The sequence below is a fragment of the Lynx canadensis genome, chromosome A2 (genome assembly GCF_007474595.2).
Source record: "Lynx canadensis isolate LIC74 chromosome A2, mLynCan4.pri.v2, whole genome shotgun sequence".
In the NCBI taxonomy this organism is placed as follows: Eukaryota; Metazoa; Chordata; class Mammalia; order Carnivora; family Felidae; genus Lynx; species Lynx canadensis.
Genome location: NC_044304.2, coordinates 95249419 through 95826134, shown reverse-complemented (window position 1 = coordinate 95826134; position 576716 = coordinate 95249419). Strand labels below are relative to the sequence as shown.

At 39.2% G+C, this 576716-nt stretch overlaps 7 protein-coding genes, 1 long non-coding RNA gene, 2 other non-coding genes and 1 pseudogene across 14 annotated transcripts; 7 read left to right on the top strand and 4 right to left on the bottom strand.

The window, feature by feature from the left end:
- Positions 1-6896: 6896 nt before the first annotated feature.
- LOC115501574 lies at positions 6897-14710 on the bottom strand (annotated as a pseudogene).
- An 84877-nt stretch (positions 14711-99587) lies between these two features.
- Positions 99588-99696, top strand: LOC115509449. The gene has a single exon (XR_003967353.1). It is a non-coding gene; the product is annotated as a U6 spliceosomal RNA (small nuclear RNA).
- Positions 99697-115747: 16051 nt separating this feature from the next.
- CDK6 (cyclin dependent kinase 6) lies at positions 115748-368802 on the top strand. Of its 2 annotated transcripts, none has more exons than XM_030307954.2 (8): positions 115748-115856; positions 118709-119314; positions 185944-186079; positions 236277-236444; positions 298747-298856; positions 354305-354355; positions 359812-359947; positions 365256-368802. In XM_030307954.2, the coding sequence occupies exons 2-8, from the start codon at positions 119082-119084 to the stop codon at positions 365400-365402; spliced, it is 981 nt and encodes a 326-aa protein (XP_030163814.1). In that variant the 5' UTR covers positions 115748-115856; positions 118709-119081; the 3' UTR covers positions 365403-368802. The 2 variants fall into 2 exon arrangements, with proteins under 2 accessions (XP_030163814.1, XP_030163815.1); XM_030307955.1 differs by lacking the exon at positions 115748-115856 and adding an exon at positions 118461-118596.
- LOC115509491 lies at positions 159313-159417 on the top strand. Its single transcript, XR_003967387.1, has one exon. It is a non-coding gene; the product is annotated as a U6 spliceosomal RNA (small nuclear RNA).
- Positions 368803-395614: 26812 nt separating the features above from the next.
- Positions 395615-397190, bottom strand: LOC115508904. The gene is made up of 2 exons (XR_003967161.1): positions 396818-397190; positions 395615-395838 (listed from the first exon to the last, which is right to left on the bottom strand). It is a non-coding gene; the product is annotated as an uncharacterized LOC115508904 (long non-coding RNA).
- A 128-nt stretch (positions 397191-397318) lies between these two features.
- FAM133B (family with sequence similarity 133 member B) lies at positions 397319-427122 on the top strand. Of its 2 annotated transcripts, none has more exons than XM_032592400.1 (11): positions 397319-397443; positions 407718-407815; positions 409635-409713; positions 410617-410691; positions 410800-410832; positions 411294-411356; positions 411923-412015; positions 413317-413367; positions 420730-420822; positions 422387-422428; positions 425532-427122. In XM_032592400.1, the coding sequence occupies exons 1-11, from the start codon at positions 397420-397422 to the stop codon at positions 425616-425618; spliced, it is 738 nt and encodes a 245-aa protein (XP_032448291.1). In that variant the 5' UTR covers positions 397319-397419; the 3' UTR covers positions 425619-427122. The 2 variants fall into 2 exon arrangements, with proteins under 2 accessions (XP_032448291.1, XP_030163816.1); XM_030307956.1 differs by having other exon boundaries at positions 422387-422434.
- Positions 427123-428505: 1383 nt separating this feature from the next.
- Positions 428506-452496, top strand: LOC115508901 (EF-hand calcium-binding domain-containing protein 1-like). The gene is given in 6 exon segments (XM_030307953.1): positions 428506-429325; positions 438893-439048; positions 439305-439409; positions 446184-446335; positions 450056-450160; positions 452325-452496. Coding segments are annotated over 6 exon segments (723 nt in total). The 5' UTR covers positions 428506-429177; the 3' UTR covers positions 452382-452496.
- A 239-nt stretch (positions 452497-452735) lies between these two features.
- On the bottom strand, positions 452736-460035 carry RBM48 (RNA binding motif protein 48). Its single transcript, XM_030307952.1, has 5 exons — positions 459908-460035; positions 459066-459256; positions 457218-457363; positions 454933-455498; positions 452736-453069 (listed from the first exon to the last, which is right to left on the bottom strand). The coding sequence occupies exons 1-5, from the start codon at positions 460016-460018 to the stop codon at positions 452983-452985; spliced, it is 1101 nt and encodes a 366-aa protein (XP_030163812.1). The 5' UTR covers positions 460019-460035; the 3' UTR covers positions 452736-452982.
- A 250-nt stretch (positions 460036-460285) lies between these two features.
- Positions 460286-507540, top strand: PEX1 (peroxisomal biogenesis factor 1). 3 transcript variants are annotated; one of them, XM_030307949.2, is made up of 24 exons: positions 460286-460506; positions 465565-465708; positions 468790-468873; positions 469288-469402; positions 469494-470179; positions 472053-472172; positions 475232-475355; positions 475603-475703; positions 476594-476676; positions 477793-477925; positions 483796-483892; positions 485579-485749; positions 487169-487323; positions 492200-492389; positions 492593-492759; positions 494195-494329; positions 497358-497422; positions 500580-500722; positions 500802-500905; positions 501700-501876; positions 503267-503497; positions 504669-504866; positions 505151-505281; positions 507003-507540. In XM_030307949.2, the coding sequence occupies exons 1-24, from the start codon at positions 460378-460380 to the stop codon at positions 507085-507087; spliced, it is 3768 nt and encodes a 1255-aa protein (XP_030163809.1). In that variant the 5' UTR covers positions 460286-460377; the 3' UTR covers positions 507088-507540. The 3 variants fall into 3 exon arrangements, with proteins under 3 accessions (XP_030163809.1, XP_030163810.1, XP_030163811.1); XM_030307950.1 differs by lacking the exon at positions 507003-507540 and having other exon boundaries at positions 460294-460506; positions 504669-504861; positions 505151-505241; XM_030307951.1 differs by lacking the exons at positions 504669-504866; positions 505151-505281; positions 507003-507540 and having other exon boundaries at positions 460294-460506; positions 503329-503437.
- Positions 507541-519555: 12015 nt separating this feature from the next.
- Positions 519556-529968, bottom strand: GATAD1 (GATA zinc finger domain containing 1). The gene is made up of 5 exons (XM_030307947.2): positions 529613-529968; positions 528703-528828; positions 526996-527055; positions 523299-523482; positions 519556-520972 (listed from the first exon to the last, which is right to left on the bottom strand). Exons 1-5 carry the CDS (start codon positions 529862-529864, stop codon positions 520782-520784), a joined length of 813 nt encoding a protein of 270 aa, XP_030163807.1. The 5' UTR covers positions 529865-529968; the 3' UTR covers positions 519556-520781.
- A 14086-nt stretch (positions 529969-544054) lies between these two features.
- Positions 544055-571623, top strand: LOC115508897 (protein lifeguard 1-like). The gene is made up of 9 exons (XM_030307946.1): positions 544055-544319; positions 555283-555361; positions 556072-556125; positions 556801-556891; positions 562371-562408; positions 562492-562579; positions 564311-564400; positions 566971-567018; positions 571070-571623. Exons 1-9 carry the CDS (start codon positions 544055-544057, stop codon positions 571220-571222), a joined length of 906 nt encoding a protein of 301 aa, XP_030163806.1. The 3' UTR covers positions 571223-571623.
- Positions 571624-576716: the final 5093 nt, after the last annotated feature.

Genomic DNA, 576716 nt, shown 5'->3' with positions numbered 1-576716 from the left:
CAAGATAGAGCCCTGAATTGCTCATACCTATAGCATTGAGACAGAGAAGACAGAGCTCAGAAAGGAGACTAAGGAAAGCAGCCAGTGAGATAGAGGAAAACCAGGAGACTATGTTGTCATGGACTCCAAGAAAAATAACTGTCTCAAGAACGAAGATGAATAATTTCTAGGGATCTGCTGTACAACATTGTGTCTATATGTAGGCACAATACCCTATAAATAACAATATTTATATAATATAAATAACAATACCCTATCATATACTTTCAAAATCAGTTAAGAGAGTAGATCTAGTGTTAAGTGTTCTTACACAGTAAATTTTCTTAACAAATAAATCTTTTTTAGAAAATAAGAAAGAAGTAGTGATCAACTTTGTTGAATACTGCTGAAGGGGCAAGCAAAAAAGGAATGATAGAATGGCCATTAATGTTTGAAATACAGTGATTATTAATAATCTTGACAATCATGAAGTCAATGAAGTTATAGGGACAGATGTCCTATTGAGGTTGGTTAAGAGAGAATGTGAGCTGAAAAAGTAAGGGCAGCAATTATAGATAAATCTGAGGAATATTTTAATGAAGAGGCATAGAGAAATGGAACACAAATTCAAAGGATAGGATCTGAGAGCAAATAATTACAGAAACTAAGTCACTGGCAAGGATCTGGAACACCATGAAAGTCTTTACCAGGTTGTCTTTTGACCTGGGCCAAGCCACATCATCCACAGTACAGAGAAGGAGTTGAAGAGTTGAAGAGGAGTCATGAGGCAAGTTTTCATGGGAGAAAATGAAGAATTTCCTGTCTAAATGTTTCTGCTTTCCTGGTAAATATAAGCTTATAGTGAGCTGTAAAGGTAGTGGAGAGACCAAGTAATATAAGAGTGTCAAAGAGAAGGAGTGAAATTATCACTTGGGAATTACAACAGACTGAATTGTGTCTCCCCCATTTTTTTTTATATTAGAGAGAGGGAGAGACAGACAGCATGAGCAGGGAGAGGGGCAGAAGAGGAGAGAGAGAGAATTTTAAGCAGGTTCCACACTCAGCACAGGGCCCAACACAGAGCTTGATCCCACAACCCTGGGATCATGACCTGAGCAGAAATCAAGAGTCAGATCCTCAACCAACTGAGCCACCCAGGCACCCCACCACCGCCCTCCAAATTTTTATGATGCAGCCCTAACCATCAATGTGATTGCATTTGGAGATAGTACCTTTAGGAGCTAATTAAGGTTAAATGAGGCCATAAAGGTGAGGCCCTGACGTGATCAGACTATGGTTTTGTAAGAAGAGGGGGAAGGAGAGAGAGTGAGAAAGAGGGAGAAAATCTCTGCCATGTGAGGACATAGCAAGAAAATGGCCATCTGCAATCCAGGAAGAATGCCCTCACCAGAAACTGGAATAAGCCAGCACTGATCTTAGACTTCCTGCCTCCAAAACTGTGAGAAATAAATTTCTGTTGTTTAAGCCACCCAGTCTATGTTATTTTTTTATGGCAGCCTGAGCCAGAATGTAAGATGGTGAAAATATTATTAAAGTTGAGTTAAGATTCTGGACATGATGAGTGCCCAGCTGAGATTTGTGGCTATGGAACTTAAAGAGAGACCAGACACACAGTTGTGGGTTTTTTTGTTTTTTGTTTTTTGTTTTTTGTTTTTTTTCCCCAAGACTTTTCAGCTGCTCAGATGCCGGCACAGTGTCAGTAGACAGATGGGTTTAACCCAGGTCATGACTTTGGAGGCAAGTCCTGCCAAGAGAATACAGAAAATTAAGGGTATTCATAAGACAATGTTTAGGTGAGATGAGACAAATAATATTGATGATGACAACTTTAGAAATAAAGTCCTTCTGCCTCCTCTCTGATATGAAGATGAGCTTCCTTAAGAAAGATTAGGCTAGATATTCTTTACCCATGTTTGCAGTGCAGTATATAAAATTTCGAACCCTTTTCATTCATATGTGGATCCTGAGAAACCCAACAGAAGACCAGTGGGGAGGAGAAGGGGGAAAAAAAAGTTACAGAGAAGGAAGGAGGCAAACCATAAGAGACTCTTAAATACTGAGAATAAACTGAGGGTTGATAAGGGTCGGGGGAGGGGAAAGTGGGTGATGGGCATTGAGGAGGGCACCTGTTGGGATGAGCACTGCGTGTTGTGTGGAAACCAATTTGACAATAAATTTCATATTAAAAAATTAAAAATAAAAAATAAAATAAAATTTTGAACCCACTGCTATATCAGTATCAAATAATGACACTACAACTGGTAGTGCATTGCTTTTAAATAATCATTGATGCAATTCATGTGTATTTTGTACCATAAACTTCCTAATAAACTGGAGATCCATATAGACAAGAGTCAAGTGAGTACATGTTTGTTTAAGACAGTCTTTCAGAATAGAACTTAGGGTAATTCTATCTCTCCTAACCCATTAGATTTTTCATTTCTAACACTATTTTTTCCCTCAGAGGTTAATATGTTTGATCTCAGACTGATATTGGTATGCATAAGAGGAAGTGAAATTTTACAGATGAAATTTTGCTTTGGAAATTAAACTATGTTCCAGTCTTCCTTCCTGTCCAATTTTGAGCTAAAATCCTGCAAACAAAAACCATTTCTAGACTCCATGAATGCCCTAATCCTAAATTCTTCCTGAATTGTGAAGTGGAAAATTAAATCATTTTTGTTGGAATACTCCCTGTTCAATGGGTCCAGATCAGCACTCAGATGATGTCAGCAAATGTTACATTTTTTTCCAATTATGAAATGAATTATGGGGCGCTAGCTAACCACAGTCAGTCATTAAATAAAGCTATTTTTGCTGATACATTGTTGTCCTGCCAGAAAACACAGGTGTTTTGTTTTTAAAGAAGTTTTTAAAAATTGCTGTAAGAAAAGATTGCATTAACAATCCTTCAGCACAAGCAATATAGGAGCATAAATAAGAAGGTGCTATTTGTAGAGAGTTTGTGTGGCAAGGGTAGAGATTGTGTTTTCACATACGAAATAAAGAGTTGCTTTATGTCCAAGGAATTGAAACATTTGGGCTATGATGTATGAAGACAGTGATATATGACCATGCATATTTAAACACATCTATACACAGAGTCTTAAGAGTTGAATGAAAGGCACCTTATAAACATGAATTATTATTGTGAACAAACTTTTTTGCCCTGGTATTTTTAAAGAATGTTAGTTCATTCATTCTTTGACGATTCCCAAAGGTTTTAAACTCATAGTCTCAAAAATGACGGCATGTACATCTGTCAATATCAAACATGTACTTGTTAATAGAAGACCTAGAGCTGTGCTTTCACTTGGAGGCAGTTCCTTGAAAAACAAATGAGCATAAAATATTTTAATTGGTCCAGTAGTCATAATGATGGTTTTTAATCATTTTGCATTTTCAGTAATAGCCTTACACTTACTCATTTTCTTCCTCTCTTTCAATCAACTGTCTTCAATTTACATATCTTCAAATCATTCCTAAACTAAGCAGCTGCTTTCAGTTGATTCATGTAGGAATTTGATTATCTCATCCAAACAATGACATCTTGGATCATGCATTAATGGCATGCTTATGGAATGAAGCAGTTTTCTGTTTCAAAATGACTTTTTTTTTCTCTGTGTGTGGAAAAGAGTATAAATGGTACCTGTCTATAATCCTCAGAACTCAAAAACTAATGCAACAATCAACTTCTCATCTGGGTTAAAACTATGTTTAAAAAGAACAATGATTGGGGTGCCTGGGTGGCTTAGTCAGTTGAGTGTCCAACTCTTGATTTTGGTTCACGTCATGATTCCAGGGTCATGGGATTGAGCCCCATGTTGGGCTTCATGCTGGGTGTGGAGTCTGCTTGAGATTCTCTCTCTCTCTCTTCCCCCCTCCCTGTCCCTCTCCCCCACTTGTGCACACACTCTCTCTAAAATAAATTTTACAGAAAGAACAATGATCTATTGACAAACATACCTTAATAAACTGTTGTTGGAAATAAATCATAGTGTTTAAGTGTTGAAAATGGCATTTTAAATATATTCTAAAATTCATTTCCAAGAACTAAATTGCCCAGGTTTTATTTCAAAGTTCCTAAATTCTTTTATTTCAGACTTTAGAAAAATCTCCTCAAAATAATTATGGACATCTCACCTTTGAATACTGATATAAATCAAGATTCTTAAAATTTTCAAGAATGTCTGAAAAACATATTTTAATCAACAGTCCATTTAGAATTTCACTAATTATTCACAAATATGTGGAATTCCCTTGGGGTACAAAAAACAGTTTTTAAAACTACTGAAAGACTTAAATTATTTATGAAGCCACTTTTGCCCACACAAAATCGAATGATTCAGTAACTATGAGTTATTGTTCAACTAAATGTTAAGGACAATTTATAAAATGAAAGAATTCAGACCAATGATCACATTTTATACTCTTAGAGACATGATTTTTAAAAACATTGTATCTATGAACATATAACTCCTACATCACTTCATTCATTCAATTTTAAATGTGGCAAATCCTGTTATCCAGGGTAATTGGCAATACATTGTTCTTAATCAAATGTTCAGGTTAAATGGTTGGTTCAACAAAAATTTTATACAAAAATATAGCATATAACTAGATACATAATACATATATAACATATATATGCACATGTATATAACAACTTTCAAAGTTCAGTGCCCAGGTGAGCCACTAAAACTCACTTAACCACAAACAGTGGTTAAACATCATCACCATAGCATTCTAGAACTTAATTACATGTATGACGTTTCCAAGGAAAAAAGCATATATAAGTTTTGTCTGCAATGACTAAAACTTTGTTCATAGATAGAAGACCTTCCTTATTCCCTGTTACACTTGCTACCCCTGACCCAAAGCAGGCAATAAGGACTGCATTCCCATAGTTTTACCCAATGATGGTAGCCTCTGTGATCTGATGGTCCAGTTGAGGAGATATAGAGGCTAAGGGTAAACTCCTGGAGGCTGAAGAGCTATGATGGAGTGACCAGAAGTCTTCCTAAAAATTCTAGGGAGGTTTGGGTGGGGGACACACACAGAACACTTAACTACCTAAAGATAAATTTGCAAGCTGATAAATTAAAGGGTGAAATTATTCACATAGCAAAAGAATTACAGTGGGTCCCAGGAACATTTGAAGAAATACATTTTCAAGTGTTTGGTTATAACTCTTTAATTAACAAAGGAAGACATTAAAAGCAAAAATTTTATAACATACTGCTGATTTTCAGATGTAGAAGTTCAAATATTTTTTTTTAAGATGGTGAAAGTTATTCTTTATTTTTTCAAAATTTGTAAGAGAATATGTTTCAGGTGTTATTTTTCAGCTTTCTTTTCGTTTTAATTTTTTTCTTCCAAGATTTTATTTAAATTCAAGTTAGTTAACATATATTGTAACATATAGTGTTGGCTTCAGGATTAAAATTCAGTGATTCATCACTTACATTTAACACCCAGTGCTCCTCCCTAAGGTCCATCACTCATCTAGCCCGTCTCCCATCCACCTCCCCGTCAGCAACCCACATATTCATTTTTTAAAATATAAAATTATTAACCACTGTTCACCACTATTTACAATAAACAATATATAGTTGGATAGCATTTTAGTCACGACAAAGTTATGTTTTTCCAGGCTTCCTTTGAACCAGTCACCCAAACACTGAAAAGATTGAGCCTTACATGTAAAGAATGAGTTGTGTGTAAAGAAAAACATGCAAATTGATAGTTTAGATTACCAAAGTCTGTTTACCCATTTACTCCAGCAGGTCCTAAATTGCCAACATCTCTAACCATCTGATTAGGTTTCCATGAACAAAGTCTTACACATTAACCTTTTAGTCAATAGAGTACAGATTTTTCCAACTGCCTGTAAAGGAAAGCTTTGCTAGAGGAAACCTTTAGATGTCCATTTAACTAAGTCCTGCTTGGCTAATGAATACACACCAGAATTTGTCTAGTTTTCTCATCTAGGTGGGGAGATGGTTGATACTGATAAAAATTTTCCTGTTAGGAGTTTTGCAAATGGCATTAAATGACAATAGATATACATACGGATTCTGATATGGCTGTTTTGAAATTGTCCAATTGGAATTGTCTAAGTTGTTTACAATACATTTAAATTGTTCAATTAATGACAGAATCATCTATTTAATTTAAAATGTTAAATTAAAATATTAATTTAAATTAATTCTAATTTAATTTAAATAATTTAATATAATGTAAATTTTAAATAATTTAATATTAAAATATTAATCTAAACTATTAAAATATAGTTTAAAATATTAAAATATTATTTTAATTAAATTAAAATATTTAATTTAAAATATTAAGTGGTTTATTTCATGGGTTGCTGAGAATGATGGCCTTCCAGAAACACAGGTTTATCCATGGTTGTGAAATGGTGTTTTTGTTTTTCTTTTGGTGAAAGTTAAAAAAAGAAAACCATTTATGTAGGTATTTTATGTGTATGCACACAAGAAAACAAACAAAAAAATCTCAGACTGGTCATTAGACATTTATGAGTTAACCAGAAATTCTGATTGAGTAATGACTATGGAGATCTTCCCCCAACTTTTAGAAAAGCTGTTCTCTAATGCAAAGGAAATAGTATACCATGATATCAAATGTTCTTTCCTGATAAAGGAAGCAACTAAGAAAGCCTTATTTATTTGTTCAAAGCTACCAGTGCTGTAGATAAAACCCCAACTTCCTCAATACTACTTCAAAACAAACATATCAAATTTGATTCTCATTAGAATGTGGTTATTTCTTCACACTAATAAATCAAAAACCAAGACACAGATTTTATATATATGTGTGCATATATATGTATATATATAATTCTATAATATAATTGCATATATAGTTGCAAACAATTATTGAGCTTCATTTTCTGTACAAGAATGCCAAATTAGTCTCCTTTCATAAAAAGGGATTGCAATCTGACAACACTTCATATTTTTGCCTCTTTTGCCAGTACCAAGTCTGCCCCATCTGAATCTTTCCATTTCTTGAGAAGTATTAATTCTCCACTACTGTCTGCAGCACCGATTATTCATGTGAGATCTAGACCTCTGGCAAAACCTCTTGGTTTGCCAGCAGTAGCTCTTTCCTTTGATTTGCTATCAGATTCACTGACAGATAAAGATTTCCTTTTTGTACCATCATTTTCTTTTTTAAAAAAATTTTTTTCAACGTTTTTTTATTTATTTTTGGGACAGAGAGAGACAGAGCATGAACGGGGGAGGGGCAGAGAGAGAGGGAGACACAGAATCGGAAACAGGCTCCAAGCCATCAGCCCAGAGCCTGATGCAGGGCTCGAACTCACGGACCACGAGATCGTGACCTGGCTGAAGTCGGACGCTTAACCGACTGCGCCACCCAGGCGCCCCTGTACCATCTTTTTCTTTACCAGCTCTTTGAGAATTAAGAAATATTTCTGTTAACTCCAGACAACATAATTTTTCTTCAGGTTGCCAATATTGTCAGCATGTGTATTACCTTCCACTTCAGGAAGTACTCCTCTGCTTTCCCAGTCACTATGCATCAGTCATGTGCTCTTTCCACCACAAATTCTTTAGGCTCTGCCTCTGACTTTTTTACCCTTTCCATTCAGGTTCTTTCCTTTGCAATGTAGTTTTGTCAGAGGCCTTTTTTTTTTTTTTTTAATGTTTATTTATTTTTGAGCGAGAGAGACAGAGTGCAAGTGGGGGGAGGGGGCAGAGAGAGAGGAAGACACAGAATCCGAAGCAGGCTCCTGGCTCTGAGCTGTCAGCACAGAGCCTGACGCAGGGCTCGAACCCACAAACAGTGAGATCATGACCTGATCCAAAGACGGATGCTCAACCGACTGAGCCACCCAGGCGCTCCTCTCAGAGAGCGTTTTTTATTACAAACCTGGAAAGCTATTATCCACCTTCTCCAAGATGTCCCCAGATGTTTCACTTCTCCAACCCATTGAAGCTCAAGTTCCATTTTTTATTTTTAATTTTCATGTTACTGGACACTTTATTTTTTTAATGTTTACTTATTTATCTTGAGAGGGAGAGTGCACAAGCAGGGGAGGGGCAGAAAGAAAGAGGGAGAGAGAGAATTTCAAGTAGGCTCAATGCTGCCAAGGCAGAGCCCATCATGGGGCCTGAACTCATGAACTGGGAGATCATGACCTGAGCTGAAACCAAGAGTCTGACACTTAACTGATTGAGCTACCCAGGCACCCGTGGACATTTTATTTTTAATTTTCATGTTTTAGGCTGTAAGATGCAATCCTAATGTCCTAGCAAAGTGAGCTATGAGGGCTACCTTGGGTCTCCCCATGTCTCCTCTGGCCTCGGCCCTACTCCTCCTGCCACATCACACATCACTGCACACAACATCCAGTCACTGCCTTTCTCCACAAAGGCAGAAAAGCAGAATGGAGGGCTCTCAGGACAAATGCCCCTCATATTTTGGGGACAGTAATAAAGTCACATCTTTGTCCAGAGAGCTCTCCCAATTCTTCAGACACCTTTGACCCTCATTTTCACAGGCCTTCCTTTCTCTGCCCTCACTCTGAAGGCCCACCTCTACCTGGGTTTTCTTTCTGATTCAAGGAGGAAAGAAGTCAAATGTATTTAAGGCTCACCAGTGACTGAGGAATTACCTACATTTGACAAGAACACTCATATATGACTGCTTTCCTTTTCTCATCAGGGCATCTTTGGTGATCATTTCCTGACAGAGCAGTGCTGGGAGCTGCCTGGGGAATTTATCTTTCTTGTCTTTGACCTTGTTTTATCACGAGACTGCTAGTAGTCAAATGATAAAGGTAAGCAAACTCCTGAAGCTTCATAAAACGTATTTATAAGGAAGTTCTTTCCTGCTTTATTGAAGATTAATTGACCATAAAGTTGTGGATTCATTTCTGGGTTTTCTATTCCGTTCCATAGATCTATGTGTCTATTTTTGTGCCAGTACCATACTGTCTTGATCATTACAGCTTTATAATGTAACTTGAAGTCATATAACTTGTAATATAACTTGAACTGTGATGCCTCAGCTTTGCTTTGCTTTTTCAAAGTTGCTTTGGCTATTCAGGGTCTTTTGTGATTCCATACAAATTTGTACTAACTCTGTGAAAAATGCTGTTGGTATTTTGATAGGGATTGCATTAAATGTGTAGATTGCTTTAGGTAGTATAGACATTTTAACAATGTCCTTTCAATCCATGAACATGGAATGTCTTTCCATTTCTTTGTGTCATCTTCAATTTCTTTGAATGATATTTTAGTTTTCAGAGTACAGATCTTTCACCTCCTTGGTTGGGTTTATTCCTAGGTATCTTATGGTTTTTGGTGCAGTTGTAAATGGGATTGATTCCTTAATTTCCCCTTCTGCTGCTTCATTATAAGGAGGCATTTCTAGGCTGTGTATCATAGGCTGGCTGCTGGCTGAAGCTGCTATAACCATCTTTCTTTCCAGCACATCCACCATCCCAACTAAAACCCTTCAGCATTTAGCATCATGTTTCTCTGCCAGAAGTGCAAGAGAAGATGCTATATGCCTCAGAGTGATATTTTCTAAAAATGTTTGTACCAATGAGTTCCCTGTGTGGAAAAGAATCCTTTAAAAGAGGATTTATTAGGTTTTAGTCTGCTTGCGAAAGTAATGGAAGCTCAACTTTAGAAAAGCCCCAGAAGCATAAGGAAAATAAAAATCATATGCTATTCCACCTCCCAGAGACAACTAATGTTAACATTTTAAGGTATTTCCTTTCAGCTTGAGAGACGAGAAAGAGAGTTACCACAACTGGGATCATGTTAAATTATATATGCATTTTTTTGTATCTTGCTTTTTTTATTTAGCACTACAGAATTCATTTAATATTCAACAAATAGGAAATTGCTAAAATTGCTGAAGGGGTTTCTGTTATCTGCACCTGAACTCTGAATGATCCAGCCTCCTTCTATACTTTATCCTCCAAGAGGACTAAACAAACTCTTTGCACTGCCTCACACACCATACTGTCTCATACTTTTCAAGCTCTGTTCACGGTGTTACTTCCACCTGGGAGGCATTTCCCTCCCTATTTGCCCAGGTTACTTTAGTGAGATGGGAAACTGCACACAATTAAGGAACTGTCAAAGTCCTGTCAAAGAACTAAGGCATGTAAATGTGTCCTTGGGTTTGTAAAGCCAAAAGTTCCTCTGCAACATTTCTCCTAAATCTTTCTCCTATGCCTGATTTACAAAATGTATCACCTCAATCATCAATTCATTACACATCCACAAAATTCTGGCTGATTTCTAGCTAAGTACCATTCATTACTATCTCTTCTTTTTAAAAATTGTTTTTAAATTCCATTTCTATTTGTCCATCTCAAATTCCTACCAGCAAACCAAAAATAAAAGTCTGATAAATACCCACTCCCCCCTACCCCAGGAATCCATTTGCTATGGTATTCATGGAAAGCTTCTATAGCACAAGAGAAATAGAAGTGATTAGAGGCTTTTCGGAAAATACAAAATAAATTCTTTCATTCAATTCCCTGTGACCATGAGCCTGAAGATTTTATTCCTGTGAGGAGCTAGATGTCTCAAGATCATGACATGGTCTCTGTTGTATGTGGAATTAAAATTGATTTTTCACTAAGTAGTAGAACATTAGTGCTACAAGGAATTTTAGCAACCATCTCCCTCCCTCTATGGATGAAGAGACAGAGACTGAGAAGAGAGAAATAGCATACCTATAAAGGTCTGACATATTTATGGCAGAGTTGTGTCCCATAATGAGAATTAAAATATCATTTTCACTATTTTTCAATGCCTTTCTTTTCCAACATTTCCAATACTGATTAATGGTCTGCAAGAGTCAGTTGTTAAATTGTTCATTTTGGAGCAACTGAGAAATGGAGAATTTTACACAATGCAAGTGAAAGTAAAGAACAGAATATTCAAAACAGGAAACCAGATTAATCTTTTCAAATAATCACTCATTCTATACCAATCTGGGAGGGAGCAGAACCTTGGAGAATTAGTACATGATACAAGACAATTTAATTCAATTGTTTCTTATATTTCTGCTGAGCCCAAATAGTCAGACTTTGTGGTGACTGCTTAGATTCAAAGCTATCCTTCGTATGCACTAAAACATGAGTCTATGACTTCTCTCATTTCAAGTGTATTTTGGGCTTTCCACAAGGGTTTCCAAATATGTATTATTTCTCAACTGAGTTAACATAGCCATCAGTATGTGAGGCCTCTTGCTTAACCAAGTATAAAGTAAATCTCATTCAAGCAGACCTGTTTTATCACTATTCCCATTGCCTTATTTTGGATCTCTCTAACTACCTAGATATCACGACAAGGTCTATAATAATTTGTGAACCTCCACAAATTAAGAAACTGGAAAATAACTAGGGAAAATATTGGCACTGTCCCAGATGCTCACGTGCAATCTCATACATATTGGTCCCTTAGAGGGTCAAGCCTGAATTGCCATCCCAGTGCTGTTGGGTAGGTCACCATCAGACTCCAATTCAGATAGCAGTTTTTACAGATCTAACTACTGTTGCTCAACTGGGTGTCCATGGAAACTAAAAAATTGGTTTGTTGCCTAGAGAAGTGGAAAGAAAACCAAGTCATTTGGTTTCTATGTGGTTTCTATGAAGCTAAGGAAATTTTTTGGCAAATGATAAAAATAAGGATGGCTAAAGCTACATGATTCCCTTGGTCAATTCTTGATCTTATCAATAAATATTCCCTATGTTTATTACTCAAAAATATGAAAATATTCTAAATGAAGGCGTACCAGATTCTCAGGTTATTTCATTCTTGGCTGGATTAGAAACAATTCCTTAAAAGAGTGACCAATATATGCAACGAAATCTAATAGGTTAAAAAGTCCTTGGATTCATTACATATGGAAAATGTTTCTCATCCACAAATTCAACATAGTTCCAAGTATGAAAGAAAAAGCTAGTATTTAATAAGGGCGGAGGAGGCTGAAACACCTATTCATTAATCCTATGGAAATATTTGTCACTCATATGTGGTTTAGGGAATTGGGTAAAAATAGCAACTTCTTAAGAATTTTTTCATCTGGGCATAGGCTTTTATCTGAGCAAGAAAATATGACATAATAGTAGACAGGGGACTTGTACAATGAAATCCCTGATAAACAGGGATGCAGAGGTGACAACTTGGCACATGTTGGCATGATTTGGCATCATCTGTTGGCTTGCCATCAGATCGAAAACAACTCCTGGCAGATACCCTGTCTCAATGAATACACAAAATCAGCCAGGCCAAGAAAGGTGGTATACATGTGTTATAACCAAAAGTTGGCCTGACCTTAGGTTTTCAGAACTTAGGATAAGTAATGCTGCTTTTTAGCTTGTCTTCGAATACTTAGAAGAAATACCTATAAAAATTCAAATTCAGATAGGAAAAATAGAAATTGGTTTTATCCATGAGTCATAAGCTAAAATGTCTACAGGGCCAAGTAAGGAATGAAAATCAATATATGGAACTGACTAGAAGCAAAACAATAGCGCTAGTGTGATAATAAACATCATTGACACACAGGCTCAGGGTCAGAGAATAGCAAGAAGTAATGATGACAACTGTAGCCAAGTATGGAACACATTTATTCTCAAAAGGGAGCAGTCACTGTTCCAGTGTAGATATTTGATGCCATGTCTTCACCTATTGCAAAAGAGGCTAAGTTTTGCTTGTCTGCATCTTGCTGGAGTCCCTACAATGATCTATTAATTTAAGAAAAGAATAGTAAAAGCATGGGGATACAACCAACTATAACAAATTCATAAATCATTAGAATTGCTGTGTAATTTTGTACAAATCACAAATTTATATAAAAAAATGTATTTTTGTATAAACTTAACACACTGCTAAAAGTACATATGTACATGTGTGTGTGTGTGTCACACACACACACACACACACACACACACACACACAGGTACATGGCCTAGAGATAAAGGAAAGCTGACTTGCTTAAAATAACAAAAACTGAAACATGGGCTCTGAGTCCAATGTGGAGAAGGAAGATGTTCTCTGGCTCACTTTCTTCCTTTGGGCTCCTGGGCAATCTCCTATGTGTGTTTTGAGTATAAGTCATCAAGAGGTTACAGTAAAGGAGCACCTGGGGTGATTGCTTACTTCTCCTCTGCCTATAGAAGAGTTATTCATTATAAGTCATCCCATGTCACTAATGTTAATTTCCAATCCAAGATCTGCTCAGTACCTTTGAAACAAAGTCCGATTTTTTTTTTTTTTTTGGTTCAGGTGTCAGTGAGCTTCCCGTATGTAGTCCACTGCACACACACCCTCAGTTTTCACCTTACCCTCCTCTTTACAATTCCCATAGCCTACTGCCACATTGCTCTCTTCTACCTTAGTATAATACTTTTACTCTGTTCTCCATCAAACACCTAAGATCCACTTAAAATCTTACCGTATGTAAGACCAATGCAAGGTGATGTCTCTCTCCTCTAAGTTTTACATAGAATCTCAGGCGCCTGGGTGGCTCAGTCAGTTAAGTGTCTGACTTCGGCTCAGGTCATGATCTTGCGGTTTGTGGGTTTGGGTCCCGCATTGGGCTCTGTGCTGACAGCTCGGAGCCTGGAACCTGCTTCAAATTCTATGTCTCCCTCGCTCTGCCTTCCCATGCTCATGCTCTGTCTGTCTCTCAATATAAATAAACATTAAAATAAATACATAAATAAATACATTTTACATGGAATCATAATAACAATGATGATGGTCCCAGCTGGAATCTGTGCTAAATGCTCTACCTGCCTTATCTTATTTACTCTTAGCTCCTGATTCTCTATGAAACAAATACTATTATTCATCTTCATTTTACAGGTGAATCATAAGTGAGGATTCTGGGACCCAGAGATATATAAACCAGAGATCTTTTTACTGATAGAAAAATAACAGGGAGGGATCTCATTGGACAACTTGGATTATTTGCTCATCCCTGAACCAATTATTGTGGCCAGGCCTTGAGACACATATTGATGCTATAGGAGTAGGATGAACCAAACTCCAAATCATACTGACTGACGTCAGAGGGGAGAGAAGGTTCCCAAAGGAAATCTGGGGTCACCTAATGTGAGAAAGAATGCTGGGAAGGCAAAAACAAAATATCCACTGTCCTTACTTACCTGGAGAACTGTTAGCTCTCTCTAGCTTCTGCTGCAAGATTACCCCACCCCCCAGCTTTCCTTCCTTAAGTAAAATAGAGACTTCTTGTCAAGATGATGCAGGGAGTCCATTCTTTCACACAGCCCCTCTGCTCCAACAACTTAAAAAAAGAAAGATAAAATCGAAAAGGATTTAAAACACAAAGCTCTGAGCAGTGCTAGAGTTAATGGACATATGACAGTTTTAGTATGTAAAGTTAAAGAGCAAGTTGGGCCCTCTCCCCACTTCCATTCTCAATCCTCTATATTATCAGTCCCTCTGACCATATGATCTGTGACCTGTGACAGAAAACTGGGAAAAACTATTAGTGACCAATGACTAGGACTATGCTCTTAACAAGGTGAAAGTCTACAGACCATATACAGCTTCTTGATGAAGTCTCCTGCTGGCTCACTAACTGGATCTGTCGTATCTCCAGCATCATCTTTTAGGGCAAGTCCTCCAAATGCCATTATAAATTCTGGTTCTTGATAGAGGTACATGGTGAACAAAATGAAGCCACCACCAAATGTTGAACAGGGAGTTGTGAGCACAGTATAGGAAAGGTCTTAATCACATACCTCCAACTGAAAATAAGCCTACACACAAATTACAAAATATCTGAGGAAATATAATATTAAGAAACACAAAATAATTAGAACATTAATTTACCCCATTAATTTAACATTAATTTATGAAATAGTCTGATGCAGACTTTAAATAAATTTATACTGTTCAGCTAAAAGAAAGGGGGAATTATTTTCACTTTAAAAAGAGCAAGAAATGGTGAAACAAAAATAGACAAACAAAATTAGTACTGAACACAGTTTAAGAACTTCAGTGAGATCCCTCTTTATCCCAACTAGAATGACAAAAATTTTAAGAGTCAGATAATAACAAGTATTGCCAATGACATGGAGAAAGTGGAGCCCTCATATACTGCTGGTGGTAATATAAAGTGGTGCAACTCTTCAGAAAATAGTATGCACTTCCTCAAACAATAGAACATAGAGTTATCATTTGACCCAGTAATTGTACTCCTAGGTATATACCCAAGAGAAGTGAAAACATATGTCCACACAGAAATTGTACATGAATGTTTATAGCAACATTATTCATAGTAGCTACAAAGTGGAAACACTCCAAATGTTCAAGAGTTGATGCATGGATAATTAAAATGTGGAACATACATCCATACAATGGAATATTATTTGACCATAAAAGGGAATGAAGTATTCATGCATGCCACAACATGGGTACATTTGAAAACATTATACTACATGAAAAAACCTAGTCACAAAAGACCACATATTATATGATTCTGTTCTATGAAAGTCTAGAATAGAGAAGAGAGACAGAAAGTAAATTAGTGTTTGCTCAGGGTAAGTGGAGGAGGGAAGGAGAAGATAAAGGAATAGAGAGATAATAACTAAGGAGTACAAGGTTCCTTTTTGAGGTGATAAGCATGTTCTAAAATTGACTGTGGTGATGGTTGCATACGTCTGTGAATATATTATACCATTGAATTTTACATTTTAAATTCATAACTTTTATGATATATGAATTATATCCTAATAAAGCTGTTTAAAAATGTTTCTAAAAGGTCAACCCCTCTAAAGTGTCTTAGAAATTTTTAATTTGGAATTTCCACTTCATTGAAAAAAATGCTTAAGTGTAATATAAACATTTGTTGGGATTATCTGGATGACCAGCCTATCGCCACCACCAAGTAACATTAGTGCCCATACTCTAGTTTACAATCTCATTCTCACCACATGAAAAGCCAAAAGGCCTCAAGGCAGATAGCACAAATTAGAGGTTCAGAGTCATTTAAGTACAGAAAAGTGGTGGGAAAACCCAGCCATCACACAATGTATGGTAATAAAGGGAAACCAGACTCTAAGAACCCACCCACAGCAGCCAGGACCACATTTACCGTCTTGTATGGTATTAGCAGTGGAAGTAATAGCAAACCTACTGCGAAGGATTTGTTATAAAACAACTCTAGTAGAGTTTTCAATATTGTTTGGGGGTGCATTCAAATGATTGGGTCAATCTTAAAAACAAGATCATTAAGAGGAAAATTAATGATACCGGTAATGATAATGATTCAAACTTTGGTCACAGTGCTCAAAATCAAAAGAATCAAGTTAGGGGTGCCTGGGTGGCTCAGTCACTTAAGCATCTGACTCTTAGTTTCAGCTTAGGTCATGATCTCATGGTTCATGAATTCGAATGCTGAGTCAGGCTCTGCGCTGACAGCACAGAGCCTGCTTGGGATTCTCTGTCTCCCTCTCTCTTAGCCTCTCCCCTCTTCAAAAATAAAGAAATAAACACTTTTTTAAATTAAAAAAAAAATAATAGTTGACCTCAGCATTAGAAGTCCCTGTAAATTATTTTCCTCTAAAAAAGTTCTGTGCATTTCAGAGTGCACTTGTTGTAAGGATTTGATGAGGCAGTTTATAAAGTGCTCAGGCAAGAAATGCAGATTTTAGACTCAGGCCAATAACTCATGACCAAAATGCTCATAGTCTGAAACCATGACAAAGCTATAGACTTCAGAGAAAGCAGAATATAGTCTCAATTAACTAGACTGTTGGAGGCTGATGTTTTGAATAACCAGACATTTATTTTTCAGTTTCAAGCCTCCTTGAAAATATCTGTTAAGGTGTTATTGGGATAGTTTTCTCATTATAGAAGATAATTTCACCTTTATTTTTTGACCTAGAAACTGCCAGTGCCTCAGTTTTATCTTTCAATAATAAATTCATACTTATAGATCCATAATTAAAAAAAACAAGAAAGAAATTCGTCTTTGAAAAAATACAGGGTATAAGGGATTTTTTTATGCAACTTCCTTTTTTTTTTTTTAACCAGTGGAGTGTATAACATGAGATTTCTCACGTTGGAGTCCAGTTAATTTCAGTTTTATTGTGCATATATGGCCACTTTGATGTAGGATTGATAGGCCTAACTGCGGTGGAGGGGAGGGAGGGAAAGGAGGTGAGTCATTTGTCCCTATGTGCAAAGCAGTGGGGAAAGTTTATATTCCATTTTATACCCTTAAAATTGAATGACTGCTATGGAGGAACCTGGGGGAGGGATAAAGAGAGACATAAAGAAATGAGTGAGATACTATCACCAACTTCTTAGAAGTTTATGGCCAAAAGAGAAATCGAAACTTTGTAATCCTGTTGCTTCAGTGGACCTGAACATACAGTCACAGTGATTAACCCTGAGGCTGAGAGATTCCAGATTCCAACATCATCCACAGTGGTGGTGACAGCTCTGTCTACTAGAAAGTAACCCTGTCAACCCATCTAATTAATGGACTGATGTCAAGACAGGGCCAGTTCCTGAGGGAGTGCCACAGGCTCTGCGCAGAGCCCTGTCCTGCTACCACTTTTTTGAAAACTGAAAATAAAAAGATATTTTGCAAATTTATCAGATTTGCAGTTAAAACAAAACAGAAAGGACAGCAAACACAGGATGAGACTCAGGAGCCAAACAGCTGAAACATTTGGCTGAATTTAACAAGATGATTACAAAGGGGAAAATCTAAGTTCCTGCACTCTGACCCATTAAAAAAAAACAAAAAACAAAAACCACTGTGCACAAATACAGGATGGGAGAGGCATGGAACAGTGGGGTGTGTGTGTGTGTGTGTGCGTGTTAAAGAGTCAGACAAACTGGCTTGAACTGACCACCATACAAAGAAGACGTACAAATGATTAATAAATAAACAAAAATGTTTATCCTCATTATTAATCAAAGAAATTAAAATTAAAACAGTAATCCCTCAATGTACCAAATGAGTAAAGACGACAAAGAAAGAATGATAGTCCTCACTGCTGAAAAAGATTTGAAAAAGTAGACATTCTCATATACTTCATGTCAGAGTATGACCTGATAAGTCCTTCTGCAACAATTTGGCAATATATATCTAAAATCATAATACTGTGCAAACCTTTTATCCTAATAATTACAGTTCCAGGAATTTTCTTAAATAATTAAGGATACACTGGTGATTAGCTACTAGAATATTAATCACAGTATTTTTTTTAATGTTTATTTTTGAAGGAGAGACAGAGAGTGAGTGGGGAGAGGTACAGAGAGAGAGGGAGACAGAATCTGAAGTAGGCTGCAGGCTCCAGGCTCTGAGCTGGGCCCGAACCCATGAGCCATGAGATCATGACCTGAGCCAAAGTCAGACATTTAACTGACTGAGCCACCAGGAGCTCCTAATCATAGTATTTATTTTTTCCAGCTTTATTGACATATTATTGACATATAACATGTAAGCTTAATATATGCAACACACACACATATATAGATACACATATGTGTTATATACATTGTGAAATGATTACCTCAATAAGATTAGTTAACACATCCTCACCTCATATAATTGCCTTTATTTTTTTAGTGATAACATTTAAGATTTACTCTCTTAACAACTTTCAAGTATATAATAGAGTATCATTAACTACAGTCACCATGATGTACATAAGATCCCCAGAACATATTCATCTTAAAACCGGAAGTTGGGGAGTTCCTGGGTGGCTCAGTCAGCTAAGTGCCTGACTCTTGATTAAGGCTCAGGTCATGATCTCACGTGTTGAGATCAAGCACCACCTCTGGCTCCATACTGGGTGTAAAACCTGCTTAAGATTCTCTCTCTCTCCCTCTCTCTCTCTCTCTCTGCCCCTTCCCCACTCATGCTCATTCTCTCTCTCTCTCTCTCTCTCTCTCTCTCTCAAATAAATAAATAAATAAATAAATAAATAAATAGATGCAATTAAAAATAAATTAAAAACTGGAAGTTTGTATCCCTTGACCAACATTTCCCCATTTCTCCCAACCCCTAGCCCTTGGCAACCACCATTCTACTCTATATTTCTATAAGTTTGGCCTTTTTAGATTCCACATAATCTAAATACATACATACTGTATGTAAACATACAGTATTTGTCTTTCTCTGACTTATTTTTAGCATAATGTCTTCAACATCTATCCATGTTGTCACAAAAGGCAGGATTTCTTTCTTTTTATGGCTGAATAATATTCCTATGTATATGTATATGTATATGTATATGTATATGTATATGTATATGTATGTGTATATGTATATGTATATATACCACATTTTCTTTATCCATTCACTTATTGGTGGTCACAGGTTGTTTCCATATCTTTGCTATTGTGAATAACGCTGCAGTGAACATGAGTGTACATATTCCTCTTCAAGATCCTGTTTTCATGTCCTTGTATATATACCCAGAAGGGAGACTGTATATACACTGGATCATATGGTATATGTATTTTTAATTTTTGAGGCATCTCCATACTGTTTTCCATAGTAGCTGCACCAATTTACATTCCACCAGCAGTGCACAAGTGTTTCATTTTCTCCACATCCTCACCAACACTTAGCTCATCTTTTTAATAATATATATCCTAACAGATATGAGGTGATATTTCATTGTGGTATTGATTTGCATCTCTCTGATGGTTAGTGATGTTGAGCCTGTACCTGTTGGCCATTGGATATCTTCTTTGGAAAATATCTATTCATATCCTCTGCCCATCTTTAATAGGATTATTTGAGTTCTTCTGTTATTGAATTGCCTGAGTTCCTTACGTATTTTAGATGTTAATTATCAGATAGATGGCTTGCAAATATCTTCTCTCATTCCATAGGTTGCCTTGTCATTTTATTGATTATTTCTTTTGCTGTGCAGAAGCTTTTTAGTTTGATATAGTACCACTTTTTTTTTAAAATTTTTGCTTTTGTTGCTTTAACATTTGGTGTCATTTTCAAAAATTTATAGCAAAGATCAATGTCAAGGAGGTTTTCCCCTATGTTTTCCTCTAGGAATTTTATAGTTTCAGGTCTTATATTTAAGTCTTTAATCCATGTCCAGTTAATTTTTGTAAGTATGTAATATAGAGGTCCAATTCCATTCTTTTGCTTGGGAATATCCAGCTTCCTAGCATCATTTATTGAAGAGACTATCACAACATTGTTAATAGTGGCAACACATAGCAGACACATATACACTTGTACACACATAAATGTCCCAAGTTAGGGATGAATATACACATTGTGGTTTTTTACATATGCAGCAATTTCAAACGGATTTGTAGAAATAAGTATATTGAAATTGGTGAAATGCAAATAAGATCTATAATCTAGTTAGTGGTATACTAATATCGATTTTCTGATTTGAATAATGTATTATTGTTAGGTAAGATGTTACCACTGGGAGAAGTAAACTAAAGGGTATACAGGACCTCTCTATAATATTTTTACAACTTCTTGTGAGTCTATAATAATTCCAAAATAAAAAATAGAAAAAAAAACTTTTTAAAAAAGAAAGCTGGGGCACCTGGGTGACACAGTCAGTTGAGCATCCGACTCTTGGTTTCGGCTTAGGTCATGATCTTACAGTTCATGAGTTCGAACCCCACATTGAGCTCTGGGCTGCTGGCATGGAGACTGCTTGGGATTCTGTCTCTCCTTTTCTCTGTCCCTCCCCTGCTTGTGCTGTCTCTCTGTCTCTCTCTCTCTCAAAAATAATAAATAAACTTAAAAAATTTTTAAAAATAATAAAAAAATAAAAAAGAAAGCTGTTCATAATGTATCTTTGAAAGAAAGCAATAAATCAGAAGGTTTAATTCTTTTTTTGTAAAATATACATGAAATTCATATAATTATGATGATGATAATAGAGTACCATTTTCTGAAGTCATGTTTTGTGGTTTACAAACAGTATCTCATTTAAATCTCACAACTAATAAGGTAAATGTTATTATTTCACTTTCCCAGTGAGGAATGCTGTTAGGAGAGATTACACAATTTTTCAAATGTTAAACAGCTAGCCAGTATTGCAGAATCCAGTGACTATCTTCCAAAAAACTTACTACATGATTTTTTTTTTTTTTACAGTCTAGAAAGGTACATACCAAAATTTTTACCATAGTTGTCTCTACAGTGACTATTGGAAGCATTATTTTTCTTTTTTCTTATCAGATGTGTGTCATTTGTGTAACTAAAAATAATATTTATTTTAAGAGACTTTAGTATTTTCGTTGAAAGCAAGGTCAGTATGAGTCCATAGGCTGAAACAAGTGTCAAAAAACCTAAGTTTGGCTACGTTAACAGAAAAATAGTATGTAAAATAAGGAGGCCATTGTAGTATTTAACAATGCAGAGATAAGATGTGATCTGGCATGTACAATCTCATTTTGATAAGGACATTGACATAGAGACTGAAAGTTATTTACAGAAAAGCAATCAGAATGGTGAAAGAATCCAAAATCACATCATAATACAGATGGTGGTGAGAATTGAGGACATCTAGTTTAGAAAGAAACAGACTCAGAGACAACATTATAGCTGTCTTAAAATTTTGAAAGGGTCCACACTTATAATAATAATTGTAAACAGCTACCATTTATTGAGTGTTCACCATATACTGAGAACATACAATCCTCACCATAAACCTATGGGATATCTAGGAAGGTATATTAATATTATCCTCTTTTTACAGATGAGGAAACTGAAGCTCAGAGAGTTTGGATAATCTGCCCAAAGTCACACATGCATCAGTGATAAAGCCAACATTCAAGCCTGGAACCTTTCTGAGCTGTTAACCATCTCATAGGGCTATCTCACATCCCAACAAAGGAAAAGGGACTGGGTTTGTTGTGTGACTTCTCATGAGTATAATTAGGAACACAGAAGAGAGATTCAGGGACACAATATCAGCTCAACACTGGAAAGATTCATCTCAGAAAAATCAAAGCTGTCCAACTGTGGGATGGATTGCCTTGGAAGATAATGAATGCCCCTCTATACATTTAATGTAGGTTCAGTGACATTCAACAGTGATGTCAGAAGGATCTCAAACTTCAGTGTGTATCAGAATCACCTGGGAGAGCTTTATCAAACACAGATTGCCATGCTCCACCTCCAGATATACTGATTTAGGTGTCCTGAGATGGTTAGATTCGTGAATTTACAGTTCTATCAGGCTCCCAGTCAATGCCAGTGCTGTTTGTCCATGATCACATACTGAGATCCCTTCAAACCCTAAATGTCTATTACTTTTTAAAAATCATACTCCATAGACTGGACAAATTTTGTGTCCTTCACAACCTTTCTCACAGAATGGCAGCCATAATGCCCCTAAACCATACAACAAAGTTTGTTTCTTTGTTTTTTCCTATTCAAGTTACCAGTCAGTAGAATGTCCTACATCTTTTAAAATAGACTTTTATAGCTATTGTTTTTTATTAATTCCCAGAGTTTGCTAATATACTAGAGACAGGTCTTTTGGGGTGTTGTTGTTGTTGTTGTTGTTGTTTAGAAACTCACCTATATTTCTGATGGAGAGAGGATGAATACAAGCAAACTTCATTAAATTGTGAGACAAGAGTCTGATAAATCTTAGCATGTTCAGACTATCCAAGAGGAAATGTACTTTTCTAATATGATTCACTCTTCAGCTGTCTAGCTCAATTTGGAATGGGAAGTGGAAATGCTATTGCTTGCCAAGAAATAAGGACGATGGCCATATGTTATAAACTATGCTTTGTTATTTTCAATATTGGCAGACTTAGCATTAAGTAGTGTTAATTTTTCAGAACTTCTGAACTCTGTTCATGTTTACCTTAAGGGCAGCTTTTTTCCCCCCACTTTCTGATGAAGTTAAAATCGCCAAGTGTTTTTAAAGTAGGCCAAAACACTCCAAAATCAAATATTAAGAAAAAAGAATAGCTTTCTGTGGACTGCCCCACTGGCCCTCTGCTTTCTGGAAGGCAGCTGATACAAGGCCCACAGCTGCTTGACACCTAGCATTGTCCCCAGCCAACCTGAACAGCCAGCATCTCCATATAAGAAGCACAAGTGGCTTTGAAGGTGATAAGATAGAGTTTCACTGCTGTATTTTATGACATAATTCAGTCGGTGTTTCTTTACAGAGTGCCACTGGCTGCCTAACTTTAAACAGTCATAAACATTTGATTGTAGAGTAATTTAATTTAATGATTTATTTGATCTTCAAATCACAAGAGGCTGTTCTCAAAACACTTTGTTGCCATGCTGATCCTCTCTTAACCTACAGGATTAATAATTGATGTTGAAATACAGTTGGAAAAAAAATTGACAATGAACTTCTTTCTAAAGGAAACAACACCTGGATGAAATAGAAGATTTATACAATGACTCCCCTAGATAACAAATACCTCTATGTGAACAAACTTAAAATCACAGGCATTCTGGATTGAAATCTTTCTACAGTGTCTCACCTGCTTTCTTACCATCTTAAACAAAGTAATAGAACATACTTAAACATCCTCTGGTAAATCAACATAATCCTTATAAACAAGTATAATTCTGTAGTATAACCAAATAGTATTCTCAGAGGGCACGGTCAAGATTTGATCAACATTTTGCCTCTAAAATGCCTTCAGAAACGTATACCATGTTAGTCTTTCATTGAATTTTTATAGTATTACACTTTGCTTTTCACTTAAATGTACTGACCACAATTAGTTTTTCCTTGCCTTTAAATTTGCTGTTAAATTTGCTGTGCACTAGAAATCGAGCTTACTAAATTTACTGGAAGTGTGTACAATGGGTAAGGGGAGTCTTTGTGAGAATTGTCTGTGGCAGCTACTGTGTATAGAACTTGTGCCATAAATTTTCGCTTCTTAAGGAGTTTATTTTTAATTATTCCTGCTTCTTTTCTATTATCCTATAAATCAGGTTGCCAGATATGTGACCCCCCTAGTTAAGAAAAGTCTAACTGTGGTCAAGTGATGATAATGGCTGATATTTGTTCTCTCACCATGCTACTCCAGTGAGGCCAACTCTTTGTATTCAAATCCACATCTTAGAATGCAGTACCCACAATGGCAAGTGGAATTGAAATTACTTTTCTTTGTAAAACCTCCCATTCCCCTGTCCCTTTATCCTTTAGACCTCAGAAATGAAACCAAAGTAAGAGAAAAAGACATGACTTCAAGCAGGCATTTTACAACTCAGCCCTTAATTCCTCCCGAACCGAAGAAAGTCCCTGAATTGTAGTTTTTCATCTTTCCTAATCTCATAGATTAAGGAAGGAATGGGAATAGGAAAACAAGGAAAAGCATACCATTTTATTTTACCTCCTAAAATCATGATTCTTTGAGATTCTTTTCAAGTACATATTCTGAGTGCTACTGTGAGAAATGGCTTTCATCAAGTTAGAAAAAAAAAAGTTCTAAATCTGGCCTTCAAAGGCCTTTACGATATGTCTCAACCTACCTTTCTAAGCCCATCTTCCACTGCTCTACTTCCGCTAGACCAAATCCTCCATAGATCCCACATATCTTTTGCTTCTCTGCTTTTGGAGCACTTGTCAGGTGCTAATATGTGCTCCTCAAAGGGGCAAAAAACAGGGTGGGTGTTACATGGTCAAATAAATTTGGGAAATGTTGGATTAACCACTATAAAGACAGGTTTCTTTACTAGAGTACTTCTCAGAATCTTTTAAAATCCTAATGTTCATTTAAATCTCCAAAAAGGCATTATGGTATAGAAAAAGAGTAACTACTCATCTCAGTTTGCCTGGGACAGTCTCAGTGGACACCTGTTGTTCTGGCGTAATTAACAGTATCTCTTCAGCTTTTAAAGTGCTTTATGTTGTACAACATGGTTTTCCTACATATAGTGCTTGCTAAATTAATCTGACCACCATACCCATTTCTCATAGAATATCTAAGTATCCTGTATAACAGTTTGGAAAATACAACTTTTGCTAGCCATCAACATCAACCTAAATCTCAAATCCTATCCCAAATAATTGACTCTGTGGTGAAGTTTCTCCTATTATTGGTCCTCCACAACTGGAATCACTTTCTCCCTCTGCTGAAGGTCATAATACCTCCTCTGTATCTTTCTCTTGTGACATTTAGCATGTTCTGCCCTATTTTATTTTGGGGGTTCAAGCCTTCCCTCCTCTACTGTACCATTCACAGTAAAATCCAGGTAGTGTTTCACTTAGTATTCCCCTACAATGCCAAACTCAAAAAATATCTTTGAATGATTAAACTTAGTTGTACCTGCACAACTCTTTTTCTCGTTACACAGAAGTAGACCTTCAACGCAGGCCAGGTGACCCCACCACTGCCCCCTCCTGCTTTCTTGGAGACCTCTGCTGATTATCACTACATCCATTTCTGTCTCCCACAATCTCTTAAACATACTCCAGATTCTCCCATCTTAAAAAAAAGCCTGGTCTCAGGGTGCCTGGGTGGCTCAGTTGGTTAAGCATCCGACTCTTAATTTTGGTTCAATTCATGATCTCATGGTTCGTGAGTTCGAGCTCCATGTTAGGCTCTACAATGGCAGAATGGAGCCTGCCTGGGATTCTCGCTCTCTCTCTCTCTCTGCCCCCCATCCCCCCATAAATAAATACGCTAAAAAAAAAGAAAGCCTTTTCTCAACTTTTCTCAACTTTCTTTCTCCCATCTTTCAGAGTCCACATTCTCAAAAGACTTGAGCAAATGTCTGTCTCTACCTGTTCACTTCCATTCACTGGCCAGCCCACTGTCATCTAGCCCGCATGTCCACCCCTTCACCCAAACTGCTCACATCAGAGTCACCAATCACTTTTTTCTTTTTTTCCTGAATCCAATTGGTACTTCTCATTTAGGTTTGAAAAGCTCAGTATTCTAAAACAAGTTGGCCTCTGTGATTTATACTCTTTAAAAGTTTCCAAAGTTTCTCAAAAAGTTAAACATAGAATTATCATATGATCCAGCAAGTCCACTTCTAAGTATACGCCCAAAGGAATTGAAAACAAGGGCTCAAACAGATACAGTCATGGTAGCAGTCACAATAGCCAAAAGGTAGAAACAACACAAATAGGGGTACCTGGGTGGCTCAGTTGGTTAAGTGTCCGACTTTGGCTCAGGTCATGATCTCGTGGTTCCTGAGTTTGAGCCCCATATCGGGCTTTGTGCTGACAGCTCAGAGCCTAGAGCTATTTTGGATTCTGTGTCCCCCTCTCTCTCTGTATCCCCCCTGCTCATACTGTCTCTCTCTCTGTCTCTCTCAAATGAAAGTCTAATGCATGCAACAACATGGGGTGAACCTTGAGGACATTATGCAGAGCATAAGCCAAACGCAAGAGGAAAAATATTGTATGATTCCATTTATATGATGTACCTAGAAACAGAAAAGTCATAGAGACAGAAAATAGAATAGAGGTTACCAGGGGCCAGGAGAAGGAGTTATTGTTAAATGGATATAGAGTTTCTCTTTGGGATAATGACAAAGTTCTGGGAATGAATAGTGGTTAATGGTTGCACAACATTGTGAAGTATTTAATGCCTTTGAATTGGACACTTTAAGACACTGGTTAGAATGATAAATTTTATATTGTGTATATTTCATCACAGTATGGGGGAAAAAAGAAAGAAAAGAAAGTGCCCAAAGTATTGAAGTCCCTGAAATTAAAAACTTTTGCAGTACATAGAACTGCAAAATCAGTTTCATAGCACCCTTCTGTTCAACTCTAATGTCATTCTGGGGGAAAACCTGCTGTGGGGAATTCCCAACCCGGGTAGGCGTCCTGAGTAGGTATTTTGGAGAGAGCTTTCCACTTAACCTTATCTCTGGCCTTTCTGGTTACACAGCCACACCTTATTTTACCAAGACCGATGTTTCTATAAAGTAAGAAGCTGAAGCCTATTTTCCCAATAACTTAGGTTATATAGTTAAGGAGGTTTTATGTCACTTAAAATTGCTCTTCAGGTGGCGTTGCTTGAAAAGTTTTCCCTTCAGGTTTCCTCCTGTCCCCTCCTACTCTTCTGCAACGTCTCCTTCTCTTAGAGGCTGTGATTGTAACAAATAGATGGATAGGCAAGGAGAGAACCAGACACTTGTAAAATCAAGTAAAAGAAGTGCATGCGATGTGAATGGTCGTGGGTGGTTGGGAAAGGGCATAAGAGTCCACTCCTGCATGCACAAATTAAATCTCATTGAGCATTAAGTTATCAATGCTCAGGTTTCCTGCTCATGGTATATTCTGTATTTGTGCGGTATTTTCTGTCAATAATGAATGGCCTGCTCCATATGCCCAGATTTGTAACAACAGAAGACCAAATACATGAAGGTGATTTCTCTGGCTTTTCACAGGTAACACATTACTTGTTAGTCTTTGTTGAGGATGTACCCATTGCCTGATATGAAAGTCCTTATTCCTAAACCTTATAATTCTCAACCCACAAGTAAAGCATCTTGGTCCCTCACAAAGTTCGCTGTAAGTCTGTCACTGGAAAAAGCCCCTAGTGTTTCAAAGTGTGAGCTTTTATTTGGTTTGGTAGCACTTGGGAGCTCCTTATAAAATTCTCACTTAAAGGGTAAGTGGGATGTCCAAATTCCCGCCTGGGGTGATTTTTACTGTTGTGAATTCGGTAGATTTGAGGGAGGACAGATAAAAGCACTGAGGCTTTTCAGTATGCCGAGTTGCTAAGGCCTGACTGTGGGCTGTGGTAGTGGAAAAGGAATGATTCCAAAAATATTAAAAACATGAGAAAGGAGGGTACTTGGTATCTCAAACATTCGTTTCTCTGAGTGTCTTATCCTTAGATTTTCTGAGCTACCTGATAACGTGGGAGAGAGTTCCCCCTTAGAATAAAGTTACAGGAGGCCTTTTCTCACTTTTTTCTGCTTAAAAAAAAAATTGCCACAAAGGTTCTTTACTCCCATGGAATTTCGAGGAGATCCCATGAAACTGTGCGTGAATTGTACCTCCTCCAAGGACACTCCCTCATGCACACGACGCTGGCCGGATTTTGTAACTGCATTTATGACTGATTTACGGAACTTTTACTTGGCAGGCCCTGCTGTTACTGTTAGCTGGTTACTATGGATCTTTCAACATGCCACTCTGGCATGTTGCATTAAAAATAACCTCCCAAGACTGTACAGAATGCATAGAACAACGGGAGTACAGTCATAGCCGCGGACTCCAGGCTCCACTTTGGTGCCTATGTATTCACATGTGCTCCTCTATAAAGCAACTGCAGGGGAACAATTCAAACACCTTCTAAAATGTCTGGTTGCATTGTAATTTTCCGCAGCTTCCCCAGAGCAGAAGTTCTCAGAGACCAGAAACATCCCAGAAAACTGTAGGCCAAAAGAACAACAAAACACAAATTATAAGTATCTGTTAAGGGCACAGATCCAAACACAGACTGTCTGGGTTTGAATTCTGACTCCAGGACTAACTAGCTCTGGGATCTTAGCAAGTTCTACCACAACCACAGCTCTCTCATCTGCAAAACAGTGACAACATCATCAATCCCCAATGGGTCCTTCTGAGGGTTAAGGGAGATACTCAGGTAAAAGTTCTTCATTCAGTACCAGCACACGGAAGGTGATCAATAAATAGATTATTATCCTTTGAATGCCATCCTTTTAGTACAGTCTTTACGGCAGTTAACAACATGCAACTTCAGTTACAGTGCCTGGCAATGAGTAGGTGCTTAACAAATATCTGTTGACCGACCGAGTGATGCCCGGTTACTTATGCACACATTTGATACTCTTTTCTAGATTATATACTTCTTAAGATAAGAGCTCTATTTGATTCATCTTTGTATTCTCCACAGCTCCACGGTGTGTGCTGAATAAACATTTGTTGAAATAAATGGAAAGAGAAAAGCTGTCACAATGTAAGAGGCAATAGTTAGTATGTAAACTGGTAGTAAAAAAAAATTTTTTTTAAATCACAGGCTTCAAGTGCAGATAGAATCTAATGCCAAGAAAACACTGACATTCCCTGAAACTAAATGAATATATCAAGCTACATATGAATACAATATTTGTAATGCTGGGTCTGGTTCTAGCTGGGTACTGCAGAGGGGAGGAAAGCTTTTAACTCTATCCCACCACTGGCCTCAGCCCATGACTCAAGAGAAGACTTGCTTTCCCAGAACCAGACACCACGGTCCCCACAAGCAAAGTAGTTTCCTTATGCCACTTCAAGCATCACTGGATTCAGTGGCAGCAGAATAAGCAGAGGGCTTGTGAGAGGCCAAAAGAATATAGACTCTGCCCCAGATTCCACCACTAGTGCTTGAACAAGTGTGAACACAGCTGTGTCCACAGAGTGGTGAGAGAGGGATATCTCCTCCTGATCAGAAAGCCAGCAGGCCACTGTGGATCCTTAGCAGAGAAAATAGTAACAGGGTTCTGTGACTATAGGCTCATGTCTGATCCCCAAAACAAAAGTAAAAATAGTAAATCTTTGTGTGTGTGTACGTGTATACACACACAAAGGTATGAAGAACACCATTTCCTTCATTCTGACAGTATGTCAGCACTCTCCAACCAAAAGCTAATAGGAACATACCTGTAGTCGACCTAGCTGGGTTTATTACTTGGTACAGGAAGGGATTGCATTCACTATGGGGAAACCATGGGGCATCTTAGTAAGAGGATGTTCTAAAGAACCTATTATAGAATTGGGGCTTTGGATGAGTGATTTGGTGAAGGCTCGATTTATTCTAGATTGGATACTATCAGAGAGCAGGGATAGTTCTATGATTAGGTATCTGTAGATAATAAATCTTATCTACAGAAAGGACAGGCTAGAGCGAGGATAAAGCTATAATTGCCAAAGCAGCAGCAGTTACTTAAATTTGCTGGGAGAAGGGAATGATTGGTAATTTGGGGATTGGACAATATTCATGTTTTCTCTGTGTTCAGACATGTATTTCAGTAGTATTTCAATAAAGTCTCTTGGAGTTTGGTACAACCATATAGCATTTTAATTGATTGATGATGATAGTGAGAATTGATTATCAGGTTGAGATCAACCTGTGTTATTTACTGGTTTGCCACAGGCACCACCCTTGGTTATATCTTATCAATTTGTTTATCACTGAAGGCATGTGATCAAAATCTAAACATATAGTAAATATATTAGGGTAGCAGATTTTGAATGAAAAAAAAAAAAAACCTCCACAGGCCTTGATGATGGCCTGAGTCAAATAAGATGAAGTTTAATAACAATTAATGAAAAGCAGTTAATTTGGGTTCCAAAAAATCAGTACCAAAGACAGGATGGGAAAGACCTGACTAAGAAGCAAAAGAAGGGGGGGCGGAGACTAATGTTTGGCTGACTGTAAGTTTTATTATGGTCAACAGTTAAATAAACAAGCAATAACGTAATTTTAAACTACATTAATGGAAGTATGGAATCATTAATGAGGGAATTGACAATCCGATCTATTCTGTACTGATCTGACAATATCTAAAATACTGTGTTCAGGTCTGGGCATCACAATTTTGAAGAATATAATTCCTCAGTCAGAGAATGTTACTGACTGCCCCACTTCACTTAGAAACTAAAGATGGGTCATGTCAAACAAAACAAAAACACAGAATCAGAAGGAGTGACTGATGAAGTAGTAGACATTCAACCTGGAGCCCAGGAGATCCAGGGGAAACATGAAAACTATCTTCAAGTATTTTAAGGTCTGTCATGTGGAAGAGGAATTAGACCATTTGTGTCTGGTTTAGGGACTTAGGATCAGTTAAAGTTAAAAGCAGGCAGATTTTGCTTTTAAGATACGCATACATGCATTCACACACATGACATCAGAAATCATCTTTCTCTTGAGAAAGCAAATTCCCCATCATTAGAATTTTGCAAACAGAGGCTGAAGGACCACTGGTAAGGATATTATAGGAGGGTATCAAGTGGAGAAGATTGAATTTTTAACTCCTTGATGAGAGCTTTTATATAATAAATACCTGTAATATGATATTCTCTTGTATCTTTCCAGATTCTGAATCTACTTGACATCTCTAGAAGTTATTTTTTTTTTAGGCACAGATCCCATTCAGAACCTTGTAGAACAGCCTGCATGCTTATCAAATTTATATATAACTCAGCAAGAATCCTAACAGGAGCTTAAGTTCTCAAACAATCCAGTGATTTTGGACTTGGTTAACTCATTTGGCTCTATTCCACCTGACTACTTCTACCAATTTATATCTTAAATTATTTGCTTTGTATCTGAATATTAAATATTCTGAGTTACAAATTCTACTTATTGTTTTCATAGCTACACTGATCTGTGCTACCTCATACTCTTGTGTAATGACTAGATTTACCTTCAAAATATAGTTCTAGTTCTGTAGAACTTGAGAGTTATAAACTTTTATAGGATTTGAAGGTCCCTGAAACTCTGTATCCTTCCCAACTTGATAGTGAAACATTGCCAAATACAAGCAGGAATCCTTTCTGAATATGCACAATTATCTCTTAATTTATAAGCAACTAAACTGATATTCTTTAAGTTTTCTTAATGTAAATCTTGCATACAACTAGTATTTTTAAACCTTAAATAAGCTTGTATTATACAAGCTTGTATATATATATACACAATATATATACACAATATATATATACACAATATATATATACACATATATAATATATATACAAGCTTGTATATATATATATATATATGTGTGTGTGTGTGTGTGTGTGTGTGTATAAAGCAAGCACCACACCCAATGCCTGGGTGGCTTCAGTTCAGCTCAGGTCATGATCTCACAGTCATGATTTCAAGGTCATGAGATCGAGTCCCCATCGGGTTCTGTGCTGGGCATGGAGCCTGCTTAAGATTCACTCTTCCTCCCTCTCTGCCCTTTCCCCCTACTCTCTCTCTTAAAAAAATAAAAAAGTAAAAAAAATAAATAAATAAAAAGTATTGCATGTTCTACTGACTGAGCAAGCCAGGCACCTAAGCTTGTATAATATTAATTCATCTTGTGGGCCACCTGGGTGGTTCAGTCAGTTAAGCATCCGACTTTGACTCAGGTCATTATCTCGAGGTTCATGAGTTCAAGCCCCACATTGGGCTCTGTGCTGACACCTGGGAGCCTGGAGCCTGCTTCAGATTCTGTGTTTCCCTCTCTGTCTGCCCCTCCCCTGCTCATGTTTTCTCTCTCTCTCTCTCTCTCTCTCTCTCTCTCTCTCTCTCTCTGTCAAAAATGAATAAGCATTAAAAGAAAATTAAATCATTTTGCATGAAGGCTTCTTTTAGTCTGGGATCTCTAGAAAACACAGCCTAATCTCTGATATGTTGATATCTGTGATATTGTGATATAATAAGAAATACTTATTTGAGGTTTTATCCCTGGCTCCTGGCCAGAGCTCCTAAAACCTTCCCTAAGCAATAGGGGTGCTAGGGGCATCTTTTGTTCTAACATTTGGTCTCTGACCCTGGTTCCTGATACAAAGCTCTTAAACCCCTTGAAATGTCCTGGGTGATAGGAGAATCTTTTGTTTTAATGAGGTAACTCTTGATAGGCTCCTGGATAGCTTCAGAATGGGTGTTGATCACCAGAAAGACTAAGCCATGATTAGAAATTTGGAATTTTCAGCCCAATCCCCTATCCTCCAAGGAGGGGAGAGGGACTAGAGATTGAGTGACTAATTAATCATACCTATGTGAGGAAGCCTCCATAAAAATCCCTGATCTGTGGGGTTCAGAAAGTTTCTGGCTTGGTGAACACATCCATGTGCCAGAAGGGTGACACATGCCAACTCTATAGGGACAGATGCCCCGGTTCTCAGGACCCTTATGAACCTTGAAATACGTATCTCTTCACCTGGCTGTTCCATATCCTTTATCACAGCCTTCATTATATGATAAACTAGTAAATAAAAGTGAGCATTTTCCTGAGTTCTGTGAGCTATTCCAGCAAATTACTGAACTTGAAAAGAGGGTCATGGGAACCCAGAATTACAGCCAGTGTGTCAGAAGTACAGGCGAAAACCTGGGACTTTCACTTGGCCTCTAAAGTGGGGGCTGTCTTGTGGGACCGAGCCCGTACTCATGGGATCTGACAATAATTCAAGGTAGATAGTGTCAGACAGAACTGAACTTAACTGCAGGACATTCAGTAGGTATCCACCAAGAATTGGAGAAGTGCCTAATGTGTCGGGAGAAACCCCATATGTTTGGTGGTCAGAAGTGTGAGTATGGTAGTACTAGAAAGTAAAGTACTAGAGGAGGAAACTTAGGTTTTTCTTGCAATGTTTTTTTGGGAATATAATCCCAAGCCATCAAGAGTAGGGGAAAAAGAATATGAATCAGGAAAAGATGGGGAGCCATAGAAGGTGAAAGATTTCCATGCTGACCACTGCTTTACAATGGGCCAGATGCAGCAGGTCTCCTGACTGACCTTCTGGAAAAACTATGCCTCAAGGAAAGGAGGAATAAGAGGGAATGTATCTGCCTATTTCACTCCTGACTCCTGTTTTCCATTAGTCAAAGTTTGACCCACGGACAGTTAGCTTCCCAGTCCTTCCAGGTTGCCACACTCAGCCCCTTTGGCATCCTCTTGGAAAGTCATATTGCACACCCTGCTGTGCACATTTCATCCAAGTTCAGAATACACCAGAGAAGCTCCACAGTCCAGCACTCCCAGTGACTTGTCAGCCCCAGGTGCTAGAACTACTTAGACTCTAACCAAGACCAAGGCAGAGCAAGTGGCTAGGAGACCAAGAGACACTGGTACAGAGTAACTCTGAGGAAGCACTAGCCATTTCTGATACACTTTCTCTGCCTCTCTAAGCCTTTGTCACTTTCTACCTTTAGTGAGCTTTTAGCACTTAATCGTTACTCTTCATGCACAGATGTCTAGTGTCTCCCACATGCAAATGTCCTCTCCCTCCTAGACACACAGGAAGATTACACTTCCTGCCTCCTTACTGTCAGGTGGAGCCATGTGACAGGTTCTGACTAATGGTCATGAGAGGAAGTGCTGTGTGTGCTCCTGGGCCAAAGCATGTTAAGAGACAGCTTAAGTTCCCACATTCTTTTATTGCTGCAGCAACCTTGGAAGTCAGGCTCAAATAGTGGAGCCCAAGATGGAGAGAGACTGAAACCCTGAGACAGCATGTGTGGAAAAAAGCTATATTTGGACTTCATTAATTAGACTTAGCTGATAAGCAACAGAAATCTTGCTCTAAGTAACTCAGGCAAAATACAAAGGGAGGCTGGAGAAGCAGAGCCAGAGAGCAGGCAGGAACCAGAGATGCAACAATAAGAATGACAGTCAAGTTCAGGCCATGGGAACTTTCTGGCTAATATACTGCTGCTGACCACACCATCCCTACCCTAACAGATACCACTACTACTGGACTCTCTACCCTGCCATAAATAATTTCTAAACAATCCTATGTCTTTATATTACAGCTTTCAGGATAAAAGTACCAAGGGGAGAAAAGATCTCAGCCTACATCATCATGTCTACACCCTAGATACAAGAAAGATTCTTGTTCCATCCTACCAATACCACATTCCATTCTTCTTCCATCCTACCAATGCCACACACTAGGGAATAATGAATGAAATATTTGTGATTGATGAAGAGCTGAGTAGTTTAAATTTAACTGTATAGGAAATAAATGGGAAGCTGCAGAATTCAGCACCTAAATCCTGTTTATTTCTGATGAGCACAAATCAGGATTTAAAAAGAGAATGAAAGTTAGGAACAGAAGTTGCTAAGTCAATGTAACTATTGAGATACGTCTATAGTTGCCTTCCTCACAGGTAGAGCTTTATCAATTCTATGTGGGCCTAGATATCTCCTTGTTTTTCCTTCTGAAGTCCTATTTTCTGGGAGAAGCAGAAATCACCCGATCAGCGTTTTTCTCCCCACTTCTTTGTTGAAATGAACACATGATCTCAATTATCACCCAGCTCAAGCACCTCTAACTTCCATGCCTTAGGTGACAGTCTCCTCTTCTCTGGAAACCTTGAGATTAACTAAAAAAAGATCCATATCCTTTCTCCTTTGAGACTCTCTCTACCGTAAAATATGTGACTATCTGTATCAAGAAACCAATGTGAGGAAACAGAAATTCTAGATATGTAAGCAATAGGTTATTAGAAGTTGTTGAAGATAACTAAGATATTTTCATAATGTTTTGAGACTCCCCATATAATTTTCCTTGATGTAGAAACAAAATATTTATATGGATAGACCCATAATCTGACAGGTTAGCACATCTTATCTCTTCAATTCTTTTTTAAAAACTTGTTTTTTAAATGTTTATTTATTTTTGAGAGAGAGGGAGCGGGGGAGGGGCAAAGAGAGAGGGAGACAGAGGGTCCGAAGCAGGCTCTGTGCTGACAGCAGAGAGCCCAATGTGGGTCTCAAACTCATGAACCGTGAGATCATGACCTGAGCCAAAGTTGGATGCTTGACCAACTGAGCCACCCAGGCTCCCCTATCTCTTAAATTCTTGAAAGAAGTAATTAAATACTGAACTCACTATTTGAGGAAGATTTTCCTGGTTATTTGTATGGAAAGAACTGGAACAAGGTCAGCAAATGTAGGTAATAAAAACCTAGATGTGGGCTGTGGAGATTTAAAAAGGACAGCATAAATCTAAGAAAATTCTGGTGTCTTGTCCAGCGTAATTTGTATGATAAATACCAGGAGAAAGTAATACCACTAGAAGCAAGATGGCTTCAGATAGACAAAAGTTGTGGCTCCCTGGTGCAACACATGGTGACATCCCCAGAGTGAGAGCTAAGACAGTGATTGTTTTGGCAATAATCAGCAGGGCAACAGTTGAAAGCAACATGCCCCAAGGAAACAACCTGAAATGTGCTCGCTGCTTACTTATTGCCTTAAAAATATATGGAATGGTCTGAAGTGTCCTAATTCAGGACAACCAGAGACAATTGGAGTTTTTCCCTTAATAATAACCATCATTGAGTAGCCACCGTACAAAGTCTACTATATTAGATACTTGACATATACTACCTCCCATACTGTTTCTGTCATTCTTACAGATGAGGGACTGAGGCTCAGAGAGGTTCTAGAATTTTTCTAGAATCACATAGAAAAAGTGGCAAAACTAGGAACTGAAGCTAAGAATGCCTGATTTCAAGTGCATCCTCACTGAACTATGGTGTCTCAAAACAAATATGCTAGAAGAGAGGGCATTTGACTTATGGTTTAAAAAAATGCCGTTGTGGATTACATTGATGGGTGATTAAAATATTTCCTTCGGTGGCATAGTAACTCACCAATGATAAAGCAAAAAACAGTTTCATGGTAATATTGTCATAATTTTTAAAATAAATGTAGGGACTGTTTGTCAATGGTACTGGGAATTTCCGGATATAACTCTTTGACAAGGTGATCACTGTTTTATAGATATGTATCCTTTATTTAACATGAAACTTCTGCTTGGAAAAATCAGTTTATAGCCTACGACTTAAATGTCTCCAAATAAGGTTAATTAGGCACAATTAGATCTAAACACTGCTACTTCCCTAAGAATGTGTTTGCCTTTTCCTTATGGTAATGATAATGTGATTTTTTGTGTTTCTGTTTTTTTCCTAGCTTCCAGAACCAAAACTGATGGCTGATGCCTCAAAACAAAAATTTATATATATATATATGTACATATATACATATATATATATATATATATATATAACTTGCTTTCTCTTATTTTCTTTGATTTGATTCTTGCTATAACATATATATACATATATATATATCATATATATACGTATATATATATAACTTGCTTTCTCTTATTTTCTTTGATTCTGATTTTTAATAATTTACTTATTCAGTAACTATTTGAGTACCTAATATGTGTCAGACACTTTGCAAAGTACAATGCATATAGAGATGAACACAGCTTGATTCCTACCTTCAAGGACCTCATAGTCTAATAAGAAAACTTACATGAAACAGCTAACTGTGAGGCCATATGATAAATGCCATAATAAAATTATATGCATGGAACAGCAGTAGGACAAGATAGAAGGGTCAGATTGATGAGGAGTTTTGAGTTGGATCTTTAAGTATGTATGAGTTGAGTTTAATGGGTGGTTGACTGGGGGCAAGAGGTTAGGAAAGAGCATTGTAGGTAAATTTGTAATTATTTCACTTTTATTAACCTTTTTGGGTAGATATATTTTGTTTAAGATTGCTGAAATCCTTTTGGAAAAGAAATAGGAGGTGATAAGCAAATTTCTATGCCAAAGGAATTCTATCCAATTGGGGCAAAAAAAAAAAAAAAAGAGGCAGGCAGCCAATAAATCCTGATCGTAGACTCAAGAATGAAAGGTCCATCCATGTGTCACAATTGGCAATATCTCATTCATTTTTATGGCAGAGTAATGTTCCATTGTATGTATATACCACAACTTCTTTATCCATTCACCTATGATGGACACTTAGGTTACTTCCATATCATGGCTATTGTAAATAATGCTGCAGTGAATATAGGGGTGCATATATCTTTTCATATTAGCATTTCCATTTTCTTTGGGTAAATACCCAGTAGTGGAATTACTGGATTGTATGGTATTTCCATTTTTAATTTTTTGAGGAATCTCCATACTGCTTTCCAACAGTGGTTGTATGAATTTATATTTCCACCAACAGTGTATGAGGATTCCTTTCTCCACATCCTCGTCCACTTGTCTTTCAGATACTAGTCTTTCTGACAGGTGTACAGTGGTATCTCATTGTGATTTTTTTTAATGTTTATTTAAGAGAGAGCACGCATGTGCCCCTGTACACACAAGTCGGGGAGGAGCAGAGAGACAGGGAGAGAGAGAATCCCAAGCAGGCTCCAGGCTGTCAGTACAGAGCCCAACATGGGGCTTGATCCCATAAACTATGAGATCATGACTTGAGCTGAAATCAAGAGTCAGACACTTACCTGACTGAACTACCCAGACACCCCTCATTGTGATTTTGATTTGCATTTCCCTGATGATGAGTGATGCTGAGCAGTTTTTATGTATCTGTTGGCCATCTATAATAGCATTATATGGTGACAAATGGTAGCTACACTTGTGTTGGGCATAGCATAATGTATAGAGTTGTCAAATCACTATGTTGTATAGTGAAACTGTATAACTGAAACTAATGTAACAGTGTGTGTCTACTATCCTTCAATAATTTAAAAATGGAATGAAAGGTACATTTATCTGCAAATCCAGAGCTCTTAATTATCCACTTCTTGAGGAAGGTTGAAGCTTTTCCTGTTCATCTTTCCTCATTGCTCTTTTTCTCCATGGTCACACCATATATATCTTCTGTCTGGTTGCTCTGCCTGTACATTAGCATAAATCTCAACTGACTTTTCTTTCTTTATATACCAGTGGTAAATGCAATTCACTTCAATCATTTAACTTACCAGCAGTGACTCCACTTTTTCTCACGTAAGGTAATTTACTCCCTTAAATGCTGAAGTCTTTGCATTGGATTGTTGCTGAGGGTGTACAATTAGCCTATGTTTTAATTCTCCTGTTTCTCATTTCTTCATGTTCTCTTTGCTTTGTAGGGAGTGCAGAGTAAAAAGTATAAACTTTGGAGTCAGATCTGACTTTGAATTCATGCTCATCCACTTACTAGCTGCAAGGTACCTAACCTGTCTGAGCTTCCACATATGTAAAATGATGACACTAAAATTGGCTTTTTGGAATTGGTGAAATAACATATGCAAGGAGCTAGTACATTGCATGTGGTAGCTTCAACACGTTGTGGCTGCTACTGAAGTACTAACACTTCTTCACTATTCATCTTATCATTGTCACAATCCGATTCATTTTTCTTAACCTTTTCCCTTGCTCTCACAAAGTTTTTTCAAGGGCATTACACTGACTAAACATCATGCTTACTTTTAAAGGATTTCTTTAAAAGTCCTCTATTCCCTCCATATTCCCATCCCCACTTTTCCAGAGACTTCAACTTCCCTTCTCTCCTACCTAGGCAGCCTCTCCCTATCTGCCAAGTCTTCCCCAAGCCAAGATCCTACCCCTTCTGTTCTGTTTGTCTGAATTGGAATATAAACTCCCCAGGGCAGGAAACTTGTCTTTCTGCATATTTGTCAAGTATCGTGTGCATGTAGAGAGCTAAGTAAATAACAACTATTACACAGTCAGAATGAATGTGTTTGATAAATTCCTTAGGTATAATCTCTAAGCTCTAATTACATGAAATCTATGGACATGAGATGGATAAATATAGGGCTGGATACAGAGTAATAAAGTTACATTTTTGGCGGCTTTTTGTTGGTAACAGCCTGTCAATGTGGATGGGTAGCCAAGGCGTTTCCTATCCTTACTCCTAAAGAACAGAGCCTTAGCTAGCGCTCACACCAGGCATCATACTCAAAGGGCTAGCCGTTGCTCAAAGGCTAACCCAGGACAATTTCCTTCCCCTGTGACATCGCCCACAGCCAAGCTGCTGAAACCACTCAGGTCAGATTCCTCCAGCAGGAGCAGACTGTGCTTCACAATTCCTTGCCTGCATCTATGTTACTTCCTAATTGTTGTATAGGTCTGGCTCTGTCTCCTTACTAATTGCGAGGCTCCTAGAAAGTACCTTTCCTTCCCTTTATTCTCTCACAATATTGAGCACTTAATCTGTGTTAGAGAAGTACTTTGTTTTCATTTGCAAAGCCACAAAAATGATGGTCCCTCTGTGTAAAGTTTTGGCTAATTTCTCATTTGTTTTGAATGTTTTCAAGTTGTGTATATAAAATATTTCTAACATATAGATAAGAATGAAAACATAATATGATATATATGTACCCAGTACCTGCATTAAACAAACATTCATATTTTGCCATATTTTTATCCACCCTCTCCTTTGTGTTTAATGGTACAAACACAGACAAAATCACCCTCATTCCTTCTCTCTCCCTCCATCCCTCAAGATATCTTTCAGTCAATCTAGTTCATTCACATCTAAAATTTTTAACTACTATATGTATAACTATCTGTAAACTACGTATTATTGTTTCGTGTGTCTTAAAATTTTACATCCTTGGTGTTATTGTGCATATCTTGCTGTACCTTGCTTTTTTTCATACAGGAATCTATTCTTGAGATTCATCCATCTTGATATTTGTGAGTGCAGTTCATTCCTTTTAGCTCCTGAATATTAGTCCATGGGTAGATTCAGCCATTCGGCTTTGGAGAGGCAGTGAAGCCATTCACACCTTTTGGTTTTCTAAACATTGCCGTAGTGAACATTTATAAACATTGCTTCTGGGGTGTGAACTTCAGAAAGTTTGGCGGATAACAGCTGAGGCTTTGACGCCCAATTGCCCACTCTAGATCCAAGCTTCATCTTAAAATCCCAACAGTGTGATCTTGGGGATGTTTCTTAATTTCTCTGTGCCTCCTTCAGGAAAATTAGGATAATGACAGCACTTTCTTCAAGAGAATACAGCAGTGAAAACAGAGTCTTACACAAACCAAGCACTCAATATATGACAATTATTATTAGGGCAACCACCTAGGTAGGAGGCGGGTCTGAGCATCTTTGCTTTACTGAATTTACCAAATTGATTTCCAATTGGTTGTGCCAATTTACATTCCTACCAGCACTATATGACTTTCTGTTCCCCACATCCTCACCAGGACTTGGCATTAACAGTGTGGCTTCCTAATCCTTTCAAATATAAGAAGATCCATGAATGAGATGAAAGAATAGGAGGACTCAGAGGTGTGTTGGTAATGAGTAATCACAGAGATCAGGTGACCAGCAGGAAGGAAAGGAATCAGTGGGGAGGTTTGCAAAAGTGGAGGAAAGTGAATTCTTTTAGGTAAGAAATTTAAAAATCATTTAGAGTCAGACTCAGTGGAAATTGGAGATTTACAGAAAACAAGGAGGCATGGTACTAAGGAAAAATGGCCACATACGGAGTATGTAATGTGAATAAAGGAGAAGCTCAGTGGACAACAAGCCTTTTGGGAACCTGTTGGTAACTTCTCAGAGAGGGTCTATTAGGTGGTATAGGTAGTGACAGGATAACTTTTTCTGAAAAGGGACAAGGCAAGAGAGAGAGAAAGAGAGAAAATGTCAGGGTTTGTAGAGTAGCCAAGGTGAGGAGATGGAGTTTCAAGGAAAGAATTCAGTTGGAAGCACTATTTTTTTCTGGAGGCCAGAGGACCAGAGTCACCTGGATGATGCAGTGTCAGCCTCTGCAGGGCCTTTCTGATTTCTTTCTTCCACTCAGTTTCTGCATCCACTGCTGCACTCCAGATGCTGATTTCATCACACCCGTGTGACTACAGTGGCCATCAGTGGTGTGCTGAGCCATTCCTATTTACGAATGCAAGAACTAAGGCTCAGACAATGCACTGACTTGCTCAAGATCACATGTCTTAAAAATGGTGAAACCAAGACCAGAGCCTAGGTGTTCTGATTCCAAGTCTAGGGCTCTTTGTCTCAAAAAGAATTCATGGTCATCTTAAATCTTTCATTCTCAACTCTAAGGAGGGCTCCATTTTTCTCCCTAGAAAATCGCAAGTTCTCTGTTTGGCTTGCAAGAAATTCCACTAGTTGGCACTTGTCTCTCAGTCCTATTTCCCAATATACTCTGGACCATACTCTCACGTCCCCACCCAAAGCATGTCTTGGCTGATTTGTGAGGTCACCAAGTGCATTCTCACCTCTGTGCCTTTGCCCATCCCATTCCCCTTTCATAGAGACACATCCCTCTTTTCTCCATCATTCCTCTAGGCCCTGTTCAAGTCTTACACATTCTGCTATGGCTTCAAACCACACTCTTTGGACTGCCATACTGGTTGTTTCATCATGAAATATCATTCCATTGTTCATTCTCCTGAACTGTCCTCAAATTGTTACCCTGTGCAACAAAATACAAAGCAAGTCACTGCAAGCAATTGTTTTCTTGCTTTGTATTTTCTTACCAGTTATTTCTTGTTCTATAGGAATTGTTCAGTTGCCCTTAGCCTAATGCTGAACATATATCAGGCCCTCCATAAATACTTGATGACTGATGAAGTATGGAAGAATCAGAATTAATAGGAAATATGAAGTATGAAGACTTTGGAAGTTATGACAAAATTGGTAATCAAGAAAAAAGTCTATTGGGCATGATAGAAAATTTAAATGACAAAGTTATAAGGCAACCTGGTTAAAAAGATGCAGAGACAGAGATCATCGCCAGACCAAACCATAGCGTTTTCTGTTCCTTCTGACTCTGGTTTTCTGGCACTCTGCAAGGGAAGTGACTTCTAATCACTACTTAACAAACAGGCTCACTCATGTTCAGAAATAATCAGTATTATCTGCAAATGATGATCACATTGTACGTCTGGGCAGCCAAAGGTGTATTTAACATTTTATGATGTGATGCAAAAGATTGTGTGTATTCAACTTTTCTAATTTAATGAGCATCTTGTTGGTGAAGAGATATCAAGAAGATCATGACCCCAAGCCCTTCAGGAGCTGAAAACGTGTATAATTAGGGTAAAGTGCTCCTATCTATGCACAAGTAAATGGATCCTCTGCAGAGCAACATGTAAACAAATCCAAGTTAACACAATGCTGTATGTATTTCCATGTTGAGGTGATACTGATAAAAAGGAATAAAAGGAATTATGTAGAAGATTTCCAAAATAAAGTCTGTAAAAAAGATGAACTTAATTTCATGGAGAGGAAAAGGGAAACATTCTAGTGTGTGCAAGGTCATAGAAGTGGAAGCAAATACTTTATCACAGTGTAGCTGGTATAATATGGTAGTAGTAGTAGTCGTAGCAGTAATATTCCCATTGAATAGTAGGAGATGGCTGGACACTTACATAAACTTTCCCTAAATCAGATAGCAAGTTACTGGCACAGCTAAAACAAGTGGAAATTTGGGAACAATTTGCATCATGAAACACTAAGGCTATATGTTTTTTCAATACATGCTAGTACTCCCATGTACTTCTTGGACAACAATGAGTAGAAATTAAAATGTATGCTTAAAATGCCTACTTCATAAATATTGCAAATTACAGGACAAGGAGCCTTCTTATTCTACTACTTCAGGAAATCAGAGTATTAAAAACAAAAAAAAAGAATCATTAACAATATTTCCTGAGGGAGAATATGGACTTCCAGCCTATGCCAGAATTCCACGTTATTACCTGAATTCAAAGATTATGGGTGTGTTTTGCCCACACCCTACATTTTTGGGAACACAGGCCCTGCCATTATGTAAGGTCTACTGAGAAGGATAACATGACTCGTCTATTCATGACAGAGCCCTTATTCTAATCCATATTATATATTTTTTAAATGTGCTCCATTAGCCAAGCTGACAGATTATCACCCAGACTGACACACATCTATTCATCTCTATGGCTGCCCACTCGTATAAATGGTAGCACTTACACAAGACAGAAAAATCTCTGGGAATGACCGGTATATTTGTTTTAATTCTACAGAACCATAAAATGGGGAGGACTCAGAGTAGAGGAATGGCTGGTTTTAAATACAATATAATTTTCCTCCCAGACCACTGCTGAGAGCCCAGCACACTACTATATAGTATGAGCCTTTGTTGAGACTTATATTTCCCACCTGTATTTCTTTTTCTTTTTCCAGCAACAGTCTGTCTTTGTGCCAGCTCCTAAATAACCATAAATTTTGTTCTTATAAACCTTAATGAATGCCTGGCCAAGATGCTGTAACTATTGGCTTCTACACTGGAGCATAAGTGGAAAGGAAAAAAAAAAAGTGTGCACAGTGAAAAACTGGATAAAATGGAAAAAAGATCACAGCAAACCCAAAGTCGCAATTTGCCTTTAATGTGAAGGAGGCCTTGTTTTCACGGTGTGGCAGCTTTCAGGGGTTTTAATCTCAAAGTGGCTGATCAATTTAAGGTAAGTGGCAGGCATTTGGCCTGGTTCCCAGGCTTGGCTTTGCTACTCTGAGAAAAGAAAGGATTCAGTCAGACACACAGACAACAGGCATCCTCGGCGGCTCCCACATTCCAAGCATTTTAACACAGATTAGGTTGGCATGATTCTACTGTTTACTGAAATCTCCTAGGTGTTGCATTTTTCCCTCTCCTCGCGTGGTTATCCAAGATGGTTTTCTCAGGTCAGGACCTTCATATGCCAAATAGCTTGTAGGGCTGTGAAGGGAAAAAGAAGAGCATGGGTCAAGACTTCTGATTTAAATTCTATTTTACTTGCTCATTGCAAAATATGAGACTTCAGAGAGCAGGTAATTGAGCACTGAACTTTTTGCCTTAGGCATACATCGAGACAGGAACTGTTTTACATGCATTCCTGAGGGGGGAAAAACGAAGATAATTTCTTTAACAAGGACAAACTTAATTCAGCTAGAAATGCCCAATGGATTAACAGGGTGATTTGTAGTTATTTTCTCTCCAGATTTTATAGGCATGAGCCTTTCACATATGTTGAGCAGTATTGCAACCGAGACAGTCCATTTTTTAAATTAACATTTTCACGTTAACTATTCTTTATTTTTTCAAAGCCATTAATGTTAAATGAGGCTCGACAGATCCCTTACCACTATCTCATTTTTTTTATTTTAGCAAAAGAAGATTTTCTTAATTCATTTGACCTAAGTTAAATAAAATATGCATTCGATTGATCAAACTCCCCAAAAAACTGTTAGTTGTCTCCGCATGTGCTTTTGGCTATATTATGCTTTATGGAAATTTTATATTTTTTAAATACATTGTCACAGTTTTAAAAATACTTTATTTTACTTTAATATAGTCAAGAACCCATTTCCTTTAGTCATCCTCATGGCAGATTTCCTCATTTTTTTTCCTAAGAATTTTATTAAAATAAATAATTAATATAGAGTTAAAATTTTTTTCCAGCTATCAAACTTTTCAAAAGCAATGTCCAAATTATTATACTTAACTACACCCAGAAATACCTTAACATTTCATAAATTTACATTAATAAAATTCTTCCAAAATTAACATTGTTGCAATTGAGTAATTATATTAAGACTGTTTTCTTGTCTGTAAGGGTTATCTTAGAAACTAATGCAATTATATATACAATTATATGCATTTATAATCCAATTATATGCATGTATATAATATATAATATATATATAATCCAATTATATGAATTTATTTTAATTTCTATTGTTATATATGCAAGTGTGGTTTTGTAAAAAAACAATAGGTGATTCTACATTGATTAGAGAAAGAAAAAGAGATAAATGAGAAACAGCAACCATCCTTCTGCAGCAGCCAATGTGTCTTGTCGACATGGGATGCCTGGAACTGCAATAGCCGTCTTGCAACCATGAAGAAAGCTACCCCAACAGACCAAGCTGGCATTCTAGAGAAGGCAGACAGGGAAGATGAAGAGAACCTGGTCTCAATTATGTCTTTGAGCCATAGAACCAACAATCCTGCAAACACCCAACTCAGGACTTCATCTTATATGAAATAATAAATTCCGTTTCCTTCACTCAGCAATATTTGTTGAGCACCTACCAAGTGGGATGCTCTAGTGTCCTGTTCTAGGTGCTTGGGATATCTCAGTGAACAAAGTACATAAGAGCCTTGCCCTTTTAGAACTCACATTCTAGCCAAGAGAGATAATAAACCAAAACCATAAATAAGAAAATTCTATAGTATGTTAAGAAGTAGTAAGTGGATAAAATGTAAAAGTAGAGCATGGTAAAAAAGGATCTGGAGACAGGTGTTGGTGTTGAATAAAGTGAAGGTTGGCCAGTCTCACTGAGGAAGTGAGATTTGAACAAACACTTGAAGGAAATGAAGAAATTGTTCTTTAGCCAGTAGGAAGTAGGTTTTTTGGTTTTTAATTTTTCTTATTATTGAAAATCCTCTAAATGAGAAGGTAGGCAGAGATAGATGGATATTTGGAATATATATGATGCCAGTTCCACTCATTTCTTCCTAGTTCCCATAAGCCAAAACATTTCTTCCTTAGTTTAAGTTTGAGTTGGGTTTCTGTCACTTGCCACTGAAAGAGACAGACTAATAAATTTGAAGTTGGTCACAAATAAAGTAGCTATGGTTCTACAAACAATGAGTCCAAATAGATACTGGATTGTAATTCCATCCTCTATGTAATGAGTTTGACTTTCCACACTGGGGATGTCTAGGCATCCAAAAAAACATGACTTAGTAATCTGGACAGAGTGGTATTGATGAAAAAAGAAATGTCAGTGGAATAGAATAGAGAGCCCAGAAAAAAACCCCATAAATGTAGTTAACTGATCTTTGACAAAGGAGCAAAGGCAATACAATAGAGAAAAGACAGTCTCTTCAACAAATGGTGTTGGAACAACTGGACATCCATATGTAAAAAAAGCAAATCTTGACACAGACCTTATATCCTTCACAAAAATCAACTGAAAATGAATCAGACAGCTAAATATAAAACAAAAATTATAAAATTCCTAGAAGATGACATAGGAGAAAACCTAGATGACCTTGGGTATGTCAGTGGCTTTCTAGAGTCATTATCCATGAAAGAAATAATGGATAATGTGGACTTCATTAAAATTTAAAACTTCTGCTCTATGAGAGACAATGTCAAGAGAATGAGAAGACTAGCCATGTGCTGAGAGAAAATATTTGCAAAGGACATGTCTGATAAAGAACTATTGGGGCACCTGGGTGGCTCAGTTGTTTAAAGGTCTGACTCTTGACTTCAGCTCAGGTCATGATCTCACAGTTCATGGGTTTGAGCCCTGCATCGGGCTATGCACTGACAGCGTGGAGCCTACTTGGGATTCTCTCTCTCCCTCTCTCCCTGCCACTCCCCCACTTGCACTCGTTCGCTGTCTCTCTCTCTCTCAAAATAAACAAACTTAAAATTTTTTTGAAGAACTGTTATCCAAAATATACCAAAAAAAAAAAAAAACCCTAAAAGTCAACAATAAGAAAACAAACAACCTAGCTTAAAAATGGGCCAAGAACTCTAACAGACACTCTACCAAAGAATATAGACAGCTGAAAAATGAATATATGAAAAGATTCTCCACAACACATGTCATCAGGAAAATGCAAATTAAAATAGCAATGAGCTACCACCACAGAACAATTAAAATAGTAAAAATCCAGAATATGAATAATACCAACTGTTGGCAAAGATATGGAGCAACAGGAGGTTTCATTCATTGCTGGTGGGAATGCAAAATAGAACAGCCACTTTGGCAAACAATCTGGTGGTTTCATACAAGACTAAGCATATTCTTATCATATGATCCAGCAATATACTCCTTGGGGTTTTTTAATGTTTATTTATTTTTGAGAGAGAGAGAGAGAGTAAATGGGGCAGGGGCAGAGAGAGGGGAACAGAGGATCCAAAGCTGGCTCTATGCTGACAGCAGCAAGCCCAATGCGGGGCTCAAACTCATGAACTGTGAGATCATGACCAAGTGAGCCACACAGGTGCCCCTTCTTGGTTTTCACCCAAAAGAACAGAAAACTTATGCCTACACAAAAACCTGTCCACAGATGTTCATACCAACTTTGTTCATAATTGCCAAATCTTGGAAGCCACCAAGGTGTCTTTCAGTAGGATGAATGGTTAGATAAACCATGGTACACCCAGTCAATGAAATGTTATTGAGTGCTAAAAAGAAATGAACTATCAAGCCATTAAAAGACTTGGAAGAACCTTAAACTCATATTACTGAGTGAAAGAAATAAGTCTGAAAAGGCTATACACCATATGATTCCACCTATATGACATTCTCGAAAAGGTACAACTATGGAGACAGTAAAAAGATTAGCAGTTTCCAGGAGATGGAGAGAGATGAAGAAGTGGAGCACAGGAAAATATAAGGGAAGTAAAACTATTCTAAAGGATACTGTAATGATGGATAAATAACATTATGCATTTGTCAAAATGAAAAAAATAGTGTCCAACACTTCACAAAGTGTTCACACTTTTTCACAAAGATGAACCTTTATGTAAACTAGGACTTTAGTTAGTAGTAATGTATTAATATTGGTTCGTCAGTTTTAACAAATGTACCACACCAATGCAGGATGTTAATAATAGGGGAAACTGGGGAGGGGGATGAAATATATGGGAATCTCTGTTCTTTCTACTGATTTTTCTGTAAACCTAAAACAGCTTTTTAGAAAATAAAGCCTAATAAAGAAGTTGTGGTGTGTGTGTGTGTGTGTGTGTGTGTGTGTGTGTGTGTGTGTGTGTGTGGAGTACTGCTTGGCAATGAAAAAGAATGAAATCTTGCCATTTGCAACACATGGGTGGAACTGGAGGCTATTATGCCAAGTGAAATAAGTCAGTCAGAGAAAGACAGATATCATATGTTTTCACTCATATGTGGAATTTGAGAAACTTAACAGAAGACCATAGGGGAAGGAAAGGAAAATAAAAGTTACAAACACAGAGGAAGGCAAACCATAAGAGACTCTTAAATACAAAGAACAAACTGAGGGTTGATGGGAGTGAGGGGGCAGGGGGAGCAGGGAAAACGGGTGATGGGCATTAAGAAGGGCACTTGTTGGGATGAGCACTGGGTGTTGTATGTAAGTAATGAATCATGGGAATCTACTCCCGAAGCCAAGAGTACACTGTTTACACTGTATGTTCGCTAACTTGACAATAAATTATATTTAAAAAATAATAAAATTTTAAAAAGTTTTAAATAAAAAGTGAAGTCTATTTGGGCTCCTTGCTGGCTCAGTCAGTAGAGTATGCAATCTGATCTTGGGGTTGTAAATTTAAGCCCCACATTGGGTATAGGGATTACTTAAAAAATAAAATAAAATAATAAAAATAAAGTATGTTTTTTAAAAAGCACTAAACATAGGGGCATCTGGGTGGCTCAGTTGGTTAAGCATCCAACTTTAGCTCAGATCATGATCTCATGGCTTGTGGGTTTGAGCCCTGCATTGGACTCTGTGCTGACAGCTCAGAGCCTGGAGCCTGCTTTGGATTCTGTGTCTCCCTCTCTCTCTGCCCCTCCCCCACTCACACTCTATCTCTCTCTCTCTTCCCAAAATAAATAAACATTAAAAAATGTTTTTAATTTAAAAAAGCACTAAACATAATAGGAAAGATTGATCATTTAGACTTACTACAATTTAAAACCCCTATTAATCAAAAGACATCATTAAGAGAATGAAAAGGCAAGATGCATTGTGGGAAAAGATACTTTACATATATAAATTACACAAAGAAATATGTCTAGACCATGTAAATATCTCTTATAAATCAATAGGAAAAACATAGACTCAATTACTTTTAAGAAAGGGTAAAAGACATGAATAAGTTTTTTACAAAAGAGAATATCCAAATGGCCAATGAACATGAAAAGATGCCCAACATCATTAGTTATCAGGAAAATGCAAGTTGGAAACAAAACAAGATATCTCTACACACACCCCAGAATGGCTAACATTTAAAAGGTTGACAATACCAAGTGCTAGGATATAGACTGTAAGAAACTCATACAATGCTGTAGGAGTGCAAATTGGCAAAACTACTTTAGGAATTGCGTTGCCAGTAACGTTAAGCATACACCCACCCTATAATTCAGCAATTCAACACCTAGGTGTAAATCCAAAAGAAATGCATACATATGTGCAGAAAAAGGTAATTACAAGAATATCCTTAGTACATCATTCTTAATAGAATCAAACTAGAAGCTACCCAAATGTCCATTAGCAATAGAATGGATAAATAAAGTATACACATTAATATATGCACAATGTAATAATACTATACAGCAGCAAAGAAAACCATTCCTATGTGTAACAACATGGTTGCATCTCAAAGATACAACATTCAGCAACTAAAGGGTACATACTATATAATCTGGTTTATTTAAAGTTCAAAAGGCAGGCAAAACTAATTCTCCTCAAGAGATATCTGTGTAGTGATTACCTTTGGAGAATGGGAGCAACAAAGTAGGCCTTTGTAGTGTTAGTACAGTATCTTGCTTTCTGTGATAATCAAGCTATAAACTTAAGATTTGTGCCCCTTTCAATCCATATGTTAAACTGAAATAAGTAACACTAAAGACACGGTTGGCTAAATCAACCAACCATAAATTAAAGCCATGAGCCATAAAAATTCCTAGGTTATTGGGGCGCCTGGGTGGCTCAGTCAGTTAAATGTCTGGCTCTTGATTTCTGCTCAGGTCATGATCTTGAGGTTCGTGGGTTTGAGCTCTGCCTCAGGCTTTATGGTGACATCACAGAGCTTGCTTGGGATTCTCTTTCTCTCTCTGCCTTTCCCCTACTTGTGCATGTGCTCGCTCTCGCACTCTCTCAGAATAAATGGATAAGCATTTAAAAAAAATAAAATAAATTTTAAAATTAAAAAAAAAAAGATCATTGTATAACTTATAGAATCGCCAGCATGGTGGAATGGTGGATTGAGGACTCTGCGGTCATAAGCAATGCCCCAAATCAAGTCATGGATAGTTAATGACCAGCACTGAGAAGTGCCACCTAGTCTGCCAGCCAGGAACCCAGATGCTGCCATCAGCAGAACCACTGCTGCTATGCTGGAGCTTGCTGTAACCTCTGCCACTGTTGCACCGAGGATGCAACAATCACAGTAAGAACACACAATTCATGTCCTAGGGCAACAAAGAATGATATGTGCACACTTCTAAAATCAGAAGTCCAGGGATGGCAAGTAGGGATTTGAACCCAGTCAGCTTGGCTCCAGCACCCAGGGTCTCAACTACTATGCTAGGCTGCCTCCAGATGGGTGATATTACTGGACCATTTTAAGAACCAGATGAAGCAAAACACCCAACAACACTTCATGCCACCATATCATGTAGGTCAGAAAGTTTCAACATTTGTTGCTTGACTAATTTGGAAAGACAGAATAAAACTACTCATATGTAAATTGGGCTTCTAAAATCACCAGCTGCTTTAATAAAGGCAAGAAGAGTGCGCCTGATATGACAGCTCATCGAGAGCCATCATGCACCATGTGGGGCCATGTGGCTGCATGCTGACTCAGATTGGTGGTGGAGAAGGGGGGCCACTTCTGAATCACCAACACCACATCCTGCCCCTCCCTCATTTTTTCCCCTGGAAGCTGCCCATCAGTCTTCTTGCTGAGATCTCCACCCAGCACATGGGGCTCAGGTATTTGTAGCAAATGTCTATGAAGCTAAGAAGTCCCATTTTCCAGGAACATTTGGCTCTGGTTCTTTCAGTGTTGTCTGCGTGTGAAGTTGACTGTGACTAAGTGTGAAACTGATAGTCTGTGCATGAAGACTCTGGGCTCAATTCCTGTCATTTCTTATGTTTCACTGTGTTGTGGTGGGCACAACATAACATCTAACATCACATATACTTGCCTTTGACACATCTTTTAACATATTTAAACTAAAAGAAAATTCATAATCTAAACACATAATGCTAACTAGATAATGACTTGGGAGAAATGTGTTCTTCCTGAAAATTGTGTCATAGACACATATTCATTATAGCCAAAGTCTAAGCAGACATTTCATTCTGCTCTGATTCATCTTAGAAGAACGTGTGGTAAGCAATTCAAAATTCTCCCCCATTTGCTCTCAAATAAAGAACAAGAGGAAAGGTCTTTTTTTTTCTTTTTTGGTAAAGGCAGTTTAGTAAAATTAGTATCTGTTGGGGCTTTTGTTTTGTTTTGTTTTGTTTGGGATTTTTTTGGCTTCCACTGAAGGCAGTAGTAGGTGTCAGATGACAAAGGCTGAGAGGTCTAGGTATAGGGAGGAATTTGAATATGGAGGAGTCTGACCTTTATCCTGTAGGCAGGAAGTAATTCAAATAGATTTTTAAAATATAATTTACTTTCAACAATTTTTAAGTCAAATACAACGAACAGAAAAGTAAATTTAATTTACAAAATTATCAATCAGAATCTGTTCAACCACCACATGTAACGAGATGTAGGTGGTAGCTAATACAGTTGACCCTCAAGCAATGCAGGAGTTATGGGTGCTGACCACCTTCCTACAAACCCCAATTGCCCACACAGTCAAAAATCCAAGTATAACTTTTGATTCCCTCAAACTTTAACTGCTAACAGCCTACTGTTGACCAGAAACCTTACCGATAACAGTCAATTAACACGTTTTTTATGTTATATGTATTATTTACTGTATGCTTACAATAAAGGAAGGTAGAGAAAATAAAATTAAGAAAATCATGAGGAAAAGAAAATACATTTATGGGAATATATGTGTTGAAAAATATCCACATAGAAGAGGACCCAGGCAGTTCATACCTGTGCTGTTCAGGGTCAACAGTACTAGGGTGATGATCATTTTGCAATTTATAAGTGCATTGAATCAACACAATGTACACGTTAAACTTACACAATGTTACACATTAATTATATCTCAATAAAGCTGGAGAAAAAAGGGAAATAGGAGACTGCCAACACCGCAGAAAGTTCCCTAGTGGCATTTTTTTAAGTTGCAATAATAGAGACAAAGCATAAATCATCTGTGTTAAGTTTAACATGTTGTCTCCATCAAAGTCAAAAAGTCTAAGATCAACAGCATCCTAGAGTTCTCTTGAATTCACCTCCTCAATCACAACTCCCTTCTTCCCCCAGCTAGGGTAATCACTACCCTAACATCTGGAATAATCATTTACCTCCTTGTTTTTCTTTATGGTTTTACTACCTAGCTATGCATCTCTAAATAACGTAGTTTAATTTTGCTTTGCTTTGAACTTTGTTTAAATGGAATCATACTTTGTTTTCTTTGGTTTTTGCTTCTTTTGTACAAGAATATTTTTGAGAGTCATCCATGTTAATGTTTGTAATCTACAGTCCTTTCATTTTCTTTATTGTAAATATTCCATTACATGAATGTATCATAAGTTATTTATCCATGCTATATTATTAGACATTTGGGGTGTTTCTAGCTTGAGGCTGTTACAAACAGTGCTGTGGTATGTGGTATGTGTGTGAATGAGTGTGTATGTATGTGTTAGAGAAAAAAAGACAATTAAGAAGATCTATCTAGCACTAGTGTGCAAGTTGAACTCAGAGAGTAAGAAATGGATCAGGGAATTCAGTTGTTTGCCTCAGTCACACAAGACTGATTCAATATTAAGAGTAAGAGACAATAGATTCATAGCAGTAGTTCACCAAGTAAAAGTTACGCTCATTTAAAATGTTCATATACTGCTAAGTATCTATTTTAAAAGGCTTTATCAATATACACTCTCAGCCAAAAAGTTGTGTGTATGAATGAGAATGCCTATTCTTCTGTATTTTTGTCAACTTGAGATATTATCCATCTTTTCAAATGTTGACCAAAATTATCAGGAAATTTTTCAACTTTTTAACTTTAAAATTTTAAATCATTTAAAATTTTATTTTCTTACTTCTTGATGAGTTTGAGCATTTTGTTACATTTTTCACCAGACTTATATTTTGCATATGACTTTCCTTTTTTTAAAATTTTTATTTATTTATTTTGAGAGAAAGAGCACAAATGGGGGAGGGGCAGAGAGAGAGGTGGGGAGAGAGAGAGAGAGAGAGAGAGAGAAAATCCCAAGCAGGCCCTGAGCCATCAGCATGGAGCCCAAAACAGGGCTCAATCCCACGAACCATGAGATCATGATCTGAATCAAAATCAAGAGTTGGACATTTAACCAACTGAGCCACCCAGGCAACCCTGTGTATGAGTTTCCTATTCATATTTGCCCATTTTTCTATCAGCTGTTTATTGACTTTTTCATTGATTTCAGGGAACTCAGTAATTTTGAATATTAATCATTTTATTATCTATGCTGTAAGTACATTTTACCTCTCTGTTGTCTTTCTTTCTTCACAGTATCTTTTGCTGTACATAAATTTTTAATTTTTGATGTGTCAGCTTGGCTAGGCTATAGTATCCACTTATTCAATCAAATGCCTTGGTTTTGCTGTAAAAGTATTTTGCATATGAAATTAAAGCCCATAATCAATTGACTTTACTAAGGGAGATTATCCTTAATAATCTGGGGGAGCCTAATTCAATCAGTTGAAAAGACTTGAAAATAGAACTTAGACCTCTCCTAAAAGAAGATACAGTTCCAACCTACCTGTGATATTTCCTTCCTGAAGACCTGCCTTGCTCATTTCAAACGTGCTTACCTAGCTTGTCTATCTATCTATCTATCCATCTATCTATCTATCTATCCATCTATCTACCTAATATTTTTATTTATTTATTTTCCCCATTGGTTCTGCTTCTCAGGTTGAATCCTGACTGATATTCAGTATAATATTTTTACATAGCCAGTCTACCATTCTTCTCATTTATAGCATCCAAGTTTCATGTCTTGCTAACGTAGGCTTTCTTTCTATAAAGATGTATGTAAATCATGCTTATGCAGCATTGGCAGTAATGACTAAAAATTTAAAACTTCTCCTTCACTCTCCTTTACCATCCCTTCCCTATCTAGAGGCACTTATTGTCAATAGGTTGACAATTTGTCTAACCTACTTCTTATGTAAAAAACTGGGAGCCCATATGTGTGTGTGCTTTTGTGTAAAAGTCTACAAAGTGGGCCAGAAGAATACACCCCACTTTAATGACGATAATTATCTGTGGATGAGGAAGGGTTGGTGGGGAGAAGTAAAAGAGGACTTTTAGGGCTTCTGTACTTTAGGGATTTTGTGATTGTCTAAATCTTATACAATGGGAATATATTCATATTTAATTTGGGAGGTTTTTTTTTTATCCTCTTAACTATTTTTAAGCCCAGTTCAGTGTGGTTAAATAGAATGATGTTTTTAAAGGCAAAAAAAAATTTTACAAAAGTTATCAACAGTGACTCCAAGATTTTAAAGTTGGGTGACCAGGAAATGATTCCATTGAGATAAATAAATATGCCAAAAGCAAGATGGTTTATTACAAGCATCACAGACTTCAAAGCTTTTAAGGGCCTGGCTTAAATGCAGAATAGAAGATAACAGAAATGTTGAGTGTGGTGTCTGCCTACAGAGAACACTCTTGGCCTAAATTTCAAAAGCCTATAGACCAAATAAAATATACTTACAAGCCAAATTTGCCTCATAAACCATAAGTATATCACCCTTGCAACTATTCAGGAAAAAGTGAGGTTGCTTTTAAACCAAGAATGATAAAATTTGAGACTTAGAGAAATATTAAAAATGACAAAACTATGACTCTAGAAAAAACAATTGTCAAGTGTTTTTAAGTCTGAGTTGAGCAGGTACGAGAATGGACAATAGCCCACAAATGCAAGATTGACTCAACAGCCAACAATCAATTAATGTAGGTTGGAAGATGGTGGTGGGGTAGGAGGACCCTAGGCTCACCTCATCCCATGAATGTGACCAGATAATCATCAAGTCATCTTAAATATCCCAGAAATTGGCCTGAAAACTGGCAGAACAAACTACACAACTACAGGTAGAGAAGAGGCCACATCCAAGGTAGGAAGTATGGAGACAGAGTTTGGGAGAGAAACAGATCATGACTGCTGCAGAAGGGAGAGAGATGCAGTCATGGAGAAGGGTAAGAGACAGACTAGCATGTAGGTCATGGCTCATGGGGAAAATGAATCACTATAGCAATTGGCGAGGAAAGCAAGAGGGGCTGAATTTTGTGAGTTCTTACAACCAGCAAGCCTGGAGTTTTAAAGGTCAGCAGGCATGGCTGGGATACAACCCAGAGGTCATTGCACTGCTCTTGAAGAGAAAGCAGGCAAACAACCCACAGATGTACAGCATGGAAACAGTGATCTGAAGAGCACCTGGGCACATATTGGGGAGATTATTTGTTCATCTTAGAGTACCTCCCAGAGAAACAGCATTCACAGAGAGAACCCTCCAGAAACAAAGGAACTGACCAATGCCATTTCCCTCCTCTGCCCCTCAGCATAAGCATGGGGCCACCTGTGGGAACCAATGCAGTATTAGATATTTACTACCTAACTGTTTACACTAAGCCCTGCCCCACATTCTGCAGTGGGACCACCCCTCCCTGTCATGCTTGTCTCAATGCCAGCACAGCAGGCCCCCTCCCCCAGAAGACTGACCCAAACCTCTGCTCACACCATGCCTCCTGACCCATGAGTTATGCAAGGCCTTTGTTCCAGCAGCAATGGTGACAGGTCTCATTTCACAAGCAGACCAGGGCATACATAGTTACAATGTGCCACATTCAGACCAAGGACTAAACACTGCCTACAACAGGTGAAAAGAGCTTATGAAGATGAACTGCCTGAAGGATAAAGCAGCCAGGACAAAATAGCAGAGTATATACAGCGCACATTGAAGATACTCCTGGAAGCACTAGGCTCTTGAAAACAGAGGACATCAAATGGCAGCACACTACAGGACTTCTTCATAAAGCCATTACCCTCAAGAACAGAAGTAGCTGAAATCCTAAAACTGAGAAATAGGCACAGAGACTTAGACAAAATGAGAAGACAGAGAAATTTATCCCAAATGAAAGAATAGGACAAAGCCATGGCCAGAGATATAAGCAAAACAGATATAAGTAACATGTCTGATAGTAGAAATTTTAAAATAATGATCATAAGGATACTCACTGGACTTAAGAAAAGAATGGAATACATGAGTGAGACCCTTAACACAGAGATAAGGAATAACATAGCAGAGATAAAGTGTTCAATAAACAAAATGAAAAAAAAATGCTTGATAGAATGAATAGCAAGATAGAAGAAGCAGAGAAACAAACTATGGACTAGAAGACAGAGTAAAGGAGAGTAATCAAGTTGAACAAAAGAGAGAAAAAGGAATTATGCAAAACAAGAATAGATTTAGAGAATCTAAATCTCAGTGACTCCATCAAACCTAATAACATTTGTATTATAGAAAACCAGAAGAAGAAGAAGAGAGAAAATGGGGCAGGAAATTTATTTGAAGAATAATAGCTGAAAACTTCCCTAATCTAGGAAAGGAAGCATATATCCAGATCCTGGAGGCACAAAGAACTCTGATCAAAATCAGCAAATGTAGAACCACACCAAGGCATATTGCAATTAAATTGGCAAAATATAGTGATAAAGAAAAAAAAAATTTAAAGCAGCAAGACAAAAGCTAATAACTTACAAGGGAAAACCAATAAGGCTAGCAGGATATTTCTCAGCAGAAACTTTCCAACCCAGAAGGGAGTGGCATGATTATTCAAAGTGCTTAAATGAGAAGAATCTGCAACCAAGAATACTCTGTCCAGTAAGGCTATCATTCAGAATAGAAGGAGAGATAATTTCCCAGAAAACAACAACAAAAAGAAAACTAAAGGAATTCATGACCACTAAACAGCCCTGTAAGAAATATTAAAGGGGACTCTTTGAGTTGAAAGGAGAGACCACAAGTGATGGAATAAAGGTAGGAAACACAAAAACAGTAAAAATGAATATTTCTGTAAAAAATAAGTCAAGGAACTCACAAAATAAAAAGATGTAAAATATAAAAACATATACCTAAATTGTGGGGAGTAGGAAAGTAAAAAATGGCTTCAAACCTAAATGATCATCAACTTAATATAGACTGCTGTATGTTGAAGAGGTTATATACAAACCTAATGGCAACCATATATGTGAAGAATGAGAAAGAAATCCAAATATATCACTAAACAAAAGCAGCAAACCATGAAGGAGAGAAAGACAATAAAGGACTAGAGGAAATCTTCAGAAATAACCAGAGAACAAATAATACAATGACAGCAAATACATATCTATCCATTAATTACTTTGAATGTGAATGCACTAAATGCTCCAATCAAAGACACAGAATGACAGAATGGATTAAAAGAACAAGGCCCATCTATATGCTGCCTACAGGAGACTCTTAGACCTAAAGACACGTGCAGATTAAAAGTGAGGGGATGGATGGGGTGCCTGGGTGGCTCAGTCGGTTAAGTGTCTGACATCAGTTCAGGTCATGATCTCACAGCTCATGGGTTCAAGTCCAGCATCAGGCTCTGTGCTGACGGCTCAGAGCCTGGAGCCTGCTTCGGATTCTGTGTCTCCCTCTCTCTGTCCCTCCCCTGCTTGCTCTCTCTCTCCCTCTCTCTCTCTCAAAAATAAACATTAATTTTTTTTTCAAAAAGTGAGGGGATGGAGAAATATCTGTCATGCAAATGGCACAAGAAAGCCAGAGTAGCAATACTTACATTGGACAAAAGAGACTTTAAAACAAAAACTGTAACAAAAGACAAAGACACAATATAATCATAACAGGGGCAATCCAACAAGATTTAACAATTGTAAATATTTATACACCCAACATAGAGGCACCCACATACATAAAGTAGTAAGCAACAAACATAAAGGAACTAACTGATAATAATACAATAATAATAGGAAACTTTGACACCCCACTTACTTCAACAGAGAGATTACCTAAACAAAAAATAAATCAGCAAGGAAACAATGGCTTTGAATTATACACCGGAACAGATGAATTCAACATATATTTAAAACATTCCATCCTAAAGCAGCAGAATACACATTCTTTTGAAGAATACATAGAACATTCTCCAGAATAGATCACATATTAGCCCACAAAATAAGCCTTAACAAATTCAAGATAATCAGTCATACCATGCATCTTTTCTAATCACAACCCTTTGAAATTCAAATACAACCATAAGAAAAACTTTAGAAAGACCACAAATACATGAAGGTTAAATAACATGCTACTAAACAATGAATGGACCAACCAGAAAATTAAAAAAGAAATAAAAAATGTGCATAGAAACAAATGAAAACTTGAAATCCAAAACTTTTGTGCTTGATTCAGCAGCACATATACTAAAATCCAAAATCTATGCAATGCAGCAAAAGTGGTTCTAAAAGGAAAGTTTATACCAATAAAAGCCTACCTCAAGAAGCAATAAAAATCTCAAATAAACAACCTAATCTTACACCTAAAGGAAGGAGAACAAACAAAACCTAAAACCAGCAAAAGGAAGGACATAAATATTAGAACAGAAATAAATGATATAGAAACCAAAAAAAGTATAGAACAGATCAATGAAACCAGGAGCTGATTCTTTGAAACAAAATCAATAAAATTGATATATCTCTAGCCAGACTTATCAAGAAAAAAAGAGAAACAACTCAGGGCGCCTGGGTGGCTCAGTCAGTTAAGCATCTGACTCTTGATTTTGGCTCAGGCCATGATCCCAAGGTTATGAGACCATGCCCCTCATCAGCCTCTATGCTGGGCATGGAACCTGCATAATATTCTCTCTCTCTATCTCCCTCTGCTCCTCACCCACTCTCTCTCTCTCCAAAAGTCTCTTTTGGAGAGAGAGAGAGGACTCAAATAAATAAAATAAAAAGAAAGTGAAAAAATAACAACCAACACCACAGAAATACAATTGTAAGAGAATATTATGAAACACTATATGCCAACAAATTGGACAACCCTAGAAGAAATGAATAAATTCCTAGAAACATATAAACTACCTAAACTGAAATAGGAAGAAATAGAAAATTTGAACAGACTGATAATCAGCAAAGAAATTAAAACAGTAATCAAAAAACTCCCCAAAAACAAAAGTCCAGGACCAGATGGTTTCACAGGTGAATTCTGCCAAATATTTTTTTTGTTTAAATGTTTATTTATTTTTGAGAGAGAGAAAGGAAGGGGCAGAGAGAGAGGGAGACAGAGAATCCTAAGCAGGCTCTGCACTGTCAGCACAGAGACCAACATGGGGCTAGAACTCACAAACTGTGAGATCATGACCTGAGCCAAAATCAAGAGTCAGACACTTAACCAACTGAACCACCCAGGTGCCTGAAAATTCCACCAAACATGTAAAGAAGAGTTAATACCTATTGTTCTCAAACTATTCCAAAAAATAGAAGGGGAAAAAAAACTTCCAAATTTATTCTATGATGCCAGCATTACCCTGATACCCCAAACCAGATAAAGACGTCACTAAAAAAGAGAACTGCAGACCAATAGCCCTGATGAACATAGATACAGAAATCTTCAACAAAATACTAGCGAAACAAATTCAATAATACATTGAAAAAATCATTCACCATGATCAAGAAGGATTTATTCCTGGATTGCAAGGATGGTTCAGTATTTGCATATCAATCAAGACACCACACATCAATAAGAACAAGGATAAGAACCATATGATCATCTCAATAGATGCAGAAAAAAGCATTTCACAAAGTACAACATCCATTCATGATTACAAAAAAAAAAAAAAAACCTTCAACAAAGTAGGTTTAGAAGGAACATACCTTAACATAATAAAGGCTGTATATGAAAAACCGCAGCTAATATCATCCTTAAAGGGGAAAAACAGAGTTCTTCCCTCTAAGGTCAGGAACAAGACAAGGATGTCCACTCTTACCACTTTTATTCACCATAGTACTGGAAGTCCTAGATGCAGCAATCAAACAACAGAAAGAAATAAAAGGCATCCAAATTGGTAAGGAAGTAAAACTTTCACTATTTGCAGATGACATGATACTATATAGAGAGAACCCTAAAGACTCCACCAAGAAAACTGCTAGAACTGATAAATGAATTCAGTAAAGCCACACAATTCAAAATCAATGTACAGAAATCTGTTGCACTTCTACACAGCAATAATGAAGCAGCAGAAAGAGAAATTAAGAAAACAATCCCGTTTACAATTGCACCCAAAGTAATAAGATACCTCGGAATAAACTTAACCAAAGAGGTGAGGGTCCTGTACTCTGATAACTATAAAACACTGATGAAAGAAATTGAAGATGATACAAAGAAATGGAAAGACATTCTATGCTCACAGATTGGAAGAACAAGTATTGTTAAAATGTCTATGCTACCCAAGCAATCTACACATTTAATGCAATCCTTATCAAAATACCAGCAGCATTTTTCACAGAACTAGAACAAACAATTCTAAAATTGTATGGAACCACAAAAGGCTCCAAATAGCCAAAGAAACCTTGAAAAAGGAAAGCAAAGCTGGAGGCAACACAAATCCAAGCTTCAAGTTATATTACAAAACTGTAGTGATTAAAACAGTAAGATACTAGTACAAAAATACATAGATCAATAGAAAAGAATAGAAAATTCAGAAATAAACTCACAAATGTATGGCCAATTAATCTTCAACAAACCAGGAAAGAATATCCAATGGGAAAAGGACAGTCTCTTCAACAAATCTTGTTGGGAAAACTGGACAGCAGCATGTAAAAGAATGAAACTGGACCACTTTCTTATACTATACACAAAAATAAAATAAAAATGGATAAAAGATTTAAATGTGAGACAGGAAACAGTAAAAATCCTAGAATAGAACACACAGGCCATAACCTCTTTGACATCAGCCATAACAACTTTTTCTAGCTATATCTCCTGAAGCAAGGGAAACAAAAGCAAAAATAAACTATTGGGACTATGTCAAAATAAAAAGTTTCTGCACAGCAAAAGAAACCATCAACAAAACTAAAAGGCAACCTATGGAATGGGAGAAGATATTCGCAAATGACATATCTGATAAAGGGTTAGTATCCAAACTATAAAAAACTGAGCTTGGGTGGCTCAGTAGGTTGAGCGTTTGGCTTTAGCTCAGGTCATGATCTTGCAGGTCTTGAGTTTGATCCCCACATCCGTCTCTCTGCTATTAGTCAGCACAGAGCCTGCCTCAAATCCTCTGTCCCCTTCTCTCTCTGCCCCTCCTCTGCTTAATATCTCTCCCTCTCTCCCCAAAATAAATAAACATGAAAAAATAAATAAACATTAAATAAATAAATAAATAAATAAATAAATAAATAAATAAATAAATAAAATCAACGACACAAGAAACAAGAGGTGTTGGCAAGGATGTGGAGAAAAGGGAACCCTTGTGCACTATTGGTAGGAATGCAAACTGGTACAGCCACTGTGGAAAACAGCATGGAGGTTCCTCACAAAGTTAAAAATAGATCTACTCTATGCTCTAGCAATTGCACTACTAGGTATTTACTGAAAGAATACAAAAACACTAATTCAAAGGGATACATGCACCCCCGTGTTTATTGCAGCATTATTTACAATAGCCAAGATATTAAAGCAGCCCAATTATCCATTGATTGATGAATGTATAAAGAAGATGTGGCATGTATATATGCCAAAATATATATAATGGAATAGTATTAAGTCATAAAAAAAGAATGAAATTTTGCCCTTTGCAATGACATGGATGGAGCTAAAGAGCATAATCCTAAGTGAAAGAAGTCAATCAGAGAAAAGACAAACTATGTGATTCACTCATATGTGGAATTTAAGAAATAGAATAAATGACCAAAGGGGAGAAAAGAGAGAAATTAAGGAACAGACTCTTAATTACAGAGAACAAACTGGCAATTTCTGGGGCGGGGGGATGGGCTAAATATGTGATGGGGATTAAGGGGTGCACTGGGTGTTGTATGGAAGTGTTGAATCACTATATTGTACACCTGAAACTAATATTGTACTGTATGCTGAGTGGAATTAAAGTAAAATAAAGAAATAAAATTCTACATTTAAAATGTTTTTAAAAATCAATTAATGTAATATATCAAATAGAATAAAAGACAAAAGTCACATGCATCTCAATAGATGCACAAAAAGCATGTCACAAAATCCAATACCCTTTCACAATTAAAAACACACACATACAACTAAAAAACTAATAGAAGGGAAGTTCCTCAACCTGATAAAAGTGTATCTGTGAAGAAACCCAGTTAATATTATCGTACTTAATGGTGAAAAACTGAATGTTTTCCCTAAGATCAAGAACAAAATGAAGATGTCCACTCTGAAAACTTCTATATAACATTGTACTACAGGTTCTAGGTGAACTATTTTATGGTGAGGTGGGGGAGTGCTTGAAAGAAAAGAAATAAAAGGCATATAGATTTGAAAGTAAGAGGTAAAACTATATTTACAGATGACATGATTTTGTATACAGAAAATTTTAAGGAATTCACTGAAAAACTATTAAAACTAATGAATAAATTCAGCAAAGCTATAGGATACAAAATCAACATACAAAAATGAATTGTTTCTATACACTTGTAATGAACAATCTGAAATGAAATTAAAACAGTTCCATCTACTATAGCATCAAAAGAAAAAAAAGACTTAGAAATAAATTCCACAAAATGCAAAATGTGTATTGTGGTATGAAACATTGTGAAATAAAGAAAAGACAATGTAAATAGGTGAAAAGATATGTAATTTTCATGAATTAGATATGATGGATACACCCATGTTCATTGGCAATACTCCCCCCAAATTGATTTAGAAATTCACTTCAGTCTTTATCAAAATCCCAAGTGGCTTCTTTACAGATATTACAAAACTGATCCTAAAATTCATATAGAAATACTAGGGACCCAGAAAAGGCAAAAAAAAAAAAAAAATCTTGAAACGGAAGGACAGGGGCACATGGGTGGCTCAGTCGGTTAAGCTTTGGACTTACGCTTAGGAGCAACTGACTTTGCATTAATAAAGCTGAAAAACCTTCCTGTGAAGGTGACCTTCCAGCTGGGTCTCAGAGAATGAACAAAAAAATACTTGCAATGCATCTAGGCATTTTTTCTATGCATATAAGATTCTTGTTATGCTATTAAGCCAGTGTTTATATATATATATACATATACATATACATATATATATACACATATATGTATACACACACATACATATATATATGTAATTATATATATATTTATTTATATATGTTATATATAAATATACCCTTATCTAAAAATGAAGAATTAAATATCCAAAAAGCTATTCAGAGAATAAGACATGAGTATGTGATTTGAGACATTTACAGGCATTCTTTATCCTGCATTTTATAAGAACACAGATAATTAAGAAAATAATCTATTGTAGACTATAATTTATCTGCTAATATTTAAGATTTTTCTGTTCTATTTTGCTCTATCAAACAATAGACTCATTTCTGAATGAAAGACTAGGCTAAACCACAAAATCATTTAATTATAGGGATATGCACTATGTAGCCTGTGCACCTTGACTTTAGGCCCGGCTGGGTTTAATTACTCCTGGCTTAAAATATTTCTTTTCTTAAAATAGTTTGGAAGGACTTTCCATAACTTCCCCTGATAATCTGTCTTTTGTCACCTGCAGTCTCAGATGTCATCTGTTAAGTGAAACAAAGTGGAGTTTTAATGTGCAATTACGAGTAAAAACAAACTGGCAACCCAAAAGAATACTAGCATGGGACTTCTCAAAAGCTTGAATTCCTCTGACATAGAAACTTATCAGCAAATAGTCTGTCAACCAGTTTTGGCCCCCAAATATTTTGCTGGGTCTCTGAATGAGCAAAGTGCTTTTATCTCAATATGATTTTGTCAAGCAATTTCAAAGACACCCTACCATTTGATTTCCAGGATGACCATCTCCTGCTGTGATAAAATAGAAATTTCTTCTTTTGAAAGGGGCAAAAATATGATAACAGGAAGTAAAGTTTTATTTTAGGAAACAGTAAGAAACTACCCACTGGGGGTCCTGGGTGGCTCAGTCAGTTAAGCGTCCAACTTTGGCTCAGGTCATGACCTTAAAGTTTGTGAGTTTGAGCCCCGCCTTGGGCTCTGCGCCGCGTGCACTCTCGGAACCTGGAGCCTGCTTCAGATTCTCTGTCTCCCTCTTTCTTTCTGCCCCTCCCTCATCTGTGCTTTCTCTCAAAGTAAATAAACATACATTAAAAAAAAATACCCCTTCATAGAATAGAGTTTTCTTCCTTTCCAACCTTGGATACTGCTAATGTCCCAGGAACAGACAAATACCTTCTCTTGCCTCCTATGCCTGTTTACACTCCAAATTAGCCAAATAAATTTACTACTTATATTTGTGGGTTCCCCATGATTTTGTGTAACTGACAGTGTTATATGGTTTTGTTAAAACTATGTTTGCTGTTTAGAGGTAGGACTCTAATTTCAACTCCTCTCTACTTATTTTCTTTAGATTTAGTTCTTGCTTTAATTTATTTAAATTCAATGTTTCAATCTCCCCTTCCCACCCCCAGGAGGATTGGCTTTGATATGTTTTTAAAAAAAACAAACCCTACATGTGATTGAAACTCAGGATGAACTTTGAAAGTAGCCAGAGGTACTTGGAAGTCTTTTTCCAATATAATTTGGCCACAAAGCACAAGAGCAGAACAATCAGGGACTTAAATTAGTACTGAAGGTTTACAGACCTTCTACTAGTGGCAAATAATAGTTTCACTAGAAGCCATTTGAGTCACTGGTTTTATGTGAGCAATTTCCTAACAAGCACAAAAGCAGAATGTTATTTCTTCTCAAATGAAAGGTTAATTGTATATGACAGTGTAAGAATTGAACAGAGAATTAGGGAGGAGGCCCAATTAGGAATCAACAGTCCTCTGCCCCCAATTCCACAAGCTCTGTCCCTCACCCCAGCCTCAGACACTAGCCATCACTAATCTAACCACTTCCTAGAAGCCCTTGTGACAAGAGCCTTGAAACCAGAGCCTCTCCTAGAGTAAATCCAGACCAAGAAGTTAGTGCATCCTGGCCAACTCCTTCCAGAGGAGACCAGAGGTAGACTCTTCCTCTGAGTCCATGGTTTCTTAGATGTGTGGTCAATCCACTCTTTTCAACAAGGATTCACCCTGGGCTGTTACTATTTCCAAAGTCTGTGGAAAGTTCACGATGTCTTATGGTGGCACTAAGCCTGAGAAACAGTCAATCCTGGTCAGATGAATCCTTGCTGAATAGTTTCAGAGCACCTCAACCCATCATTCGTTCTTTAGGCAAGTTTATAGGTGGCCAATCCAACCATGCAGCAGTAAATTGAGCTTTGGCAGACCATGCCAGCTATAAGGAGCCCATCAGAAAGCAGCACAGCAGAGTGATCAAAGGTTTGAGCTCTGAACCCAACTGTATGATCTTGGACAAGTCACATAATCCCTCGGTGGCTCAGTACTTTCATCCATAAAATGGGGATAGTAATAGTATTATCTTATAGGAAATTTTGAAGAATGAATGAGTTAACACATCTAAAAGTGCTTAGAATAGTGCCTGGAACATGGTAAATGCCACATAAATATTTGTTATTATTATTTTTGAGCATGGCCAACACAGAGGTATTTAAAAATCAGTATGATATAATTAAAAACAAATGAAATTGCACTTCAATATTGAATATCATAAACATACATTAAACATACATTTAAAAAATCCCTTAAATATTCAGTGCAAATTCAAAAATTGCACTTCAGCTTTGATTGAATTTCCTGTATGTAGCATGGAGACACATATTTGATTATTATTCAAGAGCAACTATTCAAACACTTCTTAAATTGGTTCTTAACAGGAGATTATTCCAGGAGATGTTAATTAGGTGTGTCAGAAAAAAATTTTCCTGCGGCAAACAAATTTGTTTGTTCATCTAATAAACAAAATTTAACTGATTTCTTGACTTCTTAGTCTTTCGTGTGATATGTACATTATGAAACACGCGAGAGAGATTTGGTATGCAAAGCTTACCAAGTATAATCGAATACAGAAATCTTCATTCTTAGAGTTCTCACACATCCACTAGCTTCCCCAAAGGGAATGCTAATAGGTGTTACTTGGCAACTGACAAAAAAACTATTACATCAAATAAATTTAAGTCCTGCCTTCTTAATTCCTAATTGGTATGAACAAATTATGTCAGACTGAAAAAAATATTCACAAGTGTGGAAACCAATGAGCAGTTTCCAGATTTGAAGTTTTCAAATACCAGCAAAATCAATATGTTGCCACACTTTTATCTTAGCAAAAATGATCACTAAGATAAATTGTCATTTATTATTACCATTGTTTCATAAAAGAACCAATCTCAATAACCGAAAAAGTGAAGGAATAATATAACTTAACAGTAAAGGACAATTATTAAATTTGAATAAATTCAGCTATATGAGAAAACTCACTACATTATTTGCATTTTTGTCATTTTGCCTCAAATCAGGGAAAGTTTCTTCTTGATCCATCATCTGGGAATCACTGATGTACACAGCAGCATATGGAGCTTGTCAAATTAATACTATGTATGTCAGATTTATTTTATTTTGCACAAGATTTCTTCTTATTTATTGGCCCATTGGTCACTGTCATGGAGTCCTGCATGTGCAGATGACTACCATACATATGTCTGGATAATATTATTATGCAGAGAGATGGTGCTTGTAACTTGCTGGTATGTTTGGAACACTGTCGTGGTAATAGGAGGAATGGACAAGACCGCTCCAGGCATACCACTACCCTAGGAACACATCTCCACACTTCTCTGGGCATTTTGTCCAGACTTAAACTATATCCTCTGGAAATCCCTTCTGTAAAAAAGGAAAACCCTCTCTTTTCTCAGGACATATAACACCTTGCCTTAATTAAGACACAGGTCTCCCTTAAGGAGACTACAACTTCTACAGTCTTTCAAGTAGAAGTTACACATTTCCTCCACTCCATCTGGGTAAAAAAGAGGGGCTGATGTCTTCTTCATTCCCTACTACAATTTCCAAAACCATCTTGCTCCACTTTTAAATGAAAACGACTTGAAACACTCTCTTCTCAGATTTTAGGAGTACTCCCCTTCTCATGGATTTTTCTCTCTCTCCTGCTTCTCAGACTCCTTCATAGGATCCTTTCTTCACCATCCCTCCAAATATGGCATTCCTTGCTTTGGTCTGAGACCCTACTCTTTCTCACTTTATATTCTTTCCCTAAATTTCTCAATTAGTCCATTGGTATCAATTATCACTGATTTGCTAATGAATCTCCAATTTTTACTTCTTGTCCAAAACTCTCTTCTGGGCTTCAGACGTGTATATCCTGTTACTCATTCTCCTTGTACATACCTAACAGGTTCCTTGAATTCAGCATGTTTATAACTAACCTCATTTTCTTCACCCAAAACCTGTTTCCTGTCTCAGACACTGCACCATCAGTCATCCAGACAATGCTGAAAACTAAGAGGTACTTTCACTCTTCTTTTTCCTTCACCTTCCCAATCCCCCAGAGCACAAATCCTGTTTCTCCTGGAAATCAGTCGTTTACTTTCCAAGCATCTCTAGAAATCTACCATTTTCTCTTTTTCTGGACCATCTCCTGCCATTATGCAAGGCATATCATCTCTTGCCTGCATCACTAGGACCCCAGCCTCACTCCTTCAGTATTGTCTTCACTCTGCAGAGTGATCTTTCTACAACTCAACTGTGATCACAGCATCTCCAGGTCTGAAACCCTTCAATGGCTTCCCTACCCAACTCTTTAACATGACAGCAAGGTCCTTCATGGTCTGGCTTCTGCTTGCTTCTGCAACTTGTGCTATCTCCCCTCTGTGCCCAGTGGCCCTCAGCCCCCCCATACACATACACCATTTACCCCACACCTCTCTTTGCCTGGCTCATTTTTTTTCCTCTGACTTCAGGCCTCATCTTAGGATCTATGAAACTCTGCAGAATGAATGTTGTTTTTATTAATCATCACATTTCTTTTTCTTTAAATTTCTTTTTTAATGTTTATTTATTTTTGAGAGAGAGAGACAGAAAACAAGCAGGGGAGGGGCAGAGAGAGAGGGAGACACAGAATCCGAAGCAGGCTCCAGGCTCTGAGCTGTCTGCACAGAGCCAGACCCGGGGCTTGAACTCACAAACCGTGAGATCATGACCTGAGCCGAAGTCAGATGCTTAACCGACTGAGCTACACAGGTGCCGCTAATCATCACATTTCTTGAGCTTCACACTTGTCTAGCTCATAATAGGCACTCAATAATAATTCAAAAAAATGAATTAGTACATTTGATGGTCGTTTTCTTTTTTTTTTCCATAGAATCTTAAGAGATCTTTTTTTAGTTTCATTTTTAAAAATATTTTTTAAATATGAAATTTATTGTCAAATTGGTTTCCGTACAACACCCAGTGCTCATCCCAACAGGTGCCCTCCTCAATGCCCATCACCCACTTTCCCCTCCCTCCCCCCACCCCCTAAACCCTCAGTTTGTTCTCAGTTTTTAAGAGTCTCTTATGGTTTGGTTCTCTCCCTCTCTAACTTTTTTTTCCTTCCCCTCCCCCATGGTCTTCTGTTAAGTTTCTCAGGATCCACATAAGAATGAAAACATATGGTATCTGTCTTTCCATCCACATTGCTACAAAAGGCCATATTTCATTCTTTCTCATTGCCAAGTAGTATTCCATTGTGTATATAAACCACAATTTCTTTATCCATTCATCAGTTGATGGACATTTAGGCTCTTTCCATAATTTGGCTATTGTTGAAAGTGCTGCTATAAACATTGGGTTACAAGTGCCCCTATGCATCAGTACTCCTGTATTCCTTGGGTAAATTCCTAGCAGTGCTATTGCTGGGTCATAGGGTAGATCTATTTTTAATTTTTTGAGGAACCTCCACACTGTTTTCCAGAGTGGCTGCACCAGTTTGCATTTCTCCACATCCTCGCCAGCATCTATAATCTCCTGATTTGTTCATTTTAGCCACTCTGGTGTGAGGTGGTATCTCAGTGTGGTTTTGATTTGTATTTCCCTGATGAGGAGTGAGATTGAGCATCTTTTCATGTGCCTGTTGGCCATCTGGATGTCTTCTTTAGAGAAGTGTCTATTCATGTCTTCTGCCCATTTCTTCACTGGATTATTTGTTTTTCGGGTGTGGAGTTTGGTGAGTTCTTTATCGATTTTGTATACTAGCCCTTTGATACAAAATTAATGTACAGAAATCAGTTGCGTTCTTATACACTAATAATGAAGCAAAGAAAGACAAATAAAAATACTGATCCCATTCACAATTGCACCAAGAATCATAAATACCTAAGAATAAGCCTAACCAAAGATGTAGAAGATCTGTATGCTGAAAACTATAGAAAGCTTATGAAGGAAATTGAAGAAGATACAAAGAAGTGGAAAAACATTCTGTGCTCATGGATTGGAAGAATAAATATTGTTAAAATGTCAATACTACCCAAAGCTATTTACATATTCAATGCAATACCAATCAAAATTGCACCAGCATTCTTCTCAAAGCTAGAACAAACAATCCTAAAATTTGTATGGAATCACAAAAGACCCCGAATAGCCAAAGTAATATTGAAGAAGACCAAATGGGAGGCATCACAATCCCAGACTTTAGCTTCTACTACAAAGCTGTAATCATCAAAACAACATGGTATTGGCACAAAAACAGACACATAGACCAATGGAATCGAATAGAGACTCTAGAATTGGACCCACAAAAGTATGGCCAACTAATCTTTGACAAAGCAGGAAAGAACATCCAATGGAAAAAAGACAGTCTCTTTAACAAATGGTGCTGGGAGAACTGGGCAGCAACATGCAGAAGAATGAGACTAGACCACTTTCTTACACCATTCACAAAAATAAACTCAAAATGGATAAAGGACCTGAATGTGAGACAGGAACCATCAAAATCCTAGAGGAGAAAGGAGGAAAAAACCTCTCTGACCTCAGCCGTAGCAATTTCTTACTTGACACATCTCCAAAGGCAAGGGAATTAATAGCAAAAATGAACTATTGGAACCTCATGAAGATAAAAAGCTTCTGCACTGCAAAGGAAACAATCAACAAAAGTAAAAGGCAACCAACAGAATGGGAAAAGATATTTGCAAATGACGTATCAGACAAAGTGATGATTCTTTTCTAAGTATTCTTATTAGTGGATGTATCACTTAGGTTTCAGGAGGAAACAGCACACTCAAAATAGGTTAATTTGGGGACAGGTGACTTACAAAGGGATTATATACAAGTATGGGGTATACATACTTGTAGTAATTATTCAATAACTTAGGCTGTTACCACCCTTTGGCCAGAAGCAGTTGCAATACAGAAAGGAAAGAAAGTCATATAGAGTCAGTCACTTGACAGGAGCCTTGGCCTTTGGTTAAGAGACATAAGCCAGCTCAAGGCTACTATATCAGTCAGGATTCAACCAGAGAAACAGAACTAGTAGGAGATAAACATTAAGACATTAAGTGTAAGGAATTGGCTTATGTAATTGTAGAGACTAGCAAGGCAAGGCCAAAATGCGTGTAATAGGCTGGAACTCTTAGGCACAGGATGAAGCTCCTGTCCACAGGCAGAATTTGGTCTTCTTAGAAGACTCAGTTATGCTCTTAAGTGCTTTCAACTGACCGAATCAGGCCTGTCCAGATTACCTAGGATAATCTTCCTTACATAGAGCCAATTATAGACTTTAATCATATCTAAAGATTACTTTCACAGCAACATCTAGATTAGTGTTTGATTAAATAACTGGAAAATAAAGCTAAATTGACACATAAAACTGACCATGTCAGCTAACTTGAAGGAACGGAGTGAAGGAATGCACATCCTGTCCTTACTGCCCACTCTCCATTGGCTGAGCCCTAGTGGTTGTCAGTCAGAAGACAGAATCTATTGATGGAATTGTACAGGTTGCTGGATTCCACACATTGCCTGGAGTGTGAAGCAAGGAGATAGAGCCAAGCTCCACACCACACTCTGTGGGTTGGAAGTGAGATTTCACCAAAAAAAAAAAAAAAAAAAAGAAAGAAAAAAGTGAATGAGGATTCAGACTGAGCAGTTTTGAAGAAAGAAGCTCCTTGAAGAGGAGAGGAGTCTCAGAATTACAGAGTTAGGTGAAAAACAAAGGTGTTTCTAATCATGGGCTCCCATGTAAAAGGTTTGTCTTTTTTTAATGCTTTTTCTTGGGGCTATAGGGATAGACCTATGTAGTATACAGTTCCACATATTGCCCTGTTAAGGCAGAAATCCCATTACTCACACCAAGACTTTCTGACAATTTGAATGCACCTCTACAAGTTCTTGTGGCATGTTGTGAGGAATGGAGCCAGCACAGTACAAAGGGATGTGGCCTGACCCTCATCCTTTTTCCTATGCTATCTACATAGGGAAACTGCAGCCTGGTGAACTAGGGCTAACCAGTCCTGAAGTGGGTGTAAAGCAGCCAGTTGGGCGATACAAAACTGTGAGGTAAGCTCAACTGCCAGTCTTTACCCAGTGCAAAATAATAAGGTGACACTGGAAAAGAGTGAACTGTCTCCCGGCTAATATTTACTTTTCAGAGTTAAAAGTTCAGACTCTGAAATTAAACTTACAGGTGCAAATCCCTGCTTCACCACCTGCTGAGTATGAGATCTTAAAGAGGTTAGTTAACGCATGGAAAGAAAATTGGTATGGAGATTAGATGAATTAGTGAACATTTCAGAACAGTACTTGGCACATAGTGTCTAATGAGTGCTAGCTATTACTATTGTTATCAAAGGCAAATTGATGTTTTTGATTTCCTAAATGCAATAACCTTCAAGAACTCTAATGAATTTAGAGTAGAGATCAGCAAACAAAGCCAAATCCAGTCTGTCACCTGTTTTTGTAAATAAAGTTTTATTGGAAAATAGCCACGCCCAGTCACTTACATATTGTCTGTGGCTACATTCACTCTGCAGAGTTACATAGTTGTCACAGAGATGGTATGACCCACAAAAACTAAAATATTTATTCTGTGACCCTTCATAGAACCCCAGATTTAGAAAATGTGTCAACTTGAAAGAGATTAAGTGGAACTGCTTTATACCCACAAGAATAGATACCCTCTTATAATACATAAAACTCAATTTTCCCCCCAAAGATATGTTATCATTCATTACACAATATTCAGGCACAAGTCTAAAGGATGTTCCCTCCACCCTCCTCTTTTTTTTTTTTTTTTGCCTTGACTAAAGAGAGAAACCTGAGATAAGATTTCAAAATTGAATTTTAAAATGAAGACCCAGAAAATTCCCTTTCCCTTGGTTCTGTATGTACAACCTTGATCACAATCTGTCTATGACAAGTCAGTTCAATAGATTAGAGAAGGGTGTTACTGGAACCAAAGTCAAGATTTTCTGAGGCACCTGGGTGGCTCAGTTGGTAGAGCTTCCGACTCTTGATTTTGGCTCAGGTCATGATCCCAGATCGAGCCCCAAGTTGAGCTACATGCTGAGCATAGAGCCTACTTTAGATTCTCTCTCTCTCTTTCTCTCCACCCCGCCCCCCACCCCCATCTCCAATGCTCTCTCTCTCTTTCAAATAAAATAAAATAAAATTTTTTTTAAAAGACTTTGACCTATAACTGGTCAAAGCTGATGTTTTATTCTGTACAATGACCTTGAATTCAGACCAATAGCTAATTCTGGTCAACTCTTTTACCAAGCCATGTACCAGATGCTCACAATGCTATCTCAAGTGACACTTTATCCCTCCAAAATGTATCATCACTACTGATACAGTCAGTCAAGAAATATACCTTCATATGATGGTTCAGAAACATTGTTTATTTGCAACAGGTGATTGGTTTTCATGAACCATACTATTATGGGTCTTCAGCGAAACACATGGATTGACTATATAGGGTCTTATCTGATAGGTGAGGTCAGTGGGGAGATACAAGAATTATTAAACTCCATAAAACCCTCTGTTCCAGCAATCTGCCTATCCTTTGTTGCAATATTTCCTTTAACTTTTCCTACTTTACTGATCACTACATGCTCCTGACCTTGTCTTGGCAACTCTTGTTTTGTTTTCTAAGTCCTGATTTAAACATAGCAACTGCTTCTGCTATCCATCTTTCCTAGATTCTCCCCTCCATGATTTTATTCAAACCTAGTGATTTGACCCTTAATTTGTGTTATTTTCTGTTATTTGATTTAAGAGAGAGGGATAAGCCCCTCCACAAACATAGTCTCCCATTGAAAAGAACCTATCAGTGCAAAACAACATCAAATGTGGAGAAGGTCAAATACTGAGTATTGTGTTTCTTCACTTCATATTGTACTTGGTATCACATCCATGATCAATCTGCAATAAAATCTACACATGGATTACATGTATGAACAGTAGACATTTGGGAAACGGCTTTATTTTTAAAACACAATGTTCTGTCTCTCAGCCAAGAATACTTATTTTAAAGAGTTGGAATGCAATTAATGTATTTGGAACACATGACTGATTAAAAATAGCAGCACTGTTAAGTTCTAACTTTGTTCTTTTGCCAGTTTTGAAGTTCCATGAGAGCAAAGGATTTAACGATCATAGTAACTAGATAAAACTGATGCTTATGTATGTTTGCCTGCTTTGTCTCCTTGAACATGTCCAAAACTGCATATGTAATCCAAATCAGGTACTGCTACAGGCATACATTTTCAGTTCAGTAGATCATTTACAAACCTGATATCACTTAAAGCTTTCTAAAGTATTTTACATATCAGCTTACTTTATTAGACACACTTACTTTCAGTGGAACTAGATATTTTTATTATTGAAGTATAATTAACATAGAGCATTATGTTAGTTTCAGGTGTACAACATACTGATTCTACAATTCTATACATTACTAATGCTCACTGCAATAAGGGTAATCATCATTTGTCACCATACAGCATTATTACAATTATTATTGACTATATTTCCTATGTTGCCCTTTTCATCTTCGTGACTTACATATTTTTTTATTATAAATTTTTTTTTCAACGTTTTTATTTATTTTTGGGACAGAGAGAGACAGAGCATGAATGGGGGAGGGGCAGAGAGAGAGGGAGACACAGAATCGGAAACAGGCTCCAGGCTCTGAGCCATCAGCCCAGAGCCTGACGCGGGGCTCGAACTCCCGGACCGCGAGATCGTGACCTGGCTGAAGTCGGACGCTTAACCGACTGCGCCACCCAGGCGCCCCAGTGACTTATATATTTTATAACTAGAAGTTTGTACTTCTCAATCCCCTTTATCTATTTCACCCTTTCCCCCACCCATCTGTTTTATTGTTTGTTCATTTGTTTTGTTTCTTAGATTCCACATATAAGTGAAATCACATGGTATGTGTCATCTTTCTCTGTCTTATTTCACTAGGTTCAGCCATATTGCTGCAAATGACAAGATTGCATTCTTTTCTATGGCTCCGTAATATTATCTATGGCTCCATCTATCAATGGACATTTTAGGTTACTTCCATATCTTAGTAACAATAATGTTGCAATAAATATAAAGGTGCATATATCTTTTCAAATTAGTGTTTCCGTTTTCTTGGGTAAATACCCAGTAGTGGAATTACTAGATCATATGGTAGTTCTATTTTTAGTTTTTTGAGGAAACTCTACACTGTTTTACACAGTGGCTGCACTGATTTCCATTCCCACCAAAAGTGTATGAGGGTTCCCTTTTCTCCATATCCACACCAGCACTTGTTATTTCTTGTCTCTCTGATACTAGCCATTCTGACGGGTGTAAGATAATATCTCATTGTGGTTTTGATCTGCATTTCCCTGGTCATTAGTGATACTGAACACCTTTTCATGTGTCCATTGGCCATCTGTATGTCCTCTTTGAAAAAAATGTCTACTCAGGGGGCGCCTGGGTGGCGCAGTCGGTTAAGCGTCCGACTTCAGCCAGGTCACGATCTCGCGGTCCGTGAGTTTGAGCCCCGCGTCGGGCTCTGGGCTGATGATGGCCCAGAGCCTGGAGCCTGCTTCCGATTCTGTGTCTCCCTCTCTCTTTGCCCCTCCCCCGTTCATGCTCTGTCTCTCTCTGTCCCAAAAATAAATAAACGTTGGAAAAAAAAAATTAAAAAAAAAAAAAAAAAGAAAAAAATGTCTACTCAGCTTCTCTGCCCATTTAAAAAAAATTTTTTTTAATGTTTATTCATTCTTGAGGGAGAGAGCATGAGTAGGAAAGGGGGAGAAAGAGAGGGAGAGAGAGAGAATCCCAAGCGGGTTTCACACTGTCAGCATAGATTCCGATGTATAGGGCTTGAACTCACAAACTGCAAGATCATGACATGAGCCGAAGTCAGATCCTCAACTGACTGAGCAACCCAGGCACTCCTCTGCCCATTTTTTAATTGGATTTGTTGGGGGTTTTTGTGTGTTGAGTTATGTAAATTTTTTTAATGTATTTTGGATATTAACCCCTTATTACATAAGGGGTTTGAAAATATCTTCTCCCATTCACTAAGGTTGCCTTTTAGTTTTGTTGATGGTTTCCTTTCCTGTGCAAAAGTTTTTATTTTTGTGTAGTCTTAATAGTTTATTTTTACTTCTGTTTCTTTTGCCTGAGGAGACACATCCATAAAAATGTTGCTAAGGGCAATGTCCATTGCCTATGTTTTCTTTTAGGAGTTTTATATTAGGTCTCACATTTAGGCATTTATTCCATTTTGGGTTTATATTGTGTATGGTGTAAAAAAGTGACCCAGTTTCATTCTTTTGGATGTAGCTGTCCAGTTTTCCCAACACCATTTATTGAAAATATTGTCTTTTCCCCATTGTATATTCTTGCCTCTTTTGTCATAGATTAATTGGCCAGATAGGCATGGAGTTTATTCTGGGCAACAGGGTAGAGATATTCTGTTCCACTGATCCATGTTTCTATTTTTGTACCAGTACCGTACTGTTTTGATTACTGTAGCTTTGCAGTATATCTTGAAATCTGCAATTGTGATGCCTCCAGTTTTGTCTTTCCAAGATTGATTTGGCTATTGAGGTCTTCATGGCTCCATGTAAATTTTAGGATTATTAGTTCTAGTTCTGTGAAAAGTGTTATAGAGCTTGCATTTGAATCTGTAGATTGCTTTGGGTAGTATGAACATTTTAAATATATTAATTCCTCCAATCCATGAGCATGGTGTATCTTTCCATTTCTTTGTGCTGTCTTCAATTTATTTCATCAGTGTATTATAGTTTTCAGACTATAGGTCTTTCACTTGCTTGGTTACATTTATTGGTAGATAATTTATTTCTTTTGGTGCAATTGTAAATGGGATCGTTTTCTTAATTTCTCTACTACTTTGTTACTAGTGTATAGAAGCACAACAGATTTCTGAATAATGGTTTTGTATCCTGCAACTTAACTGTATTCATTTGTTAATTCTAATAGTTTTTTGTGGCATGTTTAGGGTTTTCTATATATAGTATCATGTCATCTGCAAATAGCGACAGTTTTATTTCCTCCTTATCAATTTGATGCCTGTTTTTTTTTTTTCTAATCTGATTATTTCAGCTAGAACTTGCAGTACTATGTTGAATAAAAGTGGTGAGAGTGGACATCCTTCTCTTGTTCTAATCTTACAGGAAAATTTTTTCACCACTGAGTACAATGTTAGCTTTGAGTTTTTCATAAATGGTCTTAATTATATTGAGGTATGTTCCCTCTAAACCCACTATGTTGACAGTTTTTATCATGAACAGATTTCAAATTTTGTCAAATGCATTTCTGCATCTATTGAGATTATTATATGGTTTTTATCCTTCCTCTTGTTAATATGATGTATCACATGGATTGATTTGCAAATATTGAACCACACTTGTATCCCTGGAATGGAATAAATCCCACATGATTGTGGTGAATCATCCTTTTAATGTATTGTTGAATTTGATTTGCTTATATTTGTTGAGGACTTCTGTATCTATGTTCATTAGAGATATTGGGTTGCACTTTTTAAATTTTTTAATGCTTATTAAACATTTATTTCTCTTAATGTTTTTTAATTCATTTTTTAGACAGAGAGAGACAGAGTGCAAGCAGAGGAGGGAAAAAGAGAAAGGGAGACACAGAATCTGAATCAGGCTCCGGGCTCCAAGCTGTCAGCACAGAGCCTGACGTGGGGCTCTAACTCATGAACCTCAAGAACATGACCTGAGTTGAAGTTGGACACTCAACTGGCTGAGCCACCCAGGCATCTGCACTTTTCTTTTTTTATCATGTTTTTGTCTGGTTTTGGTATCAGAGCAATACTGGTCTCATAGGGTAAATTTGGAGGTTTTCCTTCCTCTTCTATTTTTAAGAATAGTTTGAGAAGAATAAACATTAGCTCTTCTTTAAATGTTTGGTAGAATTCACCTGTGAAGCCGTCTGGTTTTGGACTTTTGTTTGTTGGGAGTTTTTAAATTACCAGTTTAGGGGCACCTGGGTGGTTCATTTGGTTAAGCATCTAACTCTTGGTTTCGGCTCAGGTCATGACTTCATGGTTTCATGAGTTCGAGTCCCACATCAGGCTCCGTGCTGACAGTGTGGAGCCTGCTCTGCCTCTACCCCACTCACGCTGTCTCTGTCTCTCTCAAAAATGAATTAAAAAAATTTTTTTAATAATATAAATAAATTACCAGTTCAATTTCATTACTAGTAGTAAGTCTGTTCAAATTTTCAATAATCATTTTCAATAATTTTCAATAAGCAGCCGACTTTGGCTCGGTTCATGATCTCACTGTTCCTGAGTTCAGGCCCTGCATCAGGCTCTGTGCTGACAGCTCAGAGCCTGGAGCCTGCCTTAGATTCTGTGTCTCCCTCTCTCCCTCTGCCCCTTCCCCACTCATGCATGCACACTCTCTCTCAAAAATAAACAAACATTAAAAAATATTTTTTTAGGGGCACCTGGGTGGCTCAGTCAGTTGAGGGTCCAACTTCAGCTCAGGTCATTATCTCATGGTCCGTTAGTCTGTGAGTTCGAGCCCTGCGTTGGGCTCTGTGCTTACAGCTCAGAGTCGGGAGCCTGCCTCGGATTCTGTGTCTCCCTCTCTCTCTGCCCCTCCCTCACTCACACTCTGTCTCTCTCTGTCTCTCTCTCTCTCTCAAAAATAAATAAACATTAAAAAAAATTCAGACTTTCTATTTCTTCCTGATTCAGTTTTGGAAGATTGTATTCTTCTAGGAAATATATCCATTTCTTCTAGGTTGTTGAATCTGTTGGCACATAATTTTTCATAATATTCTCTAATAATCCTTTGTATTTCTGTAATATGGATTGTTATTTCTTCGCCTTCATTTCTTATTTTATTTATTTGAGTCCTGTCTCTTTCTTCTTTTTTTTTTTTTCTTTTTTTTTTGAGAGAGAGAGAGAGCATCAAAATCAAGAATCAGACACCTAGCCGCCTCAGCCACCCAGGTGCACCATCTCTCTCTTTTTTCTTATTAAGTGTGGCTAAAGGTTTATCAATTTTGTTTATCTTTTCAAATAATCAGTTCTTGGTTTCATGATATTGATTGTTTGCTTGTTTTTTAGTCTCTATTTCATGTATATTCATTCTAATCTTTATTATTTCCTTTCTTCCACTAGCTTTGAGCTTTGTTTGTTCTTCATTTTCTAGTTCCTTTAGGTGTAAACTTCGGTTGTTTAGTTGAGATTTTTCTTGTTTCTTGAGATAGAACTGTATCACTATAAACTTCCTTCTTAGAACTGCTTTTGCTGCATCCCAAATATTTTGGAGCATTGTGTTTTCATTTTCATTTGTCTTCGTGTATTTTTGGATTTCTTCCTTGATTTCTTTCTTGACACACTGGTTGTTTAGTAGCATGTTGTTTAGCTTCCATGTGTTTGCGAATTTTTTAGTTTTTTCCTTGTAATTAATTTCCAGTCTCATACCATTATGGTCAAAAAATATGTTTGATATGATTTCAGTTTTCTTAAATGTATTGAGACTTGTTTCATGGCCTGCCATGTGATCTATCTTGGGAGAATGTGGATCTAGACTTGGGTAATAACAATCAGGCATAATTTAGAGGTTTCTCAACACAATAAACTTTGAACCTTTGCCCAAACTATGAACCTTATGCTTCCCCAAATTCTTTCTGAATTATATCCTCTAGAACAGGCTCTTTACAGAAAAAATCTTTTTCTGTTAAATTTATTTATTTTGTTTGTGGGTTTTTGCCCACACCTTAAAAAACCATTTCTGCCTTGCCAGTTCATGAGACCAAATGTATCAAAATATTTCTTTCCTCTGCTTCTGTGCTCCTAGAAAAATTAAATTAAATAACTGTTAATTGGTTCAATTAAAATTTTGATGGGGCCTTACACTTAACCAAATACACTTCTATTCTCTTTACGTAGCTCCCAGTAATTCTCCATGGCTTCTCTCTTAGACTGAAGTAATGATGGAACCTCTTGCTTCAGAAAAAATACAATCCACATTGCCTCCAATCAACTCCAGACTTCTGTACTATTAGTTACTCTCTCTTCCCTCTTGAAATTCTCACTTTGTTCTCTTCCTTCAGCCTATAAACAGACTTAAGTTTCTCCGAATCTAAAACTTTTTAGATGACTACATAGATATAACATAAGAAGAGGAGTGCGTGGGTGGCTCAGTTGGTCAAGCAGCTGACTCTTGATGTCAGCTCAGGTCTTGATCTCAAGGTCGTGAGTTCAGTCCCACATGAGACTCCTTGCTGGACAGAAAGCCTACTTAAAAAAAGAGAGACAGAGAAAGAGAGAGGGGGAAATAAAACAAGAAGTAAGTCTTGTTTCTTCTGTGCATTCTCTGTCAACCAACAACCCTTTCTCTTATTTTTTAACTGGCTTATTAAAAGGGTAATCTATACAGACCATTTAATGTCCAATGAATTCTTAAAATCTGATTTCTTCCTTATAATTCTACACAAATAATCTTGTCCCTCTTTCTCACTAATCTTTCTATTGAATTTGACCTGGTTGAACGCTCCCCAGTGTTGGGAGGGTGCCTTGATTTCTTTCCGGCTTTATGTTTTCATGTGAAGCAAAGACCACTGGGGTAGTACTTTCTTTGCTCTCCTAGGGAAGGAGTGAATTTTTTGATTGATGAGTTTGGGAGAAGGAGCAGAGTTTGCTTTCTCCATAACAGGGAATGACTTCAATAAATTATAATAAATCCATATGATGCTTCCTCAGCATCTACTTGCATGAGAGCACCACACATTCTTTCTTGCCTTCTCCTTGCTGTAAGTGGAGGTTGTCACTTACTGACATTGGAAAACTAGACAGTTCTGTTAGCTAAGCAGGCTTGCTAACAGCAATATCTGGTTCTGATTTCTATTTGCCTTTCTCCATTAGTGCCAAAGTCATAGGGTAGATAGGTGTTTTTTTATTGGCCCTTCTCCCTCAACTTCAAAACTACCCTCTTTAGCCTCCTCTTATGACTTTCATGTCTTCTCCCTTTGCACATATCTATAGGTGCTATTTTGCAGGACAAATTATGTTGCATCCTTAATATTTTTCTAATTATTAAAGTATTTCTTGTTATAGAAAATGTTTTAAATAAAAAATTATGAAAATAAATGTAAAAGTTTATAAACTTAGAACCCAGAGATGTCCACCTTTAACATTTTGGAAGCTTTCCATCTAGTCTTCTTTTTCTAAGTGTATAATAAAAAATTATATATATATTTTCAATGTTAGGATCAAACTTTATATACTTTTGTATTCTGGTTATTTTTTAAGTTTACAGTGAATATTTTTCTATGTCATTAAATATTCTTGTAAAATATGATTTTTAGTGCCTGCATAATATTCCATCATGATTCATTTAAACCATTTTCTATTATTGAACAATGTTCCCTTTTTTTTTCTGTTAAATACAGTAGCTATTATCTGTTCATGTTTATTACATGCCAAGAATTATCTTATGTCTTTTTACAAAGGTTGCCTCATTATTTATTCAAACAATCCAATGAGGAGGTGATGTTATCACTGTTTTACAGAAGAGGAAATTGAGGTTCAAACACTTGATCAACACAAACAGCTGACTGTCACAAAGGCAGAGTATAATCCCTGTTTCTTCTGACACCAGTACCTATGCTTGGAATCACCTCTCTATACACCATCTCTAAACAGTGATGTGATGAACATCCTAGCACATCAATGATTATAATCTTAATCTTTTCGAACACTTTTCAGTCACACAAGTCCATCCTTTTCATTGTAAACAATCAGAATATCAGATAAGCACATACTTTTCAAAAGATTCACCCCTACATCACACAATCCTCAAAAACAAAGTCAAAAGGAATTAAGAAGTAAATATTTTTAAATTTTTTAAATGTTTATTTATTTTTGAGAGAGAGAGACAGAGCATGAATGGGGGAGGGGCAGAGAGAGAGGGAGACAGAATCTGAAGCAGGCTCCAGGCTCCAAGCTGTCAGCACAGAGCCTGACACGGGGCTCAAACTCACAAACCGTGAGATCATGATGAGTTGACGTCGCACACTTAACCCACTGAGCCACCCAGGCACCCAAGAAGTAAATATTTTAAATATAAAGAAAATGTGGAAGATAATATGGGAAAATATATTTGTAAATTTAACATTAAATGAGATATAATCTCTAGATGCAATAAAGGAAAGGACTAACAGAACTATAGAAAAATTTAATTCTATTAAAAAGTATATAGCAATCAGTGGACACAGCTTGGATTAGGCTGCCCAGTGCTTAATTACCCCCATTTAAGCAACAGCTGATTCCTATTTGGCCACCTACCCTTACCCTACTCTTACCTATTATTTTTCCAATGCAGTTGATTCCACCCCTGGTTCCAGTGTGGTCAGGTGATCTGTTCCTAATAATAAAAGCAACACAGCTACCTAGCAGTGATTAAGAAATGGACAGAAAATCCAAGTCAGAAATATCAAAGCCAAATTCAGTTGCTGGCTCTGGGAGAAGTAGATCTTCCCTCTTCCACTGGACTTGGTGTTGGGATGATGTGAGCTGGGAAATGCAAAGTCAAACTGAGAGCAAAGCTATCACAATTTAAGGCAGAACGCAAACTCCATAGAGACAGGGATTTTTGTCTGTTTGGTTCACTCAGTGATGAAATTTTAGTTCCTAGAATATTGGTTGTACAAATTAGGCACTTAAATATCAGTCAAATGAATGAATAAACTGAGAGAGAAAGAAGTTAAGTCTTGATGACATGATTGAAATGCTGATTCCAGTTGTAACTGGCACCAGTCCATCCCTGAGTTTTTAGATATATTAACAATATATTTCCATTTTTACTTAAACCAGTTTCAGTTGACTTTTCTGTCATTTGCAACTTGCTGTGGTCTGAATATTTGTGTGCCTGCTAAAATGCATATGTTGAATTCCTAACCCCCAAAGGTGATAGTAGTAGTTAAATATGATCTTTGAGAGGTGATTGGGTCAGAAGGGTGGAGCCAGTGTGGATGGGAATAGTACTTCTATAAAAGAGATGCCATTTATCATTGCTGTTTTATACAGTCAATATTAATTTACATTTGCCCATTTATTTACTCTCCCATTTCTCTTACTGTCACTTCTACATCTCTGCTTCCATCTGTTATTATCTTGGCTTTTTTTTTTCTCTCTCTCTCTTAGTGTAAGGCAGCTGGTGGCACATTCTCTCAATTTTTGCCTGAAAATTAATTTACTTCATTTTTATTTTTAAAAGATATTTTCAGGGGCACCTGCATGGCTCAGTCGGTTGAGTGTCCCACTCTTGACTTCGGCTCGGGTCATGATCTCACAGTTCCTGAGATTGAGCCCCAAAGTCAGGTTCTGTGCCAGAGATTGCATGCAGCCTGCTTGGAATTCTCTCTCTCCCTCTCTCTGCCCCTCCCTGCTTGCACACTCCCTATCTCAAAGAAGGAATGAATGAATGAACGAGTAAATAAATAAATAAATAAATAAACTTTAAAGGATATTTTCACTGGGCATAGAATTCTAGACTGGCATTTTCTCCCCAACACTTTGAAGACATCATTCCATATATTTTCTGTAGTTCAATGTTTCTGTTGAGAATTCAACTATCATAATTTTTGTTCCTTTAAGTAAGTACTTTCTGCCACCTCTGACTGCTAAGATTCTTTTTCTTGAGAGAGAGAGGGAGACAGGGAGCGTGCCTGTGCAAGCAATGGGGAGGAAAGGGTAGAGAGAGAGGGAAAGAAAATCCCAAGTAGGTGCTGATGTGGAGCTTGATCCCACGAACCATGAGATCATGACCTGAGCCAAAATCAAGAGTTGGATGCTCAAACTGACTGAGCCACCCAGGCACCCCTGACTGCTAAGATATTTTAAATTGCCTTTTATTTTCAAAGTTTTACTAAGATGGACCTAGGTATTGTTTTCTAAGGATTTATCCTGCTGTCATTCTGATACCTTCTTGAATAATGTTCATTGGTTTTGAACATTTTCAGACATTATTTCTTCCTGGTTGCTTCTGCCCCATTCTCTTGCTAGTCTCCTTTTGGAAGTTAGATATTTTCACTCTATCTCCTGTATTTCTTATTCCGATATTTTTTATATTCCATTCTTTTTTACTCCATGCTCTGTTTTGGATTTTTTCACCTATCTACCTTCTAGTTCTTTATTATTTACTTCAACTGTGTGCAATCTAAGGTTATTAATAAAAATAAATAAAGGGAACAATAGAGATCCCACAGAGCAAGAAAAATATCCAATGGGAAAAGGACCTTCTCTTCAATTAATGGTGTTGGAAAAACTGGACAGCAACATGCAAAAGAATGAAACTGGACCACTTTCTTACACCACACACACAAATAAATTCAAAATGGATGAAAGACCTCCATGTGAGATAGGAAACTATCAAAATCCTAGAGAAGGACACAAGCAGTAACCTCTTTGACATCGATTGTAGCAACTTCTTACTAGGCATGTCTCCTGAGGCAAGGGAAACAAAAGCAAAAATAAACTATTGGGACTTCATCAAAATAAAATCTTCTGCACGGTGAAGGAAACAATCAATAAAACTAAAAGGCAACCTTAGGAATGGGAGAAGGTATTTGCAAATGACATATTTGATAAAAGGGTTAGTATCCAAAATAAATAAAGAACTTATAAAAACTCAACACCCAAAAACCAAATGATCCAGCTTTAAAAAGGGCAGAAGACATGAGAAGACATTTTTCTCAAAGAAAACATCCAGATGGCTAACAGACACATGAAAAGATGCTCAACATCACTCATCATCAGGGAAATACGAATCCAAACTACAATGAGATATCACCTCACACCTGTCAGAATGGCTAAAATTAACAATACAGGAAACAACAGGTATTGGCTGATGGGGATGCAGAGAAAGGAGAACCCTCTTGCACTATTGGTGGGAACGCAAACTGGTGCAGCCACTCTGGAAAACAGTGTGGAGGTTCCTCAAAAAGTAAAAAATAGAGGGGTACCTGGGTGGCTCAGTCTGTTGAGCATCCAGCTTCAGCTCAGGACATGATCTCACAGTTCCTGATTTTGAGTCCTGCATCCTTGCTGCAGTCAGTTCAGAGCCTGCCTCAGATCTGTCCCCCTCTCTCTGCCCCTTCTGTACTTGCGCTCTCTGTCTCAAAAATAAATAAATCTTTTAAAAAAAAGTTAAAAATAGAGCTACCTTGAAGCACCTGGGTGGCTCAGTCGGTGGTGTCCGAATCTTGATTTCAGCCCAGGTCATGATCTCACAGTTTGCAGGATCAAGTCCCACATTAGACTCTGCCATGATAGTGCAGAGCCTGCTTGGGATTCTCTGTCTCCCTCTCTCTCTGCCCCTCCCCTGCTCGCTCTCTCCCTCTCTCTCTCTCTCTCTCTCTCTCTCTCTCTGTCTCTCTCAAAAATTAATAAATAAGCATTAGAAAAAAAAGAGCTACCTTATGATCCAGCAATTGCACTATGAGGTATTTACACCAAAGATACAAAAATACGGATCCAAAGGGATACATGCACCCCAATGTTTATAGCAGCATTATCAATAATAGCCGAACTATGAAAAGAGCCCAAATGTCTACCAACTGATGAATGGATAAAAAATATGTGGTATATATATACAATGGAATATTACTCAGCCATCAGAAAGAATGAAATCTTACCATTTGCAACAACGTGGATAGAACTAGGATGTATTATGCTAAACAAAATAAGTCAGAAAAAGACAAATACCATATGATTTCACTTATATGTGGAATTTAAGAAACAAAACAAATACACATAGGGGAATAAAAGAGAAGCAAACCAAGAAACAGACTCTTAAATATAGAGAACAAACTGATGGTTGCTGAAGGGGAAGTGGGGGTGGGGGGATGAGCTAAATGGATGATGGGGATTAAGAAGGGGTTTTGTTATGATGAGCACTGGGTGTTAAAAGTAAGTGATGAATCACTATTCTACACCTGACACTAATATTACCCTGCATGTTAACCAACTGGAATTGAAATAAAAATTTGAAGAAAGAGGGGCGCCTGGGTGGCTCAGTTGTTAAGCATCTGACTCTTGATTTCGGCTCGGGTCATGATCTCACAGTTCATGAGTTCGAGTCCCACGTTGGGTTCTGTGCTGACAGTGCAGAGCCTCCTTGAGATTTTGTCTCTCTCTGCACCTCCCCCCTTGCACACACTGTCTCTCTCTCAAAAATATATAAATGTTAAAAAAAATTGGAGAAAAAAAAAAGCATGGAAAGTTCTAAAAAAAAAAAAAATAGGAGAGAGAGATCTCACTTCCAGCCCCTTCTGCTCTATGAAGATACAAGGAGAAGTTTGTGACCCAGAAGAGAGCCCTCACCTGACCATGCTGGTACCCGATCTCAGACTTTCAGCCTCCAGAACTGTCAGCAATAGATTTGTTTTTTATAAGCTACTCAGTCTATGGGTTTTTTAATAGCAGCCCAAACAGACTAAAAAAGAAAATTAGTCCAAAGATGGGAGTTGCTGCTTTAACGAATACCTAAAAATGTGCAAGCAGCTTTAGAACTGGATAATGGGCAGAGGCTGAAAGAGTTTTGAGGTGCATGCCAGAGAAAGCCTACACTGCTATGAATGGACTGTAAAGAGCAAGTTTGGCAAGAGCTCAGATGAGGAAAGCTGTAGAGAAAGCCTCCATCTTCTTAGAGAATACCTAAGTGGTTGTTAGCAGCATGTTGGTAGAAACACGGATAATAGAGGTCATCCTGTTGAGGTCTCAGACAGAAATGAGGAACATGTTGTGTTAACTTGAGGAAAGGCCATCCTTGTTATACAGTGGATAAGAGCTTAACTCATTGTGTTCTTGTCCTCATGTTTTGTGGAAGGTAGAATTTGTAAGCAATGAAAAGTAGATATTTGAAAGAAAGAAATTTGTAAGCAAAGTTTCGAAGGAGCAACCTGGTTTCTTTTGAATGTATATAGTAAAATTCGAAAAGAGAGAAACAATTTAAAGGTGGAATTATTAATCAAAAAGAACGCAAAAATTAAATTGGAGAATTCTCAGCCTATCTATGTATAAAGAAATAAGAAAGCTTGTTTGGGAGAGAACACAAGGAGTGGGGCCAAATTTGATAAGGAAATTAGTCTGGATTGACCAACTCAACAGAAAATAAGAGTTATTCATCAAGACAATGGGTAGATTGGTGGGCCTTCCAAAGAGAAGCCAGGACCTATTGTTCAAGACAATGGAAGAATCACCCAAAGGCAGTTCCAGACTGGCCCTACCTCCACAGGTCCAGAGTTCAAGGGCCCCAGGGCAGATCTATTTCAAAGCCTCACAGTGCAGGCTGTGCTCCCCCAAAAGCACGAGCCACACCCCTTAGCCTCCAGGTGCTGTGCAAGGAGGCCAAGGCAATTGTCACAATGGAGGGGAGAGGCAGTAAACCTTGGCAGAGCCCCTCCGGAGATCAGAGTACATTAGCCTGAGCAGGGTGAAAGGCAAGGCCAAGTAAGAATCACAGGATTGAGACCTGTTTCAAATAGCTGCATAGCACCAACATTAAATTCATGAATCATTCAGTTTATTGCACAATTGTATCACACAAGTTACTCAACACAATAAAGTTAGAAGGGAATTAATGAACCACTCCAAAGAGGATACAAGAAGGAGGCATCACAGTGCGAGCAGAGAGGCACCGGTCCCATTGTTGTTCCTATAACAAGTGTTGGCCTGGACTGCAGTTAGGTGGCCTTCTGCGCCTGCCAGAGTCTCTGCAGCTCCTGTGTGGAAAGCCTGTGAACATAACACAGCACAGAAGGTCAGTCAGCCCTCTGGCCACTGCTAGACAGCTCCTTCTTTTAAGGGTCCACTGAGCTGGGTGTAACGGTTCTGCCCGATGGTCTTTGCCATATCAGCTCAGTCCACTAGGTCTCACCCAAGTCTCTCTGTGGACCTTTCTTAATAAGTTTTACTTATCTATCAGTCACAGAGCTTATCTACAGAGGCACACTCGAAGTCCTACATCTCACGTTGACAACTGTTATGGGAGTTCACATTGGCCACTGTGACTCCATCTTGTCTTACTCTGACTTAGCTTATTCTCTATCTTCTATGACTAGGAATCACATATAAAGTATTTCACGCCATGACACAGCCACTAGCCATTAGCCAGTGGGAACATGGATATCTCCACCTAGATTTGGAAGGATGGGGTCTCCCAGAGCAGTGGGCTCAGGAGGGGGAGGGGCCACTTCAGAGAGATCTGACTAGGGCAATGACCATCTGAGTCCTAGGGCAATGACCCCTGCCCCCGAGAGAGGCATGGGACCCCAATCCATGAGAGCTGCTGTATGGGCTGCACCCAGCAAAGCTGTGGGAGCAAAACCACCTGGAGCCTCAGGGGCCCCAACTTTCACCCCAGTTTGTCGAGAAGGTGGGACCTCTGCCCCATTGGGGTTTAAGATTTTGGACTTGCTAAGAAACTATTACCCTGGGGCGCCTGGGTGGCGCAGTCGGTTAAGCGTCCGACTTCAGCCAGGTCACGATCTCGCGGTCCGTGAGTTCGAGCCCCGCGTCAGGCTCTGGGCTGATGGCTCAGAGCCTGGAGCCTGTTTCCCATTCTGTGTCTCCCTCTCTCTCTGCCCCTCCCCCGTTCATGCTCTGTCTCTCTCTGTCCCAAAAATAAATAAACGTTGGAAAAAAAAATTTAAAAAAAAAAAAAAAAAAACTATTACCCATATCTTCTTTCCTATTTCTCCCTTTTGGAATGGAAATGTCTGTCCCATGCCTGTCCCTCCTTCGAAGCACATAATTTATTTGATTTCACAAGTTCATAGCTGGAGAGCAATTTGCCAAAACATGAGTGTCTCACCCATATCTAATTCAGATGATATTTAGATGAGACTTTGGACTTAGGCTTTGAGTTGATGCTGGAACAAGACTTCTGGGGCTATTGGGGTGCAATGAATGTATTCTGCATATGAGGACATAAATTTGGGGGACCTAGGGGTGAAATGCTGTGGTCTGAATGTTTGGGTCCCCTCCAAACTCAAATGTGGAAATCCTAATCTCCAAAGATAAAAGTATTAAGAGACTGGGCCTTTGGGAAGTGATTAATTCATGAAGGTAAAGCCCTCATGAATGCATTTCACATCCTTACAAAAGAGGCTCCAGAGAGATCGTTTGCCCCTTCCTGCAAGGGAGGACACACTGAAAGGTGCCACCTATGAACCAGGAACCCTCACCTGGCCATGCTGGAACTTTGATCTTGGACTTTCCAGCTTCCAGAACTGTGAGAAATAAACTTTTGTTGTTTAGAAGCCACCCAGTCTGTGGTATTTTGTTACAGCAGCTGAACAGACTAAGATACAACTAATAGAGTCTTATAAACAGATATAGCCAAGTTCAAAGTTAAATGATAAAGAGCAGATGCAAACACTTGCTACAAACATAACAGACATAACAGCACATAAAGTATTTCTTCAAATCAATTAAGACAACTATCTAATAGAAAAAATATGCAAAGGCCCCCGTTCATGCTCTGTCTCTCTCTGTCCCAAAAATAAATAAACGTTAAAAAAAAAAAAAAAAAAAGGGGCGCCTGGGTGGCGCAGTCGGTTGAGTGTCCGGCTTCAGCCAGGTCACGATCTCGAGGTCCGTGAGTTCGAGCCCCGCGTCAGGCTCTGGGCTGATGGCTCAGAGCCTGGAGCCTGTTTCCGATTCTGTGTCTCCCTCTCTCTCTGCCCCTCCCCCGTTCATGCTCTGTCTCTCTCTGTCCCAAAAATAAATAAACGTTAAAAAAAAAAAAATTTAAAAAAAAAAGAAAAAATATGCAAAGGAAATAAGCAAGCAATTTATAGAAGTAATACAAATGAAGCATGTGAAAAAAAGTTCAACATCACTACTAACCTAGTAAATATAAGCTAAAACAACAGTGTGGTGTAATTTTGCAAATATAACTGGCAAACTTTTAAAAGATTGACAAGGTCTAATATTAAGATTGTGAGCAAATTGTCTCTTCTGTGCTGTTGGCACAAGAGTAAACTAGTGAAGCCTTTTTTAGAAAACAACATGGCAATATCTATCACAATTCTAGACGTGCATACCCTTCAATCCAGGATTTCTATGTCTAAGTATCAGAGTCCTTCAGAAGCATCTGCATCCAGTATATGACCAGAGACAAGTACAAAGGCATTTACTACAGCATTGTTTGTAATAGCCAAAAATCAAGAATGGTCAAATAAATGACAGTAGACTTCTATGCATCATTTAAAAAGGTTGAGGGGCACATGGGTGGCTCAGTTGATTAAGTTTCTGACTCTTGATTTCCACTCAAGTCACACTCTCATGGTTTATGAGTTCAAGCCCTGTACAAACAGCACAGAGCCTGCTTGGGATTCTCTCCCTCTCCCTTCTCTCTCTGCTCCTCCCCTGTACTTGCTTGTGCACTCTCTCTCTTTCTCAAAATAAATAAACTAAAATTAAATTAAATTAAATTAAATTAAATTAAATTAAATTAAAAAGTTGAAGTAGAGCTTTATATACTGCTTGGAAAGATCTCTAAAATATGTATATAAAATAAAAACATAACTACAAAATAATATGTATAAGCAGAAATATCCTATTTATATAATAAAAATTATTTATGTGGGTAAATATACATACCTATATTGAGAAAAATCAGGAATGATGCACATCAATTCTCAACAGAGTTGATTAACATCTATGAGCATCGAGATATGGACAAAGTGAGATGTTAACTTCTTACCCTATACTCCTAGAGGAAACCTCTGTTAATATCACTTTATTCTTCAAGACCCTTTCTAAGCACTTATTACCCAAATATCACCAGGCTTCAAAGTACTAGGGTTTTTTGTTGGCTTGTTACTACCATGTGAAAAAATGTAAGAACATGGGAAGGAGTTGCCCTTGTGCAGTTGCCCTTGCCCCAGGGCCACGTGTGCTGCTGGAGTCGCTCACCCTCACACAGTTCTGTTCAAGTTTCAGCAGCGCACAGTACAATCCTGGCTCCCCATTTGAACTACATTCAAATGTAGTGCTTCACTGTGCTTCACTCAGGCCGGTATCTCCACTCCAGTGTCACTTCCTCAGCAACTTTTAGGACCTATGCTCATCCTTCCCCTGAAAGTGGACAGGCATATGGCTATTCTTCCTGGGTTAGGCTCTCTTGGGGGGTTTCCATAACAGGGTGCCTTGGGCCCTAAAGTGTTACAGCTCTTTTTAGCTTCACACATAACACATCCTTTCTCCCACCAGGGTGCATCTCAGAGAGAATAGCTAGGTGGTCACTTTGAAATTAACTAAAGCACTAAAGACTCAGAATTACTTTTGGAGGAATTTATCATGCAGATACTCATGCATAGGTAAGAAATGACTTTTGTGCAAAGTTATTCTCTGTAGCATTGTTTGTAATAGCCAAAGATTAGAAACAACCCAAATGTTGATCAAAAGTAACTGGTTAAATAAATGATAATATGTCTATATCATAGAACATTAAACAACTGTAAAAAAGAATGAAGAAGCTTTCATTATACCAATAGGAAAAGAAGCCCAAGATAAACATACAAACAAAAAACAAGGTGCAGAATGGTATGTAAAATATGCTGCCTTTGGAAGCAAATGAAGAAAAATAAGAATCTATTTGATTTTGCTTGTATATGCTTGAACAAACTGTGGAAATTTATGTAGGAAATTAAGGACAGTGCTTACCAATGGTAGAGACTGGGTAAGAATTGGTTAGATAAATGACAAGAATGGTGGGGAGACATTTTACTGTATATCATTGATATTCTTTGGTTTTTAAACCATATTTATGTTTATTCAGCCTTCAGATTTTCTTTTCTTTTTTTTATTAAAATTTTTTTTTTTCAACGTTTATTTATTTTTGGGACAGAGAGAGACAGAGCATGAACGGGGGAGGGGCAGAGAGAGAGGGAGACACAGAATCGGAAACAGGCTCCAGGCTCTGAGCCATCAGCCCGACACGGGGCTCGAACTCACAGACTGCGAGATCGTGACCTGGCTGAAGTCGGACGCTTAACCGACTGCGCCACCCAGGCTCCCCAGATTTTCTTTTCTTAAAGTCAAGTCCTTGCCACGGACCTACGTAAGAAAAATCCTTGCAAGTTGGCTTTCTGGCCCCAATCCTTGTTATATTTTCATTTTGTTTTTCTTTTCCCCAGAGGTTCCTCTAGGAATTTTATTATTTAATCAATGTAAATGGTTATGGGACAGATAGAGCACAGGCCTTTTCAATCTGATCTCCCCTTGCTCAGGATAAACTCTGTTTTACACACTGAATAGAATAAATAGAGTGTAAATAGAGTATATAATGACATATGCGTACATGATAACATGTATCATGTTTGCATAAATGAATACTCTTTGGGTTACAAATACCAGAAATTCAACTCAAACTCTTATAATAATCCTGAGATCCCCCATGCACACTAAGGGCATGAAAGCACTTAATAAAATTCCTAACTTCCAGGGTTGATGGAAATATGAAATAAATTAATGCAGAGATAAAGAGCTTGGTCATGCAGCTACTTCATAGTAAATAGAAAATAAATGTTAGTTATTGTTATCATTTGTGGTCATTTTAAAGCATAATATTCATTCTTTTGTGCCACATGTCTGAGTATTGTTTATAAATGTGCAGGATCTATTATACAAGTTACAAAATAAGTCGTAGGTTTTAGGGTTAGTCTTTTACTTGCACACACAAATTTTTATATGGAAAGACAAAAAAAAAGTCCACGGTAAATTTTGAAAAATTTTAAATGGTTAAACAAATTTAATTCAGACTTCCAAGTGTAATTGAGACCTAGAGTATAGGAAAACGCCAAGCAGGAGAAAATAGGGGATTCCGAATGGTGCCTGATAAACACTCATTCAAGATCTCAAATACTCACACAGGGGGAAAGATGAATGATTTGATTGGGCAGCAGTTATTGTTAAAGGAAAATAAAGTGGAAGAAACTGAAATATTTAGGTACCTATCAAGAAGTGATGAAAGCCAGCTGTGGAAAAAGATTCTGTAAGGGAGTTTCTGTATTGCAAAGGAAATAGCTGCACAATGTCAAGAAGGGAATCAGTGAGATACAAAGCAAGGAAACCCACTGCAATAAGATGCCATATTCACAAAAGTATTATTCACACATAATCTCAACATTTTCTCCCTACTGTGCTGTGGTTTGAAAATTTTGCTTCATTACTCATGAATTTACCTCCAAACATTTGTGGCTCTATCTCATTAATTTTAATATTTGTCTTCTAAAATATTTTTATATTTGTCTCTTGGGATCCCAGGAATGTACTGTGGTATGTCTCTTGTTCCACAGGTTGTATTTATTAGTTGAGATGGGAATGGAAAGTGGAATGTCTGTGGTAATTTTCAGAAGATAATATGTCAGTGCTAAAATCTGAATGTCTAGAATGTCTAGATTCCTACACATTTGTGACAACAATAAATCAATAATTTTGAATTATTCTTAATGTATATTTAAATATCGAATAGCTTTTATATACTGGAAGATAGGCCTGTTGGCATCACCTTTCTTGTAATAAACATGATCATGGTGATGGTGTTGATGATAGCAAACTAAAATTTTCTGTTTTTAAAAAATATTTTGAGGTTTAGCTATAAGAAGTCCACTGAAACGTTTTGCTGTTAAGATATGTAACAACTAGAATATGAAACTAACTGTACATGTAGCCACAGTTGATGTTTGTGCTCCTTGAAACTTCAAGTGTTTTGAAGCAGTATTGTGGACTGGAAAACCATAATAACTGCCCTGAAACTAGCTCATTTTAGACATTCATCAACAACATTTTGATGGTTAATTTTATGTGTCAACTTGAATGGGCCACAGGGTGCCCAGATATTTAGTTAAAAATTATTTCTGGGGTGCCTGGGTGGCTCAGTTGGTTAAGCGTCTGACTTTGGTTCAGGTCATGATCTCACCATTCGTGAGTTCAAGCCCTGCATCAGGCTCTGTGGTGACAGCTTGGAGCCTGGAGCCTGCTTCGGATTCTGTGTCTCCCTCTCTCTCTGACCCTCCCCCACTTGCACTCTGTCTCTGTCTCTCTCTGTCAAAAATAAATAAACATTAAAAAGTTTGAAAAAAACCATTTTTTTCTGGGTGCATCTGTGAGGGTATCTCTGGATAAGACTCACATTTGAATTGGTAGACTGAATAAAGCTGATGGCCTTCCCCATTGTGGGTGGGCCTCGTCCAATCTGTTGAAGACATAAATAGAATAAAAAGTTAGGAAAGGATTATTTCTCTCTTCCTGTCTTTGAGCTAAAACATTTGTTTTCCCCTGCCTTTGGATTCAGACTTGGGATGGAACTTATACCATTGGCTCTGCTGGTTCTTGGACTCAGACCAGAACTATATGCCATAGTTACAATAACTTAAAACTCATAATAACTCTCTTTTGCATGTGTGTGTGTTTGTAATTTGTATAATTTTTTTTTCTCCAGTTGGTTCTGTTTTGTTTCTCTGGATAACCTTGACAAATACAAACATAAAATGCTCTATTAGGTCTTAAAATCAGGCTAGACAACATGAAGGAACAGACGGTCTTGCAAGATTTCCAGGACTTCCTGTGTTCAGTTAAGGCAGCAATGCCACGAGATGAGCCTTTCTTGTTTATTTTTGTACTTCCACTTCCTGTCAAGTGCTCTTAACCAGTGAATTCAGAGGTGCATGAACATTTAAATAAACTCAAAGAGTGCCTAATTATGTGTTTAGTATTTCTCCCCCGCCCCCACCAATAATTTCAATTTCTTTAGAAATTTCTGTAATCGATTGACTGGCAGAATTTTTATTTTAATTCAAAGATGAACACCATTACCTCTCTCACTTCTCTAAGGGCACATGTAAAGGTAGTGTTCTTTCTTGGGTAATAACTATAGTGACAAAAATTGTAACACCACCTATCAGTTTGTTATGGCTTATACCAGTGTTTCTCAAAATTCTGGTCCCAGACCAGCAGTGTCAGCATTACATGAGAATTTATCAGAAATGTAAATTCTTAAGGTCTATCTACTCCAGACCTTCTGAATCAGAAACTGTTTAAAGTTTGAGAACCACTGGTTTATAGAATCACTTCATAGGCATTATCTCATTAAATTTGAAACATGAGTTTGGTACTATTATCTGTATTTTACAGAAGAAAATAAGGCTTGGAGAAACTAAAAGGTCTTCCAACGACCACACCAATAAAATGCAGAGCTAAGGCTTGAACCAAGTTCTTGTGACCCAAACCAATGCTCTTTGCACAACATCGTTGTTCTCTCCTGATATAACTCGCGTATGTTCCTAACATGTACCCCCACTGCCATAAAAGACTTGGGGTACTTTACATAATAACTCCACACAGTGGAAACATGCCTAACCTAATAGGAAAACAACAGTAAGTGGCCTTTTCATAGAGCTCCTGTGTGTTTCCTCCTATTTATGCATGGCAATGAGGCACACAGAGAAGCAGGACCTAAAAACATTTGGTTCATGTGAAAACAGTTCATTCTGTCCTACCTTGCCTCCGATGCTCCCATCAAGAGGTTTTCATGTTCTTTCTGCTCAACTCTGATGCAGTATAGTTTTGTAACAGCAGAAGAATGTAAACAACCTCAATGTCCATCAGAATGGAATGGTTAATTAAATTTTGCAGTGGTTGTAAAGCATAAGGAACTCTATATGGACTCATAAGGAAAAGATCTCTAAGACACCTCAACAAGAGGAAAAAGTAAGGTGCAGACAGTGCATATAGTATGCTATCATTCATGCGGTGAAATGAAGAATAACTAACACACATATATGTTTGTAAATGCAAAGAATTTCTCCAGAAGGATAAATAACTCAATAATGGTGGTTTTGTCCAGCCAAGAGAACTACAGGGAAAGGAGAGGGGAAGGGAGACGGTGATTAAGAAAGGAAAGAGGGGGAATTACTTTTCATTGTTTTGTATTGTTTGAATTCTTTTAAAGCCACAATTAAAATGGCCTATTAAATTGTATCTTTATTATACATATATATTTATTTATATTTTTTATAGATTGGAAAGGACAGCATTCCATCTGCCCTTCATAATCAATTATGTTTTCATTCCCAAGAAGCTTCTTATAATTTTAGTCTAAACTACCTCTTTATGTAAATTCCCAAATTTCATCTCATTGGGTGAAGTGGAATTAATTCTTCTTAATTAATAGGAATTAATTCCTATTTCTAGCATACTAGGAATGCTTTCTTCATCTTTCAAAAGCTGCTAAAAACTCCCCAATCTAAAATCCTCTTGCAAACCTGGGACATCTCTGAGCCTAGGGTTCTCCATCTTGATTTTTTTCTAACACAAATTGCTTTCCACCCTGGTTCCTCCAATCTCAAATCCCAACCTGCCTCATACTTTTTAAATGAGCCAATGCCCAATAGATAATTAATGATCTGTGAAGTGCCCTCCGGCCAGGTGCCTTCTTCCTTCGAGAGAACTAACTCCCCCCAACTCCTCACCCTCTACAAAAAGCAAAATGGATGAGGAAGGGAAAAAGAAAGAATTAAAGAGTTTTGATAATTACATATAAGAGCCAGCTATAATTATGCAAACCAGGATGAGCAATGGTGATTTCATTTAGAATGGATGTTAAAAATATTGCAAATAAAGGAGGAAGAATGGCTGTTATATACTAACAAGTAAATGTGTAATTTCTGGAATGAGTAAAATTTTGAGTGATTCATAAATAAAACTTAAAAGAGTGTAGGAAGCAGGATATGGGCTAAGTAAAAAATGTTTGTATAGGGGTTGGTAATTTCTTGGGAAATACCTATAACATATCACAACCTGATTCAAGCGGGGAGGAATGGGGAAAGGAAAGGGAAAAAATATATTGGGTTGGCTGAAACAGCCCTATTTTGCTAAAAGAAAATGTGGAGTTATCTTATTAACATAACTACCAATTTATATTACTAATGATTTAAATCACCTAACTAGGTACTAGAGTGTTCACAAAATAACTCAGTTTGTTAGGGCATAGAAAGTGAGAGCTCTGAAGCCAGACTCACCTCAGATTTCTGTTCCAATTTACAGCCCAGGAGCTTAACCATGTTGACTGATTGTTAAACAATGAATAGACATTATCTGTGCAAATCCACAAGGGTAGGCAATGTAGGGGAAGAGAGAAGAGCTGGTTTTCCTTGATCCTTGCCTCCCCCATGTTTCTCCAGTTCACCCTCACACCAACCTCAGCTGATTAAAAATAAGATGCTTTCTTTTGTCCTATAACTTGACAATTATGGGGAAACTCTAATAGGAAGACACTCTACAGAAACACTATGGTTCTGGGGACTAAGGGAATTTTTAGTGTAGCTTTTAAGTTGGTTTTTAGCATAAATTTGTTAAGTGACTTCAGTTACCTTCTATTTGACTTTCTCTTTTCTAATTGATGAGGCTAATAAATTATTATAAAAATAATAACTCCAGGCTGAGGGATGTTACATATTTATTGGCATGCCAATGCCATGAGTAAGCATTGTTATTGGCATGCCAATGCCATTGGCATGACATGGCTCACTCTTTCCCTTTTAATTCAGCACTCTCTGAGGCTCAGCTTCCCACAAATCAAGATTGTTTTCTTTTTTTTTTTTTTATTTTTTTTTTTTTTAATTTTTTTTTCAACGTTTATTTATTTTTGGGACAGAGAGAGACAGAGCATGAACGGGGGAGGGGCAGAGAGAGAGGGAGACAGAATCAGAAACAGGCTCCAGGCTCTGAGCCATCAGCCCAGAGCCCGACGCGGGGCTCGAACTCACGGACCGCGAGATCATGACCTGGCTGAAGTCGGACGCTTAACCGACTGCGCCACCCAGGCGCCCCATCAAGATTGTTTTCTACTAACTTAGTGTGATCTGTCTCTATGACTGAGATTTTTCAATGATCTATGCAGGCGGTAGTCATTATAGGTGAATATTCATAGTATATTAATAGGCATTTAAAAATGTATCTTATATAGCTATTCAAAACAAAAGACTAATAAAGACTTAGGGGCATGACAGATGATTTAACAAACATTTATTTGGTACCTATTGTGTTCTGGGCACTGTGCTAACCATTTGGATGGCAATGATGAACAAGATGAGGTCCCTGCTTTGACATACTCTCAGTCTAATGGAAGAAATGGAAAGTACACATACAATTTCAATATAATAGTGCTGTAATAGAGTACATGAATAGAAAATCGTGGCAGGACAGAGGACCACTAATGCTGCCTGAGGCACTCAGCTAAGGCTTTCTGTTTCATCTTGAGGACAAGGTGAGCATCTTTGGCATAGCAGGAAAGGTGAACATGGCTTTAGAAGAGCTAGTAGCCCAGTAGGGGAGAGAGAGTAACAGAAAAATAGCTATAAGACAATGAGGGAAGGACTTTAGTGGAAGCAGACATAAAATGCTATGGAACCCCAACATAAGAATTAGTTTTGTGATAGCAGTGGGAATGGGGTGGAGGCTGCGGTCAGCAAAGATGAGTGTAATAGAAAGGAGGTGACACTGCAACTCCACATGAAAGTAGAATCGAGATTTGCCAGACAGAAGAGGAGAGAAGAAACATGAGCATTCCAGGGAAAAGGAGCACCTTGATCTTAACTCTGAAGGCACAAATGAGGAACATTCTGGAGTGTGTAAAGGCATACACTGGGAGCGGTGGGAGACCAGAGAGTAATTAGAAAATCAGACTTGGCTATATTCTGAAGGGAATCTTATGCTGCACAAAGGAGGCTGGGCTAAAGTATATTATCCTGTAGGCAGATGGAAATTGAAGAAAGTTTTTGATCCTGGTAGTGACGTGATCAGATCTAGTTGTATAAATATGACTAAGGAAAAGCTGTATAAATATGACTAAGGTCACCTGGATGTGACCTTCCAGGTGTGAGGTGATGAGCTCTGATCTAGACTGAAGCAGCGGAATGAAAAATGAAGGGGCAGGAGAAGGTTTCTCAAGAGGTAGAACTGAAAGGAAGTAAGGAATTTAGAGGAAGGTCACAGTTCACTCTGGGAGAATGACAGGGTTTTTTTTTTGGCTGAGCTAGGGAGAAAGGGAGAAGACATTTCTGTGAACAAATTGTAGGCAGTGTCATTTCAATTCTTCACCAGATGTTGAATTTTTAGGTGCTTCAAAGGGAATTCCTTTGAGTAGTTGGAGATACAGATCTACTGATGGAGGAGAAATCAAGCCAAAGCATGAGATTGCCCAAGGGTGAGGGGGACTAGCGGAAGGAGAAGAAACAAGTGAGAAAGAAACCCTAGGGAACCCCAACTTCTAAGGGCTGGACCGAGGGGCAAAAAAATAAGGGAAGAGGCAAAACACTTAGAGGGATACATGAGGATGACCAGGAGAGGAAGTGAGGCAGAACTCGGAAGAGAAGAAGACTTTCCGTCTGGAGATAGTAACAGTTAGTGGCAAATGGAGAAGAGAGGCTAGTAGGATAGTGTCCATGGAGTGGTAACTCAATGTTCTTACCCACCTTGGTGACAGCAGTAGGATGGGGGCAGAAATCCGATGGCAGTGAATTAAAAAGAGAATAGGACCATGCTCCCTTTGGCAGCACCTATACTAAAATTGGAATGATTAACAGAGAAGATTAGCATGGCCCCAGCGCAAGGATGACCCACAAATTCATGAAGCATTCCATACTTTTGTCTTCCAGAGGAGCAGTTCCAGGAGGCCAAGCTTCTTGCGTGCATCACTTCAAGCCCAGGCCGGTGTGGCTGAGTAGATGGCTAAGTGCCCAAGGAGCTAGAGTTTTATCTGAGGAAAACCAAAGCCTGAAAAGGCAAATAAATCTTCCTCCCTCCTGTCTTCGGTCATGTAAAAGAGGTGTTTATTATTCAAAAAAAAGAAAAAAGAAAAGAAAAAGAAAAAAAAAAAGAGAATAGGACCTAATGAATAGAAGAAGTCATGTAGCCTTCTTTCTTGAGAATTTTATGATGAAAAGGTGAAACATAAGGCATTAGCCCAGAAAAAAAGGAAGTTGAGCTAAAGAAAGAGTAGTTGTTTTTGTCACTGTTTTTTATTTCTTTAACGTCTGGTGGAGTCTCGAGCACATGTGTGTACCCAGAAGAGAAAGGGTACATGAGAGGAGGGGAGATAACTGAGGAAGCCAGATTCTGGGGGCTCAGGGTGAAAGCCAAGGCTTGGAAAGTGGCGGAAGATTTTCTTCTGGGATAATAAGGAAGAAGGAAGCATATGTTGAAGCCGAGAGAAGTCTGAAGATGGTGAGGAAGGCCACATCAGTGAGTTTATCCCTGACGATCTTTTTTTTTTTTTTTTTGACAAGGCAGCTGGCGAGGAAATCTCTGAAGGTGAAAAGAGCGTGAATACACTGAGAGAGGATGTTGTTAATAAACACCAGTGTCTTGTTGTTAATAAACACCATTGTCTTAATAAACACGTTTAAACACATTGCTTCAGTTTCTCCGGTGAGTTCATTGAAGTCTTATCTCAAGAAAGGTAGTCAAAAATGACTATGGGAAATTCAGACCACAAACTTCTAGATACAGAAGAATCTACATAGAGCAGGACTAATACTGGGCTTACATAGCTTTGCTTGGGGTTCCACAAATGCTTTTGATAATGCTTCCTTTAAGCAACTTCAAGGCAAATTTTGGGTGTAAGATTTACATTTTATTTGGAGTAAAATATTCTAGTACTTGGTATCCTACCAAAAATAAAAAATATAAAAAGGCACAACAACCAAACCTGGACTTTGCCTTAGTATGGGAAACATCATAAGCCTGGGAGAGAATTGATGTGTCTCTCCAGCCATTTTAGAAACTCAAACTACTGATTATCAGGTCTGGTGTGTGCTGCATGGTTGCCCTGAACAAATGAGCTTCAGACACGACCATAAAAGAGAGACATCAGACTAGACAAACTATCATTTAGAAAGAATTAAGACAGCCATATTGTATGCTAACCATCCGCTCATCTATGGCTGTTCTGGTGTCACTACTCTCCAGAGGCTACTTAATCTCATTGAGACAAGACAGCCAGCCTAATTGATACAGAAAATGAAAGCCCTTTGATCTCATATCAAACAGAGTCAGACTAAGAGAAGGATCCATCAGGCAAGATGACTGTCTTCCAAAGGAGAATTAACACTGCAGGCAGGAAAGTGGGAAAGTGGTAATATCTTACTTTGGAATTTCATGGACTTGGTTTACTTAAATAATGACTGAAAAGTAATAAATTCATCTCAATGAATGAATGGGGTGTGTGTGCTCTTACTGATAAAGCGCTAAGAAATCTTTCAAATTATCAACATTTTCAGTTAAGTGTTATAGTACTGATGAAAAGCACAATAGAAGCATAATAAATGTAAGAACACCTGCCTCTGGGCACTTAACTCTACAGGACAGGTGTTTGCCAATGTCAACCTTTACTGATAGGATCTGCTGCCCCTACTAAATAACTTCCTTGGAAGAGGTTTATTATATTATGATTTAAATAGCATTCACTAAACTTTGTGAACAAATTAGGTAGCTACCCATGCAAAGTACCTGGCTTTGCAATAATCAGAATATCTATGAATATACTAATATGTCTGTAAAGTTATCAGAACACTTATTTGTGTGTCAGGAAACTCATAAAAATTGGTGTTCTCTATTCTAATGCAAAAAGTACACATTTCAACAATCATATCAGTTGTATTTTACATACTTAATATAATGGTGGTTTTGAAAACCAGCCCAAGACTATGCTTATATAAGTAGGATTAACTAAATTATGGTATTTAGAAAGAAAAAAAGGATTACTACAGTGTTTTCCTTTCAGATACAGGGGATTACTCTGAAAAATAACATACTCTCTAGTTTAGTTGGTTCTGCCAACTGGTCTTATTCTTGATATATGTAAAAAGCCTCAAGTATCTGATATTTGGGAAAGTGTATCCTCCCAGTATTTGACATTTTTAAAGCTGAGAAACCATGAAAAAATACTATAAAAGAAGTGTTAGAAAGGAATCAAGACAGAATATAAAATAACATCTTTTTCTTACCCAAGACAGTATCCGTAATGATGAATAATCAAATCAACAACAACAAAATAACATGTATTTGAATGAACCTAGGAAAAAATGTGGCTGATTGCATATAATATATGGATGTCTCCAAAATAAATTCTGGCCCTCTTGGGATTTTTCTTCCAGTAATTTACAGGGCCAGACTTTAAATTTTTGGGCTGCTCAACTGTCCACTTCTTTTTTCTCATTTAAAATTGACACCACTTCTTTGTTCCACCATCTTAAAGGCACGACAGCTGTTGTTTACTGAACTCACATGAGACCCATTTCCATCTTTCTAAATGAATATAGCACCTGGTTTATGATCTTCCTCCACATCCTCATTCCTCATCACCACTTTCTGACAACTTCAAAATTCATGCTGGGGACCCATCAGTTACCTCAGCTGTAGAGGCTCATGATCTTGTTCCCTGCAATCCTCCAACTCCACCCTACTTCAGCCATGCATCAGCAAGATCATCCCTGAATTTAACCATTATAGGCACTATTTGTTTTTGATGCACAACCCCCATATGTGCTACTGCACTCCTCCCCTTCCCAACCTTCTCCCTGCTTTCTGCTCACTGAGTTTAATAAACACTCAATCCTTCATAGTTTAATCCATCCATAAACACTCTTCCCAGCCTATTATTGCCCTCCCCACTGAGGTCCCTGTCATATTCTTGTGACCCACCATGTCAGTGGGCAAACCTATGTCACACATGCGGTCCAGTGTTCTGTGCGTGCCCAAGAGCATTGCTGGAGAAAAGCTGGGATGACTCTGACTCACTGTAACACACTCATGCTCCCTACCACTGTGCCACAATGCCAACAACAATCCCTGATTCAGTGCCAAGAACATTCTCCTCCACGGCTCTGCACACATAATTCTCTCCCATGTACCTCAAAATCTCATATAACCTTCCTGTGTCATTCATAGCAGAGACTTTCTGAAGCAATTGAATGTAACAGGTCTCATATCCCCTCCACATCTCAAAATACACCTGTCTCTTCATTTAACTTCCTTCAATTTACATCTGCTTCAAAGGCACTTTTAACACCATTTATCTGACTTCCAATTCTCACCTCAAGGTCTCTCCAGAAGCCCAACATCATATTACAACTTTTTACCTGAGGGGTTCCTGGGTGGCGCAGTCACTAACTGTCCAACTCTTCATCTCGGCTCAGGTGGTGATCTCATGGTTCATGGGTTTGAGCCCCACATCGGGCTCTGTGCTGATGCTGCAGAGATTGCTTGGGATTCTGTCTTTGCTCCTCTGTGCCCCTCTGCTGCTTGTGCTTTCTCTCTCTCAAAATAAGTAAACTTAAAAAAAATAAAAGACAAAAAAACGTTTTACTTGAAATCATTATTACAATATATGTTAACTAACTTGAATTTAAATAAAATTTAAAAATAAAAAAATAAATAAAATTTTTTATAACATGTCCCCATGCTGAGTACTAAGCTGGCACGTGGTAGGCACTCAATAGATATTTATTGAATGAATGGATAAATAGATAAATCTATACCTGGATGTTTTACTTCCAGTTTGACTCTAGGTAAATGGCATTAACTGGAGAAGAAAAGGATTGTCAAAGAGGAAAACTGCTTACTGCCTCTTCCATTCCAGCTGTTGCTATTACCTTTGACTCTAGTCTTCGGTGCTGTATTGATTTTTCAACAACAGAGCTTTTTTTTTTTCTTTTTTTGAAAGTAATTGTAAGCTGGAACCAGGCCCACATATGATTACTCTAAGTGAAATGAAAATAACTTGATTGCACACATGGTGTTTTAAAGGGCAACAATTAAATGTATATTACTTAAGTACACAGCATGCATAAAGTAACCTATTTATAAAATCAAAGGGGCATAACATCACCCCAAAACCATCCTGATCACTATCATACTTCTGCTACATTCAAATTCTTATAGCCTGATGACTACTGTTTTTGTGTTCTTCAAATGTATAGGATCCTTATGATGGTATAAAAAATAGTCACCCACCACATCGTTCTATATATTTTCCTACATGCTGTTTCTATTATGTAAGCTATTTTAAATTTCTTATGATCTTGTTAAAAATATGTGTTTATAAATTGTAAATTCTGTTTTTCTGGTTTCTACAGCTATGATATTTTTCCCCTCTAAATATGGATGGATTCCAGAAAACCCAGAGACAATATCTAACAAGATCAGAGCAGAGGAAGGAGAGGAATGGCAAATAAACATTTTCCAGTGTCGAGTTAGGAAGATATTCGATCTTTCAATGTGCTCAACAAATGGGTTTAATAATGCACATTTTGGTATAAAACAGTTCACAACAGAAATATTTGCTACTCAGCCCATTTATCCTGGGAATTACACAACATGGACCATTTTCAATAACTCTTTTCATTGTAATGATTTCCTCCTGCTCAAGTAACAGAGATGTACAAACCATTTTGGTCTAGAAATGTAATATGTCGAGATACAAATGTATTAAAAAAATTAAAATACAATCATTTTCATCACTTTGGTTCAATGTTATATTGTCTTTCTCAAGGTACTTTAGCCTTCTAAACTCTTTCCAATGAGAATATAAAACTTCTTTTTATTCAGAATCCATACAACTTGACAAAACAGATTTATTTAAAAGTCATAGTAAACTATTGATAGACCAAAACAAGAGATGAATATACTTTTTTTAGGAGACCAGTTGGCTTCTCTTAATCTTGAAAGTTAAAGATCTTGAAGTGCCTTTTGAATCATAAGAAATAACATTATGTTTGGTATAATTTTGACTCATGCAAATATATGTATGTATGTGTGTATTTATTTCTTTTGAGAGAGAGAGAGAGAGCAAGCAGAGGAGGGGCAGAGAGAGGGGGAGAGAGAGAATCCCAAGCAGGCTCCACACTGTCAACACAGAGCCCAACATGGGGCTCCATCTCACAACTGTGAGATCATGACCTGAGCTGACATCAAGAGTCAGACACTTAACCAACTGAGCCACCCAGGTGCTCCTGTAATTTTATATTTTAATGTCAATCCATACATATCATATAGATAGTAACTTTTTTACTTAATTGAATTACGGAAAACCTCTTTGAATATTCTGAATGAGTGGAAGTCTAACATCATCCATTTAATCATTCATTAATTTATTCAGCAAACAGGTATTGAAAGCATATGATGTGTATAGCACAACAGTAGAAACTAGTTCACCGAGGAGTTAACAATTAAGAGAGAGAATTAAGATATATCTCTATATCACTATAATTTACAGTATAGTAGTCTTCTCCTGCCCCAACTTACCCACCAGGGATATGTTCCAAGACACCCAGTGGATGTCTGAAACTGCAGATATAACCAAGCCCCATTATACTGGTTTTTCTTATGCATGCATACCAATGATAAAGTTTAATTTATAAAGTAGGCACAGTAAGAGACTAACAATAATAACTTACCAAAATAGAACAATAATAACAAAGCTATGTGAATGTGATCTCTCTCGCTTTCTCTCTCTCTCAAAATATCTTATTGTATTGTACTCACCTTTCTTTTTGTAATGATGTGCGATGATAAAATGCCTGCGTGAGGAGGCGAAGTGAGGTGAATGACATATGCATTGTGACATAGCGTTAGGCTACTACTGGCCTTCTGACGATAGGTCAGAGGGGGATTATCTACTTTCTGACAAAGCTTGACCACAGGTAACTGAAACTGTGGAACGTGAAACCACGAAAGGGGGGGGTCTACTGTAATTATTGCCACAGAAGATATGTTGTAAAAGTTTACAGGATCGTTGAGATTTGAGATAATTTTTTTTTTTACTGGCCTGACAATTTAGTCTTACAATTTTATGTTTCACAAAGCTACATGAATGACAACAACATAAAGCACTGCACTCACTCATGGGTTTATTCTTTCAGCCTTTGTGTACTCAGAATTTTTTACCACGTTTGTCTAGTACTTGAAAAGCAAACGTTTCATTATTGAGCATGTATTGTGAGGAAGGCACTAAGCTGAGCACTCATCCCAAACATTAAAAATGAAGGTAGCGGACATGGTCCCTTTGCTCAAGGAGTTCCTAATCTAATAGGACAAAGAGGAAAAAATACACATTTGCACTGAACATGTCTTTCATTCCTTCCTACATTCTCACCATCACTGGAATTGAATTTTATTAGGCATCAAAGTAACCACATTATTTCATCCATGCCCCCTAGGAGCAGCAAGCAATACAATTGGTTATGGTCGATTTTATGGTTAGCCCATGATTGTTGATAAGACAAGTCAGTGTTTTCAAAAGCACTGGATGCTGCTGGTATAACCCACACATAGGTTAAAAGTGCTGAGATGGCATTTCTGATCAACTTGAGCAGCAAACAGTCTTTGATAAAGGGCCTCAGATGTCTAAAGCAGAAGCTGCTTGAAAGAACAAAATTCTACCCAGGAAGTGAGAGCCTGAAAGATTTGCTTCTGGGGATTCTTCCTGGTGACATGACAGGTCTTTTCCCTCCTGTGAATGAGAGCAGAAACAACAGAAGAATCGAGGAGAGGACTGACAGCTAATGCAGAACAGACTGCAATGTATGAGAGAGGAAGTGTAGGAGAAAGTAAGAAAAGGCAAGATTTATGAGAAGAAAGGGAGGGAAGAGGAGGAGGGAAGGAAGGAAGGAAGAAAGGAAGGAAGGAAAGAAGGAAGGAGGGAGGGAAGGAAGGAAGGAGAGAGGGAGGGAGGGAAGGGGAAAGGAGGAAGAAAGGAGAGAAGAAAGGAAAGAAGGAGGGAGCAAGGGAGGGGAAAAGTAAGAAGGGAGAAGACTGCATATATCACTAGTAGCAAGGGATCCAAGGGTGTGGTGGCTGTACCGATTGAACACAGAGTACTGTGCAGTAAATCCTGGGCCAGGTGCCCAGGAAAAAGGACAGTAAAACTCTTAAGAAGTGACAGCTGTTTTATCAGGAGGAATATTAGTAATAATCATAACTAACTATGTACTTTCTATGTGCCAATCCTGTTAAGTGCTTTACGTGGATTAACTCATTAAATCCTCAGGACAACCATAAAGGCAGGGAGTCTTAACCTAGATAAAGAAACCAAGTTTCAGAGAAGTTAAGTAACTTACCAGGGGACACAAACAGCTCAGTGGCAGGACCTGGGTTTGAATCACCAAAGCCTCGCTCCTGTGATGCGATTCTTAAGCACGGAGCTACACCTCACTGGCTCTTACCGGGCTTGCAAGACTCTAGATTTGTAATATGGTAGGAAAAAATCATGATGGATTGAGACCTGAATCTGCTCACCTCTGGCTTCCAAACTTCTTCCTACTCTTTATATGAGGAGAGACAAGTATTTCAAACAAAACTCACTTTTGTTATATACACATTCCAGTGTAAGACACACATTCCAGTATAATTTCAATTAACTGAATATACTGACTTTATAGTGGCAATAATTTTAGATAACAATCTGTGGTGTGTTGAATCAAATTATCCTTAAGTAACATTTTTGTGAACAATTTCAGCTGAAGCCCCTAGCAGAATATTGGTTGCATGTAAAATACATAAATTCAGAAGGATTGCCCTAAAGTTATGTATTATAGAGAGTTATTTTCATTAATAAGCTGTCGGCTAGCCAACAATGGGCTAGTTGTGAGCTTGGGTAAGAGGAGAGATCATTTATTCATTCATTTGACAAATATTTATTGCCCACTATGTGCCAAGGAATTATTTTAGTGATACAAGAGAACATAAAACAAATTTTGAGCTCTTCTGTAGATTATATGCTGGGGGTGGGGGGAGACTAACACTAAACAAATAAACAAATAAGCCTATAATGTGTTAGAGGATGATAAGTGCTAAGGAAGAGAAACAAAGTGAAATAAGATAGATGGGAGTAGATGCAGTTCATGTAGGGTGGTCAGAGAACATCCCTCTGATGACTTCTGAGTGAGAACTGAAGGAAGTAAGGAAGACAGCCATGCTTATGTGTGGGTGAAGAGCATTTCAGCAAAAAACAACAACAACAACCAAAACTACAGCAAGTGCAAACCTCAGAGGCATGAATGTGCTTGGTAGGTCTGAGAAACACTAAAGAAGCCAGTATGGCTGCCGCAGAGGAAGCAAGGGGCAGAGTGATGAGAAGAATCAGAGCAGAAGTGGTGCAGGGCAAGACTGCGATTTTATTCTGAGAGAAATGGGATAACAATGGAGTGTCTGACACTAGTGAGCAGTGATTTGAACTGTGGACATAGACCTGGGAAGTTGAAAAAAAGAAAAAGAAAAAAAGAGGGTAGGATAGGGGAAGTGAGGTATCTCCCCTTGCATGCTTCTAGGGAGAGAGTATGGGATAGGAAATACAAGGTTGTCTAAGGACAAATAAACTTCTGCTAAGCTCAGAAGGCAAGGTTGACAGAGAAGAGATTGAGAGGATGACAAACAGCTCTTAAAGGGAAAAAAGTGGGAGCCAGGGACTGTGGAAGAGTGATCAGTGGAGGAACTCTTGCAGGGAAGCAACAGAATGCATGGCTTTTAAGACAAATGTCAGCAAGTATGGGTCACACCAGAGCAGTGGGAATGAAGAACAGAGAGCCACATGGAAGGAAAAGGGTGAGGAAGACGGGGGGCGGGGGGGGGGGGGCTGGGAATAGATGAAGAAGGTTGAGCAGTACTGGGGTAACGTCTCAGGTGAGACAACCCACTCTCTCCTCCATCTGTCACATACCCAGAGACCGTTGTAGTTTTGTCAAAGCCTAAGATGTTTGGTGTGTACTATTTCTGGGGTTGTTCCTCCTGCAATGGGTAGATGTTTCAAACCAGTTTAAAAAAGAAAATCTTGTTGGTCAAAGGGTTAGCTGTCTTTAAAAAGAGATAGAATAGGAAGTGTGATTTCATGAAAGGGATATTGGTTGCATACTAATATTTATTAAAGGTCTGTTAAATGCAAAATGCACAAAGTAGAAAATTAATTCTCACCCCGGTTTATTATAGCAGATAATTGTATCCCTACTTTATGGGTGAGGGAAACTGGGGTTCTGAAAGTTTAGTAACCTACTCCAAGGTCACATTGTGGCCAGGCTTCTGGTTCCAACAGCATAAATGTCCCTGCACATCTAGGGAAGACCTTCAAGCCAACTGTGCGCGTGAGCCAACGTAGTAGAAAACAACACAGGGACAACAGCCTGTTCTCTGCACACGTTTTGGATCGGCAGTTCTCAGGATTTCTGATATTTCTGGAACTCCTCAGATTCACAGCATACTGCCTTTTACTCTCCCGACCCCCCCACCCCCACCCACCACCACTTCCCACTGCCTCACAGGACACTGGCTGCCACTCACATTTTCAATGGTTTACAGATATGTCACATCTCCCAAAGTTATGCTTCATGGTATCTTTAAAGAATTGCTGTGATTAGCCAAGACTTCTAATCTTTAGTATCCCAGCTCTGTGAGTACTACTGTAATTTACTTATCACATTTTATTAATGAGGGTTGATTGACTTAATCCATCACATTTAGTTTTAGTCCAGTAATTAAAAACCTGGCTCCTCTCGCCCCATCTAGTGAATTTTTCTAATGTTTTTTTCCCCGAGGTATTCATGTCTATTGTCTTGAAAATCCAGAGACTTATGTTAGAGAGCCCCAATATATTTCACATTTGAAGTCCAAACCCCTCTTTGGGTTGCTAACATCAGAGTCCCATCCACCGGCACTGTTCTTGTTTAGGGCATTTATAAGAACAGATGTAGAATGATGGTGCCAGATGATAGCATTTTCAAGCTGCAGCAGCACCTATACGAATCGTTGAGTCTTATCATCTTTTTTATTGACAAAGACCTTAAGGTCTCGGGGCTTAAGTGTGTTGCCCAAGGTCACACAGGTAGTTCATGGCCAACTCAGGTTAAATTTCAGGTTTTCTGACCCACAGACCAGCAACCTCAATTACTCTTCCAGATCTTCTCTTGCAAAGGTAAAACTCTCTGTTGCCTCTCTCCAAACTGTTTTCATACCATCTTCCTAAATGATTAGCAAACCCACTTAATAGGCATAGACACTGAAGGTCAGAAAGGTTACATGACTATAACTGGGGGTACAGTGAGCATTGCTGTGAGGAAGAACTAGGAATAAAACACAGGCTCTTGACTTAGAAATCAAGGATTCTTTCCTTTCACATACACTCACATAGATATTAAAGACATTGTTCAATAAAATTAGCAATCTTTCTCAGTTCTGGGCTACGTAGTTTCTAATTGATCTCATAATTTAGTACTTGCTCTTTTTAAAGAAAAATTGTTTAACTGGAATTTGCAGGGGGAGGAAATGCAGAAAATTACGTCGGTATTTTTTGCAGGTAAGATTTTAGAACTTGTCTTTCAGTCAAATTTAGAAATTTATCTGAACACATTTTCTTTCAGACAAATATGTTTTCAGTGACTAATATCTTCAACGCAAGAGAAAACATAACAAATCCACAGAAAGTAACAGGACAACCTGGTTCTTTCGTATTTAAGCAAAGTGGAACACTGTCCTCAACTTTTCAGATGTTATTCTATTTATGCCACACTGTTCTGGTCTGTCTGTGCCTGCTTGATTCCATAACACTCATAGAGAGAGACAAGAACAATTGCTGCATTTCATTGATCACCTACTATGGTCAAATGGCACAACCAGGTGCTGGATCGTTGCCAAGAGGAACAAGGATAGTAAACTCGCTTGGAGAGCTCAGGGTGGTAGAAAGCAGAGCATCAAGCTTGTAAGGAGGTAGAAAGCAGATGGCCTCAAGGAGTCAGAGCTGAGAGGGATGTCGTTCAGCTGAGGGGATCTCCCAAGTTTTGAGAGCTGGGCCCTAAAATGATCATAGGATTTAGAGAAGAGGAATAAAAGGAAGGGAACTGCAGGTAGAAGAGACTGATTCTGAAATCCTGACATCCCTATCCTTAAACTTTGCTGAGATTATATAAAAAATTATTATGCTATATCTCCCAGAAGGGAGTAGGAAGAAGTAGTCCCAGAAAAGAGGGATGAAGGATATAAAGCCAACTTTCTCATTGACCAGTACTTACTAGACATAAAATACTTGCCAGTTACTGTGCTAGGCATTGAGGACACTATGATGTGAATGACAACAAATTTATAACAGAGTTTAAAAATAGGACTCTCCAATTTATGGTAAAATGTTTGATCCACAGAGCTATGCTATTATATACTTTCTTACAGAAATTCAAAGACCCCTGCAAAGAATGCTGTTGTATATTATTTTGGGGAAAAACCCATAATGAGACAATGTAGAAGAGTTACATGAATATGGGCACATACATTACACAATCTCATTTAATAAGATGGATTTCAGTGCATAACAGGACAGACACAGAATGCCATTCATCCTAAAAGAATTAGATTGCGAGGACACTCTATACTCAGAGCCCTGAGGCTACATCTCTTGGCCCCAGGACCTCAGCTTGTACTTCCTTCACTTGCCCCTATGGTCAGGCCATTCACAGAAGTTTCTCTCAGGTGCCCAAAAAGAAGCTTCTCCCTTTGCCCTTCCTTCTACCTCCCAGATCCCACTTTATCATGATTTACCCCCACTGTGTTGTACCCTCACTGCCTCATCTGAATGGTCTATGTAAAGCATGTACACACCTTTCAGCTCAACCAAAGGCAGTTATGCCAACACAATTGTTAGGCCATGTGTGCAGCGGAGATTCAAGTATTACCTTAGAAAAGAGATGTTAGAAGTCAGTGAAAACTGTAGGACACTATAAATCAAAAGGAAATGTAAATATTTCAATGTGATTATCACCATCTTTTATAAGTGTATTTTTACAGTTATTTTACTGATTATTCAGGATACTAATATAGATGATGAAAGGATCTTAACACGTTTCGAACATGTCACGACAATACGCCAAGAACACACAGGTATTCACACACACATACATAAACACACACACACACACACACACACACACACACACACACTAAGCAAAGAGAAGATATGAGTGCCTATCAGAAGGGAAAAAAAGAAAATATGACAATTATACAAACATGAACATAGTACTGACATGTTGCACAGGAATAATTATAGAGCAGTAGAACCCACAAAAATGGAAAGTTCCAAAAAATAATAATGTCTGGGTTTTTTCTTAAATTTATAAGCTACTACCTGATACATTTTTTCCCTCACGACAAATATCAAAATTTGCAAGTTTCACTGCTTAAATCCAATATATTAGATCACATCACATGCAACAACAAAAAGAGAAAAAAAAAAAAAACAGGTGTTTTCCAAATCAACTAGAAGTAATTTATTTGGAAGACTGAATTAAAAAATCCTTTAAAATGCAGAATTTTACAATTGAAGAAAGTTGGTAGTACAATTGAGTTTTCCTAGAATATTTAGTAAATTTTCAGTATTTTAAGGGAAAACCTAAGAAAACTTCTTGAAAATGCCTGGGGAAGAAAGAATGCATTAAAATGCATTGCATTATATTATACTATTTCTGTTAACATTATAATTTTTCACAGTAATTACTCAACAAAGATAACATTTACATACACATATAAATCAAGTTAAAGATGAGGGCAACTGATCTTAAGGTTATTAAACCAAAATAAATTTTTTATCAAAACAATAAATAGATCTTTATAGACAAAAAGTATACATTTGCATGAACCTCCAATTAAAATTATTGTATAGTGGATTATAGCAAAACATTATTTCTGAGTTTCTAGAAAATATATTTTATAAATTCAAATAGCCAATATAAATCAGAGATGATTTAAAATTAGATGTACATTATAAAGTTACTAATTTTAAATAAATTACTCATTCCTTAAACAAGACTACAAATTATAGAACAGAATTTTAAATTTCATTTTTGTTTTAGGGAAAACAAAAATTTACAGATATCTGATATAAAATGTTCACAAAGAATGCATCTCTTGTGTGACACTAAGAAAACTTTCAGCATAAGCTACAACATCATATTTGAACATAAATACATTACTTCTAATTTTTAAAAGCCTGTAAGATGATTTACAACTTTCAGATACCAGATACATGGCATGCAAATCATAATTCTTGAATGCTCCGCATTCATTCATAAAAGACTCCTAAACAAAGGGGTAAGAATTTGGTTCACAGTGTAAAAACTTTGCACAAATTTTGTTATGATAACCTATTACCCACAGAGGAAGTTATCCATAAACAAAAACAATCTGGTATTTACTAATTTTACACAATCCATTTTAACTTCCTGGTCTGAGGCTTGAACCAACTGGATTTTATGTGAACCATAACCAGAGAGAGTGAACAATGATAAATTAATAATATCAGAGAAAGCAGATGACATAAAGAGAGCTAACACTCAGGAATTATAATTAAATAAAGTTTCTTTCTCTCCTTCTTTCCTTCTTTCTTTCTTTCCTTCCTTCCTTCTTTATTTCTTCCTTTTTCCTTCTTTCTCTTTCTTTTCTTTCTCTTCCTTCCTTCCTTCCTTCCTTCCTTTTCTTTCTTTCTCTTTCTTTCTTTCTTTCTTCCTTTCTTCCTTTCTTCCTTTCTTCCTTTCTTCCTTTCTTTCTTTCTTTCTTTACCTCGTACAAGTGATATATTAATCTAAATGATGGAATTTCAAATCTATCTATGGTTGTTGTCAAATTCAGTAATTAAAAATGCAACCCAGTGTAGAAAAGACATTTTTCTGTTAATTTAAAAAATATTTATGGCTTACTATCTTTCAAACAAATTATTTACCCAAATAAATTCTTGCAATCATTTGCTGGTTTCTATGACTATTTATCAACAATTATTTCTAAATTACATAAATGTGTTAATTACCAACAAGTAAATTTTGTTTTAAAATCATTGATAAGTGTAACACTTATAAAAATGGAAGATTCTCATTTGTATCTCTGTTTTAAAGTCTAATCATTTGTAGTGATCTAATATTTCATATAAATACAAAATCTAACAATTGGTTTCTTAAGTCTATAAGGTATATGAGGTTATAGATATCTTTACAAATTTTGTTCAGAAATTGAATTTTATTTTAGAAGATATACTCCTAAGCACAAAATGTATTTTATGAATTATCTTAAGTATAAAGAAACACAAATATCCACTTTATCATTCAAGAATAAATTATTATAAGGGATTGCAAAATATTTGCTAATGGAAATGCAACAATTTTTATTTACCTAACCTGTTACTTCACACTGTAGTATAGAATGAATTTTATAAAGGCAAAATTGATTTACTCTGAAATTAGCAACATGGTTTAATTAAAAAAGTCACAAGATTTATAGAGGTAATATTTCCAATTCAAATAGTGTTTTGCTGGGCTTCAATTTTTCCAGAGAGCACTGAAATAAATAAATATTCTTTTGGCTTTACTTTAAGATATTTAAAAGGGTTTTAAGTATTCTACAGATACAGACTGTAAAGAACCCTGAATTCTTTAAAAAAAACAAACAAACAGTTATTTCTTTCTTCTTCTTTTTTTTTTTTTTTTGGTTTTGCTCCATTGTAGGAAGTCTTGAAGACTTTGTCTTTTTTTTTTTTTTTGTCCAAAATCTCATTTTCACCTGAAATAATTGTATTCAGGTTTTCTTAGAAGGTAAAGTATACATTCTTACAAGGTTTCAAATTTCAGAATTCCAATAATGCATTTAAACTGAGCACCCACTGAATCACGTTCTCTACTCTTTGTGTGTGTGTTCTGTGTGTGTAAATGTGTGTCTGTTATCTTGCAGTTCTGTTATTTGTATTAAATTTTAGTCTTTTTAGCTCCCTAGAAATGCCTTAGTAAACCCTCAGCAATTGCTAACCACTTAATAATTGTGAACCCGCCGGCCCCTTCAAGTAGATTGTTAACCACAGAGTGCCTGACAATTTCCAAATCATATCCTCTGTCCAAAAGGAATAGATAGGGCTTTGTGAGGCCGAAAGGAAGCGAAGGAAAACAAAACAAATGTAGCTCATGCTGAAAGTGAAAAGTGCTTGGACAGATTAGTATTTTCTTTTCTGCAAGGCGCCCTGCCAGATTTTTTTTTTTTTAATAGAGAAGAGTTATTTTTTGGTTTGATTTTTCAATTTCTTGGAAAGTGTTGGTATTTACCATCCCCACCGGCCCCTCATAATTATGGGTGGTTGTTTTGTGTTTTTTCCATCCGTCCACATCACAGACTACTGATCCCCCCTCTTCACTCTGTCAAAACCCCAACTCTGGGCGACCGTGGGTTTGGAAACTCCGCAGACTCCCGACGACACATCCCACCCTCCTTCTCACGCCTCTCATTTTAGTAGCAAGATCCCCCACTCCAGTTGCAGCGAAAGCCGGAAATTTTCATTTAACTCCCCCCCCCACACCCCCCACTCGGAGCCGAGAGCTGGGGAGCTGAGAGGCTCAGAGCACAGCCGGGTCTCAGCCGCCTCCCCTCTCTCCGGAAGGCTTTAATTTGCACACTTGCTTGCCGCTGCGCAGCGAGCCCCTAACCCCGCCGCCGGGTGGGTCTCCAGCAGAGACAGCCTCCGGGGGCCCCGCCCCGCCCCCGCTCCCCTTGCGCTCTTTCCCCGGCTCCGGCCCCGAGCCCCGGCCGGAGCCCCGCGGCCCCGGTTCGCCCCCAGCGAGCCGCGCGGGCGGCGCCCTCAGCTGTCCCTCCGCCCTCCGCCGCTGTGCCCACCCTACGCAGTAAAGAGTGCTGGTGACTCCTTCCTCCTGACGGGTTACCTGCTTGGCGCCGCTGTGGACACGTGCGGAGGTCGGACAGACACTCGCAGCCCCCTCCGGAGGCCTGACGCGGCAGGGCCCCGCAGGTGAGGAGCTGTGCGTTGGTGTGGGTGGGCTGCTGGGTGGGGGGTCCCCGGGGGAGATTTGGGAGCTTGGCCAGGGTCGGAAGCCAGGGTGTGGGTGGGGGTGACTGTGATGGTGGTGGTGGTGGTGGGGGGGGTGTATTCGAAATCGGCTTTAGTTAACCCCTTACGAACCGAGGCAGGCTAATTACGGAGAGCAATTTTGGGGAGCTAGAGGAGTCCCTCCTAATCTGGCGAGAGGAGGACAGCCTACCCTAGGGACACCCCGAACACTAAAATCCTGTGCCTACTCCCACATAGCCTTATGCACAAACACCCACACACTCATCCAGCTTCTTAAAGCGGAATATCAACTCCACTCAGACATTCACAGAATAATCCACACTTCAGAGTTTAAAATGCACTGCCTCTGGGGACTCCATGCGGGACAATGTGTTTCCGTGCCCCATATTCATTTCCCCACGAAAGCTCTCTCCCCAGCTCGCGGAGGTGTGGGTGTGGCCTCCACCTTCCTCACCACGAGATAAAATGTTAACGCAGGCTTCTTGCTGGCAGCCCCTGCGGGGGTGTTATCCACACTTGCTGGAGTGCACGCAGGCGGCCAGTGCACAGGCTTGGAGCCCCACAAAGACGCACGTTTGCTTTAGTTTATAAAGTATAATTTACTTTTATAATTTAAAATATCCGAGTTAAAACGCACACCCTGCGGTAAGCAGCTCCGGGCCCTGCATTGCGCCCGACAGTGTGCACGTGGGGCGCATCTGCGTGTGCGCACACGCGGGAGTCGTGGTCCCAGTGCGGCCTCTTGTCGCTGCGCTGGTGGCGACCCTTGCGGTGCTTGGCAGGCTTCGGGAGAGGCACATGAAGGATTTCATTGAGTGTGAAGACAGAGAGCAGAGACAGAAAGCAGAGGGAGGCGGCTGCAGCCTTTGTAGTCGCGGAGGAATGCGGAAATGTTGAAGCACTATGTCAAACTTTTTTGAAATGGGGTCAAGTCACATTCAGCCAGCGTGGGAAAGCAACAACAACAACAAAAAAAAGTGGAGGAGAGGGGGGGAAAAGGCACTGTTGCTCCCGTTTCTCTCCGCCGGAGCCGACCGTCCGGGGAGCTAGGGGGGAGAGGTTGGGCGGGCGGTGCGGGGCCAGGCCCGGGCAGCGGGCGCAGCTCCCTGCGGGGGTGGGACGTCCGCGACGCTGCCTTCGCAGCTGAGCCTCCCGCTGGACTAGGGCAGGGAGGGGGGTGCGGGAGGGGCGGGCTGCGCTGCCGGCGGCTGCTCCTCGGCTACCTGTGTGGCCCTTTGCCTGGCTCAGACCCCTGTGCAGGCCCTGGGGGGGTGGGGTCTCGTTCCTTGGCTCCTCCAGGATTCGCCTTCACTTTCTAAGGAGAGTTTCGAATGGAGTGAGTGTGAGGGGCTCTGCCCCCGCTGAGGTCCCTTCTGCCCGCACACCGTGGGGATCGCGCCATTTGTTTCTTCAATTCCTGGCAGAAGGCGAGCGGGCCAGAAGTTGCGGGGCAGGTAATTCCGAGGCGTCCCGGGAATTCCGGACACGCGGCCGGCGTGGTGAATGCCCCGCCGAGGCCGCGGCGGCCGTGGGTTGGAGGCTCCCTAGGTCCTGGATTGCAACTCAATGGGGAAGGAAAGTGTGCCCCTCCCCTAGCCCCCTCCCCGCACTTTGTTGTGCGGAGGGCTGGGGGAGGTGGTGCGTTTGGCCCCTGATAAGACCAGGCCTTAAGCCGAAAGAGGAATGGAGCAGCCTCCTCTGCTACTTACTTCAGAGACGATCCAGGGAGTGGGAAAAGGTTCTGGAGTCCTGGCCCCGAGGACGCAGCCCCTTCTCTCTCACCCCCAAGGCTTGGCATTTACACCCCCCCTACTTCCAGCCTTTTTAAGACGAGGTTAAGTTTTGTTGAGGTTGAAATTAGTTGAAAATTTCAGGGCGAGTCACGGTTATGCTACCTTCTTCCCGAAGTTATTCTTTAAGGAGATGACAAGCTAAAGAGCAGCGAATACCCTTTTCTCCCACCCTTATGGTCCCGTGGGCGACTCCCCCTCCAGGGCCCCAGCGTTCCTCCACTCTCGAGTAGCGGGAGCCTCAGCCCTCCCCGACCCCCATGGGTTTCCACCAGGGAGGTCCTCCGAGTCGGAGAAAGAATTCCGTTTCCAATCCAGACTCCTTTACCCCAAAAAGACCATTTGTGTGTGCAAGTCGTTTTTAAATGTCTCCTCGTAGAAAAACTGAAAGTAGAAAGAAAGGAAGCAATTTCCGAGCAGATGTCTGACCACCCCTTCTCGCACACTCCCAGCATCGGGTTACAGGGTCCTGGGAGCCCCCACCCACATTCTGCAGCCCCACACCGATGGACCCACAGTCTCTCCACAGCAGCCTGGGTACGACCCCTGAAAGGCCCACGGCACCCTGGGAGCCCCACTCCCTGCACGTCCAGGCCCGGGGAGGTGGGGTGGGTAGCAGTACAACACAATGATGTAGGGATAAATATTAAGCCGTGACATTGACGTGCCCGGCACCTCCCCTCCCCCGCGCTCCCGGCACACTCTGGGCTGATCGGCACGCCCCCTCCCGTCCACTGCGTCCCGCGCCGCTCGCTCATCCCCGAGGGGCCCCTGCAACCTCTCCGCGCGAAGACGGCTCCAGCTCTGCAGGGAAAGAAAAGTAACTTCGCTTTTCTCGGAGGAACCAGGAAGGATTAAGCAGCCTGGGAGAGGGCAGGAGCGCACAGAGGGTAGCGACGGGGGCTTTTATGAAGGAGGAGGAGGGGAGTCTGCGGGGACCCGGAGGAAGGCGCTTGGGATGTCTGATTGCACTTTTTCTTGTCCTCCCGTCTCTTCTTTTAGGTGGAATGATTGTGGACTGAGACGCGCTGGGGCATAGGCTATGTAATCGCCTCGGTGTCTGTGCAGAGGACTGCGCTTCGGGGAGGGAAGAGGAGGGATCGGCTCGCTCCTTGGCGACTCGGCAGGCGGAGTTTCGCGGCGGCACCGGGGTTGCGCCCGCCCGCGGGGAGGTCGCTCCATCCAGCCCCAGCAGCCGCGAGAGCCGGAGCGCGGGAGAGCGGTAGTCGGCGGGGGCGAGGGAGAGCGAGACCGAGCTCCGGGGCGTGAGGGAGCGGGCCGGGAAGTCCGGGAGGAGGCGAGCGGCGGCCGAGAGCGAGCCGAGCGCGCCCCCCGCCCGTCCCAGCGGCGCCGCGCCGGGCGGCGTCCAGACGGCATGGAGAAGGACGGCCTGAGCCGCGCGGACCAGCAGTACGAGTGCGTGGCGGAGATCGGGGAGGGCGCCTATGGAAAGGTGTTCAAGGCCCGGGACCTGAAGAACGGAGGCCGGTTCGTGGCGCTGAAGCGCGTGCGGGTGCAGACAGGCGAGGAGGGCATGCCGCTCTCCACCATCCGCGAGGTGGCGGTGCTGAGGCACCTGGAGACCTTCGAGCACCCCAACGTGGTCAGGTGAGCGGGGGAGCGGCGCCCTCGCCGTCGGAGGCCGCGCGCGCCGGGGGAGGGCCAGGGATCCTAGGGGCCGGGACGCTGCCAGGCCGGAGGGCGGCAAGGGAGGCATGGCGCGACCCGTTGCCCTTACAGAGCGAGAGTAAGTTATGTGGACAGAGCCGCAAGCCAGAGAGGGTGACCTTGCCAGACAGCGAGCAGAAAGACAAGTCAGGAAATGTGACCTGCGCAGGCTTCCCTGCCGCTGTGCAAGTTCTGCGTATTCTCCCTGCTGGCCCTGAAAGAGGGTCCAGGAAGTTGGGTGCCTTTTAGGGACAGAACGAGCCAAGCTGAGACGTGCCCTGCCAGCCCCCGCATAGTTTCCCTAGCCATTGGGGAATTTTTGAGAGGCTGAGAATAAGAGAAGTAGCAGGATGCGGTGAAAATTGGGATGAGAATTTTCTTGGTGGAGCTTCGTTTAAATAAGGTTTAAAAATATAGAAGCATAAAAATATTTTTGCCAATCACATCCAGTTTTTCTTTAAAGTTATATAATGAAAAATAAGCATCAAACAGGGTGGCCTAAGAAACTTCTTCCAAAAATGTTGCCTATTAGTGTGTATTACTTTATGTCTCTGGGTCAGCATAGTCTTTAGACTACTTCTCAAAAGTAGTGATGTTGAGTCCAAGATGTGGAATCTTTAGATTCCAAGTGTTCTGCTTTTGCTTTTTCTGGAGGGGTTGTGGCAAGTGGATGGAGAGACAGCATTTCTTAAAGCCTCTCCTGTGTGGTAACCAGTAATTAAAGTGTGTGTGACTACGATAATGGTGTTTTCTTAGTGATCCTGGAATTTTCCCATTGTGTGGTTGACATTGTGTGGTGTGTCATCCTTTTCTTTTCTAAGCAGATATGTGTAGTTTTAAGTAAAAAAGGAATGCACAGAAACTTGTACAAATTCGGGTGTGATTTTACCTGTCAACTCTCAACCATAGTGTGTTGGAAAAAGGAGGTCTTGGGTATTCTTCCTGTCTTCTCATCTATGTGGGGATTCTGTTCAACAAATACATGCCTACTGTGTGCGCTGTGGATGAAATTATGTAAACAAACACAGCTAAATATTTTTGTAAAAAGTCCAGCAATTTAACATTAGTCATCAAAGTCAAGAGACCCAAGACTGACCTTTGAAATACCAAACCCTCTAGAGACTCAGGGAGCCCAAGTGTCTACAAAATCTTCCTGGGAGATTTTAACTTGTGTCCCCTTATCCTAGGCTGTTTGATTTGTGTGGTGCTTTGTTCCCAACACAGACTAAGCCTAGAAGGCTGCAAAGAATCATAAATACGTAAAAAAGGTAATAAATGGCTATGAAAATAGGACCCCCATTGTACCTCTGCTTTAGCCAGTTGAGGAGAGGGGCAAAGGAAAATGAGACCAGGAGAATGAGTGTTTTAGGAAATTGGGATTATACATAACAGCAACAAGTGACCTTTTGTGCGTGTTTTCTTTGTTGCAAACGGACAAAAACTCTTCTGGTGAATCTTTGTGATGTTGGAGGGGAAAGGGGTGAGTACATTTTGTCCCCTGTAACTTAGGTATCTTCCTGGAAGAATCACTTAGGTTCTTCCCAGAATTTTAGGATCAAAGTTCTTGTTTTATTTTGTCTGTTGCCTATGGGGAGTGTCCAGTTTTTTACATGTAGATAAATAAAATACTGTCCTTCCAGCATAGAGAGGCATTATAGAGGCACTCCTGTGTAACACTATTTTTTACAAAGCACTATCCCTTTAACAGCAGGATGGTTGTTTTTGACATAGTGTTGGTAGATTTTGGCTAATCTATCTTATTCTCTTGATTTATACTCTTGAAATTGGTATGTCTTTAGAGATTTCTAACTGACCCGTGACTTGAATTCTGTACTGAGAAATTTCAGGAGGCTATACTCAAATTGAAGGTGAAGATATCTAAAGGTTTTCTAAAATTATTTTTACAGGTTAAGTGGTGATGATGATACCTACCTCTTAAGAGTTGTGAGTAGGAGCTGAGATGGTGTATATGAGAGCAGTTTAAATTTAAAAATGCTTCAGGTGTCCAAGTGTTATTTGTTTTCATGCTGATTAGTGGGGCTGTTGCCTCCAAACAGGTTCCCAGTAAAATATCAGTTCACCTGACCTTTTCTATAAAGCAAATCATACTCAAACCCAGACATTAGAGGCTCTGGAACCAAGAAACTACTTGGATAGAACAAGCCTGTGGTTTGTCAGAAAAGACCCATCAGTCCTATGCCATGAAATTCAGTGGCACTTGAAAAAAAATTATTGATGATGTCATCTTCATGAGCTACATATCTCCATTCCATTTTGTTTCCTTCCTGTTTCTTCTCTTTGCCTCTGCCTTGGGGCAATCTTTGGTCCCCATGACTTCCTTAAGTAGACTAGGAATTCCAGATTTTGAAGGTTGCTAATATTTGTTCAGGCAGGGTTGGGAAACCAAGGACAGGTAACAACAATTCTTTTCCTTCCAAGGGAGAGTTGTCAAAGTTGGACCCCCAAACCTGTGACTTATTGGTGCCCCACAGTGTCAGCTTTACAATGCTAGGGCTGGTTCTTAAAAGGTTTCTTAAAAGGACAGATATCTCTGTAGGCGCCTTCAAGTCATAAGTAATTGATCAGAATTATAGGCCCTTCCCACAGGTAGTTAAGCCTCAAGCTTGAAGGGGCATCATAAACATATTAGTTTTTTCAAACATTTAAGAATTAATTTTGATGGATTTGCCAGAAAGGCTGACTTGTTATTGCTGGCACTGATACTGCCTGTATGCACAGGGATAATGACTTGAAATTCTTGTTTACCTGTGCTGGATGTATCCCAGGCCCAGGCTTGATCAGCCAATCACTGTCTAGCCTGTAAATTTACTCTTATTTTACAGTTGGTAATCCTAAATCCTAGAGCATTTGCCAAAATCAGACTTCTGTGTGAACCTATGTTGGAGCTTCTATACTCCACAAAGGAATCGTTTTACCTTCTGACCTAAATATATATAGGTTAAAATATATATATATGTTTAAGCAGCAGTCTGTTGATGCACCAAATATTTATTGATGGCCTATCATGTACCAGACACTGCTAGTTGTTCTTTTTTCTCTTCAAAAATTCACTTCTCTTTATTTCCGTTGGCTTGTTGTGCTATGTTTAGACTAACTAGTTTTATGAAACAACTAATATTTGTAATGGTTTAGTTATCAAGAATTTGCTGATTGAATAAGACAGCCAAAACACGAATCAGAATCAAATGCTTTTTATAAATTTTTTTAATGTTTCTTTATTTCTGAGAGAGAGACAGACAGAGTGTGAGCAGGGGAGGGGCAGAGGGAAAGAGGGAGACACAGAATCTGAAGCAGGCTCCAGGCTCTGAGCTGTCAGCACAGAGCCTGACATGGGGCTCGAACTCATGAACCATGAGATCATGACCTGAGCTGAAGTCAGACGCTTAACCAACTGTGTCACCCAGGCGCTCCTGAATCAAATGCTTTTCAAAGATTAACTTTCACCTTAGGGACAGATGTACAAATAGATTGCTGCAAGAAGATATTGACGTGTAACTAACAGATAGGAACATTTGGGCTCCATGTATTTAACAAGGATTAGGAAGAAGGACCTACTATTTAAAAACCATGGGGGTTAGGTGCTGGGAAAGATGCTTGGGTAAATCACTTCTCTCAAGTAATTCCCGGCCTGGTGTTTGAAGGAATAAGATGATCATCAAACCCTGATACTTGATGGTAGTGTGTCATTACAAAGATATTGGTAAGCGCTACCAGCCTTGTCCCCAGGTATTAAATTTGTTAGTGTAAGTGTAATTCAAATTCAAGTACTGGTTCAGAAACTCAGGGTGAATTTTCCAATTTTCTTTTTATTTTAAAAAATTTATTTAGGGGCACCTGGGTGGCTCAGTCGGTTGAGCATCTGACTTCAGCTCAGATCATGGTCTTGCAGTTCGTGAGTTCGAGCCCCTTGTCGGGCTTTGTGCTAACAAACAGCTCAGAGCCTGGAGCCTGCTTCAGATTCTGCCTCTCTCTCTCTCTGTCTCTCTCTCTGTCTCTCTCTCTCTCTCTCTTTCTCTCTCTCTCTCTCTCTCTCTCTCTTTCTCTCTCTCTCTCTCTCTCCCGCTCCTCTGCTCGTGCTCTGCCTCTGTCTCTCAAAAATAAATAAATGTTAAGAAATTTTTTTAATTTATTTATTTTTAATATTTCTTTATTTTAAGCTTATTTATTTACTTTGAGAGAGAGCATGCGAGCAGGGAGAGGGTCAGAGAGAAAGGAGAGAGAGAATCCCAAGCAGGCTCTGCACTATCAGCATGCAGCCCGATGCAAGGCTCGATCTCCCAAACCATGAGATCATGACCTGAGCTGAAATCAAGAGTTGGACACTTAACTGACTGAGCCACCCAGGTGCACCTAATTTTCTCTTTTTAAAGATCTTAGTAATGTATAACATAAAAAGAAAATAAAAACATTATTTTCTCTAGGAAAACCTAATCATTAATGGGGTAGAAGAAACCTGGCATGTTGATGCAGCAAAAAGCTGACCCTTCAGGTGGATTAGTTCATGGGAATCCTTCTGAATAGAAGTGTTATCTTGCAGATAAAGAATATGTTTCTTCGGGCTTGTTTTAGTGAAAGCAGGAAACACAGGAGTTTACTTTTCTTTTTAAGTTTCAGTATGTTAGAAGTAAGTTTGGTCCTTCCTTCTCTAAGAATTCCTTGAAAAGTTTCCAATTTATCAAGGTTATTTAATAAATAAGCATTTTCACAGTTATGTTCTGCCCATGCCTTGTTGCTGCAGAAGAATTTGGTAATGTTGAATTGTTGGCCTTGTGCTTATATTCTTTTTTACACAACTGTTACCACCCTGGAATTATTAGAATTTCCCTATTAAGGAGGAAATGGATTACAGGAGGGAAACTTGTATAAACTTGAATATCTCTTGGTGTATTTCCCTATGTTTAAGACATGGACAAGTGAATATCTATGAAAACAGGTTCCTTGTTAAAAGTAAATTATCCTTTTTTTTTTTTAATGCCTCACTATAAATGATTCCTTAAGAATGTTTTTTCATATTGAAACATCTAATTCTTATGCTATGTCATTGCAAACTCATGGGTATTAGAGTTGGAAAGACTTTGGAAGTCTTTCAGCCCTTTTATGGTATAGATCAAGAAACTAAGGCTCAGAGGTTAAGCAATTTGTCTATTGTGCCATTTTTAAGTGGTTGACTTGTTCTAAAATCTGAGTAGCAATTTTTAAAAAATTCTTTTTGTTTGTTTGATGGAAGAAGTTAAGCAAGTGAGTACATTTCTAGTTTGGAAAAAAAGAACTATATGTAGACAAAGGTAATGATTTGCCAGGAATAAATGACATATCAATTCAGGAAACTCCTGAATTCTGTGGTGTGCCCTACTGAAGTTTGTCTGTAAAAAGTGATTATCTATTAAATTCTGCCATTAAGGAATTTGGGTAATAACTATGATCATATAAACAGCTATAGTTAAACAATAATGTAGGTTAATAATGTACTTAAATAAGTAATAATAGTGAATTCACTTTAAGGAAAACGATGGAAAAAATCTAAATGCTTGTCTGATGAATGAACTATCACATAATGTGGCTCCGGCATCTACTACCCATTTAATGAAATAAACACCATAATACTTGAAAATTAGGCAGCATAACAACCTGGAGACCTATGAGCAAATATGGTACTAATGCTTCTTGAAGAACTGATCGTACTATTGCTTTGTCATGAGGTTCAGTGAGCTTGTCTTCCTAGGAAGGAAATGTGTGAGTTTCTTGGCGTAATAGAACATGACAGAAATGAAATCTGGGTGCAGGAGGTTTGGTAATAGGACAAGGTAGTGTGCATGGTGTTGGGCTTTGTCCAGTGGCCAAGAAGCAGCATTGAAAATGGGCACTGGTGGTTGGTAGCAAGCGTGCCTACATAAAGGTCATCACCATCTGTGATGATCTATAGATGCTAAGTCTGCAGGTAGGTCAGCAGTCAGAGGGAGGAGTTTTATAAGAGACACTGGCCAGTTGATTTAAATATCGCCAGTTTGCTGCCATACTTGCTTTTATTTTACTATCTGCACACGTAGCTCTCTGTGGAGAAATGAAGTAAAAGTACCTTAAGACATGTGGCAAGGGGGTACCTGGGTGGCTCAGTCGGTTAGGCTGCTGACTTTGGCTCAGGTCATGATCTCATGGTTCATGAGTTCGAGCCCCGCATTGGGCTCTGTGCTGACAGTTCGGAGCCTGGAGCCTGCTTCAGAATCTATGACACCCCCCCCCCACTTTGTCCCCTCTGCAGCTCATGCTCTGTCTCTGAAATATAATAAAATAAAAATAAATAAACATTAAAAAAAATTAAAAAGAAAAAGACATGGGGGCAAGAATCTGTGTGAGTACCTAGTAGTAGCCTGGAGGTCCATTTGGGATAGGATAATTATTAAACATTTAGTAATTTACCTAAATTTGGGCTACTGTTGTTGGCTTTGTCATTTAGGCAATGATTTTAATTTTTAATTCTTATTATCTGGCTTTCCTAAAGGATTTTAATGCAGTAGAATTAGAATTACAGTATATGGATTTTTGAATTGGAAGGAGTCTTAGATATAACCTAGTCCAAACCCCTTTGGTCTGTGTAGGAATTGTTTTGTAGATATGTAAAACAATTGTCTTATTTTTAGTCAACTGTTTTATTCCACAGTTATATGCATTTTAGATCCAAATTGAGGATGTCCAAGGTTCAGACGCAGGTTTATATCCAGTGTTTGCAGGACTCATGGTCATTGCATGTCAGAAAACTCCCATTGGGGGTGCCAGGCTTAGTCAGTTGAGCATCCTACTCCTGATTTCAGCTCAGGTCATGATCCCATGCCTCTGCCCCTCTCCCCACACTCGTGGCTCTCCTTCTCTCTTTCTACAAACAATAAAAATTTTAAAAAGAAAACACTTCCTTGGGTTGTAAAAAGTGTTTTCAGTTTAATGATTTTGCGTTTTTTCTGACTTGAGTACAGGATTATGTCTTTTATATCTATAAATAACAATGTCTGCAACCATGAGTTGCCTGGTATGTATTTCCTGAATGAATGAAGTAGAATAAATTAAATTATAAACCCCCAGATGAGAATTTCTCATCCTTTAGAGCTGGATACAGCATTAGCAAGTATTTCCGGCTAAACACTGGGAGATGATTGGGTATTAACTGCGATGCATCTGCACACCAAGACTGTTTAGTAAGAACCTTCAAATACTTCTTTCTATTTTTAAATTATACGAAACCCATGTTTTGTCTTCAGTACTAGCTTGGTCTTTGGTAGGATTTTCTTGTGTTCTTCCTGTGCATTTGCTACATGTATCCTCCAGGCAGACTGACTACTCTGTATATGCCCCTTGCCATCCACCTCTGCAGCTTTAATTAGGGTTGATTTCGGAATGTGCACTCAGTGCTCTTCCCTGTACTACTGTTTCCACCTGTTGAAATGCTACCCATCCTTCAGAGCCAAGTTCTGATGCCACCCTTTTTTTGTGTGGTGTACTCCTTAATACCTACATTTGGATAAAATTTGTTTCCTTTGAACCTCGACATCTTTGAACTTCCTTTATGACATTTAGTATATGTCTGCCCTTTTAAATTATTACATCTGTTATATAAGATATAATCTTAATTTTCTGCTCCACTCACCCTCTTATGGTCCTCTAAGACCCAGAAAGTGTCTCGTGGTCATGTTCACTTACATTCTACGTCCAGTAGAAATAAAGTGAATAAATGAACACATGCATGAAATAATAGAAAAGAGGTTCAATTATTAAGGAGGGAACCATTTGGATTATTTCCATCAAATGAATATTAATACTAAGGAGTGTCAAATAAAGAGGGAGAAGGGATCTGTATATAGAATTATACTTAACTTGGTTTCCTGGTAATAATAAAAAATACTGAAAAGAGAACATTTCATTTTTGTTTTCTCCAATCTATATAGTTTATATTGAAGTGAGTTTCTTTTTTTTTTAATATGAAATTTATTGTCAAATTGGTTTCCATACAACACTCAGTGCTCATCCCAACAGGTGCCCTCCTCGATGCCCATCACCCACTTTCCCCTCCCTTCCACCCCTCATCAACCCTCAGTTTATTCTCAGTTTTAAGAGTCTCTTAAGGTTTGCCTCCTTCCCTCTCTGTAACATTTTTCCCCCTTCCCCTCCCCCATGGTCTTCTGTTAAGTTTCTCAAGATCCACGTAAGAGTGAAAATATATAGTATCTTTTTCTGTATGACTTATTTCACTTAGCATAACACTCTCCAGTTCCATCCAGGTTGCTACAAAAGGCATTTCATTCTTTCTCATTGCCAAGTAGTATTCCATTGTATATATAAACCACAGGGGCGCCTGGGTGGCGCAGTCGGTTAAGCATCCGACTTCAGCCAGGTCACGATCTCGCGGTCCGTGAGTTCGAGCCCCGCGTCGGGCTCTGGGCTGATGGCTCGGAGCCTGGAGCCTGTTTCCGATTCTGCGTCTCCCTCTCTCTCTGCCCCTCCCCCGTTCATGCTCTGTCTCTCTCTGTCCCAAAAATAAATAAAAACGTTGAAAAAAAAATTTATATAAACCACAACTTCTTTATCCATTCATTAGTTGATGGACATTTAGGCTCTTTCCATAATTTGGCTATTGTTGAAAGTTCTGCTATAAACATTGGGGTACAAGTGCCCCTATGCATCAGCACTCCTGTATCCCTTGGGTAAATTCCTAGCAGCGCTATTGCTGGGTCATAGGGTAGTTCTATTTTTAATTTTTTGAGGAACCTCCACACTGTTTTCCATAGCGGCTGCACCAGTTTGCATTCCCACCAACAGTGCAAGAGGGTTCCCATTTCTCCACTATTGAAGTGAGTTTCAAAATTTAAGTAATTTCCATAGTTAACTGTATAGTCGTGGACTTATAGATTGTACAGAAGACATCAACATTAGGAAGTGTGCATACATTCAGTAAAAGTTGAAAATGATTTGAACATTTTTGAATATAACAATGGAAGGTATTCTGAATCCATTCAGTTGCTTGAATTATTTTGTTTTTCCCCCCACTAAATTTTAATATTGTTGGCTTTCTTTACTGGAAAAACTCTTAGGAGGAGGAAAATTAAGGAAAACTTTCCTAATATTTTCTAGAAGAATATCAGGATTCTGAGTTCATGAAAACTTTGTCTTCCACTCCATTTCATAATTTGTGTATAGAGAATTTGGATTCCACCTTGACAAACTGGTCGGTTTAGTTAAGTACTCTTCCAGCCAAACTAATTCCAGTTCCTCAAGACCTACATGGTTGGGGTGTGTGTGTGTGTCTGTGTGTGTGCACGTGTGCGTGCACACATGTACACACACGCATGTGTGCATGAGTATGTATCCAGAATAGTTGAATGCAAGATCATGGAAAGAAGGGACTGTGTTTGCTTGTTCCTTTTGCTGTATACTAAGCACTTAGCATGGCAGCTGGCATCTTGTAGCTCAGAATAAATATTTGTGAATGAATAAGTGTGTACAGTATGTACTACCTAGGAATTCAGAATTGATTTTTTTTTTTAGTGAGAATTGGATAATAATGTCTGAAAGCATATGTAAGATCTATAGAATTGAACCAGGTATTTGTTGGTTATCTGTTGTATTCAACATTTTATTAAATATGATTGACTTACATCTTGAAATATTTATCAAAAAAGTGGTATTAGATCTGGAATTTATTTCAAAATGGGGTGCAGGTAAAGATAAAATAACTTTATCCTTGTTAAAACTGTGGTAGTTCATTGTTCTCTTCTCTCTTCATTTGTATATGTTTGAAATTTTCCATCATAATCTTTAAAATGTTCCTAGTCAGTGGAATAGTAGTCTGAGTACTTTCCTTTTGACTTCTTCCACCTGTTGCTGAGTGACCTAGAGTGAATTCCTTAATGTCTCTTCACTGTGGTTTCCCCACCATAAAATAGGAATTATTACTACTCTTTTGACTTTAGAGAGTTTCTATGATCAAATGAAGTTGTGTGTACGAAGATCAAAGTTACACGAATATCAGGTGTTTTTAACAAAACGAATTCTTGCCCTCAAGTTTGTGATTTTGTGGAGGACGTGGACATGTACACAGATTTCTATATTGCAGATTGGTAGTATGTACTTTTATTTTTTTCACCTCACAGTGTGAAAGTATGAATGGAGCTAGGTATTTCTGAAAGGACATGTATTGGATTTGCAGTAATTATAGTAAAATACTGTCTTTAATCTGGGTATTGGTAATTGGTGTCAAGTTTACCCAGTGCTGTATCCTTTTCATTAATGGATTACTGCAGGAGGGTCCGTGGACAGAATGCTCCTAGGAACACATTGTCAAAACTGAAGGGAGCTTGATGATTTCTTTTGTATTTCACTATTCAGATTAAGGAGAGGTTGAATTCTTTGTTTGTTGTCTCTCTCTCTTTTAAAGATTTTGTTTTATTTTTTTTTAAATGTTTATTTTTGAGAGAGAGCAGGGGAGAGAGAGGGGAGACAGAGGATCTGAAGTGAGCTCTGTGCTGACAGCAGAAAGACCAATGCAGGCTCGAATTCGAGATCATGACCAGAGCTCAGACTCTTAACCTACTGATCCACCCAGGTGCCCCTAAAGATTTTATATTTACATAATCTCTTCACCCAACATGGAACTTGAATTCATGACCTGGAGATCAAGACTCTCACACTCTTCTGACTGAGCTTGCCAGGCACCCTCTCTCTCTCTTTCTGTTTTTAAATTTCAAATCTGAAGTGGAATTATTCCTTTTTATGTCACACATTGGCATTTAAAAAAATGTTTATTTATTTTTGAGAGAGAGAGAGCATGAGCAGGGGAGGGACAAAAAGAGAGGGAGGCACAGAATCCGAAGCAGGTTCCAAGCTCCCAGCTGTCAGCACGGAACCTGATGTGGGGCCTGAACTCAAAAACCGCAAGATCATGACCTGAGCCGAAGTTGGACACCTAACTGACTGTGCCACTCAGGCGCCTCACACAATTGGCACTTTTGCTTGTTCACTTTCTGAGGCTCTTCTTGGCATGCCTGGCTTATGACATTTGAAATTCTGTTCCGTGTATGCTGCATTTATGTCATTAAGAACTTACATCCACAGAAAAGAAGCAGTTCTCTTTTCAGCAGCACTAATCTCTAGTGATTTTTTTTTGCTTCCTTTTATTTCTGAGTAATTTCATAATTTCTGTTAGGTATTTCTAACAATATAAAACATTTATTTTTTTCTAAAATGCTTTATTTGTATAAAGTTGGGAACATTAACAGCAACAGAACGAGAGAAACAAAAGATATCTTTGCATTTCAAGGGTACGACTTTTAAATTTTAGGTATTTGGCTCTTATCAATACATTTTTTAAACTTTTTAGTGGAAACCAAGAGGCTATCTGAATAGTTTCAAGTTGGCAGTTTTAGATGATATCATCTACATTTCAACCAGTAGAATCACTTGAAGAAGTTATTAAGTAGTCTTGGGTAAAAACGGGTTGTTTTCTTGTTGAGCCAGGAGAAAACAGGAGAGATTGAGAGGTTGGGCTAGAATGTACTCCCAGTGCTAATCATGAATGCAGTGTATTTAAGTGATGGAAGTCCCCCTTAAAGAACCAGAAAAGCATCCTTTCTTTGAAATAACACACCTTCACACATTAAGACACAAATAAAAAGTTGTGACATCCTGATAGTCATTACAGATTATTTTAAACCCATGGGATTTAATCAGTGGTAATTTAGCTAATTACTAGTTCATTAGACTAGAACTTGGGGTTGTTGATGGCAGTTGGGTTCTCAACTAATAAACCAGTTAGTAAGGCAAAGAGAAAAAAAGTCTGTTTCAGAGGCATTATTCTCTATCCCTTAAATGTTGGCTGACTCAGAATGATGGGATTGATCTCAAGGAGAACCAGATAAGAGCATGGTTGACTCAGTGGTACCAATTCTAAATCCTAGAAAAACAGGACCTTTGCGATGAGTAAAGAGTAGTATTATTGTTTATGAAAGATGGTAGTTTTTTCCCCATCTTACTTGATAAATTAAAAGGTGGATTTATCATTAGGCAAATAGAGAATGGTCTAGAGATGTACCTTGTGATCTGAAAGGACCATATGCTTTCAAGGTGGGGCAGAAGATGAGCTAAGTTAAGGTAGAGATGAGAGATACAGTGAGGTAAAGCTACAATATGGTGATAGAACCTGGGATAGTTTATGTAAATCTGAAGTTTCTTCAACTTCGAAATCTGAAACCCAGTGATCTGAAAGTAGATGAAAACTGGTATGTTTAGAAAGGCCTCAACCAGTACTTGCTGAAAAAGTAAACTCAGAGTATCATTCTTTAATTACATAAAAAGGAAATGGAACTTTATTTTCTGATTGCTTTTTCTTGGAGACCTTATTTTAACATTCTTCATATTGTCCTTTGTGCCTAGCACTCAGATTGATGCATGACTTAATGTACAATGTATGCTTCCCATTAGAACATAAACTTCATATGGGCAGGAACTTTGTTTTGTTTACTGTTTTATTCCTAATACCTAGAACAGTGCCTGGCACATAACTCAGTTAATATCTGTTGAGGGACTGACTGAGGGGATAGTTAAACTGTGACTAGAGATTACTATTTTTACAGTAATTTTATTGACAGTAAAAATGTAAATTAACACCAAAATTTAGCAGTTATTTTTCTATTCACTTATTAGTAATGCACTTAATAGTCTTTAATAATTATAGTAGTAAATTGGATTCTGACTTAGGAAATCCTTGAATAATTTAATGACTAGCAAGTAGATTGGATGCTCAGATATATCCCTTCTAAGCTAGTTCTTCCACTAATATTTTCATTTAAAGTTATAAATATAACTTTAAATGAAAATATGAAGTGGTATCTTAAGTGGTTATGTCATTTATAGCAGAATTGATTTAGATGTTTTGATAGAAATTTTAAGATATGGTTTTAGATTCTCTGAGTTACGAGATTTTTATAAAAAGGATTCACATACATTCTCCTAAAGAGTTTGACATAAGCTCTCAAGCCATTGTATAAATGACTATAGCTGCCCTTAGAAGTAATAAAGCCCAAGTGGCCAGTCCCATTGTGAACCTTGCCCCAGTACTCCTATTTGATGCTATAAGACCTTCATTTTCAGCTTAAATCAGTTGATTGTGATCATATAAGAAATCTGGCATTATTTAGTTATAACTGGCTATAAAGAAAAAACAATAATGATAAGAACAAGAGGGAGGAGGAGATGGGAGAGGAGGGAGGGAGTCAAGGAAGGAAGGGGAGAAGAAAAGGAAGGAAGGAAAAGGAGGAATAGAATAAGAATAGACTAGACTAGACTAGACTAGACTATCAGGTATGTTGCTAGGAGTTGTTACTAAAGTAGAATACCATAGGGCACCTGCGTGGCTCAGTCAGTTAAATGTCTGAGTCTTGGTTTTGGCTCAGGTCATGATCTCGTGGTTTCGTGAATTCAAGCTCCGTGTCAGGCTCTGTGCTGGCAGGGTGAAGCCTGCTTAGGATTCTCTCTCTCCCTCTCTCTCTGCCCCTCCCCCACTCATGCTGTCTCTGTCTCTCTCAAAATGAATAAACTTAAAAAAAATTTAAAGTGGAATACCGGGAGAAATGTTTGCAGTTTTTTAGTTAAAGCAATTACAGTTTTCTGTTAATTGTTTTGGTTATTATTGCCATGTAGTAAATTGCCCCCAAATTTAGGAGCTTAAAGCAACCATTTTCTTATGCTCAAAGATTCAGCGGGTGGGGAATTCTGACAGAACACAGTGAGAATGGTTATATCTCTGCTTCATGATGTCTGAAGCTTCAACTGGAGATAAAGTAGCAGCTAGAGGTTTGATTCACCTGGAGATGTCTTCACTCTCAAGTTTGTTGTTTCCTGTGGGCTGACTGACATAGGAGAGGACCTGAACTGGGACTGTGGTCCCACCTGTGTTTCCTGTGGTCTGGGGTTCCTCTAGCATCAAGGATTCAGAGTAGTTGGGCTTAAATGGTGGCTCATGGCTCCAAAAGCCAGTCATTGTCCTTAGGAACAGGCAGTGTCATTTCTCCCACATTCTGTTGGTTACAGGTGAGTTGAAAGAGTTATATATTCCAGGGGAGGGGATGTGTATTATCTCTTATTGGAAAGAATGTTAAAGAATTTGTGCACCTCTCTGTTTTTTTGGTTTTTGTTTTTTTTTTTTTTTTTGTAATTATGACATTAATTCTTGACGATTAGTACAAAAGATTTATGATAAAAAAGCAAGGCTCCTGCCCCATTTATCCCTACTCCCAGTACACAGGTACAGCTTCTTCTAACTCTGTTTTTGGTGCGTCTAGTAGTTCCATCTGTTAATCTAGATAATATGCTGTGCTCTGTTTCTTGATATTTAAACTTAGGATACCTATTGATTTCCTGCTCTGAAAGATGAGGATTTAGCTCATTGAATGCAACTATTTATCTTCTTTACCTTTTGTTATATAGGGCTATTTTATTTCATATAATTAAGATAATATCGTTAAACATCAATTTTTTGTTCTTTCATTTTTGGCAGTATCTCTTGATTCTCCATTTAGTAATACCCATTTAGAAGGGTATTTTATCCCCCTAACCTTTGTATTCCTTTTAACATTACAACTTTTGTCATTTACTTTGTTAAAGCTGTTAAAACATTTGAATTCTTTTCTGCAACCACAACTTTAGGTTCAGTGTTACAACTCTATGAAGTCAAAGGAATCTTTCTTTCTTAAATACAGACATCTGGATTCTCTTTTCTTACTCTACATCACTTTTTAAAAATTGTACTCTATTTTAGTGTATAGTATTTTTTATTTAGACCATGACATTTTTATACTGTTTGCGTTTTTCCTGGAGTTTACAATTGCCTTTCTATTTTTTCTTGCACTGTTGGCCTTTATCACAGCCTAAACTTTCTTTTCAAACACTTTATCATACCACTCATTTCTATTGAATTGCCTCATTTCCTGAAGTTTTCTCTGAAGTTTTGGTTTACTCTGGGCTAGTTATTTACTATGTCTGATGAACAGTTGTCTTTCTGAGACTTTTTCACTGCCTCTCTAGGTTAGAGCTATTCATTCCTGCATCTTGGCCTTTCCTCTCTAGTGGTTCACACCCTCGTTTTGCTAGTGTATGTTTGCAAGTAACTTCCTAAGAAATTGTGTGTGGGAGATAAACTTGCTGACCAATTTGGAAACATTTTTATTGTCCTGCACATTTGATTATAGTTTGACTGTTTTTAGAAGTCTAGCATGAAAAATTTTACCACTGAACTTGAAAGCCATTGTTCTTCTGTGTTTAGTGTTGCCAATGAGAGACCATCTGCCAGTGTGATTTTTCTAATTAGTTTTCAGTAATTTTTTTGTCTTGGAACTGCTAGGATGTGTTCTTCAGAACTAAGTATCTATATGTGGTGCTTTTAAAAATTGAATTTGCAGGGCATTCTGTGAGATCTTTCTGTGTGCAGATTAGTTTCATTTTACTTTTAAAAATTTCTTCTTTATTCTATTCTTTCTTTCTGAGGTTCTCGTGTTAATCAGATATTTGATCTTTCAGTTGGGACCTTGAAATCTATTAAAGTTTAGTTTTACACATTGGATCTCTGTATGTGTCTTGCCTTCTTGTCCTCTGTTTTCTAACTATTCTTATTTGCTTTGGTTTTGCTTTTTGTTTTGCTCTATATTCTAAAGAAATCTTCTCTATTATTTTCCAAACTGTCCATTGAGTCTACTCTTGGCAATTATATTTTAACCTCAAAGCATCTTTTTTGTTATTGTTCTGTGCTTGCTTTTTTTTTTTTTTGCGTTATTTTCTGTTTTATGGGTATAATATGTCCTTGAATTGCTCTAAATGTTTAAAAACTTCTCCATATTATCTTTGTTTTAGTAAATCTTTAGTTTTTAACTTTTTTTGTTTTCCTGTTGCTAGATGTTTTAAATGCCTGGTGATGTTTGCATGTCCTTTGCTTTTACTAAGAAAATTAGGTTTATTCATATATACTTTATATGTGGTCAAAGATATCCATTTTTAGCTCTCAGACCAAGGAGCCCAGGGGCAGTCCAGGGCCAGCCCGGCTACGTCAGGGGCCAGAGATAATATGACCAGGACTACTTGGGCACCTAGGTGCCCAAGAGAACCCCAGAACAAAGCAATAGTCTAGGCCTAAGACATGAGGGATCCGGCAGTTCAAACAACAGCCAACCTTTCCTAGAGATCAGGGCAAAATGTGGATCAGGAGGTCAGAGAGAGGAGCGGTCAGGCCCCCTGAGTCATTTAGTGGTATTGCCAACAGCTCCTGGCCCATGTGGAATCTTCCACGTGGTTCCTATCAGAGAACTGGTTCAAACAACCCATCAGCGTCAACATGTACCTGCCAAGTGCAAGGCACGGGTTCAGAGTCTGGGTGGCAAACAGAAGAATGAAATTGGACCCCGCTTGCCAAACACATGGTGACCCCAGGTCCTCAGCAGGCCACAGCATGGAGCAGGCCCTCTGAGAATGGTTCCTGAGGTGGCAATCGGCACCATCAACATGAGGCTGGCTTTCTTTTGCCAGGACACAGCCTCTACCTACCCTCCTATTCCTTCCAATGAGGGTGTCTTCTTCAACCCATCTAGATGCTTGGAAAACTCACATGCATCCTTCATGAGTTAATCCCTTCTGGGACACTACTGCCCGCTCCTCGTCATTTTGCATTTGTTCCAACCATTGCTCTGGTTGCCTTGTGTTGTGAGGTGGCTTATTTTTTATCTCTCCTATCAGATGATGGGATCCTCAAGATCTCTGATTTCCCCACAGACTGACTTTTATTAAGTGCCTCTATGGACCAGATGCAGAGATAGGTGCTTCATGTATACTGTTGTTTCACAGTTTCCTGCAATATCATTTACATGACCGAAATATATTTCTCGTATATGTTTGGCTTTGGTCATGGTTCCTGGCTCATTAGCTCCCAAGCCCTTGGAGTTCCCTGAGTAATAAGAGCAATGGGAACATGCTTTTGTTACAATATTTGCTCTCTAGTCCTCAGTTCTCAAAATCACTTCAGAGAGTAAAGGTGGAATGGGTGTCTTATTATTCACAACAAGCTCCTTTCTACTACAATTGGGTTTCTCTTAATGAGGTGACTCTCAGAAAGCACCTAAGGATGGGGCCTGGTTACCAGGGGAACCAACTAGGATTAGAGGGGTGGAACTTTCCATCTCAAGCCCTGATTTCCAGGGAGGGGAGAGGTACTAGAGGTGAGTCCATCACCAATGGCCAATGATTTCGTCAATCATGCCTCTGTAATGAAGCCTCTATAAAAACCCCAAAGGAGGGAGTTTGGAGAGTTTCCGGTCTGGGAAACCAGAACGCACTCATGTGCTACCATGTTGGGCCCCAAACTGCATGAGGACAGAAGCTCCTTTGTTTGAGACTTCTAACTATATATCTCTTTATTTGTCTGTTGATACATACCCTTTAATTTTTTTAATTAAAGTTTTTAATTGTAATTGAAAAAAATCCATAAAAGTTTTTTTTCGTGTTTATTTATTTTTGAGAGAAAGAAAGAGTGTGAGTGGGAAAGGGGCAGAAAGAAGGGGAGACACAGAATCTGAAGCAGACTCCAGGCTCTGAGCTGTCAGCACAGAGCTCGACACAGGGCTGAAACCCATGAACCAAACCCATGAACCATAAGATCGTGACCTGAGAGGAAGCTAGATGCTTAACTGACTGAGCCACCTAGGTGCCCCAAAGACATCCATTTTTTTTTTAATTTTTTTTAACGTTTATTTATTTTTGAGACAGAGAGAGACAGAGCATGAACGGGGGAGGGTCAGAGAGAGAGGGAGACACAGAATCTGAAACAGGCTCCAGGCTCTGAGCCATCAGCACAGAGCCTGACGTGGGGCTTGAACTCACGAACCGCAAGATCATGACCTGAGCCAAAGTCGGACGCTTAACCGACTGAGCCACCCAGGCACCCCGAAAGACATCCATTTTTAATAGTGTGTTTTTTTGTGAGTTCTGACAAATTTATACACCTACATAACCACCATCACAATCAAGATCTTAAATACTTCATCACCCCCAAAACTTCCCTCAGACTCCTTTATAGTCCATCTCCTCCCCTACCTGGACCCTTGGGAACCACTAATTTTTGTGTCATTATAGATTATATTTGTCCTTTTCTAGAGTTCTGTATACATGGTATCAGACAGGATTGGGTTCTTTTGTATCTGGCTTTCATCGCTAATTTTGAAATTCTTTCATGTTGACTGTATCCGTAGTTCATTCTTTTCCAGCATATGGGTTTGCCACAATTTGTATATCCATTTGCATGTTGACAGTTATTTGTGTTTCTTCTAGTTTGGGGCTGTTATGAATAGTGCTGGTATAAACATTTATATACAGGTCTTTGTGTTGGTAGGACATATGCATTCATTTCATTTGCATAAATACCTAAATGTGGTTTGCTGGATGTATGGCAAATGTGTGTTTAATTTTTAAGCTTATTTATTTATTTTGAGAGAGAGAGAGGGAGCGAGAGTGCAGGAGTAGGGGAGGGGCAGAGAGAGAGGGAGAGAGAATCCCAAGCAGGCTCCAGGCTGTCAGCACAGAGCTCAATGTGGGGCTCGATCCCACAAACCATGAGATCACGATCTGAGCTGAAATTAAGAGTTGGATGCTCAACCGACTGAGCCACCCACATGTGCCTTGTGTGTTTAATTTTTAAAGAAATTGCCGAACTTTTCCAAACTGGTTGTGCCAGTTTACATTTCCATCAGCAATGTGTGAAGGTTTCATTTGATTTGCATTCTATTCAACTCTTGGTGTTGTCAGTGTTTTTAATTTTAACCGTTCTATATTAGGTGTGAACTGATATTATATTGTGGTTTTAATTTGCATTTACCTCATGACTAATGTTGTTGAACATCTTTTCATTTGCTTATTGGCAATTCTCTTAATTTCCTTTGGGAAGTATCTATTCAAATATTTGACCATTATTTAAAGCTGGGTGTATTTAAAGCTTGTTGTATTATGAAAGTTATTTATATTTTCTGGAATAGTCTTTCACCCGATACATGTACTGCAGATATTTTCTCCAGGTATATGGCTTGCCTTTTTCTTTTCCCTTTGTTTTTTCTTTTTAATGATCTCTCTCAAACAGAAGATTTTAATTTTTCCGAAGTCTGATTTATCATTTTTTTTCTCTTAAGGTTTGTGCTTTTTTTATATCTCATCTAAGAAATCTTTGCTTACCCTAGAGGCACATAGATTTTTTTCTTTTATTTTCTTCTAGAATTTTATAGTTTTTGCTTTTATGTTAAGTCCATAATACATTCAAGTTAAACCTTTGTGTGTGGCTTGAGGTAAAAGAAGTTCATTTTTTTCTTTATATAGATATCCAGCTGTCCCAGCACCATTTGTTCAAAAGTCAATGCTTTCTTTATTCTGAATACATTGGCAACTTTGCAAAAAAATCATTTGCCCATGTATATACATTTGGGTCTATTTTTGGACTCTATTCTGTTCTGCTTTATATATCTGTCTTTTTGCCACTGCCATGGTGTTTTATTTACTGTAGTTTTACAGTAAGTCTTAAAGTTAGGTAGTGTAAGTTTTTCAGCTTTGTTCTTTTTGAAAATTATTTTTTGCAATTTTACCTTTGGAGATTTTGCTAAGTATTTTTACGTCTATATTTATGAAGGATATTGTTCTGTAATTTCCTTTTTTAATAGTGTCTCAGATTTTGGTTTTGAGGTAATGCTGGCTTTAAAAAATGAGTTGATAAGTGTTTACAGCACCACAAAGATTTTCTGAAATATTTCCTGTAGCATTACCATCAATTCTTTCTTATACATTTAATAGAATTTACCAATGAAGTTATCTGGCCTAACATTTTCTTTATGGTCAGGTTTAAACTACAAATTCTATTTCCTTAACAAACATGGGGGGCCCTATAGGTAGAATCACTTCTTGTAGTTTATTTTTCAAGGAATGTGTGTTTCATGTAGGTTTTGAGTTTATTAGTATACATTCTTGATCTTTATTCTCTTATATTTTTGTCTGCAGAATCTGTAGTGATGCCCTCTTTTTCATTCTTGATACTAGAAATCTGTATGTCCCCCCACCCCCATTTTTGTTCTTAATCATACAGGTAGAGTTTTGGCAGCTTTATTGATGAAAAATCAGTTATTGGTTTCATTAACTTCCTTTATCCATTGTCTAGTCTATATTTACTTTTATTTAATTGCCTTTCCTACTTAGGGTTTCATTTGCTCTTTTAGCTTCTTAAAATAGAAACTTAGCTCATAGATTTTAGAATTTTCTTCTTTTCTAATGTAAGCATTTATGTTGTTTTATTCGCTTCCCACACATTTTAGTATATTGTGGTTCTGTTTTCATTCATTTCAAAATATTTTAACCTTTTGGTGATTCTTCTTTGAGCCATGGGTTACTTAGATTTGTGTCCTTTAATTTTCAAACATTCCAAAATGTATAGGATTTTTCAGATACCTTTCTGTCTAATTAAATTCTGTTGTGATCAGAAAACAACTCTATATGCTTTTAATCCTTTTTAAATTTATTAAGACTTCTTTTGCTCCAGGTAGTTTATCTTGGTACATTTACATTTGATTCTTTTTAAAATAATTTTCCATTTCCTCCCTCATTATGTTCATGTTTTCCTTTAGGTCTTTGAGCATATTTATTATATTTATTATAATAGTTGCTTAATGTCTTTACTATTATATAATCTTTGTCTTTTCTGGGTCTGTTTATATTGGCTGAATTTTCTCCTGGTAATCTGCTACATTTTCCTTTATGTCTGCATGTTTAATGCTTTTTCACTGGATGCCAGACATTATGAATGTTACATTGTTGACCGCTGGATTTTGTTCTATTCTTTTAAAGAGTGTTGGACTTTGTTTTGAGGGGCTTGTGGTTCAATTTGATCCTTCCAAGGTTTAATTTTACTTTATTTTGGTTTGTTTGTTTTTAAAGTTTATTTATTTTTGAGAGGGAAAGAGAGAGAGAAAGAGCATACATACCTACATACACACATGAGTGTAGGAGGGGCCGAGGGGGGGAGAGAGAATCCCAAACACTGATAGTGCAGAGTCTCACATGGGGCTCGATCCCCCAAACCACGAGAGCATGACCTGAGCCAAAATCAAGAGTTGGAAGTTTAATCAACTGAGCCACCCAGGCACCCCCGTTTTTTTTCTTTTAATGGGGAGGGCATCTAGTATAGGCTTTACTTTAGGTCTAATGTAGGACCATTCATTCCTCTCTGGCTGGTGGGAACTAAAAAGTTGTCTTCCCTTTGTGAACTCTAGGAATCATTCAGTTTACAATTTTCTGGTAGTTGTTCTTTCCTCAGAAGCAGTTTTTGCCTGGTCTTCTGCAGTTCCACATGTGTAGGATTCAATAGATTGTAGATTTCTGAAGATTTCTGTAGATTTCTGAAGCTTTTTTTTTTGGATGGCTTTTTGTTTTGCTTTGTCTTACGAATTTTAGTCACCTCACTCTCCTTGTCTTCTTAGCTCTGATCTCTTCCTGCTCAACTAAGTGATATAGTCCTCACATTGAGTTCCTCCTCCCTGTGCCTGTCTGGAGGTCTGGAAACTGGCTCCACACAGAAAGCCAGCAGGACAGCTTGGGGCTCCCCTCATTACTTCTCTTCTCAGGGATCACAGTTCTGTACTACCTGTAGTCCGGTATCTGAGAACAGTTATTTCATATATTTGGCCAGTTCCTAGCTGTTTGTGACAGGTAAGTCTGAACCCTCTTGCTCTCTTACTGCCTTGTATATCCATTAGTTTTTTTTGTTTTTTTCTTTTTTTTTTTTTTTTTTGGGACAGAGAGAGACAGAGCATGAACGGGGGAGGGGCAGAGAGAGAGGGAGACACAGAATCGGAAACAGGCTCCAGGCTCCGAGCCATCAGCCCAGAGCCTGACGCGGGGCTCGAACTCACGGACCGCGAGATCGTGACCTGGCTGAAGTCGGACGCTTAACCGACTGCGCCACCCAGGCGCCCCTATATCCATTAGTTTTTATAAAAACTGGGTATCTGGTATGGTTGTTAAATAAGACTTTTTTCTCCTTTCTTGATCTCATTTCTGAGTAGAATTTCTGGGAGGCTCATTTGGAGTAGGGACTCTTGGGGGGAGAGTATCTTTTATCAGGCTTTACTTTTGAGTGAATGGGAAAACTGGCTGTCAGGATTAGATCCCCCAAATGCCATAATAAGAAAGGTTTTATCCCAATATCTGTGTTCTGGGGATGCTGACCACCGCAGTTACCTGGTACAGACCTTCAGTTGACTCCCCTGCTTGGGCTGCGTTTCTTTCTCCCTTTCTCCACCACACCTGCTGGCTCAGTCCAGCTCCTGCTTCCTCCACAGCGCCCTCATAGCTTATTCCAAGGCAGTGGCCTTCCCTTCAGTAAAAATATTTGAGCATGCCACTGATACTCACTGACTTAGAGAAATTATATCCATATACATTTACATATGTTAAAAAATAACGGTTCTTATAATTAGAAGATATTTTCTTAATATGGTTCCTGAATTACACGTTTGCCACTTTGGAGACCACTGTCTTTTTGGTGACTTTCTCTGTCAATTTCCTCCGTTAACTTGCTTCTATTTATTTTTGGTTATCCAGAAAATCTACTCAACTCTCAATTTTTTGATGATAGCTTTCTTATGGGTTTTCTTTCTTTTACTTCAGTAGTATCTTAAAGACTAGAGGCAGATGTTTGTGATGGGTCTGCCATTTTGAACGGGAAGTCCATCTGATATGTTTCTGAAAATAAATTTTTAAATAATTAAAATGTCATTATTTCTTACAGTTTAGTTTGCTTTCCTGAGTGGGAGCAGAAAGATGGAGCTAAACGTAGTGGCCTGAGAATTGCTTATAACCTTCAAGAAGTTTTATTAATGTAGCAGTCTTTACATTTGGATATGTTGAAAGTAGTGTGACTCAAGGAAGTAGCCCGCAGATTTCACCAGGAGCAAACAAAGTTGAAGAACGTGCTCTGGAGACATATGGAGTTCATGTGAGATAGACTTCTCCTCTATTTTTGTGACATTCCTTAATTTTAGCAACAGTCTAATCACCTGGAAAAGAGCCATGAATGTAGAGGAAACATTTTCACAGTCTCCTAATGGCACCTGGTTATCAACCATCATTGTTATTTCTAGGTTTTCATATAGCATCCCAATAGCTAGTGTAAACCCATAACAAGCAATAACTAATTTGACATCATTATTGGGAATGTTAGTCAATTGATTTTTCTTAAGAGAAACAAACTGAAAAGATAAGCCCACTATGAATTAATTCTTTGTAGGAATTTCCCATGTCTGATGATTTAAAAGAATAAATTCTGCATGTAAATGAATCATTACAAGCTTAATTGAAGCTTGTTGGATATTCAAGATTACTCACTGTGGTGTGTTTCTGATGGAGACAGGAAGTGAAAAAGCAAAGTATGAGATTTTTTTTTTGTGCATGAAGTCTCAGCCAGTCTTTTAATGTTTCTCATTGAGGCTTTGGTCTCTAGGGTAAATGACTCAAGGTATCTATTGCTGCTTAGCTGTTTTTAAGGGGGAATTTCCCCCCACAGTCCTCCCCTCCCCAAAATAGCTAATTATATACTGGAAGTTTCAGTACATTGTTCACAGTTTGTGAAGTCAGCATATTTCTGGAAGCTCACTGTGAATGTAATTCTTAGCTGTACTGATGCTTTTGTTTCTCCATCTCTGCAGCCAGCACTGTACTGTAAGGACACAATTCTATCGCTATTTTTTCCTTCACATTTGATGTGGTAGTTTGCATACAGCTGCAGAGTAGACAGTTACCTTTGAAAGGAACATTTGGCTGCTCTAATTTGATTAAAGAAAACCACCTCAATCATTTCTAGACTGAGAACGTTTTCATTTTAACTTGGCAGTAGGAGTTGGGAATGTACTCACTGCACTTAGATATGTGGGGGAGCAGTCAGGGAACAAAACCAACTGCTCGAATGGAGAAAGCTTTGGTGCAACTTTTTTTTTTTTTTTTTTGAGGCAAGCGGTGTTTTATAGGATTGATTTTCTTTCTCTTTCTCTCCCAAATATTCTACAGCCTTGATTTTCACTTCTGTCCCCCTTTCATGTTTGTTTTTTTTTTTAAATCAGCAATTGCAGTAAACTGATTGTGGCAGGGGTAGGATATTACCCTAATGTGATTTGAAGGACTTTGAGGTCCTCAAAAAATTATTCCATTTTTATATAAAGAGAAAACCCCAAATCATAAATGACTATGAATTGCACATGCTTTCCTGGCCGCTATTGAATGGCTAAAAAAGTTTTTAGAGCATGTGTATACTGACGACAGTTGGGAGTTTAGTGGGAACTTGCATGGAAGAAAATTGCTTATTGTTGGAAGCCTGCAGCCCTAGCTCTAGACAATTACCAATTATGTCACATGTGTCTACTTTGCTTCTGAGATACCAGGTCTAATCACACAGCTAGTATGACAGTTGAAAATATATTCTGCTGATTGTGGGTTGACATCAACTTTATACATATGTTACTGTGAATGATTGAGCAGGGGCTTTGTTTGTAGGGTAATCCATGGATGCATTCAGCATGAACCACAGTTCAGCAATGTGGTATATGGTGTTCTTGGGCAAGGTGCTATGTTGGCATCCTAAAAAGTTTGAACACAGGGGCGCCTGGGTGGCGCAGTCGGTTAAGCGTCCGACTTCAGCCAGGTCACGATCTCGCGGTCCGTGAGTTCGAGCCCCGCGTCAGGCTCTGGGCTGATGGCTCGGAGCCTGGAGCCTGTTTCCGATTCTGTGTCTCCCTCTCTCTCTGCCCCTCCCCCGTTCATGCTCTGTCTCTCTCTGTCCCAAAAATAAATAAACGTTGAAAAAAAAAATTTAAAAAAAAAAGTTTGAACACAAAGTTTTAAATAAAAAGTATGAGGGTACACATGCAGTCTTGGAAATACAACTATGTTATTTGTTTTTAGTTTTTTATATTTATTTTGAGAGCGAGAACATGCGCAGGGGAAGGGCCCAGAGAGAGGGAGAGAGAGAATCCCAAGCAGGCTCTGTGATGTGGGGCTCGAAACCACGAAACTGCGAGATTATGACCTGAGTGGAAATCACGACTTCATCGCTCAACCAACTGAGCCACCCAAGTGCACCCAACCATGTTATTATTAATTGACCCTTGGATGTTATTGATAACCTTAGAGTTGAGGTCAAATGTGGGCTCACATTCTCATTCTACCGTGTGACAGTATGACTTGACCACATTATACTTCTCACCTCTAAGCTTCAGCTTTTTCATTTGTAAAATTAGCACACATATTAAATGATGTTTCTAAATTTAGGTTCCTGTTATGTTTTTGACACTTGGCAAATATTTAGATACCTCACTGCCTCTTCCTCTCCTCCTTGGTATCACTACTCAACTACTTGTAATGTTTTGAGGGAGGGTTTTGTTCATGGAATGTGTGGCTGAACTCAACAAAATCCCCTTGAAATTCTAATATTATGTGCAGCTCTTATTCTCTTGGACAAAATGATTAAGTCCAGCAGGACTGTATCCAGTCTGCCTAGTTTTCCTATGGGTAATAAGCCCTAGGCAGACATTATATCAGGTACTAGTTAGGATATAAGCACAGAGGACATGAGAATTGTTCAGCAAATGTTAGCTGTTTGGTAGAGTTATGTTGTCATCTTGAGTTCTTTTCCATCTTATGTCATCTTTGGGTGCTAAAATCATTTCCACATTTAATCTCAAGATTTAATGAAGTCACCTTGGTCTGTTCTTCCTTTTGGGAATTAAGGAATTAAGGGCCAAGAGGCAGTCTTCCTGTTTTGTTTTCACACACAGTCAAAAGAATATAAATCTCTTCAGTCACATCTGCATTATCTAAGCATACAAGGATGGCAAAGGGACTGAAAAGATGATTGTCCAGAGGCCGCTACTACATCTGGATTTGGCACCCCAAGATTTCTAGTAGGTACAACTTGGTAAATGTACTTGAATCCCTGGCTAGCTCACAATGCTTATTTGTTCCATAACATAACTGAATAATTTATTACAATGAAATAAAATATTACAAACAGTAATGCTTGCTGTTTTTGTTTTTTTCAGTTACCAAAATTTTAATATTAGATGATTTTAAAAATTAATTGCCAGTGATTGAGGAAAAGTTGATTTAAAAAAATTTTTTTTACATTTATTTAGTTTTGAGAGACAGAGAGAGACAGAGCACAAGTTGGGGGAGGGGCAGAGAGAGAAGGAGACAGAATCCGAAGCAGGCTCCAGGCTCTGAGCCGTCGGCACAGAGCTTGATGCGGGGCTTGAACTCACAAACCGTGAGATCAGGACCTGAGCCGAAGTCGGATGCTTAACCAACTGAGCCACCCAGGCACCCCGTGGAAAAGTTTATTTAATCTGAATAGGTTTTTAGAGACCTGTAGGGATTCTGCAGAGAAATGCTGAGTACTAATTATTGATGTCACTTCAGACTTTCTCTTTCTTCAATAAAGTATTGTGATGTTTCTCATATGTAATTGCCTTTTTAAAAATACACTTTTACATAGCCCAATACTGTTGAACTGTCCGTGTACTACTATTAGTGTTCTGAGATTTTCTTCTTGTGTGGACTCTAATCTGGTGACAACATAAACATTAAAATCCAGTGAAATTATTGAAAGTGTCCAATGAAGTGCATTAGAGCCTGAGACCAGAGTTTGGTTTTGTGTTGTTTTTAAATAATGAATGTGTCATTCCTTTTTGCATGGCAGTTATCTACTTAGGTGCTATTAATGTAATTATTCTCACAGCTGGGAGGACTTGTTATTCCTATATTATAGGTAATGAAACAGACACAGAAAATGTAAATGACCAGTTCAAGGTCACCTTGACTCCAGGTGTTATTTCCCCCATCATAGGGTTTTCTATCTAGTACTGTAAGTATTTTAGTCATGCAAAGATAATTTGGATAGGACTATTTTGATAATGCCTGTTTAGGAATTAAATGCACATAAACTGCATGCTGGCAAAGGCATACTGATTATTTGAGGTGGAAACTGTCTTCTATTACCAGAAACTAGTGGTATAATCACTTCATTTGGCAGATATTAAGTGTCATATATTTTTTAATTTAATTAAAAAGTTTTAACAATTTGTTTTAATAGTCATATGTAGAGACTGTGCTCATGGAATTGGGACTGAAATAGAGTTATTTGTTAGGGTTCATGCTTGTCCTCAGCTTGGTAGCAGTCCGTTCTCCATTGCCTACGCTGGACCAGTGAGGAAAGGAAGAGTGGCAGGTCAAAGGAAGTACACTCACCTCTGAACCTGGCACCAGAAGTGCTGACGAGGACGTCACTTATGCTCTTGATGACTCAGCACTTCCTGGTTTCTCTTTGTAGCCCTGCTAGGGCTAATAATATCCAACGACCTTAGTCCAAACTGAGGGTTTCAAGGAACCTTTGGTTTCCTCATCATCAAAAATTTGAGGTCAGGAATCATTCTTTTCCTTTCTGTTGTGAATTAATTAATGGTACTAGGTCTCAGCCATTATGTTCTGTGTTGGACCACATGCGTTTTGTTCTTAAGATTAGAAGATCCAAAGCTACTCTGGAGTATAAATAAATATATCCTTACCTTTCAACTCAATGGCAGTCCTATTATATAATGCATTTGGTCTTTGTGTTGTTTCTGTGCAGTCTAATGGCTGGGGAAGGAGTGGAAGGAAATGAAGTTCAAACTACACTTGCAGTGTATTTGCTTCTTTGATTTTAGGAAAGGCTTAAGGGCGACCTAAGAGGCCTAGTGAGGGTGGGCAGGAGGGAAATCGTGGATCTGTTCATGGGGACCCTCATCACCTAACAAATAGTCCAGGACAGGCGGCCTGGCCTGTTCTGTGTGAATGAAACCAAATTGTATTTATTAATTAGTTTTATATTTAGAACTAGCCAAAATTGTTAGACTCAAAACTTGTAAGTATTGAGACATCTGGAGATGAAACATTTCAGAAAGCCTAGAAAAATTTAGAAAACCTTGGAATTTTTTTACCTGTTTTCCTGGGCTGTTATAACATTAATTACAGGACATGGTTGAGAGTTCATCCATGTCAACAGCCGATTTATTTAAAAATTTATGAAACAGTTTTAATTTTTTTTTTCAACGTTTATTTATTTTTGGGACAGAGAGAGACAGAGCATGAACGGGGGAGGGGCAGAGAGAGAGGGAGACACAGAATCGGAAACAGGCTCCAGGCTCTGAGCCATCAGCCCAGAGCCTGACGTGGGGCTCGAACTCACGGACCGCGAGACCGTGACCTGGCTGAAGTCAGACGCTTAACCGACTGTGCCACCCAGGCGCCCCAAAACAGTTTTAAAGTTATTGTATAGATTATCCAAACATCAAGTTTCTGTTGAAATATATTTTTATTAAAGACAGTCTTAAAGGTGTAGTTTACAGTGAAGAGATACTTAGAGTAAAAATAATGCTGTGTTTAAAACACAGATATTTATTATTAAATGTTTCTTTATGTGTTTTTATCTTTACAGAGGCCCCTAAATAGCAAGAACTTCACTGCTTCCAAGTAAGCAAAAGTAAAAATTCCTACAGAAAACATAGCCCTGACCTTTTTGCACATGTAATCCAAACGAAAAGTTAGCTTTGAAGTGGCGTTTTGTTACATAATCATACTGAAAATATGCAGTAATATGTATTCCTTTGAATGTCTTTCATTCAGAAACATATTTTTGTTTATTTGACTATCCTACCAGCTGAAAATGGATTATGTTCTGGTTGTTCATCTAACCACCCAACCTCAAAATACTTGAGAAATTACATGAAGAGCTTCATTCCAAAGCATAACATTTTCAGAGAGATTCAGACCATTTGGAAAGTTGAACATGGAATTTCACTCCATAGATGATTAAAATAAAAAGCAAATAATAGGAGAAAATAAACAGAATTTACAAACCCAGTGTTTGCCAGACAGAACACCTGTCCAATCAGTAGTAAATTATTTTAAAGAGCATTTACTTTCTGGAAGGTACTTAATGTGGATCATTTGTTTCAGACATGTCTGTATACATTTCTACCAGACTATTTGGTCAGCTCAACATTAGGGAACAGAGCATTCAAAAGCATCACAAATCATTACAAAGAGTATGAAAATTATGACCAGTACAGGCAAAAACAAATGAAAGCCCTTCTTTTCTTGGGTGTTCTCTGAGATGCTGCTATAGAAATCTGAGAATTGATAGCATATGCTTAAGACTCCCAAGTTTCTGGTGCTGCCCAACAATACAAAAACTGACATTTTGATTCCTTCTGCATTTCTCCTCATTTGATTTAGTGAGCACTCTGTATATTGAGGTATGGCAAGAAATTCTACTTATCACGGAAAAAGAAAAATACCATATGAGATTTCTATTTTTTGTAATTGTTTGACATTTGTAGGGAAGTCTTTTTGTTAACTTGCATAATTGAGGAATCAAGCACTCCAGTTAATAAGGAAACCTAGTTAATAGAAAGTTGTCATCTCTTCTGACCATTAAGACCCATTTTCAAAGAATTCGGATATGACAGATACACTTAACACTAAAACTCATAACATAAAAACTCATAATTTAATACTTTAGTGATTATTGAGAAAATATTTCAAGATTTATACTTTATTGTAATCCTTCTGAACTACAGTTATGATGAACACTGACTATTCCTGCTATTTAGAGAATTATAGTTGACAAAATGTTAGCTTGGTTATATGATTTGGCTATCCATGCTAGAGGAGAGAAGGCCTTCAGTCATGTCTTTTAAAGAAATAAAATCTATTGTATTATGTTTTGGTTAGGTATAAAATTTCGCTCTTTAAATTTAGAGATTATGGAGGGAAAGGTTGAGAGGTTGAGATGCTAGTAGTGAAGGGCAGGCAGGGAGTTTAGATCGAGAATAAAGTAATGAAAACTGAGAAGACCAATGTATAAGAAGAAGAAAGTTCTGAATGTATAGATGTAAATAAAGTAGAGAATGACCAAAAAAAATCAGAAGAGACCAAATTAAAGAAATTATTTCTTAAAGTTTTAAAATATCATGAGGTCAAAATTAGTATGGCAAAGAACTCCTGGTTCTGAGAGAGTAACCCTAGAAAAGACAGAAAGAAAAAAATGAAGTTAAAGGAGAAAATAGAAGAAGAAAAAAAACCCACCTAAAACTGCAAGAGAGTAAGAAAGAATTAAAATGAGTTTGGATCCAAAATTGGTAAAAACTATAACCTCAGTATGGTTTATCTTAAATTGTTGACCTGTTACCCCAAACCTCAACAAACATAGATTTGTTTGTTATTTTCATGTGGGAAAAACGTAAGGTAAATTCATCTTGTACTCATCAGGTTTTGGTCTTATTGTAGAAAAATGGAGATAAAAAAGTTGTTATACTTGACATGCAAATAAGAGTTTTTGGTCTGTTCCACATTTTTTTTTTAATTTATTTATTTTTGAGACACAGAGCATGAGCAGGGTAGGGACAGAGAGAGAGGGAGACACAATCTGGAAACAAGCTTCCGGCTCCAAGCTGTCAGCACTGAGCCTGACGTGGGGCCCGAACTCATGAATCGCGAGATCATGACCTGAGCTGAAGTCGGATGCTTAACCGACCAAGCCACCCAGCGCCCCAAGTTCCACATGTTTTAAAGTTACTGTTGGTTTTCATTAATAGCATTACTTTTTTTACATAATTAAAAAAAATGTTTATTTATTTTTGAGAGAGAGTGTGCATGCCTGTGCATGCAGGGGAAGGGCGGAGAGAGGGAGACAGAGGATCCAAAGCAGACTTCATGATGAAAAGAAAAGAAAGGTGATTAGCGGAGAGCTAGGTGCAGGACTCCAACTCATGAACCTTGAAGTCATGACCTGAGCAGAGTCGGACACTTAACTGTTGGAGCCATCCAGGCATGCCATACAATTGTTTACTTTTTTAAAGGAACATTTTATTGCATTTTATTTTGTTTTATTTTATTTTTGTAAAGATTTTATTTTTAAGTAATCTACACCCAATGTGGGGTTCAAACCCACAACCTCGAGATTAAGAATCATGTGTTCCACTGACTGAGCCAGCTAGGTGCCTCAAAGGGGCATTTTAAACACCCTAGATACATTCTCAAAATACATTGCTAACTTAGGGGGAGTTTGAAAGATGTTTTATATATATTTTGTAAGGAGAAAATCTCCAACTCTCTGGTTTTACTTAATGTTGAGCATTAGAAGTTTCTATAGATAGGAAATTGTAATCATACCTTTCTCAAGAAGATAGTGTTTTTTTAACCTTTTTTTTTTTTAGTAAAATATATATAACATAAAAGTTACCATTGTAACCATTTTCAAGTGCATAATTCAGTGGTATTAAATACAGCCACACTGTTGGAGAGCCATCACCACTATCCAACCCCAGAATTTTATTCCTCTCCTCCTTACAAGAAGATAGATTTTTAAATGACATTTTACCACCAGGAGATGAGAACCAGGCAGTAGTTCATGATACGGCCAGCAGGCTTAGTGTTAGGAATGGAAATAATAGAAGCCCACCAAAGCTAGCTCCAGAAAGAGATTTTATTGTAAATGAACAGGGCCCTCATGAGATTCTTTACACATTTGGCTTCTTGGGACAGGGGTTCTGGACTCTGGGAGCCTATAAGGAGTGCCTGTGGTCTGTCTTGCACCAGGGAATTGCCTCTGAGTGTTTGTCCTCACTACTTCCTGTGTGTCTTCACCCAGGGCTTCCTCATAACCTCCATTTCCAAGGGCCCATGGTGGTCATCACAGCATTGGTTCTGTGTGAGGTTTTTGGTGTGGTGCCCCACACCAGCATGCAAACACTAGTTCTTAGTTCATATTTCAGAGAATCTGAGGCATGGTGTGGGGGAAGAAAGTCCCAGTCTAGGAAAGACTGGATTTTTGCCCTGGTTTCAGATGGTGAAGAAAATTAATTGACATTTGATTCTTTGTTGTTCTAGCTAAGGTCTGAGTCTTGAAGAAGCAAAAACCGTGTTTGTCCTGAAAACGCAGCTTTAGGATAATTCTTAAATCATTTTGAAGTTTAAGTGTTTCAAAGCCATATATATATGTGTTACCCGAACAGGTTTAAAATTGTATGCCAACACTTAACAGTAGTTTTTAGTCATAGAAAGTTGGAGGAGTTTCAACTTGAGAGCACTGAAGATGTTCATGAAGAGTAAGTAGCATGGATGAGCATAATCAGTTCCTAGCCACAGTGATGTCTGGAGCTTACTCGTTTTGGTGGAAAAGTCATGCTCTTCAGATTGAAAAGTTGGAACATCATTACAGAAAACGAATTTTTATTTTAAACCAATTGAGCAGAAATGCTGCTTGGCTTCATGATGGCTAGAAGACACCTTAAGTATAATTAACTCACGAGCTAATGCCTAGAAGTGGCAACATGGTATTATGCCAGTGGGGCAGGCAGCTTCACGAATCCGCTTCCAACACAGGTCTGGCCATGCCACTCTGTGTGTGCCTACTTTGGGGGCACTGGTTATTTGACCAGTTTTCTTCCACTGGGGCTCCAAGAACCCTTGAGTCAAGAGAAAGGGCCATATGTTTTTTCAAGTTAAAGAAATCATAGACTTTCAGTTATTCCTACTCATTTGTTTTGTCTTTGAACAGGAGTTATTTATACGAGCACTGCGTGACCAGTATTTGTCTTCCAAGATCACATTATAGCAGTGGTCGTCAACTGGTAGCGGTTTTACCTCTCAGGGGATATTTGGCAATCTCTTTGTCATAGCTGGGGAAGGATGTTGCTACTGGCATCCAATAAGTGAATGTCATGGATGAATATCCTACAGGGCACAGGACAGCTCCCTACTGCAAAGAAAATGCAAAATGTTGATAGTGCTGAGGTTCAGAAGGCCTGTGTTACAGAAAGGCACCGTTAACATCAATTCGTAAGAAGCAAAAAACGGTAAAAGTCTGTGTTATAAATTGATCCATAGATAGGTCCAAAACTATCTAGCATTAATAGGTTTAACATTTAGGGCACCTGGGTGGCTCAATCAATTGAGTGTCCAACTCTTTTTTTTTTTTTAATGTTTATTTATTTGAGGGGGGTGGGGTGCACAGAATCCAAAACAGGCTTTAGGCTCTGAACTGTTAGCACAGAACCCGACACGGGGCTCAAACTCCCAAACCATGAGATCATGACCTGAGCCAAATTTGGACGTCCAACCAGCTGGGCCACCCAGGGGCCCCTGAGTGTCCACCTCTTGATTTTGGCTCAGGTCATGATTCCAGGGTTGTGAGATTGAGCCCTGAGCTCCACACTGAGCATGGAGCCTCCTTAAGATTCTCTCTCTCAGAGAAGGAGAGACAAACCAAGAAAGAGAATCTTAATTATAGAGGGGTGAGGTATGTGGGGGGCTCTTAAACAAGTGACGGGAGTTAAGGAGTACAGTTGGGATGAGCACTGAGTGATGTTGGAGTTGTTGTATCACTGTATTGTATACTTGAAACCAATGTAACACTGTATGTTAACTAACTGGAATTAAAATAAAAACTTAAAAAAAAAAAAAGGTTCTCTCTGTCTCTTCACCCCCCTCTAAAATAAAAAAAAATAATAATAATTAAAAATAAAAATACATTTAACATTCATATCATCAGCTCTCTGATGTTCGTATTTCCCTTACCATCAATGGATGAGAAGAGGAAAACCCAGAGGAGGGATAAGTTTTTTCCTTAATTGTTTAATTGGGAGCAAGATGAGATGGCTGAGGTAGATGGAGCTAAAGTCAACTGGAAAATTTAATATTTCCTTAAGAGTGTGGCTTAGGACTGCAACCCATGATGAAGGTCAAGAGGTAAAAGGTTGTTACATTTTTTTCTAATTGAATTTTCATTAGTTTTATTTTATCCTTACCGGGAAATCAAGGGTTTTAAAAAAAGGACCAAGGAAGCAGGATGGCTCAGTGACCCCTTCTTCCAAGAGTATATATTTATCCTCAAGTGAAGAAAGCCCAAGGGAGTTCAGACAACTGACACCTTCAATTAGAGCCCTTTCCAGATTATGGATGCGTTGCCTCATGTCTATTCTTTATTGTCTTAACATATATCACAGTGGCTGGTATATCAGGTTTTACAGTTTTCCTTCTAATGCCTCCGTTTATAAACTGTCCTTAATCCATATGAGGGGATTAAATAAAATAACCAGTGGAGACGAACTCTTTTTTTGTTTTTAATGTTTATTTTTGAGAGAGAGAGAGCAAAAGAGAAACAGAGCACAAGTGGAGGAGAGGCAGAGAGGAGGAAGACGCAGAATTGGAAGCAGCCTCCAGGCTCTGAGCTATTAGCACAGAGCCCAGTGCGGGGCACGAACCCACCAACTGTGAGCTCATGAGCTGAGCTGAAGTCAGACGTTTTACCGACTGAGCCACCCAGGTGCCCCAAGACAAACTCTTAAGATTCATTAAAGTGGGTGATTCTGAAGTCTATGGTAGATGGCATAGGCAGAGGCTTCATTTGTTTTTCTAGTCCTCTAGACTTGACCCTCAAAGGTTAATTTCCCTTCTACTTGAGGTGGTCTGATATTAACCAAGTCCAACAGGCTTTTCCTTCAAAATGTCCTTGGTGCCCATTTTTTTCTCTTCTTTGTCATTGTTATTATGCTAGGGTTCTGTCAACATAGAGCTATATGGTTTAACTTTTTTCTCTCTTGTGTTAACCATCTTCCAGTTTATATCCTGCCCTCTTCCCATATCACTCTGTACTCAAAATGCCCTTTAATTTCTACCAACCACATCAAATCTGGATTTTTCTGCCTGTCTTTCAGAGCCCTGCATAATGTGGATCTGTTCTACGTGTTCATGCTCCACCATCTTGTGAGTGAACTCTGCCTTGCTTGGCCCTCAGACAGAGCCTTATTGCTATCCCCAGCAAGCCTTGCCCATGTGGCTCCCTGTATGGCCTGCCTTCTCCTCTCTTTACCTATTTGATATGCACCCATCTTCAAAGGTTAGGCTCTGATCTCATCAGCTCCATAAGAGTATTTCTGGAAACGTGAGTGCTTCCATTGATCATTTCTCCTCTGAGAAGTTTGTTTCCTGTGGTTTAACTCTGTGTTCTATCTTGTCCTGCAGTATGGTGGTTATTTTACATGGTCATGTCTTCTTTCCTCAGCTGTAATAAAAGATCTTTGTGAATAGAGTTCATGACTTTTTAATTTTTTTTTTAACGTTTATTTATTTTTGAGACAGAGAGAGACAGCATGAACGGGGGAGGGGCAGAGAGAGAGGGAGACACAGAATTGGAAGCAGGCTCCAGGCTCTGAGCCATCAGCCCAGAGCCCGACGCGGGGCTCGAACTCACAGACCTCGAGATCGTGACCTGAGCTGAAGTCGGACGCCCCACCGACTGAGCCACCCAGGCGCCCCTAGAGCTCACGACTTTTATTTGTCTTCAGTGGCTAGCATACTGCTGACCATACTGCAAGTGCTTAGTAAATGCTCTTGTTTGGTGGATTGTGTGAGATACTCTGTTTCTTTAAATATTATATCGAAATAATATGCACAGAGGCAGTAATAACAATTATGGGGTATGAGAAAGCCTGAAAAGATTAATTACTACCCATCATCCTAGCATGGGGTTACATGGGAAAGGTATGTCTTAAAAATAGTATCAGAACATATATGGAGTGAACACCCCTCTCTCAATAACAGTTTTTCAACTGAGGGAGATTTTGTCTTCGGAACATTTGGCAATGTCTGCAGATCTTTTTTGGTTGACAGTTGGAGGGATGCTGCTGGTATTTAGTGGGCAGAGGCCAAAAATGCAGCTAAACACCCTAAATGCACAGGGCAGCCTCCTACAACAAAGAGTTGTTTGGCCTCAAGGGTGAATATTCCCCTGGTTGAAACACCCCCACTCATAACGCTGTGTGGACACCACCATCAACATCCTTCACCACCTAAAGGGATGAGAGCAAGCAAAAAGCAGTGCATATTTTTATATGGAGGAAATGATTATATATTATAAGCTCCTAAACAGTGGGAACTGCAGCCTTGTACATAAACTAGAACGGTAGGACAGTTTTAAAAAACGTGTGATAGCTGCTTAGGTAATAAACGGGCACTTCATGTCTTTGGCCTTGCCTTTGGGAGGACAGGACAGTAAACAGAATTCTCTTAAGGCTAACCACATCTATCCCACAATTTCAGAAAATGAGAGGCATCTGCTAACCCGAAAGATATATTCGAATATTAAGTCACGTTTTTAATAAGCTGGGATTCCTCCAAAAGGTTTGATAGTATATTAGAACATGAAAGCATACATTCTTCTGTTTTTTCAAAAATTTTAAAAGCTTCCCTGAAGAATACTTGATAATTTTTAAGGTATAGGAGTAATATGCTTTTCCTCCTGAAATTAATTGTGGGAGGTACTTTTGCTGCATCAGTGGTAGAATGGTACAGTGGGAAGGACAGTTCACAGAAAGATCCTAAGCAGGTCACCTTAACCGTTACCTACCTCATTTTCTTCATTGTCAAAAAGGAGATTAAGGCTTGATGACTTTTGGTTTTAAAATTCTACGTTTTGGTTTATTTTCAAATAGTAAAAAAAGAGATTATTTAGTTATTTATGAGAGAAAATTTGAAGGCATAAATTATACCAGTTTGTTTCTTAGAAACTTCAGAAATATCCTTTCCTACAAAGGCTTACTTCCAGTGTTTAAAGAAAGCAAGGAATTCCTGTTATAAGTAAAAGTTGTCCCCACCTCCAAACAAAATAAAGAGTCAAATAAAATTTACAGCTGAAATTAAAATGTCATTGTTAGCCAATTTTGAAAATTCTGCCCATTTTCTTTTCTATGTTTATACTTAAGTATAAAGAAAATATTTTAATAGTACGAATAACGCTGAGTTTTTCACATAATTCATGTTAAGCTAGATGCTTCCAGAAATTTGCTGTTTTTAAAGGTGTAAAACACATTTGAAAGCTTTATTAAGGTTTTTAGTCTACCATTTAGTAAGCTCTTGGGCTCTGAATGAAAGGATGAAGCTTTCCTATCTGCTGGATGGAAAATTAAGGGGGTTTTGAAATTTCCTCCTTTTTCCTAACACGGCAATTCATATATTCACAAGATTGGGGATATTATAATATCACAAGTAATGAAGCTTGCTTTTGTGGTGTCTCTATTCTGATGAGACTGGGAGGCTGACTTTGGCATATCCCAGTTCATCCAGGGACCTGTTCTAGAACTTAGAGATTAGTTATTAGGGTTGCCTGATTTGAAGATGCTTTTTGGATACACTCGAAGATGCTAAGGGCATCCAGGATCTCATTCCGAGAGTTGATGTTGCCTGCAGGGAATAGCACTATGTGACATGGGATACATTCATAAAATGGTGCCTTAGATGACTTTTCATTTAGTAGACGCTACCTGAACACCTCCTGAATGCAAGGCACTTACTATAAACAGTATGTACAGTGGGGAATCAAAATGTGTATAAATAGTCCCTGTTTTCAGTGAGCTTAGGATATAGTGGGAGGAAAGAGAGAAAGGGCCTATGCAAAATACTATAATTCGAAGAATAAACTAAGGACTATTCAGAGGCACAGATACAATTCTAAGCTACTTCAGAAGAAATGGTTTAACTTGTGGGAGTAGGAAAGTTAGACACCACAGAAGAGGTGAACCATGAGCAGAATCACACAAGTGGAGATGAAGGAAATACGATGCATGGCAGACGAGTCTGAGGTGTTAAGTTGACCACAGTAAGAGAAGAAAGGAAGTAGTAGAGATATGCACAAGTGGTGGGGTCAGAATAATAGAATAAACCAGGTTGAAATAGAATCTAGAGACAAGCAAACCAGGGAAAGGACCATTTTTGGCAGGGGAGAGAAAAGAATGGTGACCCAAATTGGCATAGTTTCCTTGTAATAAGAGGAGAGGTTAAGTAGGAGAGAACTGAGTGCGAGAATTGGCAGTCTGGGTAGCTGGTTGGTTGTGCAGGCGAACAGGGACATAGAGTCAGCAAGGTGAACTGGGGTTGTAAGCCTGCGAGAGAAGATGGTGGTGCTACTGTTGGAAATAGAACTTCAGGAGAAGGGGTGGGTTTGATGGGACACTGGTGAGTTCTGTTTTGAACATGTTGAGTTATATGTACTCTCAGGCAATAGCCAAGGCAGGGTTATAATTGAAGTACAGGAAATTGCGAGCTCCAGAGAGGAGTCCAGAAAACCTGTGATGGTCTTGAAGGAGACATAGATCTTTTTGAGTCCCACTTTGGAGTACCATATTGCACATAATATGTGTCCCACCTCAGGGAGCGACTCACAAATGCCCCGTGTGGAAACTGAGCACACAACTGGGCTTGTGTCATCAGCCAAATGACTTGTTAACACACACACCGGTTTTCAGAAGCACAGGTGGTTCAAATCATGCCTCAGAAACAGTTGCTGTCTGTAGTAGATCCTTACGGTCACTGTCAAATCAGATGCCACATGTTCAGTCAGTGACTGAGCAAGAGCAACCAGATGTTGAAGGAAAAAGTAAGACTGTGAATGGAACCTTGAGATTACCTGCATTTAGAATTGATGGGGGAAAATGGGTTGGAGAAGAATGCAGAGACCAGAGAAGTAGAGGTATTCGGGAGAACTCAGGGAAGCCATGGGAGGGGAGAGTTTCCAGGAGAAGGAGGCATTTCATTCAGGTATCCCAGGTGCTGTCAAGAGGTTGAAGAGACTGCATTTAGTAGTGGGAAATTCTCAGTATCCATTTGAGAGACAGATTTGCTGGAAGAGAGAGAGGGGAAGCCAGGTAACATAACAAAGGAATGGGAAAGTGTAGCACAGAGAGTAGACTATCATTAAAAAAATTGAGGGGATGGAATGTTGTTGGTAGAATGACAACCAGATTGAAGTAAGAGTGGTTTACCATTTTTGTTGTCATTATACAAAGGAACTATGAGTGTGCTCGTAGATGCAAAGGAGAGATTGAAGAATGATAGGGGGTAATAATTGATGATGTGAGGACTTAACAGAGTGTGGAGGGCACATTTGTTGGGGGACATCTCTCCTTGGATAGAAGTATACTTTCCTGTGAAACACGAGGGATGTAAGACCCATGGATGAGGCAAATGGCTTTGATTTTCTTCTGTCACAAGAAAAGACCATATGCAGATAGCAGGGAGAAATTGGGAGTCCTAGGTGAAAGCTGAAGGAAGTATCTAGAATTAGATAGAGAGGGTGGAGGAAGAAGAGCCACGTGTCGAAGACCAGGAAGTGGAGCAATTGTCTGTCCTAAGAGAGACCTGAACAAGTAGAAGAATCTTTTTTTTTTTTAAGTTTATTTATTTTGAAAGGGAGAGAGAGCACTAGCAGGGGAAGGGTAGAGAGAGAGCGAGAGGGAAAGAACGATCCCAAGCAGGCTCCACACTGACAGTGCAAAGCCCTACATGGGGCTTGAACTTACCGTGAGATCATGACCTGAGCCAAAATCAAGAGTTGGACACTTAATTGAGCCACCCAGATGCCCTCCCCACCTCTTTTTTTTTTTAAAGTTTATGAACAAGTAGAAGAATCTAAAGTGATCAATACCCTTAGAGTCCCTTAGCCACAGAGAGAGTGTCCCTCATTCATCAATAAATTAAGGCTTTGTAATGTGCTAAAGGCATGCATAAGAAGCCTTATGCTTTAAAAAAATTGTTCTTGGGGCGCCATATATATATATGTATATACACACAGATAATTTTTTGGCATGTACTTAGAGTAGATTATTTAACTTATGTGTAGACACTTAAAACTTGTTAGGGTGATATATTTTTTAAAAAGTATACATAAAAAATATTTTAAAAACCTCTTTATAAAAGAGCTCTTCCATAGCCAATCCGTCCAAATTTATGCTCACTTGAGTAACGCATACACTAAAATTGGAATGATACAAAGAAGATGGACATGACCACCATACAAGGATGACACATGAATTCGTGAAGTGTTCCGTATTAAAAAATAATTAATATGCTTAACTGGGCTTAGTAAAAGGTGGGTGAGCCTTCCATAAAACAGTTACTATTTGTTGAATTCCTTTTCCATCAAAATGTTAACTTAGAGTTGAAATGCAAAAGGAGATTTGATACAGCATTTTGGCATTTGACATTTTAAAGTAATTTCATTAGATCATCAAGCTGTGAATTATTGAAGACTGTTCTTCTGTAAACAGTTTTTTCCATTATCTTTCTTTGAGTTAGAAACAAGTTGCATGCCATTTGCCTGGCAGAAGATAAATGTATTAAGTGCTAAAATATACAAAAATTTTGGCATTATGTCTTCTCTGCTTTTTATTAATGAATGCTTTTGTTTAGTCTTACATCAGATGACTAGAACATATTTGTGTTTTGAATAGTTAAAGCCAGGAACAAAATTCTCTGTAATCTTGTTGACAAAATTCACTTGAAAAGTCGAATCTCACTTGGGATGAGTCATTTTCAATCTTCTTCCTACCCTAGCATGCCCAAGCAAGGAAGTAGACTCATCAGTTACAGTGGTTCCTCAAGACAGTGATTCCAGTCATGTGGGGACAATTTTGCTAACTGCCATATCTCCAGTGTTAGTGCATCAGAAGTGTCCAAGAACCTACTGTTGATTAATTGGCTGATTGTCAGTGGAGGGTAAGGAAGAGGTGTTTGACAAGGTCTGCAGGGGATTCTATATTATTTGGTCCTCATCCTCCAGCATTTCCCATCACATGAGGCAATTCATAACTGAAACAATTCAATCTAAACTAAGGCTAAGAATTAGCCTTCTCAAAAGTACTTTATGTGCTGCCCAAAGAGATGGTTGCTTTAGAGGTTCTAGCAAACCTGTAAATATGTCCTGAGGTATTGTTTTTATTCTAACAGTTTATAAGTTGCATGCATTAGAAGTCAGAATGCAGAAACATTTCTGTTACAGTGTGAAGAAAAAGTATGTCTCAAGGTCAAGGTAACCACTGTTGTCTTTTCAGGAGTCTGTCAGAATAATGGCTGGCTGCCCATAGACAGGGAGCCAATTCTGTGGTGTGGTTGCCATGTTCCAAGATCTGCCTGGCATTAAAGGCTGGAAGCCCAATTTTATTAGTATACCTAGAGGGATTGAGAATCCAGGGATGACAGACTCATGCCAACCTCATAAGAAACCGAAGTTTGAACCAAAATGTTAATTTACTCTTTTCCAGTAAAAGCTGTACTTCTCGAGCGTATTCAGATCTGCCAACCAAGGCATTGCCTTCCCTGCATGCTTATCTGTGAGAAAGCCAGATTATAGTGGGACAGTTTGCACTGTGAGTGTGGAGCCCGTGAAGGGCGTGGGCTGATGATCTTAATGTCTGATGGCCTCAAACCCTGTGCTCAGTGCATCCATTTTGACTGTAGGGAAGAAATCTGTTTGTCATACAAACTCCCTCCTCACCTGTGACAGGGTCTGAGCCACACTGCCAAATGGGGTCTTTCCAGAGTTCGCTTCTGTAAAGATAAAATCTAGGCTTTTTAAAAAGTACATTCAGTTGTTTCCTCTATGCTCTGTTAGTTGCCACCACAGCCCTGTCCCTTAGATTTGAGGTGGTCATAGTCTCTTGGGCCTTTTCTGTTGGCAGTTCACCCTCATCCCTTATGTTTTCATTTTATCCACTTCAGTCTTAGACTTTTTCCTTCATTTTGGTTCAGGGGCTAAAATGGTTTCTGTCCCATGTCCTACTTACCCATCCTTTGTGTCTGTTCATTGAACTAACCTCCCTGACTGAAAACTAACCTCCTACAGATAACTTTTTGGCACATCCTTTAATAGTGGCATTTAAAAAAAGTTTAGTATATAAGTGGAGTATCTTAGAGTTCCCTAGTATTTTATTTACCTCCGTGTTTAACAAATACTAAACTATAAACTGTATGCTTGGATGTTTTAGAATTTTCGCGGATGGTTTTCTTGTGAATATCTAAAGAATAATGTATCTACTTGAGGGGAAAATGTTCTACTCTTACCAACTCAGTTTTTCTTTAAGAAACTGATATTCTAATTCTGAAAGGGAAATACACTGTATATCTGAAAAACAAAGAAAAGAGAAGTGAAATATCAAAGAAGGAGGTCGGAAACAATAGAAATACAATAAACACAAAAATAAATAAAAAAAAAAACGTTGAAAAAAAATTTTTGTCTCTCTCTGTCCCAAAAATAAATAAAAAAAAAAAACGTTGAAAAAAAAAAAGAAATACAATAAACAAACCGTATTTACACATTTAGCCACTTGTCAAGTATAATTATCTCTCAAGTTACTCTGTGAGGGTGATTAGAAAGACTAACCAGAGACAGCATAAACTATCGGGTTTATTGTCGTTTAGCCTGTCAGACCAAGTCAGTAAAAACTGTGCCCTCCTAGAACAACTTGTTAGCTACTCATTTCTCTGTTAGTTAAAGGGGGATATGTAGCCACTTTTACTTCTTGGTTTTACTTTGAACAAAGAAGTATAAGCCAAGAGGGCAGTGATTAAATATCTACATGTCTATAACTTTTTGGAGGTTGTAAGAGGATGTTCGTTCCTGAGGTTCTATTTTTCAAAACTATTGTTCATTACCCAACAAGATGGGAATATTCGAAGTGATATTCTGTTAACAGCCAGGAAGCAACTAGTCAGTGACATTAGCAGAAATGTGCTTATCAGGCTAATACCGCGATGTAACCTTAGTATCTGCTCCTTGCATACACATAATGTAAAAATGTATAAAATTCTGACATTAAGAAAAACTAGTTACGTTAACGTACCACGGGTAGTTGTGCTTAGAGAATTGGGCGCCATCACAGACGGGCTTATTGGTGTGTCAAGATTGAGGGTTGGAAGAAACAGAGAAATCAACTGTCTGCTGGAGCACAACTTAATTATCTTCTGTTGCTTTGTTGGGGCTCTGAATCCAGATTGGGGTAGGGCTTATATAGGATGTGATTGAAGATGTAAAGTTGTTTCAGGAAGCTCTCTTTTTGTAGTTCCTTGGAAATTTCTCAAAATGTTGGAAGAGTGAAACATGTTGCCATGTTAAAACATTTTGTGACTAGTTTTGGCCTAAGTGTACTTTTGTACTGGCAAGATACATGGGGGATTTAGGCTTTACTCTGATAGCTAAATGAACTCAAATATATGCTGAATGTAAATTGCTTTGATGGCGATTGGATCACACATTCGTAGATTCTGTACTTTGTTTTTCCTTTCATGAGCAAGACCTTCCTTGGAGTTAAGGGTAGAGTTAAGTTAAAGAGTAGCAAATTATTTCCCTCTTTGGAAATAAGCAAAATCACCCTCTGATAATAAAATATTTCTTTAACATGTCAAAATAGTTACCGAGGAAAGAAAGCATGAGTGGGGAAATGGGGATAACTCATTTAGCGGCTTGCTGTTTAGGAAATGAAATATGTTTAATAAAAGTGCAATTGCCTTATACTGTGTGACTTGAAAATAATGAGACAAAGAAAAAAATGAAAAGCACCATACTAGAACTTATATGACCAAATAAATCTTATCCCACGGGATGCAGTCCGGTTTTCTAGCTCTCCTCTAATTGAGCAAAACATTTTCAGACTCTTTCGGAATTGTCTTGAGAACCGTTTCATGAGCCAAACCCTAAAATCAACATCTTTACTTTATTATCACACCTCTTTTTGGACCCAAAAGAATATTACTCAGCCTGATCCCCCACTTAATTTATCAGAATTGGCTCAGGCTATTTCCAAAAATACAGTGTGCTCTTTTATAGGACAATTGAATATTTGTATTCATTTATTTCTTCATTCGGTGATGGAGGCCTAGTGCCTCCAGTGCATCAAGTATGTTGTGGTAAGATATAGGGGTCTAGCTCTGGGGGCAGCAGGGAGACCAGTGAGGATCACAGAAGATGCGCACCCCTGAGCAGTCTTTGCAGATGAGCAGGAGGTCACCAGATGGAAAGAGAAGAGAAGAGCTTTCTAGACAGAGGTATCCGCATGTGTTGAGGCATGGAGCAAACGCCACGCGCATTTCAGGAACTGCACGTGTTTCAGGATGGATAGAATCTACTTAAAAGATGAGAACAGATTGGTAATAAGGGCGAGATTGTGAGGATCCTCGTAAGCCATGGAAAGGAGGATACAGTGGTTAAGAGTGAAGGTTCTCTCTCTTTTTTTTTTAATGTTTATTTATTTTTGAGAGAGACAGAGAGAGTGTGTGTGTGTATGAATGGGGAAGGGGCAGAGAGAGAGGGGGACAGAGAATCCAAAGCGGGCTCTGTGCTGACATCAGACAGTGCGATGCCAGGCTCGAACTCATGAACTGCAAGATCATGACCTGAGCTGAAGTCGGGCGCTTAACCAGCTGAGCCACCCAGGCGCCCCAAGAGTGAGGGTTCTCTTGCCTGACTATCTGAGTTCAAATTCTGGCTCCTTCATTTATAAGTGTTGTGACACTGGGTGATCTCCGAATCTTCCAGCCTTAGTTCTTTTCATCTGTAAAAGAGATGATGATGCCTACATTATAAGGTTAAGAGGTTTAAATACATAGATGCAGATAAAGTTCTCAGTACCATGCCTGGCACAGGGTAAGCGCTCAATAAACGTTAGGTGTTTGTACTGCTACTTTGTCCTGTTGGCAAGAAACAATAATGGAAGTATTTTAAAAAACAAAATAGGGGCGCCTGGGTGGTGCAGTCGGTTAAGCGTCCGACTTCAGCCAGGTCACGATCTCGCGGTCCGTGAGTTCGAGCCCCGCGTCGGGCTCTGGGCTGATGGCTCAGAGCCTGGAGCCTGTTTCCGATTCTGTGTCTCCCTCTCTCTCTGCCCCTCCCCCGTTCGTGCTCTGTCTCTCTCTGTCCCAAAAATAAATAAACGTTGAAAAAAAACATTTTTAAAAAACAAAATATATGTATACTTTATTGCCTTGTGTAGCATTGACCACTCCTCTCTTCTTGAAACAGTCTCTTTCCTTGTTTTTTCTTTTCTTTTTTTAAAATTTTTTATTTTTTTATTTTACAGAGAGAGAGAGAGAGAAAGAGCGAGGGGCAGAGCAATAAAGACAATCCCAAGTATGCTCCAAGTTCAGTATGGAACCCGATGTGGGGCTCGATCCCATGACCCTGAGATCGTGACCTGAGTCTGACATTCAGCTGACTGAGCCACTCAGGCACCCCTGCTTTTTCTTTTTCAAATAGCTTTTTGACACATAATTGACATGTCGTAAAGTTTACCCATTTGAAGTGGGTGATTAAAAGATTTTAGTGTATTCGCAGGGTTGTGTAACCATCACCATAATCTAATTTTAGAATGTTTTCGTTCCCCCTTATAGAAACTCCACCCCCGTTAGCAGTCAGTCCCCATTTTCCTCCACCCCCTGCTACTTAACTGCTCACCCTAAGCAACCTCCAGTCTACTTTCTGTTTTTATCGATTTGCCGATTCTAGCCATTTCATATGAATGGAATCTATTCAATATGTAGTCTTTTATGACTGGCTTCTTTCACTTAGTGTAATGTTTTCAAGAGTCATCCACATTGTAGCGTGTATCAGTCCTTCATTCTTTTTTTGTGGCTGAATGATATGCTACTGTATCTACGTGACATTTTATTTATTCGTTCATCAGCTGGTGGACATTAGGTTGTTTCCACTTGTTGGCTATTATGAATAATGGAGCTGTGAACATTCCTGGTCAAGTTTATGTGTGGACATATGTTTTCGTTTCTCTTAGGTGTATATCAAGAAGTAGAATTGCTGGATCGTACAGTAACTCTATACCTAACAGTTGGAGGAACTACCCAACTGTTTTCCAGAGTGGCCACACCTAATTACATCCCTACCATAACAATATATGAAGGTTCCACTTTTTCTGCATTTTTACAAATATTTGTTATTTATTACCTTTTTAATTTTAGCGGTCTTGGTGTATATGAAGTGGTATCTCATGGTTTTGCTTTACATTTCTCTAGTGACTAATGATGTGAACATCTCCTGTGTTTATTGGCCCTTATTATATCTTTAGAGAAATGTCTATTCAAATCCTTTGCCTGTTTTTATTTTACTTTATTTACTTTATTTTATTTTCAGCTTTATTGAGGTGTATTTGACAACCTCTGCCCATTTTTAAATTAGGTTGTCTTTTTATTATTGATTATTTTATTGTTGATTACTGATTAGTATAATAATATTATTATATATATTTATATATTCTGGCTGCAAGTCTCTTATCAGATATATGATTTAAAGATAGTTTGTCCCATTCTTTGGGTTGTCTTTTCATTTTATTTTTATAAAATTTATTTTACTTATTTTGAGAGAGAGAGAGCACACAAAAGCAGGGGTGTGAGAGAAAGGGAGAGAGGGAGAGAGAATCCCAACCAGGCCCCGCACCGCCCACACACAGCTCAGTGTGGGGCTCAGACTCACGAACCTCGAGACCATGACCTGAGCTGAAATCAAGAGCTGGAGGCCCAACCGAGGGAGCCAGTCAGGTGCCCCTGTCTTTTCATTTTCTTGATTAAGTCCTTCATAGCACAAATGGCTTTAATTTTGATGAATCCAATTTACCTATTTTTTCTTCTATTGTTTGTGCTTTTGGTGTCCTATCTAAGGTATCATTGCTGAACCCAAAGTCCTGAAGATATTCTCTTATGTTGTTTTTCTAAAGAGTTTTAGCCCTGCAGTTTGATTTGTGACCCATTTTGAGTTAATTTTTATTTATGTTATGAGGTAAGGGTCCAACTTTAGTGTTTTGCGTGTCAGTATCCAGATATTCTGGCATCATTCATTGAAAAGTCTGTCCTTTCCCCATTGAATGGTCTTGTCAAACTTGTTGACAATCAGTTGAGCATAAATATGAGAGTTAATTTCTGGACCGTCAAGTCTATTCTGTTGATCTGTTTATTTATCTTTATGCCAGTACCACACTGTCTCGAGTATTATAGCGTATAGTAAGTTTTAAAATCAAGAAGTCCCCCATCTTTTTCTTTTTCACGATTATTTTGGCTGTTTGGGCCGCTTGCATTTCTGTGTGGATTTCGGGATGATTTTGTCAATTTCTGCTAAAAGCCTGGGGTTTTGCTATGGATTGCATTGAAGCTATCGATCAGTTTTGGGAGTACTGCTTCTTAACAGTTTCAAGGCCCTCTCATCTATGAATACGGATGTCTTTCCATTTTTGTAGATCTTCTTTAATATCTTTTAACATTGTTTTGTAGTTTTTAGCGTACAATGAACTTTTTTTCTTAAGTTTGTTCCTAAGTATTTTGTTGTTTTTGATGCTACTGTAAGTGGAACTATTTCCTTAATTCCCTTGTTTTTTGTGATGTAATTTTGTCAGCTGTTTTCTTGCCCATCTGATTCATTCAGGGATGCTGTTCTTGTTGCATGTTATAGCCCCTAAGATTCTGTCTCCTCTTTATGCTGATAATTTTTCAAAATATTACTTGACCTGTGTCCAGAACTCCAACTATGTGTTTACAGTTGTTCACTGGACATTACCACCTGAGTGTCACAAACATCCAGTTCATCTCTTCTGGAATGAACTCATTAATTACTCCTCATATCTTCTGTTTTTTTCTTCTACTGTTTGGAAATAATACCACTATCTACCATGTTGCCTAAACCAGCACTCTGAAAATCATTCTAATCTTCTTCCCTTCTTTCAACTTGAACATCCTGGTTGATCAACAAATCCTTTGGATTCTACTCCTAGATATTACTATGGGAGTATAAATTGATGCAGTCTTCTGTAAAACCATTTGAATCCAGAGCTTTTTAAAAATATATATTTTTTGATTCAGGAAAATATTTAACTTTTGATTTTTTGCAATGTCACTTACAGGATCTTATCATAGGGTAATGAGCCAACATTATAAGAATAGGGTAATGGTTTAATAAATTATGTAAATTTAGTGCATCTTAAAAATGGTTTTATCATATGTACACATATGTAGAGACTTGTGAAAGCGTTTGATACATTGTCAAATTTTTAAATTGCAAAATATTTATGTAAATTATGATCCTCTTTTTGGTTTTTTTTTTGTTTTTTTTTTCTTAAAGAAAGGGAATTTTTATTTTTAAATTTTTAAGAGTGAGAGAGCACGAGCAGAGGAGGGGCAGAGGGAGAGGAAGAGAGAGAATCGTAAGCAGGCTCCATGCCAAGCGCAGAGCCCAACACGGGACTCGATCTAACGACCATAAACTCATGACCTGAGCTGAAATCAAGAGTCGGACGCTTAACTGACTGAGCCACCCGGGCACCCCTATGATTCTCTTTTGGTTCAACAAAACAGAAGATAAGTTCCAAGAGAGCAGGGATCTTGTCTGATTGACATTGATCCCCCCCGAAGAGTGTAGGAGCTCAGTAAATATCTGTTGGTTGTACTGGTCTCTCTCTTTACTGTTCCACTTGCTTTAATATATCTGTATTTCTTACCTAGGCTCTTGCAGACACTTTGAACTTGGTTTCCTGACCTCCAGTTTTATTCCCCTACAGTCCAACCTCTCTTCTGCAGTCAGAATGGTATTTCCAGGTGGTAAATCTGGCCATAGCCTCGCCTACTGGGTCATCATTTGATTCTTCCCAGTGCTCATCAGATAATTTACAGACTTCTTAGCCTGGATTACCAACCCCTCTGTAATTTCACTTCTGTGTACTTTTCCAGCTCTTCTCTTGCCATTTTCCAAGATAATCATCAAGTCATGCCAAACTATCCACAGTTCCCCAAATATGAATTTTCCTGCATACCTACATACCTTTGGACATGCTGTTCCTTCTGCCCGGACCATGCCAAACTTCCTTGGTTTATCTGGCAAATTCCAGATCATCCTTAGAGATTCTGCTCCCCAGCCATTTACCCTCTAGGCACATTTGAGTGCCTCCTCTACAGGGTTTCCATAATTCTGGAACTCTTTTTTTTTTTTTAATTTTATTTTATTAGTTTTCTTTATTTTTGACAGGCAGAGAGAGACAGAGTGCATGTGGGGGAGGGGCAGAGAGAGAGGAGACACAGAATCGGAAGCAGGCTCCAGTCTCTGAGCTGTCAGCACAGAGCCCGATGTGGGGCCCGAACTCACAAACCATGGGATCATGACCTGAGCCAAAGTCGGACGCTCAACCAACTGAACCACCCAGGCGCCCCCATAATTCTGGAACTCTTTTATAACCCTTAATATATATGAGATAGACATCTCTTTAGGGCTAGAGAGTTAGTGAGGGCAGGGACTATATTCTCCTCTGCCTTCAACTCATCATCTTACTGCTGAACGGACTTCTGCTATATCTCCATTTCAGGGCTTCCCAGCTTTGGTCTGAGGCCTGGTACTAATTTTCTATCATCTGTGATAAAATTAGAAAAATAAGGGCCCTGTGGTAAATTTTTCAGAAAGCAAAATCTGTTTACATTTTGGGTGTTAAAATGTGCTTTTTCTAATGAAATGATGTTGATAGTGGATGGTAGGGTATATTTAGGTCTTTAGTTGACAACATTCTGTCAGAGCCCAAAATTTGTTGGAAATTTTACAGTTCCCTGAAAACCAAAGGTCTGGGAACACTGCTGTATCTCATGGGGTGGCACCAAGTCCCCAAAGTCAAAAGCCTATGAGTCATCCTTGGCTTCTCCTCCTTCCTCATCCTTCCACCCCCGCCACATTCAGACACTTAGCAAGTCCTGCCAATTCAACCTCCTAAATATTTCTGGAATCTGTACTCTCCTCTCCGTCCTTGCTGCCAATTCCTTAGGACAGGCCCTCTTTATTTTCCCTGTACAACTGCAGCAGTCTCCTGACTAGTGTTCTTGCCACTGTTCCCCTCTTCTCCATGCTCATCAGAATGAGCTACTTAAAAATCAAAAGTAGATATCCATTTACTATGGGATTAGATTTCCTTATGGCATACAAGATTTTCCGCCAGTGGGATTTCTTGCTGTCCTTTGTTCACACTTTCTCCTGGTTTTGAATGCCCTTTCTTTACCACATTCTTGGGTAACTCCTGTCTAAGTTGAATTGTCACTTCCTCCACAAACACTTTCCTACAAGTCTGAGTTAGGTGCCCCTCTTTATTGCTCTTAAAGTCCCTTTTATGTATCTCTACCTCAGCATTTCCAGATTAGTCGATAATTCATCATTTTATATCTGCATTCCCGCTAGACTCTGAACAGCTTTAAAAAATGTATTTTATCCCTAGATCTTTCTATACCTAGCACCCAGTACAAAGCTAGAAAATAACAAATATTGAATAAATGTTTGTTGGCTGCATGCGTTTGTTTGGTATTATGATCATATGTACACTGTGAAAGGTTTATTGGCCAGAGTGAGGGCTGAGTACAAGAAATCTCTATGAGGCAGAGAACAGGATCCCTCCATAGACATTTAGGCAAGAGTGATAAGTACTTGAACTCAGGAAGTAGCAGTGGATAGAGAAGTATTTAGGTGGTGCAGTTGCTGGTTGATTAAATGTAGAGGGTCAGGAAAGAACCTAAAATTACTTGAAGGTTTCTGGGATTAGGAAATTGGTTGGATGGTGGTGTGATTCACCAAGGGGGGTGAGCCCTGTTCTAGACACTTTGAAATTGAGATGTTCAGAATATTGGTTGAAGTTGTCCAAAAGGTGACTGGGTATGGGGTTTGGGGAGAGAACTGTTTTGGAGAGATAGATTGTAGATTCTGCAGCCTTTCTTTAGAGTTATATGAAGTCTTTTTAAAAATTTTTTTTAAAATGTTTATTTATTTTTGAGAGAGACAGAGCATGAGCGGGGGAGGGGCAGAGAGAGAGGGAGACACAGAATCCAAAGCAGCTCCAGGCTCTGAGCTGTCAGCACAGAGCCTGACGCGGGGCTCGAACTCACAGACCGTGAGATCATGACCTGAGCCGAAGTCGGACGCTCAACCGACTGAGCCACCCAGGCGCCCCAAGAGTTCTATGAAGTCTTGACCATGAAGGAGATAATTATCATTTGTTGTTGCACAGGTGGTTGGTGGTACATTGGGTAGGAAGAGACAAGATCATGAGATTCTAGATACTGAAGGTACAGATCAAAGAGGAGAAAAAAAGCGTATGAAGGTTCTAATTGAAATCCTGGTTGTTTCTTACAGTGCTATCACTCTGGACAAAATTACTGTTTATCTCAGCTTCTTCGTCTGTAAAATGAGAATAATAGTACCCACTTAATAGAGATATTGAAATAATTCAGTGAGTTTGCATGTGTAAAGTCCCACGCTTTACTCTAGGGGCTCATAAATGATAGGTCAGAGAGGGGATTCAAGAAAATATTTCTCAGATCATGAAGATAGTTTGAAAACAAAGCATTTCTTAGTGGTGACATTGGGAATTACAATTAACATCTTAAACTTGAAACAGTCTAGTTTGAAATAATACTAACTTAGCTTTTATAGTATTGAAAGCTTTTTTCCTGTACAGCTCTATCCCCTTTCATGCTATGATTGTTATGCACTTCATCTTTATATATTGTATGGCCATTATCATAGATTTATAATTGTCGCCATATGCATTTGTCTTTTCAATCATATTAGGGAAAAAAAAAGTTCCAAACCAAACTACAACATTACTGGTTTTCTTTATGTTTATGTGTGTAGTTAATTACCCTTGCCAGTGTTCTTATTTGATTCATGTGGCTTTGAGTTACTCTCTTGTGCCCTTTCATTTTAACCTGATGGACTCCCTGTAGCATTTCTTCTAGGGCAGGTCTCCTGGCCACATACTCCTGCAGCTTTTGTTTAGCTGAGCATGCCTGGAGTTTACCTTCATCTTTGAAGCATAGTTTCTCTGGATATAGAATTCTCGTTTAACAGTTTTTTCCTTCAGCACTTTACATTTGGCATCCACTGCCTTCTGCCCTCCAGTGTTTGGATGAGACATGGGCTATTAATCCTACTGAGTTTCCTTTGTAGGTGGTGAGTAGCTTATCTCTTGCTGCTTTCCAGACTCCTTTTTTGCTTTTTGAAAGTTCGATTTGTACTGTCTCAGTATGGATTGCCTTGCCTCATGTTTATGTACCTAGAAAGCACTCAAATAAAGGATCATAATAATAATGCTGAATTAAATTATTGTCATTTCATAATAACAATAATGATCATGAATTATCCATCAGTAGAACACAATCAGTATAGTGTGCTTAAAAAGTAGGGGCGCCTGGGTGGCTTGGTCGGTTAAGCGTCTGACTTCAGCTTAGGTCATGATCTCATGGTCCGTGAGTTCGAGCCCCGCGTTGGGCTCTGTGCTGACAGCTCAGAGCCTGGAGCCTGTTTCAGATTCTGTGTCTCCCTCTCTCTCTGCCCCTCCCCTGCTCATGCTCTGTCTCTCTCTGTCTCAAAAATAAATAAACGTTAAAAAAAAATTAAAAAGTCAAGAAAATATTCAGTGCATGCTGTAGAGAATTCCATTAAAAACTTTAATTAAAAAAAATTTTTTTAAGTTTATTTATTTATTTTGAGAGATAGTAAGTATGTGCACAAGCGGGAGAGGGGCAGAGCAGAGAGACAGAATCCCAAGCAGTCTCCATGCTATCAGCACAGAGCCTGATGCGGGGCTTGAACTCAAGAACTGTGAGATCATGACCTGAGCCTAGACCAAGAGTTGGACACTGAACCACTTAACCGACTGTGCCACCCAGGTGCCGCAAAACTTTAGTTTTTAAAAGTAGTGTGAGGGCTTGAGATGGGTAGGAATCAGGTATCGAAAATATTCACTTATGTGGAACACCCAGTCACCTGATAGAATCCCAATATGAGTTGTTCTTACGGTTCTTTGCAAAAGAAAAATTCTTCTTTGGGGGACATGTAGTTGCAGCTACACTTCCACATTCTTATCTCCTTTAGTTGTTTTTTTTTTAATTTTTTTGAACATTTATTTATTTTTTGAGAGACAGAGACAGAGCATGAGCAGGGGAGGGGCAGAGAGAGAGGGAGACACAGAATCTGAAAAAGGTTCCAGGCTCTGAGCTGTCCGCACAGAGCCCGACGTAGGGCTGGAACCCACAAACCATGAGATCATGACCTGAGCCCAAGTCTGACGCTCAACTGACAGAGCCACCCAGGCGCCCGTATTTTTTTTTTTAAGCTTTTTTTGTTAAGTTTATTTGTTTTGAGAGAGACAAAGAGAGTGAAAGTGGGGAGGGGAGAAAGAGAGAGAGAGAGCGAGCGAGAATCCCAAGCAGGCTGCATGCAGTCAGTGCATATACTCTTGAAACCTGCATTTTCTTTCATTAATATATTATGAATGTCTTGCTTTCAGTGCCATGAAATATTCACCTTATTATGTGAAATATTCCTAGAACAAAGATCAAACTCTAAAATAAAACTATGTAGGCATACTACATCATAACTTAGTATTCTACATTTTTACATGTGAACAAAGCAGCCTAATTTCAGATGCCTGAGTTTGGCAGTTGATAGAGATAACAGTTCTTTCAACTTTTCCAACTATGTTCTGTTTTTCTTATCTTTTAATATAGTTTCCTGATGGTGTTCTTAAAATATATTTATAGAACCTTTCTGAATTCTTAACACAGTAGTTCTTGGAAATTTTGCTTGAATAGATCTAATTTTAAAAGGTAAGATGTTAGATGTTAATTTTTATAATGACTTTTAAAAAACATGTGTTCGTTATTGTGGTTGCTTATACTTTATTATATTAGAAAGGGCACAGGATTCTTACTCATGAGACCCAGGTATCTTATTTCTTTAGTTAGTTTTGCCATTCTGCATTCTGTTGACCTGTGTCTCCTTATCTATAAGATAAAAGTACAAAGCCAGATAATCTCTAAAGCTCCCCATACTTTCAAAATTCCATAATTCTACCTTGTCTTGTATGGCAAACATTAAAGTAACTTGAAGAATTCGTGAGCTGTCATTGTTTCTCTTATATTTCATGGTAATTCTGTTATTTTTGACCTGACAATTAGCCAGGCATCAGAAAGGTAATTTTATTTTTCCCACATTCTTTACAGAGTTACTCCATATTGGAGAAAGATTAAAATCACATACCTTCAGTGAAGCAGTAATGCATACACATTTTTTTTCCTAGAACAAATTTAAGACCGTAAGTTGTTAACATACTTAATTTTTAAAACTGCGGTTTCAGGATTGAGGATTGGGATTTTCTCAGTAACTCAGGAGCAGATTGAAGAAAAGTATATGAGTGATGGAAGGAAGAAAACTTAAATGAGAAAAGAAGCTTTTATAATTCTTGTTTTTGAAATGGGGATTTTTTTTTTCTTATTAAAAACTGTTTAAGTTCTCATTATAGAAAGTCTAGGTAGGCAAATAACAGAAAAAGCAATTCTGTAATCTTATCACCAAGAGATAACACTGTTAGCATCTTGATTCATCTTTTTTATTTTATTTTATTTTATTTTATTTTATTTTATTTTGAGAGATTGAGAGAGAGGGAATCGCAAGCAGGCTCCGCACTGTCATTACGGAGCCGGATGTGAGGCTTAAACTCATGAACCAGGAGATCGTGACCTGAGCCAAAATCAAGAGTTAGACGCTTAACCGACTGAGCCTCCCAGGTGCCATTCTTGGTTTATCTTTATACCATTTTGTTTATATATATGGAATCACGCTGTACATACTCTTTTGAAACCTGCATTTTCTTTTAATAATATATTGTGAATGCCTTTCCATGTTCAATAAATATGAATTTGAATCCTCTATCAATTTGTGTATCTGTCTCTCCAGAAAGGTTTTTTTTTTTATTTGTTTGTTTGTTTTACCAATTTGTACTCCCACAGTGATGTGGGTCCATTTCACAAACACTCACAGATGCTATGCCAGTGTATCTTATAAAAATTTGTTACCCAATTTGAGGGGCTTAAACAGTATATCGCTAATGTTTTCATTTATGTTTCTTTAAGTTATTACCATAGTTTAACATTTTCTCATATGTTTACAGTCATTTATGTTTCCTTAAAAGGAACTAACTTCAGTAGTTGTTTTATTAGATAAGAACCTAATCCTAAGTACCTGAATTAGTGCTGGGATAAATTTACTCACCTCATAAGGATGTGATTATGAAAGATTTTTGGCTTACGGTGTAGGTAAAGTTTGGTTAGTTTTCTTCTAAGACCCAGCAGACAGTCTTCAGCACAGACAGCTGCCTAGTTTTGGCTGATTCGTCGTTTTTCCTCAAGAGAGGCCCAAAGCTGGAGAACAGGGCTTTTACAGGTCAGAAATGGAGACAGAACTGAATGTTGAAAGTTTTCCAGAATCCAGCACTCTTTCTGACTCAAGCCAGAGCTGTTGACTTTGCTTTCAAAAATATCATTTAACTCTTATATTTTTGAGATCAGAATATCTTTTTCAAGCCCTGTGGGGTGAACTGAAGTGTGTCATTTTTCTAACTAGTTAAGGGGAAGACGTAAGGGGGCCTAGGGAGGATCAGTAGTCTTCAGCTTTATTTTTTCTGTGAATTTTCTGAGCATTTTTTTTTCAGCCCAGCATGTAAAGCATATACTGCTATATCCAAGTTTACCAAAGACATTTGTGGATTGGCATTACCACAGCTCCTGCCAGCCAGTGTGTCTCCTTTGCCGTGGAGAGGTCTCTGACCCAAATGCTGCCCTACATACAGAGGCAGGATTGGTTAGGAAATCAGACTCTGGAGGCAGATAGCCTGACTTCAGATCCTGTCTCCACCACTTACTGTAGTGTGCTTTAGGCAAAGTACTAAACCTCTCTCTGGCTATTTCTTTTCTCCTTTTGTTTTTAAGCAATTTTATTGAGATATACTTTACATACCATCAAATTTATCTGTATAAACAATTCGGTGGTTTTTAGTGTATTTACTGAGTTGTGCAACCATCACCATGATCTAATTTTAGAACATTTTATCACCTTGAAAAGAAACCCAGTACCCATTAGTGGTCATTTTCTATTCCTTTCCACCTCTCCCTGCCCTACCAACTTCCAGCCCCAGGCAGCCACTAATCTACTTGCTGTCCCTATGGATCTGCCTACTCAAGATTTATCCATATCACACCATGTATCTCTACTTCATTCCTTTTTATTATCAAATAATATTCCATTACATGGATATACCACATTCTGTTTATCCATTCATTAGTTGATGGACACTTCCGTTGTTTCTACTTTAGCTATTATGAATGATGCTGCCGTGAACATTTGTTTATATACATCTGTTTCTTTATTCATAAAATGAGCACCATTTCATAGTGTTGTTGTGAAGACTAAAGAATTCTAAATACGTAGAATTACACAGTAGATAGGGAGCAAACTAACAGTGTTAAGGAATAAATGCAACTTATTAGTGTGTGTCCTCATTTACCACCAGTTACAAGATGTGGCTTACTCAGAGTGCCATGCTTTATTTCCTAGTGATGTCTCTGAGGATCCCCTCTTTTCTTTTACTGCTGACTTTTCCCTGAGTTACAATTCTGAAAACTTTAGTTCATTCAGTAAACATTATTAAACACCTGCTGTGTGTTAGATGCGGTACTGGGTACCATTCTGGGTGTCATGGAGAATTAAAAGAACAGGATGAACACAAGTGTGGAGAGGCACACAGTTTAAGCCTGTTTTTAGTTTGTAGTCTGCAACCTCTGACCTCCCAGTAGGGTTTAAGACTTGGGGGCCCCTGAACCCCACCTTCACACCAAATTTTTTTGAGGTCTCTTAATTTTTGAGGCCACAGTTTTTGAGGTCTCTTAATCCATTCTCTCTTGTCAGGCCCTTATTTTGACCAGCATATCTATCTATGTATGTCAGGTGGCTGATTGAAGCCAGGTGGTACGTAAGAAAAAGGCTAAAAGTGAGGTAATTGAGTCTTGGGGGAGACCTCAACAGGTAAAAGTGTAGGATCTCATTCCTGCGCTATAGCTGGGGTTGCTGAATGGGGTTTATTCTAATCAATATGTAGTAGTCCCTGATTTTCTTAATTTGCAGGTTTCTTCTTTCTATGGAGTTGACTTTATGGTTTTTTGAACCTACAGAACAACTATTTTGTATTGGAACTGGACTCAGCAGAAGTATCAGCTCAGTATTGTCTAGCTACCCCTGTTTTCTCTCTCTTGATTCTGGGTAGATTGACTCGCATGGTGACTTAAAATACACTTATCGAATATTTGCCTCTGCTACCATTCTCTGCCCTCTAAGAGAACAGATATGTTTTTATGATTTCCTCATTTGTTTTAGCGCTAAAGTAGCGTTTCCTTTTTCCCATAATAGCATATAGTTGGCATAACAGAGTGATGCTGCTACCTCATTCTCTCTGCCTTTCATTGAGACAAAATGCATTAACAGTTTAAAGAACGGTTGGGTAAGAAGTGCTTGCTGCAGGACTGACTGTGAAAGAAGTTTAAATTCTATTGTTTAATGTCCATTTCAGGAATTCATCTTGAATATGAACACAGTAGTATACAGGCACCCCATATTCCCATTAGGACATCCAGAAAGCTTATTTGGGGCCTAGCTAATAGTATACCAATTTTGTGTTGTTATGTGCTCTCATATGGTAGTAGTGTGTTTCCATATATACAGGTTTTACTGTTTGCTCTGTTTTAAATATTTACTGTAGTGCAAGTCATATCTTGTAAACTTGCCCAATTTGGGGGATTCCCATTTAGCTTGTAAAACATTTTCTGATTAATGCATGCAAAGATATTAACTCATAGATCCGGATGGCCACACATATATAGATAGACGCTGAAACCAGATTAGTAGAAACTCTGAGGATGAACAGGAAGATGATGAACCACAAAACTTTCTTATGAACACACTTTATGCTGTAAAGAATCAAGTGATTTCATAAATAAAAGAGGTTGACTTTGCATTCACTTGTCAGGTTATGGTAGCTTTAAACTTAACAACATGAACACAAAGAGATTTCCCTGCTTTAGAATTACAATTTGACATTTCAGTTGACCCTTGAATAACACGGGTTTGAATGCGCACACCCACTTGTATGCAGATTTTTTTTTCTGATATAGTACTGTAAATGTATCTTCTCTTTCTTATGATTTTTTAAATTACATTTTCTTTAGCTTACTTTATTTTAAAAATACAGTATGTAATACATATAACATAGAAAATATGTGTTAATCAGCTGTTTGTGTTCTCAGTGAGGCCTCCGGTGAACAGTAGACTATTGGAAGTTAAGTTTTGGGGGAATCAAAAGTTACACATGGATTTTTGACTGCAGGGAGGTCAGCACCCCTAAAAACTCTGCATTGTGCAAGGGTCCACTTTACTGTGCATGTCCCCTTTTCAGCAATAGGTGGTGGGGTTGCTTAATTGAGGGTTCCAGGAGAACATATCTCTGAGCATTGGATTCAGCCTTTAAATTAAACTTTATGTTATTTTTAAATACTTCTCCTTGCCTCCTCATTTCCTCTTACCCCACTGAGTCCTTTCCTGTTCTAGGTTACATATTCCTGTTTGCGATGAACTTATCCCTGTGTCTTCTGCCTTTCTCTGCTTTTTCTCCACAAAATGTTTCTGTAGTCAGACCAGGAGCCTCAAATGGGAATCCTGAAAGGAAGTCGCATGGTTCCTTGGGAGAGATGAACTAGTCTGTTCTGGGGCTGCCCAGTGCAGCCCAGTGGACATGCTCATGGAGGGACCATTTAAGGTAAATTTTCCCCCAGCAAGTCAGGACTGGTGCAGTCACCTAGAGGAAACTACTATTGTTTATATGCTTGACCTTAATTCATTTTGTCTAATATATAAGACATATTTGAGGTCAGATGTTGATGTTTCAGAATCATTTAACCCTTCTAAGATATGTATAAATGTCTTAAGGCTGTTTTTGTTTTCTGTTGTTGTTGTGTTTTTTTGTTTGTTTTTGCTAGTAATAAAAGCCCAACCCAATGTTACTAACATAACTAATAAATCCAAGGGTATATCAGGCACAGGTAGGGCCAGTACTTAACCAAAGTCTCTTGCCTGTCATTTCTCTGCTCTGGCTCTTTTCCCTGCTGGCTGCATCCTATGGTATGCTCACTAAAGTGGTGGCAATGACAGCCATCGGCAGCTGCGGGCTTATATGTTGCCGGTTTGGTAATGTCAGATAAAGAGAGTTCTACCCTCCCAGAAGTTACAGTTAAAGTCCTGGGACTGATTCACACGGTCCTGTCCATCCCTGAATCAATCATTATCACTCTCTTTGTCCAGGGTAGGTTTACATGCCATGCTGCGCTCATGCCCCCAAAACCATATTGCCTGAGTAGGAGTGGTTCCTCAAAAAAATGAGGATATGGTTTATAGAAGAGGTAATAGGTGTTGGAAAGGCAGACATCACAGATGTCTACTGTAATAGCACGTAGAAAGAATTTGCTTTGATGTGATATATAAAGTTTCATGTTATATTTATAGAATTTATTTGGAATTAATACACAGCCATACGTCATTACTTATGATTTTATATGTCAGTCTTCTCTCCCCTGGCTAGATAGTAAGGCTCTTACAGACAGTACCCATCTTAGATGTTTTGTAGTCTCTAAAACTTAGTACCGCACCTGCATGTGGTAGGTACTCATAAATGTTTATGGATGCTGCTGAAATGGCAAGCTCCTTCTGGAAGCATGCTGATTATTGTTGGTGGCAAATACCTCTGGAGTTACACCATTCAGTGTTGGTTTAGAACAAGTGCACACACAGTCCATATTTAATGAGCAAAAGGAGAACACCCTGGCAAGGATCCAGTAGTGTAGGGCAAGTGGGATGCATGAACATAAATTGGGTCCATGCAAGAAGCTATAGGCACAGAGTGTGCTTCATGGACAATAGAGAAAAGGAGATAAAAAAGAATACTTCTCAATTCCAAAGACTGGCTGTAGTTCAAAAAAATTTTGTTTAGGGCCCTTAGGCAGCTGTGCCAGACATCTCTCAGCTCTTGAACTATTTGATGTCCAAACATTCAAGAGTATGAAAAAAAAAGTGACAGGAAAAAAAAATCCTCCTAGAACTTCCTGTGACAGGTCAAAGTTTAATCACAGCAAATAATGCAGATTTCCCTTTTATTATAACCACAACAGAAAGGCAGGGCTTGTGTTTACAAAGCATGTTGTTTGGGAGACCTTTGTAAATTGTAATCTTTGGAAATCCCAAACCTATTGGATGTAATCCCATCCATTAGATGAAGGCAACTTGCCTATGCAGTAGATCCAGAATAGCAAGTTAAATGGAAAACATGAACAGGAAGCAGTCATTAAGAATTACAATGGGTAGGATGCAGAGTTAATTCACGGAGATATTTTGTTATGAGATAATTACATCACTAGGACAGCTGGAAGGCTGAGAGCTGTGCTGGGACCGCAGTGCTTGCTCTCTGCCCTGCAGCTGAGGGGTCAGGACAATAGAGACTGGGAGAGAACTTACTTTATGGGATAGTTAGGGGCTTTGGCTGACTTAATTGTGAAATGGTAATGACCTATCTGCCTTTTTTGGATTGCCTTTTGCATAGCTAAACTGGATTCAAAAATTTAGTAAATGCCGAGAACCACTTTTCACTTCTACTTTTTGAATATTCGCTTGGATCACATTAAGCACAGCTCTAATGGATACATATTGAATGGTAGTTTTCATTTCCTCTAAAAGTCATCTGAGATATTTTGCTCATATTCAGCACAGTGTGAATATATTTCTCTTATGGAACTACAGCATGTAATAGTTGAAGTGGTATTTTTGTCAGTTTACTGAATAGCAAAAAAAAAAAAAAAGTTCTAGAAAGTCTTAAGATGTTGGTCAACACAAGAAATCATACAGTTGAAGTTATTTTCCAGTGTTTATGTTCAAATGTTCAGACCTGTCTGGCTCTTTTGTTTTGCAAGTGTAGGGGTTATAGGCAGCCCGGCCACATTCCTCATTGATTTATATAAATATATTACAGATTGTTAACCTCCTGCCAAATACCAGGGATTTCAGTTCTTGTTTAGCTCAGTTGCTTTATGTGAGACTTATTTGTTATATTAAAACATCTATGTTCTCTTTATTGCCCACCACAGTGACTATTATTTATTTGATTTGGGGTAATTCCAGAGGGAGTCATTGTAGACAAAAAAGCATCATAAATATTATGTTCTAAAATTCCTAAGATGAATACAGGCTTTTCCTGCTATTTGGAAGTAGACTGTTCCTATGAAACCTTCTGTAGGCTGAAGTGGTGTAAAGTGAAGAAGCAATTACCATTAATTTATATGGAAAATTTTTTGAGTGTTCCCAGACCCAAAAAATAACCTCTCCTCGGCTTTTCTGATACTATGGGACACATCTTGCTCATGGGTGCACAGAATAAATCGAGAAAAAGCACAGATGCTCTCAGAAACAATTCAAAGCTATGGTGGCTTGATGCCTAGAGGCTGAGTATAGTTGTGAGGACAGAGGTTGGGGGTGCCACCTCTCACTGTTTGGGGTGCATGCTGTCTCTGTAAAGGCTCACTACAAAACAAATATTGAATGCTATTTTCACTTTTCTCCTTTGTTCCTAAAAGTGAAAATCCTCGGGGCGCCTGGGTGGCTCAGTCGGTTAAGCATCCGACTTTGGCTCAGGTCATGATCTCACGGTTTGTGAGCTCAAGCCCCACTTCAGGTGAGCTGGAGCCCCAATCCAGGCTCTGCACTCTCCCTCCCTCCCTCTCTCTCTCTCTGCACCTGGTGGGATTCTTTCTCTCCCACTCTCTCTCTCTCTGCCCCTTGCCCACTCATGCTCTCTCTGTCTCTCTCATAAATACATACATACATACATACATACATACATACATACATACATAAAATACATTTTAAAAGTATTTTTAAAAAAGAAGAAATTGCTGAAAGCAGCAGGAGGATAAAAGAAAAGGGTAGCAGCACTGCCCAAACAGGAGGTTGTTCAAGAAGAGGAAGAGACAATACATGAAGACAGTGAGTGAGGTATTGAGTTGGTATCTGAGGTTTCAGAAGAGGAAATTCTTCAGGTCCAGTTCCTGACTTACCTGAAGGAATTACAGTGGTATATACAATTCCCGAAAAGTAAGGAGATTCTGTACCTGAGGTGACTGTGGGAGATTCTGGTGAAAGCTCGGAAGACCTCTTGGCCAAGATGAAGAATTTGTAGATAATGGACTGACCTGTGTTTTTCCTGAGTTTAAGCCTATGCAACATTAATACATACTCTTTACAAAATTGTTATACTTTTTGAAGATACTATGTTACTTGTTGCTTTCTCCTTTCAACTAAATCAGTAACGTTTGTCACTTTCTCCCTTCGACTAAGTTAGTTACTCTCCTAAAACCCATGTTTCATTCTAGTTAAGAAAAACGTGAAAACTTAGCCACTGAAATGTTTTGGCCTCTTGGGAGGGGTGGAAAGTAAGGACCAATTTGATGCTATATTTCTTTTCTTTCCAGTAATTCTGTGTGGTCTGTTTCCTGAGGCCATAGACAGTAAGTAGTATGTGGTTCTCAAATATAGGGGAAAAGGACAGGAGGTACAACCTGTTGATTAGAGCTAGCAGGCGTCTACTCATTGTATTTAGAATCATGCTCTATAAGAAAACTATCCACTACCATTGACTTGGCCAACAGTGAAAATTTATAGTACTAACCTGCAAAATAAAAATATCCTCTCAAATGTTACCTGATGAAATATAAGCTGAAATGTAGCCATTAGAAAATTTTGTAAACTGTGAACTATATATTCAAAACAAGACAAAGGCAAATAAAAGGAAGCTTTCTTCATGGGTAAACAGATAAAGGTACTTTCCGAAGTACAAATTACTCTATTTCTGCACTGACCAAGGAAAAGAAATAATTGCATCTGTGGAAAAATGTATCTGGAGTCACTGTACTTTATTGAAGCACAAAGAATAAATTTAGGCTAAGATCATCTAGATTATACCCATTATATGGGCTACCTTCTGAATACTGCATTTTAATTTGATTCTCTAGATAATTAGATAGTTGTATTTGGGGCATAAAAGAGACCTAAATTTCCCCAGCAATGACTGGCATATATTTATTCACTGGAAGGGTATCATTTACCCTGATCATGACCATTACATTATAAATTGATAAACTGGTTGTCTCTGAAGTTGCATACAAATAATAAAAGCTTGGAGAGCCTTGGTTACATAAATTCCCCGTGGTTTGGAAACCAATAAAAAATATGCATATGTAACCTACATGCATATGTAGGATGTTAACATGCTATGCTAATCTTGTATTTTGATGATTTTTTGCTTTGAAGATACGAATGTCTGAATTGTATCTCTAGGGAAGGGGTGCCTAGGTGGCTCAGTTGGTTGAATGCTTCTCTTTTCTTTTTTTATTTTAAATGTATTTATTTTGAGAGAGAGGTGCAGAGAGAGGAGAGAGAAAATCCCAAGCAGGTTCCACACTATAAGCACAGAGCCTGATCCTGTGCTCAAACTCACAAACCGTAAGGTCATGACCTGAGCCGAAGTCAAGAGTGGGATACAACAGACTGAGCCACCCGGGCACCCCTGAGTGTTCTGCTCAGGTCACGATCCCAGGGTTGTGGCATCAAGCTCCACATTGGGCTCTGTGCTGATCCTGGAGCCTACTTGGAATTCTCTCTCTCCCTCTGCCCCTCTACCTTGCCCTCTAAAGAAAGAAAGAGAGAGAGGGAGAGAGAGAGAAAAAGAAAGAAAGGAGGAAGGAAGGAAGGAAGGAAGGAAGGAAGGAAGGAAGGAAGGAAGGAAGGAAGGAAAAAGAACAGAAAAGGAAAGAGAAAAAGAAGAAGAAAGAAAGAAAGAAAGAAAGAAAGAAAGAAAGAAAGAAAGAAAAAAAAGAGAAAGAAAGAAACTCTAGGGAAGAAATGTTAGTACAAAATGAAAAATGCGATCTCCACTTATAAAATAAGGTTCTAAAAGTTGATTTCAGAAAGTGCCCCCACCCAAAAAATAATAGCACCTTAAGAAATAAAAAGAATTATCTCCTTGAACCAGCATGAGCCTTCTTACCTAACACCATTCTTTACCTAGTCGAGAATACATTAAGAAGATACATTAAAATTTATACAAGAATGGTAAACACTATGCAGTATCACATGTGTCTCTTTAACATTCCACATTTTACCAATTGCCAATTAAAATTAGTGCCTTTTCTCCATGGCTTATGATTTACAGCAGTTGGCAGTGGCTTCCATGATTTCACCTTTGCCTAGCTCTCACATGTGGAGTCCCAATCACTGCAGGTGCCATCAGTGAGTCTTTATATCTTGAAGAGAGTGACACAACATTGAGGAAAATAAGTTGGGTGGGTTAGATGTTATTCTTGAATTGTGTCATACGAAGAGTGTTTGAAAACATGGTTTCAGTAAAATGAAGCAACATAACATACTGCCGCGGCTGTTAGGTAACTAACAACGGTTTGGAAGCGGGTGATCTTTGGTTCAGCAGTGTTTTATGATCGTTTTATTCTCCAGTTATGTCCCTGTCAATTACAGATTATAAGCACAGTAAGAACTGGACTTACTAAGATCAGTGTTGACCTGAGGCAGTGATAAACAATGTATTTTTTTTCATGAAGGAAATGCATTCATTATAGTGGAAAGCATTTTTAAAGTGATGTTTAAGGAGCACAGCTATAGTGGTGCAGTTCCCTTGTTTGTGTTTGAGTTTAGTACATCACTGTGGTTTTATTGTATTACAAAAATAGAAGCAGGGGTGCCTGGGTGGCTCAGTCAGTTGAGCGTCCGACTCTTGATCTTAGCTCAAGTCATGATCTACAGTTCATGAGATTGAGCCCCAAATTGGGCTCTGCACTGACAGGGCTGAGCCTGCTTGGGACTCTCTTTGCGCCACCCACTCCCTCCCCTCCCCCCGGTCAGGAGCTCGTTCTCTCTCTCTCTCTCTCTCTCTCAAAATAAATAGTAAGCATTTTTTTAAAAAGAAAAAAAAAGTAGAAAACATATAGAAAGAAGCTTCTTTTTCTTCTTCAAAAGGAAGGAAAAAGTAAAGCTGGAAAAGTATGTGGGATTAATGGAGAGAAGATGTTCAAAGGAACCTATGAATAAATGGTAGTTGCCTCACATTACCAAACGGAAAGGGTTGTTTTGATAAACTTCCCAGGTGTCGGATTCATGCATGATAGCAAGTATATTGGTCATAGTATGACACTCATATGATTAATGGCCTTATCTTTAATAAATTTATTAGGAGTTTTTACTTAATCAGAATAATTTTTTTAGAATAAGTCACATCAGTGACTTTAAGAAGACTTTAGAATTTCAAGAAAACAGGGGCGCCTGGGTGGCGCAGTCGGTTAAGCGTCCGACTTCAGCCAGGTCACGATCTCGCGGTCCGGGAGTTCGAGCCCCGCGTCGGGCTCTGGGCTGATGGCTCAGAGCCTGGAGCCTGTTTCCGATTCTGTGTCTCCCTCTCTCTGCCCCTCCCCCGTTCATGCTCTGTCTCTCTCTGTCCCAAAAATAAATAAACGTTGAAAAAAAAAATTAAAAAAAATTCAAGAGGTAGGATGCAAAGTAGATAATTGAGAGTCAACCCGGCATTTTAGTAATGGGTTATATGCACATTTATAGTTAGTTTCTTTGAAGGGCATGTTTATTCCGTCTTTAAAAGTGAGAAGACTATGTATAGCATTTTGTTAGCCTTTTCTTAGTATTTATATTACATTCTTGTCAAATTTACAGCTTGTTTACAGGTGGTTTGTTTAATTATTCAAGCATGTGGTGAGCATCTCATGTGTCGGATAGTGTGTTATGTGTGGTTGAAAGTAAAGAAAATTTGTCCCTGGGCTTAAAAATGCTTTTGACTACCAAAGGCTTTGCTTTTAAAACTTAAATTTCAAATTAGTTGTAGAATTTTATGGAAGATACCGGATTTGCCCATCCAGACTTAATTATAATGTTTGTTCATCTGTATCATTTAATGATGATGTAGTTTACTAATGCTGTTTAAAATACCTCCTCTCTCCAAAAAAAAAAAAAAAAAAAGTTAAAATTTCAGTTTTGATTAGTGTGATATTTGAAATTTTTAAACCAAGGATTTATGCCCTTTCCAGGGAAATGATTTGATTCCCCAGGATGAGAAGGCTCTCTTAGAAATAAACCATATTTCATCATCCTTATTTTCACAGGCATGATTGTAACACCTTAAATTCCAGGAAAATCTTCATCGCAGAGTGCAACATCTCCAAAGAATACTTAATCTGTCTCTTTAATAATTCTTGAACTGTGAGCTAAGAAGAACCATATTTTCCTAGGCTGCAGTTTTTTAAACTATCTCTATTGGCAAGTACTACATAAGGTCTTAACTAAGGAAACTCTCCAGGCAGACATTCCTATGCTCTAGTCATGTTGTTTTCTCTTTGCCGCTGTGGATTTTGTCATCACTTAATGAAGTGTTTCTCTCCTAAATTTCATATTGCAATTAAAGTATCAGATCCCATTAGGCATCCTTACATATTATTTGAAGGAATGATAAACGCTGCCCCCCGCCCCCCCCCCACCTTTTTTTTAAACCTGTTGTGCGATTGAGTTGCAGAATATGTTACTTCTTTGCTTATTGCTACCTACTTAATATCTTTCTTTTTTCTTTTAGGTTGTTTGATGTATGCACAGTGTCACGAACAGACAGAGAAACCAAACTAACATTAGTGTTTGAACATGTTGATCAAGACCTTACCACTTATTTGGATAAAGTCCCGGAGCCTGGAGTGCCCACTGAAACCATAAAGGTACCAAGAATCATCTGTCTGTTTGATTAAATAGTCACACTATTATAGCCTATTAAGCAGTCATATTCCTTCCATATGAAAATTGCCAGGAGGGCACCCAACTGGCTCAGTCAGTCGAGAATATGACTCTTGATCTTGGAGTAGTGAGTTCAAAGCCCACATTGAGCGTTAAGCTTACTTTAAAAAAATGCCAGGGGCGCCTGGGTGGCTTGGTCGGTTAAGCGTCCGACTTCTGCTCAGGTCATGATCTCACGGTCTGTGAGTTCGAGCCCCATGTCGGGGCTCTGTGCTGACAGCTCAGAGCCTGGAGCCTGTTTCAGATTCTATGTCTCCCTCTCTCTCTGCCCCTCCTCTGTTCATGCTCTGTCTCTCTCTGTCTCAAAAATAAATAAACGTTAAAAAAAAAATTGCCAGAATTAGAGCTTTTGGAACTCAGTATATAGTTAAATATATCAACCAAGATGTTCATATAATGAGATATATTCTAATTCATTATTTTTAGGGTTCTGTGAAAAAACTGTTTTAGTTTTCATACATATTAAAATTATTGAAAAATATTTAAATATACATTATCTGGCCATAACCTTAGAAGGTATAGTGTTGTAAATGTAGCTCAGTCTTTTTCTGATGATTCACATACTCTGAGGAATGTAATTTGAAACTTCACACATAAGCACATTGCATATTATAATTGTATACTGACTCCAGGATGTAACTTATACTATGTAAATCTGAAATACTGGCTTTTAGGCCCTCCTTTCTCCATTTTTCTTTCTCATTTATAAAACGTTTATACTGGGGCGCCTGGGTGGCACAGTCGGTTAAGCGTCCGACTTCAGCCAGGTCACGATCTCGCGGTCCGTGAGTTCGAGCCCCGCGTCAGGCTCTGGGCTGATGGCTCAGAGCCTGGAGCCTGTTTCCGATTCTGTGTCTCCCTCTCTCTCTGCCCCTCCCCCGTTCGTGCTCTGTCTCTCTCTGTCCCAAAAATAAATAAACGTTGAAAAAAAAAATTAAAAAAAAACAAAAACAAAAACAAAAAAACGTTTATAGGAAGCCTAAGTGCCAAGTACTGTCCTAAACCCTTGGGATTTAGGAATGATTTAAGACTCCTTACAGGTCAGCAGGCTACATGTGCTGTATTGACCAGACGTCCTTTCTTCCTTTAAGTCTAATGGAAAAACCCACTTAGAAAGTTTTGTTGGTCATACTTCTGTTCTGCCTAATGGAACTTTCCAGTAGATCTTTTAGATCTATGCACGTCGTGTGCAGGTCTTCATGAAAGACCCTTCTGTTTATGTGAGTTAGGTGACTTCACTAAACAGACTCTTTACCTAATCATTCATTGTTGAGAAATGAATTCTGGAATTCAGCATTGTTTTAGATAGTAGGGAATAGCTGGAAATAGTTTCTCTTGTGTTTCAGTAATAGCCAGTTCGTGTTGTCAGATACTGACACATTTAGAACTTTGACATATTGAATGATTTATTTCTTTGGTTTTAGATTGATAAAGAGTTTATGTTCCCATCTGCCTTTCATAAAAGAATATAATGCTCAGTAGTGCTCTCATTTCTTCCTGAGCAGTTTCAAGGACTTAAAGGCCCTTTAAATGCAGGTGTCCCTACTTATCTGTTCTTGGTCCTCTTCTCCTCCATACATGCACCCCTCTTTCCTCTGGACTTCTATTCCAGTTTTGTGGCTTCAGTTCTCTCCTTTGTAAGTTTGTCTAAAACCCCATGTTTAGCATGCAGGGCGTAGCCCCTTTTCATGGACGATATGTTCTGCCAAAATAGACTCTTAGTGTGGTTCATCATTTCCTACCTGTGTGGTCCTCCTGCTCAGTGCCATTTCTTTACTCCCCATCAATAACCATCTGCTTAAGTATCTGGCTCACCCCAGATAGCGTTTGACCAACTTTCACAGGTGGATATAACCTTATTTGTCAAACAGCACTAGTTCTACACATCTCCTCTTCTTTGTTATATTTTCTACCTTTAATTGTATTTGTATCCATATTTTAACTATTCATTCATCTTTGTATCCTGACAGTCCCTACACAATGATTTATACACATAGGTACTCAATAAATAAGACACATTGACAACCTTTCTTTAGATGTGATTATTTCAAAATTATTTTTAAGTGACTTCCAACAGCTTAAACTTATACTGTCAAAATAACCATCAGCTTCTTCTGATGCAGTTAGTTCTAAGTTCAAAATTAGTTTGAAGGGGGAGTCAATTTTTTTAAGCAGCAAAACAAGATAACCATATATGTATATATTATATCATACATTACCACCTGCATAGGTGATTTGAGCTTCACATTAAATCCTCCTGGCATTAGAGGGTACTAAGTGGAACTGTTTGCTACAGTATCATGTAGTTAAAGTGGTTGATAAACCAGACTGACGCGCTAAACTATGGTTTGATCAGGTAGGAGTAGAAACAAAGTGGGTTAGGGGGAATTATTATTATTTTTTTAATGTTTATTTATTTTTGAGAGAGAGCAGGTGGGGGAGGGGCAGAGAGAGAGGAGGACAGAGAATCTGAAGTGGGCTCTGTGCTGACAGCAGCGAGTGCTGGGGCTCGAACTCATGAACTGTGAGATCATGACCTGAGCTGCAGTCAGATGCTTAACCCACTGACCTGGAGGGCGCCCCTGAGGGAATTCTTAAGGGTGGGGTGCAGGGGCAGGTAGGATAAGATGAGGAACAGGTAGAAAGGTGGCCACCAAAGTGAGGAGAGGAGAGGAAAGGAGTTTGGGGAGTATTTGAGCCAAGGTTGATGGGGGAAGATGGGAGGCAGGAAGGGGAGAGGGAAATAATGCTTGTTACCAGAAGGTTTTGACAAATTGAACTGTTTTGTGGTTAATGATCTATCCCTGCTTTCATAGTAAATTATGAAATATTTCAGTCAGTTAATGTGTATGTCAATGGTTAATTGAACATTTTTGCTAACTTAAAGGCTAGTCAAAAGACTTTTTGTCTTCATCTTTAGCTTTTGAAAATTTTCTGAACTATGCTATGCTAATCTGCTTTTCTTCCTTATCAATTATTAGAATGTTTTTTTTAAATAATTTGAGTGTGAGTGATCTTTTAAAAAAGGCCATTATTTAAAACACAAGTAATCACTTAGAAGCATTATAAAACTATCAATTGTATAATTTTAGGCCAAATATACAAATGATATAAAATTATTTTTAGTAAAGATGTGTACTTTTGTTTTTGTGATCGACTTCTTTTTAAGAGTTGGTGTGCAGGGTAAACGTCTGCTGAGTAAGAGGTTCTGAGTTGGGGTTCTGGTTAAATGAATTTTGGAAGGGCACAGCCAGAGAATAGAAATATTTCATTATTGTCTAGGCTTATTTATAGGAAGTCTCAATAACTAGATAACTAGATCAAGAGAATATTATTGTTCTGAAAAATCTATTGGGAACACAGTTGGATTCTTATGTGGAATGTTTGTTGTAATAAGAGTTTTTCTGAATATGCTGCTACAAATATTTATTGAATATTTATGGACAGTTTTGTGCTAGCGTTTGGGGAACACAAAAGTGAATTAGGCATGAAGCTACTCTCAAGGACCTTATACTATAAAAGAAGAGATAAAGTGCACCCAGAAGCATGTGATACCCATTTTCTGTGGTTATTTCAATAGTTTAGGGAATGTTTTCAAGTACACACACACACACACACACACACACACACACTTGTGAATGAACACAATATATAGCTGATTCTGTGTATTACGAAACCAAAATATTTTCTAGAATCTTCTTCAAAATCATAGATATCAGTATTGACATTGGCTTGCAAGTGTCAGAACATGCCAGATTGTAAACTATAAATATGCATAAAATCTTAACATGAAATAGATATAAAACAGAAAATCAAGAAAAGACCTCACATAAGATCGTTTAGGCTAAGGGAACTTTCCTCAACTACCCCACTGTGTTTTCTGTGGCACTGTTTACCTGTTATTCACAAGTTCAGGATATTCTATTGCCTGCTAAGGACATAAATTGCAGTAGGTAAACAGTACTTGGTTAAAACTGGAATGCTCCATGGTCTTTGACTAGATATTATAGAGGTAAAATCTTTTTGTTCAGTACTATTTTTATCAACATGTTTGTTAGAAAAGAACCCATGTGGGGCGCCTGGGTGGCGCAGTCGGTTAAGCGTCCGACTTCAGCCAGGTCACGATCTCGCGGTCCGTGAGTTCGAGCCCCGCGTCGGGCTCTGGGCTGATGGCTCGGAGCCTGGAGCCTGTTTCCGATTCTGTGTCTCCCTCTCTCTCTGCCCCTCCCCCGTTCATGCTCTGTCTCTCTCTGTCCCAAAAAATAAATAAACGTTGAAAAAAAAAAAATTAAAAAAAAAAAAAAAAAAAAAAAAAAGAACCCATGATGGGCTTATTTGACCTGCTTTAATTAGATCACCTAGTTTTTCTTTTTTATGTTTTATTATTTATTTCGAGAGAGAGAGAGCCCACAAGGTGGGGGAGGAGCAGAGAAGAGAGAAGGAGACAGAATCCCAAGCAGGCTCTGTGTGCTGTCAGCACAGAGCCCAACATGGGGTTCAAACTCACAAACTGTGAGATCATGACCTGAGCCGAAATCAGGAGTCAGATGCTTAACCGATGGAGCCACCCAGGCATCCCGATAATTTTTCAAGTGCATTTAAATACCATTTGTTATTAAAAAATATAAAAGCCAGAAAAGCATCCCTGAAGTCCTAAGTATTTGTGAAGGTTGGTGGTTGGGTGAACTCACTGGGATAAGCCTGAAATTATTGTGTGGTGGTCATGTGAGACTTTGGCAAAGTAGGTGAAGGGTACAGGCCTGAACTGAAAATTGCCATTGAGAGGCTCATGGGAATAAAATAAAATCATTAGTGGTTCTTTCCAACATTTTAAAGTGTATCTTATTCTAAAAAAAATAAATAAATGCATACATACATCCTATGCATACTTCATCTTGACGTCTTTATCATCTCTTCTTGATTTTCTAAGGTACATCCATTCATGTTGATAATGACATTTTGTATAGAGGAGCCTGCTGACTGCTGCGCCCAGAAATCAACAAATAATCACATTTTGCTTCATAGACTTAACCATTGCCGTATTTTGTTTTCCTATTTCTACTTGAGAATGTTACCTTTTGATTTACTTTATTATGGAGGAATTTAGTGCCATCTTTATTTTTATATGAGATTTGGTATTGTCTTCTTGGGCTTGCTGCTTAAATTTACCAGTCAATAATTGATACCTTATTGATTGTCCTTTTTTTTTTTAGGGTTCATGATACATTTAGAGTTTCTGTGCTTATATAGCACTTTTCATTTGTGAGGGCTTTATGAGAAAAAAGGGCTTCCAGATTTTTTTTTCCCCCTCTTTTCATGCCTTTATCTGCCACTCTGAGAGGGGATCAGAAAGAAGCTGTAAATAAAATCCCTCTCTTGTTCCAGATAAAATCTGCTTTATGAAGCCTTTAAAATGGAATGCCCTTAGGGCACCTGGGTGGCTCAGTAAGTTGAGTACCCAACTCTTGGTTTCAGCACAGGTCATGATCCTAGGGTCTTGGGACTGGGCTCCACATTGGGCTCTGTGCTGAACATGGAGCCTCCTTAAGATTCTCTTTCTCTTTCCCTTTGTCTCTCTCCCCAGCTCATGAGCACTCTCTCTCTCTCTCAAAAAACAAAACAAAAACCACACACACACACACACACACACACACACACACACATAAAATGGAATGCCCTCTTTTACTGAACTTGGTACATAGGCTTAACTATAATAGTACAATATATTTCCTAGTGTATGACCTGGCTTCTCAACATCTTATAAACTCTTTAAGAACTTAGTATCATTGTTTGGACATTCTGTGCATGTAACATATCTGATGAAATTGGCAATATAATTTCACAAGTATAAATTCGAGGCACTGAAAGATTAGTCAGAAAAGATCAGTTGCCTCTCCAAAATAAAATGGGGTTCTTTTAGCTGAAGACCATATGGCCCCTTTGTGTGACTCAATCTTGGAGTAAAAAATTACATTTTATTTATGTATTTCTATGATAAATGAATTCTATAGGGCTTGAGAAGGCCAAAAAGCTCAAGGTTTATGTGTCTGTGTGGGTCATTTTCTCTTTGAATTAGATTTCATTTTATCTTCAATTGAATGTTTCTTACAGATTTCTGTTGGTTGTAATCTTTTCACTAGGAGATAAAATATACTATTAGGTTTATTTTACAAAACCCAGACTTCAGAGACTGACACGCACTCTTAATAGCACCTGTTTTGTGCCTCTGGGAAATCTCTGTTTTCATGAATAATATCTGCTTGCAGTAAACAGTGGCTCTGGTGTCAGTACGGGATGCCCAGGGCCAATTCATCTTTCTCCATCTGACATAATGCAAAGTGACTGATGGGTCCCCCTCCAACTGCAGATGAGGAAAGTCTCCCAGACCCTTCTCTCCTCTCACCCCTAAAGGAATCAAGCCATCACCCCTCTCAGCTCCTGGTGGTCTCCACTTTGCCTGAATTATGAGCAGGTGATTTGTCTCATCTTTGCAGGACACAGAGCAAATTAACATGAAAATATCGCTTCTCAGAAAACAAGGCAGGCTTGAATGCCCTGTCGCTGCTGGTCATTAGCCATCTGCCACCGACACTCATACTCTGTTTATCACATTTGAAATTCAGAGCAGATGTTGCATAATAAGGTGATCCCAAAAACAAGGCAAGAAATTCAAAGAACACATACTCCACAATAACGATAAGGATCCTGGAAGGACATTTTTTTTCCCATCTAATATCATGGCTGGACTAATTGAATAGACCATGTTTTTTAAAACACACATGCACACACACACATCTGTCCTAGTGTTTAATGCTGCTTTTTGTACTAACATGAAATAATTTTAAAAGAAAATGCATATGTGAAAGATGCCTGAGAGGACTGTTTAATAAAATTAATTTTAATAAGCAAAGCAGAATGTCATTGTAAGACTAGTTCTTCTGCAAAGGACCTCAAAGGCCGGTCATGCTGGTGTTGATTTTTACTCTAGGATGGGCCTCAACTTACAGCAATTTAACTTTAAATAGTTCACTCCTGTAGTACGGTTGGATTGCTCAGGGCTCATGGCTCTCCAGTGCTGTTTCCCAGACAATTAATTTTCTTCTTAGTACTCAATATCTTATGTTCCCTATACTCTTTCCCTCTGCCCCTATCCCCCCACCACCCACTGTCCCCACCACTCCCACTGTCACCCACACCCTGACTCCCCACACACTTCACTTTCCTGCGTTCTGCATAGCTCTGCCCCCACCCCCTCTTCTGTCCCTGGCTTTGGGCTCTTTCCAGTCTGAGCCCTAGGAGTCTTTCATTTTAGTTCCACTATCCTTCCACACTGATGTAGTATTTTACAGGACTGGCTATTACCATGTTTCATCTAATCAATGTAAGCACATTCTAGACCCTTATTATGCCTTATAAAAAGTACATCATTCATAATATATTAACCATGGTACATGGAGGCATTCTTTTGTTTTTTTTTTTAAACAACAGGCATCTGGACTTTCATCAGAAATATAACCTAGATTATAGTTTTGGGGGTTTTTTCCTGTAGAAAGTCAGCTTTGAGTATAGTCTTTTGACTCAAAAGAAATGTTTTCTCCACACAAACCACACCCTTACATATGTATGTGCCCCCCCTACACACCCACACACACACACACACACACACACACACACACACAGAATTTGGGATATTCTTAAGAGGAACAGCAGCACTATTGCTCTCAGAAAGAGTTAAGCAGCCAGTCCAAGTGGAGTAGCAGAGTGGCACCACAGTCGGCCATTGACTCCAGTATGAGAGATCATCAGAAGGAAGTGAGTCAACACTGAGTTTTGCCCAAATTTAGGGGGAAATGTGGAGTGTAAGAGCTGTAAGTGTGTGGTAACTTTCAATACTTCTTCAGAGAGAACATACTTAGATAATCTAGCTTTTGAGGACTCTTCCAGGACCAAATGCTTAGGCAATTTCCCAAGCCCTGTAGTAGCTGAAAATATCAGAAGAAAAAGGACAGAATTATGCAAATACATGATTATCTAAAACTATGTAATAACAGACTATAACAGAATTATTTAGTGGTTTGGATTTTTTTTTTTTTTTTTTTTTTTTTTTTTTCCTAACAGGAAATAGGGGTTAAAAAAAAAAGCTAGTGTCTTTATAAAGGTACTGTAAGACTGACTCAGTAAAATAAATAATACTGACTCACTAAAGTAAGCATGTGACACTTTGATCAAACTAATAACAGGTAAGTTGGAATGTCTTTAGAAAATGCTTCTTCACCTTAGGCATTGAATCTGTTTATAGAGCCCATTAAAAAGTTGCAGGCAGTGTATACCCAGTCTGTATCACCATAGCGACACATAGCAAAGTGATGCTGTGCATAGAAGAGGGATATTCCTCATCTAAATTTAGTATGTGCCTAAGCTCCCTGGTTATAGTCTTTTTTCTGGCTCTCTTCCTCTAAATGTTGGAACATTCAAGGCTTCTCCCTCAGCCCTCTTTTCTTCACTGTCTATACTTTCTGGTTAGGTGATGTCACTCAGCCCAGACTTCAGATATCATATATCCTGTAGCCTGACCTCTCCCTCGAGCCCTAAATACATTATAGTCAGTCAGCCATTTGATATCTCATCACCAAAAGATTGCCCAAGAATTCTCTTCCCAATTGAAGCCTTCCCCATCTGCCTCATTATTTGAACCCCAAACCTAGGCATTATTCTTAACTTCTTGCTTTCCTTCACAATCTTCATTTAATCCAATCTAATCTTCATCCACGTACTTTTGGCTTTATCCCCAAAAGATATCCCTGGTCCAACTAGTTTTCAGTATCTTTATTGCTAAAGCTCTAGTCAAACCCATCAAACCAGCTTCCTAACTCAACACGCTGTCTTCTAATCCTGCCTACTATATAGACCATCTTCTGTATAAGAACCAGAGGGACTTTACTAGAACATGAATCAAAGTGTTACTCCCCTACTGAAAACTTTTGTCCAGTGGTTTCCTATGACCTGTAGAATAAAAGTCCTACATAATCTAGGGCTCTTTCTTCTTACACCTGCCAAATTCCAATCTGCCTCCACCCTACTCCTGGTTCACTGTTCTTTAGCCACACCTGCTTTCTTTCTGTTCTTCCCCCATCCTTCCAGCTCAGTGTATGTACTGACTGTTCATGCTGTTTGGAATGTTCCACGCCTCTCCCTCCCACATTGTCCTGTTTTATCTTCTTCATAACACTTAACTGAAATTATGCCATTCATTTTTTTATGGGTGTTTATCTTTCTCAACTAGAAGGTAAAAGCTTTGAAGTCAGGACTCTGGTTTATTGTACTTATCCCCAGTACCAGCCAGTACTAGTACAGTATTCTACTGTCTAGAATATAAGGGATACCCAGTAAACACAAGTTGGTAACTATACTCCGGTGTTTACCTTATCAACCCTCTAATTCTGAAATGTAGGAATCAGTATTCCTGCTGTATAAGTGCGTAAATTGTACTTCCTCAAGGATAGATTTTACAAGTAAACATGCATACACACATGTATAGAAAAGTAAGCTGATGTGATATGTCCTATCTCCACACATCCACTTTTGCTTTCACATTCAGCTATTTATGGTGGGGAGCAACATTGGGATTATCCATATTGTAACTAAGGATTTGCTTTATCGGCTTGGTTTACACATAGTCTAAAACCAATATCTCCACTAGAACTATAAAGCATTTTCTCTGTTCATATAGTACTGACTTAACAAAATTCCAGATATTATCCTCTTTCAATGTTAGATTCTGTTAAATATGTTTTATGTGAAAGCTGGGAAACGAAGTCAAATGAAGACAATGATTGATGCTATGAATCCTCGACCCTATTCTCGTCTCCCAGGGATATATATCTAAAAGATAATTCAATAGTTATGCATTTTTTTTAATTTGAAGATAAGCTTTCCATAAAGATATCCTCAGCACTGTGTGCAAAAGTTCTTCCCCATCCCCACTGGAAAAAGTAGCAACTTTGAAGAGTTAAGTTACTTTTAAAAATCTAATTAAAAATACTCTCCTATTCTTATTCACTTGGATTTGTATCATTCTTACCCAGAAATCTCAGATACTCATATGCATTATGGAGTTTGGAAGTTAAGAAAGTACCATAATTTGGGGCGCCCGGGTGACCCAGTCAGTTAAGCGTCTGACTTCAACTCAGGTCATGATCTCGCAGTTCATGAGTTTGAGCCCCATGTCATGCTCTGTGCTGATAGCTCAGAGCCTGGAGACTGCTTCGGATTCTGAGTCTCCCTGTCTCTCTTGTCTTTCCCCCGCTCGCACTGTGTATCTTTCTGTCTCTCAAAAAATGAATAAATGTTCAAAAAAATTTTTTTAATTAAAAAAAGAAAGTACCATTCTTCTAGAGCATTTGCTAACAATTTACAATTGCTTTATTTTAAATTAGTGAAAGGCCTGTATAAAAGGAATCCATGAGTTATCTAAGGTGGTATTTTATTTCTCATTCCTAAGCAAGGTGGAAAGGACTAATCAGTCCTCTCACTGCACTTAAAAAACTCATTTTGGCTCTAGTAAATATTTGTTGAATGAATAAGTGCTTTCACAAACACTTCTGTCATGAAAACTTGAAAGCCCCATATAGAGGGGCAGTCATAAGAATCAAATATCTCCAGTGTATGAAATATTGTTATGATTCTGTCATTCTGCTCTTTCTCTTCCTCACCATCATTCTGAAAGAATAAAATTCTCCAAAAAGATTTACTTCAATGGAATATCAAATAAGGAGGGTTTGACCTGAATTTGGACTTATCTATCTAAATCAGGGCCTAATGCCAAGCATCTGGATCCTGTGACACTTGAAATCTTAGGAAGTGAAAGATAATTCCTTGAATATTAGAAATAATCAAGTATAAATCTACTATCTAAAAACTCTGGCTAGTACCATACAATGGTAAACCTAATTTAGATGCCTGAAAAATACACTAAACCCAAAAAATTTTGAAAAATATAAGTTCCATCTAATAAAGGGTTAATGGCATTAGGTAAGCATGATGCTCCATGTCTCCAAGTGTGGTCATGAATCACCTAAGAACCACTGTCCCAGGGTGCTCATTTAAAACAATAGTCCTGGGGTGCCTGGGTGGCTCAGTTGGTTAAGTGGCCGACTTTGGCTCAGGTCATGATCTCACGGTCCGTGGGTTGAGCCCCGCATCAGGCTCTGTGCTGACAGCTCAGAGCCTGGAGCCTATTTCAGATTCTGTGCCTCCCTCTCTCTGACCCTCCCCTGTTCATGCTCTGTTTCTCCCTGTCTCAAAAATACATAAAACGTTAAAAATAAATAAATAAAACAATAGTCCTGCCCTAACCAATTCCCCAACCTAATCTCGGGAGAGAGTTTCTAACAAGTACCCTCTGGTGATGCTTAGGGACAACTATACAGTTTAAAAAATACACTCCTACAGTGTGACATAGGTCAGTACTGGAATGGGGAATGGAGGACATTCTGAGATGACTCAAACCTCTGGAGTATTTGCTTGATGTGCAAGGGTAACCCCACCCACCAGAAGGTTCAGATCTAAGTCCAGGTGAAGTCAGGTGTGGCATTTTAACTAAAGTCGCCCATACACACAACACTAGTTTTATTTTTTTTTAAGTTTATTTATTTATTTTGAGAGAGAGAACAAGTAGGGGAGGGGCAGAGAGAGAGAGAGAGAGAGAGGGAATCCCAAGCAGGCTCCATGTTGTCAGTGCAGAGCCCGACGCAGGGCTCAAACTCACAAACCATGAGATCATGACCTGAGCCGAAGTTGGACTCTTAACCACCTGAGCCACCCAAACACCCCCACAACACCTGTTTCAAAACCGAGGTTTTATTCCTTAAGATGTCCTATTGGCAAATGCTAACTCACTAATATACATTAAAGAGAAGACAATTAGGAATATATGAGAATTCTAACTAGAAGCTCTTAAGCCAGCCTGAAGTCTTAACTCTTTAAAAAAAAATGTTAATGACACATCATGATTTGACCTTGAAAGATGCTTTTTGTTTCATTTCACTTATGTTTTCACAGTTCTCTGTGGTCTTAAATTAGTGAACAATTACTGGACTTGCAAGTGTCCCTGGTACAGAATTCCAAACTCTGTTTTATAGACAAGGAACCAAAGCCATGTGAAAGTTCGGTGGATGATAACTTTTTAACACTGACACCAGTGCCAGAAGCACAGTGTTCACGTGCTATCTTGGAAGCCCATGTATTAGAAGCAATGAGCGCTCAGAATTTCTCCCAACTGTCACTCTAAGCTTTTAACAAATATAAGCTACTAGCTTTGTTTTTTATATTTACAACTGCTCTCTGCTGTCCCTAACCATACTTGTTCATTTTTCCTTTCTTGGACAAAACCAAAGAAATATTTATCATTCTATTCTAGTATAGTCATACCACTTTTAGATTGGAAAGCTAAAACAACAAAGCAGGAAATTGGGGACCACAGGGCATAGGAAATTGCATTATGATTTAAGTTTGGGAACTGCGACATTAAAGGTTAATTAAGTCTTCATTGAGCAATCAGATATTGATTGATCTGGAAATAGTTATCCCCAGTTTAAGATATTCTTTGGATACGGTTTGTATGAAACGAACACTTGAAGTGCTCCTTGTTGCCATTTTAATTTCACTTATATGTCACTTTTTAATGTTCAAATCTGGAACTGAGGAATTCACATCACCCATAGCTGAAGACCTGAAATGTTTGTGGAGACTGATTTGGTGTAAAGGCTGTAGGCAAGGGCCTTGCCTCCCTCTGCCCTCTCCTATGAAAATATATTCCTGTCAGCAAGATGGGGAACAAGAAGAGGAAGAAATAAGTTGGTGGTAACAAGAGAAAAATTAATTGAATAGGTCCCCAGGAAAAAGGAGAAATTTATAACCCTCAATAAACCCCCAATGGTAGCTCTTTAAAAAGCATGTGATTATGTTGAATATAAATATCTGAAATGCTCTTATTCCCCCATTATGAGTATTACCCCAATCATGGCAGTTTATCTTGTAAACCTAAGTTCTTTAACACTTCATCCAGATATTAAAGATTGGTTGATTCATGTCTTCAGGAAAAACTATATGAATGCCAATAAATGACATAGAAGGGCAAAAATACTGGTTAAGTTTTATCTTTAATATCATCTGTTCTAAATGTGGCTACTGTACTAATGGCCCTTGATATGCATCTCATCATTGCTGTAAGGCCTTGGTTGAAAACACTTAAGAACTGGGAAGAAAGTGAAATATAAATTACATTAGAGTGAATTAAGAAAAGAGTTGCATTTTGGTATCGTCCCAAGCAGAGAGATTTATGAAAGCATCACACACCGAGAGAAAGGACTTCTTTCCTTTTCTGTTTCAATTCTACCGTCACTTTCACCACCACGGTTTCTCAGGACCTTCTTACTTTATTTATCACTAAGTTCCATAATTAACATATGGTTCATGTTATTGATTTCTCAGGTTTCAAAGTAAAATAAATTGAGCTTTCTTCCACATTTAGAATATACAGTTTTTTTAAGGAACTCTAAACAAAGACACGCATTATTTGTAAGTCAGAGAGCAGCTGCCAGAAAACAGAAAATTAGGAATGGAGTCATGGGTGAAATAATGGAGATACTGTTCAGAGGTAACCCTTTGTACAGCAGGAAATTTTCCTTAGAAAAGAGACAGCTGAGTTTGCTTGTAAATTTTGCTAGAAACAGGCCTGATTTAGTAACATTTAGTGCTGGTTAGGAGGCTGAAGACAGCACTTTCAGCTTCAGATACCAAGCAAGTGCCCTCTTTTATGGTTTTGTATAAAGTCTAAACACTTTATAGTTTCAAAAGGCATGTGTGTATAGGGAGTCGCTATTAATTTTTTAATGAATAGAATAATACATAAGCAAATACCAGATCCAGGAGTAGAGTTTTCTAAGCAAAACACTGTGGACATTATCACAAAGGAAACAATTCATAGATTAGACTATAAAAGTTTTAAATTTAAATAAATACATTAAATTAAAAGGCAAATTAAGTATTTACAAAAATATGACATAGGTTTGGTGTCCTTAACATATAAAAAGCTTTTATAATCCAATAAGAAAATTACCCAATTTAGATATGGGTAAGATATGAACAGAAGTCACAAAGAAATACACACACACACACATACACACACACACACAAATACATATACACAGGATGGCTGAACGATAGGTAGGGGAAATATTCAGCCTTACAGATAATCAGAGAAATACACAGTAAAATCAGAATGTACTATGATTAAATAAATTATGAACATCTATCTAACAGAATTATTTATGTAAAAAAATCATATTTTTAAGAATAATTGCCTAAAACGAGACAAGCTCCAAACTGTTTATATGATATGATCTTAATTTTGAAATCCATGTCAAGTACACGTATAGACAACTAGAAGGAAATCTACTAAAATACTAATAGTGTGTATCTCTGTTGAGATATTACGGGTTGTTTACATTTATGGTCTGAAGTGAGCAGTCGACTGCTTTTGCCCTACAGAAATAGAAATTTCATATGATTTAACCTCTAATATTCTTATAATCTGACAAAAGCATGTTTTAACATTCATTTTTATGGGGAATACACTCTATGACAGAGATGTTGAAAGTTCTTACATCTGAATCTTTTCTTTATATCCCAACATGAGTATTAACAACATAGTATCGTTTCCTTTGCTGTTAAGCAACACAGTAAGACAGATTTCATAAAATAATCAGTGTATACATAAAAAAAATTTAGTACATGCTTATTGATGCTGATACTGATAAAATGGTAAATGTAAGACTTACTGACACCATTGTTATTATCTCCTTTAATCTTATTGTCATTTTACCATTAAATAGTGTAATTGGGCTATGGAGGAATTTCACTTGATTATAAATGGAAGTAATTACTGGTGAGTAGTAAACCCTATAGAATAAACTTACAGGCCATATTTGCTACAGTGGAAGCCATAGGTGTGTGTTTCTTTAATGCACATTAAATGTTTTCACTATTTTTTACTTAAAATCAACTGTTAGTCTTGTTAAAATGAGCTCATAACAATTACATTATATAGTGAAGCAAAGGTTTTTTCAGACTTTGTGTTATTGTCTACCTGCTAAAAAAAAGAAAAAAAAAAAAAGAACACTTCTTTCAAACTCTGGATTGCCTATACAGGGAGATTACCACAAACAGGTAAGATATTAACCTATTTGCAAAATTAGTTTAATGTAGGGCTATCTGATGTCTTTGCAGTTTTTCCTGAAGTAAGATACTGAATATGGGACTCAGTGCTAACAGTTGTCTTTGCAACATGTAATTGCCCTTAAAATAACAAATAACTCCTCTATCTACTCAAGACAGCCTATATTTCTTCAAAGTTAAAGGAGGGGGAAAAGGGAGAAAGGTGACACCAGATGGAATTTGGATGTCTCTTTAGTATTTTCTAAACTTTTTTGGGGGGGTGGGCTTTCCTTAAAAGTCTGTCCTCCCTTCCTACTGTGCTCCTTTTGAACATAGGAAGATGAAAATAGACCACACTGGGAGATAGTAAATGAAAAATCATTAAGGATATATCGTTTACAGAAAGATAATACCTGCAGCTTTGGTAGTCCCCTTGTTGGATTTAGAAAACTGGCATTACCAAACAAGCTCTTCAGAATAGCTTTTGTTCCAGACCGAATCATTTGTACAATAGGTGACATTTGCTGTGTTCCAACTTAGCGCTGTGAGCCCTAGGCCATTAAACCAAATACTCTTAAGATGGGAGGCAACACACCCTAGATAATAACGTAAAGCATCACATAGGAGAGAGTCTCATTTCATCCGGACAGAAACCACTGAGCTTTCTTTCCTGCAGCCAAAATAACAAAGTCCTAGCCTCTGGTGATTGATGAGCATGTTGCCAGGGGAAATGGACTGGAAAATCATTGCCTTGTCTTTTACTTGCCACAGGAAAGCCATAACAGAGATCTCTATTCTTCTTGTTCTGATAAGAGGCCTAACGAAGCATCCAGAAGGACTGGGAAGCCTGGAAATGTTATATCCAGCTGCTTGCTGGATTGCCTTTTAAGTACGATTCGTAGCTCCCTAACTCACAAATCAAACCTGTGTGCAGTCAGACAGCCTTTAATAAGTTGTGCAGCTTTGTGACTGCTACGGTGTGGCAATTGAGCTGAGAAAGGCTATTTTAATAAGTACAGGTATCTCCTATTTAACTGAAAAATATGCATTTCTAAAATGTATCTCTGTGGTGAAATTACACATGTAGAATTCTTTTACTCCTTCTGGCATTGTTGAGTTAGATATTTATATCTGGAAAAACTTGGGAGCTCAGAAATGTAAGTTGGAGCTAAATTCATAAATGCAAATAATATTTTAGTTAATGAGAAACGAGGTAAAAAGCACCCCCATAGCACCCCTCTTGGCAGAGCCTTTGGTGGGAGGTTGCACAGCCGCTGAGAAACCTGTGGGCATCATACTTTAGGCTCAGGATTTCGCCTGCTTGGGTCTTCAGAAATATTTGCAGAATAAATTCTGAGAGATTCCAATTCGCACCACCCAGTTGTCCCATAACAGGGAATGTCTGAAGTTGAATGGGATTCCTGTCTATTGATGTTTCCACATTGGTCTTGGCCATACAGACCTATTATTTAGACAGTTTGTTCTCAGCATCCTTTGGATTTTGAATGTTTGAACTGTCATGAAAATATTACTTTGTGATCAGAAAGCAGGGATCCTTAAAGACTATGCTGAAAGTGACAATTTTATTTTAATTTTTTTATTTACTTTTATTATTTTTTATTTTTTAACATTTATTTTTTATTTTTGAGAGACAAAACATGAGCAGGGGAGGGACACAGAGAGGGAGACACAGAATCTGAAGCAGGCTTCAGGCTCTGAGCTGTCAGTACAGAGGCCGACGCGGGGCTCAAACCCACGAACTGTGAGATCATGACCAGAGCCGAAGTCAGATGCTTAACCAACTGAGCCACCCAGATGCCCCATTTTTTAAATTTTAATTAAAAAAAAAATTTTTTAGAGACCACGCCTATGTGCACGAGCAAGGGGGAGGGGCAAAGGGAGAGGGAGCAAGTGACTCTTAAGTAGGCTCAGCACGGAATTCAACATGGGGCTTGATCCCACGACCTGGAATCATGACCTGAGCCAAAATCAAGAGTCAAGACGCTCAATCAACTGAGCCACCCAGGTTTCCCTTGGCAGTGACTATTTTAAAAAGACTCAGTGTAGTGTTAATATAATATATTGTATAACATATTTCAGGAATGTGTTTAAGAAATTAGCATTTCTATTTCCATAATTTCTTTCTTTGTGTTTTTTCCAGGCCTATAGTCCAATTGAGAGTTAGAAACATGTTAAGCCTTTCCTAATAAATTCAGTAGATCTCTCACAGATTATATTTGCAGAAATAACCACCCATCTGTTATTTGGTGGAGGGAGGGCATGCATACTGTTTCATTCTCTCTCTGGTCTTGTGCTTCTTTTCAGGGTGAGTTGGAGAATTTTGTTGTTTCCATTTGTTGGTGGAAAGATAGAATGCCTGTCCCCATACCTAACTAACTCTTTGTGGCCAAAGAGTGACCATCCTGAGGCCATCGCTCTAATGTTGGCTTTGAGAAGTCCTCTCGGAAGTGGAAACACATGTCCACTTTATTCCACAGGGTCAACCTGGTAACACTGTGCAATTACATTCTCCCCCTTCCCCGGCCCCCCGCAAAAACCAAGAGGCCTAACTTAGACCAAAACTTGCACATTGTTCATTTGCTGAATTGCCTGGTTGCTGTGAGTGTTCCTTATTTTCTCAAACTATATCTTTTTTTAAAAATTTATTTATTTAAATTCAAGTTAGTTAACATAAAGTGTAGTATTGGTTTTGGGAGTAGAACCCAGTGATTAAAACTAGCTACATCTTTACATCATCTAGTACACTTTAAATTTTTACATAGGAGAAAAAGTGAGTTGAATATATTCTTGTTTTTATGACAGTATCCACTACTTCAGAGCACCAAAATTTCACTCTATGCCTTGTCCAGACACAAAATTGAGGAGCCTCTTTGTTGTGCCTTTTTGAAATGCCCTTAGGGCTTCCCAAGTTTGTTATAAACACGTACCGGTGTAATTTTCCTATTACAACTTTCTGTCTTTCTTCCTAAACTCGACTTTTGAGTTATACACAAGATCACGGTTAGGTGACTTTTCTACTATGCCTTTTTTTGGTTTTGGTTTTGGTTTTTAATTTATGAGCCTTTATTTGTTTGTCTGAGCCAAAATCAGCAGGGCCTAATCTATAACAGCGCCACCGTTTTAAGTGACCACCGGCAGTTTGATTTCTGATTATAGTGAGAGGAGAAAGTGGATCTTGCCAAGGTTGGGGCGGATTCCCCAACCTTGTAAAACGTTGCAAATAATGGGCTTGAACTCGAGATTCTTTTGTGTGTGTGCTTGTATGTGTGAGAAAGAGATGCATGTGAAAGAGATACCCATGCACAGAATTTTTAAAACGGACAGCACCATGGTAGTTAGCTAGAGGCAAGAGATACCCTGTTGGCTCCTAGGCCTTCCTGGAAGCTGCCTGCTGGAAAAGCCTCCTTGGAGATGAATCTCATGTGGCTTCTTTTTGCACGAATGATGTTCCTACCCTAAACCTGAGAAAGCCTTGGGCGAGGAATACTTCTTATATCTAAAGTACTTTGCACGTTAGAGTCTTGTACTTTGTCACTCAGGAAAATAAACCAGCATATGAACTCCCAGCAAATGCTACCTCCTTGGTTTGAAGCCGTTTGTAAAGCATTTTCTTCCTGGTTTATGCGCCCTACATTGTTTCGGCTCCTCTCATCACTGACCAGCTGGCTTGTTGGTGAATAGAGCTGTGGGCCCCTCGCCATGTTTCATGTGAGGTCTTGGCTGGGTGGCAAACAGGCAGCCTGTAGCCAGTGTCAGCAATTCAGGAGGAATTGGCACAGCAGTGTCCCCATTAATTTCTGCTTGTCACATACTGTCATGCAAGTTACACCAGAGAGGAAATGACCGTTAAAAAAAAAAAGGTACCCTTGTGGCACTGGGTCCCCTCCAGACGTTCCCCGAGGTTAAACAAGTGGATACAATTAGCTGTACACAGACAGCTGCAGGGAAGGGAAAGCCTAGAAGTGGGCCCCACAGCAATGTGTCTTTCCTGTTAGCAAGGAGTGTCAGCTATCAACATCTGCCATATTTTAACCCTTCAAAGGGACCGGTAAATTAAGGGGAGCTATTATCCCACGCTCTGCTGATCATTATCAATCATAATGCCTTGGGAAATTACCACAGCACTGCTGCCTTGGTGGCAGGTTTTGTCCTTTGGGGAGCGTTTTTTATGCTTCTGCTGGGAGCAGAGAAGAGTGGTGGAGGCAAGGAGGGTGAGGGGAAACTGGCCCTTTAATCGTTGGTAATTTACTGCCACAGGGAAGGGGGCTAGAGGGCAATAAACTCCTCTTCATTTCAAACTGAAGTCGTTAAAATTGGTGGGCTCCAGACAGCTTCCATTTCCAAGGAGATCGATCTTGCTGACTGACTTTTGTCAAGCCGTCTTCATCAAGAGCTATGGCGGCTTTCACAACACAGACCAGAACTTTGGGAAATGAGAACCGGTTTTAGAGGAGGGCCATCCAAGATGAGAAAAGAAAGTCTAAGAGAAATTAGAGGCTTCTGGGAACTGTTACTTTATTTTTGAAAGATTGAAATGGTTGATCTGCTGTTTTCCAGATAGAGCCCTGACTAACCTTTGTAAGCACATACTTTGTGTTGGGGTAAATTTGTCTAGTGCAAATCTGATTCCAATATGAAAGGATAGATGAATGAGATGGTCATCCCATATAAAATTATGTTTGTTGAAACTTGTTTGTCTGAACTCCTCTTTAAAAGTGGTTGAGAAAAACAGAGAACCCATAACTCCCAACTATGTTGAGTTCGTATTTGTGTACTTGGAACATTTCTCTTTTGAAAAGGTACCATTTTGCTTGGGGGCATGGTGTTCAGATGGGTGTTCTGAAAATGATCAGCAGTGATGGCTGTAGGAGACACAGATTAATGGTTGTCTATATGATTTGCACCAAGGACAGAATATTGGAGGGAATACTCATACTTTGAATTTCACTGAGTTCTTAACATTACTGAGTAAAATTCTGGCACCATTTAACATAATCTTAAGTGAGGGCTGGAAGCAACCAGTAGGATAATTGAGTAGAAGTAACACTGCATCATATTATCTGGACTTCATCACTTCTTATATGGAATAAGAGATGGCATGATCACCAAGGACAGCTTGGGAATAGGGTCAATGATGAATGTTAGAGCTGTTGTAATTCTATTGCATCATCTAGTCTGAAACCCTCATTTTATAGATTAAAAAACAGAGGCCCAGAGAGGTGAGGGACTTGTATAAATCTCCAGTGAAGCCAAGGCAGAGTTCCAGTCTCTCCTTCCCAGGTGAACTGTTCCTATCATTCCATAGGCTGACTCAGTACAGCAGGAGTCCTAGCCAATCTCAGCAGTAACAAAGGGGCCCCTGCCCTGTTGACAGCAGGGAGTAGGAAGGAACCAGAAATCTGGGGTAGAGGTGACTTTATTCAGAAAGAGTCACAGTCAACCTCTGCCATGATGTCAGGCTATAAATTTGATGTACCCATTTTAAGTTGGCCCTATTGGAGCAATAGATACCAATTTTAAAAGATGGTCTCCCTGTCCAGTTTTAAGTATATCTAGTAATACTTAAGAGTATTTTTTAATGTTAATGTCAAAATAATACATAGATTTAGGGAAATTGGCCTCTTTAGGTATTCATAATCTTTTACATATTAGATTGCAAAAGAGAATAAGGAAAGTATATGTAAATGTGAGTCCACATGAATATATGTTCAGCCCCTAACTATGGGATCTCTTCTTGTCTTGTATGGGTAGAGTATATGTGTTTTTCTATTATTCATGTTGATCTCTGATTTTAGGGGATAATCAGTAATTGACTACTGTTTGAGCTTAGGTGAATATGGAAGCATATAATTTAATACTCTAAGAAATATCACATTTTTGTGTTCAGAAGTGTATTTATTCACTATAAAGTAGATTTTTATTTCAGTTAAAAGGGAAAACATGCAGAAACTAAATTATATTCATTTATGTTTAAATAGCATTGTTTTCTCAAAGGTGTTTCTTTGGCCTGATTTGAGGATCTGTCATACAATGTCAGGCTTTAATTAAAGCCCATACCTGAAGATTGTGCAGACTCTAGAGGAATACCAGATTATTGCAAACAAGATAGCAGAGAAAATGCCAATTTAGTGGACAATGACGAGCCAATTTGACAAAAAAAAAAAAAAAAACTGGATTGAATTTCATGGGAAGTCACTGAATGATTACTAACTCCCATGGTATTCAGAATCATAACATCAATCATGATGAACCATTTGGTAGTCATGTGTCCATAATATGTAATTCCATAAAAATTCTCTGGGTTTTGGAATTAATAGTGCTATATTTTATAAAATGGCCAACTTCATTGAAGACACTTACACTTACATGTCAGCCAAGAACTTGAAAATCTTTCCTAGCATTCATTAAGATTATAATTACTGAGTTCTCATGGGAAAAAGTAGTTTCTCATTTTAAGTCCTAAAGTTTTGACAGGATTTGGTATAGCATTTCATTTCACTTCAGTCCTAATGACTCATTACATTCTTTTCCCCAGAACTTATCCCCTGTTTACCCTCAGCCTTCTCTCTCATGTAGACACAAGCCTGGTGAATCAGTAAGCATGACTGTTTTCACAAACAGTTGAATAGTTCATCTTCAATAATGCCACTGGAAGACATTATCTAGCCCTCAAATTTAAGGAGAATTAATATTTCCTGTACATTTATATCTTAATTGGATTTGGCTTTTTAAAAAGGTTAAATTCTGGGGGAAACTTCTCAAAGCTGAGCCGGTGACATTCTCATATAGTTGAGAAGTAGCACTGTCCTCATTTTACAGATGGAGGTAGCTGGCATAACCAGCTAATTAATGACTTGCCCAAGTTCACACAAGTAAAAAGCCAGGAGCTACTTTTGTGACTCTTGCACAATCCATTAGACTGTTTTCATCTAAGTCACCATAGTAGAATTAAATATAATTTATATATCTTTGTGAGTGCTATTTAATGAGTAAGTCCTATTTACATAAATGTTGTAGTATTTCTATGCCCTCCAGGTCATTAAGGCAATTTATTTTCATAATTTAATTATTATAAGCCTCTAAGTGTATAAAGTAAATTCAGAAACAAAATGAAGACAGATACATTTAATTTTATTAATATTATTATTATTAAACCCCATGGTGTCAGTGATAGGATTCCAAAATAAAAGCTTTTTAGTAGATACTGGCTGTTCATTTCATGTATCGTGTTTTAACACCTCTAAAAGTAGATTCAGAGTTAAGGAGAATATGCTTTTATTTCTACAGATTTACTTTTAAACCATTAAGGAATACATAGCATGTTTTCAGAGATACAGCTTGCTTCTTTAACGTTAAGAATCTTGTAAAAAGTTAGCAGAACTACCTATGTGATCACTACTTTTATGATGTTTCCTCACAAATCTAAACTGTCACTTGTTGGTAGTTGTTTTTTCCATATTTTTTGTCACAGAGAAAAGAATCCACACTAGGATAATCTTTAAGTTCTCTTCTCTCCAATGAGAGGATTCTGCCCCTTCCTTTTTAATTATTTATTTATTTATTTATTTTTAATTCTGGGAGAACAACACGCGAACTTTAACACAATTGTGAATTAGAGCCCAGTTTAGTTCAAGGCAAAAATTTATCCCGAACATCCCTTTTCTCCTTAAAATATCAGTAATAATCTGGCATCTGAAATGCAAGATCTGTGACCACCTGAAGACTTAACAGTTTTCCTTGTGTGACTTAGTATTTTATGCCTTTATTTGAGAACAAATAAAGACTGTGAGAGACCACTGAAAATAGAATTTTTGTATTTAAAAGGAATTAATTGTATTATTACCTTGTTCTTCCAACCACTCCTGGGGGCACCTAGGTGGCCACTTAACTGACTGACTCTTGATTTCAGCTCAGGTCATGATATCACGGTTCATGGGATCGAGCCCCACATTGAGCTCTCCACTGGCAGTGTGGAGCCTGTTGGGGATTCTCTCTCTCTCTCTCTCTCTCTCTCTCTGCTCCTGCCCCGTGTGCTCGCTCTCTCTCTCTCTCTCTCTCTCTCTCTCTCTCTCTCTCAAAATAAATAAATAAACTTAAAAAAAAAAACCAAAAAACAAAGAAGAAACCACTCCTGGGATTTCTTTATTTAGTGCCTTATAGATATTACAATCTGTGTCTACTTCCTTTGTTAAAAATAGGAAGGCCTCCCAGGCTATAATTTTTACTAGCAACTTTTATAAGGATAAAATATAGTGCCCCTATAGAAAATGTGCCTTATAGTTGTTTTACTGATAATCTAAAACTTAGGAATGATTTTAATAAACCATTAAAAAATCTGTCATTAAATATCATTAAGTCCTTTTTTGAAAAACTTAATTTATGCCACGTTAATTTTTATATGGTGATACCTGCACTGAACCAAAGCAGACCTTGTGAAAACCTGTTACAGTACACTTGAAATTCACATTGCAAATATAACAGGACAGATTTTCAAAGTCAGCATTCTAGTTGTTTCATCAGGTCCTCTTAAGATGACTAGAATGTTGAAAAAGGCTCACCTACAATGTGACATAAGTCCACTTCTTTGTTTTACTTTTCTTCAGAAATGGCTTGTTGCAATACAGTTTTGTCATTGTGACTCTGTGTTACTCTTTACAAATGGTGTACCTCCAGCCCATTCCCATCTTAAACTTTCTTGTAATTTTCTTTTTTTTTTTAAATGTTTTTATTTATTTTGGGTGCACGAGAGAGAGACAGAGTACGAGTGGGGGAGGGGCAGAGAACGAGGGAGACACAAAATCTTGGGCTCCAGGCTCTGAGCTGTCAGCACAGAGCCCAATGGGGGCTCAAACTCATGAGCTATGAGATCATGACCTGAGCCGAACTCGGATGCTTAACCAACTGAGCTACTCAGGTGCCCCTAATTTTCTAAATATTATATAGTACCAACTCAACTTGAAATCTTGAGAAGATGACAAGGTTTATCTAGTAGGATCTAGAAATTAAAAGTGTCCACAAAACTGGGTGAATCATTTTAAACCTACTCAGGACAGCATTTTTAGAGGCTTGAAGACATCACTTATACACAAATTAATGAAATACAAAATTTTCAAAATTGGAAAATGCCTTTGAATGTATGTAGTCCAGTTTCCACATAGTACATTTAAGGAAATGAGTCCCAAAGAAGTAGGGTGAGCTGCCTAAAGTATGTAGTTAGGACCAGTGCTAGAACGATAATCCAGGTCCTATTATTGTAGTCCAGTGGACTTTCTAAAGGCTGTATAAGTGTGGTTTTGTTCTCATTTATATAGAATTATTTGCTATAATAAAGACCTAAACCTGAAACATCTTGTTATTGGTTTGAATGAGTTACCATACTAACTTGCACATTCTTCTAAAAACAATGTTAGTTTGAACTTTGCCCTTGTTTTTACTGACCTAACCTCAGAATCTGTAATGTTTCCTTTGCTAGAACTTTCATTCTTAACATTCTCTTCTCTTCAAGTAAAGCCTCATTCCAAATGTGCTTCTTTCTGTCCATGAAGAGTTGTAATGATTTCTGTATACTTATTTCATTTTAGTAATGCTCATGCAAAAGTTATTTCTTTCTCTTTCCCTGGTAGTTTCTAAGGACAGCTGTTTGTGTATTTGTCAAATAAGGATATCTGTCAGATAAACACGTGTCTTTTCAGTTCAATACATTGAATTGTGCATCTTCTGGATGTGAAGCACTGTGCCATCAAAGGGCTAGAGATGCCTAAAATAAGTAAAGCAGAATGCCTTCGAAAACTCACAGGGCAAGCGCTGCCAAGTATCAGATGTTCCCTGTGGGTCCGTAAAGGGGGAAAAGGGAGTGCAGTAGAAGCTTAAAGGTTCAAAAATGCACACGTGGTTAAAGGAATAAAAATTTAGCATGCCTACCCCAAAGAATTTCTGGTTTGGTGTTTGGACACTGGCATATATTTTACTTCTCAGCTGACTTTTTTTTTTAACCTTTGTTAAAAACATGTTTATTACAAATCTTTCTTACTGCTTCACTACATATATTATGGAATTTGTATCACTTCCATTCACTGAAAAACACTGCTGTGTGCAGCTGCAAGTAGCTTGCTAGAATCAGTTGACTTTAAGTTGCAAAAATCACCTTGCAAACTTTGCATTAACATTCATTAATTCTACAGGTGTGGATGGGGAAGTAGGGGAGGGGAGTATAAGTAGTAATATATTTTTGCCTTGTATGGAGTCTCAGGAAGCAACGTCTCAACTAGATTTGGGGAAGTACTACAATACTTGAAGGTCTTAAGGCCCAGGAGACACTGTTTATTTCATTTTATTTATTTGATATGGAGAAAGAGTCCATGGCAACAAGAGGCCTGGTTACTAGCCATGTGACCTGAGCAAGTCACTGAAATTTTCTGAACCTTAGGTTTTGTATCTGTAAACGAGGATTAAAATGTACAAATCCAATTAGTTAAAAATGTATACAGTATTTTTAAAGAGTCCAGCATCTTACTCATACAAAGGATGGTGATTGTTCGCTTATGTACTTTCTAGTTACCTGCATGTACTTTTCAAATGTAGAGATCCCAGATGATCACAGCACTACCCAAGGTCTGACCAGTGATGGCAGTGGCTTACCAAAAGTGTCTAAAATGGTGCATGGAGGCGTTAATGACCCACAAAGATCACTTCATCTATTTCGTGTCCCTAATGGTCTTTCTTCCTTCTGGTTTGGGCCCTCAGTGATTACAAAATGCCTTTTTGTTTTTCCTTCCACTTATTTCTTGCTGTTGATATGACAGTTACCTCCTGAATTACTATAAAAAAGGTCTTCAGATTCTCTGGAAAGTTAAATCCTACAAACTTTTATCTCTGAAATTTCTAAGTATAGAGCACACAATGTGCCATCATGATTTCAGAGAGTTGATTTTAAGAGTTTTCCATTGTGTGGGGCAGCCTGGATGGCTCAGGCAGTTAAGCATCTGACTTCAGCTCAGGCCATGATCTCATAGCCTGAGTTCCAGTCCTGCATCAGGCTCTGTGCTGACAGCTGCGGAGCCTGGAGCCTGCTTAGGATTTTGTATCTCCCTGTCTCTCTGCCCCTCTCCCTACTCTCTCTCTCTCTCACTCTCTCTCTCTCTCTCTCAAAAATAAAATAAACATTAAAAAAAGTTTTCCATTATGAAAGGTGGAAGGCCTGAGAATAGTATATTTAACATTTGTGTATTTTCCCTCAATTTTTAGTTGTTTTCCTGATGGCAGCTGACCAAATTAAAATGCTAAGTTTTAGGGTTACCTGGGTGGCTCAGTTGGTCAAGCATCTGCCTTTGTTTCAGGGCATGATTTCACGGTTCATGAGTTCAAGCCCCACATTGGGCTTGCTCCTCTTGGCACAGAGCCTACTTTGGATTCTCTATCTTACTCTCTCTGTGCCCTTTCCCCATCCATGTCCTCTCTCTCTCTGTCTCTGTGTCTGTCTCTGTCTCTGTCTGTCTCTCTCTCTCTCTCTCTCACACACACACACACACACACACACACACACACACAAATAAAACATTTTAAAAAATAAAATGCTAAATTTTAAAATAATCTTTGATGTACCTCAAATGCACCTTTTATTGGATGGTTTAAATGAGAATAGGAAAGCCTGTCTACCAAGGAGATACATTTCAGTTTTGCATCTAATTTATTCTGTGAGCCATGGTACAGCAGAATGTCAAGCAATGGTGCTAAATAATGTGAATATATCATATAAACACAATTTATACAAGGTTTAAAATCTAGAAAGGGAAAATAAAATATGGAGAGAAAGACATAAAGCACAGTATACCACATAAAGCATCAGTATATGGCAGATGCCATGTGCGTGTTACAAATGATGAGTGCTACAGGAACTAAGAGGAGGGAAAAATAAAGACTGGCTTCACGAAGAAACAGGCACTTGGGTAGGACCTTGGTGATGTCACTCTAAGGCATGAATGACACAAACCAGAAAAGGCAAGGACTTGGAAGTCTTAACTCAAGAGTGACACATTGCCACTTGAGGAAAGAGAACAGTAGGCTGGGCACATCCAAGAGATAAGGACAAGAGGCCAGTTAAACAAGAGAGAAACAGACTTGATCGTGTGGGCACAGAGAAATAACGGCAGGCTTTTGGGTGGGTGGCTGACTTTGTCATTGTAGGGTTTTTAATTGATTGATTTGGTGGTGATGTGCTCATTTAGGAGCATTTACGGCCAGAGTTCAATCAGAGAAGTTGCTCCAATGGTTTGAGAGGGAGATAATCAGGGTCTCTACTAGAAAGGTAGCAGTGGTGTACTGCTGGTGAGAATATAAACTATACAGGTTTTTTTTTTTAATGTTTACTTATTTTTGAGAGAGAGAGGAGGTGCAGAGAGAGTGGGAGACAGAGAATCCCAAGCAGGCTTCATGCTGTCAGCGCAGAGCACGATGGAGGACCCGAACTCACAAACTGTGACCTGAGCCGAAATCCAGAGTCAGACACTTAACCGGCTTAGCTACCCAGGCGCCCCTAAACTGATACAGGATTTTGGAAGCAATCTGATAGTATCTGTTAAAACTAAAAATGAATATTTTCAGTGACCAAGCATTTTCACCTTTCAGAGATATCCTGACACTAGTGCAAAAGGAGCTTTGAATCAGGAAGTTTGCTAGAACATTAATCATATTGGAAAAAATGGAAATAACCTAAGGGCTCATCAGTAAGGGAAGGGCCAAATTGACTGTAATACCGTATGGAATTCTATGTGACAATTAAAAAGAATGTTGTAAATCTGTAAGGAATTACGTTTAAATCATAGTGTTGAGTGAAGTAAAGGGAAAAAAAGATGGTTTTAGAACTGTGAAGACAACTTGGTTCCATTTTTTTGAAACACATATGTATCTCATATAATTACAGAACCAAGTCTGGAAGAGTATACAGCAAACTGATAATAGTGGCTACCTCTTTGGAAGACACTAAGGTTAGAATAGGTGGTAAGTGTTTCAGATTTATATCTGACAATCCTAATAGGTAGTCCAGTAGAACTTCTACTCTTGAAGTTTTGCATCTTTTATAACACAAATATATTCACACGGTTTTGTGTGATAAAATAAGGCTTAAATGTATATAAAGAAAAATATGATAATCACTAGGAGTTAGCTTAGTTTCCATAAGAAATTGTCCTCAGGGGTGCCTAGGTGGCTCAGTTGGTTAAGCGTCCGACTTTGGCTCAGATCGTGATCTCGCGGTTTGTGAGTTCAAGCCCCACATCGGGCTCTATGCTGACAGCTTAGAGCCTGGAGCCTGCGTCGGATTCTGTGTCTCCTCCTCCCTCTACCTGTCCCCCACTTTCTCTCTCTCTCTCTTTCTCTCTCTCAAAAATAAACATTAAAAAAATTTTTAAAAAAAGAATGATACATCATAAAAACCCAAACCTGAAGAAGTCGAAGGAGCCCTTTTCCTAAGTATAACTAAACCCTCTATATGATAAGAAAGAGTAGTGTCATAGTTTCATTGGCAGTTATCTTCCTTCTTTAGTGATACATTAAAATAATAGTAAGTCTTAAAATAGATGGTGTTTTAGATTCGATGAAATACACAGACATGCCCAATGTCTAGCAGGAAAGGTACAGTCAGAACCTCATAAGCCCGTCCCCTGAGGCACTGCAGTGAACTGTAGGCTGAAAGGAATAGGTTTGGACACTTTGTAATCTTACTCATAATTAACCTCTGATGTTTTGTATCTCAAGAAATTGAGAGTTGTCAGGGAAATGGCAGTGATAAAAAATATTATATCTTAAAAAAAAATAGTGTCTTTAACATTATTTGGAGAAACCTTCAATCTTCCAAATGCCATATAAATAACAGTAATATGTACATCCATATAACCCATAGTGCTTTTCATAGCACTTACATACGCACGTTACCTGATTATTGTAACAGGATGTGTCATCCTGTGTCATCCTCCCACCTACCAGTGAAGAAAACGGATACAGGTGGAAATTAGGCAAAGTGATTATACTGCTGAGAAGTAAGAATGAACAGATCCCAAAGGAAAACTGAGAGCCTCGTCCATGAAGCCTCTAACACTGTGCCTGCCAGACAGGTCCTGAATAGTATGACTGACCTGGATAACTTCCCAGATTTGGATGGATATTAGAAAGACAGGGAGTTTTTTTTCTAATTGAGGTATTAGAAACATATAATAAAGAAGTGCACTCATCTCAAGCATGCCTTCCACTTGATGGCTTTTTACTGTTGTAACCACAGCCCAGATCCAGAAAGAGAACATTTCTGAAGACTTCTTCGAGAGCCCTCCCAGTCTGTAACCTCTCCCTAGAGGTAATTACTACACTGGCTGTTTCCTAGAAACGCATGTACTTTTTTGTGTAAAGCTTTTATCATTCAGCATCATATCTGTGAGAGAAGTTTTTGTTCTTCTGTGTACAATAGTTTTGCCAAACAGTTTCCCACGTGGTTTAAACTATTCTGTATTTCTCCATCAGTACTATGAGAGGCTCAGTTGCTCCATGTCTTTGTCAACACTTGTTGTTGTCAACTTAAGCCATTGTAATGGTGTCTATTTATGCTTTTCAATTCCATGATGACTAATAAGGGTAATGAGCACCTTTTCATAAGCTCCTGAACATTTGGATTTCCTATTTGGTGAAGTTCCTGTTCACATCTTTGCTATTTTTAAAGATTGTGTTATATGTCTTTTTCTGATTGAATTGTAGGAGTTCTTTACATACTGAGCGTGTAAGTCCTCTGTCAGATATGTGCAGGGCTAAAATCTTCTCCCAGTGTGTTGGAATTTGAATGGGATCCTTCTCTTTCCACTCAGAGCATCAGATGTGATTTTATCATCACTTGTGTCTCTCCTAGCCAAGCACTTCAAAATACATGGAGGCAGGACATTTCCCTACTGCCTTTTTAGCCTATTTTGACATTTTAAGTATCTAGTAAGATATTTTTAGCTACAAACTAAGTATATGTGACAGATGGTAAAATCTCATATCTGGGCTTTTAAATGTTAGAAACTTTCTGTTTCCAGTGTGTAATGTCACTGCCCAAAAAATGACAAAAATACAATGCCAGAAGAGAAGAGTTTTATGAACTTTAAGTATGAAAACCATTCTTTTGGCTTACCCACTGTGCTGCTTTATAAATACATTGTGTTTGTTTGAGTGTGTGTGTGTTGGGGGGTATAAATATCATATTCCTTTTAGGTGTATGGTAGTATATAATAAAAGTAAATCACATTGAAATATAAGCTATTAAGGAAACACCAATAAGCACTGGCAGACCTGGTACCTCTTGGCAAGCCAACAAGTGTCATATTGACAGAGCTTGAAATGACCTTAAAATCTATGCTGACAGTTGCCTGCTTTCAGCCAGGAGGTCAGATACAACATTTCAGAAACCATTTTGAAAGGGTATGTATGGTGATTCCAACAAACAGGAGGGAAGAAGCAGGGATTGGAAATAAGGCAAGGTCACATCTTTTTTTTTTTTTTTTAAAGTTTATTTATTTATTTAGAGAGGACGCGAAAGGGGCAGAGAGAGAATCCTAAGCAGGCTCTTCTCTGTGCAGAGCCTGTTGTGGGGCTCGAACTCACAAACCATGAATCATGACCTGAGCTGAAACCAGGAATCTGATGCCTAACCAACTGAGCCACCCAGGCTCCCCAAAGCAAGGTCAAGTCTTATTGCGATGGGTGCTTCTTCAAGGTTTCTACATTATTTTGCCTGCAAACTTTTCAGCTTTGGACTCTCAGCCTAAAGAAAGTTGGGGGTTGTTCTAGGAAGGCGTTATTGATTTAGCTTTCATTCTAAAGTATTTCAGCAGTTAACTGAGTTAACAGTCTAAAAACAACCCAATAATTACTTGTATCATGTAAAATGGATCATTTTATTGTCTTTTTAGAACCACTTGTAGCTTTTACTTTAAATATTGAAAGTATAAAATTTATTGAGTACCTATTTTTCTGTAGGATCTGTGTCAGGAAGTGGAGGTTAAAATGTGAGTTGCACTTAGAACTTTTAGGCAGCAGTAGGATTTTTCTTGGTTCACAAATTTTATCAGAGACTTACTAATTTTTAGATTTTCAAAAGACTGCTGCCTACTGGTTTTAAAATGTGGTTGGCAAAAGGGACATTTATATATATAATTATGTTAAATTATATTAAGTATTAAATTGTATGTCATATTATATAAGATTATATTAAAATATATTTTAATAAATATATATGTAATTTTAACTGGCAACCTCAGAAAAACATCAGAAAGTAAAAATCATCCACAATCTTACCAATTTAAAACTTGACATAAAAAAGCAGAAATCTCTTCCTTTTGTTTCTCCTTCCTACCCCCACCTCCAGTGGTAACAACCTTTAATTGTAGCTATACTTCCTTCCAAACATTTTTATATGTGTTCAGAGAGGGTTGCCAGATTCAGCAGATAAAATAAAGTCACTCAAATTTGAATTTCAGATAAACAACAACTACTTTTTTAGTTTAAATATGTCCTATGCAATATGTAAGATATTTATATGGAGAAGTATTTGTTGTTTATCTGAAATTCAAATTTAACAGAGTATTCTGTTTTTTTATCCAGCCACCTTGATACAGACATAGCCACACATGCATTAATGAACATGTACACATTTCTTTTACCAAACCAGAATCAAGCTCTGTGTATTTACTCTAAGGCTTACTTATGCCTTTTGCTGTTGATTTATCTAGTTTACAGAATTACCCAGGTTCTCCCTAATTACCCAGGTTCTCCCTTACATTGTAGACTCATAATTTACTGAACTTTTCTCCTATCGGTAGACATTTTAGGTATTTTCATTTTTTTACTATTTCAAACAACATATCATCGATCCTCTTTGTACTGACTTATTGTAAACTAATGCTGTTGCTTCTGTAGGATGAATTCCTAAAAGTGGAATTGCTAGGTCATAGCATATTTTAAAAGCGTCGTTTGTTCAGTTCCTTCATACTTACTTACTGAGACCCCGGGCATGAGCAGCTGAGCACCAAGTGAGTTGGCCCCTCCTCCTCCACTGTCAACTCCATGAGACCAGGCACTGTTGTTCTCTAGTATAGCACAGTACCTGTGACACAACTTTAGAATGAATGACTGTGCATTTACTCAAGGGGTTGCTGGGAGAATTAAATGAAATAATGTCTGCAAAGTGCCTGGGATGCTTCTTTATTTTCTCATCTACTCCCATTTGCAGTTCCTTCCTTAGCATTAAGGATCTCTAAATTAGTGAGGGAGATACCATGATTCCACTAAATTAGGATAAATTCTGTAATAGAACTATACTCAGAGTGCTATGGGATTACAGAAGGGGGCGCCTAGCTTAGCCTGGGTGTGTGAAGAGAGTTACCCAGGTCTTGGCCAAGATCTATTTAAAGTAAGTCTTGAAAGATAAATTGGAAAGAGCCAGGCAGATAAGCTGTGTGCGTTGGGCAGTAAGGCAATGGAGGGAACATCCCAGGCAGAGGGAACAGCATTACAAAGGGGCAAGATATAATAGAGTTCATCACCTTCAGACCATGGAAAAAGCCAGAAATAAAACCAGAGGTGGTTAGGGATCAGACATAAAATGCTTCAGGTAGCAAACTAAGTTCTACCTTTGTCTTATAGTGAACAGTAGAGAACTTCTGTATGATTCGAGTTTATATTTTAGAAATGTCATTGAGTCAACACTGGGGAAAAAAAGATTAAAAGATGCTTAAATCTAAAAAAAGATAGCTTATCTGTGTTGAAACACTATTACAGTCATCCAGGCAAGAGATACTGGCAACTTGACAAGGACCATGGAGATGGGAAAGAAGGGCTGATTTAAAATGTAATTTAGGAACTGTAGTTACCAGGATTTGGTGACTGATTAGCTATTTGGTCAGGAGAAGAGGAGGAATCTAAAATGTCTGTAATATTTTGGCTTGATCATTTGGGTGAATAGTGGTACCATTTACAAGGTAAAAAATATAACAGGCTGAAGAACAGATTTTGATGGGGCTGAAAAAACTGTACTGTTGTTTTGGGGTCATATTGAGATTGCAGTTGCTGTGGAATATTCTAGAAAACATGAACAGGAAACTTTGAAGTTTGCATGTCTGAAACTCAAGAGAACAGTCCCACCTGCCATTATGACTTGGGATACCTCAGAATATGACCAAATGTTGGAGCCATAAACGAATAAGGTGAGGTAGTTAAAGCAGAATTTAGAATTTAAGATACTTTCAAAGCACGTACTTGGGAACACAGATAGTGTAACCATTGTGGACAACAGAAAAGGGAGCTTACCGGAGAGCCAGAAAAGGTAATACTGAAAGCCCAGATGAAAGTGGAGACCATGATGTGGTGGTGATTTTCTCTCAGCAGCTTTAGTTGTAAGAGTAGGGATAGGCAGATAGGTACTAGGGTAAGGCATTGGAGGATCAGCGTAAAGAGAAATGCAAAGATGATTTTGTGGCGCCTCGAAAGAGAATGATCAGAAATGCTGACTGGGAGTTTCAGATGGGCCAGGAAAAGATTTGAAGGCAGGAAGGGCAGGTTTGAGACCACAATCGGTCCAAGAAGTTTTGGGGAGGGACAGCCTTAAATCAGAGCAGCACTCAGTGTTTATATGTACCTATACTTGGATACCCTTCATAACAAGTTCTCTAGCCATAGTGCTGCCCATCTTTTCCTGGACAAATCCTATTGTATTGCCTATTTTAATGTTAACTTGCTGAATTCTTTGTAAGATACACATTAGGTTCTTAATGTCATTTTCATTTTTGTGTTGGTGACAGTTCCATTTAGCTTAAAGATCCCCTTTTCTCTTGGCCTCCATCCTCTTCCTAACTAGATATGAACACCTAGAGCCTCTCTTCTTCCCATAGATTGAAAGAGTTATTAGTAAGGAGCATATGGTTCTCCTCCCCCTGGAGATGCATTTGCTCTCCTAACAGGATCAGCTTAAAAATTCAGTCCTTGCAACAACACAGAATAAAAAATTTTGAGCCCCCATAAACAGCTGTGCATGCAGCTTTCCCCAAAATAGATAATATGCACAGATGTGTTTATGGGAAGGAAGCATGAATACTCAGTGAGTTGTTTTCGGCTTCTCGCCACTGTAGGGATTTATTTTCTTTTTCAAGGAAAGGTACATTGTGGTAAGCAGTGTTTTATGACCTATAATAAAAACCTTTGTAAAGACCATTTTTTGACCAAATGAAGCTAAGTGTTCTTTTCACAGTCCTCGTTTGCTCCTCTCTCCCCCTCTCTGTATTGGAATGCACACAGCTCAGCATTAATGGATAACATAAGGAAATAATATCACAAATTCTAGTTCTTATTTGTTAAGCTCAGAAAGCAACCAAAGTTGATTATGTAATAAAGTTCATTAGTAATGTTTTTCCCTCCTCCGTATTAGTTTCTGAATATATATGTTGATTAAGTAAAAAGTTATATTGCATTCTTTGAGTAAACGGTTATTATCCGTGAAAGCACCTATGAGACAGTTTGAGGGAACCTTACCAGTTGGACGCCTCATAGAAAAATCAGTTTAGATACAAGGTAAAAAGCAACTTAAAGCCACTTTAGAAAGTTAGGTTATTTGCAAAAAGAGACATATTATGCATTCAGTAAATAACATAGTTTCTAAGGATGCATCTAGATCTAAAATGCTAGCCATCTTTAGACTTGCAAAATAAAGAACAGGCAACATAACACTTGATTTAATTAAAATAATAAATATTTTAAAGATTGTACCTTCTAATAGGCACACAGTAGTGTTTGTTGATCTTAATAATCACTGTTTGGGAAGATGGGAGGCTGTCCACGTCCTAACAAGAGAAAACTAGATGGATCTGAACTCTGCCAGATGCCATGGCTAATGGTGGGTCCTCTTCTTGATTTAGTGGCACCAGTTCCAAACCTGTTCCCAAGTTACCCAAGCTGGGGGGTTCACACACTGGTTTTAGTCTCCACAAGCATCCTAGAGGAAAGTATTATCCCCGTTTTACAGATGAGGAAACTAAGGCTTGATGCGAGGGGAGGGGAGCTTAAATAACAGGCCCAAGGCCACCCAGTGTGAAACCTGGAGACGTGGCAGAGCCCTCAAAAGATGGTCTGTTAAAGTTGACCTGTGAAAACAGACATTTACATATTGCATTTCTTTTGTGAATTGACTTTCCTCTTGCTTTCCCTTTCTAGTTCAGACCCTCCTGTCTTATGTCCAGAGTAGGGGAATAGGCTCCTCACGGCACCTCCCGTCCATTCTGTATGCAAAAGCATCAATAATAACATACCATTCTTTTACACATTTTCACTAGTTTCCTGACTACAAGACTCTATCCACTCCCTACACAGGCCCAGCAGTAAAACCCTTTGCAGTGTGGTCCCCTTTCGCAATGCGCCCTCTGCAGGGGTGGTTGCTGGTCCTGAGCGCTTGTTCTCTAAAGCCTCTGCTAGTGTGGCCTTCCAGGCAGATGATTCCCCAACCTCCAAGGTCAGTGTGGATGCTAGCTTCCTCCGCAGTGCTCACTCGATGCCAGTAGCACCCATGCCATCTGTAGCCCTTGCCATATACCGACCTGAGATGTGTAGGGTAGATTTCTGTTTTCTCTCCCCAGTAAAACAAGAGCACCCCGAGTCTCTGTCTTAGGTGTTTCTGTGTAACATCACCTACATGATGCCTGACACATAGTAGGGGCTTCATATTTCTTTTGTATAAATGGTAGCATTACGATGCATGTACTTTATACCATTTAAGTACTTCAGTATTTCATGTTCTACTTATTACATGTAATTATATATTATTACAATATATGTAATTATATATAAATATATAATATCTTATTAAGTGTCTTCAAGGTTATTTCCATTTTTATAGCTGTGAAGACCAAGGCCCACAACGGTTGCAAATGACCTGCCTTAGATTATATGACTAGTAAGCTATATGACTAGTAAGACTAGAAATTCAGATATAATGCTTTTTGCTCTAAATTTAGTGCTTTTTCTTTTAAATCATTAAATGGAAATTTGGAATCTCACATGCAGGTGGCTTGCTTAGGTTATATACATTTCCAAGAGAGATTTCTTTTGTGTTTCCACGTGGCAAACACTTAAATTCTTAGTGAATAACTGATAAACCACAATGGAGGATTGTAGCCTTTTCTCTAACGACTCAGGAATCAGCTTAATCAGTGAGGATGTTTTATATAACTGCTGTGCACAAAGCCAAGAGCAAAAGTCATTATACTTCATCTTCATGCCTATCTATATACACTGTTAATTCATCAAATTCATCATATACATTTTCATCAAATTCATCATATACATTTGTTAATTCATCAAATCAAGTAAAATCAACAGATTTCTCTGTGTGAGGTGCTTTGTTGGATTCCATGGAGAGTATAAACATGCCCCACATTCCTGTTTCTCTGGGAATTTATTGTCTAGCTCAATAGCACTTGACAGTTTAAAAAGCAAATCAAATATATAATGTAAAATGATAATAATATCTCTTTGCAGTTCTGTGATGGAGGAAGGGAAGAATTTATCCTGATTTTTATAAATGAAAAACTGAGGTTCAGAAAAATTGGGCCTTGGTGAGTCAATCAGCCAGTGGCCAAGATGAAATGGAGTTTAGTAGCACTGGATTAAGAGACCACACTTTGAGAAACATTGATGTGGTGGCATGAAATTAAAGTGCTGGGAGATTTAGCCAGTGGTCCAATTCTGTACCTAAGTGATGTATTAAGGAAAATGATTTGATCTATAGAATGCTTTTCTTAGGGATGAGAGAGGGTAAGAGACTTACTTATAGCCATACTTCTAGCTGTGGAACAGTGTGCTAAGGTCCATGTCTCTTGATGGTCAGCTGCTAAAAGAATTTTGGATAGAGGTGGTAAGATAGAAAACATCTTTAACTGTTTTTATTCTATTCTTCAGAGAAGTTCATTATAGACATAAGGGTATTATATTTATGAAATAATGAACCAAAAGTCTTAACACACATATGAAGATGCTGTATTGGCTAATAGGTAGGGATACTGATTTATATGTGATTCCTCTTGGATCCCTGTCCCATGATCCAAACCTACTTTTTCTGATTTCCCTAGAGTTTTATCACTGCTAAAGTATTTCTTCCTGGGAAGAATCAGTGAGTCGTTTTTAAGCTAATGGCTTTTATAGATTGCATAGTCATTTCCAGTTTAGTTTGGGTCTCACTTCTTAGTGAAAAGTCATTGAACATTTACAGACACCTGTTAATACAGTGTCCTAGGAGCCTCATATATATGAAGGAAGAGTGACTAAAGCAGGCCCCTCTTTCAGAAGACGGGGCCATAGGGTAGCGAGTGGGTAAAGATGGAGAAAGTCTTCAGGAGTTCCAAGAGACAAGGCCAGAGAGCCAGGTGGGCTTTGTCTGAGGGCATTCTAGCATAAGACTAATCTGATGGGATCAGGTCTGCATGTTAAAAAGATCAAGCTAGCCAGAGAGTAAAGGGTAGATTTGAGGAATGAGATCAGTGGGGAAACAGTACAGTACATGTAAGCAAGGATGAACACCAGCCTACTATAGTAGGGGTCTCACAGATGTAGGAATTATGTGAAAAAAAGTGACAAAACTTTACTGAGGGAGTCAGAAGAAGACTTGAATAAAAAGAGAGTCACAATATGTTGCGAAAAGGAAAGATTCAAAATTATAAAAGACTCCCCAAATTATCATTTCTTAAAAATTAGTGAAAGGTGTTTGTGGAAGGATATGAGAACTTAACAAAATGATCTTAAAATCGTTTGAGAACAATAACATGTAAGAATATCCAGGAATATTTTATAAAGAATGGAAAGAGGACACTTGCCCTACCAGATATGAACACAAATTCTAAATACTTATTAAAGGAGAGAGATACCCTGTACCCTAAACAGAGCCAAACAAATCAAAGTCCAGAAACAAGTTCAAATAATTTAGAACGTGATAAAAGTAGAATTTAAAAAGTGGGTAATTTGGGGCGCCTGGGTGGCTCAGTCGGTTAAGCGGCCGACTTCGGCTCGGGTCATGATCTCGCGGTCTGTGAGTTCGAGCCCCGCGTCGGGCTCTGTGCTGACAGCTCGGAGCCTGGAGCCTGTTTCGAATTCTGTGTCTCCCTCTCTCTGACCCTCCCCTGTTCACGCTCTGTCTCTTCTCTGTCTCAAAAATAAATAAACGTTAAAAAAAAAATTTTTTTTAAAAAAGTGGGTAATTTGATAAATTAAAACTTCTGGCCAAAGATAGTATGTAAATAAAAGAATACCACATGGCCATTAAAAATTGAGCAGTAGACAAATGGATACAGAAGTTGTGGTTTATATACACAATGGAATACTACATGGCAATGAGAAAGAATGAAATCTGGCCTTTTGTAGCAACGTGGATGGAACTGGGGAGTGTTATGCTAAGTGAAATAAGTCATACAGAGAAAGACAGATACCATATGTTTTCACTCTTATGTGGATCCTGAGAAACTTAACAGAAGACCATGGGGGAGGGGAAGGGGGGAAAAGCTAGAGAGGGAAGGAGGCAAACCATAAGAAACTCTTAAAAACTGAGAATAAACTGAGGGTTGATGGGGGCGGAGTGGGAGAGGAAAGTGGATGATGGGCATTGAGGAGGGCACCTGTTGGGTTGAGCACTGGGTGTTGTATGGAAACCAATTTGACAATAAATTTCATATTAAAAAAAACAAAAACAAATATAAAAAAAATTGAGCGGTAGACCTGTATTCATTGATGTGCAAATGAGGGTCCAGTATACATTATGTGAAAAAGGCAATTACAAAATCATGTACACTAGTATTCCATTTATAAAAGGAAAATAACTTTTTATATGAGAATACATGTACAGAAAAATTACGGAAGGAACCATCAATGTGTTAATTGATTATGATTGTCTTTGGATGGGAGAATTGTGGGTGGTATTTTTTTTCCTTGTGTTTTGGCTTTTTTAACAGAACAAATATGTTTATTATGTTAATTATGCATTACATTTCTAATGTGAAACATAGAAGGTCTTTTTATTTTGGAGAACAGTGAATAGGAGGGCGAGACCCAGTGTGAAATGCCATGGCAAGGTTAAGTGAGGAGTGGAATGTCCCATTGGTTGTGGCAAACAAGTGGTTATTGGTGATCTTGGAAGAGCTGCTGCATCTGCATTCATTGTAGTGATGTGATGTGGATGAGAATTAGGAAAATGTGCATTGCTGTGTAAAGATCCTTGTCTAAGAAAAGAAGAGGAGGGGCTCCTGGCTGGTTCAATCCATGGAACATGTGACTCTCGATCTCAGGGTTGTGAGTTCAATCTCCTCGTTGGGTGTAGAGATCTTAAAAATAAAATCTTAAAAGAAAAAGGGGGCACCTGGGTAGCTCAGTCTGACTCTTGATTTCGGCTCAGGTCATGATCTCATGGTTCACAGGATCGAGCCCCTGTGTCAAGATTCTCTCTCTGCCTCTCCTGGGATTCTCTCCCCCCACCCTCCACCCCCCACCCCCGCCCTTCCCTCACTCATTCGTAAATAAATAAATAAATAAACAAACTTAAAAAAAAAAGAAGGGGGTCGCTTGGGTTGTTTATTGGTCAAGGGACAATAGAAAGGGAAGAAGTCCCAGGTGTAGTAGGGGAATGGCTAGTAGAGCAAGGGGAGGTACTTGAATAAGCTACATTGAATGAGATCCAGAGCATAAGGAGGGAGATGAATACTGTGTAGAAGGAAGGAAACCTTTCCTACCAGAAGATAAAGAAGAAGGGTAGATGCCAGTGCTTTTAAATTTGTAGGTGGACACAGGGAGGTAATAGCATCCCCTTGATGGAATGAGTTTCTCTCTGTAGTGGAGTATAGGCTAGTGTGCTAAGAGAAGAAAGGGAGATGGTAAGTTAGGGAGACAGCAGTAAACATTCGGACTGGCCTATAAGGACAGCAAGAGAGCTTATTGGGGACCACGGGGGACTACCTGGTGGCACTATGGTAATCAGGATTTAAGACTGACTTCATATCCATAAGGGACACATACGTGATCATGCTCTACCCCTACCCCATAACAGCTGTCTGAATCACTGGTATAACAGCCAAGAAAGAGAGAGTGGTTGGGCTAACTGAGGATTAAGCTTTGTAAAGAAGATAAGATAAAATGACCAACAAGAGAGATGAGGGAATTGGCAGACCTAACACATGGTGTGTGAAGAAGTTGCTCTCCAAATTTAATTAGTTATGCTGTCTGATAAGCTTATGTAAATTTAAGTGTCATTTTGATATCCAAGTAAATGTGATTAAAGTAACTTAAACTTTTTTTATTAAAAATATTTTATGTCAGACTTGAGTAATAACACATTCCTAGTTTTAGCCATGGAAATAAATGGTAAATAATGGAATGGGGTTAATGATGTCAAAGGTCTCTGAAGTTAAGGTACTAGCTAGGGCATCCTAGCTGCATAATGTTGAAGTCATGCAGGAAAATGGTGAGTGTAGGGTAGAGAGGATGAGCCATAGTCCCTGAGGAATATGGAGGATTGATAGCAAATGATAGCGATGAAGAAGAAAATGTTGTGACAACAAATGGAAGGAGGAATAAGTCTCAGAGAGAAAAAGATAACCCCCTGGAAATGATAATTGGCAACAGGAAAAGAATGTTGATACAGGCCCCATGGTGGGGCAGGGGCAGGGTGTGGGGAGAGAGGCAGCGCACACTGGCAAAGAGGGCTCTGAATGAAAGATAGTGACCTTAACAGGTTTCAGTTGATACAATTTTAGTTAAGTTTGGTTTGTTAGAATAATTATCAACTGCAAATTACGGAAGACTCCATAGGAAAAAAAAAAAAAAAAGCTTTAAATAAGGGCATTACTGTTAAAACTACAAGACCAGAGGTGGGCAACCTCAAAGTTGTTCAGCTATTCAGCAATGTCCTAAAGACCCAGACTTTTTCTCTCATTTTCACTCTGGCATTTTATGCGTACAGATGATGTCTCCCTTTGTGCTTCAGGATGGTTGCTACAACTGCAAGTTCAGGTCCTCAAGCAGCAGCATTTAGTGTAAGATGCACGGATAGGGAGTGGGGGCTGGGAGGTGAGGAGGAAGTACAGCAAGAATTTTCTACTGTGGTCCTCTTGTAAAAGGGAAAAATACTTCCTGAAACTCTACAGCAGATTTGTCCATACGTCTCGCTGGCTAGGACTAGGTCTCATGTCTATCCCTAGATTAATTTCCAACAAATTTATGGGAATGTGATTAGCTTGGACCAATCATTCGTGGCTGGCAACCAACAATGTCTGCTACCGTAAACAAATAATAATATGCTCCACTCTGTGGAACAGAAAACCAACTTTTTGTAATACATTACCTCATTTGGAGAGGAGGGAAGTACTAAGGGAGGGGAAAATTCTCAAAAGAGGGAAATGAGAAGGAGAATGGGGAAAGATGAGAAGGTATTTTTCCAAATGCAGCCAATAGAGCATATTGTTTAAAGAAATTATAAAGAATATGTGTTGAAATGGGGATATATCCACAGTATGTGGTTAAATGTTTTTAAAAAGATTACAAAACAACGTGAATAGAACAGAAACCGTTTGGGTCATTAGTCAAAAACCTAGGCAGTTGTACTTTGTATTTTCTTATTTATGCAATGCTGATTTTTATATCCTGCTCTGAAAAAGTTATAATTAACATTGCTATTTGTAGTTTCAATTCCTGATGACTTTCCACTGTGAGTTAAAAATAACCATTGTGGTGACGTAACGATTCCTTCTTTCAAACTGTCCACTTATTTAGTCATTACATTGTCCTTCAAGTACCAACATTTCCAGGCTTGGTGAAAATTAGTTATTTTCTTCTTCCTGGTTGGTTGAAATGGATTCTTTACTTACTTCAGCATTAGCATCACTCCCAGGAATGAATAATATATGGATTCTTTTCATTCTGTCTTTAGAATACACATTTTATTAATGAAATTGGCATACAAAGCCACTTTTATTATGCTTTTATCCAGTTGCCTAGAAGCAGTAAAAATAGAAAGTCAGCACTTGAAATTAGGGGCCTTGCCTTTGTTTCTGCTGAAGAGCTGGTGAGGAGCAGTGTTGCCCTCCGTTACCCATTCCCACCATCCCTGACCCACTGGGCACAGTGGTGATGTGACGGGGAATATGAGGCAGCTTGACTGCCCTTTTCTGAAACAAAGCTCACTCATGACTCTTGCAGCTCATCTCCACCAGGTCCTCCCACTTATTGCTTGCTTTGAATTCACCAATTACATCCTTCCAGGTGGTCTGAGGTTTTAAGGAACCTGCTTTAACCCCCCTCTCTTGCTTTTTCAAAATTTGTTTTGCCCTTTGTGATTTTGGGTGAAGCATTCTTTGGGTATTCCTGAGGACCAAAACAAGAAGTAGGGGGGGGGATCTGTTTATAAAGCAGTCTTTGCAGCCCATTGTTATCGTTGTGAATTGATCAGTGAAAGCTTGAAGGAGCTTCTGTCAAGTTTTGAAGTAGAGTAAAAGGTGTGTACTGTACAGTGAGCTTGATGTGGTGACAACAGCAGATTCTCCTTGAGCACAGAAATCAGAGTGAGTGACATTGCCAGTGAGTGTATGACCTGCTGAATGATCCAGACATGGCTCTGTCATTCACTACTCCGTTGCTTATGTAGAATATTGTACCATACTTTGTAGGAGAACTGTGATTTTAAAAGATCCTGGGACTGCATCTAGCAATTCCACTTCTGGGTGTGTGTGTGTGTGTGTATCTCCCAAATAATTGAAAGCAAAGTTGCAAAGAGATATATGTATACCTGTGTTCATAGCAGCATTATTAACCGTAACCAGAAGGTGGAAACCACCCATATGTCCCTCAACACATGAATGGATAAGCAAAATGTGGAATATACATACAATGGAATATTATTCAGCCTTAAAAAAGGACATTCTGACATATGCTACAACATGGATGAATCTTGAAGACATTATGCTAAATCACAAAAATACAAATACAGTATGATTCCAGTTACATGAGGTATCTAGAGTAGTCAAATTCATAGAGTAGAAGAGTGGTTGCCAGGACCTGGAGAGAAGAGAATAATAGGGAATTGTTCAATAGGTATAGTTTAAGTTTTGCACGATGGAAAAGTTCTGGAGATTGCACAACCTTGCACAACAAGGTGAATATACTTAGTACTGAATTATATACTCAAAAATGGTTAAGATGGTAAATTTTATGTTATGCGTATTTTACCACAATTAAGAATTTTAAAATAGGGGCACCTGGGTGGCTCAGTTGGTTAAGCATCCGACTTTGGCTCAGGTCATGATCTCATGGTTTGTGAGTTCAAGCCCCACGTCAGGCTTTCTGTGGACAGTTCAGAGCCTGGAACCTATTTCAGATTCTTTGTCCCCCTCTCTCTCTCTGCCCTCCCCTGCTCATGTTCTCTCTCTCTCTCCTCAAAAATAAATAAACATTAAAAAAAAATTTAAAACCAGCATTTTAAAATACATAGTCTTAATCAGCATAAACAAAAAAGGATCCTGGGCCTAGCCTGCATTGTTGTCATTATTATTAAAGTGCTCTACTTTTTTTTTAATGTTTATTTAATTAATTTATTTTTATTTTATTTTATTTTATTTTATTTTATTTTATTTTATTTTATCTTATTTATTTTTTTGAGAGAGAGAGAGAGAGGGGCGCCTGGGTGGCGCAGTCGGTTAAGCGTCCGACTTCAGCCAGGTCACGATCTCGCGGTCCGTGAGTTCGAGCCCCGCGTCAGGCTCTGGGCTGATGGCTCAGAGCCTGGAGCCTGTTTCCGATTCTGTGTCTCCCTCTCTCTGCCCCTCCCCCGTTCATGCTCTGTCTCTCTCTGTCCCAAAAATAAATAAACGTTGAAAAAAAAAAAAAAAATTTAAAAAAAAAAAAAAAAAAGAGAGAGAGAGAGAGCACAAGCCGGGGAGGGACAGAGAGAGAGGGAGACACAGAATCCAAATTACGCTTCAGGCTCCAGGCTCTGAACTGTCAGCACAGAGCCCAATGCAAGACTTGAACTCAGGAACTGTGAGATCAGGATGCTTAACTGACCGAGCCACCCAGGCACCCCCGAAGTGCTCTACTTTCTTTGTGGCTTTCCCATCACCCTTTATATGTAGGCTGTCATGATCTTTTATTTCTATTCCTAATGCTAACCCCCTACCTTAAACCAGAATGTTGTCAGTTTAATTTAAGATACCTTTGTTGTATGTAATCCATTTTAGACTCTAGACTCCTGTAACATCCTTCATAGGAAACAAACTGGATAGGAGGCTTTTGTAGGAAACAAATCATTAGGAAGGTACTTCTATCAAAACTTGAATAACAAATTTGAAGACTGTAGTTTACACATTATAAGGAGAAAAAAATGATTATCATTGACTATAGCTCGTACATGTCTTTTTTTAGTTCTTTTTTTTTTTTAACATTCATTTATTTTTGAGAGAGAGAGAGACAGAGCATGAGCAGGGGAGGGGCAAAGAGAGAGAGGGATTCACCTGTCAGCACAGAGCCCGATACGGGGCTTGAGCTCACAAACTGCGAGATCATGATCTGAGCTGAAGCCAGACACTTAACTGAGAGGGAAAGAGGGAGAGAGAATCCAAAGCAGACTCCATACTCAGCATAGAGCTCAACATGGGGCTCGATCCCACCACCCTGGGGTCACCACCTGACCCATAATCAAGAGTCATACGCTCAACCGACTGAGCCACCCATGTGCCCCTTATTTTTAGTTTTTAGACTATTGATGTACATTTTTGTTGCTAAAATCTTGAGGATGTGACTACATCACATAGATCTATCCAAAAACCCAGAATTGTCTATTGAAAGCTGTCATTTCTGTGATTTACTATATGATATAAATTGGATGTTTTCATTATCTTTTGGAACTAATTATACTTTGTAGTTGGGAAAAAAAAAAAAAAAACCCAATGAACAATCTTTTTCCCATTAGGAAAGCTTGAGGTAACTTTTCAGCTGGCTTGTTTGTTTTGTTTGTAAAGAAATAACAGGATTAAACTTGTAGAACACCTAAAAGAAATGATTACAAGGCTTTACAGATTTGTGGTATTCAGACTAAAGTCTGGAATCTTCCTAGGGGGGTTGCCAAGGACAAAACCCCACCCAAAGTCCCTGGGAGCCAGACTTCATTCCATGATGGGGTCCTGTTGAAACATGCTTCCATGGCACGTGTTTCGGAAAGATACAGAGTGATGGCCCCAAGTGACTGTTTATCTGTCATGAGTATGACTAGATGTTTAAACCTCTTCCACCAGAATTGTGCACTGAAACGTAAAAAGGTTTTAAACCTGTGTTTAACTTAAAGAGCCTTAATTGGCAGTATCCGTAGTCTCACTGCATTGCATCATCAGGATTACTGTGAAATATTTGCGTCTTGTATAAAACAGATTAATTGAGATTAAAATCTTGAGGAGCTAATTTAAACGTATGTCTCACGATACTATAAACTGAGATAGAACAGATAATAAGCTTAAGTAGAGAATCCTTTGAAATATCTTTGATCCAAGCACTTCTTGTGATTCTGAAGTAAAGGTGTTTTTTCCTGCCTTGTTTACTGTTACAGTTTATTCATTCATATAATTCTCAGGAATTGGGACCACATCTTCTTCTTCTTTGTGACTGGAGTCCCCAACATAGCTGCATATATTTTCCCTTTGAGGTTAGGTGTTCCAGTGAATGATGGTTAAAGGTTGAGGTGGGTCCCCAAATCACACTTCTTACAAGTCTATAAAGTGTATCAACCTACCATACAGTTGAATTACTGAAGATCATGAGACTTGGGCAAAATTTTTCAGATCATTTAATTCAAAGCTCACATAGTTCAAAAAACTCTTGTAGCTGGGTATTGTAGGTTTAAAAGAAAGCCCAGTTTGCTCAACAAAAATATTTTTTAAATAGCCTAATAAAATCTGAAGAATGTTAATTCTTATGTAAAACCAACTTACCATACATCTGTAAGCATCATTTACATGGAATCAATGTTAGTGTAATTATACCGGTTGGCACTATTTAAACTATGCTGGTGGTAATAGTTATAATGGAGCAAGTCTCTTTCCTGTGCCCTAGTGTTTAAATGAAGGAGAACTAAACTCTGGGTATAAGTTCCAAAATAACACAGCTATTGGGACACCTGGGTGGCTCAGTCAGTTAAGTGTCTGACTCTTGATTTCAGCTCAGGTCATGATCTCTCAAGTTGGTGAGATGGAGCCCCGCATCAGGTTCTGTGCTGACAGCACGGAGCCTACTTGGAATTCTCTCTCTCCCTCTCTGCCCCTCCCCCACTCAGGCTTGCTCTCTCTCTCTCTCTCTCTCAAAATAAATAAATAAACTAAAAAAAAATAATAATAACCCAACTAAAACCAAATAGTAATTACTATGGCATATCCCAGGGAGGAAAATCATGTAGTCATTAAAAGTCATATTGTATTGGGGCACCTGGGTGTCTTACTTGGTTAAGCATCCAACTCTTGATTTTGGCTCAGGTCGTGATCTCACAGTTCTTGAGATCAAACCCCACATAGGGCTCTGCGCTAACAACATGGAGCCTGCTTGGGATTCTCTCTCGCCCCCTCTCTCTCTGCCTCTCTTCTCTCTTTCTCTCTCTCAAAATAAATAAATAAACATTTAAAATAAAATAAAAATGAAGAGGTTAGAGTGGGAGAGAGCCAAAGCATAAGAGACTCTTAAAAACTGAGAACAAACTGAGGGTTGATGGGCGGTGGGAGAGAGGGGAGGGTAGGTGATGGGCATTGAAGAGGGCATCTTTTGGGATGAGCACTGGGTGTTGTATGGAAACCAATTTGACAATAAATTTCATATATCAAGATAAATAAATAAATAAAAATAAAATAAAAATGATATTGAGTTAAAAAAAGATACATTGCAGAAGAATTTTGTTGAAGTGGCAAAACATTCATAATGAATTATTAAATGTTTTTAAAACAATCACAAAATAATGTGTACAGAATAATCATTTTTATTTATAAATATATTTATATATTAGTATTATTTGTATGTGCTATACATTATTTAGCACATATTTAATATGTAAATATATATTTATACCTACAAATACAATAATAGCTGTAATTTTGAAAGACAAGACAAAAATTATTTAACAGTGAAGTTTTCTCTGTTCTCTGAGTGATAGGATTTTGAGTAATTTCGATTCTTCCTCTGGATTTGTAAAAAATTTTGTTAAGTTTCTGCATTAAACATATACCAGTTTAGGAGCGCCTGGGTGGCGCAGTCGGTTAAGCGTCCGACTTCAGCCAGGTCAGGATCTCGCGGTCCGGGAGTTCGAGCCCCGCGTCGGGCTCTGGGCTGATGGCTCAGAGCCTGGAGCCTGTTTCCGATTCTGTGTCTCCCTCTCTCTCTGCCCCTCCCCCGTTCATGCTCTGTCTCTCTCTGTCCCAAAAATAAATAAACGTTGAAAAAAAAATTTTTTAAAAACAAAACAAAAAAAAACATATACCAGTTTAATAATTAAGAAAGATGTAGTATGTCCTATATAAGTGAATACACAAGTAAAAGCAATACACACTTTTTTTTATTATTAAATATAATTTATTGTCAGATTGGTTTCCATACAACACCCAATGCTCATCCCAACGGGTGCCCTCCTCAGTGTTGTTGATTTTTTTGTTTTTGTTTTTTTTTACTCTGTGGATCAGCCTTTTTATAAATTTAGATGGGCTTTATTATTAATGAGTTCAAATTTCAAAATTTTTATTCTGCTAATTGGCTGCTTAAACTGTTTGAACACGAAAAAAATGAACCAAACAGATTTATTCTTTGTGCAGTTTTACGTGGTTGATGTTCAGCATGTAAGAAGTTATAGGCGACAAGTCAGCATGGCATTACTTTAGGTTAGTCAAGCTGTTTAAACTCCAGGGCTTACAAGTCGTGTGCATACGTTTCCAGTAGTGACGGATTTGCCCCAGTAGACTTTTGTTAACATCGCACACTTCGTTTTCACACTGGAAGTGTGTGCATTGAGAGGTGTGTGACCTGCAGTGGTTCTCAGGTCTTGAAGAACTGACCCTCGACAGTGCAGTCTTCTGCAAGGGTGTTGTCCTTGAAAACTTAGAAGGTAAACCCTGCCCATTCAGAATATCCATTGAGGTGCATCAGAAAGGATTCTAGTACACCTGTCATTCATTACACACCACTGCTTAGTCCTTTGTTCACCGACCTTGTGGCACTGGCCACATTTTCTTACAGATGTTTGTGACTCTGTCTCCTCCTGGGAAATGGGACACTTTAATGACTGTCATTCATTGAATGCTTAATATGTGCCAGAACTGCACTACCCCTGTTTGCATACATTACTTCATGTAATCTCATTACATTATTTTTAAAAAGTAAGCACTGTTTTCTCTTAGTTTTATGGAATATTGAGGTTTTGGTTTTAAACAAGCCAGGATGTAAAGACAGAACCCCTAGCTCTGAAGGAAGAACCAGTACCATAACCCAATAACCAAGTATGGTCCAGCTAGTGAACAAATGTGTCCTTGCAGCCCCTGCCAGCTGTGAAGCCCATGATACTGCCTTACCATTTCTCTAACCCTTATGTGAACAAAATAATTCCATCCTCCCTTGTTTCGCACGATATATGGGGGGTAGGTCAAAGATTTCAAGGATCAAGTGCTCAGGGTCTTAAATTCCTACTTTCAGACACTGTTTCTGAGTTTTAAATCTTATAATTTACGGGTTCCAAAGTTAGAAGAAGATGTGACATTAGTTTTTTTTTCTGAATATCCCCCATTCTCCATTCCATAAGTGGTAATAGCTACCATTTATTGAATGCTTACCACTGCATTAAGTGCTTTACAAACAGTGATCCTAGAAAGTAGGCTTTGTTGCATTCTCATTTTACAGACAGGAGAATTGAGGCTCAGCAAGATTAAATGGCTTACCTGGCTTTACATGCTCATTTGATCATTGATCTAATAAAGGAGTGCACTGGGAATTTGAATTTGAACTCACTTTTTCTAGACTATAGTTTGATCAACACTATTTCTTGAATAGTGGTGTTACTTTGGGCTAATTACAAACACCTGTTTCTTGGCCTATAAAATAAGGTAATGATATTATTTACCTCAGTGTTTGGTTGTGCACTGAGTTTCTAAACAGAAAGTGTTTGGAGTGGTGGTTGACCTGTAGTGACTGCTTAGTGTTAGGTGCTATAAAAATAATAGGAATTACTGGGGCGCCTGGGTGGCTCAGTTGGTTAAGCGTCCGACTTCAGCTCAGGTCATATCTCATGGTTGGTTAGTTCGAGCCCCGCATCGGGCTGTGTGCTGACAGCTCGGAGCCTGGAGCCTGCTTCGGATTCTGTGGCTCCCTCTCTCTCTCTCTGCCCCTCCCATGCTCATGCTGTGTCTCTCAATAATAAATAAATGTTTAACAAATTTTAAATAATAGGAATTACCATTAATATTACCATTTACTGGATTTTAATTGTTGAAATAAAAAATTAAATCATATAAAAGTATATGAAGTAAAAAGTGTCTCCCTTCTTACCACCTACTTCCTCTCCCCAGCATGAACTACAGACACCAGTTTGGTATTTATCTTCCAGAATATCTCCTATGCCATCTGAACCTATTTTTAAATTTTCCTTTCATTAATTAAATACAGGCTGATGTGAAATTTTTTGTAGTGACCTTGAGAATAGTGGACTGGAGAGATGGAAAGGGAGACGAATTCATTTATTCAGCAAATACCCGTCAAGTACTTCCAACACAAAGGATTCAGTATGTTAAATTTATTGTGACAGTTTATTGATTTTCTTTTTTGTTTGTTTGTTTTATTTAGGATATGATGTTTCAGCTTCTCCGAGGTCTGGACTTTCTTCATTCTCACCGAGTAGTGCATCGTGATCTAAAACCGCAGAACATTCTGGTGACCAGCAGCGGACAAATAAAACTGGCTGACTTTGGCCTTGCCCGCATCTACAGTTTTCAGATGGCTCTTACCTCAGTGGTGAGTAAGAAAGTGCTATTCTTTCATTAGGTTTGTTTCCTCTTTTAAATGATGAACTTCCCCATACCATGTCCCTAATATTATTACTGCCCATGGTCACTTGGGGGACAGAATGGAGCCTGGGTGGCTCAGTCAGTTGAGTGTCTGACTTCAGCTCAGGTCATGACCTCACAGTTCATGAGTTTGAGCCCCACGTCAGGCTCTGTGCTGACAGCTCAGAGCCTGGAGCCTGCCTCAGATTCTGTGTCTCCCTCTCTCTCTCTCTGTTCTCTCCCACTGTGCTCTGTCTCTCTCTCAAAAATAAACAAACATTAAAATAAATAAACAAACAAACAGGGCTAGGAAGAAAGGGTTTTGCTTACAACTACAGACATATCCAGGCTGGGCTTGCCATGGATAGGACCTGTTGCAAAAATAGTCTGTTACATTGTAGCCGCTAGAAAAGACTCAGTTACAGGTTTCCAAATGTTTTTTGCCATAACCACTATTTCCAGAGCTGCATATGCAAAGTCTGGGGAAATACAGCTCAAGGGTTAGGGAAGAAGGGCGTCAGGAACATTGACCTGTCTGTAGTGACCTGGTTTGAGAAACAGCTAGGTACCTGCAAAGGTGTGTGAAGGTGTTCTTCTGGAGCTGTGTTGCTGTGAAGATACTAAATTTATAGTAAACTTGGATAGCCCATGAACAAGCAGCACCCCACACCCCACACCCCACACTCCACACCCCACACTGGGGGAAGCCTTCATCCAAGCCAAAATACAAAGAGCAAACCCAAGGCCCTATGTTGGCAGAGAATGACAGTTACGGTATCCTGTTTATTTGGTCTCATTCAGACACAAAACCATAATAAGCTACTGACTTCGGTTACCTTCTATTTCTCCTTCTAGTTCATTGTTTCTGAGATGAATTTTTGTGAAATTCTGCACCCAGAGTATAAAAAGAGCCCAGAAGTAGGCACCAGTAACTCTTACCTTTGAAAGACCTGTTTTACATACAGTGAATTCATGCAGAGATACAAAAAGCCAAGGAATGTCCCTTTACTGTGCCGCTTATTTGGGATAGGAGTTTGATGCTGAGCATCCCTTGGGATCCGTGAACACTATAAAAATTGCCCTCGAAGCATTAGATTAAGCCTTAAGAGAAGGAATCCTCTTGGGTCAGTATGTCATTTTTCACCTGGTCCATCTTTAGCCTCGAAGTGATTCTTAGTCAGGGGCAGCACTGCCCTGGGTGGAGGGCACAGCTGAGAAATGGATGGCAGCATCTTTGGTCATCTTAATGACTTGGGGAATGGCAGTGGCCACAAGGAGGCTGGTATTCTGCCTACCAAAGAATTGTTTACTGAAATTCCAGTAATGCCTCAACTGAGAAATAAACAGCAGGGGAGTTGGAAATTTTCTAAGAGAGATAATTTGTCTTAGAACAACATTCAGTTTACAAAAGTATTCCATTTCCTCACCTCCAAAATATGGATACTACAACCTGGACACTTAAGACCACGTACTTTCGCAACTTTCGCAACATTGTGTACTTTACCTAGGGCCGTCAGAAGTTTTACAGAGGATTCCTTGGAGTGTGTCACCATTGTTAAAAGAGAAATCATACTTGTTTTCTCTTTGCCCATCACTTTTGAGAAGACAAGGCACAAGATGGTATTTAAAGGATACGCCTCAGCTTTGGGCTGGGTCAAGGGAGCCCTTGTATTCTTACATAATCACAGCAGAAATGCTGAGTATGTGTGTTTCCTCACTGGGAAGGGTTAGGTAGGCTGCGAGCTTCCTTAGAATGTAGTTGCAGTCCCTGAGGAAAAGCTTAAATAGGCTTTGTGATCCCTGTGGTCATCAGAGGTAGCAGATGGAAGGAACTGATCTTAGGTACATTAATTGAGGGAAAGATGAGCCATAACTGAGACAGACGCTTTATTTTGATCACCCCCAAATGGGCACAAAGAATCACAAATAAAAACAGGAAACTCAGTTGGTTTTGTTTTGTTTTTGTTTCTTTTTTGCTTATTAAATTTGAGGAATGATAGCCCAGCTTGTGCGTAACATCAATTAACATTCCATTCTTGCTGACAGTGGATATGTTCAGACAGGAAAATGTAGACAAATTATTTCATAGAGAAAAGGGGAAAGGCAGTCATAAATACCTGATTTTTCAGTGTCTAGTTTGTACTGCATACTCTATTTCTTATAGTGACATAAAGTAAAAAATTGTAGCAACCAGGAAAGACACTGGGAACAGATTTGACTTTTTTTGCAAGAATGATAGCTGGAATTTCATGCCAGTAATAAAGCTTATGAGTCCTAAAGGTCACTGCATTTAAAACTTTTCCCATTGTTTTGTGTTTTTCGATTTAGGGAAAATCCACTTAGTATCGTGATGCATGTAGTTTACGTACAAATGGCGATGTATAAAGACTTAGAAGCACAGTTTTTCAGACTGAACTGGTATTTATTTTTAGAATTTCTTGAAGAGAAAAAGACTGCACTCCACTTCCTGGAAATACACATTTTTTAGTGGGCTATGTCATACCGGACCTGGGAATCAACTTAATCTGTGGAATGTTAAAGGAATTACAAGTTAACTGATTCGAAACTGACATCTTACAGCCATGAGAAATGCTTATCTATTAGTCATCTTCCAAACCCTGACTCAAATGTCCCCTTCTGGTACTCCCTACAGAAATCAATCCCACCTTCGTCCCTCAGTGTTTCCAGAGTAACATCTTATTAATGTCCTTCATAATACTGCTTTCTGTTTTGTTTGTAATTATTTTGGGAGTCTGATATATCAGGCTGTAAGCTCCTTGAAGGAATTAGCCTTAGAGGTAGAAATTTAGGACAATTGTTATAAGTCTGGTCCATAGTTGTAGCTGTAGGTGGTGCATAACTTAGGGTGTATAAAAAATGATGAAGCTTGTCTTCATCTGATAGGGGAGGGTTAAGTGTCCTTTAGATGCCTGACTTCACTGGGATGCCTTCAGCATGACACTCAGATGTCTTTAGAGAGTATTGAATACTTGCTGCTCAGTATACAATCAGACATGCATGTGTACCCATACAGAGAAACGGTGTTTATACCTATTTATTCAAAGGTTATAGAATTAAGATGTGAATGGCTACCATGGATACCTTAGACTCAGGCAAGAGGGGCCCCTGGCCTGGATCTCATACTTTATTTTTACTTAATGTTTGTTTATTTTGAGAGAGAAAGTAAGAGCATTCAAGCAGAAGAGGGGCAGACAGAGAGAGAGGGAGAGAGAAAATCCCAAGCAGGCTCCGTGCTGTCAGTGCAGAGCCCCGTGTGGGGCTCCAACTCATGAACCGTGAGATCATGATCTGAGCCGAAGTCAAGATCCGGACGCTTAACTGACTCAGCCATTCAGTCACCCCTCTCATACATTAGAGGAGCCTGCACTGGCCCCTCTCCAGCTAGGCCTCCATTCATGGAGCGTGGATTCCAAGGTGCAAGGCATATTCCAGCTAGAGCCTGAGACCCCTGACCCTCTGTTGCCTCGCTCAGGGCATTGGAATTCCCTGACTGACAGAGAACTGCATGGACTTGCCTCAGGTCCTTCCTCCTGAGAGCAGATTGCACCACTTGTGTGTTCACCCAAGTCAGACAGCAACGGTTCGCAGTCATATGGGCAGAGTGTGGACGTTTGGATTGGAGTGTCCATAAATATGTGCCTGAGACCCCTTGTGGTCCAAGAAGGATCTGGGTCTGCAAACAGCGGGAGGGCCCATTACACTTGCCACCTGACATGGGTTCTTTTTAGCAGCAATTCCTCTGAAACCGTGAAAATCAACTTCTGTGACCTATCTTGAAATATTGCCTGTGTGGGAAACCGAAGAGAGTAAGGGAAGGTTCTTTCCATTGCACATAAGTAATGCACGCAAGAATCATGACTCATGTGGTTCTATGATCTCGGTGACAGAAGTGTTTCGAGACTATGTGCTTATTCAGTAAAATGACTACAAGGCTAGCTAAAATTATATTTAGAGTCATTCTAAACTTGCCATTTCTAAGTACTTCCCATGTCAGATGCATTGTACGGTGCCCCTCATTTTTGTCTGTCAAGATCAAAGAGAAATGGAGAGCAACCACTCAGCCAATGATCATCCGTGATTGTGCAGGCAGGTCTGACAGGGAGTCTGAGAAGCAGAACCTAGGACACCACCACTAGCCCGAGGATGACTATGATAATCATGAAGCATGGTGAGCAGTGGCTCAGGGAGGGAGCAGTCTTCATATCTCTATGATGCAAAATCTTTACTATTTTTTTTTTCTAAATTGGATCATACATCATGCAGGGTGACACCATTGCTGTTAGATCCAGTGTTTGGAGAACTCTTTATCAACCATCTCATTTTGGAAGTAAGGAAACTGACACTGAGCAGGCCGTTTGTGGCCAGGCTAAGTCTGAATTCACCAGATAGATTGTAAATAGCTTGGGGAATTCTAACATCTATATTCTGGCTCTTACCTACCATCCCCTTTCCCTTCCTCTTCACACCATAGGCTCCAATACTTCAGGGGACATCAGACTATTTTCTGTGGAATTATTGGGTCTGCAAAGGGCATCCAGAGATTCCACAAGTGTCCCAATAGTCTGTTTTCTAAAATGTATTTTAAGTTTTGTTAACATTGTAATTAAAAAACAACTAGGTCATGCCACATTTAGACACAGGGTAGAGGCATAAAGGGAGGCACGAACTTAACACCTCCTGGTTAACTTACTTACTATGCAGACCTCAGAATAAAACTTCTGCCGCACTTGTGCAGACTGGAACATCTTGTAAATGTATCGTTGCTTAGGAAGCACCAAGCATTCTCTTGATTCGGTCCTGTGGGTGTCTGCCCCCTTAAAATCACACAGATGCATAGTCGCAACAGTGACATGCCGTGCTTCACTCGCTGTACATCAGACTATGTCAAGGGCCATCCAGAGCAATGCCCGTGTTGATGTGTTTATATCCAGATGTAATTGCCAGAACACCCAGACGGTTATAACGAGCCAGTCACTCCCTAGGACAGTCACGAGAAATATGCCCATGGATAGAGACAAGACTGCGCCTTAAAATGAGGTCGTTCCTTTTACCGTCTCTAACTTTTCGCGTGCTGAGATAAAGTCCAGGAATGGCCTGCCATAAACCAGTTTCTGCTCTGCAGGGAACAGTCTTACAGTTCATTTGGACAGTATATTTGGAGGGCCTTTATCCAACCCTTAGACAAAAGGTACAATTAGCATTTTTCCCCCAAATGCCTGTGTGTAGTACACATAGTTGGGAGAAAAAAATCCACATTGTACTGTAATGGAAGAGTAAGCAAGTTTTCCGTCTTTTTAGTGACTTAATGACATTCTCACTAAGCTGAATTATATCCCCCTTCTCCAAAGGTCTGTTTTTCCATATCATCTGTCCTATTAAGAGACACTTGTGTTCTGAAAACATCTTCCACTCCAGAAATCACCAGTGACAACAAGTAAATAATAAACATGGGAAGACCTTTCTTTGACAGCTCTACAAATTGGAAGAATTCACTTGGGTTTTGTTTTTTTTGTTTTGTTTTTTTTTTTATGTCGAACTTACTGATGATCATTCATCTATTTAATACCACAAGTATTACAAAAATTGGAATTGCTTACAACCCATTCTTGGCCTCCAGCAATACATGGTTCCCTACTCTCCCCCTAGTTTGGTAGCATTCGGTAAATACTGAAGGAATCTTGCAGATTCAGAAACCTTTGATAAGCCTAAGGGAGAAGAGTAATGAAATGGAGTTGTAACATTCAGTCAACAAATAATTACTGATGATTTTCCACGTGCCAAGCATTGTCCATGAACCTCAGAGATGATGGGGACTAGAAATGGGCACGGTCTTTGCTCTCCTGGAGCCCATCATCAAAATGAGGAGACAGATCTTCATCACATAGTCACACAAAGGGATGTATAGTTAGAAACCAAAGTGCACTAAAGGAAAGGAACACGCTTCTATCAGGCCCTGTGTCTCAGGAGTCCTCACAGGCTGGGGTCAGGGAAGCTCTCCCTGCTCACCCCTGCCAGAATGTGAGATGCTTGGAGGGTCTCCTGTCGGAACCTGCCTGGATGCAGGCCCCGTGGATGTGCACATCACTCAATCTGCGCTCGTTTTCTCTGTTGATGCTTGGAGTAGTTCACTTTCCAGCAGCAAGTGGGTACCGCCAGGCTGACACAGTGAAGCAGGACCAGAGATAGGAGAACAGTATCATCTTTTACAGGAGAAAGTAAATTGTTTATGCTTGGTTCCTCTTCGTGCATGTTGTATTTACTATGGAGACCTGGCAAGGTTTGTGCCTCAGCTTGGGCAGCCGAGTTACTCCCACAGAAGCCTGCAAATTCTGCCAGTGCATACTGAGTAAATCAGACGAAGAGCATGAATCGAGTATAATGGAAAAAACCCAAAGCCCTGTCGCCTCAGCACCTCAGCGAAAGTGCAGGACAAACCTCTGAAGCCGGAAAGGCTCCTGTAATTCCCTCCCCACTCGACATCCCCTTGCCATGACACAACCAGGTCTGTTTTGTGAAAATTTCCAGTTGCCAGTACATATTTCATAGTTAACAATGGAGTGTTTGTGCCGGTTTCGTTTTCACTTTCACCAGTGAGGGAAGTGGAACACAATGGGGCAGTGCACAGAGCTGGGAACAGGACACGTTTTCTTTAGGATTCCCAGGGCTGGGTACGTGGAAAATGCTAGAGCCAAAACAAACATGAAAACCCATCCAGATCTTTCATTTGCACATTCTCAGTGGTAATAAAACATTTTGAGTTACCATCTTAGAGGTTAACTCTGCCTCCGTAGTGAAGGCAAGCATTGATGACCACTGTGAGAATTTCTCCCATGTAAAAAGATAATGTATTCCATACTGTAAAGAAAGCTGCTGTGGGTGTGTACATGTGGGTATTTAACTGCACCACGTATACTTGTGAAGTTAACTGAATGACTGCTTTCCTCATTTATAAAAGATAGTCCTTCATTTGACTCACCTAATTCTATCTAGCTTCTTCATAAGTGGTCACTGTTGCCAATTCGTTCTGGACAAAAATGGTTTAACTGTAATGCTATTGCCTGGCGGGTGTTTCACTCGAAGAAAGGACAGGATGTTCTTTGATTCCATACATCTGTTTGGCCACCGTGTCCTATCAAGGTACCATAAAGACAGGATCTGCTTGTCACCTAGGTTTTTATATTACCTTCTATAGACACCCTGTGTGATGCCATTCAGATCTCAGAACTTGAGGCCAAGTCTGAGTGTAAACACCAAGTATTGTCTAAGCCTGGCAAGATGGAGTGCTTTTAGAAAGGTTTTTTGCAGACAAAGGGTTTGTCAGGGATCCAGAAGATAGAAAAAGTTCTGTTTAACATTTTTATGGGCATGTGCCTTCTTTGGTTGGTTAGGGGCTTGTCCAGGAAATTGTATTTAATGAGATAATTTCATCTCCCCTATATTTGCCTAACTCAGGTGTGTTAATGTTCATCCAAAGGAGTAGAAGACAAAATCCTTAGAATTGAATATAAAACAGTGTTTCTATAACTTGCATTTTTACATCCTATTTCACATATTCTTTGGATATGTGAGCTTCCTTGTGTTTTACAAATGTTGCTACTTACTTCCAGATAAGGAAGGGAAAAGTGGTAGTATCTTCATTTTGCTTGGACTTTGGCAGGTCTCATGGTATAAGTTCCTACTCTGAGATATGTTATTGAACTTCTGTTAATGTATCCATTTTTATTCCCTGAATCCAAACCTTACACTATTTGAGTGTTCCCCACAGTACCTTCCTGGCCCATGGTGGGCACTCGATAAATACACGATGAAGGAATGAAGTGAATCCTCATGATTCTTCAGTGCCTAAAGAATGAATTCCAACTCAGTAGCATGGCATGCAAAGATTTTTTTGTAGTGTAGCCCCAACCTACCCTTCTGTCCTGCTGCTGAGAGACCACCCCAGTACACATAAACGCATATTCCCTGTCATCCAAAAACACCAAATTTCTCACTTACTCTTTGAACATTCTTTCCCAGTTCCCTGCTTTCACCAATGAATCAATGAATGAATTTCCAACTCGGCATTTTCCATGTTGCTGCTGGGGTCACTGCATCATCAGTTACAAGGTTTTGTGTTCGTGTTTATGAAGCATCTAAATGTTTGTTTTGTTTTGTTTTGTTGGTTTAGACACAACTTTCAGCTAATCTTCCCAGTTGCCTGCGTCACTCCCTGATAGCAATTTGAGCTCTGAGGAAGTAAAACAATTCCACTTGCACTTATACTTTGAATGTCTGTCTGGGCAGTCATTGCTAACCTTCAGATAATCATTGTCCTTCATCCCTACTTCTTCAATATCATTAACTTTCATGCACCTCCCCACCTTGTGCACTTACATTTTCTGCATGCTATGTTTTAATTAAAAATTAAGATCTTTTGGGATCTTTGGAGGAACCATGATGTTATGGGGAAAGGTTGATATGTCTGCATTGTAGTTTTCTTTTAGTTATTTTATTTAGTCTACTTGGGTTCTTGAGATTAGGTCCATGTTTATGTTAATCTGTATATAGGTCTTTCCAAAAGTGAAGCTCAGACTTTTATATGATTGCTTTATAATGATGGATTTTCTTTCATATTTTATTGACCTTATTGCTGATATGCCAAATTGGTTTCTAGTTGATGCTCTTCGGTTTGCTGAGCTGTTCCCTCTTACTGCTCCCGCTTTCTGTTTCCTTTCCTCTAAGGGATTGAAGCACAGAGTTTGAATGACATAGTTGCCCCTGACATCTGTACGGATGCTGATGATTTTTAAATCCCTCATAAATTTGAATGTTAAACTTTACAGTTGGCTGTGGAGGAATAATCTACCTTCAAGTCTCAGCGAAGCATCCAAAAGAAAGCAAGGGAAAGCGTAGGAGAATTTACTTTAGCGCTGCTCATATATTTATTTTGAAGGTTGGCAGAATCTAAAAGTGGGGCTGTAAATTTAACAACTCAGCCATAAAAGCCCCAAAATCAAGGAGAAGAATCTCTGCTCCTTCTAGGTTTGGGTACAAGGTTTCTATTCTTCTTCCATCTTAAATTTTGTTTTTTAATTTCTAAAGCTACCCTTCCCTTCCCTCTTTCTCATTTTCATATTGGTTAATTACTTTTTTAAAGGTTACAATGCTTTGAAACGTAGGGAAGCTCTAAATACTTGCTGGGAGACTTCAGTTGATCGATTTCACAGTGACGTTGAATACTATCTGTACCTTATGTAACGCTGGGTGATTTCAGTGAGGTGGGGACTGCACATGGTATCAGTTCTTGTGGGAAAATATGCTTCAGTGGCTTACTGGCACCGCTCTTGGAATGTGGCATTTAAAAGTACCTTTTTACAGTGGGAAAGAATTCTGTCAAGAATAAACAGTCTGACCTTGTTAAATGGGCCAAAGTCTGTCTGTAACCTAGTTCCAGAAAACTAGCTTTTACTAGTTTAGAAAAAGCAGATACAAAAATTACAATTAAAACTCTCTAAAGGATGGGAAAAGTTACTATGAAGAATATGAAATTCCAAAAATGATACTCTTCACATGTATGCATGAAAATTTCTTTAGATGACTATAAAATCCCACTCCTCCGGAGTGGATGAAAGATCAGGGCTACAGTCCGAAAAAGCAGATGTTCTTTTTCCTGGAAAGACAAGACTGGCTTATAGAAAGGAGCCGTGGGAGTGGCTACGTAGCATGGACCAACTGTGGGAAGCCAGCAGGCTTGGGGAGATGAAGGAGTAAGAATTGTCATCGACTCCCCCATTGCCCACAGGTTAAAAAGTCTGAATATTCTGAGCTCTGGAATGCAACAGTCCGTTCCTGACTTTTCTCTCCATCCCTGCTGTCTCACCCACGCCAAACCCATCCACACACCCCCGTGATCTTGCCACTCCAGACCTCTTTCCTCCTGCATGAGACAACATGCCATCAGATTTTGTGCCTCTGTGCCTTAGACATTCTCTCTGCTTAAATTGCCTTTCCCTTCTCAGCCTAACAAACTCCTGCTCATTCTTTAAGACTCTATGCAAATGCCATCTCCTTTTTTGAAGTCAGCTTCACTCTGTAGCATAAAGCTAGGCATTCCTTCTCTGTGCACATTTGATTTGCCTCTAATATAAGTCCATTTCAGCACTTGGGTAACAACACACAGGTACATGGTACTGCTCTGTGAATGGAGAGAGAGAGAGAGAGAGAGAGAGAGAGAGAGAGTGTCTTATGAAATAAGAGGTTTCTAAGTAGACGAGTGGAGGGAGGCTGCATTGGGGCTACTGAGTTTGGGAAGAGAGGCTTCCCCTAAACAGCTTCCCTGAAAGGTATTACATTTCTGCATCTGTATCAGTATCCGTTTTGAAATTACAGCACCAGAAATCAAAGTTGTTTCATTGACCACTTTCATTGCTAAAAACCTTGTGTTCATATTTCCCTGGTATTTTGGAAAACCAAGACTTGATTTCTTTTCCTCAGATGCATGACTAGTAATTAGTTGGTTAGGTGTTAGCAGAGTATGCTAGAGCTCAATGATGCTTTTTCCAGTACTAGCCATTTTTCATGTTAAACAGCTAATTTATCAGTAATAATTTAAATTGGGGAAAATGTTTTAATGGAGTTACAGTAATAACCAAATCTTGTGTTCTAAAACATAGCTTTAAGAAAAGTGTGTTAACTTAAAAAAAAACCCTAATGTGTGAAATAGATAAATAATCAAGTACTTTACATTTGCATTTTTACAACCATATCAGGATTATACATATTTTGTAAAGCTTCTTATTCTGTCTGGCCACCCAGTGTCTTACTGGGTGTATGTACAAAGGTAGTTAACAACAGCCAAAAGGGTCCATTGTGAGTGTAAGTGTTGAGTCCAGGAAGAAAGAAACTCACATGTTCTTCTTTTACCCAAACACAAATTGGCCACTCTCATGCCTTTTACTAGCAAGTTGAGGTTAAAAATGTAGCATAGCATTTAAGATTTTGACAAGATTGAATAATCAATCCATTTGAAGCTAGTAAAACTTCAAGTGTGTACTTTCTTTAGTAATTTTATAGCAAGCCAAAATATAGTATTTGTCTAGAATATCCATCATTCTACTTTTATATCTAAAAGGACTCCTTGATTTTAGGACATACGTCTGAAATGCCACATGCAAGTGCATGTTGCCGGTACCGTGCCTAGAATGTCATCCAGTTTGTATTTTCCCTCAAGGTTCTTTCTCATTGGTAGTTTATGTGCTCCTGTTTTTAAGGCATCAAATTTTCCCAGTTTTTTTTCCATCAAAAAAATTTTTTTTCATTTATTTATTGTCAACTTAGCTAACATACAGGGTAGTCTTGGCTTTCAGGAGTAGATTCCCGTGATTTGTCACTTACATACAATACCCAGTGCTCCTCCCAACAAGTGCCCTCCTCAATGCCCATCACCCATTTTCCCCATTCCCCTGCCCCCATCAACCCTCCATTTGTTCTCTGTATTTAAGAGTCTCTTATGGTTTGCCTCCCTCTCTATTTGTATCTTTTTTTCCTTCCCTTCCCCTATGATCATCTGTTCAGTTTCTCAAATTCCACATATGAGTGAAATCATATATCTTTCTCTGACTGACTTATTTCACTTAGCATAATGCCCTCCAGTTCCATCCACGTTGTTGTGAAAGGAAAGACTTGATTCTTTTCCATTGCCAAGTAATATTCCATTGTTTATATATACACATCCTCTTTATCCATTCATCAGTTGGTAGACATTTGGGCTCTTTCCATAGTTTGGCTATTTTTGGTAGTGCTGCAGTAAATACTGGGGTGCATGTGCCCCTTCGACTCAGCACTCCTGTATCTCTTATTTTCCCAGTTTGTGAGTGTAGTATTATTATTAGTCATGCAATATTTAATAAAAGTATTATATTCATCAGTTGCTTTAAACTTCTGATATTTATATCATCCATTTGCTCTCTAGTTTTATTTTTAGAAATTTGATATCGGGAGACATTTTTTTAGAGGCAGAATTAGCATTACAGTTATCCCTGCCTTATCCACAGAAGATATTTTCTAAGACCCCCATTGGATGTCTGAAAATGCAGATAGTGTCAAACCCCATATTTACTATGTTTTTTCCTATATATACATACCTATGATAAAGTTAAATGTCTGAATTAAGCATGCTAAGAAATTAACAACAATAACTAATAATAAAATAGAACAATTACAATAATATACTGTGACAGAAGTTACATGAACATGGTTTCTCTCTCAATAGTTTATTGTACTCTATTCACCCTTTTTCTTTTTGTTTGTGACGATGTGAAGTGATAAAATGCCTTTGTGGTGAGATGAAGTGAAGTGAACGGCTATGACGTAGCATTAGGCTTCTGTTGACCTTCTGACAATACTTCAGAAAGATCGTCTGCTTCCAGACCATGGTTGACCACAGGTAACTGAAACCACAGAAGGCAAAACCACAGATAAGGAGGGCCCACTGTATTTGTAGAGATAGTTCACCAAATCCAGAGGCATTTTCTGCCATTTCCTCTGCATTGTCTTTGTGGCATTTGTATGCATGAGTCAGAACCCTCCTCTAAACCCTTATCCTTCCTTAATCCATTTTTTAAGTCTACATTCTTTTTTAATTGCTACAGTTATTTTAAAGTTCAAAAATTCCAGATAGATAAAAAAAAGAAAAAAGAAGGAAACTCCTCAATAATGTTTCTTCCCCAAAAAGCTACTGTTAACAGTTTGGTGAATGAAGTTTCACACCTTTTTCTATCTGTATGCAATCATAGGTGTGTGGAGACAATACATACACAATTATTTTTGTTTGTCTCTGCGGGGTCTTTTGTTGATTTAATGTATCTTGTGCATTTTTCCATATCTAACACTGTAGGCTGTTTATTTTTCTCTTACCTTCACTATGTAAATGTGCCTAACAGTTTTCACCCAGTCTCCTAGGATGAACCTCGCGGTGATTTCTTGTTGTGTGGCTGCAGTGTGCGTCCTTGGGCATATATCTTTTTGACCAAATACTAACCTTTTTGTAGGGTAAGTTACAAGAAATGGCATCACCAAGACAAAAGATGAAGAGTATGCACATTTCCCCCTTTTTAAATGTTTATAAGAAACTGCCAACTGTCTTTTAAAGTGGCTGTCCCATCACATCTCCTCCTATCCCCCAGCAGTGAACAGGACTTCCTGTTGTTCCACATCCTCACCAGCATTTGGTAGTGTCAGTGTTTTGAATCTTGGCCCTTCTGGTAGGTGTGTGGTGGTGTTTCATTGGTTTAATGGGTATGCCCATTTCAGAGTCTGATAGTGCCAAATTGTTCCTCAAAAGGATTTCAGTTCTCCTTCTCTCTTCTTAATGGAATATGATTGAACTCTGCTTTGTCTTTTTGGAGTGTCTTTGGTGATCCCCTTTTCCTGCTCTTCCTGCCCCTCCTACCCACTAAGAAAACATCCTAAACGTTCACACCTCAGTCCATCCTCAGATCTCACTTGGGTTGTGGCTTTAACTCCTATCTCTATGCAGAAATGTCCCCTCCCACCTGTCAGACCTCAGCCCCACTTTCCCATTCTGTAAGGGGTGGAAACATTTTCCCTTCTCCCTTTCTAGGTTCTTTGGCTGGTCTAATAATTACATTCATATATAAGACAGATTAACAGGAAAAAGAACAAATCAACTTCATGTATACAGAAGCCCGATACAAATACGAGACCCAAAAGGCAACCAGGGAATTGAAGCGTATATAATTATCCTGAGCTAAGGAAAAGGGGTAGGGGTCCAGGGATACAAAAGAGAGGAAGACCATTGACAGGAGGCAGAGGAGATGTTTAGAAAGGAAAAAGTACTCTTATGCAGATGAGTTTCTTAGGTAAAAAGGTATCTTTGGTGATAGCTCTCTTCCTGATTCAGGCTCCCTCTCCAGTGTAAATTTAGGCATTTGAGGAGAGGGCAAAGAGCTTTTCCTGAATCTACTGGGTTTTGATTGCCTTTAGCCCAAAACAATCCTCATGCCAAAGTGACATGTTTTGGGGTGACAAATTTTGCAGCCGTTCAGTCCCACCTTTGAAATGTCAAGTAAGAAGTGTCATGGTCCAGAAGTTAAGTTGATAGATTGCTCCGTATCTCACTAAACCAGTCTGTCTTGAGAAGAGGTCATTTCAGTTAAACAGTTATCTCATTTCAGAAGGTGGTGGTGCAGCTGAGCTCCCAAAGTTAGGCCTACATCGTGCAAGCAATCAGGTAATTAATGAGAGGCATTTCTATAGGAACAAAAAGAAAACAAAAGTTAATGGCTAGAGCAAATTATTAACCCAACCCTGAGAACTTCCAGTTGAGAAGATTTCTAGATGTCAGACATGAAGCATCTTAAGATGGAGTGAGGGCAGGGAGTGGCAGTCTGATAAATATTCCTGGTTTGCAGTTGGAATGTCTCTGATCGTATCATTAGGTCTCCTGGGAAACTTTGAGTAGCCCATACAGCAACAGGCACAAGGAAGATTGTCTAACATGAGCTATTGTGACAGTTTCTCTGAAGTTTAAATTAAGTTGTCTAGCTTCAGTTTGTAGGACTTCAGGAAAAAGGACAGTTTTAGTTCTTAGTGATTCCAACTCAAAAGATGAGAGAAAATTGAAAACATTAGTTTGGAGAGGCATAGCCAGATATTGGAGAGAACTAGAAGAATTCAGGATCCAGTCCAGTTTACAGGTAGAAAACAAACTTCAAAAACAATGCACTAAAATCTAATGTCTATAAAGGTACAAACATAATTTTTCTCTCTGAAATTGCTGCCATTTCTACCAAAGATAATCATGGTAAAACTAATTTGTTTGCAAACTAAGTCTCATTTCAGTAACTTCGGCCTGATTAGTTACATAAGTGCATCAAGAATAGCAATTGATCATATAGGGTCTTTAAATCTGCTGTTTGGGAACTTTTCATGAGGAATCTCAGATTGAACTTCCAAAAACATCTTGAGGCTAGGAAGCCAAGCCAAGGTCTTGCCCTCAGACAAAGTATTGCCATCAATACCTATTGATCTGGGTGAATTCCTCTCTTCTCACATTCGTAAGTATTCTGAGGTTCCTGTACCTGCCAGGAAGTGACCTTCCTTACTCATATGGTTAGGCTATCAAAAACAATGAACCCTAGGTATTAAGTTATTTTTTTCCCAGGGGGCTCCACAAAGTCAGCCTTCGTTCCTTAAAGCTGTCTGGTCAAATCTGAGTCTATGTCCGTTCTCAAATCTGACATTCTAGTCAAAACCTTGATGATACTACCAGTGCTTCCAGTTGTGTTCTGTTACAAAGAGAACAGATTCTGATTGCACTTATGCAAATAACTACATAATAAATATTGCCATGAAAAATGAGAATACTGAGTTTCCAAATTCTGGAGGGATCAGATAGGAAGAAAAATTCTTTCATCTTTGTTCGTAAAGGTACACTTTACCAAATTGCTGTAAGTCATAGTTAGCTTAAGAGAAAAGGTTCCCTCGAATCTGGAAAAACAAAACCTTAAAGAACCAGTAGTGTTTCAAACAAAATGTCATAAAAGTTATAATCTCCCTCTTCAGTTCATTCAGTCCCAGAATTAATTTTTGTTCTACCTGAGTGTAATTTTTGATTAATTCTGGAAATTCTTACCCTGTTCACTTTTATGATTTTAAAGTTATCTGAAACCTGTGCTTGACAGAATCCTTTCCATAAATCTCCTTGAATGTGAAACACTTTTGCAAAAGTATCAGAATAAAACAATAACTTTCTATAAATTACAAAAAACTCAAATGGTTAGAGATCTAATGAAAGTTCATCATAATGCAGTTGACAAGGAAATTTGCTTAGTAACTAGAATTATATAACTGAAAACAACATCCCAAAAACTATCAAAATTTTAGGAATTTTACACAATTTCTGGAATACTTACATACCTATACAAACAATATATTGTATTGCTTTTGATTTGACAATCCTTCCCATGTAATTTAACATATCAACTAAACCTAATTAGTTTAATAGCTCTCTATATTTTTATAAAGAGAGAGAACATATCTTTTGAGATGTTCCAGGGTTGCTCTGAAAAATTCCAAAGTTAGTTTAAAGTCAAAAAGACTTCATTTAGAATTTGATTTGGGGAAGTTTGTCAAAAATATCAAAAGTTTTGGACATTTGACTAAGGATCACATATCATTATGAAACAATACTTAGTTATTTAACCAAAATGATAATAAAAGATTACAAAGGCAAGCACAAAAGGTTACATAGGTGTTAGCAAAACTTAGCTCTTTTGACATTGAGAAGATTCAGTTTCCTAAGTAATCAAAGATCTAATTCAGACAAATGAAGCAAAGGAAATTATTTTGATAAGACATAGAATCTTTGCTTTCTAGGCAGAATACTTAAAAGTTAAAGAAAAATCCTTCACAGTCTCTTACGAGGAGTAGACCAATAACTCCAGAAAAGCTTTGTCCAGATGAAAGAAAATTAGGTTTTAGTTTTACATAAGTATACTGTTGATATTAAAGCTCATTTTAAAAACTCTTATAACAGTTCAACTTCCGCCAGCTTGAATGCACAAGGTAAAATCCTCTTTTTCTTTCTCTCTCTTGCCAACTTTCTAAACCATTCTGTTCCTTATTCTCTTCTTTCCCATTCTGAAATAACCAGTTTTATTTTAGGACAGATTTACTTTCCTTCCCTCTACAAACTAATCTCCATACCTCATACCATTTTGTTAGTCAAAAACACATACTACTTTCTTTGCATACAGAGGTTTCCCTTACTGTTTTTTTTTTAATTTATGAATAAAATTTATGAATACATTTCATGATTCCTAGAAGCACGTGCTCCTTTTTAATAGTGCAGTCTTTTCAGTATGAAACAAGACTGTTTACTAACCCAAATTTATCTTTAGTTTCTCTATAATAAGGAAACCAAAAACCTATGTTCAGAAATTAGTGTTCAGTATTTTGTCTATTTGGAGATGATCTAGACAGTTCATGAACTTCACACCACTTAATTTAACTTAGCAAAACTTTAAAGTTTCAAGTTAACAAAGAGATTTGGAAAGCTGTTTTTAAGCATACATACCAGAACGTAATTATTGTTAGAAAGTTCACCTAAAAACTCTTACCCCACATATATCTGTCTAAATCACTTACTCCCAACAATTCTGTTTAAACTACTCACAGAAACTTCATGAGACATTAAACAAAGTCTGCCGTCATTCCAGACTATTTCTCTTGCTGACAAATTTTTGTGAGTGGTCTAACATAAACTTATTTGACTAGTAAACTCAGGCAGAATAAAAGTTGTATACCTATATTATATTCGGTGTTGATAATACTAAAGACATGTCTATTTTAATTAAATCAATGAACTTAAATTAGCTTTGCTACCTAATATTTTCAGATCATATGAACCTGAAAAACATTTGGGTTAGTTTCAGTTGTATTCCTGAGACCTTTACAGAATATTTCATTTATAAGTGCTTAGTTTTAAGCCAGTTAAATAAAGCTCTTTGCAATATTAATTTTGGCAATACCCTTCAGAGACAGAAAAATAGCACACAATATAACACACACGTATGTATAGACCAACATAAACATATAGGCAGATGCAGAGACTTACAGCTTTTGTTTTAGAATTTTAGCCATGAGTCAGGTACAACAATACAAAACTCACTAGTGTATAAAAGAACAGTTGGATTCAAATTTTGTTTTGGCAGTTGGAATTAATTACGTTTACCTTAGATGGCTAAAGCTTTTCACAAATATTTGTAGAGAGGATGTACAGGATTTTTTCATTTGCCTAATTTCCAAAGACCTCCTCCTGCCTTTTTGTTTCTTTTAATGAGAAGCATGTCCATAAAATTTGCCTTTTAAAGAATGGCTATTAGGTCCCAGAGGAGATGAGGTAGAAAATCTACATCACAGAGGCACAGAGGGACACTGGATGGCTCCTTTGGTTAAATGGTTAAGTATCCAACGTTTTGCTCAGGTCCTGATCTCAGGATTCATGAGTTCAAGCCCTGCATCAGGCTCTGTGCTGACAGGAGCCTGCTTGGGATTCTGTCTCTCCTCTCTCTGCCCATTCCCCACTCATGCTGTCTCTGTCTCTCTCTCAACATAAATAAATAAACTTTGGAAAAAAAAAAGGCACAGAAAAAATGTCCAAATTTTATCCAAGGTGGAATCTAGGGTCAGATTTGTTTTTTATCAGAAGTTTTAAAATTTTTCCTTTCCTTATGTTCAAGACAATTCTGTTTTATTGTTTTTTGTGGGTTTTTTTTTTGTTTTTAAAGAGAAAGAGCATGCGCACTAGCAGGGGAGGGGGGGGAGAGAGAGAGAGAGAAAGAAAGAAAGAAAGAGAGAATCCTACACAGGGTCGTCCATGCTTAGTGCAGAGCCCAATAGCAGGGCTCGATCCCACAACCCTGGGATCATGACTTGGGCCAAAATCAAGGCTTGGACACTCAACGGAGCCACCCAGGCACCCCAAGACAATTCTGTTTTTAATGTCTTGATCTTGTACAATATCCACAAGCATTTTGAGTGAACAGAAGAAGTTTGGGAATTCCTAAGGATAAGTGAGCTTTGAATTGTTTCTAGAGTCACATTCCTGGTTTTGTAAAATTTTGCGAGACAAAAGATTTCTAATTCCTCAAAAAACTGGGTTGTGTCCTAAATGTCAAGGGACTGACCAGCCCATCCAATTAAACTTGCTTCTTGGGGTGCGTGGGTGGCTCAGTTGTTTAAGTGTCCGACTTCTACTCACGTCATGATCTCATGGTTCCTGAGTTGGAGCTCCACATCGGGCTCTATGCTGACAGCTCAGAGCCTGGAGCCTGCTTCAGATTCTGTGTCTCCCTCTCTCTCTACACCCCTTCTGCTCATGCTCGCTCGCTCTCTCGCTCTCTCTCTCTCTCTCTTTCACAAATAAACATTTAAAAAAAAAAAAAAACTTTATATGAGGAAGATTTCCAACTAAGAAATGAAAAGATTTCTAGAACTTCAGGGTTTAATGCAGTATGCCTTTAAAAACTTAGGGTGCCTGGGTGGCTCAGTCAATTAAGCTTCCGACTCTTGGTTTCTGCTCAGGTCATGATCTCAGGGTTGGTAAATTTGAGACCCACGTTGGGCTCTGCATTGACAGTGCAGAGTCTGCTTGGAATTCTCTCTCTTCCTCTCTTTGCCCCTCTCCCACTCACATGCACATGCACTCTCTCTCAAAATAAATAAATAAACTTAAAAAAATAAAAAGTCTATCTAACGTATTTAACGAAGGCCTCCTTTCTAAGTTCACAGTTCAACGTTGGATCAATTCACTTTAGGGGGAAGGGTCTTCACTGTTGGTTCTGTCAGCCCCTGAACATTGGCCTTGGCTGATCCATTTCCCTGATCATTGTAGGAGGGCCTGGGAGAAATTCTGGTAATCTATTTCCTCTGTGAAGGGTGTCAAGGAGTGGGGGGGGGGGGGGGGTCCCTAGGAGGCCATCTGGCATGTCTGATACCTACAGTGTAATCGTGGGTGACAAGAACACCCCTTAGCAGTCAATTGAGGCTCCTGTGAGTAGGGTTGTGAATGGCCAGGAATCTTTCCAATTCCTCTGTGAATTTGGTAGGCTCTTCTGAAAGGAGAGGTGAAAGGACTTCATAATTTAGAAGATCTACTCCTTTCCAGCAGACATGAATTTTTTGAAGTGAAGGTACAGGGTATATTTACAAAGGATGTTGCATAGGAAGACCCAAAGCTGACAGTCAGATTACCGAGCTCTGGAAAGGAGGAGGAATCTTGAGCCCTACCACCCATCCCTGGTGCTTATGCTGAATTTATTTCCTGCCTTTTTTATTTGCATGAATAACCTGTATACCCCAGGTCTAAAAAGAAGGCTGGAGTGTTTTCTGTAAATCTTGTAAAGAAAAGAAGTCAAATAGGTAGCTGGATGTTTGAGGGATTTTCTGTGGAAGTTGGAGGAGTTTGGGGATCCAAGGGAATTGGCTGAAGCAGTGGGGCTGGATTTTGAGAGGGGGTGTTTAGATCAGGGCCAAGAGATCTAAAAGATCTTTTTTTTTTTTTAATTTTTTTAATGTTTATTTTTGAGAGAGACAGAGTGTGAGTGGAGGAGGGGAAGAGAGAGAGGAAGACACAGAATCTGAAGCAGGCTCCAGGCTCTGAGCTGTCAGCAGAGAGCCCGATGCAGGGCTCGAACCCACAGACCGTGAGATCGTGACCTGTGCTAAAGTCAGACACTTAACCAGCTGAGCCACCCAGGCGCCCCCCCAAAAGATCTTCTGGAGTGTCAGGGAGAGGGAGTTGGTGATAAGGGCCTGTATAAGAAGATAGAGAAGGGGACTTTACATTAGATGTGGATTTTAATTTTTGTTTTTCCATCTTATTAAGGGAGTCCCTACAACTACCCATAATACTCCTTTGTATTCACTTCTCACCGTGGTCTTTCTGTAGGTACCAATAAAACAATTGTTCAGGATGAGAGCTGTCCAAAAAAAAAAAGTGCTTTTAAAATGTAGGCAAGTCAGAGGATCCATTATCTGACCAATGATGAGTAAGATCTTAGGTTAATATAAATTTTTTTAATGTTTATTTATTTTTGAGACAGAGAGAGGCAGAGCATGAACAGGGGAGGGGCAGAGAGAGAGGGAGACACAGAATCTGAAACAGGCTCCAGGCTCCGAGCTGTCAGCACAGAGCCTGGTGTGGAGCTCGAACTCACAGACCGTGAGATCGTGACCAGGACTGAAGTCTGATGCTTAAACAACTGAGCCACCCAGGTTCCCCAGATCTTAGGTTAATCTAAATAGCAACTCTCAAAGCAGTAAGCCTCCTTAAGGCTTAGTTGTGGACGCAGGAGGCAACCCAAAGGAGACTACAAAAGATGAAGCCCTCCCAAGATCCAGAATGAGACCATAAAGGTTGAGACAGCACAGGCCCCTTAAGGACACCTTACGACAGACTTCCCTGAGAGCTGGCATAGTCGGACAGAGGTGCCGTTGGAAGCCCAGGTTGTTACCTGTGATTCTGACTAACCAGCTCCAGCTAAACTTACCCTAACATGGGATCTTGGAGTTGGGTGGCTAGTGTTCTATCAGCTGTTAAGTGCTCAACCTGTGCCCACCAGTTTCTGTGGTTGCTCCCACTAGGAATAGCCTTTACCTTATGTGCTATTAAACCACAGTAAAGTTTGTCTAAACAGATGCTGGTCTGTTAAGAACACGAACTCAGCATGTGAGGCCTGCTTGAACAGTGGGCTTATAGGACCCCGCCTGTGTTGTATCCTAGTTGTCTTCTTCCTTACAACAAACATAAAAGACAAAAACAGTGGCCATCTCTGGGAGTAAAAGGATCAATGGAAAACAGGTACTCCTAACAAATTTTTGCCAGAGTCACTATATCCAAAGAACAAGTTCACTCAAATATTTTCCCTTGTTAATCTAAACTGAGAAGAAGAAAAGGGCTCTCACCACCCATGCCTCCATCAGACCCTGCAGGCAGAGTTCCGGGAGACTGACGTGGTAAAGAATTCTTATCTTCTGCCGGTCTCGAGGGTTTCTTGGCTGCAACAGCCCCAGAGCCAGCAGTGTTCAGACAGTGAAGGTCCCTTCACAGTTGCCAACTCTAAGGGCTGAAATTTTTTCCCTTTTTCCCTTCTAGGTTCTTTGGTTGGTTTCATAATTAAATTGATATATAAGACAGATAAACAGGAGAGGGGCGCCTTCCTGGGTGGCTCAGTTGGTTAAGCATCCAACTCTAGGTTTCACCTCTGGTCATAATCTTGCCGTTTGTGGGTTCGAGTCTGGAGTCAGACTCCACGCTGACAACACAGAGCCTGCTTGGGATTCTCTCCCTCTCTCTCTGCCCCTTCCTCATTCACATTCTCTCTCTCTCTTGCTCTCAAAATAGATAAATAAACTTAAGAAAAAAAAGATAAACAGGAGAAAAACAAATTTTGTACATAAAGGAGCCGCATAAAAATATGACAACCAGGGGGGCCCTGGTGGCTCAGTTGGTTAAGCGTCCAACTCTTGATCTCGGCTCAAGTCGAGTTAATGTGATCAAGCCCCTGTCGGGCTCTGCACTAACAGTGTGGAGTCCGCTTGGAATTCTCTCTCTCTCTCTCTCTCTCTCTCTCTCTCTCTCACTGCTCCTTCCCCCCGCCCCAGTCTCGCTCTCAAAATAAATAAACATTTAAATATATATTTGACAACCAAAAGGCAGCCAGGTAATTGAGGTTTCTATCCTTACCCTGCACTAAGGAAAGGGAGGGGAAGGGTTCTGGGATACAAAGAGGAACGCCATTCACAGGAAGGCAGAGGAGATGTTTACAAAGCAAAGGTGGTCTTGTTATGCAGATAAGTTTCTTACTTAAAAAGGTATCTCTGGTAATAATTCTCTTCCTGATGTAGGCTCCTTCTCCGAAGTAAATTTAGGCAGTTTGAGGGGAAGGTAAAGAGCTTTTTCTGAATCTGCTGGGTTTTGATTGCTTTAGCTCAAAGTAACATGGGTTTGATTGATTTAAACAAAGTGACATGTTTTGGGGAGACAAATTCTTCCCTTCACTTTACATCTCCACCTGATATGCTGTGAGCAACAGAAACATCATATGACAAAAATGTCAGTCCCTGCCCCAGGGGATCCTGCTTCATTTTCCTTTCGTATACGACTAGTGACCACCAAAGCTAGCATCCTCAGAGTCTTTTCTGGATCCGCTTATGTCAGCATTTCATTTGGTTACAAGTACAGAATACTCCATCAAAAGTGTCTTGAAGAATAATAATTTTTAAATCTTACCTAAAGAAGTCTGGCAATTAATAATTCTTCAATTAGTGCACTTTGATTCCTATAACCAAATTAAGAAAAGTCCATTCTTCCCTTCTCAGTGAATTATGTTTTCTTTCATGGTCTCACGATGACTGCTGCAGCCTCAAGCATCACCTTCCTCCTACAACAGCAGTCTAAGCAGCCAGTGCAGAAGCAGGGGCCAGAAGGCATTCACTGCCCTTTTGATCAGAGAAGACAATCTTTTCCAAAGGCTGTTTTCAGACTCTCACTTAGTTTCATCTCCCAGAACTGGATCATCTACCTGTTCATAGACCAGTCACACTGCTGAGAAGCATACTGCTAGCTACCCAAAGAAAATCAGGTTATGTTCACCAGGAAGAGGGGGGAACGGCTGTTAGTAGACAACCAGCAAAGACAGGCTTTCATTGATCTAGAAAACTCCCCAAGGCAGCAGGGCCACTGTATATATAGAAACTTGTACTGTTGGTTCCTTTCAGAGGTACACAGATATATTCAGTGATCTCTAATAAAATATTTTATGAAGTACAGTGCCTTTTTCCTGAGTGTTTCACATATGTTAAAAGCAGAAAGCTTTAGAATTTTATGAGAATGTTAATTAGGCAAAGAATGAATGCTTAGCATCCTCACCAGGACTATGATTGCTTGGGTTCTTTAGTAACAGTAATTCACATACATTTAGGGAGCATTAGTAGTCTACAAATAATCTGCAGGTTAATATCTTCACATGAAATTCAATTAGGTGTATCAGAAGCTAAGGATGATGGTTTTTAGAACAACGAATCAGCAAGAATTATTTTGTTGAACTAATTACTTTCTAAAAGAGTTTACTTTCACTTACATATTATTCTTAAAAATATTAATATATTAATGTTTATATTCAATGAATATATTAATTTATGTTTTTAAATTTTTTAAAATGTTTATTTATTTTTGAGAGAGAGCGTGAGCAGGGAAGGGGCAGAGAGAGAGGGAGACACAGAATCTGAAGCAGCCTCCAGGCTTCGAGCCATCAGCACAGAGCCAGAAGCGGGGCTCAAACTCACAAACCATGAGATCATGACCTGAGTCGAGGTGGGACGCTTAACCGACTGAGCCACCCAGGCACCCCTAATTTATGTTTTTAAAGTAATACTAACTATTTTTTAAAACGTGTGTGCATATATGAGTCTGAAGTCACCTCTACTACATCTCCTATCTAGCCAAATACACCGAATGAGTCAGGAGGCAAGCATTGTTACACCTGAGAGGTAGGGGAATGCTTCACAGGAGAGGTGACTATTGAGCCAGGTCTACAAGAATGAAGAGTCTGCCTGGCAGACACAGGAGAAATGTGGTGTCTAGATACAGAATTGGGAAAGGGCAGAGCATGTTCACAAAACAGAAGTATGTGAGTGGATGAGCATGGTGTCTTGGGAGAATATGATCAGACTCTTTATTTTCTGACTTTTTTTTCCCCAAAAAGATCACTCTAATGCAATGTGATGAATGGATTGATAAGGAGGGTTTGGCGTAAATTAAGAAATTGCTGGCAGGAGGAGCAGTGTGGAGGCTGTTTTGAGAGAGATATAGCATGAGGGTCTGAATTCAGGCAGGAAAGAAGAGATAGAAACTGGACATATTTAAATGTAGATACAGTGAAAAGGAGGGAAACCCATTACATGCCAAAGTCTGATATGAATTTACCTTATAAAAAAACAAGAAATAGTTTATTTCTCTAAATCCAGTAAGTATCTGTGGTCATAATTCTCTTCATATTACGCTGTTGTGATAGTAATGTAGACACATGCTCAGGACATAGTGGTAACTATTGATGTAATCAACACTGTTTTTACTGGCAGTTGTATAAATATATATAGTAATTTTTCTTAGTATAATGAATGTGTCCATTCAAAATAGATTGTATAACAGAGTCTGCATAAGGCATCTCACTAGTAGTTGTGTGAATCACAAATTTACTAATGGTTTAATGTTTATCCCAATTGTAGTTAAGATAATCAGTCGTAAAATTAACTTTTTTTTCCATTTACAAACATAACCTTTTTCTAAAAATATGTCTTTTCATCAGGACTTTAGCTTATTAGGCCTAAAGACCCTATACCATGGTTATGTTCTAATTAACCACTTGTCTGTTTCTCCTTTTTCATTCCCATAATGCAGCTTTTGCTAAAGTTGGCAAATTATATACCTCACATGTGGTCATTATATGACTAAGCCCTAATGAGGGTTCGGTAATGTAAACAGCCACAAAATGCCACAGTTTACTCTTTTCATTAGAGAACAAGCACCTTGAGGGAAGAAACCGGGCATCACGTATATTGTGCTCACAAAATAGTAATTGGTAATGATGATGTGCTTTTCAGACGTTTATGTCCACAAAGTAATACATGCTCATTATAAACAAATTTGTGTGGTCTTGCTTTATCCCTGTCTCCATCCTCTTAGTTCAGCTTGTCCATTTTTTTTAAAAATGGTAACATGGAGTTGTTTTTCAGTTTTCAAAGTCAGAAAGCCAAAGTGGAGTTTGAAAGAAAGATGTCCGTAAATAAAGGTATAAAATATTTTGTCAACCCTTTGTTAAATTGTTCTACACCTCGGGCTTCTTACTTTCTTTCGTCTTTCTTCCTTTACTGCTCCTAAGGAGTATCAAGTTTAGAAATTGGATATTGGATAGGATTCCAGTAAGAGTCTGTTGAATTTGGGGATTAAAAAAAAAATTTTTTTTTTATTTCACTGTCAGCATCATGTGCCTACCTCTCTCCCCCAAATGGCATACACTTGATAGTGGCCATTTCTCAATGTCATTTTTGGGGGGGCCAGATGTTGTTAAGTTGGAGAAGTGTAGGAAGACATCAGAATTTAAAACATTGTATATGCCTGGTGTTCTTTCTAATAATGCATTGATGTGTGTGTGTGTGTATTTTATATCTCGTCAGGTATTGTTGAATAAATAGTTCACACCCTCCCAAGAGAATAAGTTCTTTCTTTTCTTTAAACAGTGACTCCATTGATTCTGTTTTAGAATTTCTTGCGTTGTTTCTCTTCCTTCTTGGCAACATTGTTTTTGAAGTCTTAAATTGATTCAGATACTCCTGGAATATTCCTTTCTCTCTTCTACCATTTTCAACTATAGGCAAAGAGATTTTTCCCCCCAAAATCTTGCTCTATTCAAGAGGCAGTACAGGGGCACCTGGGTGGCTCAGTTGGTTAAGCGTCCACCTTTGACTCAGGTCATGATCTCACAGTTTGTGAGTTCGAGCCCCGCATCAGGCTCTGTGCTGACAGCTCGGAGCCTGGAACCTGCTTCAGATTCCGTGTCTCCCTCTCTCTCTCTCTGCCCTTCCCCCACTCACTCACACTCTCTCTCTCAAAAATAAATAAACATTAAAAAACTAAAAAAAGGGGCGCCTGGGTGGCGCAGTCGGTTGAGCGTCCGACTTCAACCAGGTCACGATCTCGCGGTCCGTGAGTTCAAGCCCCGCGTCAGGCTCTGGGCTGATGGCTCAGAGCCTGGAGCCTGTTTCCGATTCTGTGCCTCCCTCTCTCTCTGCCCCTGCCCCGTTCATGCTCTGTCTCTCTTTGTCCCCAGAATAAATAAACGTTGAAACAAAAAATTAAAAAAAAAAAAAAAAAAACTAAAAAAAAAAGAGGCAATACAGGACAGCACTGTACACAGTACACAGGACAGGAGATTGATTAAGGGGACAGATTCTGTCCAGACCTTTTATTTGAAGTATATCTTGGTATTTAACAAGGTGAGTGACCTTAAGTAAATTCTATAGCCTCTCTATCTTCTGGGGGTTTTAGTTGTTAAAATGGAGACATAATTATAATTGTGTTACAGTGTTGTTATAGGATTTAAATAAGTTAATACATGAAAAGAATAAATGCTCGATCTCGATACAGTATTCTAATTGAATTACGTAATTAGTAATGCTCATCTTTGCACCTGAACATGAAGACAGGTACAGAAATGAGAGTAACTAATTAAATCACCCTCCTAGTACTGGCTAGTTACTTGGGACCACTCATACTAGGATTCAGGTTACTAACATCCCAGGAAGACCACTCTCTCGTTTTTTCATTATTACCTAAGTGTTTCTCAAAAGGGAGACTGTTTCTAGTATTTCTGAAATGAGTACATTGAGGAACCCTTCTTTCCACTGTAAGTATTCTTTAAACAGTTTTGAAGTTTAGGAAAAATAAATATATCCTTTCCAAGAGTATACATTTCCTGGTCTTTGAATATCAAAAATTGAATATGCAAATCCAAACAGTTGCAGAATTTTCACTAATAAATCTGAGAATGGATGAGCATGTTACTGTGAATGAGCTCCATGGACAGTATAAACTGTCCAGTTTTCAGGCACCATCTCTCAGTGTAGGACACCAGAATCCCAGAAACACAGTGCTTCAATCCAGTAATAGAGGGTAGGAAAAGAGAAACTGAGTTTTGACTTTATAGCACAAACCTTCATGATGGTACTCTTTTCTTTACCACCTACAAGGCAAACCCTAGAAAGATAAGAAAAAATTTTTTTCAAGAAGGACACGTTCTGTATTTAATCTCCAGAGAGAGGAAGGTAGTTGACTGAAAAGTAACAGTTCCTAAATTATGAAAGTAAATTTATTTCCTTACTGTAGTCAAAATGGACCTTTTTAATCTTAATTTCTGGACTAAACCATTTTGTATTCCAGTTAATCACTTTTCTCTTGGGAGTTAAGTTATGCCATGGTTAATATTCAGAAAGTTTCCTTTCCCAAATAGGTTAGATTCTTCCCTGGTCAATAAGTGACTCATTGTACCAACCACACACAGATTAGGAATTAATTTCACAAATAACGTACACTTCCTTTCCATAGTCTGCTTCAGATGTGTCCCATAAGAACTCTTTCAGCTATTAACCTTTCAGAAAAATTAGTTAAAAGAAATTCTTGAGGCTTTCAGCCCAGCCCTTGAATAACCGAACTGTTTTGTTTTACAAAGGCTCGCAGGAATGCCCCCCACTCACAAAAGGAGTTGGTACCTAAGCTGATGCTTCAGTGGCATCTTCAACCTGCCATTCAGGGACCTGGTGTGTGGAATTTTACACAGTTGCTTACTGTCTAGTTTTTAAGAACATTTGTCTTAGTATTGCTCTTATTTACCTAGTGCCCAGTTCAGGATTCAGATTAAATAATGATACTGTCTCTGAAGAAAATGTACTCTGGCTTTTCTTAGATTCAAGGTAAAGGTGTGGTTTGGCCACAAAAACAGTGTTATGTGGAAATGTAATTCAGAAGCTTCTGGAACATGACCTGACTAGAATCCAGCTCTCTTTAGACACTTCCTGCTCTGAACTCCTGCAGCACTTCTTAAGCCACCCAGTTCGCCTTTACATGAAGCCTTTCGCCCTCTGCTTAAGTTTCCTGTAACTTCCTTCTTTCTTTCTTTTTCTTTCTTTCTTTCTTTCTTTCTTTCTTTCTTTCTTTCTTTCTTTCTTTCTTTCTTTCTTTCTTTTTTTCTTTCTTTCTTTCTTTCTTTCTTTCTTTCTTTCTTTCTTTCTTTCTTTTTTTTTTTGCCATGCTGCTCAAAGCTCCTTGACATCAGGAACGATGACTCATGTGAGCCCTGCATGCCTAGCACCATCAGCGTGGACCAGAAACCGAGGAGATGGTTGATTGCTTGGTGAATAACTACCTCTTACACTCTTCTTCTCTTGGTGTCTGTAGGACATTGTAGTGGAAATATCATCACTGTTGCAGATATTTTATTATTCTTCCTATGTATATGTAGAATTCTAAGTACAGAATACACTCATGAGATAGACATTTTCAGATAACTAAAACCAAGAGAGTTTACCATCAACTTTTCCCTAAAGAAACTTCTAATGGACATGCTTCAGAAAGAAGGAAACTAATCCTAAAAGGAATATCTGAGATGCAAGAAAGAATGGTGAGTACATAAATTGGTAAATATGTCCAAATAAATTGTTAATCACATTAAGTGTAAAATGTACAGAACTCACCAGTTAAAAGATAGAGAATGTTAGATTGGATTTTTAAAATATTTACCTAATACCAACTTATGCTTTTTCAAGAAACACCTAAAACTTTGATCCTCCCCTGGCAGGAATGTAAAGTGTTACACTACTTAGGAGAGTAATTTGCTATTAACCGTGTAGTTTAACACGCTCATAGCATGAAACCCTGCAATTCTGTGCCTAGTTACATACATTGGAGAAATTTGTGCACGTGTGCACCTAGAATCACACTCAGGTATATTCATAATAGCATTGTTCTTAACAGCAAAAAAATGGAAACAACCCCAATGTTCATGGACGAAAGAATGATTAAATCAACTCTGGTTTATTCACACAGGGGAATTATACAACAGTGAAAATGAAAATGAGCTGTAGCTATAGGCAATAACATGGGTGAATCTTAGAGATGGTACTGAGTGAAAAAAAAACAAATTGAAGAAAGTTACAAAGTATAGGAAGTATTTATAAACTCTAGAAACAAGCAATACTAAATATTATATTTTAAGCATACTTGTATGATAAAACCAACATTTTTTTACAGCAAGGAAATGGAAACCATGGGATTTATCATAGTGGTTACATGGTGGGGGCAAGGAAGGTAAGGAGGCATGGGAAAGTAGCAGAATGTAAAAGAACAGAAAGGGGACAGGAGGGATCTGAGCACCCCAATAGCTATAAAATCATTACAGCCTTGCACTTACCTCCTTGGGCTTTTCTTTAGATTTCTACTCTTATTTAACATGATTTCTTGAAGTTCTGTGCTATGGTTTCAGCTGGCCAGGCACTGAGAGTGTCCATTGATGAGACAGGTAGAAACTCTCCTCACTCTGGTGGGGCAAGTGATTGAGATAAACAAGTAAACAAACTAATATATAACTGTAGACCGTGATACGTTCTATGAGGCACTGTGATGGGATAGGATATGACAGACCAGGAATCTTAAAGAGGGAGAGTGGTCAGAGAAGGTGTCTTATAAAAGAAGTGAGGGGCAGAAGCATGCTAAGATCCAGGAGAGAGCATTCCAGGCAAGAGGGAGTTTGACCTATCCAAGGAAAGCAAGGTCAGTATGGCTGAGGCAGAGCAAGTGGTTGGGACAGTGGACAAGGCTGACTGAGTTTCAGGGAGGTAGTTGGGGTTCCGGAAGTGTTTAAATTCATGGGGTTTTTTTTTAATGTTTATTTCTTTAAAAAAATTTTTTTTAACGTTTATTTCTTTTTGAGACAGAGAGAGACAGAGCATGAACGGGGGAGGGTCAGAGAGAGAGGGAGACACAGAATCCGAAGCAGGCTCCAGGCTCTGAGCTGTCAGCACAGAGCCTGACGCAGGGCTCGAACTCAAGGACTGTGAGATCGTGACCTGAGCCGAAGTCGGACGCTTAACCGACTGAGCCACCCCACGCACCCCTTTAATGTTTATTTCTTTATTTTGAGAGAGAGCATGAGCAGGGGAGGGGCAGAGAGAGAAGGAGAAAGAATCCCAAGCGGGCTCTATGCTCAGAGCATGGGGCTCAAACCCACGAACCTTTGAGATCACAACCTGAACTGAAATCAAGAGTCCAACGCTTAACTGACTGAGCCACCAAGTGCCCCTTGTTTTTAAGTATAATAAGAAGCCACCTGAGAGCTTTGAATAGCAGCCTAGTCCAAAAACACAGGCAGCATAACAGCAGGAAAAAAAGAAAATTGATAATAAGAAACAAGCAAGAAAAAATTTAAGTGATTAAAACAATATACTTTCAGAGCTTATAAAGAGAAACTTAAGTAATCTGGGAAATTTTGTTATATCTAAGTCTTCATTCATCTTCCCAAATATTTTTTTTTAAAAATTTTTAATGTTTATTTTAGAGAGAGAGAGTGTGAGCAGAGGGGAGGGGCAGAGAGAGAGGGAGACAGAGAATCTGAAGCAGGCTCCAGGCTTCTAGCTATCAGTGCAGAGCCCAACATGGGGCTCGAACTCACAAAACCATGAGATCATGACCTGAGTTGAAGTCTGATGCTTAACCAACTGAGTCACCCAGGCGCCCTGAGATATTAAAATATTTAGTTACCTACGTGTATTGTGACACACATGCATACATGCAACCCAAATGCTACATATTCTTTTCATGACACATTCATGTCATAAAAATATGACATTTTAATCTAGTGAATTGAGAATACTCATTTTGTACTTGAATTACGTAACTGGAAATATCCTAACGATTAGTGAGGGCATTTGAAATATGTTCTTGCCCATCCTGAGATTTGCAATGTGTGTGAAATGAACAGTAGTATCATTAATTTTTATGCAGTGTAAAAAGAGAATTTTTTTTTAAATCTGCCCTTACTCATTATTAAACGGAGTTCAGCTGGAACTCTTTATGATCAGAAGTGTATTTACTGTGCCTAATGGGTTTTCAGTTCAGAGCCCCTCACTTACAGCCCCTTCACACACACCAAGGCCGCGGGAAAGGCCCCAACAATGTGTGCATATGAGCTTTATTGTAATCGCAGAAGTAAGCTGTTTTAAATGCAATCGTCCCCCCCTGCCCCCCCGCCACATGCCTCTACCCCAGCACACTCCCCCTTATGTCAGGTGGCACTGGAGTGGCCTTCACTCTAGATACCGTTAACCCTTCAGTTTCATGCAGAGAGCCTTCTGCTCCCACCATATTACTGTTGTCAATATTCTAAGGTTCTCATCTGGCTTAGCATCTGCTGGTACATGTCTGCTTCTCTCTTCTTCATTTCTTGTAAGTATCCACCTTGGCTTCTGTGACACCATCGTTTCCTGCTTTTCTTCCTATCTGTCTAACACCTCTGCCTTCCCCTCTCTCTGCCCCTACCCTGCTTTAGCTCCATCTCTCTCTCTCAAAAATAAATAAACACTCCTCTGTTGTCCCCATCGGTTCTGGCCTAGGTGTGCTCTCTCTCCTTCAAGACCCTCTCCCTTGAGCCCCAGACCCAGAAGTTCAACTTGTATGTCGTCACAAGCAGAAAGCCTGCCTGTCATTCTCCTTCTGGATCCCCCATTCAGGCTGATGACTCCAGCATCCACCCTGTCACCAGGCCAGAAACCTGGGGCGCTTATCCTAGGTTTCTTTTCTCTCCCCTTCTGCTTCATTTGACTCATTTAAAATGATTTCTCTTGCTTCTGCTCTTCTCACAGCTATAGGTCTGTAGGTCCTCTTCCCAGTGCTCCTAGATCATCACGGCCTTTTTTTTTTTTTTAATTTTTTCAGTGTTTATTTATTTTTTAGAGAGAGAGAGATGGAGTGCAAGCAGGGTAGGGGCAGAGAGAGGGGAAGGCACAGAATCCAAAGCAGGCTCGAAGCTCCGAGCTGTCAGCATAGACCCCTATGTGGGGCTCCAACACACGAACTGTGAGATCATGACCTGAGCCAACGTAAGATGCTTAACTGACTGAGCCATCCAGGTGCCCCCATCACAGCCTTTTGATTGAGTTCCCTGCCTCAAGGGTCACCTCTAGCTTCATCCAACACAGTTACTAGAATGTTCATTCTAAAATGCAAACATAGGGGCACCTGGGTGGCTCGGTCGGTTAGGCGGCTAACTCTTGGTTTTGGCTCAGGTCATGATCTCATGGTTTATGAGTTGGAGTCCAACATCGGGCTCAGTGCTGACAACAGAACCTCTTTGGGATTCTTTCTTTCTCTCCCTTCTTCTGTGTCCCTCCGCTGCTCATGTGCACATACACAACATACTCTCTCTCTCAAAATAAATAAACTTTTTAAAGAATGTTAAAAATAAGTAAATAAAATGCAAATGTGGATACATTCCTGCATAAAACTCTTCAGTGCCTCCTTTCCCCTCAGGATAAAGTCTAGGCTCTGTCATCTGGTCCTTTGTCATCTGGTCCATATGATCAAGTTCCTCAACTTTGTGCTCAATCTTCTCCCTTTGCCATTCATGCCTTTACACCTCCTCTCTGAGGCCTCTACCAGTGTATACCCTGCTCTTCTCTGAGGAGTTGACATACATATTTGCTGATAACCAAAATTTATAGAGCCAGGCACCTGCAAAGTACTTCATGGACCTTACATCATATAATTCTCCAGTTGTCCTATGAAGTGTAGGTACTATGGTTCTCCATTTTGCAGATGATGAAACAGAAGCATGGAGAGGCTGTGATATTTGGCCAAGGTGATACAGCTCATAAAAGAGGAGCCAGGATTTGAACCCAGCCTCTTAAATCATGTATCTGTACCAGGCACAGGAGTTTATGCAATTGGTAGTTACACGTATGCATCTCCTGCTCAGCTGTGAGCTTTTGAGTGCAGATACCCTATCTTCAGTCATCTTCACATCATCTTTATAACTGGGATCCTGCCATCACCACATAACAGGCACATTCTTATGTGTATGAATGACTGCCTGAATGAATCATTGAAGTGTGTTGTAAATGTTGCATAAACATGAGAAGTGATACTAAAAGTATGTGGGAGTAGTACAGATGTATGTGTATTTCACCCACCGTGTTTTCTGAGGACATAACAGAAGTAAAAATGTTGTTATTGCCTTTAAGGAGAGTTTGGTTTAATTGAGAAACTTAAATATTTGAAAGAACTTAAATATTGAGCTTTTTACAAAAGCCATTTTTATTTCTGTTAGCAGTGAACAATATTAATTTACAGGACACAACTTATCTTTTAAAGGGTTCATCATGTGCTCATAGCTGGGAGCATCAGCAGCTCAGTTATTGATTTAATCGAGATCTAGAGCAGACAGATTTCCTGGCACTTTGTGAACTACTGGCCACTTTACATGTCAGCCCTGCTTTGCAAGGGACCTTAAACAAGCATAAGCTTTCCATCTTCCAGTGGTAAAGTAGTTTATCAGTTAAAGCGGAAGGGATGCTTCCAAGCCCAGTTAAAGTTAGCAAGATTATTGATCTTGCGTATCAAATTTACACATCAGAAGAATTTCAGTTACTATTTTAACTGCAAGAATAATATGCTTAAAATATAGGTGTGGGCATATGGCGGTTTCTGGAACTGTCCTTGCTTGTGGAGAATCATTGAAACATGGCCTCCAATGCTCTTTGTAATAGTAACATGCTTATTCCATAAATCAGAGCCCATGTAGGAAAGAGCTTTTTTTTTTTCCCCATGCAAAGGCTTATAACTGAATGAGAAAAAAATTAATTAATTACATGAATATTAAGAGGTTACTTATCTATTATAACATTGGGCCACAAGTTGACTAATTAAAAGGAATGCAGGTTGGAAAGCTGCCACAAATCTGCTCCTTTCATTTAGAGGACCACAGGCTGAAGCCAGTGATTGTGCGTGACAGACCCTGGGAACAATGGTGCAGTGCACAGACCGTCCAGATGAAGCATGCTAGTCTGAATTACACCGACAACGGGGTGGCCTACAGGCAAACAAAATGGTTAAACAATACATAATCAAGTTTTTATTTGGTATTTCCTGCGAGGCTGTACCAGTTGCCAGGGAGTGTACTGTATTTTTTCTACGGCTGTATTAATTGTTGACCATAGTTGGCAGAGCACCAAACAGGGACAGATAAGGGGGAAAATGGCATCTGGACATTAAAGCCCCAAGCGTACTGGGGGGAAAAAAAAGCACAAAAAATTACAGCATATATCAGGAATTTTCCAACTAACGATGTGCGGATGTGGTAGCGCGAGGGAAAAAGAGCCAAACTGAGCTTGCTTTGTTCACTAAGAGAGGCCCCCCTGTAACATTCCTTTTAGCTGTGCATATTTTGGCTTCATTTGTACAGTTTTAACTTTATACAGTGTGTGGAGAAGCTCCATTGTAACTAGTTGTTCCTAATAATTATATTGCAATAATTAAAGTTCATGGTTGACTGTTTTGCTCTTAGTTATTTAGGAGCTGCTTCAAAAACCAAGTCTTAAGTTGAAAACCTTTTTTAAGTGATATGTCATTACTGTATAAAAGATGGCAACAATTATTTGATTTCACGAGGTTTTGTTTTGTGTGTGTGTGTGTGTGTGTGTGTGTGTGTGTGTGTGTGTGTGTTTAAAGACCATATTCTTTTATGGAGACCACTAGGAAACAGTGTCTTAAAATCTTGGGATAGGAGTAGCAGGTCCACACTGGGAGTGATGAGAGTGATGAGATTTTGTAGCCTGCAAATAAAACATTCCCCAACCTGTTTGTAAAACATGAAAATTCGTGATAAGGATAATCCCACTTGCTACTTTTAGGTTCCATTTAAAATGTAAAGGTAATGTATAAATATTAGCAAATCTGTTGCCAAAATCAAGTATTACAATCTCGTGACCTCTGTGCGAGATCATGGTACTGTTTTAACTCAGTAATAAAATGAAAACTCTCCAACTGCACACAGCTCTCTTCTCAATAGATTGATAAGCCTTGGGGTCCCCAATAATAATAATCATAACATGTATCCCGCTGTCAGAGCCGTGTAGTATGTCCGCTGGGGGCTTCTGCTGGGGGCTTCTGCAGCAGTCACGATCTGTCTGCGCGTGTGGCTCTCAGGCCCCATAGCTACACCTGCAGCCCCGGAATTACACTGGGTTTGGTCCTAGCCCCAACACGTGGCCAGCTGTAGGGCTTTACTACAGTTAGTAGCATGTTCTGAACATCAGTTTCTGACCTAGAATACAGGTAGAAAATGTGGTACCTAACTCACAAGTTACTACGGGATTTAGATGACATAAAATTTGTGCAGTCTTTACTGAAATGGCAGGCATTTCACTGTGGAGAACTCATAGTAAATTTTAGCTGTCATTATTACATCTTCTCTGTGGTAGAGCTCTGGGATTTCTTTTAGATTCATGAAACATTATTTCTCGTCGGTGTCTGCATTTACCTGGAATATATGTGCTTAATCACCATTGACTTTTACAGTGACAGCAAGGAACACGTTGTTTGGTCTGTAATGAGAACAGGGACAGCGGTTTTGATTATTCTTAAATATTCTTGGTGAAGCCGAAATTTTAATAACTTATTAAGACCCACTTATTCAGGAAAACTGAAAAATAGTCTTCTCAAATAGTGCCATTCTTCTGGGAATGGATCTCTACAGGATACGCATACTTTATGATGTTAGAGGCAGCTGCCTGGTAGTACAAAGGCCGTGACTTCATCTCCAAATGTTGAGAGAAAATCCTCCTTTGCTACTCTTTCATATTTGATTAAATGATTTTCATAAGGTTTATTTTAATTACTTTTGTGCGTATCAGTTGCACTGGTGTTTGCTGTTAGTCATTTGCATCTCCAGAAGTCTTAACCCTTAGCCTTAAACCTGTGTCACGGTTTTGTAGACTTAGAATATTAGGACTGCACGATTCATTTCCATAACCCAGAACTCCATGCCCTGTCCCTTCAGTAAAGGGATGCCAGTATTAATGGTGATCAATGTATAGGTCCCAAACATTGTTAAATCCACAAAGCTTCTCATACGCCAGAGCGTTTGTTAAAACAGACACGAGTGCTTGACATCAGACCAGTTTTTTTCCCCAAAGTAAATGTTACACCCTGAAAACATTTTGAGGCCTTAAATAATATTACTGCTGCATCACATCTTTTGAGTCATTTAATAAAGGCTCTAATAAAACATGCACATATATAGTAGATTTTTTATAGGATCTTTACTTCTTAGCATTAGGAATAAAAGATGATTAATTCTCCCTCACCAAAACAGTAACAGCAACTATAATCATAAGGCAAATGTGGTCAGCTTTAACTTAAGAGCTGGAAAACTCCCTTTTCATTTCTACAATTGGCTTTTTCTGTTCCGCTGCTTTTTAAGTTGGGCTGTTAGCAATTTCGCCTGTCCCTAATTTTAAGCACCATTCTCGCAGTCCGGAGATCCCTATAGGAAGCCCCCCTCTCGTAGCCTGGCCTCTCATTGGCTAGCTGGGAAAAGAGCATTTCTGCATAAATTGGATGCTTCCTTCTCCCCTGGAGACCGAATATGCTCATGTTTCACAGTCCCCTGGTTTTGAGCTTGAGTCCATTGCCTGAAGCTGGAAACTTTCACTTTGTAGAACACAGCACACATCGAAATCTAGATCCAATACCCCTGACATGCCCATGGGTCCGATAGCAGATTGAATACATGCTTCTCAATCCAGTGTTTCTGAGCTGCCCCGACTGAAATCAGAAACCGATGTGCGTGAGAGAGGTGTCCTTCAAAGAAAGGTATTTCCTTTGTGCAGCACCAGCGCACACAGAAATCAAGGGGTTAACCTGAGAGCTGCTTTGAAAACAGAGGCGAAGGTCACTGGCGGCAACAGCAAAGACTTTTAAAGCCTGCCGTCCTGAGCCTTTCACCCTGCCTTTCCCACCCAGGGGATTGTAAACATTGGCTCCCAGCCACCACGTCCCACAGCACAAAACTTCTCTGTGCTTTCAGCATATAGCATATACATTTATGCTTTTTTATGGAAGCTGAAGCAAAGGCGCATTATTGCTGTGGAGCACAGAGAACGTGTTTCTGTTCCGTGAAAGAGGAGGAATCCTGTTCTGGAATGTGGAAGCATATAGATACGCTTATTTAGCAGTGCTTCACATGTAACTGAGCTGCTGCTCTCCTAGTCTGACTTTCTCAAGTCAAAAGAATGTGTAGAATGCTGTCACTTAATCAGAACCCAGAAGAGCTCTTTTATCTGCCATTTGTTCCTAACTAGCAATATTGCCCTTATCTCTTTGTCCTTTAGCTTGGTCCAGTGCCCTTGGATATGAGAACTGGTAACATGAAAGCACTTATTACCTTGAGCATTGTTTCTTCTTTTTCTTTTTTTAAGCTCAGAGTTCTTTAATCACCAACAAAAAGTTGTGGAAGTCCTTTAAAACTTAAATACAGTTGTCTTAGTCCTAGGACCACAATTGCCTGATAATGTTTAAAAGAAACCAAGATGGGGGTGCCTGGGTGGCTCAGTTGGTTAAGCGTCCGACTTTGACTCGGGTCACGATCTCAGAGTCCATGAGTTCAAACCCCGCGTCAGGCTCTAGCTGACAGCTAGGAGCTTGGAGCTTGCTTTGGATCTGTGTCTCCCTCTCTCTCTTCCTGCCCCCACTGGCCTTCTCTCTCTCTCTCTTTCAAATATAAATGAAGATTTTTTTAAAAAGTAATAAATAAATAAATAATATAGTAAATAAGTATTTACTTATTTATAAGTAAATAAATAAATAAGAAACCAAGATGTTTCATAGATTTATGCTTCCATTTATACCTGATTCTTCAGAAGTCTCTTGTCCATGCAACTTGTCATAAGAAGTCAACCTTCATTGACTGAGTTGCATGAAAACAGAATGAAATTTCCAGAGATACTATGTGTAGCTTAAATTTCTCCCTCCTGAACTCAATGATATATTGTGTGTGAGTTAATATCTTTCCATCTATTAGTGATTTCGTGTAATTTCAGTCACTTAATACAATAACTTTTCAGTAATTTCTAAAGAAATGAATGGAGAATTCATTTTAATAAATCCATGTGATGTAGTAGGGAGGGGCAGAAAAATTACACGCTATACCATTCTTTCTCGTCATGGCCTTTTTTTTAGAAGGGACTGTACTTCACAGGCAGACATATAAAATCTTACCCCTTTCTTCTGAAATGGCTATTACGAGCATATTTTTTAACAAGTTTGGATGCTTGCCTACCTAAAGTACAGCCAGGCACTATACATTCCTATTTGAATAATGATACCAGATTCTGAAAAGAATACAGGACAGACAGCAGCCCCTACCGTATTACACAGACACACAGACATGACTGCTCTCTGGCGTATAACCACAGGATAAGAGATATATGCCTTTGCCTTTTGCCTTTCCATGTAATGACTCGTTAAGGTTCTTTACAGTCTCTTCTGGAATTCCAGTTTTGCTTTATGGGATCAAAAACTGTTATTGGGCACTAATTCATGCCCTTTAAATTTTCATCTTGATCACAGTTCCATTTCTTAAATGTAGAGTGTCTCTGAACAGCATCATTGACCTGGATGAATAGGTACATAGTACATTGTCCAAATAGTGTCACTGAGTGTGTAGAAATTTTTTATTCTTGATTTTAGGATTCTAGGGTTGAAAGGACTTTAAAAATAATCTAATGTGACTCCTTGATTTTATAGTCGGGGAAACTGGGGCCCAATGGTATAAAATTACTTCTTTTTTTTTTTGCAAGATAATTCACAGAAGTTATTTGGTGGTATATCTGAGAGTAAAACCCAGGTCTCCAGATGTCAGTGCAGGACTCTTTCTTTCCTTTATTCCATGCAGTCTTGTACCCGCTGGATTGTACGAGTTCACTGATGACCAAAAATGAGATTGGTGAATGTCTGATATTTGCACCATGGGTGTATCTCAGCAGGAAGAAGTTGGCATAAGTGATTATGAGCAGATGTTATGTACACTAAGCAGGCGGCAACATGAAGTCTTGGTCTTTACTTGTTCCCAAGGCATTTGGTTCCACTCATCAGCTTGTCACACCTCAATTTCACTGATAAGTTTCTCACAATTTCTGTAGAATCTTCTCCTTCTCTAGCCTATTTAACTTGTTCTGAAGTGAGAGTAACTTCACATTTTAACAGTGAACTCTACATCAAAGCTGACAATATAACCAAAGCCATGCATGAAGGCTGAGAGCACCGAATGCTTTTATGACTAGATAAGAAGGATTGAATATAAAGGTAAAAGCCTTCAATCCAAGGATCATTAAAGAAAAGGAATTCTTTTCAACAAGCATCTATTGAGTAGTATTGTTTTTTAAAGACAAATGCTATATATCCTTATTATGAAACATAGAAACATAATGATAAATTGGAGAAATACCTATATAAATCAGGAGACGAGAGCAAATAAAGTTTTGAACATGAATGAATTAGAAAAATTCATTCATGGGCGCCTGCGTGGCTTAGTCAGTTAAGCATCCAACTTAGGCTCAGGTCATGATCTTGCAGTTCGTGGGTTTGAGCCCCACGTCAGGCTCTGTGCTGAGAGCTCAGAGCCTGGAGCCTGCTTCAGATTCTTTGTCTCCCTCTTTCTGTGCCCCTCCCCTGCTCACACTCTGTCTCTCTCTGTCTCTCAAGAATAAATAAATGTTAAAAAAAAAATTGTTTTCAATTTAAAAAAAAATCATTCATTAGAATGAATTAGTAAGAGTACAATGGAAAATAAACCTAAGAGTTGGTCCCTCATGAATTCTCTGCAAAGCTGATCAAGAAGAAAATACAGTATGGAGCACATCTGCCAACTTTGCTGCTGGGTAGCAGGGCTAAATTGAAAGAACTGGCCACATACAAGACTGGACCAGATGGAATAGGAGGGAATGCTGATCAGAGTAACCTAGAGCATCAAGGCTCCTCCTGGGAACCCAGCCTGTCACCAGATGTCAAACCCGGTGCCCACATTTTTCCCTTTGCGTGTGTCCCTTTCCATTAACCTGGGTACGAAAAACCAGTATCTCCGATCTATGTATGTTGTTAATTCTCATGCAAGCAAGAGAATGGAGAAAATACATCCTACAAAAAAAAAGAGTTTGGGACTGAGCAAGACAGGCACTCCGGCTAGAACTTGGTAAAGCTCCTTTTAGTCATTCTCGGCAAACACTGACTGCACATCACCTCTGTGCAAGGCATGAGGTGCTGATTCAGTACTGGGAGTATGCAGTGTTAGGAGACATGGAATACTCTGGCAAGTTTGTGGTTTGGTGGGTGAATCAAATGTGAGAAAAAGGTACAAGAGGTGCCCTGTAAAGGGCAATGATGATAAAATATTATGGATATACCAGGGGTGAAAGTGGCTAAAAATGCCCGGTTTTCATTAATAAAACTTTTTTGTCACAATACTCCTCATGAGGAAGACCATGGAAAGGCTTAGTCCTGTGTAGCTCTGTTTTGAAATGAATTTGTTGTAACGGTCGCAAATGATTTGGGAGTGCCATGGTGAAAGCGTCCGTTCTCTTCATAAGGTAGCAGCTTCTCAGTGTTAGAAATTGAGGCAGAAATGTACTGTTAATGGTATATATGGGCTTGTCTTTGAAGTGAAACCGGCACTCTGCAGACAGCTCTTGCTAATCAGTGAACGCACGATTGAAGCTCCTTCCTGCTAATGCCAATTAGTTAGATTTTGCTGCTGGTTGTGTTTTACGGAAATTTGTGATTGCTATCACTTTCAACTGGGAAAATTCATACGTTTAGTTCTGTAGGTCTCATTGGAGCAATAAGATGACAGCCTTCAATTATTCAGTAATTGCTTGTTACTCTCTTGCATTATGTTTCAGGAATTTTAAGAATATAAATTATTTGTCTATGCAGAGAAATATGTGTCTCGGCACTCTGGTTTTCTTTATGTCAAAGCTTTTTCTTTACATCTGAAGTCTTAAATATCTCCATATATACCTGAAGCTTTTCTTCGACGAGATTTACTCCCTCTGCTGGCTCTAACTGCGAAATGATTACACATCCCCGGAATTGCTTGCATATGATGTTCTTTGCTTTAGAGTTTTTCCAAAGTGTAAAATTAAACTTTAGCTTGGCTCCCTCTAATTCTGGATATAAAATTGCCCGAGAATCTGAGAAATATTTTACATTCCTTTTGAGAACAATATGAAATTCTATGAGACTAGTAGTAATTTGACATTTGAGAAAGTCTGGCACACAGATTTATAGTATATAATAGGTGCTCAATAAATATTTATTAATTTCTTGATTGCAGTCATATTTTTATTGTATACAGACAGATTGTGTGTGCTTTATTGTAGAAGCAATAAATCACCCATTCTCTTTAATGAAGTCATCTGTGTTTCCATGGCACTTTCTCCGTGCCTTATTATAGTTCCAACCACACTGTGTTACAGTTATTTCTTTTTATATTCGCCTCACTAGACTATGAACTCCTCCAGAACAGGCATTGTCTATTATTTGTCTTTATAGTCTCAATCTCTTTCATGGTAGGTTGCCCAGTAAATGTTGGTTAACTTCAACATTACACTACAATAAACTTCTTCCCAAATGAAGTGCACATAGACAGAAAGCTTAAGTAACCAGAATTTTTCCTGCATTCTACTTTTACCATAAAGGGGTGATTGAAAGTAAATGAAGTATGTATTCAGAACAGCCACTTCCTAAATGTGAGCACATCTGTACTAACACAAAGAATATAGTTAATACAGACATAGCAAGACTCCTTCACCATCTACATCTATAATATTTTATAGTGATAAAAGATATTATAATGGTTATACCGTAGCCCTGGGGGGGGGTACCTTTGCAACTCTTATTTACATTTTATCCTTTCATTTTCAATGCAAAACCATATTTTCATAAATGTGGCTTACTTAAAGCAAGATATACCAGCTCTTATTTTTCAGGATGTTAGTTTAGAATGTGAAGTTGCTTGCATGCATTACACTCCAAATTTTATTTTGGATTATTTGTGCTCTTAATCCTGGACATTGTCATAGACTATTGCTTTTCAGAGCATTTTCCAGGGAAATCTAACTCTATAGGTGTTGCATGGGGGGAGGGCAAGGGAGGGGAATCATTCCATGGACAATACATGGGAAATGTTAAATAGGTTTCTGTTTGGACTGTAGAACTTCTCAGAGCCTTTAATATGTCAGGGTAAAAACGTGAATTTCAGAAATGAATCCAGCATATTCCCAAAAGATTTAGAACTGGTTTTCATGAAACATCTCTGGGCATTATTATCCTCTAAACTCCCTTTGGGAAACAAGTGTGTAGACAGTGAGGACTTAATGGTATAACAAAATAGCTTCCTCCCACATCTTCTCCAAGATACTAGCAATATTTGTCTCTTACTGGAAATGTCTTTATTAATAGAAAATACTAATGGAATGTTTTGTATCTGTTTCTTTTCGAAGTTAAATGTAGAATCTCCCAGATTCTTCTGTTCACCTCAATAAACGTAACTTTCAGGGCTGAGTCAGTATTCCTTCCCATCTTTTCCCACTACACTTCTGCAGTCAGTCAGTCTGTGAGCCCCATCAGGGCACAAACCATGGTTCATTCATTCACAGTGAGGGCCAGCCACCAAATAGCAGTCTGCAAATGTTTATCCACTAAGTGAAGAAAATAATTCTATAGTCATTCGGAGTTTCTAAACAAGGGAAAATGGTGCCACTTGTACAGCAATTATTGTCCTATAGACCACCCCGCCCCTGAAATAGTTGCTGTGGTTCACCATGTTTACATTTCATGCCCAGGCAGGGGCGCCTGGGTGGTTCAGTTGGTCGAGCGTCTGACTTCAGCTCAGGTCATGATCTCACAGCTCATGAGTTCGAGCCCCACGTTGGGCTCTGTGCTGACAGCTCAGAGCTTGGAGCCTGCTTTGGATTCTGTGTCTCCCTCTCTCTCTGCCCCTAGCCCACTCACATTCTGTCTCTGTCTCTCTCAAAAATAAATAAACATCAAAAAAATTATTTAATTGCATGCCTGGGTGAATGTGAACATAGGCTCACCACAGATGGAAACGTGACTGCATGACCTGTTGGGAAGGAAATGAGGCAACAGGGGCCAATAGCATAGGGTTTGCCTCTTAACTAAGCCACGGGACTATATTCTGACCAGTACGGTTCTGTAATTTAGTTTATACTGATCTGTCTGAATTTTGTCCATAGAGGAAATCTAGTAAAAACTACCATCCAACAGCTTCGAAAACTTTTACGTTATTAATATTTTAACTTAGAATCTTGGCACAGACACTTCAAAATACTTTCCAACTTAGTTTCCCTGTTCAATGTGCAGATTGTCTAAGAACTCTGTGTAAATATATAGTTTCTCTACCTCAGGAGAAGAACAAACAGATGCTTAACGGGTTGGGAATTTGCTAAAAGTGAGATGTAGCAGGGGCAAAAGTGAAAAGAGAAACATAACATTTAAAAAATTATCTTAAACTATTGAGTCACGCATCTATACATAAATGATAAATATCGTTATTTATTCTGTCATTACAAAGAGAACCTAATTAGTGCTTTAATAAATCCAGACTATATTTTCAGTTTTAGAACCTTATATATTCTTATAAATTGGTTAGTCTGAAGTATACGAGGTGCCACTACACCTAACTTGAATGGTTGGGAATATCAAGTGGTTGCAAATTGGAAGTGTCCTACATTCCTAATGGGACTAGAGAATGGCTTAACTACTTGGGAAAACTCTTTTGTAGTATCTGCCACACATATGCCTACTCCCTTTGTTTTTTTCTCATAGATAGATAGACAGGTAGCTATAGAGATATATATACCCAAGAGAAATTAGTGCTTATATCCAACAAGAGACACACACAAAAAGATTCATGGCAGAATGTTCATTCACCATCACCAAAAACTAAAAACACCTATTAACAGAAAACAAAAATGGGTAAATAAAATTCTGGCATGTTGACACAATGGAATACTACAGACCAGTGAAAGGGAAAAACTACTGATATGCACAACAACATGGATAATTTACATATTAGGTTGAGCAGAAGAAATCAGATGCATATTGCATGATTCCTTTCATATGAAGTTCAAGAACCAGCAACATGAATCCATGGTGATATAAGTTAGAATAGTGATTCCAGATTTCTGGTATTGAGTAGGAAAGGCACAAAAGAGCCTTCTGTGGTGATAAAAATATTCTGTACCTTTGGTCGGAGTGGTAATTACTTAAGTGTGTACATATGTAAAAATACTTTGTACACTTTAACGTTCGTGTACACCTTAATATAAGTAAATGAATGAATGATTCTTCAAGCAGTAAGGTAGGTAGGTAGGTAGATAGATAATGTCTGTCTAACTATCTATGCCAACAGGTAGCTAAAACTTGTTTGCTGTTTACAAGAAGTTTCCTCTAAGGTATGATGTATAAGTCTGGAACACCTTTTGTACCTTTGGAATAATTCAACGATGGACAGATTTTTTTCCCTTCTGCTTTTATTTTGATTTTGTAGGTTGGGAACAAATTTGAACTTCTTAGTCATACAGTTATCAAATAGTCATTGAATGCTTGATGTATGCCAGGCACTGTGCCAAGATTTGGAGATCCAAAGATAATTACATCCCAGTCCCTGTCATTCAATCTTGTGGGGGTGATAGAGCTAGAAGTCAATTCTTGTGGTCACACCACACATCATCAGGGGTTATAAGAGATGTGTGCTATGGAAGTGTAGAGCAGGGACCCTCTCCCTAGCTCAGAACCTCTCTCTGGAAGCCCAGAAGGATCACTAGGCCCTGCTTTTATTTTTGCCATAAATCAGAGCCCTTCATATATTAACCATCTGCAATGATGATTTAAGACTACTTTTCAATTACTAAAGAACAATTAAAATATTTCATATAATCTACAGGTTTTCTTTGATATCATTGTGATCACTTCTTAGACCATTTCAAAATCCTGGCAGTTTCAAGGATAAAAGAAGCTACCTGCCACAGGTTTCTAGAAAGCAGCAACATTCTTTGAAATGTTTGTAAGTGGGAAAGCAGTATTTCTTTGAATTCGTTCTGAACTAAAAGCTAAGTTTTACCCAAACTGGAGGGTTACTTTTCCTTTCAAGTAACGTTTGCATGCAGCAACCACACTGCCCCGAACATACGTGCAGCATGAGCCCCCAAGCTTAGTTGAGAAGCCTTCCGCTGGTTTTTATGTTCACACATGTATTTCTCCTAATAACGGATGTACCTAGAAGTACTCTGTAAAGTCCTTGGTATTCGTGTGGTTCTTCCTAGAAACTGAGACAGTTTTAAGACAAGTATTGCAGCTCATCACGAGCAAATGAACTTATGTTTTATAATTACCTATTTAATGAAGAGCACTGTATTCTTGTAAAGTGCTTTTCAAACTTCCCCTCTGCTCATAGAAGATACAAAAATATCAAAAATCCTAGGAGTGTAGGAAGGTGTTTTATAAAAGAAAGGAGAAATTAAATAAAATAACAAAACATTAAAAGAATAAAATTTATAAAAGAAAGAAGAGGAAAATAAAGAGGGAGGAGATATATTTACACGTGACCTTTCCTGTTTTTAGTAACTTTGAAATCAGATGGTAAAACCCAAAGTGATGTCATCACATCCATACAATTGCACAGAGTCTTCAAACCTGAAAATTTCTTGTGCCCAGTGATGTGATTTTTTTCTCTTACTCAGGAACGTTTTAAAATGGACGTTCTCCAAACTGTATTTTCCATTTTCCTGTTTCCACAACTGTAGTCCAATGTGCTTTCTGCTTTTTCTGGAGGTAAGAAAGCACCCTCTTCACATTGGGGCGGCATAAATGGGTGAGGGGTAAGTTTGAGGAAGAGCCTGGCTTGGGGAACTGGTTAGATGGTGCTGTCATTTGCAGAGATAGGGAATACAAAAGGAGAACAAGTTTGGGAGGAAGGACATTGTTGTGGTCGCCAGGGAAGGAGTGTTCTGAGAGGACACCCATGAAACATTTGTCATCAGAAACACGCCTGTGCACACAGCACCAGACCCAGATCCCTGTGCAGAGCAAGTGGGTAGGGAGACTTTCCCTGCCCTCCACCCAAGCCCCAGCCATTTATTTGCACATCCATGACCTTGATGCCTTAAGTGGTAGCCATCTTGATGAAATCCTTTGGGATACCATCATGCTAGGAAAACTGTTTCTTTTGTTCTTGTCCGCTTTTCTGTTAAACCTACCCTGCTACGGAAATGATTGTTTTGGAAATACAGACTTTTAAAAATTATAATTAGGCTTAAGGCAAACAAACACACAAAAAAAGACCCGAGGTCATTCAGTCTGCTCAGTGAGAATGGACCTGAGTCGGCTAAGCCCTACTTCAAATCCTTGTATTTACTAGCTAATTGGTCCTGGACAGGTTACTTAACTTGAGTTTCAACTTCCTTATCTTTAAAGATAGATTCATTGATACTGCCTTCATATCATTAAACTGAAGATTATAGAAGGTAACAGATGAAGTCAATCCAGCATAGTACTTTACATCTTTCCCTCCTTCCCTAGCCCACTTCTTTGCCCCTAGGTAGGATGAAAATAAAAAGTATTTAGAGGAAAGATCACAAAATCCCACAATAATCCATCTGACATTTAACAGTCTTGTCAGAAAATAACTTCCTTCTGTCTAACTACCCTGTTCCTAATGCTGCAATCTAAGTGCTTCTCTCGGTTATGTCCTTCTTCTTTTCTGTTTGCAGTTGTAATCTTGCTAAATGCACTACGTGAAACGTCCTAGTCTTCAGAAGCATGTTTTAATTCTTGCCTTTAATAGCCAAAAGCACAAAATATAGTGGGAGCTCCAGAATCTTTGGTAGTTCTTTTCTGGTAGCCCAGGTCAGTTGGAAATTCCGTAGCTGGTTTTCTTTTCCAGCATGCATTTTTGTGAACCTTTATGGATGGAGATGGGTAGCTAAAACTATGGGGGCAGTGGGTACTGAAGAATGAACCTGTGCCTTTTTTAGCTCCTTCCAGCTGAAGATCTCCAAATCCTTCGTGTTTAAGGAAGGCAGTGCCCACTGAGTTTTAAGATGTTGAAGAATGTTTGAAGCTGAACTTAATCTTAAAACTGCTCTCCCAGAGGTGCCTGGATGGTTCAGTCGGTTAAACGTCCAACTCTTGATTTCGGCTCAGGTCATGATCTCATGGTTCTTGAGTTAGAGCCCCACATCAGGCTCTGTGCTGACAACACAGAACCTGCTTTGGTTCTCTGTCTCCCTTACTTTCTGCCCCTTCCCCACTCCCATCTCTCAAAGGTAAACATTAAAACATTTTTTTAAACCGTGCTTTTCCATTTCCCTGGTCACTTGCACTAACCATGTAACTTGCCAGTGCTCGTTTGGTAGGTTTTCAAGGGAGGCATGGACTTCAGAGACATTTGACTGTTTTCATGATAAAAAGTCCATTTTTAATACTCTTACAAATCTGAGTGATGATATTGCCTCCCAGAGCATATAGATTTTCTTAAGAGTTAGAACAACTTTTGAAAGGAAATGATGAGCTCTGCAGCCTGCCATATCCTGTGCTCAGAATAATTTTCATTTCTACTTATCTGTGAAGGTTGAAGGAATGTCTACAAATATTTGCTTGGTTTCTATGGTGAAGGCAGAGAGATCAAGCGTGTGATTGTTTAGTGTCAAAATCAAAACTACACCATACTGTACTTCTAAAAAGAGAGTAAGTTTGTTACTTGAAACGTAATAGACATTTAGCAAGTGGTAACTATTTTTAAGTTTCACAAGTTGAAGATGAAATTTAAACAATACAGCCTGAAGGAAAACATGCCCTTTGGACATTTTAAAACTTTGTTTTACAAAAATAAAACGGTCTTCAACTTTATTAAAAAGTCCTGTGATAACTAAAGATGGTGGACTCTCAGAATACCTGGTATAGGGATGGGGACATGATTGTGGTTTGTGTATTTATGCTATATCGGAAGCACTGCATCCTGCCCTGGGTTATCTCTCCTAACTCTATAACCCTCTATTCTGCTGTCTTCTGGCTCCCCATACATTTTTTGGAATATACATTTGTTTTGTGCCTGCTATACACAGCACTCTGAGGTGGTGTGGGTGTAAAGTCCACATGGGAATGATGTCTGCCCTCAAAGGGCTGGCTTTGGGTCTAGTAGGCAGTAAGTACACAGTGAACGGGATATAGTGTGATAAGTGCTGGGGTTACATGGAATTGGGAAGGACTAGCCAGGGCAGGGTTCACAAGAAATAAGAATGATATGGGGCGCCTGGGTGGCGCAGTCGGTTAAGCGTCCGACTTCAGCCAGGTCACGATCTCGCGGTCCGGGAGTTCGAGCCCCGCGTCAGGCTCTGGGCTGATGGCTCAGAGCCTGGAGCCTGTTTCCGATTCTGTGTCTCCCTCTCTCTCTGCCCCTCCCCCGTTCATGCTCTGTCTCTCTCTGTCCCAAAAATAAATAAACGTTGAAAAAAAAAATTTTTTTAAAAAGAAATAAGAATGATATTGTGAGAAGACATTCCCGTGAAAGGTCTCAGCATACGGCAAGGCCATGAGGCATGACACATAAAGCATCTGAGCAGCTCGTGTCAAGGAGGAGCAGGAAATAAAACCAGAGAGAAGGTGAAAGCCAGATCATTAAGGGCACTGTGGGTAAACTGGACTTGAACTTGTTCCTAAAAGCTCTGAAGAATGAATGGATTTTAAGCAAAAGTGTTGTAAGCATGGCTTCAGATGCAGTAGAGAGGACAGAGTGGAAGGAGGCAGACTGGTAGGAAAAAAGCCCAAAGGAAGTTTGGGACCATCAGGAGAGGACAGGTTCACAATGGAATTGTCAGGATCTGGTGACCTCACTGATAGTGAAGCTGAGTGACGAATGTGGGTAGCTGGTGATTTTGCTTGCAGACACAGGGAATCTAAGAGGAGAAACAAATTTCAGAGGAACAACAGCGCATGCGTTTTGAAATTGAAATACGTGTATGAGTACTGCATGGTTACGTCCAGGAGAGAGTCGGATACATGGGTCTATGGAGTTCTTGCTATAGGGTGGCGCTGGAGGGCATCCACATATGATATTCCCCAGAGGTTGTGTACATCACATAAGAATAGTAACTGCCTGAGGATCTTAGCCTTAAAGAAAAAAACTACTTAAGGGACTGGTAGGGGAAGAGACCTCCAAGTAGGAGGGACACCAGGACAGGACTCTTAACATTATGCATTTAAATCACTACGGCCCACCCCCCACCCCCATTGTTTTTCAGCCAACCCATTTAACTTGTTGCTTTCCTAATTTGTGACCATCCTGTCCAGGACTGACAGGGTGCCTCTCTAAGAGTGGGCGCTAACGTGATGAACTGAACTGAAGTTCATTTGGGCCTTTAAGGCCTCATGTCTGGAGATTATCTTTTTTAGGTTGATATGCTAAAATATCAGCAGAATGAGAGAAAGGTATACGGCTCAGAAAGAGATGGTAAGTGCCGCTGGTATCATGAAAGGTCAGAAGCCTGGATCCCTGAACTCCACCTCCCTTCATCCTTCAGTGGGGTCATTATCATCGCCCCTTGAACACAGTACACAGGCCCTTGACTACTGAGTCAGGGAAGATTCCTTCCATCTCCACCTGGAGGGAATACTCATCTCAGTTCTGTTTCCCGGTGTCATTACCCTCCGAATCTCCTTACAAATCCTCTGAATCACATTGGGTTCAGCCTCACCTCACTCCAAAAATCCAGTTTCTTTTTTAAAGATTCATGATTATTCAAAAGTACTAAGTTATTATTAAATGTTATTGTCCCCATATTCTCCAGTCTAGCAGAGTGCCTCCATCCACCATCAGCACTGCCCCTAAGGTTCCCTGTGCTTCATTTATGTATCCAGTCATCAGATAATTACTGAACACCTTTCAGGCATGACCCTGCGTATACACTGTGACCAATAAATTGAATGACCGTAATGGAAAATAGAAGGTTCAAGTGCTGTAGAAATTCGGTGGAAGCTCAGGAGAGAGCAATCATTTCCAGTTGGGAGGCCAGGAAAGGCTTCATGGAGGAAGTGATATGTGAAGATTCAGACCTGCAGAGACTGACGGAAAGAATATCCCACAAAGAGAACCACAAGCAATGGCCAGGTGGTTGGAAATCACATCTAGATGGAGCCAGTGGCTCCATTTGTGAACCAGGACAACTGTAGGTCCTAGGAAGGATAGACAACCTTGCTGCTGATAATGGATATGTCAGAGCAGAGGCCAAGATCGTTTGTTGTTGGCGCAGTGCTGTGTTGAGAATCTCATTTTTTGTCGTCTCATCTGTCAAAACATCTTATTCTGGCCCTTAGATTATAACTGAGTCTATTTGAAATGACTCAGTTATTTGTTGCAAAGTACTTTGTGTGTTAACTTTTATTGGTTTTTTAATTCTTTTTTTTTAATTTTTATTTATTTTTTTAAATTTACATCCAAGTGAGTTAGCATATAGTGCAACAATGATTTCAGGAGTAGATTTCTTAATGCCTCTTACCCATTTAGCCCATTTAGCCCATTTAGCCCATCCCCCTCCCACAACCCCTCCAGTAACCCTCTGTTTGTTACTCCATATTGAAGAGTCTCTTATGTTTTGTCCTCCTCCCTGTTTTTATATTCTTTTTGTTTCCATTCCCTTATGTTCATCTGTTTTTTATCTTAAATTCCTCATGAGTAAACTCATATGATATTTGTCTTTCTCTGACTAATTTTGCTTAGTATAATACCCTCTAGTTCCATCCACATAGTTGCAAACGGCAAGATTTCATTCTTTTTGATTTCCCAGTAATACTCCACTGTGTGTGTGTGTGTGTGTGTGTGTGTGTGTGTGTGTGTGTGTGTCACATCTTCTTTATCCATTCATCCATCAGTGGACATTGGGGCTCTTTCCATACTTTGCGTATTGTTGATAGTGCTGCTATAAACATTCGGGTGCATGTGTCCCTTCGAAACAGCATCCCTGTATCCCTTGGATAAATACCTAGTAGTGCAATTGCTGAGTTGTAGGGTAGTTCTGCTTTTAATTTTCCAAGAAACCTCCATACTGTTTTCCAGAGTGGCTGCACCAGTTTGCATTCCCACCAGCAGTACAAAAGAGATCTTCTTTCTCTGTTTCCTCGTCAACATCTGTTGTTGCCTGAGTTGTTCATGTTAGCCATTCTGACAGGTGAGGGGTGGTATCTCATTGTGGTTTTGATTTGTATTTCCTGGATGATGAGTGATGTTGAACATTTTTTCATGTGTCGGTTGGCCATCTGGATATCTTCTTTGGAGAAGTGTCTATGCATGTCTTTTGCCGGTTTCTTCACTGGATTCTGTTTTTTGGGTGTTGAGTTTGGTAAGTTCTATATAGATTTTGGATACTAACCCTTTATCTGATATGTCGTTTGCAAATATCTTCTCCCATCCTGTCGGTTGCCCTTTAGTTTTGCTGATTGTTTCCTTCACTGTACAGAAGCTTTTTGTTTTGATGAGGTCCCAATAGTTCATTTTTGCTTTTGTTTCCCTTGCCTCTGGAGACATGTTGAGTAAGAAGTTGTTGCAGCCAAGGTCAAAGAGGTTTTTGCCTGTTTTCTCCTCGAGGATTTTGGTGGCTTCCTGTCTTACGTTTTGGTCTTTCATCCATTTTGAGGGGTTTTTGTGTAGGGTGTGAGAAAGCGGTCCAGGTTTATTTTTCTGCATGTCACCATCTGGTTTTCCCAGCACCATTTGCTGAAGAGACTGTCTTTATTCCATTGGATATTCTTTCCTGCTTTGTCAAAGATTAGTTGGCCATACATTTGTGGGTCCATTTCTGGGTTCTCTATTCTGTTCCATTGATCCGTGTGTCTGTTCTTGTGCCAGTACCATACTGTCTTGACGATTAGAGCTCTGTAATGTAGCTTGAAGTCCAGGATTGGTATTTAATTCTTAATAGCTTCCATTTAACTGGCTTGGCAGAATTAGAATTCTGATTATGCTATTCTATTTTTTTTAAGTTTATTTATTTATTTTGAGAGAGAGAACATGAGCAGAATAGGGGCAGAGAGGGAGAGAGAATCGCAAGCAGGCTCTACGCTGTCAGCGCAGAGCCCGATGTAGGGCTTGATCCCAAAACTATGAGATCATGATCTGAGCCAAAATCAAGAGTCGGGCACTTAACCAACTGAGCCACACAGGCACCCCTGAATATGATATTCTTTATTTAAATGTGTAACTTTAAAGAACTGAATTTTGAGACCCTTTATGAAAAGTCAGTGAAATTGCCACTAATTTTGATTTTTGCTTTGCAAAACCATAGTAGTTTTGTGAAAGGAAAAAACCATACATGCTAGAGAGTTTTATATTGGTTTGAAGCCAATAAACAGCTTAGAGCATGGTTTAGAAAGCCTTCATTTTGGCATTATAAGGATTGAGTTCTTCCAAGGATCGTATCCATATTCCTCAGAAATCCTTATCTAAGTTTACATTTGAGATGTGATGTTGAAGTGGACCCCAGAAGGAGAATATCACCATACTGATACCCTCCATAAGTAATTACTAAACCAAAGTACAGGCAAGGAAGTCCAAAGAATTCTTGGGTCTGTACAGTATCTACATTTTTTAAAGCTTCATGAACATTGCCGCATCATTTAGGGACTCTTAGAATCCGAACAGAAGTCATCTTACAGATGATTTTAGTCTAAATGCCCTTGTTGACAGAAATTAAAATGAAACTTAGGTAAGAATTTGCCAGCCATGTTCATTTCTTCATCTACAAATCCAATGTGTTAGTCAAGGTCCCACCGGGAAATAGATGGCACACTCACAATAAGATAATTCAAGAAAGGTTTGTTTACAGAGACCAGATCTACAAAGGTGGTTTAGAGGAAGTGCAGTGGATGGTGCCGGAACTTTGATCTCAGTTGCAGCCAAGCTGTTACCATTCCCAAGCTTGACGGGAAGAGGGCGAGCAGTTCCTCGAATGGGTAGAGCCCAGGATGGAGAGAGACTTTGTAATGGCTGCACAGCCAGCTCTAGACAACCTTAATGGGAAGCAATCAGGGTGTTAAAGACTCACCTCAGGTTTCTCTCTTTCCCTGAACTCCTGCCTAGGCTTCCCAGTGGCTAAGCTGAGGAAGAAGCTAGAGGGCAAGTGGTAGGTACAGATCCACCCCCGCCCCCCAGGGCAGAGACCATCTGAGAGGCAGAAGGAAGATGACCAGCAAAGTGTTCATGACGTGCTTTTCTGCTGTTCGTGCATGTAGCCGTGCAGTAAGGGTGGTTCAGATAATCTACAAAGTTTTTTCAGGATCTTGGTGAAAGGATCATGAATAAAAAAGACTGTTAAATCGAATATTAAGGAAGAGTGGTTTACTCTGATGTATTTTGAGTCCGAATTGGCTTGGGCTCTACTTTATCTTACACTGTTATTGAACTTGTTCAAAAAAATTGTGGGTAGAGATCAAAGCAGTTTAAATAGATACATCCACTTGAGTAAATATCCTTGAACTCCTCTCCCACCCTGCCGTCTTCCGCTCCCCCTCCTGTTGCCAAATCCATTCAGCACCTCTAGAGGCTGTTAATACATGTAATGATTATAATAAACATCGCATTTGCTTTGGTTCCAGCTGGCTCCAGCCACCAAACTCTGTCCCATAGTTAGTATTGTTGTCTTTGCTTAATAGACAACTGCATTGTTATCCTTAGAGGCTACCTTTGTCATAGATTTCTAAATGTTGATCTTTATACATTGCATTCGTTGATTCCCTCTACATGTTTTTAAGTTTAAACTCACCATTATATTTTGTATTTAAGAATATTTAGAATTATGAAGCCTCAGGTAGAATTGATTACATTGTTGAGAACATTCCTCACTTCATGCCCTAAAATCTTGAAACATGTTTTTTCAGTTTTGTCCATTCCTTAAAAAGCTTTGAGGTAAAAATTAATAAATCTGCTTGCATGTGACAGACTGGTTTTAAGTTAGGCAGTCTTCCATCAGAAAACTTTAGAAGTACAGAAGTGTGATAATTCCAAAGCAAATAGAATGTATATTTTACTGTCAGGAAAAATTGTTACAGTCTATTCTAAAAAACTTTGAATTTATATATTTTCAATCCCATGAAGTTGTAGAAATTATCATCATTTGAGATATTTTAGATAACAGTGACCTAAGTGAGGACTGAGAGACTCTGGATCAGAGAATATGGAATATTCTCCAGATAAATTAGCAAATTAAAACTGGGGACACTGCTGATACATGAGATAATATTACATAAACTAGGGAACAACTATTAGATTTATATCTATTGCAAAAGGTAGTAATTTGTTATTTTTAAATGAAGGCCTTGAGCATTGTTGGGTTTATTATTATTATTTTTTTAGAGAATTAACTGGAAATGAAAAGTCAATTAATACTTTCTTTTGGAATCCAAGCCTGTTGAATTCCACACAGACGAAACCGAAAAGATGTCTCTTTAGACAAACGCTGATAGAGTATAAGCAGACACCTAATTAATAATTCTGACTCCTCCCATTTTCTTACAATGATTTACACATAGACCAACCAAAAATCTTAGAAATACCAAAGAGATTTTTTAATCTTTTTTTATTGAAGTTATTAAATAGGAATTTGACAAACAGATGTCATTCCATACAGAGCACTGTTGTTCAAAACTGAATTTTGAAATCTTTTTCTTAAACCTTATTTTTAAGGAAATCATTTAACCCCAAAGGATAGCTGAGGTTTTGAGATCTGTAAAACTCTTTTAAGAGTTCACATTGAAATATCTCAAAGTGAATTTAAAATCTTTCCCTCTTGGTTATTTAATTACAACCTGTATGCTCGCCTGTTGATTTATGGATGTTTCCTGTGTTGGATATTGAGGAAGGAGCACAGAGTTGGAAGCAGATGGTCCTGGTGAGAATCCCAGCCCTTCAGCATCTCTGCTCCATGATTCTGGCCAAATGACTTAGGCTATCTGAAATTCAGTTTTCTTAGCTACCAAATGTGCTTACTAACAGCAGCTGACTGACTTTGTACTTCTGAAATCATCCTCCGGCCCCTTTTTCCTTTCCACGTTCCATCTCCTGCACTGCCATATTTTCATAGCAACTGTTCATATAAAGCTTGCTGTTCAGGGGCACCTGGGTGGCTCAGTCAGTTAAGTGTCTAACTCTGGATTTGTGCTCAGGTCATGATCTGGCGTTTTGTGAGTTTGAGTCCTGCATCAGGCTCTGCACTGCTTGGGATTCTCTCTCTCCCTCTCGCTCTCTGCCCCCCACCCCAACTCGTGCACTCTCTCTCTCTCTCAAAATAAATAAAGTTAAAAAAAATTTTTTTAATTAAAAAAAAAAAGGCTTGGTGTCCATGTATAGAGTCCTAGCAGACATGCTATATATGTATATGATTATTGTATTACTACATATAATCTGTTAATAAAAATGAGAAGGAGAGCCGGGGGAGGGTGGTCAGTCAGTTGGGCATCACCTCTTGATTTTGGCTCAGGTCATGGTCCCAAGGTCATGAGATCGAGCCCCATGTCAGGCTCCACACTAAGCGTGGAACCTGCTTGAAATTCCCTCTCTCCCTCTGCCCCTCTTCTTCACTTGCTCTCTTTCTCTCTCTCTCCAAAAAAAAAAAAAAAAAAAAAATTATTACAATATATTTCACACTCTTCCAAAACTTACTTATTCACTTAACAGTATATCATGGACATCTATCTGTGGTAGCACAAATGAGTGGAAATGAAAACTAGCTCATCTTTTTTGATGTCGTGATAACTGAATAATATTCCCCTATTGGACATTTTGTGAGGTAAACATCCTTGTGAATACCTCTTTGTATACTAGACTAATATTTTGGATAAACTCCTGCAGGTAGAACTCTGGTTCAGCAACATGGGCACTATTCCTTTTATAAATACTATCAGATTGTCCTCTAAAAAGGGTGTGCCAATTTAGTTTGAAACCGTTTTCCGATACCACAGCCAACCTGGAATTCATTTCCACTAATCGGGCAAAAATAATACCCCTTTATTGTGATGGCTTTCTTTATTCCTTCCTTATTTTTTTTAATGAAATTAAGTAATCTTTGATAGTGTGTTTCTTCTTGTGAATTGTCTTTTTATATTCTTTATCCATTTTTCTGTTGTATTGTTTATTTATGTAATTTGTTTTAGATGTTTTAATCCAGGTTGTTATTTGCCTTTTGCCTTTATTTTATACTGTTTGACAACGAGAATTTCAGCTTGAAATAGCTGGATATGTGAATCTTCATCTCAAGGTTCTATATTTCTCTTCATGCTGAAAAAGTCCTCCATATCCTAAGGTCCTCTTCTGTTTTATTTCTTTTTTTTTCTTTTTTTTTTTTTAAGTTTATTTGCTCTGAGAGAGAACATACATACGCAAGCAGGGGAGGGACAGAGAGAGGGTGAGAGAGAATCCCAGGCAGGCCCTGCACTGACAGTGTGGATCCTGATGCGGGGCTCAAACTCAACAAACCACGAGATCACGACTTGAGCCGAGATCGAGAGTCAGATGCTTAACCAACTGAGCCACCCAGGCACCCCTCTCTTCTGTTTTCTTCTAATACATTTTTCTAGCTCTACTTTTTAGGTGTTCTATGTATATGCCATTTCTCCTTATACATGGTGTAAAGTAGGGATCAAACTTACTTTCTTCCAAATGGATGGCCAGTTGTCTTGATTTCAAATGTTGAAGTATATTTTCTAAGATGAAATTCAGCACCCCTAATAAGAGTGTTAAACTCCATAAATAGATCAGTCTCTTTCTGGACTTCATTCTTTTTTTTTAACCTGTTAGCACCTACTGTTTTCATTCCCATACCTTAGAATATATTTGCAAATTCTCCTCACCCTTATTTCTCAAAACTAGTTTTAGCTCTTTTTTAAGCATTATTCTGCCAGAGGCCCTGTATTGTCAAAGTTAAATTCCTCCCACAAATCATTGCATTGCCTTAAACTTTCATGTTAATATAGGAATGACAATTTTTTTTATAGTATGACTTTTTCCCCATCCTAGTCATGGTCTGTCTCATCATTTATTTAGTTTTTAAGTTCTTCAACAATAGTGTATCATTTTATTTATATAGATTTTTCTTTTTTTTTAATTCTTCAGTATTTTTTTTGTTACTATTGTGAATAGGATACTTTTTACATTATATGTTGTAACTGACTTATTAAGATTTATGTATTTATTTTATCTTATGTCTACCATCAGCTGAATTATTATTATCCTAATAATATTTTTGTTGTCATAAATTTTATTTACCAGAATATAAGGCCAATATGTATAGGGCAGAATCCCTTAGAAATACAAGGAGATTCTGGGGGGGAAAAAACACAAACTCAATTCTCTTCCAGAGTTTGACAAAGTATAGAAAAATATAATGATCTGTATGAGACAAAGTCTTATTAATAAAGAACCTCAGACTTAAGAGAATTGCTCTTCTGATACCCTATGATACAAAATCCAGGTATGCACATAGTCCTTCAGAAAGCAATAATAAATTCTTTCAAGTAGAAATTGTACAGGTTACATTCTCTGACCATGGATTTGTAAACCTGAGATTCCAACAATTAAAACATAACCATAGGGGCACCCAGTAGGTTGAGAGTCTGACTTCAACTGCGGTCACAGTGGTTCTTGAGTTCGAGCCCCGTGAGCTCTGCACTGACAGCCCCTGCTTCAGATCTTCTGTCTTTCTCTCTCTGCCCCTCCCCCACTCACTCGAGCATGTGTACTCTCTCTCAAAAATAAGCATTTTTTAAAAAGAGAGATAAATAACTTGACCATATGGAAATTTTAAAACATTTTTTTGAGTTTATTTATTTATTTTGAGAGAGACAGAGAGAGTAAGCAGGTGAGGGGCAGAGATAGAAGGAGAGAGGAGGGATCCCAAGCAGGCTTCTCACCAGCAGCAGAGTCTTACTCGGACTCAAACTCATGAAACTGAGATCATGATCTGAGCCAAAACCAAGAGTTGGACACTTAACCAACTGAGCCACCCGGGCGCCCCTAAAACACTTTTCTACATAATGTATTCTTCAAAGTAGTTTATTCTTGGATTAAAGAGAAAATTAAAGTTAAATTATATATTATTTAAAGAACAAAAATGAGAAAAGTCCACTTAAAAATATATAAGTAAATCTTCTATCATTATTTACAATTGAAAATAAGTCAAGTTTCGACATAGACAGATAAAGGCAAACAAAGAAACTAGGATGAGGAAATTTATAAAGATAAAAGTAGAAGTCAATAAAGTATAAAATAAAACAGTTATTCCCCCAAAAGGGAAATAAAGCTCTATGTCAGTTGTTTTTAATAAATAATACAACTTAAGCTCCTGGAAAACTTGATATGAAGAAAAAACAAAATTACACAACATTAAGAAAGAAAATTCGATTTTCTCTTTCTCAGAAAACCGAGGAAACAAATGACATTACAATAATTATAAGAAATACTATGTACAGATTTAAGCCAATACATTTTAAAATCCAGATTAAGGGTTTTCATGGGGAAATCCTTTATCATTACCAAAATTGACTCAAAAAGAAACTGAAATCTAAACAGACTTAAGAAATTCAAAAGATTGTTAAATACGTAACTGCTAACAAAGATCCTGACCCAGATGGTTTTATGAGTGAGTCCTTTTAAGAGACTGATCATTCTGATGTTGCTTATAATATTCCAGAATACAGAGGATAGAAACCTTGCACATTTCTAATATCAAAACATGAAAAATTAACCCAAAAAATAAAACTGTAGATCAGTCTCACTTATGAATATAAGTTAATATTCTAAATAAATATTAACAGATAGAATCTAAGGGTCTATGAAAAGAATAATATATCATGATTGGGAGTGATTTACTCCAAAAAGGCAAGGATGGTACAATATTAGGATATCTGTTAGTGTGATTAATATACCACTCATAGAATGAAGGAGAATGATCACGTGGTCATTATTAATAGACATTTAAAGATATTTCATAAAAATTCATTATCCATTTTGAGTGGTAACTAATTTTTAAAAGGAATAGAAAGGAACTTTCTAAACATATCAGTATAGTTATTTTAACTGTCTACACATTGATTTGATGATCATGATAGGTACACTGATTAAAGTACTACAAGTGAAAACAGTCCTACTAAAGAGTTTTGGGATGGGTAATCAGTCAGAAATCAGAGCCTCTTTAGAACAGCTTAAAATAATGCAATATTCAGATTAAAATTTTCATTCCATATGATGCTAGACTTTATTTCAAATGGAAGTGAGAAGGTAGGTGTGTGCCTGTACACTATGTTTATAAGCCACTAGCGGAAGAAACTTTATGGGCCATTTACACCCACACTTTTGTTTGCAGTGTATCAGAGAAGCAGGGAAATATTGATAAAGCAGAAATAATTTATGCAAGTAAAAACTAGAGCCCAGAATTGGATGCTCTTCTTAGCAAATGGAGTAAGTGCCTTCTTTCTCAGGAATGACTGGTGATTGAATTTTGCCCGATTATCTTCCAGCAATGATTGCCTTAAATCATTAATTAGGTATTTGTTAAACCCCAGTTGTTATGCGAGCAGTATTATGATGGGTATTTACAGATGTAACCATGGATAAAATCGGGCCCATGCCCTCTGAAACAAACCATATTATGAACTATGTTACAAGGTGTGATTTTCAGGTGGCACTGGGTTCAGGGAGGTGATGGCATCAGAGGCAGGCTTTGTAAGATAAATAAAGTTTCCACATGTGGAGAGAAGAAATGCTTCCCAGACCAGAACAGTATCAACTAAAGCATGGAGGCAGGAGCTGGAGGAAATGTCTATATAACTGAGTGGTGCTCAGACCTAGCCAAGGATCAGTATTACCTGAAGAACTTTGTTAAAAAAAAAAGAGAGAGAGAGAGAAGAACTCCAAGGACCCCACCATGGAGACCTAATTCAGTGACAGAGAGATAAGGCCAGACATCTATGTTTTTCTAAAATCCCCATGGATGATTCTGATGCACAGTCAGGGTTGAAACCCAGTGATGTAGTCTAGTATGTGACCAGCCTGTAAGGATTATGGAGATACTATGGGATATACTGCTGGAAAGATAGAGCAGAGCCAATGATAACTGAGTAACACTATATGGTATTGTAGGTTTGTTTGCTTCCTTTTTTTAAAGTTTATTAATTTTATTTTGAGAGACAGAGAAAGCACACACATTAGTGGAGAAGAGAGAGAGAGAGGGAGGTAGAGTATCCCAAGCAGGCTCCACGCTATCAGCACAGACCTCAATGCAGGGCTTGATATCCTTAACTACGAGATCATGACCTAAGCTAAAATCAAAAGTCAGACACTTAACCAACTGAGCCACCGAGGCACCCCATCTGCTTCCTTTTTTTAATTTCTATTACATCACCACCATCCCTCCATTAGATACCAACCAGATATCCCTTACACAAAATTTGACCTCTTGTGTGAATTCAAAGGAAAACCTGTTAAATGAGAGGAAGAGGAGGAACCGATCGAGAATCTTGTTCCAGTAAGATATGGCTGTATAATCTGCCCCCCCCCAACTTAAAACAACAGTCATTTTATTATCACTTCTAATCCTGTGAGTTGACTGGACTCAGCTAGGCAGTTCTGCTCACTGTGACATTGGCGGGGGTGGGCCACAGTTGTCTGGGGGGATCAGTCCAACTGGAATGTCCAAGACGGCTCACTCGCATGGCTTTCAGCCAAGAGCTTAGCTGGGGCTCTACACTGGAACATCTTTGTGGGCTTCTCACTGCGTGGCACCTGGGCTCCAGAGGAAGTGTCTCAAGGGTAAGCATTCAAAAAGGCCCCGACTACCAGGCTTCTGCTGACCTACTTTTGGTGGCCTCAGATATATTCTGTTAGTTGAGTTGACCAGATCACTGAGGCCAACTCCTCAATGGAAGGTGAATTCAACTCCATCCCTTGATAGGAGGAGCAGCATGTGCCCACAGGAAAGAAGGAAATAGATGGCTGTCGAGTTTTGGAGAATTGCTACTGCATTCTTCATGCACCAAGTACTATAGCATCAAAGTACATAAAGGAGAATTTTAGGAAGTTTAGATAGATGTCACCAAAAGTACAATTAAACAAAACAATAAGTAAGGATAAAAGGAATCTGAATAATACAAAATGCTTATGTAATAGATTTATGTCTTGAATTCCTTATCTGACGGTAAAGAATATTACTTTATTTCAGGCATTCATAGAATATCTGCTCTCCCCAAAAGAGAAGCACTTGAACCCCTATATACTGTATACAGTATTTATACAGTATAAGGCTGAAGCCTATACATCTGTTTCCTTATCTGCCAGCCTTGCAGAAGTAGTTATAGTTGTGTTTGTTTCACCTGTTACTGTACACTACTGTGTATTAAAGGAGATTCTTCCTATTTGGGAATCCGGTACTCTGGATGGCTTTTTTACACATAGTATAAACAATTCAGTTACACATTCTGTCTTAAGTTGTTTTTATTTGTTTTCTGAAAAGAGCGGCATTGAAGGGGGTTTATTTTGATTTTGCACAGTCTCATGATACGAGTAGTTTTGACTTGTCCTCGGTGCTCTTTACACTTCAAGGTCAACATCCAGCAACCACTGGACTCATCTTCTGATTTCCCAATACTGCTGACCTAGGAATTGAGCTAGAATCATTGCCTACACTTATTTTCCATGTATTGTTTTTTTAAGCCCCTTAACAAAAAGAACAATTTTGAGATTCGTGTTTTTTTAAGTCTTTGCTTTGCTTTCTGAAATTCAGTTATTTTACCATCCTAGTAAGAAACACCCAAGTCTGAGGTGGGAACCCAGGTTGTGGGGATGATGTCATTTCCTGACCTGTCAGTAATGAGTCCTAGTTGTTTACTGCTTCTATCTCAGCGTCCCCATATGATGGCTAAGAGCTCTTTCTGAACTGGATCTTGGCATTAAACCAGCCAGGATGAGAAGTTTAAGCAGCCAGCCATCTTCCTCAGTAACGCTCAGATCTGTTTGCTGTTGCAGGTCGTCACGCTGTGGTACAGAGCTCCAGAAGTCTTGCTTCAGTCCAGCTACGCCACCCCCGTGGACCTCTGGAGTGTTGGCTGCATATTTGCAGAAATGTTTCGTAGAAAGTAAGAGATGCCTTTTGTTTCACTCTGTCTTCCTTAGAAAGAGGCTTTTTGATCTTCAGTAGTTTAAGTGACAGCATAGCATTTCTGTTGCAAGTAAGCTCATGCTAGGTCCAGATCCACCTGCTTCGGGTACCATGTCAAAGCCTGTCCTGGAGATGCTGTCTCTACGGTGTACTTACGGTGTAAGTCCTTACGGTGTACTTTTGTATGACTCTAGCTTCCAGCTCTCAGAAACTCTGTTTGGAAAGTAACATGCCACTGTTCTTCTGACTTATTTTTGTTGATGATGATAGGACGTAAAAATATCCTCACGGTGGACTTTGTACACAGGAGAAGGACCAAGGCTGTTAAATGTATGGAAATTTTGATGGTGAGAATAGTTGCTTAAACAGAATGTTCAGATTGAAAAGGAATAGGCAAAGAAGATGTCAGCACTGCTTCAGAATACTGAAAATGCTGTCAGATGGAGGAGAGATTAGACATACCCAGGCACCACAGAGAGCAAAACAAGGACCAAAGATACAGAAATTACAGAAATAAAGACTTTTGCACAGAAGTGGGAAAATCTAATGTTAGGCAGTCCTCTGAAGAGACGATTGGGGCCACTGAAAGTGGTGTATCCTCACTGGGTATTCAAGAAGAAACTGGACCACCACACATTGGAAGTGTTTGCAGTGGCATTCTTGGAGTGGGTGGATGGGCTAGATGACCTCCAGAGCCCTCTGATCCTGAGAGTCTGATTCATTTGATTTTCAGGTCACAACAAGTAGCCAAACAATACAACAAAGATTTGCCGGGAAAATAATCCATTCCCAGGCACAAAATTCAGCAAATCAAAATTAAGCAGAGAACCTAATCATAATCTAATGACTCCTTGTTTTCTATTTTCATTTCCCTATGTCCCTGGGAAACCTGCGTTGGGAAGCTGAGTATATTCCCGTTGTGCATGTTATGTTCAGAGTGTTGGCTACATGATAGCTCACAAGGAAGAGAAGTGCTTGACTCTTCTTCTGTTTTAACCAAATGAAGTTTTCGTGCATGTAATAAATTTGGGGACCTATTTTTAGAATTCAGCATTTTTGTATATTGCTCACAGGAAGGGATCATGCCAAAGAAATCAAAGTACATAGATGTTTGATGCAGGCCTACTGTATGCCAAGTACAGGACCACACTTCTTCCCTTCTGTTACCTTTTTATGCTTCCTTATCAAAGATAACTGAGAGGCACCTGGGTGGCTCAGTGCGTTAAGCGGCTGACTCTTGATTTTGGCTCAGGTCATGATCTCTTGGTTCGTGAGATCGAACCCCACCTTGGGCTTTACCCTGACAGCCCAGAGCCTGCCCTGACAGCCCAAAGCCTACTTGGGATTCTCTCTCTCTGGCCCTCTCCTGAGCACATGCTCTCTAAATAAATAAATAAACTAATTAATTAAAAAAAGATAATTGAGGGGCGCCTGGGTGGCGCAGTCGGTTAAGCGTCCGACTTCAGCCAGGTCACGATCTCGCGGTCCGGGAGTTCGAGCCCCGCGTCGGGCTCTGGGCTGATGGCTCAGAGCCTGGAGCCTGTTTCCGATTCTGTGTCTCCCTCTCTCTCTGTCCCTCCCCCGTTCATGCTCTGTCTCTCTCTGTCCCAAAAATAAATAAACGTTGAAAAAAAAATTTTTTTAAATAAAAAAAAAAAAAAAGATAATTGAGATGCAGTGATAAATTCATTTGTCTAACATCAAGCAGCTAAAAAGTAGCAAGGGTATTATTCCAAATGAAGTCTTGTGAGTTTTAATCCAATGTTGTTTTTCTACCAAGGAAGGAAGAAAATAAGTAATATTGAATTCAGCTGCAGTGTTTACCAAACAAGCTAAATAAGTGGTTTGGAAGTGTAGTCCTTGGACCTACGGCATCAGCATCACTAAGGACCTTGGTAGAAATGCAAATTCCCAGCTCCCCCCATCCCTACCCCAGCCCACTGGATCAGAGGCTCTTGGGCTGGGGCTCAGCAACTTGTGTTTTCACCAGCCCTCCTGGCGAGTCTAATTCACCCTCCAGGGTAAGAACCACGGGGTTGGATGACAAGATCACCAGGGATGAGCAATGTAGATGTGCAATTCCCAGACCTCTCCCTTAGAGATTCTGATTCATTACTAGGCTGGGGCCAGGCATTCTTGTTTTTAAAAGTACCTCATGTAATTCTTTACATCAGACAAGTGTAGAAAACATTGGGTTAAAGCATTATGGTCAGAACAGGAAATAATTTACTGTCAGTATGGCAAGGTGGGAGACAAGCAGGCATTCTAGTTCATCCCATAAATAACTTTGTTCACCTAAGAGCTGATTAGAGAAATGTCCGTTAAAATTACATTGATATGTCCGGAATTGTCCTCAGATATAAAGATTGATCCTGCTTTTGTAATAAGGGGGAGAGTGATCAGTTTTGGGGGTTTTATTTTGGAGGGACTGTTTGTTTTTAAATAGGCTTCATGAAGGGTTTTTGTTTTGGGGGGACTGTTTGTTTTTAAGTAGGCTTCATGCCCAGTGTGGAGCCCAGTATTGGACTTGAACTCACAACCCTGAGATCAAGACCTGACCTGAGATCAAGAGTTGGATGCTTAGGGGCACCTGGGTGGCTCAGGTGGTTAAGGGTCCGACTTTGGCTCAGGTCATGATTTCTCCGTTCTTGAGTCGAGCCCTGTGCCGGGGTCTGTGCTGACAGCTCAGAGCCTGCAGCCTGCTTTGGATTCTGTGTCTCCCTCTCTCTCTGCCCCTCCCCCGCTCACACTCTGTCTCTCTCTCAAAAGTGAATAAAGATTTAAAAACAAAACAAAAACAAAAAAAAAACAAAAAACGAGTTGGACACTTAACCAACTGAGCCGGCTAGGCACCCCTGATCGGTTTTTTTTCAATAGTACAAGACTTGAATACCAGCCACTATTGATGATAAAACCATTATTTTTCTGAAAGATGTTAAAAGAAAGATAAAATTTAAGATATGTAGTGTTAAGCATTCACTAGTAAGGAATTTGCTGTATTTCTAAGCTAGTTGCTACCTATGCAACGGTTGTAACCTGAATTTTCATTTTATAGCATTAAAGCATTTTCCCACTGAAGTGGTGACATAATTGCTAATCTGGTTCCCAGTTTAGCTTGCAGAATCCTATATAACCTGGGATATATATGAAACATTATTTCTACTAATTCATCAAAACCTATTTTCCATTTATAACATTTTTTTCTACGGAAAAACTCATTCTTCCAATCCAACATGACAGGGATACCCGTCTCTTCACCCCAGCATGGAGTCTGGGAAGGGGGACTCAATGTTGGAGGCTTAGGGAACCGCTCCTTTCATGATGGCAGCAACAGTGCTTCAGTTTACTAGGAAAGTGAGATGATGAGTAGAGACCCGTTGGCTTTTTAGATGTGCACAAAAGAAAGTACTCTGTCTCTTGGAGCCTTGCATAGAGGTAGTAAATTGAGAATTAACTGCCTGAAGGAGGAAGCAATATCAGAATCCAGGCCCATGTGGACGAAGGAGAATGAATCCAGGCTTAGTACACACCATTCACAGGGTGGGTGCCCTGTCTCCTAAGTAGTTCCTGCTTTGGCTTTGACCTTGAATATGGCCGTAGGATCTGACCTTTGTTCCACTCTGTTCTTGTTTGGTATTTCCTATGATAATACCAAGATAATCTGATTGTGCCCGCTTCTTACTTATGTCAGATGAGCTCTGTGGTCCAGTCCCCAGCTGGTCCTGATTCTGTCTTGATTCCTGAGTCCATCTTGACACACCTATTGCAGTGTCCAAATGAGAATTTACAAGCCATAGATTCTGAAAACAGACTCCCTCATTACCTTAGGCTAACTCTAAATCAGAGAATCCTGGCATGTGTCCACTCTGGGTTCCTACTTGTTATTATGGCAGTATTTCCCAAATTTTGTCATCTTTTTTAACACTTTCATGATTTTTGCCATATCCTCAGAACAACTATACTTAACTTAATTTTTTAACCTAAACAATTTACCTTTTTTTTTAATTGGAGTATAATTGACATACAATCTTATGTTAGTTTCAGGTGTACAACATAGTGTTTCAACATTCGTATACATTACAAATCAATCGCCACATTAAATCTAGATCCTGTCTGTCACCATACGAAGTTGTTATGTATTATTAACTCCAGGCATACCTCATTTTATTGTGCTTTGCAGATGCTTTTCTTTTTTTTTTTTTAACAAATTAAGGTTTGTGTCCTGCCCCAAACAAGTCTGTCAGCACCATTTTTCCAACAGCATTTGCTTACTTCATGTCTCTGTGTTACATTTTGGTAATTCTTGTAATATTTCAAGCATTTTAATTATTATCATATTTGTTATGATGATCTGTGATTAGGACTCACTGAAAACTCAGATGATGATTAACATTTATTAGCAATAAAGTATTTTTAATTCATGTATATACATTGTGTTTTTAGACATAATGCTATTGCATACTTAATAGACAAGAGGGTAATGTTAAACATAACTTTTTTATGCACTGGGAAACCAAAAAATTCATTTGGTTCACTTTACTAATATTTTATTATGGTGGTCCGGAACTAAAGCCATGGTATTTCCAAGATTTGCCTATATTGCATTCATTTCTCCTCTCTTTATTATTATCTTTCTTCTATTAACTTTAGGTTTGTTCTTCTATTCCTTTAGGTGTAAAGTTAAATTGCTTATTTGAGATTTTTCCTGTTTCTTGAGGTAGACCTGTATCACTGTAAAATTCGGTCTTGGAACTGCTTTTGCTGTGTCTCATAGATTTTGGACTGTTGTCTTTACATTTCATTTGATTTCCTCTTTGATTTTTTCATTGACCCTAAACAACCTAAGTTGTTTAGTAACATGTTGTTTAGTCTCCATATGTTTGTGGTTTTTCTAGTTTTCTTCTTGTAACTGATTTTTAGTTTCATACCATTGTGCTTTGAAAGACGCCATATATGATTTTAATCCTTAAATTTATTAAGACTTTTTTTTTTTTTTAATTTTTTGGGACAGAGAGAGACAGAGCATGAGAGGGGGAGGGGCAGAGAGAGAGGGAGACACAGAATCGGAAGCAGGCTCCAGGCTCCGAGCCATCAGCCCAGAGCCTGACGCGGGGCTCGAACTCACGGACCGCGAGATCGTGACCTGGCTGAAGTCGGACGCTTAACTGACTGCGCCACCCAGGCGCCCCTCAGGCGCCCCTATTAAGACTTGTTTTGTGTCTTAACATGTGATCTATTCTGGATAATGTTCCGTGTACACTTGAAAAGAATGTAAATTCTGTTGCTTTTGGATGTTATGTTCTGTAAATATCTGTTCAGTTCATCTGCTGTAAGATGTCATTTAGGCTAATGTTTCCTTATTGATTTTCTGTCTAAATGATCTATCCATTGGTGTAAAGTGAAGTGTTAAAGTAGTCCCCTGCTATTACTGTGTAACTGTCAGTTTCTCCCTTTATATTTGCTAATATTTGCTTTATATGTTTAGGTGCCCCATGTTGGGTGTGTACATATATGTGTTATATCTTCTTATTGGACTGATCCCTTTATGATTATATAATGTTTTTCTTTGTCTCTTGTTACAGTCTTTGTTTTAAAGCCTGTTTTTTTCTGATACGAATATTGCTACTTTAGCTTTCTTTTCATTCCAATTTGCCTGGAATATCTTTTTACATCCCTTCATTTAGATCTGAAATGAGTCTCTTATAGTCGACATATAGATAGGTCTTGTTTTTTTTTGTTTTTGTTTTTGTTTTTTTTTTTATCCATTCAGCCACTCTGCCTTTCTATTGGAGCATTTAGTCCATTTACTTTTAGAGTATTTAGTGATGGATGTGTACTTATTGCCGTTTTATTGATTGTTTTCAGGTTCTTTTTATAGTTCTCTGTTCCTTCTAATTTTTTTCTCTTCCCTTGTGACTTGGTGACTCTCCTCAGTGTTATGTTTTGTATTTCTTTCTCTTTATTTTTGCATGTCTGTCAGAGGTATTTGGTTTGTGGTTACCATGAGGTTCATATATAATATTCTATATATACATATAGCAGTCTATTTTAGGTGGATTGTTTCCTATTTTCACACACATGCTAAAACCACTACATTTTTACTCCCTTCCATCCATGTTTTATGTTTTTGACACTATATTATATACTATTTTGTGTATTCCTTGACTGATTATCATAGGTCTAGATGATTTTACTATTTTCGCCTTTTAACCTTCATACTAGCTATGTGGTAGATAATCTACTACCTTTACTATAAATTTACCTTTACCGGTGAGATTTTTTTTTTCTTTCATAATTTTCTCCTTTCTAGTCATGGCATTTTCTTCTCCATTTAAGAAAAAAATATTTTTAAGTTTATTTTTGAGAGAGGGAGTGCACGCAGATGTGCTCATGCAAATGGGAGAAGCAGAGAAAGAGAGAGAATCCCATCTGGGCTCTGCACAGTCAACACAAAGCCTGAGGTGGGGCTTGATCTCACAAACTGTGAGATCATAACCTCTGCCGAAATCAAGAGTTAGCCACTTAACCAACTGAGCCACCCAGGTGCCCCACCCCCTTTTTTTTATTTTATAGAGAGTGTGCAAGCAGGGGCGAGAGGCAGAGGGAAAGAGAAAATCTTAAGCAGGCTCCACACTCAGTGCAGAGCCGTCCACTGCAGGGCTGAATCCCACAACCCTGGGATCCTGACCTGAGATGAAATCAAGAGTAGGATGCTCAACCTACTGAGCCACCCAGTCACCCCTCTTTTCCATTTAAAGAAATCCCTTGAAGATTTCTTGTAAGGTTAGTTTGGTGCTGATAAACTCCTTTAGCTTTTGCTTGTCTGCAAAACTCTCTATCTCTCCTATTCTGAATAATTACCATGATAGGTAGAGTATTCCTGGTTATAAATTTTTCCCTTTCAACGCTTTGAATATATCCTGCCAGTCCCTTCTGGCCTGTAAAGTTTCTGCTGAAAAATCAGATGATAGCCTTATCATAGGGGTTCCCATGTTTGTAACTAGTGGTTTGTCTCTTGCTGCTTTTAAGAGTCTCTATCTTCAACTGTTGACACTTTAATTATAATGTGTCTTGGTGTGGGTCTCTTTGAGTTTATCTTATTTGGGATTCCATGTGATTCCTGGACTTGGATGTCTTTTCTTTCACCAGGTTAGGGAAGTTTTTAGCCATTTTTTTTTTCAAATAGGTTTTCTGTACCTTTCTGTCTCTCTTCTCCTTCTAGGATCCACAAAATATCAAATATTAGTGTCCCAGAGGTCTCTTAAACTATCCTCAATTTTTTTTTCATTCTTTTTTCCTTTTTCCTATTTCAGTTGGGTGATTTCTACTTACATTGTCTTCCAGATCACTGATCCATTCTTCTGGGAACCTCTAACCTGCTGCTGATTCCCTCTAGTGTATTTTTCATTTCAGTTATTGTATTCTTCAGCTCTGATTGGTTCTCTTTTTTTTTTTAATTTTTAATTTTATTTTGAGAGAGAGAGAGCACGCACATGCAGGGGAGAGGGCCAGAGGTGGGGGGGGGGGGGGGGGAGAGAGAGAGAGAGAGAGAGAGAGAGAGAGAGAGAGAATTTCAAGCAGGCTCCACACTCAGCATGGAGCCCAATGTGGGGCTCAATCCCATGACCCTGGGATTGTGTCCTGAGCCAAAATCAAGAGTCAAACACTCAACCAACTGAGCCACCCAGGCACCCCTAGTTGGTTCTTTTTTATATTTTCTAGACAATTTACTTTTGTTAGCCTCATCCTGAGTAAAAATATATAAAATCACAGATTTGATGAACCATTTATGTGCCTAGTACACACTCAAATAGATATATATAACCATTAAAATTATTGAGAAACATAGTCCATGTTCAACCCCTAAAATCATCTCTCTCACATGTCACCAGTGGTCTATGTCACATGTTGGAAACCTTTTAACAAGCATTTCATTTAATCTACAAGTAACTTACTGTGTGGCTACTATATGCAAGACCCTTTTCTAGAGAGATAAATTAAATTCTAGTGAGGAAGAGAGGCATTGCGTGCATGATTAGTTAATTAGCCAGAGCCAGGTAAATGCTATGAAGAAGCATAGGGTTCTGTGAATAGGTATAATGAGAAGAGTGTTTCCAGAGAGGGAAAGAGATTTCTTAGTGGAAGGCCAGAAGTCAGGATTAACCTAACTTAGAGGTCACATCCTAGTTGTTTAAATAAAATTATTGAGGAATAATCATTTATGTATTAGGAAGGCTCACCATTCTCCATAAAACCTAAGGAGAAAAATAAGAAACAAAGGGAGGTGACATTTGTCTGTCATGTGACAGACACAGGGCCAAGCCCTTCACACACATTATCTCACTAAACCCACATTCTGAGGACTATTATCCAGTTTCCAGATGACAGGCCAAAGTCTCCTGCAAGGAGAGTAAATAATTGTCCATGGGCACACAGCTCTTAAATGGCAGAGCCAAATTTGAACCCAAGTCTGCCTGACTGTATAACGTTTGATTGTTTTTCATTCTGTCATGTTTCTGCCCTTGCTGTTGTCTCACCTATTATGTTATATTTTTATCTGGAATGTCTTATGCATTATTACAGTGTAGCAGCAATGACATTTTAGAAGGTCAAGAAGCAAACCATGCATTTAATACCTTTGATTTCCAGTCTCTCCTGTCTTAGAAAAGTTGGCCAATTCTCTGTGATATTATTAAGAGTTGCCAGAGAGGGACGCCTGTGTAGCTTAATCGTTTAAGTTACCAACTTGATTTTCGGCTCAGGTCATGATCTCATGGTCTTGAGAACGAGCCCTGCGTCGGGCTCCACGCTGAGCATGCATGGAGCCCACTTAAGATTCTCTCCCTTTGCCCATCCCCACTTGTACACGCATGCTCTCTCTCTCTCTCATAAAAAAAAAAAATGAGTTGCCAGAGAGTTTTAATACTATCTATCAATGTCATCTGGGTTTAATAATTGCCCCAATGACTTACAGCAGCATTTTACAAAATGGCTGAGAGTTGAAGTTTTTTTTATCCTCCTTTAGCTCTTTGTCTATGGGTAGTCCATCTGTACTCCACATTGAGTTACCTTCTAATACTAAAGAACAGTGTTAGGAATTTGGTCAGCTAGCCAGGCTGAAGGATGGGACGAGATGGGATAGGATGGATGGATGAGATAGATTGATTTTTAACTTCATAGCAAATTAAATTCACAATTGCTAACTATCCAGGTTATCTTGTGATCCTGATCAGAACTATTGTCTGTGGTTTGAAGGTTATGGGGTTTTCCAGGTTAAAGCAAAGTCATAAAAAGAAAATGCACGTTTGAAAAAAAAAACTAATTCTAAAACTAGTTCTTTGAATATGGAGATTGTGGTAAGCAGATAGTAATTCTTAGAAGTTCTCAGTTGCCAACTCTACTGATGCCTAGCTAAGAAATGCCAAATGCTATTAGGAAGAATATAATAAATACAGTCACTGTTGGAAGGAAACAAACAAGGCTTCATGGTTATATTATCCCATGTATGGTGGCCTCTCTAGGCTTGTCGTCATTGATTTCTATGAATTAAATACCCAGTAGCTGAGAAACAGACAGTGAAACTGTCTTTTGTGGCTGAGTGGTCTGTGAACAGATGTCTTTAAAATGTCACTGAGTGCCTTGCCAGTTTTCCCATTGGTTACTGTGTTGGTGGTTCCCCATATTTGAATGCTCTCTCCTTAGTGACATCAGTAAAATGTGGTCCTTAATTAAGGGCTGACCTGAATAACAAGGCACCAGAAGGCAAGCTGTAGCCTGTAAGTCGAAACCCATTACCTCAGGTTAGGTCAGAACACGTGTGTGGAAACCAGGGCACTTAGCTGGACCTTGAGATTTCTTATCTCTTCTTGGGTGCTTTCCTAGGCCCTTTTATTTATGTATTTATTTTTCTTTAAAGAACCAACCAACCAAGTGGGAAGAACTTTAAAGAAGCCTTTTCTTGAATAAGGAAATACCCACAATGGTACTTAGGAAAAGAACTGATCTTGGCTGAATAATGCATAAAAGGTAGTTCTGATAACAAAGGAGCACCATTAATGTAATCAGTGTTGATTTCTCTTATTCTTAATATGTGTTTTACTTTAACATGAATTTGAAAAATGCATTTGTTTTCACAATGTATATCGAGATGCTGCCTTAAGCCGTGGCCTTTCCCTGTCGGGACAGCTCTGCGGCACTTGGGCATCCCAACCCACAGCCACTTGAGTCTGGCACCCTGGGTCTGCCTGTTCTGTGGTCTTCTCTGCAAACTAGATTTTATCTTTATAGTATTCTTCTGCCATTCTGTCATCCTGCCCTTCCCTCCAACTGCCCGAGTCATTGCTTCCCTTTTACTGACAATTACTGCTCTGTGACTTCTCCCCATGGTCTCATCCCTGTTCTTTTTTATTTTTTAAGTTTATTTATTTATTTTGAGAGAGAGAGAGAGAGAGAGCAGAAGGGGCAGAGAGAGAGGGAAAGAGAGAGAATCCCAAGCAGGCTCCACACTGTCATTGCAGAGCCCCACATGGGGCTTGAACTCATGAACCGCGAGACCATGACCTGAGCTGAGATCGAGTCGGATACTTCACCAACTGAGCCACCCAGGTGTCCCTGGTCTCACCCCTGTTCTGAGCAGCTGTTTCCCCCTTCTCTGGCTCTCGGAACTTCTACTCATCCTTTCTACTCTGTCCCTTGGAATCCCTGTTCTGAGCCACAGGTTGCCCCACTTCGCTGAACTTTCCTCACAGTCTCCTTCTCCAGGGCATTTTTTGTCAATGCTCTCTTCCCTCAGAATAGAACTGGAATGTTCCTGGGCATCTGCTCCTGAGGGCAGTATTCTGCCATTATTCTCTCATCTCCTTTTTGCCATCCTCTCCTCCTCCCTCTCCGCCATCTTAATTACATCACCTGTCACATACAGGACCAGTGATTTTGTTTTGGTTTTTTTTTAAGCATAAAGCTTTTTTGAAGCATAGTAGCTTTTTCAGAGCTACGCTGAGGTAAGAACTGTTACCAATGGAAGTGCTTTGCATGTAGAAGGAAACAGCAGATTGAGGGTCCTGACTGACTTCGCTCACATCACTCAGCTTACCCTCTCTCCCTGTTCCCCAGCCTGTACTTAAGCATTCAGGACCTTCTGATGTACTTGTGTCCTTTGCTCACTCCTCATGGGCACTGCACCTTAGGCGTCATCATCCAAGTGTTCCACCATTTAAAATAAAGCCCAGCTTACAGACAGAATCAAGGGCAACTAGAGCACACAAGCTTTCCAGCACTTGCCATCTGAGCTTTTGGTGGCCACATCTCTGTCCTCTGGATCCGTAGTCTCAGACCTGGTCCCATGCACAATTTCTTACCCTCCAAACCCCTCTAGTCTTTAAACCCAGTCCGTTCCCATAGTCCCAAACCAACATTCAGCCATGTCTCCACTTCATTGAGATGAGTGAGGCTATCCAAAGTGAGCTCCTCTGTGCCCCTTCTTTCAACCCAAAAAATCTCTCCTTATCCTCGCCCTCTCTCCTTCTTCTCTCCCGTTTGCAAGAAGGTTGCATTCTTCTTCCTTATAAGACAAGCCCTTCAACTTATGTTCTTGATCCTACCCTGCTTCTGGACTCTCCCACCATCCATCATCCCTTCTGATTTTCTGCTCCAGAGTCTCCCTGTCTACTAGCTCTCATGGCTCCATCCTAGAAAAGACCTCACTCCCCCTTTCTGTGCCCTCAGTCTTTCTCCTTCCTTTCATGGCCAAACTTCTAAAAAGAACAGAGTCTCTACATTGCAGCCTCCAACTCCTTACCATTTGCCATTCCCTAAATCCTTCCAGTGATAAAAATAACAGATAATATTTATTAGGAACTTGCTATGAGCTAAACACTATACCAAGGGCCTTAAAATATATGATTTCTTACATCTCAGAGTAACTTCACCGGATACTGTTGTCCCCCACTTTACAGGTAAGAAAACTGAGGCCTGAGAAGATAAAGTAGTACAGAATCCCACAGCTAATAAATGCTGAGGAGATGCTCTGAAGCCAGGCTTATCTGGCTGCACAATCCTCCTAGCGATGCATCCGCTGACTTCTGAGTTGATACGAACCATCTCTCCATCCTCATCTTGCTTGGTGTCTTCAGCATCTGAATCCCATGACCACTTGTCCCATTAACCCTCCCTGTCCTTGCTGTTGGTGAAGAGCACACTACAGGGTACCTCTGCCTTTGTCTCCTTTACCGGCCCTTCTTCATCTTTCTCTTCCAAACCTAGATGTTCCCAAAGACTTTCTGTCTAGATAAGATGCAGATGGGCTCCAGAGCCACGTTCCTGTTCCCTGATGGACTGTCTGTCTGCCAACCATCTCACAGACACCTTGCCTTCACCAGACCCCCACACCAGCAATTCCTCTTGCCATCACTTTTCCTGTTAATGGAACCAACATCCTCACAGTTACCCAGCTGGGTCCTCAAAGTCACTTTGGGATCCTCCTCATCCTTCTCATATTTCCAAGCCCTGTGGTTCCCGTCTCCACAGGGTCGATCAGATCTTGCCTCTTTGTATCATGACTTCTGTCACCTCAGTTTGGGCCTTGACAGTCAGCCTAAAGCACTAACTTGCCAACCTGCTTTCCTGTCTCCTGCCTGTTCATGGATTCAGGATAAATCGGTCTTTCCATTGTCACCCCTTTACAAAAACCTGTTAAAACTGGTGTAGGATCTTTGGCTCTCAAGACCTTCTAAAGAAGCCCCCAACTTTATTCTGGCCTCAGCACATATTCCTGTCCAAGATGTAACTTACAGGTTAGTGAAAGCAACCTACCTTTTGACCCCAAAATACGCACAATGATTTTCCTCCTTAGAACCCATATGATTCTCTTGACCTGGGTGCCCACCTGCCCCCTTTCATTTTCCAGAGCTAAACCTAGAGGCTACCTCTTCAGAAGGAGACCTGCCGCACTCCCCCCACCTCCATGACTCCTCAGCACCCTGTGTGCACCTGTCTCATGGCACTTTTCTCAGCCACTTTCTTCCTGCACACGTACGTCGTCCACCACAGCTACAGTAATGATGTGATGCAGAGCTGTATTCTTTCTTAGGAACCAGATACTTAGCCCTGTTTTGGCCCTGCCCTGCCAGCTCTGTGACTAAAGCCAAGCCATCAGCCTGGAGTTCAGTGTCTTTATTTGTAAAATGGAGAGGCCACGATAAGACGCCATAGCCATGGTGTCCAAACTCCTCTGCCTAGCTCAGGAACTACCGTCCTTTCTTGCTCCCACACTCCGTTTTATTCAGAGCAGCCTCACTTCATCTTTTTTATATATTGGGCTCCTGAGATTGACAAGAGTTTTAAAACACAGCAGTGGATAATGGCCAAGATTCATTCTAACTCTGATATTCTTTGCTTCTGGGTGGAAGCATGACTTGGTCATTTCTGGAACCCTTGACCATGTCTGGAACAGCTAACATTTGTTGACAGAGTTTATTACATACCCTTGCATGTAGTCCTGAGCACTTGACATGTATTCTGCAGTTTAATTTCCCCAAGTGACCAGCCCCAGGATCCACATCTGGTCATTGGCAGAACTTGAACTCACAGCTGAAGACCTATAACAGGTACACTGAATTGTAACAAGCAACACTGAATATTAGAGAGACATCAAATAATAGAGAGTAGCATTATAATGGTTTGTGTGTGTGTGTGCATGCATTCGTTCCTCCCTCTCCACCCTACTCTTCCTTTTCCTAAATATTTGAATATATAGATATCCCATCCAAAAAGGTCTAAAGCAGCTCTGTCCGATAGAAATACAACATGAGCCACAGCGTAAGTCAAAATTTTTAGGAGCCTCGTTAAGAGGGGGGGAAAGAAACAGGTAAAATTAGTTTTTTTTTTTTGTTTTTTTTTTCAACGTTTATTTATTTTTGGGACAGAGAGAGACAGAGCATGAATGGGGGAGGGGCAGAGAGAGAGGGAGACACAGAATCGGAAACAGGCTCCAGGCTCTGAGCCATCAGCCCAGAGCCTGACGCGGGGCTCGAACTCCCAGACCGCGAGATCGTGACCTGGCTGAAGTCGGACGCTTAACTGACTGCGCCACCCAGGCGCCCCTAAAATTAGTTTTATTAGTATATTTTATTTTAAATCAATGTATCCAAAATATTATTTCAGTGTAATGAATATTTAAGAATATGAATGAGTATTTTACATTCTTTCTCATAAGTCTTCAGACTCCAGTGTGTATTTTACACTCACATTTCAGACGAGCCACACGTCAAGTGCTCAGTAGCCACCTGGACTATACTAGACAGCACAGATCTACACCATCAAATAGAAGGAAAAGTAAAGAAAAAAACAGGCTGCCATTTATTGGCAAGAGGAGAAAAAGTGAGTCAGTGCCCTTCTCTCCTAAACTCATTGAATCTCAGTGAGATTCCTTTTTCTTCTGTCTCCTGTGTCTTTTCTAGTTTGGGCTGTAAAAGTTGGGGTCCTCATATGTAAAACTAAGAGAAGTGACGTTGATGCAGGTGCTTGGCCTTTGTCCCTGACTTGGTGGCACTTGGATGCCAACCTGCACGTGGTTTGTCAGCACCAGCAGATCTTCCCCACTATGTCCTCTTTTAAAATTGCTTGCACCTGGAGCCTCGCCGTCTCTGTGATCTCTCTACATACCACTTTCAGAAACAAGAATTGCTGAGTGCAGGAACAAATTAGGAGATGTAGATGCCAGCTAGCTTTATTTAAAAGAAAATAAAAATTTTTAGGGGCACCTGGGTGGCTCAGTCGGTTAAGCATCCAACTTCGGCTCAGGTTATGAGCTTACAGTCAGTGGGTTCAAGCCCCACGTCTTCAGAGCTGCTGCAGATTCTGTGTCTACCTCTCTCTCTGCCCCTCCCCCACCCAAGCTCTGTCTCTCTCTCTCTCAAAAACAAGCGCTAAAAAATTTTTTAAAAAAAGGGAAAAAAATCTTTAACCACGAGGTAAAATAGTATGGTTGCAGAAATGCCAAGTGGTACAGAAGTATAAAAAGTGAATATTATCTTTTCTGTACTCTCATCCAAAATCTGCTTCCCCAAAATAATCCCCTGGATACACCTCCAGATCTTCTTTATTGCAAATTCAAAAGTGTGTATGTTTATAAATGCATATATACATACTCACACAGGCACATCTGTAAATTTATGTCAGAGAGATGGGCTTACACTATATACCACACTCTTCTGTACATTGCTTTATTCACTATTTTATTATAATGGGTTATGTCAGTTCATAGATATCTAGCTCATTTTCAAACTGCTGAATAACTGTCAGTTCATTTATTTCACAATTTAGTTTCCCATTCATGGACATTTAGGGGTTGTTTTTAGTCTTCTTGCAAACAATTTTGCAGTAAAATCCTTGTGCTTATTTTGTGGAACATTTGTCCAAGTATTTCTGTATGGTGAATTCCAGAAGTGAAATTACAGGGTCAGATAACATGCATATTTAAAATTCTGCCAGCTAAACCAAATTGCCCTCCAAAAAGCTTCTATTAAACTCGTTTAAATTTAAGGTGGAAGGTAGGATTGAGTTTCTGAAAGATTAAGAAGGGTTGTCAAGACTAAGACAAGATACAGACTCTCATGTAACCCCTGGCTTCCTTCTCTACCTGCATTTTAGAGTAATATTAAGAGGCACTTGGGTGGCTCAGTCAGTTGAGGGTCTGACTTTGGCTCAGGTCATGATCTTGTGGTCTGTTAGTTCAAGCCCCATGTCGGGCTCTGTACTGACAGCTCAGAGCCTGAAGCTTGCTTCAGATTCTGTGTCACCCTCTCTCTTTTCCCCACTTGTGCTCTGTTTCTCTCTGTCTCTGTCTCTTTCTCTCTCAAAAATAAATAAACATTAAAAAAATTGGGGGGGGGGGCGCCTGGGTGGTTCATTTGGCTAAGTGGCTCAGGTCACGACCTCACAGCCTGTGGGTTCAAGCCCCACATCGGGCTCTGTGCTGACAGCCCAGAGCCTGGAGCCTGCTTCGGATTCTGTATCCTTCTCTCCCTCTGCCCCCCCCCCCCACTCATGCTCTGTCTATCTGTCTCTCTCTCTCTCAAAAATAAACATCAAAAAAATTTTTAAGAAGATAATATTAAGAGTGAAATATAAGTAATATGGTAATTTTATAAAAACTGTTGTTAAGCTTGGTTTGAAGCATAAGAGACCTCCTTCAACCGTAAAATTCACTGTGGGTTTCCTTTTTATCAGTTGTATAGAGATAGGGAAGGAATCAACCTCCTTTTGTCAGTTTAAAAAAAAAAATTATCTCAAGACTAAAGTCCCCAGCAGTTTTGCAGAGTAGTTTTTTTCCAGTTGACAGACAACATGAAGGTCATTCTGCAGAGCTCCAGAGTGCCTAGGCTTGGGAGAATAATGTGTATTGATTTCTGATCTTCCTTCAGGGCAACACTTGGAACGTGGGCCTCTCTTCACATTGCCTTCCTTCTTAGTCTTCTTATTTTCCAGACCCCGTGCATATTTACTTCAGATTTTGCATTCTGAGTCTACTCACTGGAATTGTTTCAGAAGCCCTTGCATTGCTAGCACTAATAGTCTCTGTTCTACCTTGGTCATAAAGTCTCCGGTCTTCCTGGTCACCTCTTTCAGCCATTGTTTGGGATAAAAACATTTGGTTTGAGACCAGAAGCCATCCACTTCTTATTATAGAACAGCGGCAGAGAAAGTAGCTATTTTATACAGTGAGAGCCAATTCTTAACAGTCTAATCTTCAATTGATGGCAAACTTGTCTTCGTTGTCCCCTGGCTCCCATGAATAAGAGATGCCTCTCAGCTCTGCAAAATAAAAAGTATCAGGCCTTCACAGAATTACTTCAGCTGGAGTTTGGACCTCTGATTTGGGTCGAGTCTGGCCTTGGTAATTCCTTCAAAGCTTCATGTAACATTTTATTTGTGGCTTTACAACGATCTTGCATATTTACTAGACAAGACAATAATTCTCTCTATTCGGGAGACTTTTACTATATACCTGAATAGTTTTCCACAGAACAGTATTAAGGCACCAAATTAGAACAAATAGTAAGATGTGACAAATGATTCTACTTGGTCTTGTCCTAAAATGATAGGGTATAATGACAATCTGTCCATAACTCCATGTGGCCCAGTGCTGTGGGGTGGTCTGGTCTATCTGGTACCCATGCTTCATTGTTTCACACTGAGTTTCTGCCTCCCATTGGCCTTCTCAGGGTGACTAGATGAGCTAGTCATCTGATAAGACCCAGAACTTGGCTTCACTGAGAAGCATTGGACATTTTTCTTATAAAAATTAAAGAGGTTTCCTAATTTTTCTTATTTTTCTCCTTTCAGCTTTTCTCCTTGTACCTCCTTCAGACTTCTGTCCTCCTCTTCTGACTCACTCTCTTTCTTTCTTCCATTCTCCCTGTGTCACTCTCTCCCCTCACATTCCCAGTTTAACCATGGGAGACACAGGGCATTTAACACAGCCTTCCCTGTATCCTTCTCTGATAAACACACGGTAGTACTGAGTTTCTGGTTTATTGCTCCTGTTTTGCTGGCTCAATTACATTTTCAAATGATAGAATCTACTCAGAGATAGGCCTAAGAGTGATCAGCTGCTTTAGGGGTGTGCGTGTGTGTGTGTGTGTGTGTGTGTGTGTGTGTACGTGTACATATGTGTACACATGTATGTGCATATGTGTGCCCATGTGCTTTTATAAAACCAGGAATCTGGTTTATTATTTCTAGATCCTTTCTTGTTTTCTTTTTTTTTTTTTTTAATTTTTTTTTTCAATGTTTATTTATTTTTGGGACAGAGAGAGAAAGAGCATGAACGGGGGAGGGGCAGAGAGAGAGGGAGACACAGAATCGGAAACAGGCTCCAGGCCCCGAGCCATCAGCCCAGAGCCTGACGCGGGGCTCGAACTCACGGACCGCGAGATCGTGACCTAGCTGAAGTCGGACGCTTAACCGACTGCGCCACCCAGGCGCCCCCCTTTCTTGTTTTCTTACACACATTTCACAAAATCTTAATATGTGACAGATGCGACACAGAGACAGCTATAGATGTGTGGGCTGTATTTACTTGCTAATTAAACCATTGCAAGGGACTATTCAGAAAGCAGGTTTCCATTGAAAATTAGATTTTACTGTGAGGTGAATTGGATAGTGCTAGTTCTTTTCTTATCACTGGCACAGTTCTAGTTTGCTGGACATTCTCAGTCCAAACCTGGGAGAAGATTCAAAACCTTAGAATCAAGCATCAGGAGGCTGCCAAATGTGTTTGTGCTATGTTGCCCAACCATTTAATAATCACATAACATACTAATATTTTGATATTCAGAAGTAGTTTGGAAGCCAGTTACTCTGTGTTTGGCTGCTCAGAGTCCTATTGGATTCTACAGGTATCAGCATGCAGTAAAGTTAATTTGGAAGACAGTTAAATCGTATATAGTCCTGATTAAAAATGGGAATGAATTGAATATATGGACATTTCTCATTTTTTCTCTAAACTGGCACCTTTTTTTAAGGATTACAAATTAACAGCTTCTTGTAGTGCCTCTGTGAGCCCTCAATCAAAAGTCATTAAAAATGTTAAGAGCTTGTAGTTTAAAATGATACCTACTACCCCTCTCTCAGTTTCTGACACCAGAATTAAAACTGGCACTGAAGTAATTATTAGAATTATTTGGAAAAATTCCCATTTAGCCTGAACTAGATTTAAAAACCCATTTGGGGGCACCTTGGTGACTCAGTCAATTAAGCCTTCAACTCTTGATCTCCCCTCAGGTCTTGATCTCAGGGTCATTAGTTCAGGCCCCACATTGGGCTCTGTGCTGGGCTGGAGCCTACTGGATACGGTAGGTAGGAAGATAGATAGATAGATAGATAGATAGATAGATAGATAGATACCCATTTGGTGACTTGGGTTTGTTATGTGCACCTAAAAATTGTTAGATAGACCTTTTTTCCTCTCCCTCCTTCCCTTGTTTCAGAAACACAGGTTGACTCCCAATTCAGAAAATGGTCAGCTGTTCCCACCACTGTTTCTGTTGAGATCTCCACTGTGTGTTGCCTCCCCTCTGCCATCAGCATGGTATCTCTTTCTTTTGCAGGTATGAGTGTATATACCAGAAAAACAGATGCAAAAAGGGAACAGGGGAGCTGAGAAAAATGGGATATTTAGGAGGTAGACACGTGAGAGCAATATTAGATGAAACAAGGTAGATGTTAAAAATGGAGCTAAGAGCTGGGATGCCTGGGTGGCTCAGTCGTTTAAGCATCTGACTTTGGATTTTGGCTCAGGTTACGATCTCACAGTTCACGAGATTGAGCACCATGTTGGGCTCCATGCTGAGAGCATGGAGCCTGCTTGGGATTCTGTCTCTCTGACCCTCACCTGCTCGTGCATTCTCTCTCTCTCTCTCTCTCTCTCATCAAATAAACATGTAAACTTTAAAACATTTTTAAAATTAATCTAAGAGCTACTCAGAGAGTACTCAGTATTTACATAATGCATTCAAAGTAATGTCTACATTTTGTTGCCTACAACTTGTCTGGATTGATTGACCCTCTTTGAAGAATGAGAAAACCAAGCCAACCAAAAGAATAAAATTCTTATGACTTTTGAAAAAATACTACTGATCAAGAGAAGTAACATTATCCAGAAGCCTAAGTAAAAGATATAAAACTGAAAAGATTAGTGAAATCAGAAGAAATTTTCTAAAAATTTGTAGACTGATTGAAAGAATACTAGAAGACACACTCTCCAAAACAAAGGCCGCAAGAATTGAACATTCTGAAATGTAAAAATAGCAAAATAAGATGGAAAGGGAAGTGGATGAGATGTGGAATTGTGAGGAAACCCAGTACAGTGGCACAATTAAAATCTGGTCAGAGGGAGTAAGAAGTAGAATTAATACTATAGGAAATTGAATCATTGATTTAAAGGACAGTATTGAGACATTGTCACAGAATGCTGAGGAAAAGAACAAAAGGTTTGAAATGGTAAGAAAATAACAAATATGAAGGATAGAGAATCGAACTCTGGTTTAAGAAATTGATGGCCTTGGGGCACTTAGGTGACTCAGTTGGTTAAGCATCTGACTTCAGCTCAGGTCATGATCTCACATCACAGCTCATGAGTCCGAGCCCTGCACTGGGCTCTGTGCTGACAGCTCAGAGCCTGGAGCCTGCTAAAGATTCTGCGTCTCCCTCTCTTTCTGCCCCTCTCCCGCTCGCTCACACGCGCATGCTCTCTCTCTCTCTCTCTCTCTTTCTGTCAGAAATAAATAAATATTTTAAAAAAAGAAAAAAAAATTGATGACCTTGAAATGCAGTAATCAAAAACATAATTATAGAAATGTGTTCCTGAACAGAGACAGGACTTGGGTATGTGGATTAAAAGGTCTCAGAATATTTGGATGGAAGACATTGAAAAAGAGACCCTAGTAGTTTGGGTGCTCAGGGCTGTGAGTACAGAAAATTCCATTTGGATCGACTAAAGAATAAGGAATTTATTAGTTCACATGAATGGTGATTCCAGAGATAGGTGAGCTTCAGGGTTGGCTTAATCCAGAGGCTGCAGCTCCATTTCTCTAAGATTCCCTTGTCTATGTCTTGGCATCTTAGAAGACTGTCTTCCCGCATGGCAAAGTGGTTATAGCAGTTCCAGGTTTCACACCTGCACACCAGGACACTCAGACAAAGGACACATTCTTCTGGACCAGGGCTCCAAAGAAAAGTGCAGAATTTATCCTTAGGACTGCTTATGGTCTATGCCTGCACTTGAACCAAGGACTGAGACCAGAGGAATGGATTCTGTTGACCAGATAGATGGTGGTCTGAAGAACATCAAGTTCTCTTACAAGGTGAAAGGGAAAAATGGATACTAGAGAGGCAACCCACGGAATCTGCCACAAAGGCTGTCACAGAGCACATCTGGCGAATGTCTGAACTGCATGGAGAAAGGGAAAAGCCTACAAAGAACAAACTAATTTATTTGACAGTTATACAAAAAGGTAGAAAAGTTGGGCTGGCTTCAAACTTCTCTTTTATTTAACCTTTAAAAGGCACAAGAGATTAGAGAAAAATCGATAGCTTTGTCGGGGGGAGTCTGTGCCCAAGAACTTTATACTCAGGTGAATTATCTTAAATAAGTGAAGGCAGGGGCACCTGGATGTCTCAGTTGGTTAAGCATCCTCCTTCAGCTCAGGTCATGATTTCATGGTTCATGGGTTCGAGCCTTGTGTCAGGCTTTGTGCTGACAGCTCGGAGCCTGGAACCTGCTTCAGATTCTGTGTCTCCCTCTCTCTCCCTCCCCTTCTCCTGCTTTTGCTATGTCTCTCTGTCTCTCAAAAATAAATAAATGTTAAAAAACATTTAAATAAGTGAAGACAACAGAAAAGGTTCCTATGTACAAGGATTTAGTTACTGTTTGTTTAATACAATTTGAGCAAATTTGAGCTAACTGAAAGAGATACCAAAATTAGCACATCAAGAATGGGAGGCCACAGGGGCGCCTGGGTGGCGCAGTCGGTTAAGCGTCCGACTTCAGCCAGGTCACGATCTCGCGGTCCGGGAGTTCGAGCCCCGCGTCAGGCTCTGGGCTGATGGCTCAGAGCCTGGAGCCTGTTTCCGATTCTGTGTCTCCCTCTCTCTCTGCCCCTCCCCCGTTCATGCTCTGTCTCTCTCTGTCCCAAAAATAAATAAACGTTGAAAAAAAAAAATTAAAAAAAAAAAAAAGAATGGGAGGCCACAGTCTGAAAGGACTGGCTGTCTACAGACCGAACACCCAACTTTTCACAGACGTTCTGAGGAGAACTGACTGGGACTTAAGCAGACCTCACCTGTTTGTACTGGCCATACTAATGACCCTATAGGAATGTGGTTAGGTTAGTATATTTTTCACAACAGGATCTGGATGAAGCTTAAAAGCAAATAATTCCATTATGAATTAATAGTTCTTATTATGAGACTAGCCCTATAATTGGACTTCAGAAATTCCCCTGAAAAAGCTTCAGGCAGAGAGTACCATCAGATTTAAAAGTCTAATTAAATACGACTAAAATTATGTTTCATTTTAGCCCACCTATAAGTAGAAAAAAAAATGGTTTCTAAAGACCTTTAAAAATAACAGAAGAGTAGGTCAAAGTGAAACACTAAAGATGAAATAGAAAGGGAGGTAAATGGGATAAACAATTATGAAGATGGAAATAGAGTAGCTAAATTAAAGTCCCTTAAGGAGGCACAGAAAGCTGAATTGACCCTTAAGAAAACTGCAGAAGTGATACAAAAGACAGATTGGGTTAAACTTTCAGGTTGGTGATTTGTTCCTCCTGATATCATAATTTCTGGCATCTTCCCATTTTTCTTGAACGCTGACTTTTTCTATTTAAAGATTATGTTAATACAAAAAGTGGAATTGATCAAAATGTTCAACATCAATGGAATTGCTTCATAAAATAATTGTATCAATATAATTTATGAAAAGTTATAAATTATCTCTCATGATATTCACATTGTTGGATATCTTAGGGTTGCTAATAGTACTACATCCTGTACCCATTGTTAAAATACTGGCATACTTCCATACCCATTAGTACAAAAGCCACTGCCCGGAGCACTCTAGCTGCCTAGATGCTGCTGCATCCCCCAAAGGGTCACCATCTGGCATGCCAGGGTTGGTCCAGAATCCTGCTCCTGCCCTTCCATGTTAAAAAAAAAAATGGGGTTTTTTTTGTTGTTTTTTTTTTTTTCACTATTATCTCAGTCAATGGAGATGCACTCCTAGGTATATACATTTGCAGTAACCCTCTTTGAAGTTCCTGGAAATCATCCTGTGCTTCTGCCCATCATTTCTTCCAGCTCCCATTTGAACAATTGTTGATTTAAGGCAATTCATTATGCAATTTATGTCATAGACCTTCTACCAGTCCCTAACTGGCTGCTGATCTTTACCCTATTTCTTGGACCTAAAAAGTCTTCTGGAAGCAGAGTAAAACTTGGAATTTAACATCAAGCTGTGAAATTCTCCCTTTGTTTTGTTTTGTTTTGTTTTTAAGTTTATTTTTATTTATTTTGAGAGAGATATATAGAGCAAGCAGCGGAGGGGGCAAACAGAGAGGGAGACAATACCAAACAAGCTCTGTGCTGTCTGCGCAAAGTCCATTTTGGGGCTGGAACTCGCGAACAGTGAGATCATGACTTGAGCCAAATCAAGAGTCATATACTTAACCAACTGAGCCACTCATGTGCCCTTGTTTGGGATTTTTGTTTTTGTTTTTTGTTTTTGAAGTAGTGTTAGTGTTATCATTCACTCCTGTTTAGCGATCTTGGCCAGAAACGTTCATCAAAAGTTGTACCAAAATGGCCCATAAATATGTCTGTACCCTACTCCCTGTGAATTTGTTTCGTTATAATGGCAAAAGGGATTTGGGAGATGTAATTAAGGTTATGAACTTCAAAATAGGAAGATTATTCTGGATTATCTGGGTGGGCCAAATCTAATCACAGGGGTCCTTTAAAAGAGAGAACTTTCGGGGCGCCTGGGTGGCGCAGTCGGTTAAGCGTCCGACTTCAGCCAGGTCACGATCTCGCGGTCCGGGAGTTCGAGCCCCGCGTCGGGCTCTGGGCTGATGGCTCAGAGCCTGGAGCCTGTTTCCGATTCTGTGTCTCCCTCTCTCTCTGCCCCTCCCCCGTTCATGCTCTGTCTCTGTCTGTCCCAAAAATAAATAAACGTTGAAAAAAGAGAGAACTTTCTCAGGCTAGAGGCAAGAGATGGAGCAGAAGGGGAAGTCAAAGAGATTCTAAGTGTGAGAAGGATTCAGCCCACTGTTGCTGCCTCTGAGCCATAGGGGCCACATTAAGAACCAGAGGGAGGCCCCTAGGAGCTGAAAGTGGCCTTCACTTGACAGCCAACAAGGAAGCAGGAACCTCAGAACAGCAACTGTATGGAGCTGAATTCAGCCAACTCCCCGAATGAGATGTGAAGCAGTATATACCCCAGAACCTCCAGAATGGATTGCAGCCAGCCAGTGCTTCAATTTCAGCTTTATAAGACTCTAGCAGAGAACCAGCTGAGCCCAGCCAGCCCTAGACTTTTGATCTACAGAACTGTGAGATGGATCATGGGTGTTGTTGAAGCCAGTACACTTATCATGATGTGTTACAGCAGCAAATAGAAAATTAACAAATATACCAACATATAAAAGAATGGCAACACTGCAACAAAACCAGTGGAATAAACTATAAACATTGCAGAGTACAGAAAAGCTGTTGAATTGCTAAATTCAGAAAAGCTGTTGAATTGCTTTCTGGCTGAGAATGTCTACACAGTGAGGAGCACCAGTTCCAAAGGCCAAAAGGACCTAGTGGTACACTCAGCCAGCAGTAGGCACTCAACTAAGAGCATACAAAGGATTGAGTATTAGGGGCATGGGGGGGGGGGGATGGGGCGGTGGTGTATGCCTGAATATGCATACACATGTATATCATTTTTTTGTAAGAAAGATATTTTAGAGGGGCGCCTGGGTGGCGCAGTCGGTTAAGCGTCCAACTTCAGCCGGGTCACGATCTCGCGGTCCGTGAGTTCGAGCCCCGCGTCAGGCTCTGGGCTGATGGCTCAGAGCCTGGAGCCTGTTTCCGATTCTGTGTCTCCCTCTCTCTCTGCCCCTCCCCCATTCATGCTCTGTCTCTCTCTGTCCCAAAAATAAATAAATGTTGAAAAAAAAAAAAAAAGAAAGATATTTTAGAGATGAACCATTTCAACAAAGTGGCCTTGAGCATTACTGTGATTAAAAGAGGATGAGTATATTAGTAGTGTCTTGTTTCTTTACGTAAGGTTAATGTTGTACATGTTGTACGTAGTAACAAATCAGTGAAAAGAAATCATGCCAGGGGAAGATTGTTTTGACAATGGGTACATGCTGTCTCTTTTGTATTTTCTTTCTTCTGGCACAACTGTAAAACTTTGACAGACTTTTCAAGTTGTGTTAGCATGTGTTCTGGATGTAATTTTATGGTCCCTGAGCTCTGCAGTCTACTTACATAAGGCTTCTTGACCCAACTGGAAGGTTTGGCGAATTGCTTTGTGGTCTGAAACGCACTTGTAATATGGAAGTTTGCTGATACATGCTGTAATTCCAAATGTAGTAGAGTATAAGTAGGGACCAATAACTCTTGAGCCAGACTGCCTGGGTTTAAATCCCAGCTCTTTCACTTACCAGCTGTGGAGCCTTAGCCAGTTACTTACTCTCCCTGTGCTTCAGTTTCCTTTTCTGTGGAAATGGATAATAAGAGTACCTGTCTCCTAATTTATTGTGAGAATTTAAGGTAAAGTGCTCAAAATAGCACCTATCACATTGATTGGCAGCAATAAATGTTGGCTATAATTATGATTGTTAGGCTTTATGGAAAAATGGAAATATTCCTGAAATTGGGGCTTTTCAGACCCAAGAAAACAGAAGATCCTGAGGATCCCCTCAAGTTAAGATGATCCTACACATCCTGTATCAGCTACCCAAATCAGGAAATCTTTTCTGTTCCTGTCCACTGTTACTTTCCACTTCAATTCAAATTAGTGAGGCTTTATAGATAATGTTGGCATTATGGTATATTCCTTACCATAAAAATCTTTATCTTTTTAACACCTTTAAAGGACATTTCTCTATCTGCTGTTTCATAGAATAGTGTTTCATAAGATGTGGTATAAGGCATGCTGTGAAGTAGTAGGATAATACTAAAACAATCTTCTGACAAACGCTGGGTTAAACAAAAGTTTCCTTACTTGGGACTGACTCATCAGAGCTCTTAATATTAATGTAGATTTTAGAATTTCCAGGATATATAGTGCATTGCTCCCCAAACATCTTTAACCACAGAACTTTTTTTTTTTTTGTCATCAAGATATGCCTGTTAAAGTTTACTGCAAGTGTTCTGCACATCCAGTTTGGGAGGAAACTGCCCTAAAATATGAGTGTTATTTTACCAAGATTATTTCAGATTTATGGTTAAGATTTTTATGAACTGTATTTTTGCTGTAAAGGAGATTTTATAGTTACCCATCTCAAATATATATCTGTATGTATGTGTATCTAAATTAGACTTCAATAAAATAGTGAAGAGTTTAATTTTTATTTTGTAGATTAAAAATGGCCCTGGCGAGGTCAGATTAATAATTTTTCCCAATAATCCTTCTCTGACAGAGACACTGAGAATTGTGTTGCAGAAGGACATGATCCTGCACTTGGCCAAGACTGAGTCATCAAATACATATTGAATTGGGCATTCTAGGTCTGTTATCCATAAACTGAGTGAGGCCTTTTGAAAACAATTTATATTTTCAGCCAGCACCATTTACTGAGATGGTAAATCTATAAGGTGAAGAAATTCCTCTTTTGTCCTAAATTTACCTCTCCTAAATGTTAGGGATTTACCCCTTGTTTTGATATTCATGTTTGGTGAACACAACCATGTTTCCTCTGGTTGATTTTAAGACTTTGGCCTTATCTCCCTCTGGGGTTTTACTTTTCTGAACTAAAAAGTCCCCATTCTTCAGTCTGTCCATTGACTAATGGCAAGAGCTGTGAAGCATCTGAGATTTTACCCTCCTTGCAAGCTAACAAATTAGCCTGCCATAGTTTCATGGAGGCTGGCAGAAGACACAAGACTTCTAGCTGAGAGACAAGGACAGTTTATTACTACCAGCAATAGCAGCAGCTAGAGAACCAGTGTATGCACAGTTCCCTTAGGGAAATGAGAAGAGGGCCAGTGGGTTGTGTTACACAATCAGACTCCAGGGAACCTGACTCTTCTAATGGGCAGCATGTCCACCTGACCTTTGCCCCAGCAGGAGACATTATTATGTTGAAGAGTAAACCGACCTGCTGGTGCTCTAGAGGGAGATACTGTCTATCTTCCAAGGCTGTTCACTTGAAAGTCTAGTCCAGGACAAAAGCTGCCAGTGCCTCTAACTCAAAAGATGCACAAAAACACAAGGTTCCCATGCAGAATTATAACAGCTGTCCCCTCCATCTCTTACATCACGATTCTTTCCTCTGCTTTCATCACATACGTACCAAGATCTGTTGCCAGACCTGCAGTATTTAGATGAATATAAGTTTATAAGTGAATGCTTTATGTCTTGTCACAGAACATAAACTCCACAGGGAAAGGGACATTTTCTTTGTTTACTTGGATATCCCAAGGGCATAGAACTGTATCTTGCACATAGCATTCCATAAATATCTGTTGAATGAGTCCATGAATACCCCAAATCCTTTTTATTGAGATTCATACGTGTATTGGCTTTGCCATGCAGATGCAGCAATTATATCCATGCCTCCAAGGGACTGCTTGTAGTGATTCCTGAAGTCCTTGCCTGAACTATTCCCCGCCCACCCCCCAATTCACCTCCTGACTGCTCCATTTCATCCTTCAGATTTCATCTTAAATGTTATTTCCTCAAAGAGGTCTTCTCTAACGCAAAATAAAATCAGAATCCTGTGGTATTTTCAGTGGAATAGCACCTTGTTCTTTTCTTTTGTAGCACTTACCACAGTTTGCAAATACATGTTTATTATAATAGTGTTTCCAGGTTTAAAACCCATCTGTCTCACCACTCATGCTGACCACCATATACCTAACATCTAACACCCATGGCATAAAGTAGGCCCTGAGCAAACAAGTATTGAATGCATGAATGAATCAACATGCAGCCTATGGCTCACAGCCTATTCTGAGTAGTTTAGACATAAAGTGGACCGAATGCATCATTCAGTCCTTGCCTTCCTCAAAATAGTTTTGCCATATTTCTCCCCAGTCACACAGTCTCCACATTTTTCTTCAGTGAAGTTTGGTTTTTACTTAATATTCCCAGAAAGCACTTATTTTAAATATTGAAATGTTATATCACTTTACTAATCAAAATGATATAAACATATTAAGTAGACACTGGTTCTAACATGTTTCCTCTGGGTAATTCTAATGTTTACACTTCTAAATATTCAGTCCACTTGAATCATAAGGAAATGAAACTTTACCAAAACCAGGGATTCCTATGGGTTTTTTTCTCTGAAAAACCTACCAGGTGGTTAAGATTATTCTGGGCACTATGGAAGATAGCAAAGAAGTAAAAAGAAAAGACCCCTTCTCTCTTATACATGCCAAGGTTGGTGGCCAGGACCTCAAAGAGGTTATAAACTACATGAACAAATAAGAAAAGTGGACCTGATGTGTTAGGATGTCACGATTAGCAAGTGGACCAGAGTCTGTGAACATGTAAGTGCTAAGCTACGTGGTCCAGTTTTAAATACTACAAGAGCTTAGAAAAGCTCCATATCATTCTGAACTGGACTAGAAAAATAGAGACTTCACGAAGTTAGTCCTGAGCTGGATCTTGGAGATAGTCAATTGGATCTTTAACAAGAACTGCATTAGACAAGCCACAGGAATAGCAGTGTGTTCTGGGAAAAGCATGGCCTGTCTGGAGTGGAAGGTGTAATTTGGGAAATAGTGTGTTTTATGGACAATCCCTGCTGGACTGTGAGAGCTGCACACACGATCTTTAGGACCCCTTTTCCAGTCAGTTTAACGGTGCGCAGCGATGAAGCCACACCTGTGGGCAAATACAGGTGGGATGAGAGAGGCCAAAAGATGGAGCCCTTCTAAGGAGTATCCATGAAGTAAAAAAAACTCTAAAGGAAAGACTTGGAAGATCATCCAGTGTACTCACAAAGTCCAGCTATTACCAGAGATGAAAGGGAAGTGAGAGGCATGAAGAACAATAGGAAAGAGTGTTCCCCAGGCCCCTCCAACTGCCTGTTTACAGTAGGGGAGGAGCAGCGGCCGCCCAGATGGCAGAGCCGAAGTTAGAATGATGCTTCCTTGCCCTAAGGCCTCGTTAGGAAATCCTGTTTGTGACAGTGGCTTCACTGCAAAGTAATCAGCAGCCCTCCTTGTGTGGTAGAAGCACACTTCTGGATTGAACTACAGTTTCTAATGAGCTTGAAATCTTATTATCACGTGCACTCGGCAAGATAGAAACTGCGGATCAGGTGAGGCTTGGATCAGACCTTATTTTGCAAGCGTTTACTTATCTTTCTTGTGCCATTGAAATGCTGGTAACACAATAGTTTAAAAACAAGATAAGCCTCCTCTTTCTTCCTGTATGGGTATGTTAGGGAATGATGGTTTTGATGGCCTTTAAAAAGCAGGAAAGGGCAAAGCCCTGTGATGCCATTTCTTTGGCATTGTGTTACTTCATTAATAGAATTCTCTTAAAAGCCTAGGAAACACAGCTTAAGATTGGTGAGAGCTGGGTGAAAACACCCTGGAATCCAAATCAAATTAACCAGAAGATTCATCTCCAAAGAGATCCCCTTTTATGTCCACACTTGGGGGTCTATGTTTTTCCCCTCTTTTGCTTCTGCCACTCAAGTGCTTTTGGATATGGAGGTAGACAATTTGCTTTCTATGCCAAGCCTCATGAAATAGGATTTTCTTCCCTCGAAGACAGGTGGCCAAGCTGTGACAGAGAGGGCCCTGCCTGGCTGGCTGCTGGCCTCTTTGGAGACACAGCCCTGCCCCGGCGCAGCGCCAGGCCACATATCTGACCCTATGACCTCACTGTCTGGAGGCCCACACTGGCAGCCCCAGGTGCTGACAGCTTCGGTCAGTTGGTGTGAAGTTCCACTGGCAGACAAAGCAGGACAGCATGCTGCTCTATGTCACTTCTGTGTGATGGAAGAAACCAAGGCCCTGGATATTTGTGACACAATAAAATGGCTGCTCTGATCATTCGAGTACAGGCTTTCCTCCCTCTTTTTTGCGGGGGGACTAGGCCTTGGGAAAGGAGCGTTGGCCTTGTCAGACCGTACATGTTACTTAATGGGTAATTCTGCACTTACTCTGTGCATCTCTGTGCATCAGGAGCAGATTTCACAAGCCTTTTTCTTTGAGATTAGATTAGTCATTAGGGTTAATTATTTGGTATAGAGGAAGTATTACAATGGAGAAAAAATAGACTTCTGAAAGCCAGGGAGTAGAGGGTCTTGGAATATCAAATTGCCCCATGTAGATAGCATACAACCATTTTGTTACAGGCTTTGAACACAAGAAAATAATCATGATTCGAATCCTCTAAACATCAAAAATACTGCCTTCTTAACTGTAAATGGCCTCCAGTCCCAGTCTCACATGTCTTTAGGGGGTTTCCCTTCCCTCAGAGAAAATGCAATCAGATTCTAGTAAAGAAGGAGCCTGGGTCTTCTGTGCTGTTGCCTTCAGCCGACTCTCCAGAATCTCTACTCTTGAGATGATAAAATAACCATTTTCAGAAATACAAAGAGGCTGGGTCAGGACTCCCCAGTGCCAACTATGAAAAAGCCTTTGGTTCTGAGTGCCGTATCTGACCACTACACAGATTGCATTGGTGGGAAAAAAATTGGAACCAGTTCACTGCTTTTGCCTTCTCCTGTCCCCCTCAGGGCTCATATGTGAATAGCACATTTGGCTTTGTTTCCTTAGGACCCTCCGGACCCATTTCTTTTCTTTCATCATCTTTCCTAGAACTGATTATCACCATTCCACAGGGAAGAAACAAATGGTACACTTACTTGGATGAACTCTGCAAAACACAAAGAGCTTCTCTCTTATCCCTGATTCTGAAGTGATTTGATTTTCCGTATTAAAAAAAAAAAAATAGGGGCGCCTGGGTGGTTCAGTTGGTTAAGGCATCTGACTCTTGATTTCGGCTCAGGTCCTGATTTCATGGTTTGTGAGATCTGTGAGATCGAGCCCCACATCGGGCTCTGCGCTGGCAGCAGGGAGCCTGCTTGGGATCCTCTCCCCCTCCCTCTCTCTTTGCCCCTCCCGTGCTCTCTTGGTCTCTCAAAATAAATAAATAAACTTTTTAAAAAAAATTAGAACAGTCCTAGGCCGAAGCATAAAATCTCAATTTATATCTAATTTGGGACATTTTTAACTACCGGGAGAAAGCACTAGTGATAAAGCACATGGATTGTGAAGTGTAGTGGTTGACCTCCTTAACAGAACCCAAGGAAAGCATTCTTGAACAATGCCTGAAAATTCCAACTACTTTCACAGACGAAAGGGACGTGAATAGACCTCATCAGCTCTGCCTCTTCTGTGTCATCTTTTAGATTAAATGGCACCCCCTTTAGGTGGCCATCCCTCATTGCTCTGTTGTTCCCCACCAGAGCATCTTACTTACTTCAAAGCACTCACTGCTTATCTAACGATTATTTTCCTTTCTCTCTCCCTAAACCGTAAGCCCCACAAGGTCAGGGACCACCCACGTCAGTCCTGTCGTTTCTGTAGTCCCCACGCTCACCATGGTGAAGAGTCTGTCACAGACCCCCAAACGCGTGGAAGGAACAAATGAGCTACTGAAGTGCTAGGTGGCAAACGCACTCCGTGTTCTCCGCCGACTCGCGGTTACTTGGGATCCCCTCTTTCCTTGGGTTCAACCAAAGAACGTTACTTGGTCTCAACATCAAGCTCACCAGGATGGTTTCCATTCATTCATTTTTCTTTTTGAAAACCTGGAAATTTTTGTTCAGGCAGGGTCTCAAGTCCCAAGTCCGCACACGGTTCCATAGGCCTGTCTGAAGGACACCATACAGTGAAACAGCCACAAACTGGCTTTGGAGCATCTAATGTTGCCTCCACCACTTCTTAGCTGGGTAGTTATGACTCATTATTAACCATCTCTCGACCTCAGTTTCCTCAACTGTAACATGAGGGTATTATTATAGACTTCCCACCTAGGGTTGATCTGAGGTTAAATGAAACAGTGCATGTAAAGCACTGAGCTCTGTGTTTTGCATTGCCTATGCTTCATAAAACCGAGCCACTGTTATTATTGTTTATGTTGTTAAAGCACCTGGGTGTGTCATGTTTCTAGATCAGGATAAGGACTAGATTCTTGTCACAAGTAATATCGGATGTTAGAAGAATTTAGTCAAAAAGCCTCGGGCCTGGAGTGCCAGGATTTGGGACAGGACCTCATGCCTAGGGCACAGAGCATGAACTTAGGTCACAGCTGACTGGGCAGTATGGCCAAATGACTCAATAATGAAGTAATTACTAATCTTTGCAGGGCTCCCTGTGTCCCCTCCACCCCACCACAGTCACCACAAAGGCTAAAACTGATCCTGGCATCTGGCAAGAGGCTGTGAGCATACGATGAGTTTCAGTAAACCCATCTAATAAGATTAGAGAAACCAGACAGTGCACTCTTCTGGTGAGGGGTCTACTCACTCCTTGAAAGGGAGGAACGGGGGCTCCAGTTTTCTTTACCTCGGTGCCTTACAGAATAGAGGGTGCAGTTCCCAACGTGCATCGGCCCTCATGGAGTCTTGCTCTGAGCCACAGGAAGCAGTGCCTCACACCAGCTCATAGGGAAACTCCAGACAGTCAGCAGGAAGAAACTCAATCACAGATGAAAATGATTTTGTCTCACTATTCTATGCAGTTTTTGGGAGCAGCCAGGGAGGGGCAAGGAGGGGGTGGGGAAAAGGAGACGTTTGGCTATGACAAATTCATTGGACAGAGTGTACTTTAACCATTTCCTTTCGTATCTGGTGTTGCATGGTTGCCTTATTGGTTTCAATCAAGAAAAGAGCCACTTACGCATTTAATGATTTTACTGGATATAATTGCCTTTCATACCGCTTTGTAAGGCAGATGTTCCCCTCTGCCATCTCAGTTGGAACTCAGAGAGAAGCCCCATTTGTTTAATATTTCTAAACCACACAGTGTCAGCAATCTGTACTTTTTAAATAATCTTTCATTCTATGTAAGGTTTTTTTTTAATAGTATATATTTTGTTCCTTCATTTAACAAAAGTAATACATGGGTATTTTAGGACTGTTTTGAAAATATGGTTAAAGAGGGGTACCTGGGTGGTTCAGTCAGTTGAGCATCCAACTCTTGGTTGCTGCTCAGGTCATGATCTCATGGTTCGTGAGATCAAGCCCTGTGTCAGGCTCTGTGCTGACAGCACGAAGTCTGCTTAGGATTCTTCTCTCTCTCTCTCTCTCTCTCTCTCTCTCTCTCTCTCTCTCCCCCTCTCTGACCCTCCCCCCCCTCTCTCTCTCAAAAATAAGTAAATATTAAAAATATAAATATATATGTGAGAAAAGAATATAAGATAAGCCTAAAGCATCTTGCTGTACCAGAAAGTAAGAAAATAATAAAAATGGGAACATGTCAAAAGCACACGGAATTTGGCTTGAGGAGACCCCTGGACAAATCTGAGACAATTTGAGCATGAAAATATGATTACATATTACTATAATTACATATTAATGGATTATAACCCATTAAAAATAATGAGTTATTTTATCAAATAAAACAAAATCCATGAGTCCATACTGACATAAATAGGTAAAAAGAAGAGAAGAAAAAGCTCTTTCTTACAGTAGAATGGTAACTAATAAATACAAAAGGAATGATAGTGTTAGAAAATCATCAACAGATGCTAAAACTTTGAGTGAACATTTGATACAGATCAGGAGATTTACATCATTTCAAAATTGATTTCTATAAAATACTTTCTCTTTTACAAAGGTAAGGAGAAAGAAGAAGAAAGAAAAATAAACCATAAGCCAGTGACCCAAAGATTACTGTTACTGATGGTTTAGCAAGTTGTCTTTTAACTGTTTTCCTATGCACTATAACCTTTTGACTTTCTTATAAAAGTGAGCTCATGTTTTTTTGTAACCTACTTTTCTCATGCAAAAATACATCCTGACCCTGGGGCAGCTGGGTGGCTCAATTGGATAGGCATCCACTTCAGCTCAGGTCATGATCTCACGGGTTCGTGAGTTTTAGCCCGCATCATCTGTGCTAACAGGTTGGAGCCTGCTTCAGATTCAGTGTCTCCCTCTCTCTCTGACCCTTCCCTACTTGCTCTCTCTCTTTCAAAAATAAACATTAAGACGTGTGTGTGTGTATATATATATATACATATATATATATATGTATATATATATATATACATATCCTGATCTCATTTATGTATATATAAACATTCTCGGGCACATAGTAAGCATGTAGCAGATATTTATTGAATGAGTGAAATTTGCAAGAATTTTTAAAGCATACCTGTGATATCTGTTCTGATACTAAAGTTTTCCACATTTTCACGACGGTTTCGTTGGGACTAATTCCTGGAAGTGAAATAGTGTGGTAAAGAATATTAACAAACCTAAAGCCTTTGATGCATGGAACCAATTTGTCCTCCAGAAAGATTTTTATTCTTTATTTATGACAGTGGTGTCTTAAACACATGCCTTTCACTACATTTTTAAAGAGAAAGATTGGGATTGATGTGTTTGAAATACCATCCAGAGTAGGACGTAACAGTTGTCAGTTAGAAAATAATAATCGTCAAGTCCTCCTCTCTCTATGTAGATAGATTCTGTCAGGACCAAAAGATGAGGACTACTAACAATTTCCCAAACCCTTTACTCATCTAATGGAAAATTCTGTTAATGCAGAAAGCTCCAAGGTGGGATAGACCCCGGTTTTTTGCTGAGCCAACCATATATTATATCATATACCATACCATCCTCTCTTAGTATCACCTGCACTAGGCCTGGAGTCTGCTATGTCAAGGTAAATGATGACGAGAAAAACCAGGTTCCTGACTGTGATAGGCTATCATTGAGTGGTACCTCCATTATCAACACAGAACCTCCAAGAGGGCCTCCTTCACTTGGACTTTGATGCTGGATGCTTAACATCCTTGAACACCAGCATCCAATGCAGTTTCCAAAGGTGGACAGTGCAAGGTGAAGGATACAGAGGCATTCTTTGGCAGCTGAGCACTTTGCCCTCTTATGCCATGGCAGCCCTTACCAGCTGACTTCAGCCTCCAGCTGGTTGTAGCAGGATGGGTATTATGTCCTGATCCACACATTAGGCAGATCACTAAGGAGAACCAAGTAGAGGATATCCAGAGAGGTACTTTTGGATTCAAAAGATGAGAAATCAGTAGAACTACACCATGATTTGGGTTTGCTTCTATTTTCCCTTTTGGCTTCACTGGCTCTCATGTTCTCAAGTGATGACAGTTAGGCTGATTGAGAGCCGTTAGTCAAATCCAGTAATAGTATTAATCTGTGGTTGGAAATGACTGTTAAAGTAAGTGCCAGCCTATTCAGTTGTGGTTTTTCTTCCAGCTTCCAATTGTGCCAGGCTTCCAGCAGAAGGAATAGAGGCTGTGGTAAAGGAAACCGTTGATAAACGAAAGAAACCAGAAACTGTCACTACCCATAACAACGAAACAACAACCAAAAAGTTAGAGAAAAGGTGGGGGAGACAAAGGAAATTGTACAAAGCGGCTTAACCCTGCACAGTCTGATGGGATCTTTGGGCATGAAGCTAGCATGGTGGTACTCAGGCACTGACTCCAATTTTCCAGTGAGAACAGGAAGACTTTAAGTACCAAACCCGAGCTCTCTGGTAATACTGCTGAGCAAGAAAGCTTCTCTTGAGGGAAGAGAATGACTGGAGCTTAACTGAAGCCATTTTTATCAGCTTCCTAACATGCTCCTCAGTCCACTAATACACAAAGGAAGCTGGAGGTCTGGTCACCAAATTGTGTCAAAAGAGTTTACCCTATAATCCTCTTTACTGAATTTTCCATGACAAGTATTCAGTAAAGTTGCTACCACTCGTCAGTTATCAAGAAGTGCGTGTTGTAACTGAGAAGTGCTTAGCAATCAAGGTTTCTGTTTGCTGTTTTTATTTTAAGAACTTTAGACTGGCAGCTCTCCATGTTTTTTCACCAAAGCTCCAATTTTTTTTTTAATACTTTGAAAAGAAAAAAAAACTATAAGTAAATCTGTATTCAGTGAACTGGAAAATTAAATGGATCTCTAAAGCAACAGAAGACACAAGTTCCAGAGTAATATTGAAGAGTCTGAACACAATACCGAGAATATTTCACTACCTCCCTATGAGAAAATAACTATTTTATCAGCTATTCTACCCTATTTCAGTGTTTCCGAGATGTTCATTTTTTTTTCATATTTCATTATTTCTAGAATCAGGATGTAATTTGCGACTGGTAGCATCTTACATTTGATGAGATAGGGTGGTTGTGCTTGAAAAGCAGAAGTTAGTAATTTTCTTTGTACCATTGGTATCCAAGAGCTGGTTAACTCTGAGTGTCAAAAGACATTTTTCAAGCATTAGTAGGGAAAATGTATTTAATTTGTGGACATTTTCGTTATAACTTCGTATGTGAGTGATGGGACATTAAAGGAGTAGACTAAGGAAACAGAGTTCATGTTGTTCTCTTGGGTCACAGCTGGTCAGTGGCAGAGCAGGTCTGGAGTCCGTGCCTGCTCTAGAGGGTCCATACAGGATATGTTGTCCTTCTGTCTGTCTGTTAGAGCCCATGCCTTGCAAAAGCAAGACTCTGTGAGGCAAACCCCATTTTCTCTGAAGCATCCTTCTATCTGAGCATTGGCCAAATGCCCAAACAAGTGGGAAGAGGTACCAGAAAAGTTCAGCCTGAAATGAGTGCATCAGTGAAACCTGAGACAGTAGGACATTGTTCTGTGACAGTGCTGTGGGGTCGGCGTGGCTATGCAACTCAGCCACTCCTGGCTGAGCCTGAACACTCTTACCTGGTATCAGAGACTTCCACTTCTCAGGTGCCAGGTTTATCTTTTGAAATAAATCGTGTATTTAAAGAACAGTACTCATGTTAATAAAATAATAACATCAAAGATATCCTAAAGGTATATTTTGGTAAATTAATATTTTGTTAATTATATCATATACCATACCATCCTCTCTTAGTATCACCTGCACAGTTGATACTGCACACAGGAGAGCGGTTTGGTTACCACATAAAGAAAATTTAAATGTCTTTGAGACTTCAGAGCATGAAAACCCGAAGTAATCAAAGGTGTGTGTTGGTTACATGCTAAAGCAACACAACCTGAAAGTGGGGTTTTTTTTAACGTTTATTTGTTTATTTCGGGGAGCGGGGCAGAGAGAGGGGGAGAGAGAGAATCCCAAGCAGGCTCTGCACTGTCAGTGCCAGAGGGTGACATGGGGCCCAAACCTACAAACTGTGAGATCACGACCTGAGCTGAAATCAAGAGTTGGACGCTTAACCAACTAAGTCACCCAGGTGCCCCCTGAAAGTACTTGTCTTAACTAAATGTTTCATTTGTATGACTGGCATAAAACCTCTTGCCCATGATAACCCTTCTCTTATAAAGTCAAATATGTGGCAGATAGACTCATACCTCCCTAGAGAATATGCAATGTGAACAGATTGTAAGTAGAATCCTCTGCCCTCAACCTCCTCATTCTTATAAATTCATTTGTTTTCATAAATAAAACAAAGACTGTGCTGAGGCCAAAGACTGACCTTAATATTTGTTTGGTAACATACGTTTTTCAATGTGCTTTGGTAGATTGCATTTAATATATGATAAAATAGTATCAAGAAGCAGTCGGAATTAGCAATATTGATTCCAGCTCCTACACTTACCACATACGTGACTGTGTCTGTTTAAGTTACAAAACTCTCCTGAGCCCCAGCTTCCTCATCCATAAAATAAAGCTAGTAAGGACTATGTTTCAGAGTTGCTTGTAAGGATTAGCAAAGTATGTCTTACCTATCATTCTTACCCCATTTCATTAAGCAAAATTTATATGGCTGTGTTAGAACTGAGAAGTAGAAATTCACAGAAGTGTTACCAATGATAAATAAATATAAGAATTAAAATGTTCAAACTCACTACTAATGGGGGAAATACACATTCTAACAATAATTTATTAATGTGTTCAGAGAGAGGGAGTGTATTTCATTTACTACTGTACTGAAGAGGGAGAGGGAATGATCTAACTAATGAGCTTTACTGCCATGGATACTCAATAAGGAAACACATTTCCCCCCATATTTGTCATTTTCCTGACTGCATCATCTTTAAATTTTCTAAGCCGGTGATCTTTATGAATAGCCCAGCAGAATATCATGGGTAAATTAAATTCAGAGATTTTTGTTCAGAGATAGGACCAAAACAACAGCATTTTATTTTCTTTGCACATTGAGACACAATGAGAAAAAGAAACCACGAAGGGGGTAGGAATGGGGGGAGGTAACACAATATTAAGCAAAAAGGAATAACTTTGGAATGAAAGTTCATTACATTTGCTGTTTGATAGATAGCATTACTTCCACTGAGAAGCTAATTTTACTTCTCACTGGCTCTGACTGCTTCATCCACATAGTTTATTATTTTGGTAGCACGTCTGTGGTATAGAGTAGGGCAGAAGCTGTGATAACCGTCCTTTAACAGATGAGCAGAGGTTAAGTGGCCTGCCTGCCTGCACTCAGTGATTTGTTAATCAGTTACAGAGTCAGCATTAGGAGCTGGGTCTTCTGTCTCCTGGTTTATTCTCCTTTCTATTACACATGGCTGAGTACTTCTATCTTGTTCTACAGAAGTCTCTACAGGGCACACACCCCTGCCCTGTTCTAGAAATAGCGTTGTTACCTTATAGGCTGGTCTGCCAGGGTGACCATTTTCAAATGTTTTAGGGAGCTAGGATATAACAGGGTTTTTTTCCCCAAGAGGAAGTAGCAATGAATCCTGCACCAAAAATAACGCCTTAACTGCTAATTCTGCTTAGTAGGTGGTTTCCCAAGGATGATCCAATGCAGTGAGTCATCAATCTGAGTGCTTATTAGCACATTATTTCTCTTTTTTTACTAACCCCTGGTGCTTTGGGTTGCATGTTTTTTAACCTTTACAGCCTTTCTGGGAGGTTTATAGTCTTCATACTATGAATATAAACCATTCCCCCCAACATGTCCCTCTTTTCCTTCTTCCTCCACTCTTCAAATCTAAGATAACCCATGACTCAAGAACAGTCAGGATTATGACCTCAGACAACAGAGTGACATGTCTTCAGAGTTGGTAGTAGCTCCATTTCATTCCCAGTAAAAATTAAAAATGTAGACTCAGGGGTGCCTGGGTGGCTCAGTCGGTTGAGCGTCCAACTTCGGCTCAGGTCATGATCTCGCAGTTCGTGAGTTTGAGCCCCACATCGGGCTCTGTGCTGACAGCTCAGAGCCTGGAGCCTGCTTCAGATTCTGTGTCCCCCTCTCTCTCTGCCCCACCCCTGCTTGTGCTCTCTCTCTGTCTTTCAAAAATGAATAAACATTAAAAAAAATTTTTTTAAATGTAGACTCATGTGAACAAATGTGTGGGACCTATATCCAGAAAACTACAAACTTGATCGAGAGATCTAAAATGCCTACATAGATGTAGAGAACAGTTAAATGTTAGAAAGATGCTACATCTTCCTGAATAAGAAGATTGAATATTGAAATTAACTCATGGGTTTATGCAACTTCAATCAGAATCCCAGGGGGATTTTCTAAAATGCATCTGAAGAGTTAAACTCGTGAAAATAGCCAAGAATTAATTAATACACACACACACACACACACACACACACACACACACACGAAGGGAAACTCTCCACCGCGAACCACTAAAATGCATTATGCAGCTACAATAATGAAAACAATTTAGTACCAGCAGAAGAAATGATAGACATTTATAGAACTGAATAGAGACCCCAGTTTAGGAAGTGATGTGACTTATCAAATTCACAAATTCTGGAGGACAGACTGGCTTGTTCAACAAGTAAGATAGGGTAACTAGTCAACTTGTTAGGGAGGGTGGGTGGGGAATGATAATCTAATTAGAGTCTCTATTCCTTAGCTTGGAGCAAATAATAGTTTATTTAAGTATTAGAAATGAAACCATAAAAGGATAAAGAAACTACAGGAAATACTTACAACCTTAAAATGGAGTAGACTTTCAAAGCATTAAAAAGTCACAAAGATGGGGCGCCTGGGTGGTGCAGTCGGTTAAGCGTCCGACTTCAGCCAGGTCACGATCTCACGGTCCGTGAGTTCGAGCCCCGCGTCAGGCTCTGGGCTGATGGCTCGGAGCCTGGAGCCTGTTTCCGATTCTGTGTCTCCCTCTCTCTCTGCCCCTCCCCCGTTCATGCTCTGTCTCTCTCTGTCCCAAAAATAAACTAAAAAACGTTGAAAAAAAAAATTTTTAAAAAAGTCACAAAGAAACAGACGCCTGGGTGGCTCAGTTGGTTAAGCATCTGAGATTGAGCCCTGCATCACTCTGGACTGAGAAGTACGGAGTTTGCTTGGGATTTTCTCTCTGCCCCCTCCCCTGCTTGCTCTCTCTCAAAAATAAATAAATAAACTTTTTTTTTTAAGTCACAAAAATATTTGACTGTATAAAAATTGAAAACTTTAGTTCATCAAGAAATAAAAATACCTCAAAAAGCATACGGTAATCTTGGAAAAAATGTTTGCAATGAATATGACAAAGGCATAATAGACTTCATGAATAAAGAACTCTTAAACTAATAGCATACCTCAGTGTAGCTATACCATTTTCCTATCACATTATGCCCATGTCACAATGCTAATAGGTTTTGTAAACAGTACAGTTCAGATGACACAAGAGAATGAGAGAAATTTAGATCTTATTTTTCATTCACATATTCTTTGTTCAAAGGCAGTTTAAGGAAACTACACATTATGCTATAAATACTTGAGGACAGTTTGTCCACATTGACACTTCCATTTCCTAAAATGAAACCCTCAGTGGCCCACAGGGAGAAAAAAGCCTGGCTTTGTTAACCAGCTTTATTTCAACAAGCACATCCATATGGTAAGAACTTCCTCTGATGAGTCACCCACAGTTGTCAAACATCAACTTTCCTTTGTTTGACCCGTGCAGAAATAAGGTCTGTGGAAGCACAATGCAAGAGTCTGAATCATTTAATTGTGTTTTTTTTCATATCTGAATTTGCATCCGTCACAAACTCAGTGTGTACACCCTGAAAAATTACATTCCTCAAATATCACTGAAAAAATCCCATTCAAATGGGTCTGTTCTGTCTAGATAGTCTGTGAAATTTCTAAGGAATGTTGTGGGCTTTGCTTCCTGTGCTAAATTGTTGAGTTATCACACATTATTGGATTCTACCCAAAGTGTACTGGATAGGAATATTATATTCATACAGGATACCAGTTGTCTGTAGCATTCAGAAAGGAAAAAAGAATAAGATGACTACTGCTCCTTGTCATAAGATATAAACTCTATCTAAAAGGATAGGTAGAAATATGTGTGCAAATATTTTTTTCTTAAATATGTCCTTGATTCTTCTCTTTATAGAGGCTTGAGTTGTATTCAGTCACAGCTTTGTTATGACTGCTAACCACTGTCTTGTCTCTTTGTTCTTGTTCAAACCAAGGACTACAGAGCTGGATTTCAGATTCTGCTGTGGGGTATGGTACCATCCTTAGTTTGTTTGAAAGGGAAGACATCTTTAGAGATACCATCTTATCCATTTGTATATAAAAAGAGAAAAATAATTGAAGTGATGCTGTGTGGTTTTTTTTCTTCCACATACTTTTCTCTATTTTCCAAATTTTCTTCAGTGCATATATATTTTATAATCAGCAAAATAACTTGTTATTTTGTTTTAAGTAGGCTCCTTGCCCAGCGTGGAACCCAAGGCAGGGCTTGAACTCAGAACACTGAGATCAAGACATGAGCTGAGATCAAGAGTCAGATGCTTAACTGACTGAGCCACCCAGGCACCCCATATTGGTTATATATTTTAAAGTACCCACCCATCGTTAAAAATATAAATGCAATAGGGACACCTGGGTGGCTCAGTCGGTTAGGCGTCTGACTGGCTCAGGTCATGATCTCATGGTTCCTGAGTTCGAGCCCTGCATCAGGCTCTGTGCTGACAGCTTGCTTTGGATTCTGTGTCTCCCTCTCTCTGCCCATCCCCTGCTTGGGCTCTGTCTCTCGCTCAAAAGTAAATAAACACATATGTGTGTGTGTGTGTGTGTGTGTGTGTACATACATATATACATATATATATATATATATACACAATATATAAGCCTTTTATTTTCTTAAGTTTATTTATTTATTTTGAGAGAGAGACACAGTGCAAGGAAGGGAGGGGCAGAGAGAGAGAGGGAGAATTTCAAGCAGGCTCCGCATTTCAGCACAGACCCCAACTCAACACTCGAACTCACGAAACTGTGATATCATGACCTGAGCTGAAATCAAGAGGCAAACACTCAACCAACTGAACCACCCAGGTGCCCCTAAATAAGCTTTTTAAAAAATTAAGGTGGCTCTTGAGTCAATAAAATTTTATCCAGAGAAAATAAATGCTAACTTTTGCTGACTGATCACTGCACTAATTTCTCAATCTTAGTGTCATATGTAGACATCACTAACATTTAAGGGCCAGCACCCATATTTGTATGCTAAGCAGATTTTTTTTTTTTAAGGAAAAAATGAGAAAATCAGTCTTCCACTGTTTGGAATATTTTTAACCAAAGATTGAATCCAACTTAAGGATATTTTTGGATCATTTGTAATACTCTCCAAGTGATACTTTTGGTTCTCTTTTGAGCAGAGCTTTTTTTTTTTTTTTTTTTAATAAGCCACTTCAACCAACAGACACTTCTATTTGAGAAAATTTCTAGTGATTATTTTCCCCCAAAATCAACATTAAAAACCTTCATCCCTGGATTATGTCATTTCGCTGACAGATGGTTGATGTCAATATTACAGTGTTTGCAAGAGAAAGCATGTGTAAGTGAGCATAAAGGAGGTCAGAACTGCCTACTAAAAGACCCACAACAGAGCTTGTAAGACTCTCTTTGGCGAAAATATTGTGTCAAAGACAAAGTCTGATGGATTCCTAGAATAAATTTAACAAGTGGATTTGAAAGCCACATTTTTGTTACCTTAATATGGGTAATATTTGCTCTTGGAGTATGTCATTATTAGACAGGCTAACTTTTACATTTGCTAACTTTTATTCCTTGTGTATTGCTTTGATGTCAGTTTATCAGAGAGAAAAAATTTGATTCGCCTGGGTCACCTTGATTCCCATGGCTAGTTTATTTTCCATGTGTTCCTGATTAGTCTCTGCCCTCTCTCCTGCCATACCTAGGCAGTACTTCAGAATTATTCTCAGCCCAGCTCACAGCCTATTGCTACCAGTCGATGAGGTTGAACAAGATGAATACTTCTTGTCATCTTAGATGAGTAACTCCACCCCAGTCTCTATTGGTGGTCACCTCTTTAGATCCTGCACTTCCCTCAGACTGGGTCACCATACTGTAGACAAAGCCACTGGCAGTGCTCTTTCCTTGGGCAAGATATACAGTTGACCCTTAAACAACAACTGTATTTGGTACAGTTAAAGGCACCAAACCCCTCCCCAGCACAGTTGAAAATAGCTATATAACTTTTGGCTCCCCTCAGACTTAACTATTAATAGCCTACTGTTGACTGGAAGCTTTACCAAGAACATAAACACTTATTTTATATGTTAGATGTATTCTATGCTGGATCCTTCCAAGAAACCTAGGGAAAAGAAAATGTGACTAAGAAAATCATAAGAGAATATTACAATACTGTTTAAAAAAAAAAACCCCTCATACAAGTGAGCCCATGCAGTTCAAACCTGTGTTGCTTAAGGATCAACTATGTATAGCTTTATGAGGTCATTTGCTAGAAGAGAGTAATAACATCTTGAATTATGGTAGGAGGAGGGAGCTTACCAATAATCTAGTCCCTTATCACATAATAGCAGTTGTTAGGAAAAAAAGAGAATGAAACCTGTCTGAGCCACCTTCATTCTTACTGTTTTGAGAGATGTTTCTCTGATTTTTCAAAACAGCCCTCAGAAATAACAATGAAAAAAATTTTTTGTAGATTTCTCTCTCTCTTTTTTTAATTTCCTTCTCTACACCCTCTTGCTCTGGGTTTCCTGGATAGTGTAACCAACCACCCCATTTGCCTGGGACAGAAAAGCTTCTTGGGATACAGGATTTTCAGTGCTAACACTAGGTCCATTGTGGGTAAGTTGGTCACCCTGTTCCTGGGGTGCTCTACCCAAATGGCCAAGTACTGAGAAGCATGGGTGCTAACGTTCTCATTCATGAACCGGCTAGCTCCCTATTACAGCTTTTCTTTCTCTCCTAGGAAGGCACAGTATAAAGAAAGGCTAGGACTGTAGACAGATGATTTTATGATGGGGTCTAATGAGTTTCAAGTTTGGTTGAAGAAGGTCTCTAGTTCACAGTTCTGCAGAGTGAAGGTGATTGATAAGCCCTAGCCCAATTAATAATAAAAAGCCTGACTAATTAATCTATGGCACCAATTCAGCCAGATGTCCTGGTAATCTCTGATCATTTTTCTGTGTTTCCACATACCACCATCACCCTTGCCCCAAATGATCTTCCAACAACATTATCATTAAAGTTTCTCAATATCAAGCCCAACATAAAATACAGTGAGTATTACAGTTACAGTTTCCATATGGGAGAAAGATCCATGCCCTGGGTTTGTTTATATGACAGACCAGAAGACCGCTTTCCCCAGGGCACTGAACCTAAGATGTCTGGCTGTTAATGAAGCTTACTGCCCATGAGGCGCGAGGTGCTTCTAATAGGCGTCACAGGTCACACATTCTGGACTGCCTCCAGTTTCCTGGTAATTAGTAATACTGATATAAATGCTTCACCTTGCAAGTTACCTCCTTTTAGGTTTGACTCAGATTTCTTTTCCCTGTGCTAAAACTTTCTTTCAAATGCAGTATTATATAGTATTTGGTCAGACAACAGGGCAAGAGTGAGGACAAAAATGTAATAATGCAACTAGGAACCCAGCCGGTAGAAAATGCTCAACGTACGGCCATTTCTTCCCTGCCTTAAGAACTCCCCTGAGGGGCGCCTGGGTGGCGCAGTCGGTTAAGCGTCCGACTTCAGCCAGGTCACGATCTCGCGGTCCGGGAGTTCGAGCCCCGCGTCGGGCTCTGGGCTGATGGCTCAGAGTCTGGAGCCTGTTTCCGATTCTGTGTCTCCCTCTCTCTCTGCCCCTCCCCCGTTCATGCTCTGTCTCTCTGTCCCAAAAATAAATAAACGTTGAAAAAAAAAAAAATTAAAAAAAAAAAAAAAAAAAAAAAAAAAAGAACTCCCCTGAGCCGTATGAAGGGAGAGCAAGAGATAAGGGAGGCACTGGGAGAGTAATGAACATGTAATTTGGCAAGAAAACTTACCAGAAAGTATGTAAAATGAGTACTTGGATCCCAGACATGGAATGAGACAAATCATGTTTGTTGCTCCTATTGGAAAAGAACGTGTCCAGCTTTCTAACTTTAAAAGTCGGAAGGGTATTGTATTTAGTAATATGAGGAAGGAAGTGTTACGGACTGAACATTTGTGTCTTACCACCACTACCGCCAAACTAAGATGTTGAAGCCTTAACCTCCAATTTTGATGTTATTTGGACACAGGGCCTTTGGGATTATTCAGGGTTAGATGAGGTCAGGAGGGTGGGTCCCCCATAGTGGCATTAGTGCCCTTATAAGAGAGACCAAGGGAGCTTGTTGCAAGTGCACAGCAAGCAAGTGGCCATCCACGAACTGGGGAGAGAGTCCTCACCAGACACCTTTGTCTAGGACTTACAGCCTCCAGAACTATGGGAAATACCAGCCTGTGGTGTTTTGTTACGGCATCTCAAGTTGACTGAGACAAGAAAAGCTAGCGCTGGAAGAACAGAAAGATAATTCTGTAATTAAATAGGTATTTAAAAGCAATGATTATTTCTGGCAAACAATAGATAATTAATACTTATTGAAGTGCTTAGAAATGATCTTTTTTTTATCTTCATGACCACTTAGGCTTCTTGAGTCATATATAAAATTGACTAAGTCAGTAAATGTATTAATTTGTAAGTTTCGTAATGTTTCAGAAGTCTCAAGTGGTTTGGTGAAGTCTGGTTTAGTTTTAATTCTCAATTTTGAGTTGAAAAGTGGTGGGGTTTTCCTCTCTGCCTCTCTCATGTACTCTCTCTCTCTCTCTCTCTCTCTCTCTCTCTGTCTGTCTCAAGGAAGTTACTCATACATAGTCCAGTAAAATATGAGCCCTCTATGGAGAAATAAATTATTCACATCTGGTAACAAGGAAAAAAGTAAATTCAGCTATTTATTTGTAAGGAAATGACCAGACTCCAAATCCCCTACTATGGACAGATAGGGCAGCACACTCTCTAAATTGTGTTCATCTGGCCTTTCCTGTGAGGGGCACCTCCCTTTCCTGGTAGAGGTTTTTTCCTATCTGTCTCTGTATCAGTGACAGAACTTCATCTCAGATTCTTCTTTTTGCCCTAGTACTTGCCTTGTATTACTTGGGCTTTTAATTTTTTTTTTTTTTTTTTTTTTGCTTGCTCTTTCCCACCAGCCCTTCCTTTCTGGGCTGGTTTCCTTCCAGAGCCTCTTTCCCCTCCACACCCTTTTTAATCCTTCACTCTGTTTGGCCTTTGCTACACTTCTTTTCATCCCTTCTCTTTCTTTGCCTTCCAAAGAGCCCATCCCTGGCCTGCCTACCTGGTGAAGGAAAGCACCTGAGGGCAAAGTTCCTATCCAGCATGCCTCTTGCTGCTTCTCGGGTGATTTTGGTGACATTTGAGATGTAGGAGACCAATGGTCAGCCAGCCCACATTTTTAAATACCCATTAGTTGCAGGATGATACCGTCTAGTAATACGGTAACACGGGCCAGTTAAAGCATAAAACAGATACAACAATATAAATCAAATCGGTTTTGGCTCTAAATGCCTACACGTCTATTCATATATATATGTGCAAATACACATGCTCACACTTGAATTTCCCAGAGATGAACCAAGGGCATGAATTTTGAGATGAGAAGAACTGACGTTGATGGGAAGAAGGGAGAGAAGGCCTTCTCAGTGCAGGGAACAGTCGCCACTCCTGTGTATTAAATGAGTGCCAGTCATGGACAGAGTAAGCAGTAAATTATGTGCCCTGGATACAGAAGCAAGTAAGGGTTGGCCCTGTCCGCAGAGAGCTTCCAGTTTGGCTGGAGAGACCAACAAGTAACCGAGTAATAGAAGTGGGTTAGCAGAAGACATGGGAATGCAGAAGTGAGGTGGGCAGATTGCATTCATTTAGTACTGTATTGCAAGTAACAGTGTTGGGGGTTTTTTCTTCTGATTTTAAAAAGTTATTAGGGCTCATAAAATGCTCAGTGAAGACTATTAGAAAAATGCAGAAAACAAATCACCCATAATCTTGCCATCCAGAGGAAAGCAAAAGACAGTAGTTTTGTAAGCCCTTTTTGTACAAAGACTTTTTTTGTCTTATTATTTAGTTCTAATCTGATAAATCAAATGTTTGGGGAAATCCAGATTCTTATTAGTAGGTTATTCAGAACTTCCAGAGCACATGTCTTCAAATGGGTACTTGACCGAATATATGGTAAAATAAATGTTTGTCATTGTATTCTAATACCATGTACTTAAGCCTTTTTTTTTATATATATTTAGGCCTAAATCAGTTTTTTTACTGTCCTTCTGAATCTGTAATGTTTGCTTGGAAATACAGTTCCTTAACTATTTTTTAAAACTGCTTTATTGACATAAAATTCACATACCATACCATTCACCAATATAAATTGTATAATTCAGTGGGTTTTAGTTTAGTATATCCACAGAGTTGGGCAACCATCACCACAGCCAATTTTAGAACATTTTTATCAATCCAGAAAGAAACTGTATACGCATTAGCAGGCACTCCTCATTTTCCCCCAAGCCCCCCAAACTTAAACAGCCATTAATCTACTTTCTGACTCTCTAGATTTGCCTCTTCTATATAAATGGAATCATATGATAAACATGGTCTTTTGTGACTGGGTGCTTTTACTTAGCATAATGTTTTCAAGGGTCATTCATGTTGTAGTAGTGCTTCATTCCTTTTTATGACTGAATGAAACTCCATTGTACGGTTCCACGGCATTCTGTTGACATTCTGTTATCCCATTGTCGGTTGGTGAACATTTGGGTTGTTTCTACTTTGGGGCTGTTATGAATAATGCTGCTGTGTGCATTCATGTACAAGTGTTTGTGTGCACATACATTGCCAGTATTCTCGGGTATATACCTAGGTGTGCTAAACTATCATTTGCATGTTTTTCATTCTCAGATTTCAAAGCATTGTTTTATGCATTATTTTGTATTGTAAAGGAACATATTTAAAATTAATTACCTTCCAATCTTCTCTCCACACCACCCTCTCCCCACCTTTTTCATTAAGCTTGATTTTACTAATACTGGAAACTTAAAACCACACTGCTTCTCCCAAGTCTTGTTGAGCCTTTTTTTTTTTTTTTTACCAAATTCAGATCACCTTCCCTTAAATGTCTTTGTGGCCTTTCCCATTTGCTTGTCCACTTAGTTTAGGTCCTTGTCATCTCTTTCATACACTGACCTCCTGACTGGCGCCTCTAGTTCTGTCTCTGTCCCCTCTGAGTGACTCAGTAAATCTCTGCCATATTAATCTTTCTAGAACACAGCTTCTGTTTCCTGCTCATTGGAGTCAGATAGACCAACTTAGCCACTTACTGAATAGAGTTTCCTTGGATAAGTTTCTTTAGTTCTCATCTGTAAAAGGCAGTTAATCAGACCACCTTCCAACATTCTAGTAAAGATTAAATGATTGCCTTGAACTTTTGTCTCCCACCAGTAAAATGAGATAAACATCTTTAATTCATGATCCTGCATTTGTATCTCTTCTCTCCCAGAAAGGCAAGGATCATTATGGTGATGTGTAATACATAGATCTTGTAAATATTATACATTTATATTGTAATGTATTTATATCAAAATGTGTAATATAATTTAAGTATATGTATAGTATATATTAAGACCATATATTATATAATACTTATATTTAATATATTTTTAGGGGGAAGGGTTCTCTCCCAGCACCTCATGCAGCCCTGTGTGCTTAGTGAGTGATTACTCAATTAGTGTTTACAAAGTAAATCAATTAATTGGTTTTCTGCTTAAGGTGGTTATTTGAATAGGTGGTAATTGAAAGGTGATAACATTTTTAAGTGAACAGATAATAGCTCTATCTAAAACTGAACATGGGAGCAAGTATAAAATAGTAGGAAATATTTTTCAAAAGGTCATTTTATGAACATGGAAAATTGCTCTACTAATCAAGAAAGATAGCAGTTAAAGCATAGCTGCAGGTCAAATACAGGTTACAGAGGTGTTCTATAGAGTGATCCATGATTTCCTCATCTTTTTAGTACAATGAACATATTGTAACCAAACGTAAGCTTTTCATCTTCCTTTATGCATGAATCATTTCCTTTCTATAGCAGACTTATCAGCATACACGTCTCATCTGCTAGAAAACATACCCTACTTCTAAATGTTTTCCACTGTTTATTGAGCTTATGAATGACATTTATATGTTCTTTTAGTTGTTTGTTTAAAAAAGCATGTAATCTGAAACGTGGTACCCTTTGTAATTTGACCCAAGGAAATTCACTTCATGGTTAAAAGATAGGGTGCGTGAGTGTGTTGCCAAAACTACATACAGAGGAAGAAATTATATTGCCAATTCAAAATTAATCAAACTTTATCTGAAAATTTGACATTCTTTCTTTCTTTTCTTGATGATAAAGGTGTAAAAGTTGTAAGGGTGTATGACCCTAGCAGAAGAGCTACTAGGCTTTAATATGATTTGGGCATCCACCAGGTGGTGACAAATGTCCTCTTCCTTTCTGGTTCACTATGCGAAATACTTTGTCATCTGTGTATAATAGTGGCCAAGGAGCAGGAGAACTATCTACCATGTGTGAGTGTGAGAAGGTATGTGTGTTTAGTTGCCATTTATTTTATAGGTCTGCTATAAACTGGACATTTTACAGATAAAGCAAATAAGATTCAAAGAGGCTAAGTGACTTTCCTAGGGTCATTCAGACAGAAATGGCTGAGTGGGGATTCACACCCAAGATAGTCCATCATCAAAGTCTATGCCCTTTCTCCAGTCCTGAAAAATCAACATGTCAGGGGAGGGGGACTGAAGGTGGTGTGCATTAAGGCTGAAATTCACAAATTCAAAAAAACTTTAGGAAAAATCCTTGCTAAAGAAAACCCCAAGAACCATTCTTGTTTTGATATGACAGTGCCTACGCTCATATGAGAAGAAAATTGAGTTTGCTGTGGTTTGAAACGAATGCAATCTGCCATTATATTTGGCAACGATCCTTTTAGTTAGAAAAAATGCTTTTATGTATAAATTAAAATTTTTTTTCAGAAAGAGTTTATCTTATCAGCATTGACTATTACCAAGTATAACAGTGAAGGAAGATATTTGAAGAAAATACTTGGAAATAACCTAAAATTCTCTTTCATCAAAACATAGCGATACTCAGTTTCAGATATTTCCCCCCAAATATGATTTATCTTGTCAAATAAATTGGCCTCAAAGGTTGAAATGGTAAGGCCTTCCAGTACAGTCTTCTGTAGTTTAGGTGGGAATTTGAAATAAAAAAGAGGTTGAGAGCCATGAGAGGCAGAAGGAGGTTTATGCAAAAGAATGTGAATAGTCCTAGCAAGTGAGTGTGGAGAAAATCTTCTGAGGAAAAGGGAAGATCATAGGCCAGGTGAAGGGAAAAGAAATGTATAAAATTAAAAATGGTTTCATGAAATGTAGATGCAACAAAGGTCTTTAACAGATAATATTTGCAAACCACTACCCAAACCTTTGCTTAAACTACTGAGAAGTGATCTGAAGCAACTAATAAATCAGAGTTTTTTGTTATAGTAGAGTGCATAAAAGTTACTGACCTTAAGTAAGGTTAGTATAATAAATAAATAAGTCCTGTATAATAAAGGGATTTTTTAATATATTAATCCAGTAAAACAATTGCACAGTTTTTATTTGGGAATGATCTTGATAAGCATAATCTTTCCATTTTACTAGTTAACCCCTCCAAAAACTGTGTATATAAAGAAATGTTTTAAAAAATACAACACCAAACTTCAGATTTACTGCTTTCAGCAGAATATCTCCTCTGTTAATTTTACTTTTAAGTAATTAGTGTAAAAGAATTAGTAAGTATGTCACCTGGGAGGCTTATGGGATAATTAGTGGATCCTCTCCCTACAGTGACTCAAAAAAAAACAAAAAAACAAAAAAACATGACTTTTTAAGAGCCTTTGTCTCATGATATATAATAGAATATTCCCCTTTCATCTTCAGTTTTCATGAAGGACCTGTATAAATATACCCTAGGATTTCCACAAGAGATAGATTTTTAGGCACTAGGCAGAAACAGAGTTCAGAGTTATTTTGGACCTCCTCACATTGTCTCTGTCTGATCATCTCTAGCTTAGTCTGTGTTTCAGTCTTCTGTGTCTTACTCTCCCCCATTTTGGTCCTTCAACCCTCTACTTCCTTCCTTCCAGCTCAGCCCTATGTCATGGTAATAAAGAACTAGCCAAGTTTGACTCATGTATTTGTGTGTTTTAGCTGAATCATTCATACAATTATAAAAATTATTCAAGGCAGTAGAATTAAACTCTCCCTCACCAGTAAACCAAAGAATATAGTCAAAGATTATGTCCATAATGGTCCACCTAAAATATGACATAAATTATATGAATTGAAGGATATTTAACTCAGCTTATCTGAGGAAGGAAGAAATATTCAAAGTAACCTCAGTGAAAATACAATCCTTCTGGCCTGATGCACACAGGTCAGAGACCTGATACAGTCAAGACTTTTGACCATGGAGCCTTAAAGACAGATTGTATCATATAATGTCCTTGATGATCTTATTCTTCCATTTCCATACTCTACCATAGCACCCCCAAGAATTCATCGTGATGGAAGGTTTCATCTTTCCTCTAAATCCACCTTAACTCCCCATGCTCCTGACGAACTTAGCATCCTCTGTCATAAAACCAGCTCAAACTTGAGAATTTTCAGTCAAAAACTGAATGAATGGTTCTAAGAGTTTGATCACATTCATGACCAACCTTTTGGTCAACTAAGAGTATCAGTACCAGTACCAACTAAGTAGGTCTGTTACCCACTTCATGTGACTCCTTTTGATCATCTTGTGACTTTGTTTTTGCATCCAGAGACCTATCTTATAGGAGTTAATTGCATGCAGTCAGGATTTAGTGGTTCTGTATAACTCAAGCTAATCCGTATCTCTTATAAAGCCAAATTAATAGACTACAGAGTCACATGCCAGGTGTTCCTGTGTGGCAAAAGTCATTTTGAGCTGTACACTGAATTGTTGCTTCCAAGTTTCTAGTATTCCCCATAGCAGGTCACAGAAAAGTGGTTATGATTAAGACCTTCTGCTTGTTGCACTCATCAAAGGATGCCAAACTAATGGGCCAGTTCTAACTCAAGGATGTAAAGCACATTTCATTTTGTGGGCCAAGTCCAGCCAATAGAGATAAAACTTTAGGCTCTCACAGTATGGTACACTATATGACTTGAAAGCCCTCTGCTAAAACATGTAGCAAATGTAAGATAAAATATAGCAAGCATTTGCTTGACTGCACAGGGGAGCTAGCAAAGATGTTAAAATATTGCCAAGAAAGAAAAAAGGGAGCTGAAAACCAAACCAGTAAGGGCAAAAGCCACTGCTACCCCTGAGCTTCAGGCTTGGGTCTTGGTACCCTCTCAGGAAAAAGGTGCTCTTCTCCTTTTACCTGGGAACAACATCCATTTAAGTTAGTCTGCTTTGTTTATTTCCCAGTAGCCACGGCCAGTTGATTTTAAACAGTTCCATGATTCTCAAAGACAAGTTCACCCTTGCCTCTATGGATACCAGTCTTCTCCATGAAGGGTGAGGGGCTTGGCATGTTTACAAAGCTGCCTAACCAGCTCATCAGATTAAATGCATGCTCTCTGTTCCCTCTGGGCCTACTCACCTGGCATGTCCATCACTCGAGCCATGTGAGATACCTGCTAAACAAAGAGGGGTCATTTGTGTTCGTCCAAACCTTGTAATGCTGGTTACACTTAGTTTTGTAATTTCATACTTTAATATTAAGGAAACAGATGAGTGTGAAAATAAGGAGCAGTGTTGTTTCTGTGCAACCCAAGTTCTATGCTTTGGAAAGGAAAAAAAAAAAATAATGTACCAATTAAGATGTGAGCAAAACAGCTGTAAAAGACTACACTGGGGGGAAGAATGTAAAAATCTAGAAGGGCCTAACACTGTATGTTAACTATACTAGAATTAAAATTAAAATTTTAATTTAAAAAATCTAGAAGGGCCATCAGACAGTAAGTTTATGGAAAACATAGAGAACTTCAGTCAGTCTGGTGTATTGCTTTGTTCCTTGTTAAAACGGCAAGAATTTAAAGACACTTGGACACTTGCAGAGTAGTATGGGTACAGAATCCCACAGACACCTGCTTGTGAGACACCACATTCTCTATAAAGTGCCCTTCACACATTCTCTGTGCTGTTTCACCCCACAGCCTCAGCGATAGGTACTGTCTATGAGTGCAGAGGACATTAGTAAACAAAATAAATGTATCATAATATAATAATGAAGCAGATAGGCTTTGGGGCAAGGCAGACCTGTTTTGAATTTTAAGTCTGCATTTTGTTATTTGTCCTTAGGTAAATCATGAAACATCTCCAATCCTGTTAGCTCAACAGCAAATAGGGATAATAATAATAACTACCTTGGTCCTGAAATTTTTATGAGAATTAAATGAGATAATGTTTGGGGAGCCCATGGCACTATGTCAGATTCAACATTAGTGTTCTGGAAATAACAGCTGTTAAGATTCCATTGTTTGGCTTTTCTAAAACTTGCTCTTTGAAGACCTGTCTGGATGGCTTTCAAAAGCCGTCTCCCTGGTTCTTTCCGAACTTGGCTGCATTAGTGATGTGGGAGTTGCCTATCTTAGTTTGCTATGGCTGGCATAACAAAATACTAAAGGCTGCAAGGCTTAAACAACATAAATTTATTTTCTCACCATTCTGGAGGCTAGAAGTCCAAAATCAAGGTGTCAGCAGATTTGGCTTCTTCTGAGGCCTCTCTCCTTGGCTTGCCTTCCTGCTGGGTCCTCACATAATCATTCCTCTGTGTGCACACATGCCCCTGATGCCCCTGTGTGTCCAAATTTCCTCTTTTTATAAGGACACTAGTCAGATGGGATTAGGGCTCACCCTAATGACCTCATTTTAACTTAATCACCTCTTTAAAGACCCTATCTCCAAATACAGTCAGTCCTCTGACTGGGGGTTGGACTTCAGCATGAATTTTGGAGGGGATACAGTTCAGCCCATAGCATTGCCACAAATTAATTATTTTTGGCTGCATTTGCGAATAACCCTTTTAAAGAATAAGAACCTGAAAAAAATTAAAAAGAATAAGAACCTGAATAGAAACTATGGTTGAGGGATTTTAAGATATCTTCTAGCCACTGAAATGTTAGGACTTTGCAGGATTCTCTATATATGATCTATATAACAAGTTTACTTATTATGCCTAAAAAATATTTAAAAGGCTTAAGGCTTTATAAAATAATATATAATACTTATATTTATAACTTGTATATAACATTTTTAAAGTACGGTCTCTGGTAATAGGCTAAAAATATTTTTTAAAGCACATTGTTGAAAAATACCTGTGAGGCATTGAGCAGGGGGTTAAGAAACATTTATGTGTGTACCATAGGAATATATTAAATGAAATATTTATTAACTGAGCACCTGTTCAGGTACAGCATTAGGCCAAAGATTAGGGGCAAACCAGAGAAGTACTTGCCCTTGAGGGGTATTGATCTACTTGGGAAAATGCCAGAAATGTCACCAAGTGAGCTCATTTAATTGCCAGTTAAATTCTCAGTGTAGACACTGAGGCCTGTGTGTTCACAGTCACCTCTGAAGCCAAGAGTGATGGTTGGCTTCTATAACGTGAGAAAGGAAGGTGAAAATCAGAAAAATAGGTCCAGGGGTTTTCTCCCTGCAGCGTCAGGACAAATGGAAACAGAAAGCCCTGAGGAGGTACTGTATAGCAGAGAGGTGGGGCAAGGGTGCTCAGAAAAGAATCTGACTAAGAGCAGTTTCAAAGCCCACAGACCCCTCAGTTCAGACTAGGACAGTGATGTGTTCCACCCTTTCACTAAGTTAAGTAGGATTTTGAAACTGAGGAATGTATATGCTGGTGGCACTGTTTTTGGAATGAGTACAAATAGGATACCCATGGTTAGAAAACGTGGGAGTCAGGTACCACCAGATACTTAGGAGAGATCCTCACCATGAAGTGAAATGCAAGAAAAACCTTCATTTACCAAAGGAAAGAGGTCTCACTTCTTTACCTCATCCTCACCCTTAAGGAATATTTTACTTCGCGTAAACCATGCTAATGACCAATATGATTGAAATGTAACTTGAAAAAATCCTGTTTAATGTGTATCTTTATTCTTCTAGGCCTCTTTTTCGTGGAAGTTCAGACGTTGATCAACTTGGAAAAATCTTGGAGTAAGTAGTAACTCTAATTTTGCATCAGCATCTGTAGCATTAAAACATTTGTAGTGCCTTTCATATAAAATGTTTATCTCTTGTCCTTCCTACCCCAAGCTGCTGCCTCAGACAGTGTTACTATTTGTGTGGTGAGTGGGGACATGGCAGACATGCTGTTTTATGCAGAGCCCATCATGACATGTAGCCTATCCGGGCTCTGTTCTGGCAGCTTGTATGTTGTTCGTGTGGATCTTTTCGCTAATCCTCCTTCTCCATTTGGCTGAGCTCCAGTTCTTTTCAGATGTGTTGTGTGCTTGGGCCGTTTCAGATGTCCACTGTCAGAGGTGGGGCGCTTGGTAGCCTGGTAACCCATTCTTGCCCACTGGGCTTCCTGTCCCCATTAAGTATCCTTTTGTTATCCAGATTGGTTTTGCATTGTTTTGTTTTCCTGGGCAAAAGATGGTATGCTACACAACCCATTTTTCTTGGGAGCACCAAAATAGGAAATGAGAATCCTAGATTCTAACCCTACATCTGTTGCTAAATAACTATGCAATCTTGAGAAAGTCATTTAAAATGCCTCATAAAGTGCTTACACAGTGCCTGGTGCATAGTGAATACTTTAAAAATGGTAGCTATTATTATAATTCATCCTTAATTGTTCAACCTTTTTGTTCCTTAACTTCTTCACCTGAGTAATGAAACTTTGGATATAAATTCTAAGATTCTTTCTTGTGCTTAACATTCTTTGGTTCTAATTGTCTGTTGCTTGGCTTGTTGATGATTTGCAGAGTTCCATTCATGTCTACATGTTTATGCATGTGGGGGTATGTATGCTTTCATGTTTCTAGAATGTTAAGAAGGAGCTTTATCTTCTCACAAAGCATAAAGTATGGCATCCTTTTGGGATATGTGCTTGTGCCAAGCCCCATCAGAATTGGGGGGGGGGGTGGAAATAGGGCGCCTGGATGGCTCAGTCAGTTAAGCATCTGGCTGTTGATTTTGGCTCAGGTCATGATCTCCCTGTTTCTGAGTTCAAGCCGTGTATTGGGCTCTGCTCTAACAGTACAGAGCCTGCTTGTGATTCACTCTTTCCCTCTCTACCTCTCTCTCTGTCTCTCTCTGTCTCTCTCTCTCTCTCTCAAAAATAAATAAATAAACTTAAAAAAAAAAAAGAATTGGGGGGAGTAAGAAAAAAGTGGGGATTCTAGAACCAAAAATAACCCTGATCATTGGTCTATAATATTTTATAGGAATCCCAGAGATTTTTATGATACTTTCAGTCCATCTGTAAAACTGATGAAAAGTATCCCTAAAGAAAAGAATTATATTTTAACACTGTCTACTCAAACAGGACTGCTTAAAACAGTTGGAATAAAACTGGAACCTGAGTTTTGTCTTTTAGTGACTAGAAAGCTTCAGTAGGCTTCCATTGGTGCTATTGCCACTGCCGAATCAGAACCCGGTGGCCTTAAGGCCTGAAAAATATTTGCTGATTTTATTGCCTGGGGGCTTCCCAGGTCCAGGGAAGCTGCCAAGACTACCACTCCTCCTCTTCCTCCCTGTCCCCCTCCCCCCCCCCCAGCCACCTCCTACCACTACTACGGCGTAGACAGTGACTATTACTGTCACTCCATAAGGTAGACAGATTCAAGACAAAACTCATGTTCTCCCTGCTTCTGAATGTCAGCTTCTCTGATCATACAGTGATAAGCCCTCCATCTATCCTTCCCCCTCACTGTGTATTTTGTGTGCAGTGCAGTGGGAACTTGAAGCAGGAACTGTGAAAGTCAGACCTACCAGTGACTCTGTTTAAAGGAAAAATGATCTTGACCGAAGCCAGCTTGCCAGACATTGAAACCTGTCACCACCTTTCCCTTACTGACACTACCGGGGCGTTCTCTCCAGCCCCGGGGTCTGCAAACTTGTTAGCACTATTAGTGCCCCTTAGTATCTGAAGCCACTGAGATGGACCCGAAAGAACCTTTGACAACCATGTTTGACTTGCTTCCAGTGGAAAGCCAGTTCCACTTTTGGCAAAGGCCTGAGACCCTAGGTTGCCAGCAAAAAAGAAGCCATAAAGTTCTATATATGTTGTGCCTTCAGATATTACTTCTTGGTTTCTGGCGTTGTTTCACTGAAATTATGTTCTGTTTACTCTGTGTTTGTTACTTTGGCATAAAGAAAAGGGACAATGCTGCACCCTAGTGTCATTTCTAAAGTACTTGAGAAATGATTTCTGTCCCCACTGCCATTTATAGGTTTTGTGCTCTGTCAGTCTTTCCAGTACAAATGTCAACTTTTAAGGCTTATATTCAGCTGTCCAAATACTGAAACTTGATGCAAGCACTTGTTAATGGACCTATCAGAATTTCACAACACTCATATATGGGCCATAAAAGTTCATACTGGATATTAAACTGAAAAAAAATTTTTTTGAGGAAAGCCACATTCACATTCTCTTAAGGGCAGAAATGTTTCTGCACTTGGAGACATTTATACTTTCAAAGAACAACAAGTACTTTGAAAGTGAAACTAAATGCTTTTAGCTCGTGACATTTTAGAGCATTTTTAGGAGCAGAGTCATAGTTAAATGGAAACAAAATATTGGATTTGGAATAAGGAGAACTGGGTTCACTCGAGTGAGCTGAACTCACTGTGTGACTTTGGCAGTTGATTTCACTCCTGTCCTTAGTTTCCACATCTATAAAAAGGAAGTAATAACTGACCTACATGTCTCAGAAGGTCGTTATGAGATCAGAGGAGGTGATAGATTTAAAAATACTTTTGAAAGTTATTTATATAGGTAGCTATGTATATATACATGTAATTATATACCACATATACACATACATACAGAGACGCTGTTTCTTTAAGGGCTTTTGGCAGTCAGCTGCCCATATCGCCAGATTTATTTCGACATAAGTATATTCAAAGCTGCAAATAAAAAGATTTTAAATTATTACTAAGAATTATTATAACTGATTTCTAGATGATTGGTGATGATATGCAAAAAATGATATACAAATGGCTAAAAAGCTGAAAATAAAAGGAAGAAAATTTTTAAAGTTTTTAATAAGTATTCTTTTTTCTTCCTCTGCCTATTCCATTCTATCCAAACACACACATTGATGTCCTTTAATAATCAATAGTGAGGGGCGCCTGGGTGGCATAGTCGGTTAAGCGTCCGACTTCAGCCAGGTCACGATCTCGCGGTCTGTGAGTTCGAGCCCCGCGTCGGGCTCTGGGCTGATGGCTCGGAGCCTGGAGCCTGTTTCCGATTCTGTGTCTCCCTCTCTCTCTGCCCCTCCCCCGTTCATGCTCGGTCTCTCTCTGTCCCAAAAATAAATAAAAAAAAAAACGTTAGAAAAAAAAAATATATATAAAAAAAAAATAATAATAATCAATAGTGATATCTTTTTTCTCTTTGCTCTTATTCTAGATCTTGCTATTAAGCAAATTTGTATGTTGCCCAAGTCATTTCCATTCATTTGTTCTGGTAAATATGTCCAAGAATCTGTCTTTATTTGCCTCAACAACATGGCTTTCCCAGCATGTCCAACAGATACAGGCATACAGTGTCTTTCCCCGGACACCCAGTAACAGGTGCAATTATGGTATGGGTATTTGCTCTTCCCAGGTGAGGTCTGTGACCTGGGCTCTGCTGAAATAAGGGAAGGAGGAACAAAGCCTTACAGAGAGCCTGTGATTTTCACCACCACATCTTCCTAAAACCTGGGAAACCCAATCAGGAGAACATATCTCAGGACCTTAGTCCCAGGCCAGCACCATCTCTAACTGTAGTTAAAGTAATTTGGTCATGGGGCACCTGGCTGGCTCGGTCAGTAGAGCATGTGCCTCTTGATCTCAGGGTTGTAAGTTTGAACCCACGTTGGGTGTAGAGATTACTTAAAGATAAAATCTTAAAAAATAATAGTTTGGTCAATTTGAAAGCTATATATTCTGTCCACTAAATTATAACTTTTAGTTCGGAGTTAATCAGAGTCTGTAAGTGAGATGTAATTTCTTGCGTCCCTTAACTTCCCTTGTTCAAACCTACTTACTATCTATACATAAAATTTAAATAACATCTCTATAGTGTATAAGTTGCATAAGGCCACTAACAATATTTCTGAAGAACCTCAAGTCACATATCAGTAGGACTCAAGCAGTTCATATTTTTAGCGTGATAGCAATGCATTGCCCACACATTTTAGATTAATAGCATTATTTTCTTCTCATGATAATAATAATGGGTAATGTATTGATATTGACAAGTACTGTTTATCAGGCACTGTGCTATGCACTTTATGTAAATTATTGCTGTAAATTATCATTTTTTTCTTTTATTTGTTTATTTTGAGAGAGAGAGAGAGAGAGAGAGCGAGCGAGCATGCGTGCTTGAGCAGGGCAGGAGCAGAGGGAGAGAGAGAATCCTAAGTAGGCTTCACACTTAGTGCAAAGCCTGATGCAGGGCTCAGTATCACAACCAGGAGATAATGACCTGAGCCGGAATCAAGACTCGGACGGTAAACCAACTGAGCCACCCAGGCACCCCTAAATTGTCGATGTCAATAAAGAAAGACACTAAAAAAGAAGCTAACTAATTTGTCCTTACCTAGCAATAAGTGGTAGATGCAGAATTTGAACCTAGGTCTACCTTTTCTAAAGCCTGTGCTGTTTTTTTTAATTTATTTTTTGTATTTGAGTATAGTTGACACACAATATCTATGCTGTTTCTATATCATTGGATCCACTCTCCATGTTTCTGATTCCAGAATGATTTTCAGCAGAAACATAAATGATACTGTCTCTCGTTATTGTTTACTCTGGAATACCATAAAATAGTTTGGTAATATAAAATATATATAAGCTAAATTTAATTCAGTTAATTTGAAATTAAATTATAAAATAGCATGTGCACAAGATTAACGTACTTTTTAGCCTCTTTTTGGTCTGATTCTAGTGTATATAATTACTGTTTGGAGAATTATTCTTTAACCAAAAGTGCAACCAAATTTATGTGTTAATCATGTTAGATGAGCATCATAAAGCATGTCAGTATGAGTGTTTGATCAGAATACAAAAAGCATTCTCGGGTGTAAAGGAAATATTATATGCTCTTATGAGCCTCCTTTGAACATATAGGTTCTACTCTGTCAGTACATCAGGACTTACTGGTAATATAATAATTTCCATTTCTGCATCATCCTATATATTTGGTATCTGCTACCAGAGTAATCTTTTATCTCTTCCCAGTGAATTATACAATTCTCCCCTGAGATCACCCTGTGATCACCATACTGCAATAGGACAGAAAGAGATGAGAATCCCGCCAGTAATATAACTGAGGGGCTCCTGGGCTCTGTGTCCCCCATACTTGCCTCTTAGACTGTACCATCATCTAGAATTTGGTAGGAAAACAGCTTCAGCATAGCATCTAATGCTTATGTTCACATGTGGTTCTTTTGTAGTGTAATTGGACTCCCAGGAGAAGAAGACTGGCCCAGAGATGTCGCCCTTCCCAGACAGGCTTTTCACTCAAAATCTCCTCAACCAATTGAGAAGTTCGTAACAGATATTGATGAACAAGGCAAAGACCTACTCCTGGTAAGTTCATGCGGTGCAGAGTTGGTCTGCACTGGGTGGATGAGAGCCTTGCCCTGTCCACTGGGTGGTCTGCTAGGTGGTGGGCACAGCATCAGTTCAGCATCATGTGCCACAACCACACAGGGCCGAGGCCACAACCTCTCTGCAGCTTTCATTTCCACACCTGCAGCAGCTGGTGGCTTTTGATTCTGGAATGTCTTCATTTCCTATAGAAAGAGAAAGAGAAAGAGTCTGATCCACAAACTTTCAATCTGCCATCTTTAAATGTTCATTTGAATGCAGCCTTTGAAGCCTCTCAAATTCATCTAGACATATGCTTCTAATAAGTATTGAATGTGCCATGCACATATAAAATACCTCACTGAAAATAAGGACTCGTGTTCAGCTTAAGATTCAGACTCGTAATATTTGGCCTTGTATGTAATTCCCTAACGTGGAGGACAGAAAAGTAGGTAGAGGAGTATACCTGTTGAGCTACTCTTGGTGTTCAGAACCCAGTGACTGATGAGTGTTTCCTTTACCTACTGAATAACAACCTATGATAGCTAGCCAAGAAAGTACTCCTAGACCTGGAGGAGCTAGTGCTCCCATTCTGTCAGTATATTCTAAATTTCAAATATAGACCTAAGAGTCTATAGGTCTCAGTAGAAATGTTATACCTTAGCTCTGTGTGGACACAGCCATTGATTGGCATGTTTGCAGAGCCACGGATTCTAACAGTGAAAGCCCTAAGTCCCATCTTCACCTGATGGGGGCTCATTTTCTGATGCTTACTCTACGGTTCCCTCCACTGCCGCATTATGGAGAAGGACAGCTATTTTCCCTCCCCACCGTTTATTTCTAAGACACTCACTGAGAACTTTGGCCCACATCCTTTGAAACAAATTCTTATTAGAAGGGAGAATATTCTCCTATACAAAAACTCACTATATATACACACTTGCTGGCTCACCTACTATTTAGGAAAATTTTTTCTTGGTTTCAATTAACAGACAAGTATTTGCATTACCTTAAGAAAAGGAGGTTTGATGGCATGTTTCATGTGGCCTGGAAGTGAAAAGCCATCCAGAGTGTAAATGCTCTCCCAGTCCTGCTAAAAGCATCACCTGCTCTTAGCAACTCTGCTTTTCTCTGCCCTGCAGGCCTTTTCTCCTCTTCATTGTTTCTTTTCAGTTGTGCTGTCTGCTCCCCTTAACTTTGGCTGGCCCCTGACTATCAGAATTTCAGCTAACTCATGGATCCTTTCAGCTCTAACCCCCACCACTAACATTTGCTCTGTTAGTATTTCCTACATCAGATTCCTGAAAGGAAGAATGTAGCTGACACGCCTCACCTTTTTGCCAACCCATGATATGGGTTGCTGCCTAGGGCCTGCATTCCTGGTCCAGTCAGCTGTGCTAGGAGGGAGGGAGGGATGATGTGTTATAAAATATGGCCACCATAGGCTTTCCTTTTCAGCAAGAACTCTGAATGAAATGCTCCTCTTAGAAGAAGATTCTGGACAGTCAGTCACAATGATAAACAACTTTAGTAGTGAAGTATTCCACTTCTTCAGCTACTGGGACATCCAAAGACAACTCAGAGTCTCTCAACATCATTAGGAATCACCAAAAGGAACTTAAAATGTAAAGCTAGCAGACAGTGCCACATGCTCATTCATTCAGTGTCTCCACTGGTGGTTCTGGCTTTCAAAGTCAGACCACACACTAGTGCTGGACTAGAGAAGTAGCAGGAAACAAAGAAGAAAAAGGAACAAAGAAACTACCAAAGAGAGAAGGAAGAGGGTGGACAAGGAGTGTCAACAGAGATTAGAAAAAGCAAAGGAAGGGAATAAGAAGCAGATCCAGTGACCTCAGGACTAGAAGCAACTTAAGGACAAAACATAGTAATCCGAGGGCATTCAGGGAAAGGATAGCCCAAGACTTCAAAGCCTAGAACCCCCTGAAAGCTCTCACTGTTTCATCCTAGAGGGACAGAAGGTAGAACTATTATAATGCAGAAGAAAGCAGGCTGTTCAGTACCAGATAGGCAGCTGAGATCCCGGCAGGACTTGTTGCCTCTATTGAAATTTATTCAGTAAGGAAGGAAAGTGAAGGGTATTTTAGGAAGTTGTTTTATTTAAGATACAACATTTAAAAGTTTAGCACTATGAGAGTTGTCCTTTGTTTTATCTGAAATAAAGGCTGACTATATAATGCTCAGCCATGTATGAATGGATATATGCATTGACATTTATAAATGCTCTCACATACATATGTAAGTTGGGCATAGTAATAAGACCATTCAGAGGAAAAATTATTTTTTAACAACCAGAACCTACCCATCTTTACAAGCTTTGTCCCCTCCATCATGGTTAACTGGAGAGGCCGAGTACTTATTCTCTTGCTGAAAAAAGTTTTACAGTTTCTGCTGTCTAACTGCTTTCAGGGCCTAAGGTATATATTTGTGGGGGCTGGCGGAGGGGACGGTCCTTGGATTAGTCTACTTTTGGTGCATAACCAACAACCCCCCAGAAATCTCACTAGCGTACAACAGTAAACATTTATTTCTTGCTCATGGGTCCGCAGATGGATAGACAGCTCTGCTTCAGCCTATGGGTCAAGTACAGGTCTTCTCCATGTGTCTCATTCTAGGGCCCAGAACAAGAGGGGCTTTGGCTCCCCAAGGCCTGTTTTTCTCATAACAGTTGTTATGATGCTCCCAGAAGGGCAAGCAGAAACACATGATGCCCCTGAAGGCCTAGGCTTGGAAGAGGCACCCTGCTACTTCTGTCCACATTCCATTGGCCAAAGCAAGTTATGTGGTCAAGGCCAACTCTAATAGAGGGAAGAACACTCCTCCCATGAAGGAAGGGTGGGAAGAAGGAGGATATGTGCTGAAAAATGATCCAGTCCATGATAGTATTCAACCCTTGACTAAATAGCAATCCCAGAAGCTCATTTTATAAGACGGTTATTTGGCAAGTAAATTAGATTTTCTTAGAGAAACAAGATTTTGGATTAATTCTCAAGTCATCCAAATTGCTCTGTTGAAGTAGAGCAATGATAGAACTTAGCCACCATTTCTATGCTCTGTAGAACATAAAGGATTAAGACTTCCAACTGGAGATTCTCACACACTTCCACATTAGGCTAAGGATTTCTCCTTCTCTCCACCATCTTCCCAGCTCTAAGCCATCAAGATAGTTGTGGGGACAGGCTTCCTCCGAGACAGTCCTCTAGGGACATGTCTCTCTATCTTGAACGTATTCCCACAACATTTTTTTTCTTCTTTCCTATGTCCTAGGGATTACATTGGCTGCTTCTTTCTCTAATGCCGCTACCTAATTTTCTCCTTCCTAGACTCTGGGAAGAGAGAACCCAGGCTTAAGAGTTCTGCCCCTGCTCTTCTGTCCTTACAGAATTCAGCCCATGCAAAGCTTTTCTCGCAATGTTTATTGCTGTTAGGGACAGTAGAACCATTCTGCCACCAAGCTCCCTCATCTGCTTGCCCTTTGGCTCTTTGGTTTTCAGGAGACACTATGAGAAACTGGCATCCATGGACTGGTGGGGAGTTCAGGATAAATAAGATTTCAGGGGACCCAAATTTGCCTGGAATTATATATAGAGTTTTCTATTTGTGTTTTTCTAGGTCAGTAGCATTCAACAGAGTGTTAAAGGGTCCCTAATCGTCAAGATCTGATGGAGACTTTGAGGTCCTTGAGGGCAAAAACCCAGATTAAATGGAAGTCAGCATAACCATGATAATGTTAAGTCTTCAGATTACATAGAGGACTGAAATTCATAGACGTGTCAGATACCCAGCTCACTTAAGTGGGCACTGCATCACAAAGATGGAGAAGCTGGTAGAGTTTCTCTCCTACTTGTGTGTTCCTGGGCAATGGATGGGTCTTACTCATCCTCCACTAGTGCTTACCACCTGCTAGTCACTCTGGAGGTGTTGGTGGAAGGACAGGAGGAGGATGTGAAGAACAGGATTACCTGGGGTTGGCGTGGAAATGGAACTAAGATTAGGGAAGCATTGTGTCTAATTGATTATGAATCGTCAGTTTGAGAATGGAGATTGCTGCCCCAGAGGTTCACCTTCCCCCTCCCCCCGCCGCCAACCCTTTCACCTTCTACCTATACTTGAGTTGACAGCCTGGAATAGAGTTTAGTACCAGAACTGAACCTAATGGACATTGCTGCTGCCCATGAGGCACCTAGACGTGCACCAGAGGAAGGAATCATTTCCTCTGGATGGTGCAGCCCTGGGCCAGAGTGCACAACTTGCTAGCAGGTCAGGGTAAGTTGGGCCTAGGTTTTAGCCCTTACTTGCCCTCCTTAATAGAGAAAACCTTTATTTCCTGCTTTAAAATGTATTTCCTTTTTTTGTTTTCTTGTTATTTTGTTTTGCTTTTGATATTAGAAATATGTCAGAAACAAGGGCGCCTGGGTAGCTCAGTTGGTTAAGCATCCGACTTCAGCTCAGGTCATGATCTCCCAGTTCGTGAGTTTGAGCCCCGCGTCGGGCTCTGTGCTGACAGCTCCGAGCCTGGAGCCTGCTTCAGATTCTGTGTCTCCCTCTCTCTCTGCCCCTCCCCCACTTATGCTCTGTCTCTCTCTGTCTCTCAAAAATAAATAAACGTTGAAAAAAAAATATGTCAGAAATTGTTACTGTAGTTTAGTAATTACCCTCTTACCCCTAAACAAGACAACTCCGATCCATTCCTGACTCATCAACAAACCTTGGGGAAGAGTAAAAAGTTAGGGTGACATCTCTGACTACAGCACTAAGTTTTCTAGCATTAGAAAAATCACTACCTAGGGGTTCCTGGGTGGCTCAGTCAGTTAAGCGTCCAACGTTGGCTCAGGTCGCCCCCTTATCGGGCTCTCTGCTGTCAGCACAGAGCCCGCTTCGAGTCCTCTGTCCCCCTCTCTGTTTGCCCCTCCTCTTCTTGTGCTCCCTCTATCTCAAAAATAACTAAACTTAGAGAAAGAAAAATCACTACCTAAATAAAGTTATATACATACTATGATAATACTAATAATATCTTTTAAAGGACCTGGGATAGGTAGAAGAGAAAGCCTGGGGAGGTAAAAGTACACAGGCAACCCAAAAGCTATTGCTTTTTCCTGAAGGGCAGTTTATACATTGAGGACATATATAAGATGGCTACTGTCTACATTTTATTTAGTGTCCCATGAAGTAGATACTCATTCTGATTCTAGACACACTTAATTCATGGCAATGAACAAATGTGTAACTGTGTAAACACATTATTTAAATGGACATGTTTTATGTCAATTATTTTTTTTCTTTATCACAGAAGTGCCTAACCTTTAATCCGGCCAAAAGAATATCTGCCTACAGTGCCCTGTCTCACCCCTACTTCCATGATCTGGAGAGGTGCAAGGAGAATCTGGATTCCCGTCTGCCTCCCAGCCAGAACAGCTCAGAGATGAATACAGCCTGAGGTCCCGACGGCCATCTTGAGCTGATCACCGGGAGAACACCCCCGGGGGCTGATGGGCCCCCCCCTGAGTAAGCCCCACAGAGCCACTGAGGATCACTGGCTGGGGACCTTCTAGTTGCCGTCGTCTGGACGGGCTCTGCTTCTCCATGGAAACCGCCTAGTTTACTGTTTTGAAATCAATGCAAGAGCGATTGCAGCTTTATGTTCATTCGTTTGTTTGTTTGTTTGTCTGTTTGTTTGTTTGTTTCAAGAACCTGGAAAAATTCCAGAAGAGAAGCTGCTGACCAATTGTGCTGCCATTTCATTTTTCTAATCTTGAATGCTGCCAGTGTGGAGTGAGCAATCCAGGCACAGCTGAGTTATGATGTAATCTTTCTGCAGCTGCCTGAGCCTGCTTTGGTACTTTTGAGTGAGAGTGTGCACGCGCGTGTGCATGTGCATGCATGCGTGCGTATGTGTGTGCGTGAGATTCTTGATTTCTTAAAGTGTTACTTTCTGTAAACAACAAGAATAATTGAATTTTAAAGACTCAAAGTGACCTATAAATAACAGGTGTCTATTGACTAAAGGTGATTTACCAGAATGGGCTTCTCAAATTACACAGTTGAACCTATGTCCTCAGAATTTCTTTTATGGCCAAAAACAGTAAATTTGTTAGAAGTAAAATATTCACTATCTAGATGAAGTTTTATACACACAACAAAAGGAAAAAAAAATGCTAGTATCTTTTAAGAGACCTGTTTTTTAAAGCATACATGCTATTTACTCTTGATAAAAGCTGAAAATTACTCACTGTAAGCCCATTTTAACCTGTATTATATGCTTTGTTATTTCTTTTGAAAAACACCCTATAAGCTTTTTCTTACTTGCTATAGATTTAGGGAGTGTACCTCAAATAGGTAAAATGGTCAAAAAAAAAAAAAAAAACAATTAGAGAAAGCCTTTATTTCCTGATTTGAAATGTTTCCTTTTTGGATTCTGTTGTTACTTTATTTTGTTTTTTTGATTTTAGGAATTTGTCAGAAACTGTTTCCTGTTTTGGCTCAGAGAATAGCTTTCTCTGACAAGACAGGAATACCATTTAAGTTTTCCCTATTACACTGTACTTTTTCTGCCATGCACTGCCTTGTTTGCAGAGTTTCCATCTTATCTCCTAGGGCCTCTAGTATATATTACTACCATTACATAACTAATAACAGATTGTTTAAGCCGTTCCCATGCACCTCCTGCTTGCTTTCTTTCAGTGAACCTTTTGTAAATAGTTAGATTCAGATTGTGGCTTAATGGATCCAATTTTTCAGCCCTAACAGGGTCCCCTAGGCTCTCACTCCAGTGTGATCTTCCCACCCAGCATTTGTTGTTGTTCCCTAGGCAGTGAGTGGAGGATTGGCTCTTCTCTATCACCAGCACATAGATTGCCTTAAACTGTTACTTAGTGTTTTACAATTTTTTTAGAAGATGTCCGTGTAGAATCGGAGAGAATGTCTTTAACTATTTTTTTTTAGACGTATATATTTACCCTATAAAATGATCTTTTCTCCATCTCCCAGGCTGTGCTTATTTCTAGTGCCTGTGCATACTCCCTCTCCGTGCAGAGCCAGCCTGACCTGGGCATTGTGAACAGCTTTACTTTTTCTCTCGCCATTTTCTCTACCGTTCTTTATATTTCATGTCATCATCTCTGCCTTATGTGTGGTTAGTGCTCAGTTAGCTCAAGTAACCCGAAGACACAAAGATGAAGTATCCTTTTGGAAGTTTAGCTGTCTTTGCTCTCTGACTCATGTTTTGAGTACATGCAACAGATAGGCTATGTTTAGAGTTAGGGTTGTCAAAGAATGAACATTGCTTCACTCAGTAGAAAATGTTCCAGTTGATGTTTATATATTGTCTAGCCTTACTGAATTCTTCACAGCTTAATATTCTATACTACCATGATGAACAAGGGAAAAATTAAGACTTTTCTCCTTGAAAGCTTTTTGGGTTGGAAATTACTCTTTTTTTAATATGTATACTGTTTAACATTTTTCTAATTCAGTAACTTGAAGAGCAGGAAAATTGGTCTAAAGCTAGATATGAATGAGAAGATGGGCCACAAGAATGTTTGATGCTTTCTTCCTTGTTGACAATATTGCTTATGTTTTGTCATCACTGTAAATGCTTGAGATATAATGAATCCACAGCAGTCAGGGCAATGTCTCCCCTGGAAAAGTGATTTCTACCTTTCCTTTGAAGACATTTTTTGCTGGGCCCTAGAAATTCAATTTTAAAACTCAATATAAGTACTGATTTCATCATGCGCTTTCTGGTTAGTGTCCATGGCTAGAGTGAACATAAGTTGAGTTTCTGCTTTTTTCAGGTTTTCATAAGTTCTCTCAAGAAAAATGCAGCCGTTCTGAACTGGAATTTTTCAGCATTCTTGGGAATTCTAAACAAGTAGAGAGCTCCACTTTATTTCTAGCATATACTTTTGGTTCATTTCTCAGTAGTGTTTATGAAGAAAACTTAAAGCACAAACATTTTGGCATGAGATTCATTAGATGCTTGGCAAATTATCCCCTGAGAGGCAGAAGGAGAGGGTATCTGGCCTCTCTGACCCCAGCTCTTCCATCTGTGTGGTTCTTGCAGTTGAGTGATTACCCTCGTTTTATGTCTTTTACATCCAGGCTCACCAGTTCTGAAATCCAGATGCCACATGAGCACCCTTCCCATTAGGGCACTTTGAAGCATATAGCAGCATAGGAATTTACTGAATACAGCTTATTCTTCTGTGACATATGGTTTCAAACGTCTTTGCCAAAAGCCAAGCAGTGGTCAGCTAAAAAGTCATACTGCCCCAGGGATATACTGAAGCAGCTTATATCAATAAAAATACGGTGTCAGATTCAAAATCACATTTATATTCACATTTGAGGGCTGGTGCTAAAATGTGCCTGATAGTTTCTATATGATAATTGTTCTCTTAGGGCCCAGGCATTGTGGGAACCATAGTGCATGATGAAGTTGTAACAATCCCATTTAAGAATAAGAGAGAAACCTGTCCATTTCAGCATCATAAGCTATCATGTGGCAAAGGTAATAAAGCCCTAATCTTACAAACTTAAAAACACAATACCCAGTGCATTGGCACCTCCCACTTTGTCTCTCCTTGAAAGTAGATAAGAACCCAAGAAACAGAGAACCTTTAACCTTTAAACAAGACGTCGGAGCCATTTCATCCCTCTGTATTCTCATGATTCTCTCTCAGGAATCACACACTAGGAATGGCATACTTTTCATTTAGCCCAAGGTGTCTTACTAAAATAAAAATAGTTCAAAATATTTACCTAAGAATAGAATCTCAGCCATTTAGTTTTAAGTAAAAATGAAAATTTCAGAATGCATGGGATGTTAATATCCTAAAGAAAATGTACACCTCTCAATAGAAATTTATCACTTGACTCCAGAACGCGATACTGTCCATCTTGATGGGGGGGAAAAAAACAACCAAATAGTACCAAATATTTTGAATCTTTAATTATGTATTTAAATTGAGCTTTTAACTATATGCCTCTTAAGGTCAGTAATGGCAGTCCTCATGCCATTATGGAAATTAAAATCATGTAAGCTTCCTAATATCACAAACATATTAAAATTCTTCTTTCCAAATAATTGCTTTTAAGTGACAACTTGGCTATTTTTATGATAAGCGCAGAAGAGAGTGTCTCACATTTTCCAAAAGCAGGCTTTTGTTGCATAGTCAGGTCTAGGAAAAAGTAATATTAAAAGTTAATAAGCTGCTGTAATTACTTAATTGTGTTAGTACAGTAACTATAGAATATTCACCTTGGAAAGTAAATGTTGAGACATTATAAGTTCTTAGGTATTGACAGAATTCAAAAGAATGCATGTTTTACATTGTGACACATAAAAACAGTGTCTTTATTTTAAAAAATAAAGATGGTAGCATGATTTCTAAATCTTTAAAAGGCATAAAATAATGGACAATGGATAGAGGAAATTCTAGAGAAAATGAAGGTATTCAAAGAAGGATAGTTTCAAAGTTAGATATATTTTGAAGGATAAATATTTATTAGCAAATATATTGTAAGAATTTCTATTAAAGTCATCCGGCAACTATGAAGTTGATAACGTTCCAAAACATGTTTTATGGAAAAGCCTTTCCAAGCAGTTACCATTTCAAAGGATGACCTGAGCAAACTACCATACTCCTTACTTCGTGGGAAGAAGCAGCCATGTGAAACTAACGCTTGTTATGCAAGCCTAAGAATGTTCACTTTAAATAATAATAATAATAAATTTTAAAAAGGCACATATATCCTGTGCCACCAAGATTTTTTGAAAACTGGTAAAACCCAAATCCTTGATCATATGCACTTGATACATTCAGATGTATGATATGGAACATAGCTACATGTTTCCACAGTAGAAAAACTTACTGAGACTGCAAAAGGCTATCACGCAATAGAAGTCCCCAGGTAATTAGTAGTGGTGTTCTCTTCAAAAGCATACAAAAATAGCATTTTCATTTCTTATTAATGCAATTTTCAACCTAGTTGTGTTACATACCTATATCTCAAGCATTTCTGACTTGTACTTTTTCAGAAAATAAGCCACAATATTCCTTTGGCCTTTTCTATCTTCTGACCTTTGTAAACAACAGAAATGTAGAAAGAGGAGGGGTCTGATTTTTTAAATGTTTTTTTTTCCTCAGTTTGTTTGTTTGTTTGTTTTAATGACGTATGAATCAGCTCTTCAAAATGTTTTGTTTCTTAGCATTCCCAGGGAGTTGAGATAAATGAATGAACTTCCATCAACATATTTATGTTTCCTTGATACTGGTGCTCTGGCTGTCAAGAAGAAAACAAGAGCCTCTTGAAAACTAATACAGGCTTTTTTCAATCATCTATTTAAATATTATTACAGCAGTTTGAAGGTTATATGGTGGGAAAGTGAGATGATTTTTCTTGGAAACCTCTATTTTAAAATTCACACTGTCCTAAGACATGGGCTTTCTTCTTTTATTCCAGTATTTTCCACAAGGTGACACTTTGGGGCTGGGGGCCTGGGGGTGGGGGTGGGGGCTACGGAGGGGGAAATCTGAGCAAAGCTAAAGAGGTACTTCTAAAAACTTCATTCTAACTTTGTTTTTCTGCACATATTTTACTCTTGCTTAGCACTTGTTTGTCAGGATGATGAACAGTGTTCGTAACATTCTATAACTTAAATATTTTAGTTGTTAGCTAGGTTCTGAATGATGATCTGCAGGGAAGTTGTTCTTGATAATGGATAATATACCCATTTTGATCATTTAAGTGCATCAAGAGAGCCTAATCATCCATTTTTTCAAGAAGCATTTTTTTAAGGTATTTAATTACCTTACTTTTATAGGTGCAGAAGTTACAAGGATGTACAGGCTTATTAGCTAAAAGGCAACTCTCATCTGTGAGCAGGGTAGTTTTGTTAGGAATGTAAAACTCCTCCAGTGGCCTCAGCCAAAAATACCTATGCCCACTGTCTGCTGTTCTCATATTTCCTACCGTGATGGTCTTTTAAACACTGATTAAAATTTTAAATCCTAATTTAAAGATCAGATAAGCAAAGAAGTAACATCAGTATGTAAGTACACAAAACTATTTTTTTCTAAAGAATTGCCATGCTGAAATACAGCCCTTAAATGCTAAAAGACCTGGTAATTTTTTTTTTTTTACGTTTATGTAATCACAAGTGTAAATTCACAAGAAATTCTAATTTTTTAAAAGTCCTGTCCAAGCATGTGAGCATAATAACCTAGGAATATATTTACATAAATCTTTAATTTCTCCATTAGTGAAATTCTTTGGCAACTACATATATATATGTGTGTGTGTGTGTGTGTGTGTGTGTGTGTGTATATATATATATATACATATGTATATATGTATACACACACATACACACACACACACACACACTCCTGTGTTTTAATTCACAGGTCTGCTCAGAGACGCATTACCCCCAGATGATTTTAGTTAATTTTAGAAATCATTTTCCTCAATAAGTGTCACAGAAATTTAGGAGGAAGGAACTAGTACTTTTCAGAGTTTCCTTATTAGCACGGCATAACAGAAGGCAGTTTATTCCTTCTGAGTGGCAGAAACTCAATCCTGCCTGCCTAACTTTCCTGCAGAGTAGCAGGCAGGCGAGTCTCACCAATTCATACTGAATCAAAATGGGGCTGTCACCCTAGGGGCTGTCAAAAGCTCTTCGGGAACCCAGCCTCGTCCCTCTGCTCAGAATCCCACCGAAGTAGATTCCAATTTAAGCCCCTAAATGGAAGGCCGAATTCCAACCTCGAGTCTGTTATCAGTTGGGCCAGTCTGAACTCTATTTGCTCGCGGTGAACACTTGAGGCCCACCTGAAAACCCTCTGGGAGCGCTGCGCCGTCACTCCGCCCCTTTGGCCGCAGAGAGGCAGTGGGCGGAGCTGGGTGGGTCCCGCTCGCCGCTCACCTGTTCGTGCCTGAGATGACGTACAGACCCGGAGGGCTACTGTCCGAGGTCCATGTGCCCTGCTGCTGTTTCAGAAGCACCTGTTCTGCCGTCTTAGGAAATAGAATGCCCCTAGAAGCAAACGGGTGTCTTCTGTGCATAAGTAAGTACAACACAATTCTTCGAAAGTTCGGGTATAAAGAGATGCTGGTCTGTATGAAGCGTCTACCAGGCATCTCTCAAGCTCTAAGCTCAGCTTTTTTTTTTTGTTTGTTTTAAAGAGAAGATGTATAATTACAGGAAAGATTTTTTATTTTTTTATTTTCTATCATTCTACATATACGATGGCAAAAGATAATGCGTGGAAGAGTTTTGTTTTGAAAATGTGTTTATTTTCTGCTTAGGCAAAAGCTCCTAACTCTTTCGTTTCTGATTTCTTCTTTTGTTTTTGTCGAATAGTTAAAGGTATGTAAGCAAATTATCTCATGTAGTGTAGGGGATTTTCCTGTTTGGAGGAAACTTTTGTGTGAATTGTTTTGTCAAGCAAATAATCAACCCCTTCTCTACTTGAGGAGTTTGAATTGTCACATACAGGTTTCCTTAAAGGGGGCACATAACTGTACATATTGCTATAAAGAACTGTGACCGTAGCACTAATGAGCAAGCATAGAGCCCCACACAGTTCATTTAATTTCTAACGCTCTGTGGTTTCTGGCCAAATTCTGTTGACATGCTTAGGTTACGGTCCTGAAGATACCCTTTGTACCCTTAACTTGAAGTTTTCTACTCTTAAGTAGTTGAGATGCAATAATATGTATTAGCTAGCAATATTTCTGTGATCACCAGCAACTCTTGATTTAACCTAGAAGTCTCTGAATAATTAAAATAAATCCCAGCAGTAATACATTTCTTGAACCACCCTCCGCCCCAGGTGCATTATATAGCTTGTCATCTTGGTCCTGTGTTTGCAACAATGTATACGTGAATATTAGAGTTCCTCACTTAACTTTGTATTCATGTGTTTTCCTATGACCAGTAATAAATATATTAGTTAGTACATGGAATAAATAGCAGCAACAACACCTAGAATCAGCACTTAACAAGGTGGGGAATTTCTATTTCAAGTTTTTCTGCATTTGCGTAAATTATTTCTGTTATTATTCATGTATGTTATTTATTTCTGAATCACACTAGTCCTGTGAAAGTGCGTCTTAAAGGAGATGGCATTAGGATTTGCATTTAATGTTCATTACCATGGTCTTGATGGAGCTAAGTAAATTAAAATTAGACTAAGCCCCGAAATAAGCTGCATGCATTTTAACATGATTAGTAGAACTTAAGTTTGTAGGTGTGGTATTTTTGTATCTAGGTGTTTTATCATTATGTAAAGGAATTCAAGTGGAGGACTTTGTAGCTTTTTTGTCAAATATGCATATAGTATAGTGTGAAGATACAGCAAAAATTAAAACTTGAGATACAAAGCATCAGATACTGCCTTAATTTAGGGACTCTGCCAGATGGCCATCAGAGTAGAGGCCAGGCAGAGACAGGGGCTTGGGTGGTGCCTCCTCTTACCTGGCCTCGAGAAGAAGCTTCCCCCTGATATCTGGTGCCCTTCTGGTATCGTGTGCCGTAGTGGGAACAGGTGGTACTGTTGCAAGAACAGCGTGAGACTTTTCTGTAGAAGTACACTGTCAGCTTGTGCCTTGAGGCTTCCAGAATGTGTCGGGTGGAGAAGTTCAAGTTTCTGTGCTTCAAGCACCTTGGTTTTGTACAGAAGCGATTCACTCTGGTCATAAAAGCAAGGACTACATGTACAGTAGTCAACAATGGATTTTAACAACCGACAGTCCCCAGCACCTCAGAAGCATGTTGCATTTCTGGTATTTTAGGTTTTGATCTGAAGGTTAATTGGCAAGTGTCTGGTATAGAAGAAAAGTAGGTGTTAAGAAAAGCACAGTATTGGTTCCCGTAGAAATTAGAACTAGAGGGTTTATAGGATTATCATGTCAGAGATGTCTAAATGCATGTTTTCACTGTAAAATGTAGTAGCATAGTGTCTTTGCATTCCCATAGGGCCTAGTTAAAGCTTTTATTCGAGGTTTTCAGCAAAGCTGTCATACCCAGTGAGCTTTTTCTTTTCTTTTTTCTTTTGGCTTGTTTTTTTTTTTTTTTTTTTTTTGGACTTATAACAGAAAATGTGTTAAACGTAGGAAAAAAATCTTAATTTGGACACTTGACTTGTTGGTTTCTGTGTTTAAAGTCACGGTTCTGGAGTTGTAGAGATTGTGCATGTGCATGTGCACGTCCGATACTAATCTAGGCTGTGTGAACCAGCCCAGGATAACCGATGTCCTCCCAGGCCCTGCATCCTTCCTCCCTCCCTCCCACTGCTCCCTTCCCCTGACCCGTCCAGGCCTGTCTGCATGGTGCTCTTTATTCTCTTCGGCCACTCTCTGGGCATCAGGGACATGACAAGAGAGATGCTTTAGGCATCACGGGTGTGCCTGCCCAGGCTTGGCCACCACTTTTACTTGACCTTTGGCTGGGCACAGAGTGTGCTCACAACACCAATCACAGATACCCTCTAGCATGTTTGTATGCATCTTGATTTCCAAACCAAGTCCTCTACAGAGCATTCAGTTTTGGCTGTGGTACAAAGAAAAACTAAACAAGACTATAAACCACATTCCAGGCTGCTGTTTTCTATCCATCTACAGGACATACTTTTACTGTATTTCTTCATACTTGAAACTCATTCTGCTATTTTGATATCAGGGTACAGACTTACAAGGGTGCATGTTCCTTAAAGGTGCAAAATTACTCTCATTCCGTTTGCTCATGTTGCTACAGAATGCTGTTTTGGTGCTTTGAGTTGAGCAGGTCAAAGAAGCAGTGTGGAAATTCACTGCCTGGAACACAGTCTTACAAGAATGTTGGCAGATGGCTTGGTGTTAGATACTGCTTCTGCTCTTTTCTCTGTACACAAGGTTGAAAGTTACCACACTGGCCTGTCAGGTTCACCTGGGTATCCTTTCTCACAGAGCACAGAAACCCTGTGCTCTCCCCAAATGTGGGTGCGGTGCAGCTCTCTGAAAGCAGGGACCTTTCTACATACCAGATAATTTAGCCCCCAAAGAAAAATGGCTGTGGGTGTAGACAGGGGCAGGATGGGAAAGGCCCTCTCACTCTAGCAACCATCCCTCCATTCCGTACAGAAAGCTCTCCTGGGGCAACAAAAAAAAAAAAAAAAAGAAAGAAAGAAAGAAAGAAAAGAAAAAGTGAAAGAAAGAAAGCTTATCTGTTAAGATACCCCCTTCATAGCATCCTGAGCTAAATGATCTTGCTTCTTTCCCTTTAGGTAGTTTGAAAAGACAGGTCAGTTTATCTAGACTATTCCTACCTGAAGAGGAAAATAGAAAAGTAGATTGTTTGTATCATGTAAGCTATGTAATCCAAGGACTACCAAAACTTACATTAAATCCCCCATCACTAGAAATCTGTTTAAGTAGCTCAAGTAAAAGATGCTTTATGACCGGGACTGCCTGAGGTCAGAGGCAGCCATTCTAGCATGCGCCGTACTCTGAGACTTATTTGGAGAGAGAGAACTGCCAGTGCTGACGCTGTTACTGTGGCCAAGGTAGCACGTCAGAAAATTCAGAGGGTTGCAGATCACAGATCCTTTGGAAACTGGATGTCTTACCGGGTGCTAGAATGCAAATTTAGGTATTTATTGTCAGATAATGGAATTCATTGTTTTATAAGAATTAGTGTGGAAACGTCACTGTCCAGTTCATTGTTTTCACTTATGCACAAGCGAAATTGAAGCAAAAAGAGCAAATGGTTTGTATATTTGTCATACCTTTTGTATTTCTTACAATAAAAATATTGGTAGCAAATAAAAATAATAAAAAACCCAACAATCTTAGACTGCTTTCTTGGAGACGAATTACTATCCTAGCTATTTTTCTTTTTACTTAACGTAAAATGAATATAATTACGGTGAGTAAAGTAAGTTATAATTAAATAGCACATTTTAGCATGATGTTTTCAACTTTTGTTACAAGAGACTCCTTTTCGGGCTTCAGATGTGTTTAAAAACTAAATAGCAGCTCATTGAGCTTAAAGTTTCAGTAACAAATGTTTAATTAGCTCTTACTAGTTGACATGCTAAACTCTGACAACTCAAAAGTAAGACATGGCAGTCCTTTCCAAAGCTTACAGATGGGGAATGTGAAAAGGTTTGTATGACCAACTGCTGATAATCTGGAGATGAGCAGAGTTTTCCCACTGGAAATGATGCTTGAGTGGACTCAAAACCAAAAGTCAAGGTCTGCCAAGCATACAAGCAGAAATACTTTGCATTTGTAAAGGCATGCAATTATGAAAGAGGGAGCAGGAAGATTGGTGAGGCCACCCTGGGGGCAGTGGCTGTTAACATCTGGTTCATAACCTACAGAAAGACCTATAATCTCACAGCATGATCTGTTATACACACATGTGCACAGATCCACACATACATGTACTGGAAACTTACATTTCACAAAATTATGCTGGGTGCCCCACATGTTCTCTTTTCTATTTTGTTATTCTCCACTCTGAAAATACTGGTGGCAACTCACTAAACTGATCCCATAACCCCACTAATAGGCCACGACTTACAGTTTGAAAACAGTAAGGGGGGATGGGTATATGCACGAATCTGGAGGTGATGTCGAGAAGGGTTTAATATGCCATATAAAGGAATTTGGAACCACCAAAGGGTGTTAAAGAGGAAGACAATTTCTGTTGATGTGTGCCTCTTCTTGTTCGACTGCTTATATACAGAGTGACAGATGAAGCAGCTACTGAGTTATTAACACAGCAAATCAGAAGTGTTGCTTTCTCATTCATTCTCCTCTTCATGTATGATATCAGGGGTTTTTTTCTATAATTTATTTTTTTAATAATTTGCATCCAAGTTAGTTAGCACATGGTGCAACAATGACTTCAGGAATAGATTCCTTAAGCCCCTTACCCATTTAGCCCATCCCCCTTCCCACAACGCCTCCAGCAACCCTCTGTTCTCTATATTTAAGAGTCTCTTATGTTTTGTCCCCCTCCCTGTTTTTATATTATTTTTGCTTCCCTTCCCTTCTGATCATCTGTTTTGTATCTTAAAGTCCTCATATATGTGAAGTCATATGATATTTGTCTTTCTCTGACTAATTTTGCTTAACATAATATCCTCTAGTTCCATCCACATAGTTGCAAACAGCAAGATTTCATTCTTTTTGATTGCCGAGTAACACTCCATTATATATATATATATATATATATATATATATATATATATACCACATCTTCTTTATCCATCCATCCATCGATGGACATTTGGGCTCTTTCCATACTTTGGCTATTGTTGATACTGCTGCTATAAACATTGGGGTGCATGTGTCTCTTCAAAACAGCACACCTGTATACCTTGGATACATATCTAGTAGTGTAATTGCTGGGTCATAAGGTAGTTCTATTTTTAATTTTTTGGGGAACCTCCATACTGTTTTCCAGAGTGGCTGCACCAGTTTGCATTCTTACCAGCAGTGCAAAAGAGATCCTCTTTCTCCGCATCCTCACCAACATCTGTTGTTGCCTGAGTTGTTAATGTTAGCCATGTTGACAGGTGTGAGGTGGTATCTCCTTGTGGTTTTGATTTGTATTTCCCTGATGATGAGTGACGTTGAGCATTTTTTCATGTGTCGGTTGGCCATCTGGATGTCTTTGGAAAAGTGTCTATTCATGTCTTTTTCCCGTTTCTTCACTGGATTATTTGTTTTTTGGGTGTTGAGTTTGATAAGTTCTTTATAGATTTTGGATACTAACCCTTTATCTGATATGTCATTTGCAAATATCTTCTCCCACTCTGTTGTTTGCCTTTTAGTTTTGCTGATTGTTTCCTTTGCTGTGCAGAAGATTTTACTTTGCTGAGGTCCCAATAGCTCATTTTTGCTTTTGTTTCCCTTGCCTCTGGAGACGTGTTGAGTAAGAAGTTGCTGCGGCCAAAGTCAAAGAGGTTTTTGCCTGCTTTCTCCTCAAGGATTTTGATGGCTTCCTGTCTTAGGTTTAGGTCTTTCATCCATTTTGACTTTATTTTTGTGTATGGTGTAAGAAAGTGGTCCAGGTTCATTTTTCTGCATGTTGCTGTCCATTTTTCCCAGCACCATTTGCTGAAGAGACTGTCTTTGTTCCATTGGATATCCTTTCCTGCTTTGTCAAAGACTAGTTGGCCCTACATTTGTGGGTCCATTTCTGGGTTCTCTATTCTGTTCTGTTGATCTGAGTGTCTGTTTTTGTGCCAGTACCATACTGTCTGGATGATTACAGCTTTGTAATACAGCTTGAAGTCCGGGATTGTTGATGCTTCCTGCTTTGGTTTTCTTTTTCAAGATTGCTTTGGCTATTCGGGGTCTTTTCTGGTTCCATACAAATTTTAGGCTTATTTGTTCTAGCTCTGTGAAGAATGCTGGTGTTATTGTGATCGGGATTGCATGGAATATGTAGATTGCTTTGGGTAGTATTGACATTTTAGCCATATTTTTTCTTCCTATCCAGGAGCATGGAATATTTTTCCTTTTGTGTGTGTGTGTGTGTGTGTGTGTGTGTGTGTGTGTGTCTTCTTCTATTTCTTTCATAAGCTTTCTATAGTTTTCAGTGTATAGATTTTTCACCTCTTTGGTTAGATTTATTCCTAGGTATTTTATGGTTTTTGCTGCAATTGTAAATGGGATTGATTCCTTGATTTCTCTTTCTGTTCCTTCATTATTGGTATACAGGAATGCAACTGATTTTTGTGCATTGATTTTATATCCTGCAACTTTACTGATTATGGATCAGTTCTAGCAGTTTTTTGGTGGAATCTTTTGAGTTTTCCATATAGAGTATCATGTCATCTGCAAAGAGTGAAAGTTTGACCTCCTCCAGGCCAATTTGGATGCCTTTTATTTCTTTGTGTTGTCTGCAGAGGCTAAGACTTCCCATACTATGTTGAATAACAGTGGCAAAAGTGGACATCCCTGTCTTGTTCCTGACCTTAGGGGGAAAGCTCTGTTTTTCCCCATTGAGGATGATATTAGTGGCGGGTCTTTCATACATGGCTTTTAGGATCTCAAGGTATGATCCTTCTATCCCTACTTGAGGGTTTTTATCAAGAAAGGATGGTGTATTTTGTCACGTGCTTTCTCTGCATCTATTGAGAGGATCACGTGGTTCTTGTCCTTTCTTTTATTGATGTGATGTATCACACTGATTGTTTTGTGTATATTGAACCAGCCCTGCATCCCAGGTGTAAATCCTACTTGGTTGTGGTGAATAATGTTTTTAATGTGTTGTTGGATCCAGTTGGCTAGTATCTTGTTGAGGATTTTTGCATCCATGTTCATCAGGGAAATCGGTCTACAGTTCTCCTTTTTTAGTAGGGTCTTTGTCTGGTTTTGGAATCAAGGTAATGCTGGCTTCATACAGTTTAGAAGTTTTCCTTCCATTTCTACTTTTTGGAACAGCTTCAAGAGAATAGGTGTTAACTCTTCTTTAAATATTTGGTAGAATTCCCCTGGAAAGCCATCTGGCCGTGGACTCTTGTTTTTTGGGAGATTTCTTTACTGGTTATGGGTTGATATCAGGTATTTTTAAAGTAGTCCTCCAGAATTCCCTGGGAGCTTTCAGTAGGATTTGCCTTAATTTTGTGCAACAGGTCCTGAATTGCATCTAAATTTTAAAAATTTATATGAAATATTCAGGAGGGATTGTACAGAAAGTCAAGAATATGGCCTTTATTGAGAAATTGAAAGTTTGGGGCGCCAAGGTGGCTCAGTTGGTTGAGTGTCTGACTTCAGCTCAGGTCATGATCTCACGGTTTGTAGGTTCGAGCCCGGTGTCAGGCTCTGTGCTGACAGCTAAGAGCCTGGAACCTGCTTCGGATTCTGGGTCTCCCTCTCTCTCTTTGCCCCATCCCCACTTGTGCTCACTCTCTCTCAAAAATAAATAAATATAATTTTATAAAATTGAAAGTTTGTAGTTTAAGAAGTCACTCATATATGTTTCCACAAACTGTGGGCATCAACAACCAGGTTTGACTGGACCATTTTCTTCAAAAGCAGCACACAGAAAGATCCTTCGGTTGAGCTCTAGTTATCTCTGCTGTGCTCACTTAGAATTTCATTTTATAAAAAGCCCAAAGGCCTTTGCCACTGATTTTTGCCCTTTGAAGTGTCAGCCTAGTTTACTGCTATCTAGGGAAGAACTCCCAGCAGGGATGGGCCCCAGGAGATCATACTTGTTCTGCAAATCCCCCCTTTCCTGGATGGAGCAGATCGGGGAACCATAGCATCCCAGGGGATATGGGACCAAGAGACTGTGCATCCGTCTCTTCTACGTCTGTGAGTGCTATCTATAAATTCAGAGCTGCAAATAGCTGTATTTCTCCCTGTGTACACAGGGGATCCTGGGGTGCTGATCTGTGGAGATCGAGATGGTAATGTGCAGAGACTGGATCCAGACAACCTTCTGGCTCCTCTTCCCCAGGCTCTGAAACTCCCCATATCCTTATAATGAAGTCTGTCTCTAGCTTTTTTTCTTTTCTCCGATTAACTTACGTAGCTCAAGTAAATTTCTATCAATTGCAGCAAAAATCCTAACCCAGCTCCCTCTCTCCTCTATCAGTACTATAACTTGAGGTCGCTGCTCTGCACTGTAATTTCAAACTATTGAAAAGCTAAGTGCAAGAGTAGTATCCTTATTTAAGTGTGGATAAAAACCATGATAGTGGAGCCTGCAACTTTTCAAATGGGGATTCCCAGAAATCTGGAGTATAAGGGGAGAATACAAAGCTACACATAAAAAGATCTACATTCCTCAAACATCAATTTTCTTAAAAGAGAAAAATGTTTCATTAAGAAAGACGCTATTTTCAAAATAACATTTAAGAAGACTGGAATAGAATGCAAAATTAAAATCTTATAATAATATAGATGACTTCAAAGACATTTCATGACTTCAGTAACTGCCCGGGACTACTACGTCAACAGACCCCACCCCCTACTACAATTCACTCTCCTGCAGAACATTTTGAGAACACTTGTAATGGGGCCCATTGTTCTAAATCCTGTACCTCCTTTGGTCCCCATGATTCCTCATTGGAAAATGACATCTATTATGACAGTGTATTCAAAAAGCTGATAAGGAATGTCAAGTTCACTCCTATTCACTCAACATCTACTGGCCGCAACCTTTCAAACAGCATATGATACAAAGATGCAGAAGTGTCAAAAGTGATGGTTTGTGATAAAAGACCCTCCCTCCTGCTTGTTGGATTTCATTGTGATACAGTGTTACTTAACTCTATGTGCAGCAAAATAATGGCGCTCTCAGGGAGAGAACAAGGGAGGCAATTAACATTCAAGGAACCACCGCCTGAAGTGCCAGACATTCTGACATGCTATACAAATACAAATTATCTTATTTCCTGAAGTCATTCTCTCCAAGTCAGAAGTAGATGGTGGTGTTAGCTTCAAACAGTCCTGGCATACGATTGCATATAACACACAAGAAAGAAATATGAGCGTATGCTCTAGGGTCTAGAAGTGAGTAAGTGAATGAGTTTCCAGTGACCAGACGATTTATATGTAGCTGGTGAAATAAAATGATTACACATTGACCATAAAATAACTTTAAAAATACAAAAACTAAAGGGAAAAATATGTTTCTTAAAAACATACAAATTCTACCACCTAGATAAGACTACAGCTAATATTTTGATAAACAATTTCTAGATACCTAACTTTACAAAGATACATCAATATAATTTTATACCACAGAAATGGGCTGTGCACTCCAATAAATTGTGCTTTGGGAGTTGTTTGTTTATTTGTTTACATAATATCCTGGATAATTTGTCATTTGAATAAATACAAATTTACATCACCCTTTAGTATGGCTGTATAGTGTGCCATTGTGTAAATGTATTCTAATTTACTTAGTCGATCCCCTATTGATAGACCTTTCTCCCCAGCCATCCCATTGTTTTGTATATGAAACAGTGCTTCCATGAGCAGTACTATGAATGCATCTATTTGCACACATGAGTTAGACTTAAGTCATCTAGTCACTGGAAACTCATTCACTCATTCAACATTTATTGAACCTTTACTCTGTGCCAAGCACCTTTAAACTGTATAGATACAGCTGTGAACAAGACAAATGCGGCACTTGCTCTTATGGAGCTAACATTTTAGTAGGAGACAGACAATAAATAAATATGTGCTCGGGGAGCCTGGGTGGCGCAGTCGGTTAAGCGTCCGACTTCAGCCAGGTCACGATCTCGCGGTCCGTGAGTTCGAGCCCCGCGTCGGGCTCTGGGCTGATGGCTCAGAGCCTGGAGCCTGTTTCCGATTCTGTGTCTCCCTCTCTCTCTGCCCCTCCCCTGTTCATGCTCTGTCTCTCTCTGTCCCAAAAATAAATAAACATTGAAAAGAAAAATTAAAAAAAAAAATATGTGCTCAAGATAATTACGTTATGATAAGTGACATAAAGAAAAGAAAGACGTGATAAGATAAAAAGTACTTGGATCATGGTCGGCAGGAAAGGCCCTGTAAGAAGCGTTGAGTTGAAGCATAAAGGAAGAGACAGGAAACCAGGTGGAGTACTGAGCGTACAGGCACAGAAAGGAGGCCGATGTGCTGAGGGCATAGAGAGCAGAGCGAGGGGAGAAGAGTAGTCAGAGATGAAATTAGGGAGGTGGAGAGAGAATGTTAGACAACCTCTTCGAGAGACTTAGCCATGAAGCGGAACAGAGAATTGAGGTACAGCTTGAAAAGGATGTGATATCAAAGGAGGACTTTTTTTCTGAGTGAGATGGAAGAGAGTCTGCTGGGGGGACACAGTGATTGAAGGGGAAGGAGTGAGAAAGAACAGCAGGAATGAAGGAGCACAAGAAGGAGAACTGCACTTTGATAGAGAAAAGCTCTAATAGGAGGGCCAGCAAAGACAGTGGGTGCAGATTTAAAGATTTGGTGGTGGGAATATTCATTGATTCGTTTAGTATTTATTGAGCACCTGTTATGTGCCTAGCCCTGTCCCAGGCACCGGGTTGTGGCAGCAGACAAAATAGTGAAGATTTATTGCCTTAATGGAGCTTATTTCTACTGAAGGGAGGCAAGCAAATAACTATCACAATATATCTAGGATGTTACGCAAGTGCTGTAGAAAAAAAACAAAACAGAGAAAAGGCAGAGAGAGTGCTATGGGGATGCAATTTTAAACAGGATGAAAGCCTCATGGAGAAGGACATTTGAAGACCTTAAAGAAAAGAAGGATCCAGGTGGAGATGTGATGAAAGAAATAGCAAGTGCAAATGCCTTAAGGCAGGAGCATGACAAAGATTGTCAAAGACCAGCAAGGAGACTGGTGTGGCTGCAACTGATGGCTAGAAAAGGCTAGGAGATATCCAGAGAAGTAAGTGGCAGGGGGAAGCATATCTTGTAGGGGCCTGTAAGTCAATGTAAAAACTTTGTCATTTACTGTGAATAAGATGGAAAGCCATTCAAAGGTGAGATGCACAGAACTGGCACATGATCTGATGTGTGTTTTAAAGTACCACTCTGGCTGCTCTCTCGAGAATAGACTTTAGGGTAGCAAGAGCGGAAACAGGGAGACCAGTTAGGTGGCTCTTGATATAAGCCAAATGAAAGATAGCAGGGGCTTCACTCAAAGTGATAAACAGTGGAGAAGTGGAAGAAGATTATATTTTGAAAGTAAAGTTGACAGTATATACACTGAGAGATAGAGAAGAAGCTAGAACGTTTCTAAGGATTTTGGCTTGAGCACTTGGAAAAATCAAATTGCCATTTACTGAGATGAGAAGAATATAGGAGGAGCTGCTTTTAGGGGTAATACTGAGAGCTGGATTTGGAACGTGTTAAGTTTGAGATACATATTAGACACTGAAGTGGGGATGTTGACAAGGCAGTTAAATGTGAATCTGAAGTCCAAGGAAGAGGTAGGTAGATTGGAGATGAAATTTTTGGAGTCATCAGCATATGAATGGTATTTGAAGCCAGAGATTGGATGAAATCACCAAGGGAAAAAGTATATATAAAAGGAAGAGATCCCAGAACTAAGCCTAATATTTATAGACCAGAGATGAAGAAGAAGCAACAAAGACTAAATGGCCTTTAGAAGGAACATGTGGTGATGTCTAGAAAGTGAAGAAAAATCTTTTGAGGAAAAGAGAATAATCATTGTGACAAATACCACTGAGAGGCGCTTGGGTGGCTCAGTCGGTTAAGCGTCCAACTCTTGATTTTGGCTCAGGTTGTAATCTCACAGTTCATGAGATCGAACCCCGCATTAGGTAGAGCCTGCTTGGGATTCTCTCTCTTCCTCTCTGTCTTCCCCTCCCCCTTTCTCAAAATAAATAAACTTTTAAATAATGCCACTGGGGCACCAGGGTGGCTCAGTCGGTTAAGCGTCCAACTCTTGATTTTGGCTCAGGTTGTAATCTCACAGTTCATGAGATCGAACCCCGCATTAGGTAGAGCCTGCTTGGGATTCTCTCTCTTCCTCTCTGTCTTCCCCTCCCCCTTTCTCAAAATAAATAAACTTTTAAATAATGCCACTGGGGCACCAGGGTGGCTCAGTCGGTTAAGCGTCCGACTTCAGCTCAGGTCATGATCTCACTCACGGCTGAAGGGTTTGAGCCCCGCATCAGGCTCTGTGCTGAAAGCTCAGAGCCTGGAGCCTGCTTCAGATTCTGTGTCTCCCTCTCTCTCTGTCCCTCCCCCACTCGCACTCTGTCTCTGTCTCTCAAAAATAAATAAACCTGAAAAAAAATTATAATGCCACTGATAGGTCAAGGAAAATGAGGGCTGAGAAATGACCATTGATTAAGCAATATGGAGAATATGAGTGACCTTGAAGAGAAGTCCTGATGAAGTGGTGCAGTGGTAAAAATTCTCTTTAGAGTGGATTCAAGGAAGAATCGGTTGGTACGTGGATGTGGAAACTGTTAGATATAAAGCGAGAGGTACTAAGTGTATCATAAAAGATGTGAGGTGCAGAGTGTGACCCGGTACACTACTGAGCCTAAATAGACTTTAAGTTCAACTTACTTTCCTCCTAAGTTCAAGAATGAGGCAAAGGTGTCAGTTTTCACCACTTCTACTCAGTATTGTGTTGGGGGTCCAAGCAGTACAATAGGCAAGAAAACAAAAGGCATATAGATTGGGAAGAAAGTAAAGCTTTCCTTATTCATAGGCTGCATGAGAGCCTGTAGAGAAACCCCTAAAGAATCTACCGCAAAAAAACTAACAGAACAAATTCATTTAAGAAGGCCATAGGATATAAGTGCAATATACGCAAAATAACCATATTTCTGTCTACTTTAAAATCAAAATTGCAAACCATAATTTAAAAATACCAATTAGAGTGGCATCAAAAAAACGAATGAAGTCATACTGGATTAGGGTGGGCCCTAAATCCAATGACTGTTAGGCTTAAAAGAAGAGGAGAGGGCACACAGACACACAAAAAAAGACGGCCACATGAAGACAGGGAAGAAGATTGGAATTATGCTGCTCCAAGTCAAGGAATGCCGGGGGCTAAAAGAAGCAAGGATGGATTCTTCCCTAGAGGCTTCACAAGAACCATGGCCCTGCTGACACCTTGATTTCAGGCCTGATGCTTTGTTGTGGCAATTCCTAGCAAACTAATAGAGGAATGCAATGGCAGAAGGACAATCTTTTCAACAAACAGTTCTGAAAAAATTGGTTATCCATATGGATATGAAAATGAATCCTGACCTGTACATCCCACCATGAAAAACAATTAATTCAAAATGGATCATAGGCCTAAACATTGTAGGCTAAAACTATAAAACTTGCAGAAGAAAACATAGGAGAAAATCTTTGTGACTTTGGGTTAGGCAACAACTTCTTAGGACACAAATAGAAAATACTGATAATGGCACTTCATCAAAATTTAAAACTTTTTTCTTTGAAAGGAATCATTAAAAAAATGAAAAGACAGGGGCGCCTGGGTGGCTCAGTTGGTTGAGCCACTGACTTTGGCTCAGGTCATGATTTCACGGTTTGTGAGTTCAAGCCCTGCATCGGGCTCTGTGCTGACACCTTAGAGCCTGGAGCCTGCTTCGAATTCTGTGTCTCCCTCTCTCTCTGCCCCTCCCCCACTCATTCTCTGTCTCTCTCTGTCTCAGAAATAAATAAACGTAAAAAAAAATTTTTTTTTTGAAGGAAAAGACAAACCACAGATTGGGGAAAAAAGATCCAAAAATATATTCTGGGATTGGTATTCAGACAAATGATCCAATTTTTTAAAGTATTTATTTATTTATTTATTTATTTAAAAAGAGAGAGAGAAAAAGAGATAATCCCAGGCAGGCTCCATGCCCAACTTGGAGCTGGATCTCACAACTGCGAGATCATGACCTGAACCAATATCAAGAGTCAGTCACTTAACTGACTGAGCCACCCAGTGCCCCATCCAAGTTTTTAACTGAGAAAAGATTTGAAATAAAACTTCACCAAAGAAGATCATAGGCCAAAATAAATAAAATAAGTACCTGAAAAGGTGAACAGCTGCATTAGTCATTAGGGAAATGCAAATTAAAACCACAGTAAGATATCACTACACACCTCCTAGAATGGCTAAAATTTTTCAGTTTGACAACTCCAAGTGTTGGTGAGGATGTGGAACAACTGAAACTCTCACCATTGATCTCACCAATGCAAAATGATACAGTATGCTATTTTGGAAAGAGTTGGGAGTTAAACATACACTTACAATTCAATCCACCAACCTCACTGGTAGTTATTTACTCAAAGAAAATCAAAGCATATGTGCACAGGTGGCTCGAGGGGAAGATGGCGGCGTAGGAGGACGCTGGGCTCACCGCGCGTCCTGCTGATCACTTAGATTCCACCTACACCTGCCTAAATAACCCAGAAAACCGCCAGAGGATTAGCAGAACGGAGTCGCCAGACCCAAGCGCAGACGAGAGGCCCACGGAAGAGGGTAGGAAGGGCGGCGAGGCGGTGCGTGCTCCACGGACTGGCGGGAGGGAGCCGGGGTGGAGGGGCGGCTCGCCGGCCAAGCAGAGTCCCTGAGTCTGGCTTGCAAAAGCGGAGGGGCCTGACGGACTGTGTTCCGACAGCAAGCGTGACTTAGCGTCTGGGAGGTCATAAGTTAACAGCTCTGCTCGGAAAGCGGGAAGGCTGGAGGACAAAGGGAGGGTGAGCTGCGGAGCCCCGGAAGACAGAGCTCAGTTTGGCGGGGAACAAAGGCGCTCGCCAGCGCCATCTCCCCCGCCCATCCCCCAGCCAAAATCCCAAAGGGAACCGGTTCCGGCCAGGGAAATTGCTCGCTCCGCGAAAACACCCAACTCTGTGCTTCTGCGGAGCCAAACCTCTGGCAGCTGATCTGACTCCCTCCGGCTGCCACAGGGCCCCTCCTGAAGTGGATCACCTAAGGAGAAGTAAGCTAAGCCTGCCCCCCCTGCCGCCGTGCACCTTGCCTACCCACCCCAGCTAATACGCCAGATCCCCAGCATCACAAGCCTGGCATTGTGCAAGTAGCCCAGACGGGCCACGCCACCCCACAGTGAATCCCGCCCCTAGGAGAGGGGAAGAGAAGGCACACACCAGTCTGACTGTGGCCCCAGCGGTGGGCTGGGGGCAGACATCAGGACTGACTGCGGCCCCGCCCACCAACTCCAGTTATACACCACAGCACAGGGGAAGTGCCCTGCAGGTCCTCACCACACCAGGGACTATCCAAAATGACCAAGCGGAAGAATTCCCCTCAGAAGAATCTCCAGGAAATAACAACAGCTAATGAGCTGATCAAAAAGGATTTAAATAATATAACAGAAAGTGAATTTAGAATAATAGTCATAAAATTAATCGCTGGGCTTGAAAACAGTATACAGGACAGCAGAGAATCTCTTGCTACAGAGATCAAGGGACAGTCACGAGGAGCTGAAAAACGCTTTAAATGAAATGCAAAACGAAATGGAAACCACCACGGCTCAGATGGAAGAGGCAGAGGAGAGAATAGGTGAACTAGAAGATAAAGTTATGGAAAAAGAGGAAGCTGAGAAAAAGAGAGATAAAAAAATCCAGGAGTATGAGGGGAAAATTAGAGAACTAAGTGATACACTAAAAAGAAATAATATACGCATAATTGGTATCCCAGAGGAGGAAGAGAGAGGGAAAGGTGCTGAAGGGGTACTTGAAGAAATCATAGCTGAGAACTTCCCTGAACTGGGGAAGGAAAAAGGCATTGAAATCCAAGAGGCACAGAGAACTCCCTTCAGACGTAACTTGAATCGATCTTCTGCACGACATATCATAGTGAAACTGGCAAAATACAAGGATAAAGAGAAAATTCTGAAAGCAGCAAGGGGTAAACGTGCCCTCACATATAAAGGGAGACCTATAAGACTCGTGACTGATCTCTCTTTTGAAACTTGGCAGGCCAGAAAGAATTGGCACGAGATTTTCAGTGTGCTAGACAGAAAAAATATGCAGCCGAGAATCCTTTATCCAGCAAGTCTGTCATTTAGAATAGAAGGAGAGATAAAGGTCTTCCCAAACAAACAAAAACTGAAGGAATTCGTCACCACTAAACCAGCCCTACAAGAGATCCTAAGGGGGATCCTGTGAGACAAAGTACCAGAGACATCACTACAAGCATAAAACATACAGACATCACAATGACTCTAATCCCATATCTTTCTATAATAACACTGAATGTAAATGGATTAAATGCGCCAACCAAAAGACATAGGGTATCAGAATGGATAAAAAAACAAGACCCATCTATTTGCTGTCTACAAGAGACTCATTTTAGACCTGAGGACACCTTTAGATTGAGAGTGAGGGGATGGAGAACTATTTATCATGCTACTGGAAGCCAAAAGAAAGCTGGAGTAGCCATACTTATATCAGACAAACTAGACTTTAAATTAAAGGCTGTAACAAGACATGAAGAAGGACATTATATAATAGTTACAGGGTCTATCCATCAGGAAGAGCTAACAATTATAAATGTCTATGCGCCGAATACCGGAGCCCCCAAATATATAAAACAATTACTCATAAACACAAGCAACCTTATTGATAAGAATGTGGTAATTGCTGGGGACTTTAACACCCCACTTACAGAAATGGATAGATCATCTAGACACATGGTCAATAAAGAAACAAGGGCCCTGAATGAGACATTGGATCAGATGGACTTGACAGATATATTTAGAACTCTGCATCCCAAAGCAACAGAATATACTTTCTTCTCGAGTGCACATGGAACATTCTCCAAGATAGATCATATACTGGGTCACAAAACAGCCCTTCATAATTTTACAAGAATTGAAATTATACCATGCATACTTTCAGACCACAATGCTATGAAGCTTGAAATCAACCACAGGAAAAAGTCTGGAAAACCTCCAAAAGCATGGAGGTTAAAGAACACCCTACTAACGAATGAGTGGGTCAACCAGGCAATTAGAGAAGAAATCAAAAAATATATGGAAACAAACGAAAATGAAAATACAACAATCCAAACGCTTTGGGACGCAGCGAAGGCAGTCCTGAGAGGAAAATACATTGCAATCCAGGCCTATCTCAAGAAACAAGAAAAATCCCAAATACAAAATCTAACAGCACACCTAAAGGAAATAGAAGCAGAACAGCAAAGGCAGCCTAAACCCAGCAGAAGAAGAGAAATAATAAAGATCAGAGCAGAAATAAACAATATAGAATCTAAAAAAAAACTGTAGAGCAGATCCACGAAACCAAGAGTTGGTTTTTTGAAAAAATAAACAAAATTGACAAACCTCTAGCCAGGCTTCTCAAAAAGAAAAGGGAGATGACCCAAATAGATAAAATCATGAATGAAAATGGAATTATTACAACCAATCCCTCAGAGATACAAACAGTTATCAGGGAATACTATGAAAAATTATATGCCAACAAATTGGACAACCTGGAAGAAATGGACAAATTCCTGAACACCCACACTTTTCCAAAACTCAATCAGGAGGAAATAGAAAGAACAGACCCATAACCAGCGAAGAAATTGAATCGGTTATCAAAAATCTCCCAACAAATAAGAGTCCAGGACCAGATGGCTTCCCAGGGGAGTTGTACCAGACGTTTAAAGCAGAGATAATACCTATCCTTCTCAAGCTATTCCAAGAAATAGAAAGGGAAGGAAAACTTCCAGACTCATTCTATGAAGCCAGTATTACTTTGATTCCTAAACCAGACAGAGACCCAGTAAAAAAAGAGAACTACAGGCCAATATCCCTGATGAATATGGATGCAAAAATTCTCAATAAGATACTAGCAAATCGAATTCAACAGCATATAAAAAGAATTATTCACCATGATCAAGTGGGATTCATTCCTGGGATGCAGGGCTGGTTCAACATTCGCAAATCAATCAACGTGATACATCACATTAATAAAAGAGAAGAACCATATGATCCTGTCAATCGATGCAGAAAAGGCCTTTGACAAAATCCAGCACCGTTTCTTAATAAAAACCCTTGAGAAAGTCGGGATAGAAGGAACATACTTAAAGATCATAAAAGCCATTTATGAAAAGCCCACAGCTAACATCATCCTCAACGGGGAAAAACTGAGAGCTTTTTCCCTGAGATCAGGAACACGACAGGGATGCCCACTCTCACCGCTGTTGTTTAACATAGTGCTGGAAGTTCTAGCATCAGCAATCAGACAACAAAAGGAAATCAAAGGCATCAAAATTGGCAAAGATGAAGTCAAGCTTTCGCTTTTTGCAGATGACATGATATTATACATGGAAAATCCGATAGACTCCACCAAAAGTCTGCTAGAACTGATACATGAATTCAGCAAAGTTGCAGGATACAAAATCAATGTACAGAAATCAGTTGCATTCTTATACACTAACAATGAAGCAACAGAAAGACAAATAAAGAAAATGATCCCATTCACAATTGCACCAAGAAGCATAAAATACCTAGGAATGAATCTAACCAAAGATGTAAAGGATCTGTATGCTGAAAACTATAGAAAGCTTATGAAGGTAATTGAAGAAGATTTAAAGAAATGGAAAGACATTCCCTGCTCATGGATTGGAAAAATAAATATTGTCAAAATGTCAATACTACCCAAAGCTATCTACACATTCAATGCAATCCCAATCAAAATTGCACCAGCATTCTTCTCGAAACTAGAACAAGCAATCCTAAAATTCATATGGAACCACAAAAGGCCCCGAATAGCCAAAGGAATTTTGAAGAAGAAGACCAAAGCAGGAGGCATCACAATCCCAGACTTTAGCCTCTACTACAAAGCTGTCATCATCAAGACAGCATGGTATTGGCACAAAAACAGACACACAGACCAATGGAATAGAATAGAAACCCCAGAACTAGACCCACAAACGTATGGCCAACTCATCTTTGACAAAGCAGGAAAGAACATCCGATGGAAAAAAGACAGCCTCTTTAACAAATGGTGCTGGGAGAACTGGACAGCAACATGCAGAAGGTTGAAACTAGACCACTTTCTCACACCATTTACAAAAATAAACTCAAAATGGATAAAGGACCTAAATGTGAGACAGGAAACCATCAGAACTTTAGAGGAGAAAGCAGGAAAAGACCTCTCTGACCTCAGCCATAGCAATCTCTTACTCGACACATCCCCAAAGGCAAGGGAATTAAAAGCAAAAGTGAATTACTGGGACCTTATGAAGATAAAAAGCTTCTGCACAGCAAAGGAAACAACCAACAAAACTAAAAGGCAACCAACGGAATGGGAAAAGATATTTGCAAATGACATATCGGACAAAGGGCTAGTATCTAAAATCTATAAAGAGCTCACCAAACTCCACACCCGAAAAACAAATAACCCAGTGAAGAAATGGGCAGAAAACATGACTAGACACTTCTCTAAAGAAGACATCCAGATGGCCAACAGGCACATGAAAAGATGTTCAGCGTCGCTCCTTATCAGGGAAATACAAATCAAAACCACACTCAGGTATCACCTCACGCCAGTCAGAGTGGCCAAAATGAACAAATCAGGAGACTATAGATGCTGGAGAGGATGTGGAGAAACGGGAACCCTCTTGCACTGTTGGTGGGAATGCAAATTGGTGCAGCCGCTCTGGAAAGCAGTGTGGAGGTTTCTCAGAAAATTAAAAATAGACCTACCCTATGACCCAGCAATAGCACTGCTAGGAATTTATCCAAGGGATACAGGAGTACTGATGCATAGGGGCACTTGTACCCCAATGTTCATAGCAGCACTCTCAACAATAGCCGAATTATGGAAAGAGCCTAAATGTCCATCAACTGATGAATGGATAAAGAAATTGTGGTATATATACACAATGGAATACTATGTGGCAATGAGAAAAAATGAAATATGGCCTTTTGTAGCAACGTGGATGGAACTGGAGAGTGTAATGCTAAGTGAAATAAGCCATACAGAGAAAGACAGATACCATATGGTTTCACTCTTATGTGGATCCTGAGAAACTTAACAGGAACCCATGTGGGAGGGGAAGGAAAAAAAAAAAAAAGAGGTTAGAGTGGGAGAGAGCCAAAGCATAAGAGACTGTTAAAAACTGAGAACAAACTGAGGGTTGATGGGGGGTGGGAGGGAGGGGAGGGTGGGTGATGGGTATTGAGGAGGGCACCTTTTGGGATGAGCACTGGGTGTTGTATGGAAACCAATTTGTCAATAAATTTCATATATATAAAAAAAAAAGCATATGTGCACACACTTATATATGAATGTTCACAGAAGCTTTATTCATAATAGGCAAAAACTGGAAACAATCCAAATGTCCATCATAATGTCAATGAAGGAGCAAATTGTGATTTATAAGTACAGTGGAATACTACACAGCAATAAAAAGGGACAACTGTTGCTACACACAACACAGGTGAATCTCAAAAGTATCATTAAGTGGAAGAAATCAGACACAAAAATATATCTCATGTTTTATTGCATTGATATGAAATTCTAGAAAAGGCAAAAAACCATACTGACAGAAAATAGATCAGCCTCCCACCCTGGGAGACTGCAAGAGGGCACAAAGGCACTTTTAGAGAAATGAACACATTCTATATTTTGACTGTAATGGTCAAAATATAGACTAGGCATTTGTTAAAATTCAACAAACTGTATATTTTAAACTGGTGAATTTTATTATATGTAAGGTATACCTCAATCAAGTCAATTTTTTAAATTAAAGGTGTTCTCTTTCATTGCTAGCAAAAGTCAACCTGAAATAATTGGCAAAGAACTTTTATAGCTTGTGAGTCACCTCAATAGAGATGGGAACAAGAGGAGAATTATAGTAAAACTGTAACACGTTGATTTAGTTGAAGCTCTAATGAACATCAGGAATTTTCCTTTCTGACTCACTGTGCTTGGTAACTTCCACTGCCCCTGCCCATTAATAGTAATGAACCATGGGTTTACAAAAGGAAATGTAAGTAAAGTAAATGGCTCCCTTTTGGACGAATCGCCATCTTCCAGTAATTCACCAAAATGACCAACACAAAGGGAAAGAGGAGAGGCACCCACTATATGTTCTCCAGACCTTTTCAGAAAACACGAAGTGGTTCCTTTGGCCACATACATGCCTATCTACAAGAAAAGTGATATTGTAGACATCAGGGGAATGGCACTATTCAAAAAGGAACCCCCCAGAAATGTTACCATGGCAAAACTGCAAGAGTCTACAGTGTTACCCAGCATGCTGTTGGCATTGTTGTAAACAGACAAGTTAAAGGCAAGATTCTTGCCAAGAGAATTAATGTACATATTGAGCATAGTAGCACTCAAAGAGCCAAAGAGCTTCCCGAAGTGTGTGAAGGAAAATGATCAGAAAAAGAAGGAAGCCCAAGAGAAAGGTACTTGGGTTCAACTGAAGTAAAAGCCTGCACCACCCAGAGAAGCACAATTTGTGAGAACCAATGGAAAGGAGCCTGAGCTGCTGGAACCCATTCCCTATGAATTCATAGCATGATAATTAAAAAAAAAAAAGAGACCTCAAGACTATAAATAGATAGATGATAGGTAGATAGATAATAGATAAAGTGAATGGCTATTTGGTTTTCGTGATTCAAAATCTTTAAAAAAATGTATCTTTTTTATATTTTTTGCAGTGAGAAATACACCTGTTAAAAGCACAAGATGATCATGTTTACTGGTCACTGATTTCTCTCTGTGTAAGTAAAATCACATCCAGAACTGACATGGTGAGAGAGGAGTCAGAAAGGGGGGTTGATTAGTTGAGCAAAATTTTAATAAAATAAATCAGAAAAGAAGGCTATATGGTGAAAAATATGCCCCCCCAACACTTCAACTCACTAATACTATTATAAAGTAACCAGCAGTAAGAGTTTAGTGTGTAAACTTTCCAGAAATTTTCCTGGACATATTCAAGCATATATATGTAATAAGTTAAACCATATGATTGCCATTCATATAGGTTAGAAATTGCTAAATATCAACAATTTCATATGGTTCAACCAATATATCCTCTCGTTAATGCACGTGCTCTCATATTCTATATACTCTTTTAAAATTTTCTCTCTTAATAATGTATCATGGCTATTTTTCCATATCAATACATACAGCTGTACATCACTTTCTAAATACCTGGGTAGTTTGCCATTGCATGGATGTACCATACTTTATTTTACCAGTTCCTTTGTAATGGATATTTACCTTGGTTCCTGTATTTTCCTGTCTTTTCCAATTAAGATAGTTGTATAATCACATAGCTATGTCTTCAAACATGAAAGCTCCATGCTTCCATCTCAAGTCTAGGGATATGCCCACTCAAACAACGAACACTTGCGTTTTGTGGATTGGGTTTCTGTGTCTCTGTTGTTGAAATTCTTATATACCCACAGAACAACAATGAAGAGTATATAATATTTAACTACAGTATTAAATATGGATACAGATCCAAGTCAGTCCAAGTGTATTTAATGTTAAAGATGCCTTTTGAGTTAAAATCGTTGAATGCTATTCAAGTTGGAAATCCCTGTACCAGGGATAGTGAAAATAGGAATAGTGAAATAGGAATAGTTTCAATAGTGAAAATCCCTAGACCATCACTATTTGGAGCTTTGTGTTTTATCATTGCTCAAGTTATTCCTTTATTCAAAAACTTTGTCTGCAGAATGAAATAAAACTTCTTCCCTTAGCATTGGAGTCCCTTTGCCTCCAGCTGCAATGTACCTTTCCAGCCTTGCTCCCCAACCCCCCCCCCCCCCCGCACATTTGGTCTGTGCTGCCACACCTGATTACCTTTCCTTTTACTCAGATTGTTCCCTCTGTTTGCAGTATCTTTCCATTTCAGCTCCTCTGTGGGAGTTTGTCACCTTCCCAATCCACCTGTAATGACACTTCTCAATTATCCCTCATCCTTCAAAGGCAGTGTGATATTGTAAGGAAAGTATAGGCTTTCAAGTTTGTCACACCTGTATTTGAAGCCCCAGCTTCTCCACTTTCTAGCTATGGGACTTGGGGCAAATTACCTGGCTTATCTTAGCCTCAGTTTTTCTCATGTGAAAAATGGAATGCAGTTGCTTAGTTCTGTCTAGAACATTTGGGAGGGTTATATAGGTCCATAGCTAGAAGGGAAATGTGTTCATTAGCAAATCACACTGTACAGAGGAGGTATAAAGCATTTCTTTATTCTTCTGATTGAGTCACTGTAAGTTACATCCTGAGAGGGCCAGGACCAACCCTTTCTTTATGGAGTCCACTCAGGTGAGCTCCCAATTGCTCTGGCCTTCTTCATTATTTCTACGGGTCATTTTCCTGTTTCTCTATCTTCCCATGGCATCCATGTACCATCTGGAATGTCCTGTATACATTACCAGAGGGGGAACCATCTACAAGAAACAAAAAAAAATTTTGTTGGATTATATCATTATCATATTTTAAAAATCTCTGTACTCTGTATAACCAGCCAAAGGAAGTCAAAGGTAAGAAGGAGCTAAAGAGAAAAACTGTATTCTTTCACTGATATCATAATGCTTATGTTGGAGCACTGGAAATAATATCTATGAAGTTTATAGACTATTAAAAACACTGTAAAGTAGCCATGAAAAAAAAAAACTTTAATATTCACAGATTCCTGTCTTCCTCTTGTGCATACTGGGAAGCCTGTCTTTGGTGGAAGTCCTCAGCTTAAATCAGGGGTAATGGAAGAGGAGGAGGAGGAGGAAGAGGAGGAGGAGGAGGAGGAGAAATGAGACTAGAGGACCAATTTACAGTAAAAAGCAAAATGAATTACTCAGGAGAATGAACATCTAGTGGGGAGCAGAACCACCAATGGCTGCATTTAAGAGAGTTTGGGAAATTTTTTAGCGAAAATGGGAGTTGGCAGCATCTGTTGTGCAATGCAGTATGAGAAAGGGGGAGAGAGAGATGGAAATTGGGAAAGAGGGGTGTTTTTGTTTTTGTTTTGTAATGTTTATTTTAGAGAGCTTGCGGATGGGGAAGGGGCAGAGAGAGAGGGGGAAGAAGATCCAAAGTGGGCTTTGTGCAGACAACAAAGAGCCCCATGCGGGGTTTGAACTCACAAGCGGTGAGATCATGACCTGAGCTTAAATTGGACGCTCATCCGACTGAGCCACCCAGGCGCCCTAGGAAAGATAATTTTAAGGAGTGTTCATGTATATAATGATATAAGCCTATTTTGCTTTTTTTCAAGAGTCCAAAAAAGATTAAAGTTGATTTTCGATTACTTTCTAATGACATTGTGCTTAGATGGGCCCAGAGTGGCCCAGCTCTCACCATGTCGATAAATACTTGGCTCCTTCTCTGGAACCCAGATCACCTCCCTTGAAGTTTTAGTACTGTACTTACGTTATTATGACACATCGTGCAATAAAGTTGGCTCTGTGTATGTATATCCCCTAGCAGGTTGTAGACAGGCCATTTGAAAGCAGGTTTGGTGTGTTTTAATCATCTTCGTGTCCACCATATCCAGCTTCCCATCACCTAGTCTATGAATTGCCCACCGGCCGGACTCTGTGAGGGAACATGTCCGTCCTGGTCTTCACTTCACCGCCAGCACTTGCACTGTGTTAAGCCCACAGTAAGCGTTGGGATAATCTTTGTATCCCCTAGAGTAAGGATTTCAGCGCATAAGGAATGGAAGAGAGTAAAAACGTCTAAGCCGAGTTGGTGAGAACGCAGTATAGAAGAGCAGGGGCGGCCGGCCCGGGGCTGGGTGGTAACGAACAGGAATCCGCCAGGAGAAGCCTGGGAGAAGCGGGTGATCGCCGGCGCCCTCCTCTCCTCCACAACGGCAGGTGGCGCTGTGGTCGGGTGCGGCCGCTAGGTTCGCGAGGCGCCTCTCTCTGGGCAGGGTGGGGAGTAGGCAGAAGGACCTGCGGCGGGCCCATCTCGGCCGCCTCTCTGGCTTGATCTTCCTCGGCGTCTGACTGTGCGCTTAGTCCCGCACCATGGGGAAGCGGGACAATCGAGTGGTGAGTACTGAGTGGGGAAAACAGTGGGGCGACGCGGGGCCGGCGGCAGGGGAGCAGAACCCCTTGCTCTCCCCGACGGGGCCTGAGGGTCAGCGGCGTCGCTCGGACCTCGAGCCGGGAGATCCAACTCCCCCCATCCCCTTCGGCCCCAGACGCGCGTGCGCCGAGCACGCAGTTGGCGCTTTCGGGCCCCCCACTCTCTGTCCCCTCTTTCCTCTTCCCGTGTCCCCCTCTTTTTTTCAACCCCGCCGCACCTTCTGGCAGTGCTCCCTAGCTCCCTTTCCTCCGGTACTCCGACTAGCAGTGCCCAGTTTTTACAGCTACAAGGGCTGGAGGAGTTCTGTCTCCTGTACGTTTGTCGTAAGTCTGAGGCCCACGGAGGCCCCGGGACTGGCCCCCTACCCGGTATGGAAGATCTGGCTCCGCGCCCCTGTCGTGCGCACGCTGGTGGGATGGAGGGGCGGAGGCCTGAGGCGCAGCTCCTTTTTCTGGGCTTGCTGCGCGCCTAGTTTTAGCGGCAGGTAGACTCCCGTTTGAGGACCAGGATCGAAACATTTGGCTTCGTGTCCTCAGCGCCTAGCACTGCCTGGCACTTAGTAGGACCTGTGTAGGAATGAAGGGTGAAAAACAATTGCCTTTGAAGTCAGGTATAGACGGCAATGTCAGTTTTGGGCCCTCAGGGGTCGGGTGACTAGAATAAGTTGTTTTTCTTCTCTGAGCCTCTGTAAAGGGGCATTAGTGTTATCCACAGCTTTGCAGAATAGTTGAAACCGCAAAAGGCAAATGGCCAGAGAACGTTTGGCATGGAAGTTGTTCTAGTAAATGAGATAAAAGAGACACAGGAATGTAAGAAATAACATGATGCAGTTTCGAAGTTCTTGAAGGCATTCGAAAGAGAAGGTACTTTGGACTGGAGGAGATGGGAAGAAGGCATTCTAGATGGCTACTAGGTTGGTTTGGAAAGTCTGGATTATAAATCAGACTGGATGGACCGTAAACGTTAGGGATTAACAATAAACTTAGGTTGCAGCCTTCCAAGTTCCTGGATTTGTGATCAACTTTTAACCACCGAGCAGCAAAATGAAAAAAAATAAATGCAGTTAAAGTTAGTGTACTAAATTGGGGTGTCTGGGTGGCTCTGTCACTTAAGTGTCCGACTTTGGTTCAGGTCATGATCTGTGGTTGGTGGGTTCCAGCCCCATATCGGGCTCTGTGCTGACAGCTCAGTACCTGGAGCCTGCTTTGGATTCTGTGCCTCTCTCTCTCTGTCTGTACTCCTCCTCGCTCATGCTGTGTCCCTGTATCTCAAAAAAATAAATAAACGTTAAAAAAGAGTTAATGTACCAAATTTAATGAACTTTTATATTCAATGATTATTGCCTTTTTGGGTTGGGAGGGCTACTAAAAGAGCTTTACTTTTATGATATGGTGACATTTATTCAAAACATTCGTTTTAATTTTATATACTACTCATAATCAAAGATGTTTAGGAACCACAGTGGTGAACTTTGATTACAATGTTAAGGAATGTTCTTTTCTCCTGCTTTCCGGGCTGTGGGTCAGACCTTGTGGTATCCAGTTTCTCATAGGGTTGAAATGGTGTTCTGATGGAGCATCCTTATTAGGTTTGAGGTGTTCAGAGTGTTTTGACTCTTTAAACTGTGGACTTGAAAATTTAGAAATCACCAGACCTTGGATATGGTTTCATATAGAGGCCTAAGATGTTTTGTCTTTGTTTTACTTAGGAGAAGTGTTGCTTTACACATACCTTTAAAGCATTTGAAACTTTTCAGGTTAGCTTCATTTTACTAGAGCATTTTGATAATAACTCTGGGCTCTACTTATTAGTTGGTATGCTTTTGTGGCATAGAGTGTTCTGGTAACATTTTATTTGCAGTTAAAAAGTGGAAAAGAGGGATGCCTGGGTGACTTAGTCATTTGAGTGTCTGACTTCGGCCCAGGTCATGATCTCGAGGTTCATGCGTTTGAGCCCCCGTCGGGCTTTGTGCTGACAGCTCAGAGCCTGGACCCAACTGTTTCAGATTCTTTGTTTCCCTCTCTCTCTGCCCCTCTCCTGCGTGCTCTCTCTCTCTCACAAAGAACATTAAAAAAAAATTTAAAGGTGGGAATGAAAACATGAAATTAAGATTTAGAAGACAGATTGTCTAATTTTGTGTTCTCGTTGCATGGAGGAGGAGATGGAACTTTTTTTCTTCCAAATTTTTATTTAAATTCTGGTTAGTTAACATATAGTATCATACTGGTTTCAGGAGTAGAATTTAGTGATTCGGCACTTAAGTTTAATACCTAGTGCTCATCATAACAAGTGCCCTGCTTAATACCCATCACAGGTTTAGCCCATCCCACACCTCCCTCCATCAACCCTCGGTTTTATTATCTTTCATTAAGAGTTTCTTATGGTTTGTGTCCCTCTCTCTCTCTTTTTTTTAATGTTTATTTTTGAGAGAGAAGGAGAGGGAGAGAGAGTGTATGTGATTGGGGGAGGGGCTAAGAGAGAGGGAAACAGAATCCGAAGCAGCCTCCAGGCTCCCAGCTGTCAGCACAGAGCCAGATGTGGGGCTCAAACTCATGAGCATGAGATCATGACCTGAGCCAAAGACGGATGCTTAACCGACTGAACCATCCAGGCTCCCATTTCCTTCTCTTTTTAACCCCCTTCTCATATGTTCATCTGTTTTGTTTTTTAAGTTCCACATAAGAGTGAAATCATATGGTATTTGTCTTTCTCTGATTGACTTATTTCGCTTAGCATAATAGAGTCTATCACCATCCATGTTGTTGCAAATGGCAAGATTTCTTTTTTTTTTTTTTTTTTTAATTTTTTTTTTCAACGTTTATTTATTTTTTTGGGGGGACAGAGAGAGACAGAGCATGAACGGGGGAGGGGCAGAGAGAGAGGGAGACACAGAATCCGGAACAGGCTCCAGGCTCTGAGCCATCAGCCCAGAGCCCGACGCGGGGCTCGAACTCACGGACCGTGAGATCGTGACCTGGCTGAAGTCGGACGCTTAACCGACTGCGCCACCCCGGCGCCCCGATTTCTTTCTTTTTGATGGCTGAGTAATATTCCTCTGTGTGTGTGTGTGTGTGTGTGTGTGTGTGTGTGTGAGAGAGAGAGAGAGAGAGAGAGAGAGAGAGACATCTTCTTTATCCATTGGCTATTGTTGATAATGCTGCTAGAAACGTCAAGGAGAACATACCCCTTCGAATCTGTATTTGTATCCTTTGGGTAAATACCTAGTAGTGCAATTGCTGGGTCCATAGGGTAGTTCTATTTTTAACTTTTTGAGGGACCTCCATACTGTTTTCCAGAGTGGCTGCACCAGTTTGCATTCCCAGCAACAGTGTTAGAGGGTTCCCCTTTTTCTGCATCCTCAACATCTGTTGTTTCTTGTGTTAATTTTAGCCCTTATGACAGGTGTGAGGTGGTATCTCATTGTGGTTTTGATGTGTATTTACCTGATGATGAGTGATGTTGAGCATCTTTTCATGTGCATGTTAGCCATCTGGATGTCTTCTTTGGAAAAATGTCTATTCATGTCTTCTGCCCATTTCTTAACTGAATTATGTGTTTTGGGGTGTTGAGTTTGATAAGTTCTTTATAGATTTTGGATACTAACCCTTTATCAGATATGTCATTTGCAATTATCTTCTCCAGTTTTGTAGGCTGCCTTTTACTTTTGTTGATTGTTTCCTTCCCTGTGCAAAAGCTTTTTATCTTGATGAAGTCCCAGTAGTTCATGTTTGCTTTTGTTTTCCTTGCCTCCTGGGACAGTGTGTCTCGTAAGAAGTTGCTACAGCTAAGGTCAGAGAAATTGCTGCCTGTATTCTTCTCTAGGATTTTGATTGTTTCATGTCACACATTTGAATTTATTTTTGTGTATGCTGTAGGAAAGTGGTCCAGGTTTATTCTGTATGTTCTGTGTGGTGATGTCCAGCACCATTTGTTGATTCTTTCCTACTTTTTTAAAAATAGTTGACCATAGATGGAACTGTTTAAACTGGGACCAAAACTTGGGTCATTTGGTACTTAGTTCAGTATATCATAACTTTTAGGGTTTTTTTAAAATGTTTGTTTATTTGTTTGTTTGTTTTGAGAGAGAGAGAGAGCACACACATGAGCGGGGGATGGGCAAAGAGGGGAGAGAGAGAGAATCCCAAGCAGGCTCCATGCCCAGTGTGGAGCCTGGTGCAGGGCTTGATCCTACAACTGTGACACCACAACCCCAGCTGAAATCAAGAGTTCAGTGGACTGAGCCACCCAGGCACCCCATTATAACTCTTGGTTTTAAATAAAATGAATGTTTGCCTCTAAAAATAATGGCATGTTTTTCTTCATACATTGATGGTAAATTCATAGTTCTAAAGATGATAGAATTGCTTTCTAAAAAAGCCATAAAGTCCAGGTTGAAAGTTTTGTTGTTGTTTTTGTTGTTTTTTAAAGACTTACTCTGGGGTGCCTGGCTGGCTCAGTCAGTAGAGCATGAGACTCTTGATCTCAGGGTTGTAAGTTTGACCCCACGTTGGGTGTAGAGATGACTTAAAAATAAAATCTTAAAAAAAATAGATTTTTCAGAGCGGTTTTGAATTCACAGCAAAATTGAGCTGTAAGTGCAGAGAGTTCCCATATATTCCCCGTGCACAGTTACGCACAGCCTCCCCCTACTTGCAACCCTGCTCTGAAGGGCGTTGTTATAGTTGATGAACCTATCTGGCCACATCATATTCACCTGAAGTCCATACTTCACATTAGGGTTCGTTCTAGGTATTGTACATTCTTGAACAGTTATTTTTTTAACTGAACATTTTAGTTCTCAAGATTTATGAAGAGCTGTTAAATTCATAATGGCCACCCTTTGTCCTCGTTTTCCAGAAGTTTCATGTTCTTTTTGGTTACTTTGTGCCCTGTAAAACAGATGTATCCTCTAGATAAAAATAGGTAATCAAAGTAACAAATGAAGTTCTGCACATTTTGTTCTCACATTGCTCTTTTCAGTACCTGCCCACTTACCTATTCCTTCAGTTTGATTTGCTATCCTGAATTTCAAAAGCAAATTGCATTGTTACCAAACTCATGCAGCAGTTTGGAGCCAGAGACAATTCTAGTTATATATGAATACAAGTATTTGATTTGTAAGGTCACAGCATTTAATGTGATTAAGTCATAGTGAGACAGTTCGAGAAATTGCACAATTTCTGTGTTTTAACTGGTGCCTAACCACCCAGCCCCTTAATGTTAAGAACATTGTTTTTAACACTGCTGCATAATAAGCAAAAAGGCTTTATCTTTGTAAAATTAATTTTTTTGTTTTAAAAGCCTTTCTGTTCATAGTAAAAAGAAGCACTGTTGCTTATTGATTATGAGCACAGACCATCAAGTGTTTTTGCAAGGAGCCTGGCATATAAGATGTCTTTAATAAATATTGCTATTTTTAAAAAAGTTTTATTTGTTTTGAGAGTGCTCACATGAGCAGGGGAAGGGCAGAGAGAGAGGGAGAGAGAAAATCCCAAGCAGGCTCCCTGCTGTCAGCTCAGAGCCCCCCAATGAGGGGCTTATGACCTGAGCTGAGATCAAGACCTGGATGCTTGAGAAACTGAGCCACCCAGGTGCCCTTTGCTGTTTTTTAAAATAAATATTACTGTTATAGTTGAAATAAATAATTGAGATATTTGGAGTGTACTTAAGCGAACTAAGGATAGTGTTTATAATCAAAAGCTTATGTTAAGCCTATTACATAGACAATGATAGCTCTTGTAATTGTATCATAAACTTATGTGATTAATAGCCTTAGGATGTGAATATACTACTTTACTATTTAATTTTCCTCTGAAAAGTAAACCATAAGACAGACTGTATGTACTTGAGGGAAGCAATTTCACAGTAGACATAACATAAAAATGTTAATGTACTTTTAAGATACATGCAAGTATATTTGAAGACTGTAAAACATGGTGAATGTGTTACGATTTTTTTTAAGTAGGCTGTATGCCTAAAGTGGGGCTTGAACTCATGACCTCGAGATTAAGAGTCACATGCTCTACTGACTGAACTGGTCAAGCGCCCCCCAATTTTTTTTAATTAAAGTGGTAAGTTGTCACTGTACTGTTTGTGAATTTTTACTTGAAAACAGTTCAGCTCTTGGAATTGGAGTGGCAGTATTGTGAGTGAATTTTTCTCATTTTGTTTACCTTTATTATTATGATAATGTTTGTGTGTAGTTTTTTTGATTTTTTTTCATTTATAAAGGTAATGAATTGTTGTTTTTAAAAAATTTTTCCAGGGTATGAAATGATGAAAGTGGACATCTGCCTTTACATTTTGATGCATATAGATATTTTATCGATTTATTTATTATGTTTTATTCATTTTTTTGGTAGAGAGAGACAGAGCATGAGCAGGGGAAGGGTAGAGAGAGGCAGATATAGAATCTGAAGCAGGCTCCAGAGTCTGAGCTGTCAGCATGGAGCCTGACACAGAGCTCGAACTCACAAACCCCAAGATGATGACTTTGGCTGAAGTCGGATGCTTAAGCTGACTGAGCCACCCAGGCCCCCTAATGCATCTAGATTTTTAAAAAAATCTATAGTTGTTCATTAAAATGGCATCTTATATTTTGGCCACCTGCTTTTGCTTCACATTTAGGAAATCTCAGACATCTTTCCATATCAGAAACTATAGATCTCTCTTTTTATGGCTACATAGTATTTCATTTTGAAGGTATATTTTAATATATAATTAATGAATCTCAATTTGATGGCTCTTTGGGTGTTTTCAGTTTTCCCTATTTTAGTAATTTAGTTTTGAACATCTTTATATATATTTGCATTCTTTGGAAATAAACAGTTTTTACAGTTTTAAACTTAAGATATTTTACTGGTAAGTGCTACTAAAATTATGACATGGGGCCAAAGAAATGGGAAGGTGATAAATATCTCCTGTTTTAAAAATGATGAACTTAGCTTTGCACATATATTTGCTTCTGGTTATTAGGATTGTCAGTGTCATTATTTGGGCCACAGTTCCTCTATTGCAGCTTCCGTTGGTTGTCATATTTCCACATGAACTACATGAACTGAGTGAAATTCTCAGCAGAGGCAGTTGATTGAAATACTCAAAGACATAACAGTTGATGTAAAGAATGTCTCTATATGCCTCTCTCTTGAGTTGGATTTGATATTCACATCTAGCCCTGACTCTGTAAACATGCCTGACGTTAGAAGTTCTAGCATTAATTCCTGCATGGAAGAAAATTATGTTAATGGACTTTTTCATCCCATGTAATTAATTAGGCAGTATCCGGTTGAATGGGACTAGTTCTCAGTTTGTACTGTTTATAATAGTTTTATGTTGTTTGATCTGCCAGAGAAATCTGGAAATAATATAACTCATACTTGATTTGAGGGTGGGAAATGTTGGTTATTTTCAAGGGTTTTGTTAAATAAAATGCAACAAATACATTCTTTCACTTCTTTTGGAATATTAAGTCTTAAGTTTAAGGCCTTAAAATCAATGTTGATAATAGTCATTTTTGACCAGAATTCTTTTTGTTTAAACAGTGGAAGAGTTTTTATAAATGATTGTTGACTTGGATTAAATTTGGAAAACCAAATATGAGGATCAAGGAGTTGAGACTAATTTAAAGACCAAATTTTATATATGTAGCACAGTTAATTTTAATAAAACAGTATCTCTTTGCTAGATAGTGTCATTAATAAAGAAACCTGCTTTATTTTGTCTGGATATGTTTTTTTTTTAAAGTATCTAAAAATGTGTTTTTCTGTCATAGTAAGTTCAGTATAGACAGCAGAATTTGATTTTTGTAGAGTTCCTTATTGTGTAAAAATAAACATAACATAAAGTTCATTGTCTTAGCCATTTTTAAGTGTTTGTCAGTGGCATTAATATATTCACAGTGTTGTACAAGTGTCACCACTGTCCATTTCCAGAACTATTTTTTTAAAGTTTATTTAGAGAGAGAGAGCACACATGTGTGTGTGGGGGGGGGGGAAGGGGCAGAGAGACTCCCAAGTAGGTTCCATGCTGTCAGAACAGAGCCTGACTCAGGGTTCAAACCTATGAACCATGAGGTCATGCATGACCTGAGCCGAAATTTGACCCAGGTGCTCAACTGACTGAGCCACCCAGTTGCCCCCTCCAGAACTTTTTCAGCATCCCAGATAAGAAACTTTGTACCTGTTAAAGAGTAATTCTCAGTCATTTGTTCCCCTTCAGTCCCTGGAAACCTTTTTACTTTCTATCTCTATCCATAATTTGTTTATTCTAGATACCTCATATAAGTTGAATCATACAGTATTTGGCCTTTTATATCTGGATTATTTCACTTAGCATGTTTCCACGGTTCATCCATATTGTAGCATGTTTAAGAATTTCATTCTTATGCAAGGTGGCATCTTGCATTGATGCATCTTGATTTGCATTTTCTTTGCATTTGCATCGTGATTTGCATTAATGGATTTGTCAGTGTCATTGTTTGGGACAGTGACTAGGGAGTTGAACATCTCTTCATGTGCTATTGGACATTGGAATATCTTCTTTAGAGAAATGTTTATATAAGTCCTTTGTACATTTTTTAATTGGGTTGTTAGAGTTTTTTGCTGTTGAGTTGTATGATTTCTTTAGGCATTCTGGATATTAATTCCTTGTCAGATCTGTGAGTTGCAAATACTTTCTCCCATTCTGTGGATTGTCTTTTCATTCTTGATAGTGTTCTTTGATACACAGATTTTTTTTTTTAAAGTTTATTTATTTATTTTGAGAGAGAAAGCAAGAGCACAAGCAAAGGAGGGGCAGAGAGAGAGGGAGACACAGAATCTGAAGCAGGCTCCAGACTCTGAGCTGTCAGTACAGAGGCCGGTGCAGGGCTCCAACTCACAAACTGTGAGATCATGACCTGAACCAAAGTCAGATGCTTAACCGACTGGCCACCCAGGCACCCCAATAAACAGATATTTTAATGTTGGTGAAGTCCTGCTGTTTTTTTTTCTTTTGTTGTCTGTCCATAATTTAATATTTGACGTTAACAATTGGCAAGTAAAATTGCCATCAGTATGGCATAGTATTTCCTGAGATAAAAGATATAGTAGAATAAGTGATGAATTAAAAGTTCGATCTTTGGGACACCTGGGTGACTCAGTTGGTTAAGCATCTGACTCTTGATATCCACTCAGGTCATGATCTCGCTCTCCTGGGATGGAGCCCCACATCAGGCTCCCCACTGGGCATGGAGCCTACTTGGTAGTCTCTATTCCTTCCCCCCTCTCTCTGCCCCTCCCCCACTCTCACTCTCTACCCCTCCCCCGCTCCGTCTCTCCTCTCTCAAAATAAATACACTTAAAAAAAAATAAAGTTAGATCTTTAATTATTTTGCAACCAAGTTTCTTAATTTGCCAGTAAGCATAGTGTTACCGTCTCATGGGGTTATTGGGCTTTAGGAGAAAACATAAAATCATCTTACAGTAAGAAAGAGGTATCATTATTATTTTTATTAAATCTCTAGTTTAAAAAAAAAGGTGGGGGGCGCCTGGGTGGCTCAGTTGGTTAAGCGTCCGACTTCAGCTCAGGTCATGATCTCACGATCTGTGAGTTCTGTGAGTTCTAGCCCCACGTCGGGCTCTGTGCTGACAGCTCAGAGCCTGGAGCCTGCTTCGGATTCTGTGTCTCCCTCTCTCTCTGACCCTCCCTCCGTTCGTGCTCTGTCTCACCCTGTCTCGAAAAAATAAATAAACGTTAAAAAAGTTAAAAAAAAAAAAAAAGGTGGGGTGACACCTGGGTAGTTTAGTCAGTTAAGTGTCTGACTTCGGCTCCTGTCATGATCTCGCATTTGTGAGTTCGAGTCCCACATTAGGCTCTGTGCTGACAGCTCAGAGCCTAGAGCCTGCTTCAGATTCTCTGTCTCCCTCTCTCTCTGACCCTCCCCCTTTCGCACTGTGTCTCTCTCTTTCTCTCCCTCTCTTTCAGAAATAAATAAGCATTAAAAAAAATTTTTTTTTAATTTTAAATCTCTGGTAAAAAAAATTTTTTTTCTATGTAGTAGTGATATGATTCATCTCCTGAACTTGTGAGACTTAATAGAGTATTAATTTTTTTTGTAATGAAAAATTTGGTTAGATTATTCATGCTTAGTTGGACATAGTATGCATTTATAATAAAAATTGCTTGGTGAGTAAGTGAACATTTGCATTTTTGATGTTTTTTTTTTTTTAATTGAGTTAATTTTTGTTCTTTCCTCAAGGCCTATATGAACCCAATAGCAATGGCCAGATCCAGGGGTCCAATCCAGTCTTCAGGGCCAACAATCCAGGATTATCTGAATCGACCAAGGCCTACCTGGTATTTGTGTAACAATTTAACCATTTATAAGATTTTCATAGATTTTTTAAAGGTTACTGTTACAGTTTTAATTGATTGCAAAGCAATTGTCAGATACATAATTTTTTGAAGTGATATTCATTGGTGCTTTCTTTTCAATGTATGAAATACGCATCATACATGAGCATAGAACAAATATTTGAGAAGCCACCACCCTGTGTAGCTAAAGAGCTAGCAGTTAACCTTTCATATCAATCTCTTCTCTATCCCCTAGAAGAGACCTTAAGCTTGCAGTTTTAAGCTATTTAAAATGGTAGGTTTGACTAATCTCGCCTTTCATTGAAGTGTAAGTAGGTGTTAGGAAGGATAATGTTAAGCCATGTTTCTATTCTTACCTGATGGCTTTTCAATAAGTTGAATTTCCCATTAAAAAATTTTTGTTTTAAATTGTTTTTTGGGTTTTTATTTGCCCTCATTGAGTAACTCATTATTTGTAAATAAAGCATCACAGCACTGGCCTTACTTTTTTTTTTAGTATGTCTTATTATTAAATATCAGACTCCTGAGATAACTTATGACAAGTTTCAGAGTTGTTAGCTTCATAATGCTTGTAAGTGCCCCTAAAAGCTGGATAACTATAGTTGAAAGTTTTGCTTATATGTAACAAGGACTCTTCCTTTGAGTTAAATAGAAAGTAAGCCATGTCTACCTCTTAGAGTTTTCATGAATGCTGTTGTTGACTTTTGCAGCATACCAGAAAATTATCCCAAAACAAAATACATTTTACCTTCAAAATTGGTGAGAAGAAATGAACTTTAAGGGGAAGTGCTCGAGAAAGTATATTATGTGTGTATTAGAGTCCCCCAAGATAGCCCTTCAGTTGTGTAATTTGCTAGAAGGACTCCCAGATAGTTGTACTCTTGGGTAAGACTTATTACACTGAAAGAGTACCAGCCACAATCAGCAAAGAGAAAAGTTGCATGGGGTGAAGTCCAGGGGAGATTGGGCTCAGGCTTCCAAGGCTTCTTCCTATATAGTCACATGGAATGTGCTTAACCCCCACAGCAATGAGTTGTGTTAACATACATGAAATGTTGCCAACCAGGGGAGTTCATTAGAGACTCAGTGTGCCCAGGGTTTTTACTGGGGACTAGTCAGCCTCTCCCTATCAGATCCCAAAATTCCAGACTCCCTGAAGTACAGGTTCAGCCTAAGCAGTAGTATTTGTACAGATAGGCACAGTGAGCCACTCTTAACGGAATGGTAAGGAGCCTTCAAAATCCAAGTTCCCAGATGCCAGCCAGGGCCAAACTTGTAAGTAGGCCATTCTGAGAATTAGCAATCAGGCATGTTGTACCAACTCTTCTGTGCAGTATGAGAGGTGCATTGTAAAATAGATGTTTAATTAAAAAATTTAGTAGTTTAAATAGACCTTAGCTCTCCCTAACACTGAAACTATCAGCTTTGGGACCCTAGGCAGATTTCTTACCTGCCTCAAGCTTTGCTTCGTATCTGTAAAATTGGTGTAATAATACTGTGTTTTCTCACAGGATTGTTGTAAGGATTAAAGGAAAATGTATTGAAAACAGTGCTCAAACGTTTGGTGTATTAGCTCTTGTAATCCATGTTTGGGAAAGGAATAATCAGTGTTATCTGAAAGACTGTGTTAATGATAATTGACTTATAAGGCTATGAACAAAGAACTTTAAAATGTGTCAATACTGGAATGGAAGTTTATTAGGATACTAATATTTTTTTTATTCACGAAATTTTGGTTTTGTTTGTAAGTATTCATCTCTAATTTGAATTGCTTGAAAACTTATGTGTCTATTTTATTAAGGGAAGAAGTGAAAGAACAACTAGAGAAGAAAAAGAAAGGCTCCAAGGCATTGGCTGAATTTGAAGAAAAAATGAATGAGGTTTGTAAATAGTACCTGTTTGAAAAAATAGACACATATGTTTTCTTAAAAGAAATATGACATTGGGGCGCCTGGGGTGGCTCAGTCGGTTGAGCGTCCGACTTCGGCTCAGGTCATGATCTCATGGTCTGTGAGTTCAAGCCCCGCATCGGGCTCTGTGCTGACAGCTCAGAGCCTGGAGCCTGCTTCGGATTCTGTGTCTCCCTCTCTGTCTGCCCCTCCCCCCGCTCATGCTCTGTCTCTCTCTGTCAGAAATAAAATAAAACATTAAAAACAGAAAAAAAAGAAATATGAAATAATTTTTTAACAAATCAGGGGTCGGGCATGGTTTTTAGGTTTAAGGGCGCTCTGTACATTGAATACAGATTTGTATATAAATGCACGATTTCTTTAAAATAAAAAGAGCAAAAAAATTAAAAAGTGGAAAATCATCTTACAGTAATTTAGGTCATCTGGGTTCTTCCCTTTATCTTCCCCTGCCCCCATGGCCCCATATTACTCTGAGTTTTCCATGATGTTTGCCTGTTTTGGTCACAAACATGTATGTAGTATTTCAGGTACAATATAGATTAATTCAGTTTTTACTGTCTGGAAAGAGAATCTAACTCTTTTTTTTTTTTTTTTTGTAAAAAAGAAAAAAGTTGTCAGCTTCAGTGATAATACCTACTCCTCTTCTCAATATGCACTGGAGAGCTCCCACTCTTTAATATCCCCCTTAATAAAGAGCTTTTAGAGGATTCTTTGGTAACAGGGTTCTGGCACCTGGAATACCTTTTCCCTGTTCTTAGAGGCTGAGATGGTGAGAGGTAATAGAGGATAGAGGGAAGGAAGTAGTAGCTGTCTATATCAGGTGTGTTAGAAGGGGATAGATAGCCTTTGATGTTGTTCATAACCTTTTTGCAGAACTGGAAGAAAGAACTAGAAAAACACAGGGAGAAATTATTAAGTGGAAGTGAGAGCTCATCCAAAAAAAAGCAGGTAAGAGTTTAATGTTGTTTTTAATATCACAGTTGGGTGTACTACTATCAGTATAATATTAAAAACTCACATCAGCTTATTTAGATTTGTACTTTTGTTTGTTTTTAGAGAAAGAAAAAAGAAAAGAAGAAATCTGGTAGGGTGAGCAAAAGTTTTCCATTTTTCTAAATGTTACGATTAAGAGCTTACAAGAAAAGTAAGATAATTTATACAACCTGTATGCTGACTGTAAATGAGTCAAGGAGCCTGGAGGTCCTTTGGTAGATACGGGTGGTTTTGTTCTATTAGCAATATAAAGAAAGGCGCCACCCGCCTTATAACCTAGTAACTCCTCTGTTGCTATCAGGGAGGGAAAGGGGAAAATTGACTACCATTGCCATATCTGTTACTTTGTTGAGCCTTTTTCGTGTGTGTGTGTGTGTGTGTGTGTGTGTGTGTGTGTGTAAGGGCGTATGACATTTCACTTTTTAATGTTTAAGTCTTCAGAATAATACAACATCTGTTTCTCAGCCACTAGATTGATTTTGTTAAGTATTTGAAAGACTTAGTAATAAAAAAATTCCTGCATCTCACAAGCTTTAATTGTTTTGTGCTTGGTCAAGTATTCATCTTCTTCTTCATCAAGCTCTGATTCTTCCAGCAGTTCTTCGGATTCTGAAGATGAGGTAAGGTTTGCCTGTGATGGCTCATGAAATAATAATCTCTAATTTATTTAATGACAAGAGGAAATCCATTATGTAATATTTTAGAAATGTTGACTTGCAGGTTTTGGTTAATTATCCATAACTGAGAGCACTGACAGGAATGAACAGCTAGATACTTAAATATTAACATATTTTTTTTATATTCCTAAATGTATCTTATTCACTTAAAAATATCAGAGAAGAAATACAGTTTAAAAATCTAAAATGCTATCTGACTAGAAGCTAGAGGGTACGTGTGACTCAAATTACTTGACTTTTTTTTATAAAACAGGAAGGTTAGTATAAGTTATACTTTACACAATTATTAAGGGGGTGCTTGGTTGGCTCATTCGGTAGAGTATGTGACTCTTGATCTCAGGCTCAGGAGCTCAAGCCCCACATTGGGCATAAAGTTTACTTTAAAAATACTGTTAAGTAAAACATGTGTTTACAACTTGGTTCTTTCATGGATAAAGTTTTTATATTAATAAAATGCATCAATTATATTTTTGAAACAAAGCAAATGTTTGTAAAAATGTTTTATATAGGATAAAAAACAAGGAAAAAGAAAAAAGAAAAAGAAGAATCGTTCACATAAATCTTCTGAAAGCTCCATGTCAGAAACTGAATCGGACAGTAAGGTAAAATTACTTAAATTAGCAGCATTTTGGATAGCAAACCACATTTAATTAGCTTCTTTTAAATCATCCTATCTTAAATTGCTCTCAGTTTGGAAATGAGATACTATTTTTTTGTACTTTGATGGTCTGTGCCATTTAATTGATATACTTAATATCTTACATATGGTTTTCAATTGTTCTCTAAGTACTTCCACATATGTCTCCATCTCTCAACATTTCCCTGATAGCTTTATGATAAATGTGACAGATACTATTTTTTCCATTTTCATAAAGAAGTCAGAGTTTAGAGAAAAAAACATACTGTACTATCTGGCCCAGTATCCTATTCCTAAATCTGCTCTGTACTGTCCAGAATTGTGAAACATAATTGGCATTGGCTCTCAGACATTTGTGATAATAAGGAATACATGCAAGTTGTAATAAAAGTGTAGATTCCTGGGCCTCATCTCCAGACAGTATGATTCAGTAAATCTGATTAGGCTCAGAAGTCTACATTTTTAATAGATGTTCTCCATGATTCTGATATAGGGGTGTCCTCGGACCACAATTTGACAAACACTAACCTAGGGTCTCAGAAAAACAAAACAACTGTCTGGTTTTGTGGCAGATCTCTACTAGTCCTAGTGTCGTTTCTTTTGACAAAATTCCTGGCATCTAGAAAGTAGTCAGTAAACACTGGTTTTCTTTTTGTCTTTTAAGGCTGAAGACTCAGTCTCATGATAATGATAGCTAATATTTGTCCAAGTGCCTCCTCTGTGTTAGGCATAGTTCTAAGCACTTGACATTTTAACTCAATCCTCATCCACTTTTTGGATAAGGAAGGCTCAGGGAGGTTAATAGCTAGAACTGAAACAATCAAAAGAAAGAAATTCTAGCCTCTCCTCCTTACAAGAAGAGTAGGAAAATGAGATTGGTGGACGTCCACAGTCAGTGTGAATTAGAACTCCCATGCATGTGACCATCACGGGCAAAAATAGGCAGATGGCATTAAGTCTTATTTTTTAAATAAACTAGGTGGTTATTATAGATAATCTGTTAGATTATTATTTTGAGGTATACCTAGGTTTGATATGTAGCTAGATAAATGAAGAATGCCCATTTCCTTACAAGCACATACATACACAACATAACGTTCCTCCTACATTTTCAGAATAAAATTCTGGCATTGAAGTAAACTTTTTCCAGTTTATATAATAAATTGAATCATAGAGCAAATCACTGTTTTGGTATTTTTGTCCTTATACTATTATGCTGTATCTTTTAAATTTAAAATTGATATATATATATGTTTGTGTGTTTAGGATAGTTTAAAAAAGAAAAAGAAGTCAAAGGATGCAACTGAGAAAGACAAGGTAATTATAATTTTACATTGCCTTTAGTCTGTCATACAATACTTCATTTACTTCAAAAAATTGACAATATGTTCTCCCTTTTAACTTAAAGAGATTTATTTATTTTGTGTTTATAGCATTTCTCGCTGATTTAAGGAAATCATTTATTGAATTCATTATTGAAGGTTAAAAGATCAGAAAAGTATTCCTGCAGAGTTTGAATTTGTACAGATTATTATCTCAGATTAAAAATTCAAAATGATGGAGATTAAATATTTCCTTTGCTTCTTCAAGTCATTTTATTTTATTTATTTTTTAAATGTTTATATTTTTAGAAAGGCAGAGTGTGAGCGGGGGAGGGACAGAGAGAGAGAGAGAGGAAGACAGGATTGGAAGCTAGCTTTGCACTAACAGCGTGGAGCCTGCTTGGGATTCTCTGGCGCGCACTTGTGTGCTGCGTGTCTCTGTCTCTCTCTCTCTCTCTCTCTCTCTCTCTCTCTTTCTCTCTCCCTCTCTCCCTCTCCCTCTCTCTCTCCCTCTCCCTCTCCCTCTCCCTCCCTCCCTCCATCACTCTCTCCCACTCTTCCTCCCTCCCCCGCCTCTCCCCTGCTCACATTCTGTCTCTTTTTCTCTCAAAATAAATACATAAACTTTTTTTAAAAAGTTAAAAAAAAAAGACGTTTTAATTACAGAACCTGGAGTTCTGTTTCAAATTGAATACATCATAGATAAGTTTTGAAAAACTTTTTTACTACTATAGATATTTTATTTTTATTTATACTTAACTATAAATAATGCAAGTTTATTCCTGTGTTTCTGATGTACGATTAAAAATCTTTTTCTGGTTCTTAGTAATAAAAACCTAAAGGAAGCGGTTACTAATGAAAGAAAACTACAGACCAGTGTCATTATATTTTATTCAGTCTTTTTAAACATATTTTTTAAATTGGGGTGTAATTCACATAATATGCTATTAAACATTGTAAAATTACAATTTGGAGGAATATTGTGTATATACAGTGTTGTGCAATGACCACCTCTGTAGTTTAAAAACGTTTTCATTACCCCCTCAAAAACAACCCATACTCATTAACTAATTACCATTCTCCCTTTCCCCCTTCCCCTAGTAACTTCTGTTCTGCTTTCCATCTCTAGATTTATATATTCTGGATATATCTTTGTTCTATTCTGTTTTGTGTTTTGTTTTGTTTTGTTGAATCAAAAGTGGAACTTCATGGGCACCTGGCTGGCTCAGTTAGTAGAGCATGTGACTCTTGATCTTGGGGTTGTAGGCTTGAGCTCCATGTTGGATGTAGAGATTACTTAAAAATAAAATCTTTTTTAAAAAAAGTAGGAACTTTAATAAGTGTATCACTTGTATTTACATTAAAATAAATGGAATTTATTAGAATTAAAACAGTCCTTGCTATTTACAAATTGAATGTATAAGACAAATTATCCTTTGTATTTGTTTTCTGTTTGTTTACAAATTCAATAGTATTACACTTTGGAAAGCCAGTTACTTTTTGTTAACTTTGATACAAATATAAGGTAGCATTAACATAGCGTATTCTACAGATTTAAGGACAGGTAAAACTTAGCATTAAACCCTCAAACACCGCTTCTTCTCCTACATTTTTTGGAGTAAAACACTGATATTCTTTTGTAGACTGTTCAGCTTAGGCCTGATTTTTTAGTGAGAACCACTCAAGCAAGTAGGTGATTTCAGTTCCACATGGAAGAGCTTCAACAGAAGCTTTCAGGCAGCACCAAGGGCTGGGTGTGCCAAACCCCTGCCAGCTGTGCTGGTCACTGGGGCTACAGCTGGTAGCTTGTAGTAAAGTCAAGTGAAGCTTGACTTTACTGGGGCAGGTTGAAGAACAATTCTCTTATAACTTCCAGGGCTAGATCTTGACAGGGACACTCTTTGGATCACAGAGGGTGACATAGACTCAGGACAGGTCCAGGTCCCTTCTCCTCTGAGTATATCATTTAAAAGCAGTCATACAATGTATTGCTTTTTGTGTCTGGCTTCTTTCACTTAGTGTAAGGTTTTCAAGGTTCATCCCAAGTGGTAGCATGTATCAATACTTCATTTCTTTTTATGGATGATTAATATTCCACTGTGTGTGTATGCCACAATTTGTTTATCCATTTGTCTGTTGATATTTAAGTTGTTTCTACCTTATGCTGTTGTAAACGTGTATGTACAAGTTTCTGTGTGGACATATATTTTTACTAATCTTGGATATATACTTAGTAATGGTTTTAATATCAATTTGCAAATAAAGAACCCATTTAGACACTAAAAAAAAGCCATCATGATCAAAATGGGTTAATTTTAAGAATTCAAAGATAAGAACTTTATTAATACAATTTGCCATATTGTAGTAACTGCCCAAATGAAAGAAACCGTAATTTCTAAAGGGATATGATGTAATTCAACATTAATTCCTGATTTTCTAAATCATTATAGAATAAGTAGTACCTTTCATATTTAAAAAGATATATGTGTTAGGGGCGCCTGGGTGGCTCAGTCAGTTAAGTGTCTGACTGGCTCAGGTCATGATCTCATGGTTCATAGGTTCAAGCCCCATGTCGGGCTCTGTGCTGACAGCTCATAGCCTGGAGTCTGATTGGGATTCTGTGTCTCCTTCTCTCTGCCCCTCCCCGACTTACCATCTGTTTCTCCCTGTCTCAAAAATGAATAAACATTAAAAAAATTTTTTTTAAATTTACGTGTGAAACTAAAAACTGGTAGTATACAAACATGAAATACTAAAACAACTGCATTGTGATTTTGTACTTCAGTATAAGGTACAGAGTAGTAATGTGTTTTTACAGAGTAAAAGACAAATAATACAATAAACAAATACCCATATACATACCAGCCGGAGTTGGCAAATGATTTACATTTTGTCATAGTTGCTTCAGGTCTGGTTTTATTAAAGAAAAAGTACAGGGTACCTTGGTGGCTCAGTCAGTTGAGCGTCTGACTTCGGCTCAGGTGATGATCTCACGGTTTGTGAGTTCGAGCCCCGCATCGGGCTCTGTGCTGACAGCTCAGGGCCTGGAGCCTGCTTCAGATTCTGTGTCTCCCTCTCTCTCTGCCCCTCCCCCACTCACACTCTTGTCTGTCTCTCACAAATAAACAAACATTAAAAAAAAGAAAAAGTACAAGACACTCTCTCCTTCCTAAGAGGCAGCTGTTTCTGAAATTAATGTGAATTTTTCCCATCCACATTTATACACTTTTATTGCATAAGTATATGTTCTTAAATAGCATTAGATATTTTGCATTTTCAAAATGGTATCATGTTTCCTTCTGGCACCTACTTTTTTCATTCAGCATTGCTGTGGACATTTATCCTTCTTGATGCCCTCAAGTCCTTTTGCCTATAGTATTCTATTATATTAATTTGCCATAATTTATTTCTCCATTCCTTTTTAAAATTATTTTTATGTTTTAGAGAGCATGAGCAGGGGAGAGGGGCAGAAGGAGAAAGAAACTCAAGCCAGGCTCCATGCTCAGTGCAGAGCCCGATTCAGGGCTTGATCTCATGACCCCCTGGGATCATGGCCTGAGCCGAAATCAAGAGTCGGACACTCAACCAGCTGAGTGATTCAGGCGCTCCTGTTTCTCTATTCTTCTGTTTTTGGGACATCTAGCTGTTTTCATTTTTCAGTAATGCAAACAGTGCTGCAGTGACTATTTCTTATCCATTTTTCCTTTTCCACAAGTTATCATTACTTTTCTAAGACACACCTGGGGAAAAAGAAAATAAATAAGATATACCTGGGACTATAATTTCTAGGTTCAAAGATGTTCATACATTTAACTTGTCTAAATTTTGCCCACCCAAATGCTCATTAATTTGTATCCTGCTAGTAATGTATTGACCGTACCCTTGTTCCACATACGTGATGGTCAACACTATGAGATTTCTTTTTGCCAATTTAATATGTGAAGATGGTTTAGCCTCTTCATTTGCTTATTAGCCATTCAGATACCATTTTCTGTGAATTGCCTATTCATAGTCTTTGCCTACTTTTCTGTTGGTTTTTTGTTTTTATGACTCATAGGAGTTTCATATTTTAGATATTACTCATTTTTCATGTACATGATGAACATTTTGGGGTCCATGGCTTCTCTTAATATTGTTTAGAGTGACTGTTATAATCATAAAAAGGGTGTAATTTTTTCCCTTAGGCAATATTCTTTGTTTTTAGGGTTTTCATTTTAATTCCAGTATAGTTAGCATAGTGTTATAAAAAAGGGTGTGATTTCGAGTCATATATCAGTCATTGTTTTCAGCTCGTTTTTAAATTGTTACAAAAATGGAATATGATACCTAATAATGGAAGGGATATCCTGTTTATAATAGTAACAAAGACTATATAGGAAATTTTTAAAAAATTGATCGGAACTTACTTGAAGAAAATATGCAAATCTATTCAGAGAAGCACATGAAGATGAAGATTCAGTAAATTTTCCTGGGTATGAGCTACCCTATTAGACATTAATGCTTTGATTAAAAAATAGTGCGGTATGGTACAGGAATAGAAAACAACAACAACAAAAAACAGTGGATAAAATGGAACTAACAGTTGGGGGAGGAGGGAACAGTCTGGAGCCCAAGTAAAACTTTGTTAAGTATTTGTGGAACTTAATATATGATACAAGTGGCTTTTCTTGGGACAAAATGATTGTCCGTTTGGAAAATATAAAGCTGGGCACTCCTTAAGGCCAGATAAATCCCAAATATGTCTGTTTTAAATCTGAAAGTATAACTGGAGAAAGACCATGGAGAATATGGTATTGGGGTGGAGAAGGCCCATGCCTCAAAACTCAATATTTTTGACCAGATAATTCTAATTCTGAATGACAAAGATCACAAAAAAGTAAACCATGAACAAAGTTTAAATATAATAAACAAACTTAGTAAAAACTAGGAATACATAATTTAAAACTTCGTAATTAAAAAATGATACTTTATATTTGCTGTGGAAGGCAGAAAAAAATACCTTATATACACAGAAAAAGTGGTAAAATTCATGTTTAGGCATTTCTTAAAATACGACTGTATTCCAATTATCTGAGATTGATATGATTGATAAAAGAGCCCGATAAGGAGGCTTCTTGGTAAAGTGTGATTCATAAATGAGTGAAATAAATGATTGAGGGGTGGTGGTGGGAGAATGAGCAAATCATTTGGGTGAAGGCTACTTTGGTCTTTCATTTAAACATTGTTATTAGGTAAAGATTTTGTACTCACGCACCCTTTACTGTGTTTCAACTTTGTTTTTGTTATTTTTTAAGTTTATTTATTTATTTTGAAATAGAGAGCGAGGAAGTGCGAGGGAGGGAGAGAGAGAGAATCCCAGGCAGGCTCCGTGCTGTCAGCGCGGGGCTCAATGCGGGGCTCGATCCCACGAACCATGAGATCATGACCTGAGCCGAAACCAAGGGTCGGATGCTTAACTGACTGAGCCACCCAGGTGCCCCTCAACTTTGTTTTTATTACTTATTTATTTATTAAAGTTTATTTATTTTGTTTGTTTATTTGTAGAGAGAGAGAGCACAAGCAGGGGAAAGTCAGAGAGGTAGAAAGAGAGAATCCTAAGGTGCCCCCAGGTGCCCCTCAACTTTGTTTTTTTTTTTTTAATTTTTTTTTTTTAATATTTATTTATTTATTTTGAGACAGGGAGAGACAGCATGAACAGAGGAGGGTCAGAGAGAGAGGGAGACACAGAATCTGAAACAGGCTCCAGGCTCTGAGCTGTCAGCACAGAGCCTGACGCGGGGCTCGAACTCACAAACCGTGAGATCATGACCTGAGCCACCCAGGCGCCCCTCAACTTTGTTTTTAATAGCAAAGAACCCATATGTATGCCTGCCCTCCAAAAAGAGATGGGTTAGGTAAATTCTGGCATATGCTGTCAATGAATGTCAAAGGCAGCCATAAATGACAATGTAGTTGGCATGGAAAGGTACTATTGGGTGAGAAGAGCAGGTTCTAAAAAAGAATTTATGTAAAATAGTAAATGTACACATAGAGAGCTGTTTCCAAAATCTTCATGATGTTTAATGCCTGGTACTGGGCTTCAGGTGAATTTTCTTACAGTGAACATTTATCATTTCTACCAAAATAATAAGCTGTTTGCAGAAACAAAATTAAATCACCTGTAATATAACACAGATCATCACTGTTAGCTTATTTTCTATGTGATTTATTTTTGTCCAATAATCTTCAAAATTGGGTCCATGCTATATAGTTTTGTGGTTTTTTTTCTATATGATTCAGTAGTGCGCATTTTTTCCATTGTAGTTTTTTTATTGTTACGAACTAGTCAGACATACAGGAAGAGTATATGGAAAATAATAAAATGACAACCTGCATATCCACTATGAAGCTTTAATAAATCTTAACATTTTGCTGTACATCAGATGTTTTTGAAATTTTTTATTCCTCAGAGTGTATATTTTTAAGTGTCTAATAACTCCTTCAGTCTTTCTTCTTTCCCAGAGTTACACATTTTCTCATCATTAAGAATACTTAGAGATGAAGATTTTTTTAATATGAATTTAACACTGGGAACATACTAAAGTAATTTATACTGTGTAGAGATCTTTTTCAATTATCACGATTACCCTTTGGGGTGTGTGTGTGTGTGTGTGTGTGTGTGTGTGTGTGTAGCACTAGGCTTTTCTGATCCAACACTGGGTAGAAACAAAACAATCCAAATACAAGGGACTTAAATCTTATACCACCTGTGTGGTTTCTTACGAGTTTTTATAATTCTGTCATTTATAATTAAAATAAGAGGGGTGCCTGCCTGGCTCAGTCAGAAGAGCATATGTCTTTTGATCTCAGGGCCATGAGTTTGAGCTCCACGTTGGGTATAGAGATTACTTAAATTAACAAATATTTTTTAAAAAAGAGGCGCTTGGGTGGTTCAGTCGATTGAGTGTCTGACTTCGGCTCAGGTCATGATCTTATGGTTGTGAGTTCAAGCCCAATGTCAGGGGCTGTTCTGTCAGTGCAGAGCCTGCTTCATATCCTCTGTCTCCCTTTCTCTCTGTCCTTCCCCCACTCATGCTCTCTCTCAAAAATAAATTAACTTTAAAAAAAAAGGAAAAAAATGATATTACATCTAAAAGGACATGTAGTTATGTCTTTTAGGGTTATGTAATAAAAGCATTATTTTATTGGGGTTAAAGACTGAATACTGGTGAATGTCATCAATTTTAGACATTTCTAAAATGAAAATAGGTAATTTTTGTGATAATTGGAGGAATTGTTAAATAGAACTTAGAAGCGAATTTGTGTGGCATAGCATTACATCTTTTTGAGTCAACATACATGTATTTATTTTTCATAGGACATTAAAGGACTCAGCAAAAAAAGAAAGATGTATCCTGAAGATAAACCTTTATCATCTGAGTCCTTATCAGAATCAGATTACATTGAAGAAGTAAGTATATGATCAAATCCATTTTCTTCACTTGAAAATGTTATTTGATTTTGGGGTGCCTGGGTGGTCTAGTTGGTTAAGTGTCCAACTCTTGATTTCAGCTCAGGTCACAATCCCAGGGTCATGAGATTGAGCCCCACATCCGACTCCGCACTGACAGGGAACCTGCTTAAGATTCTCTCCCTCTGCCATTCTCCCCCCATCATGTGCATGCTTGCTCTCTCTCTCTCTCTCTCTCTCTCAAATATAAAAATAATTGTTCAGTTATTTGATTTTAATAAAAGAAATTAGTTAAAAGAAATACGTCATGAATATTTGTTTTACTCACTTCTCTAGTAAGTGTGCTATGAAAAAGAAATGGAAGTTCTATTTCAGAACGAGTTTTTCATTTCCTAGAAGATAATTAATTATATAGCTAATATTATAATTAACCGTATTTACAAATATCTATTCTGAGCTATTTTTCAATGTTTATTTATTTTTGAGAGAGCACAAGATGGGGAGGGGCAGAGGGAGGGGAAGAGAGGATCCAAAGCAGGCTTTGCACCGACAGCAGCGAGCCCAGTGTGGGGCTTGAACTCATGAACCATGAGATCATGACTTGAGCTGAAGTTGGACACTCAACTGACTCAGCCGCCCAGGTGCCCCTATTTTATTTTATTCTTCTAATATTTACTTTTTACTATACTGCTATTTTGATTACGTGAAAGATGCTGTTTGATGTGTAGTGTATTGAAACATAGCATTCCCTTGTTTTTATTTGGAACTACTACTATTTAAGAAGTAGAACAGTGATGAGATAGAGCAGAAATGTTGCTGTGATCTTTTTTCCTATCTATAAGGTAGAGGAGAATTAGGTAGTCTCTATACTATGGTCCTTTTCAGCTCTGATATTCCTATCTTGGATTTTGTTTGTACTCTGTTAGAATAAGAGTCCCATTTTTAGATAATTTTAGGTCTGTAAGTTACCATCTTTAAAGTGTTTTTCTCTTGGATTTTGTTTCCTCATTTGTAAAATAGGGCCTATTGCTCCCCTTTTGTAATAGTATTTTGTAATACCCCTCTGAAATGAAATTGAAATGAATTGAATTGAAATTGGCAGCACATATGTATGTATTACAGATCTGATCTACACATTTTATATTAATATGCCCTAACAAATTTTTTAGTATATAAGAAAATATTAATGTATATTTTACTAAATTTTATTTCAGTGCATAAATGCTGAGTGTGATAACACCAGAATACATAAAATCTTAAGACATAACAAAATCCAAGCTGTGGCAGGTACATTACATAAGCCCTTCAAAAACTCTAAAGTAGCATTGTCATCAATGCATTTTCCAAAACTCAGTAAAGCTCTGGATGAATGAAACAAAATACAGTCTTCCCTTTGTTTATATGATATCTGCATTTCTGGGATGTGCAAACAGGGGTTTAAGGTATAAGAAGGCATTTAAAATGCCATTTGATTGTCAAAATTGTTTTTACATATAAATTTTAAAAAAATGTCTTGAGTGCAAGTTACATATTTGTCTTCTCAACAAAAATTCAAACTTTTTAGGTACGAGCAAAAAAGAAGAAAAGCAGTGAAGAACGAGAAAAAGTAATAGCAAGTATCATTTAAAGTTTTTACATGACAGTAGTGTGGTTCTTTTTGTTAAGATAAAATGAATCCTTATAAAGCATGACTTCATTTACTGGGCCTAAATATTTATTGGGAAAAATGTGGTATTCAGCTTTACTTAATGGGTTAAAGCAAGTTAAATTGGCTTAGGAGAAAGGAAGAGTATCCTAGTAGTAAACATGTCCTGCTTCCATTTCAGTGTTTTATTCAGCATTTCATTTTATTTTATTCCATATTCAGTGCTGTTAGAAATGAAAACTCAAACTTTTTTTGATTTTCTTAAGCTGTAATATGAAATATGAGATTTAAGTATGGTGATTCCCTCATCTTCAATAGAAGTTACTTTCAGATCAGCCAAACCTATAACAACAGAAAAACCTTCTAAGCACAGGATGCAATAAAAAATAAAGCAGGAATGTGACAACATAAATGATTCACTAATAAAGATGATTCTTTTGATTATTTCTAAAGCCAGCTCTGCTATTATGCAAATTGAGAAGTATAAAAGGAGAAAGAAGGAAGAGGAGAATAAAGAAAATGGAAGTGATATTCAAATGAGAAGCAGACCAACCTGGGGAAAGTAGATAACAGATTATCAAAGAGTAATTGCAGAGCATATCATTAAAGTAATTTAGGAGCACTCAGTATAAGCATGGGTGATTGCCTTTGAAAGTATTTTCTTAGGGAGAGGTAGAAGAAAAATGAGAACAGCATCTTTTGTAGGTTTGAGGGTTAACTTCCCTTTCCCGGAATTTCCCTCACTCTTAAATGAGGGTCTTTTTCTGGTAGAAAGAATCACCTGGTAATATATGACTCAGAAGTAACATTTACTGTACTTCATGACCAAGGCGACATTTAAGAGACTTTTTTTTCTGAATGGGAATATAATTTGAGTGAAAACTGCTTTGGTCTTTGGTTCAGATTAACTAAGACATAATAGTTAATTTAGGATAGTTCTAATTTGTACTTGCATACCACACTGTTTTCGTGCATTCAGCTAGCATATGTTTATTAAGCATCTCTATGCAGGCACTATTGGTGTTAGTAGTGTTGTTATAATGGAATACAAGATGGATAAGAGGATGATATGTAAGAAAGTGACTTTGGGGAAGGAAAGCCTTTCTGAGGAAGTAAAATTAAGCTGAAATAGGATTTACAAGAAAGAACCAACCATGTGAAGATCAAAAGAAGAATATCCTAAACAGAGAGAAGAGCTGAGGACCTGTGGTAGGAATGAGCTTGATTTGTTTGAAGAATGGAAAGAGTAAGCATGGCTTACACCTAGTAGATGAAGAGGAATTGCATACAGTGAGGTTGGGAAGTAAGCAGAGGCCATGTCACATAGCCAGGTGTTTCAGTTTTAATCAGAATGCTTTGGGAAGCTATTTTGAGTGTTTTTAACAAAGAAGTGACCTAAATCAACTTTACATTTTTAAAATACTGTGGCAGAGATGGAGTAGAGAGAGGTGAGGAATGGTGTTCGTATCACAGTGGTAGTAGTGAGGATGGACTGGTGTGATGGATTTGAGTTATGTTTTTGGACTTAGATGATAGGGCTTACTTGCTGCTTTGGATGTAGAGAGTGGAGTTAAGACAGTAGAGCCAACCGCAGCTTAGTTTCTTTGCCTTAATAGAGGTACCATTTACTAAGATAGCTAAGAGAATTTGGAGAGAAAAATTAGCATTTTTATGGTAATTTTAGATACACTTGTTAGGTATCCAGGAAGAACTCACAGTCTTGAGTTCAGAGCAAGGACTAGATAGGAAGATTTGGTATGTAAGTACTATTAAAAGCATGGGAGACTGAGAGAGCATGTGGAAAAGGAAGGAGGTCCTGAAAGGTCAAGCAGAGGAATAAGAACAAGCATGGGAGGTGAAAGGGTCTTTGCAGTAGAAGAAAGCAGCAGACTGAGGTGTTGTGGAAGCCACGAAGAAAAGTATTTTAAAAAGAGAGTAGTCAACTGTGCTTTTATGAAAAAGCAACCTAGACCCAAAACGTTAAAGGGCCAAATACAGGGAATTTTGTAAAATTCCCTGTGCACTTGATCTTTTCGTGAAGAGAATGATGAAAGTTAGCTTAAAGCTGCTAAGTGGTAGAGACCTTTGAGAGGGGCAGGGGGATTGTGGAAAGTTCTTATTGATTCAGAAATGATAGGAAGCTTTGCTTTTGCTGTCTTTACACGTCTCCTTTCTTGCTTTTTTTTTTCCTTTCTTGCTTTTTATTTTCTTTTGCAACAACTAGTCTCTCATTTGATACCACTTTTCTAAGTATCTGTTTCTAAGAGTTCTGCCTTCTCTTCTACATCAGAAATAGTCACAAGAGTCAGAGTTCAACAAAATTGTAGCTCTCTTTATCTAGTCATGAGTTGACTACTTTTTCTAGGCTTTAGTGGCATTTTTGTCTAAAAAAGTAAGCATCTGAATGCATGGCTGGTTCTGCAGGTACAGCATATGACTCTTGATCTTGGGGTTGTGAGTTGAAGCCCCATGCTGAGCATAGAGTTTACATAAAAGCTTTTTTAAAAAATTAAAGTTACTAAGCTAAGTAGACTTTTCAACTGTACATCAATATTTTGTACCAGTTAGTTGTTGTTAATTTAATAATTAAAATAGTTACCAGTGAAGACAGGACCTAATAATTATGTTCCTGTTTACCCAAAAAATACCAGATTTAATATATATATTTTCCAAAAACTGTCATTTATAAAAACAGTTGTGTTTTGCTGTGATATGAGGACTTCTTTGCAATAACTACAATTACTTCACCTTTACAAATTATATAGTATGAGATACAGCAGTTGATATGATTATTCATAGAATTTATTTTCTATAGAAAGTTTTATTTAGAAACTACATTAATGTGCTAATGACTTAAGAATTTTTCCATATCTTTTTGAAAACAAGCACTCTTAGTCCTCATGATATTAATTATTTAGACTTTTCCAAAAATGTTCCGAATAGTTTACTTGGTTGTGTGGATTGTTTGAAATAATTATATAGTAGCTTAGAAGTACCATGGTAAAGTTGTTTTAGACTTGCATATTTTCCTATAGAAATGTCTAACAGGGAACTCTCTTTACAGGAAAAAACAAAAAAGAAAAAGAAGCATAAGAAACACAGTAAGAAGAAGAAAAAGAAGGCTGCTAGTTCAAGTCCCGACTCGCCATAATATTAAGAAAAATCAGGATTCCTTTATAAAGAAAGTGCAATGTCTAAGGAAATCTCAACTGTGAAAATTATGACATAATTACTAAAATGCATGAATTTTCTTGTTTTTAGAATTATTACTGGACTATTCAGTAGCCACTTGGATGCCTCTGTGTGAAAGGGCCATAATTGTTGCCTGCTGCTTGAACATCAGTTTTTTCTCTTCCAGTGCTTAACAACTCTGGGAGATAATACATTGCAGTTGTGCTAGTGGTTAAGATATTTGGGGATAAAGTTAATATTTTTGACTTGAAGTATCTAATGATAAATCAACAGAAATCGAATCTGGATATATCATTAAGATGTAATTAGAAATGACCAGATGACTCGAGTTAACATTTTGGAAATAGGGATTACATTGATATTTCAAAATCCTTATTCTGTAGATAAGTGTATTTTAATTTTTTCCCCTTATATACTTTTATTCACCCGGGGAAGGAGCTTTTAGGGTTGGGGGGGGGTGGTTTGCTATCTCTTTAGCTAGCAGAATAGCGTGCCTTTTATCCTCACACATCCTATTTTTGTGGACACAGTAGCCATGCTTCATGGGGAGGTCAGAGCTGGTACAGTAGTCTTGCCCTTAGACATTCTTGGACTCTTGTCATTTGCTGCTTTAAGTGAACCAGAGTAACAGCCTTTTGCAGCACGACAAAGCCCCAAAAGCTCTGGGATTTACCTCCACTTCAATAATACTGAATGTTTTTTAGCATTAGAATGTGTTATAACATTTGAATTAATTTTGACTACACTTTGGCTTTGGAGAGGAATCATTTCCAATAGACACTGGTACTTTTTGAACTTGATAGCTAAAGATTCTAAAATGCATGTTTTATACTGTTAGTTTTAACCAGTCAGGAAAATTTTATGTAACCAGTGATAGTTATTTTATTTTTGTATGAAATTTGTTTAGGCTGCAGTGTTTAGCTTTTGTTAACTCCTTATTCTTGCTATCTTAAATTCCATACTGTGTTTAATGGCATACTTGCCAAGATACTTAGCATGTAAAAAAAAAAAAAAAGCAGACTTCTAATTTTTTTTTTTTTTTTTCCAAACAGCTTCATATTGAAGCTGAGTCTTACCATAAACAAGTTGAGTGGCAGGCCTGGTATGCTGTGTCTTGTTACATAAAGCTATTGCCAGAATCTTAGTAAATATAACATTTTAGAAATTTGTCTTTGTATATTCATAACCAATTATGACAAGTTAAGTGAGAATTACATTATTGCTCTTCCTGTCATATTTTACTAAGATTTTGTGCCTCATATCTACTGCTGAATTGTTTACTAGTAACGTTAAAAGGAATTGATAAATCATTTTCACTTTACATTTTTATATAATCAGGTAACATGAAATATAATTTGATGTACAATTTTGCCTGTTTCAGAGGGTGTGCTAATTATAGTGGTATATGCACAAAACATTTTGGCATGACAAGAGGCTGAATAAATAGCTATTTTACTTAAAAATAGCTGTGTTCTTATCAGCTCCCTTTGAGTTGCAAGTAAAGTTATAAAGATTAAGAAACACTACTAGGGGTTCAATGGTAGGTGGATAAGACATATCCCCAGATTTTTAGCTGTAAAAATTATTTATTTCTTGGTAAACTTCCTTAAATTTTATGCTTAAAGCTTCATACTCTTTCCTAATAAAAGATATGTAGGGGCACCTGGGTGGCTCAGTCAGTTAAGCATCCAACTCTTGGTTTCGGCTCAGGTCATGATCTTGAAATTGTGAGATTGAGACCCATGTTAGGCTCTGTGCTGACAGCGCAGAGCCTGCTTGGGATTCTCTCTCTCCCTTCTCTTTCTGCCCTCTCTCTCTCAAATAAATAAACTTAAAGAAATAAATAAAAGATATGTATATGCTCTTGAGTACACAATAAGTTTTGAGGAACATTTTTTTATCTGAAAGGAAGTTTCTTAGAATCGTTGTTCAAAAAAATGCTGAAAGATAAGTTTATCAGTTTATTTGGTGATCAGTTTTGGTATGAGCACACTGGTCCAGAATGTGATGATTATATCAAATTAGAAAGCAACGGTTATTAGACTGAGGAATAAGGTGACCTGGCAAAAAAACTGTTCTTTCCAGGCTGTGTTGACTGTCTGCGAAACACCTTTTTCATTGCTTCTGTGATGGTAGCCTTAATAGTCTTCTTTCTAATAAGCTATGGGAAGAAAATTTGATAGAGTAATGTTATGTGCAAGTCCCTAACATTTCTTACTTCTTCCTTCCACCAAACCACCCTTTTTCTTGAATACTTTTATACCAGTTTTATAAACACAGGGCATGTTATCTGGATAATGATGCCAAGGTAACTGCAACAAAATTGATGAGTGTCTGAATCGAAAAATTGAATTTATACCAGTACTTCTCTGTCTGATTGTTTTGGATTCATTTGGTTGCCTTTAGTATATTTAGGTGTTTTATTTTAAATACCGTAAGATTGTTCTGAGTTGACTTTATCCAGAATATAGGTTCATATTCCTCCAGTCAAGGTGTGCTAAAAGTCTATTGCCTCATTTGCTTTCATTTCATAGAGAATAATAGACTAGCCTTGGAGAAACTGAGAACAGTTATTCTTCAGACTTAAGTGACAGGTTTCACACTTTTAAAACATTGCCAGTTTTCAACTTAATTCAGTGAACACAGTATTTCCTAAAGAAAAGTTTTGGGAGAGCTTTTGTGTTCCAGTTGTATTTGCATTATTTTACTTTTTTATAATTTGTTTTAATTTTTTTTTTGTAATCTCTATACCCAACATAGGGCTCAAACTCATGACCTCAAGATCAAGAATTGCACGCTCCTCCAGTCGAGCCAGCCAGGCACCCTACATTTGCCTTATTTTAAAATTTACTTTATATTTTATTTAAAGTTTGTAAGAATATTGTATTCAAAATTCTAAAATTCATTCTGGTACATTTTCTTGCCTTACTATAGTGAAAGCCAGTAAACAGACTAAGAAACGTTTGTTCCCTGTATTAGGATTTGACAGTAGAGTTAGAACAGTTGTTATTTTGGCCAGCTTTGGCATAGTCACGCCATGCTTTCTTACCAGTCAGTCAGATATAAGTTGGAGGGGTACTAGTGGGGTTTTACATTTTTCTAGGAGCTCCCAGATTGAAGTCTCTCTTACGAGAAGATGCTTAAAGTTTTTTAAAGGAGGTTATGTAATCTTTGAAGGAGCTATTTATAGCCTAGAAAAATATGTCCACTTAAAAATAAGATCCTTATAATTTTATTTAGTTGTGTGTTCAGTTAGGAAGGAAACATTTTCAACCATACAGTTTGTGCTGAGGAAATATAAATGACAATAATATCAAGTACCACTTTAAGTGGTGTTTAGCCCTAAAGAAAAGATAAATGTAGGAATTGCTGTAATATTTCAGATCACAATAACATTCATGGAATCATTGCATTTGTTTTGAGTGCTAACAACCGTTGTTGCATATTTTTGCAATCACTTGAGAACCTTCTGTGGTTGCTGGAATGTTGCCGCCGTCACATTCTGTTGGTATAGAGTAATGAACTGTGGAATCAGTGACAATCCAAGACATGTAGGCTTGGAACTAGGCTATCTGAGAACTCTACAGTGTGTTGAAGCAACACTTGACATGGACCAGAAGACTCTGAAGAAACTGGTGGTATCCATTAGTAATACTGTCAAGAACTGTGAGTACTAACCAGACGTCCAGCACTGCCTGAACATCTTTATTCAATCAAATAGAAACATTGATAGATACATTGGACATTAACAGGTTCTTTGTAACACCCAAAATAGAGTTCCTCTAATTTCTGTCTAATGTTTTGGCCATTTAAAAAAATAGATTACAAGTGAATTTACAAGATCCCTGCACTACACTGAGAATATTTTAATCAGGTTCCTAAAATATATTTGTGTATGTGGAAAGAAGAATTTGAGAACTTATGTGACATATGTACTAAAGGATTATCTGCCAACCAAGGACTCGTTCTGTTAACAGTCTGAAATTTAATAAGAGATCTCAAACTCTAAAGGTTTACCTTGACCAATTCCCTGAGTTCTCTGGCACAAAACCCATAGAGGCAGAGGATTGATAGAGCTATAGAAGATATTTTAGTTGCTGAAGAAATAAGCATGGTACTTTGCACATAGCAAATGTTTATTAAAATTAATGTAACAGATTGGGGGAGGGGGGAATCCTTGCCCTGACAGACCTTAAAAAGTAATCTTATGTATCTTGTCTCACGGGCATGACAACAAGCAATCCTGACTGAGATCCATTTTGACAATGTCTTTAGACTTTGAGGAAATGACTTTTATTTCAGACACTAGTACAGCCTCGTTGGGCACTTCCATTTTTCCTTGTGTGGTCTCAGTAGGTCTCAGTAGTACCACCCTAAGAATCTCGTTGGTAGACTTAATTCAGTTTTCTCTCATTCCAGTTATATTTTAAATGATCCTCAAGCACTTCTAGGGCCTGTTTTTGCAATCTTGCTGTTCTTCAACCCTTAAAATCCATCTAGCAGATTTAACCAAAGTTGAATGTAATATCTACTGTTATTCGCCGTTTTCTTTTTCTTTTATTTTTTGGAGATTGGTTTGCTTTCTTTTTAATTTTTTAAACATTTTTAATGTTTATTTTTAAAGATTTATTTTTATGTTTTATTATTATTTTTGAGAGAGAGAGGGAGACATAGACTCCAAAGCAGGCTCCAGGTTCTGAGCTGTCAGCACAGAGCCCAACGCAGGGCTTAAGCCACCCAGGTGCCCCTTTAATGTTTATTTTTGAGAGAGTGTGAGTGGGGGGAGGGCAGAGAGAAAGGGAGAGACAGAATCTGAAGCAGGCACCAGGCTCCCAGCTGTTAGCATAGAGCCTGACATGGGGCTGGAACCCATGAACTGTGAGATCATGATCTGAGCTGTAGTTGGACACTTAACCAACTGAGCCGCCCAGATGCCTCTGTTTTTTTTTGTTTTTTTTTTTTTAATTTTTTTTTTACATTTATTTATTTTTGAGAAACAGACAAAGCGTGAGTGGGGGAGGGGCAGAGAGAGAAGGAGACACAGAATCTGAAGTAGGCTCCAGGCTCTGAGCAAGCAGTCACCACATAGCCTGATGCGGGGCTCGACTCCACAAACTGAGATCATGACCTGAGCTGAAGTCGGACGCTCAACCGACTGAGCCACTCAGGTGCCCCTATTTTTAATTTTATTTTGAGAGAGGGACAGCCGAGTGGGAGGAGAGAGAGAGAATCCCAACCAGGCCCCGCGCTGCCAGCACAGAACCCAATGCGGGGCTTGAACCCACGAAGCTCATGACCTGAGCCAAAACCTGGAGTTGGACACTTAACCGACTGAGCCACTCAGGTGCCCCTATTTGCTGTTTTCTTAACCTGAGTTTTAAACATTCAAAAGGAAATTTTGCATATTTTAAAAATCTAACTCCTCTCCCCATCCAAATGAAACTACTTTTAGCCTGCTACCCAACTGTGTGTTTAATACCATAATTTGTTATTTGAAAACAATTCTCTGAAAGTATAGGTAATATAAGTAAAGAATAGGTAATACTAGATCGGGCCCGCTTCCCATACAGTCTCCTACAAAGAAGATACTGAACAGTATCTTTCAAAAGAGGAATGAGTAGGGGCGCCTGGGTGGTGCAGTCGGTTAAGTGTCCGACTTCAGCCAGGTCACGATCTCGCGGTCCGTGAGTTCGAGCCCCGCGTCGGGCTCTGGGCTGATGGCTCAGAGCCTGGAGCCTGTTTCCGATTCTGTGTCTCCGTCTCTCTCTGCCCCTCCCCTGTTCATGCTGTGTCTCTCTCTGTCCCAAAAATAAAATAAACGTTGGAAAAAAAAAAATTAAAAAAAAAAAAACAAAAGAGGAATGAGTTGCATTCCTTTTGCAGAATTTTGACACTAAATTAGGATCAAAAGTTCAGTGTAACCAGATTATTTTATACTGAGATTATTAACAACTCATGTTTATCAAGCTCTTCATTGGGGAAATGGTATGCTTAATGGTTTATCTTCATCTTCAAGTCTCAGGAAAAAAACCCAATGAGGTAGGTGAAATTTTCCACATTTTCAGATGAGGAAACCAAGTCTCAGATTGTCTAAAATGACAGTGAACTTTTCTGGTGGAGGCAGAGCCTAGAACCCAGGTAAGTCTGATGCCAGAACCTGCATTTCATCTTCATTTCTCGATGCACTTAATAAGCATTCTAGACTTCTCACAGTCATTCTGTATAGTACTCTCCCATAGTGAATGCAAAATAAAAATTGTTGAATTCAGCTCAGTTCTTGGGTCCTTGAGTTGAAAAACCAGACTGGCCTCTCATGACTGGAACTTGGGTGTTTTTTTTGTTGTTTTGAGATTTTGTTTTTAGTTTGTACACCCAACATGGGGCTCAAACTCACAACCCCGAGATCAAGAGTTATATGTTCTACTGACTCAGCCAGCCAGCCAGGTGCACCTAGAATTTGCTTCTCAATGGGTAGGACTGGGGAGAGCTAACAAATAGTACCACCTTGGCCTTCCATTCTCAGGAAGAGATTGTCTTGGGGTGGCTGCATGGCTCAGTTGGTGGAATATGTGACTTGATCTCAGGGTCATGAGTTCGAGCCCCACACTGGGGGTAGAGTTTACTTAAAAAGACAAAAGGGATCGTCTTACTATTTCTCTTGGTGTACATAGATAGTTTTAGTTGTCATGTGCCAGAAAGTTGAGATGGCTTTTCTTGGGCTTTGCTTTAAAGTTTCTTAAGAGGGAGGCTTCATAATTTACTAGGCCTACATGTGCCACATGGCTTCTTGAGTCCAAACTACTAGATTGTGTGACTCTGATCCTCCACTATTTCCAGTGACCTCACGAAGAAAATTCATTACCTTACCAAGCAGCTGTTGATTTTTTTTCATACAGCTCTAGAATATAAAACATTGTAGAGCTGTATTAACCAGTATAGTAACCACTAGCAATGTGTGGCTATTTATTTACTTAAAAATTTTTTTAAGTAACCTCTACACCTAAAGTGGGGCTTGAACTCGTGACCCTGAGATGAAGAGTTGTCCCATGGTCTACTGACTGAGCCAGCCAGGCGCCCCATTTTTTAAAAAGTATGTGTGTGGCTATTTAAATGTAAATTAAAATTAAGTAGAGTTTTTTAGATCTTTAGTGGCAGTGGCAGATCATTACCTCAGGGCATAGTAAATGGCTTCATGTGTGTGCAACCTATGCATTGTCATGGGGCCCCACGCTTAGTTTAATGTTCCACTAACACTTAATGTTTTCAATGAGGGACCCATGTTTTCTTTGCATTGGGCCCGCAAGTTCTGTAGTTGATCTTGGCTATATACCTCTTATTCATAGTATGGTAGGAGTATCTCCAGCATCAGAATCACCTAAAGATGCTTACTGAAAATGTAGATTCCTGGATACCACCCTAGGCACATTTAAATATCTCTGCGAGTGGAGCCAATCATCCAGATTGTTCACTCCATTTATTCTTGGACACACTGAAGTGTAGGGTTTCCTGATGAATCCCTAGTCTCTCCCAGGTGAAATTTCAGTTCTATCAACCTAATTGCAATCACAGCTTGATTAATAGTGAGTTAGGAATTGACCCAGTCTTTTTCACACATATTGTTAAGCCGTAATTTTTACAATATAGACTAAGAAATTTTTTTAAAGCTCAGTGAACAATTTTAAAACTTTCTAATAATTTCATGTTGTTTGATTCAAGTGATTATTTTGGCATCTAGAGCTTACTTCGGATCCTGCCTCATCCAGTATATTCCTTTACCTCATTTGTGTACAAGGAGTTATCATTTACTTAGCAAACATTTATGTGAGAGCCTACCATTGTGCTTGGCACTACTGGATACTGAGTAGATAATTGACATAAGAGTAAGAGATTTTTGTTATATGCCTTCCTAAAATGCAAATATTTTGTGGGTTTTTTTAATATGTATTTATTTATTGGGGCGCCTGGGTGGCTCAGTCGGTAAGCATCCGACTTCAGCTCAGGTCATGATCTCACTGTTCGTGAGTTTGAGCCCCGCATCGGGCTCTGTGCTGACAGCTCAGAGCCTGGAGCCCCCTTCAGATTCCGTGTCTCCCTCTCTCTCTGCTCCTCCCCCACTCACACTCTGTCTCTCTCTCTCAAAAATAAACGAACATTTAAAAAAAATTTTTTTTTAATTTATTTTGAAAGAGAATGGGGGAGGGACAGACAGAATCCCAAGCAGGCTCTGTACAGACCCCAACAGGAAGCATGATCTCACAAATCGTGACATCATGACCTGAGCTGAAATTAAGAGTCACGTGCTTAACCAACTGAGCCACCCAGGCTCCCCTAAAATCCAGATACTTTGTGAACTGCAATTCTCTGATCCACTCCTACTAGAAGGAGGAAATAAGTTAAATCTAGTATGATTAGCCCTTATGAACTCATGAGCCCTGAGTGTTCGTGAGGTAAAAAATACAATTGATCATCTCTTCTGGGACTTAGCCCAGGACCACCTATAGACCCAGTGGTCCAATATTTGGCTTTCACTTCATTTGTCACACATAACATGGGCCAATATGTATGCATATATAGGTAAGTATACATACATATTTTCCAGCTTTGTCTGCTGAGAGGGCTTAGAAATATTCCACTGTACCCATCCCAGCTCCTGGTTATGTATTGGGCTTAGAAATATTCATCTCCCAGTAGTAATAAGCACACCCAGTGCATAATCCTTGGTGTTTAAATACCAGTCTCCAATAAAAACAACCAGGATTCCTTGAAGAAATAGCCACACAGAGTGTAAAGGAAAACCTATGCTATGCCTTGTTTCTCTTTTACTGACACTACTCTGCTACACTTCTTGACACTTCCAGTCTCCAACTGTGTGGTTTTTTCAAGCAAGCAATTTTCTGTGACATCGGCCGGGTACCCTACAATTTCTCAGTTCTGACACTACCTGAGATGGCATCAGATCCTGTACGTTGAGTTCAATGCCACAAGACTGTCTCCCACTTCAGATGCCCATCACAAGTCCAGGTTGTTACCTGCATTTCAGACTAACTGGCTATAAATTGGAGGCCCAATTAATTTGCTAGAGCAGCTCATAGAACTGAGGAAAATTGTTTACTTAATAGATTACTGATTTATTATAGAAGGATACAGTTTTTAAAATACAAGGATACAATCAGGAGCAGACAGCAGAGATGCACAGGGCAAGGTATGTAGGAAGGGGCATGGAGCTTCCATTCCCTTTCCCAGGACCTTCATATGTTCACCATCCCAGAAGCTCCCTGAACACTTTGGGGGTCTTCATGGAGTTTTCATCACATAGGCACCATAGGTCATTAACTCAATATCCAGCCCCTCTGCACAATGGGGGATACAGCTGAAAGTTCCAAGCTTTTAATCATGGACTTTTAATCAAGTCTTTTTGGTGACTAGCTCCCAGCCAGGAGCCACCGGTAGTCGTCTCCTTAGAACAAAAGATTCCTATCACCCCTGATGTTCTAAGGGATTTAGGAGCTTTGTGTTGGGGGCCAGGGTCAATGACAAAATTGAGCAAAAGATACTCGTGCTGCTCACATCATTTAGGAAATCCCAAGTTTTGGGAGCTATGTGCCAGGAACCAGGGACAGAGACCAATATATATATATATATATTTCCTGTTACCTCACACAGGGAAAATATAAGATTGGCCTGGCAAGTAGTGCCAGAAAGCAAAGAAGTGAAAAAGCCAATGGGGTTGTGTGATGTGAAACATACAAGAGCCAACTTGAAAGCTCCCAAGGACCAAAACTGGAACAATTTGAGTAAGATGACAGGATTGTTATAAAATAAGTGTATGTGACCCCCCCTCCCTTGCACACACCCTGACATAAATAATTCAGTAAATAGGGGAAAAAAGACCTCTTGCTTTCATGAAAATTCCAAGTAATAGTATAGATACTCCTTCCCAAGAAGTGGAATTACATTTTCCCTAAAAGATTGGCTTCCAAAGAATAGATTGTGGAAAGGATAAATAGCAACTACAGTGGAGAACCCTGTAGACCAGCATAATCAAATGATCAAAGTTCTCAGCAGTTAACCTTGTATGTGTCCCCCGACATGTGAGAAGAACAGCAATTTATCTCTAGAAATCACCCCCCAAACCCCTAACCACAGCTTATTATGCAAAAAAAAAAAAAAGACAAACCCAAATTGAGGAATATTATGCAAAATGAAAAGTCAAGGTTGGGCCCTCTGGGTGGCTCAGGTTAAGCATCCAACTCTTGATTTCAGCTCCGGTCATAACGTCATGGTTTGTGGGATTGAGCCCTTGTCCATGCTCAGCATGGAGTCTGCTTGGGATTCTTTTTTCCTCCCCTGCTCATACCCCTCTCAAAATAAATTAAAACTTTAAAAAAAAAAAAAAGTCATGAAAGACTAAAAACTATCATAAATTGGAGGAGACATGCCAGCCAAATGTATCCTGGCTTGGATTCTGGAATCAAAAAAAGAGCATTAGTGGAAAAGTGGTAAGATCTCTATGTTAATAATGTGCCGATGTTAGTGTATTCATTTTGATAATTGTACCACGGTTCTGTAAAGTTTTAATGGAGAAACAGTGAAGATTGGGAACTCTATCATCATTGCTTCTCTTGTGTAAATCTAAAGTTATCCCAAAATAAAGTTAAATAACATGAGCCAGTGCCTAGCACCTCACAATTCTCATTACCCAAGATCTCTCAAATATCATTTACAACGGTTCCTGGACCGCATGAGTAAGGTCTTTAGCTGTAATGAAATGTGAGCTTACATGGATAAAACTCAGAAAAAATTACTACCTGCTGAAGATTGTGCCTAAAATCCTTGATAGCTGTGTTGGATGACTTGTTAATATTTGGCTCAGAGCAGCATCTGACTCTTAAAACCTCCCTTTCCTCAAGGAGGAAACTATTGTTGGTGCTAACGTTTGCACTCCCGATAATTCTCCATCAGATTTAAGCAGGATGACTTTCAGGCAAACATTAACATACTCTACACTTCATACAGCACATCCACACCTGAGCTTCCTCTTTCTCTGTATTTTTTATGAGAATTCTTTCCAAGTTTTTGTCCTCAGAGCAGCTGCAACCCCTTCTGTGACCTAGCCTTGAAAAGTTCACATTGCCTCATTTCCACTGAGCTCTACTGGTTGAAATGTCAGAAAATGCCTTCCCTGTTTCAAGTGAAGGAGACAGATCCCATCTCAGAGGAGTATCAAAGTCTTTGTAGAAAGAGCATATGGGATGGCATAGACTGTTAAAATTGTTTTGGGGAAGACACAACCATGTCACATGTGGACTCATCATTCATAATGTGGTTTTGAGAATCTACTGCCGAAGTGACCCTCAAGTGCAAATATGATGTTAACTTGCCAGCCAAAATTTTTCAGAAACTCCCCATTGTAAAGTCTAGTCTGCCATGTGGCCATACCAACCATCTGCAGCTAGCTCTCAGAACATACCTTCAAGCTGCCTCCTCTGGCAAGTGACCCCTCCTCCTTGGGACCTTTGTTAATTCCCTGCTACCTCCCCAGTTGATTATTCCTTGCTTTGGGTCACTGCCAAACACCATCAATCATAGTGCTTGCACTTTTTTTTTTTTTTCTTATCTCTTAGCCAAAGTGTAACAACTTTGTGGGCAGAAACCCTGGTGTATTCACTGCCTGGTTCACAGGAGGCCTTCAATATAAATTCTTATTGGATGGGTAAAAATGAGCTTTTTGTCATATTTCTGAGCTTATAGTTACACTGTGTAGCCTGCTAAATCGAATCCCTTAATTCTCAGTCCTGATCAATGCATTAAAATCACCCTGCACTTCTTTAAAAATACCCTTTCCTAAGTCTGGACTGAAATCCAAGTGTGTGAATATTGAACATTTCTGTTTGAAAATTAGTCACCAAGTCCCACTGATTTTCTGCAACATCTCAAGCTCCCTCCCACTTTTTCAACCCTCAGGGCCTAGAAGAGTCAACTGAGGTCTTGTTTTTTAAAAGCTAATTCCTGGGTCTGATGTTCGTGATTCGGACTTGGTAAGTCAAGTAAGGCTTGGGAATCTGCTTTTGAACAAACAAAGGAGAGGCTGTGGATTTCTCTCATTCAAATGGTCCTGGATGGTCCATTAGAAACACTGCTCCAGTAAAATGTAGTTGACCCTTGAACAAAGTGTAGGATATAAGCACCAGCCCCTGCAATACAGTTGAAAATCCATATATAACTTTTGACTCCCCAAAAGCTTACCTACCAATAGCCTACTGCTGACCTTACTGATAACATAAACAATCAACCTATTTTGTATGTTTTATATATTATATACTGTATTCTTAAAGTAAGCTAAACTTTTTTTTTTTTATTTTTTTTTTTTCAACGTTTATTTATTTTTGGGACAGAGAGAGACAGAGCATGAATGGGGGAGGGGCAGAGAGAGAGGGAGACACAGAATCGGAAACAGGCTCCAGGCTCTGAGCCATCAGCCCAGAGCCTGACGCGGGACTCGAACTCACGGACCGCGAGGTCGTGACCTGGCTGAAGTCGGACGCTTAACCGACTGCGCCACCCAGGCGCCCCAAAGTAAGCTAAACTTTTAAGAAAATCATAAGAAAAATACATTTACAGTACTGCGCTATATTTATTTTTTACTGCATTTAAGTAGACCCACAGTTCAAACCTATGTGGTTCAAAAGTCAACTGTAAATGTTAATTTTCTGACTAGGCATTCAAGGCCCTCTGCCATCAGCCCGTCCTCTTCAATCCTGTTTTTTCACTTCTTCCTAACTTGCTGTGCTCCCAATAAAGCATGTTCAACTTCAACCACAATTCTACCTCTTTCCTTTACCCATATTATCGCTCCCTGGAATTCTCCATTTTACCACCCCCAACACATTCCTTCCTGTATAAATACAATGTATCCTTCCAAGTCTCTGTTCAAAGTCTACTCCCATGAAAATGACCTAACTCCTCTTTCCCACACTGATTTCTCTTTCTTCACATGTCTGTAGTAGTGAGCATTATGTTACATAATTTTTCATTTACATAGCGTCTTACTAGTCTTCTGGTGACACCCACCTTAATTGCATAAGCCCTTAAGTAACAAGTGATGTCATTCTTTTTTTAATCACTTAGAGCATCTAGCATCATAGGAAAAAATAGCTGCTTAGTAAAATATTTTTAATTGGAGTACTCATTGAGTAAGTATAAGTTGTACTTATTTGTATTTTTATTTTACAGTCAAAAAAAGTGAAGTAGAATGTCTCATAAGACTTTTTCACAGCTTGGTGGAAAGAGCTAATGTAAGACTTAATAACCTTGGACTAGATCGTAATGCTTTTCGAGCGATCCTGCACAGCGTATTTGGAATGACTGACGATATGCTAATGAACAGGGGTAAGAGGCTTAAGAAATGGAAATGGGCCAAGCTGAGATGGCGATGTATATGGTGTTCATAATTAATATGTGGCAAACATTTTTGTAATGACAAATTACACACACACACACACACACACACGTACATTTCCAATAATTTTGACTCTTAAAGATGGCCAAAACCTTTTTTTCCTCTCAATTTGGGAAGAAGGTTTATATATTTGAATTATAAAATAGCTTTAAATTACAATATACTTCTATGGTCTTTTTCTTTCAGTATTTTTTGTGTTTGACAAAGACCACGATAACTGCATAAATGTGAAAGAGTGGGTTAAAGGATTATCAGTGTTTCTTTGAGGGACTTTTGAAGAAAAGCTGAAGTGTAAGATTTCTATATGTGATTACTGACTTAGTAATATACAGTGTCAATTTTGTATTTAGTGAATGCATAAACAATTTTTAAAAATATAAAATCAATGTTCTCTATAGCAACCTTTCAAAAATAGTTTGTGACAGCTTTAAAAAAAATCAAAACAAATGAAATGGGTGGTCTGTTTCTTGGGAGAGTCCCTCCTTTAGACCTACACTTCCTTCACTGGTTCTGTAATGCCTAAATGTCACCAGGATGGGTCTTTGGGTCAAGTCCCAGGTGAAGACGAGCAAGGCAATGTCAGGGCTTGTGCCAACTCCGGGTTTCCCAGGCTGGCTCTGGGCTCAGCAGGAAATGCGCCTTGATATCGGGCAGTGCATAAGTCACAGTGAAGACATTCCTCATCTCTTGAACAAAGAAAATAAATGTGAGGGATTGACACAAAACAAAATGAAATACACATTAACCACCAATATTCTAGTGTTAAAATTTGTGTAGATCAGTGAAGAGAGGAAAAGAGATTGAGGACAGAGAATGCCCACAGGGAGAATGGTTACAGAGAGAATTTCCTACAGGAAAGATATGTTAGTAATTCCAAAGACAAAAATCTTCCCATTCACAATTTTGCCTAGAAGTGAATAGCTCTGGCCTCACCTCGCCTGTACCATTGTTGTGATGTGTATTTTCTATGTTTTATACCTCTGGGTCCAGGTTTTGGGGTGAGGAACCCAGGAATGAGAATAGGAACAATTTTTTTAAGTTTATTTATTTATTTAGAGAGAGAGAAAGAGAGAGTGCAGGAGGAGCAGAGAGAAAGGGAGAGAGAGAATCCCAAGCAGTCTCCGCACTGTCAGCACAGAGCCCAACATGGGGCCTGAACACACAAACCATCAGATCATGACCTGAGCCGAAACCAAGAGTTGGATGCTTAACCAAGTGAGCCACCCAGGCGCCCCAAGAATAGGAACAATTTTAAATGACGGTTTTTTTTTTTTATTTTTTTTTTAACGTTTTATTTATTTTTGAGACAGGGAGAGACAGGGCATGAACGGGGGAGGGGCAGAGAGAGAGGGAGACACAGAATCGGAAGCAGGCTCCAGGCTCTGAGCTGTAATGACAGTTTTCTAGGGAACAATTGCTTAAAGTGTCAAATTGCTTAGGAAAAGACTGCAGAATTCTGAATAAATAAACAAATCTTTATCCCTTGTTCTTCCACTTAAATTTGGATTTGGAATGTTGAAAAGATCCCTAAAGTTAAACACACATTTTACTTATTTATTTTTAAAAATTTTAGGTATTTATTTACTTTTGAGAGACAGAGTGCGAGCGGAAGAGGGGCAGAGAGAGAGGGAGACACAGAATCTGAAGCAGGCTCCAGGCTCTGAGCTGTCAGCACAGATCCCTATATGGGGCTTGAAACCACGAATCATTGACATTATGACCTGTGCCAAAGTCAGAGGCTTAACTGACTGAGCCACCCAGGTGCCTCTTAAAAACACATTTTAAAAAATGATAGCAACATTAAAAAAAATCACCAACTTTCTTTGACATTTACAATTTTTTGTTTTGTGTTTTTTCTTTTAATTTTTTTTCTTTCTTTCTTTTTTTTTTTTTTTTGAGGTAAAATTGACATTCAACATTATGTGGGGTTTTTTTTCCTTAACTTTTCTCCAGTTTAATTTTTCACAGGCTAACACTGAAATATAGTTGCTACTTAAGGTTGTTGCAGCACTCTTATACAGAAGTCTCACCAAGAAGTGAAAAGCTAAGTTTTCATGGATGTAAATTCTTATGGTAATACTAATACATGGTGAAAATGGCTGTGACACTGAATACAGCTGTATGTGATTGAATAGCATCATGCTGTCAATGAATTTTCCTCCTCTAATTCTACTTCCTAAAACTGTTTCATATATATTTCAAGATATGTTAATTTGGGAAAAATGCCACTTTTCATAGGGTTGAGCTGCATGTGATGAGGAAATGGTGGGGTTCTGAGTGAACAGTCAAGCAAGAATTCTTGAGACACCTCTGGTGCAAGAAGGTGGTTTTATTAAAGCAGGGGACAGGACCTGTGGGGAGAAAGAGCTGCACTGGGGTTGTGACAGTGGCTGATTATATACTTTCAAGTTTGGAGGGGGTTAGGGATAGCATAAGTCTCTAAGGAATTTGGAAGCAAGGTTTCCAGACCCTTGAGGGGCTGTTAGGAAAAAGTCATTTACTACTGTCTAATAAAACCTTAGTCATCCGACCCTTCAGATGTATACCAGTGGGTCATATGCCCACTGTTTACTAACATACAACTTGGCGGGGGTGGGGGTAGAGAAAAAGGAACTGGTTACCAAAGAAATTTTTATTTATTAAAGGAGACTACTGGAGGTTGGGTTGATGTTAAGACAGCCTTTTGCCCATAGCAAAGTATCGACATAGAGGCAGTTGAGTTCCTAAAGGAAAGTCACTCTGCCTATCTCAAGGACTTGTCCATGCACTACGAGTTGTCAGGAAATTTAATTTTTTTTTTTGCCTTTGTTCCCTACATCGCATGTATGCTATGGATTGAAGAAACTCAACAAAAAGACACAGCTAATCTGATACTCTGGAATTTTATATTGATTCTATTGCTTTTGCTAAAACATTTAACTAGATTGCGAACTCCAGAAGAGCTCCTTCATTACTGTATTCTCAGGACCTGAGTAAGGTCATCTGTGGCATGAATGAATGTATAGAAGTCATAGAAGTCCCTCTTCAGGGAGAGAGTGGTCATTTTGGGTAGTGCAGATGGGCAGACTTCCAAGGAGATGATGGACTCACTACACAGATATACTGAAAAATGTTCTTTGCCTGTGATATGCTGAAGTTTGTACTTAGTTTTTGTACTCTATGTAAGAGAATAATAATGAGATATACACACACGTATGTGTACACATGTGTATATATGTATTGCATGACCAAAGGTTTAAAAAAAATATTTACTTCTAGGGGTACCTGGCTGGCTCAGTCAGTAGAGCACACGATTCTTGATCTCTGGGTTGTGAGTTCTAGCCCCATGTTGGGTATAGAGTTTACTTAAAAAGAAATTATTGGGGCACCTGGCTGGCTCATTTGGTTAAGTGTCTGACTCTTGGTTTCAGCTCAGGTCATTACCTCACAGTTCACAGGTTTGAGCCCCGCATCGGGCTCCTCACTGACAGTGTGGAACCTGCTTGGGATTGTCTCTCCCTCTCTCTGCCCCTCCCTAGCTCTCTCTCAAAATAAATAAATAAACTTTAAAAAAAAAGCAAATTTAAAAGTAAAAAGAGATCTCTTTTATTGCAGCTTCATCACATTTTTTTTTGAAGTCTATACAGTTATTGTCTTTTATTTGTGTCATTCTACAGGAGATGCTCAGTTCTGGGTCACATAATACATATAAACCAATAACCATAATATAACATGATTACTTCAAAATCTATGTATTTTCAAAATACTATATGGGAGTGATGAGAAAGTGCTTTCTAGTGGATCTGGTGGATCAGAAGACACTTCCACAGAATAACTAGCATTTCAGTTAATTCTTGTAAATCTTGAGCAGAAAGAAACTAGAAGGAAGAGCAGGCTAACCAACAGGAATGAACATGTGGAATGGGTAGAACTGATGTTGAGACATGTAGTATTAAGGTCAACTGAATGTGTATTATTAAGGTTGAATCGTCTACTGAGCAACATTCCTCTCCCCAACATTCCCTAAGAGGACAGCTGTGAATCAACTATAATAAATAATGAAATATTGGATGGAGGCAGGAGAGTTTCCTAGATTGTTGAAGTTACCTAGGAAATAACAGTGGGGACAGAGAAGAGGAAAAGGACTATTAATATCTACAAATTGGAATTGATGGTTATCTCTGAACACAGAAGGTATTGTTTGTTTATAAATAGTTTCAAGTACCTAAATTAACGTCATTGATTTCAAAGTATTCCAACTTTATTATTTTTTTAAGTTTATTTATTTTGAGAGAGAGAGAGCATGAGCAGGGGAGGGGCAGAGAGAGAAGGAGAGAGAGAATCCCAGGAAGGCTCCCCACTGTCAGAACAGAGTCTGACGTGGGGCTCGATCCCACAAACTGGGAGATCACAACCTGAGCTGAAATCCAGAGTCAGACTCTTAACCCACTTAGCCACCTAAGTGTCCCTAAAGTATTCCAACTTAAAAAAAAAAAAAAAAGGCAGGGGGCGGTCCTTGAGTGGCTTAGTCGGTTAAGAGACTGGCTCTTGATTTCAGCTCAGGTTATGATCTCACAGTTGGTGAGATTGAGCCCCACATAGGGCTCTGCTGTTAGCGCACTTGGGAGTCTCTCTCTTCCCCCAATTGTGTTCTAACTGTCTCTCAAAATAAATACATGAACAACAACAAAAAGTATTACAGAAACAAGAAGTCCCCAATGTAGATAATGTAGTATATTAAAACATAGTTCATAAATGCCAAGACAGAAAGAAAAATCTTAGGTATGTAAATTTCCAATGAGCCACTTTTTTTTTTTAGTGTTTATTTATTTTGAGAGAGACAGCATGGAAGTATGGAGGGGCAGAGAGAGGGAGAGAGAATCCCCAGCAGGCTCCATGTTGACAGTGCAGAACCCAACACGGGGCTCGAACCCACAAACCATGAATCATCCTGAGCATAAACCATGACTCAGACACTCAGTCAACTGAGCCACCCAGGCACCCCTTTAAGGAGCTGCTTTTTAAATTAAGGCTACAATGTAAAGTACCTATAAGACTGATTCCCCAAAGTGGATTGAAGACTGGTTTCAACTGGCTACATCAGTTTTACCTTGGGAACGTTTTAAAATAGCATTCTCTGAGCTACTACCACCAAGGAATCCATACTCTTATTTTGTGCTATATCAAGAAAAGTTGTTTATTTGTGTGTTTTTTTTAAAAATGTTTATTTATTTTTGACAGAGTGTGCAAGTCATGAACATTGAGATCATGACCTGAGCCAAACTCGGAAGCTTAACTGACCGAGCCACCCAGGCATCCCCACTTATTTGTTTTTTTTAATTATGAAGATTTAGTATCAAATCTGTTCCTTACAAAGATCGCTTGATATCTAATCTGTAACTGTTTCCTCTCCCATCTAGGTACAGGTGAACAGGAATCTGCATCTTTATCAACTACTTTTTTTCCCCCAAATTCTTTTATTTTTCTAGTTTTATTGAGAAATAATTGACATATATCACTTTATGAATTTAAGGCATACAGATCAGTTCTACATATACTACAAAATGATTACCACAATAGGTTCAGCTAACATCCATCTTCTTATATAGATACAATAAGAAGAAAAGTATAAAGGAAAAAAATATTTCTCCTTGTGATGAGAACTCTTAGAATTCACTCTCTTAACAACTTTTCTATATATCATACATCAGTGTTAGTTATGGTCTTCATGTTGTATGTTACTTTCCTAGTACATATTTATCTCATAACTGGAAGTTTGTGCCTTTTTAGCCATCTTCCTCTAGTTCCCCCTCCCTCCAACTGCCCATCTTTGATCACCACAAGTCTGATCTCTTTTTCTATGAGTCTGTTGTTATTGTCAGGTTTCTTGTTTGTTTTGTTTTGTTTTTGTTTTGGGGATTCCACATATAAGGCAGGTCATAGAGTATTTGTCACTCCCTGTCTCAATTATTTTCCTTAGCATAATGCCTTCAAGTTTCACCTACGTTATTGCAAATGATAGCATTTTCTCATTTTTTATGGCTGAGTAATATTCTTATTTATATTTATTCATCCATTGATAGAAACTTAGATTGTTTCCAAACCTTGGCTATTGTACATAATGCTGCTATGAACATGGAGGTGCAGATATCTTTTTGAGTTAGTGTTTTCATTACCTTTGGATATATTCCCACACATAGAATTGCTGGGTTATTCTATTGGAATAGAATAAAAATGGAAGTTCTATTTTTAATATTTTGAGGATCCTCCATACTATGTTCCATAGTGGCTCTACCAATTTATAATCGTAACAACAGCAAATAAGTGTTCCCTTTTCTACACATCCACACCAGCATTTGTTATCTTATTTTTGGCATTTTTTGTTTATTTGTTTGTTTTAATGATAGCCATTCTTGCAGGCATGCGGTGATATCTCATTGTGGTTTTAATTTGCATTTCCCTAATGACTAGTTATGTTGAGCATCTTTTCCTATAGCTGTTGGCTTTTCATTTATCTTCTTTGGAGAAATGTCTATTCAGGTCCTTTGCCTATTTTTAATTTTTTTTTCTTTTTTGCTATTGAGTTGTAGGAGTTCCTTATATATTTTGGATATTAACACCTTATCTGATATTGTTTGCAAATGTTATTTTCCCATTTCACAGGTTGTCTTTTCATTTTGATGATGGTTTCTTTTACTATGCAGAAGCTTTTTAGTTTGATGTGGTCCCACTTGTGTTTTTATTTTGTTGCTTGTGCTTTTGGTGTCATAGCCATGAAATCATCACCAAGACCCATGTCAAGGAACTTGTTCCTATGATTTCTTCTAACAGTTTCATGGTTTCAGGTTTCATAACATTTTTAAACTCTCAATTTCAAATTCCACATTCCAAGGAGTATTTAATCTTGTGCCAATAAGTATAAAAGGTGCTTTATTTTAAAATTCATCTGTCATAGACCAATAATTGTAGGTTGTATAAATTGTTTTTATCTTTTTAAAAACTATATACTAAAATAACTTAAGGAGAAGACTAGTGATATTTTAACTGTTCTTATCCAAGTCTTTACACTTCTTGTGCTTTGGACAGTCTGTTTTGAAGTTTACTATTTGAATGGTGATGGTTACATTTCTCGAGAAGAGATATTTGACATGTTAAAGAACAGTTTACACCAACAGTCATCTGAAGAAGAGAATGATGAAGGAATAAAAGAGTTGGTAGATATAACACTGAAAAAAATGGTAAGAATGAAAACCTATAAGCAGATATTGGGGAAAGCTAAAGACAAAGAAATTATTTATTTCCCTTTATAATGAAAGTAACCTTTATGAGGACAGGAGATTTTGTTCTCTGCTCTATCCATTGCCTACAACAGTGCCTGGATGATAGTGGGTGCTCAATAAATACTTATGGAATGGCTGGGTGATTAAATGAATCACTACACAAAATATGAACTGTATTATTTTAAAATATTTTACTCAATGTGGGGGTTGGGAGGGAGTGGTGCAGCAGATTCAGTTTGTGTAAAATTGGATGCCACTCTAGTCTGTCTGCATGACCTTAGCCCTCCAATCCATCTAAACATTCGTTATAACAAAATAACATAATAATTAAAATAGCTGTCCCTTATAAAGTACTTAACTATATGCCAAGGGCCTTCATAGAACTTTAATTATAGGAACTCATTTTACCCTCAAAACAACACTATGCAGTAGAAATTACTATCTCTATTTTACAGATGAGAAAACAGAAATACTAATAGTTTTACCCAAAATCATGATAGAAAATGGGGTGCAGAATTCTTCTTTCAATGAAACAAAAAGTACCACTTTATTATGGACATAGTGATTTCTTCCCTTTTCTTACTATGCCCCTATCCTGGATACCAGTGAAAAATTGTTAACTCTAGAGCATTCTGGACCCAGCTCACTTCCATTACTCTGGAGATAAGGAAAGAAATAGATGATGGGGGCTGCCAAGTCTTAGATTCAGCTAACACAGACTCCAGCATACCTTCTTCCTTCAGAAATACTCTCACTGGGGACGCCTGGGTGGCTCAGTCAGTTAAGCATCTGACTCTTGGTTTCAGCTCAGATCATGATCTCATGGGTTTTGTGGGTTCAAGCTCCACATCTACCCTTATGGTGGCAGAGCCTTCTTGGGATTAGGAATTACTCTCACTAGCCACTGCTAGGGCTGAGGATAGACTTCTTGAGAGACAGTATTTTCCCCAATTCCAAATTCACTCTTTTCTTGTTTAATTAAAAACAAATTTTTTTTTAACATTTATTTATTTTTGAGAGACAGAACATGAACGCAGGGGAGGGGCAGAAAGAGAGAAGGAGACACAGAATCTGAAGCAGACTCCAGGCTCTGAGCTGTCAGCACAGAACCTGATGCGGGGGCTCGAACCCATGAACCATGAGATCATGACCTGAGCCAATGTCAGACACTTAACTGACTGAAACACCAAGACACCCCTTTAATTTTTTTTAATGTTTACTTATTTTTGAGAGAGAGAGAGAGAGGAGTGTGTGTGCATGAGCGGGGTAGGGGAAGAGAGAGAGGGAAACACAGGATTCAAAGCATGCTCCAGGCTCTGAGCTATAGCACAGAGCCCGACGCAGGGCTCAAACCCACAAACTGCGAGATCATGACCTCAGCAGAAGTTGGACACTTAATCTACTGAGCCACCCAGGCATCCCTCTTCTTTTTTTAAAAAATTTTTTTTTTCAACGTTTATTTATTTTTGGGACAGAGAGAGACAGAGCATGAACGGGGGAGGGGCAGAGAGAGAGGGAGACACAGAATCGGAAACAAGCTCCAGGATCTGAGCCATCAGCCCAGAGCCCGACGCGGGGCTCGAACTCGGACCGTGAGATCGTGACCTGGCTGAAGTCGGACGCTTAACCGACTGCGCCACCCAGGCGCCCCCCTCTTCTTTTTTTAAAGGACATGTTATGGAGTGAAATTTTTCCTTTTTTAATTTTTATTTATTTATTTATTTTTTTTAATTTTTTTTTTCAACATTTATTTATTTTTTGGGACAGAGAGAGACAGAGCATGAACGGGGGAGGGGCAGAGAGAGAGGGAGACACAGAATCGGAAACAGGCTCCAGGCTCTGAGCCATCAGCCCGGAGTCCGACGCGGGGCTCAAACTCACGGACCGCGAGATAGTGACCTGGCTGAAGTCGGACGCTTAACCGACTGCGCCACCCAGGCGCCCCTAATTTTTATTTATTTTTGAGAGAGAGAGAGACAAAGCATGAGCGGGGAAGGGGCAGAGAGAGAGGAAGATACAGAATCTGAAGTAGGCTCCAGGCTCTGAGCTGTAAGCACAGAGCCTGACATGGGGCTCAAACTCATGAACCATGAGATCATAACCTGAGCCGAAGTCGGACGCTCAGGTGCCCCTGGAGTGAATTTTTTTCTGGTAATTATTCAAACCTTTCTCTAAGTTAGACTCTCAGCAACCCTGAGTTATGCTCAGAAGTGAAAAAACAAGGACCCATCAAATCAAACCCAAACTGAATTAAGCAGTTAAAGCATTTATAATCTACATATATGGTCCCCTGCCCCTCCCGTGATTCAATATCCCACAGTCCCTGTCATTAATGCTCCACGCCAGGCAGGTCTGTCTTCTTCCTGACTTACATCGCCTCATGTTGTCAGACTTCAGTTTGGGCCATTCTTCTGCATTTCCACCCCAGACCTCTTCAGCTACCTAAAAGTCCTCTCAATCATCCTTAAAGGCCTCCCAGTAGTCTGCAAGCATCTTCTTATGATTCTAGTCCATCTTGAACTGTTACTGCTCTGACTCCCAGTGCCTTGCTCCTTAAGTGAGTAACTTCACTTTTATCCTTTTTACATGATGAGCTCTCAAGTCAGAGGTCCTTTGAGGAACAAATTCTATTACTAAAAATTAAGTTTGAAAATCTTTGCCCTATGGCACTGATTTTATCACAAATGTAGCACTATAATATGTGTCCTCTTTTTGTTTTACTCCCCAGTTACAGTATAAATCCTTTAGAGACACGACCATATTTTATATATTTAAGGTAACTCAGGTGTCTTAGTCTGCTTGGACTGCCATAACAAAATACCAGACTGGGTGACTTAGACAATAGGAATTTGTTTCTCAAAATCCTGAGACTGGGGAGTGCCTGGCTGGCTCAGTTGGTGGAATGTGTGACTCTTTATCTCAGGGTTGTAAGTTCGAGCCCCTGTTGGGTGTAAAGATTACTTAAAAATAAAGTCTTCCTGAGTGGCTCAGTCAGTTGAATGTCCAACTTCGGCTCAGGCCATGATCTCGTGATTTGTGAGTTCAAGCCCCGCACTGGACTCTGTGCTGATGGCTCAGAGCCTGGAGCCTGCTTCGGATCCTGTGTCTCCCTCTCTTTCCGCCCCTCACCCATTCACACTCTGCCTTTCTCTCAAAAATAATTTAAAAATATTAAAAATGAAATAAAATAAATAAAATCTTAAAAAAAAAATCCTGAGACTGGGAAGTCCAAGATCAAGGTGCCAGTCAATTTGCTTCCATAGTGAGGGTGCTCTTCCTTGCTTGCAGACAGCAACCACCTCAATGTGTCCTCACATGGCAGAGAGAGGGAGCTCTGGTCTCTACTTACAGAGATGCTAATTATATCATGGGGGCTCCACCTTCAATACCTCATCTAAACCTAATTACCTCCCAAAGACACCTCCCAAATCATCACATTGGGGGCATTAACATTGGATTTAGAGGCAAGAGGGACACAAACTTTCAACCTCTAATAACAGGTATTCTAAACAGACTTCCAGGAATAAAGTAAGTAGCCTTGATAAATAAGTACCTTTTGATTTATGTAAGTAGTGCCCACAGAAATGTAAACTAATAGTTTTACTTGGCAAAGAGTTATTTTCCATGCGAAATTAAAAACTACTCTATCGTTTATCAAGAACTCATCTTCCTCTCTAGGATTATGACAACGATGGCAAGATATCTTTTGCAGACTTTGAAAAAGCAGTTAGAGAAGAGAGACTTTTGTTGGAGGTATTTGGACCGTGTTTACCAGAAGCAAAGGTACAGTGCCAATAGTTCAAAGTGGTTAAGAGCAAAGTTTTTAAGGGATCAGACAGTAATACCTGCTGGACACTCACCTCTGTAGGGGCTTTAGCCCACAGCTGAAGTTCAGGCAACCATGACGATCTCAGCTCCATCCTCACGTTTTGGGAATCAACAATAGTGAGGATTCTATTCAACAGACTTTTTGAGCTTGCAGCCTCTTTAGCTATACACAATTCCTGATTTCTTGTATGTTAATATTTTCCCAAAGAAAACTAGAGTCTATTGGCATGCTTAAGGGATAGAACATTGAACAGTGTACTCAGCAAGTACCCACCATAACTGCCAGGACAAAATTTGATCTCTTTCAACCCAAATGTTGCCAAACCATGAGAATCATTATTAAAAATCTTGAATACATTTAAAGTACTTTATAGTATTTGTGCTTAGGAAGGCTTTTCATGTATGAATTTGACAAGTTTTCTGAGCCAGAAGAGCCAGCCTAATAATTTGACACATTAAAATTTCCTTTAATTCTTCCTTTGTTTTTTTTTTTAAAATTTTTTTTTCAACGTTTTTATTTATTTTTGGGACAGACAGAGACAGAGCATGAACGGGGGAGGGGCAGAGAGAGAGGGAGACACAGAATCGGAAACAGGCTCCAGGCTCCGAGCCATCAGCCCAGAGCCCGACGCGGGGCTCGAACTCACAGACCGTGAGATCGTGACCTGGCTGAAGTCGGACGCTTAACCGACTGCGCCACCCAGGCGCCCCTAATTCTTCCTTTGAAGAAAAGAGTAGAAACTTTTTAATTCTCTGCAGTGATCTAGATGGCGATTTTATGCACAAACTTGCATGTTAAGTTCTCCTATGCTATCTTCGGCTCATTTCTCTAACTTGTCCCACTGTAGTTTATTCCTGGAAATAAATAGTAAAATGCAGTGTGTGAAAGGCACACTTCTCATTTTGAGACTGATGGAGGAAGCCACATAGAATGGACTGGATTGGAGCAGCTACTTAGGTCACATGGAACACCAACAGATCTCCAGTTGCTCCCAGAACTAAGTAGCCCAGTTACTGAGAACCTTGCTACTCACCAGCAGCAATGGTGTCACCTAAGAACTTGGGGAAAATGGGGAATCTCAGGCCCCAACCCAAACCAACGGACTCAATCGTTGTTGTTGTTGTTTTTATGATGCTTGACACAGCAAAGGTTACTTCCACTCATCTTGATCAAATATTGTGCATGTTGGTGGGGATGGGGAGGCATGTTGGCTTCCACATGGTCACTGGAAAGATCCTGCAAAGTCCTGAGAAGATCAGGAATCCATTCAACAAAACTGAACCCACTGAGCAGCTCCTCCTTTTAAGGCTGTCAGATAATTTTTTTTTCAGTTGTGGTAAAATACATCTAACACAAAATTTACCCATCTTAACCAATTGTAAACATACAGTTCAGTGATGTTAAGTACATTCACAATGTTGCACAACCAATCTCCAGACTGCTTTCCATCTTGGAAAACTGTAAACCGTTCTGCATTCCCATCATCCACCAGCTTCTGGCCACCACTATCAGAATCTACATTTTAATACGACCCTGAGGTAGAAATTCATAGCACCTTAAAGTCAGAAGCATGTTGTAGATAGTAACTTGCTCTTTCCAATTCTATGCTTGGGTCTCTAACATGTGTTTTACCTGGGAGTTCAGCAGAAAAAAATAATTAATTACCTTACAAGGAAGTAAGGCCAAACCCCTTGCCTCCAGCTTCTTTTAATACCATCTACCATTTGGTGCCATCCCAGCAAGTTTGAATCAGGTCATAACTGATGATGAACCTTCTTAACCGGTATGTTCAAATTCAATCCATTAGGTAAGAGGCCTTTAGGTATATAGAGAAAAGAAAAACAGACAGTTTGGTATGGGCCTTCTCAAGGTATTTTTAGCAGTTTAAAAAAAAAAAAAAAAAGGACACAGCTTGAACATACTTGTTCCAGTTTCCAATTTTGTAGTCTGATAGGACAAACAATGTAGGTATGCTAAATGTACTGGTTAGCAGTCTAGCATTGACAAATACAGATTTATTTTTGCCATAGATAAGCAAATTCTTCTTAGAGACTAACTAAAGAATATAGGCTCCTAATTTCAGCTTTGTTCTAATAGTTTAACTTTTTTACTTTACAGAATTGTATTGATTTTGAAGCCCTGGCATTCAGACACATCCTGAATTCTAGTTTTTGAATGTGAAACACTTAATACTTGCATTAAAATCAGAAACAGATCCTGGTTGCCTGTCTTTATTTGCATTGTAAAATTTTTATCTTTTGTTCACTTAATTTACATATAACTATTGCAAAGTGAGAAGTAATAATAGAAAAACACTTTCTGTAATATTAAGTAATGATAAACTAATTTTATTTTTTAAGTTAGCCAACGACCTTGGCCCCTGTGGGAAATACTTTCACAACCCTCTTTTCTCCTGCTTCCTCAACCAGAGAAGTTGGAAACCTAAAACATTCACCATTCCAGATCTTCCCAGTTAGGAACAGCCATGAGCCCAGTTTTAGCCAATAAAATGTAACCAAAGTCACTGGATGGAGCTTCCGGAAAACTTTAATTTTTTTTTTTTTTTTTTAAGGAACATATTTGGCTGACATGTATTCTGTGAATGATAAGCTAATTTTAAAAGATGAACCTTTATTAGATACAATAGCTTGAATGGTATCACAAAGAGGAGTGCACTAAAAAATACCAGCAGTAAAATCTCTTAAAGAATTAAAATGATAGGCTAAAAAATAAAAGATAAATAGTCCCTTAGAAAATATAATTTGCTGCTGGCAATCTATATTCTTCTTCTTTGTTTTAACGGACGACTTGTATGTACATCTTCCAGCTTGTCTTCTGGAGGTTTTGGCGTAGATGAAATTACCTAGTTTAAAAAAAAGAGACCACCAAAACTTAGTTTTTATAGTACAAGAATAAATAAACTATTAGGAGAGGTAGGAGATACATCTAGTAGTTCAATTCTTGCTGTCACATTTAAGGCAGTTAGCCCAATTTCAGGTTACAGCCTATGGTCTACGCACAAAGTTTTCTGTCCAAACACTGATGGGAGTAAAATTTCTAAAGCCATTTAACAAGAAAAAAAAAAAAAAACTTGAGGGGAAAAGAGTAAACATATACTCTAACAATCCTTTATAGATGTGAAGTCACTTGCTATTTTATAGACACAGGTAGAGATCTCCATTCTGTGTAACCTGAAACACTGATAACATTTGATGTATTTACATCAACATTTGATGTATTACAAATGTAATACATTTGATGTATTTACAAACATGGAGGCTTGACTGGGGGGGGGGAGTATGAAAAATTGGAGAAATAAGTAGAAAATGGTATAATCCTCAATTTCCTAGGGAAGTGAAACTAAACACATCATTGGAAAAAGAGTTGACAATGAGTTAAAGCAGAGTAAGACAGTCTTCACTTAACATGTAAAATTATTAGAAACTGTGTAAGTTGTATTCAGCATTTCTCCATTTTGTTGTTCTATTGTCTCCTTACTTAGGATTTGGACCTAACAACTTTTTTCTTGAAAATATAGTCATTTCTGGCTGAGGGAGCTATGTATCCACATCTATGCCTCAGTTCAACTGTATCTGAAGGAAGAAAAGGGCCAGCACAAACTCAAACATTTAAAAAGAGGCTTAAGCATGGAAATTGTGTTCACAGACTTTTAATATTATAACATAAGCCCTCATCCTTAATCAGATAGTAATTTTCAGGTAAAAACATATACATAAAATAAATGAAGCTACCTTAGATTCCCTTAATCACATTGTAAAATACATTTACAACTGCGTGAAAAGCACTTTCTGAACCTCCAGAGTTAAAGTTTAAAAGAAGGTTCCTTTCCCTCAGTTTGATTTATAAAAGGTTTGCCCCACAAAAAGCTATCTTTCAAAAGCTAACTCAAACGTTAGCTTTCTTTTATTTGTGCTTAGAAAATGGAAAATGATTATGTAAATATGTAAAAAAAAATTAGTACTTAATTAGGACAGTTGAGTTGTAATCTATTTAAGAAGTTTACATTTTGAAATGCAGACCTTAGGGCCTAGTCTTTAGAATAATCTCACCTCATTCTATGGCTATCTTTATCAAAGAAGCAAAAACCATTTTGATGTAATTTGTAAGAACACTGAACTTGAGAATAAGTTTTCCTTCAACGCAATAATTCTGTACTTTGACTCATAATAGAACCATTTGGGGAGCTTTAAAAAGAGAGGGCCTGGGCTCCACTCTCACAGATTGATCTCACGGACTGAAACCACTGCTTTTATGTTTTGTATCTAGAATGACATAGAATATGTTGTTCATTTTTTTAATGTTTATTCTTGAGACAGAGAGAACAAGTGGGGGAGGAGCAGAGAGAAGGGGACAGAGGATCCAAAGCAGGCTCCTTGCTGACAGCAGAGAGCCTGATGCAGGGCTCAAACTCATGTACCAAGAGTTCATGACCTGAGCTGAAATCAAGAGTCAAATGCTTAATTGACTGAGCCACCCAGGCGCCCCTGTTCTGCTCACTGTTTAAAGCAAAGGCTAATGATATCAAAGCACATACTTTTCTGTTCATCAGATTCAGTTAATTCAACAGAAACTGTAGAAAAACACATCAAAAAACTGAAAACAAAAAAAATTAATGACAATACTTTAGTTGCCACAAATCTCCATTTAGTTGTTAGCCCTATAACCAAATGGTCTCTTAAAACAGTTTTTTTAAAAATGATCTTACCTCTTTAAGTTTATTCCGAATTAAATTTGCTGTCGTGTTCAACGAGTCATCGTGCATATCCACTTTGGGTAAGTCTGGTAACAGAGGCCCAATCATAACCTCATTACTACTCGTGCTTGTTCCAAGAAAAGTTCCAATTTTACGATCATCTTCTCTTCTTCTTTTCCGCTCCTGCAGTTGTGTTGTCCTAGGCATAAATCTGTCAACTGCCTCTGAAGAAGTAATAGCCTTCTGTGCGCCAGGGCAGGCTGATGAATTTTTAAACGGTTTCACCCGTATTTTCTGCAAAGAGTCACTGTGCATACAATGCTCCAATGTTTCTTCATGGTTTCTACCATCCTGAGAGAAGTTTGATGCCCTGTCCATATGCTCCCCTGATGAACATGTACATTTCGAGGAAAAATAACATAAAGGCAATTCACAAGAATAAGGAAGACAAGGATCTGAGTTGCCAGTAGAAGTGTTCAAAGTGGCTGCACATCCAGAGGTCTCTGAATGGAAGTCCTGTCTAAAATCTTGTGTGTTTTTAAGCTCCGTAACCAGTTTCTTCTTTGTCACGTAATGATCTTTATGTTACAATTTAAAAGAGGAGAGAAGAGGAAAAAAATGGTTCGTTTACTGTTTTCATTATTCGGAAATGTGTGATTTTAAAAACAAACACTACTTTATTTTTTTTTTTTTTAATTTTTTTTTTCAACGTTTATTTATTTTTGGGACAGAGAGAGACAGAGCATGAACGGGGGAGGGGCAGAGAGAGAGGGAGACACAGAATCGGAAACAGGCTCCAGGCTCCGAGCCATCAGCCCAGAGCCTGACGCAGGGCTCGAACTCACGGACCGCGAGATCGTGACCTGGCTGAAGTCGGACGCTTAACCGACTGCGCCACCCAGGCGCCCCAACAAACACTACTTTAAAATGTTAACAAATGCTACCCTGAAAATTTTTTTTTTCTTGAGCAGGTAATACATTCATGTGTCTAAAAAGTACAAAGGGTATATTAGTGTCACGCTTCACACTTTCTTTACCCCCTATATGCCTGGTTTCCACCCTCCGCCCATAAGTAATCCCATTCTTACTTTATTTATCTGTCCAGTATGTCTTACTTTTCTTCCCCCTGCCTACTCCTCTTTTTTCCCCCATAATAGCCATTTCTCTGCACCTTTGTGTTTTCCACTTAATTGTAGATCTTAGAGATTTTTTTTCCTAGGTCATTACATAGAATGCTCCTTTTTTTACAGCTTTGGAGCATTCTACTACATGAATGTATCATGCTGCTTAGTTGGTGTTTGTTAGTTTTTAAAGGAGGCAACAGGCTGGACCCATATTTTGTAATTTTATTTGGCACACAAACGTAAGTTCTCCTGGAGCTATTCACATATCCCACAGGTTAAAAGTTTATTGTCTACAAGTGATCAGGGACTCTCAACAGCTCTCTTGCCAATCTTCAGGTAAGTTTTCCAAGAGTCTTCCTATCTTCTATCTCTCTTCACCTCTGCCACCTGCCCTTTCCCTAATCACTCATTATATTCAATAGGTGTCTGCACAATGACTTTGTCCTTCAACTAAAGGGTAGATATTTTGTAATGTGGATTTCCAGTACTATTCAGATTTCAGACCACACACATTATTTCAGTCCAATTCTGAGTACTCTGTTCCTACAGTCCATGTACCAAAGCCCATGGCTCCATTCCAGGCACCTAGAATTTGTGTCTAGGGAAACTCAGTTGGGCATATGGGGCACCTGGCCAGCTGCTGGTCAAAAGTGGAACTTTTCCACAATTAGCAGTTTTAGATTAGCAGTTGGTAACTGGTCTGCAAATCATAATTGTTTCTCATTGCCTTTAGGTCAAACCTTAATTCCGCAGCCTGTGACACAATGCCCTTCATGATTCAGTTCCTGTCCTCTTCTCTAATCTTCCCTCTCACTGCAATCCCTGTGTTGCGGTTATCCTGTACTATTCATAGTTCCTTCAAATGCATACTGCTCATTTATTCCTCTGGACCTTTAAACTTTCTACCTGGCCTACCTTTCCATCTCTTCCTCTCGCCTCCTGAGTAATGTCTACTCCTTCAAAACTCAGCCACCTCTCTCATCCTATAGGAAGGCTTCCACAAACCAACATCTCTCCCTTTCCAGCCCATATTCCATAAGAGTGCTGCAGAGTTCTTAAATATTGTGATCATTTATTTGCCTCTCTTCCCACCAGAGTGGGAGCTCTGATGGGATGATATACCTAGCAGAGTGCCTTACACGTTGAAGGTGTTTAGTAACAGGCTTTCCATACCTTTATTTTTAGTAGTTCTTGCTATATAAGCCTTCCTCTCCTGTAATTTTTTTCTAGTTTCTTCAACTGTTTCAAATTCTGGAGCATAGCACACGTGAAGCAATCCACCAAAGAAACTCTGTTCATCCATTTTTCTCTTGGCTGTCCTAAACAGAAATACATGATAGCATGGTTTATTAATCTTGACTTACTTAGGATAATAGCTGAACTAGGATACAGTGCATTGATCTAAACAGTAAAGTTCAGCTTTTGTTATGTGTATATACTTCCTATGGGTTGGGAATTAAGATGTTCTCTTTATGGATGGTATTGATTCTACTGATGTAGGGAATACTCTTAGAACTCTCTATAGTGCTAACAGGTTTTGAGCTAAGTCATCCACACATATCCAGACCCCCTTTAACCAACTTAGGATCCCCAGCAGTTAACCTGAGGTACACAATCTATGGTCATGAAATACAGATTTCTCTGTGTTAAATTAAATGGCCCTTAAGAGTTAGCTCATACCCAGTTTAGTCTTTTCACCACAGTTTTGTTCCTATGATGGGATTCATATATAAAAATTAATAATATTATAATTATAAAATCTTCAGTAATTGAGTAAATGCTGAATATATAATCAATGACAAAGTCAAAGAATGGTATTCAACAAATATTTATTAAACATTTATGACTGGCCAGGCATTATACTACAATAAATATTTAAGTACTTCTGTGCCCAGGGATAATGATAAAAATACTGAGATTTTTCATGCACCAGGCAGTGCCTGAAATGCTTCACCTGAATTAATACTTCATAAAAACCCTACGATGAAACTGAGGCCTAGGAAGATTTATAACTTAGCCATGCTCACATTGGTTTGTAGAGCTACAATTTGAATCAAGATACTGAACTTCACATAATGTACTATGTGCTATGGGAGGTGCAAAAGTTCTAGCAAATATGTTTCCCTGACCACGAAGAGCAGGCTAGGGGGAAGTGATTAGGGGAAGTGAGATTACATATAAGAGCAAACTGAGAATAATATACAACCACATAAAATCAATTGCTTTTGTGGCAGGCTGCAAGTGCTATTTGTAGTACAGAAAGAAAATATGAATGATGGGGCTCCTGGCTGGCTGGCTTAGCTGGGTAGAGCATGCAACATTTGATCTTGGGGTTGTAAGTTTGAGCCCCATGTTGGGTATAGAAATTACTTAAAATCTTTAAAAAATATAATAAAGAAACTATGAATGGCAACAGCCAAAGAAGGATGAGTCTTGGAGCAAATTAGTGACAAGAATGGGGTCAACATAAAACTAGGTAAGGCATTTCATACTTCAGCCTTATTGGAGCAGAATTTATGTTACAGAGAAGACTGGGGAAAATGGGGTCAATTCACATAGATGCATAACAATATAAGAACTTCAATACCTAACGTTTACTGCATTCTGAACAGGAGGCACTACACTTAGCCCTTTACATAGGTTATCTCATTATCCTCACACAACTTCAGTGAATAGGTCCTTTTACCATACAGATTTTACAGAATAGAAAAAAACCAGGCTTACTGAAGTTAAACAACTTGTCCAAAGTCATGATGTTAGTAAGCAGTGGAGCTCAAAAACTTAACTCCAAACCCATTTTTTAATCTACCACAATACACGACAGAAGATTCTTAAGCATGGGAATGACACAATGTGAATAGTGTTTTGATAAGGCTAACACTTAAGACTAGAGTAAGACCAGAGTAATACAGGGCAATATTAGGTTATTGGGTAATTCAGGTATAAATGAGGGAAAACCAGGGCCAAAATGATAGCAATGGGGATGGGGGAGACAAAACTTATGCTTAACTTGCAAATTACCTTGCACTTTGTAGATTCATAAATTTAATAAGATAAACTTCTGTAAAGTCTTCTGCTGGGTATTCATCTAGAGCATTATATTGTTCAATTGCACCATACAAAGCAAATCGCTCAACTAATTCCTTCATCGCTCCCACTGCAGGAACTCCTTGTATTAACAAGTACCGAGATTCCAAATTGATTGTATATACCTAAAAGAAATGCAAACACATAAAAATATACTTCCCCAAAAAGCCTAGGACAAAACTATTTTTAAAAACTGCTCTAGGGTTAATGAGTACACTTATCATGAAGAATACTGAGTAATATACAGAATTGCTGAATCACTATATTGCCCACCTGAAACTAACATAACACTGTATATTACTTACACTGGAATTTAAAGTAAAAAAGCTTAAAAAAAAAAAGCCTCTGAAAACAAGAAACATTCTGTTCAACCTGTCTGCAGAAAAAAAAAAAAAAGTAAATTCACCCCACGAGAATCTAACTAAAGAATAAATTTTCTTCAATCGACATGTTTTCCAGAAGTTGGCTTGGGAGAAGTTACTACAAAGAGAGAACAAATATTCACTGAGTGCTTACCACGCACCACGCACTATTGTAAACATGAAAGATGTAATGACTAACACAAAGCACTGTGTTTGCGGAGCTGACGTTCTAGCAGTTGACCGAAGGGTTTTTGAGAATCTGGTAACTTGAGTGCCAGAGATTCTCATATCCATCTCCAATGAGTGACGGATAGGATAGCAGCCTTTCAAACCTTTATTTACATATGCTGGGATGTGAAATCACATCGAAAATAAAGCTCTCAAGGACAAAGGATGAAACAGAAATCACTTTACCTTGACAGCACGAGGCCGTCGCCCCTCCCGGTACTTGGCCCGCGTGTCGCATACAGCCCTCTGGACATGGTGATCAAATACACCTCCAAGCTCCCCGCCACTAGCCGCCATCTTGACGGCTTGGCCCCTTGCAAAAACGACAACATCCGTCTCGTCGCACTCCCGCTCACCCAATAAGAGGGGGAGATAGGTCAAGGCGTGCCACGATTGGCTGGAGAATCGATAGCGTCGGGCATCGTTTCCTGTGAGTGTGACTTCGGTGAACGAGATGCCGCCCTCCAGCGGACCGGCGGAGAGGCCTCGGAGAGTTGGAGGAGCTTGCTTGCCCACTCGGTACGGGGACGAGGCGAGAGGGGCGTGTCCTCAGGGGGCGGGGCCGATCGATCTTCTCCGGTTCTGACACACTCGGCAGGCCCAGCGGCCCAAGTCCGCTGGAGCGTACGTTCGGGGGGAATTTGTGCTTGCCGGCGATGTGGGGTGGCGATCGCCTGGAGGGTGCGGAGGGTGGTGGGGTAGCGGTGACTGTGGTCTTCACCAACGCTCGAGACTGCTTCCTCCACTTGCCGCGGCGTCTCGTGGCCCAGCTTCACTTGCTGCAGGTAAGGCGCCGGCCCTGGACGTGGGCCCCCAGCCCGGACTCAGGACACCTGGTCGGCAGCCTGGGTGCGGACCGAGTCAAGGTCTTTCAGGGACGCGGCGGCGGCTCGGGCCTCTCCCGGAGGCGTGGAACGGGCTGCCTTTCCGTCTCCGCCGAGCCGTTCCGAGGCCAGACTGAAGGCCCCTCGAGGGCAGGGCCCGCGGGGGGCACACTCTGCAGCCCACACCACGTCTGGTGCAGCACTGGGCCTTAAACTTATCCTATTCCAGGTGTTTTCACTCGCTAAGAGTGGGCTTTCAATCATCCCAGTATTCTACGTGTGCTTTGGGAAATATTCCTCACTCCAGTTTGGAAAGGCTCCTGGGAAGTCGGTAATTTTTATTACCTTAAAAAATGTTTTTCCTGCTGGTGATTTCCTGGTGCCTGCCCGACTGCCGTCCGGGCCTCCAGAGGGAGGGGCAGATTTGGTTTGCAGAGTCCCTGTTAAGTGAAGGGCACGTTAACAGAGACTAAGCACCGTCTCCCTGAGCAGGGTAGGTTAGAAAATGAAGGTTCTTCCCTGTGTCGCTGATGCTCGGAACCCATCCGAGGTGTACCAGGAATGTGCAGTAGAATTATGCATACTTGGAAGTACAGAGGTAGGATTGCTTGAAACTCTGTCGTCGGTTGCCCTTCTAAGCACTGGCAGAGACAGCATCCGTATTTTCATAAGTAGAAATAGAGGCACGTAGTCTACAAGTGTGAGTGTGCTTATGCGGGCAGAAGGATAGGATATTTAAATCCTCAGAAATCGTGAATGCATGGTACCCAGCACTGACTGATCATGCAGGAAATATTTAATAGTTTACAGTAATTTTTTTTAATTTTTTTAACATTTATTTATTTTTGAGACAGAGAGAGACAGAGCATGAACGGGGTAGGGTCAGAGAGAGAGGGAGACACAGAAGCTGAAACAGGCTCCAGGCTCTGAGCGGTCAGCACAGAGCCGTATGCGGGGCTTGAACTCACGGACCGCGAGATCATGACCTGAGCTGAAGTCGGACGCTTAACCGACTGAGCCACCCAGGCGCCCCAATAGTTTGCAATAATTTTAAGTATCCTACTTTTTCACTTTACTTCTCTGTAATTTTTTCTAGATAATTTTCCCCCTAGAATTACTGGGCTAGAGGGCATGGCTAATTAGTAAAGCATAAAGTCATGAGTTGGGAGTTAATGGGTTGAATTATTTTATTTGGGTTGAAGCATGGAGTACATAATATCTATAATGTTGAAATGAGAAGAGGGCCAGAACAATGGCCTTCTGGCCTGTGTCAGACTTACCTTGAGCTTTTAAAAATATGAATGTTCTGTTCCTTCCTCAGGCCTACTGAATCAGAATCTTGGGGAGTGAACTTCAGGCATCTGTAATTTAAAAAGTAACTTTGGGCTATTTGGATGTACAAGAATTGAGACCCACTGTTACAGATTCCTAGGTTGATGGTGAAAGGGACGTTGGGTATCTAGGCCATTTCTGTGCTCACTGGCACTCCTAGGCTGGTATTTCCACACAGTTAATTTGTCCTCTTGTGTCTCACTCAGTGTGCAGCACTGTTTCTTCCATAACCCCGCTCCTTTCCACTTGTGTATTTGTGCTATTCTTTCTTCCCAAAATGTTTTCCCTCCTTCCATGACTTTAAAAACTGAGCATAATCAATCTTACCTCCTCTGCCTAGCTTTCAGATTCTCTGTTGCTCACCTGTGTCTCCTTTTCAAAACTAAACTGCTCTGTTTATGTGACACATCTCCCTTGTCATGCTCTGTGTTTCAAGTATTGTTTTGTTTATCCAAGTCCTTATTTCAAGACTGGGTACCCAGTAGATGCTTTAACTCAGGATTTTTTAATCTTGGCTCTTTAGGCTGGATAATTTTTTCTTATGGGGGATTGTGCTGGGTATGGTAAGATGTTTACAGGAACTTTGATCTCTAGGCCCTACATACCAGTAGCATCTCTCCCCTTCAGTAGTGACAGCTAAAAATGTCTCCAGACATTGCCGGATGTCTCCTGGGAAACAAAATCATCCTTGCATTGAGAACCATTGCTTTACCTGAGTTATTTTGTCTGTATGCTAGGCTCAGTGCTTGCTGTGACGGCTGAAATGGGGGAAAGGATTCACGTCCACACTGAATTCAAACAGATAAACCTAAATGGCCATCTGGAAATGGCCAGGTACAGACTTGTCATTTCTTTTGTGTTAGCAAAAGATAACCTAGGCCTCAAATCTGGCCAGTCCTAAGGCATGACTACCTGTGATTTCACCTGAAAGTTCCCTCCAGATTATACCAATACCACAGGTAATGGCAAAAGCAGATATTTATTGATTGAATTCCTGGGAGAGGGGCTCCTCTCTTTCCAGTCTGTGGGTTTCTTCTCTTTACCTGAGTGCCCAGTGGTTCTGCAGTTCAGGTGGAAAATGTTTTACATGAAAATGGACTCACAATATTAGTTTGCAAAATCCAACTGAACGTGTATTATGATTATGGAGCTGGTTATTACACATTGACCAAAGGAATAATTGAAATATTTTTCCTGTTTAATAAAGTCAGTTTTTCCCTTTTCCAGTGAGTTGGTAGAATTCTCATTTTTGATATTTCAGGCCATATTTTGGATCTCCTTATTTAACATCTCTAGTTTTAAAAGTTTCTTCTGTAGGGGTGCCTGGCTGACTCAGTCGGTGGAGTGTGCGGCTCTTGATCGCGGGCTTGTGAGTTTGAGCCCCACATTAGGTGTAGAGATTACTTAAAAATAAATAAATTTAAAACCTGCCCCATTTAAAAAAATAAAATTTTCTTCTTATGAAATAAGAGTTGATCTGGATTATATGCCGCTGACTGATGAAACTGTGGAAGACACCCAGGGAGTTGGTCATCTTCACCCTGTAACCTCAGCTAACATACTTACAGCTGACATAATAATCTGGAATTTGACTCCAGTCCAGTGCTCTGTATACTTTATTACACTGTGCTTAGTATCAGCAAGAACAGTTAGACTATCCTGTGAATTGTGAGAAAAATTATACAATTAAGAGATACACGATGACTTTCTTGTATAAAAAGTTTTAATAACATGGTTAGTTGAAAGTACATTATATTGCCTCAAAATCCTTTGAAATTTTTCCTATTTAAAGAAACATAGTAGGGGTGCCTGGGTGGCTTAGTCAATTGAGTGTCAGATTCAACTCAGCTCATGATCTTCTGAGTTCAAGACCTACATGGGGCTCGCTGCTGTCAGCACAGAGCCCACTGTGGATCCTCTGCCCTCTCTCCCCCTACCCCGCCAGTGCCCTCTCTCAAAAATGAAATATTTAAAAAAAAGAAAGAAGCACAATAAGCAGCCTATAACCAGTTTTGAGGTAGTAAGATTTGATGGAAATGAATGAACTTAATGTTTAACAATCCAGTGCATCAATGACTTAATATTAATAAATGACTTTAATAATACTAAAATGTCATGAAGTGGTAAGTTTTCATGGCTATCAATGAAGTCCTTTTAATTTTTTAAGTGTTTATTTTTGAGAGAGAGAGAGACAGAACAGGAGTGGGGGAGGGGCAGAGAGAGAGGGAGACACAGAATCTGAAACAGGCTCCAAGCTCTGAGCTGTCAGCATAGAGTCTGATGAGGGACTTGAACCCACGAACCATGAGATCATGACCTGAGCTGAAGTCAGACACTCAACTGACTGAGCCACCCAGGCACCCTGAGAACACATTTTTTTAAATAAATATTTTTATTTTTAAGTAATGTCTATACCCAACATGGGACTCAAACCTAGAATCCCGAGATCAAGAGTCGCATGCTGCACCTACCGAGCAGCCAGGCGCCCTGAAAATACATGTTGTATTTTGATTTAATTACTTGCACATACAATTTCTTAGTTCTAAAGCTTAAAGTTATTTAAGAAGCTGCATAATATAAAATTTCTGGAAGTGTACATAAGAAGCTGCTAATAGTAATTACCTCTGGGAACAGGAACCTGCCTTCATGTTTTATGCTTTTGTAATTTTTGTGGTTTTACCATGTGCATTTATTCCCCTTTAATAAACATACTGTTACATTAAAAATTTTTTTTAATGTTTATTTATTTTTGAGAGAGAGAGAGAGTCAGAGTGCAAGCTGGGAAGGGGCAGAGAGAGAGGGAGACACAGAATCCAAAGCAGGCTCCAGGCTCTGAGCTGTCAGCACAGAGCCCGACATGGGGCTCGAACCCACAAACTGAGATCATGACCTGAGCCGAAGTCGGACGCTTAACTGACTGAGCCACCTAGGCGCCCCAGTTATATTTTTAATGATCGTGATATATTTCTACTTACTGACTCATGCTTTACCAAAATGGTAAATTTGTAACTTATTTAATGATATTCCTATTAATAGATATTTGAGACAGTTCTAAGTTTTTACTGTTATAGAAAATACTGCAGGGGCGCCTGGGTGGCGCAGTCGGTTAAGCGTCCGACTTCAGCCAGGTCAGGATCTCGCGGTCTGTGAGTTCGAGCCCCGCGTCAGGCTCTGGGCTGATGGCTCAGAGCCTGGAGCCTGTTTCCGATTCTGTGTCTCCCTCTCTCTCTGCCCCTCCCCCGTTCATGCTCTGTCTCTCTCTGTCCCCCAAAAAATAAAAAAACGTTGAAAAAAAAAAAAAAAGAAAATACTGCAGAGATATGTTTTGTTGTGGTTTTCTTCTGTCAATCATTAATTCAGAATAAATATTCAAATATATACATCTAGCTCAAAGTTTATATAAATTCATTGGCTACCTGTTGCCACTTTGAATTCTGGAATGGTTGAATCAATTTGTATTGCCATCATAAGAATGTAAGAGTATTGGTTTCACCCACAGCATCACCAGTCTTGGGTATTAGAAATGATTATAGTTTTTTAAATGCTCTGATGTGCACAACCAAGACCTATCACCTATCTATAGAACTCTTTTTGTATGTGTGGATTGCAATAATAGTTTATCTTTAATGTGAATACAGAAAAGCACACAAAAACTCTCATACACCTCCTTTCTTCTTTAATAAATAGAATCAAGCTATAGAAGTGGCCTGGGGTCGTCAGCCTGCATTCTTGAGCTGGGTAGAAGGCAGGCATTTTAGTGATCAAGGTGACAGTGTGGCTGAAATTAACAGACAACTTGGTCAGAAACTTGGACTCTCAAATGGGGACCAGGTGAGTACAAAATGTGATGACTATAACTTTTTCCTGATGTCACATAATATAACAATGGAAAGTAAACATTCAAATTAATTTTTTAAGGAGGTGAGATGACACCTAACTTGTGTGCTGCTATAACCAGTGCAGGATATGCAAGTTGACTGTAAACTCTGTTGTTAAATCTTTATCTTGTATTCTGCTCCCTAGTTGATTTTGTGTTCTATCTATTTTACTCACTTTCCAGGTTCCCTAATTTTGTTTGTGTGCAATTATTTTTACTTTATGAATTATTGAGTTTTACTTACTATTACTAGACTTCATTTGCTTCCAGCAAATCTTCTAACCTTCCAGAATCATACTTGATTTTTAAAAAATCTATCCAACAAAAAAGTTGTTATTTTTCTATTTTTGTCTTGCCTATGAATTTAATTGTAAACCTCAAAGCTTAAGGACTTACGTCTAGTTTTTCATTTTATTGTATTCACCAATTTATGTTCTTCTAAATACTTTAAACTATGGAAATAATACATATTCATTGCAAATATTTTACAGTTGAAAGTAAAAAAAATGGATTTCTCTAACCCCAGCCTCAGAATGAATGTGTACTGTATGTTGGGATCTTATTACACCTTTAGGATTTAAAGAATGGGAGGAAGGAAAGGAAAGGGAAGGAAGAATACACATTTTCTTTTTTTTTAATCATACACATTTTCTGCAGTTTTCCCCACAAAGTATATCAGAGGTACCTTTCCACATACTACAGTATGCATTGAACATCTCTGAATCCGTATAGAATGAAACATTACAGATTGACTTACAGAGTCCAGGGGGCTACACATTGAAAATTCTGATAGATGGGGTAAACTACATTCTATTACCAGCTTCCCATAACAGTATATGAGAATGTTACATCTCTTTATCTTGTTTTGAACATAGACTAATTTTGTTCATGCTTGCTTTTTATAATGAGAAAAGGCCACTAATGAGAAATCCATAGTCCTAGTATTAGTCCTTCGCTTACCCTAAGTCTTTGTTAGAATCTTAAAACTTTAGCACTAGAGTGACTTAGACATCACTAATTTTGGTTCCTTGCTCTACAAACCTAGGGAGACAGAACATTTTGCCCAGGATTGCACAGCAAGTTAAAGTTCTGCTCTCTTAGAATATGTGGTACTTTCCAGAGAGAAACACCAGCTTCTTGTTCCTGATCTTGATGTCTTCATCTGCCTCTGAACAGGCCTGTTGGTTTCTAATGCCTGTTTGCTTCAGAGTGAACTTTTACCTGATTTTCTGCAGATCTTCTGTATTGTAGCAATACCACTAAGTCACTGTCTCCCAAAGAATAGGAACAAGGTGAACTGGCTTGCCCAGGACTCTAGCTTCTTGGTGGGTGGGAGCTGCTCTGTGCTTCCCTGGAATCGCCCCTTTCAAACAGGGTGTACGGGGAAATACTAACGGGAAATTCACTGAGGGTGAGGCACTTGGGGGAAATTCTGCTCCAATCCGCAGAAGCAACAAAGGAAGGGCTGGTTAACTGGAGCATGTAACATTTGGTGGCTTTGGATTTTACTCCTCAATCCTCAGAAATGCCTAAAGAAAGGGAAAAGAAAGTTAGGTGGTAGATTGCAGCTTCTTGAAACACTAACATTTCTTTCTTTCTTTTTTTTAAATTTTTTTCTTTTATTTTGAGAGAGAGAGAGGGAGAGAGAGTGAGTGCAGGGAGGGATAGAGAGAGAGAGAATCCCAAGCAGGCTCCACACTGTCAGCATGGAGCTCAGTGCAGGGCTCATGAACTGATGTAGGGCTCATGACCATGGTGAGATCATGACCTGAGCTGAAATCAAGAGTTGGACACTTAACTGACCGAGCAACTCAGGTGCCCCATCTTTTTATTTTTTTTTAAGTTCTATTTATTTATTTCTCGAACTCACAACCCCGAGATCAAGAGTTGCATGCTCTGACTGAGCCAGCCAGGCACCCCAAAAGACACACTGGCATTTCATATGTATCTGTAGACTGGAATGAGGGTGTATTTGTTTTACTTTACTTTTAGCTGTGAATGTTTATACTTCTAAATTTTCTCTGATCTCTGAGCATTTTTTTTTTTTTTTTACTTTTCTAGACTTTTCTAGAAGTACCATGCAGGTTAGTTATAAAACTAAAAGTCTTAAAACTTCTAGAAATAATAGAGTGTGTATATGCTAGATTAAGCCATGACTTGATGACATTGTTTCTTCTTCTATTTTCTTTTAAGTTTATTTATTTATTTTGAGAGAGAGAGAGAGAGCATGGGCAGGGGAGGGGCCAAGAGAGAGGGAGAGAGAGAGAATCCCAAGCAGGCTCCATGCCATCAGCACAGAGCCTGACGCAGGGCTCAAACTCACAAACTGTGAGATCATGACCTGAGCCGAAGTCGGATGCTTAACCAACTGAACCACCTAGGCACCCCTTCTCGCATTTTTAAATTACATTTCTTTTGTTAATGGTTATCTTTATTTTGTTTTTGTTTTTTGTTTTTTTGTTTTTTTAAATAATTTAAAGTAAATCTCTTTTTTTTTTTTAATTTTTTTTTTCAACGTTTATTTATTTTTGGGACAGAGAGAGACAGAGCATGAACGGAGGAGGGGCAGAGAGAGAGGGAGACACAGAATCATAAACAGGCTCCAGGCTCCGAGCCATCAGCCCAGAGTCCGACGCGGGGCTCGAACTCACGGACCGCGAGATCGTGACCTGGCTGAAGTCGGACGCTTAACCGACTGCGCCACCCAGGCGCCCCTGTTTTTGTTTTTTTTTAAATCTGTTGTGCTAGGGTGTATTTTCTTTTTTTCTATAATTAGTTGTGAAACAATTTTTCCTAAAATGTTAGGGTATATGAAGGCCTAGCTAAAAATAGGTACTTAATAAATATTTGTCAAATGAAGGTCCACCCAGTGCAGGCAGGCACACACTCACACAGGCACGCACACTCGTTCATTCACTCACTCACACTTTATTATTTACCTAAAGAGAGAACTTCTTCTTTTCTAGGGATGCAAAAAAAAATTTTTTTTACAAAAAATATTTTAAAAGTAGTTTTACATTTTTTATTTATTCCAGGTGTTTCTCAAGCTGTGCTCCCATGTGGTGTCTTGTCAACAAGTGGAGGTGGAACCCCTATCAGCAGATGATTGGGAGATACTGGTAAAGAAAACACAATGAGAATTATCCCGGTTTAAGGTTAAACTGCTTCAAAATAGTTGTTTGTTTGTATTGAAGTATAGTTGACGTACAATGTTACAGTAGTTTCAGGCATACAACATAGTGATTCAACATCTCTGTACATTACACTGTGCTCACAAGTGTAGCTGCCATCTGTCCCCATACAACACTGTGATGATACCACTGACTATATTTCCTATGCTGTACCTTTTAGCCCTGTGACTTACTCCTTCCATAACTGGAAGCCAAAATATCAGTGTCTCTAGATTTCTCTTTTCTGAGCTTCATTATATATTCTGAGCTGGTTCGAGTTATAAGAATGACTTGTGATTTCCTTACCAGACACAGAATGGACTAAACATGAAGTGAATTGATTTGTTTGTTTGTTGGTTGTAGGAACTGCATGCTGCTTCCCTTGAACAGCATCTGCTAGATCAAATTCGAATAGTTTTTCCGAAAGCCATTTTTCCTGTTTGGGTTGATCAACAAACTTACATATTCATCCAAATTGGTAGGTGTTATTATATTTTTCCACTGTACTCCATGGTAATGCATCCATAGCAGAGGTGAACACGTACTAATGAGCTTTATTTTCCACACAGTTGCACTGATTCCAGCTGCTGCTTATGGAAGGCTGGAAGCTGACACCACACTCCTTATTCAGCCAAAGACCCGCCAGGCCAAAGAGAAGACAGTTTCAAAAGCAGATAATGCACATGGGAAATTTCACAATAGGTCTAATAAAACAGAAGTTACAGTTGACTCACCATCCGTGCCAAGCTTATGGACTTTGATAGGAAGCATTTTTTCTTTTGGGTCTGAGAAGAAACAAGAGCTATCTTGGGGTTTAACTGAAATGAATGCATTCAAAAATATGCAGTCCAAAGTCGTTCCTCTAGACAATATTTTTAGAGTGTGCAAATCGCAGCCTCCCAGTATGTGTAATGCCACAGCAACTTCTGAGTTTCGCAAACACTATGCCGTTCATGTATTTCCATGGGACCAGGAATATTTTGATGTGGAGCCCAGCTTTACTGTGACCTATGGAAAGCTAACTAAGCTACTTTCTCCAAAGCAACAGCAAAGTAAAACAAAACAAAATGTCCTGTCACCTGAAAAAGGGAAGCAGATATCAGAACCACTAGATCAAAAACAAATCAGCTCAGACCATAGTCAAGAAGCTGCTAAGTCCTGTGTGCTAAAGGTTGTCTGGAATGGACTTGAGGAATTGAAGAATGCCATAAAGTACACCAAAGACATAGAAGTGCTTCATCTTGGGAAAGTCTGGGTTAGTATAAATTTTGAGAGAAAGCAATTTCATGTTGCTTGAAATTCTCCAAATTCTGAGTTAGAATAATATTTTATATACAATTTGAAAATCAGTATAAGAAGTGGTGTCTAAAGTCCCTGCAGGGGCACATTTCTGATTATATGGTAAAGTCCTTGTTTGGGTAAAGATTGTGTATATTCTGGTTAAGTAAACTTGGACAGCTCTAAGCTTAGATAGTTATAGGCCCAGAGAGGTAAAAATTACTTGCCTTAGGTTACACAGTAAATAAAACTAGGATTTATGCCCAGGTGTGCCAACTCTAGAGTTCATGCTTAGCCTGGGGTGCCCTACAAAGCCTCACAATTTTTTTTTTAAGTGTATTTATTTTGAGGGGGCGCCTGGGTGGCTCAGTCGGTTAAGCTTCCGACTTCAGCTCAGGTCATGATCTCGTGGTTCGTGAGTTCGAGCCCCGCATCGGGCTCTGTGCTGACAGCTCAGAGCCTGGAGCCTGTTTCGGATTCTGTGTCTCCCTCTCTCTCTGACCCTCCCCTGCTCATGCTTTGTCTCTCTCTGTCTCAAAAATAAATAAAACATTAAAAAAATAATAATAAAGTGTATTTATTTTGAGAGAGGGCACGTGCATGGATGAGCAGTGGAAGAGCAGAGAGAGAGAAAGGGGGAGGGAGAACCACACTCTCAGCATGGAACCCTACATAGGGCTCTAACTCATGAACCCTGAGATCATGACCTGAGCCAAAATCAAGAGTCGGACACTTAACTGACTGAGCCACCCAGATGCCCCATGAAGCCTTACGTTTTTAATACCTGCCAAAGGTTTGTTCCCCAGTTCCTGAAAGCAGAGGAGGGACTTGTTATATGTTGGGGGAAATGCCCAGGTAGGGAGATACCCATGGTGTGAGCTGGCACCAGGATGGGAACGTGTCCAGAAGCTGCTTACCCTGATGAGGTCAGCTCTTTAACTGTGGGCCTGGCGGGGAGGTGATGGGGGGTGGGGGGGTTGGTGGAGAGAGGAGAGCAGCTGTTGTTTCATCTTCTCATCCCGGCCTCAGGTAGTAATGCTTCATTTATGTGAAATGAGTCACTAGCCCCCTCTTACTTGAACTTAATTTGAGCATTGTAAAGTAAGAGTTCATGGTGATAAAGGGAGGAAATTGTTAGGGAAGAAAAATGGGAAAGGAAGGGGGTCATCTTTGTAGATTTCTTTTACTGCCAGTTTCACATATGACCTCTGTGCTGGCAACTTACAAAGTTTTAATCTCTTTGGCTTATATCATTTTCTAAAATTCTAGACCATCAGCTCATTATTGTCTGTTAGCTCTAAACTCCCAGTTTAAGAGATCCTGCTACATCTTCAAAATAAAAATGTCTAACACTGAACTTGTTAGGACTTTCCTTCTGTGAATGGTTCTGCCACGTGGTGGGAATTTTTTTTTTTTTTCCTTATGAATATATGGTGAGTACGGGCTGAAGAAGTGCCAGGTAAAGGCCTGGAGACCATATAAGATAGCAGCAAGGAGTCCACACTTCCCACTCCACTTTAAAGGTTGGCAGCCGTGGGCACTGAACAGTGGTGATACTGGCAGCAGGTACCATCCCGTACTCACACAGGCTTGACTCAAGAGAGCACAGCTGATAGATTGCATTCTGAGGAGGGTGTGAGAAGAAAGAAATGAAGGGGAAAAACTAAAATGTTTGTGATACAACAATACCTGAACATCCATCTGGTTACTCTCTGAATCATGATAACGCAAATTTACTTACCCATTAATTTACCCGAGTTTATGAAAGTTAATACCAATATTTACACTGTGGAATATTTTTAAATCAAGTTTTAGACATATTTATATTTTTATTTATTTTTATATTTCAGATTCCAGATGACCTGAGAAAGAGACTAAATATAGAAATGCATGCAGTAGTCAGAATAACTCCAGTGGAAATTACCCCTAAAATTCCAAGATCTCTAAAATTACAACCTAGAGAAAACTTAGTGAGTTCAAATTTATGTTTTGTCAGTTGTTTTACACATCTTATGAGATGCTTTGGCTAAATAATAAGAATGTTGTATTTCTTTTTGCTAGAAGGGTGAAGAAGTCTTTTTGTGGTAAAATATATATAACAAAATGCTGTTTTAACCATTTTTAAGTGTACGGTTCAGCATTAATTACATTCATAATGTGCAATCATTGCCACATCTATTTCCAAAACTTTCCCATCTCCTCAAACAGAAACTCTATGCCCAGTAAGCAATAACTCCCTATCCCGTCCTCCCCCAGCTCCTGGTAACCCTATGTACATTCTGTCTCTGTGAATTTGGTTATTCTAGATATTTCATATAAGTGGAAACATACAGTATTTGCCCTTTGTGTCTGGCTTATTTCACTTAGCATGTTTTCAAGGTTCACCCATGTTATAGAATGTATTAGAACTTCATTCCTATTCATGGGTAAATAATATTCCATTGTATGTATATACCACATTTTGTTTACCCATTCATTTGTTGATGGGCCCTTGGATTGTTTCTACCTTTTTGGCTCTTGTGAATAATGCTGCTATAGAACCTGTTTGAGTCCCTGCTCTCAGTTCTTTTGGGTATATACCTAGGAGTTGAGTTGATGGATTTTATGGTAATTCTGTGTTTAATTTTTTGAGAAACTAAGAAGTCTTTAGTAAGCCACACACATATTATGTATATTGTGCCAATGCAAATATGATAATTTAGCTTTTTTTTTTTATTATTAAGTAAGCTTTACACCCAACATGGGGCTTGAAATCATGTCCCCAAGATCAAGAGTTGCATGCTTTATTGACTGAGCCAGCCAGGTGCCCTGATAATTTGGCTTTTAGAAGATAGGTATTTTTGCTATATTCATGTAATTTTTAAAAATTTTCCCATATTACAGCATTAATATTGCAACCAAAAGAGTGCTAGACTGCTTGCTAATAGAGTATTATCACCTGTACCAGTTTAGTTTACCAGTTCTCAGAGCACTACAATCCAGGAAAATTACTGTTTTCTAGGTTTTGAAACTTCCAAACATGACTTTATCCTTCTCTGATTATTTGAATAGTCCTTTTGGGTCTTTAGGATCATAATGGTCATTATAGCATGGAAGAGCCATTTTAACAGAACTTTGATGAAATCCCAGATAAGATTGCTTGTATTATGTACTGGAGAAGAGAAAAATAAATAGAATAAATGCCATTTCCACAATAGTATGGAACTGAACATTTAACACATTGGCAGAACTGTACACAGTGATTTCTAGTTTTAACTTTTTAGCTAACTGATCTTCATATTTTTCAAAAGTTAGGTCTTGTGTACAGACATTTGACTTTTTTTTTTTTTTGTCTCAGTATGAGGCTCTTAGTGCAGAATTCGTTTTTTAATCCTGAGTTGCATATTTTAGTGGAACTTTTAGGATGTTGGCAGGTGTCTCTGGGGTGATTATATCTCTTAGGACCTAAACATGTTTGATTCTAGAGGAACTGTGAGTTGCTTTCTGATTCTTCAGGTCTTGATTTTAAATATATTTTTTTAAGTAAACTCTACAGTGGATGTGGGGCTTGAACTCATGACCCCAAGATCAGGAGTCTCATGCTCTACCAACTGAACCAGCCAGGCGCCCGGTTTTAAATAGTTTTCATTTTCATTTTCAGACTTCCTTTAGGTCTTTAATCCCATTGCCCAATAACATCCAAAGAAGTGACAGATGGTTTCTGTGATCTTTAAGAATGGGAAAGCGATGCCTGTACTTAGTTTAGCCTGCTTCTGTGGTGATCAAGTTCTAAACCAAGCTTAATCAGCAGAGCTAAGCTTGACTCTGGATGAATAGAGGCTTATTTTCCTAGGCAGATATTAATGATCTTTCCTATATGAACTTTTGTGTATTCCTGTTTTTGTCTTCACGTAGGTTTTAAAAACTTAAATTAAAAGCTTTAAAAATTAATAGTGTTTTTCTCAGAATTTCTTTATACCTTTTAATTTATTAACGTTACACTTACTGGGTATAACAGTACTACAATCTGCTTAACAGAAAAACAAAGAAAAGTGACGAACATACAAAGAATTTATTTTTCTTATGTACAGAGAAGTTTGGAGGAGCTCATAGGTGGTTAAACCATGTCATCAGGGACCTAGGCTCCTTTGGTCTTTCTGCCATCCTTAGCCTATAACTTTCCTCCTCTTAGATGCAAGGCATTTGCTGTATATATAGGCATCACATATGCGTTCTTGGCAGAAGGAAAGACACAAAGCAAAAACCTCCTTGCAAGGTTTGTATACCTTTTAATTAGGAAGAGAGGCCCTTCTCAACAATTGCTGAGTGCACACTATTGGTCAGAAGGGAGTCACATGTATGTGCACACATATGCACACACAGGTCCACTCTGGGAATTGGAGAGTTTTCTTTCTCACCTCTTTAATAGAGGGAAGCAAGGGAGAATGGAGTTGGAATGGTTTTCCATCCAGTGAGCCAAATTATGGTATATGTGTCACTGGTCCTAGAGGTAGGGAGTGTTAAAACTTTGCCACTTGTGTAAATGTTTCTTCCAGCTTCAGTGTATTCCTTGTGCTGTAATATCAATTCCCAGATCTGTGCCTCTAAATATGAACATCCTTCCTGGTTTTGTTTGGTAAGGTTTGCTTTTTTTTTTTTTTTTTTTTAATGTTTAAGTTGTTTCTTTTTAGTTGCTCCATTTAATAGATTATAAAATTGAGGTTCAGACAGTTTCATTAATTTGCCCACAGTCACACAGATAATAAATGGTCATGCCAGACTGGTTTGCACCTTGAACTAGCACATTTATTTTTGCCACACTGTTGTAGAATGGGTATACCGTGATTTACTTCCCCAGTCTCCTACCAATGGATACCATCTTATGGTTCTCACATGAGGTGAGCAAGGCTCAGAGAGGTTAAGAAGCTTGCTTAAGGTCCATCAGCCATATCAAGGTTTACATATTAAAGTAAGGTGTTAAACTAAGGATGTTAACGTTAAATTTAGGTATTTGGATAATTCATTACTGTTCTTCCCTTTTCTCTGGCAGCCTAAAGATGTAAGTGAAGAAGATGTAAAAACTGTGTTCTCTTCATGGCTACAGCAATGTACCACTACCACACTTCCTTTGATAATACCAGAGGAAGAATATATTAAGCTGAGAATTAAAGATGGTGGGTAAATTTTGTTATTTTGATATTTTTCCTACTAAAGAAGTGAAATATTTTCATTGTTGTTACAACCTTTAATACATGTGAACAGGAAGCATAATAATGATAAGTAAATGGTAGATTTTACATATTGAAGAATGCTTTTATTTAAATTTAAAGAAATTTGAATCTTAAATTATCTCTGTTTCAGTACTAACTCTCATTTATTACTTGTTTTTTTCTTTTTCTTTTTTTTTTTTTTTTTTGATAGAGTTGGAGGAGTTTTCTCTAAATATAGTTCATTCTTGGGAAAAAGAGAAAGAAAACATTTTTTTATTGAGTCCCAATCTGCTGCAGAAGATCACAATACAAGTAATCACATAACTATTGAATCTTTAATAAGATAATATTTGTCACATTGGATCAATAATAAAGTATGAATTTACCTGTAAGACTTTGCATCCTGAAGTGTATTAGAAACGTGAATGATAAGAGTAAGGAATAACTTGATTTAAAATATTTTATTATATTGTCTCTTTAAGTTATCTAAACAAATTGATTTATCCTAAATTTAAAATCAATGCACAATTAAGTTTCAAGAATAGAATTGATTGTGTTAACTGGCAGATAGATCATGATTTCAAATTATCCTCATATTGAAACAAAGGAAAACTTAGCTTTTGGGATTTGATTTTTAAAATTCCTATTTTTAGTTGGAGTTCTGCTGCACAACCCATATTATTTTGTCACTTCTTAAATTCTCAACTCTTCACAAATATTACCAGATCACTTTTCTTCTAGCAGTATTTTAAAAGTGGTCTTTTTTAGAATATTATCTTTTAGCTAGGATATTCACTCCCATTGTTAAAGAATTGAAGATGCTCTAGTCGTTTAGAATTTGAATGGTTTGGAACTAGACCTTGTCTCTACTTTTGAGATAAAATTGAAGGAATACCATTCAAAGAAGATACAAATGGAAGAATTTTGGAGAGTAAATATAACACAAATCAAAATTATAAATAAAGATGTATCTGCAAAATGTATGATGGAGATGACATTCTTTACTGCTTGGATGAGTAAATTATGTTCCTTGGATGAATAAATTATGATTGTCAAGGCTAATTTGAATAATGATCTTGCATGCACAATGTATCTTTTCTTGGTGGTGTAACAAAATCAGTAATCAGTTTCCTAGGACCCAAGAAAAACAGGCCACAGATATAACTTTGAAATGTAAAATTGATTTTTCCTTGCTACTGTAGGTCCTTCTAGATCCTATGGTAAAAGAAGAAAACAGTGAGGAAATTGACTTTATTCTTCCTTTTTTAAAGCTGAACTGCTTGGGGTAAGAAGTTATGGCCAAACTAATATGTTTACAGACATGTTTGACATTATCTCTGGCAGGGTTTTTATATGTAAATATTAAAGTAGATGTTAATGTCATTGAATAATCTCAGTAATGCATTAGTAGATATTTTTTCAAGGATTGTTTCTGTTTTCACACCTAGCTTAGTAATTTGCCTTGTCTTCTTAGGTAACTACATAAAAGTCTGAAGCTTATTAGAAATTTTACTTCAAGATTTGATTTGTGAGAAGGAAACAACTGGTTATGACCCAGATTATATGTGCTCGAATAAAACAATTAATTCTTAAGAGTTAATACATTTACTTTAAAAGTTAATCTAAAAACATTATTTGAATGTTTAAAAATATTTCAAATTAAGTTATTCCTTCAGCTATTTTATTAATGTACTAATTGGGATTATTTGTGTTTTCCTTAACTTTTAAGACAAGTCTGAAAAGAACCTCCTCTTAACTTATCTCTTAGGAAATATGAGACTCTCGTATAAACATTATATCTCAGAATTCCTCACAGAAACCTTTAGTGGTTATAGTAGCAGTGATTTGATTTCCTGTAATAGTATAATCTGTAAATGTTTTAATAAAAGGACTAAACCATAAAGTAACAATGTTTATAGCATAATGCTCATGTAGAAAGTAAAATCTCTTCAGCTCAGATTCTGATTTTCAGAATTTATATTATCAGAAATAAAGTGGTAGAGTCAGGAAGTAGGTTGAAGTTCATGCTTGTAGAATCTACAAATTGAAACCGGATTTCAAAGCTTAATTTAAGAGGAAATAAGTCTTCAATTCTTTTAACACTTCAAATGCTCTCATTTATGATTTGTTGTTTGTGTCTGTTAAGACAAATTCCTTGAGATGTCCTGTTAAGACAAAACTTTTAGTTACTGTACATGTTTGAAAGTAATAAAACTAATTTTAAAAGTTGTGACTCAGATTTGGCATTAATTCAATACGCTGTCAACTAAGGGAAACTTTCTAACATTTTACTCTTTTAAAAATCATTAATTAGCCTGGAAAGGAAAGTTTCAGAATTTTTTACAGCTGGATTTTATCCTGCTTCAGCGTTTTATCATGCAATAATGTATATATTTTGCAGAGGAGTGAATTCTTTAGGTGTGTCTTCCATGGAACACATCACTCACAGCCTCCTGGGGCGCCCTTTGTCTCGGCAGCTGATGTCCCTTGTAGCGGGACTTAGGAATGGAGCCCTTTTATTCACAGGAGGAAAGGTATGTAGTTAAAATGTGCCCATTTCACTAATAACTAATTTTATTTTTTTCTTTGAGTTTTGATCATCTGTTATATAGAGTTATTAATACAAGATATAGGAAGTGGTGATTTAGAAAGTGGTGATGAATAAAATGAATAAGGTGTCATGCTCACTGCCTTTTTTATGTATCATTTGATACAATTGTATGATTTTTCTTTTTTAGGGTGTTGATAGGGTTGATTTTTTTTCACATGTTGAACCAGCCTTGCATGTATGTAATAAATCTCACTTGGTCGTGGTGTATTTTCTTTGTATACATTGCTGCGTTCTGTTTGCTAAAAATCCTTTTTTTTTTTTTTTTAATGTTTTAAAAAAATTTATTTAATCTCCATACCCGACATGGGGCTCAAACTCACAACTGAGATCAAGAGTCTCTTCTGACTGAGCCAGCTAGGCACCCCATTATTTGCTAATATTTCTGTTGAGGATTTTTGCATCTAAATTCATGAGCAACAGCCATTGTTAATTATCTGACTTTAGCTCAGGTCATGATCTCTCAGTCCCTGGGTTTGAGCCCCGTGTCCAGATCTGTGCTGACAGTTCAGAACCTGGAGCCTGCTTCGAATTCTTTGTCTCCCTTTCTTTCTGCCCCTTCCCCGCTCACACTCTTTCTCTCTCAAAAATATATAAACATTAAAAAAATTGTTTTAATTCATGAGCAATATTAGCCTATAGTTTTCTGGTTTTGTACCACTTTTGTGTGGTGTTGCTATTAGGGTAATACTGGCCTCATAAAATGAGTTGAGAAGTGTTCTTTCCTGTTCTGTTTTCTAGAAGAGAGCATATACAGTTGGTATTCATTCTTCCTTAAATGTTTAGTAAAATCTCCAGTGAAACCATCTGGGTGTTGAGATTTTTGTCACCTTTGACTTTTTTTTTTTTTAATGTTTATTTATTTTTGAGAGTGTGAGCGGAGGAGGGACAGAGAGGGAGACACAGAATCCAAAGCAGGCTCCAGTCTCCAGGCTGTCAGCACAGAGCCCGGTGTGAGGCCCTGACTCATAAACCATGAGATCATGACATGAGACATGTTGGACACTTAACTGACTGAGCCACAGAGGCGCCCCGACCTTTAACTTTAAAAAAAAAATTTTTTAGGGGCGCCTGGGTGGCGCAGTCGGTTAAGCGTCCGACTTCAGCCAGGTCACGATCTCGCGGTCCGTGAGTTCGAGCCCCGCATCAGGCTCTGGGCTAATGGCTCGGAGCCTGGAGCCTGTTTCCGATTCTGTGTCTCCCTCTCTCTCTGCCCCTCCCCCGTTCATGCTCTGTCTCTCTCTGTCCCAAAAATAAATAAAACGTTGAAAAAAATTTAAAAAAAAAATTTTTTTATGTTTATTCATTTTTGAAAGACAGAGAGACACAGAGCACAAGCACGGGTGGGGCGGAGAGAGAGGGGGACACAGAATCTGAAGCAGGCTCCAGACTCTGAGCTGTCAGCACAGAGCCTGATGTGGGGCCCGAACTCATGAACCGCGAGATCATGACCTGAGCCGAAGTCAGACACTCAACTGACTGAGCCACCCAGCTGCCCCAGGACCTTTGACTTCTTAATTATAAATTAAATTTCCTTAATTGTCTTATTTCACCGTGGCAGACATTTGGTAGTTTGTAATTTTCAAGGAATTGGTCCGTTTCTTCTAAGTTGTCAAATTTATGAGCATAAAGTTGTTTGTAGTATTCCTTTCATTATCCTTTGAATGGCTGTGGAATCTACTATGGTGTTCCATTTCCTGATTTTGGTGTTTTGTGTCTTTTCTCTTCTTAATCTTCATCAGTTTTGCTAGAGTTTCCCTGCCCTTTTTTTTTTTTTACTTTTTTTTTTTTTTTAACGCTTATTTATTTTTGAGACAGAGAGAGACAGAGCATGAATGGGGGAGGGTCAGAGAGAGGGAGACACAGAATCTGAAACAGGCTCCAGGCTCTGAGCTGTCAGCACAGAGCCCGACGTGGGGCTCGAACTCACGGGCCGCGAGATCATGACCTGAGCCGAAGTCGGCCGCTTAACCGACTGAGCCACCCAGGCGCCCCTCCCTGCCCTTTTAAAGGGCTTACAGTTTTATTCTTTACCAGTGCAAAATTGTTTTCAGAGGTACAGTGTGGTCTCTGTGAATCTTTGTTCTTTTATTCAATTCAAAATTTTAAGACTTTTTCATTTTGATTCACTTTTAACTTCAGTAAAATAACTCTTTTTCCTGTTACTAGTTCAGTTGCTTTCTTCTGATTCTTACTTAAAATGTAACAGCTACTCCAAGGGTGCCTGGCTGGCTCATCAGTAGAACATGTGACTCCTGATCTTGGGGTTGTGAGTTCAAGCCCCACACTGGGTGTAGAGATTACTTAAAAATAAAATTTAAAAAAATACATATTTTTATATACATATCTATATGCAGCAAAAAATATATATGTGTGTGTGCATGTGTGTGTGTATAAGTATATATACGCATACATGTATATATACATAGTTATGTGCAACTACACCAATAACCCTAGTATTCCCTTTAGGAAACCAGAAAAAAAGAGCAAATTAAGTCCAGTGTAAGGAGAAGAAAAGAAATAAGAATTAGAGCATAAATCAGTGAATTAAAGACAGGAAATCAACAGAGAAAAATCAGTGAAACCAAAGCTGCTTCTTTGAAAAGATCAATAAAATTGATAAGCCTTTAGCCAGTCTAAGAAAAAAAAAGAAGACACAAATTACTAATACCAGAAATGAAAGAGGGAACATCACTACAGATCCCATAAACATTAAAAGGATAATAAAGTCGTAATAGTAATAGACAACTCTATGCCCACAAATTTGATAACCATCTTAGATGAATGGACCAATTCTTTGAAAGACACAAGTTCCCAAAACTTGCACAAGAAGTGTACAATATAAAAAGGCCTATAAGGAAGATATTATACCAGTTTTCTACAATCTCTTTCAGAGGATAGAAGCAGAAGGAATGCTTCCTAAGTCACCCTGTGAGTCCAGCATTACCTTAATACCAAAACCAGACAAAGACGTTAAAAGAAAACTGCAGACTGATAACCTCTCACGAACATAGATACAAAAATCCTCAACAAAATATTAGCAAATCAAATCAACCAATGTGTATAAAGAATTGTATACCATGATCAAGTGGAGATTTATCCCAGGTATGCAAGCTGGTGAAATATAGGAACTATTCTATGTGGTTTCTAGGTTTCTGTGTCACATTTCAAAATGCATCATCATTTTATATTTATTTTGAAAAAGCAATATCGTATTGACTCAGAAATCAGACTTCTCCATCTCACCTAGGGGTATCATGGGTAATATGAAGAACAAGCAGAAGACCTGGATTTGAGTCCCACCTCTGTCATGTACTTTCTGACTATGACCACAGGCAGTTTTGTGGTTTCTTAATCTGCCTTCTTAGGATAAACCTCACTTAAGGGGAATAATATATGGAAAAACACTTTGTAAACTCAAAAGTGCTATACAAGTGTGATTTACTTTGTGAGGAGAAAGCCCTCAAACTAAGCAAAGTATGATAGATGGGACCTGTACCCCAGCACCCTTAATTTCTTTATTTTTTGGAGCCCGTTGACTTTAAATGTAAATACAATTCTGTAAGGTGTAAGTGTGGTAGTATTTGTTGAGTGGCTGCTAAATTTCAGATTTTGTATAACAAGCTTGGCTGTTTTTCCAGTCCACAGTGCTGAAAAACAAAATGTTAGAACTGGTGCAGGGCTGTTAAAGCTAGACAAAACAGCAAGGGTAGGAAATAATACTAGATCGAGGGGAAAAACCTATATTAAAAGAACTGTAAAAACCTGCCAATATTCAGCTTTTCTAGGGGGCACTATAGCAACGGTCAGCAAAAAATTTTTTTTAAATGTTTGTTTATTTTTGAGAGAGAGGGACAGAGTGTGAGCGGGGGAGGGGCAGAGAGAGAGAGAGAAAGACACAGAATCTGAAGAGGCTCCAGGCCCCGAGCCGTCAGCACAGAGTCCTATGTGGGGCTCGAACTCACAAGCGGCGAGATCATGACCTGAGCTGAAGTCGGACACTCAACCGACTGAGCCACCCAGGGGCCCGGGTCAGCAAAATTTTAAATACGTGTGTGTACCTTTTGATACAGTAATTCTGCTTCTAGAAATTTATTCTAAAGGTGTAATCTGACAAATAAGTTAACACATATATGGATATTTATTTTAGCTTTATTTATAATAGTTAAAAATTAGAAACATTAGTATACATTAGGAAGGGGCTTATTAAACGTGTTATGTGCAGTATGTCCCACAGTGGTGGTGTGCTGGGGAGCCGAAGCAGCTCCATAATTGTGGATAAAGAGGACAGTGATTTATCATGAACCCATATAAATACTGTAATCCCATCTTTACAAATTTACTTAAATGTGTATGAGGTGTCTGGAAGGGTGATACCTCAGAACAATGGACTGTGGTTACTTCTGTGAGGTGGTAAGATTACAGAAAATTTTTTACGTTTCTCTTATACTAAGTGTTTACAGTTCCTTTGTATGCTTCACATGTTAATTTATAAACCAGGAAAAAAATAAAGCTTTTACTTGAAAAAAAGAAGTACACATTGGATCAAACTCTATATAGTCTAGAGTCACTTAATAAAAAAGTAAATAGTTCTGCCCACTTTAATAGTGTCTGAGGGCTACATAGTACACTAAGGTCACAGTAATACTGTATATCACCAAGAAACTGTAAATTAAAATTGCAGTTAATTTAAGATAACAAGGAAGATAATAATTTTTTTTTTCACTGAAAATAGTTGAAATTAAATGGGATTAGGTTTCATTTCTCTAGAAAGATTATTTAATGTTTACATTATTCCCTTCTAGTAACAAATAATGAAGCATTGACTGTTTTTAAAGGTAAAAGATTTAAATATCAGTGATTTAAAAAATTGTAAAAACAAATGTTTATTTTCTGTCTGTGCGGTGTAATGAACATAGGACACATCCAGCTTTTAACAGGTTAAAAGAAAAGACATATTTTGGTGATATCTGCATATCTTCCCCAGCAACTAGACCTGGTATATTTTTTTTTAACTTTCTCAAAGCAATTGATTATTTTTAGTATTAGTACCAATTGAGGTTGAAGTTGGGGTGGGAAACGTACCTTTTTGGGGGGTTTATATTCCTGAGATTGGGTTGTCATCTGTTAACCTTGCCTGTGTTTATATACCACTTGAGTCATTCTATTAGAGCTGGGAAGCTAGAGCCTTCTGGGTTGTTTTGCAAAATATTACATATTTTTCTTTGCTAGACTTGTATATATGTTTAGGAAATCATTCTTTCCCACTTAATCCTGGAGTGCTCTTAAAACTTCCTGAGTCTCTGGGGCGCCTGGGTGGCTCAGTCGGTTAAGCGTCCAACTTCGGCTCAGGTCATGATCTCGCAGCCCGTGAGTTCGAGCCCCGCGTCAGGCTCTGTGCTGACAGCTCAGAGCCTGGAGCCTGTTTCGGATTCTGTGTCTCCCTCTCTCTGACCCTCCCCTGTTCATGCTCTGTCTCTCCCTGTCTCAAAAATAAATAAAATGTTAAAAAAAAAAATTTAAAACCTCCTGAGTCTAGAGTTTCAGTCCTTCCTGTTAGTTTACTTTATGCTAAATGTCACGCACCATAATGTGATCCTAGAACTCCAGGGAGGTGGGTTTTCTTTTTTTTTTTTTTTTTTTTTTTTTTTTTTTACCCCCAGCTTTATGGAGTTAGAATTGACATAGAATGTTGTGTAGTGTATACTTGATTGGTGAGGCTGAGTCTTGGTTGCCACAGTAACAGAAGCTATTTCTGTGATTGAATATATTGCTTATGAAGCAATTATTTTCTAGGGCAGTGGAAAATCAACTTTAGCCAAGGCAGTCTGTAAAGAAGCATTTGACATATTGGATGCCCATGTGGAGATAGTGGACTGTAAAACTTTACGAGGTATGAATATGGTAACACTCTACATAAATCCCTTTTTTGCTAGAAAGGCAGAAATGTTATTTCATGCTGTTAATCTAGTAAGTACAAATATCTAATCTTCCCTTATCTTTTCTGTTAGTTGTTGAAATTCCTTAGAAAAAAAATTTTTTTCCTTTGGAAAGAGAGCATGAGCTGGGAGGAGAAGAGGGAGAGAGAAAGAATCTTAAGTAGGCTCCACACCCAGCACAGAGCCTGATGTGGGACTCAGTCTCAGAGATCATGACCGGAGCCAAAATCAAGAATCAGACGCTTAACCGACTGTGCCACCCAGGTGCCCCAATTCCTTAGAAATTTTAAATCTTTCGCTTTCTAATATTTTCAGCAAAATTTTCTAAACTCTCTATACTTGATGGAGACACCCCCCCCCCTTTTATTTTCTTAGCCAAAACTCTTTGTAGACTATATTCCTGGAAATGCCAATTTAGACCATTCTGAAAAAGTTTGTATTTAGGATATACTCTAATGGGTGTAAATATTCCTAAATTGCTAGGGAAACTCGGCTGTGGACAGTGAAGAGGAGAATTACAATTTACCATATATATACTTTTGTACTTTTAAAAATCTTTAATGCTTATGTTATCATCTATTTGATCAAAAAACAAGATTGAAAAGATTTTATTTTGAGTAACCTTTTTTTTTCCCCCTTGGCTACCTCTTCCTTGTCATCCCAACCAGTCCATGCTCTGTGTGTGTATGTGTGTGTGTGTGTTTTATGTCTACCATATGGTAAGAAACTAAGGAATAGCCTTCAAAAACTGATTAATTCATATGCTGTAAAGGTGGTTTTAGAGATACGGTCCATCTCTCAGAGTCATGCTTGAACTTCATGTAAATTTTTGTTTTATTTTTTATATTTATATTTTTTTTAATAATTTTTTTTTTAAAGTCTGAGATAGTGTATGTGCATGAGTGAGTGTGCTAGTGGGGAAAGGGCAGAGAGAGAGAGAGAGAGAGAGGGAGAGAGAATCTCAAGCAGGCTCCATGCCATCAGCACAGAGCCTGATGAGGGGCTTGATCCCACGAATGATGAGATCATGACCTGAGCTGAAATCAGGAGTCAAATGCTTAACCAAAATAGCCACCCAAGAACCTCCAAAATTTTGTTTTTGACCTAAGTCAAAGTAACAGTAAGTAACAGAAATTCTTTACATTGGCTTATGAATGTGTATGTTTTCTATTCTTTGAAAATTAAAACTTGGTAATTCACCAGGAAGTTTGAAGCCAAATGTATGATTCAAATATAACAACTCTGGGATCTCTAGATACTTACATTTGTGTTTGATTTTATTTGAATCTTGATCCCCTAGTCTTTCATTTATGTTTTTCCATATCCTGCTTTTGTTTTGCTATTTTTTAAGATAGTAATTTTTTATACTGTCTAAAATTTTCTGTGGAATGAGTCCAGGTAAAAATAACATGCATAGTATCATATTCCTTTTTTCAGCTTTATAAAATTCAGCACTTTACTGGTCCTTTGAGGTTCTGTTAATTAAACCATGTTAATGATCAAAGTTTAGTGATTGGTATATTAACAAAATATGGATCAAATTTTCATGGTTAAATCAATATTGAGTGTTTCTAATGCTCTGAAAAGGGCAACCTATACTTACCAGCCCTGAAATAACATTTCATATCTTGCATATTAAGGAAAAAGGCTTGAACACATACAAAAAACCCTGGAGCTGGCTTTCTCAGAGGCAACATGGAGGCAGCCTTCTGTGGTTCTGCTGGACGACCTTGACCTCATTGTTGGCCTGCCTGCTCTCCCAGAACATGAGCATAGCCCTGAGGCTGCGCAGAGCCAGAGGCTTGCACATGGTAATGGTAACACATCCACTCGTGGCCATGGGCCTTTTTCTTTGGTTAGACAGTTTTAGTCTTAATGTTAAATCTGCTGTCTTCAGAAAACAGATATATGTTATATTGCTTTTGTGGCCTCTGTATTAGCAAAATTGGTAAATAAGAGCCATGTGAAAATTCTACAACCTTGTGATTAGTCTGTTGGGGCCTTTCATTCTCATATACTTATTAGAAATTGCTTAAGTATACAGATTTACTCTGTTCATTTGAAAAATATTTCTATAATGCTTATGCAGAGTCTCTATTCTTAAAATCTAGGAGAGGGAAGAAAAGGAAACCATTTTAGTACAGAATACTGATAGTAATAATGACAGCTACCATGTGCTGAGTGCCTTTTCTGGGCTAGGGATTGTTTTGTACTCTACAGGTAAATATTCTGCTTTTACAGGTGAGTAAATGGAAATTCAGAGGTTAGGTAACTGACCAGGGTAGCATAAGTAGGAGGTGGTAGGCTGTGCTCTTCTGGAAGTGTGCACAGGGCACTGTAGGAACATGCACCCTCAACCGGGACTGGGAAGGGGTGGGTAAGGAGCTATCAGAGAAGGCTTTTGGAGCGAGTTAACAACTGAGATTAATGCAATTTTGATGGAGAAGTATAAATTAGCATTAAGTAGCTTCATGCTAATAAAGAAGCACAGGAAGCGTGATCCATAGGCAAAGATACAGAGGTACAAGAAATCGTGGTATGTTAGGGAATACGTGGCTGGAGCTTAGAATTCATGGAGAGCTCAGGTTGGCTGCTGGAGGATTTGGTAGCATTCGGCTGCCTCAAAGTTCTTGAGATCTGGAATTGATAGAAAATGCAACCACAGTGCCTTGGTTATTGCAAATAGTGTTAACCACACAGTTTGAATCCTGTAGCATCTGTGAAACTTATTAGAGTAGTGTTTAATGGAATGCTGCAGATTTCTAGGTCACGATTCCTACACATTGTTAATGCTTGTTTCAGTTCTGACAAAGAACTGGCCGTAGAAAGAGATTGTTTAGAAAGTCATAGGAATGGGAACTGTATTTTGCCCAATCAACAGAACACAATATTGGAAATTTATCTTCCTTCTATATTTCAGAGACTCCTGTTTACTTTCTGAGATCCAGAAGTAAGGAACCTCCTAGGCATTGTTTTGAGCTTACAAATCGAGTTTATAGTACCTGCTAGGCCTCCGTTAGATTGGTTAGAGTGTGGCAGATATTAGGTCCTCAATAGATAAATCAATGAATGAGTGGCAGATGTAATATTTAAAAGGTATGAAGGATCCATACTCTTTGTACTCCACCTTAAAGCTCGACTTTAGGTTATCATTATTTTTAGTGATTTTATAATTTTTAAATGTCATGTTTATATTTACTAAGCTTCTAAACTATATTGCTTAATTCTAGCTTTGAATGATGCAATGAAAGAGTTTATTTCCATGGGAAGTTTGGTAGCACTGGTTGCCACAACCCAGTCTCAACATTCACTGCAACCTCTGCTCGTCTCGGCTCAAGGAATTCACATATTTCAGTGTGTCCAACATATTCAGCCTCCTGATCAGGTAACATACGACTTGTGAGAATTGCTGAAATATATCCCTCTTTATATAAACCTTTTTTCAGTTTTATTAATGATTTATGTCTTTAAACTTATGGTTAAGGATATTTAAAAGGTGACATTTGGGGGGAGGGCTCAAAAAAAAGGTGACATTTGGTGCATGTTGTGCTTAGATGCACAGTTTCCATTTATAACCATCTGAAATGTTACGATGTACTTTCCAAGGCTTTTTTGAAAGCATTTCTTCTTCTTCTTAAAGTTTTCTTATTCCATTTAAAAGGAAACAAAAACCCTAAAAATTCTGAACTGCTTCATTTCCCATTGGTGAAATCTGTAAATACATCGTGGAAATTAGAATTTTTTCAGTTTATTCAGATATAATTGACAAATAAGTTTGTATATATTTTAAGTGTACCATACGATTTATACATTGTGAAATAATTCACCACAATCAAGTTAATTGAACACATCCATCACCTTACATAATTACCTTTTTTTCTTTTTAATAAGTAAGAGCATTTAGTGAGAAATGTGTATCAGTTTGTATATGTGTGTGTGTATATGTGTGTGTGTGTGTATGTACATTATATATATATAATGTATGTATATTATATATACATACATTATATATATATATATATATATATATATATATATAATTCCCCCCCCCGTCATCATGATAAGTCTACTCTTTAATCCCCTTCACCTATTTTACCCATGCTCCCACCCACCTCCCTTCTGGTAACCATCAGTTTGTTCTCTGCAGTTAAGAGTTTCCTGATTTGTCCCTTTTTTTTTTTTTCCTTTTCCTTTGCTCACTTGCTTTGTTTCTTAAATTCTGTGTATGAGTGAAGTCATATTTATCTTTCTCTGACTTATTTCACTTAACATTATACTGTGGTTCTAGGCATGTCATTGCAAATAATAAGATCTCATTCTTTCTTATGACTGAATACGCCATTGTATGTATATACCACACCTTATCTATTCATCTGTCATTGGACACTTGGGCTACTTTCATAGTTTGGCTTTTGTAAATAATGCTACAATGAACATAGGGGTGCATGTATCCCTTTAAATTAGTGTTTTTGTATTTTTTTGGTAAATACCCAGTAGTGTGATCACTGGATTGTAGGGTAGTTCTATTTTTAATTTTGGGGGGAACCTCTATGCTTTCCACAATGGCTGCACCAGTTTGCATTCCCACCAAAAGTGCAAGAGGGTTCCACTTTCTCCACATCCTCGCCAACATTTGTTGTTTCTTGAGTTTTTGATTTTAGCCATTCTGGCGAGTGTCAGGTGATATCTCACTGTAGTTGTGATTTGCATTTCCCTGATGATGAGTGATGTTGAGCATCTTTTTATGTGTCTGTTGACTATCTGGATGTCTTCTTTGGAAAAATGTCTCTTCATGTCTTCTACCCATTCTTAATTGGATTATTTGGTTTTTGGGTATTGAGTTTTATCAGTTCTTTATGTATTTTGGATACTAAGCCTTTATCAAATGTGTCATTTGAAAATATCTTCTATTCAGTAGGCTGCCTTTTAGTTTTGTTGATTGTTTCCTTCAATGTGCAGCAGCTTTTTATTTTGATGTAATCCCAGTAGTTCATTTTTGCCTCTATTTCCCTTGCCTCAGGAGTTACATGTAGAAAAATGTTGCATTGGCTGATGTCAGAGAAATTACTGCCTGTGCCCTCTTTAAGGATTTTTTTTTCTTTAAGGATTTTTATGGTTCCAGGTCTCACATTTAGGTCTTTAATCCATTTTGAGTCTATTTTTGTAGATGGTGAAAGAAAGTGGTCCAGTTTCATTCTTTTGCATGTGGCTGTCCAGTTTTCCCAACACCATTTGTTGAAGAGACTGTCTTTTTCCCATTGTATATTTATTAATTGACCATATAATTGTGGTTTATTTCTGTGCTTTCTGTTCTGTTCCATTGATCTGTGTGTCTATTTTTATGCCAGTACCATACTGTTTTAATTACTAACACTTTGTAATATAACTTGAAGTCTGGAATTGTGACACCTGCAGTTTTGTTTTTCAAGATTGCTTTGGCTATTTGGGGTCTTTTCTGGTTCCATATAAATTTTAGGATTGTTCTAGTTCTGTGAAAAATGCTGGTATTATTTTGATTTAGGGATTTCATTAAATATATAGATTGCTTTGGGTAGTATAGACATTTTAACAATATCTGTTATTCTAACCTGTGAGTGTGAAATGTTTTCCCATTTCTTTGCGTTGTCATGAATTTCTTTCATTAGTATTTTATGGTTTTCAGGTTACAGATCTTTCACCTCTTTGGTTAGGTTTATTACTAGATATCTTACTATTTTGGGTGTGGTTGTAAATAGGATTGTTTTCCTAATTTCACTTTCTGCTGTTTCATTATTAGTGTATAAGAATGCAACAGATTTCTATACATTGATTTTGTATCCTGCAACTTTACTGAATTCATTTCTTAGTTCTAATATTTTTTTGATGGGGTCTTTCTACATATGGTATCATGTCATCTGTATATGGTGAAAGTTTTATTTCATCTTTACCAAATTGGATATCTTTTATTTCTTTTTGTTGTCTGATTGCTGTGGCTAGGATTTCAGTATCATGTTGAATAAAAGTGGTGAGGGTAGACATGCTTGTATTATTCCTGACCTTAAGGGAAAAGCTTTCAGTTTTTCACCATTGAGTATGATGTTTACTATGGGATTTTCATATAAGGGCTTTATTATGTTGAAGTGTGTTCCCTCTAGACCTACTTTGCAGAGGGTTTTTATCATGAATGGCTGTTGCACTTTGTCAAATGCTTTTTCTTCATCTATTGAAATGATCCTATGGTTTTTATCCTCTTTTATCCAAATAAATGTTTTTTAAAATTTGATTAAACATTGTTTCTTTACCAGCACCCTGATACTTTTTTTTTTTTTTAAGTTTATTTATTTATTTTGAGAGAGAGAGACCACACAAACAGGGGAGGGGCAGAGAGAGAGAGAGAGGGAGACGGAGAATCTGAGTCTCTGCACTATGAGCGTAGAGCTGGATGCAGGGCTCAAACTTAGGAACTCTGAGGTCATGACCTGAACTGAGATCAAGAGTCAGATGCTTAACTGATTGAGCCACCCAGGTGCCTCCTGATATTCCTTACCCACTATGATTTTAGCACTCATTTCTAATTTTTTGGTTTTTCCCTCACACCACCAAGCAATTCTCAGACACCAGATGGGTGTGCTACAATTCAACTCAATTCTGACACCATCTAGTCAAGATATCATCAGATTCCACAGGTTAAGTAAGAGCTGAGTCCTCTAAGACTGCTCTCCACTTCCAATGCCAATTCGAAATCTAGCTTGTTACCTTTGCTTCTGACCAGCTGGCTATAAATCAGAGATTCCCCTGACCCACTCCTTGGCTTTGATTGATTTGCTAGAGTAGCTCATAGAACTCAGGAAACTAGTTTACTCAGTAGATTACTGGTTTATTACAGAGGCTATTAAAGGATACAAATCAATAGCCAGATGAAGAGATGCATAGGGTGAGGTTCTATTCTCACAAAGTTGCTTCTCTCCTTGTGAAGTTTAGGGCCTGGCATGGTGGCTTAAGTTTTTGTGGAGGTTTCATTACATAGGCACAATTGATTAAATCTTTGGCTGTTTGCAGTTAATTCAACCTCCAGTCTTGGAGGTTTTCCCTTCCTGGAACCAAAAGGTGGGACTGCAAGTTTCAACCCTCTATTTATGGTTGATTCCCTGGCCACCAGCCCCCCATCCTTAGGTGCTTTCTGAAAATCACCTCATTAACATAAACTCTGGTGTGTTATGAATATCAAGACACTTTTATCACTCTTATCACTTAGGAAATTCTAAGGGTTTTAGGATATCTGTGCTAGAAACAGGACAGAGACCAAATATGTTTCTTATTATGAATCACAATATCACAAGCACATATGGTCCATCGTCCCCTTTGGAGACTTCTGTTCATGATGGTTTTAGAGGCAGGGAGCTCAAAGAAGAATGTTCTAGGACTGACAAACACATTTTAACCTCCTCTTTAAATTTTTTTTTTAAATGTTTGTTTATTTTAGAGGGAGAGAGAGAGAGAGTACGAGCAGCAGGGGGCAGAGAGAGAGAGAGAGAGAGAGAGAGAGAGGGAGAAACAGAATCGGAAGCAGGATCCAGTCTCTGAGCTGTCAGCACAGAGCCCGACGTGGGGCTTGTACCCATGAACCTTGAGATCATGACCTGAGCCGAAGTCGGACGCTTATCCAACTGAGCCACCCAGGCGCCCCTTAACCTCCCCTTTAAAATTTTTATCCTAAATATTCAGGCCCTGTGCTAATTAACTGTTATTGAAAAAAGAAAGTGTTATACCTATTATTAAGCATAACACAATGGTAGTGGGATTGGTCATTGAATATCATTTTAGAAGTAAGTTTTATAGGAACAACAACAAAAGCCACTCTTGAACCAAATGTTACTTACTAAAAAGGCTTCTTATTGGAGAAAGAAATAGCAATCGTTTATCAATGTGATTTTTTTTTTGCAACTTTATTGAGGTATATTTGAAGACAACAAACTCAGTATTTAAAGTGTACAATTTGATCAGTTTTAACATGTATATACATTATATATTGTATGTACACCACTTAATATGTATAGACCATAAAACCATCACCACAGTTAAGGTAGCAAACATTGCCATCACTCTCAAAAGTTTCCTGGTGCCCCTTTGCAATCCCTGCCCGCCCCCCCCCCACTCAATCTGCAGACAACCACTGGTCTGCTTTCTGTCACCGTAGATTATTCAACCTGATTTTCAAAATATATGTACTAAAATTTACATTTGAGTAAAATTAGAAATTGAATTTTGTGTTTTTTCTTTAGGAGCAAAGATGTGAAATGCTACATAATGTAATAAAAAATAAACTGGGCTCTGATGTAAACAAGTTCACTAATCTTGACCTGCATTGTATAGCTAAACGAACTGAAGGGTTTGTGGCTAGAGATTTTACAATGCTTGTGGATCGAGCCATACATTTTCATCTCTCTCACCAGAGCATATCCACCAGAGAAGGTATGTGTTCTTATTCAAACCAAAATCTGTAATTGTTCCATTGCAGAGGAATGTTAACATCCATTAATGTAAGTATTAAATATATTCTATTTTAGTATATAAGCAGTTTAGTAGAAAATTGACATCTCCAGCTAAGATGGTAGCATGTTTTGAAGATTCATACACAGATGTGACTACCAAAAGTTGTGTTTATTTTTAAACAGAATTAGTTTTAACAACATTGGACTTCCAAAAGGCTCTCCAAGGATTTCTTCCTGCATCTCTGCGAAATGTCAACTTGCATAAACCTAGGGACCTGGGCTGGGATAAAATTGGTGGATTACATGAAGTTCGGCAGATACTCATGGATACTATCCAGTTACCAGCCAAGGTAACTTTTAAAAAAAAAGAAAAAAGAAAAAAAGAAAAAATCAAGTATCCCAGAAGAATTACTGAATGGCTTTATGTGTTGACTTGCCTACTCTCAGTTTGATTAAAGAAAACTTTATTGAGTTATCAAATAAATGCCAACACTATTTTTGGCACTCTAATGGATTTTTTAAAGTATTTGGTAAAGTCCTTGTCTGTAAGAAACTTAGAAAGCTGGGATGATATTTACAGTAAATATATTTTGATGTGAATTTCACAATTATTGTGTTTTGCTTGAATCATTCAGATTGTACTAAAGCAAGATGAACTGTCAGCTGGGATTTGAACAAAAATGGGTAGAAATAAGCTGAAAGAGTCATCTAGGTCCACAGAACTGATGGAGTAAGCCAGATTTCCAGACTCTGGGTGTCAGTCCTGGAAAGATAGAGTTAGCAGGCAGCATAGACCAAGCAGGTGGCAGGATAAAGGGGGCAGAGGTAAATTGTTCAGAATCTAGGTGGTAGTGCATTTGAACCACAAACCTGAGAAACGAGTATCATTGCATGAGATCAGGGATCCATGCAGAGAGATAAAGACATGGGTGAGTAAGGACCTCAGTTATATGTAACTAGATGGCAAGTCCTGGAAGTGTGGCCAGTGGGGCCTGGGACACACTGAGTGCAGCCCAGGACTGCAGGTTGAAGCCTGTCAGAGAGAATGCAGGCGTGGAATAACTTGCCAGCAGGATCATGATTCCAAATGCTGAGTCTGGGCATTGGACACCAGATGCGCAGAGACTCTCTGCATGATGGCTGACTCTGGGGCCTCTTCAGATCAGAATGGAGGTAGAGACGGGGTTAGAATTTTGTCAGCAGGTGGAACTCAACAGGCATTCCTCACAGAGGAATCCAGGATATTGCTGACAGTAGCCTGATGCCTGGCTCACCTGTTGACACAGTCTTCTTGCTCTTTGGTAATTTAGAAGCGGTCAGTCGCTTGCTCAGCATGGAGACTCTTGGGAGAGCTTACTGTTATCATTACACATACTTCTCTATTATTTTTCTTTCTTTGATGGAGTATATTTGAATATGCATAGTTATCATAACTTGCCCTGTGAACCATACAAGGGGAAGGCAATCTACTTGTTAAAAGATTGTTTTTATTTTCTTAATGTACTTTTTGTAATATTTTTAAAAGCCAGGAAAAAAACACAAAGAAGTTCTGATGCAGTTGTGCCCACTTTATGTAGAGTGTATTCCATGGCCCAGTTGGTAAAAAATCTGTGGTAATTCCTTTGAACTTATGTACTGAGTAGGAATTTTATTTTCTGTCCTTATCCTGTTAATAAAGGTGGCAGTTACTAACAATCTGAATACTTTTTCTCTGTACATTGACTTGGGCTGCTCCTTAGTTATTTTTTTAGACTTAGCTCTTGATCATAGTTCTATATTTTTCAGTACCCAGAACTATTTGCAAACTTGCCCATACGACAAAGAACGGGAGTACTGCTGTATGGTCCTCCTGGGACAGGAAAAACCTTACTAGCTGGAGTAGTTGCACGAGAGAGTGGAATGAATTTTATTAGTATCAAGGTATGTTTTGCATTTATCTTTTCTTCTTTTTTCTATTGAGGTAAATTTACATAACCAAGTTACGTGGTGTGTAATGCAATTACAGTGCTATGTAACCACCACGTCTCTCTCACTTCAAAACGTTTTCATCCTGTTCCCTGTCCCCCGAGCCCCTGACAGCGACTAATCTGCTTTCTGTCTATGGATTTTCCTGTTCTGGACATTTCATGTAAAAGGAGTCATGCAGCATGTTGTGTTTTGTCACCGGCTTCTTTTACTTAGCATGTTTTCAAGGTTTATCCAAGTGGTACTGTGTGTCAGTACTTCAGTTCTTTTTAAAACTGAGTGATAATTCATGGTGTGGGTATGTGAGTTTTTTATCCATTCATCATTGGGGGGTATTTGAGTTATTTCCACCTTTGGGCTCTTAGGAATAATGTTGCTGTAAACACTTGTGTACACATTTCTCTGTGGACATAGGTTTTCATTTCTCTTGAGTGTGTGTACCTAGCAGCGTAGTTGCTGGGACATGTGCTAATTCTGTGTGTGACTTTCTGAGGAACTGCCAGACTGTTTTTCCCAGTGACTGCATCATTTTCTATCCCCACTGGCAATGATGAGTGTACCTATTTCTCCGTATCTTTGCCAACATCATTTATGTTTCTGGATTGTAGGTTAGTCTCATATTTGGAAAACGAGTAGCAGCTATCCATCTGTTAGTGAAAGCTGTGTGGGAAATTGGATAATGAGCCACTTCTTTTTTGTAGAGCTTATGATAGTCTTAAGGTAAACAATTATAAAATAGAATTTTAAGTTCTTTAATATATAAATGTATAAAATTTTATAAATATAATAAACTAGAATTATAAATTATATTAATATATATAAATATAATAAGACATTATAAAATAGAATTATGTATAAATACTCAGATAAAAAAATCAAACTGTACCTGAAGGGAGGAGAAAACCTAGAAGACTAGGGGCTGGAGACCACATTGAGACAGGAAGCTGGGTTTTTATAGCTCTGTTCCTTGTTGGCTGTATTTCATCCTCACGTGGGCCACACTGTGCCTGAGTTTTCTCCAAAGGTGCATGTAGTAATTAAGGGACACAGTAGCATACAGCTTTGGGTAGTGCCTCAGGCTGCCACAGATGTGTCATTATGGTCTGAGGTCCAATATATTATTTGTACTGTTTCAGCAACCCCACAATATTAGTTTACCAAAGAGTGATTAGATTTCAAAGGAAAGGAATCATATTATATTGTAGCTTTATTCATAACTGATTGAGAAATCTGCAGTTGGGTTATGCCTACTCTCTTTTTTTTTTAATGTTTATTTTTGAGAGAGAGAGAGAGACAGCAGGAGGAGGGGGCGAGGCAGAGAGAGAAGGAGACACAGAATTCGAAGCAGGCTCCAGGCTCCTACCTGTCAGCACAGAGCCCGATGCTGGGCTAGAACCCACGAACCATGAGACCACGACCTGAGTTGGAGTTGGACGCTTAACTGAGCCACCCAGGCGCCCCAGGCTGACCCTCTTTTTAATCACATGATTTTTTTTTTTTTTTTTTTGTGATATGATTACATGGCTACTGGCTACCCTGGCAATAATGGAGAAACACTGTAACTAAAATTTCCCTACCTTCTTTTTCTGGATTCTGGAATAACTGTGATTATACACACTCCTCTTTTCTGCTTATGACTAAACTGTAGTTTCACTGTTAAAATAATATTCAAGATGAAAGATATTGTTGTAGTTCAGATTGTTCCATTAGGGAGGACATTTTATCCCTTTTAGTAAACCTTCAAATCACAGTTTGGGATGAATTCTCAATGGAAAGGTTCCAGTGAAGAGAATTCTCTCTGGGTGGGTAAGAGTAGATCCTAGGAGACATGCATCAAAGACCGGGGCCATCCCTGACACCAGTATGTTGCCTTGTTCCTAATATTTTGCCTGGCTTCTTGTTCCATCCTCTTTGGCTCTTGATTGACTAGGAAATCTAATTAAATGCTAGTATATTAATAGATATCTAGCTGGCTTAATATTAGAAAGTCCTTATTGTGGTCACATATCCTGATCAGTATTTGGTCTTTTGAGGTAATGATTTTTCACTGGAGATCACGTTAGAGCCTATTTAGTTTTTTAAAAGATCCCAATTTAAGCAAAGTTTATCCTCATTATTAATTTTGTTAAATGGAGTAGTTTTGAAAGTTTTTCAGTTGACTTAGAAAAGATGATCTCTTCTGCACCTCTGTACAAATAAACTGGTTTCAGTAATTGAAGATGATTAAAATAATTCATGTCTCATTACATATTTTTTGTAGTCTCCAAAAATTTGAGATAGATGGAACATTTTCCCTTTTTAAACCATTTGTTACTAAACAAATAATTATTCAGTATTTATGCAACACTGTTTTTGGCACTGGGGATTCAGTAGTGAACAAACCCACCTTTTTGGAACATACATTTTACTGGCAGAGAGAAACAAGAAACAGACACATTCACTATATAATGTATTATCAGATGGGAGAAGGTTCTATGCAGGAAGACAAGCAGGATAAGATGGGGTCATCACACAGGGCCTTTCTGGGGCTGTGGCCTTCTGTAGAGAGCTACACCATGAGATGGCTAGACAGAGGAGACACAAAGTGTGGAACTTGTGATGGGATATTTATTCTAGCCACACAATTTTTGAAATGTATTTAAGAGACATCTGTTTAATCATATTAAAATAATTTCCCATGAGGGTCCCCTAGGTGGCTCAGTCGGTTAAGCATCCGACTTCACCTGAGGTCATGATCTCGCATTCGTGGGTTCAAGCCCTGTGTCAGGCTCTGTGCTGACAGCTCAGAGCCTAGAGCCTGCTTCAGATTCTGTCTCCCTCTCTCTCTGCCCCTTGCCCGTTCACACTCTCTCTCTCTCAAAAATAAACATTTAAAAAAATAAAAATAAATTTTCCCATTAGTGCATTTGGACTAAGTCCTAAACAAAAATTATATTTTGTTTTCAAATAACTATCTCAGGTCTAATTTAATTTTATCTCCTAGGGGCCAGAGTTACTGAGCAAATACATTGGAGCAAGTGAACAAGCTGTTCGGGATATTTTTATTAGGTTGGTTCCCTCTGAATATTTTTTAAGTAATGGACACTATCATTTTTCAGTGCTTTTTGGTATTCACTTGTTTATTTTAGAGAACTGATGTTTAAAACTTTAATTTATGTGGATCAATAAGCTAGAGAATTCTCCAAATATCACTTAAAATATAACATCTTTGATATTAAATTCTGGAAGTTAGTATTATATTTAAATAGAAATATTCCTAAAATGCTATCGCAAAGGAATCTCAGAGTAGATTTTTATAGGAAACACATAATTACTCCAATTTAATTAAGTTGGCCAAATGCAATGTTAATTTATAAAAGAGATAAAATAAAATTATTATGGCATTTATATAAAAGTACAGAAGCTAATATTTAAGGATTAAAGTAAGATTTTTAAATGCAAAAACTACTGTTTTATCCCAAAATTTCATTATAAAATATGATCTGTAGTTAAGAGAATATAATGTCTTTATATTTTATAACTTTTTAAAATATTTATTTTAAGATAAGTCTCAAACCATGAGATGATGACCTGAGCCAAAAAGTCAGACACTTAACCTACTGAGCCACCCAGGTGCTTCCAGTTCATAATTTTCTAAAATATTTATTTTAAAATAAGTCTCGAACCACGAGATCATGACCTGAGCCAAAGTCAGACACTTAACCAACTGAGCCACCCAGGTGCCCCAAGTTTACTTATTTTGAGAGAGAGAGAGAGAGAGAGAGAGAGAATATGAATGAATCTCAGGCAGGCTCCATGCTGTCGGTGGGGCCTGATGTGGGGCTCAGTCTCATGAACCATGAGATCATGACCTGAGCTGAAATTGAGAGTTGGACATTTAACCCACTGAACCACCCAGATGCCGCCTCATATACATTTTAACTAAAATGAACTCTTTGGCGGCACCTGGGTGGCTCAGTCGGTTAAATGTCTGCCTCTTGATTTCAGCTCAGGTCATGAGTCATGAGATTGAGCCGTGTGTCAGGCTTTGCTTTGAGTGTGGAGCCTGTTTAAAATTATCTCTCATCCTCTCTCTCTCTGCCCCTTCCCCACTCACTCTGTGTCTCTCTCTGTCTCTAAAATAAATAAATAAATAAATAAATAAATAAATAAATAAATAGTAATAAAATAAATAAAATGAACTCTTATACATCCACCACCCAATTTAAGAACATTAACAGGAAAGCATTATTAGAGATAAAGGCAGTCGTCACCATATGGTGACAAAAGATTCAGTTTACCAGGAGGATATTACAGTTCTAAAATTGTATCCAATACCCTAGCTTCAAACTATTTAATAAAGGCAAAAATTGATAGAATTGCAAGGAGAAATTGACAAATCCACCTTCATAGAAGACTTTCACATAGTTCTTGGTAGTTAGATTGAGGTTTAAGAAAAACCAACAAAACAGTAAAACTTCAGAAGATTTAAACATCATATTCAAGATCTAAGCATATTTAGAACACATACCCAACAACTGGAGAATACATTCTTTTTAAGCACACTCGGATATTTTTGAAAATTGGCCACATGGGTGGCCAACTGTAGTAAGTTTCAAAGAAACAGTATCATACAGTCTATTTTTTGAAAACACAAGTTAAAATAAATAACAAAAAGGTAATCCCCTCATGTACTTTTAGATTCTTAAAAATAAAACTCTTCTAAATAATTCATGGGTTAAAGAAGAGATCATAATGGAAAATCCTGGGCACTAAATAATAATGAAAATGCTATTAAAATTGTGAGATGCTGCAAAATTTATTTCAAGGAAAATTTATAGCCTTAAATTTTTAGGGGAAAAAAGTTAAAAATCACTATGTATCTATCTCATGAAATTAGGAAAATATAAGTTAAAAAAATAAGTAAAAAGGAAATAATAAGAGCAAAAATTAATGAAATAGAAAACATTTCAGTGGAGAAGTTCATAAGCCCAGATATTTTTGACAGCCTAGTACAATTGATAGATCTCCAGCAGGACTGATAAGCAAGCATGAATTAATAGTATTAGTGATAAAAAAGGGGACATGACTAAAGTTATACCAGAAATGTAAAAGATAGTAAGGGAATATTATGGAATAATATTACAAACTTTATGCTGTTAATACATTTAAGACTTGGGTGACATAGACAAAAATATAATTGACCAAAATCAAGCAAAGAAGAAGCAAAATCTGAAAAATCCTGTAACTATAGAAAACAATTGAGTCACTAGTTAAAAATCTTTACCCAAATCAAACATGGTTTTCTGAGAGTAAACTTTCAAGGAACAGGTAATTCCAATCTACTTATTGGCCCTGGGAGATTTATCTTATGTGCCAGTATTTCATGAGCTATGTATTGGGTTTTTTTCATTCAGCCTGACAGGCTCTATGGAGAGTAAACTGAGGGTTGGTGGAGGGAGGAGGGGTGGGGATTGGCTAAATGGGTGATAGGTATTAAGGAAGGCACATGGGATGAGCACTGGGTGTTATACATAAATGGTGAATCACTAAGTTCTACTGAAATCAATTTTACCATATAGGTTAACTAGAATTTAAAAACTTGAAATTTAAAAATCAGCACAACAAGTATTCTGTATGGGTATTCTGTATGGGTGATTCTTCAGACATCTAGTTCACCCTGTTACCAGGTATGGAATTTGTTTTTCATTAAAACAAAATTTAGTTAATAAATTAAAAGCAAAGTTCAAATTAGGAAAAGATATAATATATGTAACTAAAATATATTTTATAGAGATCCCCTATAAAAATATGTGAAAATAATAAGCTTGTCAAATTTTAAAATAATGAGCTTGACAAAAGACGTGAATCAGTATTTCACAAAAGAAGTAAAGGTGGCCAATAAGCATATAAGAAATGCTTACTTACAATAAGAATCAAAGAAACATTTCACTTATTGAATAAGACTCTAGTTTTTGGTTTAGTCCCTGTCTAGAAGGTATGAGTCTTAGGCATACATCTTGACTTATTTATTGAAAACAAGTTTACATATACTTTTTATTCTTTAAGGATTTGTTGTGAAGATTTAAATAAATACACAGATACATATGTCTATCTGTATACAGATACATATATGTACATATATATATATATATACACACACACACACACAATTACTTTACAAACACCGAAGCCCTATTCAAATATGAAATACTGTTTTTCCCAGAGCACAGGCAGCCAAGCCCTGCATTCTTTTCTTTGATGAATTTGAATCCATTGCCCCTCGACGAGGCCATGATAATACAGGAGTTACAGATCGTGTGGTTAACCAGCTGCTGACTCAGTTGGATGGGGTGGAAGGCTTACAGGGTAAGCACTGCAAATACAGAAATATCTTATTGTAACAGATTTCACCAGGACTTAGTAAAGAATTTTTTTTTTTCCCCAGGTGTTTATGTATTGGCTGCTACTAGTCGCCCTGACTTGATTGACCCTGCCCTGCTTAGGCCTGGCCGACTCGATAAATGTGTATACTGTCCTCCTCCTGATCAGGTGACAGTTTCATACTTTGAGTCCAAAACTAACAAATGCCACACTCTTTCCTTATGAACTTCTTCCTGGTAACAGCAGTTGTCCTTAGAAGACCAGCTTTAGGCAAGGCCTTTGCCATGATTTGCTCATGGCATGGAAGGATTCTGAATTAGATGGAAAGCCCAGCCATTTCCATGCAAGTCTGAAAACTTTGTAGTCTTTCAGTGTTAGCAGGTGGGGAAAAAAGGAAGGAAACCTAAAGTATGTATGCCCACATGCCCTGTGCTCAAAGATCACAGGCCTCATTATCCTGGCAAGACTCTGAGAATCAAGCGTACGATTAGTGTGCATTAAGCAGGTTACACAGAGATGAGGTTTTAACTGTTTCTGGTCTGTGTTGTTCCAGCTCTTGTCCTCAGATTTAGAAACTGATGAATAAATGAGGGAAAGAGCAAATAGACAAATGAATTGTCAAAGGTATAAAATATCTAAATATGTCATTTGTAGCTATTACTTGGATGTTTTCTTTTGAAACACTTTCTGGGCACATTTGTTGAAATCTAGAAAATAAGCACTAAGAAATGATTTACACTGAATGGTTAAGAATGTCGATTTTCATTCACTTTCCTATGTCTCTTCTGTTAGGGAGAAAGTTCATCTATCCTCCACAGAGGATACATAGTGGATTGGTGGTACATTTTTCAACTTGTAAAAGCTCATTAGAGATACAGTTAATTTGTAAAAACAAAAACATAAAATACACAGTTTAATAATTTTGTTTTATTTGTTAAGTCAATTAGTTTTTCTCCCTTCAGGTGTCACGTCTTGAAATTTTAAATGTTCTCAGTGACTCTCTACCTCTGGCAGATGATGTGGACCTTCAGCACGTGGCATCAGTAACCGACTCCTTCACGGGAGCTGACCTGAAAGCTTTACTGTACAATGCCCAGTTAGAGGCCTTACAGGGAAGGCTGATGTTCTGTGGGCTCCAAGTAAGTTATAGGAGATCATTGCTGTGGTGTTTTAAGAGGAAGAAGAGCAGTTCATGGTTAAAATTCCAACCTTAAAAAAATCCTATTTTTTAACAACTTTAGTAAAACTGTATAGAAATTTACCTGTAGTCAAATGTTCCATAGTTGGAATATTGGCTCTGCAGAGAACTTGTAATTATGAAGTATTTAAGTGTCTGTTTCTTTAATGTTACCTTACTACTGACAAAATATGTTGGGGAATGGAAGGATATTATTTAAATTGGGACATCATGAATGAGAGAATAGGAACAGAAATATATTGAGATTTTTAGGTAGTTTTACACTTAAGAAAAAAAAATCAGAGTATTTATTTTGAAGCTCAAATAGTCCCAGATCTGGCCCATAGGAGCTGCTTTTAGATGGCCTCTGTGTCCTTTTGATTTGTCCTCTTCATTCTTTGATCATGTACTTTCTTCCTGATACAACAAGGTATTCTAGCTGTATTTTGTACTTTCTGTACCCCAGACCTAACATCAGTCTTTTCCTCTAAGGATAGTATTTTTACAGCAGATAATTTGACCTCTGCTACATTATGGACTTTACTGCATAGTTTCTAGGAAGGGTTTTCCTGTGTACTCCTCTCCCCTATGTTTTGTTGAGATTCTTGCAGGGCCTAAAGTTCCTAAATCAGATATTACCAAGTTTTTGCTATTTATTTTGGCAAGTCACTGAACTTCTCCACCCTCTTCACTAACAGAAAACATGTTCATGTATAAAGCACTCTGTAATGACAAAGCACTGCATGACGTGGTTGACTCATCATTTCAAAGTTGAAAGATTCATACAAATAAAATTCAGAGGTATGAATCCTAGCTTTGTTAGAGTTCCTGGGGAGATGGTTGGTAAATTCTGTACGCATTCCATCTTATTTTAATAATTAAATTTTATTATATGCCTCAACTGTTAGAAAAGTAGTAAGAGCCAAAGTTTGGCTCAATGCATGTTTCCTGAATGCTGGTTGTTTTCTTTCTGTAAGCGTCAGACACCCTGATCACGTGCTGTCTGCTGGTAAGGATTCGTTACATAATCAGGCAGCCTACTTAGTCTGCCACTGAGTCATATTAATAATGGCTCAAACAGCATTTGCACAAAAGAAACATAGTTGGTGCCTGGCTCTCAGAACTGTTGTATTCTGGGTGTGGGAGAGCTGTAACACCTTTGCCATTCGTGCCATACGTACTGGTCTGTGGGGATCATAGAGGACAAGAACCTCACCAAAAAAATAAGAGCTTTTTTGGAAAATGCCTCTGGTTTTCCTTGTACTGGTCTGTTAAAATGCTATCTGTGTTGCTAATTTCAGAGTCATAGATTATTTAGATTTTTACAACTGTTGTCCTTTTGTGTGTTTTAGGATGGAAGTTCCAGCTCTGATAGTGACCTAAGTCTGTCTTCAATGGTTTTTCTCAACCACAGCAGCGGCTCCGATGATTCAGCTGGAGATGGGGAGTGTGGCTTGGAGCAGTCCCTGGTTTCTCTAGAGTTGTCTGAGATGCTTCCAGATGAATCAAAATTCAATATGTACCGGCTCTACTTTGGAAGCTCCTACGAATCAGAACTCGGGAACGGAACATCTTCTGATCTGGTATCATGTTCAGTCGCCATTGTACGGTTCTGATGCGTAAAGCCATAGTGTGTCCAGTTGGACAGTGACTTACCCCCTAACCTGCCCCACATGTACTTTCTGGTTGGTTGGTTCTTCAGTGAAGTAGTCTTGTTTTCCCTTACTCACACTGATGAATCATCTCATTCCTCGTTAAGAGCTGTGAAATGTAGCTGGCAACAAAGAGGGAGCCAAAGTAGCCACTGGTGGTGAGGACCCTTTGGTTCCTCGCAGGTTTATTATCTCCTTCATTAGTTGTTTTAAAACATCTTTGGTCGCAGATCCATTTTATATTAAACTCTATTTATATTAAACTCTATTATCATTAAGATAATTGAAGATGAGAAATTTGATGTAACGTTGCAACAATGAAAATGTTGTGGGTGATATCCTTGCTTTTCTAAATTAAAATAGCATTTCACACATGTCCGCAAATTATTTACTGTGGTTCACGATTACTTTATTGGTACAAGTAACAGTTATATTTTTGTTTTTTGTACATCTGCTTTAATCTAAAAGTGAACTATTTTGGGGCACCTGGGTGGCCCAGTCGGTTAAGCATCCATGATTTCAGCTCAGGTCATGATCTCATGGTTTCATGAGTTCAAGCCCAGGGTCAAGCTCTGCACTGAGTGTGGGGCCTGCTTGGGATTTTCTCTCTCTCTCTGCCCATCTCTCTAGCTTGTGCTCTCTCTAAAAAAAAGTAAAAGTAAACCATTTTTATTTCAAAGAATAGTAAGCTCTTGTTTTTGTTGTTTTATTTCTAGTCTTTAATTCTGTTTTCTGTTTCTTAACTTCTGTACTATGTTCTCCGACCTTATACTAGAATTAACTCTATTTGCTGAAACTGAGAATAAGGCACATTTGGAACCTGTCGCTAGGACATTAGTGTGGTGAATTTAATAAAAAAGCATTAAAACAATTTTTTGTGTTATGGCAGTTTTCACTTTATGATGGTTGAACGACATGTAGAAGATAAACATATTTTGAACTTGCTTATTAATTCCAGTTAATTCAAATGTAAGCTTGTCCATGTTAAGGTTTTACTGCTTAAAATGTTTAAATTTAGCCTTGGTAAATATATACTTCTTTTCTCCCTCTCTTTTCCTCCTTTCTCCTTCCCCTTCTCTCCTTCCTACACTTAACCTTGCAGAGCTCACAGTGCCTGTCTGCACCAAGCTCCATGACACAGGACTTTTCTGGAGTCCCTGGGAAAGATCAGTCGTTTTCACGACCTCCAGTGTTCAGAACATCCTCACAAGAGGGTTCCCAAGAACTTACACAGGAACAAAGAGATCAGCTACGGGCAGATATCAGTGTCATCAAAGGCAGATACCGGAGCCAAAGTGGAGTATGGCTTTTCTCCCCCAATCCCCATGAAGATTGTAAAAACTGTAAAAACTGTTTTTCCTTTTTTGATGTGTGTTTTGGTTAGTAAATGAGCTCTATTTATAAAGAAGGGACTGAAACACATTGACCATTTGATTATATGCATCCTGCTTTCAAAAATTTTTAATCTTATGAGAAAGAGAATGTTTGGTCTCCTAAAAAAAACCTGATGGAAAGAAACAACACATGGGCTGCTACTTTTTCCATCACAGCCCTAGGTTAACTTTGTGTCCTTTTCTGTTTAAGGAGGATGACTCCCTTAACCAACCAGGACCAGTCAAAACCAGTTTGGCTATTAGCCAGTCGCATTTAATGGCCGCCCTCAGTCACACAAGGCCATCCATTAGCGAAGACGACTGGAAGAATTTTGCTGAACTGTAAGTAACCGATTCTCCTTCAGAAGTACAGATATTACAGGGTGACAGTTCTTCACTTAAACTTTTGAAGTTACTTATAGTGAATATGTAAAAGGCCACTTCGAGCCAATAGCTATGCATTTAAATACCCCAAAACTTAAAGAGTACTGAAGTAAAAAATGAATTTTCATTAACTGGTTCATTTGATTATATTTGAATTATTTATAATGAACTGATTTCATTTTTAAAGCTTTGAATAAAAGGAAAATTAAAATCTCAAAATGATTCCAATATAGTTTGTAAAAATTGTTCTGAAAAATATACCTGTTTTACTTTCTTTAAATGCATTCGAATTTATTCCCTTGTGGACTGTGGCCAGCACACATTTAGATTTACAGGCTTCTTGCAGTTGTCTCTGGGCACCTTAGAAGTTGGAGACCCATAGATTGGGGACCATTCACGTTAAGGATTTCACTTAATTCAGTGCAAGAAAGGTTTATTCCTGGTTCTAGAAGTTACAACTCTTTGTTTAATTTTGTAGTAGTTGGGGTGGGCATGTGTGGGTACACTGTAAAGGCAGAAAGATTTTCCCTTCTTCCCTTCTTGTTCTTTGGCTGGTCTATTAATTAACTGACCTAAGACAGTAACAGGAGAAAAATAACTTCATACATACAGGAGCTCCATTAAAATAGATATGCCATCCTGAACTAAAGAAAGAGGTTAGGGGCCTGGGGCTTCAAAGGGGAGGCAGGAATTCACAGAAGGTGAAAAGAGCAGATGTTTGCCCTGCTGTCAGTCTTGCAGATTAAAAAGTCTTCTCTGGTAATAGGAAACTAAACTCATCAGGTAGGTAAGGAAGGGAAAAAGCTTCTCCTGAATCTGCTGGGTCTTGATCTCCTTCAGCTCAAAATAGTCTACATGCCAGAGTGGCACTTCTGCTCCGCCTCAACATGTATAAGTAATATGTGCTTACTGTAGAAAAATCAGAAAATAAAGAATAAGAAAACAAATTTCCTTTAATCCCACCCCTCCCAAAGTATACATTTGTATCTTTTTTTTTCTTCACTAAAACACTTTGCACGTATTGCCATATAGCAGGCCCGCTTTCATCCATCTTGAACATTCTTTCACATTTTAAATGTTACTGATTGGTTTTTAATGTCATTTTATAGTGTGGCTAGGCCACAATTTCCAATATTTGGATATTTAAGTTGCTTCCGGATTTTCCCTATTACACTAATATGATAAAGAACTTCCTTAGAGCCGAATGTTTGCACATATCCTCCATTATCTGAGTTTGAGGTGGAATTGTTGGAGCATAGGATACATTTTGTTTTTATGGCTTTTGAAATCAGTTGCCTTCTAGAAACACTGTACAGCCCAATACATGGAAAGGGCCAGTTTCACCACAACCCTCACTAACATTGGGCATAATGTCTTTCTAAACTTGGCCAGTGTGACTGGAAAAAAATCTAACAATTTACATGCCTTTGATTAAAACAGTAGGGGTTTTTTCATGTCACTGCCATGTGCATTTTATCTTTTCTAACTTGTCTCTTTATCCCTTTTGCTACTTTTTTGATTGGAATGTTTAACTTTAGAAAATTTAAGAACTGTAATTTGTTAGGTTTTCTTCCCCCAGTTATTTCCCTTTTGTTTCTTAAAATATAATCTGTTTGCAAACAATTCCTTGTCTTTTGTAATTTAGAATTTACATGTATTAAATATTATCTCTTTTTAAGGTATGAAAGCTTCCAAAATCCAAAGAAAAGAAAGAATCAAAGTGGAACAATGTTTCGACCTGGACAGAAAGTAACTCTAGCATAAAACATACTTTTGATTTTGTTTTTGCTGGCTTGTTCCTATGTTGTGACAGTAAAAATGGGGTCTGTAAATTTCTTTTTAACAAATTAGGTTAATCTATAAAATCACAGATTGGCAAACCTGTGGTTATGTCATAATCAGGATTACTTGAGATTAATTCTGTAGAATAAATTGGGATATTTATAACTGATTATCTTATTTCCTATAAATCTAAATTAAATCCTTAGTGAAAAAATATTGTCTTAATGGTGTAACTAATTATTTTCTCATCTGAGGAAAATACATTTCTTAGAACTCACATATTCAACATCTTCCTTGCGTTTGACAAATCTTATACTTAGCCCCTTTGACCATTTGAAAATGTCCTATTATTTACTGATCCAATGCTCTGTTCTTCTATCAGAACATGTAGACTTTACATACAATTCCAAATAAATTCAGTTATTCCCACCACCAGAAATGAGATCGTATCCCCTTAATATACTACATCTAGTTCCAAGGCCAAGATCTTAAATGAGGTCCATTCCCCCGCTGATCCATCATGACTGTGTCTGGATGTTCTCTGATCTGTGAACTAGATGTAAACTGAGCCACCATCAACACAAACTGTGTATAGTAATGCAGTAGGAGAAAGGAAAAGGGAGAAAGTTAGGTGAAGTATATAAATAAATACATGAAATGGCAAAGAGGGGTTGCCTGTGTGTTTCTGTCCATTGAGCATCTGACTTTGGACTTCACCTCAGGTCATGATCTCACGGTTTGTGAGATCAAGCCCCATATCGGGCTCTGCACTGGTGGTGTAGAGCCTGCTTGGGATTCTTTCTCTCCTCTCTGACCCTCTCCCCTCCCAATAAATAAGTAAACATTTAAAAAAGAAAGAGAGAAACAGCAAAGAAAAATGTACAGGCAGCAACTATTGCCCTTTCTACAATTAATCATGAGGTCATGGTTGGTAATTTTGATTTCTTTTTTTTCTTTTTTTTTTTTTTTTTAAAGCTTATTTATTTTTGACAGGGAGAGAGAGACAGAGCATGAGTGGGGGAGGGGCAGAGAGGGAGACACAGAATCCGAAGCAGCCCCTAGCCTCTGAGCTGTCAGCACAGAGCCCGATGCGGGGCTTGAACTCACGGACTGCGAGATCATGACCTGAGCTGAAGTTGGACGCTCAACCGACTGAGCCACCCAGGTGCCCCTGGTATTTTTGATTTCTGTCTTCAGTTACTTATTCCATGTTTCTTTGAGTTCAGCCAGAACATCAGTGGATTAGTCTTTTAGTAGGTGGAATGGTCTAAACCTTCATTGCCATCTGAGCTACTGGTGGTCTGTTTATTATCACAGAAATCTTCCATTAACTCCTACTATATTTAGTATTACCACAGGGTTCCATCCATACTTCTCCCATCCTTTATCATGCAGCAGCAAGACTGTTCACTCAGCCAACACTCTAACCCTCCCCACACCTTCCAAACCACTGGAATCATCACTGTGTTCCTCTTGTATTTCTCCTTTGCTCACCTCTCAATCAGCAAAGCCCAGAATCACAGGGAATGGAGGCAGAGATTTTGGGTCACTGAGGTATTAACAGAGGAGTGCTATCCCCCTTCCTCTTTAGTTCCCAGACCCTTGCTTATATAGAGGCCATGGTCATGGATTCACAGCATATAACAACTGTACTGTATTTATTCCAACCTCACAAATTGCGGTCTCCTTGGAAGGCCAGCTGATTCAGGGTGCTGGGTGTTTATGTTGAATATAGTGAATTCTGCTGGTATAGCCTACCATCTTCCTCTTCAATGTGAAGAAAATTTTGTGATCAGAAAGCAAGTGTCCAATGGGATAACTTAACAACATAAAAACATGCGAGTGAGTCCTTGAAAGATGGTATTGGCAGAAGTTTGGAGGACAAAGCAAACCCAATTCCAGAATGTGCCCCTCCAGGGAGGACAAATTGCTGCTTCTTCCCCTCTGCTCATTCTAAGAAATCTGACCATACTTTTCCCGCAGACCTCCTCACTGCCAGTCCTCTAGTCCTGCTCTCACAAATCTCTGATCACCAGGTTATTAGCCACAGACTATGGATTAGCATGGATTTTTATATCAGTCATCTCTACCTCCTGCCACAATGGAAGAGACATGTTGCTCCAAAATTCTGCTGCCTTGGAGGGTTTTCTGTGTCCACTGGTCATCAGGGCTAGTATAGTAACAGTGCCTTCACTTAGGTAGGTCACAGTGGAGTTCTGGGTCTCCAGGAATTAACATTAGCACAGGCCCAGTGTCTCTGATAATCCCCAGAATGTCTGGTTATTTCTCGGGATACCTGGACAATGGTCTGCTGAGTGGCTTCAGGTCCTTTGGGGAAAACTTGGAGGAAGCAAGATCCATAGCAAGTACTTATGATGCTATTTCAGGGCCCTTTCCCTAGACACCTGGCTTCCTCTTTCTTTGACCTAGACCTGAGACTGGGTCAGGTGCCATGACTATGTTGTGACGACTCCAATCAGACCTTTGTTTATTAAGTGGAAGATTTTTAAATTCTAAAAATCAAATAGGATCTTTGACCATCTGTTTTGGTCTTCAGGACCCCACAATTAGTTGGGCAGCACCAAAGAACCCTGCGGGTCAGACCCTTGTAATAAATGCACTGTCTTCTGGTTATGGTAGCCACATCCACCTGGCTTCACACATTGCAGCTACCTGGTCTCTGCTATCCCAGGATCCACTCATCCCCACTGAAACCAGAAAGCCCATTTGTACTGCAATGTCTCCCTATCAATTGCATCTGCCACCAGTTGTCACAGTTTCTATGGACAGAGTCACTCGACAATCTTTCCAGCACTCTCTCCCTTGCCTTCCTATGCTCCTTGGCAAGTGAATTACTGAGTCACGTGATTTCCATTACAGCCACACATGGCTATGTGACATAGTTCTAGATAGCACAAGGAAGTAGAAATCCCTGGGACAGGCTTTCTTCCTGAAATGAGGGCACAACCTTTAGAGATGCAGCAACAATCTTCAAACATGAAGGTGAGAACCATGGGTGACTGAGGCAGTGCAAGAACACAAGGAGCCTGTTTCCCTGAGAGCACCACTGAGGTGACCTACTAGCCCTAGATGTCCTATGCCCAGATTTTTTTTATATGCCAGAGACAGATAAACCTCTTGATTACTTCTCTGAGTAGGGTACCTATTACAACCAAGATCAATCCTAACAAATACACCAGTGTATTTCTAAGGCCTTGTTGAGGGAGTATTTTCTGACACCCCCTCTATCTTGGGGGACATGGTTGGGTAGTGGTAAGTTGGTGAGTTAGACATGATTCATTCACTCAACATGTCTATCTCACAGTCTTTGAATTTCTTCCTTTATGTTACACAAAGGTATTTCAGCCATCTCAGTGAGGTAGGAGGGCTAAAAGGACTCCACTTATTTTTATTTATTACTTTTTCAAAGAAAGTTTTGGTTTATTATTTATTGGAGAGAAAGAGCATGTGCGCACATGAGCAGGAGAGAGGGGAAAACGGAAACAAACAGGCTCCACACTCAGCACAGAGCCCTACTCGGGGCTCTATCCCATGACCATGAGATCATGACCTGAGCCAAAATCAAGTCAGAGGCTTAACTGAGCTACCCAGGTGGGTAGCTACCCAGGTGGGACCCCTAAAGGGTTCCATTTTATAAAGGCTCCATCCCTGCTGTTTTTCTGCTAGGCCTCATTTACTTGTATTCCATATTTTGCCTCTGAAGAAACCCAAGCAGCCATGTTCTCACTTCAAGGAGGAAGCAAGAAAGTTAATCCTTTCCTGAGTTTTGTCCTAGGCCCCCAAACACCTGATGACATCTAAGAAGATCCAGATCCCAAGCATGTTCTAGGACATTAGCTTCAAACAAATCTTAGGTTACACTGGCATCAAAACCCCTTACCTTTGGTAATTTATGGAATAACACCTATAGTTCACCTGACACGCACCTTTGGTCGGATCCTACCCTGGATTCCCCAGGGGAACATGTACCCTAGATTCCTCCCTTCCAATACAAACCCCTAACCCCAAGTGACAGACATTCTTTCCTTTCTGAGTCTCCCAGACCTCCATATGCTACTCTCTACCTGTCACACCACTCAATAAACTCTGTTTTCACTTTCTCTGGCTCACGTTTGATTTCTATCCTGCACAAAGCCAAGGACCCTCCTCTGGGTCCTTGGACCTGGCTTACCCGCATCATATTTTGATGACATGAAGGAACCCTTAGAGGAACAACGGTACATCTGTGTAGTACAATTTGACCTCCTCACCATGCAGGGTTACTGCTATGTTCCTCCTCTGGGAAACAGAGTTGGAAAGTACAGGGTTACTTCCTATCTCTGTACTTTTTCTGTGAACTGGACTGTTCTCTGGGAAGAAGGAAATGTGGAAAAACATGTCTGGGGACCTGTTCTCACTCTCTCCTCTCCTGGTGCTCTGACACCACCTCCGGGGATCCCAAGACAGAGCAGGATCTCATGGTGGTGCACCAGGGCTCACTGGTGCATTTCCCCGGGCTAGTAACTCAGATGACCACAGGAGGTTCCTCCAGCTCTCTGTGTGCTCTGCTGGCTCCAAGTTTTACTTTCACCACAAACTCTTTCCACTCTGGCTTCTGGACAATTTCAAGGTTGTTGGTTGGCATAAGAGACTGAGTCACTAGCTCTGAAGAAATGGGACTCTTGCTTCTTTTCCCCGAAGGGAACAGTCCTATAGGGAACTCTCTCTCATGGCAACTAATTTCTGGTTCGGCCAGGAATGCACATGGAAGGATTGATCATCCAGTGCTGTGACAAACCCCTACAGCAGTTTTAGACTGCTGCTTGGGAGAAACCAAGACACATCAAAGAGGAAGATCAGTTCCTTGGTGACTATCTGAGAAGTTGTCCCCGTAAGTAGCCCATTACACCCACCACTTTGTTCCCCTAGAATAGACTCCTAACTGTCTCTCTACTTTTTTGTCCACTGTCAGGTGACTGTGTCATTGCAGTTCTGGTACATCAAGATTGAATTGAGGCAATTCCTGGACAGTAGAACTGCCTTAAAGATTGTTGGACAATCCTGTTGTTGGACCAAAGGATGGTCCTGCCGCCCCAGTTGCGCTGGGTTATTGGATGATGGTAGAGGAGACACACGGCGGGCTGGAAATGTGGCAGGTATGAAGGAGTGGGATTTACACCCAGGCTGGTTTTCTGTCTTTTGTAGACCACACCCTCCTACTCACAGTGCCAGACCTTATCATGCTGCTGTGTCTGCTGTGTCACAGACTCAGTGGCATCGCTGGGCATGTCCAGAGATGTCTACTTCCTCCCTTCCATCTTCTTCTTCCCACTTACCTTTGAGCTGTTTGCTTCACTATTGTTTACAAGCACATTGGAAACTATCCCATTTATAGGATTTGGTTTGTCTGTATTACTATCGTCACATTGATGAATGGCATAATTCCTCGTCCCTCAGAACCTCTCTCTCTCTCTCTTCAGTTTCTAGGAAACCCTGTGACTTTCATCCACCTCACTCAGCTGGGACCACCAAGGCCAGGAACTCTTTACTCTACCTTAGCTCTCTGGCATTCCTGACAATACTTTCCTAGAATCTTATCCTCCCTCTGTACCCAACCTGATTTTTGCTTAATGCAACACAATTGTTTGACTTCTGTTGTGCATTTGGATCCTTTTGTTGTATTTGCCTGGAAGGACAACATCCAGACCTGTCCTTTGTCTATTTCTGCCTCAAGTGCCATTTAAAACATCTGTTTTGCCAGATTCCCTATTCTGGGCTAGCAAGTCAAACTTCCTCTCCCCGTTTATATTATACACTTAATTTCAGGGTAATTATCTAGCAGACTCCATCTAAAACCTTAGCAGAGTGAACTGCTGTTGCTTTCCTCTTGTGCCTGGAAAGATAAAGGCAGGAAAACAAAGTGCAGAATCTGGGCCTTATGTAACTGAGGGAAACCATAGTGTCACGGAAGAATCCCCACATGCAGGTCCTAAATGGGGGCTGCTATGAACATCCCAAGGATGCACTAGGGTGCATCCTAGAGAATTGGGCACAATTTAAATTGGGTAATTTAAAGAGAAATTAATATTGCACTGTAATGAAACTTGGCTTCAATATCACCTGCATATCGCTGTCCAGGTTTCCCAGCACCACTTGCTGAAGAGACTGTCTTTATTCCATTGGATATTCTTTCCTGCTTTGTCAAAGATTAGTTGGCCATACGCTTGTGGGTCCATTTCTGGATTCTCTATTCTGTTCCATTGATCTGAGTGTCTGTTTTTGTGCCAGTAAGTACTGTCTGGATGATTACAGCTTTATAATACACCTTGAAGTCCAGGATTATTGATGCCTCCTGCTTTGGTTTTCTTTTTCAAGATTGCTTTGGCTATTTGGGTCTTTTTTGGTTCCATACAAATTTTAGGATTGTTTGTTCTAGCTCTGTGAACAGTGCTGGTGTTATGTTGATAGGTGTTGCATGGAATATGTAGATTGCTTTGGGTAGTATTGACATTTTAACCATATTTGTTCTTCCTATCCAGGAGCATGGAATATTTTTCCTTTTTTGTGTGTGTCTTCTTCTATTTCTTTCATAAGCTTTCTACAGTTTTCAGTGTATGGGTTTTTCACCTCTTTGGTTAGATTTATTCCTAGGTATTTTATGGGTTTTGGTGCAACTGTAAATGGGATCGATTCCTTGATTTCTCTTTCTGTTGCTTCATTATTGGTGTATAGGAATATGACCGATTTCTGTGCACTATTTTATATCCTGTAACATTGCTGAATTCATGGATCAGTTCTAGAAGTTTGTTTGTTTGTTTGTTTGTTTGTTTGTTTTGGTGCAATCTTTTGGGTTTTCCACATAGAGTGTCATGTCATCTGCGAAGAGTGAAAGTTTGACCTCCTCCTGGCTGATTTGGATGCCTTTTATTGCTTTGTGCTGTCTGATTACTGAGGCTAAGACTTCCAACACTGTGTTGAGTAACAGTGGCGACAGTGGACAGCCCTATCTTGTTCCTGACCATAGGGGGAAAGCTCTCAGTTTCTCCCCATTGAGGATGATATTAGCGGCAGGTCGTTCATATATGGCTTTTCTGATCTCGAGGTATGCTCCTTCTATCCCTACTTTCCTGAGGGTTTTTATCAAGAAAGGATGCTGTATTTTGTCAAATGCTTTCTCTGCATCTATGGAGAGGATCATGTGGTTCTTGTCCTTTCTTTTATTGATGTGAAGAATCACATTGATTGTGTTGCAGATATTGAACCAGCCCTGCATCCCAGGTATCAATCCCACTTGGTCATAGTGCATAATTTTTTTAATGTATTGTTGGATCCAGTTGGCTAATACCTTGTTGAGGACTTTTTGCCTCCATGTTCATTAGGGAAATTGGTCTATAGTTCTCCTTCTTAGTGGGGTCTTTGTCTGGTTTTGGAATCAAGGTAATGCTGGCTTCATAGAAAGAGTTTAGAAGTTTTCCTTCCATTTCTATTTTTAGGAACAGCTTCAAGAGAATAGGTGTTAACTCTTGCTTAAATGTTTGGTAGAATTCCCCCGGAGAGCCATCTGGCCCTGGACTCTTGGGTTTTTTGTTTGTTTGTTTTTTGTTTGTTTGTTTTTGTTTCTGGGAGATTTTTGATTACTAATTCAGTTTCTTTACTGGTTATGGGACTGTTCAAATCTTCTACTTCTTCCTGTTTCAGTTTTGGTAGTTTATATGTTTCTAGGAATTTGTCCATTTCTTCCAGGTTGCCCATTTTATTGGCATATAATTGCTCATAATATTCTCTTATTATTGTTTTTATTTCTGCTGTGTTGGAGGTGATCTCTCATCTTTCACTCTTGATTTTATTTGTTTGGGTCCTTTCCTTTTTCCGTTTGATCAGACCGGCCAGGGGTTTATCAATTTTGTTAATTCTGTCAAAGAACCAGCTTCTGGTTTCATTGATCTGTTCTACTGGGTTTATTAGGGTTCGATAGCATGGATTTCTGCCCTAATCTTTACTATTTCCTGTCTTCTGCTGGTTTGGGGTTTTATCTTGCTGTTCTTTTTCCAGCTCCTTAAGGTGTAAGGTTAGGCTGTGTATCAGAGACCTTCCTTACCTCTTTAGGAAGGCCTGGATTGCTATATACTTCCCTCCTATGACCCCCTTTGCTGTGTCCTGGAGATTGTGGGCTGTGGTGTTATCATTATCATTGGCTTCCATGTACTTTTTAATTTCCCCTTTAACTTCTTGCTTAGCCCACTCATTCTTCAGTAGGATGTTCTTTCGTCTCCAAGTATTTGTTATCTTTCCAAGTTTTTTCTTGTTGTTGATTACGGGTTTCATGGTGTTGTGGTCTGAAAATATGCATGGTATGATCTCGACTTTTTTGTACTTGTTGAGGGCTGATTTGTGTCCCAGTATGTGATGTATTCTGGAGAACGTTCCATGTGCACTGAAGAAGAATGTATATTCCACTGCTTTAGGACGAAATGTTTTGACTATCTCTGTTAAGTGCATCGGGTCCAGTGTGTCATTTCAAAGCCATTGCTTCCTTGTTGATTTTGTGTTTAGATGATCTGTCCATTGTTGTCAGTGGGGTGTTGAAGTCCCCTACTATTATGGTATTGTTATCAATGAGTTTCTTTATGTTTGTGGCTAATTGATTTATCTATTTGGGTGCTCTCACATTTGGAGCATACATGTTTACAATTGTCAGGTCTTCTTGGTGGGTAGACCCCTTAATTATGATATAATGCCCTTCTTCATCTCTTGTTACAGTCTTTATTTTAAAGTCTAGATTGTCTGATATAAGTATGGCTACTCTGGCTTTCTTTTGGTGACCGTTAGCATGATAGAGGGTTCTCCATCCCCTTACTTTCAGTCTGAAGGTGTCGTTAGGTCTAAAGTGGGTCTCTTGTAAACAGCACATATAGACGGATCTCGTTTTCTTATCCATTCTGTTACCCTATGTCTTTTGATTGGAGCATTTAGTCCTCTGACGTTTAGAGTGAGTACTGAAAGATATGAATTTATTGCCATTATGTTTCTTGTAGAGTTGGAGTGTCTGGTGGTGTTCTCTGGTCCTTTCTAGGACCTTTGTAGTTTTTGGTCTCTCTCTCTCTCTCTCTCTCTCTTTTCTCTTCGACTTTTATCCCCTCAGAAACTCCCCCTAAAAATTTCTTGCAGGGCTGATTTAGTGGTCCCAAGCTCCTTTAATATTTGTTTGTGTGGGAAACTTTTAATCTCTCCCTCCATTTTGAATGACAGCCTTGCTGGATAAAGAATTCTTGGCTGCATATTTTTCAGATTCAGCACATTGAATATATCCTGCCACTCCTTTCTGGCCTGCCAAGTTTCTGTGGCTAGGTCTGCTGTAAACCTACCTGATCTGTCTTCCCTTGTAGGTTAAGGATTTTTTTTCCCCTTGCTACTTTCATGATCCTTTCCTTGCCTGAGTATTTTGGGAATTTGACTATAATACACCTTGCCGATGGTCAGTTTTTGTTGAATCTTACGGGAGTCCTCTGTGCTTCCTGGATTTTGATGTCTGTGTCTTCCCCCAGCTAAGGAAAGTTTTCTGCTGTGATTTGCTCACATAATGCTTCTACCCCTTTTTCCCCTCTCTTCATCTTCTGGGACCCCCCATGATTCTAATGTTGTTCCTTTTTAATAAGGCACTGATTTCTCTAATACTTAATCGTGCTCTTTTGCCTTAGTCTCCCTCTTTTTTTCTGCTTCATTATTCTCCATAAGTTTGTCCTCTGTATCACTGATGCGCTGTTCTGCCTCATCCATCCATGTTGCCGTGGCATCCACTCGAGATTTCAGCTCAGTTATGGCATTTTTTATTTCATCCTGACTAGCTTTTCCTTCTTTTATCTCCACGGAAAGGGATTCTAATCTATTTTGGACCCCAGCTGGTATTCTTATTATTGTGATTGTAAATTCTGGTTCAGACTTCTTGCTTGTATCTGTGTTGAGCAAGTCCCTGGCTGTCGTTTCTTCCTGCTCTTGCTTTTGGGGTGAATTCCTTCATTTCGTCATTTTGAAGGAAGAAAAGGAATTAATAAGGTAAAAAAAATTAAAATTAAAAAGTTTAAAATAACACACACACACACACACACGCGCGCACACACACACACACACACACACAAATCAAATAAATGATGCTAGATCCTAGGTGTGTTTTGGTCTTGGTGTTTAAAGGAGCTTGATAGATTAGAGAAAAAATGGAAAAAATAAAAGGAAAATGTTTGAAAATTTGAGAAAATGAATACAATGAAATAGAATATAATGAAATGATGGAAGTAAAATAGAATTTGAAAAATTTACAAAGAATTAAACAATATAGTAGAAAAAATAAAAATATTTTTAATAAAAATTGAACATAAAAATAATTTTTTTCTCTTTCTGTATTCATGAAAAAGAAATGAAAAAGAAAAAAAGAAAATTAATAGATGGACCAGCAAACGGACTGAAATTCGTGAAATTACATTGTTTTCCCGTTGAAGTCAAGTTATTAGGCACTTTATATTCTGTACACTAAGCAGGCGGAGAGACTTGTGGTGTTCCTGAAGAGCAAGGTTGGCCCAATTTGGGGGGCTTAGTGCAACGGCTCCGTTCCCCACTAGATGGCGCTGTTTAACTTACTGGGGTGGATTGTTGTGGTGCTTGTAGGTGTGTAAGTGCATGTGCGGGGAGGGGTGGAAATGGTGTCGCCCAGCTACCCAGTGTCTGGTATCGGAACTCTGCTCTCCCCAACAAGCAATTGCGTACCCATCCTTTGTCTCTGGCTTCCATCCACTCCCCGCTTTTACACTGTCTGTGACCAAGCCATCAGGTTGCCAGGTGGCACCTCCCTCCTGAGTTTTATCTCAACTGTGGCTGTTTTTCCTGCCCCTTGCTTCTGAGGGACTGAAGCTTTGACCTGTTCTGACCCTCTGGGGGAGGGTCTCACTGAGCAAGGCTGAGTGCTGGCCGCACCCAGGAATGTTTGCGGGACCATGCTGTTGCCAATGGCCAGAGACTGCAGTTGGGTGGCAGCCTGACCCAATAAAAGTTCATGGGATCGTGTAGCAGCAGTGTTTCATGGATTATGGAAAATCACAACACACATCTGGCACCAGGCTTAACCCTTAACAATCTTGTTCCAGCATCAGCAAATATGGTTGTTTTCCAGGGTCCACTGGGGCCTTTGCCTGTCAGGGGGGCCACACAGTCTCTACCAAACAACCTCCCTGCAGTGGAATCGCCTCTCCCCATGTGGCTCAAGGACCCCTGGATTCACTCTGCTCCTGGGGATTTGCCCTTCTCACCAGAGCACTGTCAGGTATTGACTTGCGGTGTTTCAGACTCTGTGCTCCCCCTGTTTATAGAGTCTTAATGAAATTTAAACGCTCTCCTTTCTCCCCTTTTAGTTTAGTCCTTGTGGCTGTTTTCACTTTTCCACTTTCCAGGTGCTTTTGGTGGGGGGGGGGGGGGGGGTTTTCCCATACTATCCCCCATCTTTGTCCTCTCTTTGCAAGCAAAAACAGCTCCCTGCCCTCCATGGCTTCTCTCTCCTGTTCACCTCTCTGCGCCTCATACCTGCTGAGTTCTGTGGTTCAGGTTGTGTAGATTGTTGTGTTAATACTCCAATCAGTTTTCTAGGTGAGCAGGATGGTTTAGCATTGATCTGGTTGTATTTCATGGCTAAGAGACACACACAAAAAAACCTTCCATGCTGTTCTGCCATCTTGGCTCCTCCCCTTGGTTTTTAATTTTTTTTTAAGTTTATTTTATTTTTTTGACAGAGGGTATGTGCACATGGGAGGGGCAGAGAGAGAAGGAGAGAGAGAATTCCAAGCAGGATCCTCACTGTCAGCACGGAGCCTGACTTGGGGTACGATCCCACACACTGGGAGATCATAACCTGAGCCAAAATCAAGAGTTGGATGCTCAATTGACTGAGTCATCCAGGCACCCTGGTTTTAATTTTGTATACACATTTTACTGACAGAAATTTAAAAATTTTGGGGGGTACCTGGCTAGCTCAGTCTGTAGAGTCTGTTGAGGAAGAACGTGAAAATTCAATCTTTATTTTAAAAGATACTACACAAGTATTTACCAATTTATAAACACATGGTATTTATTGTTTTTTCAATATTTCCTAATTTTATTAATTACTTTTTAAAAGATTTTAAGGAATCTCTACACCCAACATGAGGCTTGAACTTACAACCCCAGGACCAAGAGTACCATGCTCCCCTGACTGAACCAGCCAGGCCACCCCATTATTTTTACATTTTAATAAGTATCTTACATTAAGTATTTCTTTTCCCAAGTAGCCATTCTTTGAAATTTTCCTAAAATCAAGTATATGTTGATCAATCTGTTGCTCCAAATTAAGAGTATAACCTTGGTGTTTTCTATTTATACCATTAGAAAGCCCCACATTTAAATGTTTAAATGAAATAAATCCAAAGTGAATACAATATGAAAAATGCATTTTAATCCAAAAGTTTGAATATTGGCACTTAGCTATTTACAATAGTATTTACAACAAATTTTACTGTAACTTTTGTAGAGATAACTATGTACATAGAGCTATCTACAGTTGCTTGCTCCTAACATACAAACCATCACTGTGTAGAAAAATGTGAACAGGTAAAACTCAACAACTCAAAATCACTACGATTAAGTAAGTTGTTTTGCTACAACTCAAAATCACTACGATTAAATAAGATTCTGACAAATTTTCCTGGAGTTGAAAAATGCTGGTTAAGTCACGACAGAATTGGAGGCACGAGTGTATGGTCCCCACTTCTTCCCATTTTCACATTGTTGTCCCCTTACTTAGCTGACCTGCATTTGAAGTAAAACTTACACCTGAATTCTGGACAATTTCATAGAAAACAGGGCTTCTAAGTCTAAGACTTTGTTTTAGGCCTGTTACTATGACTTCTATAGCAGATGGTAGACTTTTTGAAGATATTAAATGCTTATGGCCCATTAATCATTTTTATGACTGCCAAAAGGTTGTTCTAATGGTAGTCAAGAAACTACCAAGTGGGATGCCTGAACACTAGGTGTCTCCTATGTGCTTTTCATGAAGTTCAGTCTGCTCTACAAAATTTTATTGTTTGATTGGAAACCTCAGTTTGAGAAAGGGAGGTAAAAACAATGAAGAATGAGCAGCTCTGTTAAGATCAACAAAATAATTCTGAATCTCTTTGCTGCAGAATAAAGATTTAAAAAGCCCAGTCTAATACAATCATCCACCTATCAGTTTCTGTGGCCAAGAGTCTACCTAACATTTTCTAGATGAGAAAATAAAGCTTGTGTAACTTTGTGATAGATACAGTTGGTCATAGCTATATTTTATTTGATTAAGTCCTTAGAAATCTAAACCTTAATTACCATTTTGTTCTTGTAGAAAAATACAATCCATTTAGAGAATACAATCCATGGAGAAAAATAGATACCACCTGTTCCTAATGGTCTCCCTGGAAATTATAGCCTTTGCCTGTAATTTAATTCCTTGTTATCCCTTTTCACTTTCCAAGTGACTAGTAATAAATAAGCTACTGGTTACTGGGTAGTAGGGAAAAACTTCTTAGTCTTCTTTCCATCTAGGAATTTCATGAAAGAAATATGTGGCAAGTCTTAGAGTACTATGAATCCAAGATAACTGGAAATAAGTTTTACTTTCTAAACTACAAATGGTTGGCAACTGTTTCCTTAATAGTGATTGCAGGAGTAGGTCCAACATGAGTCCATATATAGCCCTTCTCTGGTCTGGTTGGAACCGTGGGAAATGGTGATGAACGTGACTTGAAATATTCAGAAGGTGCGTGACACACAAATTCCAAGTATTCCATCTTCCTTGGAAGATCCTCCTCTGGTCCTAAAAGGCAGTCAGTGGAAAGATTAAATATCTTTTGAACATATATGTCATTTTCACAAAGGGTTAAAATTCCTAAATGGTAGGACAAACCACTCTGGTGACCTGACATTAGTCCTTGACACATGTATTACTCTGAAGTCACTCTCCCCTACTTTTTCTACTTTACCTGTTTAACTCCCCCAAACAGTGACTCAATATAGGAAGGACTCTAAAAATATTAGCACACCAGTGTTTATTATTATGTGCCCATACTGTTCTAAGTACTGCACATACACGGATACTTTGAGTCCTCACAACTTTGCTTGGAGGAAGGCACTATTATTATTCCTGTTCTATGTATCAGGAAAATGAGGCAAGAGAGATTAAGGAACTTGCTCAGGGCCACACAACTAGTAAGTGCTTGGCTATGAACCCAGACAGTCTGGCGCCAGCACCTGTGTTCTGAATCTCTATGCCATACTTCCCACTCTAGTATCTGAGGATTAGAGGAGGAGGTGGGAGAGGAGCCCCAGAGGTGATTCTTCACATCACCGCCTCTGCTGAGAACCCAGTCCTAGAAGTCAGGGAGATGAAAGTCCACTCTTCTATGTACCTACAAGCAGAAGACTTAGAACTGATTGTGTATCAAGCTTCACCCATAGGTGAGAATAACAGCAGTAGTTATTTGTCCCTGAGTTCCCTCTGGAAAAAACGAAAAACCCTTCGTATGAAAAGTAATGCAAGTTCACTGCAGAAAGGTTGAAAATATGGGGTAATTTAAAAACTCTGAACACGTTTTAAACTGTATTAATCAGCAACTTCTTCCTGCAAGTCTATGAGAAACATTTATACCACTTCTTTTGTCAGCTTTGAAATGCATAAAAGTACAGTGGCTGCCATTCCAACTGTACACAATGACATGTTATAAACGTCTAGGATGAATATGTGTGACATGTGGAGGGATACATAATGAAAATTTGTTAAGATGCCAGAAATAATAGGGACGGTTGCTTTTCAAATTATTTTTAACTAGATTTTTATAAGTCAATATGCCTAAATAAGCGTAACTCCTGAGCAATAAATTCTTTTAATAGAGTTTAACCTGGGTCGCTCAGAAAAATCTTATCCACATCACTTGTTAGTAGGTATGTATTGCCTCAACTCAAAAACTGATAGCACTCAAACCCCAACTATATAAAATATCTTTCATATTTTCTATAAAGTTCTTTCCTTTTTAACATTTAATGATGCTTATGTTTCTTTGCCATGGACTGAGTTATAGTCCCACAAATTCATATGTTGAGGTCCTAACCCCTGAAGTGATGGTATTTAGAGATGTGCCTTTAGGGAGATAATTAAGGTTAAATGAGGTCATAGGTGGAAATGCAAGCTGGTGCAGCCACTCTGGAAAACAGTATGCAGGTTCCTCAAAAAACAAAAAATAGAACTACCCTACGACCCAGCAATTGCACTACTAGGCATTTATCCACAGGATACAGGTGTGCTGTCTCGAAGGGACACACGCACCCCAATGTTTATGGCAGCACTATCAACAACAGCCAAAGTTTGGAAAAAGCCCAAATGTCCATCGATGGATGAATGGATAAAGATGTGGTGCATATATATACAATGGAGTATTACTCGGCAATTAAAAAGAATGAAATCTTGCCATTTGCAACTGCATGGATGGAGTTGGGAGGTATTATGCTAAGTGGAATTAGTCAGAGAAAGACAAAAATCATATGACTTAACTCATATGAGGACTTTAAGAGACAAAACAGATGACCATAAGGGAAGGGAAGCAAAAATAATATAAAAACAGGGAGGGGGACAAAACAGAAGAGACTCTTCAATATGGAGAACAAACTGAGGGTTACTGGAGCGGTTGTGGGAGGGGGGATGGGTTTAATGGGTCAGGGGCACTAAGGAATCTACTCCTGAAATCATTGTTGTACTATATGCTAACTAATTTGGATGTAAATTAAAAAAAAATAAAAAATAAAACAAGTTAATAAAAAAAAAATGAGGTCATAGGGTAGAGCCCTAATTTGCTAGGACTGATGTTCTTCTAAGGAGAGGAAGAGACACTAGGAGTGTGCACACACAGAGGAAAGGCCATTTGAGGCCTTAGGGAGAAGGTGGTGCCTACAAGCCAGGAAGAAAGCTCTTATCAGAAAGTGATCTTGACAGCACCTTGATCTTCAACTTCTGGCCTCCAGCATTGTGAGAAAACAGGTTTTGTGTTTATGGCACTAAGCCTGTGCTATTTTGTTATGGCAGCCTGAGCAGACTAATACATTCCTTTATGTAATAGTGGAGACTTACCTGTGCCACTTGTCATACTCACCGATGATGTAGGATGCAGGATCAAACTGGCCCCGGGGGCTAGAGAGGGTGGGAATGAGCCACGTCAGTGCGGCACTCTTCTCGCAATACTGGTCCTGGATGAAGCCCCTGATCTGAGCATAGTAGGGCTTTCCATCTTGTTCATCAATCACAGAAACAACGTCTCCAATTTGGTAATAGACTCCCTGGGGGAGACAGAAGATAATCCCATATTTGAAGTGAAAATAAAAACCACAGCTATGAACTGAAACCTCCTTAACATGAAATAAATAGTTTGCAAAGTGGTCAGTAAAACACCTTTGAGATGGTCTAATATGCATCAACATTTATACTGTTGATGCCAATCCTGAAGTTTTTCACTCTTGAATGAAAATTACACACACATGAAACTTGCATCTGGAGGAAACATTTATTTATAATGATACTTTGACTTCATATCAGAATTTTCATATCAGATTTTCATATCAGACTTGCTGAAGGCTACATAAGGCAGAGAACGCAGCTGGGGCTCCTTTATCAGCTCAGTGGTCCTTCTCTGTCCTGTACTGAAAAGCAGTGCTTCCTGGATGAGAATATGCTCTATACATCTCCCTCATTGGCATCCATAAAGAAAACGGACATGACAAATTCAAACCCAAAGAAATTACAGAAACTCTTCTGATTATAGTCTTCAGGATAGGTCCTTTCCCATTCACTTTGATATCCTCCCACAAGACAATTACCTGTATGTCTGGCACTCAAGCTTTCATGTCTTTTTTTAATGTATTTTTTATTTATTTATATTTATTTTTTTAATGTTTATCTTTGGGAGGGGCAGAGAGAATGGGAGACACAGAATCAGAAGCAGGCTCCAGATTCTGAGCTGTCTGCACAGAGCCTGACGCTCCAACTCACAGACTGCGAGATCATGACTTGAGTCAAAGTTGGATGCTTAACCGACTGAGCCACCCAGGTGCCCCTCAAGGCCTCATGTCTTATCCCCACTCTACTTCACAGCCAACTAACTAATCTGTACATGTCCTGTGTCTAGCCCTCCCTATGACTCTGTCTGCTATCTGTTGTATGTTTTCTCCCCTAGGTCTTGAAAAGGAAATAATCTCTCCTTCCAACACCTATAATGGCTGATCCAAATGATACTCAGCACTTCCTTAGGTACATGTGGTTCTCAGCTGGTGAAGGAATCCTTGACTTGCAGGAACCAAGTGTGATTTATCACTGCTTCACTCAAAATAGGGCCTTGGCAGCCGGTAAAGCCATTAAAGATATTGTGCGTCTCAACCCTAAAAATAATTCTGAAGAAATACTTGCAGTGAGTGAACTGTGACAGGAGTTTCTCCAGGTGGATACTTCATTCATGTGTCTAAGGCTGACTGCTGTATGTAGATCACTATGGACAGGTAGGGTTAATGGGGGCTACCATCTGCTACTTCCTAGTTCACATCCATCATCATCTGGTCCTTGTAGACACTACTCAAAGTTCTTTGTCATATAAATACTTTACACTTATGGTTTACTTTGTCTACACATAGAATCATTATTCCCAAATTACCAATGATTAGTTTGTTTTTTCACACATAAAAAAACAGGACCTTGCTTATCGTAGGCACTCAAATATATGCTTAATAAATATTAACTCAAAATATATAATCATGTGAAAACAGAACTGCAAGGCAAAGACAATATCTTGGTGAAAGATTCCAATGGCAAGCAGTACCTGGCACATGGTAAGTGTTTATTAACATGTGTTGTGTATGTACCTACATAGAGCAATGGACGTGACTAAGGTACTTGATCTAAAGAGTCCCTTCATTTGCAGGGAGGTTTCAGGGTTTTTGGCAGACAAGAAAGAAGGTCAACACAACATACTGAAGAACACTGGATTAGGAGTAAGCAGAGTAGTTCATGGAGCTCTTTTGCCACAGGAAGGCCATTTAACCATCTGGGGTCTTGGCTGCCCATACTCTTGGCCATCAGACCCAGTGGTTCCCACTCAGCTCCCCCTAGCATGCCTGATCTGGACTCCAGTTCAACAGATGGCAGTGACCTTTTAACTCTCCTGCCCTGGTGCTGACCACAGTGGCACTGCAGTGATGGCCTCTGCAGTACTGGGTATGGTATCTGCAGCATTACCCGAATATCTTGTTGCACTTTGTCCTTATTGCTTAACAAATGTGGATGGTAGATAGCAATAAGAAATCCTGATACTTGTGATAACAGGTCCCACACGCCATTGCCTTTTTGTCAGTTGAGACATTCGTGGAAATCACTAGTACACTAAATCCTTAGCCAAACCAGTTGCTTCTTTTTTTTTTAAGTTTATTTATTTAAGTAAACCCCACATCCAGTGTGGAGATCCCCAAGATCAAGAGCCACATGCTCTTCTTCTGACTGAGCCAGCCAGGTGCCCCCCAAACCAGCTGCTTCTGGACTCAATCTGTAAACTGTATGTTCAGCTGTGAGAGTGATACACAAATTTGAAAACATGATGGATATCAATTTCTACTCTTCATTGAGTGCTTACTCTGCTAAGTGTTTAACATACATGATCTTGCTTGACCCACTGAGGTAGCTGCTATTTACAATCCCTATTTTATAGATGAAGACACACGACAGAGGTTGCCACACAGCCCAGTCACACAGCCACTTGCCAGTGCAGCCAGGAGCTGAGCTCGCTCCATGACTTGTTGACTATTTTATCTTTGACAAGTTCATTAATTTCTCTGTGCCTCACTATTTTCATCCATAAAGTGGGAATAACAGCAGCACTTCATGGAGGGGATTGAATGAAGTAAAGCATGTGACATGCTCACCTCGGTGGCTGATGCATAGCAAGCACATGCTAAACTTCAGCTATTTTATTCTTAACAATGATGAAAGGCTGGAAATACAGGACAGATGTTTGCCTGTGTATACAGACCGTTAGTCTGGGCTAACAAAAAAAAAAGGTACACAGTATAACACTTGAGTTTCTCAGCGTTTGGTCCACTTCAGTCAGGTATGAAGCACTAATTTGTGTCACTGCCCCCCAAAAGATAATTCAGATCCCAAAACATCAACAGTATTTAATGGCTGCTGCCTGTGCCAGGCCTGCAGGTTTTGGGGCTCTTTTCTATGTTGCAACTGCTTTCCTAAGGCTTCTGGTTAAAAAATAACAATAGGTCATGTCTCTCCGGAGTAGCAGATGTCTGTGGGCTTTGCATCCCAGGAAACCTGACTTCCTCACTCTTGTATCAAAACATTTTGGACTCTTTCACCATGGACTTCTAGTAGATGTTAATCACCACCACTATCCTTATTCCTCTCACTTCTCCTTAAAGGCATTTTAGAATCTCTGTGCCTCCTCTACCCACCAGATATCAGGTCTATACAATCTCTACTAGTCCAAGCCCCTACTCTGCTTCTCACACAGTGACTGTCACAGTGACTAGGATGGTTCACTCTTTCATGACTCCACACTATACGTTAGCATTTGGAGATACTTAAAATAGTTAAAAATAACATGTTTCAATAAGCAACTACCCCTCAGCGCTGGATGAGATGTCTTATACCAGCCACCTATGAGGGAAAATAGTTTAGAAAAGAATAAGAAATAATCACATACCGTACAGAGGAGCAGAGACCTTTGGACTAACCCAACATTTGGCAGCATATCACACAACAGGTCCAAATCTTCCCTCAGTGACCCTACAGGTGCTTACCTTGTAGAAGATCGATTCTGCAGTGATTATAGTGGAAACAGACTCAGGAGCTTTGATGGGCTAGGAAAAAAAACAAAAGCAAACATATTAGCACACTCATAGTGTATTATATGTGTGTAGTGTGTATAGACATTTTCCCAGCCATCTATGAGAATTCTGTAACTTCAGAAATCCTAAATCTATTTATTGACAAGGAGTGCAATAAAAAGACAAACGATTTTCTGAATGTTGTGGCAAGGCAGTTTGAATATTTCCATGGCTATTTCTGCTACCAGCAGCTTAAAAATTGCTGAGAACCAAAGCACAAGCTTCTGATTATGCTGCTTAGATCCACTGCATGCACTCTCAAAGCTTTATTACATATTAACATTCTAGTTATAAAAATATCCTGGCTCCGATGGCCTGGGCATGATGGGAGTGGAAGTCAAAAAATGTGTAGGTGAACACAAGGTGAAAAAGTGTCTCCTTTGAAGACATTTTCCATCTCAGCTTATCTGTGGAACTACTAGGATACTCATTGTCATCAGAATTAATTTTCTAGCAAGGCTGAACTAAGGCTATATGAAGCTTCCTTGGGAGTTCTTAGTAAATTTGTCACCACCCAACCATTCCTGAAATCCCTTCTAAAGCTGCAGTATACGCTGTGTGCCACAACACAAAAACCAGGCCTCCCCAAGTATGTCTTGGCATCATCCTTGAAGAAAGGGGTTGCTAGAGAAATTGATACTGAAATAACTGCAGGGCATATTCAGCCACACGAGAGGAAAATATGTGTTTAAGTGACACAACTATAGTCAAATGCACATTTACTTAACATGCTTTGTCTAGTCAATAAATGCCTCATTTTAAGAAAACTAAATTATAAAAGTCTTAAGTAAATTAGGGGCAACTCTTCTCAATGGGAAAAGAATCTGCAATCTGCACAAGAATATACTGCAGGGCCCCTCTGTGTTTTACAAATGAATATGCCCAACTTCAGAAATGCCTTTGCAGGTAAGTGAAACATTCCTGTTCTGAAAGAACACCATACTAAGGTTTATTTTATTTTATTTTTTTCACCATACTAAGGTTTAAAAAAAGTAGTCTACATTTGTGTTTGACCATTTTCCCCTTGTGTTTACAAAAATCCTGAGTATTTAACTGCAAAAAAGGCGCTTTCAACTACCCCCAGCACAAGTCTGTCAACCATCTATTTTCTTACAGCAGAAGAAGAAAAGGTTAGCAAAATATTTGATTCATACTCATCAAACTGATCATCATAAGTCAGTAAGATACATTTTCTGGGGCTGTAATAACAAACATGTAAATGAATAAGTTACGGTATTATTTACTTCAATCTTTAAAGAATAAAAAGAAATTTTTTTTCCTAATATACCTGGTGATACCAAGAACCATAATCCCACCTCCTCCTTTGCACAGAGGACCCAATAAAATGCATTTGAGGCTTAGGTTTCTTTTAGACTCATATTTTATATTTCCCAGTGGAAACAATTAAAAGCTAAAAAAAAAAGAGAAAGGATATTATTAACTATAAACAGTAAGCCTCCTGCAACAGTGTTAACTTCCTTTCAGGTAGTGTGGACCACTCCCCAGAATACTGCAGAAAGGCTCCCAAGAGCGAAGTCCAAATGAGAGATGAAGGCAGTGACAGACACACTACACACACAATGCCATTACCGTAAAAGACACTGTCCACAATCATCTTACATTTTTTAATTTAAAAATATGTCTTCTCCCTTTTCCTTTGGTGGAAACTTTCTTTTCAGCAGCTGGAGCAGATTTGTATTTAGTGTTTCTCAGCCGAGCAGACCTCCTGTGAATTTCCTGCTTACTCTGTTATATGAACAATTAAAGAACAAAAAAGATAAATAAAATTATAGAAAGACTGCTGTCCCGATACAACCATCTTACAAAGACTCCAGAGTACGCACTTTATGCTGATTTATAAAAATTAAGTAAAAATGTACCTTTTCCTTTTATGCTGGGTAATCACAGGAACTGGGCTAATTAGAACGCCCCGGGCAAGCATCTCCATAGCCTCCAAAAACGTGTGAACTACTTACAGAAGGGGAGGGGGGCAGGAGTGCGAGTAAGTCTAGGCCAAGGCAAGAACTATTCATTTGTTGGCATTTACAGTAGTGAACAACCCTTAACGACTGAACTCTCCAGGGCGATGGTTAGTTAGGTATGGCATTTCCTACAATGGAATACTTATGCTGCCATTTAAAACAATGACAATGATATTACTTAACATGACATAATGGTAAAATAACTTTAACAGAGAAAGGTCCAGTAGCGTGATCCTGTTTAGTGTCTGTGTATACGTGTGTGTATTGAGATGTCTGGTTACTCCTGCAACTGTTATTACAATGGGGGATTTCTGAAGGGTTTTTAATTTTCTTACTTTCTGTACACTTTCAATTTCTGAAAATAACAAAAGGTGCTTACGATGGGCCAAATCAACTAAGATCTTTTCGTGGTGGGAGGAGGCAGCCCGCTCTAGCAGGGTCCCACGGTCGGGGAAGGCCCCAGTGCGCGCCCCCTCCCCGCCCGGCCGGCCTCCGCCCACCTCAAGCCCAGTCGGCCTCCGCCTGCGGGAGGGGCCATTGAAGCTCACCTGCTTGCCGCCCCCGCCCCCGTTGCTCTGCGGAGGGGCAGCAGAGGTGCTAGCGAAGGTCGCCGCGCCGAAGCCGCCACCGCCGCTGCTGCCCCCCGTCCCGCCAGTCGCCCCTGTGCCGGCGCCCCCGCCGCCCCCGCCGCCCCGGCCCGTGCAGTGGTGGCAGAGGATCTCCCCTTGCGGGCCCTTCTTCCACATAGAGGACGACGTGGTCTTGCAGACGCTGCAGGTAGGCTTCAGGCCCAGTGGCATCGTGGCGGGCTCGGGCGGCCCCCGCGGGCGCAGCGACACGGGAATGGCGACCGCCGGCCCGGGCCGCCCGCTGGTCGGCCCGCCACTCCCAGCGACAGGAAGAGCGGCGCGGGCGCCGAGCTGTCCACGAAGGGACCAGAGCGCGGCCGCTGCCCCCTGGAGGCAGGAAGGCGGTTCCACCCGCTCTGCGCGGGACACCTACACCCGGAGGCTCTCAATGCCGGGAGGTGGGCTCGGAGGCGGGACCCGGCCTGGGAAACTTCCGGCGATGGGCGGGGCCTTTGCGGTGCTGGCCTGCCCGCCCCCCCGACCGGAACTGCCCCATCCGGGATTTCTGGAATTGGACCCTTGATCTCCTACTAGGGGAACTGATCTCCTACTAGGGCAGACTTTTGCAAACTTTTTGGCCTTAGGCCTGGGACTGGCAGGTAAAATGCAGAACGCCAAATTAAATTTGAATTTCAGATAATATTTTGGTATGGGTGTATCCCATGCAGTATTTGTTTATCTGAAATTCAGATTTAACTGGGTGTGCTGTATTTTTATTTGCTAAATCTGGCACTCCTACTGAAGACCCCTTTACGGTCTTAAAAATTATAATTTAGAACCCCCTCTCCCCCGCCCCGCCCCCCAATACTCTTGTTTACAGGAGTTACATCCATGGACATTTATGCATTAGGAGTTGAAATACATTTTATTTTATTTATTTTTATTTTTATTTTTTTATCATTTCTTTTTTCAATATATGAAATTTATTGTCAAATTGGTTTCCATACAACACCCAGTGCTCATCCCAAAAGGTGCCCTCCTCAATACCCATCACCCACCCTCCCCTCCCTCCCACCCTCCATCAACCCTCAGTTTGTTCTCAGTTTTTAAGAGTCTCTTATGCTTTGGCTCTCTCCCACTCTAACCTCTTTTTTTTTTTCTTCCCCTCCCCCATGGGTTTCTGTTAAGTTTCTCAGGATCCACATAAGAGTGAAAACATATGGTATCTGTCTTTCTCTGTATGGCTTATTTCACTTTGCATCACACTCTCCAGTTCCATCCACGTTGCTACAAAGGGCCATATTTCGTTCTTTCTCATTGCCACGTACTACTCCATTGTGTATATAAACCACAATTTCTTTATCCATTCATCAGTTGATGGACATTTAGGCTCTTTCCATAATTTGGCTATTGTTGAGAGTGCTGCTATAAACATTGGGGTACAAGTGCCCCTATGCATCAGTACTCCTGTATCCTTTGGGTAAATTCCTAGCAGTGCTATTGCTGGGTCATAGGGTAGGTCTTTTTTTATTTTCTGAGGAACCTCCACACTGTTTTCCAGAGTGGCTGCACCAGTTTGCATTCCCACCAACGGTGCAAGAGGGTTCCCGTTTCTCCACATCCTCTCCAGCATCTATAGTCTCCTGATTTGTTCATTTTGGCCACTCTGACTGGCGTGAGGTGATATCTGAGTGCGGTTTTGATTTGTATTTCCCTGATGAGGAGCGACGTTGAGCATCTTTTCATGTGCCTGTTGGCCATCCGGATGTCTTCTTTAGAGAAGTGTCTATTCATGTTTTCTGCCCATTTCTTCACTGGGTTATTTGTTTTTCGGGTATGGAGTTTGGTGAGCTCTTTACTGATTTTGGATTCTAGCCCTTTGTCTGATATGTCATTTGCAAATATCTTTTCCCATTCCGTTGGTTGCCTTTTCATTTTCTTGGTTGTTTCCTTTGCTGTGCAGAAGCTTTTTATCTTCATAAGGTCCCAGTAGTTCATTTTTGCTTTTAATTCCCTTGCCTTTGGGGATGTGTCAAGTAAGAAATTGCTACGGCTGAGGTCAGAGAGGTCTTTTCCTGCTTTCTCCTCTAGGGCTTTGATGGTTTCCTGTCTCACATTCAGGTCCTTTATCCATTTTGAGTTTATTTTTGTGAATGGTGTGAGACAGTGGTCTAGTTTCAACCTTCTGCATGTTGCTGTCCAGTTCTCCCAGCACCATTTGTTAAAGAGACTGTCTTTTTTCCATTGGATGTTCTTTCCTGCTTTGTCAAAGATGAGTTGGCCATACGTTTGTGGGTCTAGTTCTGGGGTTTCTATTCTATTCCATTGGTCTATGTGTCTGTTTGTGTGCCAATACCATGCTGTCTTGATGATGACAGCTTTGTAGTAGAAGCTAAAGTCTGGGATCGTGATGCCTTCTGCTTTGGTCTTCTTCTTCAAAATTACTTTGGCTATTCGGGCCTTTTGTGGTTCCATATGAATTTTAGGATTGCTTGTTCTAGTTTCGAGAAGAATGCTGGTGCAATTTTGATTGGGATTGCATTGAATGTGTAGATAGCTTTGGGTAGTATTGACATTTTGACAATATTTATTCTTCCAATCCATGAGCACGGAATGTTTTTCCATTTCTTTATATCTTCTTCAATTTCCTTCATAAGCTTTCTATAGTTTTCAGCATACAGATCTGTTACATCTTTGGTTAGATTTATTCCTAGGTGTTTTATGCTTCTTGGTGCAATTGTGAATGGGATCAGTTTCTGTGTCTTTCTTTTGCTTCATTGTTAGTGTATAAGAATGCAACTGACTTCTGTACATTGATTTTGTATCCTGCAACTTTGCTGAATTCATGTATCAGTTCTAGCAGACTTTTGGTGGAGTCTATCAGATTTTCCATGTATACTATCATATCATCTGCAAAAAGTGAAAGCTTGACTTCATCTTTGCCCATTTTGATGCCTTTGATTTCCTTTTGTTGTCTGATTGCTGATGCTAGAACTTCCAACACTATGTTAAACAACAGCGGTGAGAGTGGGCATCCCTGTCGTGTTCCTGATCTCAGGGAAAAAGCTCTCAGTTTTTCCCCATTGAGGATGATGTTAGCTGTGGGCTTTTCATAAATGGCTTTTATGATGTTTAAGTATGTTCCTTCTATTGCGACTTTCTCCAGGGTTTTTATTAAGAAAGGGTGCTGAATTTTGTCAAAGGCCTTTTCTGCATCGATTGACAGGATCATATGGTTCTTTTCTTTTATTAATGTGATGTATCACGTTGATTGATTTGCGAATGTTGAACCAGCCCTGCATCCCAAGAATGAATCCCACTTGATCATGGTGAATAATTCTTTTTATATGCTGTTGAATTCGATTTGCTAGTATCTTATTGAGAATTTTTGCATCCATATTCATCAGGGATATTGGCCTGTAGTTCTCTTTTTTTACTGGGTCTCTGCTTTAGAAATCAAAGTAATACTGGCTTCATAGAACGAGTCTGGAAGTTTTCCTTCCCTTTCTATTTCTTGGAATAGCTTGAGAAGGATAGGTATTATCTCTGCTTTAAACGTCTGGTAGAACTCCCCTGGGAAGCCATCTGGTCCTGGACTCTTATTTGTTGGGAGATTTTTGATAACCGATTCAATTTCTTCGCTGGTTATGGGTCTGTTCAAGCTTTCTATTTCCTCCTGATTGAGTTTTGGAAGAGTGTGGGTGTTCAGGAATTTGTCCATTTCTTCCAGGTTGTCCAATTTGTTGGCATATAATTTCTCATAGTATTCCCTGATAATTGTTTGTATCTCTGAGGGATTGGCTGTAATAATTCCATTTTCATTCATGATTTTATCTATTTGGGTCATCTCCCTTTTCTTTTTGAGAAGCCTGGCTAGAGGTTTGTCAATTTTGTTTATTTTTTCAAAAAACCAACTCTTGGTTTTGTTGATCTGCTCTACAGTTTTTTTAGATTCTATATTGTTTATTTCTGCTCTGATCTTTATTATTTCTCTTCTTCTGCTGGATTTAGGCTGTCTTTGCTGTTCTGCTTCTATTTCCTTTAGGTGTGCTGTTAGATTTTGTATTTGGGATATTTCTCGTTTCTTGAGATAGGCCTGGATTGCAATGTATTTTCCTCTCAGGACTGCTTTCGCTGCATCCCAAAGCGTTTGGATTGTTGTATTTTCATTTTCATTTGTTTCCATATATTTTTAAATTTCTTCTCGAATTGCCTGGTTGACCCATTCATTCTTTAGTAGGGTGTTCTTTAACCTCCATGCTTTTGGAGGTTTTCCAGACTTTTTCCTGTGGTTGATTTCAAGCTTCATAGCACTGTGGTCTGAAAGTATGCATGGTATGATCTCAATTCTTTTATACTTACGAAGGGCTGTTTTGTGACCCAGTATATGATCTATCTTGGAGAATGTTCCATGTGCACTCGAGAAGAAAGTATATTCTGTTGCTTTGGGATGCAGAGTTCTAAATATATCTGTCAAGTCCATCTGATCCAATGTATCATTCAGGGCCCTTGTTTCTTTATTGACCGTGTGTCTAGATGATCTATTCATTTCTGTAAGTGGAGTGTTAAAGTCCCCTGCAGTTACCACATCCTTATCAATAAGGTTGCTTATGTTTATGAGTAATTGTTTTATAGATTTGGGGGCTCCCGTATTCGGCGCATAGACATTTATAATTGTTAGCTCTTCCTGACGGATAGACCCTGTGATTATGATATAATGCCCTTCTTCATGTCTTGTTACAGCCTTTAATTTAAAGTCTAGTTTGTCTGATATAAGTATGGCTACTCCAGCTTTCTTTTGGCTTCCAGTAGCATGATAAATAGTTCTCCATCCCCTCACTCTCAATCTAAAGGTGTCCTCAGGTCTAAAATGAGTCTCTTGTAGACAGCAAATAGATGGTCTTGTTTTTTTTATCCATTCTGATACCCTATGTCTTTTGGTTGGCGCATTTAATCCATTTACATTCAGTGTTATTATAGAAAGATATGGGTTTAGAGTCATTGTGATGTCTGTATGTTTTATGCTTGTAGCGATGTCTCTGGTACTTTGTCTCACAGGATCCCCCTTAGGATCTCTTGTAGGGATTAGTGGTGACAAATTCCTTCAGTTTTTGTTTGTTTGGGAAGACCTTTATCTCTCCGTCTATTCTAAATGACAGACTTGCTGGATAAAGGATTCTCGGCTGCATATTTTTTTCTATTCAACACATTGAAGATCTCGTGCCAATCCTTTCTGGTCTGCCAAGTTTCAAAAGAGATATCAGTCACCAGTCTTATAGGTCTCCCTTTGTATGTTAGGGCACGTTTATCCCTTGCTGCTTTCAGAATTTTCTCTTTATCCTTGTATGTTGCCAGTTTCACTATGATATGTCGTGCAGAAGATCGATTCAAGTTACGTCTGAAGGGAGTTCTCTGTGCCTCTTGGATTTCAATGCCTTTTTCCTTCCCCAGTTCAGGGAAGTTCTCAGCTATTATTTCTTCAAGTACCCCTTCGGCACCTTTCCCTCTCTCTTCCTCCTCTGGGATACCAATTATGCGTATATTATTTCTTTTTAGTGTATCACTTAGTTCTCTAATTTTCCCCTCATACTCCTGGATTTTTTTATCTCTCTTTTTCTCAGCTTCCTCTTTTCCATAACTTTATCTTCTAGTTCACCTATTCTCTCCTCTGCCTCTTCAATCCGAGCCGTGGTCATTTCCATTTTATTTTGCATCTCGTTTAAAGCGTTTTTCAGCTCCTCCTAACTGTTCCTTATTCCCTTGATCTCTGTAGCAAGAGATTCTCTGCTGTCCTTTATACTGTTTTCAAGCCCAGTGATTAATTTTTTGACTATTATTATAAATTCACTTTCTGATATATTATTTAAATCATTTTTGATCAGTTCATTAGCTGTTGTTATTTCCTGGAGATTCTTTTGAGGGGAATTCTTCCGTGTGGCCATTTTGGATAGTCCCTGGAGTGGTGAGGACCTGCAGGGCACTTCCCCTGTGCTGTGGTGTATAACTGGAGTTGGTGGGCGGGGCCGCAGTCAGTCCTGATGTCTGCCCCCAGCCCACCACTGGGGCCACACTCAGACTGGTGTGTGCCTTCTCTTCCCCTCTCCTAGGGGCGGGATTCACTGTGGGGTGGCGTGGCCCGTCTGGGCTACTTGCACACTGCCAGGCTTGTGGTGCTGGGGATCTGGCGTATTAGCTGGGGTGGGTAGGCAAGGTGCACGGGCGCAGGAGGGGCAGGCTTAACTCGCTTCTCCTTAGGTGATCCACTTCAGGAGGGGCCCAGTGGCAGCGGGAGGGAGTCAGACCCGCTGCCGGGGGGGTGGCTCCGCAGAAGCACAGCGTTGGGTGTTTGTGCGGAGCAAGCAAGTTCCCTGGCAGGAACTGGTTCCCTTTGGGATTTTGGCTGGGGGATGGGCGAGGGAGATGGCGCTGGCGAGCGCCTTTGTTCCCCGCCAAACTGAGCTCTGTCGTCCAGGGGCTCAGCAACTCTCCCTCCCTTTGTCCTCCAGCCTTCCCGCTTTCCGAGCAGAGCTGTTAACTTATGACCTCCCAGATGCTAAGTCACGCTTGCTGTTGGAACACACTCCATCTGGCCCCTCCGCTTTTGCCAACCAGACTCGGGGGGCTCTGCTTGGCCGGCAGGCTGCCCCTTCGCCCCGGCTCCCTCCTGCCAGTCCGTGCAGCACGCACCGCCTCTCAGCCCTTCCTACCCTCTTCCGTGGGCCTCTCGTCTGTGCTTGGCTCCAGAGACTCCTTTCTGCTAGTCTTCTGGCGGTTTTCTGGGTTATTTAGGCAGGTGGCGGTGGAATCTAAGTGATCAGCAGGACGCGCGGTGAGCCCAGCGTCCTCCTACGCCGCCATCTTCTCCACCCACATTTTCTGAAATACATTTTAAAGCCTACCATGTCAAGCATGTGTTCATTAGCCGTTGGGTGTTGATGTCGTCACATGCCCTGTAGCCTCTGATCTTGAGCACTCCACTGAAAGCATGAGAGTGGAAAGGCAAATAACTGGCTTGGCTTTGTTGGAAACACTTTTGACCAGGAGGACCTTCAGAAAGGGTCTTGGGGCCTCCCTGGGCCACACTGGCGAACAGCTGACCTAGTACGAGGGCATTATGACAAGCCAGCCCCCTTCTTATTAATATTGCTAGTCAAACAGGCTTCACCAGGTAAAGGGGTCTCTGCTTTTCAGCCTCCCTTCATAGTGTAGTGGTTGCATACCTGTCTTCAAGATCCTGGGTGTTCTAGGCTTGATATACTTGGAGAGATCTCAATGTGTATGTTGGTGTCATCTCCCAAGGAGAAAAAGAAGGAAACTATACTGAAAGGCTATGATATCACAAAATCTCATTTAGTGCTTATGACAACCCTGAAAGGAGTTATTATCCCTATTTTATTGTTAACTGATGATTAACGGAGGACCATGATTTGCACCCGCTGCAGGCACATAGCCTCTGCTCTGGCACCACATCTGGAAAGACCTTCAAAGCAGGCTGTGGCTCAGGCATTCTTGCTCTGAGTCTAGGTTTCCCAATAGTAGAACAAACTATTAACTACTTTCCAGGACCGTTCTGGGGATTAAGACCAAGTGTAAAAATGGTTGAGAAAAATAGGTAAGGAGTAATGTCTCCTCATTTTAGAATAGTGCATTCTGTGAAGGGCACCTAGGTGGTAAATTTCGTGCCCCCTAATGCATCTCTCCGTCTCCTAATGTACTTCTCTTTGCAGTTCATCTGCAGATTACTCCCTCTCTTTCACTGAGAACCTTGACCCCTGGATCACCAGCTTCCTCTCCACCATAGGACACCATCCTGGGTTGGGTCAACATCCACATGTGTGAAAACACCCAACACTGTTTCCTCCATTCCTCCTCAGCCCATATCTCCATCTCCTGTTTTTGTCAGCTCCTACAGCTCCTGGTCATCTCCTTCTGAGATCATCAGGAAGAACTACATTTCCCTCCCTTTTATCACAAAGTAACTCTGGCCACCAAATCGAGAAATAGAACATTACCACCATGAAAGCCCCTACTTGCCCCTTATCCAGAAATAACCAGGGTATTGGCCTCAGACACCATAGATTTTGTAGATTCCTCTTGTTGGGTTAAGAATGTTGCCTTCTGGTTCTACTTTCATCAGAAATGTATACAGTTTTATCAAATAGTTTTCTCTATGAGATGATCACAATGTTTTTTCTTCTTTATCAATGTGTGGATAACACGGGTAGATTTCTGAATGTTAAACTAACATTACAACTCCTGGAATGAATCCAACTTGGTTGTGATACACCATCCTTTTCACATATTGCTGGATTTGGTTCAGTAATATTTTTCAAATTTTGTGTCTATGTTCATGAGATGGGCTTATAATTTCCTGTCTTGTAATATCTTTGTCAAATTTTTGCATCAAGATTATGTTGGCCAAAGTAAGGACTTAGGATTTCATTCTGAGTGACACATGACTATTTGAGGCTCTTCTATGTGCTTATATGAAGATAAAGGAAAGAAAGCAATTTATAAAACAGTGTATAAAATATGATCATTTTGCATACATTTGAAAGCTGTATGTGTGTGATGAGTATTTGTGTTAGTCGTTTAGAAAGAAAACTTGTCAGTTGATGGTAACAGAATTGGTGAGGGAGACTTTCACGTTTCATTTTGCATTGTTTGAATTCTTTTCACCACATCGTGTGTTCCTTTTATTTTATTTTTTTTATTAAAAAACTTTTTTAGGGGCGCCTGGGTGGCGCAGTCAGTTAAGCGTCCGACTTCAGCCAGGTCACGATCTCGCGGTCCGTGAGTTCGAGCCCCGCGTCGGGCTCTGGGCTGATGGCTCAGAGCCTGGAGCCTGTTTCCGATTCTGTGTCTCTCTCTCTCTCTGCCCCTCCCCCGTTCATGCTCTGTCTCTCTCTGTCCCAAAAATAAATAAACGTTGAAAAAAAAAATTAAAAAAAAAAACTTTTTTAATGTTTATTTTTCAGAGAGCGAGACAGAGCATGAGCAGGGAGGTTAAAGAGAAAGGGAGACACAGAATTCGAAGCAGACTCCAGACTCTGAGCTGTCAGCACAGAGCCCAATGTGGGGCTCAAACCCACAAACTGCGAGATCATGATCTGAGTCGAAGTCGGACGCTTAACCGACTGAGCCACCCAGGCACCCATGTTCCTTTTCTTTTAAAAATAGAGAAAGTATCAAATGGGAAAAAAGGAAACACAGGCAGTTTTTCAGCCCTTAAAATCCTCTCCCAGCTGGAGATAGTGTGCAGTGGATTGGGTCTAGTTCAAGGACTGGCAGCTGGATCTCCTCCTGTGGCTCAGGTCCTTGTCTGTAAAGCAAGGATGGTATTGCCCACCTTAGGGCTGTGTGAAGATTTGATCAGTTCTTGTACTTGGTTCATAGTTCTAAGTCAATAAGTGGGGCTTCTCCCCCAAGCAGCAAGGCTGTCAGTCCTGTGCAGATGTACTAGAGTGTAACAGAGTGGTGTGCTGTGGGGACAAACTGGGCTGCTAGGCAGAGAAGGTGATGCGGTCAGGGGTGGAGAGACAAGTCAGGAGGTGAGGGAAATGGGTGGGAGAAAAGAACTCAGGAAGGCAACTCGATGTAGGCTGTGACCCAATCCCCTGCTTCCTCACGGGTGCCTCAGTAAGAGCAAGAGCCACAATTGGCCAGGCTTGGCTCCCTGAGCTGCTAGAGGAGAGGTCTGAGACTGAAACAAAGACAGAGAGAGACACCCAGCCTGAATCCAAGCGAAGGGTTCAGTTGTTGCCCACAGAGACAAGTTGTACCTACGGGGATGCTTGAGAAAATTCTGTTCATGGTGTGTGTGTGTGTGTGTGTGAGAGAGAGAGAGAGAGAGAGAGAGAGAGCTTTGAAGAGAGAAATAAATACTTCCTAAGGTCTTCCTAAGGGAAAGGAATAAAGCTTAATTCCCCAGGGAATTATCAGTGTTGACAGTCTAATTTGCATGGTTCATTAATTTAAAGTCTTAAAATTAAAAAAAAAGAGAGAGCAGATGCATAAAATATATCACAGGTTGGTTTCAAAGAGAATGCTATTCATCCCAGTGAATACGGGCAGCGTGGAACTCCTTGACCACTCATACCTTTGTCCTTTACCTCTCAGGTGCAGAGCATCTGAGTCCTCACTTACTTACCTGTCAAAGGAGGATAATAAGAGCATATACTTCACAGGGTCAATGTGAGCATTCAGTGAGTGAGTACATGTGAGACTGTAAACAACTTCTGCATCTGATAAATGCCCAATTTATTAATGTTGATTCTGAGGCCAATAAGAAAGGAGGAGGAGGAGGAGGAGGAGGAGGAGAAAGAGGAAGAGAAGGAGGAGGGGGAAGCATTTCTTTTGACCAGGTTGGTCAAGGCATTAGTTCTACTCCCCCCTGACATGTAACCTTGGGAAAACATAGTTAACTCAAGTTGTCAACTGACAACAAACTAGGGAGAGAGATTGTGGACGAGACAGAGATGGTGCAGGAGAGGAGAGCCTAGGCAGATACTCTTGCTGACCTTTCCCTTTGTCATCCTCAGGAGAGGCATCCTGATGTCCACATTCCCCCACAGACACACCTTCCGTGTCATAACCTAATACAGTTGTACGTGTGTCCCATGGCTCCCACCCCCGCCCCTGGAAACCTTGGACCAAGGTTTTAGGACACTCCTTCACCTGTGGTTGGTTTTGGAGGTTCAGGGGTAGGGCCTCATTGAGACTCAGGACACAGCACATCAGCCATGACCCTTTAACCACTGTGAGTCTAAGCATAGACTTGACTCAGAGCCCCTCTCCTAGGCAGCAGGGACTCTGTCCCACCCCAGGCTCCAACTGCCACTCCCCTAACTGTCACTCAGAACTTCCCTTCTCAGCCTCAGGGTCTGCCTGTCCTTTGGATGACCTCTGGTTTAGGAGACAAGAAACCTTTCTGAGGACCAGGTGAATGCCTTGTTCTAAGATTAAGGCACGGCTGACTGTAGTTTCAGGAGAAGAGCTCAACTGCCTTTGACCTTTGTTAGTTTGTTTTTGTTTTCAAGTGCTTTGAAACTCTTGCTGCCTCCCCAGCTTCTTATTTGCAGGACTGCTGGGGAGGAAACCAGCTCGGGTATTGAAGCAGCTTTCAGCGCTTGTGGGAGGACCGTTTTCCTCAGAGGAGCTCCAGACTTTATCAAAACAGAGAAGTCTTTCTTTTTCTCTTCAAAATGTAAATATCTTTTTTTATATAAATAATAAATGCTCACTATAAAAATTCATACAACTCAGAGTGTATTCCCCAACTCTGCTGTTAGAGATAAACATACTAACAGTTTGTAGTATATGTCTTCAGTCTCTGGAAATTGTGTGTGTGTGTGTGGTGTATATAATTCAAAAGTGTATCGTAGTGAACTTATGGCATGAATCCATGTATATCTACCTTTTCTTTGCCAAAATCAACCTAACCATTTCCTTCATGGCTGATATTTAGTCTTTTAAAATTTGGGGCAGTAACAGTGAATAAGGTAATGAGCTCTCTTATACCTGTATCGTTGCCTGTTCAGATATTTTTACGGGATAACCTCCTGAAAATGTAATTGTTGGGCATTTTGAATCTGATGCTGCCAAATTACTACAAGAAAAAGGTTTACACAGCTGCCAACTCCCTGAGGTTATCTCAGGGCTGACTTCGCCACTGGGCACAATAGGCACGTTGCCTAGGGCCCACTGTCTCTTAGGGGTCATGAAAAAATTTTAATTTCTTTTAAAATCAGAAAAAAATGAATAAATAGTATACAATTAATCCAGCCTGGATTGTACTTTTTTTACACTAGTGCAGTCATAAAATGTATATTTTAATATTTTTTGTGTGGAGGGGGATCCCCAAAGACAAATGCATGTAGGACCCCCACAAGTCGTAATGTGGCCCTGGGTTATCCATTTTTTCTATACCCTTGCGACTCTGAGATTTATCTTTTTAGTTTTCACCGGTCTTTTATGCAAAAAACAAAAACCACAATTGTCTTTACTTGAAGACAGTTCACAGTTGTTTTTACTTGCACTTCTTTGGATATTTGTGAGGGATTATCTCCTAAATTCATTGACCATGTAACTTTCCTTTATGAATTTCCTATTTATATTCTTTTCTCATCTTTCCGTTGAATTGCTCATCTTTTCCTTGTTAGAAACTTCTTTTCACAGTAAACATTACAAACTTTATTTTCACAATTTTGCATTTCAGACTTATTGGTATCTTTTTATAATGATATTTTAAGTGTTTTTGTACCCCAGATTTAACAAGCCTTTCTTTTATGGTATCATTGTTCCAAAGGCCTACGAAGATTTTTTTGATATTTTCTTACAGAATATCTATGGCAATTAGATATTCTATATTTTATGAGATATTATAATATCTTTAATTCATCTGGAATACATTTTTGTAAAAGATGTGAAATGGTTCTTTGTTTTCCATGCATAGCTAATTGTTCCAACACCATGGGACAATAATTTCAAACTCCACCTTCATCAGATTTTAAATTCTCATATATACATGGGTCTATTTCTTACATGTCTTCCATTCCATCAATCCATTTATCTATTGACGTGCTAGCACCACACTTTTAATTCTATAGCTTCATGATATTTTGATGTTTGATAAGGTAAATCGCTACTCCCCACCTCCCCATAATCCTTCTCTTTCAATTTTTTTGATTATTCTCATATATTTACTCTTTCTGATGAATTCTAGAGTTAACATTTTCAAGTGCTAAAAAAAAAAAAACCCAATGAATTTTGTAAAATTTAGAGATTAATTTGAAGAGAAGGACATCTTTACAAAATAGAATCTGTCTCTCCAAGAGTGTGGTGTTCTGTTCAGACCTTCTGTTTATGCCATTCCCAGTTGGACTATGGTTTGCCCAATCCCTGGCCCTCTCAACAATCTCCTCAGACTTTGTGGGGCAGAAGGCCAGCAGCAGGGGCTTGTCTGAGTCTTTATGTCCTCCTGAGGTTAATGGTGGGGAGCCTTTATTTGCCACTTTTTGTTCATTTAGTACTGGTTTTCCAAGAACTGTGTTCTGCTCTAAAGCACTGTGGCAGAGCCACTGTAATCTCTTATCTGGATTTCTGGTCTCTTTGCTTCTGTTTTTGCTTATTCTGGCTCTTTGTCCACACTGTGCCTAGTGCAACCTTTCTAGTCAGATCCCCATGGTGCCCTGCTAGAGAAGCTGCAGTAATTCCTCATTGTATTAGTTGTCTATGGCTGCTGTAACAAATTACTATAAACATGATGCCTTAAAACAATACATATTTTCATCTTACAGTCCTGCGAATCAGAAGTCCAAAATCAGTCTCATTGGGCTAAAACCAAAGTGTCAGCATTTCTTTCTGGAGATGCTAGGGGAGAATAAATGTATTCCTTATCTTTTCCAACTTCCAGAGACCTCCTGCATTCCTTGGCTCTTGGCCCCTCCCTCCATCTTCCAAGACAGCAACTCTATTACTCTGACCTCTGCTCCTGTGGTCACATCTCCTTCTGTGACTCTGATCCTCCAGCCTCCCTCTTATAGGTATAATCCTAAGGATGCTTGTGACTCAGCTGGGTCCTCCAGATAACCCTGGATCACATCCCTACATCAGAATCCTTAACTTACATCTGCAATGTTCTCTTTGCTATGGGAGGTAGCATTTGCCAGTTCCAGAGATTAGGATGTGCACCTCTTTGGGGGTGGGGGCATTTATTCTGCCTACCACAGTCATTACCTTCAGGATGAATTTGGCTTGCCAGCCCCTCATTGACCTGCCCTAACTAGTCCTCTGTCTAACCTCATTCTGCTCTGGAACCTGACCTCTCTGCTGCTTCCAGTTCTGGTCCAGGCTGATTCCCCTGCCTTTCCCCACCTCTTACTCCTACTCATCTTCCAACTTTGGCTTAAACTTCACTTTCTCTGGAAGCTTTTGACAACCTCTTCTACTTCCTGCATATTCCTCCAGATTTCATTGGGGGTTCTCATATCATCCATTGTTCCTGACCCTGCTTATTTTGCCTTTTATATATGTGTTTTTTAATATGAAGTTTATTGTCAAATTTTGCCTTTTATATTATTGTTTGGTTATCTTCTCTTCCAAAATATAAGCACTTTGAGGGCAGAGGTGACGAGGACAGCTGCACACTTGGCACATAAGAGGGAGATTATTAAGTCTTTGCTGAATGAATTTATAAACATTAATTTTATAATAGAATGCAAGTTATTTTACTCTATAGACCTCATCTTAAAAGTATTCATCATTCATCCAATAAATATTTGTTAAGTACTGACTTGGTAAGTACTGAGCTAAGGCAGTTAAAATTAAGAAAAAAAATTCCTTGAATGGTATGAGGATGCTAAGGTTGTAGTGGGTTCATGAGCACAAGGACTTAAATAATGATTTTCGTCCTTCAGGAAAATGGACTTGGAGGTCAGTGAACCAATAGACTTTAGTTCTGGAGATCATCAGCGTCTGGTTCGGAAAGCAGTAGATAGTAACGTCCAGACCAAGTCTAGTGCCTCCACAAGTTCACCTTCATCTGAGCCACAAAGAAATCATGGAGAACCACATGCAAAGACTAGAGAGCCCATGGATAGCTATGTGGTACAGATTTCAGAGGATACCACCCCAGAGTTCAGCAATACTTTAAGCCATCCGTTCTCAGATTCATCAATCCGCAGAGGTAAGAATAAAGAAATTAACTTTTTGGAACAGAAAAGCAAGTGTTCTCTTAAAATGTTTCCAGAGTGGACTGTTAGAAGACTTAACTTTGCCTTTACTGTTTCCAAGTCATACTTTACCATGAAGCATGATGTAGGGCCATGATGTAGATGGTCCCAGAGTGGTCCAAGGCATTCAGAAGTTCATCACAAACATATTATGGGGAATAACTTGTGGTTCCCTTAGGATATATGAATTACTCATTGATTGTGGAATGTTGTTACCTACATACAACATGATGCCATGATCCTGTCTTAAGTTTTAAAGCATACTAATTCAGTGCCCTAGACATTAATTTTGTATAGGAAGTATATTCAGCTGTGAGCAACAGGAACCTAAAACACTATGGCTTAAATAAATATTTCTTTTCTCTTTCATGAAATGGGAAATTTGAAGGTAGGCAGTTCAAGGCAAATGCTGCAGGTCCCCAATGATCACTTTGTCACACTTAGACCTTCTTAGGGCCTAGACAACTTAAAAGTGGACTGTGAACTTTGAATCCCATTGCCGACTCCCTGTGGCCCTCACCCCCCATCTTGTGGCTGGAAAGATGCCTTTTGGAGCTCTGGCCTTCCAGATAGGGAAAGGCAAGGGCAAAGAAAGGCCATGGCTGGTCTGCTGCCTTGACAACTGCAAGAGGTGCCATTCATGGGTCTCAGATGTCCTGAGAGTCAGCCAAATCTGACCTCTATTGAGAGGCTTTCCCAGAAACCACACCCACGAATTTCCAATCTCCTGTCATTGACCGTACCAGGATCATGTGGCCACCTCCACGTGTAGGTCTTCAGTTGGGCCCATTGGCATCTTTAACAAGATTTGGGGTGGATAATGATGGAGCCAGGGAGAATGGATGTCACTAAGCAACTAGTCACCTCTGCCACGGGTACCAATCTTTCATCACCAGGTGTTGTGCAAGAGGAATATTTTTGCATTTGGTCCTTACAACAACCCTGTGAATGAAGTCATTGTAGTGTTATTTAACAGATGAGGGAATCAGGTTTAAGGGGTTATATTGAAAACATGTAAAGCCTCCTCACCACTGTTAGAGTTAATCATTTGCCTCTCCTGGAGGGCAGAGGCTGGGGCCTTTCCCACTTAAAAAAAAAATTATATGGTATATTGACAGCACTATGGAAACAAAGGAAAAATATAGCAGGGTAATGGATTAAAAGTTATGGTAGGGGTGCCTGGGAGGCTCGGTAGTTTGAGCGTCCGATTTTGGTTCAGGCCATTATCTCATGGTTCGTGGGTCAAGCCCCACTTAGGGCTCTGTGCTGACAGCTCAGAGTCTGAAGCCTGCTTCAGATTCTGTGTCTCACTCTCTGTCTGCCCCTTCCCTGCTCATGCTCTGTGTCTCTCACTCTCAAAAATAAATAAACATTAAAAAAAAAGTTATGGGGCTGGGGGGCTATAATTTTTTAAAGCAGCTTTATACAATTTATATATCATAAATTCACTCCTTTTAAGTGTACAATTCAATGATTTTTAGCATATTTACAGTTGTGCAACCACAAAAAGAAACCCATATCCATTAACAGTCAGTCACCCCTCATCCCATCCTCCCCCTGGCCTCTGACAAACCACTAACATACTTTCTGTCTCTATGAATTTTTGTATTCTGGATATTTCATATAAATGGGATCCTACAGTATGTGATCTTCTGTGATTGCCTTGTGCTTAGCATAATGTGCTCAGGGTTCACCCATGTTGTAGTACATGTCAGTACTTCCTTCTCTATGATCATATAGTAGTCTATGGCTTGGATAGAACACATTGTGGTTATTTTGTAGCAGGATTCTCACACAGAGAGTCCTGACCCTGAGGCTTTTCTTTCTAGGAAGCAACTTTATTCCTGCCAGCACCACTCAGTTGTGTTCTAACCCGAAGAAATGAGCCCTGAACGCCACGTGGAGTAGTTTTTGTCTATGTATTTTTTACTTCTTTGTCTCCCATATATGGTAAAACACAAACATGCGTCTGATTAAGTGGTCTCATGTTACAAGGTCCTGAGGGATGTTGTCAGGTAAGCGAAGAGCAAGGTTGCCTTGAGGTTTTTATTTTTTTCTTTCCTTAGGGAGGGGACCCTACCACATTCCCCCCTTTGATGCTCCGACCCCTCTATTTAGGGTCAAAGAGCATCATCTTGGTTTAGAGGTTTATATAGGCTGTCCTTCCACATATCGAGTATATAGTCCACCTGGGGCCTGCCATTTGATAACTGCGGTGATGTCCCAGGCCTCTCAGAGATGAGAGAAGTCAGACAAGGAGTGGGGATCTGGCTCAAGGTGATCTGGGTCCCCCACCATTGGGTTTTTCAGGCAGTTGAGTTAGAAAATGTTTGGCCTAGGCATGTTAAGTTTTTAACAGAGATGACGATGAGCTTTTTTCACACTAAGCAAGACAGTTTTTTTTCAATAATTGACCTTTTGAGAAGCCAAACCCTGATAGTAGGACTGGGGTATTTTGTTTTACTATAAGTTTGTGGGGATCTAACTTTTTTAGTCTTTTATGGCCTTTGTTTCGCCATGTTGGTATCAAGGAAGTATCCTATCCACAAAAGGAAGGTGAGTGTTAACAGAAACACATTTATCACATTTATCACATTACTTATCACATTTTTAGCTGGCCAGAGCGGCCTCAGCCCATCCTATAGCAAAGAGTAGAGCAAGAATCATAATAATAGTGAGAAGCAAGGTGTGACAGTGCATCACAGTAAGGAAACATATAGAAAATAAGGACAGTCTTTTGTTTCACTGGACTGTTGATTCCTCAGGCTTTTGCCCTGGGTAGATTAGTCAGCTTCTGGAGTGACTAAAGCGGGGCTGCAGTCTCCTGGAGCTTCTGGAGTTGCAGACCGCTTCTTCCATATGGTGAGCTTGCACAGCACTGATAGATCAGGAATGCACTCCCAGTTTCGAGATTCCAGCTTCACTCTGCTGTAGTGAATCCAGGGACCCACTTCAGCGATCTGTACTGCAGTAGGGGTGAACAAGATGACAGTGAATGTGCCCCTCCAGAGGGGTTTTAGGGGTTGGACATTTCATTCCTTTATCCATGTTGCATCTCCTGGTTAAAAGGGGTGAGTGTCTGTGGTCAGATTCACATGTAATCGCTCCCTGACCCAGTGGTCTAAGGTGGTTAAGGTAAAGCCAAGGGCCCGCATCTGTTGTCTTAGGGTTAGATTGTCTGTCTCATTTAGATCCCCCTGCCTTATGCCCTTGATAATGGGGGGAGAGCACCTATAAAGGATTTTATAAAGGGAGAACCCCATCTGCTTCTTTAGCCTCCCACTGCAGCCGCAGTCTGCCTCCCTGGATGGCCCTTATATTTCCCTCCCTAATGTAACCCTTTCCCTATTTCTTTCTCCCCTCGAATAGGGCCTGTAACTGCTGTTAGGGAACAGGGGCGATAACTGTTCTGGCTTCTTCAAGCTGGTAAGGGATGGTGTAGGGGTATAGCAGTTAGAGTCTACCCATGGGTCAGTCAAGTGGCCCACAGTATGGTTTTACAGGAAGGCTGGCAGGCATGAGGTGGCATAAACATTAGCAGACACCAAGAGAAAAACACAAAGTAAAGATTATACTGACCAATAAGATGGCATCTTAATGTCTACAGTTTCCAAATCTGTCAAATAATCTAGGAGAGACCCTGACTTTGTAAACAATATGTGTCAGGGAATCTCTCATAACCCAAGTGATGGAGAAGCAAGAGCAGTAAGTAATCAATGGTGGCTCTATTTCCAAGACTTTGGCCCTAACTGAATTAAAAAAAAATTTTTTTTAAGCGTCTAATGCTTGTAAGGTGTTACTTAGAGTTTTGCTGAGTATACGCAGTTTGTTTTATTTTGAGTTGTGAAACTTTTTCAAGAGCCAGGAGTTCTACTAGAGAAAGAGTCAAGGTAGCCATTTACCATTATTAATTTGTAAATTTTCAGTTAAGCCAAACCTGGGTATTATTTTATAAAGCAGAATTTTTATTACTTTTTGTCCCTTTTCTATCTTGTAGGGGAAAGCCTTTACCCAACTAGTAAAAGTATTAACCCCCACAAACAGATACTGGAATTTTTTTTTTTTTTTTTTTTACTTTGGCATCTGAGTGAGACCTTATTGTTAGTCTTTCCTGGATAGTCTCCAGTTCCTTGATTGTCTGGGAGAGCAAGTTTGTGGTTGAAAGGATTGTGTTTAAGACATACTTTACAGCCTGAAACTACTTGCAGAATTCTCCTTGACAAGTTTTTTCGAGTAAACATCCTTTGGGCCATTTGATAAGTTTTGTCCCTCCCTAAATAAAAGGCCTGGTGCTGTATTTTAATAATCTTTTGCTCTGTGAGCATGGTAACAGTAATTGCCCTGCTCTGTTTGTAACCATTCCAAGGACTGGAGACAGTGTCTAGAAGTCAGACCCCAGTTTATTTGGGGGGGGGGGTGCAGAGAGTAGGTGGGATTGAGTCTCCTTTAATAATTCATATAGGAGCAAACTATTTTCCTGAATCCTGTTATCTATAGCCTACAATATCCAGTAATTTTCAAAAGCTCACATAATTGTTTATCTGTTTGTAGTTAGTAGCACCCTAGTCTCTAATTTACTTATAATGTCCCTTTCTAGCTATGGAGTAAGGCTCTCTGGCATTATGAGAAAAGAATGAGAAGAAATTAGATTTCCCCATCTACATCCCAGGGGCTGAGAGAAAAATTTAGTTAGAAGTTTTCCAGAGGTCACGTTTGGGTAGTTGGCCTGGAGTGGAAAGGAGGACGGAAAAGGTAGCTCTGGTGTTAAGAAGGAAATCAACCAGTTTTTCCTTCTATATTTAGAGTTACCCAAGGCTCTGGGTTTCTGATAGACAGTTGGTTTAGGGGAGCCTATGTGAAGAGCCCCAGGCCCTGGTTAGTCCCTTCCAGGGACATTGGTTATCTGAGCCCTCACAGATAGAGGTCCCCGAGGACATTCAGATCTCCAGTGATTGTTTCTATACAAGGGGCATGGATTATGGGGTTTTCATTTTGGTTGTCCCTTCTGAGGATGTTCTCATTTTAATGCTCTGAACGGCCATATAAACGGCACTTGGTGCCAGGACCACAGGAAGTCCGGTCTGACATAGTACATAAGGCCACAACTAAGGCCTCAGACTTTTTTTTTTTTTTTTTCCGGCCTCCTTTTCTGTTTTGTTTGTAATATACCCAATTGGCAGCTCATAAGAGCTCCTCCAAGGATCCCTTCAAGGCCAACAGCCAATTTTTGCATTTTCTCTGAATATCTAGGGCTGATTGACAAATTTGTCCTTTAAAATCATCTCAGCCTTAGGGGTGTCAGGGGAGATAGCCATATATTTGATGAGAGCCTCCCTCAACCTCTCCAGGAAGGCCATTGGGCTCCCATTTTGTGTTTGTAAAATAGTGGCTAATTTAGCATAATTTAAAAGCTAGATTTCCTTAAAATTTTTTTTCTCAAAACATCTATCTCATTAAGAGTCTGATTTAACAAAAGCATTGTATCTTTCCAGGTCAACTCAAAAAAATATGTAATATTCTGGAAAGGCTTTATATGCTTATCTGATCAGAAAATTTACCTAGATCGGGGCGCCTGGGTGGCGCAGTCGGTTAAGCATCCGACTTCAGCCAGGTCACGATCTTGCGGTCCGTGAGTTCGAGCCCCGCGTCAGGCTCTGGGCTGATGGCTCAGAGCCTGGAGCCTGCTTCCGATTCTGTGTCTCCCTCTCTCTCTGCCCCTCCCCCGTTCATGCTCTGTCTCTCTCTGTCCCAAAAATAAATAAACGTTGAAAAAAAAAAAAAAGAAAATTTACCTAGATCTCCTATTATCTGTCTTAAACCTTGTAATGTAAAAGTTTTTTCTTCTGGCATTCTAGCTTCCTGTAACGGAAACATGCCTGTTACATTACAGGGAGGGCCTGGATAAGGTGGCTAGCAGGGAGCAGAATTGTATTTTTTTTTGATAGATAGATAGATAGATAGATAGATAAAGGACCTGAAGAGGAGGAGGTTGAGGTGGAAGACTTCCCTTCCTCCTTCTCTAGGTCTGTTTTGGGTACAGGTAAGGGGCCCTTAATTGTTTCCCCTCCTGATTGCTGGACTTTAGAAAGGGTTGTCATTAAATTAGGATCCATATATATATATATATATATATATATATATATATATATATATATAAAATGTGTGTGCTTATATATGCTTTTATATATATGCTTATATATATATACATACATACGATTTTTTTCTTAAGGCCCAAAAACAATGAACATAAGGGAATTCTCCCCATTTCCCTTCACATTTGTAAAACATGTCCAATTGTAGGGTTGTATTGTCATTGATATTTTCCTCTGGTGTCCAGGTTCCCTTTTCCAATTTGTATTGGGGCCAAGCCTTGGTGCAAAAGAAAATGAATCATAATGCATTCCAAAGGAGTAATGGCCTTGGTTGGGGAATTACCCATCTGTAGGAAAAAGGAAGAAAGTTGTCCCTTATCTCAAGTCTCCCTGGCCTCTTGTTTTGGCTGGCTATGCGACTGGCAGCCAAAAGCCCTGTCAGGCTTGTGAGGTGCTGGGAGTAGTCATTCTTACCTGGGCTTGACCTTACCTCTGAGAGCTGGCCTGGTCTTTCCAGTTTGTTTTGTTTTGTCTTGTCTTTTTGTTTGTTTGTTTGTTTGTTTTTCCCCTGTTTCCCACCTGTAGGACCTTGGGAGTATGGACTGTGACTAAGCAAGACTTTCCTGGTTGCCATAGGATGTACTAATTGTATTTTGGCCCAACAGTAACTTATATATTGATCATTGGCCATTGAGGGAAGGGGTTAAAGAGCCAAAGTCAAGGTCTATTCCCCTGCCTTTTTCAACAACGCCCACATAAATATGTTTCAGTCATGTGGAAATCCATTTTTGGCATACAATGGGCTACGTTTAGTAAAATGGCTCTCATGTATCTTAGTAAAAGCCCTGTGTATATTATCTATTCCTCATATGGCAGAGGCATCCATTCCTCTGTAAATAGGAACAACACAAATATGAAGGATTTGGAGGACTGCACTAAGGGTATTGTCATCATTTTCCCAGCCTTTGGATCAAAGGAGGAAGAATTTTAATCTCAACCCTGTGTACTTTTAAAATCCATTTATTTTAACCTTAGTCCATCCTGACCACACATAAAATTTCTTTTTAAATATTTTCCTTCACGAACATTCTACAATTTTTCCTTGCATTTAGATTTTGTCCCAAGCCATTTCTCTCCAAATAACCAGTCTCATTTAGGACAAAATTACTTTCTTTTACCTTCAACAAAAATATATTTCCATTTCTTATATCTTTCTTTCATATCTACTACTTTCTACATAGAGAGTTGCTTTTCTTATTTTTATCAGTTTTAACTACACGTAGCAGAATTTTAACTCTTAGAAACCTTAGTCTTCAGTGAAAACTAAGTAGTAACCAATTGTGAACTCTATGTTACATCAGAATTTTTTTAAATGGCAAACTTATGAATCCATTAAGCACAAAGCATGTTTTTCAACAGTTCCAAATATCCTTTGTTTGTTTCTGCAACAAGTCAGAAGCACAAACCTACATCTAGTAATTAGTGGTTTAGCCTCTTATCTCATTAGATATCGAATGAATTCAATCTCAATTTAGCATGCATGCAAGCAAAACTGTAACATTTTAGGTTACCAAAGACTTTAAAAGCTATCTTAACAATTACCCATGAAAACTTAAGAGACCAACAAAATTAACTGTCACTTTAAGTCATCCTTTTGTTAACAAATTGGAACAGAGATAACATGAGCTTATTTGACCCTCAGCAAATCAAGGTAGAATAAAAGTTTTTTTTAATGTTGATAAATATCTATCTCAAACCAACAAACTTAAATTAGCTTAAACACTGAATACGTTTTACTTGAGTCCATGTAAAACAATTTGTTCCCCTTGGTTAATTTTTACCTGCAACGTTGGTGGGGAAATCTGACATCGGTGGTCTTTGTTCCTGGACATCTAGGGTGGGAGGAGGAGCTGATGGTGCCTGAGGCATTGAGGAGCCAGTTGTGCCAGCCGCCCCCCAGGTGGTGCAGAAACAGGAGTGGGGAAGGGAAGACAGAAGAGACAGGTGCCAGCGGAAGGCAGAGAAGAGAATTCCCAGTTTTAAATCTTGGCAGCTCAGAGGAGCAGACTCCAGGTTTCTTTTGTTTTGTTTGCCACCAGTGGAACGAGACAGTCCATGTCAGTCCTGAGAAGACAGGGAATTTCCCTGAAACAAAAGGAGTTTTGGCAGCTGCTTGGGAATATTCCCTCAAGTCCCCGTTCTGAGGTAAAATAACCAGAGACAGTTGGCTCGAATTATAGTCGTTGACCAAGGAAATGAAGGAGACACAAGTCCCCATACACAGTCACACGGCGACTCCAACATGCTGCCCAGCACCAACACCTTAGTGTTGCAGCTTCGTTCCTCGTCCCTTGTGGAACTACTAGTGCACCTCTGGGAGGTGATCAGGCTCCCCTTTTGCCTCTTACGGGCAGGTCTGCCAAAACGAACCTGGGTTCTTAGAAGGCTGATGGGCATCCCCGAGCCGGTTCCTGGGCCTCTTGGGTTCCATGAGCACATACAGGGGTTGTTGTCCCGGTGTGCCAGGAGGGCTGGTCTCCTGTGGATCAAGCGACCTGCTGGCACCAGGTGAGGCTGCCTCTTCCGGCACCCCGAGGTTTGCAGCCCCGGTGGCAAAGGAGGTGGAAATGCACTGTCTGAATCCCGGACGAGCCCCCCAGTAATGTAGCAGGATTCTCGCACAGAGAGTCGTAACACCGAGGCTTTTCTTTCCAGGAAGCAACTTTATTCCTGCTGGCACCGCTCAGTTGGGTTCGTACCCAAAGAACTGAGCCCCGAACGCCACGTGGTGTAGTTTTCTATGTATTTTTTTACTTCGTCTCCCATATATGGTAACACACAAACATGTAGTCTGATTATGTGGTCTCATGTTACAAGGTCCTGAGGGATGTTGTCACCTATGCATATAGTCAGGTTGCCTTGAGGCTTTTTTTTTTCTTTCCTTAGGGAGGGGACCCTACCACAATTTATCCTGCAGTTGATAGACATTTGGGTTGTTTCTACTTTTTGGTTATTATGAATAATGCTGTGGTCAATATTCATATTTGAGTTTTTGTGTAGAGATACATCTTCATTTCTCTTGGGTAGATACCTAGGACTTGCTAAGCTATGTGGTAACTCTGTTTAACATTAAGAGGAACTGCCAAACTTTTCCAAAGTGAGTCCATCATTTACATTCCAACCAGCAGTGTATGAGGGTTCCTATTTCTCCCAAGTCCTTGTCAACACTTCTTATTATCTTTTTTTTTTTTTTAAATTATTTTGAGAGAGAGAGAGAGAAATCACCAATGGGGGAGGGGCAAAGAGAGAGAGAATCCCAAGCAGGCTTCGTGCTGACAATGCAGAGCCCAACATGAGACTCGAACTCACAGACCGGACTGTGAGATCATGACCTGAGCCGAAATCAAGAGTTGGACACTCAACCAACTGAGCCACCCAGGCACCCCTCCATCCATTTTAAACTAATAATTAGTTTTTGTGTATGTATGACCTAAGGAAGGATCCAATTCACCCTTTTGTATGTATTCTCCCCCTCTCTTTGCCCCTCCCTCCCTTCCCCCCCCCCCGTCAAAAATAAAATAAACATTAAAAAAAGCATTCCCTCCCAGTCCCATCCCCACCCAGACATAGTAGAGGTGAAATAAATGTTGATTACATGAAGGTTTTAATGTAGGCAGCCCAAAATCGGGCACATACGTTCTGGTATTTTTATTAACATAGCTCAGTCCCATTTCTTTGTTGTCACCCTTCCTGTGCATAGAAACCACACAGCAAAACAGCACAGTTGACAGTCCTTTAAGTCATCTTTAAGCAGCACTCTCTGTTTTTTTTTCTCCTTTTCAAATTGAGAGAAAGCTACAAAACAGTTCATTGTCATCCCCAGCACCATATTCAGAGCACTCCAGAAAAGCCTGTGCAGTAGGAAGTTAGCAAAAGGAGATGCCGACATGTTCTGTATTGTGCTTGGGAGTGCGGCTGGGAACCCCTTGGTCTTGTAATTCCTTGTTTTACCTGATGTCTGCTCGAGTAGAAGGGAAGGGAGTTGCTGAAGGCAGGAAGGCTGGCAAGAAAAGTGGTGGGAAATCTGCAAACTTCAGGGCGAGCCCAAGGCCATCTCCAAGGGCTAACCACCCTCGCTACCCGCAGCTTTGAGGCCTCTCAGTGCTCCATTCTGCATGCATGCGGGAGCTGGATCCCTAGTAATGGCCTGCAATATTCAGAGACTTTCAGGTCACTTGTGGTCCTAAGGAGGACAGGGTGTGAATCATAAGGAATTAAGTTCCTGGGTTTGTCTTTTAGGTTTTTGGGACTTCTGTGGATAAATCCTCAGATGGCCAATAAAACACCTCTAACCATCCAAATGGAATATTTCCCACAAGTTCTGTAGAGCTGTATTTTTGTGGTTATTCCATTTGCTGACTCTAAACTACTACTCCTTTTCCCATCCTCAAAAAAAAAAAAAAAAATCAGAGGAAATATTCTTTTGTTAAGTATCAAAAATAGGTAATTACATTTCTATTAAAAATTTTTTTAATGTTTATTTTTGAGAGAGAGAGAGAGTGTGTGTGTGTGTGTGTGTGAGAGTGAGAGAGAGAGAGAGAGAGAGAGAAGGGGAAGGGCAGAGAGAGAGGGAGACACAGAATCTGAAGCAGTCTCCAGGCTCTGAGCTGTCACAGAGCCTGATTCAAGACTCGAACTCACAAACCGTGAGATCATGACCTGAACCGAAGTGGCCACTTAACCGACTGAGCCACGCAGACGCCCCTATATTTCTTTTTTTACTTTTGAACATTGTATCATAAACATAATGTTTCTGTCTCTTCAGCTTTCATTATAAAAGTGTTCCTGATCCTGTCGGCTCAGTTGGTGGTCACTGGGGCGATTATCAGCGTGTTTATTTTCTGGTAAGTCTTTGTTACTGATGTAAATGAAATATTAAGTTGTTCACATTAATTCTTATCGAATCAACTCAATTTTGTTCATTAAAAATTATCTATTTTTTCTTAATCATTCATAGGCTATAATATCTCTATAGCTTTGTTGTTTCTGAGGCAACTCTCAGACCAAGGTGTTGGTAGATTTCCACAGTTTTACTTCAACTTCCTAGGCCAAGATCTTTTTGTCTTAGTCTTTTTGGGGCGCTATTTCATTTCCTATTTTCCCTGGCTATTTCCACAGATGAAAGTGGATAAAGGAAAAAAGGTGAGATTATGGAGGCCTTGGAGACTTGGAATGTTGAAATTATTTCAGGGACTATGACCCATCACTGCTTAAACCTATCCTGTGAAAATCTCTATTTACAAAACAAATATATGAGAAATTGATTTTCTTTACTTTGTACACTTAGCAGTATTTTTAAAAATAAAAATGTCACCAGGACATTTGCATTCATACAAATTTAACTTACAACTTATTATGACTATCTTTTTATAAATATATTTTAAGAAGCAAGGTATGGTTATACGTTTCACCATTTAACTCCTCATTTATCATTGCCAATGATTAAGGGTTTACCCCTTTCCCATGAGATTGTTTTACTTCTACTGAAATATTACATTAGTTAGAAAAATAAACAATTTATCATTTAAAACTATATTAATTATTTTTTAACCAGGAAGGGTTTAAAAGCTTGGGTGCTCATGAATGCCTGGTTCACCTATGCAATCTTGTAAGTATTCTTGGATTTAATAAAGTGTGGTTTTTTTCTATTAGCTAGTGACTGAGGTTCTTTATTAAAAATTAGGTGAAGGTATAACATTCTTGAAATGATAAAATCATAGAGATGGAAAACAAGCAACTTAGTGGTTCTAAGGAGCTAGGGTGTGTGTGTGTGTGTGTGTGTGTGTGTGTGTGTGTTGTGTACCATAAAGAGATGGCATGAAGGAGATCTTTGTTGAGGTTTTAATGATGGGATAGTTTCAAATCTTGATTGTGGTGCTGGTTACACATGTCTACTCATAGATTTGTGTCCAAGTTCTATGACATAGCATTATATATACCTTGTACCGATGTCAAATCACTGGCTTTGGTATCATACTATATTTATGTAAGATGTAACCTTTGAGGGAAACTGAGTAAAGGATGCATGGGACCTCTGTCTCTTGGCAACTTTTTGTGAATCTATATTTCAAAATAAAATTTTTTTAAATTCTATGGATGAAAATAAGAAAAGTTAGTTTTAAAAGCTAAAAAAAAAAAGAAGTAAAGGTAATAATCTGCATGCAGTTTTGTTTATAATAGTGATTATCAGATAATAATGTATATTTCTGTTTCTATTCATCTGCCTGTATCATTTGATAAAATCACTGGAAACAAATAACACATGGCTTTCAATTACCCTCAGGCCAGCATTTTTTGGTGTACTTATTGTATTTGCTTGTTGTGGGAATCTCCAGCGTCAGGTGCCTGTGAATTACATTCTCCTGGGAGTATTTGTAAGTAAACTTTGTTAGCATGTGTTGTTAGCTCACCTGTGAAATATATTTTTGACACATTACTATTTCTGCCTCTATCGTGGAAAATCTTCTTGTGGAATAATAGAGATAGAAATTATTTGTGAGATGTCCTCTGGGCTCAATCCTGGCTGTAACAAAGTCATAAACTTGTTTATGAGATCGTATCCATGCCCTTTTACTAAAGCTAGAGAATCTGGGGACACTGAGCAAGTCCTTATTGCCAGCGACCTTGCCTCTGGGAGGCCACGTGGGGAACATGCTCAGAATCCAGGCTCCATTTCAGGAACAGTTAACTTGACTGTTAATGGCCCTCTGCTGGGCACAACACATTCTGTTATGGAGAGTGGATTCCACATTTAGTTCACAAACTCATGTGTTTGAAGTATACTTTATTTTTGTAAGAGTTCTCTTATTTCTATTTCAAGTCTCGGTGCAGAAACCCAGGTCAGCACAGGTTCCCTTAGTTCCCCACCTTGCACCTCTGGCTTTTCCAGAAATTTGGGGGTGAGGCTGGGGCTTCTGGTCCTGGGCTCTCCTCATTTCAGCACGGTCTGGTTCCTGTTTCACCAGCGCCTCCTGTGGGGCTTCCACTCACAAGGTCTCACCACATAGGTCCTTTCTTTGTGGATCAGTGCTGCTCTCTCTGGGTCACAGAAAATGTGTGGCTCCTTTTCCTGTAGCCAGTTCCTTTCTGTGCTGCCCACAAGGATTCCAGGAACTCAGCACCCTTCCATTGTGAAGATTTATGTACCAATTGATTTATTCCTCATCTGGTTCCATATGAGTTTTGAGGCAGCTTATAAAAACACCCACAATATAAGAGGATAAGATAAACTGGTAGGGAAATCTGATGAAAGGAAAAATAAGGGTAGGAAAATAAAGTCAGTGGTTAGTGTACAAAATGCATATGCTCCCCGAATAGCCAAAGCAATCTTGAGAAAGAAGAACAAAACTGGAGGTATCACCATTCCAGATTTCAAGATAATTCTAGATTTCAAGATATGCTACAAAGCTATAGGAATCAAAACAGTATGATAGTGGCTCAAAACAAACACATAGATCAATGGAATAGAATAAATAAACCAACAATTATATGGTCAATTAATCTATAAAGGAGACGAGAATATACAATGGAGAAAAGACAGTCTCTTCAACAAATGATGTTGGGAAAACTGGACAGCCATATGGAAGAAAGAATGACACTGGACTGCTTTCTTATACCATAAACAAAAATGAAATAAAAATGGATTAAATACCTAAGTGTAAGACCTGAAACTATAAAACTCTTAAAAGAAAACATAGGCAGTAAACTCTTGTAACATTGGCCTTAGCAATATTTTTTTGGATCAGTCTCCTCAGGCAAGGGAAACAAACAAACAAAAAAATTGGGACTACATCAGATTAAAAACTCTTGCACAGTGAAGGAAACCATCGTCAACAAAACAAAGAGGCAACCTACTGAATGGGAGAAGATATTTGCAAATGATTTATCTTAGAAGAAGCTAATATAGATCTGTATCTTATCTATATAGCTATATAGATAGATACTCATACAAATGAAATCTAAAAAAATCTACCAAAAAATCATACCAAAAAAATCTAATTAAAAATGCACAGAGAATCTGAATAGACATTTTTCCAGAGAAGACATATGGATGGCCAACAGATGAATAGATGCTTAACGTGACTAGTTACGGAAATGCATTGAGATGTCACTTCACACGAGCCAGAATGGCTAGTATCAAAAAGACAAGAAATAAGTGGTGGCAAAAACGGAGCCCTCTTGGCCTGTTGATGGGAATATAAATTGTGGAAAACAGTATGGAGTTTCTCCAAAAATTTAAAATTAGAAATACCATATGATCCACTAATTCCACTTCTGGGTATCTTCCCAAAGAATGAAAACACTAATTGAAAAAGATATATGTACCCTATGTTTATTGCAGCATTATTTACAATAGCCAAGATAGGGGGGCCCCTGGGTGGCTCAGTCGGTTGAGTGTGTCTAACTCTTGATTTCGGCTCAGGTCATGAGCCCAGGGTCGTGGGATCAAGCGCCCCATTGGGCTCCGCGCTGAGTATGGAGTCTGCTTAAGATCCTCTCTGTCTCCCTGTGCCCCTCTTCCCACCTCAAGTGCAATCTCTCACTCTCTCTCTAAAATAAGAACAACAAAACAATAGCCAAGATATGGAAGCAACCTAAGTGCTCACTGATAGATGAGTGGATAAAGAAGATGAGGACATATGTGCAATGGAATGTTATTCAGCCATAGAAAGAATTAAATCTTGCCATCTGTGATAACATGGATGGACCTTGAGGGTAAGTGCAAAGTGAAATAAGTTAGAGAAAGACGAATATCATACGATTTCACTTATATGTGGAACCCAAAACAAAACACAACAAAACAAATGAATAAGCAAACAAAACAGAACCAGATTCATAAATACAGAGAAAAAGCTGGTGGTTGTGAGTGGGAATGGGGAGGATAGGCAAAATAGGTGAAGGATTTTAAGAGTTACAAACTTCCAGTTATAAATGAATGAGAGGGATGGAAAGTTCCAGGGGAATATAGTCAATAATATTGTATGATGGCAGTTGATACTGTATTTATTGTGGTAAGCATTTTGCAACATATATAATTGTCAAATCACTGTGCTATATACCTGAAACTAACACAGTATTGTATGCCAACTGTACTTCAATGAAAAAATTTTAAAATGCATAATCCTGTGCACTTGAGTGTGATGAGCCTAGATCTGGGCCTGTGCCTTCGGGTGCTCAAAGAGAGTAAGGACACATGAACAGTGGTGACATTCTCAGCATGCAGATAGCTCAGTGTCTAGTGTGATTTATATGCTGGGAAGCACATCTTCCTCTGGAGACTAGCTCTCTGATGCCCACATCTGGGCATCTGGGCATTCCTTGGCTGCCAGTGCATTGAAAGGCCTTTCTTACCTGGCGTGGATACCTTGCTCATCACTCGGGGGAGCAGATGGGGTTTCCTAGTTCCTGGACAGACTACACTCAGGAAGAAGTGCAGGTTAAAAGCCAGGCATAGAAAGCTAACTATACTAGAGCCTAGTCCTAGAGCAGAGGTGATAGGATGGGGAGAGGAGGTACTTTTCTAAAAATACTTGAATTTTTTATTTAAAAATTTTCCATGTTTTTTTTTTTTTTTAAATTTTTTTTTTCAACGTTTATTTATTTTTGGGACAGAGAGAGACAGAGCATGAACGGGGGAGGGGCAGAGAGAGAGGGAGACACAGAATCGGAAACAGGCTCCAGGCTCTGAGCCATCAGCCCAGAGCCTGACGCGGGGCTCGAACTCACGGACCGCGAGATCGTGACCTGGCTGAAGTCGGACGCTTAACCGACTGCGCCACCCAGGCGCCCCAAATTTTCCATGTTTTTAATGCTTATCACAAGAAGAGATCAAAGCTCTCATCTCTGAGGTTTTGTTGTTTATCCCGACGCAGGGAACAGCTTAAGAGAAGAAATATACAGGGGCAAAGAATTAGATGCATTTTGTAGACTTTAGTTTTGGCTAAGTATTAGGAAATATATGGAGAAACCATTTCAGAAAAGGAGTTGAGGGGAAAAAAGCACACATACCGAAGACAGCTTTTGTCCCATAGAATTTTGAGCCTGTGTTCTGCGCTCTTGAAGCCATCAGGCAGGTTTGACTTCTAAGGCCTCTTGTTCTCCTCTTTGGAAAACTGAAGGGTGGTTTCCAGCTTTAAATCATTCTCTCTCCCTCTCCTTCTGAGCCCTATCTTCCTCCCACTATCCTCTCCCCCACCCCCCCCCCACACACACTTATGTGCTGCTAAAGATGGAAAAATATGAAGCATTTGAGCAAGTAGAAGAAGAAAATCTTAAGAGGAAGTTTGGAAGCAAGCACATTATTAAAATATCATGGGGGGGCACCTGGGTGGCTCAGTCAGTTGGGCATCGGACTCTGGATTTCATTTCAGGTCATGATCTCACAGTTTGTGGGTTTGAGTCCTGTATCGGGTTCTGAGCTGACAGCATGGAACCTGCTTGGGATTTTCTCTCTCCCTCTTTCTCTGTTCCTCCCTCACTTTCTCTCTCTCTCTCAAATAAACAAACTTAAAAAAAAAAAACAAAAAACGTGTAGGGGCACCTAGGGGGTGGCTCAGTCAGATAAGCTTCCAAATTTGGCTCAGGTCATGATCTCATGATCCATGAGTTCAGGCCCCATGTCAGGCTCGTACTTACAGTTCAGTCTCTGTCTCTCTCTCCCCCTCCCCCCAGAGAGTCACACTCTGTCTCTCTATCGAACATAAATAAACATTAAATTAAAAAAACAATCATGTATACATGGAACAGATACACTGTTTTTAACCTGTGGTGGAAATAAGGACAGCTTTGGTAGGTTTAACAAAGAAGAGAATCAGGCACCTACTCACCGAGTCTGGGAAACGCAAAGATGCAATCCAGGACTCTCAGGATTCCAGTTCTCGTCTCTTATCCTATATGATGTTGGCCAGCTGGAGAAGTTCAAAGCCACTCTAGCAGTCCTTGCACCATGGTTAAAATGTGTCTTCATTTGTACTCCTGGAGACCAGAGCATTCTTTCCTGGCTCTTGCCATGGACCAGAGGGTTAGCTGAGTTTCTGGATTTGCCTCTGGTGGAGCTCCCTACCCTCTGGAGAATGTCGTCAGGCCCTTCAGCCACTGTTAACTGTTGCCTCACCCCACCTGCCCACTGTCCTGGAGCCTGACCATGAACCCAGCTACAACCTCGTTGCCTTTTTTTGGTCTCTGGCTTGACCACCTGCTGGCTCTCAGCACCTGCCCCTCTCCCACATGGCCCCAGCAGACCATTGGAAACCCTCTGGCCTGATGCAACCTCAATGCAGCCCTCTTCCCAGCCCTGGATGGGCACCTACAGGTGCAGCCCCACCCTCCGTAGAGATCTGTCCTGGAGCCCCATCCCCAGTCCTGAAAAGGTCTCAATCCTCCTCCCTCATCTGAGGTTTGAAGTTTTCAACTCTCACCCAAGCCCTGTAGGAAAGGTCAGCACTTGAAACTGTTGGTGAAGCATTAGTAGAAACAGAATGTCCTGCTTTGATAAATTGTTAAGATGTGTCTGTGTGGGTGGGCCCATTTGATCTGGTCTTACAGATAAACCTTTTATTACGGTTTCCATATTCCTAACTAACACATATTTAATGCAATCAATATGCTGAAAGTTACTCCTGCATTCTAAGGAATTTTTACTAACAGAAGAATCTTGTCAGGCTCGGGGGAATGTTAGGTAAATGTTTAGTTCTACTATTTTTGTCCCATAATTAACCTTCCCGTAGCTCTGGGCACCGGGGTTGTGCATATTCCCACTCGCTCCCTAGACCCCGCCAACACACACACTCTTTAAATCATCTCTGGATTCTGGGCCTATGGGACCAGGGTTCTGATTGTGAATTTTGTCTTTAGACAGTTCTTCAAGGTCTGCTGCTGGGAGCCGTTTCAGTGTAAGTCTTTGATACATATTTCCTTTCTCGCATGTGCTTTTCTTTGTATGTATGTGAACAATAATCACAGTCTCTGGTTTTAGTTTCTGTAATGCAGAGGAAGTGCTGTGGGCAACGGCAGCGACTGCTCTGGTGACGTTATCGCTCACTTTATTTGCTCTTCAAACAAAAGTATGTATCACCGAAAAAGATTTCTGTCACAAGGGAGTGTGTAGATGTGTTCCTTTGGCCCTTCCTGACCCATTCTTATCTCTCCTCCTTCCTGCTCACTGCTGTCCTGTGGGCCTCACCTCCGTAGCTTCTTTGCCTTCTGGCTTCTGACTTTCCTAGTAACCACGTTAAAAAAAAAAAAAAAAAAGCAAAAAGAAACAGGTGAATTTAATTTTAATCATATATTTTATTTAACCCAGTGTATGCAAGGTATTAACATTTCAGTAAACAATATAACGCAAATATTGAGACATTTTACATTCTTTTTTGAGCTAAAATTCAAATTCAGTGTGTATTTTATTATACTTACAGCATACTTTACTTCAGACTAGCCACACTTTGAATGTTTACCTAGCCACAAGTATGGAATGCATAGCTCTAGACAAGTATTTAAAAACAATTTTTGGGGGGCACCTGGGTGGCTCAGTCGGTTGAGCGTCCGACTTCGGCTCAGGTCATGATCTCACGGTCTGTGAGTTCAAGCCCCGCGTCGGGCTCTGTGCTGACAGCTCGGAGCCTGGAGCCTGCTTCGGATTCTGTGTCTCCCTCTCTCTCTGACCCTCCCTCGTTCATTCTCTGTCTCACTCTGTCTCAAAAATAAACATTAAAAAAAATTTTTTTTAAACAATTTTTTGTAAAATGTTTATTTCTGAGAGAGAGAAAGCAGGGGAGTGGCAGAGTAAGAGGAAGACACAGAATCTGAAGCAGGCTCCAGGCTCCAAGCTGTCAGCACAGAGCCCAATGCGGGGCTCGAACCCACAAACTGTGAGATCATGACCTGAGCCGAAGTCAGATGCTTAACTGACTGAACCACCCAGGCGCCCCTCTAGACATACATGTTTTAAACAGCCATCAGAATCCTCTGGAGGGTTTGTTAAAACACAGATTCTGGACACCCTGGAGTTGCTACTTCAGAAAGTCTGGGACACAGCCCAATAATTTGCATTTCCCAGATAGTGCTGGTTTGAGAACCACATGTGGAAACCTAGTGCTTCTAATTATTCTCTTGGTGTGCAAGAAGTAAGGAGTGAGGGGGGACATACAGGAGTTAGGAAAAAGCTCTTACAAGAAAGTATCATGGATTCAAGGGTCTTCTTTTGCTGTATAATATCATTCTGTTCAGGTCAGAAGATGAATATTCCCCTTTGTTTAAAAAAATTCCTCAGCTTCCCCAGGCTGTTTTCATCCCTGATTTATGAAGGCAAAACCAAAAAGCATATTAATAAATTTCAAAATTACAAAAGAATCAGCAATAATTTTTGAAAGCTTAGTGTATATATTTTTATTAAAATATATGCATACCAACATGGAAAGGCGCCCAGTTCATTGCTGTATTGTATGCACATGCTTTCAGAAATATGACCATACTGTACGTACAAATGTACATTCTATTCCTATAAATACAAAAATAGAATAGTATAATGAGCCCTCATGTATCCACGGCTCTTGTTATTTCATCCATACTCCTACCTTCTTCTCCCTCATGAAGCAAATTCCAGTCAACACCACACTTTTTAATGTAGTGTTTTTCAGTGATAGGGGCAAATGGATGTCTATGGTTCTCAGAATTGTCCAGGGTAGATTATTAGCAAATGGGCCAATTTCTATCTGTGGGGCATAAGGTGCATCTCTAAACCTCCTGAAATTCCTTCCAGATGATAAGTGAGCTGTTTTTGTGTTATATTTCCTCAGTGGGATTTCACCGTGCTAAATGGGATGCTGTTCGTTTTTCTCTTCGTACTGTTCATCTATGGAATTTTCTTCCTCTTCATACGCTCATATGTAAGTGGGATCTTGTTTGGGAACCTCAGAGAATTGTTAGAGGGCAAAGTGCTGGTTGTGTTGGCCTAGATCTTCTGTGAAGCAGACCCTCGGTTGGGTGAACTGGATGAGGACTTGAACGGGAGAAGTGTCTGTGAGAGAAAAGGGGCTGGGGAGCCTCTGAGGGCTGGAAGACGTGCCCCACCACAGTAGCACATCTGACACCAGGTGAAGGGGAGGGAAGGTGGGCAGTGGGAACATTCTAGACATGAAGTCGAGGAAGGTTCAGCAAGGCTGTAGGGGGAGTGAGGGGGGTGTTCCTTGAGCTAAAGTTGACTGTAGTCCTGTGTCTCCCAGGAAGTACTCTGCTGCTCCCCAGTGACTGACAAGTGATAGGCGTGGCCCAGAAAATCACTGCAGTGGGCTGCACAGCACAGCGGCCGGGCACCTCCCAGTAGCTGGAGGTCTGTGAGGCCTGTCCTTGCGGCCGCCCAGCGTGGTGTGGTTGGGGTCCTGTTGGAAGTGTGGGGCATGAAAATGGAGCTACTTCTCTAGACTATAGCTGTCTTTCCCTAAGAGGGTCTTGGGGTGAACCTACCCACAGGGCTGGTCAGACTTCTCCTATACCTGGGTGCTGCTTGTTTGAAGTAATGAAAGTGGAGTGATGGGCTTTTCAGACTTTCCCGATGGCAGCGTAGAGTAATTCCAGCTTGCTTGTTTGCTTTCCTTTCTTCCTTTCTTCCTTGTATATATTCACTGACTTCTTACCAGATATCAGATATAAGCCTGTGGTTTTCTCGTAGGCATTACATTTAATTCTCATGACCTTTATGAAAAGTACATGTGTCATCTATTGTTTAGCTAAAAACACATGCTCAGAGAAATTAAATAATTCACCCAGGTCTACACAAGGAGTAAGTGGTAGGGGTGGGATGAAAGCCAGATCTGTGGGATGCCAGTGCCATGCTCTTCCCAGCGCACAATCTGTGGATGGAGGCTAGAGGGGGTGTGGGCCCGGCTTGTCATTGGCTCCTGTGGGGAGACCCTATGGGCAGCCAGCTCCACTGAGGATTGACCTAGAGCCTGTGACCTTTTGACTAAAGCCCTAAGGCCAACTTGGCCCAACTGCTGAATCCAAGAGTTTCTTTGGCAACAAGTAGACTTGTTAAGTGATCTTCAGACATATAACTAAGAGTTAAGCCTGAATTGGTTTAGCTTTATGAATGACTATGTAGACTTATAGTTAGGGAGATTTTGTTTTATTTTATTTTTATTTATTTTTGTAGTATCTATATTTTAGAGGTAAACTCGAAGATATAACAAAGATGTGCCTTAAAAGGCCACACAGCTCTCCATTTATTATTATGGCTGGTAGCCATAATAATACAAATTGGTAGGAATAATATTGGTAGGAATAATACAAATATTTATTAGGTTGGTTCCATAGGTCTTTACAATACCATTTAGGTGCAGTTAAGAAACAGTGTTTCCTACTAGATAGACGAACCTTTGTTCCCCCTGTAAACTTCCTTTCACAAATATTTACAATATTTAATCTTACACACATGTTTAAATGGAAGGGAAGACTTTTGACAGAGCCTTGTTGTAAGTATACAGGCTTGTTTGACTTTGGCAATTTTGAATTCTTCAGACTCCAGTAATCAGGTATTTTCTTACTATTAGCTCATTCCGGAAATACTGTCCCTCCCACACTATGTCACTGACTCCTGGTTTATGTCATCAGCCAAGGATCTTCCCTGGTTAGCAGAATGCTCTGTTTGTCTAGGATGAGCTTTCTTGTCCTGAAGAGTGAATGACATTATTTTTCTCAGATGTTATATACCACTTCTTATCCTCTCCCTCTATAGAGCCAACCCCTTTGGCATTCACATCAGTCCCATATTCTGATCAGGGCTGTTTTGGTTGCAAGGAACAGACACTACCCAGACTAACTCGAGGCAAAGACCCAGGGAAGCTCAAGGAACTCCTAGGTGGGAAGAAGCGGCAGGATTCACAGAAATGGAAATCCCACATTCCTCTCTTGGGCTGAGTTGATCAGCCTTCTCTGTATAGTAATAGCCCCAACAGTAGCTGATGATGCAACAGCCTCTGGGAATTGATTTCTGACTGGCCTGGTGCATCTGTTTGATCTTACTTTCTGGTCAGTCAAGAGAGTCACTGCTGTTGGAGCAGACATCTTCCACCTCTTGTCAGTTAGCCCTAGCTAGGGTATATGAGGGTCACGATTTTCGCAGAGCCACCCATTCCAAGAGTGAGTATAGGGGCAGACGCCCTAGAAGGGCTATGCAATGGTGCATAAAGTGAACCATATCTAGTATGTTCTACTTGTCCTACCATGCGTGAGATGTTTAGCACTTATCTAGCAAAACTGATTTGGCAAGGGTAGTTTTCATGTGTTTGCTGAATGGAATTGAGTAGATGCTGTTGACCACTATGTTCAAAAAGATGAAATTCCCCACAGATGTGACTTTCCTTAATACTGGGTCCTTATCTGACAGCAGTAAACTAAGTGAGCCCTTTCGTTATTCCAGACCTTTTTCTTAACATACAATTGTTTCTTCTCTTTGCAGTGGTTGCACCTATTGTATGCTGGACTTGGAACTGTACTCTTCTCACTTGTGAGTCTAATTTCTCCCTCTCTTTGACAAAGAATATGGTCTGTGCATTGACAAGTGCTAGGCCCAGAGTCAACTAGAGTCAGTATTTCATTTTCCCCTCCTATGCCTCCCCCTCTTCCTTTCCCTCCTTCTCCTTCTTCTTTTTCTTTTTTTAAAAAATTTGTTAAATGTTTATTTTTGACAGAGAGAGAGAGACAGAGCATGAGTGTGGGAGGGGCAGAGAGAGGGAGACACAGAATCCAAAGCAGGCTCCAGGCTCCGGGCTCCAAGGTCTCAGCACAGAGCCTGATGCAGGGGTCAAACTCATGGACTGCAAGATCATGACCTGAGCCAAAGTCAGACACTCAACCGAGCCACCCAGGCGCCCCTATTTTTCTTTATAAAGACAATTTTTAGAGCACTTTTAAGTTCACAGCAAAAGGGAGAGGAAGGCACAGACATTTCCCACATATCCCTTGCCCCTACACACGCATGGCCTCCCCCCCGATCAACATGACTCACTAGGGTGGTACCTTTGTTACATTGCCGAATGTATATTGATGCGTTATAATCACCTAAAGTTCACATTAGACTTTACTCTTGGTGTTGTACAGTCAGTCTATGGGTCTAGATAAATATATATTGACAGGTTCCATCATTATGATATCATACAGAGTGTTTAAAAGCCCTAAAAGCCCTTTGTCTTCCACCTTTTGATTCCTCCCCTACCTCCAACTCCTGGCAACCACCAATCTTTTTCCTGTTGCCAAATTTTACCTTTTCCAGAATGTCATATAGTTGCACACCGTATATAGCCTTTTCAGAATGGCTTATTTCACTTAGTGATGTGCACTTAAGGTTCTTCTGGGTCTTTTCATGGCCTGATAGTTCATTTCTTTTTAGTGCTGAATAACATTCCATTGTCTAGATGTGCCACAGTTTATGTATCCATCCACCTATTGAAGGACATCTTGTTTGCTCCCAAGTTTTGGCAATTATGAATAAAGCTGCTGTAAACATCCCTGTGCAGGTTTTTCTGTGGACATAGTTTTCAACTCCAATGGGTAGATAGCAAGGAGTGTGATTACTGGATCAGATGGTAAAAAGTATGTTTAGTTTTTAAGAAACTGCCAAACTGTCTTCAAAAGTAGTTGTACCGTTTTGCATTCCCACAAGCAGTGAATAAGAATTTGTTACTTAACATCCTCAGCAGCATTTGATGTTGTAAGTGTTCCTGAATTTGGCCATTCTAATAGTGGTATCTTATTGTTGTTTCAATTTCCGTTTCCCTTATGACATATGATGAGGAGTATCTATTAATGTGTTTATTTGCCATCCATGTATCTTCTTTGGTGAGGTATCGCTTATGTTTTTCAGCCCAGAGAACAAGTAATGATCTTTTTAAATCAGATTGTTTGCTTATTGTTGAGTTTTAAGTGTGTGTGTGTGTGTGTGTGTGTGTGTGTGTGTGTGTGTGTGTATTTGGGGCAACAGTCCTTTATCAGATGTTTCTTTTGCAAATATTTTCTCCCATCTATGGCTTGTTTTCTCATTCTCTTGACATTGTCTTTCACAGAGCAGAAGTTTTTAATTTTAATGAACTTCAGCTTATGCATTATTTCTTTCATGGATTATACCTTTGGGGTCATATCTAAAAAGTCACCACCATACCTTAGGTAAAAGATCCTCTGTTATCTTCTAAGAGCTTTATAGTTTTGTGTTTTACACTTAGGTCAATGATAAAACAAATTTTTGTGAAGGATGTAGGGTCTTTGTCTAAGTTTTTTGTTTTTTTTGTTTTTTGTTTTTTTTTGCATATGGATGCCCAGTTTTTCCAGCACCATTTGTTGAAGAGATTATCTTTGCTCCATTGTATTGCCTTTGCTCCTTTGTCAAAGATCACTTGACTATATTTACATGAATCTATTTCTGGGCTCTCTAGTCTGTTCTATTGATCTATTTGTTTCTTCTTTCATCAATACCATACTGTCTTACTCCATAGTAAGTCTTGAAGTCAGACAGAATCAGTCCTCCAATGTTGTTTTTTTCCTTTAATGTTGTGTTGGCCATTCACACCTACCCCCCACACTCTCTCTTTCTTTTTAGTGTAATCATACTATATAGAAGGTTCTACCTTTGCTTTTTCACTCAAAAATAATGGTATTCACATATTAGCAGTTATGGATTGAGCTTATTCTTTTTTTTTTAAGTTTATTTTTTTTTGAGAGAGAGAGAGAGATTGCAGGAGGGGCAGAGAGAGAGAGGGAAAGAGAGAATCCCAAGCAGGCTCCATGCTGTCAGCACAGAGCCTGATGTGGGGCTCAAACTCACAAACCATGAGATCATAACCTGACTAAAACCAAGAGCTGGACACTTAACTGACTGAGCCACCCAGGCACCCCAAGTTCATTCTTTCTTAAAGGCACATGGTATTCCATTTTATGCTTTTATCATGTCACATATTTTAGGTTTTCCTTTAATTATTTTTGGCATTTCCAAACATACCCAGAAGTACCAAGAATGGAGTAATAAACTCCACATACTATCACCGGCTTAAAAATATCCACATTTTGCTTCATCACGTTCCTTTTTATTAGAATTATGTCTTGTCTATTTTCAAATGTCAGAAAAATTTAGATCAGGAAGTTATGTATGTATAATTCAGTTTTCTTATTTCTTCTCCTAATACCGAAAGGAACTAACTTGTGCTCATTTTCCTTTACTCTTATGCTCTCAGCCTTTGCAATTGATGCCTGCTGTTATATTTCTTGTGTCCTGTTTCAGGCTTAGTTTGTTTCCATGCAAAAGTACATTGGTATTTCTGTTCCCAGTTTGGAGGCAGAGCAAAAATTCTTGTAGCCTCAGACAGGTCTACCCAACACTAAACAGATAAAGCAAGAGGGACATTGACATTTTTTCAGCGGGGTAGGGAGGGGATGCTTAACCACCAGAGTTGTAGGGAGTGAGGCAGGGTGTTACTCCCAAATGCCCCTGGGGATCTGAATCCCAACTGGGGCTTCCCTGTGGGCTGGCTGTGTCTTGGGTTGTGTCCTGAACCCCATTCTCCCTGAGGGGGAGGGGGACAGGTGGATCCCAGCTCATCTCACTCTCACTTTCCTGTCTGCCTTCAAAAACATAATTTCACCTGGAAGGTGTACTCCTAACCACCAAGGCATGTCTGTGAAACGATTAGAAGTTATTATCCCTCTTATGAGAAGAAATAAGGTAAATTCAGGAGTTCTTGGAGGGGATGAAGAGAGAAAAGCGCTTCTCTGTAGAAGTCAGGACCTCAGGGTTATAAATGAAGTCTGGAAGCTCAGCTGCTGTGCAGCCTGCTTTTTAGGGTGACCAACTGTCCTTGGTTTGCCTGGGACCGAGGGGTTTCTAAGGAAACCTCCTCTAATGTCCTCATGCTGCCCAGGGCTGCTCACCCAGCCACAAACACAAGCGTGAGCGAGGTCTCTGGCTCTTTTCCTGCAGTTTTAGGAGCTCTTCATTCTACCTACTGCAGCTGAGCTACACTTTTTATTCGGGGGAAATATTTAACTATATACAAATCCCACCTTCCCCTCATTCTATGTTTTGGAAATACTAACATCATCATAAAGCCATTCCAATGGCAAGGTTTGAAAAATGCTATCATCCAAAGCTCCAAGAATTTCAGCATTATTGCTGCACATCAATCTAAAGGTCAGGAACCATCTTTATTTTCATTCTTGGTTCACCAAGAACATGTGGGAAAATCACAAATACAGGGCAGTTTGTAGTTTATCTCTGTGTCCAATTGTCCCACCTCATTGGCTAAAGGAACAAAGTTTTCTGGATTTGGAAAGCAAAAGAAGGCTCACAGACTTGATCCTGCTGGCCTCAGGAGGATGAAGCACTTGTAATAGAGTACAAACTCCGGGACATAGTGAATGGTTGAGGCTGTAAAAATAACCTAACTTAGCCATAAATCGACTTTATGCAGTATATTTTACTGATGCTGAAATATTTTCTCCAGGTAATTTAGGATACTTATTTGATAGAAATATACCATTTCTGTAGCTAATTCTTCCTTCTTTTCTTTAAGTACTTGGTGATGGATGTGCAGCTCATGGTGGGAGGGCGCCACCATCACTCTGACCTGCACCCCGAGGAGTATGTTTTTGCTGCCCTGAACATCTACTTGGACATAATCAACCTTTTCCTTTTTATTTTGGAACTGATTGGACTGGCACGGTAGTCATATGGCCAAACTGGTTCATGTTGAAAAAAGGGAAGGAGGGATGCTTCTGAAATGTTGCCAGGCTCAGACATGAGAAGGTTACCACTTCATAAACCTTTTGTTAACAAAAATATTTAAAGATACTTACTTTTTGTCAAATTAAATCAAGCATTCAGTAGATGGTAGCTGTAGCTGTGATATTTTTGGTTCTATTGTCACATTGCAAAACTATCTGGGGGACATTTCTAATTTTTATAAATTCAAAAGATGAGTATCAAAATTACATGCTTACAAACATTTGCAAGATGCCCATTACAGTGTTGAAGTTTTCCAGGCAGTATTTCAAGCAGTAAACAACATCTCTCTACATGAATAAATTTGATTACAGAAACCTATATGTACCCATTCTCTTCTCTTGGACATTCTGTGGACATTTTTGAATATTTTGGCATCTGACCTTTTTTTTTTTTTTTTTTTTTTTTTTTTTTTTTTTTTTTTTTGAGTAAGATAAACTAAAGAATTCTGCCTTTTCCCTGTATTCCGGAGTCAGACTGGAGAGAATAGTAGTATCTATCTAGTAGGGGTCAGAGGAAATTAAGAGAGTTAATGTGCAAAAAGGGCTCAGGATAGAGTATCAGCTATATTGCCACTGTCCCATCTATACTCCTGGGCTTAACTCAGCAACCACCTCCACTGATTGTCTGGAACAACTAAAAAAATAATCATGATAAAACACACATAACAAAATTTACCATCTTAACTATTCTTGTACGGTTCAGTAGTGTTAAGTATGTTCACAGTATTGTGCAACCCATCTCCAACAAATGTTTCATCTTGCAAAAGTGAAGCTCCATACCCACTGCAGTAAGAAGTCTCATAGCATTTTCCATCACTTATTTATTTATACATATCTTATATAACTGGTTTGATTACGTTCCTGAAGGTCATAGATTAGACAGGTCTTTATATCCCTTCTGGAGTCTCTCACCGTGTTTGTGTGAGATGCTTGATGAGAAAATTTTCACTGAGATGTAAAAGTTCACAGTTTCAGAGCCATCCAAATGAACCTGTGGCTACATCTTTGCCTCACTTGTTTCTAATTTCAGCCAGTCTCTGGTGCTCGCCCCAGCAGGAAGCATGTAAGTCACGTCTGCAGGATGAGCAAAGGCATGAAGCAGGCCCACACCTGGTGTGCTTCAGGTGGCTCAGGGAGGGAGCTGGAAAGAAAGATTTATGTAGAGGAATGGTTATGCCAGGTGGTTAAGGATCTCAACTTTCAGGCTCAGGATTTCAGACCTTTATCTTGTAGGCATAAGATTTGGATTGCAGTATCATGGTGAAGGTAGTGCTTTAGGAGAATTAGTCTGCATTATGGTGGGTGGGTTAGAGTAGAGAAGGGAGGTGTAAGAGAGGAAGGTTGTATGAGAGCTAATGCAATACACGGAAGGCACGAAAGGACAGTTGATAAATGGGGTAGAATGAGTCAATCATATGTGACCATGATAATGGCCAAAAGGTTTGATGGAGGTTGAGGTATGATTGGATGATTCTTCAGGGCAGGTTTTTACTGTGGGTAATTGTCACTTACTAAAGTAAAGCCTTCTGAAGAAAGAAAGAAATGGCTTGGGGAGTTGTGAGGTGATGTGATAAAAGTAGGTTTGGATATTTTGATTACTTGAAAAGAGAGGAAATGTTAATCTGGCAGAGTTTCAGGAGATGAAGCTTGGGGCTAGAGGTAATTGGGGGCCATCACAAGCAAGAACTGAGGCTGAGAGAACAGATGAAATAGGAATGACATAAATAGGGGAGTCCAAAGACCAAGTTTTGGAAATGCCATAATTAGGATATGGAAGGAAGAAAAAGAATGTGGGACATGAAAACAGAGAAGTGAAAGCATAACATTATGGAGGCCAGACAAGCCTTTCAGGAAGGTGTTGATGAAGTGTAGCTATAATTCACTTAGGGCTGTAGTGTTCTAGGCCCTTGAAAATACACATTGTTTCATTTAACCTACACTCAAAGGTCAAGGCACAAAAAAGCAATAACAAACCCAACAAATCTGACAACTACTGGATTACTGATCTGGAGAAGCAAGGAGAACAGAGTCCAGACTTCATGGAAGCAAAAATGGACATTGTGGAAGGAGAGGCCAGACCCTGAGAGAAGTCTGGTTGCTTCATCTCTGGAAGGAGAGAAACAGCAGGGGCAGGCAAAGGTTGTACGTTTTTTTTTGTTTTTTTTTTTACTTTTTGGTTTTTCACTTTTCCGGACAGGGGAAATTTGGGGCATATTTGAAGGCAGAAGGAAGTGAAGGTACTAGAAATGGGGAAAAAAAAAATCAAAATAAGTAGGGATATGAGGAGGGATGGCCTTGGACAGGCCCAGGGCCATTTTTTTCCAAAACTGGAGAAAAGCATTGGAACATTTACCTGTGGCAGCCTCTTTTGAGATGGAGCGGGGAGCTGTGGAGCAGAGGAAGCAGGGTCTGCAGAGCCCATGCTGGGGGAATCAGGGCTTAGAGAAGAATGGAAGAGGTTTGATCTGGCTGCTAGGGACTCTGCATTGGGAGTCAGCCAAAGAGAACTGGGAAAACTCCTTCCTCCTTAATCGAAAGTATTAGAGAAAATAAGGCTGTGAATCAGGCAAATGAACTTCTCAAAATTGATACTCCAAAGAGTTCCAGTTTGGGTAATGTTAGAACAACAGTGGATTACAATTCTGTGATGACTGGATCATGATAGCATAAATCTCTTATCATCAGTCTGAAATGGGTCAATTGGCCAGAGATTTAGGCAAGTGTTGTCTGCACAGTCTGTTTTTGATGCTATGGTATTGCAAATTAGACAAATAGAATAAAGTAGAATCAGATTGAAAAATCCGGGCTGGGGGAATAAAAAGCTTACTGGGGATGGAAGTTTGATTCCATTCATTGAGGAGGTTAGTCTTGGTTCTTCAGAGTTCCACAGTTAATCATAAAGAAGGCTAACATGGAATTGAAGTGAACCTGACCGGGCAAAACAATTTGCAAATCCCACCTCTGTTTTCTGTTGGGGTCAGGCATCTGTCTCACAGATGAATTTACAGATCTCAAGTAATACATTTGAATTTAAGTACAAGCACTATAGTCATATACACCTGACTTTTTGGGTACCTATTGTTTCAGATTAGCCCTATCTCCACTACTTAAGTAGAGTTTCTTATGTGTTTATAACCACTTAATACTACTGGCAAAGTCCTGAAGATGAGCATAACCTCTGAAATATGGGCAAGTAGAAGACAAAGGGACTTTTTCAAAGCCACCCAGCAAAAAATCTGGGAGGGCCCTCTAAAGCTCCTGAGACGGCATACATTAACAAACATTGCCACGTGTACAACTGCCAAAGGCTTTGGTACCCAAGTCGTGGTGAATTAATTTCATAAAAGAAGAAAATTCAGCTGGGAAGCTTGAGGTTTTGTGTACTCTCCTGGCATCAAGAAACCCTTCCTGCATATAATAGGACATGCTGGCCAATTTCGGTAAGTTTCTGCTGTCCTAGCACATTAGGTATTTCTGTTGTTTTAGCAATGTTCACAGCCACACACAGGCTATTGTGTGAGTCTACTGTGTATGCCATTACATAGCGGTGACTTGATTAAAAGAAATTCCAATATGTCTATGACAATCTTTTTTTTTTTAAATGACAATCTTTTGACTTTTGCATTTAGTAAGGACTCTGAGGAAGCCATACCTCTTGGCATCAGTCTATCCAGTGAGATAGACTATCCACTGAGATAATTTATTCACGGTATTAGAAATCTGTCTTTTGAGAAGAGTCCCCAGTTTGGAAATCTGTCAGGAGTGGTCTCAAATGTGTGACACACTTGAAAATCAACTCAGGATGTACTCAATAGGCAATGGAAGCTTACAGGAAAAGAGAGGAGAATCTATAGAATTCTATAATTTTAACTTCTTTTCTTATATTATCCCAAATGGGTTCCCTCATCTAGCTCTAGGTTTCTAGGTTGTGATGAGCACAAATATTTATCTACATACAAGTGGACCTTGCTGAAACTACTCATGTTAAAGGCTGTTGCACAGTCAACTTTGTTCATTTTTAAAAAATTTAGTTTGAGAGAGGAGCATGAGTGGGGCGAGTGAGGAGGGCCAGAGAGGGAGAGAGAGAATCCCAAGCAGGTTCCATGTTGTCAACATGGAGCCCCATGCAGGGCTCGATCTCACAACTTTGAGATCATGACCTGAGCTAAAATCAAGAGTCGGATGCTTAACTGATTAAGCCACCCAGGTGCCTAAGCTTTGTTGTTTTTTTTATTTTTTTTTTTTAAAGAATTTTTTTTTTCAACGTTTATTTATTTTTGGGACAGAGAGAGACAGAGCATGAACGGGGGAGGGGCAGAGAGAGAGGGAGACACAGAATCGGAAACAGGCTCCAGGCTCTGAGCCATCAGCCCAGAGCCTGACGCGGGGCTCGAACTCACGGACTGCGAGATCGTGACCTGGCTGAAGTCGGACGCTTAACAGACTGCGCCACCCAGGCGCCCCGTGGCTTTGTTGTTTTTAATATCAGTATGCCACTTGGCACTCTGTGGCTCAAAGAATGTCAATAGCTGAAATGCTGTGGCATATACTTGACATTACTGTCAAGAACAAATGTTGGCAGTTTCAGTAGGTTTACTTCATCCAAGTCATTGCAACAAGTCAACTGCTGAAGATCTCATCAATGGTTCCCAAGCTGCAGCACTACTGACAGCTCATTATGCACTAAGACAACATTTTATTTATGATTGTTGCTCTAAAGATGCGGTCAGCAAACTATAGCCTGCATGTCAAATTTGGCCTGCTTTTTTAATTTTTATTTTGAAATAATGACAGATTCACAGGAAGTTACAAAGAAAATGTAGAGAGGCCCTCTATACTCTTTACCCACTTTCCCCGATGGTTCTTACATAACATACAACACCAGAACCAGGAAACTGACATTGGTACGACACGTATGTATATAGTTCTATGTGACTGTACCACATAACCAAGGTAGCCAAGATAGACTATGACATCACCACAAAGATGACCCTTGTGCTACCCCTCGATGGTCACACACACTACTCCCTGCCCCCACCATCCCAAACTCTTGATAACCACTAATTTGTTTGCATCTCTATTTTGTATTTTCAAAAATGATAAATGGAATCACACAGTATGTGACATGTTGAGACTGGCTTCTTTCACTCAGCATAATGCCTTTGAGATCCTCCCCAGCTGTTACAAATTGGGTCAATTGTTCCTACCCTTTCATTGCTGAGTACTAATCTAATGCATGGATAGAATACAGTTAGCCATTCCTCTATTAGAGGACATTGTGGTGGATTCCAGTTTTTGGCTTCTGTGAGTAAAGCTGTTCTCAACTGTTGTGTACAGGTTTTTACATGGACATGTTTCTCACTTTCACACCAGGTGTGCGGGTGCTGGGTCATATGGTAAGTGGATGCATGGTTTTAATACCCAACTATTTTCCAC

What these genes read in the sequence shown, in the direction of transcription:
- CDK6 (XM_030307954.2), top strand. Translation starts at nt 119,082, where the DNA reads ATGGAGAAGGACGGCCTGAGCCGCGCGGACCAGCAGTACGAGTGCGTG. An exon ending in GCAGAAATGTTTCGTAGAAA is followed by an intron (nt 298,857 to 354,304) that starts GTAAGAGATGCC and finishes TTATTCTTCTAG; the next exon opens with GCCTCTTTTTCGTGGAAGTT. An exon ending in CAACTTGGAAAAATCTTGGA is followed by an intron (nt 354,356 to 359,811) that starts GTAAGTAGTAAC and finishes GTTCTTTTGTAG; the next exon opens with TGTAATTGGACTCCCAGGAG.
- FAM133B (XM_030307956.1), top strand. Translation starts at nt 397,420, where the DNA reads ATGGGGAAGCGGGACAATCGAGTG. An exon ending in CTTCGGATTCTGAAGATGAG is followed by an intron (nt 411,357 to 411,922) that starts GTAAGGTTTGCC and finishes TGTTTTATATAG; the next exon opens with GATAAAAAACAAGGAAAAAG. An exon ending in AAACTGAATCGGACAGTAAG is followed by an intron (nt 412,016 to 413,316) that starts GTAAAATTACTT and finishes TTGTGTGTTTAG; the next exon opens with GATAGTTTAAAAAAGAAAAA.
- RBM48 (XM_030307952.1), bottom strand. Translation starts at nt 460,018, where the DNA reads ATGGCGGCTAGTGGCGGGGAGCTTGGAGGTGTATTTGATCACCATGTC. An exon ending in GACGGCCTCGTGCTGTCAAG is followed by an intron (nt 459,257 to 459,907) that starts GTAAAGTGATTT and finishes CATTTCTTTTAG; the next exon opens with GTATATACAATCAATTTGGA. An exon ending in ATGAATCTACAAAGTGCAAG is followed by an intron (nt 457,364 to 459,065) that starts GTAATTTGCAAG and finishes ATTTCTGTTTAG; the next exon opens with GACAGCCAAGAGAAAAATGG.
- PEX1 (XM_030307949.2), top strand. Translation starts at nt 460,378, where the DNA reads ATGTGGGGTGGCGATCGCCTGGAGGGTGCGGAGGGTGGTGGGGTAGCG. An exon ending in TTCATCTTGGGAAAGTCTGG is followed by an intron (nt 470,180 to 472,052) that starts GTTAGTATAAAT and finishes TTTATATTTCAG; the next exon opens with ATTCCAGATGACCTGAGAAA. An exon ending in TGGGGTGGAAGGCTTACAGG is followed by an intron (nt 500,723 to 500,801) that starts GTAAGCACTGCA and finishes TTTTTTCCCCAG; the next exon opens with GTGTTTATGTATTGGCTGCT.
- GATAD1 (XM_030307947.2), bottom strand. Translation starts at nt 529,864, where the DNA reads ATGCCACTGGGCCTGAAGCCTACCTGCAGCGTCTGCAAGACCACGTCG. An exon ending in ATATTTTTAAATTAAAAAAT is followed by an intron (nt 527,056 to 528,702) that starts GTAAGATGATTG and finishes TTTTTTTCCTAG; the next exon opens with CCCATCAAAGCTCCTGAGTC. An exon ending in TCCTGCATCCTACATCATCG is followed by an intron (nt 520,973 to 523,298) that starts GTGAGTATGACA and finishes ACTGCCTTTTAG; the next exon opens with GACCAGAGGAGGATCTTCCA.
- LOC115508897 (XM_030307946.1), top strand. Translation starts at nt 544,055, where the DNA reads ATGGACTTGGAGGTCAGTGAACCAATAGACTTTAGTTCTGGAGATCAT. An exon ending in TGGTTCACCTATGCAATCTT is followed by an intron (nt 556,126 to 556,800) that starts GTAAGTATTCTT and finishes AATTACCCTCAG; the next exon opens with GCCAGCATTTTTTGGTGTAC. An exon ending in TCCTCTTCATACGCTCATAT is followed by an intron (nt 564,401 to 566,970) that starts GTAAGTGGGATC and finishes TTCTCTTTGCAG; the next exon opens with TGGTTGCACCTATTGTATGC.